Here is a 471,261-nt window from a genome sequence, read left to right as displayed (position 1 = left end):
TCTTTAGTGGACCTCAGCATCTTTTGTAAAGCTTGTTAAACATACAGATACCTAGGCCCCACCCCAGACTTCCTGAATCAGAATTTCCCGGGGTTCCCGGGTTTTCTGGACAGGTGTATATATAGATGACTCAGGTGCACAATTTTAGTTTAAATTAATTTGGAGGTGCAGATGTTGCAGTGTCTGCTTTCTGAAAGTACTTTTCTAAGATCATTCTGGTTTTTAAGTTCCCCAGGGAAAGAGCTTTTATAATGTATTTTTGCTACTATTATTTCTCTTACAAAGCAATTAAGATGAAAATTCCTTTTTGAGTAATCCTATAGTCTTTCCTCAGAATCATTGTGTACCTATTATAACCTAGATTTAATATATGACATTATCTCCATTTCATTTACCCAGCATTGAGCAGGAGACTCATTTAATATGGATGAATAAAGTTTATTAGAAAGAAAGAAGTAATTATTGGGCTGTAATTTTAAACATTATTATGAGAATTAAAAAAGAGCTTGGATTATTTTAAATTTAAGTTTCTTTGATTATCATTATGGTGCACAAAATGAATAAACATGCTTCTCATTACCTTGGATCATATACTTTGGAGTTGCCCGTATGGGAAGCAGCATGATCACAAAGAAATATCAATGCTTTAGATCATCTGCTCTTGGCAATGGCAATGGCAGAGGAGACACAGAAGATGCTTGAAAGTGAAGGATTAACTCAAGGAAATCCATGGTTTAATCCAAGAAAATCCATGGTTTCAGGCAGTAAATACTGATTCCACTTTGCCAGACTCCATTGAAATATGCTATTTTAGGTCAGATATTATTATTTTTTTTAATGACAGGATTTTGGATATTGTTTTGAAAATAAGGGTTTCAGTAGCTCTGGGGATTTAGTAGTTGAACCCAATCTGTGTTTCTTATTGGACAGTGTAGTACCTTTAGACTTGACAATAGGGAAATATTTCAGATTGTGAAGCAATACTAAAGTCCTTAGTTTAATTGATTTGGGATTAAGTTTGAAATTACTGTTTGTTTTTGTGGTTCATGGCACCTTAATCTGCATAACTTTCTCTCCCTATTTGCAGCCAAATATCCCTGGGCAGGACTTCAGTTTCAAGCAGTTGCTTAAGAGTTTGGACTGCCTCATGGTTGGCTCTCAAGGGATCCTCAGGTGTCACCTGTTAAGGAGGGGCCCTGCCCTTTTTTCTGAGTGGTCTCAGTTTGGGTATCTATCTCAGTGAAGAATTGGCTCCAAATGGTTTTTACATTAGATATCACTTTTTGTTTGTGTTTAGAAACAGCTCATCGCCCCCGTTTGTGCCCAAGCACTATTCCTTCCAGAATTATTTTTAAAGTTTCTCAATATTCTCTTTTGTAGGCCCTTGCAGATAGGGGAATAAGAATTGCTTATTTTCAGCATAGCAGTTTTTCTTGGGGCAATTTCTTATGTATCTAAAGAAAATTAAAAACACATAATTTGTGAAAACAGAGGAACATCGGAGGATCCATCTACCCAAAAGATTTCAGAAAAGTTTTCTGAATTCAGCTTGCAGAGAAATTTAAAAATAATATACTATTTTCTACCATGTTGCAAAGAAGAATAAGTAAATAAATGAGCCACTCGAGGGCCCCACAAAATGATATTCTTTCTTTCTTTTTTCCCTCACAAAATGATTTTTGTATAGACCAAATAAGATTATTTTTTTGTCAGATTATTCCAAATAGACACTCCAAATTTGGTGAAAATTATTTTCTATTTTCTTCACCCCCAACCACAACCAGGTTTCCAAGATCTCATTTCTGGATTGTCAAAATAGGCATCTTTTTTGTTTTGTTTTGTTTCTGCTTTTTATTATGAAAATATCCAAATACACACAAAAGTAGGGAAATACTGTATTTGAACCCCTCTGCACATATGATGAAGTTTTATCAGTTACAAACACTTGACCATGCTTGTTTCATCTGTTTCCCCATATTTTTTACTGGAATATATCAAAGCCACTCCAATCATCATAGATTGTTGGTAGGTATCTCTAACAGACAGTGTCCTCTATATCCTTCTAATTATTCTTCTCCAGTCCTTTCCTTTTCCTCACCAAACCCCAAATTCCCAACTATTTGGTATACTCTTTACAGAAACCTAAAACAGTTTTTCAAAGTCTTCACATTGCCCGTCCAACTTTCCCTTTGTTGCCCAACAGACTCTCAGGTGGGTCTCACTGTTTCAGCGGGTGCCTTGTTCATTCCCATCCGCAGTCACGCCCTTGCCTTCCCAAATCCTATGTCTCCTAGGAGGGCGTCTTGGGTACCACTTCCTCTCTGAGGCTTTTTCTAGTTCTCACTGACCTCTCCCTTTTCTGACAGGAAACCTGGTCTTTTCTGTGGTTTCCTGGTCTTACGTCTTACACTCTGGAAAGTAGGCTTTGAATAACTGGGTAGCAGAATTTTTTTCTTAAAGACAGCTTTACAAGGCCTGGGAGAATGGTATCTGGGAGGACACAAGGAAGGTCAGTGGTGTTGTAAGTATGGGTAGGCAGAATTCTTAAACAGTCTCCATGATTTCTGCCCCTGGTATTACTCCTGTGGTTGTTATGTTATATGGCAAAAGGGATTTTGTAGGTGTAATTAAGGTTACTAATAAATTGACTTTGAGATAGGGAGGTTATCCAAGTGAGCTGACCTAAGCACACGAACCCTTTGAAAGCAGACAGCTTTCTCTGGTCAATGGCAGAAGAGGAAGTCAGGGAGATTCTAAGGCTGAGAGGAATTTAACCTGTCATTGCTGGCTTTCAAAGATGGAGGAAGGGGGCGGGCCGCGGTGGCTCAGCGGGCAAAGTGCTTGCCTGCTATGCCGGAGGACCTCGGTTCGATTCCCGGCCCCAGCCCATGTAACAAAAACGGAGAAACAGAATACAATAAAACAAGAAAATGTTTAAAAATGTTTCCCTTTCTTCTATCCTTCCTTCCTTCTCTCTGTCTTTCCTTTAAAAAAAAAAAAAAAAGATGGAGGAAGGGAGCTTGAGCCAAGGAATACATGTGTTTCTAGAAGCAGAGAGTTGGCTGGCTGATAGCCTGAAAGGAAATGGGGACCTCAGTCTTCCAACCACAAATAACTGAATTCTGTCAGCATTCTGAATGAGCTTGGAAGTAGATCCTTTCCCAGAGCCTCCAGATAAGATCTCGGCCCTGCCGACATAATGAGTTTGGCCTGGTGATACCCTAAGCGGAGAATCCATCTAAGCCTCTCCAGACTTCTGATCACAGAATGGTGAGATAATAAGTGGGTGTTTCTTTAAACTGCTAAGTTGTGGTAACTTGTTATGTAGTAATAGAAAACAAATACAACATTTACCCAGGGATTGAGTTTATATGTGAAATTATGTCCATTTTGTTGTTATTATGAGAACTCCAAAGCAGCAAGGGAGATTTTCAAATTAATGGGGGCTCTTGTCTTATCATGCATGGACATTGCACAGGCTAACAGTGACTTTTGTTTATGATTCCTCACTCTTGTACATCAATTTCCCCATGCAGGTAGGAAAACTGCAAGAAGAGAAAAGTCTAGCTTCCCTATTGCCTGCATTTTCAAAAGAGTCTGTAAGAGGATTCTTGAGTAGGGGAGGCTATTCCGACAGCGTTATCTGATGTAGTAGTGCTTCACTCCTTAGACAGACTCTTACCTATTTACCTCTGCTCTGAGACTGGGGCAGATTTTATAGGGAATATACCCTTAAGCTCTGCAGCAGCCAACATTTTGAATAGTTTTAATTTGTTTATAAAATAAATACACATGCTTACTCTAGGATCTGGACAACAAATAGCTACTGAGGGTGCTTAGAATGTTAAGAACTGAAGTTACAGATTCTTCCATAGCCCAGAATCAGAGATGTTGGGCAGGGGCTTTATTAGTTTAAAAGTATTTATTTCTCCAGACACACACATATAACACAGATGAAATTTAGGCATATGCTGAGGTGCCTGTGTGTGACTCATAAAGAACTTAGTCCTTATAAAATTTCTTTCTGAATGACTCATTACAAGGTGATGATGAAGATAAGGCTCCTAATTTAAAGGGTTAGACAAGCATGCTTTTAAAAATCAACTTTATTGAAGTATAATTTACATGCAATAATGCATACATTTAAAGCTTACACTTCAATAAAAATATACACCCATGTAACCACCACTCTATTCAAGACATAGAACATTTTCATTACCCCAGAAAGTTCTCTCATGCCCCTTTTCAGTCAATCCCTCTACCATCCACTTCTCTAAGCAGCCATTGATCTGATCTATCACTGTAGATTAGTTTTGCTTGTTCTAGCACTTCATATATATGGAATCATACAGTAGGTATACTCTTTTGTGCCAGACTTCTTTCACTCAGCATGATGTTTCTGAGATTCTTCCACATTGTTGTGTTTATCAGTAGTTTATTCTTTTTATTGCTGACTTGTATCAATAAAATTTGTTGGCTGTTCACTGATTGGTGTACATTTGGTTCATTTCCAGATTTTGGTTATTATGACTAAAGTTGCTATAAATATTAACGCACAAGTTCTTGGGTTTTTTTTGGCATGGGCAGGCTCAATGCACAAGGTTTTTTTTTTTTTTTTCCTCATGGGCAGGCACCAAGAATTGAACCCAGGTCTCTGGCATGGCAGGCAAGAACTCTACCTACTGAGCCACTGTTGCACCACTCAATGCACAAGTTTTTATGTGTACATGTGTTTCATTTCATTTTGGTAAATACCTAGGAGCGGAATAGCTGGATCAGGTGATAAGTGTGTGTTTAATATTAAAAGGAACTGTCAAACTGTTTTCCCAAGTGTACCATTTTCAATCCCAACAGCAATGTATGAGAGAAATCAGTTGTTCCTCAACTTTACTAGTATTTTTCATTGCCAGTTTTAAAAAATATTTGCCTTTCAGTGAATGTGTAGTGGTATTTTATCCTAGTTTTGACTTGCATTTCCCTAATAAGTAATGATGTTGAGCCTCTCTTCTTATCCTTATTGGCATTCACATATCTTCTTGATAAAGTATCCGTTCAAGTCTTTTGACCATAAAAGAAATAGATTGTCCTCTTGTTTTGGAGTTGTAAGAGCTTGTGATATATTCTAGATATTAGTCCTTTGCCAGAGATATATATTGCAAAGATTTTCCTTCAGATTGTGGCTTGCTTTTTGTTTTTTTAAAGGTGTCTTTTAAAGAGTGTATTTTGAGTCCAATTTATCAATTTTTAATTTTATGGTTAGTGGTTTTCCCATCCTAAGAGTTTTTTTTTTTTTTTTGCCTATTCCTAGATCATGTAAATATTTTCCTTTAGACATTTTATGTCTTTAGGTTTAGTTTATCATCAATTTTGAATTCATTTTTGTTTATGCAGTGTTGTACATGTTGAAATTCATTTCTTTATCAGCCAGATTTCTACTAGACAGATATCCGATTGCTCTAGCACTATTTGTTGAAAAGACTATATTTTCCTCACTGAGTTATTCTGGTGTCACCACCAATTGCCCCCATAGGTGTGGTCTATTTCTGGACTCTCTATTTTGCTCTTTTGAGATATGTGGCTATCATTCCACTAATACCACTTTGTCTTGATTATTATAGCTTTGTTATAAGTTTTGAAATCAGGTTGTATAAGTTCTCTTACTTTGTTTTTTTATTTTAAAGATTGTTTTGGCTATTTTAGTTCCTTCACATTGCATAGAAATTTTAGACTCTGCTTGCAAATTTCTTACAAAGAATCTGTTGGAATTTTGATTGGGATTTTGTTAGTTCAGTAGATTAATTTGAGGAGAATGAATATCTTAACCAATACCAAGTCTGCCAATCCATGAGCATGGTATAACTCTCCATTTGTTTATATATTTCAAGATTTTTCTCAGCAGTGTTTCATAGTTTTCAGCATAGTAAATATTGTTAAATTTATTCCTAATTAGTTTATATATTTTGATCACAATTGATGCTATTGCAAATTGTATTTAAAAATCATTTTCCCAGGTTCGATTCCCAGTGCCTGCCCATACAAAAAAAAAAATAAAATAAAATTAAATCATTTTCCAAGTGTTTCTTGTTGGTATGTAGGAATAAAATTCATTTTAAAATCCTGTGACTTTCCTATTATTTTCTTATTAATCTTAGTAGTTATGCCAGTTTGAAAGTATTGTGTGCTCCAGAAAAGACATGTTTTAATCCTGATCCTATCTTGTGGGAGCAGCTGCTTCTTTTAATCCTGATTTAATACTGTAGGTTGGGAATTTTTGAATAGATTATCTCCATGGCGATGTGGCACACCCAATTGTGGGTGTGACCTTTTGAACAGATGGAGAGATGACTTCAACCACTCTAGCTGGGTCTTGATCAGTTTACTGGAATACTTTAAAAGAGGAAACATTTTGGAAATGACAGAAACCTCAGAGCTGACAGAGAGAGAACCTACAGAAATGACAGCGCCGACAGAGAGAGAGCTGACATAGATGCTTGGACCAGCAGACATCACCACGACATATTAAGTAAGCCAGAACCTGGAGAGAGCCAAGGGAAGCCAGTAGATGAAAGCCGACCCTGGAGAAGCAAAGTGAGGAGACCCCACAGAAACAAAGGCTGAAAACAACAGAGCCCAGGAGCATGGGAGCAGCAGATGGCAGCCATGTGACTACCCAGCTGACAGAGGTGTTCCTAACCGATCAATTTAAGGTACCTTTTCCTGGATGCCTTAGTTTGGACATTTTTATAGGCTTTGTAACTGTAAATTTGTAACTTATTAAATTCCCTCTTTAAAAATCTATTCCAGTTCAGGTATATCACATTCCAGGAGCTTGCAAACTAGAACAGTAGTTATTTTGGATTCCTTGGCATGCTTTATGCAGACAGTTTTGTCATCTGTGAATAAAGATAGTTTTATTTTTTCCTTTCCAATCTTTTTTTTTACCATTTCTTTCTTTTCTTTCCTCCCTCTCTCCCTTCCTTCCTCTTTCTCTCTTTTCTTTCTTTCCTCTTCCCCTTCCTTCCTTACTTCCTTTTCCCCTTTTTCACTCTTTCTCTTTCTTATTCTCCCCCCTTCTTGCTTCTTTCTCTCCCTTTCTTCCTCCTTCTTCTCTCTCCTTTTTCTCTCTTTTTTTTGTCTTATTGTACTTGCTATGTCCTCCAGTAGAACAGAAGTGGTGAGAATGGATATACATGTTTCACTGAAGACCTTCTTAGCTGTAGGTTTTCCATAGATACCCTTTATCCGATTGAGAAAATTTCTACTTCTAATTTTATAAGAGGCTTTTTTTCCCCTATGAATATTTGTTGAATTTTGTCAGATAGGGTGATATTATTTTTTTCTTTCTAATTGGTAATATGGTAAATTATATTGATTGATTATTGAATGTTGAACCAACCTTTTATTCCTAGCATAAAACCCACTTGCTCATGGTATATTTTAATTTTTATATATTTCTGGATTTTGTTCCAAATATTTTGTTGAGGATTTTTGCATCAATGTTAATGAGGGTTTTAGTCTCTAATGTCATTTCCTTATAATGTCTGTTTCAGGTTTTGGTATCAACATTATGTTGGCCTTATGAAATGAATTGGAAAGTGTTCTCTTCTCTATTTTGAGAAAAAGGTTGGGTAATATAAATTTGTAACTTATTAAATTCCTCAAAAGGAATTCACCAAGAAACCATTGCAGCTTCACATTTTCTTTTGGGAAGATTTTGATAATGAATTCAATTTACTTAATGGAAACAGGGTAATTTTGTTTATTACTTCTAGAGTCGATTTTGGTAAGTTGTGTTTTCCAATAAATTTTCCATTTCTTCTAAGTTGTTGAATTTATTGGTCAAAGTTTTCATACTACTCCCTTATTATCATTTTGATGTCTATAGAATATCTAGTGATATTCCTTCTGCTAATCCTGATGTTGGATTAATGTTCATTTTCTCGATTAGCCTTGCTAGGGATGTATCAGTTTTACTAATCTTCTTAAAGAGCCAACATTCAGTTTTGTTAATTTTATATTGTTTGTGTAACTTGTTTTTTTAATATCTGCCCATTATTTCTTTACTTCTAGCTAGCTTGTATATAATTTATTCTGCTTTTCCACCTTTTAAGGTAGAAACTTAAGAGTACTTATGTGGTGGTTTGAAGCAGTATGTACCCCAGAAAAACATGTTCTTACAATTGATCCATTCCTATGGGTGTGAACCCATTATAAGTAGGATCTTTTGATGGGGTTACTTCAGTTAAGGTGTGAGCCACCTCAATCAGGATGGGTCTTAATCTTATTACTGAAGTCCCCTATAAGAGAATGAAATTCAGAGAGAGAGAAAACCACATGAAGCAAGAAGCTGAAATGGAACCCAGAAGAGAAGGAAGAAATAAGGAGATGCCCCATATATCTTGGCCATGTGACAGAGGAACCAAGGATATATATTTCTGGATTTTATTCACCAGCAGCCAGCACTAGAACAGTACAGTCTTTGGGGAGAAAAATCACCTTGATGATGCCTTGATTTGGACATTTTCCCAGTCTCAAATTTGCAAGCAAATAAATCTCCATTGTTTAACCCTATCCATTTCATGGTATTTGCTTAAGCAGCCTAGGACATTAAAATAACTGATTATAAACCTTTCTTTATATTAAAAATATGGGCATTTAAAGCTATAAATTTCTATTAAAAATATGGGCATTTAAAGCTATATCTCTCATATTTTGATATGTTGTATTTTTATTAATATTCAGTTAAGACATTCAAATTTTTCTAAAATTTCTTCTTTGATCTATGGATTATTTAGAAATGTTATTTAATTTCCAAGTATTGGATGATTTTCTTTGTATTTATTGTCATTGATTCCTAATTTAATTCCCATGTCATCTGAGAATATATTTTGTAAGATTTTGTTTGTGTGTTTGTTTGTTTTTATTCTGTAAGATTTTGAGCTTTCAAATTTAATGAGACTTAAATAGCCTGTGGTCTATCTTGGTGAACAATCCCATTTGTGCTTGAAAACAATATATATTCTATAGTTTTTGGATACAGTATTTTAAAAATTTTAATTAGGTCAGCTTGTTTAATACTGTTCAAACCTTCTATATCCTTATTATCATTTTTTTTTGTTTACTTGTTCTACCAGTTACTGAGAGAGGGGAGAAAAATCTGTACATAATGTGAACTGTTTATTTCTCCCTTTAGTTGTGTTTGCTTTATGATTTTTGAAGCACTGTTATTGCTCATGTGTGTTTAAAATTGCTATGACTCCTGATGAATTGCCCCTTGTCATGAAATATCCCTCTATATCTCTTATAATACACTCTGTCTTGAAGTTTGGTTTGCCTGATACTAATTTAGCCACCACAGCTTTCTTATTTTTACCATTTGCATGATATATCTGTTTTGGCCTTTTTCTTTCATTTGTGCCTTTTATTTAAAATGCTTTTTCTTATAAATAGAATATAGTTAGATTTTGCTTTTTTTTTATCCATTATGTTTGTCTCTGTCTTTTAATTGGGATGTTTATTCCATTTTCACTTAATCTAATTATAGGTATGATTATATTCAAATCTACCATCTTGTTCCTTACTATTTGTCCCTTCTGTTTTCTTGTTCCTCTATTGCTTTTTTACTGCCATTTTTTTCATTAATAAATAATTTTTCATAGTGTATTTTATTTTTCTGTTAATTTTTAATTATGTCTACTATTATCTGCATAATTATTTTTAGTCTTTTCTCTAGGGATAACAATATACATCTTTCACTTATCAGAGTATATATTGTACCACTTGCCACTTTCCATTTGCAACTTTACAAACATAGTAACTTTTCAACCATATAATTCCATTCACTTGACTCCCCATCTTTTGTGCTATGTATACATTATAAACTTCTCTTTACACTGTGATTATTTTTGTTTTAAACTGTCAGTTGTCTTAAAACAAAATTATGAGAAGAAAAAAAATACATCTATTTTCCCCTAAACTTGAAAATCATCATTTAGTATTTCTTGTAGTGCATAATGCTGGAAATGAACTCTTTTGGACTTCATTTATCTTAAATACTTTAATTTAATTATTGTGCTTTTTATTTTAATTTTAATTTTTAGATAAAGGTTTTCTCTGAATATAGAACTCTGGGTTGACAAGTTTTTATTCCAGCATTTTAAATATGTGGTTCAAGTGACTTCTGGATTCCATTGTTTCTGATTGCAAGTCATGCTATTTTTATTATTCTTCCATTTATGAAATCCCCCCTGTTTTTGCTTTGCTAAACTGCTGGAATTCAATGTACCAGAAGTGGGTTGGCTTTTATAAAGCAGATTTATTAAGTTACAAGTTTACAGTTCTAAGGCCGTGAAAATTAAGCATCAAACGGATAATATCTGGACTCTGAAGAAATGCTGCCAGCATTTGGGACACCTTTGTCAGCTGGGACATGGCTGGTGTCTGCTGGTACTTACTCCCAAATCACCATTTCTTTCAGCTTCTAACTCCAGGGATTTTCTCTCTAAGCATCTGTGGGTCCTCACTTAGTATCTCTGGGGGCAAATTCTGGGTTTCATTTTTAAGCTTAGTATCTCCAGATATCTGTGTCTTGGTGTCATCTCTCTGGTCTCTCTTGGCTCTGAGCTCTCTCTATGTTTTCAGTCTTTTATTCTCCTCATAGAAGACTACAGCAAAAAAATTAAGACTCACCTTGAATTGGGGGTGTGTGCTAGTTCGAAGATCCCAGAAAAGCCATGTTCTTTTCTTAATCCAAACTTGTGGGGGTTATTGTTTTAAGGTGGAAATTTTTATTAAATTGCTTCTATGGAGAGGTGATGCACCCAATTGTGGGTGTGATATTTTGATTAGACGGAGATGTGAGCCCACCCATTCAAGGTTGGTCTTTTTTTTTACTTTTTCTCTTTTTTTTGCATGGGCAGGCACTGGGAATTGAACCTGGGTCTCTGGAATGGCAGGCGAGAACTCTGGCATTGAGCTACCGTGGCCTGCCCTCAAGATTGGTCTTGATTAGTTTACTGAAGTCTTTTTTTTTTTTAATTGAGAAAAATCTTCACACATGTATTTTCTATAAATGGGACACAATCAATGGCTCACAATATCATCATATAGTTGTGTGTTCATCACCAGGATCATTTTTTAGAACATTTGTGTCACTTCAGAAAAAGAAATAAAAAGAGAAAAGGAAAAATTCATACATACTATACAGCTTACCCTCTCTCTCATTGACCACTGGTATTTCCATCTACCCAATTTATTTTACCCTTCATCCCCCCTATTATTTATTAATTTTTTATCCATAAATTTTTACTGATTTGTCTGTACCCTGGATAAAAGAAGCATCAGACACAATGTTTTCACAATCTCACAGTCACATTTTAAACATTATATCTTTATACACTCATTTTTAAGAATCAAGACTACTGGAATATAGCTCAACAGTTTCAGGTACCTCCTTCCAGCTACTCCAATACACAATAAATTAAAAAAAGGGATATATAAAATGCATAAGAATAACCTCCAGGATAACTTCTTGACTTGTTTGAAATCTCTCAGCCACCGAAACTTTGTCTCATTTCTCTCTTCTCCCTTTCGGTCAAGAAGGCTTTCTTAGTCCCTGATGCCAGGTCACAGCTCATCCTGGGAGTTCTCTCCCACACTGAGATTTACACCCCTGTGAGTCACGTCCCACGTAGGAGGGAGGGCAGTGAGTTCACCTGCTGAGTTGGCTTAGAGAGAGAGGCCACGTCTGAGCAACAAAAGAGGTTGTCTGGCAGTGACTCTTAGGCCTAATTTTAAGTAGGCTTAGTCTATACTTTTCAGGAATAAGTTTCTTAGGGGCAAACCCCAAGATCGAGGACTTGGCCCATAGATTTGCTTGTAAGAATATCAGAAATTCTCCAAATGGGAAGTTGAATATTTCCTTCTTTTTCTCCATTCTCCCAAGGGGACTTTGCAAATACTTCTTTATTCACTATCTAAATTACTCTGGGATTTATCAGGGCATCACACTAACCTGTACATAGCATTTTACTTTTCTCTTGCAGCTTTTCAAACTCTCTCCTTGTCCTTGGCATTTGACAGTTTAAATACTATGTGTCTCAGCATGGTTCACTTTGAATCTTTGATTTCATCCTTTTTGAGATTCATTGGGGTTGCACGTGGACAACTATGTCTTTCATTACATTTGGGAAGTTTTCTGCCATTATTTCTTTGAATGTTCCTTGTGCCACTTCTCTCTTTCTTCTCCTTCTGGATTCCCATAATGTGCATTTTGCTATATTTATTGGTGTCTCACAGGTCTCTTAGTCTCTGTTCACTTTTTTTGATCTTTTTTCTTTTCAGTGTGAATCATTTCAATTGTCTTATCTTCAAGTTCACTGATTTTTTTTCTACTACCCACTCCAATAAGCTTCTGAAACCCTCTAGAGAATTTTTCATTTCAGTTATTGCTGTCTTCAACTCCACTATTTCTGTTTGGTTCCATTTTAAAATATCTGTCTCTTCACTGAGATTCTAATTTTGTTCATTCATTATTGTCCTAATATCTTTCAGTTCTTCGTCTGCATTTTCTTTTGGTTGGGTATTCTAAAGTCTAATCTTCATTGATGCGTTCTTTATTTTTCTCTTTTTCCTTGAATGGGCCATCATTTCCTGTCTCTTTATCTTGTAATACCTGCACACTGTACCATTTTAAACTGTTATCTGTGATATTTAGTCCCTGAGCTGTCTTATCTTGAGTTTTTGTCTACCTAATGATATGACAGAGATTTCCTTGAATCTAGTATCTAAGAAATACAAACAAACTAATGCAAAAATACCTTTCACAGTCTTTGTAAATTGGCTCTGCTTTGAGTTATGCTCACCTTCAAAGTGTAGCCCTCTTGTTAAGAAGATCACCCCGATGCAAATGTGAAGTTCAGAGTCCACTTTGCCTTTATGAACCTGTGTCTTGTCCAGGGTTTGTGCTTGCTCATAGCCATAGGATTTACATGCTTTCATAAAACATTATTCTTTAGTTTTTTTCTACACAATTGCAATTGAATTTGTAAGAGTATTTATTTAATGGCTGTCTTTCCACTAGGCTGAAGGCTCCAGGGGAAGCAAATATCTCACACCTAGGACAATTTTAGACACAAAGTATGTGCTCAATATGTACTTATTTTTTATTAAATATTTTTATTGAGAGATCTTTGACACATATACATTCCATACATGGTGTACAATCAATGACTCACAATATCATCACAGAGTTGTGTATTCATTTATACGTGCTTACTGAATAAATTATTGCCCAAGGGTAAGTAGGTTAAGATTCTCAAACTGCTATAAACTTGATTTATCATTTGAGGATTGCCTATTTTTTTTTTTTTTTTGCCATTCCCTCCTGCTTACTTACAGTGAAGTTCATTCTTTTTATAGTTATCCTACTGTACAGGAGAAGTCCTAATTTTTTATTGGAGAAGTGAAACTCAATGTAGACAATTATCTTACCCAGTTATGCCCCACATGGAATCATTTGTTCAAATAACTTGACTACCTGAAATTATAAGGATAGGAACAGTAAATCAGTTGGGTTTTTGTCAGTAGACTGTAATTTCTACTCACTTTCCAGCTCTTATATCTGTACACTCTCCATATCACTACCCCTGCCTTCAATTCAGGCTTCATGAGCTTGTTTTGATCATTGCAGTGACTTCTGCATACTGGTTTCCTTTCCTCTAATATCTATTTTTTAATATTAATTCTCTGCATTTCTCCCAAAGTGCACTTCCTAAGACACAAGTGGGATTGTGATGCTCCCTGTTTTGGTTTGCTAATGCTGCTGGAATGCAATATACCAGAAATGGTATGACTTTTATAAAGGGGATTTATTAAGTTACATGTTTATAGTTTTAAGGTCATAAAAATGTCCAAACTGAGGCATCGAGAAAAAGATACCTTGACTCTGAAGAAAGGTCAAATGGTGTCCAGGTTTCATCTGTCACATGGGAAGTCATGTGTCTGGTGTCTGATGGTCCTTTCTTAGCTTCTCTGGGGCAACTCTGAATTTCTTCTCTTAGTTTCCCTTGGCTTTTTCCAGGTTCTGGCTTGCTTAGCATCTCATGGAAAGACACGTGGTGATGTCTGCTGGGCTCTGGTTCCTGTCTAGCTTGTTGGCTTTTGCAGCTACTGGCATCGCCTGAGGCTTCTGCAATTCCAAACATCTGTGTCTCTGTTGCTTCTGAACTGTCTCTCTCTCCATGAGCTCTTTTAAGGACTCCAGTAAACTAATTAAGACCCACCTTGAATGGGCGGAGTCACATCTCCAGCTAATTAAAAGGTCACACCCATAATCGGGTGGGTCACATCTCCACGGAAGTAATCTAATCAAAAGGACACACCCACAGTGGGAGTGTCACATTTCCATGGAAACAACCTAACCAAAGTTACACCCTAAACAATAGGTCTGCACTACAAGACTGGATTAGAAAAAGACCATGGCTTTTCAGGTACATTACAGTTTCAACTATTGATTGGCACCCCATTCAGCCTCAGCACCTTAGTATATCATTCTGACTCTTCATGAAGCCCCTGCTTATCTCTTCAGAATCATTACTGAATCTTGTCCATTGCATTCTTTGATTTTTTAGCTTCCAAAATTAATTTACGTTCCCAAATGTGCCATTTGTTTGATCCCTGAATGTTTTTGTTCATGCTGTCCTAAAAACTGTTTCTTACTTTCTCTGCCCAGTGAGCACCTACTTGTTTTTGAAGACTCAGCACATACTATCTCTTTTTTTCTTTCTAAAGACAACTTAACTAATTCCTCTTTTGTCCCCATAGTTACTGATCCACCCACTTTTCATAACACCCATAATTCCTTATTGCATATCTATGGTCATGTGTCTGTTTCCCACTAACTAGAAACAAAACTCTTTAAGGACAAGTCTGTTTCTTATTCATCTTTGAGTCCTCAGTGCCTGACTTGTTGAGTAGGTGCTTAACAAGTGTTTGCTGAATGGATCAGTGAATAAGTTTTTATTATATTGTTAGTTCAACATTTTAATATAAATTTTCATATATCCATTTTAATTAGTTTATTTTTCATGTTTTAGATACTTTTTCATCAAGTATGATGAAGTGATGATACCACTTTGGGTGGCCACTTGAGTTTTCTCTATCTCTGTGAGTTAGTCAGTTGGTATTATTTCAACAGGGCTTACCCATGTCTGCTTGCATATAGAAACTCAATTTGCAACTGTGGAAGTAAAAAAGGGAAAAACAGGGGAAGTCGAAATTGAACATAAATTTCCCATTAGTGGCTAACTGGCATTGAACTTCCTCTCTATAGTGGCTCAGAGTAAAACCAAAGCTATCACTGTATGCTCAGACCTGGACTGGACATGGGTCACATGGTTATTCTGCTCTTTATCTGTTTTGCTTGGTATCACATTAGTTTTATGAACTTTCACCCCAGGATCTTAGTCCCAAGGTATTTTGGGTTCAATATGTTTGCTGTGGAAATGAGATTTAGTTCTTCCTTTTGACAGTGAAGAAATTAAATCCTCAAAAAACTATTTTCAGTAGAACTAATCATGTCATATCAGTGTAAAAAAACGTCAGAATATGTTTCTTATTAATAAAGCAACCAAATTTGTGGCCAGCCAGCTCTTGCCCAGGGGTGGGGGCAGGTGGAGAAGGGACAAAACACCTTTTTTTCTATTTTCATTTCATTATGGCCAGGTTAGAGTCTGAGTGGGAGGTTGCCTTCTCCTTATTGAGTGTAGAAACACTTCAGCATGTCTTAGTGACTTGAATGTTACATATAGCCATTTAATTTTTGTGTGGTTTACTTTTGAAGGGATTTCATGCAATAGCCAAGAACAATTTTCTATGAATTATATCCTCATTTCTGGGCCAGGGGAATTAGGAGACATTGTGTTAGTCCTAAAATAATGAGACATAATTATTTTTAGGTTTGGGAAACTAGAAAAGGATACCAAAAAATCAGGAGATTGTGGAATCTGAGAGAGATGGGACCTTAGAGGTATCTTGTTCAACTTCATAGAATCACCTTTGTCCCTTTCTTTCAAGTGGTTGTCTGGCTTCATATAGATAGAACAGTGTAAGCTCAAACTACTCTTCCTTAATAAGTCACTGAAATTCAAATGCAAAGGGGGGTGGCTTGTCCTTTGTCTCTCTGGAGTGTAGTACTACAACACCTGCTACCACTAAACTCAGAAAATTTTACTCATTTTTGGAGGGAATCACTTAAATGGAACATAATGTCCTGACACCGTCTCTCTTGCCTCCAGAATAGCATTGGTGTTGGAGCCAGACACAAGAGAGTGAGAATTTCCTGGTTGTTAAGTTTTAGGATATCATTCAATCTGTCAGAGACTTTGTGTGCTCCCCTGCAAAGTGTTATCACCTGTAAATTGTGTCCTTTAGACAAAACAGGATGGAAAAGGAAAGAGCCAAGGTAATGCAAAATAAGCAATCTTCAATGGTTGCTAGGATTAAAGGTTGGGGGAGAGACTGACTATACCCAATAGAGATAATAAATTATATACTTCTTTACTTGGACACATTAATATTTTTATGATGACATTAAAAATACTCTCCATTATTGATTGTACTCTTCCGAAGTAGGACAGACATGAATGTAGATTTTAAAGGGGACACTGAGAAAGAAAAACTGATTTAATTTGGAAGAGCAGGTACAGGTGAGCCTATTAAAAGCAAACAACATGGGCCATCTCTCTTTATAGACAGCATCCTGTCTGTGCTCTGGCAAAAATGTGTGGGCAAACAAATGTTTTATTCGATATTGTTCTAAAAAGTCCAAGCTCCATTGCCAATGTTCGTACCTCAGACAAACGCTGTCAAAAGGATACGTTTGTTTAAAGCAGACACAAATCTTGTGTTTTGTGCAAATTAATTTTTAGTGAATACATTTTACTTGTCTAGTCTCCTTTACATGAGTCTGTAGCTCAATTATTATCCCTCCAGCACTCTTTTCTGAAGCCTTACACTCTTCCCTTTATGCCCCTAACCCTTTCTACAAGGCTAGTGCTTTCTCCCTCTTCCTTTGCTTACTTTATTGGAAAAACATCCAGAGTTGGTAGCTTCTCACCACAGTAACAGTAACTTTTACATAAACCTCGTTACAAACTGATTGCACAGGCAAGCCTTGGCTTACTCCTTCTAATAATTCCATGTGGTAGATTTATTTTCTCACGTCTGAGAATGAAGAAATTGAGGTCAGGAGAGGTGGCAAAACAAGTCATATCAGATCTTGACATAGTTCATCTTATCCTTTGTTAATCCTCTGGTTTATATATTTTACAACAGTGTCTCTAATATTCTCCTACAAGTGAAAAATCTTTTTTGGACCAATGAGTCCTGTAATCTGCATTTTAAAAGTCTTAATTTCAATAATTGTTTTGATTAGTACAACACTTTATGGAGTCTCCTGAATGATATGGAGGTCATAAATATTTCTGTCAATCACATGTTAGGAAGATCAGAAAAAAGAAATTATCTTGGCATTTAAGAAACTGCTGAGTGTCAAAAAAAGGCAATATGTTATTTAATGCAAAAGAGAGAACATTTGAGTTACTAAAACAAAACATGATTTGAATAATTATGAGTCTACAATATAGTCTGAGGAACCAGATTCTAGAACCTTACTGAGCAACTAGTGGAAAAAATGATTGAAAAACAAAGACCATTCTGCCAGTTCCCTATTGTGGTTGTGAGACACATTTCATGCTATAAAGTGCTATTTTTGAGTATGAGCTGTAGTTTTATACAGCTGATTTGACTTAATTCTAAAGAAAGATCAGTTAACACTTTGGTTGAAACTTAAGGAGCTGTAAGTTTCACATAGCCACATAGATTATTTAACCCTAACAACATCCCTGAAAGATTAGTAAATATTTTTCTTTTTGTCACAGAAGCCCAGATATAAATAATAATAAGTACCGTACTTTATAAAATCTTTACTTCCCCCCATAGTGTTTTTTTTTCAATTGAAATTCATTCATTATACTAATAGAATTGAACTGGAGAGTCAAGAAGGGAAAAGAAAGTCTCTAAAGCGCTTCATGATTATTTTGAAAGTTCAATCATTACTCTGGCTTTGGTTGGTGACCTTTGGCAGACGCTCTTTTATCTGAAGCCTAAGAGGCTATGGTTGCCAATAGAAAGCTATGAAAACTCCAGTGTGAATACATTGTCCTTCTACTCTTTTATTCTCTTGTCTGTATCGGACCCATATATGCCTTTCTACTCGAATTCATGCACACCTTATATATACCCCTATCAACTTCAAAAATAATGTGACTTCTTGGCAAGCACATTTGAATTTATATCCAAATGCAGCCTATCCCCTTCAAAATGGAATTATATTTCTGTATTATTGACATTTCTACACTTTTGGAATTCTGCTTTTTGGGAAACTTTTGATTTTTAATACTTTCGTGGGTGCTAAGTCTTGCTCCTTAAGAGTGGACGTGATTTCTGTAATCAGCCAAAAGTCATCTGAAGCCAAGCGAGGCAGAAAACCAGGCTGCGTAACCGAAAGTTGTAAAACATGAGCCCAGAAAGTGAGCAGTTCTAGCTGAGAAGTTCCCATCTCTTGTTGCTCTAACTCTTATAAAGAGCTGCATGAATCAAGTCTTTAAAAATTGAGCTCTGGTCAAGCAATATTTTGATCCATTGCCTCCTCTTTGGGAGTCAAAATGTCAAGGTCCTCCCTGATTGAGCTTGACCTAACTTTTTAGACTTTCTTCCCATAATTCTACCATTGACTCTGGTTACTGCAAACTCTTAACTATCCCTCAATACTTTCCAACTCAGTGCCTTTGTCCTGTTTTTCCTTATGGAGTAGACTTTTTTCCCATATTCCCAATGATTTTTTTCCAGCTTTATAGAAACTCATTAAAAAAAAAATTTTGTTTATTGTGAATTAGAACATATATACAAAAAAGTAATAAATCTCCAAGTTCATTTTAACAAGTAGTTATAGTACAGATTTCAAAGTTTGGTGTGGGTTACAGTTCCATGATTTTTTCTTCTAGCTGCTCCAAGACACTGGAGACCAACAGAAATATCAATATTGTGATCAGCAGTTATACTCATTTGTTAAATTCTGTCTTCTCTGTTATGCTCCGCCTTCTCTTTTAAATAACATATATACATAAAAGCAATAAATTTCAAAGTACGTCGCAACAATCAGTTGTAGAACAGATTTCAGAGTTTGGTATGGGTTACAATTTCACAATTTTAGTTTTTTTTTTATTTCTAGTTGCTCTAAGTTACTGGAGACTGAGAGAAATATCAGTATAATAATTCAGCACTTATACATTTTCTGTATAACTCCATCATCAACTTTGAGCTTTCTCTCACTCTTTACGGGTATTTGGGCTATGCCCATTCTAAATTTTTCATGTTCGAAGGGGTTATTGATAACATGGGATAGGGGGATGGAACTAGTTGATGTTCTTGAAAGCCTGGCTCCTCTGCATTTCAGGAGTTATATGATCCAGGGACCCATCTGGAGGTTGTAGGTTTTAGAGAGTTATCCTAGTCCATGGAACCTTTGTAGAATGGAAACTCACTTTTCATTTGATTTGATTCACCTGTTTTTTTTTTACACTAGTGAAGTTGTAGGTTCACAGAAAAACTTATGTATAAAATAGAGTTCTCACATACTACACAATTATTAACATCGTGTACATTTGTTAAAATTCATGAAAGAACATTTTTATAATTGTCCTATTAACTATAGTCCATTGTTTACAGTAGGGTTCACTCTTCATGTTGTACAGTGCTATATAGTTCTTGTTTTTATTAAGTTTTATTCTAGTAACATACATACAACCTAAAATTTCTCATTTTAACCACCTTCACTTGTAATTTAGTTGTGTTTAATTACATTCACCAAGTGGTGCTACCTTCACCATCCATTACCAAAATTTTTCCTTCACCCCAAAAGAAACTCCATACAAATTAAACATTAACTCCCCATTCCCTGCCCCGTTCCAGCCCTGGTCACCTGTATCCTAGTTTCTAACCTTATGTATTCTAATGACTTCATGTCAGTGAGATCATACAATATTTGTCCTTCTGTGTCTGGTTTATCTCATTCAACATGATGTCTTTAAGGCTTATCTATGTTGTTACATGAATTGGAACTTAGTTCCTTCTTATGGTTGAATAATATCCTGTTGTGAATATATATATACACACACACTAGAGTTTATTCATTTGCCTGTTGATGAACACTTTGTTGGCTTCTATCTTTTGGCAATTGTGAATAATGCTGCTAAGAACATCAAAGTACAAATATCTTTTTGAGTCCCTGTTTTCAGTTCTTGGGTATGATCATAAAATTTTGATTTATAATTCTTATACATTATCTAATCCACCCCAATCCAGGTCAAATGATCTGGAAACTCTTAAGTTGGTGGAAATGGTGACTGTTATTTTATTTTCGAGTTGAGGACACAAGCCCCAAGAATTAAATAACCAGTCTAAGGTTCAGGGTAGAGTTTAGAGATTTATGTTATAATTTATATACTATTACTGGGTTCATCTGGGTGGAGAAGACGATTTGAAGGAAAGATGTCTGTATCTGAAATGAGAAGACATGAGCTTGAAGTCTCGTTCTATCACTACAGCTGGTCAAAATTGGGCACGAGACTTAATCTTCCTGAGCCCAGTTTCCCTGCTAAATGGAAAAATAACAGACTATATTCTCTCCCCAAATGTATTCAGTTATTTATTCACTTATTCAACAATTATATATATGTTAGTTACAATGTACCAAACACTGGGCAAGCAATGAGCATATAAATGTCAATATGATGAGTTCCTGTTCTCCTGGAGTTCATAGCTTCTTAGGGGATCCCAGTGATATAATGAAGTTACTGAAAAACAGTGTGATTAAGTGCTATTACAGATATAAGATATAAAGGTTAAGTTATGACCCAGAGGAGAGAATAATAATTTCTGCCTTTGAGTGCTGGAGAAAAGCTCCATAGAATAGGAGACACTAGATCTGTCTCTGAAAGAACGAATAGCTGTTCATCAAGTAGACAAAGATCAAAAGGGCATTCTTAGAAGAGGGAAAAATATGTAAAGGCATAAAGGTATAATAAGGAATTATGTCTTCAGTTCACTGCAAATCTTTGTGGTCTGAAGGGTAAGAAATGAGATTAGAGAGAGGCAAGGGCCAGATTTTGGAAAATGACTTGTATATTATGCCAATGATTTTGGACTTTGTACTGGTGAAAGGAAACTCCCAAAGTAATTAAGTCAAGGAAATAAAAGATCAGGTTGTAATTTAGAAAGATCCAGAGCAGTGTGGGGAATGGACTTTGGAGGGTGGTGGTGGAGAGCAAGGAAAAGCAAGATAGGATGAAGGCTCTTTGGGTGGGCTAATATAAAAGTCCAAGTGGAAATCGATGAGACCCTGAGTTAAGGTTAAGGCAAGTGGGAAAGGGGAGGATGGATCAGGTCTGAGAGATTTTTAGGAGACAGAATACTTGTGACTAGGTTTTTGGACTGTTGCAAGGGTAAAATTTAATATATTCTTAGGTATAAAATATGATGTACTCTACAAAGCTGAGAAATTATTAAATAATTAGTAAAGGAAGTTGAAATATGAAACACCTTACACATTATCCAAAAGAAAATATCTAAAATGTCTTCAGATAAAGGATATGTATTTTCTCTAATGTATTAAAAAACCGTATGTGACTCTTAATGGAAATATTTTAGGAAATGAAAATTCAAACGAATTTGATTATTTTGTACTAAATCTTCAATCCAGGTCGAGTGATCTGGAAACTCTTAAATTGGTGGAAATGGTGATGATAGGTTGAGAGAAGTAGAGAGACAGGTGGAGAGGAATGTAGGGGGGTGGGTAATATTAATGTAGGATTTTCACAAATCTATGTCATATGTCCCATAGGTGACGTCACTGTGATGTGGGCCTTTGTTACCTTGAACTTCCTAAGAAGGGATTAGCTTTTACTCCTTTACACAGGGGCATTGAGGAAAAGCATCACCTGAAGTCTTCCTCCATCACCTTCTCTCTAAGCAAAGAACAGTCAACCACAAAGACTTGTAAAAAGGCTTTGCTTTGCCCATTCCACACAAAAAGTGACATCTGTATACGCCTTCATCATGTGATTGTATATGGCGATATGAAAATGAACAAGAACGTGTCAGTTCTTCATGGCTTTGTGAATTGGCCCATCATTACTCTATTTCAGGGAACACTCAGGATTGACCATACCTTTAGATAGTGAGGGTTCCTTTAGTGATCAAACACTGGAAAAAGGGAAAGACACAGAGCTATAAAGCAGAGATTCGTGATTATTTACTTGGGAGAGTTTGAGATCTTGAATGGAAAGATAGGAGATTATCGAGACAAAGATTGGATCTTGAAGTGCCTTGTAAGCCGTTCAAAAGCATTCGGATGGAGAAGACAGCGCTACCCAGAAATAATGGATTCAAGGAAGAACCAGGTCCAGGTTATAATTTAGAAAGACCTGAAGGCTATGTGGAGGATGGGTTGTGGTTCACAGCATGCCTGGGGGTGCTAGATTTAAAATGTTTCCCCAGCAAGAACCACATGGAAAAATGATAAGGATGTTTGTATTATAACGTGCTCTCAGATTGGGGAGAACCTAACTCAGGAATTTCACTGTAAGATAGATATTAACTCTTAGAAACTAGAAAATAATGTGTTTCTTTTCTGTGTATGTTTAATACACATATGTATGTTTAATATGCATATGATGCTATATGTATCATTCTATAACTTGCAAAACACTCCCCCAAATCCTTGTGGAATGTTCTGTGTCAATACAAATAGTTCTGCCTTATTGTTTTTAATTACTGCAGACTGTTCCACACTACAGAAAAACCACAACTTATTTATGTATTCACCTGTTGGTGGACTAAATATTTAGACCACTTCTAATTTTTTCACTATTATTTGACAAATCATCTGGCAAAGAATCCTCTCATCCATACCGTGCTTTGCACCAGTGCATGTTTTCTCTAAGGTAGGCACTAAGAGTCAGCATTGCAGGGTCAGAGGATTTACCTTCACTAAAGCACACATTTATATCGTTTTTTCCTCTTTATTTCCACTATACTTATCTTTCCTTTCACCTCCCCTTGGCTTCTATTGCTATCATTCTTCCTATTATTAAAATACACACACACACATACACACACATATAATAGGTAATAAATCATCATTATCCTGTCATCTTTCATCACAGATAAGCCTTTTTCATATGGGTCTGTCAGCTCTAGCCTGAGAGTCATTGGTACTTGCCCAAGATGGGAGGAAGAGCAGAGAACAGGAGGTTTCTGTGGAGCTGCATTAATCATCAAGGAGAGGCAGCTGGCTATAAAACCCACACAGAGTGTATGCTAGCTAAGTTAAAAGTGTGGCTTAAACCCAACAAATACCTCACTCTAATTTTGTCCTCCCTACCCTTAGGGAAAATGAGTCAAGCAAGGCTGTACCCAGGCAGAATGTTGGGGCAGTCTGGTTCTTTGCAGAGAGGGAGGTTCCACGATCATTATTTGGAAGAAAAGAAGGTTTACAAGAGGTTCTGGAAATTTTCAGAATTATTTTTCCTATTTGGGATTGTCCTGTTCGGAGGAACCCATTCTTTTGCTTTCTCACTAATCCATTACATGACTGCAATAATTTTTCTCTATTCTTTAGTAAACCTGTCACTCTGATGAGTACTTAATAGATCCTTAAAATTTGTGAAGATTTAGAAGTAGTAGTTTTGTTGATCACTGAGGCCAGAAAGACAATTTCAATAATCTTGCTACGATAATACAACTGCAATCATTGCCTTTGCTCCAAAAGGCCTCTTAAAACTCCAGCACCTCTGAATTGATTGCCCTTTTCACTTAAAAATGGTGGTTGCCTTGTCTGTGAATACAGGAGCACGGGGATCTCACTAACTTATTGTGCAGCCCACCTCCGACAGAGCTGAAATCTACTTCCCATGATGGCCACCCAACACTCATAGTTCCACTTGCCTACACGGAACAACGTTTACACTTTTCTCATAATAGGATTAACAAGGAAGGCAAAATCATAAGGACAGCCCCAGTTTTTTTTCGGCAAAACACTAGGACCAGAGCCATGCATTTTACAATGACCACTCCCTGATTAATTGAATTTGTTGCCCTTTGCAAATGGTTGCTCTGTCCCCTATTTGCCCTTGCATTTCCTTCCCTTTAGCCCATGCTTCCAATATGTAAAATATGTAGAATCTGGTCTTTACCAACATAAAAAAAATGTTAAGCCATTTCCAATATGGAGCACTATATACTACCCTATTCTAACCTTCAGATTAAGCCTGATTATCTATGAATAGAACTTTGGAGGAATTTTTATTTTTCCTGGAAATTCTGCAGCTTTGCTGAGCAGAACTTGATGGAGTGGGAGTATGCAGACTTTCTGTCTCCTGGCAGCACAATGTTCCAAGGATTTTCCATTATCCCTGCTTGTACCTTTAGGACTCCTCCTGTTACTGAGGGGTCTTTTCAAATGATCTTAGTCCTAACTTATCTTAAAATAACAGATCGATCACAATTCAAGATGCAGTTTTGAATTATTGCCCTTTTTGACCTCTCTTTCTCCCTCGCTAGTATAAGTAGGTGGATGGTGGATGTTTGTAGTAAAATATGTGAGAAAAAGGCAAGCTGGGGTGGAATGAATTGTTTCTTAGTGCGGTTGGGTGTCACAGCTTTTTATAGCTATTTTGTTTCTGCTCTTCTAGCCCTCTTTTGACCAACTTCTGCTCACTTCTTCACCCTAAATCCCCCAAAACCACATCCACAGTCAAGTAATTAAACACACTAATACAACTATCGCAGTGTGAAGATACTTTTCTGGTCACGCCATGTCCGTGAGAGATGCTCCCTCATAAACAGTAACAGACAGAATTTCTCCAATGAGCCAGGCACACACCAGACTCTGCCCCCTCAAGGCAGGAGGGCGAGAGAATGCCAGAGCCTCTGGGAGGGTGTGTTGTTTCTTGGAAGCCAAGGGGAGGGTGGAGTAAAGGCACTCCCAAGAATACTAGCAGCCCCAGAAGGGAGAGGAAGAAAATTCTTCCACTTTGTAACCATCAGGGCTGTTTATTCATAAATAGATTTGTGACTCGGTTGGTCCCTTGGGCTCCTGGCTGAGGTAGGGTGGGAGAAATCTGAGAACATGGATCTGGCACGGCCGGAGAGGAGCCAATTTTAACCAACTTTTTTACTTAAATTTTTAAAGGGACCTTTAAAACTCACTCTACTCTCTCAGAATCATAAAGCTCCATCTAAAATCTAACTGAAGGGATAAGATATAAAATGACAGCTATGCATTTTGCAAATATAACTGGCATCTGCATGTGTCTTCATTTGTCATAGAATGGGGTGGCAAGATTTCTGGTGAGCACTTAGCCTGACTTGGGGACTCTTAGAAAACACTGTTGTCTGGGGCCCAACCAAGACCAACCAAATGAGATGTTCTACTGGATGTAAAAGTTCCCAATGAATTTAATGTGCGGCCAGGGTTGAGAACCACAGCACTAGATGAACCAACCAACCAACTAGTCCTAAATATTTCTAGAGATGTATTCAGTATTAACATTATGCTAGTCTGGGTGATGTGGATCCCCCAGTGAGATGAGGAAGGCATTGCAGTGAGTGTGGCCTGGTTAACAGGATCTGGAACTACAGAACAGTTCCATAATAAAATAATTTAAAATATCACTTAGGCTTGATGACAGGAGGTTTATTGCTGATCAAGGTAAGCCTGATCGCAGTGAGGTTTCAGTTGTGAGGAGATAAGGAAATGAAGACACATGTAGACTCCAATTAGGATTTCTGGCTGTGAAGTAAAAAAAGTCCTAAAAGGTGATATAGGGTCTAGGAGGATTTCTTTTTTTTTTTTTTTTTTTAATTTTAATTAAAGATCAGGTGAGATCTGAGTATAGGTATATGTAGTAGGGAAAGGAATGAATGAAGGTACGGCTGAAACTTGGTTCCTGAGAAGGCAGACAGGTGGGATCTAGAACAAAGTCCAAGGGATTAGTCTAGGACAGAACTAATTACAGCATTACAACAGAGAGAAGGGTATAATTGCTGTGTGGATGCAGACAACTGTCCAGGCATGGGCATGGGGTGAGAATGTGAGGAGGTGTTTTCCTAATGGTCTCTATGCACTGCCAAGTGGAGGGTGAGGTTGGTGGCAGTGCTTTTGGTGAGTCATTCCCCTCTTAGACCTTCTGGAACTATTGAGATGGAGTGACAGCAGGGTGGAGTACATCCTCATTCCTCCATTTTTTCCTTCCCTCCTGACACATGAAATGGGGGTGGGGAGCGTATGTCTGAAGGGGACTGAGTTGGGGGCAGTATGGAGAACTCTTCGTCTGTTCTTTGTGACTCTCGGTCTCTCATCTCCCTTTATCTCCACCCCTGACCTATTTCCTGCAGGACCATTCTGTCTTCTAAGTCTTCATTATTTCTTCTTTCCTTCCATTGTGGCAGAATACCAGCTTTCGATCAGCAATGACTGCTGTTTTCCTTTTTGTCCTTTTGTTATGAATGCTAAAAGACAGGTAGCTTATTAACATCATTCATTAATGGAGGGTTCCTTTCCATCCATGTGGCTGGCTGGTCAATACGGTGTGTTGGTGATCATAATGTACTACTGGAAGCATTTCTAATCTCAAAAACAGAGGCCCAGATTATAAAATGAGTAGAAACAAAGCCATTATGAGGAGTCACCTGTTCTTTCATTTTCAGCTTACTGTTTCTGTCTTCACTGCTCAAAACTCAGTCCTTGTAAGGATGTGCTGAAGACCCTCAAAGATGGGCTCAAACTATAGTATGCAACAGGTATCAAAGCGAGACTCAATACCAGCGTTTACTTTAATTAGACCTCAGGCCTCGCTCACTTGATTTAATATCCTGCTCAAATCAGGCAGATTTGGGCTCATTGTTTTGCAAGTGGCTGTTGGCATGATGAGTCACCTAATGGAAAAATTGGTTGAGAACATTTAAGATGTTGGCAGCATACATTTTGACCTACACTATAGGGCCCTATTAAGTCCAGGGCTTTTTTTGTTTTTCTCCAGCCACAGCATCCCAGACCTCCTGTGAAAGAGCAGGAGAAAGGGCTTTGAGGTAAAATTTCAGTATTAGGTAGCATTAAATATGGCTGTATTTGTTATTTCATTTTAACTTCGATAATTTGGCTTGACTGTTAGATAAACCAGAGCTATATGTTTTGATAGAAAACAAAAAAAAATCCACTATTTTCTGTGCTGATGACATGGGCCTACACTGAATGGTTGGTTTCTGTCAGTCAGAAGAGCTCAGTGTTGAGTGTGCCATTTTTGGAGGTGGTCATGTTTCAGGGGTTGTGGGGTGGCAGTGTGCATTTTGGAAACAAGTCTTCCCATTGGAGTTATAAGGACTCATTTCTGCACCAGATTAGAGGTTCCAGAGGAGCCACATTCAGAAGTTCATAAGTGATGGGCGCAGACGATTGTTTAGCTCCTGCCCTGCAAATCTTTCAGGCCAAGGATAATTCGTTAAGTGCTATGGGTATAAACATTTGGGGTTTTACTAATGAACTTTCATGAGGAAAAATTTTTTTAAGAGAAATGTCTTATAGTCCCATTAGTTTTTCTAGCCTGCTCTATGTTAAGGTTATGCCACCGGGCAAGAGCAAAAATCAAACTCATCAAGGTCCTTAACTGTCTACATGTCTGACATCTGTAGCACAAGAATCTCCTTTCAATCAGCCACAGGGAAAAGGAGAAACTCACATGTAAAGTCAATTTTGGATCCTCTTCAATAAAAACCTGGTTAAAATTCCAATGAGAAAAATGATGTATGAGAAGTACAACCAAAGAGAGCTACTAATCACTCTTTCCTGAGTTTTTCTGAGCTCTTGACTTGCATGGACTCAGAGTACTGGAGATCACTGCTCTGACTAGGCATTGAAAATGCTGAGTTCAAACTAAGCTATAACAACATTCCTTTGACTTTTATTGAGGTGTTCTATTAGAAATAGGAATATATGGAATTCCCTGGATTTTTTTCTTTGCTAGTGAAAGTGAAAATATACACTGTGCTGGTACTATGTTTATAAACTTATATATAGTAAATTATTTTCAGAAGTCAGATCTAGGAGAAACAAGTCTTTCCTGAAAGAAGTTTTGCTTCTTCTTCTTCTTTTTTTTTTTTAGCATAAGTAAAGTTATGTAACCCTACAAATTTCTCTGCTTTTGCCTTGACTGTCAGGAAGGTCAGTTTTTTTTTTTTTTTTAAACTCAGTCATTCTTTTTTTTTTACATACATGGGCAGACACCGGGAATCGAACCGGGGTCTTCTGGCATTCCAGGCAAGCATTCTTGCCTGCTGAGCCACTGTGGTCTGCCCTCAGTCATTCTTTTTAATCTGATATGTTTTGGATATCAATATTTGCTGATCCTGGTTTTTACTTGGCTCATGTATATTTTTTAACAGTTTACTTGATGTATAATTTTTATATATCATAAAATTCAGTCATTTTAGCTATATAACTCAGTGATTTTTTGGTAAGTTTACAGAGTTATGCAATCATCATTGCAATGAATTTTAGGATATTTTCATCACACTCAAAGGATCCCCTACCCCCAGCCCCAGGCAACCACAAAATTGTGGTTTCTGTCTCTATAGATTAGCCTATTCTGGATATTTAATATAAATTTAATCATATGATATGTGGTCCTTAGTGACAGGCTTCTTTCACTTAGCATAATATTTTAAAATTTACCCATGTTGAAGCATGTACCAGTATTTAATTCCTTTTTATTGCCAAATAATATTCCACTGTATGGATATGTCACATTTTGTTGATGGGAAATGAATTTTTCCAGGTATTGTCTATTATAAATAATGCTGCTAAAAACATTTGCTTACAAGTCTTTGTGTAAATATATGTTTTTTACTTATCATGGGCATATACATAGGAGAGAAATAGCTGGATCTTATTGTAAATTTATTTTGAACTTTAAAAAAAATTGCATAACTATTTTCCAAAGTAGCTGCCCCATTTTACATTTTCACCAGTAAAGTATATGGGTTCTGGTTTCTCCACATCTTTACCAGCACAAATTATTGTATGCCTTCTGGATTATAATCATTCTAATTGGTGTGAAGTGGAATCTTATTGTGATTTTAATTTGGATGTCCTTAACAACTAATTATATTGAGCATATTTTCATGTACTTATTGATGTTTATATATCTTCTTTAATAGAATATCTATTCAAATCTGTTGCCTATTTTTATATTGGGTTATTTGTCTTCTTCTTAATGAACTGCAAGAGTTCTTTATTTTCTGGACACAAGTCCTTTATCATATGTATGATTTGTAAATATTTTCTCCCAGCCTTTTAATTGTCTTAATGGTGTCTTTTGAAATGCAAAAAAATTTGACATCGATGAAGTCTGATTTATAAACTTTTTCTCTTTAGGATTGTGCTTTTGGTATCATACCTAAGAATTCTGTGCCTAACCCAAGGCGATAGCCTATGTTTCTTTCTAAAAGTTGTATAGTTTTAGCTCTGACATTTAGGTCTATGATTCATTTTGGGTTAATTTTTTGTGTATGGCATGAGATAAGGGTCTAAATTAATCTTTTTTGTTTGTAGATATCTAATTATCCCTAAACCATTTGTTGAAAAGATGGTCTGTGTATCGCTGACTTTGTGCCTTTGTAAAATGTGAGGTAGATTAGGCTATAAAGAGCTAATATTCGAAGATTAAGAAACCCTTCTGTGTTGAAATTTTAAAGATATTTCTCCTAAAAGAATGAGCATTTGGCAGATATTTTAAAGAAAAACTTGAGCTACAATTTTATTTTATTTCCCTTGTCTCCCCCATCCCCTCCCCAACCCTACCCTGAACATCTGCTTCTCTCCTGCCAGAGGAAGTGAAAGGTCTAGGTCAGGCATAAACACAAACTTTCTTTATTACACTGTTCCCTTTTACAAAAAACCAGAAAAACGAAAAAACAAAACTACCCCACTGGTCATCTTAGCACTGAATTAACCTATATCAATAGGTCTATTGTGACTTTTGGGTGTTGGTTTCCCCAGGAAGCAGAACTGCAGTGTCCAGATATTAGCAAATACATTTTTAGCTGGTCACTTCCTAAGATGCTAACAGCAGTCAAAAGATTCTATCCTCAATTCTCAGAGGACTTTCCTTTTTTATCTAATTCACTGATGACTTTCTCACAAGTAGTAGCGTATGAGAATGTATTATCATTAGAGGTGAGAACCCTCCACATTCAGATTCAACCTGAATCTAAAGGTCTAGAAAGAGGTAACCTCAAATAAGAAAAGGTTCCGTTGCCTTCTGGGATTAAATGATACAGGACATCATCACCAGCACCATTAGGGAAGTCAGTCTCTAGAAAAATACTGTCCATTCTTCCATCTTAAATCTTTATTAAAAAAAAACCAGGATATTTTCCTTTGTGGAAATTTACTGGGGTCCTGTGTTTTTGGTGTTGAACGGGCAGCTACAAGTTTTCTCCTTTGGCTTGTCAAACATCCCTCACATTCAGGGCTGTGGCACAATAACAATAAAGAGAACATAAATGAATCGCAATTACATGCATAACACTTACTCTACACCACACTTTTTTCCTGCTTTACATATATTAACTCATTTAACCCTGCCCTGGAGGTGTACATTAAAACTGATGCCGTTGGAGGAAATGTGGGTGTAGAAGCAGTTGAAGTGGTAATTGGAGTGGTAGACTCCCTCTCCTAAAATAGCTTTGAGGCTAGAAGACTTGAGATGATACTTGAAAGATAAATTGAGGAGTAGGGCTCTTTTCCCTCTTTCCACATTTTTTCAGCTCTAGGACTCATCTGAGGCAAATGTAAGAGGGTGGAAGCCTGGGTCTTCGTCACCCTGCCTTTAACAGATATATTCTTTTGATGCCCTCCTTCAATCCCCTTCAGAATTCCATCCTTCTCCAGTTCCAGAAACTCACTGAAGTGCTCGCTCTTTTTGGCATGCCACTGGGCCATTCCCTGGCTGCTCCAGACTTGTTGGGAAGCTGGGTCTCCTTAGATGCCCCCCTGCCCTGTGTTTCAAGGTGGTACCACTTTCTGCAGCAGTTTCAACATTAGAAAGAAGGCCTTTAGTATTGTAAGTCACTGCTGGTTGAACCAGAAATTCCAATAAGTTTAGAATATTCTGACACCCTCTAAGTTAGTGTTGATTTGAAGCTGTTATGTTCCCCAGAAAAGACTATGTTCTTTTAATGCAATCTTGTGGGGACAGACCTTGTGTGGGTGGGATGTTTTGGTAAGGCTATTTCAATTGAGATGTGACCTAGCACATTCAAGGTGGGTATTGATCCTTCACTTGAGTCCTTTGTGAAGAGGATAAGGACAGTAAAAGCCGAGATTGCTTAGAGAGAAATGCCCAGAGACATTTAGAGACAGCCATTGAAACCAGAACCAGGAGAGAAGAGCTAGTAGGCATAGCCATGTGTCTTCCCACGTGACAGAGGAACCCCAAATACCAGCAGCCTTTCCTTAGAGAAGATATATTCCTTTTGATGCCTTACTTTGGACATGTTCATGGGCTTAGAGCTATAAATTTGTAGCATAATAAAACCCCATTGAAAAACCAACCCATTTCTGGTATATTGCATTTTGGCAGCTTTAGCAAATGGAAACAAAGCTTTTAGCCAGTTTTTTTTTATATTTTACAGTAAGATTCCGGAGCGAGTTTTTTTTTTTTTTTTTTTTTTTTTTTCTTTTTTGAGAGGAAAGGAAAGCAGAGGAAGCAGACTGGGGATACCAGATGTTGGAAGCAGGGAGAGGGGCTGAGGAAGAAAGGAAGAGTTGGAGAGCCTTTGTTTACCTCAAAATTTTGCTGAGGATTTTGCGCTGACAGCAGGGCTAAGAGTGATGCAGCCAAGCCCTTCATCTCTGCCCCCAAATCACACCAGCATTTTATCAGTGGCCTTATACAAGCCAGGTACTCACCTTTGTTGACTAACACAGGGAAATGACTCAAACGGATAAGAAGACAGGTGTTTGCAGAGTGGGGAGGAGATAGTTTTGGAAAGGTGGTGCCTGGTGGAACCAGGGAAAATATGCCTTAAACAGCTACCTCCTTCACTGATGCTTAAAGACTGACCCTGTGAAGCTGTGCATAGAAACTGACACACTGTTTTACCTAAACTGATTCTCAGTGAGTTTGGAAAGCCATTAATCCAGAATACAGGACAACTTTATCATGGTACACTGTTATTTTCATTATTGGGTATCTAACACATGAAACATTTTGCATGCTCTCAATCAATTTAATAAGTCCAAAGCCATAATTAGAATGCTTTTCATCTTTCTTTGCTATGAAATACACAAAGCATCTCAATACTCTTTATATATACACATACATATAGGTACACACACATATAATCACACACACACACACACAAAATAATAACTCCCTCTTTTTTATAGACCTACTCTGTGCTAGACACGGTGTACTTAATATGCATAGTAATTTGTAAACCTTTCCTCATTTAATCTTATAACATTTTTTTTTTTTTTTTTTTTAAAGGAAAGACAGAGAGAAGGAAGGAAGGATAGAAGGAAGGAAGGAAGGAAGAAAGGGAAACATTTTTAAACATTTTCTTGTTTTATTGTATTCTGTTTCTCCGTTTTTGTTACATGGGCTGGGGCCGGGAATCGAACCGAGGTCCTCCGGCATAGCAGGCAAGCACTTTGCCCGCTGAGCCACCGCGGCCCGCCCAAATCTTATAACATTTTTATAAGTTAGGTTTCATTATCATCTTTATTTCATAGATGAAGAAGTTGAAGCTCAGAGAGGTTAAGTAACTTACCCTAAATGACACATCACACAACTGGTACTTGGTAGAAATGGGATTTGAACTCAGTCAACCTACAAAGCATGACACCAAGCTTTTAATGGTTGTCTTTTAAGGGTTCTATGAGCTATTTTATTAGGTTTCTGACCTGGTAGCTCAGTAGGAAACCTTCCTTTCTGGAAGGTATTGAGGAAGAGCTTCTGTCAAGTTTTAATGCCCTCTCACTTCTCAAAGGCTTTGTAGAAGATTTTACTATTCCTTGGAGAATTTTACCTCAAAGCAGACCCCAGAACTCCCATTTCCCCCATGTCTATCACCTGTAATTTCTGGTCTGTGGCCTGACCCAGTCTCTTGGAGCTTCCATTCTGATCTTGGTTTCAGGTTTGCTCTGACAAGGACAGCTGGAAATTTCCTTTTGTACTTTCAGCACACAGTATGTATAACAAATAGAGAAGATGGTAGTGATTTCCTCTCTGACTCATGCATAGGAGGAGATGCCAACATTTTCTCTGTTATTCTCTCAACCATCACCTCTCAGCAGCACTTGTCTGATGAGTACAACTCAAACAATGCACTGTGATGCCTCCAGTACAAAACAATGACATCACAGTTGTCATTGAAGAGCTTTAGGAGGAAGACAGAGCATTTATCAAAGTCCTGGCAATGCCAATAAAAGAAAACCCAAGTCTTTCTAGCTTCCTAGTTTTTGCCTGAGATAGAAAGAAAGAGACGTTTTCAGAATTAACTTCAGAATCTTTTCTATCAGAGATTCTGCTTAAAAGCACCATACGCAAAATTTCAGAAACATCACAGTGCCTAGAAAAAGTATCACCGGGACTGAATGGCTCTTTGCACTGAGGTAGGTGATAAGCCATGTTTATACCACAGAGCCATCTCCTCTCTTGGGGAATGGAACAGGGTTTTGTTCTGTGAACCCAAAGCTGTCTGTGTGTTTATAAACCTGGGCCTCTTGGATTCTGGGGAGCAAGGATGAGGTCGCTTAGAAATGTTTTGCTTCCAGCTCTTTTCCTTTCTTGCTGTTGGAGAAGTATCCTTCTTCCTGGGCCTCTAACACATGTAACTCAGCTTTGATTTAGTGTAAGAATTTTATTTCTATTTATTACTGGCATCATCTCTAGATTTTTTCAGTGTTATTCTGTAAAAATCAACTTGTCATGTAATACTGTCCTAGACATGGAAAATTGAAATACTTTAAAAATATTTTGCCCTAAGTATAAGCACTTTGTGAAAATTTTTAAAGTATAAGAAAGAAAAAAAAATTTTTCATAATCCCATCAGCCCAGAAACAACCATTGCTAATTTTTTTTTTCAGTCTTTGATTCTGAAGCTTTGTTATTTTTAGGTGAAAAGAAATGGTCTCTGCCTAAGAGGAACTTATAAGTTATAAGGGCAACAATAAATGATGAAAATTAAGCCAAACCAAGATTGAAAAAAACCAGATAAAGCATGGAATAGTGATATAATGAAAAGGAATAGCCACCCAAGATTTCTCTGAACATATCTTTAAACGGAGAAAATTACAAGAATCCACAAATAGAGTTAATTCAGGAAAACAAGCGAGTCTTTCTCTGAAGCCCCCAGCGAACAAACTGCTATTAATTAGTGGCGATAAAACAATAAGTAGATGAGTATAATGTAAGTATCTTGAATAAGCTGGGGGTTAATCATGAGCTAGAAAGTCAGAAAGCAATCTGAGATGATTTTGTAAATACTTGGTTTATGGAAAGCTTGCTGATTTCTATGGAGTACTCCAGAGACACATGCTCCCTGGAATCGGTCACATCCTGTCTTGCCTTGACACCATGTATGTGTAAGCAAGTTACTCAACCTCCCTAGAATTTCCTCAACTGTGAAATGGGGAAACTAGGTTGTTGTTTGCATTAAATGAGATAATCCATCTGAAGGTTTAACACAATCCCTGGACCCTTATAGGTGTTCAAGAAATGTCCAGTATTGTTAGAGATAATGAAAGAGCATTTAAGAGAAGAGTCTCTGATCAAACAGCCTGGTCCCTCTTGTGGCTCTTTTCTACTTGTTTGTAGGACAAAATCATCTGGAATTATCTCTACTAATCCACTCTTTTTTTAATCCCAAGAGAATAAGCCAGTTGTGTCTTTGAATTGCTTTAAGATAATCATAAATTTATTAATCAACATGGAAAAGTAGACATTTATGAAGTTCTTTTGGGAAGCCCAGAGTTTTCTAATGAAGTCTTTTTTTTTTTTGTCATAAAAGACTCTTAAGAGAATAGCAGTTATTTACTATCATTGACACTACATATATTTTCACCATTAAGATGGCAAAACCAAAAAACAATTCTTTCTCTTAGAAAAATGTGATGTTGACACATTTGGAACCGATTAGAACTTGGCCTCCTGCAGTTCACAGAGCTGCCCCTATGAGCTACTTATTGGTGGGAAGGTGGAGGAAAGAGGCAGTGTTTGAGTGTGTGTGTGTTATACTCTGTGATAATTTTGGAAAGAACAAGATCTTTTTACCCAGTATTCAGTATTCACTGCCCAGAGAATAGGGCAGTATATAATCAAATATATTTTAGTAATGAATATGTATTGTTTTCATATTATAAAATTAATCTATGTTTATTTTAGAAAATTTAGAAAGTAGAAATAAGAAAAAAGAAGGAATATAAAAACATTTTAATGCATTTCTAATTTTAAAAAGAATATATAAATATGTATGTATAGATTTCATATGGATCTTTGAATTTCTTAAATTCTTAATGTACAAGTAAGTTAATTTACTCTGGTTTGACTTTTTTTTATCAAAGGATCCTGTTGTGGATTTTGGGGGAATCTAGTGATGGGGGAACTAGCGGCATCAGCATCAGTGGGGGAATCAAAATCACTGGTTCCTCTTGAGTTCCAAGGTCCTTTCTACTCAAAGGGTGGTCTACCAGCCAGCAGCGTCAGCATCTCCTAGTCCCTTGATAGAAAAGAAGAATTTTGGGCCCCACTCGGCATAGTGAATCCAAAACTGCATAGAAATAAGATTCTTGAGTGATCTGTATGTTAACTTTTAGTAACACCACTGTAGGAAAAGTTTGACAAAGGATTTCCTTTTTCTCTCATAAGGCAGTTGTTGAAGGCCCAAATACCCCTTCTCCCAGTACAACCACCTTTCCTATCAAGCCTTGACTAAAGCACTTGTGGAGCAAGACTAATTAGGGATCTATGAACCCCTAGGAAGAGGTTGTCAGCTCTTCCAGCCAGGAGAACAAAGGCCCAAAATGAATCTGGGACATATCAACATGACAATAAGACTCTGTAAATCTGAAGCCTGTATTGTTCAAGATTTTCTTACTTTATCAAAGTAGTCTTCCTGGGACTTTTGAATTATCAGGAAATGGTGCTGAACCAGTTGAATAACCAAGCGTGAAGTTCACCAATAGAGTTTTGAAGCCGGGGTCTATCGACTTGGAGAGTTTAGACTGATTTAAAAAGCAAACAACAGAAAGAAAACACTCCAAACCAACATATCCTGGAAATAGCACAGCTTTTATAATGGGAGTAGATGTAGGCTTTCTTACCCTCATTCCCTTATTAGCTGGAGTAGGAATGTATCTGCCAGCCAGGGTTGTGGCAGTTTCCTGGTGAGCATGACTAATAGTAATCATAACCTGTATTTGACAGAATTTTATGATTCGCAAAGTACTATGGCAGTGCTTCTCAAACTTTGATGAACGTAGAAATTACCTGAGGATTCTATTAAAGTGAAGGCACTGATTCAGTAGTTCCAAGGCCTGAATTTGCCTTTTAAACAAGTTCCCAAGTGATGCCCATGCTATTGGTCTGCAGACCTTACTTTGAGAAGTAGGTGCTTACGTGATCTCACACGAGATCAATTCTGTGAGGCAGCTTGGGCATGTCTTTCTTTCCTTCCCCGTGAGACTACTGACTCTATGAGGGTTGGAAGTTGGGTGTGTTTTGTTCATTGCTATATTCCAAGTGCCTACAATAAGCAGGCCCTCAATACATGTTTTTTTTGAAGAATGAATGATTTTCTTCTGGATGTGATCCATTAAAATGAGGGAATGAGCCAAGAAAGAGAGATATAGGAAATAGGAAATAAGGCATTCAATATGAGAGAGCAGAGAGGGGTCTTTAGAATGAAGGTGAATGGAGATCCCAGGAAAATAGCTGAACATTAGGCATAGAGGGCAATGGCCAGAAGTGAGCAAATCAGGGGCTCCAGAAGAGAGTTTTCTCAAGAAGATGAAATGAATAGCTTCTCCAACATTGGGTTTTACAATATCTTGAGGGAGAATTAGACATTTGGCACAGATTGGGGTAAAACTATGAAGTAAAATTGTGATAAGTAAATAGAAGACCAAGCAAATGAGCAAATGAGAAAAAGAAATCAGGAGTTATTAACTACCCCCTACCCCTCCGCCCCCCCAAAAAAGCAGGAAAGGGAAAGTAATCAGAGCTGACTGCATCACTCAGCTGTGAATGGCATTTACATAGTCACAGTAATGTAAGCAATAAATGGTGATCTATTAAAAAGTTTAATAAGATACAAACGAGAGAATGGAGAAAATGGCAAATTATGGGAAAAGTGTATTTGTGTGGTGGGTGTAGAGGAGGAGGTTAAAGAGAGCTACACCCTTGCCATCCCTGGTGGAAAATCAATACATAGCCAATAGATAATTAAGAAATTTAATACATGCATGTTACTTAAAGAGAAAGTCATAAAGTCTAAAAGAATCCCTTGAGAGAGAGGAAAGATGATGTCTCTGGGAGGGGGTTGCTATTTTCTTATATCAGGCATTGCAAAACAACTATATGGCTCTTCAAATTATGTGAAATAATACATTTGATAAAAATAAAAAAGTATTTTTTTATTGATTCCACCACTGACAGCTAGCTTTCTTAAGGCTCATTTTACTCATCTATGCAGTGAGCGCTTTAATCAATAATTAAAAGGTGCTTTATTATGGGCAATCATCCTGGTCTCTGCTCCCACTGAGGCATTTGTAGGTAGCCTGAGGAATTCATCTGACAGTGACCTACTCTTGTTTCTCCTGTTTTTGCAAAGGTTCTGGGAAATAGTGAAAAAGATAAAAGAGAAGTGGCAAGAAGGTGGACAACTTTCGGATGATTAGTCTATGAATTAAGGAGAGTCTTGTCACTGGGTAATTCAGAATTAATATACTTCCCCTTCCCTCACAGCTGGAGCAGCAAGTTCACCCTCAGTGACTTACCGTGGACTAGTGTGGAGAAGGAAACTTGTAATAGAATTAAAGAGCCGTGGCCCTATAATTGACACAGATGTTCATGTGCGAGTCATTGTAAAATGATCATCATGATGCTTAATTTGAAATGAGGCAAGTTCAAGTGAGGCTGGCCCTCAAAGAAGGAAAATCCGACATGGTGAAACATGTGCTACAGGTAAGACAGTGGGCGTAATTTTGGACACGAACTTGCCTCTGGCTCAAGTTCCCTCGGACTCAAGTCCCAGCCTCTTGCCAGTAAGTTCTATGCTTGTCACTATTCCATAGAGCATTGCTTCTGAAACTTGAGTGAGACTCATTAACACGGAGGGCTTGTTAAAACACAGATTCCTGATCCCACCTTCAGAGATTCTGATTAGGGAGTCTATGATGGGGCTCAGAATTTTCATTTGTAACAAGTTCCCATGTGATGCTTCTGCTGTTGATTAGTGACTGGATCACTCTTTGCATAGCACCCAATGCAAGAATACATTGGGGAGGTTCAGATGAACAGCAGATGAGGTTAACGAAAAAAGTCATTGTGTCAGATGCACCTAAAGACTTGACATTTTTTTATATTGAAATGTATCCCATAAACAGAAGAGTATAAAAAATGTGTATTTGTTTATTTTAAAATACATGGTTTTAAAAAAGCAACAAGACTGTGCAAACACAGGCTTTACAATGATTATATATATACTTTATTTAAGTATGCCTATGGATAAGCTAACTAAGGGTATCCATTTTTGGTGGTTCTAAGTGTATTGCTTATTTTCTTAAATAAAAAATAAAAAAGCAATAAGAATGTATCCACCAGCCTGGTCAAAAGAAACATCCTAGTGCCTAGAATACCCATGGGGTGACTTGGTCCCCTAATATTTTGTTTCTATTTTAGCTATTTTTTTTGGGTGGAGTGCATGGTCTGCAAATCGAACCCAGGTCTCCCACAAGAAAGGCGAGTATTCTACCACTGAACCACCCATGCACGATTGTATTTTAGCTATTTTTTATTTATCTATTTTCGTGAGTAAGACTGACTTGTAATTTTCCTTTTTTATACTGCTTTTTGCCAATTAAAAAAATCAAGGTTAAAAGCTCATAAAGAGAGTTGAGGAGTGTTCCTTATCTTGTCTGTATTCTGGAATAATTTGTGTTATATCGAAATTTAAATTTTAAAATATTAAAAAATATCTTTGCATACATTCAAGAAACAAACACTCTAGCACCTAAAGAGGGGAAAAAAAACAAATTATAGAAGCCTACACAAGTGGCTAAAGTGCAGATTCAATATCTTTAATGGCTATAAAACTATGAAAGTCTTCTACTTCTGGAATCAGTTTCGTGATATTTTTCTAAAAATTTGTCTATTTCACTTAAGTTTTCAAATGTATTTTTTTCAGTCTTGATATTCTTTGTGCTTTTCTTTTATTTTCTTAATTCATCTTACCAGGTGTTGGTAAATTGTATGAGTCTTTTAAAGAAACAACTTTAGCCTTGCTAATTATTTCTCACATATTGAATAATTTGTCCACTTTAATCTTTCTTTTCTTCTATGTATATATTTTTGTTATTTAATTAACTTGTTCTTTTTTCCCTTTTATCCTTTTTTTTTAACTTAAGATTGCTGCGTAGCACTTTCATTTTGTCCTTTCTTCTGTTTTAAGTTAGGCTTTTAAGACTGCAAATTTCTGTTTTCGCTTTATCTCCCCAAGTTTTGTTTGCACTACTTTTATTATTGTTCACAAAATTTTGTTATTTTCCAATTTGATTTCTTCCTTTACCTAAGAGTTATTTAGAAGTTTATTAATTTTCAAACACACAGGATATTTCTAGTTGTCCTTTTATTATTGATATCAAGCATAACTTTATTGTGGTGTGGTTAAAAAATATGCTCTGAATGAAACCAATGCTTTGGAATTTTTTGACACTTGCCTTAAGATCTGTGTGTGGTTTAAGTCTTGTAAATGTTTCATGTGTGCTTGAAAAGAAAGTGAATTCTACAGTTGTGGGGTGCAGTGTTCTATTTATACATCCCTTAAATATTTTTTATGCAGGTTAATTATGTAATTATATAATCATATATTTTTTCTTGGTTATCAAATACAGAGAATTGTTGACATCATATTCTATGATATGGCCTTTGTCTATTCTTCTATTTTTGCCTTAAATATTTTGAGGATATATCAATAGAGGCATAAAAATTTTAAAATATTATTTTTTTCTTGTGAACTCTACCTTTTATCATTATGAAGCAACATTCTAGCATTGTCTAGAAGTTTACTTTCATTTGATATTAATATAGCTGTGCCAACTTTTAAAAAAATATTTTTCTGGCATGTTTTCCAACCTTCTTTTAATCCTTTTTCTTTATGTTTTAGAGACTCCTCTTGTAAATTATGTATAGCAGATTAAAAAAAATCCTATCCTACAATTGATTTCTGTCACCGAGAACATTTTCTCTCTCTCTATGTATGTATACATGTTTGTTTGGTTATTTGTCTTATTTTGTGCTTTGCATTTATCTTGCCTCTTCTGTTTCTTTTTATTTCCTGTCTTGCCTTTATCAGACTACATCTAATGAAGGGAGAGAAACCACACAGTAAGTTAACAGGAAAAATTTAATAATCTAAATTATTAGCTATAACAAGTGATTGAAGTAATGAAGAGATTGGCTAGAAAGAAATACAAAGAACTCTAAAGAATAAATAGCAGATATAAGGAGCAGTCACTAACTTTAGCCTAAGGAACAGACCTCCCTTCACTGTAGGACTGAGACCCATTCATTTATTTTTGTTTTATTATTTGTTTCAAATTAATTTTATTTACAAGCATTCCTTATACCAAACATATACCCTCTCCCCTTCCCTCTTCCTCATCTCCAGGTAACTCTAATCTAATTTCTGTCTCTGTGAATTTTCAATTTCCACACATCTCTCATAAGTGACAATACGTGATGTCTGTCCTTATGTGTCTTGCATATGTCACTGAGCATAATGTTTTCAAGTTTCTTCTATGTTGCTCTGTTGTGTTAAGGCTTTATTCTTTTTTATGACTGAATAAAATTCCATTGTGTGTATGAACACGTTTTGTTTATCCATTTATCATTTATCCATGATAAGCATTTGAGTTGTTTCCACCTTTTAGCTGTTGTTTACAATGCTACTATAAATACTGGTATAGTTATTTATTTGGGACCCTATTTTCACTTTCTCTGAGTATATACTTAGAAGTGGAATTGCTGGGTCATATGGCAATTCTATATTTAACTTCTGGGAACCACCCTATATATTCCATAGTGGGTACGCCATTTGCATTCCCTTCAACAATGTACTAGAGTTCCAGTTTCTCCATATCGTCTCCAACACTTGTTTTTTTCTTTCCTTCTTCTTCTTCTCCTTCTCCTTCTCCTTCTCCTCCTCCTCCTCCTTCTTCTTTAATAATAGTTATCCCTGTTCTGTTAAGTGGTCTTTAATTATGGTTTTGATTTGTATTTACCTAATGGCTGAGATCCAGACCTTTTGGACAGGAGTTATGGCTCACTAAATAGTAGAGAAGTCTCTAGTGCTAAGCTGGTTGGAACTTGCTGGAAATCTGCTCTCTGGAGCTTGATTTAGCCCTCTGCTACAAAACCTTCTGGGGGGTGCGTGGGCAAGGTAAGCTGTTGGCTACTTGGTGTTGCTTCACTCCCTGTGCTGCAGGAGCTGAGCACTGGGGAAGCTGCATGCTTCAGGAGTGAAACATGGGAGAAGCTCCAAGCTGAGTCAGAGGCACTCTGCTACAAAACCGTATGGGACAGGGTGTGGAGAGGTAGATATGCCAGGAGAAACTGCTGGTTGCTCAGTGCTACTATCTGCCATGTGCTGCAGGAGCTAGACCCTGGAGGAACTGTGAGGGCTGCAGGAACCTGGTGCTAGTGAAGCCTAACATGCTATAGGAGTCTGACAAGGGAACACCCCAGAACTAGGAAGTGAAAATTTTCCTCTTGGATGAGTCTCCACCACTCTTATTGACAAGTCTTTAGTACCAGCTAGTAAACGAAAAATATTTAAAGGGCCCAGATCCATTTTCACAGTGAGTACAAAAAGGGTGGATTTGGAGCTGAGAGGCCACGAATTGGTAACTCTTTATTACTCATTGTTCTAGTTTGCTAGCTGCCGGAATGCAACACACCAGAGATGGATTGGCTTTTAATAAAAGGGGATTTATTTTGTTGGTTCTTCAGCGGAAAGGCAGCTAACTTTCCACTGAGGCTCTTTTCTTACGTGGAAGGCACAGGATGGTCTCTGCTGGTCTTCTCTCCAGGCCCCTGGGTTCCAACAACTTTCCCCGGGGTGACTTCTCCAAAGGCCTGGGCTGAGCTGCAAGTGCTGAGATGAGGAATGCTGAGCTGCTAGGCTGTGCTACATTGCGTTCTCTCATTTAAGCACAAGCCAATTAAGTTAAACGTCACTCATTGCAGCAGACACGCCTCCTAGCCAACTGCAGATGTAATTAGCAACAGATGAGATTCACCTACCATTGGCTTATGTCCGCAGCAACAAGATTAGGTATGCTCACCTGGCCAAGTTGACAACTGAATCTAACTAACACACTCATTGAGGACTTTTTCCAGTTCTGCTATTCCTTACCATTACCATTACTAAGGATTGGTCATTATATACTTTATTTCTATTATTTTACTGGTTTCATGCTAGAAATCATAACACGTAGCAAGCAAGCTCCTGGCAGGAAAAGGCTACCAGCCATTCTGTCTATAAATATCTTGCATCAGAGGCTACTCGGCTGAGCCCTATGGCCATAAACTTCCTGAAACTTCGGAGCCTTGATCCCGATTCGTTCTGTTTCTGCGTAATGTTCCTGGAGGCTTGCAGCCTCGTTCCTGGTTATGCGCTCCAGTCCTGTTTCCGTGTAATGTTTCTGGAGGCTTTTGCAGAGCCTCAGTCCTAGTTTCACGCTATTTTCTGGGGGCTCGTCTGGGATCCAGAGGCTGGTGATATTCTCACCTCCCTCACCTGTGGAAGTGATGTCGCCTGGACCAGAGATCCGATGGAATCCAGTGCCAGCAAGGGGGCTTTTCCTGTCTTTTGGATTCCTGACCTCCCTAGCCAGGGCACTTTCACCGCCGGAGTGGCGACAGATCTGAGACAGTTGCTGGCACCAGGTACAGGGAGCACCGCCTATCTGACTGGTAAGCACCTGGGTGCATTAGGTATCAGCCCACTCATAAAAGGCTAGGGGAGCCTGAGTGGAAGGGGAGCCTGATCACCTTCTAAGACTATCCAAGTACCAGTCTCCATCCAGATGACCAGGGGAAATGGAAGTCTTCAGGTCTGGTTCTGGGAAGGGCGTGATGGGTTGAATGTGTGTGACTGTGTGAGTGAAAAGAAGTCCTGGGCTGAAGGAGCTGTGTACCAGGCCACGACTGAGTTTGGGACCTGCGATTCCTGCATCCCCATTGTGGGGCGGCCAGAACGAACGAAGCGACTGTTTGTCTGAAACCCTCTGTGGTATGATTCTTAACCCTTTCCCTATCAGTTGGTGCCGGTGATATTGGAGGGAAGGTCAGCAAGACACTGTTCTGGTGCATGATGTCCAACTCTTAGAAAGCTTTTTACTGATGACTGGGGAGTCAAGCTGAACCCTGGCTGACTTAGGAACTTGTGTGAATTAGAATGGACCACCTTTGGGGTGGATTGGCCATCCAAGGGAACTTTTGAGTTAGAAAAGGTGATGGCAGTTTATAGTGTAATGCTAGGGATGCCTGGACACCCAGATCAGTTTCCTTACTTCGCCACCTGGCTGGAGTCACAAAGAAGAAGCCAGGGTGGATAAAGATGTGCTCAGAGGCTTCTTGCCTACGTAGCGGACAAGTCCCACAAGAAACTGAAAGGCAAGCCCAAGGTATCGGTTCTACCCAGTACACCAGAAGAAGAAGACCCTCCGCCTTATTTTGTGTCCCACCAACACCTGTGGCCCTGCTGAGTTCTTCCATGGCGAGCCCAGACTGCCCCAGTAGTCCAGAAATGTCGCCTGAGGCCCCGTTGGTCTGGCCACTCCTGGACCCCCTGAGGGATGGCAGCTGTGGCCCCGACCGGGCATGACAAACGAGACAGAGAACCCTGGCCAGAAAAAGACCAGTGAGCTTGAGCGCCCTGGAACGGAAGCAGTGTGCCTACTGCAAGGGGGAAGGGCATTGGAAGAGGTGCCCCAACAAATTTGCCCTGCCCGCATCCAGGAGATGGCAGGACGCCAGCTCCAGGCCTCACCCTGACCCTGACGCCATTGCTCTGGACGATGACGAGCTTTCCTACTAGGCAGACTGGGTCCCATTTTTCTAGCCCCCAGGAACCCATGGTCGAGGTAAAGCTGGGGGCCTAGCACTGGATTTATGGTAGATACTGGTGCTGGATACGTGGTAGTAACCCAGGCCCTGGGGAGCTCAGCTGTTTTTAGGCTGAACGAGAGACATAGTGCTGCTGGTGTGCTATGAAGGAAAAAAAAAACGGTTCCTGAAGACCAGAGATGCAGTACTAGGGACCGCTCAGTGTCGCACCAGTTCTTGTGTATGCTGGAATGCCTGGTGCCACTCCTGGGGAGAGACCTTCTCAGGAAATTGCATGCCCAGACTACTTTTAGACCTGGAGGAAAAGCCTTCTTAGGGATTGATGGTCCCAGAAGATCTTACTTCTAACCGCACCGGTGGGCGAAGAATGGCAGCTGCGTGGGGAGCCCAAGGTGGGAGGGGTGGTCTTCCCTAGCCTGCCATTTCCGGACATTCCAAGCGTCTGGGCTGGACACAAGCCACCAGGCCTAGCCAGACACTGTCCTCCAGTGGTGATCGCCCTGAAACTGATGGCAAGGCCAGCAGCAATGCGGCAGTATCTGTTCCTGCCCAGAGGGCTCTCAAGGGAATCCAAGGCCACCTGTTGAGGCTAGGATGCTACCAGGTCATCCGGCCCTGCAACTCCCCGTGGAACACCCCACTACTACCTGTGAAGAAAGCCCAAACAAGAGAATTCTGCCCAGTCCAGGCGTTGTGAGCAGTGACTGCAGGTACAGAAACCATCCACCCAGTGGTCCCTAACTTGCACACTCCCCTTAGTCTGGTCCCGGGGAAGGCCGAGTGGTTCTCCTGCCTGGACTTGAAGGATGTCTTCTTCTGCATCTGGGTAGCCCCAGTCAGCCAGGAAATATTCGCCTTTCTATGGGAAGGGCCCTCTGTGGGAACCAAAAGACAGTATACCTGGACTTGGTTGCCTCAGGGGTTCAAAAACTCCCCCACTATTTTCGGGCAAGCATTAGGAAGGGACTTGCAATTATTCCCGGCCAAAGATTACAACTGCACTGTCCAACAGTATGTAGATGACCTCCTGCTTGCTGCCAAACCCCTCAGTGACTGCGAGTGAGGGACGGAGTGCCTTCTTCACCACCTGAACCAGTGAGGCTACCGTGTGTCCCAGTAAAAGGGCCCGAATCTGCCAGCAGCACGTCCAATCTCTGGGCCTCTACTGCAAGGGACCTGGAGCCTGGGACAGGAGTGCAAACGGGTAGCTTGTGCCATCCCCATACCAACTTCCAGAAAGCAAGTCAGGGAGTTTTTAGGGGCAGCCAGGTTCTGCAGAGTCTGGATCCCAAACTATGCACTTTTAGCAAGACCCCTCTACGAAGTCACAAAGGGGGCGACAGAGACCCGTTCCAGTGGGAAACTGAGCACGAGCATGCTTTCCAGGATCCAAAGACGGCTTTCATGCAGGCCCCGAGTGTAGGCTTCCTGGACTTGGAGAAACCCTTCACCCTGTCTGTCCATGAGTGGGAAGGGACAGCCATTGGGGTCTTAACCCAAACAACCTAGCGCCAGGATGGGAGGACTAAACAACCATTTAGCATGTCTAAGTCCATTTAAACACCTACAGGTCGACTTCACCGAACTGCCTCGGGTACAAGGGTATCGCTGCCTCTTGGTATTCGCCTGCAGTTTCTCAGAATGGGTGGAGGCGTACCCCATCCTCTCAGAAACGACTCAGGAAGTGGCGCGGGCCCTCCTATAGGACATCATTCCTCGGTATGGGATGCCACTCACCATCGGCTGAGACAATGCCCCTGCCTTTGGAGCTGAGGCCCTCCAAAAGCTGGCAAAGACCTTATAGATAACTTGGAAACTCCACCCTGCTTGCTGGCCACAAAGCAGTGGAAAGGTGGAACCAGTGAATCAGACTCTGAAGGGACAGTTGGAAAAAATATGCCAGGAAACAAAACTGATGTGGGTACAGGCACTCTGTGTAGCTCTTTTTAGAATTAGATCTGTCTTTACAAGGAAACAGGCTTCTCCCCTTTTGCACTAGTGTATGGGAGGCCACCACCCCTCACCAGAATCTTGCAAGGGAATCTCAGGGAAATTGGAAACTTAAGTTTAACCTAGCATTTGGTTCAGCTAGGAAAAGGTTAGCTTTAGGTGAGCTGAAAGGAAAAGCATTAGAAGGATGCTGGGCCTTTTAGTATCCACTCCCCCTCTATACATGAATTTGAGCCAGGGGACTTGGTATGGGTAAAACACTGATGAAAAGGCTTCCTCTGGCCTCAATACAGAGGTCCTTATCATGATGTTTTAGCTGCCCCAACGGCTGTCAAAGTCATGGAGATCAACTCTTGGGTCAAATGAGCCACCACAAATGACGCCTGGGAGTGCACCCCTGATTCTGAACACCCAAAGCACACCACCCTCCGGACACCAGTGCGCTTTTCTCCATTGCAGCCAAAGTCAACTGACCATCCTACAACTGAAGCTTGAGTGACCATCGTACCTGGCGTTAGCTCACCGGAAGCAGCAAGTCAATGCATGGTTGAAGGCTGAGGAGACCTTCAAGTCCTGACTCAGTCACTCCGCAAGCTGACTGATCTATGCATGGCTGAAGCTTGAGGAGCTGTGAACCAGCCTAAGTGTCCCCTTCCCCTTCCCTCTATGTGCTCCTGTGCTGTGGGTACTCCCTTTAGCCCCTTGTTCTTGCTAATCGGGTTCCTGATGCTCCTGGTTTACCTAGCTGCTGCCCAGACTGTGTCTCCATTCCTTCCCAGAGGCTAACTGTATGTTCATGTGGTGGCACTCCCCATAGCCGGGACCATGCGCCTCACTCTTCTGTTTCTGCTCTGCATGGTCATAAGCCCTTTCAAGGGGAATGACGCATGCCAGGCATGGCTCAAGACCATTGTGTTGGGAAAAAGGTGGAAACTGCCATAGTTTTCTATAACCAGTATTCATGCCAGGGCAGTTCTTAGATCTGCATTCATAATGGAACCCAATATTCTGTATACACCCTAAAGGAAGTTCCGCCCGTATGCTATAACCCTACCTCATCAGGTCAAGTAATGCTAAACTCAATGGTCTACCAAGGAAAAACTGTCACTACTGCCCCTGAAGGAAGCCCCACAGTCTGTCTAACCTTCAACACATGTATGATGCTGGGGCTTCACACACTTGATTGGAAGCTTGCAGGACCATGGTAGGGAGACTGACAGTCAGCTCCAGCCACCAGCACAGGTTGCAGGGACATTCAGAGCACTTCCCCCTTGCACCCAGACTCAGTACAATTTTAAATCGGCTGGCTTAAGGAGCTCACCACTCCCGTCCTCTTAGTAGACAAGGGTATACAGTCCTGGGAATTCCCTAACTGAGAGTTGAGGCCAACATGCCAATGAATGACACAGGGTCTCATCCTGCTACACTGTGACACATGGGCCTGCCAACCGGTTCTAAACAGGACCCCTTACTTCAGTTCCTTCACACAAGAGTCAGACCTGACCAGACCTACCCAGAACCTGTTTGTACAGCTGGATGAGCAGAGAGTTTTCTCTCTCAATATCACCTCACGTTATGTCTCTGGAGGAACAGGAATAGGAGATCAGTGGCCCTGGGAAGCCCAGTGTAGCAGGAATGGGGAGTGCCCACAAACCTAAGCATCACTCTCCTTGATTTTCCAGAGCCCCAGGGCAGCCAGTGGAGTCTAGCCACTGCCATGGTGGGGAAACATTGTGTGCTGCAATGGGGCTTGTCATTCACCATACCAGTGGGTGAGCTCCCATGTTGAGGACTGCAGGTATACAACACAAGCACCAGGAAAACTATCTGGAAAGGGAACGAACATGACAGCCAATCATCCCTTTGCCTGCACTAAATCTGACTAGATATTGACAGGATGTGAGCACCCAGCCCCCGGCCGGCCCCCGCAGGACCCTATTGGATATGTGCGTAGACAGCCTGTAGGTAGTCACCCGCCTGGTGGACTGGGTCATGTGCAATAGGAGCCATCAGACCAACCTTTTTTCCTAGCCCCTCTGGCGTGGAGAGGACAGCTGGGATACCCTGCATGAGTGAGCCCCAGACAGAAGAGAAGTGTAAGTGCAGGAATAACATTGAGAATTGGAAAGATCATGAGTGGCCCCCAGAATGAATAATCCAGTATTATAGACTTGCAACTGGGGGCAAAGACAGTTCCTGGGGCTATAGAACTCCCATTTACATGCTCAACCACACCATCCATCTTCAAGCCATGTTGGAGTTAATATCAACAGGACCGCAGTGGCCCTAAACTTCCTGGCTGATAATCAGGACAAAATTCGAGCCACAATCTACCAGAATAGGCTGGTTCTGGATTATCTCTTAGCAGGTGAAGAAAGGGTTTGTGGAAAATTTAATTGGACTGACTGTTGCCTCCAAATAGATGAACAAGGGAAAGTCATCAGGGAACAAACTGATCAGATGAGGAACTAGCCCATGTGCCTGTACTGACATGGAAGGTTGGGGCCCAGGTGACCTATTCAGAGGGTGGTTTTCTGCCTTTGGGGGATTCAAAACCTTGATCATCACTGTCCTAGGCCTGCTAGGCACATCCCTCCTTGTGCCATGCCTCTTACCGCTCCTGATAGGCCATCTGTGGTGCTCCATAGAGGCTCTGGTAGAAAAGAAAACAGTGGCTCAGGTCCTGGTGGTGTGGAAATGCCAGTACCTATCACAACAGGAAGATGAATTATAAGTGATGCAATTGCTCACTAGTGTGAGCAAGCATCAAAGGGGGGGAATGTAGCAAGCAAGCTCTTGGCAGCGAGCAGGCCCCTCCCCCCATAGCCGCTCATCTGCTCCTGTAAACTCAGCTTTCAGAACCCTTGCTGGTTCTGGCCACCAGTGAGCCGCCAATCACCTCTCCCGAGTGTAGCCAGTTACCATATTAGGAAAACGCTACCCACCATTCTGTCTATAAATATCTTCTATCAGCCCCTGATCGGGGCTCAGACTTTCAGAGGCTACTCACCTGAGCCCTATGGCCACAGACTAATAAAACCTACTTCCTGAAACTTCGGATTTCAATCCTGGTTCCTTCTGTTTCCACGAAATGTTCCTGGAGGCCCTTGCAGAGCCTTGTTCCTGGTATCATACTACAGCACTTTAACTCCATTTCCCTCCCTCCCGGCTTGTGTGTCACCATATAATTTCATGTATTATAATCATTCTTCTTAAAGCCCCATAAAGTATCATACTTTAAGATTATTCAGTTGTTTTAGATTTATATTTGCCTAGTAGTTATTCCTCTTCTTATTCTTTATACCTTTTTGTATTTCAGATCTTCCATTGGGATCACTTTACTGACCTTCAGGATGTCTGGAAGTATATCATTTAGAATTTTATTTTTTATTTTTAGCAAAGATCTGATGGTGACAAACCCTCTCAGTTTTGATCATCTGAAAATGTCTTAATTTCACCCTTGTTCTTGAAAGCTATTTTTTCTGGATATAGAATTCTAGGTAGGCAATTTCTTTCATTAACTTGAAGATATCAATTCACTGCTTTCTGGATTCCATTGTTGCCTTTAAGTAGTCTTAAGGAAGTATAATTGTCATTCCTTTAAAGACAATACATTTTTCTCTTTTGGCTACTTTTAAGATTCTTCTTTTCTTTGGTGTTCTTAAGTTTCTTTATGAATATCTAGTGATGGATTAAAAAAAAATTCTGAATGTGATTTTTAGGGCTTCCTGAATATCTGGATTGATGACTTTTATCATTTCTGGAAAAACCTCAACTGTTATTCTTCAAATATGGCTCCTGCCATGATTTCACTCTCCTCTCCCTCAAGAGTTCTAACAAATATGTGTTACACATTCTCACTCCATCCTCCATATTTCCTTATCTTCTCTTTTGTATTTTGCACCCTTTATTGTCTTGCTTCATGAGCACCTTGTCAGATCTATTTTCCAATTCTTATTTTCATTTCAGCTGCATCTAATTTGATGTTAAATCTACCTATTGTGATTTCATTTTAAATTACTTTATTTTTCATTTAGGTTGACTCTTTTTTTGGTTCTTTTAAAAATCTTGAAGTCATTCTTTATAGTTTCTTTTCATGCCATAATTTCAAGTGTGGTTTTCCTAAACAATATTAAACTTTGGTTTTCTTCTATGGATGATAATTCCAGGTTCTAACTCCTTGCAAGTTTGTTTACTCATGGCATTTTTAGCTTTTGTGCCTGTGAGCTGCTCATTTTCCTTGGAATTTTGTGGGAATTATTTTAGTCCTGATTTAAACATAGGTTTAAACAGGAGAGGTTTGCATCTTATTCTTCCAGGTGTTTAGAAGCCGTATAAGTTTGGGTCCACTTTAAACTAACTTCTCATCATGAGATTTTCAGATCAGTGAGGTAGCGTGAATTCAGGAGGCAAAGCTCTGTGAAAGTTAGTTTGTAGTTATGAAATTTCAGTGAACTTTTTTCTAACCTTGTTTAGTTAACTTTTAAGGTAGGGGCTTTCTCTTGCAGTCCCCTGAGGGAGGTTGTGTATTTAATTATCATTCGTCCTTAAACTGAGAGTATAACCTTCTTGTGATCTTGAGATTTATGGTGCAAGTGTTTCTATTTTTACTCTGGGTTTGGGTGGAAAAACAGAATCCACTCCAGGCATTTCAGGTAGGAAGGGGCTTAATATAGAAAATTGAAGCTTATTCAATCATTGGGTGATCTGGGGGAGTGAAGGCCAGAGGAGCCACTGCTAGAATTCACAAAATCTGGAAATGTAGCTTACAAAAAATCAACACTGATAATCTCAGCTGCTCATAACATCAAAGCAGGTGATTCTCAAGACCAGAAAACCATTTGTAAAATCTCATATCTGCAATCTTCCGACATTTCTGAACCTGCTCCCAGCTATCAGAGAATAACAGTTTCTCATTCTATTATGCCTTCCAAATTTCACACAAGTATTTCTCATTGGTATATTTTAATCCATACCCTATTTACTAGAGAGCTGGGAAATATAGTTTTCAGGCTTCTAGCCTTTGCCATATGAGGAAAGCCTAGGAGGGGAGGAGTCATGCTTGGTGTTAGCAGGCAAAATCCAGCACAGTCCACGCCTTTAGATACTGACCATTTGTATGTTCTTTCTACCCTTATTTTAATTTCCAAATATCAACACAAAAATGTTTTGTCTAAAATGTTGAAACTATTCCTTCTACAAACAAAAAAGTATTTGCCTTCTTTTCAAAAGAGGAAATAGGAAGTATAATCAGTCTCTGCATCCATTTTGGGCGATGTTCATTCTTTTTCTAGTACAATCACAATCTTCCTTTGATAAGCAGTAAATTTAAAGATGATTATAAGTTTAATCACCATAAATTGAACAACATACATAGATATTATGCCCAACAAAACAAAGAGAAGTATATCTAATTACAATAGTTCTTATTTCTACAATAGTTCATGAAACCTTATGTGACGGTTAACTTGGCTAGATGCCCAGTTGTTTGGTCAAGTAAGCACTGGCCTGATTGTTTCTGTGAGGGTATTTCAGGGCTTTAAATCATTAATCAGTCAATTGCATCTGTGGTTGATGACATCTACAATCAACAAAGGAAATTGCCTTTAGCAATGAGAGAAGTCAGTTGAAGCCTTAAAGGGAGAAATGATTTTAACAGTCAGAAAGAAGAATTTCTACCTCTATATCAGACAGCCAGCTAAGCCTTAAAGGGAGAAATGATTTTAACAGTCAGAAAGAAGAATTTCTACCTCTATATCAGACAGCCAACTTCTTCCAGGAAATTAATCAAAACCTTCACTGGAGTTCCCAACCTGTAGCCTGCCATATGGAATTTGGACTTGCCAATCCCCACGGTTGGGTGAACCAATTCCTATAATAAATCTCTCTCTCTAAATATATATCATATATAGTTATGATATATATATATGATTGATGCTATTAAAGGGGAAATACACTTGCTGCTACATAATAAGTACCAAGAAGACTCTGTCTTGAACCCAGGGAATTTTCAAGGACATGTCTTAATACTTACACTGGAAGAAATGGAAGATTATAGCTACCTAATGCAAGAATTGCCACTAATGGTTCAGACCCTTCAGGACGGTAGGTTGACTGTCCCACCTTCCCCTTCACTGATTCTTGAAGAATGCACAGGAAGAAATCTTTTTCCAAGTAAAAAAGCTAATGGAAATTAGATGTGCTCTAGTGAGACGGATACTCTTATAAGGACAGTGCTTTCATTTATTTCACTTCACGTGCACCTGAACATAATGAGACCTTCCCTATTCTGCATTTCCCTTTGTGCTCCTAAATATCAATATGGCTTTCCATTGATGGTGTCATCTGATATGGAAGGTTGCTGTGACAGTTTTAGAAACTTGCTATAGTTCTCCCATCAAGAGATAGTGTCTATGTCTCCTCCACTTGAATCTGAAAGGACTTGTGACTGCTTTGACTAACAGAATATAGTAAACATAACACAATGGGAACTTTGAGACTGGGTCATAAAAGGCTGTGTAGCCTCTTAATTGTTCACTGAAATATTTACCCTTGGAGCCCTGAGTCATGTAAGAAATCTGAGTAGCCTTAGAACACCATGTTGGAGAGGCCACATGTAGGCACTCTGCTTAACAGCCCTAGCTGAGCTTGTCTTTCACGCATGTGAGGCCAAGTGCCAGACCTGTGAGTAAAGAATCCATCACAGAAGGGGATTCTTCTGTCCTCACCATTAGCCTTTTGAACTACCTCTCAGTCTTTTGAGTCATCTTGGCAGAGGTCTCAGACATCAAGAAACAGAGGAAAGTGATCCTCTCTATGCTCTGAGCAACATAATAACATGTTTGTTGTTTTATGCCACAATATTTTGGGATAGTTTTTATGAAAATGGATAGTTGGAAATATAAGGCTTTCAAACAGACAGTTGAGAACTCACTTCTCTCAATCACTCCATTTACTCATAAACACTTATCTGCAAAGATCAGGAAATCAGGATTGCTTGGATATAGAAATGTTTACACAGTAACTATTGCCTTCATTTTAACTTGAACTTAGTTTAGGGCTCTTGTAAATTAGCCACCAGGCTAATAGGATGAACGATTTTTTTTTTTTTTTGGGCATGGGCAGGCACTGGGAATTGAACCCAGGTCTCCACCATGGCAGGCGAGAACTCTGCCTACTGAGCCACCGTGGTCCACCCTGGACTTGCAATTTTAAAGAGCAAAATGTCTAGGTTCTTCACTTGGAGACACATTTGGAAGAGGATTCTTGCCTTGCCACTAATAGGTTCATTTCTCATACACAGAGTTTTTCTTTCTGTGGATAAATGCATCAGGTGATAATCTGGGGAGACTTGGCATCTCTAGACTACTAAATCCATTTCTATTCATTTGCTTCTGCAAACCAAATAGCACTTCAAGATTTTTTTCCTTGGCATGGACTGTTTATTTTAAAATGTGGCTTTGAGACAGCCTGCATTTTCTTTTGAGGAGATCCTAGAAGAAAGGCAGTATAGACTGGCCAAATATCATCCCTGACAGATTTTAGATTGTGCCAGAACTTTAGCCTTTACTTTTTCCATTGAAGTACTATAAAGTATTGTAGTACTTTACTAAAAGTAATGAATGGTGTCTATTCAATGAGGACGTTAATATTTCTATTTTATCCTCATGGCCTTTTTTAACACAGAATTTTATTTTTCATACCCTTCCTGAAAGTAGTTCCTCTTTATTAATATGACACTTAAGTATCCAAATCCTTGGGTAAACTCATTGGCAATATTTATTCTAGTTATTTATAGGCAAATAAAGCAAGGTATTCTGGTTTAGCTCTCTCTGTACTTGGATCACTGATAAGGAAAATCCTGGTGGTAATTAACTGAGATTTGGTAAGGAAAGGAAACTTGACAGTAAAATGGGTGACAAAGTCCAGTTACTTATATCTCTGATGTGTCTCTTGGGTTTCTTTAGCTTCACCATCTTCCTCTTAAACTATTAAAAAGACTTCTACTGGCTTCTTGCCCCTAGACTCTGCTTCCTACCAGCTAATTTCCATGTGGCAATCACACTAGTCTCTTAAGGCACAGGCTGTGTCTCATTTGTGATTATCTCTGCATTGCCTAGTTCAGTGCCTGATGCATAGTTGGAGGACAACAAATGTTTGAATATAATAAATATTGAAAAATCATATTCTTCTTCTTCTTTGAAGTCTTCAGTGGATCTACTTTCTTTGGCATGACCCCAGTAGGCAACAGACACCCAAAAGCAACTGAGTAGTACTCTGATTAGGGCAGGGTGTGTGTAGTGGCATTGAGGGGGGGATATGTGATCATTAGGGTTGCCAGATGGCTTAAACAAAAATACTGCAGACATACATGATAAAAGTTTGTATAAATATATACAGGCATGCCTCAGAGATATTGTGGCTTCAGTTCCAGACCACTGTAATACAGTGAATAGCACAATAAAGCAAGTCACACAGATTTTATGCCGACCTTATGCCCAAAGCACAAGTAATGAAAGAAAAAAAATAGATAAATGGGATCTTCTCAAAATTGAAGAATCTGTGCTTCAAAGGACTTTGTGAAAAGGGTGAAGAGGCAACCGACGCAATGGGAGAAAGTATTTGTAAACCACATAAATATGATAAGTGTTTAATATCCAGAGTATATAAAGAAACTCTACAACTCAACAATAAAAAGACAGGTAAGCCAATATAAAAATGGGCAAAAGACACGAATAGACAGTTTTCCAAAGAGGAAATAAAAATGGACAAAAAGCACAAGAAAGGATGCTTGCATTCACTAGCTATTAGGGAAATACAAATCAAAACCACAACGAGGTATTTCACACCTTCTAGAATGGCTGCTATTAAACAAACAGGAAATTATAAGTGTTGGAAAGGATGTGGAAAAATAGGAACACTCATTCATGTTGATGGCTGTATAAAATATTGCAGACACTGTAAAAGACAATTTGGCGGTTCCTCAGAAAGGCAAGTATAGAATTACCGTATGACCTGTCAATCCCACTTCCAGTTACATACCCAAAAAATTTTAAAGCAGGGATGTGAACAAATACTTGCACACTGATGTCTGTAGGGGCATTATTCTCAATTGTCAAAAGATAGAAACAACCCAAGTGTCCATCAACTGATGAATGGCTAAACAAAATTGCGATAAACATAGGATGGAATATTATTCAGCTGTAATAACAAAATCCTGAAGCACACGACAACATGGATGAACCTTGAGAACGTTATATTGAGTGAAATAAGTTAGACATAAAAGGGTAAATGTATGATCTCGTTAATATGAACTAATTATAATATGAAAGCTCAAAGACATGAAATCTAGAATATAAGTTATCAGGAGATAGAATGAGGCTAAAGAATGGGGAGCAGTTCCTCAATATTGCAGGATTTTTGCCTAGGTTCAACTTAAATGCTTGGAAATGAATAGAGGTTTCAGTAGCATGTAATTGTGAGCAAAATTAATATGCTGAATTGTGTGTGAATGTGGTTGAAAGGGGAAGTTTAGAGTCATGTATGTAACCAGAAGGAAAGCTGGAGGTTAAAATATGGGAATGCATAAAACAGTGAATCTTGTGGTGGATGATGACGGTGGTTAACTGTACACATATAAAAAAGTTCTTTCATGGATTAGAACAAATGTATGACACAATTACAAGGAGTTAGTGGTAGAGTGGTATATGGGAAAAATGTACCTATTGCAAACTATGGACTATAGTTAACAGTAGTATCTTAATAGTTTTCATCAATAGTAACAAATGTATCACATCAATACTAGGAGTTGATAATAGTGGGGCATAAGGAGTGTGGGATGTTTTGGGTTTCCTTTTCCTTTTTTTTCTTGGAAGTAATGAAAGTTCTAAAACTGATTGTAGTGATGAATGCACTACTATGTGATGGTACTATGAGCCATTGATTGTATACTTTGGATGGGTTGTAAGGTACGTGAAGATATCTCAATAAAGTTGTATTAAAATGCATGTTTATACTATACTGCAGTCTATTAAATGTGCAATAGCATTATGTCTAAAAAACAATGTACCTACCTGAATTAAAAAGTGACACTGAGACATTAAGTGAGCACATGCTGTTGGAAAAATGGCACCCATAGACTTGCCCAATAGAGGGTTGTCACAAACCTTCAATTTGTAAAAAATGCAGTATTTGAGAAGTGCAATAAAGTGACGCATAGTGAACAAGGTATGGGGGGTGCATGGGTGGTCCAGTGGTAGAATGTTCACCTGCTAGGTAGGAGACCCGGGTTTGATTCCCAGACCATGCACCCCCCCCCCCCAGAAAAAACAAGGTATGGCTGTATTCACACACACACACACACACACACACACACACACACACACACATACACACATACAAAATATATATGAGAATGAGAAATTTATAATGCAAATTAATGATTATTTGCATTACATTTCATGTTTTGCATTAGATCAGGCACTCTTTTTCATTTTCTTAAAACTTAAAATGTCACCATTTGCTTCTAAAGAAGTCAATGGTAAAGTTAAGAAATTACTTCCTATGGATGCAAAGCTCAATCTGTTACCTTCATAGATTTCTAATGACACTAAAAAGTCTATCTAGACTGGAGTTTAGCATAGAAGTGAAAATATAATTTTGACCCTTTTTTTTTTTGACAAAACTGAAACAATGGACCCTTGTGAAAACATCCACTTACTAGGAGTCATTGTGGTTCTGGAGAAGGAGGCCTGCTCCCTCCTTTTCCTCATAATGAGACTATGGAGGGAAGATTTCTCTGTGTGTGGGTGGGTTTGTGTATGTGCACCATGGTGAAAGCATCCATGCTTTTAACAAGTAAGAGATTACTCACTTAATTTATCCCAAGTTACTAAATTTTTTTGATAAGGCTTCTGAAAGCACTGCTGCATAAAGGAAAGTTAAAAAGTGGAATCCTATATTTTTAGAGGTCAGCTTTCAGAATACCTGTGAATCCAAAGGACCCTGTGAGCTATGCCCCAGGGAGCCTTGTGCTCAGTGCCAGGATCAGAGCTGACCTAATGGTAAGGAGTGCAGACCTAGAGAGTTAAAGGGAATGATTCTGTGCAAGTTGTATATTTTGGTGATGAAACTGCTTAACTAGAAGTCTTTTCTCAATTGCTTTTCCTAACAGAAAAGTCAGGAACCCTGGCAATACTAGGGGGCCTAACTTTCTTCCAGTCTCAATCCACCGCCCCCACCCCACCCCCCACCCACTGTGTCTAATAGTCTATTAAATATATGTCTGTTTACTGTCTACCCCACTGGAAAATGAGCTCCTCATGGGCAGAGACTTTGCCTGTCATGAGCACTGATCTGTATGTATCCAGTGCCTAGAATGGAGTCTGGTATATAGCTGGCATTTACTGAATACTTGTGGATAGATGAACGAATGAATGAATGAATAAATAAGAGCAATAAAAAGCAATAGTTATTGTGAAAGAGCATCAGGCAAATGGGTTTATAGATGTTTCCTGAGAATATTCCCTCAGTGCAGAAGGTCTTCATCATAAGAACAACTGATTTAACTGAATTGAACTTTTCTCACTGAAGGGAGAAAAAAGGATATGAAGGAAGAAAGAGAAGGACAGAGAGGAGAAAGAAGCAGGGTCTGGGTCATAGAGACAGTGATAGAGGTGGGGAGACAGAGAGATGGGATAAGTTTGGGATAGGAAGTCAATGTCTGTGGTGGAAACTTACAGAAAGTTTGTGTGAATAAACTTTCATATAAAAAATACATGAAATAGATTTTCAAGGACTTGATGAATGGGTAGTAAAGTATTTCTTTTTAAAAAATATTTTTATTGACAAATCTTCACACACATATAGTCCATACATGGTGTACAATCAATGGCTTACAATATCATCACATAGTTGTGTATTTATCACCATGATCATTTTTAGAACATTTACATCACTCCAGAAAAAGAAATAAAAAGAAAAAATGAAAAACGCATACATCCCATATCCCTTACTCCTCCTTCTCATTGACTACTAGCATTTCAATCTACTCAAGGTAAAGGATTTCTTGACATGCTCAGTGTAGGAATTGAAAAATCAATTGAAAGACCTAGAAAAACATTAGAGGAACTAAGATCACCTACAGAAGAAATTTAACTTTGTGGGGGACTTCAGGGGTTTTTCAAGGGTAATTTGAAACACGAGGTCTTTTATTTTATGGACTGATCAATCTAATTCTTAAGTAAGATATGACTCCATTGTAAAGAGAGATGGGAAGACTGGATTTGAGCTGTGTGTATACTAAAACTGGCTGGGTTGATAGAGAAGGACGTGTTTCAGCGGAAGGGGCCTGTGTCTCACCTATCTTTCTAACTGATAAGAATTTAGGGAGCACATTGATTTTGACCAAAACAAAAATTAGGAGTTGTGAAATCTGAGCACCTGTATTTGGTTTATGGTCACTTCTACAGTACAGAGAATAAGGAGGTTGGGTATGGACTGTCAATTTCCTTGTTTGTCATATGGTTGGTGATTCATTAGGATTTTCCAATGAGTACTACTTTAATGTAACTTATCTTGATTCATGCCAACGCTACTGGAAGCTATCACATGTCTTGCCTATGATCTGCAGACTTAGGGCTGGCCCCTATGAAGTTGTTTAAATTTCCGACTCACCTTTCTATGACTTCTTCACATATCCTTAGTTAAGCACCTCTGAAGTTTGAATACATGTGAGGAGTAGAGATAATAGGGAGGAAAATGAAGTTTGAGTTGACACAAGATCACATAAAATTTGGTGTGCTCTAGGATACACAAGAAAGCTTTTAAAAAAATTAGCAAAAAGTAGAGGTAAGGATGATTTTGTTTTTGAATTAGTGAGACATACTTTCAGCCTCCTTCTCCTTTGTGCCATATGAATTTGTTTTGTTGTGTCAGCATGAGGCCCTTGAAATCTAAAGGACCTTGTTGGATGATTGGGTTACACTGACCTGTGTTCTAAACCTGAGGAATCACTGGGACTTTTTTTTCAAGAGGAGGGCAGGAAGCACACTCCTTCTTAAATATGACATCACTAATGGGGCAGGAAGTTACAGTCAGGATATCCTCACAAATTCTGAAATGTATTATTGCCGTGGGTACATGCTTGGTTGTAAAATTTCCTTGTTTTTCTATTGAGTGACCTCTCAAGTGAAAAGATAATCTTGTAAGTTTACAAAAATTCTATAGAACACACAACAAAGTAAAAGTAGTAATACAAATTTAGACTGTGAGGATAGTTACTGAGGAAGAATCACGTTCATATCTCTAATTTCTCCCATTGTCTTAGTCAGGAAGAACTATAGTTTCCCCACTTTCTTTCCCCTTTGTTCCAAACTCAGTTTTTTAGTGACTGTGAAGAGTTATAGGTTTTGTCAGTATAGCAAAAAGATTAGTCATTTTGACAATCATTGGTTTAATTAAAATGGATGAAAAAAATTTCAGCTCAAGAAATACACAATGTAAGTTAATGATGAAATAGACAGTCTTCATACCACTAGAATTGAAATTTCATGGCCTCTGTGGATGACTCACTACTTAGCTGTGTCATGAGTTTCATTTTGAAATGAAATACACTATGTGGTTTCATTTGAGGCTTTATGTTCATGCAAAAAGGAAATGAGACCATATTGGGAAGTTCAGGTTGAAATACATATATTAATGGTGAAAAAAGTGTCAAGCTGGCATGTGGCCTTCACTCTACTTCTGTTCTGGCAACACCAGGCTGTTCTATAATTTGTTCCTCCTACCTGTCTGGGAGTTCCTAGAGGATAGGACCTGGGCCAAGCACATGAGCAAGTGCTCAAAGAATGGCTGTTGAATAAATAAGTGAACATCAACTCAAAGGGGATGAAATCCTTGGCTCAAATTTTTCTTGGTAAATGCTGATGAGAAGAATATGTATTTGTATTCCCAGCATCCCCACATTTGACTTAAGCACAGTCTTGATTATAGTAGCTTCTGTACAGTGATATGTCACAATAATGTCATTCCCAAACTTGAATATTCTTTCGAAATCAGTGCAGGGGAGTTGAGTTTAGGAAGTGTTGTACATGGAGCAGATGTGATGAAACATGGAGTAAGATTAATCATTTTAGAGTTGATTTTACTATTATTTCAATTTAGTTCCATATTTTTTGAGGATGTCCGATGTCCTAGACTCTGATCCAAGGATATTGTACTTGAATTTGTATCTGATTTCAAGGCATTTTAATTCTTATGGTGAAGAACGGCACAGAAAGGAGAGTTCTTAAATAACTAAAGAAATTTGAGAACAAGAAAAAACTCTTATATAACAAAATAATCAACTGAATTGTGAGTGGTACAATTTAGTCTTTAGATGTGTAAACTTTTAAGCATGACTAGGACTGATGGCTGTTTCTACTATTACTAGCTCTGAGATCTTGGATAAGTTACTTGACCTTTAGTCCTTAGTAACATTTGCAAAATGGGAATGTCAATAATAATATCTATACTATAAAGTTATTATGAGGAGAAAATATTGTAATGCATGTACATTATGTACCCAACACAGGATATTAGATGCATGACTGTGAATTCTTACTAATTAAATGAGAGAATTTAAAGGGTTAGAAAAATAGCTTTAGTAACTAAATTTATTTAAAAATTTCTGCCACTAGTGCATATAAGTATGTTTTGCTGAGAGAGGCCATTTGTTACTTGTAGGCCAACAAAAATCACCATGTAATTGATAAATTTTGATAGTAAACCTTGAGATCAGTACTTGCTTTGGAAAACTTTACTGAAGTAAGCATCTTGAACCTTTTCCTCAAAAGAACACAGATGTGAGTATAGGGAGTTGCTTCATTTTTGACAATCAAATGGCTATATTCACTCCCCACTATGTGGAACATGACTCCTAGGGGTGTAAATCTCCCTGGCAATATGGGACCAGACTCCAGGGGATGAGCCTGGCCCTGGCACTGTGGAACTGAGAAAGCCTTCTTGGACAAAAGGAGGAAGAGAAATGAAACAAAATAAAGTTTCAGTGGCTGAGAGGTTTCCAGTAGAGTTGAGAGGTTATCCTGGAGGTTATTCTTATGTATTTTATAGATATTTCTTTTCTGTTTTTGGTATATTGGAGCTGGTAGTGCGAAATACCTGAAACTGCTTAACTGTAATTCAGTAGCCTTGATTCTTGAAGATGATTCAGTCACTATAGAGCTTTTACGATGTGACCATGTGATTGTGAAATCTTAACTCTCTATTCCATTGTATGGAAAGATGAATAAGAATAAAAAAGACAAATAAATAAATAAATAAATAAATAAATAAATAAATAAATAAATAAATGCTAGGGATGGGGAATGGGATGGTTTGGCTGTTCTTTTTTTACTTTTATTCTTTTTTTCTTTTTTTGGAGTAATGAAAATATTCCCAAATTGATTGTGATGACAAATGCCCGTCTATATGATGATACTGTGAACCACTGATTGTAAAAATTGGATGATTGTATGATACATGAATAAAATAAAAAAGGCTATATTCATTGTCCAAATTATAACCACAAGGGAGTTATGTGCCCTTTCAGAGGAAGAAAAGCATTTCTAGATTCTAGAGAAAAAATGAAATAAACAGGAAAGAGAGTAGCTGAAGAAATTGTTGAAACTTTTTAACTATCAAAACTGAATTTCTATTTTCTGACCTGTGTAAATATATTTCTTACTTTCAGAATGTGAACTACAACCATTTTTAAGGGGACTTTTTTTCCCCCTTTTGTCTGTAGCTATTTGTCACGTTTTATCGAGAGTGAGACTATTCTATGTGATTTCTCTCAATCCCTCCTGAAGGTTTACCCTTTTGCCCTTCTTTCTACATCAGAAGAGGATAAGCTGTTCCCTTTCTTGTCAGAGCTGCTATTGATTCCATTACTGCTTACTTCCTCTCAGTTTCGTTCTGTCATTTAGGCCCTATCTCTCTTCCATCTTCAATATCTTCTTCTCTGCCCACAAATATGGTCAGGACCCTTTCTAGCCTAAAATAACCCTCCTCTGACCCTGCTACTCTAGCAGGCTACTGCCTTATCTCTCTTCCATTCTTCTAAAAGACTACAAATTCTGCTTTCACTTCCTGCTGACACACTCACTTCTTAACCTCTTGTAATATGGTTTCCACTGAATTTCAGATCCAACAAATCTAACGGCCTTTTCTCAGTCTCATTCTCCTTTGTAGCAGTTTCACTTCTTGGAACTTTCTCCTATGGCTTCTGTGGTAATGTAAGCTCCTGATTATTTTATCTTTGATCTTTCTGAGTACTTCTTTCCACCTCGTTCATTCGTTGCTTGTTTGTCCTCCTTCTGCACCATAATGTGTCCTCTTCTTCACATCCTCTTCTGCTCATCCACTCACATTGATTTACACAGGTTCCTTCGATTTCTTATCTTTTCATCTCACAATCCCTCTCCTGATTATTCCCAAACCTAACAATTTCCAACTGCCATCAGGGCTGGTTTACTTAGATAAACAAGAGTTTACATTTTAAACTTAGCATATCCAAGACTAAACTCATTCATTTACATTTGAACGCCATCTGATTGCCTCTATTATGTTTTTATTAATGACCCTGCTATTAATGAGTCATCTCTCAAACCTCATGAGTAATTTTTTCTTTTTCCTCACATTTTATACTCCATGCTTAATAAATTATTGTGTAAGGAAGATTTTGTACTCTTTCTGGTCCACAAGGTGGGAAGAGTATCTCTTCTGGAGTAAAATAAATCAGACCATGGTTTTGCTACTTATAAACATTCTGGCCTTGAGCAAATTACTTAATCTTCTGGGGTCTTGGTATCCTCATCTAAACAATGGGGAAATTAACATCTGCTCCCTGGCCAGATGAGAGATTGCATGAGTTCTGGACACATTATACTCAGTTCTCAGTAAATCTTAGTTCCCTTCCTTTCCCTGACCCTGGTTATGTCTCTCATACCCACCTTTGTTTTCCATTTAAATGGAATAATACCTATTAAGGCACTTCATGTAGTTCCTGGCATGGAGATATTTATCACATGTGTTTCTTCCTTCCTTTGTTATGTTGTTGCCTCTTCAGCTTAGGCCTGGATTGCCTCTTGTCTGGACAATTGATGTGACTTCTACACAGCCTTGGCTTCTGCTCTGGGCACTCATGCTTAGCAGCACACTGCTGGCAGGGTCACCTTTCCCAGGCATGCTCTGACTTGGTCACTCCCCTGCTCAGAAACCGCTGCGTCATCATTTCCTAGAAAATTAAGAGAGAAAACAGACGGTCTTAATTAATTTTAGAGCTGTATCTGACACATTTCCCTGCATTTTGACCACGTGGGACCACTCCCTGTTCCTTCACATATCCTTTCTTTTCTGTTCTGTTTTCTTTCCTTCTGGGTCTGAGATGATAGCTGAATCAGTCTCCAGAGGCCAGGTCAATTTCGACAGTGATGCGTTCCCTGATTGCCCAAACACTTGGAACTTCTCTCTCCTTTGATCCTACATAGACTTTGCATCTTCATTCTCACTTTATTCCTCATTTTAGTGGTTATTTAGTACTTATTCCCCACCTCCATGAATCCATAAGCTTTCTGAGACTGGGTTTAATTCATATATGTTTTTTGAAGCAGCTAGTTTAGCAAGCTCTCAATACTTTTTGGCTCAACTAAATTAATAAACGTTTGATATACAGGCCCATCTTTGAATGTGAAAGTCTTATAGACAACAGAAACACTATCTTTTGAGAAGAAAAATAGTAATAATAATCTAAATAATATTGATAATATGGGAAAGAAAAAAGAAGAGTGGTTCATTTAGGGTATGAGGTAATTTTAAGGATTGGGCTGGAAAAGGAGGAAATGCAAAGAAGTATATGCCCCAAGTATAGTAGGAATAGCTGGATTATGCTGACGGAGTGAGGGGTTATTAAACGCAGTCTCCCTTTCTCATCCTATTCTAATTCTTGGTATAGAAGAGTGATTAATATCCCAAGACAGAAGACATACTGGCAAACTGCCCTGAATTTGAAAATGGAGGAAATGCCCCAGAAAGAATGAGGTGGTAATGAGAGGAAATGACAATGTGTTGAAAAGACTAGCTCTAAGTCATCACAGGAGCACCCCAAACCCCAGCATGTATTAAGCAGGCTGACAGGATCTTGGTAAGCCTGCTGTCATTGTGTGAGGTCAGACTCTGACACGATAAGAGAGAAAGCAGCCTAAGTACATGGAGGAGTTGAAGGTTCTGGGACTACTTTCTTAATGGTGCTCAATTAAGGTTAACTGAATGGTTACCAGTTTGTGACAGAACTTTTCAGTCAGATTATTCCAAGGTGTGATCCAAGGGCAAATAAGATAAGCACTTCAGAAAATGCCTAGGTTTCCCCGATCACTCAGTATTATCAGGACAAGTGGGCTTTGCTTGGCTAAAATACAGTAGGCACATCATACTCTTCTAGGAGCCCTTGATTTCACAAATTTAAATCATAAGTGAGAACTCTGAGCAGCCAAATTCAGTATGATTTAAAACAAATCTTTAAGCTAAATTGTAGCATTTAACCCTGACCAGCCAACCCTTTCTTTTGATTAAGCAAACATGCATCTATGTGGTTGGAAAAAGTTCCATTTCATCATGAATTTTCCATAAAAGAAGAGTATTTAAAACACATTTTAAAACATAAAGTAGAATGTTGACTGCTCCATTGAACACATTTGGAAAAATCAGGAGGCAATTTGAGATCACATGCTTTTGATGAATTTTGCAAAAGTTGTTTGGGCATTCAGGGTTTGTGATGGCTCAGCTAAGACTGCCACCTTTCCTTCAGTTTTGTGTCTTAGATCTGAACATATGCTAATAACTCTAGGAAAGTTTATTTACCCATTTTACCATTAAATGCACCATCATAAATATAGCAAGCAAGGACCAGGGAAATAACCAAATTATTAATATTGATGTCATTCAAATATCAGGTAAAAAATACCTGGTTAAATCCATTCTCCCAAACACTTGTTTATGCTTTTTGAGCCATAAAGATGAATTACATGAAATCATGCTTTTCTCAGCTCGCCTATCTCTGTTTTGCCTCAGAAAGTTTCTTCTAGTACATGCACTTCATTTTCTAAGGGGGTTCTGAAACTGCCTCTGAGGGAAACTTCAAACAATTTCTATTTAGCCTTTTTGACCATGCTTTTCATTGAATTTGGTGGCCTTTTAAATTTGCATGATTGCTTTTAAGATAATTTTGTCAACATTATGGTCCCAGACAATTATTGTTCTAGGATTTCCTGAAGAAGAGTCACAAAACTTCATTCAATCTCCAAAATACTAAGGAAAATATTTTAAATTAGCATGAAAGAACAGCTGATGATTGCCTTCTGTTGATTTACTGCTTCCTTGACAGGATATTGCAGTCATCCTTTCCACTACAAAGTTCATATGGGAAAACTTAGGAACCACTCCATAACTGTCACATCTGTGGACAATTTCAGGTTTTTCTGAATTTCCCTCATTATCTTCTGTATTTTCACTGGTTTCAAATTTACTCATCAAACTTCCTGTTTTTAACCACTGATCCTTGCTCCCAGTTGAAAATACAATTTGAAACCATTCACTTGAAACAGTCATATGTAGTCTAACTTTATAACACACAAAAAGCAGAATTTGGGGTTATTATGTGTCATGGGGGAACTCACTGTGTTTACCGAAAAAACTAAACATAGGTATGTATTTGTAAAAAAAAGGATCTTATAATTGAAATGGTAAGTCATCTGTGGAATAACTGTGTGTGTGTGTGTGTAAAAGTAAAAAAAAAAAAAAACCCACTGATTTTTAATGGGACAGACCCATTTTAAAAAAATATCAGCTGTAAAGTAACTAACTGTGGGCTTGTCTAGATATTACATAAGCTGCAGGATTAGCACCATTGTTCCCACTAGGTAATGACATTCTTATAATTTGCCCCCATTTTAAATGTTTTCAACTTTCCTTACTGTCAGAGCATGTGTATACTATATGATGCAGGCCATTTTTTTGTTTGTTTACTTTTTAATATTAGGACGTGTATAGGTTAATGGAAAAATCATGCAGAAAGTACAGAGATCTCATATTATCCCCTCTCACATCCACAGTTTCCCTATTATCAACATTTTGTGTTAGTAAGATGCATTTGGACAATTGATATTATTAACCATTATCCATAGTATACATGAGGGTACAGTGTTTGTTTTGTATAGTTCTAGGAGTTATAGAAAATCCTAGTAACATATGTACAACCTAAAATTTCCCATTTTAGACACTTCTGTGTATGCAATTGATTTTTGTAATACATTCACAATGTTATGCTACCATCATCACCATTTATTACCCACATTTTCCATCACCCCAAACAAAAACTACCAAATAAGCATTAACTCCTCCATTCCCTTCCTCCACCCTAACCCTGATAACCACTGTGTTCCTAACTCTATGAATTTTTTCTTATTCTAATCGTTTCATATCAGTGAGATCATACATTATTTGTCCTTTTATGCCTGCTTTACGTCACTCAACATGATGTCTTCAAGGTGCATCCATGTTGTTGCATGTATCAGGACTATTCTGATTATAATATTTCATTGTACGTACATTTTATTTATCCATTCATTAGTTGATGGATATTTGGGCTGCTTCCATCTTGTGGCAGTCGTGTATATTGCTGCTATAAACATTGGTGTGCAAATATCTGTTCAAGCCCCTGTTCTCAGTTCTTTGTCCCAGCAATCCCACCACTCAGTAGTGGGATTGCCAAGACATATGGTAGTTCTATACTTTACTTTCTGAGGAACTGCCAAACTGTCCTCCTCAGTGGTGCACTATTTTACATTGCCATCAGCAAGGAATGAGTGTTCCTATTTCTTTACATCCTCTCCAACACTTATTTTCTTTCTTTTATCCTTTTTTAATAGCAGCCATTCTAATAGGTGTGAATGTGGTTTTGATTTGCATTTCCTTGATGGCTAATGATGTTAAGCTCTTTTCACATTTTTTCTGGCCATTTGTATATCTTCTTAGGAGATATCTGTTCATTGAATTGTTTGTCTTTTTGTTGCTAAGTTGAAGGATTTCTTAATATATAGTGGATATTAATCCTTTATTGAATATGTGGTTTCCAAATATTTTCTCCTATTGCATAAGTAGTCTTTTTACTTTCATGATAAAGTCCTTTGAGAAACAAATTTTTTTTTATCTTGATTAGGTCTCAATTATTTATTTTTTCTTTTGTTTCTCGTGCTTTGGGTGTAAAGTCTAAGAAACCATTGCCTAACACAAAGTTCTGAAGATGCCTCCCTACACTTCTAGGAGTTTGATAGTTTTAGCTCTTATATTTAGGTCTTTGTTCCATTTTGAGTTGATTTTTTGTATATGGTGTGAGGCAGGGGGCCTCATTTTTTTTTTTTTTTGCAAATGAAGATCCAGTTTCCCAATACCACTAGTTGAAGAGACTTTTCTTTCCCAGTTGAGTTATCTTTGCACCCGATTGAGTTGTCTGTGCATCTTGTTGAAAATCAGTTGACCATACATGTGAAGGCTGACTTCTGAGCTCTCAATTCTATTTCATTGGTCTATATGTTTGTCCTTTTGCCAGTACCATGCTTTTTGTTTACTGTACTTTGTAATAAGTTTTAAGATTGGGAAGTGTGTATCCTCCAACTTCATTCTTATTTTTCAAGATGGCTTTAGCTATTTGACACACTTACCCTTCTATATTATTTAATGATTGGCTTTTCCATCCCTGTGAAAAGGTTGTTGGAATTTTGAATTGGGATTGCATTGAATCTGTAAATTGCTTTGGGTAGTAATGCTATCTTAGTGATATTTAGTCTTCTAATCCATGAATACAAAATATTCTTACATTTATTTAGGTTTTCTTTGGTTTTTTTAAAGCCATGTTTTGTAGTTTTCTGTGTTCGAATACTTTATATTCTTGGTTAGATTTATTCCTAGACATTTGATTCTTCAAATAGTGAATGAAAGTTTTTTTTTCTATTTTTGATTGTTCATTGCTTGTGTATAGAAACACTACTGATTTTTAGGTGTTGATCTTTGCTGAATTCATTTATCAGCTCTAGGAGCTGTGTTGTGGATTTTCCAGGATTTACTTAAATAAGCTCATATCTTCTGCAAATAGGGATCATATTGTCTTCCTTTCCAATTTGGATGCCTTTTATTTTTCTTTAACCTAGTTGCTCTGGCAAGAACTTCCGGTATAATGCTAATTGCAGTGGTGATGGTAAGCATCCTTGTCTTGCTCCTGATCTTAGCAGGTAAAGCTTTCAATCTTTCACCATTAAGTAGAATTGTTAGCTGTGGGCTTTTCATATATACCCTTTATCATGTTGAGGAATTTTCCTTCTATTCCTAGTGTTCTAAGTGTTTTTATCAAAACAGGGTGCTTTATTTTCTCAAATGACTTTTCTGTGTTGAGATGATCATATGTTTTTTTCCTTCATTCTGTTAATTAATTGATCTTCTAATGGTGGACCAACCTTGCACACCAGGGATAAATCATGGTATATAATTCTTTTAATATACTGTTAGACTCAGTTTGCCAGTATTTTGTTGAGGATATTTGCATCTATATTCGTAAGGGATATTGATCTATAGTTTTCTTTTCTTGTGATATCTTTATCTAGCTTTGGTATGAGAGTGATGTTTGCCTCATGGAATGAATTAAAGAATGGTCCCTCTTCAATTTTTGGAAGAGTTTGAGGAGAGGTGAAGTTAAGTTTCTTGGAATGTTTAGTAGAATTCCCCTGTAAAATCATCTGCTTCTGGGATTTTCTTTGTTGTGAGGTTTTTGATTACTGATTAATCTCATTTTTGGTCCATTTAGATCTTCTATTTCTCCTTGAGTTGGTATAGGTAATTTGCATGTTTTAGTAATTGGCCCTTTAGTCTAGGTTACCTAATTTATTGATATAAGTTGTTCATAGTATGCTCTTATAATCCTTTTATTTCTTGTGTTGGTAGTAATGTTCTCCTTCTACTTCTGATTTTAGTCATTTGCATCCTGTCTCCCTCTCTCTTTTTTTTCTTTGACAGTGTAGCTAATAATGTGTTGATTTTGTTGATCTTTTCAAAGAATCAAGTTTTGGTTTTGTTGTTTTTCTCTATTTTAAAAATTTTCTATATCATTTATATCTGCTCTGAACTTTATTTCCTTTGTTCTGCTTGTTTTGGGTATAGTTTGCTCTTCTTTATTGAAAACTTACAATTATGAATTTAAGTTTCTGATTTGAGATATTTTTTCCTTTTTGATGTAAGCATTTGATTTATAAAGTTCCAGATAAGCACTGCCCTTGTGCAATCCATACATTTTTTTAAACTTTTTTTTTATTGTATAGCATAACATATATACAAAGCAAAGAAATAAAAGAGCAATAGTTTTCCAAGCACTTTTCAACAAGTGGTTACAGGACAGATCCCAGAGTTTGTCATGGGCTACCATATGATCCTCTCATATTTTTCCTTCTAGTCGCTCCAGAATATAGGAGGCTAGAGGGCTTAAATACTTTTTTATCATCACAATTGACTTTTTTTCCCTTCTTTTTTTGTGAACAATAACATATACACAAAAGATATCAATTTAATGATTCAGCATTCATATTCATTTGTTAAATCCTATCTTCTATGTATAATTCCACCATCACCTTTGATCTTTCCATACCTCTCTTTAGAGTTGTTTGGGCTATGGCAATTCTAAATTTTTCATATTGGACGGGTATGTCACTAATATGGGATAGGGAGATGGAATTATCTGATGTTTGGGAGAGGCTGGATTAAGCTTCAGGACTTGTCTGGACCAGTGACCCATCTGGATGTTGTAGGTTTCTGGAAAGTTACTCTAGTGCATGGAACCTTTGTGGAATCTTATATATTGCCCTAGGTATTCTTTAGGATTGGCTGAAATGGTCCTGGTTGCATGTTGGCAGGTTATGATAGGTAGCAAGGTCTAAGTGAAGCTTGTGTAAGAGCAACCTCCAGAGTAGCCTCTCGACTTTATTGAACTCTCTCTGCCACTGATACTTTATTAATTACATTTCATTCCCCCCTTTTGGTAAGGATGGAATTGTTGATCCCATGGTACCAGGTCTGGATTCATCCCTAGGAGTCATCTCCTATGTTGCCAGGGAGACTTTCACCCCTAGATGTCATGTCCCATGTAGGGGGGACAGGCAATTATTTCACTTGGTCTTAGAGCGAATGAGGCCACATCTGAGCAAGAAAAGAGGTCCTCCAGAAGTAATTCTTAGGTAGATCTAACAGTAGTCTAAGTTTCTCCACTACCTACATAAGCTTCATAGGAGTAAACCTCAGGATCGAGGGCATGGTCTATTGATTTGGGTGTCCCTAAAGTTTGATACAGTATCAGGGGATTCCCTGATGGTAAGGTTTAATAGTTCCATATTCTTCCTCTCCTCCCTAGGGGGACTTTACCAATACTTTTAGATTATCTGCTTAATATACTCTAGGATGTTTCCAGGCATTAAAATAATCTGTACAGGATGAAAGGACCTCTTTCTTATTCTGGGCTCCCTGTGTTTCAACTGTTCAAATGAGCTATATCAACAATTAGGTTGAATTAGATCATGCACTACAGAAAATTTCAGTTCCAGATCAAATAAACCTTTCTTTCATTGATCCCAAAGAGTATGTATGGTTCTAAAATATAGACACTGTCATCCTAACCCCTATACTCTGAATTACTTTAACCTAACCTGTTCAGCTTAGTTCTTATCTCTAAGTATCAGGTTATATATATAAAACAGTGTCTCAAAATCCAGAAATATTAATCATCACCCTGAACTTAACGTGTCTGCTCTAAAAGCTTACAGTCTAGGCCCCTGTTTTCTTACAAGCATTTTCTAAAGGTCATACCATTCTTGTTCTTTTGTTTCTGCCTTATTTTGCCTCACCAAATGCCCATATGTTCATTCACATCGTTGCATGCCTCACAACTTTGTTCCTTTCTGTAGCAGGACAATCTTTGTTCATAAGTATACACCATCGCTTGCCAATCTAGTTCTCTATCACTGCATCCTTCAGCCACCTGCATTCATCGGGCATCATGCAGAAGGCCCAAAGTCCACAGTCCGTCAACATTCTCAATTTTAGATAATTTCATTGCTCCCAAGAGAAAGAAAACCAGTAAACACATTGTCACCAAATAGGAAATCTAAACCTCCTCTTAACTACTGTCCCTCACTCCATTATTTACCTCTGTTGTTGCTGTGGTAGTGCTGATGGTTTCCTTTTGAACATAACTCATAGCATGCAACAGCAGTTTCCCCCATACCCTGGTCTTAAACACTTTTTTTACAAGAATCATATCTTTGAGGTAATTCTTACAAGAACTAATTCATATTTCTAGTGTTAATCAGTGGGACACGTAGGTCTATACAACCCCTTTCACTCTTGTTCACCTTCAATATGGTAATATTACTTCTAGACCCACTAGGGAATCATCTTCACTCCTATCCATTCCCTTACATTGGAGTTCAATCTCATTAGCTAACAGTTCACCTGTCTCCAGTTTCTATGTATCTTTAAGTCCCCTATATTCTGTATTACAAGCCTCTGATTATACCTTTATTCTGTTAACAAAAGTGGAATCATACCTAATCTATCCTTTTGTGTCTGGCTAATTTCTCTCAGCATTATGACCTCAAGGCTCACTCATCTTGTCATGTGCTTCAGGACATCATTTTGTCTTACTGCTGCATAATATTCCATCATATATATAACACATTTTGTTGATCCACTCATCTGTTTATGGGTATTTGATTTGTTTCCATCTTTTGGCGATTGTGAATAATGCTGCTAAAATAAACATCAGTGTGCAAATGCCTATTTGTGTCGTTGCTTTCAGCTCTTCTGGGTATATATCAAGTAGTGCTATTGCTGAGTCATAGGGCAACTCGATATTTATTTTCCTAAGAGACCACAAGCAGTCTTCCATAGTGGCTGAATCATTATACATTCCTACCAGCAGTGCATAAGTGTCCCAGTTTCTCCACATCTTCTCCAACAATTATAGTTTCCTGTTTGTTTAATAGCAGCCATTCTTATAGGTGTCAAGTGGTATCTCATTGTAGTCTTGATCTGCATTTCCATTATAGCCAATGAAATTAAGCATCTCTTTATGTGCTTTTGAGCCATCTGTGTTTGCTCTTCAGAAAAATGCCTGTTCATGTCTTTAGCCTATTTTATAATTGGGTTGTTTGTTCTATTGTTGTTGAATTGTATGATTTCATTGTATATACAGGGAATCAAATCTTTGTCTGATGTGTGATTTCCAAATATTTTCTTCCATTGAGTTGGTTGCCTCTTCACCTTTTTTGACAAAGTCTTTTGAGGTGCAGTAGCATTTGATTTTGAGGAATTCCCATTCATCTATTTTTTCTTTTGTTGCTTGTGCTTTGGGTGTAATGTTTTGGAAACTACCTCATATTACTAGGTCTTGAAGAGGTTTCCCTTCATTTTATTCTAGAATCTTTATGTTGCTAGTTCTTATATTTAGGTGTTTGATCCACTTTGAGTTAATTTTTGTGTAGAATGTAAGATAGGGGTCCTCTTTCATTCTCTTGGCTATTGATATACAGTTCTTCCATGCCCAGTTATTGAAAAGACTATTGTGTCCCAGTTCAGAGGATTTGGGGTTCTTGTCAAAAATCAGTTGACCACAGATTTGGTGGTCTATTTCTGCACTTTCAATTCAACTCCATTGGTCAATTCTTCTGTCTTTGTACCAGTACCATGTTGTTTTGACCACTGTGGCTTTATAATAGGTTTTAAAATCAGGGAGTGCTAATCCTCTCACTTCATTGTTCTTTTTTAGGATGCTTTTAGCTATTTGGAGTCTCATTCCCTTCCACATGAATTTGGTAGTTAGCTTTTCCAAATCTTCAAAGTAGGTTATTGGAATTTTGATTGGTACTGTGTTGAATTTGTAGATCAATTTGGGGAGAATTGACATCTTAACTATATTTAGCCTTCCTTTCTGTGAGCAGGGAATATCTTTCCACCTATTTAGATCTCCTTTGATTTTTTTTTTAGCAAAGTTATGTAGTTTTATGTGTACAAGTCCTTTATGTCCCTAGTAAAGTTCATTCCTAAGTATTTGATTCTTTTAGTTGCTATTTTGAATGGTATTTTTTCCTTAACTGACTCTTCTGCTAGGTTGTTGCTTGTGTATAGACATGCTACTGATTTTTGCACGTTAATTTTATATCCCCCACATTGCTGAATTTGTTTATTAGCTCAGGTAACTTTGCCATAGATTTTTCAGGATCTTCCAAGTATAGTACCATATGATTTGTAGAAATTGAGAGTTTTACTTCTTCTTTTCCAATTTGGATGCTTTTTATTTCTTTGTCTTGCCCAATTGCTCTAGCTAGAACTTCTAGCACAATGTTGAATAATAGTGGTGACAGTGGGCATCCTTGTCTTGTACCTGATCTTAGTGGGGGAGCTTTCAGTCTCTCTCCATTGAGTACAATGCTGGCTATTGGTTTTTCATATATTCCCTTTCTCATATTGAGGTAGTTACCTTTGACTTCTATCTTTTGGAGTGTTTTTATCAGAAAAGGATGCTGAATTTTGTCAAATGCTTTTTCAGCACCAATTGAGATGACTATATGATTTTTTCCCTTTCAATTTGTAAATGTGCTGTATTACATTAGTTGATTTTCTTGCATTGAAACATCCTTGCATTCCTGGAATAAACTCCTTTTGGTCATGGTGTATAATTCTTTTAATGTATTGTTGGATTCGATTTGCTAATATGTTTTTGGAGAATTTTTGCATCTATGTTCATTAGGGAGATTGGCCTGTAGTTTTTCTTTCTTATAGCATCTTTATCTGATTTTGTTACTAAAATGATATTAGCTTCATAAAGGCTTTTTCCTCAATTTTTGAACAGTTAGTTCTTTATGGAATGTTTGATAAAATTCCCCTGTGAAGCTCTGTGGCCCTGGGCTTTTCTTTGTAGGAAGATTTTTGATGACTGATTGAATCTCTTTACTTGTGATTGGTTTGTTGAGATCTCCTATTTCTTCCTAAGTCAGGATAGCTTGTTTGTGTATCTCCAGGAATTTGTCCATTTCATCTAAGTTGTCTAGTTTGTTGGCAATAGTTGTTCATAGTATCCTCTTATGCTTTGTTTTATTTCTTCAGGGTCTGTGGTAATGCACCCCTTCTAATTTCAGATTTTTTTATTTGCGTGTTTATTTGGTCTGGAACTAAAATTTTCTGTAGTCCATAATCTAATTCGACCTATCTGTATAACTCATTTGAACAACTGAAACACAGGAAGCCCAGAATCCTGAATCATTAAATTGATATCTCTTTTAGTCTCCAGTATTTTAGAGCAGCTAGAAGTAAAAGCCTAAAATTGTGTAATTGTAACTCATGTCAAAGTCTGAAATATGTTTTACAACTAATTGTGGTGCTGTGCTTTGAAATTTATAGCTTTTTGTGTGTATATGTTATTGCTCACAAAAAAGAAGGTTTCAGGACTTGTCTGGACCAGGGACCCATCTGGACATTGTAGGTTTCTGGAAAGTTGCACTAGTGCGTGGAACTTGATATTAGTGTAGCTACCTCAACTCTCTTTTGGCTACTATTTGCAGGGTATATTTTCATCCATCCTTTCACTTTAAACCTATTTCGGTCTTTGAATTTAAGGATAGTCTTTTGTAAACAGCCTACCGTTGGGTCATGCTTTTTAAAAAAAGTCTTATCTGCCTGCTGCCTTTTGGCTCAAGAGTTTAATCCATTTACCTTTAAAGAACTACTGATAGTGCAAAATTTTTCCTGCAATTTTGTTACTTGATCCCCTGTATGATTTATCCCTTTTTTTGTGTCCCTCAATTCTTTCATTACTGCCTACTTTCATGTTTATTTTTTCTGTAGTGTAACATTTTGAGTCTCTTCTCATTTCTTTCATATATATGCATGTGTATATACTTTGTTGCATGTATATGTATATATTTTGTTGCACAATATATATATGTATGTATATATTTATCATAAATTTTCTTTGTGACTAACATGTGGCTTAAATTTAACATCCTAAATCTATAACAATCATGTTTGATTTACTAGCATCCTAATTTCAATAGCATACTTATACACTGTTCCTTCCCCCTGCCCTCTCACCTTTTTGTTGTTTCTTTATACATTGAATGTCTAAATCAATGGATTTATCATTACTTTTTATGTATTTGCATTTTAAAATATCTGTAAGAATTATATACCAAAAAATTACAATACAATAGTTCTAGCATTTGATTACTATGTGTCTAAGTGTGGTTCTCTTTGAATTTATCCTGTCAGGGTTTGTTGGGTTTCTTGAATGTGTGTATTCATATTTTTCATTCATTTTGGGAAGTTTTCTGCCATTACGTCTTTGAATATTCTTTCTGCTCCTTTCTCTCTTTCTTCCCCTTTAAGGACTTCCATTATGCATCTAGTCTATGCTTCTTGTTGTTCCACAGGTTTGGTAAGCTCTGATTATTTTTTTCCCATTTCATTTTTCTTCTCAGCATGAATCATTTCAATTTTCTTGTCTTCAAGTTCACTGATTGTTTTTTCTGCCATCTCTAACCCTGCTATTGAAACCCTCAGGGATTTTTTTCATTTCAATTATTACAATAATTGCAGTCTTCAACTGCAATATTTATGTTTGATTATTTTGAAAATTTCCATCTCTTTATGTTCTCATATCATTCATTCATCATTTTCCTGATATTCTTTAATTCTTTCTGCTTTCCTTTGTCTCCTTGAGTATATTGAGGATCATTTTTTAAAAAGCCATTGCTATGTCCAAGGTCTTGTCTTCATGGTGTTTTCTGAAGTTTTATTTTGTTCCTTTGGATGGTTCATCCTTTCCTTTTTCTTTGTTTTTTTTGTGTAGTCTTTTGTTGCACAATGTATATTTTAATACTTTAAAGTGTTAATTTTGAGACTTAGTCCCTGAGCACTCTGTTTCTTAAGTTTGTATCCAGATAGTGATATGATAGAAATTTCCTGTGTGCCAGGAGTTAACAAAAATGGACAAACCAATGCAAAACAAACAAACAAACAAAACACCCTTTACAGTCTTTGCAAATCTGCTCTGTGTTTGCTGGTGCTCTTCTTCCAAGTTTAGCCTCTCGAGAAGATCAGATTGAGGCTAATGTGACATGCAGCATTCCTTCTGTCTTTTCTGAGGCTGTGACTTTTTTGGGTTTTTCTTCCTTATAGCTTTAGGAATTCCTCTATTTATAGGAATTCAAATATCCCTTCTTTCCCCTATAAAATAGGCTTTCTAGGCAGGCCACGATGGCTCAGTGGCAGAGTTCTTGCCTGCCATGCCGGAGACCAGGGTCCAGTGCCTGCCCGTGTAAAACAAAAAAGAAGAAGAAAAAGGCTTTCTCCACCTCCCAAGTGCTCTATTGTATTTCTTAAAGAAGATAATCTTTTTTTCCCAGGCTGCTTTGACTTAATTGATTCTTACTTTGCTTTTGCTGTCTGTAAGCTCCTTCTGCTTGAACAGAAAGTTCGGGGAGGGTAAGCCAAAGAAAGGTTCCTGGTTTAGGCTTTCAGTTAGCTTGGCACTGACATTCAGCCACTGCAATATGTGCATAAGGGCTACTCTACAATGGGAGTGTCTACACTGCACCAGGGTGGGGTTGAGGAAGAGGCTATCAAAGGTGCCAGGGACTTTTCCTTCCATTTTTAAAAGCTAAAGTTTCTTGATTTGGCACTGACCCAGTTAATTCCTCCCTTTCACTTTCTGGAGTTTGAAGAAGAGGGTTCTGCTAGTTTTCCTAGTTGTTCAAAGATTCTGTGGTGGAACAGCCCCCTGCAGCATCCAATGCCAATATACTGGCCCTAACATACTATCAGCACAACCTTTGGGTTAATTGTAAGTGAGAAAACTGAGACTCAGAAAATTACTTTTTCCTTAGAGTACATAGAAAAAAAAATGGTAGTGTTAGGCTTTCCACCGCCCATAGAGAGCCTGACTATGTGCTTCCATTCTTAACCACTTTTCCATTACATCATTCCTGCCTGCCTTTCAATAGATTATTTTCCACTTGTATAGTATTCTTAGGAGTGTTGAATATTATTTTTAGAGTCTTTTTTGTTAGGCCAAGGGTTCTTATGTTCAGCCGCTCTGAACTCTTAGAATCATGGTTGTTGCATTAATTTTGAAATGTATTCAAACATACTTCACAGATTAGTCAGGGTTCTCTTGGAAACAACAACAGCAACAACAAAAAACAGAACCAACAGGAGATTCAGATAGATAGGTGTAAGTATTTAGACATTTATTTTAGAAATTGGCTCATGTTGCTGCAGAAATTGGCACATCCAGATTCTGCAGAGCAAATCACAAATTGGAAACTCTGAAGAAGTTGAGTTCAGTTCTCCAGGAGAAGCCACAAATTGGATACTCTGATGAAGGTGATGCTGAATTTCCGAGGAGAAGCTGACTGGCTGAAATAGAGATAGAATTCTTCTCTCTGACTGCTGAAATCCTTAGTTCTCTCTTTCAGGCCTCTGACTGATCAGATGTGGGTATTCCTCTCATTGCTGAAGGCAATCAGCTTTGTTGATTCTAGATGTAATCAGCCATAGATGTGTCCAATGATTTAAATTCATAAAATACCTTCACAGCAACAATCAGACCATGCTTCCCTGATCAAACACTGGACTCCCTAATCTAGCCAAATTGACAGCTGAAATTAACTATCACACTTGGGTACCTAATATTGGTGGTCCTGCTGATTTCTCATTAGTGAACTCAACCAAAATCATATTCATGTGGTAAAAAAGTAAACTTTTGTGAAGGTAGTAACCCCATATCAGACTGAGTGTAGTAGTTTTTTTGGGGTGGGGTGGGATAGGCATTTCTACTGACAAATGGTTATAAACCAATCACAATGTCGTGAGTCCTTTACAGTGATTTTAAAATTTCATACTCTCATTAAAGGGCATCTACTGTGTGACAGGAACAACTAGTATGTGTGTTCTTAGCCGTAATACTATTTTACCTCATTCCAGAATTAGCAATATGAGACTAAATAGAGTGAGAATGTGTTTCTATTATCCTCTTTGGGGAGAGCAATGAATCTTGGTGTTCTTTTCCTAATTTAAGTAGGCAGGAGTAATACATGGAAGTGCTATAGAAAAGTTGTTAAGAATGAGTGCCTTTAAGTTAGACTGTCTTGGAAAAAAACAGGTGGCATCTCCAATATAACTATGATAAATGATACTATATTTTTTATTAATAACCTCCCCCCAAATAATGATTTTAAAATATCATTGATTAGTGATTTGACTTACTTGGTTAAATAGCAATGCACATTTATTTATATATACCTTCACTTCATTGGCCATATATGTGGATTATTTGCTTTGTGAATTAGCTTTTGTAGTGGATACTGTGGTTGCCACCCATGTTGAACACTTCAAGACTGGGCATTCATTCCCCCAGTACCCTATAATATTCAATGCTGACAGCTTTCCCCTGAGTACCTCTCTGGGGGTTGCCCTCAGCCTTAGGGATCTTCTATGCCCAAGTCTACAGTCCCTGTTTGAAGCAGCTTGCATTCAATGAATGATACAGAAAATGTCTTGGGCTCCCTTGCTTCACTTTCAAGCAACTCTGAAGGGTCATTGCAGCTACTTCCCCTGTGCTGTGATTGAACCCTATTCCCTATTCCTCACAAAAGCCTGCTCAGGTTCCAACCTCTGGTCCTGTGAGTGTGAACTCATTTATAAATAGGTCTTTAGAAGATGTTGTTGGTTAAGGTACGCCCAAATCAAATGAAAGTGGATGTTCATCCAATATAGGTGAATTGCCTATAAGCAAAGGAAATTGGACATGAAAGGAGAAGCCATAAGGATGACCAGAAGCTGGAAGTCAATGGAACCTAGAAGAGAAGGGAAAAGAAGCTACCATGTGCATTGCCATGTGATGGAAAAGCCAGAGAACTGGAAAGTTTGCCAGCTAATAGAAGATACTGACCCTAGGAGGAAGCAGGTCTTCTAGCTTCCAAACCCATGGGCCAATAAGTCCCTGTTGTTAAGCCAACCCATTGTATGGTGTTTGTTTTTGCAGCTGGGAAACTAAGAAATCATGGTATAGGATGACACCTCTGTTGTTAGTACATCATAGGTCAATCTTTCCTTATTTCCAATTCTTCATCCATCACTCCCTTACAGAGTTCATTATACCACTTTCCAATAAATTCCTCATGAATATCTCTACTACAGAATCTCTTTCCTGGGGAACATGACCCAAGATAGTTAAGAAAGTGTTTTAACTCCAGAATGATTTCTTCTTATCACTCCTTCAGCAGTCTTCTAGTATATCTCTTTCTTTCTGAAAGTTGTATACTCTAGGAAGTCAAGCTTTGGATAGTTAACCTAATTATAATATAATTGGGAAGGTAAACACACTAAAAATAAAATTTAAGAGAAATTTGGATTCTTGCTAATTCTGACCCTACATTTAAATGGTGAGAAACCTTTCCACATAATTGTACATTATAGGAAAATTGAAGCCATTCATTCAATTAATATTTTGGATGGTTGCTATGCATAAGGTATGAAAGATTACGATTATGTTGAGGCAAGGCTTCTACTCTCAAGGAAAAGAAACCACTATATAAAAAATAGTGTAAGAAAAGGGTGATAATAATGGTCCTGATAAAATGTCATGAATTCTGATTAATAAACAATTAGTTTTAGCTGGGATAGTCAGAGCAGCTATCTGGAAAATGTGATATTAAGAGAGTATTGCAGATGGGCAACAGTGGCTCAGTGGCAGAATTCTTGCCTGCCATGCTGGAGCCTGCTCATGCAAAAAAAAAAAAAAAAAAAAAAGAGAGAGAGAGGGTATTGCAGGAGGTCTCAGTGTAACAGAGGACGTGATCTCAGCCAACTCAGTATTTTAAGACAGTTACATGACTGGATTTCTTTTTTCTTTTTTTTTTGCATTGGATTTCTTTTTTAACTACTAACTCTAAAATAATTATTAAGTCTTGGTGGCCCAGTCTGAGTCAGTTGGAGGTTATATGACTTTGCTAATAAATTGAAGTCAACTAACACTTGCATGATTCTATACTTACACTTTATTCCTTTCATAAACCACATGATAAAGTGACCTTTTCAGTAACTTAAATTTTCAAAGTGTGCCAAAAGTATTTTTGCTCCTTGTAACTTGTATGGGAGACATGGTGAGAAACTTAACAAGGACTTAATTGTGCCATTTATGCTGATGAATCATCCATTTCTATCCCTGGACTCCCCACATCTTCCTGCATGCTTGGCTCTAATTGCTTCTACTCAGTTGAAAAGTGGTCTTGCCTGAGTTGTGTCAGAACAAAAGATCTGGTGAGGGTGGAACAGGTCATGGGTAAATGGAAGTATCAATTGAAATGAGAGCCTACAGAGGTGAATACAGACAAATAACCTATGTTCTTTTAAATTTAGACTTTAATTTACTGATTCAAGGTAAGGATTCAATATTCTAAGTTGAAAACAATTTTGAGTTAATGCTGTATTGAGAAATGTTATCCTGTTCCTGAATAGAACAGGGAATGCAACAATAATCTGTCAATTAAAGTGTAATCTTTACCAAAGTGTCTCTGGACCACTTATACGTCTCAGGAATATGTATGTATGTATATATATATACACACACACATATCCAAGGCAACCTAACCAGCCTGACTGAAATTGGTGGATTTGCCACTTGTGTTGATTTGTTGCCACAATAGAAACCCCTGGCTCTATTCTGATGTCAACTGAAGGAATACATGAAGAATTAACAACTAAATTTATATAACTCACCTATTATTTTAGTTCCTTATTTCATTTCACCTGAGCTTTTATTGGGATTGTGTAGTTTGGGAAGCCATGGCAGAAGGAGGGACATGGGTAGGGGAGAAGAGCATAGAGAAGAAAAGAGAAGAAAGGCCTCTGGTTGAAGATAGAGCTTCCCTTCATTGCTCAATCTTTGGCATCCTCATGGTTCTCATGGTTTTGGCTCTCATCCTTTAACATTTTATTCCAGACAGTAGAACCAGTCAAGCCTGCAGTGCTTTATCTCAGACATCACATTCTACTTGGACAAACATGTCAACAGATAATAGCCTTTGCCTTCTCTATTCTTTCCTGAAGCAATATCTCTTTATTATTTAATCTAGAAATGAACTGAAAGGAACTTCTCTAAAGAATCAAGGTATTTAACCTTTGTGTTTTATAAGTTTATTTTTGGTTCTATTTGGGAGATGGAATGCTATAAGGATCCCTGGATAATCACCTCCAGGAAAAATCATTCCTCCTATAAATTACTATCAAAAGAATTTACATTAGATAGATCCAACTATCAATGGCAAAACTTTGTTGTTTTGTATGCCTTTTAAAGATGCAGCTCCCTGTTATAGATGGTTTTATGGAAGGTAGTATTTCTAAAAGATTCCTAAATCTCTGGAGCATTTTATAAAAGAGAAAGTCAAATACTTAGTTAATAATAGTAAAAGCTAATTTTTATTCAGCTCTTATTATGTACTAGATAGAGTTCTAAGTGCTTCAAAGCATTAACTCATTTAATCCTCATTAAACACATTAGTTAAATATTATTATCCCCATTTTATCATTTAGGAGACTAAGGCATTGAGAGAGTTAAGGAAGTCACCCATGGTCTCATAGCTAGGAGATGGAAGAACCAGTATTGGTGTCTAGGCAGGCTGCCTCTTGAACTGCATTACACCGCCTCTAGCAAGCTGTAATTTTTTTGGCATGGGCAGGCTCTAGGAATCAAACCTGGGTCTCTAGCATGGCAGGTAAGAATTCTGCCACTGAGCCACTGTTGTACTGCCTTTAGCAAGCTGTCATTTTATAGGTGGGGAAATTGAGATATAAAGAGATAAAATAGCTTTCCAAGATCATATGCCTTGTAGGTGGGGGAGTTGAGATTTGGCCTCAAGTCCTTTGGGCCCTTTTCCAATGCTTTTGTTTTAATTTCATCTTGGCCCTTAGGTAAAAAGTCAAAGAAACTGGGATAATTCAGTTTGAATAAGAGCTGAGAGCCATTTTGTGTGTGTGTGTTTTTTCCATTATGTTAGACATGGAGATTGTGCCTAGAAAATGAAAGCATTTACTTTCCCATTTCCAAATATAATACAAACACATGCTTATATTTTCCTGGCTGAACTTTTTGATTTGGGTCTCTGGTCCATCTACCTTTGTTAAGTCTTCATTACCTTCCTTACTCCACAGGACAAGACAGGGGCCAGGGCTGAGATCTTGACCACAAAAGTGAAAAATTAAACGTACTTGGGATTCCACTGATAAAAAGCTCCCCTAACTGCTTATGAGTCTAGTGCTGGTGGGGCAGCTCTGAAGGCAGTCTTGAGAAGTCCAGTGATGTAGAATTGTCTCCTATGGTCTCACGTTGAATCTTGCTGTTGTGGCTGCCAGTGGGATTAGACTTACACTACAGAAGCCATCTGGAGGGGAATTGACCCACATTATTCAAAATTACTTTAATTTGGATTTACATAGGACCTTCTATATTTATTTATTACATACAAACCAATTAAGTCTTCAAGGATAGGAGAAAGCAAGGAGATATAATTTTGGAATTTGGAGAGCCTTTCACTTTTCACTTACAACTGAAAATATCAGTTGTATTGTTTTGTTCCTTTGATGAAAAGAATATATTGTCTATGGCATCCAAGTGTCCTGAATTTTCCAAGTCACTTGCAACTTCAGATCATTCTGTACTGTTGTGAAACTAAAGATCTTGGGTTTTGGTTAATAAAGGAAGGATTTCCAATGTAATTAGAAAAATGTTCTGCTAATCTCCTTATCAATTGCTTTTCAAGTCAGAGTATGAATTTTTAATAAATGCTGGAGCAGTCCTTTGACTGCTTAGAGCCTATCAAGAACTCCAAACTGAATTTTTGTTGATCTAATATCTAAAGCCTAATTTCAAATTGATGTTTGTTATGAAATTCTTTGTTGGACTAGTATTCAAACTCCCATTCAAACACTCTATTCCTTGGTTGCTTAGTTTTCTTCTTCAAGTTACTTGCTCTTCAGTTTTGGGGAGAGGACAGATCATAAAATTCTTGTGGACTTTTATGAATTGTGGACTTTATCTAGCATAGATTGGGAAGCATTGAAGAAAAGACAAGATCAAATTAATGTGTTAGAATGCTCACCCTAGCTGAAGATGAAGATGGGATGGGGCCAATGGTTTTATTCTTCTCTCCCTCCCTCCATATTCCCATCTTACCAAAGAAGGGAGGCTTATATTGGGCATCATAATCCCATGAAGAAATGTGGAAAAAGGAGTTTGCAAAATAGAAATACAACCAACACCCAAGCACAGATGTGCCTACGGATTTCTGTTGTCAAAGCCTAACACTTATTTTGCAACGTTTACCAAGCAGCCAGCCCATCAAACACTAGACGTGCAGGCTTGTCATCATTGCTGCTTCACTCCTCTATTTCTGACAGATCAAACTTTCCCACTTCCAATTTGTTTACCCTTCCATAGGGTAAAAGGTCAATGCTGGTGATTGGGACAGGCAACTTATGTTAAAAAATGGAGATAAAATTTTCCTTGGAAAATTTGAAATATACACAATAATAGAGATAATGGTATTATGAACTCTCACATTCCAAGCACCCATGTTCAATAATTAGGAAGATTTTGCTATACTTGCTTCATCCCCAAACCCACCTTTTTGCTGAAATATCTTACAGCAAATTCTAGGCTTCCTATCATTTTACCACTATATACTTCATTATGCACCTTTTAAAAACAATGTGTTTATGTAACCACAATTCCATCATTATGTCTAACAATATTAGCAGAAATTCCTTGGTATCCTCTAATATCCTGTCTACATTCAAATGTCCCTGATGATTCAAAAAAGTCTTTTTATAACTGGTTTGTTTCAACTTGGATCCAAATAAAATCATAGATATTTTATAAACATTTCATTATACCCCAGAAATTAGGTTTTCTCTGTTAATTTTCTTAATCCTACCGTTTTAATTTACATTTGAGTGTTTTTACGTAGGCTGCAGTTTTGGAGCCATTTATATCCACTTCATTTAACAGTCACCATGTGTGACTTGGACCTGTGAATATTCCCTCATATGGCAAAAGAGACTTTGCAGATATGGTAAAGTTAAGGATCTTAAAGTGGGGAGAATATCCTGGATTATCTGGGTGGGCCCTAAAGGCAATCATAAGTGTCCTTATAAGAGGAAGGCAAAGGGATATTTGACACAGAGGGAAAGAAAGCCACATGACAGGAGTAGAGGAATGTGGAGTCAGAGAGACGATACTATAATTCTGCTTTGAAGATGGAAGAAGAGGTCATGGACCAAGAAATGCAGGCACTTACTACACGCTGGAAAAGGCAAGAAAACAGAGTCTTCTCTAGAGCCTTTGGGGCTTGAAGCCCCGTAACATCTTGATTTCAGCCCAGTGAAATCCATTTTGGACTTTTGGCCTCTAGAACTGTTAGAGAATAAATTTGTATTTGTTTTTGTTAACTTTTATTTTGAAATACCTTCAAACATACAGGACAGTTACAAATACAATATAACCCCCACACAGAAAACTCCAGTTACCCTTATAACCCCACTTAGATATACCAATTTTAACCATGCACATTTCCTAAGGACAAGGATTTTCACTTATGTAACCATCTTAACTGCAGTTATCAAGTTAAAAAAATTTAGCATTGATATAAGTTTACAGTTTATATTCCATTTTTTTCATATGCCCCAACAATGTCCTTTTGAGTCTTTTCTCTTCCCTTGCTAGATCCCATATAGGATCATGTATTACACTGTATCATCATTTGGTTGGGGTTTGGCAAGTTATGATAGGTAGCATTGTCTATCTGAAGCTTGTAAAAGAGTGACTTCCATAGTAGTCTCTCAACCCTATTTGAATTCTCTCAGCCACTGATACTTTATTAGCAACACTTTTTTTCCCTTTTTTGGTTAGGATGGGATTGTTGATCCCACAGTGCCAGGGCCAGACTCATCCCTGAGAGTCATCTCCTATGCTGCCAGGGAGACTTTCACCCTTGGATGTCGTGTCCCACATAGCGGGGAGGGCAATGATTTACTTGCAGAGTTGGGCTTAGAGAGACTGAGGCCACATCTGAGCAACAAAAGAGGTCCTCCAGAAGTAACTCTTAGGCATACCTATAGGTAGGCTAAGCTTCTCCACTACCTACATAAGCGTCACAAGAGTAAGCTGCAAGATCAAAGGCCTGGCCTATTGTTTTTGGTGTTCCTAAAGTTTGACACAGTTTACCCTGATGGTAAATTTTAATAGCTCAATATTTTTTTCTCCCGTCTCTTAAGGAACTTTGTCAATACTTTTCTTTTCTGCATGGGCAGGCACCGGGAATTGAACCCGGGTCTCCAGCATGGTAGGCAAGAACTCTTCCTGCTGAGCCACCATGGCCCACCTGCCAATACTTTTTGATTATCTGTTTAATATATTCCAGGATGTATCCAGGCATTACATTAAACTATACAGGATTAAAGGCCCTCATTCTTATATTGGGCTCCCTGTGTTTCAATTGTTCAAATAAGCTATCCAGACAGGTTGAGTTAGATTATGTGCTACAGAAAATTTAGGTTCTGGACAAAATAACCATTTATTTCTTTGGTCTCAAAGAGTAGGTGCAGTTCTAAAATATAGATGTCTTCCTTATCCCTGTGATCTGGATTAACTTAATCCTGACCTGATTGGCTTTGTTAATTTGTTTTTTTCTTATCTCTAAATAGCAGGTGATAGATAGATAAAACAGTCTCTCAAAATCCAGAAATAATAATTTATTATTATTTCTGCTATATGAGCTTACAATCTAGGCCCCTGTCTTCTTATAAGAATTTTCTAAAGGAAACCCTACAATAATTATTTTTCATTTCTGGCTTATTTTGTTTCACCAAATGTCTCATAGGTTCATTCACATCGTTGCATGCCTCACAATTTTGTTCCTTTTTGTAGTAGCACAGTATTTGATCATATGTATACATCATGGTTCACCAATTTACTTCTCAGTTAGTGCATCCTTCACCCACTGCATTCATTAGGTATCATGTATAATGCCCAAAGTCTACAGTTATCAAAACTCTCAGTTTTAGATAATTTTATTGTTCCCAAGAGAAAGATAACCAATAAACACAAGCCCCTTAACACTCGTCTCTCTCCCCCTTATTTACCCCTGGTGTTGCTATGGTACTGCTGATGTTTTCCTGTTAAACATACCCCAGAGCATACAATAGCAGTTTTCCCTCTTTACCCTGGATTTAAACCCTCTTTGTACATGAACCATTCCTTTAAAGTAGTTCTTGCAAGGACTTACTTATATTTCTAGTGTTAATCAGTGGTACGCATAGGTCTATGCAACCTCTTTCAATCACGTTCACTATCAATATGGTAATATTACTTATAGACCCACTGGAGAACCACCTTCACTTTTATCTATTCTGTTACATTTGAGTTCAACCTCATTAGCTATCCGTTCACCCATCTCTAGCTCCTATGCATTTATAAATCTTCTATATTCTGTATTATAAGCCTCTGATTTCCCCTTTACCATGGTCATAAAAGAGGAGCCATACAGTATCTTTCTTTTTGTGTCTGGCTTATGTTTCTCAGCATTATGACCTCAAGGTTCATTCATCTTGTCATGTGCTTTAAGATGTCATTTCGTCTTACTGCAGCATAATATTCCATCGTATGTATGTACCACATTTTGTTAATCTACTTGTCTGTTGATGGATATTTGGATTGTTTCCATTTTGGGTGACTGTGAATAATGCTGCCATGAACATTGGTGCACAAATGTCTGTTTGTGTCACTGCTTTCAGCTTTTCTGGGTATGTACTGTGTAGTGGCATTGCTGGGTCACAGGGCAACTCGATATTTATTTTCCTATGGAACTGCCAAACTGTCTTCCATAGTGGCTATACCATTGTATATTCCCACTAGTAGTACATAAATGTCCTAATTTCTCTACATCCTCTCCAACATTCGTATTTTCCTGTTTGTTTACTAGCAACCATTCTTATAGGTGTAAGGTGGCATTTCATTATAGTCTTGATCTGCATTTCCCTTATAGCTAATGAAAATGAGCGTTTTAGTTGTTCTTTTTAAAAAAAATTGTGGGAACATGCATAAAACATATACTTTCTCATCTCAACCACTCACAAGCTTACAATTCAATGGGATTCATCACATTCATAATACTGTTGTGGTCTCACCAAAATTCATTACAAAAAGTTATCCCTCTTCCCAAACAGAAATACTATACTCATCATGCCCCTCCCCCTGCCCATGGCAACCTATACTCTAATTTCTGTCTTTATGTGCTTGCATATTCTCTGATATTTTCTTTTTAGCTACCATGGGGTTTAAATTTAACATCTTAATCTATAACAATTTCATTTGTCTTGATACCAACTTAACTTCAATAGTATATACAAACTATGTTCTTTTATCCTTTCAATCCCTTATGCATCTTGTTATGAATTACATGTTTATACATTATGAGTCCAAATACATCAATTTATCCTTATATTTTATGCATTTGCCTTTTAGATCCTTTGGGAAGTAAAAAGTAAAGTGAAAAACCAAAAATGCAACAGTACTGGCATTTATATTTACCCATGTTGTTACCCTCTCTGGAAATCTTTGTTTCTTCCTGTGGCTTTGATCTACTGTCCTTTCCTTTCAACCTTCAAAACTCTCTTTAGCATCTCAAAAGGCCAGCCCAGTGATAACAACTCCTTTCCTTTTGTTTATCTGGGAATGTCCTAATCTCTTTTTCAATTTTGAAAGACAGTTTGTCAGAGATAGAATTCAAGTTCTTCAACTTTTTGCTTTCAGCACTTTAAATATTTCATCCCACTGCCTTTTTGCTTCCTTGGTTTTCAATGAGAAATTGGCATTTAATCTTATGGAGGATCCCTTGTATGTGACCTGTTGCTTCTTGTGGCTTTCAGAATTCTCTTTATCTTTGGCATTCAACAGTTTGATTATAATACGCTGTGGTGTGGATCTATTTGTGTTTATCCTGTTTGGGGTTTGTTGATCATCTTGGATGTCTATATTCATATCTTTTGTTAAATTTGGGAAGTTTTCAGCCACTGTATTTTTGAATATTCTTTCTGTACCTTTCATTTTTCTCCTTCTAGGATTTCCATAATGCTTATTTTGGTATGACTGATGGTGTTCACTTGTTTTCATTCTTTCTTCCTTCTGTTGGATGACTTCAATTGTCATGCCTTCAAGTTCTCTTACTCTTTCTTTGCCCACTCTAAACTGCTGTTGCACCCCTCAGGGAATTTAAAATTTCTGTTATTGTGGGCTTTGGCTCTTTTGTTCCTTTTCATAATATCCATCTCTCTATTGGTATTTTCTTTGTGTTCATCTATTATTTTCCCAATTTCCTTAAGTCCTTTGTAAATGTTTTCCTTTAGGTCTTCAAGTACATTTAGGACCATTTTAAAAAAAGTCTTCGTCTTGTGTCCTAGATCTGGTTCTCCTCATTGATGATTTCTAATGTTTTAATCTTCTTCTTTAGCTGGGCCATCACTTCTTGCTTCTTTGTATGTTTTGCAACCTTTTGTTGAAACCTGGACATTTTGATATTTTAATGTATTGCTGCTGGAACTTAGACTCTAAGGTATCAGTTCATTAAGCTGTGTCCAACTAGTGTTATAACAGAGCTTTCCTTGAATGCTAGGAACTAACAAAAACAAAAGAATAAGGAAGAAAAGAAAACACCTTTTCATGCCTTTCCCGGCCTTTGCAGACTTATCTGTGCTACTGCTCTCATTCAAGGTTTATCCATGCAATAAGTTTAGAGAGCAGCTCTAGACAAAGCAGATACTTCTGATTCTTTCTGCACCTGCATCTTTTCTTGGGCATACATGTGTGGCCCTAGAAATTACCCTATTTATACATATTCATTGGAAACAGTTTCTTCATGGTTCTGGGCAGTGCTATCTATATTCTGTGTCCTATTCCTTGCTTAGGGCAGCACAACTTGACTATTCTCCTGCAGTATTCTTTAGGAGAGCTCTGTGAGCTGTCTTCTACATGCAGGACAAATTCTGGGGTAGCAAGTTCCTCAGGCCATCATCAGACAGAATAGGACAGACATACAAACTCCTAGTATGTATATGAGGGTTACTCTGCTCCCTCTGGAACTACAATCCACACTGGGAATGCAGGTGGCCTCCATGCCACCTTTGAGGTGTGGGAGAGGGGCCAGCCAGAGTACCATGAAATCCTATCAATTTTAAGTTACCTTTCCCTTGATTTAGCTCTTGGTTTATCTTGGTGGGATAAATTATCTTGCTCTGTTACTAAAGTCCTTTAAAAGTTTTCTAGAGCTTTGAGAGAGATGTTTCTTCCAGTTTTTGCTTGTCGTTCAAAGTTTCTGTGAGGATACGGTGCCCTGAAGTGTTTTTCTGCACCATGTTCATTGGGGTGGGATTTTGTGTTACTTTAAGCCACCAAGTTTGTGTTAATTTTTTTTCAGCACCCATAGGGACCTAACACACTGTGGGTCAAAACTATTTATTAAACAGGACTCCCATTCTCTGTAGAAGATTAAATAATTCACAGAGACACGCTTCCACCTAATCCAGCTCAGCAACCACTCTTGATTAAATCACATCTCCAGGGAGATGATCTGATTACAGTATCAAACATACAATACTGAATATTGATTAGAAGAAATGGCTGCCTTTACAAAATGGGATTAGGATTAAAACATGGCTTTTCTAGGGTACACACATCACTTCAAACCAGCACAGAATACTTAGATTTTTTTGGTATGCTGTATGATGGGGGTCACATTTCATTCTTTTTCCATGTGACTATCCCATTATTGCAGCACCACTTGTTGAATTTTTTTTTTGGTGGGGGGAGGTGCACAGGCTGGGAATTGAACCTGGGTCTCCTGCATGGCAGGTAAGAATTCTACCACTGAACTACCCTTGCACTCCAACATTTAGGGTTTTTCTGGGAGTGGGCAATGGTCCTTCCTCCTGTTCCTCCCTTTCACTTCCTTGAGTCACCACATAGCCACAGCAACCTGAATTCCAAATCTGGAGTATAAAAGGGCTCCAAATCTACAGGCTTAAGACAATTGCTTTTGATTTTTCTCAGTCTAGCGATGCCTTTGAATGGAGAACTGGGAGGCTTTGGGCTTCTAAGTAACAGCTTTCTTAATGGATCCAGGGATGCTGCTGACTGGGAATAAAAATAATTTTTGAATATTTAATGGGCCCTCTACTGGGTTAAGAACTTTTTATATGTGAAATCATTTTTTCATCACAAAAATTTCTGTGAAGAATTAATCAGCATGGCTGTTGTGTTGGTGAAGAAACTGAGGCTTAGAGAGGACAGGAGTTTACCCAAGGTGATGTAGCTAAGTCCAACTTTGGACCTAGAGTCTGGCACCAAATGTCTTATATGTGAGATGCTCTACTCCTTGAAGAGTGAGAGATGCTCTACTCACTTTGTGGTGATGTGGATGGGCACCCAAGATTAAGCTGTGGCTTAAGCCTCTGAATATGTCTTTTCTCTAAATTGTCTCATTTAAATATTGCCTTTTTAGAGTAAAGAGCAGTTGGAAACCTATGTACCTGGACTTACAAAACTGCCATGAAATAGGCCCAACTACTTCTCATCTACCACCTGGAGTCACTTTATTAGTGCCTTAAAGTTTGGAAAAATCCAAACTCGTACTGCACTAGTTGGCTATAACATATACATTATGTTATATATGTTAGTATTAAATTCTACTAGGTACATATGGAGTGGAATTGGTGTATCATAAGAGATATGCATACGTCCTTTAGTAGATACTTATTGCTATGAGTTGAATTGTCTTCACCCCCAACCCCCAAGAAGATATATTCAAGTCCTAACCCCTGGTACCATGAATGTGATTGTATTTGGAAATTGAATCTTTCTTTTATCTTGTAGAAGAGTTCATATAATATTGTTATTCCTCTCTTGAATGTCTGGTAGAATTTACTATTGAAACAATGAGTTTTCTTTGTGAGTTTCACTTAAATAATAAATTTCTCTAGTAATTATAGGACTATTCAGATTTTTCTGTTTCTTCTTTCATCAGCATCAGTAAGTGTAACTTTCTAGGAATTTGCCCATTTCGTATAAAGTAAAAAATTATTGATAGGCAGTAGTTCATACTATTTGCCTAAGGGTTTCTTAGTGACTATATGGTTCATAATGATGCTTTTTCTTCCCTAATTTTGATTATGTCTTTTCTCTATATTTCTTGATCAGTCTTTCAGAGGTTTCTCAAGTTTATTAATCATTCCACAAAATCAATTTCTGTTTCTGTTGGTTCTTTCTCTTAAAGGTTTTGTTTTTTATTTTATTAATTTATGCTCTTATTCTCATTATTTCCTGACATTTACTTTTGTTGGCTTTAATTTGTTGGTTTTTTTATTTTTAAAGATGATTGCTGATTTTCACACTTTCATTTTTTTGTAAGTGCTTTTAAGTTTACAAAGTTCCCTTTAAGTACAGATTTAATTATAGCTTATACTTTTTAGTGTTTTATAATTTCATTATCATTAGTTCAAATTCTTTCTAATTTTCATTAGTGATTTTTTTCTTTGACTTGTAGGTTACGTAGAAATATATTTTAAATTTCTAAATATGTGGGGATTTACAGTTATCTTTTAGCTCTCTTAATCTGTGGCCAGATAACCTATTCTGTATTATTTCAAACTCTTAAAATGTATTAGGACTTGCTTATGGCTTTGTGTCAATTTTTATAAATGTTCAGTCTATACTTGAAAAGAATGGGAATTCTACAGTTATCAGGTATCCTATATGTGTCAATTAAACCAACTTAAAAATTTTTTTTATTGTATAGTAAAACGTATATACAAAGCAAAGAAATAAAAAAGCAATAGTTTCCAAAGCACTCTCAACCAGTAGTTACAGGACAGATCCCAGGGGTTGTTATGGGCTACCATATAATCCTCTCAGATTTTTCCTTCTAGCTGCTCCAGAATACAGGAGGCTAGAAGGCTTAAATATTTTTTTATCATCAGAAATGTGCTGGTTTGAATCTGTGGTGGGCCCCAGAAAAGCCATGTCCTTTAATCCTCATTCAATATTGCTGGGTGGGAGCATTTTGATTGTTCCCATGGAGATGTGACCCACCCAATTGTGGGTGGTAACTATTGATTAGATGATTTCTATGGAGGTGTGTCTCCACCCACTGAAGGTGGAGTTGCTTATTGGAATCCTTTAAAAGAGGAAATATTTTGAAGAAAGTCTCTTTTGTAGAGCCGTGAGAAAGCCAGCAGACACTGCCATATTCACTATGTGCCCTTCCAATTGAGAGAGAGACCCTGAACTTCATCAGCCTTCTTGAACCAAGGTATCTTTCTCTGGATGCCTTTGATTGAACATTTCTATAGACTTATTTTAATTGGGACATTTTCTCAGCCTTAGAACAGTAAACCTTAGCAACTTATTAAATTCCCCTTTTAGAAAGCCATTCCATTCCTGGTATATTGCATTCTGGCAGCTAGCAAACTAGAACAATAATCAACTTTTTTTCCTGAAAAATAATATATATGCAAAAAAGCAATAAATTTCAAAGCACAGCACCAGAATTAGTTGTAGAACATATTTCAGAGTTTGACATGGGTTACAATTTCACAATTATAGGTTTTTACTTCTAGCTGCTCCAAGATACTGGAGACTAAAGGAGATCTCAATTTAATGATTCAGCACCCATATTCATTTGCTAAATCCTATCTTGACTGTATAACTCTACCATCACCTTTGATCTTTTCATCCTTCTCCTTAGGAGTGTTTGGGCTATGGCAATTCTAAAGTTTTGATATTGGAAGGGTCTGTCACTAATATGGGGTAGGAAAATGGAACTGTCTGATGTCTGGGCCCTCTAGATTTCATGACTTATCTGGACCAGGGACACATCTGGGGTTGTAGGGAGTTGCCCCAATGCATAAAGCCCTTATGGAATCTTATATATTGCCCTAGGTGTTCTTTAGGATTGGCTAGACTGGTCCTGGTAGGGGTTTGACAGGTTATAATAGGTATCAAGGTCTACCTGAAGCTTGTGTAAGAGCAACCTCCAGAGTAGCCTCTTAATTCTATTTGAACTCTTTCTGCCACTCATACTTTATAAGTTATACTTCTTTTTCCCCCTTTTTATCAGGGTGGAATAAACCAGCTTTTTAGTTATCATTCAAATTTGAAAAACCTTTATTAATATTTCTTCTGTATCATTTTTCTATCTGTTAGTGAGAGAAGTATACCAAAATGTCCTGTTAAGTTTGTAGATTTGTCTAGTTTCCCTTTTAATTCTGTCAATTTTTGCTTTATATATTTTGATGCTTTGTTATTAGGGGCAAATGAATTCACCTCTGTTATGTATTCCCTGTGAACTGAAACTTCTAGCTTTGGAAAAGTTCCCACTTTACCTCTGGTAATGTTTTTTGGCTTAAAGTCTATTTTGAGTATTGTCTTAGTTTGTCTGACCTGTTATCACAAATGCCACAAGCTAGTTTTGGCTTACCAATAAGAATTTATTGTTTTACAGTTTCAAAGTTTAGAAATCATACTTCTTCCCAGGTCTGTAGTATCCTAGCATTGGCTTGCTGCAATGCTTAGTTTCCTTGTCTTGCCTCCCTGTCACATGGTAATGTCCTTTTCTTCCTCTTCTGGATTCCCATTGACTTCTAGCTTCTGGCTTCTTCCTGTGGCTCTCTCTTTATTAGATCTCCAGTAGTCTCATTTAAGACCCATCCTCATTATGTTGGCCCACAACTTAACTAAAAATCACATCTTCTAAAGGTCCTGTTTACAGTGGGTTTACACTCATAGGAATGCAGATTAAGATTAAGAACATACCTTTTTTTAGGTCTGGGGTACATAATCTACCACAACTATGGAGGAGATCAGTTTAGCATCTTGCTCATATCTCTTTGGTACTTGCCATTCCTGTGCAAGTGAGGGTTTCCTAGTTGCCCACTATGACACTCTATCTGAGGGCTTTCTCTAAACATGATTCATGTCCAGGGCAGGCAAGCCAAAAGTGCTCAGAGGTTGATGTTCAGTAGCAGCTCTCACCTCATGACAGATGAGAACTGGAGGATAAATAACTTGTGCTCATCACCCTTTGGGTGGGACAACCCTGAGGCATATTCTATATCATTTCTCAGGCCTCAGTGGTGTTGAGTTCCAGGTGCTCTCATTAATGCCTCCAGTATTGATTTCCTTCCTTTCCTTTTCTCATCTCCAATCCCTTGCCAGTTCTTTCACTGGAGCTCCTGGGATTACTTCCCAAATAAACTACGTGTTCTCAAATGTTTGTGTTAGGTCTGCTTTTGAGGAAATCCAACCAAAGATAGTTTTATATGTTTTAGTGTTTTCATGGTACATCTTCCTCCTTCTCTTTACTTCAATCTTTGTTATATCCTTTTATATCAGGCATGTCTCTAATAAGCAGTGTAAAGTGTTTTTCTTCCTATATTCAATATTACAATCCTTGGTCTTTTAATTGGACCATTTAGTTTATTTTCATTTAATGTACTTAATGATATATATGAGCTTAAGTCTTCATGTTTGTGCCCCCTATTTTTTTCTGTGCTTGGTTTCTCTTTTCTTTCTTAACTTTTTGTTTTAGATTGATTGGCTGTTCTTCATTCTTCTATATTCCCTCTATTAGTTTGATATTTGTACATTTTCTTACTCTTCTGGTGATTAGAAATTATCATAGTTATCTTATTAAAATTATTAAATCAGCTTTACTAGTTGAAGCTGTGGCTCATTGTTCATGTCTGACATTCACAGTGGTGTGGCTTTCATTCCTATCAGCATTATCAACTTTTCCTTAATTTTTATTACTCTTTCCTTTTACTTGGTCTTAGCAGTTTATCTCCTTAGTCTCTTTAAGAACTTGTCTTTATAGTTCCTGTTCTTCTTTTCTATCCTCTTCCTAACTTCTCTTTCCCACTTTTATTCCTTATTGCATGATGACTATCTCCCCTGATTTGCCTGGGAATTGTCCCAGTTTATGCTCATTGTCTCAATGTAATTACTGATAATGCCCCCTTACACTCTTAACATATTCTGGTTTGGACAATGAAGGATTATGTGGTCACCCCATTTAGCGTATTCTCATAGCACTTAGACCTGCCTCTATCATCACATGATCCACATGTATCATGCTGCATTTTAATCATTTTGTGGGTCTGTCTCCCTGAAAAGTTTGAGAATTTCTTTGTTTTCTCAAACTCTAGCATAGAACTGGCACATGGGATGAGCTCCTACATGTCCATTGAATATGTTAATGTTTTTGAAACCTTGCTTCTTTCATTCTGTGCATGGTAGGCATTCAATAAATAATTTGTAAATTGAAGTGGATTGCTACCCTAAATTAAAATGAAAAATGAACCCATAGAAAACTGCTCCTCTCTTTGCTGTCCTTTATTTGTGGTGACTAGCGCAGTGTTCTCAGTTTTTCTCCAGATTTGTGACTCATTTTTTCCTCTTGCCTCACCCCTGCCTATTACGATTCTTTGAAAACTGGAGGTATCCTTTTCAGGACTCCAGTGAGTGCCGTGGTGACCTGCTTTCCATTTGCTGAATGCTTGCTAGGGCAAGTGTGCCTCAATGATTAAAATCTGCTCCACTGCCCTCAGTTTCTGAGGTTTCCTCCACTCTATTGTCTTTTTCAGAAGGTTTTATCTTCCATCTTGTTTCTTCCTTTGAGGCCACACCCCCTGTCGATTGCTTCATCTATGGCTGTGTAATTCAGGCCTCAAAGCCACTTTTGGTTGACACATCTTCTAGCAGCTTTCAGCTAATTGCTCCAGCATCCCACTACACTATTGTTTACAAGTTGAGATCTGCTATGCCCCAGGAATATTTTCTGGGCCTTGTCATTTTGATCAAATACTGGAAAACTTTTCTCTTCTTCAGGAATTATAAAATCAAATTCTCCTGGATTGAATAAATGGGCCATTCTTCTGCTGATGGCTGAAAACCATTCTTTATTCAGCTTTTAACAAACAATTATTGAGAGCTCAGTATAAGGAAAGTTAAAATAATTAGTGTGTTTGGGAACTTCCATAGAGGCTGTGGAGGTGTGCTGCTCAAATGACTTTCATGAGAACCTGCTGGGAGGGTTGCAGTTAGCTGATAGCCTCCAGCTACAGTGCCTCTGGGTTTGCCCTGTGTTCACCCTGCCAAAGCCACATTCTTCACGGGCTTCTTCCAGCTAGTGCCTAAGTATGGTATGATTATTTAGAGCCAGGCCATTTCTGCTCAACTCCCCTAATGGGAAATCTTTGCTTGGGTGCACCCAGTGGCCTGAGTGAAACTTTCTCCAAGCTGTACTGTCGTCTGCTGTTCCCCCTACCCAATCTTCTTTCTTTCCTGTCCTTTTTTAGGTATCAAAATTGCATAATGATTTGAAGGCTTTCCCACCTGTATCTGCTTCCCTTAATTCTTCACAGGCATTTTCCCCAAGAAACCTCTTGTGTGACTAATTTCACCTTGGCATCTGCTACTTGGAGGAGTCAAGACAACACATGTTCCTAGTCCGGGAGTATAGATGAAACATGCACAAATAACACAGAATGCTTTTCATTCCATTTCATTCTAACACCAAATGATAGAATTAAAGTATAATAGGGACATGCAATCCTAGATTTGAAAAGAGAAGTATAGTTTATATTTCCTATAGAATGTCAGTTCCTCGAGGGCAAGAACAATGACAAATATAATTATTTGCTTATTTTATATAACATATCTCATGTGTGATAAATAAAAGCATTTAAGAGAAGAAAAATAATAATAGTAGAAGTAGTAGTAACACTACTAATTTATTGGGAGCCTTCTCTGTGCCAACCTTTTGGCTCTTTGTATATATATATTTTCCTAATATTTGTAACAAGATGAGGAAAGTGCAGAATGAGGTAGGTTAAATAAGTAACTTGAGATCACCCTGGAGCTCGTCAGCGGCTATGCCTGGGTTCAGATTCATGGACCTTTGTTGCTTTGAATTTCCCATGATAGTATGTTATGTCTTAAAATGATCTTTAAACATGGATTGGACCCTAATCTTTATGGGCAGTTTGAGGAGGACTCCTGCTTAATGGCTGGGAATAGGCTAGACTAGAATCTTGGCCCATCGTTCCTTCCATATTGCAAGCATTTCATGAAGTATTTCTAGGAATTTTTAAAAAAGAAAGGGTGATATTTCTTCTTTCCCATTAGATCTTGTGGTCTAGAGTAGTAGAGCCAAAAAGCAGCACAGAAATAGGCCAGGTATAAAAGACCACATATCTTGATTCCATTTATGTGAAATATTCAGAATAGGCAAATCCATAGAGACAGAAAGTAAATTAGTAGTTGCCAGAGGCTAGAGTCTTGGAAGTTGTTAGGTACAGAGTGTCTTTCCAGGGCAATAAAAATATTTTAAAATTATTGGTGATGGTTACACACCATTGGTGATGGGTACACTTTGAATACACTGAAACCTTTGATTGGTTCACTTTAAAAGGGCGAATTTAAAATTTTATATTACATGAATTATATCTCACTTAAAAAACATGTATAAATAAAAGAAAGTGAATTATCATTCATTTCTGTTTTTTTTTTACCTTGCCTTTTGAGAGCCTGAATGGCCTCTTAGTCTAAAATGTGTGCACACAAACCACTCTTTCAGACTACTCTTTTACAAGGTTTCAGAGTAAATTTGTTTGAGTATAGTGTTTGAACCAAGTACCAATCAAGTTCTCAGCTCTGGATTTGGATCTAGTTGTCAGGCTTAGGTGATGCCCCAATGACACAGCAAGCAGGATGGTTCCTATTTTCATAGGTAGAGCTCGAGCAATTTCTGTCCCTTGGTGCCTGATGGGGACATTGATTAGGGCATGGCTACACATCTATTTGGAACCCAGGAGGTTTGGTTGTGCTCTGTCAACAACACAACGCACTTAGTTGGTGCCCACAGGGTGTGGGAACTTTCTGTTCTTGGCAGAAGTCAGGGAAGCTTTGACTCTCCCTGTAATTCCCCTGTCCCATGAGGAACTGCAGGGCTGGGCTGTAGACAAGGAGTCTTTCCATCCAGTTCCACCTAATTATGGCAGCCAGATGCTGAAAGGTTCTGGATGAGTTGGTTGTTGTATTTGTGCTTCAAGTTTTCTAGTTGTAGAAAGAGGTTAATGATGGCAGATCCAGATATGGCTATGGGAATAGAGTCTGAAGGGATCTTATTATCATTGTGCCCAACACAGACCTAGAGACAAGAAGTGACATAGGCAGCTAATGGCAGAGCTGGGACAAAATCCAAGACTCTAAATTCCTAGTCTAGGAGTCTCTCTATTTCTGTTTGGTTTCTTATAAGAAGCTACATGATTAGAAAGTGGAAACCAAAATAAAGCAGTGGGCATTACTGTGATGGTTTTATGAACCCAGAACTTTCTGCTTTGCTATCTATAAAATAGATGCAGTAATTCCCCATTCTGGCTCTTATATTTTCTTTCTGTAGCTTTCTCTCTAAACTATTTTCTAGCAATCCTGGGCATAATTTTCCAAGTATTTCTGAAGTGGAACCTCAGAATTCAACTCACTTCATTTCTAGTCTATTCCACAAACACTTTTTGAGTATGCACCTGGTGTATGTTACAAGCATTATCTTAATTAATTATCACAATAACCATATAAAGTAGGTACCCGTTTTACATGTGAGGAAACAGGGGCTCAGAGAGGTTATGTAATAACTTTCCCAGCATCAGAGCTTGAAAAGTGGCAAGTCAGAATTTGAGCCCTAACCCCAGGGGCAGAACTCATCTTTACCCTGTGACACAGTCGGAGCAAAGTTGGAATGTAATGTAGGATTCTTCTGAATCTCTTAAGTCTCTCCAAAAAGACTTCTTCTTCTCTGGCCATGAGAACATGCTAGGTGCATGGGATTACACTGGTCATTGAATATTTACTGAGTCCCTACAAGGTACTCAACACCCTGCCCAGCCCTGTTAGGGGTGCAGAGACACAGGGTCTAAGTCCTGGAGGATGATATCCCTGTAATAGGATGGAGGTCGTGAGATAATAGGGCCCAGACCAAGGTCACAGGCTAGTTTGTGACCCAAAATTTGGACACAGGACTTTTGACTTTGGAACTTGTGCTCTTTCTTCTACAATCCTTTTAGACTGATTTTAGCTTTTATGCATAAGAGAATCAGATCTGATAGGACCAGAACCTAAACAAACATCTTACACAATTCTTAGGGCCAAGTTTTGCCATCTTCTTTCTGATTGGAGATATCCTTTTGCTAAAATCTACTGTTATGTTGGTGCCAGAAAAAAAAAATGTTTTGAGACTGTGATCCAGAAACATTTCTATGTCTTTCCTTGATCTTACGCCTTATCTTCTTTTCTACCATTGTTCAACTTTGACCTGTAAACTGCTTGATATTTAAAAAAAAATCCTGCTCAGCTTAATTTTCAAATCATGCTGGTCCATATTCTTTCCATATTTTAACAACAACACATGTACAGAATGAGCTAAACTAGTTTTCATACAGGACAGTTTAAAACCCTTGGTTGAAGAGCCTGAAATCATATGCATCTCCTGACTTCAAGGATAAAAGTTAATAACAGCTTTGACTGACATAAAAATAAAGCTAGAGGAGGAAGGTAAAAAATGAGGCAGTGCTGTATGATATTCTGAAGAGCTGGTAGGATCATTTGATTCACATATTCAAAGCTATGGAACTTTTATACTTCTTCATATGTGGTCACCATGATGTCCTGATTGGGGTGTAGACAAGACCATCTTTATGACTGGGTAGTTGTCACTAGAAGGACTTCAGAAAGGGTTTCTGAAGAAAATCTTTCTCTTCATCTGAAATTCTACCATTAGAGTTTCATTCTCCTGAATCTGAAAGTTTTACAGGAGTTTTCTTTTAAAACATAATTACCTTTTAAAACAATAACACTTCGTGTTCTTGCATAGTAGCTCAATGATTGGCTAACAATTTACTTATTATTTTATTGTGTTATTAATTAATAGATTAGCATATTGGACTATGCCATTGATGATATCGTTTTGTAGACAAGGGAACTGAGGCCCTGGAAGGTTTTGATTTGCTAAAAATCAATAGTAACAGAGCAAGAATGAGAACTCAGGTTTGCATTCTTATCTACTTTTTTGAAATTTTTTACTCATTGTGCAAAACTTCATGTGTATGTGTATATCATTTGTGTTTTCTTCCAAAATTTATGCAATATCAAACCTAAAGGGTAAAAAAATTAAAGTCTTCTTTTCTTCCTTTTCCATTTCCCTGTGGAAGTAGAAATGCTTTTGGTGAATAATTTTGGACTCCTTGGTATGCACATGTACTCATGGATGCATACATAATGAAATACAGTTTTGTTTTACATTAATGGAACACATATCATTTGCAGTATTCTGTAACTTGCTTTATTTTATTTTTAAAATTTGTGTTTTTTGATTGTTATACTAATAGGCATATATATGTGTATTTTTTTTTCCCTGCCAGTGTGAATGTATTCCTGCACTCCTCTCTCTTCTCACTTTTTCCCCTTTATTCCTCCTTCCCTCACTACTTCCTTTCTGCTTTTCTTGAATTCTTCAGAGGGAAGTGTTGGCAGAAGCTACTAATTTGTGACCCAAGACTTCCTACTACACAGCTTCTATGCTGCCTACTTTCCTCCACTCTTCAAAGGACCTTTCTCCTCAAAACCTTAGAGAAGATTCTTACAGCAATTTATGGCAACTTCAGATCCCAGAGCATTGTGATTGCTACATTCCCTTGGGGCAGTGGGTCTCAAATCTGACTCATCATCAGCATCACTTAAGAGAGATTATGATGATACAGATGCTTGAGTATCATCTTGGCCCTACTGAATCAGAATATATAACGATAGGACTTGGAAATTTTGCATTAAATTGTCTCAGATAGTTAAGATGTACATATAGACTGAGAACTATTATCTGTACATCTATTGGCTAAGCTTGCCATCTAACAAACATTTAAACATATACTTTATCTATATTTAATGTAGAATTAATCGGTACCTATAACCTCCTCTAGAAGAAGGCACACCATGAATTCTGTTCCTCTCCTCCTCATCACCTTACTATTTGTAATTATCTAAATTATTTCAAGTTAGATGACTGTCTTGGATTCATAGACAGGAGGTCACATATGTAAAAATGCAAAAGATTTTTCCATACTATGATCCTCATTATTCACAGGCTGAAAGGCATTAAATCTATTTTGAGGTGAACAGGGGTCAAGAAGAGACAGCCGAATACCTTAAACATAAGACCTTTGACTCTCATGGTTTGGCTTCACTTTGGCTTATGAGATGGATGGATATATTTGTTGACTTTTGAAAACCTACTTCCCATCAGCCTCACGGTATTTTTAGAGTTTTAAAGTTAGCAAACAGCACAAATAGCCTTATGAGGATGCTGTTATCTTGTAGAGTTGTGCTGTCTCACAAAAGCAAATATAGGGATTTCTTATACAGCACAGTTTAGAATTGCAGAGATTGTACAGCTCACCCTAAAGCTGTGTCTCTACTTTGCAAGTCTTTCTTGGGGCTCTGAGGACAAGCACATGCATTTCATGATGACCATGAGTATAATTCATTGGATCATGCTGATTGTGTATACCTATTTTCTTTTTAAGTCTTTAAAAGCAAAGTCTAAAAAAAGAAAATCTGTTCTTCAGATATATGTTATTGAGCTAACTACCAGTTGGGAGACCACTTTAAATCACCCATTTAGAGTTATGTGATTACCTACAGTTTTATAATTACCACAACAGATTTCACTGTGTTATACAGTCCTAGGTTTAACTTCTAACTTTTCTTCTAGTAACATATACTACCCAAAACTTTCCCTTTCAACCACAGTCGCAAATATAATTCAGTGCTGTTAATTACACTTACAATAATGTGCTACCATCACCACTATCCTTTCCAAATATTTACAATCAACCTAAATAGAAATTTGGTACAAATTGAGTATCACCCCCCACTGTCTACCCCATTTTATTCCCTGGTAGCCTATATTTTAGATTCTAATGTTATGAGTTTGCTTATTTAATTAGTTCCTGTCAGTGAGATCACATATTATTTGTCATTTTTTGTCCGGCTTATTTCCTCAGCCTAATGACCTCAAGGTTCATCTGTGTTGTCACATACATCAGGACTTCTTTTCTTTTTACAGCTGAATAACATTTTATCTACGTGTGTACCGTATTTTGTTTATTCATTCATCAGTTTATCTTGGGTTGCTTCTATCTTTTGGCGATTGTGAATAATGCTGCTATGAACATGAGTGTGCAAGTGTCTGTTTGAGTTCCTGCTTTCAATTCTTCTGGGTTTCAATTCTAGAACTGGGATTGCCGGGTCATATGGTAATTCTATATTTAGCTTTCTGAGGAACTCCCAAACTGTCTTCTGCAGCAGACACACCATTTTACATTGCCACCAGCAATGAATGAGTGTTCCTATTTCTCCACATCCTTCTCAACACTTGTAATTTTCTGTTTTTTAAATAGTAGTCATTGTAATAGGTGTGAAATGATATCTCTTTATAGTTTTGATTTGCATTTCCCTAATAGCTAATGCGATTGAACATCTTTCTATGTGCTTTTTAGTTATTTTTATACTCTCTTTGGAGAAATATCTAGTCAAATCTTTTGTCATTTTTAAATCGGGTTGTTTGCCTTTTTATTGTTGAGTTTAAGGATTTCTTTATATGTTCTAGATATAAACCCTTACCAAATATGTGGCTTCCAAATAGTTTCTCCTACTGAGTAGGTTGTTTTTTTACTGTCCTTTGATACACAAAATTTTTTAGTTTTGAGGATGTCCCATTTACCTATTTTTTCTTTTGTTGCTTGTGCTTCTGCTGTAAAGTCTAAGAAACCATTGTCTAACATAAGATTCTGAAAATGCTTCCCTACCTCTTCTCTAGGAGTTTAATAATCCAGGCTTTAATATTTAGGTCTTTGATTTATTTTGCATTAATTTTTGTATATGGTGTGTGTTCTAGTTTGTAAGCTGCTGGAATGCAATATACCAAAAAACGGAATGGCTTTTTAAAAGGGGAATTTATTAAGTTGCAAGTTTTCAGTTCTAAGGCTGTGAAAATGTCCAATCTAAAATATCCAAGGAAAGATATCTTGGTTCAAGAGGGCCAATGCTGTCTGGGGTTTCTTTCTCAACTGAAAAGGCACATGGTGAACATGGTGATGTCTGCTAGCTTTCTGTCCAGGCTTCTTGTTTCATGAAGTTCCCTGGGGGTGTTTTCTTTCTTCATCTCCAAAGGTCTCTGGCTGCATGGGCTCTGGAGGTTTTTCCAAAATGGTTCCTTCTTAAAAGGCTCCAGTAAGCAATGACACCATGAATGGATGGAGACACATCTCCATGGAAACCACCTAATCAAAAGTTACCACCCACAATTGGGTGGGTCACATCTCCATGGAAACAATAAAAAAGCTCCCACCCAGCAATATTGAATGAGGATTAAAGAACTTGGCTTTTCTGGGGTACAAAACGTATTCAAACTGACACAGTGTGAGATAGGGGTTTTCTTTCATTCTTTTGCATATGGATATCCAGTTCACCCAGTACTGCTTGCTGAAGAGACTATTCTTTACCTTCTGGATGGACTTGGAAGCCTTGTCAAAAATTATTTGGCTGTAGCTGTGAGGGTCAATTTCTGAGCTCTCATTTTTATGCCTTTGGTTGGTATGTTTATCTTTGTGTCAGTACTATGCTGTTCTGACCACTGTAGCTTTGTAATATGCTTTAAAATCAGGATGTGTGAGTCCTTTAACTTCTTTCTTCTTTTTCAAGATATTTTTGGATATTCAAGGCCACTTTCCCTTCCAAATAAAATTGATAATTGGCTTTCCTTTCTGCAAAGCAAGTTGTTAGAATTTTATTGGGGTTGCATTGAATCTGTAAATCATTTTGGGTAGAATTGACATCTTAATGATATTTAGTTTTCCAAGCCATGAATATGGAATGTCCTTTCATTTATTTAGCTCTTCTTTTATTTCTTTTAGCAATGTTTTATAGCTATTTTTGTGTGTACAAATCCTTTATAATCTTGGTTAAATTAATTCCTATATATTTGAGTCTTTATGTTGCTATTGTAAATGGGATTTTTTCTTGATTTACTCCTCAACTTGCTCACTCTTAGTGTACAGAAACATTACTGATATTTGCATGCTGATCTTGTGCCCCCTACTTTAAGTGTTTTTTATCACTAAAGGATGCTGTATTTTGTGAAATGTCATTTCTGCTTCAATTGAGATGATCATATGGTCTATTCCCTTTGTTTTGTTGATGTGGTGTGTTAAAGTAATTGATTTTTTTATGTTGAACCACCCTTTCATACTTGGGATAAAACCTTACTTGCTCACAGTGTAATTCTTTGATGTTGTATTGATTTGATTTGCAAGTATTTTGTTGAGGATTTTTGCATCTATACTCATAACAGAAATTTTTTTGTAATTTTATTTTATTGTAGTATCTTTATGAGTTGATGCTGGCTTCATTGAATGAGCTAGGTAGTGTTCCTTTCTCTTCTACTTTTTGGAAGAGTTTGGGCAATATTGGTATTAATTTTTCTTGGAATGATTAGACCTACTCTGAGACATATTAATCAGTATATCAAATGCCAAAGATAAAGAGAGAGTTCTGAAAGCAGCAAGAAAAAGTGATTCATTGCATACAAGGGATAAGACTAAGTTCTGATTTCTCATCGGAAACCATGGAAGGGAAAAGAAATGATACGGTATGTTGAATGCACTAAAAAAGAAAAACTTTTTCTTATGGTAGAATTCACTTGTGAAGCCACTTGGTTCTGGGTTTTTTGTTGTTGGTTCATTCTCTTTACTTATAATTGGTCTGTTGAGATCTTCTATTTCTTCTGGAGTCAGTGTGGGTGGTTTGTACGTTTCTAAGAAATTTCCAATTACATCTAGGCTGCCAAATTTGTTGACATACAGTTGTTCATATTATCCTTTTATGATCTTTTTTATTTCTGTGGGGACAGTAGAATATCTTCCCTCTCATTTCTGATTTTATTTGCATCTTCCCTCTTTTTTTTTCTGTATTGGTCTAGCTAAATGTTTATCAATCTTACTGATCTTTTCAAAGAAGCAAGTTTTGGTTTTGCTAATTCTTTCTATTTTTTATTCTCAATTTCATTTATTCTGCCTTAATCTTTGTTGTTTCTTTTCTTCTGCTTACTTTGGGATTAGTTTGTTTTTTTCTAGGACTTTTTCTAGTATCTTCATGTGTGAAGTTAGGTTTTGATTTTAACTCTTTCTTCCTTTTAAAATGTAGGGTTATAAATTTCCCTCTCAGCACTGCCTTCGCTGCATCCCATATGTTTTGACATGTTGTGTTCTTGTTTTCATTTGTCTCAAGACATTTACTGATTTCTCTCACAATTTCTTCTTTGACCCACTGATTGTTTAAGAGCATTCATACAAAAGACAAATTACTATTGGGATTTGCATTTACCCTTTTAATTAACTTTTACTATGATCTTCCTTTCCTCACACTACTTCAAGCCACTTTCTCCTGTCTTTTCCTTTTAATCTGCAGAACTCCCTTAGTAATTCTTGTCTGGCAGGTCTTTTATTGATGAGCTCTCTCAATTTCTTTTATCTGTGAATATTTTAAACATGTTTTGAAGGACAGTTTGTTGGATAAAGAATTTCAGCTGAAAGTTTTTCTTTTTTAGTGCATTCAACATAGCATATCGTTTTCTTTTCCCTTCCATGGTTTCTGATGAGAAATAAGAACTTAGTCTTATTGATCCCTTGTATGTAATGAATCACTTTTTCTTGCTGCTTTCAGAATTCTCTCTTTACCTTTGGCATTTGACATACTGATTAGTATGTCTCTGAGTAGGTCTATCAGAGTTTATTCTGTTGGGAGGTCATTGCACTTCTTGGACATGTATATTTATGTGTTTCATAAGAGTTGAGAAATTTTGGACAATTATTTCCTCAAATATTGTTTCTTCCCCCTTTCCCTTCTCTTCACCTTTTTGGTCACTCATGGTGCATATGTTTGTGTGCTTCATGCTGCCACTGAAATCCCTGAGATACTGCTCATTTTTTTCCATCTGTTCTTCTGACTGAATGATTTTGATTGTCTTGTTTTCTAGCTCACTGATTCTTTCTTCTGCCTATTCATATCTGCTGCTGTATGCCTCTAGTATATTTTAAATTTCTACTATTGTGTCTTTCATTTCCATAATTTTTGTTATACTTCTTTTTATACTTCTTTTAAAACTTCTTTTATGTCCATGCATTGTCTTAATATCCTTTATATATTTATGCATATTTTCCTTCATCTCCTTTAATTGATTTAGAGGTGTTTGAATATCTTTTACTATGTGTTCCAACTTCTGAGTCTTCTCTGAAATTTTAGTTTGTTCCCTTGATTGGGCCATATCTTCCTGATTCTTAGCATGGCTTGTAATTTTTTGCTGATATCTAGGTATATGATTATTTTGATGAATTAACACTAAAAGTCTGTTTCTCCCTCTTGTCTAGGATTTTAGTGTTGATAGTTAAGGTTCATTTTTGACACTTGATCCAACTTATTCTGGACCTTTAGAATAGCCCATATTTAGCTGTCCTTTTCTCAGCTCTTATTCATCTGGTTCTTGCCCTGGATATGCTGTACAATTTTTAAGATTGTACTTTTTGTGCAACTGTTTCACCTCCAGAAGAGAGCTTCCTTTCCCCTGTTCCTTCTCTAGGAATCTTAATCAGTTCTGTTTGTTGTTATGCAGACTTTTCTTCCCATCTCCTATGATTTGTTAAAATTTTCTCCCTCACTCAGTGCCCCATTTTTCTTACACTTTTCATTTCTGGGACCTGACTTATCTTACAGGTTCAATTTAAACACCCTTCCCCTCCCGTATTTTTTCCCTCTAAGGCTTTTCTTCTTTCTGTTTCTTCTCCTTTAGGATATCCTGCACAGGGTAGCCAGATAGTGTCAATCCAGAAAGGTGGGTCACTTCAGAAAAGTCTGTTTTGCCTTTAGGTGGGTTCAGCCAAGTGATATTGGATTGAATGAGAGCATAGCAGTTCTTGCCAGCATTTCTATGGTGATTTCTCTTCCATTTTACTTTTTCCCTGGGGACCTTTTTGTATGCAGCACTCTTCAGTGGCTTGTGTTCTTGGGTCTCTGTGGACTTTAGTCCCTGTGGCTGGATATCTGAGGAGTTTAATTCATTGTTGTGATTCACACTTCAGTCTCTGTCTATGATGGGACCCAGGCCATGTTGCCTCTGTGCAACATCCAAGCTATGTGGGAGGACCAGATGAGGGGGAGGGAAGTGGGAACAGTCCACTGCTTCCAGACAAAATTTTCCTACCTGATATTTTCCTGTTTCTTCAATTTAATACTTGTGCAGTTTTTCTCTGTTTCTACCATCCTCCAGAGTTCTAAGCAAGTGAAGTTGTCATTTTTTTCTCCTAAACCTCTGGGGAGGCTTTTTCAGGGGCTATCTTATGTCACCTTGTTGATGATTTTCCTCCTATGATTCTATTATTTTTTATATTCTTAATGGAGCTTTTGGTCAGAGGGCCTGACCAACGTCAAGTTATCATAAGTACTTTAACAGGAAATCTTCTTAATATAGGGTGCATAGTTCAAGAGACTAAGAATTTAGCTTGCCCCAGTGTCCCCAAATAAGAGTACTGTTTGTTGGGAAATTTATTTCTCAGTTTTCCTCACAAATTCATGTCCAGTGCATATATTCAAGACATAGATTAAAGCTAGAACCTGAGAGAGTTCAAGTCCCAGGAAAAATTGAAATAAAATATCTCTATGTGAAATTTTGATCCATCATTTCTTTCTGAGGCTGCTGTGGTTTGGAATAACAGTCATGACAAATACTAAGTAGACAGAAGCTGAATCTCTTTTTATAAAATTGGCACCCTTGACATTTCCTCTTATTGCATTTGCAATATTATGCTTGGATCTGTAAATGGTTAAAGTTATAAGCTGTGGTGAAGAAGCATAATGGAGGAGGAACTTCAGAGAGTAGTTGTGAATGAAAGAATATGACCCCAAGATATGTTTCCTTTTTTGGAAGTGAAACTCCTGGGTCTTTAGGTAGGCATAGCAAAAGATTAGTTGTTATGAAACTGGGGTGTTTGGCTTGGTGTTTACCCTGGGAAATTCTATTCTCCCTTTAAAGCAACCTTGAAATTAGGATGTAGAGCAGAGGGTAAGAGTCCAGTTAGGTGAGTTCTGAGGGATGAAGGGAGAAAGAAACATGAAAATAGGTAGCCAAGATGATTCCAGCAAGATAAGCCACACCTGCTGAGATACAGAAAAAATGGGGAAATATAAAACAGCATGTTGGGTTGGGACTCATACTTTTCAACCAACTATGTAAATGTTTTTCTTGGAGTGTAGACTAGATGTTATCTAATTAGTCCCTTGCCTTTTAACTCCAAGCTGAGTTTTCTCATCCTCCTCCTCATATCTTTTACCCTCACTTATTTATTCACTAAAATCTCCACATTTATACATCATCAGCACAGTACTTTACTATATACTGCTATAGTCTCTGATCTTATAGAGTTCACAATCACTTATTCAACCAACCAGAACAGAGGGATTTATGATATAAATTAAGAGCTCTGTTATTGCAAGGGAAGGAATTGGTAATAATGCTATGGGTAGAAATAGTAAGAAAGGTTTTGAAAAGAAGGTGGCATTAGAGAAAGAATAGCTGATCTCCACTATCACTTCTAACTTTTAAAAGTATGTAATTTTGCTTATTCCTGTCTTTCTAGTCTCCAGAAGTGTATTTACTTATTAACAAACACTTAATATAAGGCTTAGCATGTTTCAGCACTGTTCCAGGCATTACAAATGCATACTCATTTAGTCTTCAAAATAACCCGTAGGGGTATATGCTAATATAATCCTCATTTTATCTATGAGGAAATTGAGGCACAAAGAGGTTAAGTACTTTCCCAACTTTACATAGCTAGTAGTTGGGAAGCTGAGATTTGGACCGGGTTCTCTGGCTTCAGAGTCTGTGATCTTAACCATTATATTAGGTTGCATGGTTTTGAATTTGAGTTGGTGTTTTTCCACAGGGGAAAAAAATGGAATGATGGCCACAAGATCCAATTCTCATCAATTTCCTATTAGAAGGGATGAGTTCATTTTCTTTCTTTCTTTCTTTTTTTTTGTTTAAATAAGAGCCAATTGTTTCTAAGTGGTTTTTGAACTTTTATCATTCTAATTTTTCATTATGCGGGAAATGACTTGGAACACAGGGTGAAATGAGGGAATAATTTAGGGTTCCTTCTAAAACTGAGACTATTTCTATGAAGTCAAAGGAAGGAGGCTGTTTTTGTGTTCTCTTGGGCTAAAGAGTTGTTCTCTAGGGCTATTATACTCTTTTCCTCATTATACTCCCATTCATGCATCCATCCCAACATTGCTGGTTGAGATGAGGTTATATAGTAATGCAGTCTTGGTACCTGGCATTAATGAGCTTAGAATTAAATTGAGGAGACTAAAAACACACCCCCCCATGCACATACACACACATCTACACACAATGCCTTAACCTTCAAAACTTAACAGCATGTAAGTAAGCACCCAAAAGAAGAGTTCAGGGAACTGAGAGATCAGTGGGTATGTTTCATGGATGGACTGGGTTGGCTAGATGGGGAAAAGGCAAACTGGATATATCTTATGCACCTCTGCGGATTCTTAGAAGATTCTCTCATCCATTGGCTCTCTTTCAGCTGGTGCTACTGTATGTGAGAGTTCTTGGTCCATGAAGTTTTACTACCAGAGACTGATGAGCTACATGCATGAAATTTCTGGCTCCTCCTACCACTTCTAGACTTGTATGAAATATCACATAGCTAAGAGTGGGCTCTGGCTTCCTAAGTAACTCCCAAAGGGGCCAGAAGATACAGTCTAGTAGTGTGGAGGAATTTCTTAGGCTAAAGAAAGACAGAGGATGGAAAGAACTTTTGGAAATAAATATTTTTTCCTCTAATGGACTCATCTGGGATAGTTTCTCTGCTCTGCCTATCTGAAGACATCCTAGATAGGTGAGCAGGTGGACCTGCTAATGACTGGTGGAGTCTGAGTTTTGGTGTAAAGGCCGTCATTGTTATGCAACATAGCTTAGCATTCTTCCATATTTCATTTCCTTTTTTCTTCATTGTTGTATCCCTGGAGTTGTACATCTCCCATGTATTAGTTAAGGTTCTCTAGAGAAACCGAAGCAACAGGAAACACTCTCAAATATAAAATTTATAAAAGTGTCTCACATAACTATGGGAACACAGAGTCCAAAATCCACAGGGCAGGCTGTGAAGCTGACAATTCCGATGGAGGGTCTGGATGAACTCCACAGTAGAGGCTCATTGGCTGAAGCAGGAAGAGAGTCTGTTTCTTCTGAATCCTCCTTAAAACACTTCCAATGATTAGAGTAAGCATCATTCACTGCAGAAGACACTCCCCTTGGATGATTACAAATGGAATCAGCTGTAGATGCAGCTGATGATCATGATTTAATTCTATGAAATGTCCTCATCACAACAGACAGGACAGCACTTGCCCAACCACACAAATAGGTACCACAACTTGGCCAAGTTGACACATGAACCTGACCATGACACCTCAATAAAATAAAACTGTAATTTCTGCCTCAGGTTCTGTTTTCTAGAAATCCTGGAATAAGACAGATGAGTGGACCATCTTTGTAGAATATAGGATATACAAAGAAATAATCTGGATTGGGAATTTTTATGTTGAAATTAGTCTATATCAAGCTTTGGAGGGCTATGCTGATGGCCAAGTGGATTCTTTGAAAGGCATTTGAGCAGAGGAGTGACATGATAAAATAGGATTTAGGAAGGTAAATCAGGTAGAAAAAGAAAATTGTCATGGGGTCAGGTGGGCAGAACTGGGCAGGAAGAGTAGTTACAATTTCAATGTGAGGATGAGGATAGGACCACACTATAGGAATTTAAATGGTAGATGAAGAAGGTTAGGATGGCTTTGGCCATCTGAATAAAATGGGAAACAAAGCCACTCACTAGAAGTGAGTAAGAGGAAGGTAAAACTTGGGGAGGACAATGTCAGTGTACCTTCCTGAGATAGGAACTCCTGAAGATCCATGGTTCTTTTAATCCAATCTTGTGACTGCAAACTTATTATGGGGGGGGGTCTTTTAATTAGGTTGTTTCTATGGACATTTGACCTACCCAATTATGGTTGTGGCCTTTTGATTAGATGAGATGTGACCCCACCAATTCAAGGTGGGTCTTAATCCGCTTACTGGAGTCCTTTAAGAGGGAGATATTTTGGAGAAAGTTCAGATGCTCAGAGACACACAGAAGCTCATAGAGGAGGCCACTGGAACCAGGAGCTGGAATCAACAAAACCTGGGAGCAAAGGGCCAGTAGACATTGTCATGTGCCTTCCCATGTGACAGAGGAATCCTGGACATGATTGCTTTTCTTGAGTGAGGGAATCCTCTGTTGATACCCGAAATGGACATTTTCATGGCCTTAGAAAGGGGATTTACCTAAAAAATTCCCTTTGTAAAAGCCAATCCATTTCTGGTATATTGCATTCTCGCTGCATTAGCAAACCAAAACATTGGGTCTCATTGTTTCTTGATGGGCCTGGCTGTGTGGCTCTGGTTTTTCTACTCTCCATCATTATGCTCACAGGATTCCCACAGAATTTCTCACTTCATGACTAGTTTGTATACTACAAACAAATTGCCAAAAGATCAACCAGGAATTTGTAGGGTCAATTCAATCTTTTTTTGTTTGCTAATTAAAACTATATTATATAAACTGTTATTTACAGCACTTTTAAGGAACAAAACAGATGAACCCTGTGGTTATATAGCAATTGGTTTTTTTCTGGTTGTGAAGCCAGAGTAACCACAGGACAGTCATGTAGTCAGGCCTTTTGTCTAGATCTTACTGCTCATGAGAAGGTAGAAGATGGCTGAGATAACAACCTATGCTTTTTGGAATAGGAAAGATCAGGAATCAGAAATGAAAAAGGTGAAGCTTGTTTTTTTTTTTATCCTCAGCTACATTTCAAAATATTTTTGACTACTTTTTCAATATTTTATACATTGGCCAGTCACTGAAAACTTCGTCATGTAAAAGTTTCCTCTGTTCAAGATTGCTTACCTAGAAAGAAAATACCCTGCCTGAGCATATTTTATATGCTGAGCAGACAGGCAGAGATAAACATAAACCAGAGGAGAAAATGTGTCTACCTAGACTCTGAGTTGAGAACATTAAAGAATTCTTAACTTAAAAAAACAAAAATGTGGAAATGGATCTCATAAGGAAAAAAGGTGATTTGTTGTGTGAGGTTGTGGTTTCCAACGACTTAGAATGTTGTCTGACTAGTGACTCAGATAGGAGTCTGCTTTGACTCAGCTAGCTAGTCTTTCTGTGGTGACATCGTTTATAAGGTGGGTCTTTAGCCAAGGCGTAGTAGTCTAATAGTGGCATCCCATGTGTCTTTTGCTTTGAAGCGAGGATCCTGTTGCTTCTGAGGAGATACCACTTACCTTTGAGCTCCCACAACTGCTCTTGCGGAGATCCACTGTGACCCAGAGGTGCATTTCTCAGCAGCCTTTTGGCTGTGTGTATTGGTAAAGAGTCAGCTGTTTGTCATCAGTAACCAACTGGTTTCAGTTTCATCACCAGAAGATTTTAGTTCCCATGTGAGCTAGGAACAGCTTTTAGAAATTAACTGAAGACTTGTGGGAGCCTGGACAGTACAGTTAACACCACATTGTGTCATGGGTGGGAGGCTGAACAGCCTCGGTTGGGGAGTTTTGAAGTAGTGGTGTTGGGAGAGGGGGAAGCATCAAACTTTGAAGCAATGGAAGATGCATAAAATGCCACCTCAGCAAGGAACTGTGAAGAGAGAGGTACAAGGAACACAGGGAGGAAAATTAAACTAGAAACAGTGGTTTTTTAACATACTTCCGCACACAGGAGAAAGTGTGTGCTGTAAGTTGCCTCCTATAACCATACCAAACATGCCCATGCTAGGGGCTATGAAACTGCTCGAAATACTGCCACAAGGGCCACAGGGTCATGGACCCTCTCCAGGTTTAACTTCTTTTCTTCTACCCACTTCCATTTTTTTCACACAATGGCTTACCTCCATCTCTGAACTGTTTGGCTTTCTCATCTTGCCTAGGCCCATTGGCATTTGGCTTTGGTCTATTTCATTTGACCTGGCAATCTCATAAGATACTGCCCATTAGAATTTTCTCTTGGCATCATAAATCTCATTTGTGGGCTAGAGGTTTCCTGTATCTGTGTTGCCCATACCCTAGGACATAGATGTCCAGTGTTTACAATGGGCCCATTGAGAAAACTTTCCATGAAAAAGCAAAACCAAAATAAAACTCAACCAACCAACCAATCAACTTACCAAAATCCTCAAAGCATCTTTTCCTATGGAGAATGATTGCTGTGACTCCAAGCCAGGCTGCTTGGACTCCCAAGCCAATTAACCCCTAGAGGAATTTCCTAGGCTGTAGCCACTGCTTACTACTTCAGCTGCAGGTGAAAAAGTGCAACCGAGCCAGCAGGCTACCTTACAAATGCTCAGCTGACCCCTGAGCCTTGCTAGGGACAGCTCTGAACTAATTTTGTCTCCAAATTTATAGAACTGACATCTGCAAGATGCTTGTGAGTTGCTTACAAAGTACCGGTATTTGCTTTGGATTCAAGGATTTGCCAATCTGTGTCATTTCTTCAAAACTTCCCAACCGATGCCTTCTTGTTACATCCGGTGGTGTTTGTTTAATTCTCTTCTAAATACCATTCCATGGGAATCTGTGACATACTTTCTTTAAATTCTCCCCTCTCTTTCACCTCTTACCTAGTGGTATTTCCTAAAGCCTGGCCCTAGGTCTTCTGATAATCTCTTTTTATACTTTCTTCTCTAGAGGATAGGTTTACTTTATGATCCCAACTCTCACTTTGTGGATAACACTTGCTTCCATTTTTCCAGCCCCAGATTCTCACTTGAGCTCTAATACTGCATTTTTAGCTGCCTATTTAGGTGCTTTTATTTCTTCGGAAATCGTTATATACAAGCTTGAGCTTATTTCCTTTAAAAACTTCCCCAACTTCTTCCAGTCCTATATTTCTAGTCTTAGAATAGATATTTTTCCTTCTTTTTCAATTCCTGTATACACATTCATCATTTTGTCCTGTTGGATTTTCTTTTAAACTGTTTCCTTACTTTATGTTCCCTTCCTTTCCATTTTCATTGCCATCCTCAAAGCCTAATGTTCTCAAATAACCTCTTATCTTCCTGATGCTAAATTTATCTACTCCAAATATCACTTCTACTCTGAAACCATTTGTCACTCTCCTCTCCATAGCCTACAAGGCAAAAGAAAACCTCTTAGCCCAGTGTATCTAGTGCAACTCATGTATTTGATTTTATCTTTCTTAGCAGTAGTTGGGGAGATCGTGGACCCAGGGAGGCCCAAGAGAGGTAGGAATAATAAGGAGGATATGGCGCATGTTGTAAAGGCAGAAGTTACCTTAGTAGTGACAGGTTTTTCAAGTTTAATATTGAGCTGGGCCATTGCTCATCAAAGTTGGGTGCAGGGAGTGAATTCAGGCACCTGGGTTAAGAATTCCGGTGTAAGCTCCGGGATAAATACCTGATCCTTGTTGTGCTGATGCCAAATAAAATGGGAAGATGGAGAATAGAAATGAGATTATTCTGTAGCAGGCTGCATTTGCACCAGACAAAGAAGAAAGAGTTGAAGAGATGCAAGGTTATGTGACTAGGTAGAGGTTATTTTTCCCATTCCTTAAACCAGCAGTGAGGTCTTTCCTGACCAACCTTTCCTCCTCTCTGATTTTTCTACATAGCAGTTATTCACCTCTGACATATTCTATATTTTACTTGTTTATTATTCCACTGCCCTACCAGAATGTAAGGCTCACAAGGGAAGGAATTTTTGTCTGTTTTGTACGCTGACTGCAGTTTTCCCAGCTCTCAAAACCATAACTTGCATGAAGTAGATGCTCAGTAAATATTTGTTGAATGAGTGAATAGGTGGATTCCCTGGTATTAAACCTTATTTATTTACTCATTTATTCATTTATCAATTAGAATGATACCTTCTACCCCTCAAACATGTTAAATTTATTTCTCTTTTAAATAGTTATTTATGCAAGAAAGTCTGCTTTCTCTTTAACTATCCAGATTCCATCTCCATTTTCAGGTACTGGCCTTGTTGCATCACCATTGGGAAGCCTATTCCATTATCCCATCAGTTATCTCTCATTCTACCTGAAGTTCTTGCTCTTTGGATCTCTTGGGAGTTATCACAAACTGAGAGGTTGGCATGTATTTTTGCTCAATGCCTCTCTCTGACCCTTTCTGAACTTCATCTTCCTTTACTGTCAGTATCATATCCCTTAGCCTTTGATGGCATTTACTTCAGGTATATACATTTCACCCATTCATACATTAGTCTAGTACCCTGGGAAACATGTCTCTAATGCCATGGGTAATAGGGTGTTTTACCTGTTGAGTGTTAAACTATGGGAAACAGAAATAAATTTGGCCCACTATAAGACCTTAAGGAAACCATAGTCTAGTTAGATTGTAAAGTAATTAAAATTTAAACTCCTTAGAGGTAGAGACCTCTTTAAATAAATATATTTTGTGTGTTTTCACCTTACTTCAAATAATGCTAGGTACTCAGAGACCTCAATAAATTTGTTGAATTATGGAAGTGTAGAACTCTAGCATCAACAGGAATTTAGGGTTTCCTAATCTAATCACCTCATTTTATGGTTGACAGTACAAATCCAGAGAAGCTGAACAATTTGTCAAGAGTCACACAGCTAACTAGAGGAAGACGTGGGTTGAGAGAAACCAGGGTCCTTAACTCACATGTCAAACACTTTTTTCTGTCTCTTGGTATCATTGTTAGAAAAACAATGCAGAAAACCAGGATGACTTATGTAAAAATAACTTTAAGAATACTGATTGAAGTCCTGTAAGAGTAATATTCAGTAAAATGAAATATCCAATATGAAAGTGCTTAATATTCCTTGGGTGCTCTCAGTGTGTAGATTTAGAAGATATTAAAGAATCTCTGGGAATAATGCATCACACTTAGATGCTAAGTACTATTGTTCACCAGTGTGTGACCCTGCAGCTTAGATCAATCGTTCAGCAATACTCAAGATTGCTTGAGTACCCAGAAACTGGTGGTCCTTCCATAGCTATTTCTAGTTTTCTTATTTTCTAGCTCCTGCCTCTTGCCTAATCTTCTCTGCTTCTGTTTAATTAATAGACATCTCTGATAAGTGAGAAACTGAAATTTTAGTAGACACACTTCCCTGCTTTCTCTTGGGCCACATATAGATTATGTGGCAGCATACACAAGAATCTGATGATGATTTTGATTTGCATAATCTGTCTCCCTTCTGGATCTAAGAACTTCATTCTTAGCAGGGCTAAGTCTTCACTCACTCTTTCTTTCAAGTTCTGGAGCAATGGGCTAGTTGGTATTTGGAGAGGGGAAGGATTTGGTGACAGAGAAGTTTTCTTCCAAAGTAAAGTCTAAGAGAAGGTGTTCGAGGTAGATATAAACCATCACAGGTCTCTGACTCACTTTCAGCTCTAGGGAAATTTCAGCATCTCTTTGAAATTAATTTAATTCTAAAGAGTTTTTCTGATGGGAACATTGTGAGAAAACCAGTTGAAGACTCAATATATTTGAAAATAAAAATTCATATATAAGTATAGCTGGAAGCTATATGTTTTCCGATAATGAGTGAGATTAAAAAATAATGAACTGACCACAAAGATTTGAGAAAAGCATGTAAAAGAAAAATTGGGGTGAGCCTTTTGTGAACCAGATGATTGTGATATCATTTTACTCCTTTCCCATGGCCGTCACATGATGTGTGACAGGTAAGGATTTCTACTTAGAAATGGAGCATTTCTCAAAGCTCTTGGGGAAATTCCCCTCCCATTGATCTAGGGTAGGCCAGTCTTACTCCCTTTGTTCAGTTATTAGAAAATGCCCTATGATTTTTACCTCCAGAGATGTATAATTGCTTACCATGAACAATAACTCACTAGGCAGATTTGGTCTGATCTTCTGAGAGGTTCTAGCTGTGGGAGAGATGGAAAAATCTACCACCCAAAGGCACATGAGGCTGCATTAGATTTGAAGAATGGGGTCAGGAACAAAGGCATGTAGACACTGGGTTGAAAAGCTGGTTTGGAAGTGTGGTTTATGTGTGGTAGGCCTCGCTTGGTGCATGGATGGGCATCCTCAGACAAATTTCATCCTTTTACCTTTGAACTACATTATATGCCAGGCTCTATGGGTAACTTACTTTTCAGATGAAGAAAACTGGCAGAGCTTGGGTTGGTGGCTTGCTCATGATCAAAGAGGCAAAGCTGCCATCTTTGATACTTTAGTAATGGTGGTGAGATGAGAAGAGTGGTGATGCTTCATACATTGAGCATCTCACCTCCCAGCAGCGGGTTTTTACGTTGGTCCCCTTTCAAATCAAATGCTGACAATTTCATTTTAATCACAGGACCAATTACTTTTTACACATTCAAGCAGATTATGCAAAACTGCAACTAACAATATGTGAAATGTTTATCTGGGGGAGATTGGTCTTTGCTGGTATTCAAAGGCTGTAGAAATTTTCTGGTTTTAGTTCTTGAATGAGCTAGAATGATGGTCAGTCTATAGGTAAACTGAAACAAACTGCCTTCATCCTAGTGGGGCTTTTATAGAGGATGACTTTTATCATTCTCACATTATTAGAGTACATAACTGAGATGAAAGACAGCAGGAAATGTAGCAATGCATACTTACTGGTAGAAGAAGATGCAAGCAGGAGGCCTCCTGTCAGATCCTTATTTGTACAGTGAAGCAATAAATGCTGTGGAATCAGCATTATAAAAACCTTTTCCAAGTGTTTAATCTGGATCTGGGTCTAACCCAGGCACATTTTGATGCAAAGAGAGGAATCATCTAATGTGATATTTCCACTCACCCCTACCATTCCTTCTTACTGTCATGAACAAAGAAAGTTTTGAATTGAAGAGCAGGATTCACTAATTTGAACCTGGAATTCTGGGTCAAACTGTACCCTGACACATTTTCCATAGAGCAAGTTCAAATTCCTGAATGACTGGACCAAATTGTTCTCCTAAGAATGGGAGTGACTCAGCATTGACAAGCCTTCTGGAATTGCCTCTCTCTAGAGCAAGGCCAGCCTGTGAGTTGAGACATAGAATCTTGTCCATAATTCCAACTTTGGCTCTTTTGCTTCTTTAAGGTTGAGAGAATTCATGAAGGTGAAAAAGGGTCTACTTTACTCCAGAAAGAATTGAAGTTATATTGGTATTCCATTCACCTTGGGGATATATATTTCAGTAAGACAGGATGAGAAAAGCTTCCTGAAGGCAGGGGTGAGAGAGATGTTGGTCAGTCAAGAGTGTTCGTGAGCTTAAAGATGAGAGGAGGACTGACTTGTGAGCTCTCTTCCAGAGGAATGAATGCAAAGTGTTAACATTCCCTGCTATTTACATTTTTCATTGCAAATACCTTCACTGTGAAAAATAGTTTCAATAGGGAAGACAGAATGCGTTCAGACAAGAAGGTCAGGAGTTATGACAGGCAGAAGTAAAATGAAGACTAACATCAAGGAGGTGTATCATCACTATTGTGTTTTTACATTGATCTACATGTATCTACTTCTTTTCAAAATTCTGGGAAATCATCCAAGAAATAGCACACATATTCTGACTTTGAAGTAATGGATGGATTTTCATGACTACTATAAGGAAATAAGCTTTATAATTTCTTCTCACTGTACAAGGCACAGTAGTATGTACTGTAGGTTATCTAGTGTTTATTTCCTTGAAACTTCATAGTAGTGAACAATTTTCTTTTATTTAAAAATTTTTTGGATTTTATGAATCATGCTAAAGGCTTTAAATCAGAAATCCTTTGAATGACTGGGAAAAGTAGAAATATTTGTGATTAATTAACAACATTTACAGCTTTTTAGAACTGTATTTCAGTGGGCCTGTAAAGGCATTATCTTATTCACCATTCGAGGTATTGTCTTGTTATTGATATTGCAAGCCAGTTATCAGTAAGGTAGGACACTAGTTGACTCCTGAGATGCCCTAGTTGGTGCTCAGAAGTAAAGGTGATAATGTTTTGTGTGGTTACCTTTCTCTTGAACTAGCAACATCTACATCAATTGAACTCCTCCTTTTTCTTAATATAGATTTTGTGCCTACATTCATTTTAGTGCAAATGCTATGAAAAACCAGTATATGCTCATATTGTGGGAGATGTGATAGTAAAAAGGAGACTCTGGATCAATGAAAAAGCCTTGAGAAGACAGTGAAAGAAAGTCATTGACAAAAACATAGAAGTTCACATTGGGTGTGATGGTGGAGGAGGAGAAATAAAATTATGACCACCTGTGAAAGGTATTATGAACAAGTTGCCCTGCTGATGGTATTTTTTTTTATCCTGCTGATGGTTTTAATGAAAGGAATGTAGGTGATGGGGACATCCAATGGAGAGAAGCATGGCAGGCAAGAGTTATTAGATGGCCAATACCACTGTGGTATCTAGGAAGAGAAGATATCAAATCCTGATCCATCAAAGCCAAGGTCAGTGCTAATAGGAAGGAAAGATGGTGGTATAGATGTGGGGCTCAAGGAGAGTTTTCCTGGCTACCTCTAAGATTTACCGTATGATGTGTAAGAAGGTATTCTATGGAAACAGTAGGTCAACTACCCATTGAAGATGTGGCTAACACAAGTGTGGGAGAGGATTGAAGATAAAATTTGCAGTGATGATCCAGGAAAGTTAGGAGACTAAATCCAGGAGCCAGTGTACCCAGGCCCTTATGTGTTCTGTTGGGGAAAGGAGGGAGACATTGCTACTTTTAGCTAAGGAGAGTAGGTTTTACTTACTAAAGTTGTCCAGGAAACTTTGGCATGTACTTGCAGACTATCTTTTAATGTTTGATTATATGATAATTTTGTATTTTAATGAAACACTTTGATAAAACTTCCTGGTAAGGGAATTTGCCCCATATTACAAATGTTCCCCAGTGCTGGGAAAGGGAAATTTCCAACTGGCAGCATTCCATAATACTGATTACTTGGAAAAATTAATATAACAGATACAGTGATTTAGGTTTTGTTTTGAAATCAAACATCCCTCACCATGCCCCGCCCCCCCAGAAGAGTCAGTTCAATTGTTTATGGTCACTGAAAGATCAATTTCATAGAAGGTTGAACTGCAGCATAGCCTGTATATAATGTATTTTGGAGAAAGCTTGTGTGAGCTCTTTATTCCTCCTCTATTCAAACCTCAGAGAATCAGTAAAAAATCTTAGTTTGGAATAAACAGTAAAATCTCAAGTGAAGCATAGAGCCATTTGAAAAACACTCTGTTGGCCTTTCTTTAGGAGTGTGTGCTAATGAATGCCTTGGGCCCTTTCTCTACTGCTGGAATCATGGTATTGGATGAGCAATAACTCAGCCAGCCAGTGCTTTGCATACAATCCCACCAAAGCTAGCACTGTGGAAACACACAAGACCAGGTTGTGCGCAATGAATTCACACTCAGGAGTGTTTGGATTGGGAGACATACTATCTAATAACCATGGGAGACAGAAAAGAAAAGTCACTAATCCATTCTAAATGGTGGGAGAAGACAAAAACAAAGTGCAGAAAATTAGAAAAATAATTATCACCAAATTTAAATGAAAACCCTTATAACAAAAACTGGACAGATGAATCTGACCTTTAGCTGTGGAAAGATATCATTTTCATGAACTGAACTGAAAGGGCTAATTTACATTTTTTCTTTTTTTTCCAGTTTTCAATGACTTTAAGTAGATGTTTGGTTCTACATGGGTAGCTTCTTTGTCTCTCTGAAAAAGGAAAATGGTCAGCTTGACACACCTGGATGCAAGCAGCCAGTCAGGTGATCTTTGTGAGATGTATGACTAAAGTTCTCAGATCAAGTCTTGTTAGTAAAGGGGGCATTTGGGGGTTTGCCCTGAGAAACAATTTTATGATTTGTCTTGTGGAGGGATTTCCTTCCCAAGATGAGCGTGACTGACACTGAACTTGCTGTGGGACCCTTCTAAGAGGTGATGAGGACAATGTGCCTTGTAGGCAGTTAGTGGTTGGCAGAATAATGCCCCCACCCACAAAGATGTCCTCCTCATGCCTGGAATCCATGAATTTGTTAGTTTACATGGTGAAAGGGAGTTTGCAGATGTGGCTAAAACCTTAAGATGAGGGAAATTATCCTGGATTATTATACGGTCCAATCAATCATGAGTCCTTAAAAGCAGAGAATATTCCCTTGGCTGTGTTCAGAGAGACAGCGATGATGGAAGAAGGTTCAAATAGATGTGATGTGAGACGGACTCAACCCACCATTGCTGGCTTTGAAAATGTAGGAAAGGAGACACCAGCTAGGGAATGTGGGAAATCTTCAAAGGTGAGAAAAGGCAAAAGAGGTGATTCTTTCCTTGAGCTTCCAGAAATGAACTCAGCTCTCCTGACACCTTGATTATAGCCCCTTGAAGCCTATTTTGGACTTCTAATGTGCAAAACTGTAAGATAATAAATTTGTATTTTTTTAAGCCACAAAGTTTGTGGTAATTTGTAAAGCAGCAAAAGAAAACCGAAATAACATTGCAGTATGTCAACACCATCCCTTTGTTGTCTACTGCTGTTTTGTTTTATGAATTTTATCTAAAGAAAACTATAGGTTAAGCCAACTTTTTAAGGAAAATCTTGAGTATAGAATGAACATGATTTTAAAGGATGAAATAAGTAAGTAGACCTACCAAGTAAATTCATTAACAAATGAATTCATGTATTCACTCTGTTCATTCACAGTTCTCTTGGAACCCCTACTATCAGGCAAACATTGCATGAGGTTCTGAGATTAAAACCTGAATAAAGACCGATTTTATCATTCCCTCAAGTAGTTTTAAGTCTTTTTTGGGTGGGTGGGACACACTGACTATAAACAGGCAATTCCAATGCGTCATCACAATAGATATTTAGAGTTCATTTTTCTCTACCAACCTAAGTCAGTCACCACTCCTTCATCCAATTTCCAATTTCCATAAATTTGTCTAAATTGGATATCTGCTATTGTCCCTTCCATTGTTCTTTTTTTTTTTCATTTCTGAAGGATCGTATGGCTTATCTTCTGTGTATTATTATTTTATTTATTTATTTATTTAGTTTTTACATGGACAGGCAATGGGAATCGAACCTGGGTCTCTGGCATGGCAGGCAAGAGCTCTGCCACTGAGCCACTATTGCTCTCTTCTGTGCATTATTGATCTTTTTTTTTCTTTCTCTTAGGAACCTGTGAAGTATGACTGTGCATTCTTTCTCTGGAAAAATGAATCATAAAACAATCATTCCTGGTACTAAGTACTACAGTAGGAGGAGAAAGCTAGCTTTCTGAGCTTTCTTTAGTTCTAGAAGGTGAGATAGACGCATCCGAAACTTGCCTTTAATTTGGCATTTCTTTCTGCTGAGGTAGTTCAGAATAACTCGGAATCAATGAAGAACTGAAATGATGCAGTAAATAAAATAATAATCTGGGTCGTATTTTTTTATTGTCACCCATTATTTTCTAGAGATGTAAATCCTAAGGGTCTTGGTAGATTCTGTTGGTGAAGACAAATCTTTCCTCACCAGTGGTTGGCTTTCTAAATTATGAGGTATGTCTGCTCAGGAAAGAATCTAAATCAAGGATAACTAGATTAATTCTCTGAGACTCTTTTTTTCCCCTTCACTTGTTGACACTATTGATAAGGGGATGGTGGCAGGCAAAGAGAAAAATAAATCTAGTACCAAGCAAAAATATCTGGGAGACTTAAAACTGTAGAATTCTCTGCCTGTAAGTATCTAGTCAAATATTTTTGTCTGGAGGGATGGTCTTTAATCCCCTTCCTGTGTTTTAAGGTGTCCTTTTCAAACTGTGGCCTTGATTTTTACTGATTAAACTATGCTTCAATTGACCAGAAAGAAAAAATGAAAAATGGATACCCTATAATTTATTTGTCTTGTGTTGGTCCTCCCTTTTGATTTCTGTCATGGTATGTCTCTGTGAGTCTAGTACTTCTGGATAAACTCTTTAGGGAGGGTACAGTGGTTCCTGGATGGGAGCATACAGATGTGGCAGATGGATGACAGAGAAACTGTGTTGACATGAATCTATCAGGGAGATGATTTGTGGTCATGTGATGAAATGTACAGATGTTAATTGCTCTTTCTCTTCGCACGCATGATTGCCTTGCTGCCCTACCCCTTCTCTCACCCTCACCTTGTGTGTGCAGGCAGAGAACACATGACAGATGTTACAGATACGATGTATGGAGAGGGTGCAGTGTGAGAACAAAGGAGCTGGGAGTGGGTGCGTGACACATCAGAAGAAGAGTAAGTGGCAAGCCTGGGCAGAGGAAAGGAGTTCTTTTTAAGGCTACCAGGGCAGGCAACTTTATGAGACTGAGAGTATCGTAAAGCCCTGAAGGCAAGGGTATAAATTTGATGTGGGATTGTCTTGTCTTCTATCTTGCACATGAAGAAATAATTTTACCTATTCTGAAGTCTCAAGTGTCTGGTAAAGGAATTCCATTTGGGAAGAAAAAAGTCAGAACTTTTCCTCAACCCCTAAATAATTTGTTCATGGAAACTTCCATGCTGAGGCAACCTGTCAGGTTTAGAACAGTTTGATCATCTAGAAAGAGAGAAAAGATAGAGAAGCATGTCAGGACCCAGCCCTGGGACACTCAAAATTTAGACATCCAGAGAAGATGTGGGGTTTGCAAAGATTACATAAAAAGAGAAACCATAGGGGAATGGAGAAAAGGCAGGAAAGAGTGGATTCCACCAAAGCCAAAAGAAGAGAGTTTCAAGGAGAGAACTGTGGACAAATGGGGAAATAGAACAACGTGTGCAGAGAGTCATGTCTATTGGGTTTTGAAACGTGGATTAGTTTCATTGGCATGATGTGGAAGGAAGCCAGAATAGAATTACCTACATCAGTGGATAATTGATTTTTCATGTCTGCACATATTGTTTTGAGTGTGTACTAGACATTATTATAGATGTTGGGGAATCACTGGTGAATAAACAGACATAATCCCTATTTCCATCGTGGCTTATGGGAAGAGGCAGGTAAAAAAAATTAGAAGGTCACTTTATCTGGGGAATAGTGAGCAAAATGGAAGAGATTATTTAAGAGAAACCCACAAGAGGTAACTAGGGGCCAAATCACATAGGACTTCATAGATTATGGTAAGAGATTAAAATTCTATTCCACATGTGATGGGAAGAGATCAGAGAGGTTTTTGCATGGATGCAATGTTATTTGATTTTAGATTCGATTTGATTAGTTAGTATTATACCCACCACAAATATAATCAACTTCTTCAATATATGGTGGTGGGTATAGTAGTAACAAGTATGCATACAGTGCTTACCATAAGCCAGGCACTGTTTTGAGTATTCTTACACGTAACTCATTTACTACCTACAATAACCCAATGATTTAGAAGCTACTATTAGCCTTACTTTTCCTACAGATAAAAAAACTGAAACACAGAAAGGATCCAGTGTAAGAGTAGACTTTTTTGTTTGTTTTTACTTTTTTAAATCTATTAATAAAAAGAAATAAAAAGAAAGCAGAAAAAAATTCAATGTTTATCAGCTGAGGATAAAGGAACAAGGAGAGACAAGTGTGAAAAGTGGATAGATTGGACGTATGGGATAGCTGTTCCTGGTAAATGTTTAATGACTTGCTTTCCTCTAAAAGCTCATCTTTTACATTTAGATTTACAATCTGTATGATGTTCTGCATTTAGATTCATTTGATGACTGATTTCCATTTTGTGAAATGTATAGATCTTAAATGTACAGGTGAATGAAATTTGATAAATGCATTCACCTATTCAACCTACCAGCCTATCAAGATATAAAATGTTTTCATCATCCCAGAAAGATGTCTCAGCTCCCTTTCCAGTCATCTCCATCCTCAAAGCAATCACTTTTCTGGTTTCTATCATGATAGCTTAGTTTTACCTGTCCTATAACTTCTTAAAAATAGATAAATAAAGTATGTAGTTATTTGGTGTGTGTGTCTGCTTTCTTTTCACTTATTTTTAAGATTAATTCTTGCTGTTGTATGTATCAATAATTCCTTTTTGTTGCTGAGTAACATGCCACGATATGACTATATCACAGTTTACTATCTTCTTTCCTGAGCTGTTCCGGGCTTGGCTACTATTGATAAAACTAATGTGAACTATCTTGTACAAGTCTTTTTGTGAGCATGTTCTCATATCTTCTGGATAAATACCTAGGAATGGGATCGTTGAGTCATATTTAAGGAATTAACAATTTTTCATTTTATACTTCCACCTGTAATATATGGAGTTCGGTTGCTCTTTGCCCTTGCCAATATTTATTCTTTTTCACTTTATCCATTTTAATGGATATGTAGTGGCATTAATTGTGGTTTTAATTTGCATTTCTCAAAGACTAAAGAAGTTAAATACTTTCTCATATGCATAGAGGCCATTCATATGTCTTCTTTTGCTGTCTTTCAAAAGTATTTTTGTTCATTTTTATTGGATTTTTTGTCTACTCATCATTATATTCCTTAAATACTTTGCATACCAACCCTTTGTGGTATATATATGCTGCAAATATTTTCTCCTACTCCGTGGCTTGTTTTCCCATTTCTTAACAGTGTTTTTTGATGAATAGAAGTTTTAAATTTCGATTAAGTCCAATTTGTCATTGTTTTTCTGGTATGGGCCTATTCTGTTGTTCACTGTTTAAGAAATCTTTGCCAACCTTAGGATCACTATGTTCTCTTCCTATGACTTTTCTAGAAGTTTTAGTTTTAGTTTTTAGGCTAATGATCTATCTCAAATTCATGATTGTGTATGGCATGAGGTAAGGATTGATTTTTTAAAAAAACATGAATTTCCAGTTGTTCTGGAATCATTTGATTAAGAGAGTTTTCCCTATTGAATTGCATCTTAGTTTTCCAGTTGCTAAAACAAATACCATACAATGGGTTGGTTTAAACAATGAGAATTTTTTGGCTGATGGTTTTGAAGCTAGGGGAAGTCCAAAATCAAGGCATCAGGGAGCTAATGCCTTCTCCCCAAAATTCTGGGGTTGGCTGCCAGCAATCCTTGGGTACATGGCTTTTCTGACACATGGCAATGCATATAGCAAAGTTGTCTCCTTTCTCTTCCAAGTGCCATTGACTTCTAGTTTCTTGTTCCTTCTCATGGCTTTCTTTTCATAAAGCCTTTAGTAATAGGATTAAGGCCCTGGACAGCACTTTTACTAAAAATAACATCTTCAAAAGTTCCTGTTTACAATGGAGCTACACCCACAGGAATGGATTAATAATGTTTTTTTCTGGGGTATGTAACTCAACCTACCAAAAATTTTTTGGAATCCTTGTAAAAAATCATTTGTGTGGGTTTATATTGTTGCATTGATCTGTCAGTTTATATTCTGATACCACACTCTCTTGATTACTGTACTGATTACTTTAAGTAAATCTTGATGTCAGGTAGAGCAAGTCCTTCAATATTGACTTTTTAAAAAAAATATTGTTTTAGTTCTTCTAGATCCTTTGCATTTCCATATAAATTTTAGAATCAGCTTGTCAAAAATGCAGGCCAGAATTTTGATTGGAATTGTATTGACTCAATAGCTCAATCTGGGGATGTAAGAACATGGAGTCTTTCAATCTGTGAACATGGCATATTCTTCCATTTATTTGAACTAGATCTTCTTAAATTTGTCTTAGCAATATTTTTTAGTTTTTAGTGCATTTTCTTCCATTTATTTAGACTAGATTTTCTTAAATTTTTCTTAGCAATATTTTGTAGTTTTCAGTGCAGAGGTCTCACAAATCATTTGTTAAATATATGCCATTGTATTTCATGTTTTTGGATGCTATTGTAGATGGCATTAACATGTATGTTCATTGCTGGCATAGGGAAACCCATGAGAATAAACCAGAATCTGCTTCTGTCTTTTTTTTCACTCGTTTCTTTTCTTTTTAATTTTTTTCTTTTATTATTTGTTTTTCATTTGCATCTGTCTTTTACTTCCTCCAACCTTAACAAAATGAGTGACTGAGAGAAGGAATTGGTACCCCTCACCACAGCGTGTACATGTGAACAGAACTTGGAGAAGCTAAAAGAAGAGATCCACTGGGAGCTGAAGATACTGCATCTTTTGCAGTTCCTTGCACCCAAGATGAGCAAACAGGTGACGACGAGCTGCAATAACATTTGGTGCTCTACATCAGCTTTCATAGTGTAATGGCTGCTGCTTTAATTTGCTCTCTAAATCATGTTCAAATTTCTCTTGTGGCCAATACTGAGTTGGAACTGCACAGGAAAGTGAATTTTGGAAAACATAGGTCTAGTTTAGCTAAGTTGACACAATACAAATCACCTCAGGGATCTTAAAGTCTCTGATCTTGATTGCAGATGTGTCTATTTCTCCCTTTAGTTCTGTCAATTTTTGCTTCACATATTTGGCTACATTGTTTTTGGGTGCATTCATATTTAAAATCATTGTGTCTTCTTAATGAATTGACAATTTTATTTTTATGAAATAGTCCTTTTTATTTCTGGTAGTAATTTTTATTCTTATGTCTATTTTGGTCTGATATTAATATAGCCATATCAACTTTCTTAATTTTAATGTTTGAATGTGTAATTATTAACTTAATGTATCATCTTGGCTATGTTATGGTATCTGATTGTTTGGCCAAACAGGCACTGGCCTGATTGTTATTGTGAGTATATTCCATGGATTTAAATCAGTGGTCAGTTAATTGTATCTTTGGCTGATTGCATCTACAATTAACAAAGGAGATTTTCTTCAGCAATGAGAAAATTCTTCTCATCCAATCATCTGAAGGCCTTAAAGAGAGAATTGAGGATTGCAGAATTTCTATCTCTACTTCAGACAGCCAACTTCTCCTGGGAATTCAGCACCACCTTCCTCAGCATTCTTTTGGGGCAATTCAGAGTCACCGTTGAGTTCCCAACTTGCAGCCTGCCCTACAGAATTTGGACTTGCATAACTCCGTGTTGTGTGAACCAGCTCCTGTAACAAATCTCTTAACATTTACATTTCTATCTCCTGTTGGTTTTGCTTCTCTGGAGAATCCTGGCTTATAGAGTATGCTGTATCTTTTCCGTCCTTTAAGTTTCAACCTGTCTTTATATTTTTAATGCATGTTTTTTTTTTTTTTAACAGCATATGGTTCTCTCTTACATTTTTTGTCCATCCTGGCATCCTTGCTTTTTAATTAACGCTTTTAGTTTATTCAGTGTCAATGTAATTATTGCTATGTTGGATTTAAGTCTACTCTCTTGAAAATTGTTTTATAAATTTTTCTTTTATGCTTTTAGTTCTTCCTCCTATTCTGACACTTTTTCTAAATTGAATTGTTTTAGTATTCTATGTTATCCCTGCTATTGACTTTTTCTATGCTATTGTTTTGGTTCTTGACTGCTAAAACAAGTACCATACAATGAGTTGGCTTCAGAGGCTATAAGGAAGGCTTGCTTCCTCCTGGGGTTGGTATCTCTGGCAGGCCAGCAATCTTTGGGGTTCCATGGCTTTTCCATCACATGGCAAAGGACATGGTACATCTTCTTATTTCTCTTTGGGGTCTATTGACTTTCAGCTTCTGGCTGCTCCCTGTAGCTTCTCTTTCTCTGTCTGAATTTCATTCTGCTCATAAAGGGCTACAGTAATCTGGATTAAAACCCAACCTGATTTAGTTAGGTCACAATTTAACTGAAGGAACATCTTCAAGACATCCAGTTTACAATGGGTCCAAATCCACAGGATCAGGAGTTGGGACCCCAACAAGCCCTTTGAGGGGACATGATCCAATCCCCAACAATTGTGCTTCTTTATGTAATTTTTAGCCATTGTTCTAAAGATTACAATATGCATTTTTTATTTTTTATAGCCTCTCTTTAAAAAAATATTCTGGCTACTTCACAAACATGGTTCAAAACTCACAACAATTGCCATCATACTGACCTGTGTGCTTTTGTTGCTATATATTTTACTTCTATACAGGCGATAAGGTCTATATTACCCTGTTATTATTTTTATTTTAAACAATAGCATCTCAAATGAATTTAAAAACATGTGTATGAATAATTTTTTTAGGACGTCTTTTATTTTTTCTAACATATTTACCCTTTCTGATGTTTCTTATTTCTTCTTGTAGAATTGTATTTCTATCTGGTATCATTGCTCTTCAACCTAAGAAAGTTATCTTAACATTTTTTATAATCTAAGTCTGCTGCAGATTCTTTCTTTCAGTCTCTATTTTTCATTAAGTGACTTTATTTCTCCTTCATTTTTGATGGCTTGTTTTACTGGTAATAGAAAGCTACATTGATGATTATTTTCTTTCCAGTACTTAAGTTTTGTTCCATTTTTTCTGGTTTCCATTATTTCTGATGAGAGCCAGCCATAGTATTGTTCTCTTATATGTCTTTTTTCTCTTTTTGCTTTGATGATTTTGTGCTTATCTTTGTTTTTCAACAGCTTGACTATGTGTAACTAGACATAGTTTCATTTTATTGTTCACTGAGCTTCTTTGATATGAGCATTGATACATTTCAAAATTTTTGAAAAATCCCAATTATTTCAGTGTTGTATTATTTGATATTGTTCCAAAATTCTTGGATACTCTGTTCCATTTTTTCATCTTTTCTCTCTTTATGATTCAGTTTTGACAATTCCTTCGAGTTCAGTGATTTTTTTCCCCTTGGATATCAAATCTGCTGAGAAATCCAGAGAAAGATATCTTTATTTTTCTAATTTTATTTTTCATTTCTAACTTTTCCTTTTGTTTCTTTTAGATAATGTTCATCTTTCTTTTGAAATTCAACGTCTGTTCAAGAGTATTGTTAACCTTTTAAATTAGATTATTGAATATATTCATTATAGTTATTTAAAAATCCCTCATAACCCAAGCTATGGGATATCTCTAGGTCTAATTTTACTAAATGTTTCCTTTCCTTTGGATGGGTCATAAAACCTTGTGTCTTTGTGTGTATAATAATTTTTTATTGAATGTTGGGCATTGAGTAATTAAGAACAATAAATCTTGAAGTAAACAGTATTTTGCCACATTCCTTATTTCGTCAGGTCAATAAAGGGCTAAGTTAATCTAGTCTATAGTTAAGCTGGGCTTAGATATATCTGTTGCCTTAGTTAGACTCAGTTCACCATTGGCTTCAAAGTTTTGAAGGTGAGATTAGAATGCATCCTCTAGCAGGCTTCAGATCTGGGTTGCTCCTCATCCTTAACATTCAGCTGTCTCTAGATAGCAGTACTTCAGGGAGTCTCTTGCAGGTATTCTGCTTCTTTCAAATACAGGTGACTATTGTCTTGTACTCAGTATAAGGTCCGGAGTTCTCAGAGTGTTTCTACAAGTTCTCCAGTCTTGGCTTCAGACTCCATCAGACCCCTCACATCTGCACGTGGAGGAGGTCTCCTCAACTTTCCTACCCCTTCCTCAGCTGAAGACTGCTGCTGCCTTGTTTTCAGTGTAAGGTCTACAGGGTCTTGTGGGTTTCTTTCAGTTCTCCTGCTCTGTACTCAAACTTCAGCAGGTCCCACATCCTTGTACCTCATAGGGGTCTCTCTCAGCAATTTTGCTCCTATGCAGCTAGAGGTGGCTACTTCTTCATACTCAATGAGGGCCCAGAATTCCTGGAGGATGATTTTGTTATTCTGCTCTTCTCTTAAACATCACTGAGTCTTGTATGCATAGGTCTCTGGGGCTTCTCTCTCATCTCTCCTCCTCTTTCCCCAATCTTCCTTGTGAGCAAATGGTGAGGGCCTCTGAAAGAGTTGGCAGGTGGGCACAGACTCTCTTTGTGTCTGGGGATCCTAGGAATTCTTAAGCATCATGCCAACCCACACTTAGCTTTACAAGATTTCTAAAAGTTAAATGGCTTTCAGGCAGGAGACCTGGGTTTAATTCCCAGTCCATGCACTTCCCAAAAAACAAAGAAACAAACGAAACAAACAAACAATCAAACACAAGCAAAAAATTCAACAAACAATGCTGCAATAATGGTATTCTTACATGGAAAAATAATGAATTTTTTTTTATACACCATATAATGTATAAAAAAAAAGTTAGTGGCTTTTTTCTTATCCATGTCAATGGCAGCTTTCTCCTTCTCCCTCTGCTCTAAAAGTCATAGGACTCTTCCATCCTAGGAGTGTGAGCTATAATAAAGGATCAGATTGTCAAATCTGACTGACATAAATAATAGATATTGTCTAATATCAAGTTCTGCTAATTATTTTAAGGATACGGGACATCAAGAGTCTGAGACAAAGTGGCAAGGGATCTGAGATGCTAAGGGTGGTTCTCAGGTCCTTCCTTTCTACATCAGGCTCATACTCTCTGGTTCAGCGTAGGCATTACCTCACACAGTGGAAATTGCTTAATTTATGGAACATCTCCATTTTATGCCTGCTTTGTGTGACATTTTCCAGTGAGGCATGCCTCATACATCTATGCGTTCTGGATTTATTTGCTATATCACAAGCCCTTAACCAGGAATAATTTGTTAAGAATATTCTATAGATAAGGACTTTTCTCCTAGTAAATTTCATTAATCTAATTGCTTGGTGTTCCAGTTGTGTTGATGATAAGCAGGTTAGACTTGGTTACCTGCTGTCTTTATTTTTATTTTTTTTTCTGGCAGCATCCCTCTGGTAAAGGAAGTGAATGTGCCACATACATCAGCTGCTTTAACTCTTTCTTCTCCAGAGGAACTCATTATCTTCCGGATTTTTTTTTTTTTTTAGTTCTTTTCCTCCATCTTCAGCTATGTGTTGGGCTTAGAAGCCATCATTTGTAAGTTATCTAGCTTTTTTTTCGGTGTTAGGTGACATTCTTTTAGACTCGGCAGCCTAAGCTGAGGGTAGTCTTTGTTGGACCTTTTGATATGGAAATTAATATTGTTCAGTTTGGGGAAAGTTTCCTATATAATTTATTTCATAATGATCTGGTTTCTCTTTCTAGAGCTCTTCAAATATGTGGTCATTTTTTTTTTTTCCCATTCATATCTTAGAGTAACACTCTAAAAATCTGACTGGAAGTCTTTAATTTATAAGGGACTTTCCTCTGGTAGCCATCTCTGAAGGGTGATCAGACATGAACCAACTTTTCTGCTGGGAAGTTCCAAACTTTAGTATCTGTAGTCTCTCCCCTGCCCACCCAAGGTACTCAGCTTCTCGAGAGAGAAGTTTTCAGCTCTCTTGCCTGTGGGATATGATAAGCTGGAACCTGGGAGCCAAAGTTGGAGTGGAACAGGGTTTGGAGACTCTTATTGCTTACTACGCACATTTCCTGTGAACTAGCTCCTGATCTCCTTGCCCTCTGTGCCATAAGTCTAGACATTTCAGGTTAATTTCTCCAGCAAAAAGCCTCTTCCTGTACAGGCAGAAGGGATAATTATTTGGATTCTTTGATTTGAGAAGAGAATGTGGGATTTAAATCTATATACACATTTTAAACCAATCCCTTTGCTCAACCCAGAGTATGACATTTCCATTTTCTATACCTGCTTCCTCTGTGTCTAAGACTTTAAGATATTTTTAGGAGTGAATAGGCTTGCTTTTCTTTGCTTAACTCATTATAGGTATCTAGATTTCATCTTCTTGTGCCATCGTAAGTCAGTTATTACTTTTTCTCCAATTTCCATCTCCCACATTTCTGTTTATATCAGGTACCTGCTTCTCTTGTTCTTTTTTTGTCCTTGTGGAATTATAGGATTTACATAATACTGATCTTAGTTTTTCTTAGGAACTTGATATACTATGCTGCCACTTTCTTCTTCAGGATAAAATGAACACAAAGTAACCTTCCCAATGACCACCATGCAATTTTTAAGCTCTGGTGATGTGGGGTAACTTGGAGAAAATGTAATATATGCACTTGTAGGTTTCCTCCATGTCTCAATGGGCAGTCAGCTCATTATGGATGGCTAAACAATTATTGCTTGCAAATGGACAAAGTAACCATTAGTGTGGCATAGCCCAACCTAGGATTATACATTGTGATCTTCCCTAAATCTGGGCTCACTATGGAATCACATGGGGGATAGGTAAGATTTTCAGTTCTGTGTAGGACCATAGGGCTCTGGAAATACTGAGTATATGTCAGTGCCAGGGAACTGTCATCTTCATAATTCTATGCTTTATGCTGGCTCTGTCCCAAAGAATCACTCTTGTGCCATGTAAACAATCCCGTGGGATCTGGATAGGCATTCCCTGGTCCTCTGGCTATATAATATCCATATGAAATATCTCCCTCTCAACAGTCATTAGAACCAAGGAGATTGTTATTCAGAAAGGTTTCTTCATCTGCTCTTTTAGGGGGAAAGAACATATTCACTATGAAACTCGCCATTGTTACTTTGCTGCTCTGATTTTCCATTTGATAGGGTTGTCAGGTCTTCGGGCAAGTTCCTCTGCTGACTTTTAAAAATATAACTGTTACATGAAAGAAAGTATTTATACTAATAGGAAACAACTTCTAAAGAGGAAATGATGAAGGAGAGAGGAAGTTGATGGGTACCAAAAGAATGGTGTCAGCGGTTTCATGCGAGAGTAGTATATTCAGTGTCTTAAGCTTCTGAGGTCACAAAGAATCCAAGACAGAAAATCCCTTATCCATACTTCTTCCTTTTCCCTAGCAGGGCACAAAATAAACTTGGGAGCATTACTTCATAGTTTGTGGGTTAGGTTAGGGAGTATGTGGGGGAAACACAGTTACCATTTACTGTAACTGGTCAGAAAAAAATGTTAACCGGTGTTACTGCCTCTAAAATTGCTTAAATTTTTATATTAAACAGAGTCTGAATATTTCAGGACATTCTTCTAGCCACAAATTGAAGATGCACCTTAAAGGTAAAACAATTCTGTGTAGTTCCTCATGAAGAACGTGGCAGATAAATATCTGAATTACAAAAGTTCTATTACTCCATTTTAAGGAGAAAAATTTTGTTTGATGTACTTTTGTTAAAGTAAAAATAAAAATGACTGACCCCCTTCCTTTTAACTCAAAGCTGGCTTTTAGAAAATATGGAACTTGTGGGAGCAGAAGCATGGCTATTCATTTTGGAATCTTCAAGATCTTGCACAATGTTTGGAATGCAGTAGATGGTTAATGAATGTTTGAATAAAAAAATGGATGAATAATGGAGCCATTTTCTCTTTCTTTCCTTTCACTGGCTTTCTAGGTGGGAGCCATTGTCAGGCTCCCACCTGCTTTCTGCCTTTAGTTCTCTCCCCTCCTTTTCCCCTGCTTTATTCTCTCAATAAATTCATTGATCTTTGAAAAAAAAAGGATGAATACATTGGAAACAGAAAACCTGGCACTGACTACTATAAGAGAGGGTGCTCTCATTGGAACTGCAGAGAAGTAGGAAAACTCCTGTTACAGTCACCATGGTCAGGTGAGTGCCTGGTCATTCTGATGTTAGCCAAAAACAGGGTTCATTGCTTCCTGGTAGTTGTCACCAGCCCCACCCACCAATGGGACAATGGCCACACAATCTAATCCCAACTTGCCCTTCCAGGTTTATCTCTCAAAATCTGCCCCCTTCCCCACCATGAACGCTCTCCTCTAGTCAAACTTTTTCACTCTTTGTTCTCTGAACAGATCTTATACTCTCCTGCCTCTCTTACCTTTGTTTCCGTGGGTTTTGGAATGTATTCTGTTTCTTCTCTACTTACAAAAGCCTACCTATCCTTCAAGCTTACCTCAAATACCAAATACTTCAAGGCTTCCCAGTCATCACCACTCTAAGGCTGCCTTAGAACATTGATTAGCTCTTCTACAGATAGCATTGATTATATGCTCCCTTGCATTGTAGTTATTTTATATTTCTTTTATCTCCTCTATTAGAGTGTCAGCTTTTAGAGATCAGGAAACCTATTTTGCACATCAATTTTCTCTCTTTAGAAAACATTGAAGTTTGGTGCATTGACTGATTAGTTTAGTATCAAGTGCATATTGATTACTTTACCATGCACCATGAAAATGGAAAAGGTAATTTAAATACTAAGAATTGTATGTCTAGTAAGGCAGATAAGACCTATAAAAAGGCACCAATACAAAGTAAAATGTAAAAACAAAAAGAATGGTACAAATAAACAATTTTTAAATATAAGACCCCAGTTCTGATCAACTGAACTGCATGGTTGATTGTGAGGTGAAAAGAGTGATATCAGAGTCAAAGAGAACCAGTAGCTCTGAGCCTAAGTGACTGGAAGGATGAGAATGACATAAAATAAATTACAGAATACAGTAAGGAGTAAATTTGGAAAAAATATCTTAAATTCAGTCATTGACACAGTGTGTTTGAGGCACTATAAGGACACCTAAGTGGAGATGTCTCCTATAGCACTAAAAAATGTGGGACCTAAATTTAGCAGAGAGATTGGACTTGGGGAAAGAGATTTAGGAGCCGTATTTTTATACTTTTTTTTTGCATGGGCAGGCACTGGAAATCGAACTGGGTCTCCAGTATGGCAGGAGAGAACTTTGCTATTGAGCCACTGTCACATTGCTTTGGGAGCCATGTTTTTAGAAGTGATAGTTGAAACCATGATATTGGGTAAAAATGTCAAGGGAGAAAGTATAGGTAAGAACAGGGAAGAGCTCCAAAAGCTTATCCTAGAAAACCTACATTTAGGGGTCAGAGGTAGAAAGAGGAGTCTGATACGTAGGCAGAAAAGGCTGGTTTGTAGTTGTAGGAGGAACTTCAAAAGACAATTGTGTCATAAACATCAACAGAGGGAGAGACTTTGAAGAAAGGGTGATCTGTTTTGTCAAAAGCTGCAGAGTTGTTTTGCACTACACGATCAGATAATGTCCTCTGCTAGTCTAGTTTCAGTTCATTAGCAGAGGACAAAAACTAGATTACAAGGGAGTTAAGAGTGAGGGTTGAGGAAGTGGGGAGGGAAAGGAGAGACAAAGGGCATTTCAGGAAAGGGGAAAGAGTCCCCCCTCACTTTTTTTGTTGTTTTCTATTTGTTTTAAGAATGAAAAGACTGTTAGCAGCTTGAATGAAGTTGAAGATGCAAGAGAGAGGAGTCAGCTGATCAGTGAAGAACCTCAGTTCCTCAGGAGGTTCCCCTAGAGAGGAGGTTTCCATGGCTAACTTCCACCAAAACAAAACAGATAAACCACCACCACAGCAAAAATCTTTTAGTTAATAAACATAATACCTAACAGTATCTGAATATCTTATTTGTAAACAGATATATTAAAAAGTGAAATTACTCTCCTTATAAAGGGATTACAAAATGATTGTTAGGGTTTTAAAAGTACCAACTTCACAAGTGTTCCTTTTCAAATTATGAAATGGTCCACAATGGGAAAAAACTAAAAGTTGCAGTATTCCAAGTCAGTGCTGATTAAGTACCACCAGAAACCAAGATAGAACAAACTGAATTTATAATGCTAAAAAGCGACAACCACATTTCAGGCTTAATTTTTTTTTACTTTACTAGAAAGGTAGATAAATCATCCTTCTGTCTTATTAAATGTAAGACACCCTTGTCCTGGATGTGATCAGCTACTTATTTTATGCTTGGTGAGAAAACTTTGTTAGAAAAGTCATTTGAACTACCCAAGTGGGCTGGAGGGTGGTGAGAAGGTGGCTTGTCATCTAGAAAGTTTCTGAATGAACACCCACTTCAAGAAAATTAACTATGCTCTTATAGTCTATGTTTCTCTGTGAAAGGCGCAATTTGAAATAAAAAGAAAATTGTGTAGGTTCTATAACAGTTTATAGAACAGCAAAAGAAATACAACACCCACTCAGAAAGAACATGCTGTGATTTCAAGTACTGTGAACACTGCTGGAGGTGACTTCAGAAACTGTAACAATGCAGGGCTGAGATATTTGGTAGGGGCAAGAAAATCCTTGGGCCCCTTAAGAGTGAAGATAGGAGGTGTTTTCAGATACCTGAACTCTGAAGTGCTTCAGAGGGACCTGGTCAACAATTCTTCAGAGTTCTGACCAGCCCCTGTATTTGAGGAAACTGCCTAAGGTTGGAAAAAGGACCACTTGAAAGGATATAGATGGTACAATGCCCATCAGGGTCACACAGGGCCAGGAATAGTGCCTGTTCCCACTAGCCAGCCTAGAAAATGCCATAATTCACAGGGCACTCAGTAGACAACAAAAAGATTTTTTTTCTCTTTAGTGAGGGAGAATTAGTTCTAGAATAAACACAGCTCTGGTCCTGTTAACAAGTTTCGAAAGCAAGACCTGAAGGAATCAAACTTTTTCCAAGTAATTTAACTACAACTGAGAAGAAAGCTCAAGAATATTTTTGGGGGGCGGGCCACAGTGACTCAGCAGGCAAGAATGCTCGCCTGCCATGCCAGACCCGGGTTCAATTCCCGGTGCCTGCCCATGTTAAAAAAAAAAAAAGAAAAAAAAAAAAGAATATTTTTGGGAATACAAAAATGTCCAGCACTCAAAAAAGATGAAATTAGCAATGTCTGGCATTCCATCAAAAGTTTCCAGATATGCAAAGAAGTGGGAAATATGATCTATAATAAGGAGAAGTTCAATTAATCAAAATTAACCTAGAACTAGCATCCAGATGTTAAACATAGCAATTGAAATAGACTGGCAGTCAACAAAAAAACAGGGTCTTCAGTCATAAAACCGTAAGGAATGGAATTTTCCCTCTAACAGGAATGAGCTTAAAAGGCCCTGAGCTCCAGGAGAAGGCAGCTGACTGACACTTGATTTCAGTCTTAACAGACCCTGAGCAACCACTCCATCACAGACTTCTTACTTACTGAACTGTGAGATAATAAATGGGTGTTATTTTAAGCTGCTTAAGCAATATAAAAGGCATACACATATGTAGAAGTAAATTATATGACAAAATAAACAGAGGTTATAAGGTATACTGTTGAAACATTCTTATGCTATATGTGAGATGTTATAATGTCACTTGAAGATAGATTGCGATCTGTTAAAAATATGTACTATAAACCCTAAAGCAACCACTATAAAAGCAAGACAATTAATTACAGTTAATATGCCAAAAAAAGAGATAAAATGGAATCATATTAAATACTCAATTAATTCAAAATAAGGCAGAAAATAAAGAAGAAAAGAACAAAGATCATATGGGACAAATAGAAAACAAATAGCAAGATGATGAATTTGATTTTAATCATATTAATAGTTACTTAATTGTAAATGGACTAAACATCACAATTAAAAGGCAGAAATTGTCAGATTGGATAAAAAGCAACAATCAACTATATGCTGCACCAGAGAAATGCACTTTTTAAAGACAATAAGATTAAAATTGGAACGTTGAAAAAGTTGTATCATGCTAACACTAATCTAAAGAAAGCTTGATTGGCTATATAGCTATAAGGCAAAGTAGGTTTCAGAACAAGAATATTAGAGATAAAGAAGTCCATTTCATAATAAAGGGATCAATTTATCAGGAAGAAATACTATTCCTAAATATTCATTCCTCCAATAATAGAATTTCAAAATATATGAACCCCAAACTGATATAACTCCAAGAAGAAATAGACAAATACACAATTATGGTCAGATATTCTAGTATCACTTCTCAATAACGACAGAAAAAAAAAAGACAGAAAATCAGTGAAGATATGGAAGACTTGATCAAATCAATCAACTTTGTTGATATTTGTAGAACACTTCATCTAATAATAGAAGAATAGATACTTATTTTCAAGTGCACATAGAACATTTACAAAGATCATATTCTGGGCCATAAAATTAGTCTCTATAAATTTAAAAGGATTCAGGTCCTATAAAGTAGTCTCTGACCACAGTGGAATTAGATTAGAAATCACTCACAGAAGGATCTCTGGAAAATCCCCAAGTATTTGGAAACTAAATAATATACTTTTAAATAACCCATGGGTCAAAGAAGAAATCAAAAGGAATTTAGAAAAAATTTTGGAGTGAATGAAAATGAAAGCACAGCAAAGTGTAAAAAAGTGGTAGTTAGAAGGACATTTGTAGAATTAATTAAAGAAGTTAAGGGCATACAAATTGGAAAGGAAGAAATAAAACTGTCTTTATTCACAGACAATATGAACTCCCATGCAGATAATATAATGGAATCTACAAAAAAGCTAGTAAATTTATGTGAGTTTAGTAAGGATATAGGGTACAAGATCGATATACAAATGTCAATTATATTTTTATATACTAACAATGAACAATCAGAAATTGAAAAGATGCCATTTAAAATAGTATCAAAAATAAAAAGTTCTGACAAAACATGTGCAAAACCTGATACTGAAGTCTACAAAACATAACTGAATGAGATTAGAGAAGAACTAAATAATGAAGAAATATGCAATGCTCATAGACTGAAAAGTTAATATGCTAAGATGTCAGTTGTCCCTAAATTGACCTTTAAAGCTGTCCTAATAAATACCCCTATAGGCTTTTATGTATACATTTCAAAGCTGATTAGAAAAGTAATGTAGACATACAAAAGACAGAGAATAACCAAAATGACTTTAAAAAGAACAAAATTGGAGAATGAACATTATTTCATTGATTTATTAGAAGCTATAGTAATCAAGACAATGTGCTATTGGCATAAAAATGGAAAAATAAGAAAATGGAACCAACTAGAGAATCCAAAAACAGGTCCACATATGTATGGACAATTGATTTCAACAAAAATGCAAATGAATTTCAGCTGAGAAATGATGGGCTATCTGGAAAATGGTGCTTGATAAAACCCTTTGATTTATATCTTGCACCACATATAAAACAACTCAAAATGGATCATGGGACTAAATGTAAGAACTAAAACTATACGACCTCTAGAAGAAAACATGGAAGAGAATCTTTGTGACCTTGGGCTAGACAAAGATGTTTTTAGATACAATATCAAAAGTCAGATCCATGAGAGGAAAAGTTGATAAATTGAAATTTACAAAAATTGAAAGTGTCTGTTTTTTGAAAGACACTGTTAAAAGAACAATCAGACAAGCCATAGCCTGGCAGAAGACATTTGTAAATCAGATATGATAACATATTTGTATTTAGAATATATAAAGAACTCTCAAAATCCTACAATATAAAATCACAAAACCCAATAAAAAATGGGAAAATAATCTGAATAGATAACTCACCTAATAAAATACACGTATGGCAAATAAATATATGAATAAATAAATAAATATATGAAAAGATGTCAACGTCATTTATTACTTGGGAACTTCAAATTGAAATGCCATTGAAATTCCAATATAAATCTATTAGGATGGGTAACATTAAAATGCATGACCATAACAAATTTTAGCTAGGATATGGAGGAGATAGATGTCTCTTATATTGCTGATGGGAATGTAAAATGATACATTCTCTTTAGAAAATAGTTATGGAGGCTGAATAATTGCCCCCCAACTCCCAAAGATGACCATATCTTAATCATTAGAACCTGTGAATATGTTACCTTATGTGGTCAGATGGAATCTCCAGATATGATTAAGTGAAGGATTTTGAGATGGGAATATTATCCAAGATTATCTGAATGGGACCAATGTAATCACAAGAGTTTTTTTTTTTTCTTTTTTTGTATGCTGTATGCCAGGGTCATATTTCATTATTTTTCCATGTGAGCATCCTGTTATTGCACCATTTATTGAATTTTCTTTTTTTTTTTTTTTTTTTTTAATTTTTTTATTAACGGAAAGGAAAAAAAAAAAAGAAATTAACACAACATTTAGAAATCATACCGTTCTACATATGCACTCAGTAATTCTTAACATCATCACATAGATGCATGATCATTGTTTCTTAGTACATTTGCATCGGTTTAGAGGAACTAGCAACACAACAGAAAAAGATATAAAATGTTAATATAAAGAAAAGAAATAAAAGTAGTAATAATAGTAAAAAACAACAACAACAAACAAACCAACAAGCAAACAAAAACAAAAAAAACCCTATAGCTCAGATGCAGCTTCATTCAGTATTTTAACATGATTACTTTACAATTAGGTATTATTGTGCTGTCCATTTTTGAGTTTTTGTATCTAGTCCTGTTGCACAGTCTGTATCCCTTCAGCTTCAATTACCCATTGTCTTACCCTGTTTCTAACTCCTGCTGAACTCTGTTACCAATGACATATTTCAAGTTTATTCTCAAATGTCCGTTCACATCAGTGGGACCATACAGTATTTGTCCTTTAGTTTTTGGCTGGATTCACTCAGCATAATATTCTCTAGGTCCATCCATGTTATTACATGGTTCATAAGTTTATCTTGTCTTAAAGCTGCATAATATTCCGTCGTATGTATATACCACAGTTTGTTTAGCCACTCTTCTGTTGATGGAGATTTTGGCTGTTTCCATCTCTTTGCAATTGTAAATAACGCTGCTATAAACATTGGTATGCAAATGTCCGTTTGTGTCTTTGCCCTTAAGTCCTTTGAGTAGATACCTAGCAATGGTATTGCTGGGTCGTATGGCAATTCTATATTCAGCTTTTTGAGGAACCGCCAAACTGCCTTCCACAGTGGTTGCACCCTTTGACATTCCCACCAACAGTGGATAAGTGTGCCTCTTTCTCCGCATCCTCTCCAGCACTTGTCATTTTCTGTTTTGTTGATAATGGCCATTCTGGTGGGTGTGAGATGATATCTCATTGTGGTTTTGATTTGCATTTCTCTAATGGCCAGGGACATTGAGCATCTCTTCATGTGCCTCTTGGCCATCCGTATTTCCTCTTCTGAGAGGTGTCTGTTCAAGTCTTTTTCCCATTTTGTAATTGGGTTGGCTGTCTTTTTGTTGTTGAGTTGAACAATCTCTTTATAAATTCTGGATATTAGACCTTTATCTGATATGTCGTTTCCAAATATTGTCTCCCATTGTGTAGGCTGTCTTTCTACTTTCTTGATGAAGTTCTTTGATGCACAAAAGTGTTTAATTTTGAGGAGCTCCCATTTATTTATTTCCTTCTTCAGTGTTCTTGCTTTAGGTTTAAGGTCCATAAAACCGCCTCCAGTTGTAAGATCCATAAGATATCTCCCAACATTTTCCTCTGTTTTATGGTCTTGGACCTAATGTTTAGATCTTTGATCCATTTTGAGTTAACTTTTGTATAGGGTGTGAGAGATGGGTCTTCTTTCATTCTTTTGCATATGGATATCCAGTTCTCTAGGCACCATTTATTGAAGAGACTGTTCTGTCCCAGGTGAGTTGGCTTGACTGCCTTATCAAAGATCAAATGTCCATAGATGAGAGGGTCTATATCTGAGCACTCTATTCGATTCCATTGGTCGATATATCTATCTTTATGCCAATACCATGCTGTTTTGACCACTGTGGCTTCATAATATGCCTTAAAGTCAGGCAGCGCGAGACCTCCAGCTTCGTTTTTTTCCTCAAGATGTTTTTAGCAATTCGGGACACGCTGCCCTTCCAGATACATTTGCTTATTGGTTTTTCTATTTCTGAAAAATAAGTTGTTGGGATTTTGATTGGTATTGCATTGAATCTGTAAATCAATTTAGGTAGGATTGACATCTTAACTATATTTAGTCTTCCAATCCATGAACACGGTATGCCCTTCCATCTACTTAGGTCTTCTGTGATTTCTTTTAGCAGTTTTTTGTAGTTTTCTTTATATAGGTTTTTTGTCTCTTTAGTTAAATTTATTCCTAGGTATTTTATTCTTTTAGTTGCGATTGTAAATGGGATTCGTTTCTTGATTTCCGCCTCAGCTTGTTCATTACTAGTGTATAGAAAAGCTACAGATTTTTGAATGTTGATCTTGTAGCCTGCTACTTTGCTGTACTCATTTATTAGCTCTAGTAATTTTGTTGTGGATTTTTCTGGGTTTTCTACATATAGTATCATATCGTTTGCAAACAGTGCTAGTTTTACTACTTCCTTTCCAATTTTGATGCCTTGTATTTCTTTTTCTTGCCTAATTGCTCTGGCTAGAACTTCCAACACAATGTTGAATAATAGTGGTGATAGTGGACATCCTTGTCTTGTTCCTGATCTTAGGGGGAAAGTTTTCAATTTTTCCCCATTGAGGATGATATTAGCTGTGGGTTTTTCATATATTCCCTCTATCATTTTAAGGAAGTTCCCTTGTATTCCTATCTTTTGAAGTGTTTTCAGCAGGAAAGGATGTTGAATCTTGTCAAATGCCTTCTCTGCATCAATTGAGATGATCATGTGATTTTTCTGCTTTGATTTGTTGATATGGTGTATTACATTAATTGATTTTCTTATGTTGAACCATCCTTGCATACCTGGGATGAATCCTACTTGGTCATGATGTATAATTCTTTTAATGTGTTGTTGGATACGATTTGCTAGAATTTTATTGAGAATTTTTGCATCTGTATTCATTAGAGAGATTGGTCTGTAGTTTTCTTTTTTTGTAATATCTTTGCCTGGTTTTGGTATGAGGGTGATGTTGGTTTCATAGAATGAATTAGGTAGTTTTCCCTCCACTTCGATTATGTTGAACAGTTTGAGGAGAGTAGGTACTAATTCTTTCTGGAATGTTTGATAGAATTCACATGTGAAGCTGTCTGGTCCTGGACTTTTCTTTTTAGGGAGCTTTTGAATAACTAATTCAATCTCTTTACTTGTGATTGGTTTGTTGAGGTCGTCTATTTCTTCTTGAGTCAAAGTTGGTTGTTCATGTCTTTCCAGGAACCTGTCCATTTCTTCTAAATTGTTGTATTTATTAGCGTAAAGTTGTTCATAGTATCCTGTTATTACCTCCTTTATTTCTGTGAGGTCAGTAGTTATGTCTCCTCTTTCATTTCTAATCTTATTTATTTGCATCCTCTCTCTTCTTCTTTTTGTCAATCTTGCTAAGGGCCCATCAATCTTGTTGATTTTCTCATAGAACCAACTTCTGGTCTTATTGATTTTCTCTATTGTTTTCATGTTTTCAATTTCATTTATTTCTGCTCTAATCTTTGTTATTTCTTTCCTTTTGCTTGCTTTGGGATTAGTTTGCTGTTCTTTCTCCAGTTCTTCCAAGTGGACAGTTAATTCCTGCATTTTTGCCTTTTCTTCTTTTCTGATAAAGGCATTTAGGGCAATAAATTTCCCTCTTAGCACTGCCTTTGCTGCGTCCCATAAGTTTTGATATGTTGTGTTTTCATTTTCATTTGCCTCTAGGTATTTACTAATTTCTCTTGCAATTTCTTCTTTGACCCACTTGTTGTTTAAGAGTGTGTTGTTGAGCCTCCATGTATTTATGAATTTTCTGGCACTCCGCCTATTATTGATTTCCAACTTCATTCCTTTATGATCCGAGAAAGTGTTGTGTATGATTTCAATATTTTTAAATTTGTTAAGATTTGCTTTGTGACCCAGCATATGGTCTATCTTTGAGAATGATCCATGAGCACTTGAAAAAAAGGTGTATCCTGCTGTTGTGGGATGTAATGTCCTATAAATGTCTGTTAAGTCAAGCTCATTTATAGTAATATTCAGGTTCTCTATTTCTTTATTGATCCTCTGTGTAGATGTTCTGTCCATTGATGAGAGTGGTGAATTGAAGTCTCCAACTATTATGGTATATGTGTCTATTTCCCTTTTCAGTGTTTGCAGTGTATTCCTCACGTATTTTGGGGCATTCTGGTTCGGTGCGTAAATATTTATGATTGTTATGTCTTCTTGCTTAATTGTTCATTTTAATAGTATATAGTGTCCTTCTTTGTCTCTTTTAACTGTTTTACATTTGAAGTCTAACTTGTTGGATATTAGTATAGCCACTCCTGCTCTTTTCTGGTTGTTATTTGCATGAAACATCTTTTCCCAACCTTTCACTTTCAACCTATATTTATCTTTGGGTCTAAGATGTGTTTCCTGTAGACAGCATGTAGAAGGATCCTGTTTTTTAATCCATTCTGCCAGTCTATGTCTTTTAATTGGGGAATTCAGTCCATTGACATTTAGAGTTATTACTGTTTGGATAATATTTTCCTCTATCATTTTGCCTTTTGTATTATATATATCATATCTGACTTTCCTTCTTTCTACACTTTTCTCCATGTCTCTCTCTTCTGTCTTTTTGTATCTGACTCTAGTGCTTCCTTTAGTATTTCTTGCAGAGCTGGTCTCTTGGTCACAAATTCTCTTAGTGACTTTTTGTCTGAGAATGTTTAAATTTCTCCCTCATTTTTGAAGGACAGTTTTGCTGGATATAGGAGTCTTGGCTGGCAGTTTTTCTCTTTTAGTAACTTAAATATATCATCCCACTGTCTTCTAGCTTCCATGGTTTCTGCTGAGAAATCTACACATAGTCTTATTGGGTTTCCCTTGTATGTGACGGATTGTTTTTCTCTTGCTGCTTTCAAGATCCTCTCTTTCTCTTTGACCTCTGACATTCTAACTAGTAAGTGTCTTGGGGAACACCTATTTGTGTCTAATCTCTTTGGGGTGCGCTGCACTTCTTGGATCTGTAATTTTAGGTCTTTCATAAGAGTTGGGAAATTTTCAGTGATAATTTCTTCCATTAGTTTTTCTCCTCCTTTTCCCTTCTCTTCTCCTTCTGGGATACCCACTACACGTATATTTGTACGGTTCACATTGTCCTTGAGTTCCCTGATACCTTGTTCAAATTTTTCCATTCTTTTCTGGATAGTTTCTGTTTCTTTTTGGAATTCAGATGTTTCATCCTCCAAATCACTAATTCTATCTTCTGTTTCTTTAAATCTGTCGTTGTAGGTATCCATTGTTTTTTCCATCTTTTCTACTTTATCTTTCACTTCCATAAGTTCTGTGATTTGTTTTTTCAGTTTTTCTATTTCTTCTTTATGTTCAGCCCATGTCTTCTTCATGTCCTCCCTCAATTTATCGATTTCGTTTTTGAAGAGGTTTTCCATTTCTGTTCGTATATTCAGCATTAGTTGTTTCAGCTCCTGTATCTCATTTGAACTATTGGTTTCTTCGTTTGACTGGGCCATATGTTCAATTTTCTGAGCGTGATCCGTTATCTTCTGCTGGCGTCTGGGCATTTAGTCAGATTTCCCTGGGTGTTCGACCCCACAGGTTGAAAGATTTTTCTGTGCAATCTCTGGGTTCTGTTTTTCTTATCCTGCCCAGTAGGTGGGGCTCGTGGCACACGTCTCTCTACGGGTTCCACCAGTGAAAGTTGCTGTGGGTCCTTTAACTCTGGAAAATTCTCGCCGTAGGGGAGGTTCGGCAGCCGAAGCGTCTTGGAAGAATGCCAGCCGGCCTGGGGTTCCGAATGCGGGGAGGGTCGCCGGCCGCCGCAGCACGGGAGAGCGTCCGGCCGAATTAGCTAGTCGGCCCGGGGCACCAAGCGTGGCGGGAGGGCACCAGCTGTCGCAGCCCGGGAGAGTGCACTATTCCCAGCCGACGGGGGAGTCACGTGTTTGGAAGGGATCCCCTGGTCCCTGTTCTCCGCAGTCTGGGGATTTCCGACCCAACTATCTATGTTGTTCCGGGGGGCCTCGTGTGGTGGGGACACCAGCCACTGCGGCCTAAGGGAACCGCCTGTCCAATTCTACCAGCTGGCCTGGGAAGGTGGAAGGGAGGGACTCCGGTCGCTTGCCGTCCCACCCAGGAAAGCCCGTGCCTCTTGGTGGTCTCACCGGAGCTGGTTCTCCCAGATAGTCAGCCGTTCCAGGATGGGGTATGCCGTCCCTTTGATCTCCCTCGTGGCTCCGGGAGCTGCTCTGTATTATCTCCACTCCCCCAGTAGCTGTTCTGGAGGAGGAAAGGTGAGGGCGGCAAGGCTGTAGAGGCTGGTGGTGGAGGAGCCGGTGAAGGCGGGGGAAGAGGGCACCGTGGTGGTTGGAGAGCGGCCGGAGCAGGAGGGGGAGGAGGGGGGAGAAGGAGGGCGGGCGGGTCGGCTGCTGCGGGGCGTGGGCGCCGCGCGACGGGCCGGCGGAGAAAGAGAGGGGAGAAGGAGGGCGGGCGGGTCGGCTGCTGCGGGGCGTGGGCGCCGCGCGGTGGGCCGGCGGAGAAAGAGCTTGTTGAATTTTCATTTGTTTGTTTTGCTTGTTTGTTTTTTGGAAGGTGCATGGACCGGGAAACAAACCTGGATCTCTTGCATGGCAGGTGAAAATTCTACCACTGAAATACCCTTGCACCCCACAAGCGTTCTTATAAGAGGTAGGCAGGATGATCGGAGTTAGTAGTAGGAGATGTGATTACAGAAGCAAGAGATTGGAATGATATGAATAAAAGATCATGAGCCAAAGGATGCAGGCAGCCCCTAGAAGCTGAAAAAAGGCAAGGAAGTATCGGTTCTTCCTGGAAGCCTCAAGAAGAAACCAGCTCTGCTGACACCTTGATCTAGATTTCTGACTTCCAGACTGTTAGAGAATAAATTTGTGTCATTTTTAAGCTGCTCAATTTGTGGTAATGTGTTACCACAGCGCAGATAACTAATACAGTTTATCAGTCTTAAAATTTATCATGTGACTCAACCTTTCCACCCTTATTTGTTCAAGAGAAATGGAAACATTTGCTGATACAAAGGCTCACACATAAAAATGGGATAACTGCTTTATTTGTAATATCCAAACCCTGGAAATAAATCAAATGTCAAACAAATTGTGGTATAACTATATAATGGAGTACGACTAAGCAATGAAAAAGAACAAACTATTGATAAACACAGCATGGATGAATGTCAAAATAATTACACTGAGTGAAAGAAACCAGAAAGAAAGAATATGTAGTGTATGAGTCCATAGATAAAATAACAGAAACGAAAACTAATTTATAGGGCCAGATCAGTATTTGTTTGGGAATAGAGAGGAGGGAAAGAATAGGGAGGGGTGGGAAGAAACGATTACAAACAGCCATGAAGAAACTTTTTTTGGGTAATGGATATGTTCATTATCTTGAGTGGTGATAGTTTCATGGGAGATACATATATCAAAACTGATCAAATTATATATTTTAAATATGTGTACTTTAGTGTATGTGAATTATACCTCAAGCAGTAACAAAACAGAAAAACAGCATATATCTCAGAGGGTTGTTATGAAGTTTAAATGAGATGTTATTCATGTAACACTTACTATAATTCCTGGCATGTAGTAAATACTCAATAAATTCTAATTATTATTATTTTTTAAAAAATTTTTATTTCAGGGAAGAGAGTGATAAAGTAGTAATTGTGAATTACCAAGAGTCTTTTGAAAATGTCAAATTTAATTTTCTCACAGTAGATATAGAGGAATTAAATGAGGAACAGATATATTAAGTATAGCATGTTATTATATATGCTGCAGAAATGTATGATGCAATAAGGTACGGCTGGATATTGCTTTTGCAATTTTAATGTAAGAATAATGAGATTCTTTTTGTTCTCAATATATATAAGGCTTGCTTACTAAGTGGCAAGGCTTCTATCATATTCTTTTTGGGCACAATAGCTGATGAAAAAATATCTTTCAGCTTGAATTGAATCAATCATTTCCATTTCTTTAATCCGGGAACATGAAACTCGTGGCTATGTATACTTTGTAAGTTAATTAACCTCAACTCAATTTTGGAGATTCCCTGCCTCAAGACACTTACTCTTCCTTGATGTAAAGTATTTAGATAATGGTGGAGGACAGGGCTGGGGAACTCCAGAAAATGTAGGTGGAAGCGTCAAGGAGAGGTGAGGTTGGGTTGGGCTGGGGAGTCAGGGCACTCCCATTTCCCACGGGTTTCCACATGTCCCCTCTCTGAGATGGAGTAGACCTTTCATCAATATGTATTTTTATTTTCTTCTTCAGTTTTTGTTCTTGCTGGGGGTAGGAGTTAGGTACTGCTGTGAGTGGGATGAGAATTCTTTCTTCTACCCTGTGTCTACCCTGTTATTCTGCCTCTAAACATTTGGTAGCATTAAAGGCTATGGAAAGGTTTAACAGCCACATTTGGTCCCATGCAGGGCTAGTTTTACTGAACATCATCGCTTTGAGAGGAGATCACTTAATCAATCAAATCCCAAAGTATAATTGCTTGAAACTGGTCACATTTATCATCTTAAAGAGGATAGAACTGTCAAGTTTTAGTGTTCTTCAGGGTTGAATGAAAAACTTCCCTATACTGACATCACCTGGCTGTGATATAGATTTTAATTAAAAATATATATTTTTCTGATTATAAAGGCAATTACAAGAAAATTATACTTTTCATATTTAAACAACATATGAAACATGCCCATTCTCATTATCAATCAGAGCCTGCAAATCAAAATTATAATGAGATACCATGAGACTGATAAAAATTTCGATCTGACAATATCATGTGTGAGTACGGATATGGAACAACAAGAATTTTCACACATTTTGGGTAGGAGTGTAAACTGGTGCAACTGCTTTGCAAACAGTTTGGTATTTAGAAAAATTGAATTTGTGTGTACTGTATGATGCAGCAATTTCAGTCTTAGTTTCATACCCAGAGAAACTCTTGCATGGGTACACCAAAACATAATAAATACCAAAATTCTGGAAATAACACAATACCCATCTTGATTAAAATGTATAACTATTAAAGCATCTTTATATAATGGAATATTGGAGAATGGTGAAAATAAATGGACTATAACTACATGTATCAACATGAGTAAATATCCAAAACAAAATTTGAGGGACAGAAGAAGGTCATGGAAGAATGCATAAATAGAGGATGCTTTTGGACATGTGAAATGCTTATTGAACATCCCCGTGGACATCTCCTGATTACTGATGGAAACACAGATCTGAAGCTCAGAATTAAGGTCCCAGATTTTGGTGGCATTTAAGGGAGTGAAAGCTGAAGAGAGAATGACAAAGGTTAGAGAGGTAAGGTGGGCGATGGTAAAAGCTATAGTGAGCTTCTGAATTTAGTGAGCGGAATGGTGGAATAGAGGTAGGAAAAGAAAATGTAGCATCAGAACAGCTAAGGAAACAGTCATGTCAAGATAAATAATTTGTGCAACTCAGGGAAAAATAGAAATTAAGAATTTAAAAATGGAGACAGAAGAGTATTAAACTAAGTAGTGTCTTTCAAAGCATGGTGCCCTGTGTGACTACATAGGTTGCATATCTATGGATCAGGCTCTGGGAAGAGTTTTTAGGATGGATCAATATGGTCAAATATGAGAGAGGAGTTTGAGAAAGAGGAATAAGGTAAAATTCTTTATGTTATTTTTGGTGTAACCCTGGATTGTAAAGAAAATGCTTACTCATTAAAGAAAATTTGGAAAACAAAAACATGTATAAAAGCCAAATAACATCATCCATAACTTGATTCACTTCACATTTAACCCTTAATCTGATAACCCTTGACATTTTGGTAATTCCCACCCCACCCCCCACTCATTTTCTGAACTGGCACATACATTGACATGCATGATAACACTTTAAATAACATAGATTTGGAGCATAATTCATTTATAATTTTGTTATTTAAAAAAATTTAACAACATTTAATGCGGATTCTCCCATGTCCACAAATGTTCTTCAAGAAAATAATAATAAAATATGACTTGATGACTAGTTGTCATTAGTGATCTTGGAAAGGAAATGTGTTGGTTGGTTTCCCCTCCCCTCCCCCCTCCTCCCCTCACCCCTCTCCTTCCTTCCTTCTCTCCCCTCCCCTCCTCCTCTCCCTTTCCCTCCTTATTTTTTTTTGTATACTGTATGGTGGGGTCACATTTCATTATTTTTCCATGTGAGTATCCCTTTATTGCAGCACCATTGTTGAATTTGTTTTGCTTGTTTCTTTTGCTTGTTTGTTTTTTGGGATGTGCATGGACTGGAAATCGAACTCAGGTCTCCCACATGGCAGGTGAGAATTCTACCACTGAACTACCCTTGCACTCCTGCAAAGGTTATTTTTTAGTGAGATTAACTAAAAATATTACTAAGAGCCTATGAGACGACAGGCACTATTCTTTACTGCTAAAGATACAGCAGGAAACAAAACCCTTCCTTCATGGAACTTATATTGAAATGAGTTGACTAATTAATTTGCAGAGAAAAAATGCAATGTGGAGTGAGTTGCCAAGGAGAACAGCTGGTCAAAACAGCCTTAATATTATGGTCAGATAGAGGCAAATAGAGACGGAGTGTGGGAGCTAGGAGCTAGGGACTTGGGAAGTAGGAAATGCTGAGGGTGATGGGTGTTTCTCTTGGGGGAATTGAGTCAGGAGCTGGGCGCTGGACTTTCCAAGGCAGGGAAGTTGACATGGGAGTGGTATGGTTAGGTGAGGGTGCCAGATTCAGCAGCTCTGCCGGGTTCTGCCATATTCCAATGAGAAGGTTATCTTGACCTGAGCCAACATTGGGCAACTCTTTGTTTAGAGGACGTATTTGAACAAGCCTTACCCTAAACCTCAGCTGTGAGTATATACATAGCTCTTCCCTCTTCAGACATACCAAACTAAGTGTGCTTGTAAGCACTGAAGTTATGATGTTTCCAAAACTATGCTATAAAGAGAAGCACCATCTCACCAATTCTACAACGCAGAGAGCTATGTTATTTGCCCACTTAAAATGAGATCTTTGTTAAATTATAGGGTGTGGCATACATGATTCTAAGTAGCAATATATTATTTTAGACTAAAACAGAGTTTGAGATTGAACAATAGTGGCTGGGCAAGGGTGAATGTGAAGCCTTAAAATGGTGGACCTGGGCCCCAAGGTAGGAAGAGCTTGCTTCTCCAGATGTTTAAGGATAGAGAAGAGGGCACCCAGGCTCTGTCTTAGAGGAGGTAGGGAGAAAGATGATGTCACTAGGGAATGGGCCATCATGAAATTATCTGAGCAACTATAATATAGAATATAAGTGGCTATATCATTTACCTGTGTGGCAGCCCTATTCCTTTGCTACAGGACAGAGTACAGGTGGATTTTCTTTCTTGTTCAGTTGTCCATAATGAGGAACTAGTGATAGTGTCTCATGGTCATGGTGATGGAATTAATGTGGACAATGTGCTTTATTTCTTCTGGATCCAAAGGCTGTGCAACTCACCTTTCCTATATGAAACCTCACTGCAGTCCAGGGAAGACCCACACAATTTTTAACCAGAAGTTCAGGTAATTTCCTCAAAGTTATGCAAGTTTGCAGGTGGGAGTAGAAAGTGGACACTGTATCTGTGGTACAGCTCCATAGCTCCATTTCTCTTTTTCCAACAAAGCAAACAAATTAGTTTCTTAATTTGTCCTCATCTTGGAGAGTCTCCATTGTGCATTTAAAGGGATTATGTATGCCAGACTTCAAGAGAATGGATAGATGGAAAGGGGGATCAATGGAAAGATTTGGGTGGGAGTCATTCTCTTAAACCTGAGTAGTTTCCATATAGGTTAACTTTAGGCAAAGATCAGTGGGGAAGGTGACTGGGAAACCTGTGTGGCTATTGCCTCTAGTGATAATCCTGTTTTGGTCCAGTATCACATACCAAGACAATGAATGTGGCTGCTCTGCTCATATGCCATGCTATGTGGTTCTCTCTGGAAAGAGGCAGTTAGGAGAGGGGAAGGAATCCATCTTTTCCTGAATACCTACTATATGCTAAGCATTATCAAATCTAAGTTATTTCACTTAATTTCAGAAAAGTCCAGTGAGTTTGACTATCATATTACCCATTTTGAGGTGAGGAAATTGGTACTTAGAACCACAGCCAAGTCATGCAGCTAGGATGTAGCAGAACCAGGATTCAAGTCAGATATGAGAAACTCTGTTGACAATGATCCTGCCACTATATTACTCTGGATGTGTACTGAAGGTGGGACAACACCTGGACAGGGCTAGCAGTTCTGGATCCTATTCAACTGCCAGTCATAGGGTGATAGCTGCTACTGCAACAGTTTTCCAACTTGCATTGAAAGTAAAGAAAAGTAAAAAATATAATAGAATATAATAGAAAGTAAAGTTTTTAAACTTTATATTGTAAATATAAACTTTATATTGTAAATTTTATATTGTAAATTTCTATTATTCTTTCTCTTCTCCTCCCCACTTTGGGGAAGGCCTCTTGCTCTTATTTTGAACTTAAACCTTTAATGTACTTTTGGCAAGATGACTAATAGGCAGACCTAGGAGAAATAAGAAAAAAATGATGATAAAGGGAGCATAACAAATCAAAGGGAAGGGGATAGACTAGTCAATAAACGGTTGGTGGACTAAAAGAAAAATGAATTTGCAGCCTTACCTGGTACCACACACAAAGACAAATGCAAAGTGTCTTGAAAAGTTAAATGAAAAATGTTAAACCATTAAAAATCTGGTAAAAATCAATGATATACCTGCATTTTGGCAGAGAAAAGCATTCTAAATACAAAGAATTGAACTGAGAAAAGAAATGAAAGAATTGAAAAAATTGCAAGAGGAAAGTATTTAGATTTCACTTATATAACAGCTTAGGATACAAACAATCAGAAAGGTAATTAAAGAGTAAATGCATTGGGAAAATACGAACTACACCTATGACAGGTGTATGAAAGGAATACATTTATCTCTTAGGAAAGAAATAAAATAACTATGATGGGAGAGGACAGTTTGGACATTTAATTCACAGATGAGGAAATACAGATAAAAATTTTGGTATTTTAGCCTTCTTTATTCTCATGACTGCACCATGTTTGAGTAGGAGTGTTCTAAAATTATATGTTTAAATTAATTATTATATGGGTAACAAATTATAAGTTGAGTAAAAGAAAATTTCGTGGTGGATCATGCTAACTTCTAGTTGAAATTTCTGTCAGTGTTCATGTATAATTTCCTTTTTGAACTGGTACACCTGGGAAGGCTGTGTGCAAAATTTCATGGTATGTAATGAGTAAAGGAGGAAAGCCTGAGCATGCAGAAATAAAGGGAGCAAGGGATTAAGAGAATACAGTTGAACAACAATATAGCTTTCTACAACCAAGGCCCTGAGGCTCAGGCAGTACTAAGCCTGATGCTGTTGGTGTAGAACTCATGCAATGATTTCAGTGAGTGTTAGGATGTGCCAGCATTATTGAAGGGATAAGGTGACCAAAGCTGGGAAAGGTTTGGTGGGATAGAGGCCTCATCTTATCAAATGATACTTCCACCCAACCAACACATCCCAGGGCTTCTCATCCCCTAACTGATCAAGAGTCTCAAGTTTGAGAATGTTTTCCTGTCTCTGCTGGGAAATGTGGGTGAACACAGTGTTTGCCATCTTTCCTGCTCTTCTAGTGAGGGAGTGAAGGAACACATGTGAAAATGCTACTCTGAAAAGATTGTTGAATTGGGCACCAAAGAAAGTACTATACAAAATATTACTGGTACAAATAATTAAGGTAGGAAGAAAAATAATTATATTACTTTAACATCTTGAAAGGTCCTTGGGCACCTTCCAGTTGTATTGTCTTATTTTTTCAATAAGCAAATTGAAGCAAGTAGTTCTTGCCTGGGTCTTTAGCAAACTGGGGGAAGAACTCAGATTTCTGACTCTTGGTGCTCTGTTTCTTTCAGAGTCACAGAATTTTAGAGTTGGACGTCATCTTGAGGTCATCTATTCCAGCCTCCTTCCTGTTATTCGACTCCCTTTGTCAATATTTGTCAAGTAGCCTTTCTTGCCTTCTGTCAGGGAGAACCAACCACTTTCTTAGTCTGATGTTCTGTCTTTAGACAGCTTTGTTAGAAACTTCCTCCACAATATTGAGGTGAATAGTGACTCTTCTATTTCATTTTTTTGGTTCCAGTTTTGCTTTTATGTGCTTCACTGATTAGAGCCACTTGATACCCATTCAGATATTTGAAGATAATCCCCCCACCCACTCTGGCCTAGTAGTCCTAGTGGCCTTGGGTAATGCTCATGTAGCATGGTCTCAGCCACCACTGTATAACCCGAATGAACAATCTCACGATTTCTGTTATCCATTTCAAAGTGTGGTATTCACGTATGACTCTACCTTAAGTACTGAAATAGCCTTGACCTCTCTTTTTCACCAGGGCCAACATCTTACCTATGGATCCAAATGGCTTTTTAAAATCATCACATATAAGGCCATTTAATATTCAGTTTACAGTCAATTAAAACCCTTAACATCTTCTTGAGCTCCCATATCAACTGCTTTTTAAAATTTCACACATTTATTTATAGTTTATTGTCAATGCAAATCAATTCCATGAAATTAGAAGCTATGAGGAATTAAAGCATAGTTATATAAATTTGAAATGTATATTCAACACACAAAAAATGCAAGTATAACAGTGGGTTCATTCACCTACATAGCAGTGGGAGAGTCAGCAGACCTTGTTTTGAAGGATGGCAAACACATGCTTTTTATCTTGAGGACGGGCCAAATTGGTTACTAGTTTATCAGTGTGTGTTCATGTAAACCAAAATTTGTTCCTAAAAATATTTTTTTTCACACTGAAACTTTTAAAAGTTACGTTTTCCAGAATTAAATCTGCTCTTAGGCTTTATGCCAGTTTCTAACATCTAAAAACTGACTGACATAGAAAATGATCCAAATGTAGAAGTTCTGTTTCTTGAAGGTTAAAAAGCATTTTCAAAACAGTTTAAAGGGATTATTGCAAACTTATTGCTGGTGTGGTTTCAGTCTTAACATTCCAAATACTCGATCTTCCATTTTGGGGTTTATTATTGGTATTGGTTTGCCTCTTAGTTTCAAGATTTTAAAATATATCTCCCCAGTAGGTCATTTTTATATTTAAAAATTATTTAACATAAGCATAGACAGAGAGCAGTGTTGGGGCACTGTAAGGCTGTATTTATGTCCGCAATATGGAATTGGGTCTGAGAGTGGATTTGGTACCCTCTTGTTGGATAAGAATGCTATGTAATACCATGCAACCTTTTTACTTCACCATGTATGCATGGATTGGAGAAGATTCCAGTCTCATAGCTCTTGCACGTGTTGTCCGCAATAAGTGCAACACCAAATCTGAAGCCCCAGAGGAAAAGAGTTCAGTTCCCCAAAACATAGTGAAAGACTAGCAATACAAAAACTTCAGCTAGTGTCTATCAGGCAGAGGTGAGGACTGCCTCTCTTAACCTAGGGATGCAAAAGGGAGAGTGAGATGACCATGAGACCAGGGTACCTCCACTCTCTGGGTAGTAGCAATCAGTGAGTCGATTTTGGTTGCTGGTTGAGCAGTTGTCCTTGTAAAAGAATTACTGGGGGTGAGCAGTATGCCTGCCTGAGTAAGAAGGACAAGCTGCACCCACCCTGCCCCAGCCTGGCCACCATTGCTCTGGGCAGTCCGTACTTCTTTCAAGCCTTGAAGTCCTGGGACATGGTTAGGATAGCAAAGTCAATCGGGTGCCTCTTTTCAAACCTCAAGGAAGGTTTCTAGCCTCCAATGATGGCAATTCGGGCTATTCTGGGCCTCTTTGGCCCTTGTCACTGATTTTGGGACAACTAGAGAGTTCTACTCTACGTTCTGTTACCTTCACTCAAGAACAGTCATGTACATTGTAAGTATTTCTCTCATTTGTCACTATTAATTTAGTTTGGAATTTCTCCTTAGCTCAGAAGTTAAGTTTCGAAAGTGGACCATTTCTTCCCATCTGTGGTATCCTACATTGTTCTCTTGTTCAGGAAGCCTCCCCTATATCCACTTACAGAGATGTTCACCAGGTGGTTCTTGACACCTGGGCATTGGCTTCTGACCTCTGCATCCAGGGTGAGGATCTCTGATTCAGAACTGGCAGCCCTGGGCCAGGCTTTTGCCATCGCTTTGATTACTCTGCTCCATTCCTCTTTCTTCGGCAGCTTCACCATGGCTGTAGGTGGTGGTGTGTCTGGTGATGGTGCCTGCTTCCGAAGCCATGGCCCAGAACTCAGTTTATAATGGCCAGGGCTCAGGGAGCTCTCCACACTGATGTGATTTGCAGGGCTCCTCTTCTAGCCAATGGACTCTTGTGTACTGACTGCCACAGTGGCTATCAAGCTGAGGAACTCTGACCTCCTTCCTTTCTCCGTTCAACCTGCATACTTTCTTTGGAAATAATTTGCAGATTTTGTGGACCAAAGCCCCAAGCCGTGTCATTCTTGGGCTCCTTGGCTCTGCCCTAGCTTCTGGCTCCCTGGGGCATTCTCCAACCTTCACCTTGGGGGAGACTTGGTCAGAGAGGGACCATTCTTCCCATCACTTAAGACAAAGTTTTGGTGTCATACTTTACTCCTTTTTGTTCCATACTAACTGCTTTTAAAGTATATGTACATAGGCTGGTGCTAGAGCAGTTGAATGCTTTTGTAAATTATCACAGGCCTTTACTTCTGGCGTAAATGCATATTTAGATATGGTTCATTATTTAATCTTGCTGAGATCTTTTCTGGGGAAATTATTTTTGGTCACCCTCATACTTTCCTGTTGAGTAAATTTTATATCCATGAAGTATATGTCTCCAATGAAGTTCTTGATATATGTGTTAAATAGTTGTTCTAGTTTGCTAGCTGCCAAAATGCAATATACCAGAAATAGAATGACTTTTAGAAGAGGGAATTTATTAAGTTGCAAGTTTACAGTTTTAAGGCCATGAAAATGTCCCAATTAAAGTAAGTCTATAAAAATGTCCAAATTAAGGCACCAACAAGAGATTACCTTCACTCAAGAAAGGCTGATAAAGTTCAGGGTTTCTTTCTCAATTAGAAAGGCACATGGTGAACATGGTAACATCTGCTAGCTTACTCTCCAGACTTCTTGTTTCATGGGGCTACCCCAGGGCATTTTCCTTCCTCATCTCCAAAGATCTCTGGCTGCGTGGGCTCTTGTGGTTCTCATGGCTCTCTCCAAAATGTTTTCTCTTTTAAAGGATTCTTATTCCAGTACACTAATCAAGACCCAATCAAAAGTTAAGACCCACAATTGGGCGAGTCACATCCTTGTGGAGATAATAAAATCAGGCTTCAAATTACAGTGCTGGATAGGGATTAAAAGAAATGTTCCTTCCATAAGATTGGATCAGCATTAAAACATAGTTTTTCTAGAGCACATAATCCTTTCAGAGCAGCGCAGTCACATAGAACTGAGATCTAGTGATCTAATACAGGTCATGGGTGGCCTGAACTTGGGGGGGCTGGCCCTTCACATCTAAGTTAGGTCACCACAATGCACTAGCGTTCAGCCCACACTTCTTCATCTGTATTCATGAGATTATGAAAGACAATAGCCTTACAAATCCAGACATACAATAGTTTTGAAGTTCTGCTCTCAGTTTAATTCTCAAAAATGGAAATGAACACGGTCTTAGATGACTAGTTCTTAGTGCATGTGTGATGTCTTCTAGTGATCTGACATTTTGCTTTTCTAAGTGTTTCAAACCACTTGTTTATTAATATCTTAGATAATATTTTCATTATTCCTCTAGAATTTGTGGAAATTAACTTCATTTCAATTGATAAGTGCATGATTATTCACTTTTCTGCAGTTCTCTGTAACAGCTTCCCTTCACTGTATTTCCTTAAAGATTCTTGAGATTATTTTCCATTCTATTCTCTCAAAACAAAGAAAACAGGAATCGTAGATGAATTACCCAAAAGTCCAAGGAACATTTTATATAAATTCAGGTATTTTCAATGGGAATTACTACTTTTCAAGGATTTAGTGTATGAGGGTGTGTTTATGTATGCTAGGGAAGAGGTTGAGAGAAGAAAGTAAGAGCAAGGAAGAGGACCTGTGGCTTTGATTTGGGACTAGGAACGTGTTGAAGGAAAAAGCTTCTGTGAATGAAGCATATAGAGTTAGAATTTTGTTGAGCTTACTCTTCACTGTTTCCTACTTCTAATGATTATTGTGGGAGAGCATAAGCTTTTCATGGGGAAGACCTATAGAAGGGAAAAAAATCCAGGATCTGCGGCTTCCATACACCTCCTTTCTGCATTGCATATTCTTGAGCATGTTGACTTCAAGACCCAAATAAATAAAACCAAATGAAATTATACAAACAGACAAACAACAAAGCAAAGCGAAATGCCAATGGTTACTCCAGACCATAGAAGGATAAATAAATGCTTAAAACCTTTGTTTTTGACAATAAGCATTACACTTGAGGATGCCTCTTAAAAATTCAGAGTGCCATAAGACTGGATAACTAACAATATGACTTTTCCCTTAGTTAAAGGTCACATCTTTAAGTGATTTATGAATAGAAAAGACTACATAGTTTATACTTTTGAAAAATGCCACCACATTCTTTTTTTTTAATGGCAGCTAAGTGCTATTTCATAAACTTGACAGTGTAAGAGTTCTTCTAAATTAAGTTCTGGGGTTTGCTATTTCAGACTTCCTCTTCAGCAAGCCCCATGCCTTGTGACATTACTTCTGCTCTGTTTACCAATAGTGTGAGTCAGGGCTTGTGGTTGTGGCGAAGTCAGCCACATAGTAGCTGAGAATTTAATCTCTGACATAAGGAAAAGCATCAAGGGGGAACCTGGAATATCCAGTGGTCCTGAGACAGACCATTTCTGCATACTAACTTTTGTCCTAATAAAGTTTAGAAACTACAGGCTGGATTGTCCCTGGCTTCAGTCTGGAAGAAGATTCCTATTCATGCAGTATTCTGTGAAACACAAATCATTATTACTTCACAACTGAACTTTGGCATTTGTTACGTAACTGCTTTCTTGATAAACAGACTTCAACCTATTTGGCATATTGACATCAGGTCAATCTTTCTAAATCAAAGTTCTGATTGTTAGGATGATTACCTTGCCCAGGAATGAATTCACTTTCTCTTTGAAAAGGTGAAGAAAAAAAATCATACATCTGTTTTATAATCTTTGAACATTTTCTTGATTGAAAAATGTTTATATGTTTCTTGATAGATAAAGCAGTTTACTTTATAATAAGACTCAGAGTGAGGGATACCAGAACAATACACAATTCACAAGGCAATTTCAAAATTTTAAATTTATGTTGATATTTGTTGAAATTATTTCAGTATTCTACACTGATTTGTGAGTTGAATTTTGGCATAGAAAAAATCTTCAGTATAGTCCACGATGTATGGACTTGGAAAGAAAGCACGCACATATATACAATGCTAAGTAATCGTGCTTTCCGCACTGCTACCATCGCCACTATCCATTTTCAAATATTCGCAATCAACCTAAATAGAAATTCTGCATAAATTAAGCATAAGCTCCCACTGGCTTAAATATAACATCCTAAATCTATTAACAATATCATTTCCTTTCATAGCAACTTAACTTCAGTGGTCTACACAAACTATATTCCTATATGCCTTCCCCCCCTACCTTTATGTAGTTCTTATCACAAATTACATGTTTATACATTATGAATCAAATTATCAATTTATCATTACATTTTATGCATTTGCCTTTTAGATACTGTAGAAAGTAAAAAAAAAAAGTGAAGCTACAAATCCAAAATATAATAGTACTTAAGTTTATATTTATATTTATTCCGGTCATTACCCTCAATGGACAGCTGTATTTCTTCTTGTGAATTGATCTATTGTCTATTGTCCTTTTCTTTCAACTTCCACAACTTTCTTTAGCATCTCTTGTAGGGCTAGTCTAGTGGTGACAACTTTATCTTTGGTTTATCTGGGAGTGACTAAATCTCTCCCTCATTTTTGTAAGACAGTTTGCCAGAAATAGAGTTCTTGACTGGCAAATTTTTGCTTTCAGTACTTTAAATATTTCATCCTACTGCCTTTTGCCTCCATGGTTTCCAGTGAGAAACTGGCACTTAACCTGATTGAGAATCCCTTCGCTTTTGTGGCTTGGATCATTTCCATCTTTTGGCAATTGTGTGGAATGTTGCTATGAGCATTGGTGTGCAAATGTCTTTGTGTCACTACTTTCAGCTCTTCTGGGTATATATTGAGTAGTGGTATTGCTGGGTCATAGGGCAAGTCAAACTTTAGCTTTCTGAGTAACTGCCAAACTGTCTTCCGCAGTGGCTGTACCACTATATATTCCCACCAGCAGTGCATAACTGTTCCAATTTCTCCACATCCTCTCCAACATTTGTAGTTGCCTGTTTGTTTAATACCAGTCATTCTTACAGAGGTGAGATGATATCTCATTGTAGTTCTGATTTGCATTTCCCTTATAGCTAATGAAGATGAGCATCTCTTCATGTGTTTTTTAGCCATTTGTATTTGCTCTCAGGAAAATGTCTATTGATATATGTTTTCCATTTTATAATTGGGTTGTTTGTTTTTTTGTTGTTGAGTTGTGTGATTTCTTTATGTATACAGCATATCAAACCTGGATTCAATATGCAGTTTCCAAATATTTTCTCCCATTGAGTTGGCTACCTCTTTATCTTTTTGACAATGTCCTTTGAGGCACTGAAGCATTTGATTTTGATGAGTTCCCACTCATCTATTTTTTTCATTCATTGCTTCTGCTTTGGGTGTAAAGTTTAAGAAGCTACCTGCTATTACTAGGTCCTCTTGAAGATGTTTTCTTATATTTTCTCCAGGAGTTTTATGGTACTGGCTCTTACATTTAGGCCTTTGATCCACGTTGAGTTAATTTTTCTGCAGGGTATAAGTTAAGGGTCCTCTTTCATTATTTTGACCATTGATATCCAGTTCTCCCATATCCATTTATTGAAAAGACTATTCTTTCTGTGTTGCGGTTCAGTAGATTTGGAGGCCTTGTTGAAGATGAATTGGCCATAGATTTAGTGGTCTATTTCTGCACTCTTAATTTGATTCTGTTGGTCAATACTTCTATCTTTGTGCCAGTACTATGTTGCTTTGACTACTGTGGCTTTATAATAAGCTTTAAAGTCAGGAAGTGCTAGTCCTTCCACTTTTCTCTCCTGTTTTTAAGATATCTTTAGCTATTTGAGGTCCTTTCCCCTTACAAATAAATTTGATAACTAGCTTTCCAAGTCTTCAAAGTAGGTTGTTGGAATTTTGATGGGAATTATGTTGAATCTCTAGACTAATTTGGGTAGAAGTGACATCTTAACTACATTTAATCTTCCTATCCATGAGCATGGAATGCCGTTCTACCTTCTTTGATTTCTTTTAGCAATGTTATGTAGTTTTCTGTATGCAAGTTCTTTACATCTCTGGTTAAGTTTATTCCTAGATACTTGATTCTTTTAGTTGTTATTTGAATAGAATATTGTCCTTAATTGTCTCCCCAGTTAGGTCATTTGTTGTATACAGAAACATTACTGATTTTTGTATATTAATCTTGTATCCCGCCATTTTCTTGATTTTGTTTATTAGCTCAAGTGGCTTTGTTATAGATTTCTCAGGATTTTCTAAGTATAGGATCATGTCATCTGCAAATAATGAAAGTTTTACTTCTTCCTTTATTGTTTGGATTCCTTTTATTTCTTTTTCCTACCTGATTGTTCTAGCTGGAACTTCTGGTACAATGTTGAATAATAGGAGTGACAATGAATATCCTTGTCTCATTCCCGATCTTAGGGGGGATGCTTTCAATCTTTCACCATTAAGTATGATGTTGGTTATGGGTTTTTCATACACGTCCTTTATGATGTTGAGGAATTTTCCTTTGATTCCTACCTTTTAAAGTGTTTTTATCAGAATAAGATGTTGAATTTTGCCAGAGGTCCTATCAATTTTAAGTAGTTTTTTTCTTGATTCAGCTCTTGCCCTGTTACCGCGGTCCTTTAACTGTTTTCTTGAGCTTTGAGAGAGATGTTTCTGCCAGTTCTTGCTTGTTGTTCAAAGCTTCTGTAGCAGCACGGGGCCCTGAAGTTTCTCACTATGCCACGTTGATTGGGTTGGGAATTTGCATTGTTTTAAGCCACCAAGTTTGTGGTTATTTTTTTTATAGCAGCCATAGGAACCTACTAGTGATTGTTCAAACGTTTAGAGTTTTTTGACTCAGTCGATTCAGGAATAATATAAGACTGAAAATCCTGTCCTCTGGCTTTCATTCTGCCGCTTCCCATGCTCTCGTTGGAGACAAGAAACTTTGGAGGTTTTCTTGTGGTCCTTGGAGTAAAAGTCTTGCAGTCCGTTTCTGCCTACACTTTTTTTTTATTATGAAATTTTATATTACAGATATACACAAGATACAGATTATAGTAAATATCTATAATCTCATCACTCAGTTCTTTTAAATCATGACGTTTTTCCTGTATTTGCCTGCCTACACTGTTTTAACTCTACTGCTGCCACACCATGCCGATGGGTGGTTGGTGGAGTCAGCATATTGAATTCTGCACTAGGTTTGTCTTTTTCTTGAATCTGTGCTTTTGGAAGTGAGATCCAGCTTTCAGAATTCCCCAGACCTAATGAAACTTTTGTCATTCTTTCTTCTCCACCTCTAACAGGTCTGAATGGTATAAAGGGGTCAGAATGGCCATGTCTTCTCTGATTCTAGAGAGATTAGTTATGAATTAGCTTTTATTCTCTTCTCCAATTAACTAGATGTGAATTCTTCTAAACTTATTGCTTATGCTAGATAATTCAGCTTTTTATATTTAACAGCCACATCTCTGGAAGCTGTTGTATCTGACATGGATTTACAAACATCTACTTTGAGACTCAAAATTTAAATAACCCAAACATATATGACTAGAATTCTTTGTTCTCTGGCTGTGGTTGTTTTGTTCTTACCCTGAGGAATTAATGTTATCTCACTCAATGGGTAAAGGTTGGAAGACAGAGATAAAATGGAAAGTGGGCTTAAATGGGGAGTACCTAAGGAATACTTAGAAGTTCATTCTACTCTAATTGTGTACTCCCATTTGGCATTATTCAAAACCCAAAGTGGAAAAGCTGCCTCCTGTGTAGAGGTAGAAGTTTTATTTACTCTTACATAAGTGGTTTTTAAGCTGGATTCCAGAAGGAGCAGGGAGAGGCTGGTTGGTGGAATTTCTTTCCTTCTCACCCATCTCTTCATCCCAGCCTCAAACATGTCACATCTGTATTTAATCAAAACAGTTTAGGTATTTAATTTAGTTTAAATACAGATGCTGATAATAAATACTATTTTGAAAATCCATGTTGAGTCTAAATGGGATTATAAAAAAGAAATATTTTATAAAAATTTTTAAAACAGTCCATTTAGGAGTCTATTTTGGCTGTTATCAATCACTGCTTAGCCAACATCAGTTTGCTTTTAATTATGGGTGAACCATTCATCCAGAATCTTTTAACATAGTGGTGGAATCTCCAAAATATTCATTTATGGTGCCTGGATGTTTTGGGCTGTGGGAAGTTTAGTATCAAAAGGACTTGTAGACCACTTCTTTTTAGTCTTTGCTCTTCTCAAAGCATTATAAAATATGGGCTGCTTGTTTATAGAACCTAGGGTAGAAAAACTGTTCTATCATTTTCACTGTTATCTCTTTTCCTCTTGGGAGACACAGGAAGAATTTTTATTTTTTAAAAGCCTTTCCCATGCTTACTTGAACATTCCTATTCTTGCTGGTTCAAAATAAAAAGGCATAATTTGGATGTTTTGTTCAATTACAGGGTAACTTGGTTTGCGCACTCCTCATTTGTCACTTGGAATCTTGTACAACTCTTCTAATTGGTTTCCTTCCTTTATGGCCCCCTGAACTTGTCTTCTTTTCACATGTTACGTGAATGTTCTTTTTCTAAAGTGTTTATCTGTTTATGTCACTCTTAAAAAACTTTAAGACTTAAAAAAATCCTCTGCATTTTTTTTTTTTTTACAGGATATCATTCAAATGGTTTGCCTTGGATCAGAAGATCTATCATAATTTCCAGCATAATAAAACTGGTAATTCACATTTATTATATGTCTTCTTATGTGCTTGTCAATATGATAGGCCCTCTCAATTTACCTCATTTAGCCTTCTCAGCAACATTGTGGGGTTAGTAGTTTTGTCTTTATTATTTTTTTAATGAAAATACTGATCTTAGAGAGATTAAATTATTTTCCTGAAGATGAACAGCATATTCTCATCTACCACTGATCTTTTCTCTGTATGCTTATATCCCCAAACACTGAAGTCTCCATTGGTGCCAGAGCAGAAATATATGCTATGACTTTTCATGCCTTTCTAACTTTCCTCATGGGTCCTCTGCTTGGATAAGAAGAAACCTTATTCATGGTCAACCTCTAATTAAGCCTTAAGATCCAGATCATAGTTCTTTCCTCTGTTCATCCATTTGTCCCTTGGAGACTTGGTCAGATGCATTCTCCCTTGTGATTCAATAATCCTTTGTGGATCGGTCACATTACTAGATGCTGGATCCTAGATGTGAAAAAGTATCCTCCATACCTCACCCTTGCCCAGGGACTGTTGATTCCATTCAAAGGTCAACATTTTAGGAAACTGAGGAGGAGTAGAATATAGAGGATTCAAGTTACTGTGGTATAACCACTGTAGATGATAAAATAACTACGGATTTTCCCTTTTAAAAAATTCTTTTTGATGTATTGAGACTGATGTGCATTTTCATGAGAGGGAATTGGTGCCTGTGTATTCAAATGTCCAACAGAGAGATTCCTCTTATTTTCTAGACGTGGTTTGAATTAAGAGAAGAACTCCCTAAAAGATCATTTAGGGTCTTTGAGCTATAATACAAGCTTACCAGTTATGATTCTCTGTTATTTTAATGAAAACATTAATTTTTATAGCACAAGTACAATTGAGTAGAAAAATAAACTAAGCTCTTTGTCCATGCCAGTAATGCCTGTCTGAAACCAGGCAGTTCGGCCACAAAACCACAGCCTGTAAGCTACCGTCCTCATGCAGTCTCCTTCCCATGGGTGTCACAGTATCTAAGAGGAACTAAGCAGCTTCTAGAGCTTTATTGCTTTGTAAAGTAATAGTAACTGCAAACTCCCCAATTAAACTGAGAGTTTCTGGAAGAAATGTTTGTTATTTCCTATAAACATTTGTGTCCTCACTGTGTCTGCCACAGTGTGCAACCCATAGTATTGCAGTCAATAAACACGTGTTTGGTGCCTGCTGTGTGCTACTCCTTTACCCTAGGGGATGTTGTAGTGAACAAAACAGACAAAAATCTCTGTCCTCCTGGACCTAAGATTACAGTGGTGTAGACCTATTAAAAGTACATAAGTGGGTGATGAATGCTATGGAACAAAGAAAAACAAACCAGGAGGGAGAACACAAAGTGGGAGGAGAAGATTGTTGGAGTTTTAAACTGGGTTCAGGGAAGGTTCATTGAGATGTGGAGTTTGGCCAAAGTCCTAAAGAAAGCAAAACAGTGAGCTGTGCTGGTGGTTTTCTAAGGGAAGAGTATCCTTAGATAGAAAGCAAGTGCAAAAAGTCCGATGTAGAGTGTGCTTTTTTTTTTTTTTTTTGATGTGTTGGAAAACAGCAAGAAGGCCAATGTGTCTGGAGCAGACTGAGCTGGAGTTGCGAGAAGGGGTCAGAGACATAACAGGGAGTCAGATCGCACAGGACCTTGTAACCACTGCAAAACCTTTGGTTTGGGAAGCCTTTGTGCAATAAGGGGTGGGGGTGGGGGATGTGTTCTGAGCAGAAGAGAGAGTTGTGACCTACATTTTATAAGGATCACTCTGGCTAATGTGCTGGGAATAGGCTATAGGGCGCAAGGGAGAAAGTAAGGCCTCAAAAGATATTTATTGGTTAATGGTCACACATGTTACATGAAGGATGGGCAGGGTTGACAACATTCACAAAATGGGATACACAAATTCCAGAGATGCCAGGCTCCTGGGTAGGCTGCATTAGGATAACCCAGACAAGGAAGTCATGCTCCAGGGAGTGAAATATGATGTCAATTGGGTATGGGCTGTGCCTGCTGTCTGCATTAGGGGTAAACTAGTTGATTGGAGGCCCGGCAATTTGAGCATTGGGTTGAGGATAGCCAAAGGGACAGCTGCTCAGAGAGGAGCTTTTTCTGCCTGAGTGAATGGGTCAGACTTACCTTTGGGAAATTCTTGCAGGTCTTGGGTCTGAGGGAGTTTGTGCAAAATATTAGTCGGTTTTCAGGCTGTGGCCATGGGTGGTGGATCACAGCTGAGTGTTTCCCATCAGAAAATGTATTTGTTCATTAGAACTGATGAAACAGTATGGTAAAGGAAATCACATGATGAGACCACAGCTCTTTCACCGAAAGTGCTACTAACTTGAACTGCAAAGCTATTCATAAACTTTAACTTTGGGCCTGTGCCTCAAGGAAATAAACCCAAAGGAAGCAACTGAAAAAGTAATTTGTACAGACATGGCTTGAATTTAAAAGGGCCAGTTTCCTTTTAACCAGTCAAGCATTCAAGAAAGCAATAGCTAAACAAAACAAGCAAAAATCTATGAGAAAAACATGGAATGCAAACAAAGCCATTCAAAATAAAAGCTCTAAGAAAAGTTCACAATTGATTATTTAAGTGAATAATGCACAACCCAAAATGAAATGTTTGTACAATTGTACCTAAATCAAGTATATGCATTAGCACTGACAAATGGGTTTAGAAAGATGAAAATAGAGCTTTAGCTCACTGGGTTCTTTTATGTAAAGTGATAAAATTACAAACATGAATATGAAGAAGAAAGTCTCCAAAGGAGACAGGGGTAGGTGGGCATTGAAAATGTAGAATAAGGCTGCTGACGTTTGTCTTCACTTACTATCCAGATTTTTATTTATTTTTGTTTTGTTTTTTTCCTTTTCTTTTTTTTTTTTTTCCTTTTATACATGGACAGGCACGGGGAATCAAACCCGGGTCCTCTGGCATGGCAGGCAAGCGTTCTTGCCTGCTGAGCCACCGTGGCCCGCCCCAGATTTTTATTAACAGTCAATACCTGTGCCTCACCTTCCATCCTAATATGGCCTGTTTACCATGTGCTGAGAAGACAGACGAAGCAGTAGGTGAGGGGAGAGCCCTTGAGTGTTAGCCTTGCAAATGAGTGGGGAAATCCCCAGTTTCCTGGTCACGGATCTGTCACCTATGGCCCAAAGATCTTTTGGTGCAGCTTGGCTGGTTCTAACATACTGCCCTGCCACTTGATTTCAGGATGAAAGGTTAGACAGCCGCCTCTGGGTGGCGACTTGGTAAACAAGCCCAGAAATTTACATTGTGATGGTTAAAAGTAGTACCAAATTTTAGCAGTGAAATTCCTCTGTTTAATAAAGATAATGTGTTTTAGAAAAGTATGCCATTTTTTTTTTCCTTCAAGGGGTTCAATAAGCATGTAAAGTGATTTTTACAATGTTAACAATTAGGGCCATTATGGTTAGTAGGTTTTGTAGTTGATTTTACTTTCTTTCTTTAAATGTCTCTCTAGTGTTTGAATTTTTTAAAATATTGACTTCATAATTTTTCATAATAAAAAGTAAATTTATTCAACTTGACAGAAGAAAAACTTAGTGAATATTTTTATTTTTCCTTAATTGACCCTCTTAAAGTTCAAGAGGTCAGACTACATAAACACACACATACCTACATACTCCCCTCTATGTGACAATCCTCTCCAGCCCCTGATATAAACAATGTTTAGAGATATGTGAAAACTGTGGTAGATTGAGTTATTTGGATTGAGTACACCAGAAAACAAAATCTTCTTAATCTTAATTCTCATTGCTGTGGGTGTACATCCTTTGTAAATAGAACCACTTGGAGATGTTATTTTTAGTTAAGGCGTAATTGAACCCATCAGTGTGGGCCTTGATTTGGATTACTGGAGGCTTTGTAAAGAGGAAGCCACAGAGAGGAGTCAGAAGTTGGATGTCAAGAGAACCCAGAAGAGAAAGGAGAGGACACCTCATGTGATCTGAGGCAGGGACACAAGCCAAGGAAACCCAGGAATTGCCAATAGCCAACACCACAATATTACAGGCTTTTGGGAAGAACGTATTGCTCTTCTGACACTTCAAGTTGGGACGTCTCCTAGCCTCAAACCCATGAGCCAACTTATTTCCGTTGTTTAAGCCAACCCATTGTGTGGTATTTGTCAAAGCAGACTGGCAAACTAAGGGACTATCTGTTAATATCTCTAATACACAAAAGTATTTTATGAATCACTAAGAAAATGACAAAATGTTCAGAAATATAAATAAATACATTGCTCAGTTTTTATTGTTTTTGAACTTTGAAAAAGGAATCATACTGCAATGTGTTCTTTTGAGATTTACTTTTGGAGATTCATCCCTGTTTGAAAAATTCATTCAGGGTGATATCTCAGTTCATAATATTCCATTGTATGAACAAGCAATTTTATTTATTCACACAGAGATCTAAGTTTTCTGACATGAAAATATGATGTGAACAAGGCAGATATCAAAGCAATAGATGTAGAATCATATCATTTTGGTAAAAAAGTACGTGAGCATGCGTGCATACAAATTTTATGCACACACATACACATACTTGCTTTGAAAGGCTCTCCTACCCTTCTGTGATACGATTAAAAGTAACCTAAATCCAATTACTAGGCCATGAGAGAGTCAGCGCCTTTCTGACACTTCCTGCTTGTTCTTGCCTTGTGCTCTTCCTTGCCTGCACATTCCTACCCTTTGAAAATATTAGTTACCATCTATTTTCAACACCCTGCAGTACTGACATTCCTTTGTTCTTCCTCATGCAAAAACATTTTAAAATTTGTACATTTAGTCGCTGTTATTATACAATACCCTCTCAGTCTTTATCGTTTATCATTCCTTCTGATTTCATTTGTGCCCCCAGGGTTGTAATGGAACAATTTTTAAAAGTGCGCTTTTCATTTAGAATTTGAAAAAACAAATTTGCATAAAAATGTTATGAATGAAAAAAATGCTATGAATGGGGCTATAAAGCTAGGCATAGTGATTGATGGGAGTGACTTTCAAACTCTTTTGAACATCATTCAAAATAAGGAATTCATGTATACCTACTTAGTACAATTAGCTGAAACAAAAGTTTTGTGAAACCAGTACTCAACCTTGTTATGTGAGATCCTCTCACTGAATTGATTGCACAATGGTTCTTCACCTGCATTTTGAAACAAATCTACTGTTTTCTCCAAATACATTCATTTAATTTCAAAAATTAAAAATAAATTAATCTGATTATTTCTCATTATTCATATGATGAATTTGATTGAATATATTTGTTTTCTTTCTACTCATAATATTCTTATAGATATCCAATGTCAAGAAGAATTGAGGTCCCTATACGCCTCTTTATTCTCTCTTTGCTAACAAGAAATGTTTCAAAGAATGTCTATTTTGATTCAAAGTCATGATCATGTGTCACTTAAGTTTTTTTTTTTTTTTTTTTTTTAACATGGGCAGGCACCGGCAATTGAACCCGGGTCCTTGGGCATGGCAGGCAAGCACTCTTACCTGCTGAGCCACTGTGGCCCTCACTTAAGTTTTCTAATTTCTGAGAGAAGCTTTTGTGTTTGGCAAGAGCTATTTGTGGTTACTGTGGTCTTAAATTAGTATTCAATTTATTAAAGTTCTAAATAAGAAAAACAACTTTTTTTCTTAAGCTTTAAGTTTGACCTTCAAACAATAATTTTTCTATAAAAAGTACAATTATTTTCCCTTGTTCCTTAATTACAGATTAAAATCCTCAAACACTTCACTCCATTAAAAATTTAGTAAACTGAATTCCCTAAACATTTTTAAAACTGCATATGCAAAACTAGAGTATCCTGACTTTTTTCGAACACTTCAAATCTTTTTATGATTCCATTTTTTCTAAGCTGTAAATTACTCTGCTGGAACAACTTACAACTCTAGTAAATCAGGTTCTGAAATTACAAATGTCACTTACAAACAAATCAAAGGTGTAAAATTGTTTTGAATTCAAATCTCAAATTAAATATCAATCACACATTTAAAACTGAAGTCCTACCATTTAATGGTGGGCTAAGGTTACCGAGTTAAAAGTTTCAGGACTGCAATACAGATTCAAGACTGAGTTACAGTTGATTCTTCCCAAATCACGGGTGAATGACTGAATTGAGTCAGGTGTTCTCTACTATATCGGCCTTTCAGCTACGATTTGGTTTTGTAGCCCAGTGCATCATGTATGCTTCCATGCATTTGGGGATTTTTCTTCTTTTTCCCCTTCTAAAATTTCATTGTAAACTCTTTTAATGTTTTAACTTCATTTTGCTAGAAAATTTTAAGCACATGCAAAAGAAGTCAGAATAGCATTATATTCTGCTTTGCAGCCATCAAATAGATTTGACACTTATTAATTCATGATGAATCTTCTTTAGTCTAAACTCCCATCCATTCCCCTCCACCCTGCTTATTATTGAGAAGCAAATCCCAGACACATGCTGTCTTGCAACTTGCTTGAGCCACGACCTGCCTATATAAGTTTCTAGCAGATAAAGACTTAACGAAAATAAGTGCCACTCCATTATCTCAACTAAAAATTATTAATAATGTCTTGATATCAAATATTTAAAAGTGTTCAAATTTCTAATTGTTTTATAAATGTCTTTTTAAAAAGTTTGTCTGAATCTTTATCTAAATAAGGTTTCTGTGATATTTTGATATTTTTCTTAAATTTCTTTTCACCTATAACTTTTCTCCCCCTTTTCTTATTTTTTCCTTGACACTTATTTGTTGAAAAAACTGTGTTGTTTGTTGTGGAGAGATTTCCAGTGTGGATTCTGCTGAGTTCATCCCCATGGTGTCATTTAAGATCTTGCTCCAGCCTCTGTTTTTCCTATAAATCAGTTGTTTAATGCACAGGTAGATTCAAGGTGGTCTTATTTTGGAGGAGGAAAAGTGGGAGAAGGCAAGTCTATTTTATAGAGAGTGGAGTATCCCATTAGGAGACATATGATGCCTGTTCCTCTCTTCAACCTTTTAAAAACCACTTGACTTGAAAAATGAGTTGGCACCCCTGTACGGGTTGCTGCTAATTTCTTTGCTGGCTGATTACAGTTATTTGAATTCTGCTCTCCTCTTTCCAGTTTGTAATTCTCTCTCTCTTTTTTGTAGTAGTAGCAGCATTAATTGAATTATTCACCTTTTTCATATTTCACTTTATTATATGTCTCCTGGACCACAATTTTATAGTTTTTATATTAACAAAAAGCTACCAAGTAAGCTGAGCTTCATTCTCCGTCAGAAGAGATGAGCATGATGTCCTTTTCTTTGGAACCCAAGTAATCATGTGTACAGGTCATAGATGTGAAGCAGGTGGAGCAAATCCTTTCAAACACAGGTGAATTTTAAACTCACACGTAGGAAAAGTGGAAATCCATTTCCTTGTCCTTAAATTAACACTCATTATTAATAATTATAAATAAAATACAATCATTAATACTTATAAATTAATAATCATTTCTTTGTTCTAAGTTTGGGTCTCTTTTAAAATATACTAAGTTTATCAGTACTTTATTATATCTCAGTGTTAATCAATATTTTAAATTTTTGATGCTTTCCTGAGATTTTTGCAAAAGGAGGTTAAGGATCTTGCTGGGGCGGGGTCCTTCTGGTGGAAGCTTGAAATGCTCTGATATGGGCTTGTGTCAAATGCTCAGGAGACATATTGGGTACGTTGGTTAATGACAGAGCAATCCATTTGGGTCTTGATTTAACATTTTGGATTATCCTTGAACCCAATTTATCTCTCTGAGGTTTGTTACCTTTGAATTTTGAAGAGTATGTGTGTGTGTGTGTGTGTGTGGTGTGTAAGCTCTCAGCACAACTATTCTATTCCATCAGCTTTTATACAAAATTCAAAGGTAACAAACCTCAGAGAGATAAATTGGGTTCAAGGATAATCCAAAATGTTAAATCAAGACCCAGGTGGATTGCCCTGTCATTAACCAACGTACCCAATATGTCTCCTGAGCATTTGACACAAGCCCATATCAGAGCATTTCAAGCTTCCACCAGAAGGACCCCGCCCCAGCAAGATCCTTAACCTCCTTTTGCAAAAATCTCAGGAAAGCATCAAAAATTTAAAATATTGATTAACACTGAGATATAATAAAGTACTGATAAACTTAGTATATTTTAAAAGAGACCCAAACTTAGAACAAAGAAATGATTATTAATTTATAAGTATTAATGATTGTATTTTGCCTTTGGCAAATGTATATCTCTATTATTGCTGAAAATTGATGTTGGAATGTAATATTGAAAGTAATTTTTTTTCTGTTTATTTGACAAAATCTATCCTAGAGAACAAATAGCTACTGACAAAATATTTAAATGGCTCTTATTTGTGAGGAAGAATATGCTTAAAAGTAGTTCCTTCTTTAGCACCCAGATGAGTAAAACCCAGTTTATCAAAATTTCTGATGGGTTTTGTAATAAAATATTTTATAAATATATTAAAAATACCAAAGTCTTTGTGTGCCCATTATTATCTTTGTAGACTTTGGAGGAAGCAAGTATGTCAAAAAGATTCTTTGCAGTGACATCAAAATTATTTCTGTTGAGGGTGATTTCAATCGCAGAAAGATCTGAACTTTCCCTCGTTAGGCACCCTTTTAGCATGGGGTTTTAAAAAAACATTTGGTAGGGATTTGTTTCTTCCTGGTTTCCTTCTTCCCTCCTTCTTCCTGCCTCCCTTCCTTGGTGGTACACGAGCTGCATTAAATAAAATACACTGATTTCCCTACTGTGTGTAGGCACTGCGCTGGCCACGAGGAACGGAGCCAAAGTTCAGAGGTGGTAACAGTCATGCAAACCAGCTGTCAGTATGGTAAGTGCTATATGGAGTAAATTCAGGGAGCTGTGGCTGCTCTCAGGAGAGAAGTCTAATTTGAGTTTTGATTGTCATGGAGAGCATCCTAGAGGAATTGACTCCAAGGTCTGTGGAGACCTGAAGGATGAAGGCAAAAATGGGCAGGGAGAAGTGTTTCATGTCGAGGGAATAGCATGTACGGAAGTCTGGAGGCAAAGTTCTGTATGGCTGTGTTTTAGAGTGTAAGTTAAGAAATAGAGAGATGTGAGTCTGAAGAGTTTGGCAGAAGTCAAATCCCAAGTGTTTGAAGCATTATGGCTTATGAAGCATTTACAGCTTGAAGCTTTTCGGACTTATTAAAAAATGCATATGGTAACTGTGATGAGACTTATGCCAAAGAGGGCATAATCAGATTTGTACTTGGAGTAAGTGTTTATTCATCTATTTGAAGATGGAACATTGAACACAGCAGATTCCTTTCTCTTCCACTCTGAACATAGAACAATGATATCAGTATCAGTATACTAAAATTGAATTGTAAAGTGCATTTTCAAGCTTGAAAACAAGACAGATAGCAAGAAATAATGGCATGAAATTGTAAGCAAAGAATTGGCAAAGCACACTAGTAAATTAAAATATTTGTTAATATTAAAGACAATAATAGGTAAAAAAATTGGTTTAGTAACAAATTGGACTAAAATTCTACAAAGCTGTTACATGAATAATGTGGGGAGTATTGAGGGAATCAAAAGCGTGCTAAATTTCTTATCTTGTTCAGGAAGAAGACAGAAAGAGTGATTAAATTTTACTTTACTAGAAAAATATACTTAAACATATGTGGCAAAAATTTAAGGATAATTTTTTAAATCAAGGGAATAGAACACATAACTGTCCTTTTAAAGATATTTGAAGAAAAAAATGTAACAAAGTAAACCAGATTAATTTAGGAAAAAAGAAAGATTAGAAGCAAAGCAAGGAATAGTAAGGAGAAAACACAAAATAACTAGTTAGAACCAAGTGTGAGTATCACAGTGATCACAATAAATGTAGACAGATTAGCTGCCCCTGTGAGTGTAGAGACCTTAGCTTTCCTGTTTGTCCTTATATCCTTGCTGTTTGACCTTGCATGTAGCAGGTATTTGTTCTATGAATAAAAGACAGTCTTTCAGATTGGATTTTAAATATCCAGGGATCTGCTTTTTAAAAAATGACTCTCTTAAAAAAATCTCTGAGAAGTTAAAAATCCAAGGATAGAGAAAGAATATGCCAGGCAATTAGTAACAACAACAGCAAAAAAAATATCTGTCATAGCAATATTAGAATCGGAGATAATAAAATCTAAGAGAAAAACCTTTAAAAGGGACCAGCAGGCAGTTCATATTGATAAAAAGAAAAATCTGCTGAAATGACACAGTGGTCCTCAATTTTAAGCATCTTAAACACGGGCTTATATTAGAAAAAAATCAAAGCTGATAAATAGAGGGGAAAATTAACATCATAGTGGGAGACGAAAAGGAGACTAGCCTTGATGTCCTTTGGAGAATGTTTTACTGGGGCTGCATGCAGGACTGAGAGGAATTCAGTCGGAATTTTTTTCTGAAAATCCGGGAAGAAATAATGGAGACTTTAATTCAGGCAATAGAAGGGGGTTGAAGTGAATAAAAGGGAGAGATGGAGGAATAATTAGAAGGTAGAAACAAAAATGACTTAATGATGGGCTAGATGTAAGTGGAAAAGGAGAGAGGAACCGCTCTTGATGTTTGGTTTTGAGCTTAAACAAGTGGGTGGATATTGGAATTATTTACTGGGACAGGACAACCTGGAGAGGAGTCAGACTGGGGAGACAAGATGGTGAGATTCGCTTTGATTAAGATGATTTTAAGATGTCTGTGAGACAGCTAAAGGACCACAATCTGTTCCTTCGGCTACCTCCCCCTCACTTTAACTCTACCCCAAGCACACACACTTGGTTAACTTTCCATAAACACTTTATACAAAGAAACAAAGTTGCGGTCCCTTCAGGCGTGTTACTGCATCACCATAGCACAGAGCTGAGGGGTGGATCCTGGGATTACTCAATGACATGTTTGTCTCAAACAGGATTTATTTCCCTAAGGTCAAAGAATGCGACTGAACAGATTGTGTCTCCAATGGACACAGGAATCCCAGATGCGGAACTCTGAGAAGCTTGTTTAGGCACAAGGCCAAGTTCATTTCATTCTCATTCACTATAATGCATCCCTTCTAGAATTTCGCTGATGGTATAGATAAGAAGATTCACAGCTGTCACTGGGACCTGCCAACTGTTCTCTTCTGCTCTGTTTTCCTTCCTGCAGATAAAATGTTCTTGTAAAAATAACATAATGGGTCTCTAAATTTGGTGCGTTTATAGTTAGGGATGAGTTGTGACGTTAACAGAGCACATTTCGATAATACTAAATGTAGAAGGGTAGTGACTCAGCTATGCTTTGATGTTATCCATTTGGTAACAGTCATTGCGGGAGATGTTTTTCCTACTCAAGTGCAAGTGTAATGGCAAAAGTACCTGCCCCGAGTGCAGGTGAAATGAAGGCAATCCTCACCAGCTGTGAGACCCTGGGCAAGTTAGCTTAACCAAATCGAGTCTGTGTTTCTTCACCTTTAATTAAAAGGGGGGCATGAGCACCTAATTTGTGGAGTTGTGAAATATAAATAAGATAGATGTGGCATACTTACAACAATACCTAACATGTAATAGGTATTTAACAAATATTAATTTCTCTCCCCCTGGTGAAGTGTTATATGATTAAATACCACCTATCTCCAAGGCAAGTCTAGCCTGGAGGTAAAAAGAGGACTAGAGCAGCACATGAATGCCTCTACCATTTCATGTGTGTGGGGCCTTACAAATTCCCTTCAGAGGAAACCTCCCCAATTTGTCCCCAGGCCTGTCTCTCAAGTACTTGTGATCACAGTGTTAGCTCCCACAGGTTGTCATGTTCTCCGCTTTCTGTTGATCGCTGTGAACTGCTGCAAAGGTGTCAGGGACCTTCAGGGGACTTTGGTAAGATGTTGAGAAATCCCCTACCACTGACAGGGGATAGCTACCACTGCAAGCTATCATCTCCCATCACTGATGCTGTGGACACCAGCCGGCATCAATGCCATTCTCTGGGCAGAAGACATCAATATTGCTTCCGCAATGCAACAGAGGCCACTTCGTTTTCTTCCTTAATGTGGCAAGAATCTCTTTTCTGTCTTTGTATTAAGCTGACTTCTTTGTGTTTCCTTTTTCAGGTCCTTCCTTCTTGGCGACGCAATCATGAGTGCATGGGGCCTGAGCCAGAGGAAAATTTGACTAAGAAGCATCAAGCCGAAAACCTGCACTCCCTTCCAACACTGCAGTTGTGTCAGGCTAAGCTTTGAGGTGAGTGCCTCTCTTTTGTGAGAATGAATTATTTTCCAAGAATTATTTTCAATCTCAGGTGCAAGTCAACTTTCCTTCTCCCACAACCCTTAGGGCCTCCTCGACAGTCTTCCAGACACTCTAAGGCAAATACTTCTTTTGTTCTAGTTGAGAATCCTGCTATGTTTCACATGCAGTTTGGAGGACTTTTAGAAGCATTTCCCTCTAGAGAGGAGGGAGACAGGAAGGAAGAAGAAAGAACACTATGAAATGATTGTGTAAAGATCAGTGACAAGGGGGTGGGGGCCTAAATTTGGGTAGTGGTCATGGAAAGAAAGGGACAAATGCAAGAGCTTTGTTGAAAGAAGGATGGATAGATGCAATTACTGACTGGGGAGGAAAAAGAGACCCTGAGCGTGACACTGAGTTTTCTGGGAATTCAGGCTCCACACAGTGTAAATTGAAATTCCAGACCCTAAATGGAAGTTTTCATATTCCTATAACCCCAGCCCCTTACCCTGCCTTAAAACTATTCACTCTCTTAAGTTCCCCAGTTTTGACATTGGAGCCCCTTTCCCCCTCTCCACCTCCCCCCACCCCCCGGAACTTTCTTTGCTGTTCTAGAAGTACCAGGCTGGTGAGTGGTTAGATTTGCTGCAACCTGTCTGCTTTACTCCATGCAGTATGCTTCCATAGAAGGGCTAATCTTCTGGCTAATTGGGCTGCCTGGGAAACCTGTCGGTTATGACGGTATTTCCTCATCCCAGCAAGAGATGGCAGGAAGGACACTGGAACTGAAGTTGGACATTGTTCTCAGTGTTCAAGCTCATTCGGAAATTCTTCCCGTGTCCACGTTCATGGACTACACGGAGCATTAGGAACCAAAAGCTTGACTGGCGTTTTCCCATTCTCTTCAGAGTTTATATTTAGGCTCCAGCCTATTAAAACATTTTAAGGAGATTATTGAACCCATTTTGGAAGTATTTATCTGAACATTTAAGCGAATGACCAACAGCAGGAACAGCTTTGGGCAATGCTATAGAGGGTCTTTATCACCCCTTTTGCCCTTCACAGGCACCCTCCTACCAGCCACAGGCTGTTACCAGACGGGCCTGCAGAGTCCTTTTGGCAAGCTGTTCCTTTGCCAGATCCGGTATCAGATTACACCATGTTCCTAGAGGAATGAAGATAATGACTGGTCTAATAAATAATAATAATGATAATAATAATAATAATAATAACTGCAGTTTATTGAGTGCCTGAGATTTTGCTTTTCATACTTATTATTTAATCCTTACAACAATATAGAGGACAAATATTAGTCTCCGTTTACGAATGGGGTGACTGAAACCCAAGAGTACAAGTAAGTTGCTTAAAGGCCATGCAGCTTGTAGTGCCAGAAAGAGAATAGGACTGCAGGTCTCCCCCATAACATACATATACAGTAATAGCAATTTCAGTCTCTTAATTCCAAGGAATGATTTTGATGGGAACCAGATTTCAGACAAGCTCCCAGAGGGAGCTTATTCCAGTGGGACCTTCTTTTGGTAAACTTGCTTTTCAAGGAAGTGAGCTCTTTGCAAAACTTTCTTTAACAGAGAAAAACCACATGCCCCAGTTCAAAATGTTCTCTGAAATCTCATAATCTGTATTTTTTGAAAATATGTAGGCAGGTGAGCTGTTTATCATTAAAACACACATTTAAAATCTTTCAAAAAAATTTAACTCCTTACTGTCTCTCAATAAAAGTCTTTCAATCATGTTGTTTTAAAAAAAATAAAGCAGAAGTGTTGTCTGTAAAAATTTGCTTTCTTTGACTTTCTGTTTCCTGATTCTGAGAAAGTCTGAGTGGGTGATTGTTAAATTTTTCCTTACCTGCTCGAGTACAAATTCCCTCGTAATGGGCTGGGCCCCAAGCAAAATGAAGTGGTTGAAGTTTGATAAAACACAAATAAAACAAGTTTTCTCTTCCTTCCCAACCAGGAATGAATCTTCAGTCACATTTTTGTGCAATTTAAAGTAAATGTTACTTTTAAATTTAGGGTTATTGGCACTTTCAGCCAAATCCTAAATAATGGAACAAAAGATTTTTTTTGTTTGTTTTTGGTCAAAAGAATTTCAGGTTTAATTAAGAGCCTTAGGGTGAGGAATGGGGACCCTAGACGAAGGAATTTGGATAGGATGAGCTATCCTTTCTCTTTTCCCCATAGCAGGCAGACTTCATGAGAAAAGATTTGAAGATAGCCATGTATTCCCTTGGTGGATTTGGGCAGCTCTGCACTGTCAGATGATATTTATGGGCCAGTTTTCACTCTTTGTGACAGGATAAAAATGAGGGTGAAAGGAAATAGAGCTCTCTTCTATTTCAGGCTTTTTGATTTGGGCATAGTTCTACCACCTAATCCACCAGTGTAGCGTTTTTCCCATCTCTTTCTCTGACTCTAACCCTCCTGCCTTCCTCTTATAAGGACCCTTCTGGTTACACTGGGCCTATTCAGATAATCCAGGATAATCTCCCTATCTCAAAAGCCTTAATTTAATCGTATCTGCAAAATCTTCTTTTACATATAAGGTAAGAGAGTGACAGGTTTTGGGGATTCGGATGTGGAAATCTGAACTTTCTAATTGCATGGTAGCTTGGAGATGGAACGGGATGCCTTGGGAACCAGTGAGTTACCCATCAGTGGTAATGGCCAATCAGCAGGAATGCTGAGGGATATTTGTTGGGTAACTGTACTAGGTGAATCAAATTCTTAATAATTCTGATATTTTAAAAGTAGTTATTCTGGTTTCTCATGATGTAAGAAATTAGGTCTGAGAGTGCAAACAACTAGATGAAAAGCAAAAAAAACTTCAATTATGCAAGCCATACTGCAATGGCTTATGCTACTTGATAGGAATTTGAATTTTTCATTCATATTTTGGAATTATGTATGCACAACATAAAAGATGAATAAGAAAAAAATAATGTTCTATCTATATTGAACAAGTGGACTAGAATAATAGGATACAAGATAGTATATGCATTGGTCAGCTCTAGTAATCAGAAAGTTATTCTTTATCTGTCTCCTCATAACTTCAACTCATTAGTCGTATTCTACTTTCTAGAGTCATATAGATTAAATTTAGCCGCTTTTACCTAATACATCTTTAGATGCGTGAAGAGATCTGTCATGTCCTCCAAGTCTATCCTTTAGTCTAACCATCTTCTATTTCTTTGAGTAGAGAATAGTGCAGCTACATTTATTGCATCCTAAGTTCTGGATTTGTCTTTCTTTTCAATTTAATCTCATGGATCTTGGTCCACTGTTCTAGCTAACTAATATATTAAAAATCTACTCATTTGATAGATTGTTTTGAGATCCTATTATTTGGCAGGCATTTTGCTAGGTAGTGGAGGCAAAACATTATTTTCATAACATTTGTAGTCAAGTGGGGACCTCTTTTTGTTATAGCAGGAATGCGTTCCTGCATTGGTTGGAAAGTTTCACTAATAATGTTCGAGATAACCTGTTAAGTAAAGTACACTGAGCGTTGTTAGCCAAAACATTTTGATAGTCTGGGATTCTGGGGTGCTTTGCTTACTTGTCAGGTTGATATAGAAGCAAACTGAGGTCTGGCTAATGATAAACAGGAGACTGTTCTCCATTAATGAAACCAAAAGAGCCCAAAACTCTATTGGTTGATTTATTCCTCTATTACTCATAATAAGAGGGAAATGAGAAAGCATTTTTGTTATTCTAGAGAATTATGAATAACTGAATATTTTCTTCCCCATTATCTCTGAAAAATACACAAAGTATGCCCAAAGAACGGGGGTTAGACTAAGGCATAAGGAGAACTGGCAATCAACTGTGTCATGTTTATGAAAAATTTATTTTTGGTAAATATATTTTTATTTTATATCTAATAACAGGAGCATTGGCCTACTCCTGTTATTGGATATGCTACAATTTATGGTTCATTCCTTTACGCTCAGCATTGTTCACTCCAAATAATCTCCTTTAGGATTCAGTTTTTTCTAGCAAGAGTCTCTCAGTGTAAATTAGTTTAATAAGACAAATTTGTTCTCTAAGTTTTAGAATTAAGCTGTATCTGATCATTGGGGAAGGATCTGGATAGAAACCTTTAAAGGGGGAGCTGAAAAAAGATGAGCTGGAGATTTTGAACATTAACCTACTTTACAAGCTTACCATGTACTCTGCTTGGATGATTTGGATTTTCAACTTTCTGCCTCCGAAAGTATCTCAGGTTTGCAACTGAGATAGTTAAGTGGAGTTTGACAGAGCCAGAATAAAAAAATGAATTGGACATTTTGAATACAAACAACACTTAAAAAAAAAGTCTAAAATTTGGTACTTGGGTCAGTTTCAAAATATACATACACATAAAACCCTGAAGAAATGAGAACAGTGTACTGCATTTGGGCTAGTAGAAAAAAGTAGATAATTCAGGCACCAAATATTTACCTTTTTTCAATTCTAAGGATAATTTAGGTAAAATAAAAGCATGTCAGCAGACATTACACAAATAATCCTGTTTCCATTAACTTGGCTTTATATTTAGTAGCTAGGAATAAAATATCTGATTTATCTTAAAAGCAATCATTTTCTAAACCTTTGTTTTGAAATGCAGCCAGTTTGCCAGACTCCACAAAAAATGTATTGAACAAGTATTACATATATTTCTGTTGACTTTACTAAAGATTTCAAGGGTCATAGGGGCAGTCACATCACAGATGCTCTCCGATCATTTTGTTTGCTCTCTTTTCTGTCCTCGCTTTACTTTCTGCTCCTACTAATTGAATTTCCCCTGGAGCACTCCACTTTTTTCTATCAGTTATCCAGGACAACTTCTTTCTTTCTACAAAGTTTTGTTGCCATCCAATGACAAAGCCCGTGAAGCTTAGCGTATGTCCACATGGATTTATCAAAGCATTTTCCCAACAAAAGCAAGTCTTCTCATAAGAAGAGTTCTTATATAATGAAACTTTTGGCATCGGCAGGAAATACCAAATGACTTCACTTTTAATTCATGACCCTCTCTGCTCACTAAAATAAATTATTAAACTTTTAGATTTTAATTACCAATTAGTATGAGACATCATTTTATTGTATTCCTGAATCTTACCTTTTCCTTGATCTCTACCCATTCTTGACACCTGACCAACATGAATCAGGGTTGCCAATGTGCGTGGTTCCTCCTCTACACTGGGCAGTGTGTTACCTGCACTGTCATGCAAGGTGGTCTCAAGTAGAATTTGTATGAAATGATTTGGTATTTCAGCTATCTTATGTTGTTGATATCATTATGGCCATCGTTGGGTTAATTAAAAGGGGAAAAGGAGAGATGGGTTGTAATTATTGAATGAAACTTACAAATTGCACCTCTCTGCAAGAAAGTATACTTAAGTCTTTATTTCTATTAAACTTTTTTTTTCTGGACTCCCTTAACTATTATGCCTATATATACTTTCCCTGCCAACCAAGAAATGTTTGTTTATGGCCTCCATTAATCATCTACCACCTATTCACCTCTTAATCTTGCGCAGTCTCACTTCCAACCTATACATAGCGCAGAGCATGTTACTTTCACGAACACTAACGACCTCTTAATCCCAAACCCTTTCTACAGCATCTCCCTCCAATCACAACACCTCCTCCTGGCTTCCAAAGCACTATTCAACTCAACTGCAGCACATTTTTATTTAGTGCTTATTCTGTGTCAGGTATTTCCTGGGGTATAGAAACCGAGATAAAATGCAAAGATAGTTGGAGAAACTGCAGTGGTAATTCTGATAAGTAAAGATTAAATCAAGTGGTGATGGCTGTTTCAACTATCTGAAAAACTGACATGCAGAAAAATAATGTTCACCTAGAGAAGCACGGTCCAATGGAAATATAATGCAAGCCATGTATAACTTTAAGCTTTTTAGTAGCCACATTGAGAGAGGGAAAGGAAATGGGGGAAATTAATTTTAATATATTTAACTCAATACATCAAAGCATTATCATTTCAACGTGTATAATATAAAATTATTAATGAGATATTTACATTCCTTTTTTGTACAAGTCCTCAAAACCTGCTTTGCATTTTACACTAAAAACCCATTTCAATTTGGACTAGCCATGTATCAACTGCTTAATAGTACATATGTCCAGTGGCTACCTGTCTTAGTTTAGCAGGGCTGCTATGACAAATACCACATAACACCTTGGCCTAAACAACAAGAATTTATTGGCTCATGGCTTTAGAGGCCAGAAATCCCAAGTCAAAGTGTTGGCAAGGCCATACTTTCTCCCTGAAGTCTGTCGTGTTCTGGTTTTCCTCAATCTTTGGTGTCCCTTGGCTTATGTCTCTGCCTCCTATCATGTAGCAATCTCTCTCTTTGTTTCTGTTCTTTCGGTTTCCACTCACTTCTGGCTTCTTCTTGTGGCTTTTTCTGATTTTCAGGTTCTATGTCTTCTGGCTTCTCTGATTGATTATACCAAATTTCCTCACTCTATAAAATCTTCAGTGATAGGAATTAAGACTCACCCTAATTCAGTTTTGCCAGATTTAAATAGGATCTTAGAAGTTCCTAGTTACAAATGAGTCCACACCTTGATTGATAATACATTCTTTAAAGGCATTCACACTCACAGGAATACTGATTAAGATTCAGAACTTTTTTTGGGGGTATATCATTCAATCTATCATAACATAATAACAGTGCCATTCTAGAAGTAGAAACAGAATTAATGTTTTTAAAAAGGCATTTTTTTTTGGCTTACAAATTGGATGATTTTTACAAGCAATTGAGAATTGTTAGTCCACCAATGCAATGGACTTCCTTATAAGGAAGCTCCTAAGTGGGAATGAAACTCAAGCTAGAGGTGAATTAGTTATCTTTTGACACCCCCAATGAATGAACTTTTTATTTCACAAAAGTTATGCATTTGGGCCAATAAGTTAAAGCAGAATTGTATAAAAAGATGTTTACTGATTGTCTCTCCTCCATTTCCCACCATCTGAGTTAAAAAATGTTAACAGTTTGGTGTATATCCTTTTAGACCTTTCTCTATATACATATATATTATGTGGTGATATAAAATATCTATCTATCTATCTACCTAGTATTTGTAACTTATAAAAACTAGGTCATGAGCTATAAATTGTTTTATAATTTACTTTTCTTTCTTTACTAATATATTATTGACTTGTCTTTTTAGGTCAGTACATATATATTTCAGTCACTTTTAAATAGCTGTAACATTGTCCACAGAATTAGCATACCTTAATTTATTCAACCATTCATCCTTTGATGGACATTGTATCACACATCTCAAGACAAATCCCCTCCCCAGGCCCACCTCTAATTTGAGCCACACTTGTAATTGATACCGATCAAATGCAGTGGCTTCTCTGCCCTATGTGCTCAAAATACCAATTCCTGAGACAAAGGGGTTTCAAAGAGAGAAAGAGTTCATTGCTAAGTACGAAGCAGGAGATCAGATGGCCTATCAGCTTGAAAATCAGTCTCCCTGAACTGCAATAACTCTGATAGTTTCATAGTATCAAAAGATGGGCATGTTTTAGAATAGTTTAGGATAGTGACCATGATAGCTCGAGATGATGAGGTTAGAGATGATCTAATTATTGAGCACGTGTATACTGATTACATGCTTAGTCACAGAGCATATGTAAGAAAATGGCAGCCTTAATATGATGATGGGCATGATTTTTAGCATCATAATAAGGTATAGGGGACTTGTAGGTTAGAGTCTAAGCTACTGTGCATGTCAGGCCACCAATTTTGATTAGATCCAGTACTGTTTAACAAGATAGTTGTAGAATTACAAGTGGGTTAGATGAGGGTTGACTCAAGACCCTTCATTAATAAACATTAAGTGCTGTCTTTAGTGATCACAAGACTTTAAAGTTGAAAAACAGTGTAGGAGGATGCACATAGGGTCAGTCACATGGTTTTTACAATCATAAGATAAAGGTTATGCAATCATTATCGGAGATTAAGGCAGCTGGATTACAGTTCAAAAATTTCATATATTTTCCTCTGGCTATTCTAATATAGTAGAAAGTAAAAAGAAATATCTATATAATGATTCAGTAACCATAATCATTTGCTGTATCCTTACTTCTTGGTTACACAGTAGACAGTTCCAGGTGAGCTCAGTTTTGGTTGAGGAAATGATATAAACAAAGTAAGAAGACAATTGATAGACTGCAAAAATATGCGCAACACATACAACAAACTATGAATTGCCATGAGAAAATCAAACTACTTTATAGAAAAATAGATGAAGGATAAGAATAGAAGAGAAAAGGAATGTTGTTTCCCTGCTATTAGCAGTGTTATTCTCCATGTTATTTTCAAGTGTATGCGTAAACAAACTGAGGTCTGTGAGCACAGAATCAATCATTTTAAGAGAATTTATTCAGGCAGACCTTATTTTGGTTTGGAGAATACAGGTCAACTGGTCTGGAATTTGAAGGCCATGTCTATGCAATAACAATGAAGGTTAGAAGTGATCTAATAAATTTTATCTATCTAGATCTGAGAATAATTTCCTTGTATTATTTGGCCATTAATCTAGTCAAAATTCACTTGACTTGTATTAGTCAACTGATTGTTCCCAATATATTGGATTAGGCAATTTTAAACCTTATAAATCTACTTTTAACGTGTGTATATTTTTTCCTCCACACTACTAGTCATTAGGTAGAACTCCCAAGGTACCACCTGTCTGCACAATTTATTTTGATATCTTAAAAGCATTAAAAAAATCTCATTTTACACTGAACATAAACTAGATAAATCACAATAGTGATACCAAGTGGGATAATATTTCTATTTCTTCCCTACTCAATGTTCCCTGGTGAAATAATCTTTATCCTTATTTGTCGTGATTGAATATCATGAATTATGGCTCTGCTCCAAAGCTTATGAATTATAGAGCCATAACTCTGTTCATGTACAAATAAGTCTTTAGCTGTATCTAGCCTTTGGACATGACTTCAGGTGGGTAAGACCTCATGACATTTCTGATCCATTAGCTGCATCAGATGTGCTAGAGGTTATGTCAACATGATTTGCTAGATTTAATCTAGGTTTATGATTTTAACAGGCCAGTAAAGTACAAAAGGCTGGGCCTTGTTTTCCTTTATCGTTGAATTAATCATTTTTGCATATTTTTCCAATTACAGAAGAGAAAACATAGGTGAGTGCTCACTGAGGAATAAGGGGGAATCAATTCCTCCTATTGTGGTTGCTGTTGTTAAATCCCAGATGAAAATGTGGTTAATGACATTGAACTGTGAAAAGTGATTTCAGACTATGTTTTCAGAGTCCAAGACAAAGAGAAACTTAATACAACTAATGAGGTACTCAAACAATTGTATTGATTTCATTGAATTTTTGCTAAATGACATCAACTCTTAGTGAGGAAGATATTTTTCTATAGTTCAGGCTCAAATTTAAATTTCATAAAAACACTAACATGGATTTCAAAAGAGGAGGGAAGCTTCACTCTAGGTCTTTCTACATAACTTATTTTATGTTCTGATCATGAGATTTTATATATATATATAGTCCTTGGCTGGACTTATGACTCATAGTTTACAAGGATTAGGTGTATTCTGTAATTAGCAGAAGATTGGCTGTGAAGTCCAGAAAGGTACTTTTATGGTCCTGACGTACAAGACCACAGCACGGGTTTATCTGTGAAGCAGTTGTGGGAAGGTTATAAAATAATCTCAGCTCACTACTGCATCTTCCACTGACGTCAACAGCATTTCGTAATCTGGTATATTTCTAGATTCTAAAGACATAGCTGATGTATAAAGTAATGTTAATGTTGTCAAGGATTTGTTGTTAACCCTTATCTTTTTTTTTTTTTAAATAGAGAAGTAGCCATGGGGCTGCAAAACCCTCCCACTTTTCAAAGTAATCTTTCTACTCAGAAAAGAAGCCATTAAATATTTCATTTACATGCTATGAAATTAGGGGGATTTAGTGCTTAATTTGGAGAGGTTATGTGGTTAGAGACAAAAGCAGGGGACCTGAGTCACAGATCTGGCTTGAATCCTGCAAGTGCAACTTATTACAGTGTAATATTGATAAAGAGACTTAGGATCTCTGAGAATCACTTTCCTTTTCTGTAAATGGAGTTAGCATACTCATCTCCATCATTAAAAGTCCTTTATGTATTAAAAATCCAGCCTCAGAATTTCAGAATCAGAAAAGTCAGTCTCAAATGGGCTTGAGCAATAAGGAAATTTGTTATCTCATGCAATTAGTTGAAAGTCCAGAAGTAGAGTACAGTATAATCAATGGCTCAAAGACGTCCTTGACGATCCGAGATAGTTTCTCATCTCCTGTCAAGTGTAGATGTGTCCTCAACTATTTTCCTTTGTAAAACTTGCAACATGGTTGCCAATAGCAATAGGGGGTGGACATTCCCTTGTTCTTTCTAGCTGAAGACGGAAGGTTTAAGTCTTCTACTACGGAATTTAAGTCCTTTGCTTCATTGAATGGACCAACATAGGTCATGTGTGAACTCTCCAGCCATAACCAGGTGAATACATGGCTTTGTTTGACTCATCATCTATAAATGGAATGCGTATGGTGAAGTGAATCACAATATCTACCATAGTAGTTTGCAGGGTTGTTGTGGGGATTAATTCAGATGCACAACAACTGGCACAGACAGGGCATTCAGTTAATGGTAATTACTACTAAGTCTATTGTTATTATCCTTGAATAAGTGAATGTGGGCTCACTCATTGATGTCTGGGCTTAATATTTACCTTGTGTGCCAGTTTGGAACTGTTGTGTATCCCCAAAAAAGACATGTTCTTTAATTTTCATTCAATATTTCTGTGTGGGATCTTTATGATTAAGTTGTTTCCATGGAGATGCAACCCACCCAATTGTGGGTGAGACTTTTTGATTAGGTGGTTTCCATGGAGATATGTCTCCACCCATTCAAGGTGCAGTTGCTTACTGGAGTTCTCTAACAGGGAACCATTTTGGAAAAAGGTTCAGAGCCCATACCATTAGAGATACAGATGGAAAACACCTCTGGGAAATCTTTATGAAATGAGAAGCCAGGAGAGAAAGCTAGTAGACATCCCCACGTGCCTTTCCAGCTGACAGAGGTGTCTAGAAGCCAAAGGCCCCAGCAGATGCCATCTACATGGCTTCCCAGCTGACAAAATTGTTCCAGACAGCATCAGCCTTTCCTGAGTGAAGGTAAACCTCTTATTGGTGCCTTAATTTGGACATTTGCATGACCTTAGAACTGTGAACTTGTAGCTTAAGAAATGCCTCTTTTTAAAAGCTGCTTTGTTTCTGGTATATTGCATTCCAGCAGCTTTAACAAACCAAAACACCCTATTTGACCTGAACATGGTGCTAACAAAGCCAAGTTCCTAAATTTGACTCCTAGTTGAGTCACTGAATTTTGCACAAGAAAAACAGTCTTATAAAAAAAAAAATCTATGTCATAGCTACAGGGCTAACTCCCATAAAACATCTAACACATTTTGCCCCTACTCAGAAGTAAAACCAAGCTAGAAGATGTGACTGCATCAAGAAAACCCACTGTGGCAAAACTATACAGATGAACTACTTTTAAGAAAGTTTATAAGAAATTATGAAAATAGAATGGTTAATGAATACACTAACTATCTTGATTTTCTCAAGCTCCCACATTATCCAGGGAAGGACTGAGTCAACTGGGAATCTGATGAGGCAGCTCCAGCTTGGCATATCCATGATCCCTTACATGCCCAGGAAATTTTTGCAGTTACAGAATCCTCAAGACCAGAAGAAACCAGTTTAACAAGCCACAAAAAAGAGTCCACTAATGACCATCCTGCTTCTGTAGTATCTGAGCTGTCCTGGTCCAAGGACACTCTGTTCCACTGTGTATCTGAACAGCAGGATGTCCTGAATGTTCAAGAACGTTCTGCCTTGAGACTATCCCTGTTTAGTCAGGGTTCTCTAGAGAAAAAGAATCAACAGGAGAGATCTGTAAATATGAGAGTTATAAAAGTGTCTCATGCAACTTTGGGGATGCAAGAGTCCAAAATCTGTAGGGCAGGCCAAGAGGCTGGTAACTCTGATAAAGGTCCTTGACACACTCCACAGGAGAGGCTGGTTGGTTGAAAAAGAAATGAAAATTCTCTCTTATCCCTTAAAAGTCTTCAACTGATTGTATTAAATCAAACTGATTGGATTCTCTCATTGCGGAAGATATGCCCTTAGTTGATCAGCCACAGATGCAATCAACTAACTGTTGACTTAACAAACCAGATTTCTTTCTGGTTTGTTAAATAGCCCCTAAATATCCTTGCAGTAATGGTTAGGCCAAGCTTGCCTGACCAGACAACTGTGCACCATCACTTGGCCAAGTTGACACCTGAACATCACTATCACAACCTCTAATGATGCTCTATCTCCTCCCAACACAACCAAGTCCCACTTAGCCCATATAAGCCCCTCCCTAAACCCCAATCCTCGAGCAGGTGTTACTTTCTGGCTCTGCTCTACCTACATGCTTGCTTTTGCTCAATAGAACTTCATTCTTGCGTTTGCATCAAGTTATTTCTTTTGTGGACAAAGTCAAACAAGTACAGAACGCAACTTTTAAAGTGTGAATTCCTAACTGATATAGGTCATTAGTTATACCAGCTTTGCATCTTTTTTCAATTATGCAAAGTTTTATGTCTTAATACATTCCTTTATCAGAAACAATACAATATTCAATAATAACATTAGTAGAAAAAAGAAAAGAAATGTTTACAAAAAACGAATGTTCTAAATGGAAAACTTCAAGATTATTTTTAAAAAAATCATCAGTATTCTATTTTTTTTCCAGAGCAGATGCCTGGGCAATTATTCCTTTCTTCATACTGAGTAGACTATTATAAAATATACAACTATATTTCTTTTCATGATGCCTGAGTTGAAAAAAATCTCAAAAACATTATAGTTTATCTTCTTGTATAATGCACATATGAAAATTGACTTTGCAATTTTGTGAAATTAAAAAAAAATACACGTCACTACCATGGCACTAAAATCAGAGGCCAAATCTACCTAAATGCAATTCAACCAAAATTTTTGAAGCAATCAGCCTTTTAAGAGTCTGGATGTTATTAAGTAGGAAATGTGTCATTATTCTATTAATTCAGCTTTGCATCTTAAGGACGCATGGTTAGTAACCAATTAAGAATATTGCTTCCATCACACAGAAATACTACTGAACCATGTGCTTGGGTTATACTTAATGGTGAAAAGCTTTTCTTCCCAGTAACCAGACTCTGATGAGTCTTGTTAGATCAGGTCCCATAAGTTTGGACATGCAAATAATTCACATGAATCCATCCTTCTTCTGAAAGGAGTTTAAACAATGAAAAGGTCCATGTATCGAAATTATTCTAAAAAAAGTGCACCAACAGTAAGGGTCATAGAATAGATAATATTGTCCAACAAAATAATTTGAGGAGAATTTAATAAAGGAAGTATTTACAAAGATATAGGCAGGGAAGAGGAAAACCACAGGAGATTGTACAGAACTCTAGACTTGGTCTGAGGCAGACTCTACCCCCTAGGCCTTGAGGGTTAAGAGGAGGGACGAGTTGCCTGAAATTGAAGGGAAAGAGATGTTTGAAAAGGACCACCTGGCAGGTACCCAAACTTACTCACTTCCATCTCTTCTATCTCCTGTGGATGATCCTTGTTTGCTGAGCCCAACTAAAAGCCAAGGCCAGTGAACTTGTGGATGGAGCCTCAGAGCAGGGTGAAGGGTGGGCAATGGATTTGGAGAAGCTAATGGAGAGGTTCAGCATGGGGATGTTTTCAATAACAGGCCTATTTTGTTCACTTTGCCCAAGAAGATCTTGTCACCATTTAGGTTATTTGTGATTCAAACAAACTTAGAGAGTGTGGGGTCAGTTTTAGGGACCACTCAGGAAGCCTGCATTTGTTGTCTTTTCTATGCTTTCATATAGATCACATAGATCTGAAATTGGGCTCAAACTCTGTGAGATAGTATGACTATGAAGCTCTTAGGCCTGATTCTGAAAGTACTGCCCTGGAGACCTCCTGACCAAGGATGCCATGAATTCAGGTTAACTATCTTTGGGATTATGTTCAATCTTAAAAGTTTCAAGGTTCTGGATGAATGATTTCTCAAGACATCTCTGAGTGCCTAAGTGAATGCAAGAGCTGAAGTGGAGTATGACATTGACTGATGGACTAGCTTGTTTTTTTCATGGATTTAATTTTTGTTATAAGATAGGATTATTCTTGTTGGTTCTTTTTAGATATATGCCACACATTATGCTGTTTCATTCCAATTGACATGGCTTCCCACTTAAATTATTGTACCATTTCAGAAGGAAATTATCACTTTTCTAAGAGGATAATGGTAAAATCACTAAAAATGATAGATTTCAATAAGGCAGTTATAGCACTTTGTAAAATAAAGTGCTACTCAAGAATGCTATTATGTGCTTTGACAAACCACAGTCCAATGAATCAGCGATCTCAGGTTTGTTGATGGTTGATATCCTCTGTTTCTGTTCAGTGCAATGCGAACCACACCAACTCCATAAACGAAACTTTCATCTCCAAAATAAAGTTAATACTCTTCATCATCTACTTCTTAAAATTGGCCTCTGCAGCCATAATGTGGGGAGTGAGCTTGACAGTCACAGCTGATGTAGGTAATTTAGAAGATATCATTTGCTTTGAATTAGTTATCCAGACTGGCAATTCATTTTTCCCTATCTCCCTCCTTCCCTTTTCTTCTTTCTTTTTTCCCCTCAGTCTCTTTCAGTACATTAAACTGTTCTGATGTTATCTGTAATTCATGCTTCTAGTGCTAATGGCAGGGAGTGAGAGAAGGAACAAAAGAAAAAAAAAAGTTATGAACAAAAATCTCCCCCCAAAGCTTGATACATTTGCAAATTGTTGAATTGTCCCACTTTCTGAGTTATAAAGCAATTACAACGTGGTTCATTTATTGACTGTGTGAAGAGAGAATTCCAGAGCTCTTTATGCTGTAGGTAAGAACATCCTTCCCCTGGCATCCACACCACCATTTTCAGGAGTGGAGAGGGGATCCTAGATTGCTGAGTATTTCTGGCAAGACCCTCATCCCTCCTTTTCCCTTAACGTGCACAGCTTTAACATCACCTTTCATTTTGAGATCACTAGGTCAAATCTCATCACGTGTTTTGCCCCAGCTCCCTACATGAGCCCAAAGCCTCCCTTGTGCAAAGGAAGTCTGATTCCCACACAGCTGCATGACATTGGGTATCCCGCCCCACCCTCTGCTCTGCTTTTACTCATATTATATTATGAAGAAAACATTGTGTTTTTTTGCTTATTTATTTGCTTGCCTGTTTCCTTCCCTGGAATGTAAGCTACATAAAGGTTGGTACTTTTACTGCTTTATTCACTGGGATATCCCCACTGGGATAGAACAGAACCTGACACATGATAGAGCTCAAAATATTTCTGTTGAATGAATGAATATACCAGATTATTTATATATGCATACGCAGGAGGATTATCTTTCAAAATGGTCACCTGAGGAAGGCATATATTTACTCCAAATTAAGGTACCTTTGCTTACCAAATATTTAGATTAGAATTTTAAAGGTCACAATGTGGTTAATAATATTTGGTTTTATTTATTTAGTGTCTAAATAGAGTTAGGCAATAAAAAGGGTTTGGCATTATTCAAAGGAACGGACTGGGAAAGAACAGTTTATGCATCCGTATCTAATCCAAATCCCAACTGGGATTTGATGAGATTAAAGTCTGTCCAGTGACACTTCAGCATAATTCCGCTTCCACCCCATCTTACTCTTTAACGAACCAGCTAAGATGCTTCATCGGGAGAAACGTGGTGTTAAAATTAAAAGGGGTTTACTGTTTCTGGTCTTACAATTTGATTTTATGATCTTGAGTAAATCATTTAGCTGCTATGCTATATTTAAAGAAAGAAATATGTTTGCCCCTAGGAAATGCTATGATTTTTTTTGGTAGCCACAGAGGAAAGGTTCCAGGTAAATAGGTCACAGTCTTTGTCTTCTCAAGAATGTGATATGGTGAGTCGTCTGTGAAATAGGTGGGTACACAGTTATCAACTGAAAATAATCTCCCTGAAGTATTTTCACTTTGAAGTTTCATAGCCAATTCTAAGACACAGCTTATCAAGGTTTAATACTATTGCTGTTTAAAAAAAGTTATAGGCGTGGAGGCGGAAGAGATTCATAAAATGAGCTAAGCATCTTATTTTATAGGTTTAAGGACAATAAAAGTTACCTTATGGTTGTAATAGCTTTTTAATTTTCTTTAGAAGAGTCTAGACCTTAGAGTGTCATACCCAATTACTAATATATACAGGTTGATCCGGGGATGAATTCTGGAAACAAGTAATGCTGACAACAAAACATTCAATGCCTGATAATCAGACTTACACAAAAACCTTTTCATAGAGTCCAGCAAATTGTATATGGCTCAAAACTGGCTTAATTTTAGTAGGAGACTACTCCAATATATGTGATTAATTATTTAATTTCTCTCCACTTTACTCTTCCTATCAGAGAATGGTTTATAGTTATGTGTGGGTATATATATGTATATATAAACTATTTCTCATATATGTACATGTGTATATATATATGTGTGCATATATGAGTGTATATGTTTGTGTAACTACCCCCAATCCAATAACCTTTTAAGAAATAAATAATGGAAATGAGAAAGAAACACAAATACTATATGATAAAGATATGAATAGCTATTATTTATCAAAATGCTTACTGTGTGATAGAATCTGCTCTAATTATTTTACCTGCATTTTCTGATTAAACCCCTCAATAAATAAATGAAATATGTGCTATTATTTTCATCATAATTCGCAGGTGAAGAAATAGGTTTACAGAGATTAACTTAAGTCACATAGCTGGTGAGTGGCAGAAGAGGGTACGCATTCAGACAAAACAGGTAAAGGTCACTCCTTTAAGGAGTAAACAGATCTTTACTATACAAAGTAGTAGCTTATAAGCAGTGATGAAAGGACAAATGTATCATTTTCACCCATAGTATGCCAGATTGTCTCAGGACCTTGTTTCGCAGTTCTGGCTGGTAGTCAAGGTCAGTCTCGCCAAAGACTTAAGGACTTTTGAAAGGATGCAATAATAAATATGTCCCTTAGATGTGAGTTCGTCTTCCCCCTAATGGAATAATGAATCTGCCTCTACACCACACTAGTGACTAGCCAATGTCACTAGGGTAGGCCCAGGGTAGGCCGAGGAAGCCAAAGCATTAGATCATCCTCAGGCTCTAGCTGCCCCTTCTTAGTGGCCTGAGAAGTGCTGGAGTAGAGAGGCCTGTCCGGCCCTGGCTTGGAACCTTCAGAAGGTATGTAACTATGGGTATAGGAGATCTGTTGTCTGCTGAGTCTGACTGCTAATTCTCCCAGGGCTGTGCAGGCTGCTCTTTGCTTCTGGAATGACTTTCTGGAAAGGTCTTCTACCATTAGCTGGAGTGGCTACAGGCAGTTTAAAGGGCAAGTCACTTCTCTATAATCTTCGACCTGGATGTTGAGGATAACAGGGAACAGTGTGAGTGGTGTGGTATGAGCCATTCTAAGCTTCCAGCACTCCTCTGAGAAGCAAGTTCTTCCCTTTCCATTCTTGCCTCAATCCCTGCAACTACTCTTCCTTCTACCTAATACCTATTTTGGGACTCTATGTGAGATTTCATATGAATAGCATACACCCTGGTAAAAGGACACTGGCTAGTCACTAGTGTGGTTTAAAGGCAGATTCATTATTCCATTAGGGGGAAGATGAACTCAGATCTAAGGGACATATTTATTATTTCACCCTTTCAAAAGTCCTTAAATATTTCCATGAAGGCTGAAATTAATAAAATATTAAGAAACGGCACCTGACAACGGGTGGCTCTTCATTTTATGCCTTTTTCTTGTTAGGAGATTACGTTTAAAAAAGATTATTTGAAGGCAAGGCATTTCAATGAATTTTTTCACTCCTTTAAAGGATAAGAAACTCTTTCACAACCTGGTGTACATGGGAAAGCTTTGGCTCTTTTTCCGGACAGAGAATCATGCATGGAAAACCCCAGATTAAAAGAAACCGAAAGAATCCAAACAAATTCAGAGTATAAAGCCAGAGCAAGAGGAATAAACTAATATTCTTCAATTTTAAAGAAATATACTTTTAAAAATAGTTATCTTAGGGAAGTTATGAAGTTATTTATATTTTTTCTTGATATAAATTATTTGAACATCTGTATAGAAAACAAAACTGAGTATCACTTAAGAATTTGGGAAAGAATGAATTTGGCTTTGCAAGGAGGGAATCCTATTTTCTTTTTGATGTTCTCATAAGGGAAATTTTTATTGTTAGATGTAAATTTCCATTAACATTTTACATAAAGTTCCCTGCCTGGTAGATCTTAGTGGTGGGGGCTCTGTAACTTAAACTTTTGCTTCCACTATTTTCTGTGTAATTTGTCGGGAGGGATGACATCATCATCTGAGTCACAGAAGGCCTGGGGAGATGATTTGGGTGTGGTTGAAAGGCTGTTCATGGTCATGGTGGCGTGAGTGACAAAGGAGCCACTTTCCCGGGTACCCTTGTGATGAGGATGGGATTGGAAGGTCTCTAACCTGCTAGAGTAACTCTGGCATCAGAATTGACTGCTGGCTCTTACCCCCTTACCCCTTATAAACTCTGCCTACACTGCAGTAGCCAGAAGTCTTGGAAAGTATGTTCCTTGGACTTCCTTGCTAGCAAGGTTCCCAATTGGGGGGCCATGGAATCGTTTGACCATCGTGCTCAATTATCAGTTCCTCAGACATTGGGATTTCAAAGAGAGAAGGAGTTTATTACTAGAGCATAGCAGGAGAGCAGATGGCTTAGCGCCCCAAAATCTGTCTCCCTGAACTGTTGTAATTCTGATAGTTTTATTAGAGAAAAGATGGGCAGGATTTAGGATAATGAGCACAGTGGCCCCAGATGATGTAACTGGAGGTGATCTAATTATTGAACATGCACAGACTGATTACATGCTTAGTCACAGAACGTGTGTAAGAAAATGGCAAAATGAGGTATGGGTGACCTGTAGGTTAGAGTCTAAGATATTGCGCGTGTCAGGCGGGCCCACTTTGGTTAGATTTGGTCTCAGTCATCAAGATAACTTTGGACTTGGGCTGGGTTAGTTCTGGGTTGACCCGAGACCCTTCGTTAATAACATTAGAGGCTGTCTTTAGTGATTACAAAACTCTAAAGTTGAAAAGCTCTATAGCTGGATACAAGTGAAAGTTAGTCACAAGGTTTTTACAATTACAGGGGCAGAAGATAAGGGCTATACAATCATTATCAGAGATCAAGGCAGCTGGATTATAATTTAGAGATCTCAGGAATTTTCCTCAGCCTACTCCAAAATACCAGAAAGCAAAAGAAATCTATATAATGATTCAGTAATCAAAATCATCCCCGAAATCCTGATGTCTCCATTACAACGCCCTCACATGGGGTTGCAAAGGTGGACGAGGGGCAAACCAGGGCAAACCTCTTTTCTATTTCTGTCCTCAGCCAGCGATGGTGGTAGATGGGAGGCCTCCCAGATGTGCGCTTTTGTAATTGTGCCCATTTTGGAGCGATGAGTAGCTGAGAAGTTGGCAGCACTCCTTATGTTTTTCTAATGTGGGGTCAGCTTCCTTTTTTCTCTGTGGTGACAAACCTGAAACTTAGAGCAGTTGCTCCTAACTTTAGTTCCCCCAGTTTTTTCAACAGTTTGATATGCACTTATTTCTTTATATTGAATTCATTCCTTATTAAAATTCCTAGCACAATTTTTAATTTCCTGGTCAAATCTTGACTGACACACTTTTTTTCCCTCTATGTTTGTGCTTTTCTAGTGCAGAAAGCCTTCATTCCTGGTTGATAGAGCCTTACGTTAAGTAAAATGACTATTGGGTGTTGTGGGGGTGGGGCTGGGGACCCTTTTCTGAGAAAGGCTTTTCGAGAAAACAAAAACAATTGACCTGCAGGGGTTTCCCTAGAAAATGGAATGTACTCTACAGAGCTGCAGATCAGCAACATCTGCTGATAAATCAGTTTCGGTCCTGGTCCAGGAGAGACAACTTATCAGATTGGACAAGTATACCATGCTAATCAGTGTATATCTCTCCCCAATTCGTAGGACCCCCTATGTAAAATAGAAACAATGTCAGCCAATCAGAACACTGCCTTACTTGTTTCTGCATTTGACCTACATGAGCTTCCCCTTTCCACACCCTTGGTGAAGCACCCTTCTACATTCTAAATGGGATGCCCTGTGATTCATGAACCACTCAATAAACTGTGAGATCCTAAATTGCATGAAAAGTTTCCCATTCGATGATAGGGGAAAGAACTGAGCTGGTGTGATGAATTCTCTCCAGACATTATATATTTAAAGATGAGAGAATGGGTAAATATAAAAGAGTGTATTACTTTCCAAATATGGTAGTGAAAGGGAAGATTAGAAGAGGGTAAATGGAAATATAGGAAGTAATTAGAAACTCCTGAATTCCAGATGCAGGTTTTGGTAGGACACAGAGTTTTTGCTATTACATCAGGAGTGTTGCTAGGTATAGCAACTGAAATGGCAAGGTCATTTCCCATTAGTTGGACAGATCAGGTCAATTGGGTCAGAGAGACAACAAACATTTTTATACTGTGCACCGGTTGGTTTGTGAAGCCTGATGGTTTGACTGTCATTATGTGAGCCACTTGCTATAGGACTACTGCAGAACAAATGTGGAGGGGAAGGAGGAGGCAAGGAGAGAACATTTGTCCCAAGGGATTAGAATAGGCAGCCTGTGGAATAGCTGCACCATGGAATCTTTAGAGGTGTGATAAATGAGGTCTGCTGAGCTGAAAGAACAGTCATCCAGTAGAGTTACCTTATCCTGGTGTTGTATTAGCTCAAACCAAAATAGGAAAGAAAAAAATTAACTCAAACCATTTCCTTGTGTAGTTGGACTTCTCTGAGAATTTCTATCCAAATACCAAGCCATATTAACTAAAATAAGATTAAGTCAGCAAAATACACAGGACTTTGAGGCAAAAGAATGGTAAACTGCTTGATGGTATTTTATTTACTGGAATAGTCTAGTAAAAATCCTTTTCTGTAGGATTTTAGTTTTATTTTTAACAAAAAAAGAAGTATAAATATTTTTTCCTTTTGTACAGTATACTTAGCTCCATTTCATGTGAAATTCTCTTTTATCTGATGTTGTCTACTGAAATACTAGTGTTTTCTAGAACATATAAACTTTTGGGGTACTCTTTGGGACAGCAGGGCTTGTACTGCAATCTTTCACTTTCTGGAAGAGCAAATTTACATGGAAGGGCTGATGTCTCACTTGTGTGTAGCCATAATTTTGAGTGAGACATCCTCTACTTATTCAATAAATGTCTATTGTGCACTTATTATATACCACATATTGTGCCAAGCTTGGAGGATGCCAAAAGCACTGGATATGAAATCCTTTCTGAAGCTGTCAGATAATTTCCAGGCTTGAAGTTCAGCAGATATGAAGGGTCATGAGAGATTCAAATCCGGAAAGAGCTACGAAAGCAGGAGAGAAATGAAATTATTGAGTATACATGCTATTTTAGGCATTAAGCCCAGAGTTTTATATTTCATTTAATTTATATGTTCTATAATCATGGTGACATTTCAGATTAGAAACTTCTCATATATCAATTTTTCCAGGTGTGTATAGTAATATATATACTTATATAATATATGTATTTCTTTCATCCACTGATTTCTTTTCCACTGTCTCTCATTGACTTTTCCCTCTCTCCCTGTTTATCTACAACCATACCTTTCTGCTGATCTGGATTCTCTTTTCTTAGCACTGCAATGCGCTACTGATGACTACTGCTGGCAAAATCAATCTGGAGCCTGCTATCCAGGAGAAATATACTGTGAGTGACACACATCATTTAAAAATATTTAATAGGTACATCAAGAGAGTAAAAAGAAATAGGTGAAATTGGTTTATATAATACATTTTATTTAACCCACTATACCCAAAACACGTTTCAACATGTACTCAATAAAATATTTATTCCTGATATTCACATCCTTTTTTTTTTTTTCATACTAGGTCTTTGAAATCCTGTGTGTATTTTGCGCTTTCAGCAGATCTTAGTTTGGCCTAGACACATTTCAGGTGCTCGGTAGCCACGTGTGGCTAGTCGTTTCTGTATTGGACAGTGCAGAACGAGAGCAACCTTTCCACCTGTGCTGGTTTGAAATGTTATGTACCCCAGAAAAGCCATGCTCTTTTAATCCAATCTTGTGGGCACAGACTTATTGCGGGTGGGATCTTTTGTTAGGTAGTTCCCATGGAGATGTGACATGCCCAATTGTGGGTAGAATCTTTTGATGAGGTGGTTCCCATGGCGATGTGATGTGCCCATTCAAGGTACATCTCAATCTGCTTATCAGGGTCCTTTAAGAGAGGGATATTTTGAAGAGGACACAGATGTTTGGAGATGCAGAAAGAAAACACCCCAGACTCACAAGAGCTGAGAGAGTCATTCTAAACCAGGGAGAGAAGGACAGCAGACGTCACCATGTGCCTTCCCTTGTAACAGAGGAACCTGGAAGACAACTGCCTTTTCTCCAAGAAGGTGTCTTCTTGTTGGTGCCTTAATTTGGACATTTCATGACCTCAGAACTGCAAATTTAATCCCCTTTGTAAAAGCCAATCCATTTATAGTATATTACATTCCAACAGCTTTAACAAACTGAAACATCACTTTTCTATTTTCCTGATGAAGGATGGCAATAAAATCTCAAGCATTAAAATCCCCCTATCAACAATCTCTGGCAAACCAAGAGCCTTAATCTCTTCAGCTCTTGCTCATAGTAAAAAGAATCCTTTTGCTTTATATCACTAAAATGACTTTCTCTTTTCTGCTTTTACTCTTTATGGTAAATCCCTCACCTGCCAGCTCATCAACTTGACTGGATCAAGATCCCAGCCCCCTTTCTCCTTCAGGAAGCCTTTGCCAGGGGCCAAATCGTGTTCCATTTTCCTTTGTACTAAACTTGGTAGCTTTGTTATCAGTTCATACCCACATGGTAACTAGTTCATATCATCTCACGTGTGGACATTCATTTCCTCAACCAGAATCTTTTGATTCTTTCATGACCTTTTTTCAAAGAGGTCATAATGAGTGTTCATTGACCAAAATTTGGTTTGCTAAATTTATAGTAGTGTCAATAATTTGAATCACTCAATTAATTTTCTATTGATATTGCAACAAATTAGGACAAATTTAGTGGCTCAGAACAATACATTTTTTTAATATAATTTTTTTAATTAAAGAAGTTGTGGATTTATAGAAAAGTCATGCAGGTAATGCAGAGTTCCCATATATCCCCTCCCCCAATGATAACACCTAGCATTATTAGTGTGGCAACTTTGTTACAATTGTTGAAAAAAAAATTATTATAATTGTACGGTTAACCAGCATCTGTAGTTTATATTATGTATGATAATGTTTGTGTTGTACATCCTATATTTATTCTAGTAACATGTATACAAACATTTCCTTTTTTAACCACATTCAAATACATAATTCAGCAGTGTTAATTACATTTACAATGCTGTGCTATCATCGCCATTATCCATTACCCAAAATTTTCCTTTGTCCCAAATAGAAATTATGTACCAATTTGACATTCCTTATCCTCACCCCAGCCCTTGATAACCTGTATTCTATTTTCTGGCTCTGTGAATTTGTTCTAATTATTTCATATCAGTAATATTTGTCCTTCTGCGTCTGGCTTATTTCATTTGCTGTGATCTTCAGGCAAAAGTGTCTTCAAGGTTCATTCATATAAAACAACACAAATTTATTACCTTATAATCTGACGGTCAGAAGTCTGAAGTGCGTTTTATAGGGCTAAAAGTAAAGTGTCAGCAAGACTTCATTCTTTTCTAGAAGCTCTAGGGAAAAACCCATATCTTGCCTTTTCTAGCTTCTAGAGGCTGTGGGCATTTGTTGGCTTCTGGCCAATGATCTCTACTTCCATCCTCACATCTTCTCCCTCTGCTTCTCCTCCCTTCCTATTATAAAGACCCTTGCATTTATATTGGGTCCACCCAGGTAATTCCGGATAATTTCCCCAATCTCAAAATTCTTAACTTAATCACATGTGTAAAGTCCCTTTTGCCACGTAAGGTAACATATTCATAAGTTTCAGGGATCAGGATATAGACGTCATTGGGAGAGCATCATCCTGCCCACCACAGCCACTTAGTCGGGGTAATTTCACTGGTTCATTCATTTATATAGCAAATATTAATTGATCACTTAGTTGAACCCATATTAGACACTGTGCAAAGACATAGGAACACAGTATAGTATGCCCAATACACTGTAGATCTCTTTTCACTTAAGCACATAGTCTTCAGTGGGTTTATTTTAGTCCGTTATTGTCTCCGTTTTCCAATAAAAGTGGAAAGGACACTAGAGACCCCACATTTTACAAAGGTGGAATCTGACATTCAGAGAGGTTAAGTCATTTCTCTATGGTTGTAGAGCTTACCTGTGGGAACTTGGAATAGAAATGAGCTCATTTTCCTTTTTCTCCAGTACATTATGTCTTGTGATCACTGGAACAAGCATAAAGTCTATGAACCCTGTGTAACACACCTAGACTTTAGAGCAAACAACACAGCAAATACAGTTGCATACTGTGGCCAATTTCCTCTTGAAAATTTTTCTTTTGTCTTAAGCATTTTTTCTTGTCTTTACTGTGGCAGATTTTCAAAAGGGTCATAATTTTTATGTACCAATCTTAACTTGTGGATTAGAGGCTATTAGAAAGAAGACAACATGTTCTCATAAGTTAATTACAAATTTCATCTTTTCATAGCTTTCTGCTCCCAGGCTTCTGACTCATCAGTTGGTAAAATGGTAGGTGTGCCTTGCCATTGACGAACTTCTGCAGGAAATTTGATTCACGTTGCTTCCAAGATAAATTTCAGTTTAGCTTAGAGCTAGACTTCAGATGTTAAAAATCCTATTTCACAATATTGTCTTTCTTCTTACCAAGTGACAGAGTAATTGGAGTTTGCATTATTGACACATGTAAGTAGAACAGCAATATTCTTTAATTAATATCTGAGTCTATGCATATACAGAGATGGCAGTTCTTGTACAGAAAATAAGTTTAATTTTTTTCCTGTTTTTAGTATTTTATAATTTTTTTTCCTGAATTAGGGTACTATTTCTTAAAGCTTATTATTGTGATAGAATATTATATGCACAAAATGTGTATATTAAATTAAAGTTTCATTCATTAAGGTATAGTCTTTGTATTACTGCATCTGAATAAACTCAGGAGCTTATTACTAGGCTTCAGTTCAGACCTACTGGATCTACATTTTAACTATATCTTTCATATGATTTTTTTGTACATGAAATCTTGTGACCTCTGATTAAAGGGACAGTAGAGTTTAAATATAAAAATATTTCCATCACTTAAGATGCACTGACATTTTCCTTGACAGCTGTTTTTTTTCCATGTTATATTATAGAAGTAAAGTCAACTGCTCTCTATTAATTTGATTAAAATGATCACATATTTGAAGATTCTTACTGAATCACTTGCTCAATTAAATGGATGCATTTATTTAGCTGTCTGTATTTCAAGCAATTAAATATCAACAAATATTTTCTGAATAGCTACTCAAGCAAGGCTTTGCAGAGAATAACAAAATGTATGACAGACCTGAGCTTCTTAGCACTTTGTTACACCTTTATTATTCATTCACCACATTTTATTTGCCATGCCGTTCTGTTGCTGTGTCTGTTTTCCTACATGGATTATGAATTACATGATGCTTAGACACGAAATATTAATCATATTTGTGTCCCCAGCCCCAGGACCATGTTTAGCATGTAATAGTCACCTGACATATGTCTGTATTTGAATGGAGGAATGAACAGATGTGTTTCTGGGTTATGTTCCAGGAAATGGAATAGCGAGACTGAGTGGTTGAATCTGAAAGCCCAGGATGTATTCAGGGACAAATAACTCCAGGGAAATGTTCAAGAAAAGAAGTGTAGGTGGGTCTGAAGTTATGCTTATTTTTATTTATTTATTTATTTATTAAGTGCATGGTCTGGAAATTGAACCTGGGTCACCTGCATGGAAGGTGAGCATTCTACCACTGAACCACCCGTGCACTCTCAAGTTTTGCTTCTTTTAATTAAATATAGGTAAAATATATTCTGATAAATTTTATATGCTACCTTTCTATATATTATCATATAAGAATTTCCCAATGCATTAAAAAATTCTCTGAACAGCATTAATGGTTGTATACTATTTAAAGAATATACATATTTTTGTACCCTTTCCCTTAGGCTTTTCTCCCCCCCCCTTTTTTTTTCTCTTAGAAAGACTGTTTTATGGGTGATTCAGTGGTAGAATGCTCAACTGCCATGCAGGAGACCTGGATTTAATTCTCGGCTCATGCACACGCACACACATAAAAGAATGCTTCAGTTAACCTTATTTTACTAAAAATATTTTCTGTCTTTGAATGATATAAGGTCAAATCATACTCAAAATTTTAAATAATTTTTTTTTATTAGAGAAGTTGTGGGTTGACAGGATTATAGAGCTCCCACATATCACCTCTCCCCCTACCCTGCCCCTAACACACTTTTCTGAGCTTCCTGGGCTTGTGCTTAATTTTGGTCTTAGATATTCTTCTATTTATAGGAATTTGAATCGCTTCTTACTTCTTATGAAATACATGCCCTCATGCTCTATTGTGTTACCTAAAGCAGGTAATCCTTTGGCCCAGCCTGCCTTGACTTAATTGTTTTTTACTGGTTTAAATGTCCATAATCTGCATCTGACTGCGGGACAAGTTCTGGGAGGCTGAGATTGAGATGAGTTTTCCTAGTTCGGTCTTTTAGGCTGCCAGCCTACAGATTGACACCAACATACAGGCACCCCGGTATGGGCATAGGGGTTACTCTGCTCCCTCTGGAACAGGACTAGGGCCCCACAGTGGGAGCACTGCATGCCTCCACAGCATACTGGGGTGGGCGGGTGGAGGCGGGCAGTGTAAGGACACCAGAAGCTTCCTCTACTGTTTTTCTTTTTTTTTGTGGGGGGGGGGGGGGACCACATTTCATTCTTTTTCTGTGTGAGTATCCCATTATTGCAGCACCATTTGTTGAATTTCTGTTTGTTTGTGTTTCTTAGTGTTTGCTTTTTGGACAATGTATAAGCCAGGAATTGAACCCAGGTCTCCTGCATGACAGGTGAGAACTTTAGCATTGACCTATCCTTGCACCACTACCCCTTACTGTTTTGTTTTTTTTTTGAATTTTTTATTTTTTTGCATGGGCAGGCATGGGAAATTGAACCCTGGCCTCTGGCATGGCAGGCGAGAATTCTGCCTGCTGAGCCTCCGTCGCACTGCCCTCTACCACTACTGTTTTTCAAGTTGGGTTTTCTTGATTCAGCATTTGCCTCTTTACTGTGACCTTTTACTAGTTTCCATAATTTTAAAGAAGATGGTTCTGCCAGTTTTTGCCAGTTGATCAAAGATTCTTTGGGGGGAATGGCACCCTGGAGTTCTTACACTGCCATCTTGGTTGACTGTGAGCCCCTATTCAAATATTTTTGAAGCTATTAAAATATAAGGCCAGGGCGGGCCGCGGTGGCTCAGCGGGCAAAGTGCTTGCCTGCTATGCCGGAGGACCTCGGTTCGATTCCCGGCCCCAGCCCATGTAACAAAAACAAAAAAACAAAATACAATAAAACAAGAAAATGTTTAAAGATGTTTCCCTTTCTTCCTTCCTTCCTTCCTTCTATCCTTCCTTCCTTCTCTCTGTCTTTAAAAAAAAAAAAATATATAAGGCCAAACTGCTTTAAAAAATCATACCAGAAACGTGTTAGAATGAATGGGACGTTGCTTAAAGATAATTTGCAAATGAATTGCTTAGAATTTAGAGATTTTCCATAGAAAGTTCATTCTCAATTGCGGTTGGGTTGAAGGCTGCCTTCTGAAATTTATTTTATCCACAAACTGGCTGAAATAGATCTCAGAGCCCCAAGCCCTAATTTCCTCTAAGGCATTCAAATATTGAAATTTTTACCTGATGACAGAGTCAGAGGCCAGTCCACATGCCTTCAATTCACAGCCCTTTGGGATTTAAAGATCTGTGAATGTTTATTTCCTCTTAACACCAAACGAGAAAAGGGGGAGAGGTAGACAGAGACTCCAAAGGCTAGGTGGTTTCATGGTAGCTTTTAATGATGGGACTGGTAGTGGGGGGAGGAGGGGTATGGGTAAGGAGTTCTCCAGAGGCAAGAAGACTGACCAGATAGTAGAGTTTTAGCAAATGAATGTGGAAGTTGGAACTGGGTGTTTGAGGGGAGGATTAATAAATATGTACTGCATGCTACATACTCCACATTGCCTATGGAGTCTGGGCTTTACATGGGTTCTGTTTAGGAGACTATCGACATGACAAGGGTATAAACTAGGATGGTTGTAATAGGAGAAGGAAAAAGAGATAGTACTAAGAGAGGCTCAGATAACTTCTATGTCTTTCCTTTTCTCTTTATGTCACACTTTAAGTGTCTATCAAATGGGGAGTTTTGAAGATTTCCTTGTTATTTGGGATTTTGTAAAGAAAAACAGATATTAGGGGGTCAAAAACAGGTATATGAAAAAATTAAAAAAAATGTAAAACGGAGATATATGAGCAGTTCAGTTAAAAGAAGATTTATTGGGCGGACCTTGGCACAGTGGCAGAGTTCTCTCCTGCCGTGCCAGAAACCTGTGTTTGATTCCTGGTGCCTGCTCATGCAAAAGAAAAAAAAAAAAAAGAAGATTTATTTATTTTTTAAACTAAGTTGTGGGCCTTTAGAATTAATTTTGGTTGAACAAGCTACTTATCATGAGATTATTGTCTTCTGAACTGGAGGAGCTATTGGTATCTACCTACTGTGGTATCTATCTATTGTGAATTCTTAGGCATTCTTAAGAATTTTATACTATCGGGAAGAGATTGTTGGAAATTAATTATATGCTTCTCTCTTTAGCCTTCATCTATAGCTCTTTGTTCCTATTCTGGTTTGCATGACTTTTTCCAAAGGCACTCCTTTTGGTGTTGGAAATAGGAGATTAGGGTTAACGCCTTAATTGGACTCACTTCAAACAAGCCAAACTAGTCAACCCAGTTGTGTTTACAGTTTGAATGACAAAGTTTTATAATAGTTGAGGAGCATAAAGAAACTATAAAGGAACTGGCATTATATTAATGGCTAAAATTTAAATTGAATGTTATAGTTTATACATACTTTCACAATATATTATTTAATTTTCGTAATGGCGTAAGACTGAATTATCTCAAACCTTAAACCTGATGCCAGTTTCCATGGGTTATACAATGCTGGGATTAGTAGAAAATAAGCCTCAGTACTGTTCAATAATGAAAATCAAATAAAAATGGTTGCGGCACAAAAGAGATGACCCACTTAAGCTTAGAAGAGGAAGAGCCAAACAAGTGCACAAAGAAAGGAAAGGGGCAACTATTAAAAAACAAATTTGAGGAAGAAGTACCTCACTGTGAAACCTACAGTCTGAAGGAAGTTTCAGAGATTCTTCCCAAGTTTGAGTCTACTCTTTGGAATGGTTCTTGAATAAACAGAGACTGAATAATTGACATCCCCAAATCATGTGGAGAGATTTTTAAGTAGCGACTCTGTACTCCTAAAGGTTGTTGTCGATGATGATGATGAAAATGATGATGGCGAAAGCTAATGTTTATTGAAACTCACTGCGGATTGTGTACAATGCTGACAGATTTACATGAAATATGTAATAATAGCCCTATTATCCCCATTTTCACACAAGGGAAAATGAAGCACAGTTAGTTAAATAAAAGCTAATAAGTGATTGTGCTGTGATTGGGTATAAGATTACCTGACTGTGAAGTTTACATATTTAGTGATTATTCTGTACTGCAGGGCAGATATTAGGAACTACCCTAATAGAGTTGTCTGAACAAAAAGGATATCAATTACTTAGCATTATAGTCAAGTCAGCTGAGCTGGTTGTCAAATTTCCCACAATATTCACTGGTCATTCATGGCAGTGGCCTTCACGAAGCAGCCTGGGACACCTCCCATGATGAAAGCCCCTGGTAGAGTTCACTTCTCTATTGGAACCCTGGGAAAATGCATGAGTCAGCCAATATGGCTGGAAGTGGGGGGAGTGAGCTCATTCAGCGGCAGCTGCATCATGTCCATGGTTGGCTTCACTATTATTAATGATCATGCCTATTTTATAGATGAGAAACATGAGGCTCAGAGAGATTTGCTTGGTTTTAGTAAACATTTTTCACTGTTGGAGAGCAGGGAACAATGTTTTAGACATGAAGGGGTTTTGCTAATAGCTGGTGTGGAAGATAACGCTCTCAAGAACTCTTTTGGAAAGCTATTCTGGAAACTCAAAAGGATTCATTATCATCAAATCAATCTAGGGAATAAAATGTTTTCTATATTTGGTTCAGTTCTAAAAATACTGGGCTCTAACAGAGAGCAGATATTTCTCTGGTAGGAAAATAAAGTTTTTTTCTCACAATGGTAACTTCCTTGTTTCCTGCCTCTTCGGAGAATGTGTGTTATGTCAGCAGCTAAGAGCTCAGATCTGGGTGCTAACCAAGACTGCAGTGAGACCTGAGAAAACACAGAACTGAGGTAAAAAGTTCCAGGAAACTTTCTAAGGCTTGTCACTATGTTCTGGGGTATTTCAAGTGCTTAGAAAAAAGGTGAACTTGAGGTTAGTACGAAAAAGGTAAAGACTCAGTCTAGTCTTTGAAAAACAGAAAACTCTGAAAAGTTTTCTGTTTTTCAAAGACTTTTATTTTCAGTGTGCTGAAAAGATGAATTTTTGCTTTCATTAAAAAGAGGGGACATTTGTCAGTCAACTTGAGTTTGGGGTACACTTTGAATAAAGCCCAAATTCCTTGTCATGACCCTCAAATCTTTTCATCATTTGACTTCTCTGACCCCATTGCCTACCATTCTCCCCCTCACTCACTGCTCTTGCTGCACTAACCATCAATCACTTTCTTTTATACTTGCTCTGACCTGAAGACCTTTTGCATTTGCATTCTCCCTGCCTGAAAAGCCTTTCCCACTGCTTTTCACATGGAGGGTTCCCTCTCATCATTCAGCTCTCAGCTCAAATGTCATCTCCTTAGAGAACCTTTCTAGACCACTCGAATGGGTCTTGTGCCTCAATGCCTACCCACCTCCCTCGTCCCTCACTCTCCTTCTTGTGTCCCCATCCATGTATGCTTCTCTCCTTTGGAACACATAGGAAAGTTACGCTTTCCTGACACCTTGAAGTTGGAAGGATTCTGGGGTACTGTGTGGCCAACTGGACATAGACAAATGTGAGGAGATAGTGCATCTCTGCAGCTTTGGTGTTGTCCAGGTGTGAGAACCACAGGGAGCAGAGTCCCCACTGATATATACTGTATAGGAAACACTAGTAAGGAGAAAAAACATTTGTCTTCAGACACTGAGATTTTTAGAGTTGTTTGTTATTGCAGCTTAATTACCTCTATTCTGTCTAAAACACTAACCTCCTGTTTCATTTTCCTCATAGCGTATGTCTGTCTTTGAAATGATCTCATTTAATTATTAGCATCTGTTTCCCCTCTCAGACATTGCCAGGTGCATTAACAGGTACAAACTATACTAAAGGATTAACTTTTATGGGATCATTGGGTCCCCATCAATCTCCAGCAATCTTAAGCAAGCATTTCAGAACAGCCTTTGCTAATGAACTTGGCATTAATCTGGTAAATAAACAGATTCCATGAATGTCCCTTACTGAACTGGGTTGATACCCACTCCCTTAATGCTCTCCCTGCTCCATCCCCTTTTTCCTGGCAAAGGGAATCTGCCCAAGTCATTCTGTAAATGGTATAAACTAAACAGAATCAGGAGGCTGGTATGTTGTCTCCTGTTCTTAATGTACACTGGGAAAGAAGAGGCTGTGCATTTCCTGAGTCTACACAGGTTATATTCTTCTCCAGACATTTTTCCCCATACCTCAACTTACTCACCTAGGTGGAACTGACTCCACGAAATGATCTGTACAAATAAAGTTTGTACTTTTCTACTGTGCCAAGCAAGGACTGAACACACCAAAGCCTTTATGATTTCCCTGATTATTTGGAATCCTCAGAGGCTTTGTTCCACTGTGGCCTCTTCTGGCTGCTATGGCCATGATTATTTGACTTCATGGGTGGAGAATATGTGTGCTTTCTGGGCCCACTGGTTTCTTGCTCTGCTTTCCCGCTGTCACTCTCAGAATGCCCCATAACTACCTGTGTTTGGAGGTGAACTCGGAACAAACATAAATGATTGGCAATTTGGCCTCCAAAGACTAAAGAATCTCACATCTGTGCTACTCCATTCTATCCTCCTTGTACCCTACAATTACTCTTGCCTTCTACTAGGGGCTGGGAGAAATCATAGTCTCTCTCATTTCCAAGCTTTTCATTGCTTATGCTGTTCCTTTTGTTTGCAATGTCCTTCTGCCTTTTCATTGACTGGCTAACTCTCAGTTATCTTTTAAGAATTAGGTCAGGTATTGTAACCTAAAAAAGCCTTCTCTCTGAGGTAAGGGCCCCTTTTCTATGGCCCACACAACATCCCAGGAGATTTATTTAACTACCTGCTATACTGTATTGAAATGATCTGTTTACTCACCTCTCTTCTCTACTAGATTCTAAGTTATCCGAGGGCAAGGATTTCATCTTATTTATCTTTTTTATTTTCTGTACCTGACACATATAAGGAAGCCTGTAAAATGTTAGATGGAGTGACTTCTCTTCTGTTCAATTCAGTGTTTCAATTCATTGATTCATTAAACATTTACTCAGGGTCTGCTTTTTTTTTACCAGGCACAGTCCTAAATACTGACATTTATCAGGTGACTTCTTTGTGTCAGACATTGGGCCAGGTGTGAGGATCGAGAGATGAATTAGAATACAAGTTCAACACGGGAAAGGGTTTTATCTGTTTTGTTCACTTACGTATTTCAAGAATTTAGAATAATGCCTGGCATTTAGGAGACACTCAATAGATAATTGTTGAGGGTGAATGCGAACATAAATGAACAGACAAAATCTCTATCATCAGAAACTCATAGAATTATTTTTGTCCTGCTTTTAAAAGGGTTTTATTCTAAGTATTTCTCAGTTTTATCTTGATACATTATTCTCTTCTCCAACTTCTCCTTCCTTCTCCTTCACCATAGGACCCTGAAGCTTTGGAAGACTTAAGCTTTGTCCATGGAATTTACAGCCACGTATTTGGCAGATAGCCTAGTCTTATTGAAAGAAAGAGCTCAGTAATCTGCACTGGCAAATTCTGTATCCCCACTTCTTTATAGTCCTAAACCAGGTATCCTCTAAACTTCAGCATCTCTTCTATAAAAGGAGAATAATAAAATCTCCTTCATAGGGTGGTGAGAGGATTTAATGAGACTGCAAGTAAAGCATGATTGTGGATAGGAGATAATGAAAGCTGTGTAAGTTTTAGAAGCTATTGATTGCTATTATTACTAAATGACAGGTTTCTTGATCAGGAAGGAGGAGAAGGGACCAAAACTTGATTAAAGGAGCTTTATTGTGAGGCTATGTGCAAGCAGGTTGACGCTTCAGATGGCAACAGTCCTGAGAAGGGGAAGGTGTACAGCTTTTATAGGATGGTTGGCAGAGATAGGGAAAGGGAGGCAGTGGATTTTCATCCTTTAGCTCAGGAGTTAGAAATTGCAGTTATTGCAAGTTTGAAGCTGCTGGGGCTGTAACTGCCAAGGGTGGGGTGGGGTGGGGGTTGGATAAGGAGAGCTATTGCAAGATTATAGCTGCCCAGGCTGTGACTGCTCAAGGGCAGAGGTTGAGTCAGGGGAACTATCGCAGGAATGCAGCTGACAGAAGGTGGGTGCAAGGACAATCACAGGACTGCTGGAGCAGGGGTGCGGTTTTGGCTTTGGAAAGGGCCTTCTGGAAGTTATGGGTAGGGGACTTGGCCTAATACTAAATACTTTTATAGTCATTATTGACCACCCACTGTGTCAGTTAAATGTTTAATAGATTTTATGGATGGGCAGATATTTAGGAATGAACAACGAAGGAGGTAAGGTGATTGTAGGGTAATTCTCTTTCTAAGATTTTCTAAGGTGATTACAATTTCAAATATTTTGGTCATGTTTGTTGCTATAGTTGTCACTTTTTGTTGAGAAAAATTTGGTCACCATTAACATGTTTATTTTTGGTGAGGTAAATCAGTGAAATCCCTAGCCTTGAAACAACTGGATTCTTCAGGCACCTATAACCTCTCTGACCCAAGTATCCTTTTTTGTAATTATTATTACACAGTCTCTGCCTTTCTGAGTTTACTAGATTACAAATGTAGTAAGAGTAGGTACCTACTGTTTATTCTACATGGTGAATACCAGGTTTCCTTTTTGTGTTCTATGAATACCTCCTGGCTTAAAATAGAATTTATATACCTTCTTGAAAATGTTTCTGGTAGCATTAGTAACCACAAATCTAAATTCTAATGCTGCTGACAAAAGATAAATATGTTTTTTAATTCTAGAGCAAGTTTTGTCATGAGAAAGCAAATAAAATGCAGATCCTTCTGGAATATAAAAAATGCTTTAATGAATGGACACTTTGGTTTATTTAAAATTAAGTCTTGTTACATCTCTTAAACTTGAGCTCTACAATAGATATAATGGTACTTCTTCATGTAGCAAGTAGAAGCGAGGGGATACCAGAGAAAGCAGAAAGCAGCTTATTGACTGGAGCTAGAACAAGGACAAGGGGGAGTTTAAAGGATTTAAGCTGTCTTTTTCGTATAATATGAAAGCTGAGTTGCCTTATGCTGGGTTGTACTCCCTCTAGAACCTTTAGAGGACAAGCTGTTCCTTGCCTCTTCCAGTTTCTGGTGGCTTCCAGATTTAACATTCCAATCTCTGCCTCTGTGGGCATATTGCCTTCTTCTCTTCTGTCTGTGGTCAAATAAATACCTTTCTCTCCCACTTAAGAAGATACCTGTGATTGCCTTTAGGACTCACCAGATAATCCATAATCTTCCTATCTCAAGATTCTGAAATTAATCACATTGCAATGTCTTTTTCCATATAAGGTCACAGTTAGAGATTCCAGAAATTAAGAGCTGATATCTTTGAGGGCCATTATTCAGTCTATTACACCCTTTATGGTTATTCCCATTTAACATCAACCTGTAGACTTAGCATCTTGGGATTCTCAAGCTTTAGTGTGCATTAGAATGACCTGAAATTTTGCTTAAAAGGCAGATTCCTGGTTCTGTCTACCTTTCTAAATCTGAAGTTAGGCTCCTGAGTATGCTCCTGAGTATGCGTTTTTAAGAAGCACATCAGATGATAATCATTCTACCCCCAGGTAAAGGAAACTCCTATCTTAATCACTGCAGCTCATCAGTCCTGCCTTGTATATGTTCATTTAGTGGAAAATATCTTTAGGGACTATTTCTTAGAAAATGAAGGCATTGGACTACATCAATAGTAACAAACTGTGCTTCCTAGAGGTGCTTCAAGGGTTGATGAGAGGAAGAGAGATTACTGTAAGTCAAACTGTCTGTCCCCCTCTTCAAGCAGAGCATTTCCTCTTTTACTTGTTTTATATGTAGGGGGTTCCATGTAATATTCCATTTGAAAAGGACTTTGCTGATTTAAACAAGTTTCAAAAATTCAGAATAGGTGTTTTCTATAGCCCCTTTTGCTTCTAATAGTCTAGGGTCTGTTAGGTTCAAGATACTGTGCAGGGTACAGGGCAGAGCAAGACATTCAAGGTGAAGAAGACGTCATCCCTGACCCCCAGAAATGGACAATTTAGCAAAAGAAACAAAACTTTCGCTGAATGATACCAAGATATGAATAAAGGTGAAGAGAAAGAGGAGGGCAGCCTATGGAAATCACAACCCAAAGGGAGCCCTGCTGTGATGGCCACTTGCTAGCTCCATGCAACAGTCTGGTTGATGACAGGGAAATTTGTCCAGGTCCTGACAAAGGGATTTCACTGCTTCTAAATTGAGATTGGTATCTCAGGTCCTCAGTTCTTAGCTTCTTACTCTGCATTATTATTCCTGAGACTTTTTGTCTGGTCTATTCCATGTCCTTAGCAATTTAGTTCCTTATTAAAAATGTAAGTGTCACATGTCTTGGCAATTTCAATTAGAAGTGAAACACTATAAAGATAAATTTCAGTCCAATGTCAATAGATTTAGCAATGAGAAATAGTGACAGCTAAGGAATATCAGATTCATAGATTTCAGTGTCCTTGGCCACCTGCTGCCCTTGATGACTTGGTTACCAAAGTGCTATTGAGTCTCCTTCCCCCAGAGGCCTGGTTCTCCATGGTTCTAATGCAGGCTCTGCCGCAAACTGTCATTGGACTTTAGGTTGTCATTTCACTTCTCTTCTATGTACAGTGAGGTTAGAATTTAATGTTTTCTTATTCTTTCTTTCTTTTTTTTTTGACATTCATTTATTTAGCTAAATAACTAGTTTTTTTTAAGAGGCCTTAAAAAAACAAATGCTACAAGCAAGTGCATGGTAAAGATTCTCCCTCCCATCCGTATCCACCGTCTACTGTTTCCCACCTCCATCCTTCCCCATAGATAATTATTTTCATCAGTTTTTGTTAGTTTTCTGGGTCTCCCCATGTGACACAAATACAAATATCTTGTTTTCTTCTCCCTTCTTTTTATACAAAAGGAGCTTATTGTATATATTGTTCTATACCTAAAGCTATTTTTCTATGAAAGAATGTTTCACCTTTCCTTTTTATAGCTGCCTAGTATTCCATTTTATGAAATAGTTTATTTAAATGGTACCCTAATGATTGCTATATGGATTGTTTCTTACCTTTTACTATTATAACTATGTTGAAATGAATAACCTTGTACATATGTAATTTCTAACGTTTGCAAGTATAACTGAGAATAAATTCCTGGAAGTGTGATTACTAGGCCATTTGTGATTTTGATAGATAATGTCAAATTTCCCCTCCATAGGTACTGCACTAATTGACCCTCCCACCTGGAATGTATGAAGGTGCCTGCTTCCCCACGACCTCACCATCAGAATGTGCTATCAAACTTTTGGATTTATGCCAATCTCTGGTAGGTTAGAAATGGTAGCTCAGTTCCATTTAATTTTGCATTTCTCTTTTCATGTTTCAGGTTTATCATCTTGTAAGTGTTCAAGAGATATATCTATTTTAAAATTCTATTCTTGTTCCAGAGAGCTTTCATAGGATTATGGCAAAAATACTTCCTGACTTTATCCACAGCTTCATCAAGTTATGGCCCTAAATTGTGGCTACTTATAGTGTTCTCTCCAGGTTTCTCATTGATTTCACTCTTGGAAACACCTCTTATCCTGTCCTTCATCTTCCCTCTGTTTGTCTCTTTTTATTTTGACATTGTACATCTCTCTGGCTTTTATGTGGAATTGCTCCCTCATTGTAATTCTCCTAACCAAGGTGATTCATTAGTTCTTATTGCTACACAGGTGCCTCTATTTTAGTACAACTCCCTAGAATCCTATTAACCATAAAAAAACCAAAAACAATAAAATACTAACAACAAGACTCAGCTCTTTCCCTCTCTGTGCTCCACATGCAAGAAGGTTGGATATTCTTTCACTGGTGAGTGCATGATCAGTGTCATCAGTGTGTGGACTTCTTCCTGTGGTTTTTGGCCTGATAAGTCTATTTGCACCTAGATACTGTATAAAGATATATTTGCACTTAAATGAAAATTCTTGGTAGGGATGGAGAGGGATTTGGCCAAGAGGGCCAGAGCGTGAGAGCTGTTGGCAGGTGGAAATGCATGCAGAAAGGGAATGTGGAGCCGATGACATGCGACCTGTGCATCCTGATACAGATCCTTCCATCAACTTTGTTCAAAGTGCCTGGGTTATCTCATTCCCACATGTGCGTACTTACAGAAAAGACATCCCAAAAGACTTGAAGAGTCACGTTTGCCCCTTTGAACCCAGAGTTTTAATCTTCACCTGGGAAATGATTGAAAAACAATTCCATATTAACGCAACCTTCCAAAACAAGATATTCAAATATTTAACTCGAAGGTATTCTCAATGGTAAGTTCACTTCCCTTCTTTGTGTTCACAAATAGAGCAGAAAATGAGTGATCTGCATTCAGTGGATACAACTCAAGTCAAACATGCATTGTCCTGGGTTAGAATGAAAAACAAACACACCCTTTAGAAGCAAAAACAAAGTTAGACTGACTTCAATGTTAAGGGTGCTATTATGCAATCAGTTCACTGTATCATAATTGGAAGTGTGAGAACCTATTACATAAAAGGAACGCTTACCTCTCCTGGAGCTCTGGGGAAGGGAGGAGAAGGTGCAAAGTCATTTTTGTTTCCACCAACCAGGACCTCTGTGATATGACTGCAACCATTGTGCTTTTGCTTATTGCAGCCAGTGATTTATGATAGATTGTTTAATTCTATGAGTCATAGTTTAATTTCTAATCAGTACTTCTAGCTGAGATGTAAATAATGCTTTTGAAAACTCCTCAAGTAAACTTTGCTGGAGAGCCCAGAGAGTTGCCTTTAGGCCACTGAACTGACAACATAGGTCATTAGTCTTCATTTACGAAAGCATCATGGAAAATGATTGCGATAGTGTCTCTAGAAAATGATCCCTTTTATCCTTCTAAATTATTTCCAGTTTGATCCAGTTTTCAATTGGGATAATTCACTTTCTTAATTTTTGATATTTTTTCCAATGGGTAATTTTTTGGTTGGCTGGTTTTCATCTCAACAAGATGTATTGCTTTGTGATTTACTGTAATTTTTAGACACATCTAAACCAAGTGAATTTGTTCACTCCACCTGATTCTAGCATGCTCTGGATGTAACTCATGTGTTTATAATAATAATTATCTGTTACTTCAGTCCTTGGATCTTGATCAGCCTAAGAAGAGCAGTTGGTTTAATTTCAAAGGTCCTAGGCCTTTTGCTTTGGTTTATTTGCTATTGAGAAAACTGTCCTTGAACTAGATTACATTTGCAAGGTTATTTCAGTGAGGCTACTCCTTGGGAATTCAGTTAAAGGATCACTGGTTTTCACCAATCTGAGCTAATGTTGGAGTAGCAGGTAGGGTAATATGGAATGATGGGAAACTTTATACTGTTTTATGAATTCAATAAATTGTCCAAAATCTAATGCCATTTATTGGGTTTCTTGTGCACATTAAACCCTTTACATCATCGAATCCTCCCAATAACCTTTTTTTTAAGTTTTAAAATTTTATTTAAAAAAATACATACACGTTTACAATCTTTAAATTTTACATATTTGCATTTTTACATCATCTTAATTATTAGGGCAACAAAAAACAAGAAAGGATACTCTCTTAACCATTTAGACACAGAAAAAATCAATAGGGAGGCTGGTAGAATGCTGAAGTTGTAGCTAAAATATGAACGGAGTTGTAAAACAGACTTCACCACAACTGGAAGCTAAGAAACAAGCAGTTATCACTTCAGAGGTTTCAGTGCGTGGACCTTATCTGAAAAAAATTCTAAGGAACAATTATCTGAAGTGTTGTTAGGAGGATGAAATGAGATCATCTGTGTTTTTTTTTCCCAATTGACTTTTGTTCTTTCTTTTTTTAAAATTTTATTTATTTATTTTTTTGTTTTATTTATTTGTTTGTTTTCCATTTGGCTTTTATAGCTAAGAATTTGCCTGAGTTCTTAGAATGAAACCGTGTTGAAATTGAATTTGTAACTTATGTCTGACTTCAAAAATCCAGGCTTAAAACCACTGATTTTCACTTCAAGTTTCTAATAGGAAGTTAAATGATTTTCATTATTGAGTCTTATTAGGGTACAAATAACTTCGTGTATTCAAACTCTTTGGTAAATAAATGGTAACTCCTTCTCACAGACCACTTAGGTTCTATTTCGTGCCATCTACGACTTTTTACTACTTGGTTTGCCCTCACATTTTCTAAAAGATACTCTCTGTAAGTATATTCTTGCTTCTGAGAAGAGTGGCCAAATCCCTCTCCATCCCTACCAAGAATTTTCATTTAGGTGCAAATACATCTTTATACAGTATCTAGGTGCAAATAGACTTATCAGGCCAAAAACCACAGGAAGAAGTCCACACACTAATGACACTGATCATGCACTCACCAGTGAAGGAATATCCAACCTTCTTGCATGTGGAACACAGAGAGGGAAAGACCTGAGTCTTATTGTCAGTATTTTATTATTTTTGTTTTTTTTATGGTTAATAGGATTCTAGGGAGTTGTACTAAAAGGATACTTTATAAGAGGCACAAAACATGATCATCACTAACAATCTACCTGAGTATTATATCATCAGTAAATGTAGCAAGTTCCAAGATTTATAATTGCAGAATATTATATATAATATTAATAACATTAATGATAAAATATATGCATAATAATAATAGCAGCAGCAACAACAACAGTGTTTATTAAGCATTTATTCAATGCCAACCTGTAGTCTATATGACATATATATTTCATTTAATCTCTTATAATGGCTGTATGAAGCAGGTTGTACTCATATTCCTATTTCTTATTGGGGGAAGCTGAGGTTTAGAGATTAATTGTCCAAGATAATGGAAAGAACCCATGACTTAGAGTTGCACATCTTGTATTCATATCCCAGCCCTGTGTCTTGCTAGCTTAGTAGCTTTGGTGACGTTATTTAATGCTTCTAGGCCTATGTTTTTGCACTATGAAAGCAATAGATATTTGTGACAGATAATTTGGAAGGTCTATAAAAATATCAGGGAAAGGAAAACAATTGCTTAGGTTCTACCACCCAAGTACAGCCACTGTTATCATTTTGGAAGGCTTTTATTTATATATTTAATAATGAAGAATTGTTTTCCTTTAAAAATATAATTGTAATCCTACCCTATATAAGAATTTTTAAAAATTGACTATATTTTTTAGATCTATTTTAGATTTACAGAAAAATTGGAAAGGTAGTACAGAGAATTTCTGTATATCCCACACCCAGTTTCTCCTATTATTAACATCTCACATTAGTATGGTACTGTGTTGGTTTGAAGCTGTTATGTACCCCAGAAAAGGCCATGTTCTTTTAATCCATTTCTTTACAGACCTATTATAGGTGGGACCTTTTGATGAGATTATTTCAATTGGGATGCGGCCCATCGCATTCAAGGTGGGTCTTAATTCCCTTACAGGAGGCCTTTAAAGAGGATAAAGGACACAGAAAAATCCAAGAGATGAATTCAGAGCAGCTGAGAGACAGAGTAGCCATAGCTGAAAGCAACAAAACCCCAGAAAGACCAGCAGGTGCTGACCATGTACCTTCTCATATGACAGAGGTGTTCCCAATGCCAGTAGCCTGTCTCCAAAGTCCAGGTTTCATCCTGTTGATGCCTTGAGTTGGACATTTTCACAGCCTATCAACCATAAATTGTAAGCTAATGAATCCCAGTGTAAAATCTAACCGATTTCTATTATATTGCATTCTGGTAGCTTTAGCAAACCAAAATAGGTGCTTTTTTTTTCCAACAATGAATGAACCATGGTTTAAAAAGTCCATAATTTATTTATATTAATTTTTTTAACTTAATGTCCTTTTTCTGTTCCCATCCAGGATACCACGTTATAATTAGTGCTCAAATTTTCCTTTTTTTTTTTTTTAATTGAGAAGACTCTTCACACACATACTTTCTATACATGGTGTACAATCAGTGGCTCACAATATCATCACATAGTTGTGCATTCATCACCCTGATCATGTCTTTAGAACATTGGCATCACTACAGAAAAAAGGAATAAAAAGAATAAAGAATAAGCTCATACATACCACATACCTCACCCCTCCCTCTCATCGACCACCAGCGTTTCCATGCACCCAACTTATTTTATCTTTTCTCCACCCTACCATTTATTTATTTAATATTATCCCTATTTTTTACTTATCTATCCACACCCAAGATACAAGGAGCATCAGACGATGTTCTCACAATCACACAGTCACATTGTAAACATTATATCTTTATACAGTTGTCTTTAAGAATCAGTCTACTGGAAGCCACTCCAATACACTGCACACTAAAAAAGGAATATCTATATAGTGCATAAAAATAACCTCCAGGATAATCTCCCCACCCCGAAATCTCTCAGCCACCAAAACTCTATCCTTTCTCATTTCTCTCTTCCCCCTCCCGGCTAAGAAGGCTCTCTTAATCTCTTCATGCCAGGTCCTGGCTTATCCCAGGCTTTCTGTCCCATGTTGCTAGGGAGACCCACACCTCCAGGAGTCATGTCCCATGTAGGAGGGAAGGCAGTGAGTCAACATGTTGAATTGGCTTAGAGAGAAAGACTACATCTGAGCAACACAAGAGGTTCTCCGGGGGTGACTCCAGGCATAATTTCAAGTAGGCTTAGCCTACCCCTTATGGAAACAAGTCTCACAGATGTAAACCCCAAGATTGAGGGCTCAGCCCACTGATTTGGCTGTCACCACTGCTTGCAAGAACAACAGAAATTCTCCAAATGAGAAAATCGAACACCTCCCCCCTTCTCCCCATTCCCCCAAGGGGACCCTGCAAATACTTCTTACTTTCCTTGTTTTTGATGACCTTGACAAGTTTTGAGGAATAATGATTTTGCATTGTGTAGGATGCCTTTCACTGGAATTTTTCAGATGTCTTTCTCATAATTAGGCTAGGGTTAAGAGATTTTGAAGACAGACCACAGAGGTAAAGTACCATTTTTATCACATCATATCATGTTGGTATTGACCTTGAAACTGACTGAAATAGCACACGTTTTTCCACTGTAAAGTTACTATTCTCCCCTTTTTCATACTGCAATTTTTGGAAGGAAGTCACTAGGCAGAACTAAAACTTAAAGAGTGGGACGTATATAGAATTTTTTCAATTTGTAAGCATTATTGAACATTTTCCATGTTGTTATATATTTTGCAGAAACATCATTTTATTGGCTGTACACCATACACTGGTTTAATAAACCACATCTTTACAGCTAGACATTTGGGTTCTTCATTTTGTTTGTTTCTGGTTCTTTTAGGAAAGAGTCTAAGAAATGAGATTACCTATAAAGGTATGAACATATTGAGATTCATATCTCATAGTTTTATCAAAGAATTGTATTAGTTTATACTTCCATTAGCACTATATGAAAATGTTCAAACTAGAAGCTTAGGAAGTTCCTGCCCCAAAGGAATACTTAAATCATTCATCTCAAAAAGGAAAACTTATTTAAGGAGATCAGAGAAGAAAACCTACTTAAGGCACTAGAGGTTTTTTTTCTGAGAGGACAGACTCTACTTTAATTCATTTGTAACCTGGAGAGATTATTTGGTAGTTGGCAGATATATTGTTTCATGACTGTCTTTTGGCCCTCGTGGTGATTCCTGCTTCCGGTTTCCTGTGGTTGGCGCACACTCTATCACTGTTTTCTTTCACTCAGAGACATCTTGTTCTTGTCTGAGTCAATGCGCCTGTGACTCATCTTGAGTTGGCTCCTTGTTGGGGTTTCATAAGGTTATCCAAAGTGGTGTAGGGACATGAATCAAAACCCTGAACTATGGAAGACTGAGAATACGGTGTCAAGAGATGTGCACTACTTGTGGTTCTTTCAGCATCACACTAAGCAAGCCAAAGCTTTTGATTTGTGAATCAATGAATGTTCAGTCAGAGAGGAAATTCACCTGCTGTTTTAAAAATCTAAGCTTCTGAATCACCGTGGTTGCAGTGCAAAACAAGAGGTATATGGAGGATAGAGTAGAATCCAGGGACATTTATTCTACTTCCAGGGTATTATTGTAAGCCAGATGAAGGGTTGTAAGAGAAAATAGGTAATTCATACAAGAAATGGCACTAGGACAAAGGCACAGGATTTGATTATTGATTGTATAGGGGGGAAGTGTTTTGGACGCCATGTGAAAGATCTTTGGGTGATGAGGTGCAAACACAGATAGCTAGCCAGCCGAAAGTGCATGCAAGGACAGCTTTGTTGGATCAAAGGCCCAGAGGGGGCGAATAAGGGTGCTGGAGGTGCCTGCCTGACTTACCTAGCCTAGGCTTTTGTGAGGGTCCATTGAGGAGTAGAAGGAATGAGTACTTGTGGGTCCTGGGCTCTTGCTTTAATTGTGGCCCACAGGGTAGAGGGAGGGTTTCCTGTGGATACTGGGGACTAGAAATTTCAACCTATATGGCATGAAAATCAGAAATGCCAATGGCTATTTGGAGAAGCTGAGGACAGGTTTTTATTATCCAGCTTTATGGAGATACAGGCCTTGCTCATAAATTATGTAGCTTAAAAGGGCAAGGGCTGTTTGGAAAAAAAACATCAGGGGCCATTCAGAGAAGCTAAGAGTGGCTGTTATCACCCAAACCCTAAGGAGATATAGGTAGGCCCTGCTAGTTGTGGTTATGCCCAGGGCAGGGCTAACTAGGGTGGCTGTGCAAAGGGAAACTTACAACTAGGCCAGGCAGGATGATGAGATACCAAATATAATTTCTTTTATGCCACTGCAATCCACCTTCTTGTGCTTCAGCATCATTTTTAAAGATGCTTAGGGCCTGAATAGTTGAGATACTTAAGGACATATTTAAGCTGTACATTATGGTTCGAAAGGTCGACCTAAATAAGGGCACCATAATCATAATTAAAACTAATCCTATTACTAGTAGCTGGAAGGCCTGGCAGAGCCAGGCTCCCTAGGTAGTGGGACTTAGTCATAAGAAAAGGTCCCAGGCGGACTTGAAGATAGTGAGGATTTGAGAGGAATTATACATTTTAACAAAGGTGTTAGTAATATTAATAATGTGCATAGCTGTAGCATCTTTTGTAAATTATGTTGGACATTCCTTGAACTGTCTGTCAATGTATATGTGACAGGTCATAGCACAGATATCCACTTCCTTGACCAGCCGACAAATTCACAATTGTGGAGGAGGTGGCTTATGGTTTTGTAGGCTTTGAAGTGCTACATGGGTTCCCTGGGCAGGCAGTTGGCAATCTCTTGGTATATAATTCCAAGTATGAGTCCAGGGCTGAAAACAGCACTATAAGTCCTGTATAGTCCAAATCTCCTGTGGTAGATTTGACCAGAGGCAAAGTCTAGTGACAAACTCTTGAGATGAGGTAGAGTCATCTGAGGAGAAGAGGTGACCAACAGGGGCCAACCAGGGGTGGGTATCCCTCCCAAGTAGCAATTCATAAAGGATGGGGAATTTTGTCATAGGCTTTAATACTGTTGGGCAGCACTTGTCATGATATCTCTGTAGGTTTTTAAAAATGACTGTTGTCATAAGGCTCTATGACTTTTAGATGGTCATCTAGGATGCACCTAGCAAAGGCAGGATGCACTTAGCAAAGGCTTTGGCTTCATGTTCCCACACAACCTCCTGCACTTCCCTCCACAGGAAGAGTATGTTTTGTGCACACTTATCTGCCAATTGGGTGTTAAATTTTTTTTTGTAGGCCCCCTTTGTTATCTAAGATTCTGTCTTAAAATAATACGTTTGGTATGTAGATTTGATTTGTTTATGCACATGAAGCCATTAATTCTGTATGAGAATCTTATTTAGATTATTCCTGGGAAAAAAATCATTTATGCAGTGTTTGCCAGTGTACTCGTTCGATTTTTCTAGGTTAGATCACTTTGGGCCCTACGCCATGCTCAGAAGCATGATTGGACAGGTGATTGAGGAGCGACAGCTAGAAATCTCTGTCCCATCCCTGGGTACAATTTTATGGTTACATGAATATTGCTTGAGCATCCTTGGCTTGCATTGGGAGGTCCTGTGGGTAAGTAAGTAAAGCATAGGATTCCCTCCAGAAAAGTTACTAATACCCAGAGCCAGCGCGGACACTGACATTGTGCCAGTCATGAGAACAAGCTTCCAGGGCTGCTATTTGTATCATAACAGCCAGACCTGGTGGTATCTTCTCCTTGCTGGGGGATTGCATGGTGCTGTCTTTCAGGGCTTGTTCTGTGTCTGGGGTTTGCCAGCCTGGGGGTTTTGCCTTCCATGGGTGATGTGCACTCCTGGTAGTGCAAAAGGAGGTCGTTTTTAGATGTAGCTGTTCTCCACCTCTAGAGGTGACACAGACAGTTTCACTGCTTGGTTTGGTAGTGCTGATCTTCACTTGAAGTGGTCCCATGTAATTAATATGGCACCAAGAGAAGCGTATAACCCCAGCCTGTAGAACCAGACCCCATCTGTGTGATGCCAATGTTTGGTTTTGGACCAAGAGTCACAGCCTTTAGTAATTGTTTTGGGCAATGATGGGCCTAGAGGCAATTCCTTTTTATGTGTCCACTCCCCAGGGCAGGAAGCCCTGAGGCCTGAGGTGCTATGGGTCTAGACCACCAGCTGGTAGGGAAAGATTGGGTGGCCTGAGTGGGCAGTCTCTGAGCCTGGTGGATATGTTGTGTCATTTAGAATGAATTTTAGGTCGTTTATTGGCAGTGCCATTGAATAGTGACTCTGGTGTGGTGAGTTGAGCATGTGTGGAAATGGATGAGGTTATGATCTGTTTTCAAATGTAGAATTCCCCATAAGGGCCTTTCTTTATGAGAAAATTATTTTGTTTCCATTGGCCTGATCCCCTGCCAGCCCTTTGGCTGCTGCTCAAAAATCAATGAAGATTTGGAGATTAGGCACTGGCAGCCCAGAACTTCCTGGAGGACTAACTCGACTTCTTCCAGCTTTGCAAACTGTGCAGACAGTGAACAAACATTTTGGATAAGTGGGGTATTTGAGGTTAGGTGATATGCTATAGCTGTCCAGCAAACTGCGTTGCATACAACAATAGTGTTGCCATCAATGATATACATCCACTCCCTTTCCATGCCAGACAATTGGTCCCAATGAGTGCCCGACTTGGCTAAAGGAGGGGCAATGGGGCATCATCACAGCATCTCAAGATCTATGGACAAGGGGTTGAGCATGGGGTAAGCCACATCATACTGTAGTGAAAGGCCCTGTTGTCAGGTTTAGTCCTCTCCTGTTGGTACCATTTCTACCTTACCAGTGAGGCTTTGGTGGCCGTGCTGAGTTCCTGCTGGGAATCTTCTCTCACCCTTGGCATTGTAGGACACTGCATGTGCAGGCTGATCAGTTGTAGCCCTGTGAGCATCTCCATTTTTAAGAGCCCATTAAACAGCCAAAATTTGCCATACTGAGTCCAAGGATTCCAAGAGGCATATTGGGAGGTAGTCAAGGCCCCAAATTTAAAATTCATTCCCAGTGGGTCAAAGGCATTGCTTGGGAAATGGCCTATTGTTTCAATTGTTAGGCTCTTCGCAGTGATAAGAAGCAGATATACACATGATTTTGAGAAGAGCTCTGTGCTGGTATGAAACTGTTAGGAACCCCAGAAAAGCCATGCTCTTTTAATCCAGTCTTGCTGGGGCAGACCTATTGTGAGCAGTACCTTTGGATTAGGTTGTTTCTATGGAGATGTGACCCACCCAATTCAAGATGGGTCTTGAATTGCCTTTACTGGAGTCCTTTATGAGAGGATAAAAGGCAGAGACATTTTGGAAAGAGCTCAGAGACAGAAATGCCTGGGAGGAACAAGCAAGGACACACAGAAAGCCAGAGACATTTTGGAGATGCCCAGCAGACATCATCGTGTGCCTTTCCATGTGACAGAGGAGTCCTGAATGCCATTAGCCTTTCTTCTCAGTCAATGTATCTCTCTCTGGTTGCCTTAAATTGAACATTTTCATGGCCTTAAAACAATAAATTGGTAATCTTATAAATTCCCTTTGTAAAAGCCAATCCCTTTCTGGTATATTGCATTCAAGCAGCTTTAGCAAACTGATATAGGCTGTAATGACAGTGAGAGATATGGGATGTTCTACACCCGGAACATAAAAAGCCTTGTAAGTGTTGTGAAAGTCTTAGTGTTTAAGATGGGCTCATGTTTATGATGGTAGTGGGTATCTGGCTGCCTTTAGAGGATAGTCCCTGTGTTTGATGGAGTGCAATTGCTTAGCTTCATTTTTGTAAATGATGTGTGGGCATGGCTAAGTCCTCTCAGTGGCCTTCTTTTTAGTTGCACCTTAATCACATGTCAGTTATATGGTGCCAGTATTAAGAATTGTTTTTAAAAAAATACTATTCGTCAAGGTCCTAGCAGTAGTGGTTAGGAATTTTTCCCTGCCACCTGCCCCCCCCCCCCTTTTTTTTCCAAGGTGTTGACATTGAGTAAAACATCTTGGTCAAGACAATCACAGCAAAGCAATTGTCCATGCTCTTGTGTGCATTTTTCATTAGTTAAATGATGTTAGGATTGGGCTTTGATTGTTAAGACCTTTTTTTGTGCAATTTTATTTTTTTTAATTTATTTTATTTATGAAACATACTAACACAAAAACACAAACATTCCTACCATATGATTATTCCATTCTACATATATAATCAGTAATTCGATTGGCAAGACTTTTGCATTAATGCTGATGTAACTGATGTTAATTGTCCTTCACTGGTGCAGGCTTTAAGAACCTGCTGAATAGGGCTGTTGAATGAAGAGATGGTATACAATGATTTCCTCTTTTAGGAGATCTTAGACTATAGGCCAGAGCCCCACTGTACCTTGTTTGAGGCAATATTGTGGCATTTATCACCTTGATTGGCAGGGGCAGTTCATCGGTGGTCCCATTTGGCATTGGCTACCGTGCTGGTTTGAAATGATGTATGTACTCTAGAAAAGCCATGTTTTAATCCTAATCCCATTTTGTAAAGGCAGCTGTTTCTTCTAATTCCCATTAAGTACTGTATGCTTGAAACTGCAATTAGATCATCTCCCTGGAGATGTGACTCAATCAAGAGTGATTGCTAAGCTGGATTAGGTGATGACATGTCTCCACCCATTTGGGTGGGTCTTGATTGGTTTGCTGTAGTCCTAGAAAAGAGGAAATATTTTGGAGAATGGAAGAGATTCAGAGAGAGCAGAGCAGAATGACAGGGCCACGAGAAGCAGAGTCCACCAGCCAGCGACCTTTGGAGATGAAGAAGGAACATGTCTCCCAGGGAGCTTCATGAAAAAGGAAACCAGGAGAGGAAGCTAGCAGACAAAGCCGTGTTCGTTATGTGCTCTTCCAGATGAGAGAGGAACCCCGACTGCATTCACCATGTGCCTTTCCAGATAAGAGAGAAACTCTGACTGTGTTTGCCCAGTGCCCTTCCACTTAAGAGAGAAACCCTGAACTTCATAGGCCTTCTTGAACCAAGGTATCTTACCCTGGATGCCTTAGATTGGACATTTCTATAGACTTGTTTTAATTGAGACATTTTCTTGGCCTTAGAACTTTAAACTTGCAACTTATTAAATTCCCCTTTTTAAAAGCCATTCTGTTTCTGGTATATTGCATTCTGTGCAGCTAGCACAGAACAGCTAGAACAGCTACCAAGGGAGACATATATCTCACTGTAACCTTTCTTAAGTGCATTTTGGAACAGGAGGTACATATACAAACCCATCAATGAACCCCAAAAGAGGTCTCAGAAACACCTTCAAGTCTTATTATGGAAAGTGGGCTTGAAATTGGTGATAGAAAATCTTGAAAATTGTGTCTTCCACTTATTTTCTTAGACATCACCAGTCATTGATCCACATAACAGTGAAAAAAAAAAAACCCTAAATTTGTTGAGCAGTTGAGATGTGCCAGGAACTCTTTCAAGCTCTTTACTAATTTAATTCTCACAACTCTATGAGTATGTCCTGCTGCTATCCCTGCTTTCCAGATGTGGAAATTTGAACCCAGAGTTGTTAGTAAGCCATTTGCACAAGGTCACATAGCCAGTTAGTGCGAACTGGAATTTGAATCTAGGCCATGTGATTGCCAGGTCCACATGATATTGTCTTATTTTAGCAGGAATTACACTGGTGCTAGCCCTTCCTCTTCTCACATTCCTTACAAAGGGCTCCTGAATATTTTTGTTGTTGTTGATAGGGATTGTCTTTCCTGTGTCCCCAAGCCATGTAACTATTGTAGGTCCTCACTGCCAGGTCCTTCTATGTCCTCTAGGCACTGACCACCTCTGGAGCCCTTGAGAAGCCACTGCCATGGGGTGGCCTGTAGTAAATGAGAGAACTCCATTGCCCTTCTGGGTTGCACTCTGACAGTGAGGCCTCAAAGCTGTACTGCCAGTGCCCCAGGGTCTTACTGAGTTTTAAACCCCTCTATCAGATTTTCCCTTACAGTCTCCTTCTTTTCTGTAGGTCTAGAACATGAGTCTATCTGGAGATGAATCAGAGTCACAATCATTATTTTGGGTTCACTTTCATCATCTGTCCCTTCAGATAACTAAGTCTTCATTACTCATCGAGGTCACCAGGCATGGCTCCTTCTTTGACAGAGAGCTAGAGTCCTCTCTGGTACCCAAGAAATGGGCTTCTAGTCAACCTGCTCTTTCAGGTTCCTAAACTTAATCAGGCATGTCTGAATCCCACAGTATGCTGTCTGAGAACCCTAGCCACCATCTCATGAGTCATCATTAATTCCCACAATTCATAGCCTTCCTTCTACTTAGGCTTCCACAGCTGCTGGGGCTCCATCCAGCTCCAAAGAGAAAACAAGCCAGGCTGGGTCTTTGAATTCTTAGGGTCCCGGGAGCTTGCAGTCCAGCCACCATCATTTTTGGCTTTCCTTCAACAGGCTGCAAAGATCAGGCTGTTCTGCCCATATTCCCTAACCTGATAGTAAAATATTAAGTACTTGTGCCTCACTGAGCCTCAAGGTTTGGTCATTCTTTCATTCCTAAATCTTTCTCTATTGTGGAAAGGACTTTAGATTTCTGGGTTATGTTCTCATCTGTGCCTTCTATAAAAGTGTAAGTGGTAGTTTTGCTGCAGTTTACTCAATTTGTACCTTTTCTTACAAAATCTAAGGTGGCCTTTTTCTTTCTTTTTTCTTTGGGGTGAAAGGGTATATGGGCTGGGAATTGAACCTGGGTTTCCTGCATGGTGGGCAAGCATTCAACGCCTGAACCACCCATGCACCCACCCACTTTCTCTAGATCTCCCTTTCTCTGAGTAGCTTTGCCAGGGGTGAAAGTTGTTGATTCTTCCTTCCTCCCTGGCACTCTGAGCTTCCCCCATGGACATTCTCTGTTACCTTTTGATCTAAGTGGATCTCATCTACTTGTTTCTTTTTTATTCTCCTCCTTGCTTCTTTTCTCCTTCAACTATTTTTTCCTCAATAGATCTAAGGGCCTTTTTGTTCTGCCTTTTTAGGTGATGTATGTTTAGAAACCTAACTTGCTCTTCTCTATGTTCCCCAACAGCCAAGTAATTTTCCTTTGGTACTAGAAGGTAATGACGGAGGCATCTATGGAGGATTCTTAGAGCCTGGATGCCCGTAAGTCCCAGAGCCCAAGCACACTTCAGATCACCATCTTTCTGTTTTTGTTCACATGTTGCTCCTACATAGCTGATGTTTAAACCCCATCCACCCTAAAACAGATGCCCTGTGCCATGTGGACTGCTGCATCTGTCCATGACGTGCCCCTGCTTATTGTCCAATTACCAGGGATTATTTGGGGGCAGCTTGGGATGATTTGGGGCACATTTAGATTATAAACTCAGCCATACCTGTTGAGAATCTTGGGTATGCAGTACACTTACAAATTCAATATCCATAGAAGAAAGTTTGTAAATAAATTTCCAGGAATAATTTCCCAGACCCCTTGGAAAAGCATTTGTATACTTTGTAATCTTGGGCAAGCCACTAAAAACTCTATAGATCTTCTTGTGGGTGTATCTGGATAGACCCAGCTGTGTAGATTCCAGGATAACTCCCTCTCACTTTCTGGGGCTAGTACAACTCCAAATGCATATTGCCTTGGCTCAGGGAGTAAATTTGACTTGTTGAGAAGGAACTGAAGAACAACAACAACAACAATAATAATAACCAACAAAATGTGCATTTCAGAGGCAGCCACCATGTGCAAACACTTGTCTACAGATTTTCTATATTCATTTCATTTTATCTCTGCTTAATGAAGTAATCTTCATTATACAGAGATAAATGAATATTTATATATAAATAGTTTACATATGACTAACCTCAGGTTAAATAATCTGTTCAAAGTCAACCAATTTCTAAAGCCTCAGTAGTTATGGACCTAAAATTTATGGCAATTTCCACTATTTTTACTGTTATTTGCAGGAAACTGGGTAAGGGGAATGTGGAGACATACAACCCAGCAAGCTCAGAAATTAAGAACAGGATTCAAGAGAAGTGCCGCAAAATGGTAACCTGAATTTTGGGAAGTCACTAGGATATAGCCTTTAGTCTCAAAAACCCAGTTTCAGCCTTTCACAAATCAAAGGGGCTTTCTAAAAACTGGAAACTGGAGGATGGTAGGATGGAATCTGCTGGAATGGTGAGCACATTTGGGAGTTCTACCTTGAGAGCTACTTCTGGCAGCTGTTGGTTGTTCCTTCTTTCTCCTCTTCCCTCCTGATTTTTTCCCTAATTAGAATGTAAACTTGATGAAGAAAAAGGCCGTTGTTCACTATTGTATATATAGAGGGAGTAGTGTGCCGGGCACATAAAGTGTGCTATATAAATGTATATTGACTGAATAAAACATTGAATGAGAAATCTTTGCCAGCCCTGAGAGAACCAGCTTCCCCTGACACTTTTTGCCACGTTTCCAATGATCCTGATAATCTATTGCATATCTGCTATTTATTTATTGACTTGACCTTGCTATTGCTGTATAACAGGCAAATCTCATTTTTTTTAGGGCATTTTTGAGACTGCCAAATAGGCAAAGAGCCAAAGACTCCTGCAGGTCTTGGGCTTGAGGGCAAAGGACTCAGTCTCCTGTGCATGTCTCCCTCTCCAATACTAAAATTCTTCCTGATTCCTCCATGCAGGAGGGCTCACTCCTACCATATCTATTATGTCTTGCCCAGGAGACACTTTTTTTTTTATGAGAGGAGCATTATGTCCTTGTAACTAACCCCAAATTTCTTGGGGGTTGATTCTTTAAGTTTTCCAAGTCTGCCTGGTCTATCCTTATACGAACTAGACAAACATCACTTCTAAACTTATTTTTCTAATTGAAATTTAACCAAATAAAAACACAAAAACAAATGAACAAAAAGAAATCAAACCTATTAGCAATAAAATATTGATATAGTTCTATATCTGCATCATTGCTAGAAACAAAGGTCTTGTGGTAGAAGTTTCCTCATCCAGTGGCTCTATTCATTACTCAGGATTTCCTACTAATGAGCTGCTCCTATGGCATTAGGGAAAACAAGTGCATCTTCCCCAAAGCAACGAAATTAAAAAAGAAAAAAAAAAAAAAACTCCAAATAGTCACAAGAAGGAGATGACAAATATATTCTCTAGACTGTATATTTAGCTTTCTACAGAACCTTGAAAATGTGTAAAAATTGAGGCCAATTTTTGATGCACCATGTCCTCTTCCACTATTGAGTTGCTTTTAGGGGAGTTTTTGCAAATGGATATAAGCATTAGGTATATTTAAATTTGTTGGTGTGTATGAACAGAGCCATTTGGAAGGAGGGCTACTGACGAGTTAGTCCCTGAGCCTTGGGCTGGGATACCCTTTCGGTCCAAGCAAGCCTCCAAGCCCTGAGGTTGCAGAACAGGCTCAACATGCAGACTTGGAAATAGAATGGTCCATTTCCTTGGTTCCTCCACTAGTAAGGTGTGCTGTTGAAGACATCCATCCAAAGGGCAAAGTGAGAACCTGGTATTAGGGGGATTGAATGGATTATTATAATACGAACTAGGGAAGGTCCCAGACAGCACAGTATTTGGCACATCATGGAAACAATATTTTTGTTGAATGAATGAACATTCATTCATTGGCTGAGACTGATTGAGCCATTGGCAACCAAAAGTTCTGTATGGATGCTAGTTTGCTAGTCTTAATTTTGCTATCATTTGGAAAGTGCTTCTCAGAGTAAGTTGAAGCTTGGAGGAAAGAGCAATTACTTTGGTAAATGCATGAGGAAGCTTGTGGCAATATGTACCTCTAACGGGCAGTGTAACAACACTTTAGGGATGTAATTTTTCTAGCTTGTGAGTGAGTTTGTCTTCATGCTTGAATGAAGTAGACTAACATGCTATGCGTATAGCTACATCACTGGTTTCTGTTTATTGGTAATATGTTTGTAGCAATAGGAATATTTTAGTTTCTATGAAATTCCATGGCTTTCAAGATATATTCAATTGTTTTTACAAATCAACATTCTCTCTTTTATGTGTTTACTCCATTCCTGCCTCCCTCTTTCTTTCTTTGGTCTTGCTATCTATATCTGCACACAAAATAAGTCAACTTCCTCAACAATGGAAACAAATCACTCTTCTCTTTCTCTGACTTCACACACTGCATCACTATGAATACATGTCAAAAAGGGAAATATGAAAAGGAAATTAATGAGAACATCTTTTCATTTCCATACTTATATAGAATAGTTATTCGGTAGATAAAATAAGCTTTATCCTAAATCATACTTCCCAGAAAGTTATCAGTGAATATCAACTACGCAATTCCCTACTGAGCAGACCCAAGGGACTACCATCTATTTGGGACACTTATGAAATCATATTCTCAGGATTGGCATGTTACTGTTGGATGACAGATATTTCCGCAGTTTGGAAGGAAGCCCATGCTTGTCTTTGTGTAGAAAGTTAATTGTATTTAACCTTCAAAAGCAGATATGTATTTTTCAGTTAAGAGGGGGCTGTGCTTGTTTTCCCTCTAAACTGCTGGGTCTTTGAAGGTCCATCTGTACTCTATTCATCCATGTATGCTCCTCTACACATTTGTTCTCAGCACAAAGTGAGCTGGCATTTCCCTAACAGCTATGTGAATTTGTATTGCTTGTGCATCAGTCAGATCTTGAGGCATATTTGGACATACTTTATGGCACATATGACATTTCTTTACAGTTTTATATTTTAAATGCATTTGTATTTTGTATTATGGATCTCTTTGTTTTAATTTCTAAAATTCAAATAAAATCAGTGTTCTTGAAAGATACGCTGTGATTATGCTGTGGCTTTGGGCACCATCTGGTCCACAATCACACACCTCAGGTTTAAAACAACTGAAATAGGAGTGACGTTATCCCCGGGAAAGTCTCCTTTCAGAATCAACTAATAAAAGGACAAATCTCCCTTGGTTCAAACTCTGGAGGAAAATAGAGACTAGAAGAGGATTCCACAAATGCTGAATCAAAGATAAAAAAATAATCTTCAAAACCAGGAAGGAAATTTTCATCCCAGACCCTCCATTCCAGACCCCTCCCTCACATTCTTGGGGACAGCTTGGGATTTGCACAGAGGCAGCATGAGGGGCCCCAGGTCACTTCTGCCATAGAAGCAGACCATGGAGCCACTCTCATTAGTGAGTTAGCGGTTATATCTACCGAATAACTATTCTATGGCAGATCATATCCAGGCACAGAGATCTAAGTCTTCAGAAACCCAGGACAGAACACAAGCTGCTAAGTACTGCATACAAAAGGGCCTCCAGGAGAAAAAAAGAGAATCTGTGGCAGAACTGTTGGCAAGAAGTGTGCACACTCAATCCAAGCTATGCTAAGCCATGTAAATGCAGAACAGACATTTCTGGATTGACCCCATCAAGCTACTAAGGGCAGGAAGGAAATCAGAAAACAAAAAAATGGCAAAACTGAACTACTGTAAGACAGGATGAGTCCCAGAACTGAAAATTGTAAGGAAAAGGGGGCATTGAGTAAGGGAGAGAATTTAACAAATCCTAGGTGCTGGGGAGGAAATCCTGCACAAAAATGAACAGAACAGATGAAAATTCCCGAAGAAAGAACAGGAGAGAGAAAACTTTCTCCTGCAGGTGAAACAACTGCACAAAAATTTCAATCATAAAAATTGTACCACATATCCAGGGCAAGAATCAAATGAAGAAGAGCTGAGGAAATCTGAACAGTTAAACATTGCTTACATTGCAGAATAATTTGGACAAAGAATCCAAGAAGAGTCTTAATGCAAAGCCAATTAGCAATAAACCTTAGGGAAGAGGGAGAAACTGAACTTCAGAGTTAACTCATCAAAATAAACAGATGCTCAGTTATCTGCAAAAAATCCCAAGTCATATTAAGAAAGAGGAAGATATGTCTCAGCCGAAGAAACAAACAGAAACTTCAGAAGAGACTCAGAATTTGGAACAACTGATCAAAGAAGTTCAAACAAATCTCTTAAATCAATTCAAGGAGATAAAGTAAAATATTCATATAGACTAAAGGATATTAAGAGGACAATGTGTGAACATAAAGAGGAGTTTGAAAGTTTAAAAAGAAATGTAGCAGAAATTATGGGGATGAAAGACACAACAATGGGGGTTAAAAATACGCTAGAGGTGGGTGGGCCACAGTGGCTCAGCAGGCAGAGTTCTTGCCTACCATGCCTGGGACCTAGGTTCGATTCCTGGTGCCTGCCCATGCAGAAAAAAATATATACTAGAGGCATACAACAGCAGAATTGAACAGGCAGAAATAAAAACCAGTGTACATTCATGGGTGAAAGTGTCCCTAGCAGTGGGGGATATGACTTCCAGGGATGAGTCTGGCCCTGGTAATATGGGATCAACAATGCCATCCTGGCCAAAAGGGGGACAATTGAGTAACAAATAAGGTATCAGTGGCTGAGAGAGTTAAAATAGAGTTGAGAGGCTACTCTGGAGCTCACTCTTATGCAAGCTTCAGTTAGACATTGCTGCCTATCATAGCTTGCCAAACGCCAAACAAACCCACTCCTGCCAATCCTAAAGAACACCTAGGGCAATATATAAGATTCTACAAAGGTTCCATACACTAGGGTAACTTTCCAGAAACCTACAACCTCCAGATGGGTACATGGACCAGGTAAGTTCTGAAACCTAGAGAGGCCAGCCTTTCCAGAATATCAGTTAGTTCCATCTCATGACCCTTATTATTGACAGCCCTTCCAACATGAAAAAAGTAGACTGAGCATAACCTAAATACCCCTAAAGGGTTGGAGAAAGATCAAAGGTGATGTTGGAGTTAAACAGAGAAGGCCGGGTTTAATAAATGAGTATGATTGCTGAATCATTATATTGATATTTCTTTTAGTCTCCAGTACCTTAGAGCAGCTAGGAGTATATACCTAAAATTGTGGAATTGTAGCCCATACCAATCTCTGAAATCTGTTCTGCAACTAATTGTTGTGCTGTGCTTTGAAATTTATTGCTTTTTTTGTACATGGGTTATTTTTCACAAAAAAGAAAAAAGTTATGATAAAAAATATATATTCGTTCTAACCTCCAATGTTCTGGAGCAACTAGAAGGAAAAATCTGAGATTATGGTATGGCAGCCCATGACAAACTCCGGGTTCTGTCCTGTAACTACTTGTTGAAGGATGCTTTGAAAACCATTTTTTTCCTTTGCTTTGTATATATGTTATATTATACAATAAAAAAAGTAAAAAAAAAGTGAACATGTTAGAGAAGTGTCAGTTTAAAAGAAGATTGAATATCTATTTGAGATTTGACTGTTTTCTGTTTCTGCTATTCAACTCTAAGCTCTGTAAGTGCAGGAACCACGTCTCTTTTGTTTGTGCAACTGTGTATCTGCAGCACCCCACATGGTACTCACTGCCCAATAGATACTCAATAAATATTTATTCAATGGTTTAAAAAGAAACAGTGAATTAGAAGATAGGACAATGGAAATCATACAGTCAGAAGAACAGGTAGAGAAAGTAATAGAAAATTTGAGAAGTCCCAGGGATTTGAGTGATAGCTCGAAGCACACAAAGAATACATCAAGGCTGTCCCAGAAGGAGAAGAGAAGGGAAAAGGTAGAAATAATATCTGAATAAATTATGGCTTAAAATATCCATTTGGGTATATCCTAAATACCCCTAAAGAGTGGGAGAAAGATCGAAGTGATGGTATAAAATATCCATTTAGGTATATCATCTTATACAGGTCCAAGAAGTGTAGTGTATTCCAAACAGAATAAACTCTAATAAACCACTCCAAAAACATATAATCAGAATGCCAAATGCCAAAGGTAAAGAGAGAATTCTGAAAGTAGCAAGAGAAAAGCAATTTGTCACAAACAAGTGATGCTCCATAAGACTGAGAGCCGATTTCTCATCAGAACCATGGAGGTGAGAAGACAGTGGTTTGATATATTTAAGGTACTGAAAGAGAAAAACTGTCAGCCAAAAATTATTTATCTGGTAAAACCATCCTTCAAAACTGAGGGAGAGTTTAAAATATTCACAGATAAACAGAAACTGAGAGAGGATGTTAACAAAAGACCTGTCCTATAAGTAGTACTAAAGAAAGATCTGCAGGCTAAAAGAAAAAAGCATGAGAGAGTGGCTTGGAGTAGAGTGAAGAAATGAGCAGCCTTAGTAAAGGTAGTAAAGGGTAAGTGCAAAACCCAGTAGTACTGTATGCTCAATATTAAGCTCTATTCTTTAATTCCTATATGAGTCAGAATACCATTGAGCAAGAAAATGTGATATTTCCTATAATGGACGCACAAAGTATAAAGAGGAAAGGTGGGACAAAAACAACATAAAGAGGGGAAACAGAGGTATATGGGAGCAGAGAATGTGTGTGCTATTGAAGCTAAGTTGGTATCTCTTCAAATTGGTTGACTATAGACATAGGTTGTGTAATACAAACTCCAGGGTAACCCCAAAGAAAGTATTTCTTTTTTAAGAAACAGAAATGTGAAAGTGATCAGTTAGAAACATCACAAAAATTGACTATGCTGAAAAAGAGTTTGCCACAGAGGAAAGAAGATAGGACATATAAAAACCAAAGGATAGAATAGCTGAAGTGCTGTCCTTATAGTAATAACACTGAATGTTCATGGATTAACCCCCCCAATAAAAAGACAGAGATTGGAAGAATGGGTGAAAAAGCATGATCCAACCATATCTCGTTATAAAAGTCTCAATTTAGACCCCAAGACAGAAACAGCCTTAAAGTGAAAGGATGAGAAAAGATATCTTATTCAAGTATAACCAGAAAAAAAAGAGCTGGGGTAGCTATATTCATATCAGATAAAATAGACTTTAAGTCAAAAGCTGCTACAAGAGACAAAGAAACCTTATGTATCAAAAAAAAAGTGTCAATCCACCAAGAAGAAATAACAATCATAAATATATATGCACCTAACCACAGTGCCCTAAAATATATGACAAACACTGACAAAACGGAAGTGAGAAATGTATGTCTCTACAGTAACACTTGGAAGCTTCAATATACCATTCTTATCAATAGAAAATCTAGACAGACTATCAGTGAGGGAACTGATAACTTGAATAATATGATGAATGACCTAGATCTAACAGGTAAGTATTTTGGGCTTGATAACTAGTCCTGCTGCTGGAGTGTAGATTACGTCTTGGAGGAGTGAACAGAGATAAGGTTGAAGTTAAGGAGGGGTTAAGTGGTGAGAAACTGTTTGTTTATTCCAAATAGAATAAGCTTGAAAGTTCCTGAATGGTGGAGGGTTATGGTTAGAATTCTGTTTTAGAAAAATAACTCTGGTGACATCAATTGGGTAGGATGTGTTAGAACTTGAAAAACTTGTGGCAGAGTAATCTTAAGTAAAATGAAAGACCTAAGTCCAACCAGTACAGTTGTGGAGTAATAGAGAGGAATGTTTAGAATTGAGCAACCTTTAGGAAGTAGAATTGATAAGATTAGGTGACTGGTGGGTTATGGAGGAAAGAAAGAGGCAGGAAGATGATTCAAAAATTTCTCAGATGGTTTTGCTGTTTTTATTAAAGTTTACTTTTTCTCTTGAATCACTTTCCCTTTTGGATCCCTGGATGTGAGGTCATGTCTGCCTTTTCCTTGAACTTCTTGAAACTGTTTTCCTAGTGTGCTGATTTTATCCAGTGTTCCAAGCCTTGTAACTTAGAAATTCCAAGATGTGATCATCACATTTTTTTGAAAAACTTTTTTATTTTGAGATAATTTCAGACTTACAGTACAGTTGCAAAAACAGTCCAGTAAGTTCCCATATACACTTCCCTCAACTTTCCTCTCTGTTAACTATTTATATTACCATAGAACAATGATCAAAACTAAGAGTCTAACCCAGGAACAATATTATTAAATAAATTGCAGAATTTATTTGGATTCCAACAGTATTTCCACTAATGTCCTTTATTCTATTCTAGGATCTAAGCTGGGATCTCACATTGCATTTATTTGTTGTATCTCTTTATTTTCTCCAATCTCTGTGATAGTTCCACAATCTTTCCTTATCTTTCATGAATGACCTAGTTTGTTAGCTGCTGGAATGCAATATACCAGAAATGGAATGGCTTTTAAAAATGGAAATTTAATAAGTTGCTAGTTTACAATTCTAAGGCCAACAAAATGTCCCAATTAAAGCAGGTCTATAGAAATGTCCAATCTAAGGCATCCAGGGAAAGATACCTTGATTCAAGAAGGCCAGTGAAGTTCAGGGTTTCTCTCTCAAGTGGATATGCATATGGCAATCACGGTCAGGGTTTCTCTCTTGGCTGGAAGGGCACATGGTGAACACAGCGTCATCTGTTAGCTTTCTCTCCAACTCCCTGGGAGGCATTTCCTTCTTCGTCTTCAAAAACCATTGGCTGGTGGACTCCCTACTTCTTGGTTCTGTGGTGGTCTCTGTTGTGGTTTTTTTTCAACTCTGTTGTTCCTCTCTACTCTCTCCAAATCTCCTGCTTTCCCCAAAATGTTTCCTATTTATAGGATTCTGGTAAACTAATCATTGCCACCCAATCCAGTTTAACAACCAGGAAGATGATCTAATTAAAGTTTCAAACATACAGGACTGAATAGGTATTAGAAGAAGCGGCTGCCTTTACAAAATGGGATTAGGACTAAAACATGGCTTTTCTAGGGTGCATACATTCTTTCAAACCGGCAAAATGAACTTGACTCTTTTGAAGAGTATTGATTAGTCATTCATGTAGAATGACTCTCAATTTAGAATGTCTGTTTTTTCATGCTTAGATGGAGTTTATGCCTTAATGAAAACTTCTCAGTGCATCATATCAGGGAGTACATGATGATATTTCTTATAACTGGTGATGTTTATCCTAATTACTTGACTAAGATGATATCTGCCAGGATTCTCCACTACGAAGTGACTATTTCTCCTTTTTAAATTACTAAATATTTTGGTAGTGGTGGTGAGGTTCCTTGAGAATAGACAAATATTTTATTTCTGTTTAAATTTTAACCCACTAATTTTAGTATCCGTTGGTGTTTCTTGCCTGCGGCAGTTATTGCTGCGGTGCTCTTTGCTTCTTTTAAAAACTTTGCAGGGAAGAAGATTCAACACTGGAGGCATAAGTAGCTCACCAACTGATTTCCCAAACAGAATTTTTCTGTATTTCAGTTTCTTCTTTAATAAAATTGGAGTAAACATCCTGATTACAAAGCCTGATAGATGTCACAGAAAATGAAAAGACAAATTTCATGCATAAGTAAATGAAATAAAAATAAAACATGTATAAAAAGCCTAAATAAACATAAAATCAATTATGTATTGTAAGTATAATGCACAAGGACCATAACGATAGAGTTTAGGAATATAGCTCAATAGAAAGTAGTTTGTTAAAATGCTGAAATATTTATTTGAATGTGGCTAAAAGATGGAAATTTTAGGTTGTATATATGTTACTAGAATAAAAAGTAAAAAAGAAAAAAAAATCCATTAAACTGCCATTATGAACAGTGAACCTGAGTTAAACCATGGATTATAGGTAGTAGTACAATTATATAAATGTGCTTTCATTGTTTGTAACAAATATTCCACACCAATGTGAGGTGTTAATAATAGGGTGGTATATGGGAACTCTCTATTTTATGCATGATTGTTCTGTAAATCACAGCTTCTGTAATAAAATAAATAAATTAAAATATAAAAAAGTAATCTGTTAAGTGATAGAAAGAAAATCAAACTAATAAATGCATAAATGGGATTTGTTAAAGTTCAATATTTACTTAGATTCAGAACAGCCTTAACATAATAAACATATAAGAGGGCAGTTCATAAACCAATAATGAAGGGAGTGTATCATGAACATTAACTGTATAAAACTTAAAGATATTCTTACTAATGCCTGGAATAGGATGAAAAGATTCTAACTATCAACACAGTTCTGGAGGTTCTGGTCAATACAATAAGCACGAAATAAAACAAGAAATATAAATTTATATACAGAAAATTTAAGAAACTATGCATTAAAAATATGAGAGGTAAAAAGAAGCTCCATTGTCGGTATATTTCAAGATAAATATGGTCAAGTGAAAAAATTTCCCTTATGTTGGTTATAACAAATTATGACTATATTGGGAAAGTGTAGTATATTAAATATAACCACAAATTATTTCTGCTCCTCTTGTCATGCACTGGCATCTGTTTCCCCACTCCATGAATCTGTGCTGACTTTAGAATTGCTTTGAAGTAAGTAAAATATCCCATTTAATGTATATCATTAAAAGAAAAGTACTCTTTTGAAAATATATAATCCATTATCACACTCAAATTTAACAATAATTCCTAAATGTTATGTTTCCAGTTACTCTGGCTATTTTCAAAATTATCTCATAATTTTTTTTTTACAGTTTGCACAACTATGGTCAAAATAATTATTTTTAAGTCTCTTTTCATCTATTGCAGTGGTTCTCACCAGGCAGCAATTCACAATTTGTAGGGTATTACTGTATTTCCAGGCAATAGGTTGTTTACAAATTATAAATATTTCCAAGTAAATTTATGTCATAAAATATCTGTGTGGATTGAACAGATTTCCTTAGCAGCAGAATACCATTTTCCTTTTTTTTTTGAGTTCCTCCTAATTAATGAGGTGGTATCTGGCATGTCATTTCCATGTCAGAGGAATACCCTAGAGGTAGAATTTTCTCAATCACTATTTTATGTCACATGAACATCCAAAGTTCCTCTGTTCCAAGGTTCCTGCTTGTTTCAAGGGCTTTTACATTTTTGTAGTTGCCTATGGCACTAAAATACAGTTTCTCTGAATTAATTGGGTTGGATTATGAATCATCATGCCATCCCGTAGCTGGCGTTTCTGTTCAGTACTGTGACTACCAGAGGTAAAACTTACTCTATACTCATTTTCTACAGACTCCTACTATCACAGACAATGTGATTCAGGATTACAGATTTTATTTATATAAGTAAATATAGGTTGGCAGAGACAGAGGATTCTAGTGAAATTCAAATAAGGGAGACCAAAGAATGGGTGATAGCAGGGAAAAGCAGAGGGAAGTGGACCTGTCTGTGGCCATAAGCTAGAAAACTTCAAAATGGCTCTTTGAAAGGGCTAAATATAACATACATTTGAAAGGGATCATGGAATCTGAATAAAAAAACATTAATAATCTATCATTTGGTCAACATTTTCTTTCTCCCACTACCAACATGTAGTGCTGTCTTAATGTGGAGGAACAGATTTCCTTAGCAGCAGAATACCATTTTTCTTTCTTTTGCTAGGAATATGTTTATTCAGTTGTGACATACCATTGACATGGAAAAAAGAGCTGAAGATGAAGAGTTGTGGAAGAAGTAATAAAACTTAATTCTAATGGTCTGTATAAGGCTCTGTTCTACTGCTCTTATATCATCTCCACAGCATCATGAAAGAGGTCTTGCTGACCAAGACCTGGTATCATGAGCATGAGAAAGCCTTCTTGACCAAAAGGGGGGAAGAGAGAAATGAGACAAAATAGTTTCAGTGGCTGAGAGATTTCAAATAGAGTCGAGAGGTTATCCTGGAGGTTATTCTTGTGTGTTGTATAGATATCTCTTTTTAGTTTTTCTTTTTATTTCTTTTTCTGGAGTGATGCAAATAGCATGGTGGTGAATACACAACTATGTGATGATATTGTGAGTCACTGATTGTGCACCATGTGTAGAAAGTCTGGGTGTGACGATTTTTCTCAAAAAAAAAAAAAGATGTTACTGAGAGTTGTTAAGGAGCATTAGCCATTTTCAAGTGCTAAGTCAGAAGCTCATCGTCCAAATACTAGTTCCATGCAATACAGTATGATTCTTTAGCTGATTTCAAGAAATTTTATTTGTTTTTAGTCTTCAGAAGCTTCTTGATGATGTGTCTGGGCAAAAATTTTATTGAATATCAAGTTTGGCATTCACTGATTTTGCATCTATAAGTCCATGTCTTTTTCCAAATTCAGAAAGTGTTCAGCCATCATTTATGCAAATATTTTTCACTGTACTTCTTTCCTTCTCCTCTTATTCTGGGATTTCAATAACATGAATGTTACATTTCAATAACATGAATGTTATAGATCCTCGAGGCTCTCTTCATGTTTAAAAATATTTTTTCTCTTTTTTTGTGCGTCTAAGTTTTATTGATTTATTTTCAAGTTACCAAAATTTTCCTCTATCATCAGCATTTTTCAAAAAGCAGTTTTATTGGGATATTTATATACCATACAATCCATCCAAAGTGTACAATCAATGGCTTTTAGTATAATCACAGATTTGTGCATTCATCACAATTAGTTTTAGAATAGTTTCATTACACCTAAAAGAAAAGCCTTATACCCCTTACCAGTCATCTCGCAATTCCTCTATCCTTCCCCAGCCCTTTCTGTCTCTATGAATTTATTTATGTTTGCATTTTATATAAATGGAATCATACAATATGTAGTACTTTCTGTCCAGTTTCTTTCACTTAGCATAATTTCTCCAATTATTATTATTTTTAATGAGAGAGGATGTAGGTTTACAGAAAAGTCTTCTAAAAAATACCCCCCTATTATTGACACTTCAAATTAGTGTGGTGCCTTTGTTACAATTGATGGAAGAATATTAAAATATTACTGTTGACTTAGTCCATAGTATACATTAGATGTATTTTTCCCCAGATACCACCTGTGCTGGTTTGAAAGGATTTATATACCCTAGAAAAGCCATGTTTTAATCCTAATCAATCATGTGGAGGCAACCATTTCTCTTAATCCCTATTCAATGATGTAGGTTGGAAATTTGATTAGATTATCTCCATGGTGATGTGACTTTTGAATAGAGGGAGATGTGACTCCACCCATTCCAGATGGGTCTTAATTACTTTACTGGAATCCTTTAGAGAGGAAGCATTTTGGAAAAGGCTTGAGAATCTGAGAGAGCAGAGAATGAGAACAGGATGATGAGAGCAGCAGAGACATGAGAACTACAGAGTCCACCTGCCAGAGACCTTTGGAGATGAAGGAACATGCTCTTGGGGAAGCTTCATGAAGCAACAGGCCTGGAGAGGAAGCTAGAAGATGTCGCCATGTTCACTGTGTGCTTTTCCAGTTGTGAGAGAAACCTTGAACTTCATCGACCTTTCTTGAGTGAAGGTAACTTCTTGTTGGTGCCTTAATTTGGACATTTTAATAGACTTGCTTTAATTGGGACATTTTCTCAGCCTTAGAACTGTAAACTAGCAACTTATTAAATTCGTGTTTTTAAAAGACATTCTGTTTCTGGAATATTGCATTCCAGCAGCTCGCAAACTAGAACACCACCCTATTATTAACATTTTGTAATTGTGCATACAATTTTTATAATTCATGAAAGAACATTCTTATATTTGTACTATTAACCTCAGGCCATCATCCACAACAGGTTTCACTGTAATCTACAGTTCCATGTACTGTCATCTAACTTTACTTCTAGTCACATATGTGACCCAAAAGTTCCCCTTTTAACCACATTCACCAACATAATTCAGTGCTGTTAATTACACTCACAATAATGTTCTACTATTCATCACTATCCATTTCCAAACACTTACAATCAATGTAGAGAGAAATTCTGCACAAATTAAACATCAGCTCCTCATTCTCTATCCCTATTCTATTCTGTGTAACCTATATTCTAGATTATAATTCTATGAGTTTGCTTATTATTATTAGTTCATAGTGAGATCATACAATATTTGTCCCCTTGTGTCTGCCTCATTTCACTCAACATAATGTCCTCAAGTTTCATCTATCTTGTTGCATAGATCAGGACTTCATTCCTTTATACAGCTGAGGAATATTCCATTATGTGTATGTATCACCTTTTGTTTATTCATTCCTTGATTGATGGACACTTGGGTTGCTTCCATCTTTTGGCAGTTGTGACTAATGCTGCTATGAACATCAGTGTGCAAATTCCTGTTTGAGTTTCTGCTTTCAGTTCTTCTGGGTATATACTTAGTAGTGGGAATGCTGGATCATATGGCAATTCTATACTCAGCTTTCTGAGGAGCCAAATCATCTTCCACAGTGGGTGCACCATTTTACATTCCCACCAGCAGTGAATGAATGTTCCTATTTCTCCACACCCTCTCCAACACTTATAGTTTTCTGTTTTTTTTTAAATAGTCATTCTAATAGGTGTGAACTGATATATCATTGGGATATTGATTTGTATTTCCCTAATAACTAGTGATGATGAGCTTGTTTTCATGTGCTTTTTATCCACTTGTATATCTTCTTTGGAGAAATATCTACTCAAGTCTTTTGCCATTTTTAAATTGGATTGTCTTTTTATTGTTGAGTTGTAGGGTTTCTGTATATAGTCTGGATATTAAATCCTTATCATATATGTGGTTTCCAAATATGTTCTCCCATTGAATACGCTGTCTTTTTGTTGTCATGACAAAGTCTTTTGATGCACACTTTTAATTTTGAGGAGTCCCATTTAACTATTTTTTTCTTTTGTTGCTTGTGCTTTTGCTGTAAAGTCCAAGAAACTATTGCCTAACACAAGTTTCTGAAGATGCTTCCCTACATTTTGTTCTAGTAGTTTTATTGTCCTTTTTAAAAATTTACTTCTTTGATCCATTTTGAGATAATTTTTGTATAAGATGTAAGAGAGCGGTCCTCTTTCATTATTTTGCAAATGGTTATCCAATTACTGCAGCACCATTTGTTGAGGTGACTATTCTGTCCCAGTTGAAGGGACTTGGCAGCCTTGTTGAATATCAATTGTCCGTAGATGAGAGGGTCTCTTTCTGAACTCTCAGTTCAATTCCACTGGTTAATATATCCATCTTTATGCCAGTACCATGCTGTTTTGACCATGGTAGCTTTGTAATATGCTTTGAAGTCAGGAAGCGTGAGTCCTCCAACTTCATTCTCCTTTTTCAAGATGTTTTTGGCTATTCAAGGCCCCTTACATATCCACGTAAATTTGGTAATTGACTTTTCCATTTCTGCAAAGTAGGCTATTGGAATTTTGATTGGGATTGCATTGAATCTATAAATCATTTTGGGTAGAAGTAACATCTTAATGATATTTAGTTTTCCAATCCATGAATATGGAATGTCCACCCATTTATTTAGGTCTTCTTTGATTTCTTTTAGCAATGTTTGTAGTTTTCTAAGTCCTTTACATCCTTGGTTAAATTTAATTCTAGTTATTTGATTCTTTTAGTTGCTAGTGTAAATGGGAGCTTTTTCCTGATTTCTTCCTTAGATTGCTCATTACTAATATAGAAACACTATTATTATCATTATTTGAAACACTATTATTTTTTATGTTGATCTTGTTATTCCTCCACTTTGCTGAACTTGTTTATCAGCTCTAGTAGCTCTGCTGTAGAATTTTTGGGACTTTCTCTAAATAAGATCACATCATCTGTAAATAGTTAACATTTTACTTCTTCCTTTCCAAGTTGGATTCCTTTTATTTCTTTTTCTTGCCTAATTGCTCTAGCTAGATTTTCTAGCACAATTTTGAATAGCAGTGGTGACTGTGGGCATCCTTATCTTGTTCCAGATATTAGTGGGAAAGCTTTTAGTCTTTCGCCGTTGAGTACTGTGTTTTCTGTGGATTTTTCAAATATACCCTTTATCATGTTGAGGAAGTGTGCTGGTTTGAAGGGATGTATGTCCCCTTGAAAAGCCATGTTTTAATCTAAATCCCATTTTATAGAGGCAGAATAATCCTTATTCAATACTGTATGTTTGAAACTGTAATCAGATCATCTCCCTGGGGGTGTGATTGAATCAAGAGTGGTTGTTAAACTGGATTAGATGATGACATGTCTCCACCCATTTGGGTGGGTCTTGATAAGTTTCTGGAGTCCTACAAAGGAGGAAACATTTTGGAGAATAAAAGTGATTTGGAGAGAGCAGAGAATGCTGCAGCACCATGAAGCAGAGAGTCCACGAGCCAGTGACCTTTGGAAATGAAGAAGGAAGACGCCTCCTGGGGAGCTTCATGAAACCGGAAGCCAGGAGAGAAAGCTAACAGATGATGCCATGTTCACCATGTGCCCTTCCAGATGAGAGAGAAGCCCTGAATATATTAATCATGTGCCTTCTCACTTGAGAGAGAAACCCTGAACTTCATTGGCCTTCTTGAACCAAGGTATCATTCTCTGGACGAATACCTTTGATTGAACATTTTCATAGACATTTTTGCAGCCTTAGAACTGTAAACTAGCAACTTATTAAATTCCCATTTTTAAAAACCATTTTGTTTCTGGTATATTGCATTCTGGCAGCTAGAAAATGAGAACAGGATGTTTCCTTCTATTCTTGTCTTTCAAAGTGTTTTATGAAGAAAGAATGCTGGATTTTATCAAGTGCCTTTTCTGCATTAATTGAGATGATCATGCATTTTTTTCTCCTTTGATTTTTAAAAAAAATTTTTATTATATAATATAATGTATATACAAAGTAAAGAAAGAAAAAAAGCAGTAGTTTTCAAAGCACTTTTTACAAATAGTTACAGGGCAGAGATCCCAGAGTTTGTCATGGACTGCCATACCATCATCTCAGATTTTTCCTTCTAACTGCTCCAGAACGTTGGAAGCTAGAAGGAATCTATACATATTTCTTATCATCACAATTGACTTTTTTTGTGAAAAATAGCATATATCCAAAAAGCAATACATTTCAAAGCACCAATTAGTTGTAGAACAGATTTCAGAGTTTGGCATGGGTTACAATTCCACAATTTTAGGTTTTTATTTCTAGCTGTTCTAAGATACTGGAGACCAAAAGAGAGATCAATTTAATGATTCAGCAATCATACTCATTGATTAAATCCTATCTTCTCTGCATAACTTCACCATCACCTTTGATCTTTCTATCCCTCTCTTTAGAGGCATTGGGATATTCCCATTCTAACTTTTTCATGTTGGAATGGGCTGTCAATAATATGGGGTAGGGAGATGGGTCTAGGTGATGTTTTGGAGTGACTGGCTCCTCTAGGTTTCAGCACTTATCTTGTCCAAGGACCCCTCTGGAGTTTGTAGCTTTGTGGAAAGTTACCCTAGTGCATGAAACCTTTATCTTATATATTGCCCTAGGTGTTCTTTAGGATTGGCTGGAATGATTTTGGTTGGGTTTTGGCAAGCTATGATAGGTAGCAATGTCTAACTGAAGCTTGCATAAGAATGACCTCCAGAGTAGCCTCTCAACTCTATTTGAACTCTCTTAGCCACTGAAAACTTATTAGTTACACCTCTTTTCCCTCTTTTGGTCAGGATGGCATTGTTGATCCCATAGCACCAGGTCCAGACTCTTCCCTGGGAGTCATCTCCTATGCCACCATGGAGACTTTCACCACTGGGCATCATGTCCCATGTAGGGGAGAGGGCAGTGATTTCACTTGCAGAGTTGGGCTTAGAGAGATGAGGCCACATCTGAGCACCAAAAGAGTTCTTCCAGAAGTAACTCTCAGGCATACCTATAGGTAGGCTAAGCTTCTCCATTACATACAAAAGTCCTTTGATTTTCTAATATGACGTATTACAGTTTCAATTTCCTACAGTTGCCAGAATGCAATATAGCAGAAATGGATTACGATTTCAATGGGAATTTGTTGGTTTGAAAATTTATCTCATCTGTGGCCATGAGAATGTTCAAATTAAGGCATCAACAAAAGGATACCTTCTCTGAAAAAAGGACTCCAGCATCTGGGAAACCTGTCACATGGGAGGGCACATGGCTGGTGTCTGCTTATCCTTGTCAGGGCTTGCTTTCAGTTTCTGGCTTCAATGACTCTCTCTCAGCTCCTCTAGGGGCTTTTTCTGTAAGCTCTCTCCAAACTTCTCTGGGTGTTCCTCTCCTCTATCCTCTCATAAAGGACTCCAGTAAAGGATTAAGACCCGCCTTGAGTGGGGTGGGTCACATCTCAGCTAAAATAACCTAACCAAAAGGTCCCACCCACCCGTAATAGGCTTGCACTCACAGGAGTGGATTAAAAGAGCATGGCATTTTATGAGGTACATAACAGCTTCAAAGCAGCACAGTCCATCTTCTGTACCCCCAAAGGCATATTCTTTCCATATGCAAAACACATTAATTCCATTACAATATCACAAAAGCCTTAAATCATTTCAGTAACAATATTAATTACAAAATCTTACCAAAATCAGCTACAGCCATGGTCTATCCTAAGGCAAAATTCTCCTCTGGCTGTGGACCTGTATAACTCAGAACAAGCTATCTGCTTCCATTATACAAAGGAGGGACAGTGATAGGATGAATGTTCCCACTTCCATAGGGGGAGATTGAAAGGAAAACAGGGTCACTGAACCCAAAGAGTTGAAAAACCTGCAGGGCATACTTCAATAGATTTCCAGGTCTGAAAGTCATCTATAGAATGATCTATAGAATGAAGTCATTGGGGCTTGAGATAGCTGCAATCCCACCTTTTCCAAGTGCTTGCGCAGCAGCCCTGCTGTCTCTGAACGCTGAGGTGAGGGTTCCAACATCTCCAAACATTGGGGATACAGCCATACTCTCTGTCCCACCCTCTTCAAGCAATGAGGTGGCAGCTGGAGTCTCTGCCATCTCTGGGGCACAGGATCAATGTCTCAGAATAGCAGGTGGCCATCAGGCTCTGTCCAATCCACAGGCAATGTGCTCCACCCTCTCTGAAGGCTAGGGTAGCAGCACTCTTCCTGAGCAAAGGGGTAGCCAAGCTTGTCTCAGTTCCCCAGGCATCAGAAAGCCCTGAAGTAGTAACACGCTTCCTGAACAACAGGGTGGAAGGCTTGCCCTCTGCAAACTCTGGGGCAAACTCATCTTTCCACATGCATGGGTGGGGCCACAACTCCTGACTGGAGGTTTCTTTCATCCAGACCTCAGATTCCGTGGTTCTGCCTTTGAAGTAACTTTTCCTTCAATCTGTCCCTTTTAGTCTAGGCTGTCAGTGGTTCTGTTCATATGAATTTCTCAAAAAATTCATCAGTTTCATACACAGCACACAGAGGGCCCAACCATCAGGCAATAGGACTTTCCACACATAATTTCTGGATAGCTGCATTTTCAATCCTGATTTGGATGACTGGTTCCAGGCTTGGTTAAATCCTCACGTAGGACAGCATTCTCTGGGGACTTGTTTTCCAAAAGCTAAGAATTTTCCAAACTATTTATTTCTGATTTCTTTCTACTCAAGAGGTCAGTTCTCAGCTAATTCCTTTCCTGTAGCATTTTACTATAAGCTGCAAGGAGAAAACAGGCTTCATTTTCCATATTTAGTTTGGAAATTTCCTCAACTATATATCCAAGCTTGTCACTTTCAAATTCTACTTTCTGTCTGACACCTGGACTCAGTTTTACCAAATTCTCTGTCACTTTCAAATTCTGCTTTCTGTCTGGCACCTGGACTCAGTTTTACCAAATTCTCTGTCACTTTCAAATTCTGCTTTCTGTCTGACACCTGGACTCAGTTTTACCAAATTCTCTGTCACTTTCAAGCAAGGATTGCCTTTTTCCCAGTTTGTAATGACACAGTCATCATTTCTGACTATAGCTTCATCAGAGGTAGCTATAGTGTCCATATTTCTGCTTCAGAGCAATCTAGACCTTTCCTATCAAGTTCCTCACAATTGTTCTATACTCTTTCTCTTATCCATTTATATAGTCATTCCAGCATTTTTGGTGTTTGTATCTCAGTGGCACCCCCATTTCCTGATACCAAAATCTGTTTGTTTGCTAAAGCTGCTGGAATGATTTTCTTGTATCGAACCACCCTTGCATAACTGGGATAAAACCCACTTAATCACAGAGTATAATTCTTTTAATTTGGTGTTGGATTATATTGTCAAGTATTTCAATGAGAATTTTTGCATCAGTATGCATCAGAGAAATTGGCCTGTAATTTTACTTTCTCGTAGTATCTTTATCTGGGTTTGGTATTAGGGTGATGTTGGCTTCATAGAATGAATTGGGTAGCATTCACTCTAATTCAATTTTTTTTAGAAGAGTTTGAGCAGAATTGATATTAATTCTGGGAATGGTTGGTAGAATTCATCTGTAAACCATCTGGCCCTGGGCTTTTCTTTGTTGGGGGGAGTTTTTTTTTTCAAAGAGAGAATTTATTAATACGTACATAGTAGGCGAGCAGATCGCTTAATGGCCCCAAATCTGTGGTAATTTGGGTAGTTTTATTAGAGGAATGGTGGGCAGGGTTTAGGATAATGAACACAGTGGGCCCAGATGATGTAATTAGAGGTGTTCTGATTATTGAGCATATGCAGATTGATTACATGCTTAGTCACAGAACATATGAAAGAAATGGCAGAATGGGTTCTAGGTGACTTGTAGGTTAAAGTCTAAGCTACTTTGTGTGTCAGGTGGGCTCACTTTGGTTAGATACAGTCTCAGTCATCAAGATAACTTGGGACTTGTAGTGGGTTAGTTCCAGGTGGCCCCAAGACCCTTCATTAACAAACATTAGGGGCTGTCTTTAGTGATTTAAGACTCTAAAGTTGAAAAACTGGATAACTAGGTACAGATAAAGGTTAGTCACAAGGTTTCTGCAATCACAGCAGCAGAGGATAAGGGCTATACAATCATTATCAGACACCAAGGCAGCTGGATTACAATTCAGAGATTTCAGGTGTTTCCCTGTCTGCTCAGATATGCCAGAAAGCAAAAGGAATATTTATATAATGATTCAGTAATCAAAATCATCCCTGAAATCCCAATTTCTCTGTTACAATTCCTCCCTCTCATTTTATAATTACCTCTCAATCTTGAGGACTATCTGGGTGACGACTCTTCTAACTGCTTCAAGGCTCAAAAGGGGTGTTGTTATTAAGGGGCAAAGGGATAAACTGATGAAACCAGTTGTTATTCTTGGAGAGTCCATTATTTTTGGGTTTCAGAGCTTCTCTGGTATTGGAACAATCTGGAGGTTTCAAGTCTCTTAAAAAAAAAACCTAATATGCAAAATTTTATGGAGCATAGGATATCTTTCAGCGTTTCCAGGAACACTGTTGGATGGGGTTTGCTGTATTGTGGCAGTTTGCAATATCTGGCTGAAACTTGCATGATAACCTACAGAATGACCTCTCGACTCGATTTGAAATCTCTTAGCCATTGAAACTCTATTTCTTTAACCCATTTTGGTTAGTTCATCCATGATGTCAGGGCCAGGCTCATCCTTGGAACTTGTCTCAGAGTGCCAGGGCCAGTTATGTCTCGTGATGCCAGGGCCAAATAATGTTTCACACTGCCAGTGCCAGGCTTACACCCCTCGAAAGTATGTCCCATGTTGGGGGGGAGCTCAGAGTTTGGCTTAGAGAGAGACCACATTTGAGCAAGACCAGAGATTTTCTGGAGATCACTTTTAGGCACTAATCCTAAGTAGGTTCAGCTTACTATTACAGAGTTAAGTTTCATAAAGGCAAACCTCAAAATTGAAGCCTTGGTTTATAAAATTGGGAGTTCCATCTTGCTTAATAAAAGTGTCAGGAATTCCCCAGGTGGGGAAGCTTGAGGGACCTTTCCAAGTCCCTCAAGGGGCTTTGCAAATACTTTTTCAATTTCCACCCCAAATACTCTAAAACGTATCATTGCATAACACTAACTGTAACAGAACATTGAGATTTTGTTCCTTATTCCATATCAAATAAAGCTTAATTAGGTTGTTTGACTAGACAGATTAAATTAGATACTGCAAATTTTGGACAAAATAAACATTTTTCTTTTATCTCATAAAAGTTAAAGCTTTAAAACGCAGACAATATTATCCTTTACCTTGTATATTGATTTACCTTGGTTTTAACCAGATCAGTTTCAACACATCTTTAATTGGAGCTTGATCTCTTTCAGTTTTTTTTAACCATTGCTGTGTGGACCCATGTTAACTTTCAGAGCTGGAGAACCAAATCTGAGTTTCAGATGTCACACAGATGCTTCAAGTTCCAGGAACAACTGGGCTATACAAAGAGTAAAGCACCTCAGAATTTAATGATATCAGTTAACATTTATAATCTTAGCTTTAATTTTTATAAGCATTTTAAAATGAAGTTTCTTTCAGAAATAAAAACATCAGACAGTTGTTTCATATTAAGAAATCATAGTAGAGGTATTGCTTTGTTTCATTTTTACACATTTACCAGAGTTATGCTATTTAGCAGGTAAAATATAACATATATATTTGTCCTGCCTTTCCTTTAAAGTTTTTCCTTGTAACAGATGGAGCTCTGACTTAGGGCAGACCACATTTACTTTTAGAGAGGTATTAGAGTAAAGCAGTGCAACTGACAATTTGGCTGTGTCTATTATCTGAAACCTTTTAAGAATAATTAAAGCTGTGACTAATAACACCATACCATTGTTTAACATCGTACAGATTAGTATCAAGATATAAGATGGATAGTGACAGCATTGACAAATTTTTAGGAATTTATACAATCTCTAAATACATGAATAATATTTCACTTTTACAAATTCAACTAGTAACAGGATAGAAAATCCCTTTTAACCACTGTAATACTTCCCAAACACCTCCTACGAAATAGGTTAAACTATTTTAGCACCTTACTTACACAAGGTGAAAGAACAAATTATTTGTAACAGGTTTTCCCTTAACAATGAGAAGACTCGTGTTCTGAAATAAAGGATAATGCCAACATAAATATTAACAAGTATATTATTTTGAGGTCTATATTATTTTATCAGGGACAAAATGAAACTTTAGTTTTTTTTTTTTTACATGGGCAGGCACTGGGAATCGAACCCGGGTCCTCCGGCATGGCAGGCAAGCACTCTTACCACCGTGGCCCACCCAAAACTTTAGTTTTGCATGAATACTCAGCTTAATACAAAAGCTTTCTTCTTTTTTTTTTTTAAATGTATGATACACAAAGATTTTGAGCCTGCATGCTTCCTTCCAATATGGTATTCATGAAGGGGGAAAGGGACAGAGATGCTACAAAATAATGGAAGTAGGAAGAAATTTATACTTGGGTTTGAAACACAGCCAGGCATCTATATACTTTAAAATCAGAACACCCAAATGATTATAATACACCTAAAATCTCTCAGTCCAAGTCAGCACTGCCTTCAGAGGTCAGAAAAACCCCATTTGAAATATAATAAACTTTTTTATATTTAAGGGATTTGTATCCAGGAAAAAACTAAAAAATTTCTCAACATTATTTCCAACTTCTAAATAATGCCTGGAATGTGTTAGTTCATCAAATTGTTATGGTTTCTAAAAATTAGTTCAGAGTTTTATTTGTTTAAATTCCTCTTTCACATTTAAAGGTCTCACATGTGTCATCTCTTCTATGAGGGCTTCTTAGGTCATTCTTTATCTCTCTGCTTTTAAAATTCTTCCAACATTTTTATTTCTTTGTTACCACTGTCTTATACTATGCCTTAGTATACGTATATTTTAACTAGAATATAAACTCTTTGAAGCTAAGACTTATGTCTTTTTTATTCGTGACAGATTGACATAAACAAAGCCATTACAAATTCAAATTCTAACACATACTGAGGTAACAAATGGCCAAGTTACAAAAGCCAGATTTTTTGAAATTCAGATAATCAAGGTTATAAATAAAATGCATTTATATTTCTTACTAAACTTAACCAATTTCTTAAATAGGATATATTTGAAGCATCAGCATATTCTTGATTATACTCTATATAAGGATTATTATTATCATGTTGTTGCTCAGTTTACATAACTTAACCTATCTAATTAGGCTATTTTGAGAGGAATTTTGAGAATGTATTTATAATACTAGCTTATTTTTCATTAAATTATATAGATTTAGGGAGAACACACCCAAGCAGAATAAAATTGCATTTGTTCAATTCAGAATTTGTCATAAAATTCCTTTTATCTGAGGTTGAAAAATATTCCTTTGTTTTAATAATATCTTAAAATACAAACAGTTTTAAAAGTACATTGACTATCAAGTTCTGGAAAATAAACTGCAATTGTTTAATTTGTCCCAAGTCTAAATTCAGGAAAAACTTTTCTATGTCTCTCAAAGATCTTTCATTTTACTTCTTGAAATTTGGTAATTAGATTTTATTCAGTTGCTCCTATCCCAATGCTATTTATATTTTAATAATAATCTGATTACTACACTTACCATTGCAAAGGTACTATTGCAAAAAATAATATTAATAAACATAGACTATTCTGTAGCATTCTTTATGCTTAGCTTTCTAATCTCCAGGCACAGTTAAAAAAGAATTCTAGGCCACACCTTGCCACATCTTTCTGTGTCTAGCCCTCACCCACAACCACTTTCGGTGGTTGGGCCTTAGGGCAGGGATAGATTGCACAAACAGAAAGATATCAGGTTTGCTCGGTTTGAAAGTTTTAGGTGCAGGCCATGGAATTTTAAGAGTTCCTATGTTCTTCTTTTAAGTATTTCCAATTATTAGATTTATTTTACTAATAGTTGTGACCAGGACCATTGGAAAAGGTCTTTGCTTTTTCCAGAGGCAGCCTGTGCTGGTTTGAAATGATGTATATACCCTAGAAAAGCCATGTTTTAATCAAAATCCAATTTCATAAAGGTAGAATAATCCCTATTCAATACTGTATTTTTTAATTGTAATTAGATCATTTCCCTGGAGATGTGATTTAATCAAGAGTGGCTGTTAAACTGGATTAGGTGACGACATGTCTCCAGCCATTTGGGTGTGTCTTGATTAGTTTGTGGGAATCCTATAAAAGAGGAAACATTTTGGAGAATAAGCTAGAAATTTCTGAAAGAGCAGAGAACAACATAGCCACGAGAAGCAGAGAGTTTACCAGTCAGTGACCTTTGGAGATGAAATAGGAAAATGCCTCCCTGGGAGCTTCATGAGACAGGAAGCTGGGAGAAGAAGCTAGCAGATGATGCTGTGTTTGCCATGTGCCCTTCCAGATGAGAGAGGAACCCTGACCGTGTTCACTATGTGCCTTTCCAAGTGAGAAACTCTGACTGAGTTTGCCATGTGCCTTTCCACTTGAGAGAGAAACCCTGAACTTCATAGGCCTTCTTGAACCAAGGTATCTTTCCCTGGATGCCTTAGATTGGACATTTCTATAGACTTGTTTTAATTGGGACATTTTCTCAGCCTAAGAACTGTAAACTAGCAACTTATTAAATTCCCCATTTTAAAAGCCATTCTGTTTCTGGTATATTGTATTCAGGCAGCTAGCAAACTAGAATACAGCCCTTTGGCAATTTTTTGCTGCTTAAGGAAATTCCAGGGATGGTTTCTTTCTAATGTCCCAGTTTATTTACAGTAATTACAAAATTAACATTTTGAATCTTACCAGAGCTTTTTCCCCTTTTTACTCTTTTACTTCAGAAGTATTAATTTATATATTTATAACAAGCACCTAGTTATTTTGAACAGTTTAAATAAAGCTTTTTAAGAATTTTCTTATTAATTTGATATCATCCAGAGGTATGAGAATATACATTGGAAATGCAAACAGACACCAATAGAAAATTAGTTACTCAAAAAAAAAAAAACAGAAACACAGAAATACTTTTGAGAAGGACAAATAAAGTATTGAATATATTATCTCATCCCATTTCTGCCTTTTTGCAGAATAATTCTAACTGTAATATCTCTAACTATAATGATAGTATTTTCATTTAAAATCATATTTTAGACCAGATTATGTTATAGAAATAAACCTTTTTTATAGACTCATAACCAATTTTTTTTCAATTTTCAATACAGCCCAAAGATTCCCTTTTAAAAAGAATTCCTATAATCAGTAACCAGTGAGGAACAATTGACCAATACAAATCCAGGAACACAACAATTAGTAACTAGATTGAACACACCAGCTAACAAACAGGCATTAAATGCTTAACATGTTGATTAACAATTAAACATCAACTTTTACTATACCCAGGTAACACACTGGCTAGCAATTAAACAGGCTTACTTAACTTCATTAAATACTAATTAATTGTTGGATTACTTATTTTTTTAGGAGTATAGTCAACAGACAAATTTAGGTCAGGGCATCAAACCCGGTACAGAACACACACCGAATACATCAATTAACAATTAAACAGACATAAAACACTTATCACACCAATTTAATAATTAACCAATACCTAGGTAACACACCAGCTAACACTTAAACAGACCTACATAATTCCATTAAACATGAGTTAATTGTTGGATCAGGTCAGGTCTTCAAACCCTGTATAGTTGGTACCCAAAATCAGAAGGTGTAGAGGTCAGAGCAAAGGAGATCATTCTGGAAGCATGACTGTGGTAGTTAGATTCAGTTGTCAGCTTGGCCAGGTGAAGGCACCTAGTTTTGTTGCTGCAAACATGAGCCAATGGTACGTGAACCTCATCTGTTGCTAATTACATCTTCAGTCGGCTAGGAGGCGTGCCTGCTGCAATGGATGACTTTTGACTTAATTGGCTGGTGCTTAAATGGGAGAGCACAATGTAGCACAGCCCAAGCAGCCTAGCATGCCTCATCTCAGCACTTGCAGCTCAACCCAGGCCTTTGGAGATGCAGAAAGAAATCACCCCCCGGGAAAGTTGTGGAACCTAGAGGCCTGGAGAGAAGGCCAGCAGAGATTACCCTGACTCTTCCCATGTAAGAAAGAACCTCAGATGAAAGTTAGTTGCCTTTCCTCTGAAGAACTAACAAAATAAATCCCCTTTTATTAAAAACCAATCCATCTCTGGTGTGTTGCATTCTGGCAGCTAGCAAACTAGCACAATGACCCTGGCCTAGACAAGGGGACTCGGAACTGCTTATTTACTCCCTGATCCACTTTTACCCTGATGACCCATGCAACCCAGTCAGGTGTCCGGATATGGAACTGGAAATGGTTTCTCTCTTTGAAGCTTTCTTAAGGTGCCGAAAGTCTCTGGAGTGTTGGCAGAACAGAGAAACCCTGGTGGCTGAGCCTCTAGACTAAATTCAGTCCAGTGGCCACAAAAAGCTCAGTTAGCTGGCTTATCTGTTCTGCTGGGGCTCCAGACATTCGAGCATTTGTCCCATCTGGGTCACCAAGTTGTTACCAGACAAAAGCTGTGGATTCTTCTGCCCGATGTGCTCAATAGCCAATTCCCGAGACACCCGCGTTTCAAGAGACAACGAGTTTATTACCACATGCATAGTAGGAGAGCAGATGGCCTAATTGCTCCAAATCTCTTTGTTGGGAGGTTTTTGATGAGTGATTCAATGCTTTACTTATAATTGGTCTGTTGAGATCTTCTATTTCTTCTGAAGCCAGTGTAGGTTGTTTGTGCATTTCTGGGAATTTGTTCATTTAATCTATGTTGTCTAATCTGTTGTTACAGTTGTTCATAGTATCCTCCTGTGATCCTTTTTATTTTTTGTGGAGTCAGTAGTAATGTTCCCTTCCTCACTTATGATTATATTATTTGCATCTTCTCTCTTTTTAAAAAAAATATTTCAGACTAGCTAAGGATTTTGCCACTTTTAATATAGTAACATATTAGGATTTATTGATTTTCTTAAAGAACCATCTTCTGGTTCTGTTCGTCCTCTCTATTGTTTTTTAATACTCAACTTCATTTATTTCTACTCTATTATTTGTTATTTCCTTCTTTCTGCTTGCTTTGGGATTAGTTTGCTAGGTTTTTTTTTTTTCCTAGTTCCTCCAGGTGTGTAGTTAGGTCTTTGATTTTAGGTCTTTCTTCTTTTAAAATGTAGGTATTTATGACTATAAATTTCCCTCTCAGTACTGCCTTTGCTACATGCCATGAGTTTTGATGTGTTCTTGTTTTCTTTTGTCTTGAGATATTTACTGATTTATCTTGCAATTTCTTCTTTGATCCACTGATTGTTTAAGCATATGTTGTTTAACTTCCATGTATTTGTGAAATGTACAGTTCATTATGGTCAGAGAAAGTGCTCAGTATTATTTTAATCTTTTTAAATTTATTGAGACTTGTTTTGTGACCAAACATGTGTTCCATCCTGTAGAATGATCCAAAGCACTTGAGAAGAATGTTTATCATGCTGTTTTGGGGTGTAATTTTCTGTATATATCTCGTGGGTCTAGTTTATTTAAAATATTATTCAACTTCTCTGTTTCTTTATTGATCCTCTGTCAAGATGTTTTATCTTTTGATGAGAGGTGTGTGTTGAAGTCTCTAACTATTATTGTAGAGACATCTATTTTTCCCTTCAGTTATGCCAGTATTTGCCTGATGTGTTTTGGGACACCCTGGTTAGGTACATAAATATTTATGATTGTTATTTCTTCTTGGTGAATTGACTCTTCTAACAGTATATAGTATCTTTCTTTGTTTTCTATTACAGTTTTGCATTTAATGTCAATTTTGTCTTTTATTAGTATAGCTTATCTGCTCTTTTTTAGTTATTGTGTGCCTAGAATATCTTTCCTGATCTTTCATTTTCAACCTATTTGTGCCCTTGAATCTAAGGTGAATCTCTCAATAGACAGCACATAGATGGATCATATGTTTTTAACCATTCTGCTAATCTGTGTCTTTTGATTGGGGTGTTTAATTAATCAACATTCATTGTTATTCCTGTAATGACAGTACTTAGTGCAACCACTTTATCATCTCATTTTTATATGTCATATCTTATCTTTGTCTCTCTTTTTATCCTTTTAGTTATTCTTATTGATAATCTTCATTTCTATATTCTCCTCTAAGACTGTCTCTATTGTCTTTTCCTTTCAACCTCCAGAACTCCCTTTAGTTTTTCTTGTAGGGCAGGCCTTTTGTTCCTGAATTCTCTGTTTTTGTTTACCTGTGGATATCTTAAATTCTTCCTCATTTTAAAAAATATTTTTATTGAGAAATCTTCACACACATACAGTTCAATCATGGTAATCAATCAATGGCTCACAATATCATCACATTGTTGTGTATTCATCACCATGATTATTTTTAGAATATTTGCATCACTCCAGACAAAGAAATAAAAAAGAAAAAACTCATATATCCATACACTTAACTCTCCCTCTCATTGACCACTAGTATTTCAATCTACCTAATTTTTTACACTTTACCCCCCCATATTATTTATTTATTTTTTATCCTAATTTTTTTTACTCATCTGTCCAAACCCTGGATAAAACGAGCCTCAGGCACAAGGTTTTTACAATCACATAGTCACATTGTAACAGCGATATTGTTATACAATTGTTTTCAAGAATCAAGACTACTGGAACACAGCTAAACAGTTTCAGGTACTTCCCTCCAGCTGCTCCAATACACCATAAACTAAAAAGGTCTATCTATATACTGCATAAGAACAACTTCCAAGATAATCTCTCAACTCTGTTTGGAATCTCTCAGCCACTGAAACTTTATTTTGTCTCATTTCTCTTTCTCCCCACCCCCTTTTGATCAAAAAGCCCTCAATCCAATGATTTCAAGTTCTGTTTCAACCCAGGAGTTCTGTCCTATATTTCCAGGGAGATTCACACCCCTGAAAGTCATGTCCTACATAGGGGAGAGTGCAGTGCGTTTACCTACCAAGTTGACTTAGGAGAGAGTCCACATCTGAGCAACAAAAGAGGCTCTCTGGGGAAGACTCTAAGGCATAACTATAAGTAGGCTTAGCTTCTTGTTTGCAAGAATAAGTTCAATAGGGTTGAACCCCAAGATCGAGGGCTCAGCCTATTGAATTGGTTGTCTCCACGGCTTGTGAGAATATCAGGAATTCCACAAATGAGGAAGTTGAATATTTCCTCCTTCCCCCCCAGTACCCCAAGGGGACTTTGCAAATACTCTGTCCAAATTACTCTGAGATATATTGGGGGCATCACACTAACCTGTATAAACCGATAAGATCTCACACCTTATTTAAGATTCCATGTAATTATGGTGTTCAAATAAACTGATCATACAAGTTAAATTATATAATGCACTGCCAAAAATATAAATTTTGCACCAAATCAATGCCCCTTCCTTTGGTTTCACACAGAAGTTGAAATTTTAAAATATGGATGGTATCTTCCTTTATCCTGCATTCTGATTTTTTTTAACCTTAGTCCTATCCAAATCAGCTTCATTCAGATCTCTATTGAAGTCTGATCACTTTTTCAACTTTTCCTTTCTTTTGCAAAAAATCCATACCCCTCTCCCATAACCCCCACTTATTGATATTTAGTTTGGGGATAGTGCCTTTGTTACATTCAGTGAAAGCATTTTACAATGTTACTATTGACTATAGACCCTAGATTGCATTGATGGTATTTTTTCCCCTATAAACCATCCATTTTCAACACCTTGCAATGTTGACATTCATTTTTTCTCCCTCATGCAAAAACGTTTTTATATTTGAACATTTAATTACCATCACTGTCCACTCTAGCCATTCCTAAGTTATACTGTCTCAGTCTTTATCCTTTATCTTTCCTTCTGGTTTCACACGTGCCCCCAGCCCTTTTCCCTCTGTTATACTCACATTCAACTTTATTTCTCCCTCATTTTTTAAAGGATTGTTTGGCTGGATGAAGAATTATAGTGTGGCAGTTTTCTCTTTCAGTACCTTGAGTATATCATACTACTGGTTTCTTGCCTCCATGGCTTCAGATGATAAATCAACACTCAATCATATTGAAGTTCCCTTGTATATGATGGATTGCTCTTCTCTTGCTGGTTTCAGGATTCTTTCTTTATTGTTGGCATTTGACATTCTGACTAGTATGTGTCTCAGAGTAGGTCTATTAGGATTTATTCTGTTTGGAGTATGTTGTGTTTCTTTGACATGCATATTTATGTCTTTCATAAAAGTTGAGAACAGTTTGGCATTATTTCCTCAAAAATTTTTCTGCCCATTTCCCTTCTTTTCTCCTTCTGAGACATCCATGACATGTGTGCTTGTGCACCTTGTGCTGTCAGTCAGTTCTTTGAGGCCCTATTCAATATTTTTTCCCATTATTTTTGCTGTCTATTCTTCTGAATTGCATCCTAGATATTTTGAATAGTCTGTTATCTAATTCTAGGTCTGGTTAAATCAAGCAGAAATTATTTTCATTTTTAGCAGACCATCAGTCTGATGAGCTCCATCCTCTCTGTGATCTCACTGGTTGTCATGGTCAGGTTCATGTGTCAGCTTGGCTAAGTAGTGGTGCCTGGTTGTCTAGTGGAGCAAGTGCTGGCCTGTCTGTTCCTATGAGGACATTTCATGGACTTAAGTCATGACCATGTTGGCTGCATCCACAGCTGATATTAGCTAAAGGGAGTGTCTTCTGTAATGAGTGATGTTTAATCTAATCACTGGAAGGCTTTTAAGGAGGATTCAGAAGACACACGCTTCCTGCTTCAGTCGGCGAGCTTCTCCTGTGGAGTTTGTCCAGACCCTTCGTTGGAGTCGCTAGGTTCACAACCTGCCCTGTGGATTTTGGGCTCTTCCACTCCCATGGTTGTCCAGCCAGCCTCTCCTGAGAATTCATTTAGGACCTTCATAGGAATTATCAGTTTGTGGCCTGCCTTACAGACCTTGGACTCTACATTCCCATAGTAATGTGAGACACTTTTATAAATTTTATATCCACAGATATCACCTGCTGATTTGGTTTCTCTAGAGAACTCTGGTATTTTATGACTCCCAGCTTCCCCTACCACTATTCTTCTTAGGAATTTAGGGTTTCCTCTTCCCACTCTGTCACACGTGTCTCATGTTATCTTTGCCTTCTGGAACATGTGCTTGTAGGACAGAGAAAAAAGAAAATAAATGGGCAACTTCTCACATTCTTGGCATTACCAAGAATCAGATTATTTGGCCAGAGAGAAAAGTTCCCCTCCTTCTACCCAAATGCTGCTGCTATCACCACCACCATCACCACCACTACTGTGGGATTGCTTGGGAGCTGGGTTATTTTCATATTTAGTAATTTGTCTGATAGAAAAGCAAATCAACACACTTCAGAGGAAGATATTGTGAACTATACAATAAATTGGCAAACAATTAAATTACTGGATTATTACCTGGAATTTGGGTTTAGGTTTTGTTAGGTAGAAGATTGGTTTTAAGTCTTGTTAGGGTCTTCTAATTTCTACCTTTGTTTAAGTCATCGTAGAGTAACTTCAAATAGCTGTTTCTTGTACCTTGTGCAGAGTTTATGATTTTTAATTGTGGGTAGGTGTGTTAGTTTGAAGCTATGTACCCCAGAAAGGTCATGTTCTTTTAATCCATTCCTGTGGGTGCAGATCTATTGTAGGAGGGACCTTTTGATTAGGTTATTTCAATTGAGACATGACCTGCCTCTTTCAGGGTGGGTCTTAATTCCCTTACTGGAGTCCCCTTTATAAGAGATGAAATTAAGAGAAGCTCATGGAGAAGGGCCCTGAAAAGTGGATACGAGGGCCATAGAAGTTCAAAGAGGAAGCCACTGGAAACAGAAGTTGAAAGCAACAAAACCCAGGAGTGAAGGACCAGCAAATGCCAGCCATGTTCCTTCCCACATGACAGAGGTGTCCTGGATGCCATGGCCTGTCTTCAGTGTCTACATATCATCCCCTTGATGCCTTAATTGGGATATTTTCATGACTTTAGAAATGTAAATTGTAAATTTAATAAATCCCCATTGTAAAAGCCAATCAGTTTCTGGTATATTGCATTCTGGCAGCTTTAGCAAAATGAAACAAAGTTTCTCTGCTACAAAGTACTTTGCAATACCAGAACTAGCCCACTAAATAGACTTATTCATTCATTTATCTACTACATAGAATTATATTAGGTTAATATTTTGCCACATTTTTTCATTTTCTTTATAAAAATAAAATTCTGATAACATCAAAATCTTAGTTTCCTCTCTTTTTCCTCAGCGACAATCAGCATTTTTGTTGGTTTCTATGTACTAATTGCACATTTGTATCTTTATATATGATATATTTATATAAATTATTTCATGGTATATTATTCTTCAACATTCTTATATTTTCCAGATCTATCCATACTATAGATCTAATTCATTCATTCAAACTACCAGATTACTATTTTAAAGTGGCTAGTAGTTTTCTCTATTGTTTCTCTATTATCTTTGGGGAGAAGATTGGCCTTTTATTTTGGGCAAAACTCTAATGTTCTTTCAGGTAATCTATAAGTAAATTCAAAATACAATTCTCGATTGGAAAATTTAGCAACAAGGAGATGATCAGCAAGGAAATCTTGTTTTCACTGTGGGCAGAATGGAGTCTTTCCAAATTTTATGATCTCATGCCTATTAAGTAGGATAGAAATGAAAGCTGAGGGCTGTTGGGGGATGCTTCTGTCCATAGGACACTGAAAATGTCAGCAAAGTAGGATATATAGTAAGGAGCAAGAAGACCAGTTGACGCAATTGAAATGAAGAAGCATGACTGATTGTCTCAAGTAGTAGAAATAACTATTATCCAATTTTAATTTCATTTCTTTCTCTGCATTTCAATTTCCCTTTATGAAACCCAAGTGCTCAGTACAGTTTTTTTTTTAACACCATAGCCTGGACTTTGGAGAGGTGCAGCAACTGGAATCCCTGAAATAGCTGCCTAAATTGACAGTGGTTAGGCTGACATAACAATCTAAACAGATTTGTGGAAAGTATATATGCAATCATTAGGACCCTTACAGATACTTGAAGAGGGGGGTCTTCAACAAAGTTGGATATTATGGTGATCAAATGGAATGGGAGATTTTGATTATTGTTATTTGGGGAACAAGTGGAAGGGTGAACCATGAAGGCTGGAGTCCTTGTAATGTGCTCAATAAAAGGGACAGAAAAATTGATTCATCCCAGGAGTACAAAGCAACAATCTCAAAATTATTACTTTTAACATTAATTTCATTTGGTGACATCAGGAAGTTCAATGTGATACTTAAATTACAGCAGGCATTTCTACAAGTGAACTTTTTATAGAATCATGAAATCAACAATGCTTTACTTCCTTAATTGGTTCAAATTCTGGGTAGAGGTAACAAATCCATATTTAATAGATACCCAGGGCCAATTGCATATCAAAAATTGAAATGTTCAATTTTCAAATAGAAAAATACATTTTTCAGTTAAATGAACTGCAAGTATTTTGTGGTGAATCCTACAGCTATTTTTTCTGCTAATTATTTCTTATTGTAGACATCTTCAAACATCAATGCCTAATGTTCACATTTTCAGGCTTCACTAATGAATGCTTTTAGATGACAACGTTAGAGCCCTGCAGGTTTATGAATAAAAATAGCAAAAGCAATTCAAAACAGAGGCTTTTATTTTGATTTAAATCAAATAACTTCCTTTTTTTTTTGGCATGGGCAGGCTCTGGAAATCAAACCCAAAAATAACTTCCTTTTTATTAAGAGATTTTTAGAATCATTACTTTCATTTCCCCCTGTTTTCCAAGGTTTTCATATTAATTCAACCAGGACATTGTTTCCAAATGTTTCTAAAATTTATTTTTCCTCTTAAAGATGAGATGAATGTTTCAACTCAAGTAATAATATTATTTATATTTACAATTACTCATAGAAAATCTGGCTAAAGAGTCTATCACTGGATTGTTTATGATCAGTAGATTTTTGGGAAAAGGTATTTATAACTATTTATATATATTAGGGGCTTGATTGTTTAAGTTGAGTATCAAATCTTCCTTACAACATAAAGTTAATTAACTGACTGGGAGGTTGTGTTGTTCAAGATTTAGATTTTATCAACTTTCCACTCCCCTACAGTTTATAAATATTATAAGAAAGCTATGTCAGACTGGCTTAAATTCTTTAATTTATGAGCAACAACTGAAGATTCTTGACGTGCCATGCAGTAAAAAGCAACTGATTTTTTCTTTAAGAGCCATAAGCCATTGATAGTTAAGTTATTCTAAAGTCATTCCAATTGTTTTTAAAGTCTTAGGTTCTGAAAATTTTTTTATTTGATTGAAGTGTAGCAAGTTGATCAGTTTATTAATCTCCTTTGTTGTTATGCAAAGTATTCATTTAAAAAATGACTTGGTCATTTCACAAATTTAATGAGATAATTTCAGACAGAGAAAAAATTATGAAGAAAATTACTCAGGGCAGTGAGATTAGAATAACAGAGTGGCTCCTTCAGATAGAGTGAATGTGGAAAACCTCTGAAGAGGTGACTTGAATGACAAAATAAAGTTATCTGTCAAGCAAAGATCTGGTGGAAAAGCATTCCAAGAAGAAGGAAATAGAAAATGTAAAAGCCTTCAGGTAGGAAGAAGCTTTGTGTGTTTGGTGAATAACAAGGAGATCAGTGTAGGAGAAATGGAATGATAGGAGAGAAAAGTTGAGGATGAGATACGAGAATAGGCAGGACTAGATTACACTCAGCCTTGAAGGTTGTGTGGCGTTTCATATTTATGGATATGGAATTTTGACCCAGAGATAGTTGAGTTAAGTATGATGCTTCAAAACAGCCTGAATAGAAAGATCTCCTTCATATAAAATTGCATATCCATTTTCATATGTTTATAGACACAGAAATTCTTTAGAATTCATGCTAACATACACAAATGCTAACACTGTAAATCTCTAGGTGTAGTATTTCAGGTGATAATCATTTTCTTTTTTGTATTTTTCTGCATTATTTGAATTGTTTTCAAAAGTAACAAAGTCACTTAAAATACATACTTATGAAAAAAGATATTGTTGTGATCTCCAAAACTTAAGCAAGGTGAAGAAAAGAAAGATTTATGAAGAAGAGTTTATCTGTTTTCTTAACAGATAGAGAAATAAAATGACCTGTTTTGGGGGTTTATCATTGAATATAAAAATTATTTAAAAGTACAAAATACTAGGTTGTATAGAGCACAAACAAAAAAAGCTCTCTCATTCTGACAAACTAATGTGTGCCAAAATAGTTTTCCACATTGCAACCTGCATTTTGCTCAGTTTCTGAAAAGGGAAAACAAATGTTAGTAATAATAATAATAAAAAAGGAAAACAGAAGGAAGGGGGTGGAAAATTAAAAATGATAAATAGTACTTAAGCTGCATATTAGCTCAATTACTCCTACTTTCAACACAAACATAATAGCATAATCCATATTAAATGAATAAGAGCTGTGTTCTAGTTGTCTATTTGACTTAAATTCTCACGGGCATAAGAATGAAATAGAATCACAAATGAGACAAAGTAAAGACGAAGACAAGGCACAGAGGCTATTGGATTCATAACAGAATGCCAACCTCAATCAATGTTTCAATATTCTACCAAACAAAATTGAAAATGCCTTTTTTGTTTCTGCTTTCCCTAATCAAAATCTTTCCACTGTTTTCTTCTACAGCACTCCTTTTCACTGCTCCACATCAGTCTTTTGTTACCATTCTCATATTTCTGTGGTCTCCAAGGAGTTCTGGTACACAGGATTCACTTGAACCAGCCTTATATTTGACAGATTAATATGATAATTTCAGACCCATTGTAATAACTCAATGGAAAACCACTTAGGAGTGTTATTGTTCTAACTTGGACTACTTCCACAGATAATCTGAGAGAACATCATGTTTCCTGCCTATAAAAGTAGCTGGGGTTCCATTCCATATATGGAGAAAAGGTTTTTCTGCCCCTATTCAATTAAGCAAATGCTTGTCTTTTGGCAAAGAAAAAAGAAAAGAATTAATCATTTCCAGTTCATCCATATCAGGATGTTTGCTTCCAAAAGACAAAGATTTAATTCACTTCTTCTTTATTACAACCTCTAGGTATTTTCCTAAATGTGAATGATTTTAGAAAACTTCAGTAGGGGTTATTAGTGCGGATATCCTGCTTAGAAGAATAGCTTGGCAATGCTTGTAGATAACATGCTGTTTGCATTGTTATACCATGACTGGAGGTTTCCAATTGATAGATTGGTACTAACATACAGATACCATGGTAAGCACATATGGGCTCTCTGCTCCCTCAGGAATGGGCCAGGGACACACAATGGGTGCAGGCTGGCTCCAGACACAGGGTGGAGGTGGGGAAGGGGCCAGCAATGGCACTGTGATCCTTTCCTGCCATTTTTAAGGCTGTGTTTTCTTGATTGTGCACTCACTTAGTTACCATAACTCTTTAATTATTTCCTGGGTTTTATGGAAGACAGCTGTCAATTTTTGCTAATTATTAAAAGATTCTGTGGGGGAGTGGCATCCTGGAGCATGTTATGCCATCATCTTGGTTGTCTGGAAGCCTAATTAACTCATTTTTTACTTAAACTATTTGGGCTTTCATAGGATAGTCAGGGGGTATCTTGATTACATTCTACAACTAGGCATAATAATCAGTGAAATAAGATTTACATGTTTTCTTATCTTTAAATTTTTTAAAAAAATTTTTATTTAAAAAGAAAATGTTGAAAGTTTTTTTTGTTGTTGTTGGCAGGCTCTGGGAATTGAACCTGGGTCTCTTGTCATGGCAGGTAAGAATTCTGCCACTAAGCCACCATTGCACCACCCTGAAAGTAATATATATATTTAAGGATAAAACATGTTTCTTAGTTGCTAATTCTAAATGCTGAAACATAGCTTAATTGAAACATGGTTTTGTTCTTAGATTTTGATAAAATGTTTCCTTGTATTTCATCTCAAATCTTTTCATAAATTTATTACTTAGAAATCTGGGATCATACAGATTAATTTTGTATTAAAAGCCATTGAAACTAGAGCTAATAAATGAATACAGCAGAGTGGCAGGGTACAAGATCACCAAGCAAAAAAATCTACGTGTTTGTATATATCATTAATGAGCAGTCTGAGGAGGAAATCAAGAAAAAAATTCCATTTACAATAACTACTAAAAATATCAAATATTTAGGAATAAGTTTAATCAAGGACACAAAAGACTTATACACAGAAAATTACAATAAATTGCTAAAAGAAATAAAATAATACCTAAATAAATGGACGCATATACCATGTTCATGGATTGGGAAACTAAAAATAGTTAAGATGCCGATTCTACCCAAATTTACTCATAGATTCAATGCAATAACAATTCAAATCCTAAAAACTTACTTTGCAGAAATAGAAAAATCAATAACCATTTTTTTTAGAATGGCAGAATGCCCCAAATAGCTAAAAATATCTTGAGAAAGAGAAATGAAGTGGGAGGTCTCACATTACCTGATTTTAAAGCATATTACAAAGCTGCAGTGGTCAAAGAAGCATGATATTGGCATAAAGATGGATACTCTGACCAATGAAATCAATTTGAATATTCAGAAATAGACCCTCTCATCTATGAACAATTGGTCTTTGATAAGGCAGTCAAGCCAACTCAATTGGGACAGAGCTGCTGCTTCAGTAAATGGTGTTTGGATATGTATATCCATATCCAAAAGAATGAGGGAGGACCCCAAACTCACACTTTATGCAAAAATTAACTCAAAATGGATCAAAGACCTAAACATTAGAGCTAAGACCATAAAATGTTTAGAAGAAAATGTAGGGAAATATCATAAAGAATTTGTGATTTAGATCTTCCAGCCAAAGCATGAGCAATGAAAGAAGAAACTGATAAATGGGATCTCCTCAAAACTGAACACTTTTGTGATTCAAAGGACTTTTTCAGAAAAGTAAAAAGTCAGCCAATGCAATGGGAGACAATATTGGAAACCACATATCAGATAAGGGCTTAATATCCAGAATATATAAAAGGATCCTACAACTCAACAACAAACAGACATCTAACACAATTAACAATGGGCAAAAGACATGGATAGACACTTTTCTCTAGAGAAAATACAAATGGCTTAAAAACAGATGAAAAGATGCTCAAATTCCCTGGCTATTAGGGAAATGCAAATCAAAACCATGATGAGATATCATCTCACATCTTCTATAATGACCATTATAAAAAAAAACAGAAAATGACAAGTGCTGGAGAGGAGGTGGAGAAAGAGGCACACTTATTCATTGTTGGTGGAAATGGAGAATGGTGCAACCACTCTGGAAGGCAATTTCATGGTTCCTCAGGAAGCTATAGAATTGCCATATGATGCAGCCATCCCATTATGAGGTTTATATTCAGAGGAACTGAAGGCAGGGACACAATGGACATTTTCACACTGATGTTTATAGTGGCATTATTCACGATTGCCAAGAGATGGAAACAGTCCAAATGTCCATCAATGAATGAGTGGATAAACAAATTGTAGTATATACATATGATGGAATATTACACAGTAGTAAAACAGTGTAAAATCATGAAGCATGCAACAAAATTGATGAACCTTGAGGATATATGTTGAGTGAAATGAGCCAGCAACAAAAGGACAAATACTGTTTGGTCTCATTAACATTAATGAGCAAATTTTGAGAGTTAAAGTTGAGAACATATATTATCAGGAGATAGAAAGAGGGTAGAGATGGGGCATTTGATGCTGAAGGAGTTCAGAATGTTCAACAGGATTGATTGTATAGATCCAGAAATGGATAGCACAATACTACCTGATGGCAGCACAATATTGTAAGTACACTGAACAAAGATGAGTGTGAGTATAGTTGAAGGAGGAAGGCTAGGGACATGTAAGACACCAGAAGAAAAGATAGAAGATAAAACTGGGACTGTATAACTTAGCAAAATCTAGAGTGGTCAATGATGTTGATTAAATGTAAAAGTATAAGAATGCTTTTACATGAGAGAGAACAAATTAATGCCTACATTGCAAGGTGCTGAAAATTGATGGTGTATGGAAAAAAAATGCAATCAAGGCAAACTAGAGTCTATAGTTAACAGTAACATTGTAATATGCTTCCAGTAAATCTAACAAAGGCAATATATCAAAGATAAGTGGCAATATGAGGGAGATATAAGAGAGGGTTATGGGATTCTTGGTGTTGGGGTTGTTGTTTCTCCTTTTAAATTAAATTTTATTTATTACTATTATTATTTTAATTAAAATTTTTTCCCTCATTTTTTCCTCCTCTTCCTCTTTCTTTGTGGAGGAAATGGAAATGTCCTCATATAGATTGTGGTTGTGAAAGCATAACTGTGATTATACTGGGAACCATTGATTGTTTACTTAGGATGGGTAGTGTGGTGTGTGAATAAAACTGTTTAAAAATAAACAAAAAGATACATGTGCTAGAGAAAATGTGGAGAAAGGGATGTACTGTTCTCTATTCACTGTTGGTAGGGAAGTAGAATGGTACAGCCTGTCTGGAGAGCAGTGTGGTGGTTCCACAGGAGGCGAATGGATGAAGGTGGCCTAGGGTACATCTACTGATGAACAGAAGGGTGAGCTGTGGTGCATACATAGAATGGAATAATGAGTTGCTGCAAGAAGAAATGAAGTTGTGAGGCATGAAACTAGGCGAATGGACCTCGAGGGCAGTATGTTGAGTGAAATAAGCCAGAAATGAAAAGACAAACATCATAATGCCTCACTAATATGGACTAACAATAATGTGCAAACCCTGAGAATTGAATCTGAGAGCATAGGTTATCAGGAGGAAGGCTCATTGTAAAAGTTCCCAGATTGTAAGCTCTTATGGCAGGCACATCTATTCCTGAGTGGTAAAGGTTATTTCTAAATTCTAAGATGCTGAGCTCTGTGTGTATAACCTGGGCAGTCCCTGGAATTCTGGGTATTTGTAGGACAACTGAGACCCAGAGCTAGAGATCTGCAGCTATGAAAGTCAGGATTACTCCATACAGCAACTGGTAAAAAGGCTGAAAAGGAGATCAGATTTTAATTAGAGATATGAATGAAGCAGAACTGGTTAGGACTAAGGTAAATCCAGGCTAAAGGGTAAAAGATGATATTGACTGTTTTTTGTTGTTGTTGATGTAGAACACTTGTTAATTTTCCCACAAAACACTCAAAGTTTAAGTCTGGGAAATATTTTAATCAAAGAATTGTACATTTTCTTTCTACAAATCCTGCATTGTATTAGGAATTGACATTGTGATTCATTCCATTACAAGTAAAATATTACAAAGTATTTACAAGAAAATATTTAAAATAACTCAAACACAAAAACCAAGATGGGGTGAAATAAACCAGTTCCTCAGAAATCTCTACTCCAGTGCCAACAGCACACAGGAAAGTACAGTAGAAACAAATTAAGTAACTGAGATCCCCTTGATCACATTTCAGAAGAATTGGAGAAGGGAAAAGAAATGGGATGAAAATGGTGATATGAAAGGGAATAGATGTTAGCAGCACTGCTTCAAACAACCCGTTCTGAATGAAATATACCTTCTTATATGCAATATATTTTGACCGAGGCTAAACTTTAGGATATTATTCACCCTGAAATTAGAAAATACCCTGAAAGTGGAAGTAGCTCTTTCACCTAACCTTAAAAAGGGCCTCTTTCTCCATGAACCACTGATGTGGACAGAAACCTGTTATGGCGTAAAAAGCTGGCACAGTAGCATTTCCATCTCTTTCATGAAAGCTTCACATAGATCAAGCTTAGTTTATACTGAGACAGGAACAGAAGGACAAGATTTGGGGGCCGTTTTGGCAAGAGACACAGCAGAGTCATCCTCTGAGTTTCTTTGGGGAGCAACAATAGCCCGTCTATTCTCCCAATGTGCCCTCAGTGTAGTGGGCACAAATTGAATAATCTCTGCTTTGGGATTAGTGATCTGTGGCTTGGAACTAATGGTTGCTGTGGCTTTCTTTTCATTGGTGGCTGCTTTTGTATCATCTGCACTGAGTCGCAGAATCAAATTGGATGGGATACTTAAAACCCCTGGATTTGGCAAGGGAGCTAGTGGAAAAAGCCCAGTGGGGCAGGTTGAAGTTGAGGCACCAAAGGTGGGTACATCATGCCAGAATGAGGTGGAAGAGTATCTGGAGGTGTGGGGTGAGGTAGCCTTGGTGGAGGTCCCCAAGGAGGAGGGCCAGGGGGCAGAACTGATGGTGGACCTGGGGAGAGCCAGGGGGTTGGCCCGGTGGTGTTCCTGGAAGTAAAAATTGGTATAAAGACCCTCAGAATCCTGGTATTCCAGGTGGTCTCAGGAATGGAGGAGCCCCTGGAGGTGTCCCAGGAGGAAGGTCTGTAGGTGGTCCAGGTGGCTGTAAAGGTGGTGCAGGTGATGGCCCAAGAGGAGGTAGTCCTGGCACGGGAGGTCCTTGTAGCTGAGAAGGAACAGAATGTGCTGGAGGCTGCTGCTGTGAAGAAGCTGTAGATGTGCCATCAGAAAGAAATTCTTCTTTATGCTATTTTTGGGACTGCTTTTCTGTTTCAGAATCATCTTCATCATCATCTGAAAATTCCTCTTCTTCTCATCCCTCCTTTGGGATTTCCTGACTTGCCATTTGAAGTGTCATGGCTTGAAGAGGAGTCAGTTTCTTCATGTTCTTTTTTCCCTTGATTTTTCCAGGCATATCTGCAAATAGTACACTCATATCTGATTTCTTTTCTTCATTGTTGTCTCTCTCACTGTCATCGTGGTCCACAAATTCATCTCCCTCATTTTCTCCACCTGATCTGCCAGTGTCACTGTCATCAGTGCTGTCATCATGCTTATCCTAATCTATGTCTTGAGGATCGCCGTTATTCTCAGTGGTGCTGGGAACATCATCATCATGACCCTGCTGGGCATGTTCAGGATGTTATAACATATCTTCGTCTCACCTATGAGAATGAAGATCTAGGGCAAAGCTCACTTTATGGCCATACATCTCCAAGACTTGAGGAGGAGGTGGACCGGGAGAGAGAGGAGGTTTTCTGTCAGAGGACAAACATGCAACACTATGTCCAAGAAGAGGAAGTATAGATACTGCTCGAGTTGGAGAGCCATAGGCTGAAATCTTTTAAATGATGGAAAGAGGTTGGGTACCAGGAAGTGGAATGTCCTGGATCAAGATGTTGGAAGGAGCATGAGGCATATCTAGCAAAGGAATACTCAGAGTCCAAGTACTGACCATCTTGACAGCATCAGAATATTGACTCAGTTGAGCCTTCTTCTCTTATTCTACTTCTAACTTTTTCAGTTATTTGTAAATGTCTGGATTCTCTTTTTCGTAGGGTTGTAGATACATTGAAAGGTTTCACAGAGCTTTTAAGTTTGTCTTTCAGCACCTTCTCATTTAACTGAGGCTATTGCAGGGGGTTAAACTCCATTTCATATAATTTCTCCATGCCCTGGATAATCTGCTTAGAATCCTTTATCTTCAAAACTGCAGCTCATACCATCATACCATCATGCACTTTTTGCTCTTTAATTCTGTTTTCTGAGCTTCTTTTCAGGCCTGGTCTGTGGGGTTCATAAATTTTCCACTCTTGGTGGATGGTATAGATCTCCATGTTTAAAATCTGTATTGTTCACTTTTCATTGAAAAAGAATGGGGCAACACTTCTGCTGAGTTCCCAGGACTGCTAGAAGTGAGGTGTGGGCAATCCCTGGCCTCTTTCACTTTATAGAGGGCTTCACCTTGGTCCTCAGTCAGCCGCTCAGCCACCACCACCTTGAAAGCTCATGCTCCCCTGACCATGTTTAAAACTTCAACTTCTGTGTGAGATCAAAGGAAGAGATGTTTATTTGGTGCAAAATTTATATATTCTGTTGCACACTATCTAATTTATCTTGTATTGCCAGTTTATTAGAATACAATTATTACATGGAAACTTGAATAGGGAATGAAATCTTGTTGGTTTGTACAATTTAGTGTGATGCCCTGATAATACCAGAGTAATTTGAGGAGAGAATAAAAAAGCATTTGCAAAAGCCCCTTGAGGGATTGGGGAAAACTGTGGAAATATTAAACTTCCCCACCTGGGGAATTTCTGATATTCTCACAAGCACTGGGTACTACCAATTCAGTATGCCAAACCCTTGATCTTGGGGCTTGCCCTTATGAGATTTATTCCTGCAAAGGAGAAACTAAACCTACTTATAATGATGCCTAAGAGTCACCCCCAGAGAACCTCTTTTATTGCTCAGATATGGCCTCTCTCTCTAAGTTACCTTGGTAGGTAAACTCACTGCCCTCCCCCATATGGGACATGACTCCCAGGGATGTGAATCTTCTGAAAATGTGGAACATGATTCCCAGGAATGAGACTAGATCTGGCATCATGGGATTGAGAAAGACTTCTTGACCAAAAGGGAGAAGAGAAATGAAATAAAATAAAGTTTCAATGGCTAAGAGATTTCAAATAGAATTGATAGGTCATTCTGGAGGTTATTCTTATGCATTATTTAGACATCTCTTTTTAGTTTTTAGCAGATTCAAATAGCTAGAAGGAAATACCCAAAATAGTTGAACTGTACGCCAGTAGCTTTCATTTTGGAAGACAGTCGTTTAACTACATAGCTTTTAGGGCATGAGCATATGCTTGTGAAAACCTCGTGTTTGACATTTCCTTTATCCAGTGTAAGGACAGGTGAGTGAAGAAATAAGGACAAAAAAAATAATAGGGGGGTTAAGGAGTATAGAATGTTTTGGGTGTTCTTTTTCATTTTCATTTTTATTCTTATAGGTATTTTGTCAGGAGTAATGAAGATGTTCAAAATTTATTGTGTTGATGAATGCATAACTATATGATGCTACTGTGAACTACTGATTGTACACTATGAATGATTATATGGTATGTGCATATATTTCAATAAAATTGCATTGAAAAGAGCCATTATGGTTTCTCAAGACTGGCATTACACATAAACTTCCAAATAAGAGATTTTTCTGTCTTCCTTCAAAACTTTCTGCTGAAATGTTCCTTCTTCTGTGTAGTAGTAATAATAATAATAATAAGATGAAGAAGAAGAAGAAAAAGAAGGGAAAAAAGAAGAAGAGGAAGAAGAAGAAAGGGAAAAAGGAGGAGGAGAAGGGAGAAAATCATGAAGGGCATTCTATGCTGATAGCACAAAAGTTTGTTATTTTTTTATCTAACCAAATGGAAGTGAATTTTCTCTTTAGCCTTAAATAAAGGAGAAATATTTAATTCCCATTAATTTATTATTTAGAAGCAGGTGGCTATGTGCTATTCAACATGGAATCATACAAATCGTTCCTTTCTTTTTTGTCTTTTATCTTCCTGAACATGTTTTCAAAAGTTGACTGTGTGAAGGTGAATAGTACATATATAAGGGTCAGCTAGCTCTATGTCCAGAAACGCACAGGTGTGGTCATGCATGCACACACACATAATACACACACATACACTCTCGCTCTCTCTTTCTGCCCAAATTCCTGCCCTTTCAGGCTGCTCATTGGTGGTTGGGACCTATCCTTGACTTCTACCATGTTTGGATGTGGCTATCCACACACCCTTGGGCTATTTCAAAGAGTTTTCAGATTAGTTGGTGTTCTAGTTTGCTAGCTGCTGGAATGCAATATACCAGGATGGCTTTTTTTTTTGTTTGTTTTTTTGCATTTTAATTTTTTATTAATTAAAAAAAATTACAAGAAACAAACACTCCGAACACACACACTCAGCAATTCTCAATATCATCACATAGTTGCATATTCATCATCTTGATCATTTCCAAGAACATTAGCATCAATTCAGAAAAAGAAATAAAAAGACAACAGAAAAATATAACAAACAGAAAAAAAAATTTTTACAGGCCATACCCCTTACTGATCCCTTTCATTGATCACTAGCATTTCAAACTAAATCTGTTTTAACATTTGTTCCCCCTATTATTTATTTTTATTCCGTATGTTCCTCTCATCTGTTGACAAGGTAGATAAAAGGAGCATCAGACACAAGGTTTTCACAACCACACAGTCACACTGTGAAAGCTATATCATTATACAATCATCATCAAGAAACATGGCTACTGGAACACAGAATGGTTTTTAAAAATGAGAATTTACTAAGTTACAAGTTTATAGTTCTAAGGCCATAAAAAACTCCAAATTAGAGCAAATCTATAAAAATGTCCAAAACAAGTCACCATCAAGTGGTTACCTTCACTCAAGAAAGGCCTATGAGTTCAGTGTTTCTCTCTCAACTGGGAAGGTACATGGCAAACATGAAAACAGTCTATTAGCTTTCTCTCTTGGTTTCTTACTTCATGAAGCTCCCCAGGAGGCATTTTCCTTCCTCATCTCCAAAAGTTGCTGGCTGGTGGACTCTCTACTTCATGGTTCTGCAGCGTTTTCTGCTCTCTCAGAAACTCCTCATTCTCCCACTGTTCTCCTCTTTTATAAGACTCCAGTAAACTAATCAAGACCCATATAGAATGGGTGGAGACACATCTCCATCTAATCAAGTTTAATACCCACAACTGTTCGAGTCACATCTCCATGGAGATAATCTAATCAAGCTTCCAACCTATAGTGCTGAATGGGGATTAGAGAGTTCTGTTTTTCCTGAGTCTGATTAGGATTAAAACATGGCTTTTCTAGGGTACACAACTCCTTTCAAACCAGCACAAGTGGTAAGATTTGTTGCTGAATGCAATGGAGAGAGCTCCCATTTAAGTTTACAGTTGTTCCCTGTGGCAGATTGAATATGTAACCTGATTTAAACATGTTGTTGGTTTTCCTCTGCATTCCTGTGGTTGCAAATCCATCGTAAATGTCTTGAAAATGTTATTTTAGTTAAGGGATGGTCCAACTGAATGAGGTTGGGTCTTAATTCAGATTACTAGTGTGCTTTACAAGCAGAATAAGATTCAGACAGAGAGAGAGAAAGCCTCGGGAAGGAGTAGGGAGCCTAAAGTCAACTGAAACCACAAGGCAGGGCTAGAAGCCAAGGGACCCCAAGGATCACAGGCATCCAGCACCAGAATCTTATAGACCTTGGGGAGAAAGCATGTCTTCACTGACATCTCATTTCTGGACTTCCTCCCTCAACACGATGAGCCAATAAATTCCTGCTGTTTGTGCCAACCCATTGTGTGATATTTGTGATTGTTGCCTAATAACAGCAAAAATAATAAACAAAATATAATTTTTCCACAGGAGAACAAAATTCTCACAGAAGGATCTCAGGACCATGGAACTATAGTCCATAGAGTTGGATCAAGTTGTTTCTATTGCCCTTGTACATTGCATTGAATACCTGGGGTACTGTATCCCATTAACCAATTCTAATTTATATATAACCATAAAACTTGAAATGGTCAAAAATCAACATTGTAGATTTCCTTAAGGAGCCTTTTAAATTTCCTTTTGATCACACCTCTTAGCTAACCATCACCATTTTCTCTATTTTCTACTTCTTTCCTCCAGTCTGGGACCCCAGTTGAGAAGAAGTTTCTATTCCCCATAGAATCTAGCACTGACAGTTCTAGAATTCCACATAATGAAGTCCTTGAAAATATTTAGAGATAGAATCCTTGGCAGGAAGGCTTGGTATACTCAAAATAAATAGTTAGCAGTAAGTTAACTCCACTTGAATTAAAATAATATCTTATTTCTTTTTTAAAATCAATTTAAACCTCACTCAAAACCCTGAAAAGATCTCTTATATAGCATCTGTGAGTATATTGTTAGAAAATAAACAAATACAATTACTATGTAATATTCTATAACAAATATTTTAATGAAAAATATTTTTTCAAAAGCACTCCAAAACATTAAGGTATTCATAGATTTACATTATGTTTTTCTGTAATGATGTTCCTTTCTGTTCCTACTATGAACTATAAGAAGGTGTATTCTTAGCTTATAGGTTAAGGTATCTGCACTCTTTTGTATGGCAATTGGCATTTGCTTTTCCAGGCCTAGGGAGAGGAAACAAGTTTTTGGCGGAGTGTCACAAAGACTGAACAATTTAGGATAACATGCTTTAACTTTCCTCTTCCACAATTAATAAAGGACAAAAGAACTTGAATGTAACACCTGAGTGAGCCTATCTACAGTAACAATCATGCAGTTACACTAGTTATGTTGACAGTCACGATAGACAAAGTGTATTAGAATGGAAGACCATGCATTCAAGAATCAGCTGTAGTCATGGTCTGTTTATTATTAATTTTTGTATTTGTTGTTATCTACACTGAGTTGCAAGCATTGGAGTGGAACTTTTTTGCTTGGTATTAAGTCAAGGCAGTTAAAATGATCAAATTTACCCTATATGACAGCTATTTGGCAGTTATCATCATTATTATTTCCAGTATAAACTTCCTAAATCCTCCTAGAATAGATAGGTATGGGCTTTGAGATAGCAAAGGGAGACTCATTTTACTTTAATTGAATAAAGGAAACAAAAATAATTTGTCCATTGATTTCTTTCCAGATTTTACAGAAAGTCACTGCCAGGTCTTAGTAATACTGTTTCCTGGAACTTATAAAGAGCCTGCTGATTCCACTCCTCCCCAACCCCGCCCCAGCGTGCCACACAAATGAACATTCATTACCTAAAAGCACTTAGGAAGAGCATCTCCTTCCCTTATCAACTTTTTGGTTCTTGGATTTGCTCCTTTAGAGCAAAAAGTATCTAGGGGCTTAGAACCTACAGTCTGAAAGGCTGCTGGAAAAATAGTTCTCTCATGTTTCTTTGAAAGAAGGGGAGAAAAATTCCCTGACCTGCTGCTGCAGTTTTCATTGCCCTTAGACTTGTTCACAGCAATGAAAAAAGAAAAGAGAATGGTTTACTAATGTCTTCTTATGTGTGTGTATGTGTGTGTGTTTTCTTGGAATGTATTTTCAGATCACAGTCATCAATGTATTTCTGTAACACCAGTTCTGCAAGATGATTTGTGAACATTGCACTGCTCTTACAGCATTTACCATTTTGAAGATTCATAATACCTATTATCATATTAAATGCTCTAGAAGGCCCAAAAGTAAAGAATCACAGTAAATTTTATTTGACTCACAATTTCTCCAATTTCATTTGATGATGAAGCTCTTTTTTCTTTTTAAAGAAATGTTTAATATCTCAGTTCTGCAAATCGTATTTAGGAAACGTGAAACTAGATGACTTTTTTCTGAATGAATTTGGATGAATTCCACAGCTTAACATGCAGGGGAAACGTGAAGATATAGTAGGGTACCAGTTTCAAAGTTGCCTTTGGCTTTTAGTGTAGTAAATTCTACTTCTCAGGGCCTTGAACTGCTGAAGCACTAGTAGGTCAACAAGCCCTGAAAAATTCTTTCAATCACGTGTCAGCTGATAAAAGGGTTTACTAAGGTTTTTTGTTGTTGCTGTTTATCTGTTTTGTTTTGCTTTAATTTAACCAGAGTGTTCCTTTCCTTAAAATATGTTGCCAAGCCAGTACTATTAGGTGAGTCACTAAATTTATATCCTGTCTCTTCTATCATCTTCCACCACCTGATACTGAGTAAATTGGTACTAAAAACAGACAGTCTTTTCAGGAACCCCATCCCAGAAAAAAAAAAAAAAAATAGAAACGAAGAAAAATGTTCCTTAGGTATCTGAGAATTACAATCCTTGGTGGTTCTCACAAAACAGGCAACATTTGACAAGACATATCCCTTTGCTTTTAGATTATTCAGTGAATAGAAATTTGAGGCTATTTTGATTTAAGCTAAAGGGAAAAGTTCTGAATTTCTTTGATCTTTGCCTGAGGTTGAAAATGAAAGGGTAGTGGAAGAGTTATTAATTAACTTTTGTAAAAGATTCTTCATTTGATTAATGGCTCAGAGCTAAGTTTAAATTAGTGCAGATATGCTGAATAATGAAGTGCTTATCTAGATAGTCCCAGGATATCCTGCCAGGAATTTTATTAACATGCAGGCTACCTTTGATCTCCATTTCCCTCCACCCAGTCTATAAACAAACAAACAAACAACAAAGCACTGGCCTACTGAGATAAGGCTGAAACTTTGATTAAGAACATAACGAAAGTAACTTTCAGTGTGTTTGAAATTAAAACCATAGGCATCTTTTCCAGGTCATGCTGCACATGTATAGCTTTGTGATTTACTTAGCAGAGTACATAACAGAGCAGCAATTTTGAGTAGTCTGGATTAAATAAGGTAGCAGGTGATGTAGAAAATAAAGACACCTTTTTTTTCTTCTACTTATTTGTCATTTCAGACAAAAGTCTTGTTTGGAGATCAGATTTTTGAAGAAAACTATTGTCTTAAAAGACTATTTCCTTTTAAATATTTTTAATATAGAAATGTTTAAACACACAAAATAGAGATAACGGTATAGTGAACTTTTATGTATTTATCAGCCAATTCAACAATTATCAACATTTTGCCAGTTTTGCTATGTGTTTTCACATAATCTCTTGTTTTAAAGCAAATCAAGATATCACATCATTCCACAACATACCTCTCTAACTGACAAGGCTTTTCTGTTTTATAACCAGCATACCCTTACTAAATCAGATGAAATTGCAAAATAATTCCTTAATATTATCTAATATTGAGTCCCTATAAGCATCCTTTGTTTTCCCCCTAAGTTCCCAGCCCTTTGTCACCTCTAGCCCATCTAGATCTCTCATCTCTAGGAATGAGTAGATCATCAAAGGGGACAAGTAGAATGCACCTTTGCTCTTTCTTTAGTCTAGAGCATCAATTTAAATGCCATCATTTCCAAGTTTCCCAAATTTTGAATTCAACTGTCATTACTTTAGGGCAGTGTTTCAAGATCCAAGAAGTGAGAACAAGGATAAACTATTTGGGGAAAAAGCTAGAGAGGCAATTGTAGAACTCATTTTGCCTAAAGTTTGCTTCCCAAGACCTTCAGGAGTCACTCAAGCAGGGTGTATTCTTAGTTGTTGATGGCTACAAGGCAGGATTTCCTCACAGGGAGAATAAAGCACTTCCTTTGCATTTGACATGACGATGAAATGTCTACTTACATTTTCAAGTCGTTTGCAGTAGCCTTAGTTTTACTGGGTCATAATGCATGGCTTCAATAAACTCTTCTTTAGTACTGATACTGAACAAGGCATTGCATTATTAAGGTAAATCCAAGATACAAAGCAAAAAATGCGTTGAAAAATGAAATAAAATGCAGTGGAAATTCAGAAGCAAATTATTTTTTACTAGAGTTGATGAGGGTCAAAAGCGGCATTTAATTGAGGCTGGATAAAGGGGGTTACTAAGGTTTACTCTAGAACTGGACCAATTGAAGATGAAGAAAGGGCGGTTTGGGTGAGGAAAGAGCACAAGCAAGGGCATCAAGAGGGGAAAAGCAAAGCATGTTAAGTGAATGACAAGACCAGTCTGGAGAAGGCAAAACTCTCTTCAGGCCAAACATCATGAAATATTGTGACTAGCCTGCTGCTAGGTAGCTGTTACGTAATCACCCAGTAAGCAGAGATTCCAGTAACTGTTAGCAGCAACTATTGCCAGGAACTAGTAATCAGGCAGCATGTTTAGAATGTCAAGACTATGACCAAGAAAATTGATGCATGGTAGAGGCATCTAGTCCAATCTGATATAATAAGTAATCCAGCTGGGTAATATTTTACTTCCAAACTCAACCTAGTGGTTGGTTCAATAAGCAAACACTCTTTACTGTTTACAAGAAGAATAATTTCTCAGCAACCTCGGGAAGCTTGAGAAGTACAGACTCCATTAAGAGAGGCTTCTTTTGTTCTATGACTGGATCCTTCTTAAATCTTTCATCTGGCAACCTCATATGATTATTTACGTCCTTTCCAAGGGTCACAACAATAAAGCTATTTTATTATGCAGACCTATCAGAATCTTCTTGACACCAACCTGAAACTTATTGTTGCTGTCATCTTTCAGCTGAACAATGTGTTCAAAGAGATGTCAGCCTTGTTGATTTAGGCTTGCTCTGTTGCATCCTGCCTTGAGTTTAAATGTCCTGGGTCATAGTACAACTTCATATCAGACTAGTCCAATGTCTTAGTGCAGGCCATGTGCTTGATGGGGCCTGAGAAAAAACCTCTTCTCGCATTCCTTAACGTCAACCAGAAATGCATTTTCAGCTAACGTTTATCATGTGTTTACTTATATTAGGCACTGGATTAGGTGTATCATAAACATTATCTTATTTAGTCTTCATAACAACTCTGTGATGGAGGTAATATTATTATCACCATTTTAGAGATGAGGAAGCTGGGGTTTAGAGAAGATTAGTAATTTATACAAGGTGACACAGCTAGTAAGTGGTAGAGTTGGTTTTTGAGCCCTCCTGGACTTACTGATATTATGGAACACACACACCTGAGTAGGGGTGAGGCCTCTGTATCAGGATGGAAAATGAGTGTGAAGAGCCCATTGCTCCCCTCTGCCCCTTTGCCTCTTCCAATCCCTGCTCTGCTCTTCTTCCTGCTTCTCCATTTCTTATCTCAATGCCTCTATTTCCCTCCTTTTTCCACATAATTCTTCTCTTCATTTATATGTTCATTTCCTCTTTCACTCACTTATTTACCTCTAGGGTGCCAGGCCTTGCCCTTTAGGAAATTATGAGAAGAGCTAGCAAGTGAATGAATGAATACAAAAAAATATAATGAATATTGTATTAGGATTGCTCTGGAAGCACAAAGAAGGGGAAAAAATAACAATTAAGGGTCAAGGAGATAATATTTGACTTTTGTCTTGAAGGACTAGGAGATGGACAGGTGAAGAAAGAAGAAGGGCTTTCCAGTAATACATACGATCATTTGTATAGTCACAGAAGTGGGGCCACTATGCATGACATAGTGGGAGGCCTGCTGGCCATCGGAGTGAATGCACAATGCTTCCCTAGAGTGTGGGGAGATGAGGCCACAGAGAAAGCCAGGGGCCGGATCACGATGCACGTGTGTGATAAGTCAGAGTTTGAATGACAGCCTGAAAATTATAGGAAATCATCAAATGGTTTTCACTTACAGAAATACATAATTTTGTATTTGGCAATAGTGGTCATTTACATGGTGGATTTCTATACCCAGGAAAGGATGGCTTGTGTTTGCACCAAGATTGTATACTGAAACCTCAAAAGATTTCACATCTCTTCATTAAGCTGTGATCTTCCCTGACTAAAGAGCTGATTCTTCTATGCTACTCAGGATCTCAGAAGTCCTACTCAGCTTGAGGAAGGAATTTGCTGTCCTAACCTTCTTAGGGCTGCTTACTAGGTGCACGATGCTCAGGTTTCTCAAGGACGTGCAGATTCCTCTTCCCCTCAGAACTTCATTACCACATTCCCATGTCTTCCTGGGTTCTGGACTATTGAGCTGCCATAGTCGTATTTGTAGGATGTTTGGTTTTTTCTCTGTACAGTGTTTTCTGATATCTTAATCACAAGCCAGCCGCATGTCATTTTTGGTGCTTTAACACACCTTGTATGAAAGATTCTCTTATGGCCAACAACAACTTTCCAGTGGAGGAGGCTGTCAAATGTACAGTTGGCATCTGGCCCCCAGTATTTCTGTTAAACCAGTAGCTAGACTCAGGAGTCAAGGAATCAAGCCTTGGGTCTGTCCCTACGTGTACATCCCTAAGAGTGCAGGTCTTGCTGAATTCTTATACTTTGTTCATACGACTGTAGAAATGTTTCTAAAATATTTTTAGCCAAATTGCATATTTTTTTATTTACAGTGAAGGACCAATTTCCAACATCCATCGTGCTGATCAACAAACCAATATTCTCATCAATTAAAATCCACTTCTGACATTTACAATATTCATGAACAAAGTCACAGGTGTGTTGGAGATATTGATAATAGAAGAATTTTTATTGCAGCATATGGAATATGAACTTCCTTATTAAATCACCAGCTGGCCATCAGTGAACTATGTATTTTTGACTAGGGCAACTGACTTCATCTATAATTAACGCGCAAACTAACTGGAATGAATGAAACACATACTGGCTATGTTGACCTATTTTAAACCAAATTGCAGATATTGCAAAAAGTCCTTTAAAATACTCATGATCACACTCTTCAAACACACTCAGCCAGAAGTTTGACTTGTTTCTTTAGCTTCTTGAAATTATATTTATATTCTGCTTTCTATACATAATTTTATTTTAATGTATTATGTTTTATACTTGAAAGTCTTGTTTTAATTACCATAGAGCACTTTTCTGTAACAAAACTTAAATAATTTTTAGACTTCCTGTGACTATAAACTTTAAATGCAAAAAAATGCATAAATCATTAAAACGAAAAGTAACTTGATACATACCTGTTTAACATAAAAGTAAAATTTTGTTGGAAATGCAGCTCTCATAGAGCTGCTGACTGCTTTTCTCTTTCCCATTTAGTTCATGTATCCACAGATGACATGACATGATACTAGAATGAAATAGGGTGTTTTACTTGGCTGCTCAGCAAATATTATGCAATGGGCCAGCTTAGACAATGGGAATTTATTAGGTTTTGAGGCTGAGACCAGGAGACACCACCATGTGCCTTGCCATGTGAGAAACTAAGCACCAAGGATGGCTGGCAGCCAACCCTAGAATGCCACAGTCCTGGGGAATAAAAAAATAGTTTATTACTAGAGTCCTTTATAAGTAGAATGAAACAATCGGAATTTATTAGGTTTTGAGGCTGAGATAGAAGTCCAAATCAAGGCATCATTATGACAATATTTTCTCCCCAAGACTGCGGCATTCTAGGGTTGGCTGCCAGCCATCTTTGGTGCTTAGTTTCTCACATGTCAAGGCACATGGTGGTGTCTCCTGGTTTCCATTGATTCCATTGATGTTCAGCTTTTGGCTACTCCTTCAGTGGCTTTTTCTCTCTGAGTTTCATTCTACTTATAAAGGACTCTAGTAATAGGAGTAGACCCATCATGATTGTGGCAGGCACACCTTAACTGAAGCAACTTCATCAAAACGTCCTACTTACCATGGATTCACACCCACAGGAATGGATTATGTTTAAGAACTTGTTTTTCTGGGGTATCAACAGCTCCAAACTATCATGTAGGGTTCGGCATACATTTAATTTTTATTTTTCATTTTCATGCATGTCTGTTTATGTATAAAAAGCTTTGCTTCTGTAAAAATAAATGATGATGGAAGGAATTTCATTGCAGCTGGTGAGAACAGTGGGAAGCGTACAAGATTGGTAGTCATGGGACATACTCCTGTTTCTGATGTACATTGACAAGTCCTTGGGCAAATCAATCGATGGGTCTTAGTTTCCTTATCTAAAAATATTACAGTGGCCTAAATGAGTTTTAAGAATCCTTATAACTCTATCTTTCTATAATAATATGGAAAAGACAGATTAAGCCACTTAGGTTTTATTAGGTAGAAAGTACATGTATTAATAAGAATAAATAGATAGAATTAATATAAACATGATGTTTATACCAGTTTTCAAGGTGAGTATAGTCAAACTGGGTAGCAAAGAACATTAATTATCTAGGAATAAATCAAGATTGCATTGGTTAAATGTTATGTGCCATGATACAGTGAACATTACAGTTACATTAATAAGAGGGCAATTAATTGGGGCTGAACTTAGTCAGGGAAGGCTTCATGGAGAAGGTGACATCTGAGGAAGACCTTGATGTTCTATTGGTGGAACAACATGAAGGAAGGCACAGAAGAAGGCATAGACCACAAAAGCATGGTCTGGGGATGGGTGGGTGACTAGGGTAGATTCTGCTTGTTAATGGGTGGAGGGGCTGAGGTTACAGGCATAGTTCAGTCAGATTACTGAGGGCCCTGGGAAGCAATGAGAGACAATTTATTTTAATGACATAGACAGTAACAGCCGTTAATAAGTTCTGAGCAGAGGAATGATCCAAGTAATATTTTAGGAAGCTCTCTCAGGTATTCATTCACTCAGTCATCAAACACTTAAAGTTTTTAGTGTTTATCACTGTGTGTTAGATGTTGTACCAGGTACTTGCAATTCAAATTAAAAAATGATGCTTCTCCTTAAGGAACTTCCATTTAAACAGCGGTATCTTATGGGAGAAACCTCAGGGCAAAAATGAGACAACAATAAATCATGTTGTTGGAACCAATCTCAAGGTTTGTAAAGTAGCAATGGGAGTGGGGAAGAAGGGCAGATGTGAACTGAGAATGAATAGGTTTTCATCAGTACTTGAATATTAGAGTGAGGGATAGCTCTTATATATTGCAAATTTAAGGGAGAGGCATACATATGTGCCAGATATATGTGCTTGTGCACATAAGTACCTAAGTGACTTAATTTGCCTTTTCCATATATATGTGCTTGTGCTCCAGCAAAGAAAGATGTTTCTCTCAAGGTGGGGGGCATGTAGCAGGCAGTTGATTTCAGTATTTCCTCAGTTGTTGTTAGCTTCAGCTGCCATCAGCATTGTGCTCGGAATGATGAAAACTGCACTTTAAAAAATCAAGAGTGAAATAAAACACAACCCAAAGACTATTGTATTAGTTTGTTAAAGCTGTCAGAATGCAATATACCAGAAATGGAATGGCTTTTAAAAAGGAAATTTACTAAGTTGCAAGTTTACAGTCCTAAGGCCAATGTCCAAACTAAGGCATCCAGGGAAAGATACCTTGACTCAAGAAAAGGCTGATGACATTCAGGGTTTCTCTGTCAGCTGGGAGGACACATGGCAATGTCTGCTAGCTTTCTTTCCTGGCTTCTCATTTCAAACAGCTTCCCTAGGGATGTTTTCTTTCTGCATCTCCAAACTGTATCTCTCTATCTGCTCTGAAGCTTTTGCCAAAAGAACTCTTAAAGAACTCCAGTAACCAACCTTGCCTTGAATGGGTGGAGATGCATCTCCATGGAAAACATCTAATCAACACAACTGGGAGGGTCACATCTCCATGGAAACAACTCAGTCAGAAAGATCCTACCCAATAATTTGAATGAGGATTAAAGAACATGGCTTTTCTGGGGTACACAAGAGTTTCAAACTACTACAACTGTGTTTGTTCCTTTAGGTAGTACACGTAAGATTTACAAATTCCAAAGATTTCAGTTTGACCAGTTCTGAAAAATTTAGGAAAAAACTTTGACCTCATGTGTTCACATCACCCATTTACACAGCTCAGGTTCAGCAAAGTACTTAACTGTTAGCCTGCCTTGGTACAGGCATGGCTACTTCAATGATATGTTTTCTATCTTCTTGTGTGTTTAGAAAATAATTTTCCTTGTCTTTAGAACAAAAAGCATGTCGTGTCTCAATTTATTAAAAACATCAACCTAATGTTGTTTAGGAAGGACTTAATAGTTCTTCTAGGTCTCTTACAAGTTGTGCTAACTCCATATACCCCAAAGAGTTTCTCTCACTGAGTAGGGTTGCAGGCTGGATGGCTATTAATTTCAACTCAAGTAAATTCATCAATAATCTATTCCTGAGTGTTCATCACAATGCTAGGCTAAGAAAGATGGAGAATGTCTGTCTTTAAAGAGCTTGCAGTTGTCAGAGGCCAAGGGAATCTCCACATATTAAAAAACCCTTAACTCTTCACTCTGTAGACACTGTTGGCCAAGGAGCAAGGAGAGGCATCCTGCTAGGTCAAACCTCTAAAACTTCTCAAACTTACTATGTAAAAAAGTTTTCAAAGTTAAGCTTTTTACAAGGAGACAGAAGATGGGAAGCAAGTTCTGAAGGAAATGGGACACAAGCCAAATATGTTTCTGGAAAGGTTTTTCTATTTCTATTTTTGTTTGTTTGTTTACTTCCAAAATATCTAATACATGGAGACACTCTTTCATCCTATGCTTTATAACACAAGCCCTTTATAGTTAGGCAATAAACAGCAAACTCAAGCATTAACAGGGTATTTCTGGTGACACAAATTCATATGCAGAAGTATAAACAACAATAAAACAATTCAGGCTGGTTTCTCTTGAGAGTTGCTACCCAGGAAAGAGTTTGATTAGGGAGTGTTTCATGCAGCATTTCATATGTGGATGCACACTCAGAGTTATCCTGTCTGCTGATACCTGGAGATTAAATTCTCATATGGTGTCTTGGCTTTTATCACCAGACAACATGGCCTTTGTTTTACTACATTTCTGTACTTGTAAAAGATTATTCTACGGAGGCTCCAATGTGTTTGAGGCAGTCTCTCATAGACAAGCTTAACCAAAGGAATCTTGTTCAAGTGGAGAATTCTGTAAATGCAATATTGTTGGCGATGTGGAGAAATAAGAATAACAGGTTGTTTTAGTCATGTGCCTCTTCACGCAATTGCTGACAGGCAGATGAAATCATTCAGTCCCATCTGTGAAATGTGCTGGGACCTGTCTGCTGCAGAAAAGGGAAAACAGCTGCCTGTGGATGTGGTATATAGTGAGCAGTTCCTGAGTGTAGGCTACTTAAGAAAGGTCATTGTCTCTTGAAGACTTGTTAAAATAGAAAAGTATTCAGAGAGTGGTACCGCACTTCAAGTAATGGGGATAATAATAGCAATCTGTCTCTTATATGAGATAATTTCTGTAAAGTATAACATGTGTAATATATGTTAGTTGCTACTGTTAACATTATTAGTGTTAGTATTGGTATCATGATTATTATCATATGTACCAGAGGATTTGCACTTATGGCTTCCCATCAAGGTCTTGAAAATGTGTGGGTCAAACCTCAGCCCTTCTTAAGTGATGGCTTTTTGTTTTGACCAAGTGCGTCATATCGTTGGCACAGAGTCATTTGCTAAGCTAAGATGGAGGTGTAGCTGAGCTCAATTGAATCATGCTGGTGCCCTATATTTCTCACTCTTGCTGACTAGATGGGGAAAAATCGACATGCAGTAAGTTGAGGCCTTATAAATCCTATTCAATTTATGAAGGATATATTTTGGTAAACCAACTCTTTTTTCAGATATACAAAAAAGCTAGGTCTCATTTTTTCATCCAAAGTGTGATAGCCAATCTTAGCCAAAGCATGAGAACGTCTTGATGCCTGGAGTCAGCAAGAAGGGGAATCCTGGATTTGGGCTTGTTAGAAAAAGGCAGACTTTGTTGGGAGGAATGGTTTTGTAGGATGCCAGGCACTGGGCGCCTGCATGACCAGGCTGAGCAAGATGGAGGTAGGAGGGTGTGGGAGCGTACTTTGCCCAGGGCAGGTGAATGGTTGGTGTGTCACTGAAATTCCCCAGCAGGTTGCCCATAGCTCTCCAGTGGTGCGATAGGTTGCCAATGCCTGAGGGGAGATGTCAGGACTAGTTTGAAAGGTTGCAAGTTAAGAATGATTTGTGATTTGGGCCAGGTCAGTGTCTTCTAATTGAGTGTCTACAGTCTATTCCAGTTCAGCCCATATCTCTTTTTTTCAATCTTGGCCTCCCCTTTTGGGCATTGAATTTGGAAAAAGGGAGAGGGAGGACAAGGGAACAAGGGGAGAGAGAAGACCATTTTCCACCCTCCCTCTCCCCCACTTCTGGTGGAAAAGTAAATCAGACTTCTAGATCCCTTACCTATAGCTTTTTCTTCATCTTTACTATGTGCATAAGCCAGGGCTTTAAAACCTATCCCTAGGAAAGCTTAGGGCTTTCAAATTGGTCCTCTACAAAGAAATATCCCCTTTTCCTAATTGCTAATGGAAATAGTATACTCAAAAAATTAAACATCTAGCTTTTTCTAATTACAGAGGTGGAGATAACAACTTACCATTGGATCAAATTTTTAGATAGTTTTGCAACTATCTAGTTATGCAACCATAGGAATCTGATATTGGAAAGGGCCCCAAAGGCTCTTTGGGATGTAATAAAGACAATCTGTCTTGAAATTTCCTTAGTATGCAGTTTTCAATGGAAGACTGCTTGGGACTTGAGTGATTGATTAGAAAAATAAAATAGATGGGACTGTGTTTTAACCTTAGAGTATCAAGGTGGGTCAGACCAGTTATACTCCTACGGCAGTTATGAAAGTTCATCTTAGGGCACCTGAGGAACATGCAAGGAAATGTGACAGAAGGTCTGTGCCAAGTTCTCAGTAGCCGTGCCTGCTGACAGTAGAGAAATATAACTGGTGGAGAGAACATATCCAGTCAACTTGGAGAGAAGGATCACTTCAGCTGCCTATGATTTAAAAGTCATCTTCATTTCACTTTTGGAGGCTGCAAAGAGAAGTGTCCTCTGTCTCCTCTACCTACAATGCCTTCTCCTTCTACCCATCCCTTTACTACACTTGAATATGAAATCTGTAAGCACAGAGATTTTGTTGTTCTTGTTCACTGTTGAATCCCCTGTACTTAGAACCCTGCTTATTACCCAGGGAGTTCTCAACAAATTATACACTATAAATTAATAAATGGATAAATAAAAACTTGGGGGAATATTGACAGTATTGAGTGACAGAGTTAGGATTCAAAGAGACCTGTTGGAACTATAAGTGGAGTCTACAAGATGAAGTTTAATAAGGAAAAATAGAAAAAACTGCTATAGGGTCCAAAAAAATGATAAGTTCCCCAGATTGGAAGACAAAACTTGGGAATGTTTTATGAGAAAATTTTAGACGGTAGTAAATATGACAAAAATCACTACTGTGATGTGACTGGAATAAAAATGTAATGTCATCTTAGACCACATATCCAGAATAAAGGAGGTGATAGTACTTGTCTTCTTTATGCTGCTCAGGTGACACTTAGAGTATTGTGTTCTATTCTGGAAATGACACTAAAAAAAAAAAAGTGAGCAATTAAAAGTACGTTCAGGAAAGAATTTCCAGAGCAATGAGGGGATTTGGAATGTGAGGGATAATTGGTAACACTGAAGATATTTTTAGTTGGTTCGAGAAAAGTTCAGTGAACTTCAGGCCTCAAATATCTGAGACGCTCTTCTGTGGAAGAGGTAATAAATTAGTTATCTGTGGTATAATGGCTAAAACAAGGGAAAATGGGAGGCAGGTTTCAGGAAGACAGGTTCCATCTCAATGCAAAGGACTTCCAAATTTGTTTGAGCTACACAGAGCCTCATGGCTAATGGGTAATAAGCCCTCCATACTTTGAGGTATACAAACAGAGACTGCACACCGAATGCACGAAGGGTGGAGTGAGTGCCTTTTTGAACCTGAGAATCTGTAAGACAACTTCAGTAGAAATAAGCTGTGAGGGCAGGTGAGCTGCCAGGATGGGTGTGAAGATTCTCTGACTTCAAAGCCTAATGTTGGAATTCTTTCCCAGAGGCCGCTTTTCTGGGATACAATTTAAGAGTATCCTCCTTTCCTGGCTTGGCTTCGTGATACCTGAATAATAAAACTCATACCACTGGGAATTTGTGAGTCCAGTCATTCATTTAACAAATACTTATTGGGCATCAACTCTGTGCTAGGTATTTGTTAGGGTTTGAGATGGAGTCATGAATAAGAGTCAGACCCTGTCCTCAGGAACTTTATGGTATGGCACTCACAGTGCATACAGGACCGCAGCACTACAAATCCAATTCAGTTTGGAACCTCCTTAGACTTCTCTTAGCATGCGGTTCCTTGTATAATTTGTAATGCTTATTGTTTCTTCAAATGGACTGACATTGTTTTGGGGACAGGGATGGTTTCTTATTGTCCTTTGAACTTTATCATGAGTCAAAGCACAGTGGTTGTCATGGTAAGTATTCAATACATGATTCCATAAACAAAACAAAATACACACATCTTTGCCTTGCAGGTGAGTTGAGAACCAGAAAAAAATCCTAAGACAGTTCACTGGAGGGACAATGGCTGGAAAACTGGAGGAATCATTAAGAAGTCTCTGTCTAGTCCTTGGGGATGGTAGGGAGCTCTGGAGTGGGAAGTGGTGGCAACAGGAACTGTGACCAGACCATATTTGCCCCAAGGATGATATGGTCTAGGCCGCAAAGCCATGGAGGGGCCATGACAAAGAAGTTGTCTTTTCCAAGGAGTCTCATCAGCTTGAGGAAACACTTAGTCAAACATATCATTCAACACCAAATAGCTCACACAGAAGGATGGATTGTGGAAGGGTTAGAACTTGTTAGCAGATTACCACAAACTTGGTGGCTTAAAAAAAATCATATTTATTGTCTCACCATTCTGGAGGCTAGAAGTCTGAAACGAAGATGTCGGTAAGGTTGTACTCCCTCGAGAGGTTATAGGGGAGAATCCATTCCATTCCTCTTCTAGCTTCTGGTGTTTGTCAGCTGCCTTGGCTTGTAGCCACATTATTCCAATCTCTGCCTCCATCTTCACAGTGACATCTCCTCTCTGACTTTTCCTCTGTGTGTCTCTTTTAAGGGCCCATTGGTTTAGGGCCTATCCATATAATCTGGGATGATCCCCTTGTCTCAAGATCCTATCTTAATGACATCTTCAAAGACACTTTCTCCAAATAAGGTAACATTCACAGGCTCTGGAGATTAGAACATGGACATATGGTTGGTGTGGTGGGGGGAGGGTCTGTGTGTGTTACCATTTAATCCTCTAGAGAGATCCTAGGATTTGAATCTTAGGACCATTTAGTGAGAAAAGGAGGAAGTAGTTTCGGGGTTATATGAAACTCAATTTTATGGTAGGGAAGTGCTTTCTTTATTGCAGGGGATGGAGGGGAACAAGTCAGAACATAAGGGGGACCCCACCAGCTCACAGAGCTCAGGATAATTCTAACAAGCAGCTTTTGGAAGAAGTGGAGAATCCTACAGAATTTGGCAGCCAGGTCTCCCTTAGGCAAACAGTCTATTTAATTTGGTCTAGTATCCAAAAGAAACAGCATTGTGGTGAAAGAAGGAGCCACGGCTGGGTGTCCTCTAAACTGAGCTGGCCAAATTGATCCAGTTAGGCTTTGCTACATTTGAACAAATGATACATGCTTTGTATCTTGATCCATTTATACATTTTGGATTTTGTCTTCTTTTTCACATGGTTACTTGGTAAAAATTCCTTTTGAAAAATACCAGACTTATTGTGTCTTTTCCTAAGAAAAGATGTTGAGAGCATAGACTCTGGACCATGGAAACAAACTGCTTATTCTGCCATTTACTGACTGGGTGTCCTTGAACAAGCTTCTTTACTTTCCTAAGTTCAGTTTTCTTGTTGAAAAATGATGATAATAGGACTTACATAGATTTATTGTGAGAATTAAATGAGATAATATCTGTAAAGCTCTTACTACAGTGTTTGAGCTCAATAAAGCAGATTGTATGATTGCTGGTGTTAAAAAGCTGAAGAGGCAAGACAGCTACAATGGGAATTTCTGTCTTTAAGCTTAAAGGAAGAAATCTTCATATTGAAGAAGGAATAAGAGATAAGTCCTGCTTTGGGCATGCTGAGTTTAACGAGTCAGTGGGCATCTAGGTTGAATTATAACTAAGATTCTGGCATTCATGAGAGAGGAGAGGGCTGAAGATTTGAATTTGTGTGTCAGAATGCAGAGTTGGTGGGTACCTGAGAGTGTCCAAGTACAGTGTGTAAAATGAGAGAATACACAGTGTTTCTAGAGGGTTAGTCCTCCATATTCAAGGATTATCAGAAGAAGATGATTGTGAAGGGGATAAGAGGAAGAAGCCAGAGGTGGATGGAAAAACAGGACAGGGGAATGTTAAGGAAACCAAGAAAGGGATGTTCGATTTGAGGGAAGAGCCAAGGAGGATAACTCAAGTGAGTCAGGTCTGGATGTGGGCATTACAGCTAACAATTATTTTATCACTTGTTTCCTTTGTTGGCAAGGCAATGAAGCAGTTGTGGCAAAAGCCAAACTACTAAAGGTTGAGAAATAAAAGGACATCTTGGGGGTGCAAGGGTAGTGCAGGAGTAGAATTCTCGCTTACCATGTAGGAACCTGGGTTTGATTCCTGATCCATGCACTTCCAAACAAACAAGCAAACAGCAAACAAATAAATGAAAACCTAACAAACAAAAAATTCAACAAATGGTGCTGCAATAAGGGATAGTCACATGGAAAAATAATGAAATGTGACCTGTCATACAGCATAAAAACAAAAAGAAAAAAAAAGAAGGATATCCATGATATTTAATGGGAAAATCATATTACAAAACTGTATGCCTAGTATGGCACATTTTTATTTAAAAACATGAAAAGAAATAAAAACAAATAAATCTTTCCATTGGCGATGGCCTTAAAAATATAATAGTTTCTTTGAGAAATGACAATAGCTGACTGGTTGTAAAGAAGGAAGCCAGGCTTTCCCTGACTATTATTTTCAGTTATGTGCTACTAACTATAGCTGTTGACCTTCAGACCTTGTCTATGTTCTCAATCTGCTCTAAACTTGGTGACTGAATGCTGCTTCCTGCGTCTGATTTTCTCTGCTCTCTGAAGACTGAGCAATGATGTGACCCTGGCTCTCCTTACTTCTGACTGTTTTAGGAACATCTTCCACCCATCCCGTTTGGGCCCCTGAGACACAAATCCCTGCACAAGTTTGTGTCCATCCCTGTCCATTTGAGGGAGTTGTGGGTGAGGGAATTGCACTGGGAGTTCTATGACAAAGACATGAATATTTCTGCGGAAGCTTTGCTAAATAGCAAATCTAAGCCCTACCAAGGTTGGAGTCTCCTATGGTTACTGTAGAAAACATGTTCCCACAAAATTACTTCCCACTTTCCCATGCTGAGTCATGTCCTGGTTTCACTTTTGTAGCCCGAATAACGATAGTCAATGACACAAAAACCTGTTACTGATTAGAAAGTTTTACACAAAAACAAGTTATGCTTTTAGGTTTAGTCATGAGAGAAAAAAGTCATGAGTCTTTGGGAATAAATGTTTCCACTAACTTCAAGCCTTCACTGCATCCTTACTGATCTGTGGGACTTTGGACAAATTCTGAACCTTTCTTTGTCCTGGTTTCCTCATTTTTGAAAGGAAATTATAATGCCAAATTTACCCATGTGTTGTGAGAAACCGATGTGATAATGATGCAGAGTTGACTACCCTTTGTTAAGCCTTCTCTGACTCTATCTCACTTTACTCTGAGAAGGTATTGCATCTTTCACACAATTGAGAAGATCTTTCCTATAATAAAGGGAAGGATCTAAGAAAATTGAATCATTTAGTATGAATTCTTATGTCCATCTCAAAATGTTCTTTACTTGTAGCCTTTCTCCTCTTCTCTGTGATTCTGAGACCACAGAGTGGTCACCTTTCTTTCACCTTCTCTCACAATTTGATTCTGTGGGAGTATACTATTTTAAAAATATTAAACTGCGTTATTTTTTCCTCCAGGTTCTTTCATTCTCCTCTTTAACTCTTTCTTGCCCCCATAAAAGTCATTAGACCACATTCATTGTTTCAGAGAAGGGATTCTACCTTGGAAAAGGCTTCGATTTTTCTTTTCCTCTTAGGGAAGGTTGCAGGAAAGAAGAAGTCAGATTGTCCCACCTCCTCTTCTTCACTTCAGCTCTAGCAGTGGCTACTTCTCTTTGGTTCCAGCTCCTTCCAGAAACCTGCCTTCTGTTGCCCTTTTTCCACTTGGTTCCAGTTCCTCCTAGGCGGCCTTAGCTTCTAGGCTCTGGTGACATCACTTCGGCCTCCAGGCTCTGCAGTCCAAGAAGTAATATTGCCCTTCTGCACTTACTTATGTCTGGATTTCTTCACTGTACATTGTTGGGGCTTTTTAGCTCTTCTAATACTTTTGTAACTAGTTCCTTGAATAAATTGAGCTGCCTGATACAGATTCTCTTCTCTGAATTGGACTCAACAATACAATTCCATTCATTTTCCTGCTCTGACCAAAAACCAAGATCTTCTCTGAGGATCCTACAACCTTTATGGTCCTTTCAGTTAGTGACAGTCCCCCCCCCACCCCAAAGCTCTAGTACCAGGGGGTCTAGATGTGGGTTAGAAGTCCTCCTTATCTCTTATCAATTCTTTCACACTATTCTTCTTTCATTCTCTCTAAACTCCTCAAATTTCAAATATCATTTTATCAAAATGTATGGTCTACTCACTCTTGACTTCTGATCCTTGGGTCAGTAATTTCTGTGTAATTGGACCACAACCAAAATTGGCTCCACCACAGTCATTCGTTCACTTCTCAGTTAATGGTAATACCACTTTCCCAGCTGCTCAGTCAAGAAACATGGAGCTTTTCTAATCACTGCTCTTTCTCTCATACACAGTTTCTAGTCTATCAGGAAAATCTGGTGGCTCTATCTTTAAAATATATTTAGAACTCAACAAACGCCCACCAATTTCACCCCTAAACTACATACAGAGTCCAACAAATTTCTCCACCTTCATTGTCACCATCTATTTTAGTTTGCTAAAGCTGTAACAATGCAATATAGCAGAAATGGGTTAACTTTTAACATGGAGATTTATTAACTTACAATGTACAGTTCTTAGACCATGAAAATATGCAAATTATGGCTTTGACAGGATGATATCTGAACTCTGAAGAAAGGCTTCCAGTTTCTGGGACTCCTCTGTCAAATGGGAAGGCACATGGCTGGCATCTACTGGTCCTTTTCTCTTGGGTTTCATTGCTTTAGCTCTGGTTCCAGTGGCTTCCTCTGTGGGTCCTGGCTCCTTCAAGGCTTTCTTTCTCTAAGCTCTCCCAAGCTCCCTGAGTTTTCCTTTATTAGCTCTCTTGGCTCTTTCTGTCCCTTATCCTCTCATAAAGGACTCCTTTAAAGGATTAAGAACCACCTTGAATTGGGTGGGTCATATCTTCATGGAAATAGCCTAATCAAAAGGTCCCACCCACAAGAGGTCTACACTGATGGAAATGGATTAAAAGACTGTGGCCTTTTCTGGGGTGAATTATAACTTCACACCAGTACATCTACTCCATCTCTCACATTGCCTCAGATTACTTAGATTATTACAATATTCTCTATTTGATTTCCTTGCTTAACCTCTGGCTTGCTATAGACTTTTCCCAGGTCAGCAACCAAAGAGATTCTTTAGAAAAGCAAGTCAATTATGTCACTTGGCTCAAAACCCTCTACTAACTACTCACTTAGTTCAGAGTAAAAGCAGTCTTTGCAATGGCCTAAACAGCCTCCACAACCTTGACCTGCCTTGCCGCATCATGTCACTGACTTTGTTCTCTGCTCCAGCCATGTTGACCTCTTAGTGGATTCCTCAACAAACCAAGTAAATTTCTAGTCTAGAGCCTTTACAGTGGTTCTTCCCTTTGCCTGGAACTCATTTCCAGAAGAATCCCTTACCTTCTTCAAGTCATTGCTCAAATCTCATGTTTACAATGAGACCTATTCAGTCTACCTTATTTAATATTGCAATGCTCTCTGCATTCTGCTCACCCTCTTAGGCTGCCCCCCCTCTTTTCCCAATGAATTAATTACCTCTTAACATTCTTTATAACTTTTTAATTTATTGTATTTATTGTCTCTCTTCCTTCAAATAGTATATAAGTTCCACAAGGCTGGACTTTTGAGTTCCAAGTAAAAATAATAGTACCTGGAACATAGTAGGTACTCAATATTGAGCGACTATTGGTTACCTTGTGTAATTGGTTAATTTTAGAAACGAAAAATACAACCAAGTGTTGAGAGACAATATAGCATGGAGCACACTCATTCTAGAGCCAGACTTCCTGGGTTTTGTGAGTTCCTGAATAACTTATATGGCCTCTCTAGACCTTAGCTTTCTCATCCATAAAATGGAAACAATAATCATGCCTATGTCTTAGGTTCATCATAAGGACTAACTGAAACTATATAGTGTAAAGCAACTTAGCACAGTGCTGGGTACAAAATGGGTGATCAGTACTTACTAGTTATGATTAATAACAATTAATGTAAAATTAGAAAAAAATGTTGGGAGCCTGACCAAAGTTTTTTTTCCTTTTAGTTTCCAAGTTTGTTTCCTTTCTCTCAGGTCTACTGATGATGGAGGGGATATGAGTGTGATAAAGGAGTGAGATTAACTCTGTATGGGGCCTTCACAAGAAGTAGCGTATTTGCTTTCTGCTCCTATAAGGCAGTCTAATAACACTGTTCACTGGTCCTTATTGACTCCTTGTTTTAGAAGATGTAGAATTAAAAAAAAAAAAACAAAAACCAAAAAATGGTGCATTTCTTTAGCTGTCACAGTGTGCCAGCCATGCTGTGTATCACCTTACTTGTTTGGCTTCCTTTAATCCTCACAGTAATCCTAAAATGTGAGTACTACTGTCATCCCATTTTTCAGTTGAGGAAACTAAGTCACAGATAACATAAGCAACTTGCCCAAGGTGATATAATTTGTAAGCAGTGGAACAGGATTCAAAATCCAGTAGCTTCAATGGATCATCTCTTGTGACACCATTAATCTCCAAATTTAAAATCATCCACTGCGTTCCATCTTATGGCCCCTCAAAAGCTGATGAGGAGAAACAATAAGGTATAATATGGGCTGGTTTTTTTTTTTTTTTTTTTTTTTAATCTCTTGGCTTCTTCCTGTCTGCAGGTTGAGTGAGGAAGGAGAAGTGCAATGGTCAAGGGGTAGGTATCAAATCTTGGCATCAAAAGTCAAGATGGAAAAGCTCCTGGTGAAAAATGAGCCAAAACAACAGGTTCCAAGAACCAGCAAATGCTGATGTTAAAATACTTCCTCATCTTGGAAAAGGAGAGGAAGAACATACATATAATGAGTAAAAGGAAAATTACTGTTGGCACACAATATAGGAACAATGTCTGGTAACTCAGGGAAAAGGAAGGTCCTCAGACATCTTGGCTGCGAAAGAATGTCCCCCCAGGATGGGAAATTTTCAGTTTTCAAACACAGGCGGTTGTTCAGTGCTGTAAGTGGTGAAGCTGTAGAGGAGAGTATATCAGGTCTCTGGGCTTTTTTAGGTCTTGGAGCAATTCCATCTGCCTGCATGCCCGAGGTTAACCCCTCAGAACACAGTCTGGCAGAAGGCTTAATGAGAAATTCTGCCTTCTTTCTACGTGGGAGCTTGGTAAGAAAGCAGACTCCCAGCCCCTGAGGGTGAGCCCTATGAATCTGCATTTTAATTTAGCTCCCTGTGATTGCTCTAAACAAGAACAAGAATTACAGAAAAAGAAAACTGACCTACTATTTGCATAAATCAAGGACTTTTCACATGAAATTCTTGTCCTGCAAAGGTTCTGGAGTCTTTCAAACAGGTTTCTAGGTTGTTCCATTTTCAGATGAAGGCGGGATGTCCATGGCAATGGGGGACATCGGGAAAGCATCTGCTTGACTCCCAGTTTCCAGGCAACTCTCTTCAAAGCCTTTCCAGACCACTGGATTTCAAAAAGCAATTTTCAGGATGAATTCAGTTCTGGGCATTCTGTAGCTGATTTTAGTCCAAATTTCTGAGGCAAAACTGAGCAATTCAGAACTGATAGACCAGGGACAGCAGACAGTCTGGCCATGTGGAATATATTCGGATCCTGATTCTGAGCCAGAGGGACATACTTTTTTCTGAATATTATCCAGGATCTTTTTGTAGATTCTTCTTCTTTTCCCTGTAACTTCATCCCCAAGTTCCTACCCCTCTGCCAATTTCTTCAGTTAACTGGCAAAGGTTACATTTGATGCTTCCTGCCCCACCTTCATGCCATACCTTTGGGTGTCTTTGGCTTTGTTGGGTGTCCTTCCTCACCCTTATTTTAAGGTGAAAAATCTTTTAGAAATTCTTCAACTATAATCTTATTTGTGACATTTTACTTTTTTTTTTTTTTTACATGGGCAGGCACTGGGAATTGACCCTGGGTCTCATTCTGCCACTGAGCCACCATGGCTCACCCAACATTTGACTTTTGAAATAGGATCCTAGAAGAGCTCACTCATTCAATCTCATAACATATCATTAATAAATAAGAACTGTAATTCTATTACCTTCACACGTGTAGAATAGTGCTGTGGATAGGAGATGCAGGGCTATAGGTGATAGAGCAGTGTTTTTTTAATCTACAGGTGTGGACCTATTAATGGAAAGGGAAGTTGATTTAGTGGGTTGTGACCAAAATAAAAAAAAATGGAATAGAATAGAACAAAATATTTTCTGTCAGATTGCCTTCTGACAGTATTGTGAAAACTTTTTCAATTACATATTCATGTATGTATAGGGTTGGGGTGTAAAAATCACTTCTAATATGAGTCCTCATCCAAAAGTTAGAAGTCACTGTCCCAGAGTATCTTGTATTTTAATAATTAGGTAGGAAAAATTCTTAAAAGGTATATTCATTGGTTTAATGTGATACGACCTTTTGATAAAGATATTCTTTATATTATTTATTTGCTTAATAATCCACCCTGTCAAAGGTGTGGGGAAAATTCCATTAACAAGAGGATTGCATAAGAGAGTTGTTATCCAGCAGATTTGTTGAGTTGATCTAATCATGACACATTCTTAAAATAATAACAAACTTGCATAATAAATGCTTTTACTGGTTATTGTCCATGTACATACGGAACAGTCCAGGCCATGTAAGGTTTACATTGTTAGTAAGGCGTAGCGGATTTAGCTGTTAACAATTCTTTATTCTGCCACCTGCTGCAATTTCCTCCTCCTATCTCAGTCACCAAGGCTCAGCTTCTGGCTACCTGGCAACGAATACTGTAAACATACTCTACCTGTTGAACTTTCATGACATCCCTCATTCTTTCTTGTACCTCTAAGGCTGTCCTTTAAATTCATTGTATCCTGGTTTCACTTTCATAAACAGATGGAAAGAGGTCTTGAAGAACTGTTTAAGGTGGAACATGAGGTTGCTCTAACCTCTACCCTCCAACTTGAAAGCTGGCTGTATACCCCACCAGAGAAAGCAAACTAGCTGACCTTAAACTATTTTTTAGTATAAAAAAATGCATGCTTATTTTATATGTATGTGCCACAACATTCACTATAAAACACATGCTTACGTAGAAAAGAGGAAAGGATGAGATGAAATAAGTGATATTTAAAATCATCTTAAAAAGGGTAGAAAGCATTCTCATTTAACAATAGTAACATTTTGCTGTTTGAATATCTTTATTATTTTTGAAACAATGGGATATTGAGAATCAAAGTTGTAGTTCCAAGTATAATTCATTTCAATACTTGGTTTCAGTGACTACTAAAGGTGAAAAAGATATCTCATTGTTTTAAGTAACTCCTCCCTTCCTGACTTTTTAATAAGCTCGGCTTGTTGTGTCTTACATCATTATACTATTTCCACAGCATGTCTCATAAAGGCATGGATTAATTATGATTTGCGTGAGGAATCTAATAAAATTTCTAAAGATAATGCTGAATTTAAAATAGTAGACGCATTAAAATTCAGGTGTGTAAGAATTAATTAATACAGTCATCTTTAATTTACTCACAATGCATACTCACCGGGCACTTACTGCATGCAGGCTCTGTGAGGACACTGGGTGCACAGTGCGGAAAAACACAGACATGGGTTCTGATCCTGGAGGTTTGGAAGGAGAACTTGTGAGAAAGTATTCTGGAGGAATAGGACAGGGTGTCACGAAAGAAGTGGGGTGCTGGAGGGGTTGCAGGAAGAAATTTCTCATGACTTTCCACTTGAACAGATTATTGAAGGTTGAGTAAAGTTTAGCCAGGTAAAGCATGGGGGGAAAGAGCTGTCTCGGCCAGTGCAATACCATGTGAGTAGGTCCTGAAGAGCTTGGACTTTTAAATGAACTGAATAAAGTCCGGTGTGACTGGAATCTCAAGGGCAAGGTAGGGAGTGAAATGACATTAAATCTCAGGATAAAGAGCTTGATAACAGTTTGAAATTTATTATAAGCACAATGAGAGATGATTGAAGGGTTTAAACACATACGACCTAATTTATACTTCAAAAGATCACTCTGGATTGGGGATGTCAAGAATAGATAGAGGAAATCCATTAGGAGGATATATATATGTGTGTGTGTGTGTGTGTGTGTGTATGTGTGTGTGTATGTATAAGGGAGAGTGGTTGGTGATTTGAGCTATGATGGAGGCAGTGGAGATGAAATAGAAGTGGATGGGTTCAGGAAACATTTTGGGGGTAGACGCTACAGCACTTTCTGTTTGATGAGTTGCATGAGGGAGAAAAGAAAGAGAAAGAGATTGAAGATGAAATCCATTTTTCTGGGTGAGTGTGTTTTATATATTGAAATGAGTAAGAGTGTAGAGACAGCTTTGGGTGAGAAAATAAAGAGCTCAGTTTAAGATATTGCAACAATGGGGCAGAAATGACAAGTTGACATCTGGATGAATAAGCCTGGAACTCAGAAGAGGGTGTGGTTTAGAGACAAATTTGGGAGTAGACATAGCAAAGGTAATATCTAAAACTATGAAAATAAAAGAGACAAAGAGACAATAGAGTAAGAAAAGATGATGGTTCAGGAGTAAGCTTGGCAAATCTAAAATCCTCAGGGAGAATGAGGAGAAGGAATCAGAGCTAGTAGGGAAATTAGGAGAGTGCAGTGTGAAGGAAGGCCACAGCGAAGTCAAGAAAGCAGAAATAGCCAATGGTGCAGAATGCCACAGGGAGGTTGAATACCACGAGAATCAGAAAGATACTGGAGTAGTTTGAGATGCTGCTTCCCCTGTGGCATACTTTCTGCTTTTGAGAGAGCCACCAAATGTAGTTGAGTCTCAGTCACATCATCTGTTAATGGTGATGCTTATGAAAGGAGGGGTTGGGTGGTGGAGAAGGAAAGGGTGTGGGTTGGAAGCACCAGGCGTTGTATCAGCACTGTAAACTGGTTAAATGTGAAGGTGAGGATGAAGTAAATAATCTCCTACCACCTCCTACCAAGTTGAAAAAAATCTGTGAGGTTGTCAGAATATCTACTAATATTTAACCTCAGAGGACCAATGAAGGGCTGTTCTGAATCACTCTGTAAACTACCGAGTACTAGTTAAATGGAAAGTCTTATTTCTGATTATACTGAAAGTGTAATGAAAGATAATTGGTTACTTGTGGCAGATATGTTTTAAGCCAAACAAAACTATGACTGGGATCCCATATAGAAGAAGCTGGAGGAAGAGGATTGACTGTCAGTGCTGTGATCCCAATTGTTAGTATGTCAGCACCTCGCGAATTTAGAGGTCTCTGAGTCTTTGAGATTTGCTTGCCCTTGGTGTTATGAAGGGCACTGGGACATTTTGCCTTGTTCTCATACCACAGAACTATCTGTAGATTATGGATGATCTGAGACCACCTGTTGGGTGGTCAGATGAGCACATCATCTTAGTACCATGCTCAGATCGACGCCCACCCCAACACATTTAATGTAATAGAGGAAAGGGGAGGAGGAGGACCCCATACCCCAGCTCCTTGCTGGCTGCCTCTTTGTGTGTAGTAGGAATCCGTGGGTCCTCACACAATAATCCCATGCACTAAGGAAGCAAATTCGGAAGACTCTGGGGCATGTAACTCAGTTGAGTGGGTCCTGACTTACGGTCCTCACACTGAACTTTACATACAGTAAATGTTCAATAACTATTTCTTAAAAGCAAAAGAAGGCAAATGATTTAAGCCACGTATGCTGTGTGCAAAGGTGGTAAGGCCAGCCTTTGTCATTGGCTGTGGTGTTGGCTCCATAGGATGATTTTGAGGATGCTGCCAATTATCCTGTCTCACAACTTACTATCCATTTTGATGACTGCAATTCTACTTCTGGAATTCTACTCTTTAATAGGCCTTGAGTTAAAAAAAAAAATGCAAGTATGCCTATAGGAGAGAACAAATTTGTCATCAGTTTCTCATATCTTATTGCATTTGGGTTGTTATTATCTTTCTGGAGAACAGAATTTGTCTAGGCATGTTGAGAAGAGAGAGAATGGGGGCTCCAAAAAAAAAAAAAAAATCAAATTTTACAGACTTTACAGTTTTGCCGAGGGCAGGTCCTAATAGCTTGATAAGTTTGTTACCGTAGGATGCCATGCATTTCTTCCCATTTAAAAAATTTTCATTCATGTCATTATGTTTCACTCTGAATATGCATTACGAGCCAAATGCTGCATATATAGAGATGTTCTTAGCACAGTTATACCTCAATGCATAAAGAGCATGTAGGTAACATTTTTTAGTCTTGCGCAGCTCCCAATTCCATGCAATGGTTGGATTAACACAGTAACATGAACAAACACAAAACACCCGAGCTTCAGATGACACATTTAATTAACAACATTCAGGCATGCAAAGAAAGATAAGCATTCTGGTACCATACAATTACAAATTAACGAATGTAATTTCTTGTTGCAGAGATTTTCCTCTTTTATTTTATAACAATAGGATCAACTTTTACTGAATGCAAAGTTCAGAGTCTAGGTGCAGGCCTGCTCGGCAGGGCATCAATCTGGAACAAAATTCTGCATTTGCTCACTATGCATTCCAGATTAGGTAGAATTACCAGGCTCAATCTGACATCTAGTGGCACCTTGCATCAATGATCACACTTGAAATGCACTTAAAAATTTTGCTCTGAGAATCCTATCATCATTTTATTTTAAAACTGGATGAAACCTCAGAGATGTCAAATTATCTACCTCTGACACATTTTACAGGTGAGGAGACTGAGGAATGGAGATGTTGGGTGCCTTTATCAAGGTTGAAGAACTAGTTGATGGAAAAGTTATTAACAACAGAATCCAGGTTTTCAGATTTCTAAACTGTATGACAGTGCCATCGAGAAAAATCAAGATCTAAGTATGTACAAATGTTGATGCAGACAAGCTTAGATATGTAAAATTAATGGCTTTCTGAACAAAATTAGTCAAAAATATCAAAACATTTTTGGCTCAATATTTGAATTTTTAGCTCAAAAATATGTTTTTGGAGTTATCTGAGTCAAACTTACTGACTTTGGTCAAGTCACATTTAAAAGGTAAGTTTCTCTGAGCTTTTTCTCTTGAATCAGTTTTTTTATGACCATCATAGCAAAGAATAGGATGATTCTAATGACTTAATCAGACCAATTCAGTCATGCAATTCCGTATTCAGTTCCAGGTCTTGGAGATGTTCTAACTGGGACAAGCTATGTGTCTTTGTGTATTCAATCCCAGGGTCTTTAAAAAAAATTGCAGGCAGTATAAACTATGACAAGAACAGGCTTTAGATTTGAGCAGACCTAGGTTGGAATTGGCTTCATTTCTTACCAGTCCTTTGATCTTGGTCCACCTTTCTTAACATCTATCATGGAATTGGTTTTGAGGATTATAATAGAGGATAGATAAAATAAGTTTAGAAAGCTGCCTGGAACATATCAGAGACTCAGCAATAATTCTTTCTTTTCCCCTTAATCAGTACATGAAATCTCTAACAGGATATTATGACCATAGAAGAAATTTCCATTCAGTTTGGTTCAAGATCTGGTTTCTGGAAGCAGATTACCATTTGGTGGTTGAGATGGAAACCAAAAATCCATGAAATGCAGTGTTTCTCCGCCCAGTGTTTCTCAAGAAATGGATTCTCACTCCAGCCCCTGAAGGGTGTGTCTTGCATTCTGATTTTGGAATCTTGATTACCTTCATCATCAGATTGTCCTTCTCTTAGTTTGCACAGATAAAACTTCATTGCTGGTAATAAAATCAATTGTCTTTTAAAATAATTACGTCCTGTGGCAATCAATTACACAATTCTACCAGATGGCACATAAAGTGTGCTGAATGGAATCATCACTATATTGAAGTTTACCTGGTTTTATGATTTCTCCTCTGCCATGGGCTTGGTGTACCTGAAAGACACTTAAAATATATACTATTATATTTGGCACTATATGTTTTCTTTCTTCCTCTTTTTATCATTCTTCTTCAATACAGACTTGGAGACCCAGTTTTCTTGTATAAGTGGTTAAGGCATCCAAAAATTTGATGGCAAATGATTCTTTGATAATTATCTTGGAAGCCTTCTCCTGGAAATCTTCCTTGTAGACACCACGGACTGGAGGCTGTAACCTGGCTGTCTGTGAGCCAGAGGTGGACTTTGGAAGTAGTCTGTTGGCCAGCATACGGCTCAAAAGTTTTGCTTTAAATGTCATCAGATGGAAAACACTCCGTAGTTTTTCCCTATAGTAAAACCTTCCATACTGTGGGCTAAGGCCTGTATGGCTGCAGACATATCTGTCACTTGCCAGCTTCCTGAAGGCATTTCTACATGGCAGAAACCAACATCTGGAGAAAGAAAGGTTGGTATCTCTTGTTCCTTAAAATGATTTCCCCCCTGAATCAAAACTTCTATTTCTTATCTTAATTTTATATTTGCTACACATGTGCATTTCTACATAGGACCCCCCTTTATCCTGTGATGGCTCCTGTGTTAGGGTTCTCTGAGAACAACAGGAGAGATCTGCCAATATGAGATTCATAAAGGTGTCTCACGCAACACCTTTGAGAACAGAAGAGTCCAAAATCCACAGGCAGACTGTGAAGCTAGCAGCTCTGATGAAGGTTCTAGATGAAATCCACAGGAGAGGCTTGCTGGCTGAAGCAGGGAAAGAGTCTCTCTTCTTCCTTAAACACCATCAACTGATTGTATTATCTCTTTGTGGGCGACATACCTTAGCTGATCACAGATATAATCAACCATAGATGCAATCAACTGATTGGCGATTTAATACACCAGAACTAAATATCCTCACAGCAGTGGTCAGGCCAGTGCTTGCCTGACCAGACAAATGGCCATAATCATTTGCCCAAGGTGACACCAGAACCTAACCATCACAGCTCCCTTTTCAGACTGTTGCAAGTTGGCATCAGAACTGTTTTCCAATGACTCTGTAACTAATGGGCTTGGTGACTGTTGGTAAGTTATTGAAAACAGTGAGATCTTGGTCTCCCTATTCGTATAACGAAAGACGTTGAACTAGATGGTTTGCAGGAATTTATATATGTATAGTTTTTTACATGGTCCGGCACCGGAAATCAAATCTGGGTCTCTGGCATGCAGATAAGAATTCTGCCACTGAGCCACCGTCGCACCACCCCTGCAGGAATATTTTTATGCTAACATTCTGTGACTTATGTTTTAATAATATTTATTTATTTATTACTTAAGAATATTAACCATGAAAAATACCATAATCAATTTGGGGAGAGAGAAAGGGCATACTTAGGCGGGTGGAATGACCTCGAGAGGAAAGGGGAGAAAGAGCCAGAACAACAAGGCTCAGCACAGATGAGTCTGATCCCAGAAATCAGTTATTTGGGCAATATCTTCCATCCTTCTTCTATTCAGCTTTACTGTCATCTTTATCAGATGGTGTTCTAGTTTGCTAACTGCCAGAATGCAACACACCAGAGATGGACTGGCTTTTAATAAAAGGGGATTTATTTCATTAGTTCTTCAGAGGAAAGGCAGCTAACTTTCAACTGAGGTTCTTTCTTATGTGGAAGGCACAGGGCAATCTCTGCTGGTCTTCTCTCCAGGCCTCTGGGTTCCAACAACTTTCCCCAGGGTGATTCCTTTCTGTATCTCCAAAGGCCTGGGCTGAGCTGCGAGTGCTGAGATGAGGTATGCTGAGCTGCTTGGGTTTTGCTATGTTGCGCTCTCTCATTTGAGCACCAGCCAATTAAATCAAACATCATTCATCACAGCGGGCACACTTCTTAGTCAACTGTAGATGTAATCAGCAACAGATGAGGTTCACGTACCATTGGCTCATGTCCACAGCAACAGAACTAGGCACCTTTACCTGGCCAAGTTGACACCTGAACCTAACTACCACAGATGGTCAATAAGATTTCCTTGGCTTAAAAGTTCTTTGATATTGCATTAGCACATCTCTAACGTGGGTGCAAGTTGGATCCAAGAAAGCAGGCGGAGCTACACATAATTGCTGACAGCTTCTATTTATCCCAACTGGTGTCAATTCTTTGTGCTTTTCTGTATGCGTGTGCATTGCTACACAGCAGCAAAAAGTCCCAGAAAGATAAAAATACTTTAAAGGTGGAGTTTTCAAATAGGGTCTCACCATAAATTTAAACCCAATTTTCAAGTCATCACTAGATCAATCTGTTCAAAATGTGCAGTTCTGGCCCTGGGCACAACGGATACCTCAAGGTATTGGCATTTCATAGCTAAATGGATGCTCGTTCCATGAATGGAAGGAGTGCTTACCTGTCACAAAAACCAGAATAGAATGCAAGTTACAGATCCAGGGTTGTCAATTCCAGGGAAGACAGGGTTGCATTTGATTCTCCATCCACTAGATGGAGATAGAGGAACACAGATAAAAATTTTCTTGAGCTGTTAAGTTAATCATGCAGACTTCATAGAAGTGAAGTGGGAAGCTGATCTGTCATTAGGTTAAATCCACAAGTAAAATTTATGGATTTCATACTTTTGCACGGTAGTGGAAAACATAGGCTTGAGGCATAAGGCTATTTCTAAGACCTTTTGATTTTATGCAAAATTTTATTCCTTCACCACCATCAAATAGCAATCCCAAATTTTGCCCGACTCTGGCCTCTTTCAGCTTTTACAGCTGGATCTACTGACGGGCTTCACTTCTAGCTGTGTCAGCCCCTAGGCTTTAGGCAGCCCTGACAGGAGCAGGAAGGATAGCAATTGCCTTTGTGCAGGTGCATTTGATCAGCAGAGTTGAAGTCAGATATTCAAGGGTCTGGCATTTCCAGCTTCTAAGGTGGGATTCATTTCTGACTCTAAGCAAGATTCATATGGTGAGGAACTCATGAAACAGGAAAAGGATTTAGATGCTGTTTCAGGCAACTCGTGAAGATACCCAACACAGGACTGGAATATCAACCAAGGCTAAGTTCAAGTGGTCACCAATAATTGATAAGACACTTAAACACTATGTGTCCCAACTTCCTTCATTTCAATCCTCTCTCTCTCTCTCACTCTTTCTCATCCGCTTCTCTTCCCCTTTCTGTTCTTTACTAGCAGATCCTGAATTGAGAATTTGAAGGAACCTTTGCAGCTTTGGATTCCCTAACTCTATTTTTGTTCCAGTTTTACCTTGCCTAGGATTTCTACCCAGTCTTTGTCTCGAACTTCACCTGGAGGTGGGAGCTTTGGGATCCAACCCTTTGAGGTATGGTTCCATGAACATGAGCAGTTTACCTAAGTTAAACTTACCGTTGCTGTGTGTTGCTCTCATGCTTTTTGCCTCTAGAATGTATCTCTCACTGTTGTCAATTGCTGGGTCACATTTAAGCCAATTAAATTAAGTATAGTGCCAAATAAATACCCCCGGGAGAAGTGCGGGGAGGAAAGGAAGCGGGTAGAATCTGCTGAGTCTGGGAACAGCTTGAATCAGTTTGATCTCAAAAAGTCAGTGTTTTTGATACCTTCTATTTTCTTTGTAAAGTGTGTGTGAAGTTTGCATTCTACTAATATAAAATATCCATGTTTGTTTTAAAAAATATGCTTCATCACTTCTCCATTGAGAAGACTGTTCCAGGAAGATGCACCATGGTTATTTTGTGACTTTGCATCCTTCTGGCCACAGCACCAATTCCCCTCACATTTGAGTTTTCCAGTGACACATAAGCCAGACTCGAGGTGGGATGATAGGTTCTGGAGTCAAACTTGTTTTCTACTAGTTCATCCAGTTTATAGGTTGTGTAGATATGGACATGATATGCATCCCTCAGCTTCAGTTTTTTCTTATCCATTAAGTAGGAATAATTGTGCCCATAGAGGATTGTTGTGAGGGTTAAAGAATAGAAGTATATAGATCACTTATCACAGAACCTGATTTAGAGAAAACATCCTCAGTAAACATTCTGTTATTGTTATTAACATGCTCTTTGGGGACTAGTTTGGACCAACTATTTGCCCTCATTGGCTGCATGTGAACTTAGTGTGGTATTTTAATTAGTTCTGAGTGACAATGTGGTTTCTTATAATGCAAATGCACCCTGTAAAATATTAGCATGGCGTTAATACTGTTCCTTATGATTTGTGCTTTTTTCAGCAGAAAAAACCTACATAAAGAAAACATTTTCAGTTTAGAGAAGAGGAGTGGAAGTGGGGTGAGGATGGGGCTTATGCATTACTCCCAGAGCTTAACTATTTGGCTCTGAAATGATTGGGTGACTTGGCATTTGACAGCTAGTTGATGCCATAAGCTTCTTAGGAGCCTGGACAGGACAGTGTTTTGAAACAAACAGAAGAGAAGCACTTGGCTCTGATAATATAACTCAGTTTTTAGATTTTGGTTTCTGATCTCCTGCAATGACTACATTCCCCTTAGGGCTTTTATTCCCAAACAAAGCAGGGAGGCCCTATAGGATTCAGGGACTAGTAAGTCTTCCTGTTGGCTCTATAGATTTTGGAAGAAGATCTGAGAAATAGTTGTCTGAAATGATCTCTTGAATGGAACTTATTAAGATAGGAAAAATATGGGGATATGCTTTTCGGCTGCTACCTGATACCAGTTTGTGTGGCAAGTAGAGAGATACTGCCTAAATCAAATACTAGGGCCTCCTAGGTACCTAGTAAGTTTAAGGTATTGCCTCAGATTTTCTGGGATTTAAAGAAATTTAATCCCCTAAACCAGGGGCTCAGCATGCAAACACTTTATATGAGTGGGAGAAACAGATCATATACTGACATACTACTATATTTAATACAATTACTAATGTAAAATCACTGAGCTCAAGGGCCACCTTAATCCATCAATTAATTAATTTGACAAACAAAGTGCACACGAGTCTGAAGCAGTTTAGTGTGGATTTGATTGAACAAGATACAGCTTTTGCACTCAAAGATCTCACAATCCAGTTGGAGGGAGACAGATATAAATAGATGATTATGATGTAACCTATAAGAAAAGGAACTGATTCTGCCTACAAGAGTCAGGGAAGGCTTCATATCTAAGTGTCCTGACTGAACCATTCATGTCTTTGAAAGGTCCACGTGGCTGTTGCATTCAGAATGGATCCAAAGAATTCTGGTGGCATTGAGGATTGGGGCTGGAGATAGAAGGGAAGAGATACATACTAAAGATATTTGAATTTCAGAACCTAAAGGAAGCTTGGAAGTCTCTGTGACTTACTGGGTACAGAATCAAGGGAGAGAGAGGATTCCATGATCATTCCAATGCACAGAAGTGGATACCCAGTAGAATGGTGGATTCACGGAGCAGTTTTTGGCTTTGTAAGATAAATTTAGGCTTCACAGGTTATGTTTGAGGTATAAGTATATGCTAAGGAATATATTAGTAGCTAAGGCTGTTGGGGATTTATTAACAGGTTTTTATTCTAGTATCCATTGACATTGTCCACAAGTCTGAATTTGTGAAATTTAAGTTAATTTTTAAATAAACTTGCAAAGGGTGAAAGTAATATGTCATAAAGCAGTTTAGATTGATTTGAAAATATTTTGCTACCTATACTAACAGAAATATAAAGTTTAAAAGGTGTGGAAATGCTAATTGAATAAATGGAGTGAGAAAGGTTAAAAAAAATTAAAGCAATGCTCCTCTAGCAGTTCTTTGTGATGGAAATAGTTAATTTTCCAAAATTCTCTTGACTTTATTTCTTGAAACTCTCTCAGATCTGTCTCCTTGTCTTCGATCCTATTTCTATGGTTTTAGTACAAGAGTTCCTTTTCATATTCTGTGTTATTAGTAGTCTGCTGGAAAAAAGAGTCTACTAACTTTCCACTTTTCAGTCTTATTATATTAATCGGCTTTCCACACTATTACTGGAGTGACCATTGTAAAGGACACATTACCATATCACACCCTTTGTTGAAATTCATCCACTGGCTCTCTCTGTTCTACAGCATCTTATCGCTCTCTTAAAGTCTAATATTCATGCTTTTCATAGCTGACATCTACCCTAGCTAATTGTACACATGTTGATCCCCTCGTATTACAGTGTGTACTTTTTTGAGGCTAGGGAAATGCCTTACTCATTTACATATTCTTCAGCTCTAGCTCTGTATCTTTCACATATTAGGTTTTCAGTAAGTATGAGCTAAATTAAGCACACAGTGTGGATTTTCTCCACTAACCATTTGCCATAAAAAGTCAATATCATTCAATCTGGAGTGCCTGGTGTAGGAGATTATCTTGAAACTAGTGTGACAAAAATAAAGTCAAGAGAGTGAGTCCTTGGCTGGGAACTGGAGGCTGATCGTAGAGGTTTATCCCTCAATAGGAATTCACGAGAACATTCAGGTGTTTCAAAGAAATATACTTTAAGAGGGGCATTTTGTAAATTCTCCTGCAATCCTGCTTTTCCTACATGAGTTGCTGGGATGTGATGATGACCCAAGGGAAGTTGATGCGGTTAGAGGAAAGGGCAAAAGAAGAATTGCTGGGAATCTGAGAATGTGTCCATATGTGTCAGGATTCATAGGGTTTTATAGGCTCATGAATCAGGCCTGTGGCATCCAGATTTTGATTTAAGAATATCCACTGGGAAGCAAATTTGGTTTGAACTTTACTTAAACCTTCCTGAGCAGAGAGATCCTTCAGACACGCACCATGAACCTCTGTGTATGATAACATGGGACATTTGGGGGATGGATGCTTCACATAATTTACTGCATGCATCAACTGGAGACACATCACTGCTCACTGTATACCAAAATAGTATTTAGAGAGGTGCTGCTGACAATCTGGCCTTCTGTTTTCAGCTCGCTTGCTGCTCCATAGTTATCCTGGGAATTAAGATAGAAAAAAATCAGAGAGTTATGATGAAAACACAAAGATAAGGGATTTCATTAGGCTGCCTCATGAACATTGAATCCCCAAACTGAAAATTAGTAGGAGCATCAAGTGAAGTCTAACCTTCACAGCTGCCATACTTTTGAACTTCTGCTATATGTTTCCTCATCTTATTTATTTCACTAACTTGGTCAGATTGTGTATGTGAGTGTATGTGTTTGCGAGGTAGCTGTTCTTCACAATGATGTTTATGATGTAACTTTATATGACAACAATACTTTAGATTTGAATGATTTATAATTTTCAGGGTGTTTTCATATTTTCTATCTTAGTTGATTTACACATTGTCTGCATCAGGGTCTTAGGTTTCAAGTTACTGCAAGGACAGTAAATATTTCATTTAACTCACCTCCTAATACTACATAGCCCAGCGTTCTTTACATTTATTCACCATTCAGTGTTTATTGATGATTATGGTACATTTCAGAGAAATAAAAATTCTGGACATCTTTCAGATAAACGACTGAATGTATTCCATAGAGATGTTTTTATAAACATCTGAATGGCAGAAAACTCAGAGATTTAAAATGGTACATGATTTTACAGTGGTATTTTTATTTTGTTTCATGGTTTTGTCATTTGTGGAATTTTGCTTTGATTGAATTTTGTTTCCTAAAACAACTGAAAGTTACATGTAAGACTCAGGTGACACAAGGGTGGTTGGTCACTTTAGTTAATTAGAAATCTCAGGAAAATAAAATCTTTATAATTATTCTGTGCAACACTGAACTGGAAAGTTTGAGCAAAATTAAGAATGAGTTTTAGAGCCTTTTAATGGTGCCCTAAATTACAATAAATAGTGGTGATGTTATTAGTTTCTTTATTAGTTTACTGCTTTGGTTGAAATTTATCTTAAATTGAAACCTGTTGCATTAGAAAGGGCTGTAGATCATAATACAACGCACAGAGGGCCCCAATGTCATGAATGAGCTCTGAAAGTACAGAATAATTGATTTGTTTCTATAAATTTACCTATCTGAAAATATGTGTTAGCTTAATATTGTTTTTTAAAAACAGAACCATATTTCAAAGCTTGTTACTGACACTGAAACCATGAAATAAAACAACCATTTTGGTTTATTTTCTCAGCCATTAAATATATTTTATTACCCGGAGTTTGGCTTAATGCTAGAAAAAAGCACAAACAACTTCGGCTTAATTGAATTCCATAAATCAGTTAAAAATGTGATTAATATCATTAGTAGAAACATGTCTATGGTGTTATAGCAATTTATGAGCACTTCTGCAATCCATATTCCCTGTCTCCATTAAGAATATTCTTACGGCCACATAAAACAATATTTAAAGGCAGGAAGAAAAAAGAAAGTGGGTCATTGTTTTTATAACCACTTGATCTTCCTGCTCAATTACACTTCAGGTTCAAAGATACTGTTGAAAGAAGGTAAAAATAACTTAGTTTGGGTAAGAGGCAACCCAATGGATTGTAAATCTGAAACCAACATACAGGAAGAGTAAGTTAAGGGGTGTTCTGCAGGGAGATGACCACCAGATGGCAGTGCATCTCAAGGGATGGGGGAGCAAACTGGCTCTCCTGAACCAGACCTGCCAGATCTAGGAAATCAGGAAACACTAGTTAACTCTGTTCTAAACCAGAGAGACGGGGATGAAAAGATCTGAATGTGTCCAGGTATTTCAAATGCTGCATAAGGCCTTGGGATAAGTAACCTCCTGCCAGCTCCAAATCCTTGTTTGCTAAGCCTGAATTTGGGTGATTCTGTGGCTTTAGAAATCAACTGGAACATTGCATTTATTTATGACTACAGGTCTCTTGAAGGCAGGGCTGCCCTTCTCAGAATGCACATTGTGACTCCATCTGGGGCTGGATGCGACTCCATCTGGGGCTCTCTTTTCTTCTTAATCTGTATTTCTTCCCTGAGGCGTTATCATTGTCTCCTGGAGTTTAAATCTCAACTGCCCTGATGATAACCCCAGATCTCTCTGCTGTCCATTCAATACTTCCATTCTGGAATGTTTTACAGAAATTTTTAACTCAACTATCCCCACTATTAACTTTAATACCCGGTTCCCTGCAACCCACAGCTGTTTTACAGTGTTAGTCAGTTTAACTAATCAACCAATCCCTATAGCTAGAAATCTGGGAGTCGTGTTTTTACTCTTCTTTCTTTCTCACTCTTGATATCTGCTTGCTTCCAGAGTCTGCTGATTTGCAGCTTTCAAGTATTTTACCACTATGGTCATTTTTCCCAGCCCATGACCCCATACAGAACATCTGAAATAATCCCTCTGAAGTCATTTTTACTCCCTTCCTATCTAGTTTCTGCTTGGGGTGACCTTTTAAAATGCAGATCAGATGCTGATAACTTCTGGCTTTACCTTGATCTCTCTTAATATCTTTGAGCCAGTTACTTCTGCCTTCTTTCAATTCTGCCTTGTTTTTTCCCCAACCTCAAAACCTTGGTCTGTGGTGTTCCAGCTGTTTGGAATGCTATCTCCCTCCCCTTTTGTTGTGATATCTTTCAAACCTCACCTTAAATGTCACTTGCTCAGGAAGCCCTTTCTAACTCATAAAACTAGGCTAGGTCTTCCTGTTGTATTATCTGTTACTTCTCCTGTGTTGCACTTATCAGACTTGTTCATTGTGTCTTTCTTGCTAGAATGTAAGAGCCATGAGAAAAGCAGCTAGGGTGGATTTGTCCATCGCCCTATCTTCTGTGCCTAGTGTAGTGCCTGGAATATTGTTGCCATTCAATACATATTTGTGGCTTGGATGACCTCATGAGTGGGCGTATTCTTGAGACTGAATGAATGAATTAACAGACACATTTTATTATTTGTTAACGATGGTCATTTTGGTATGGAATTTGGGTGGAGTAGGGATAGATTGGGCATGCTTGAAAACTCTACTATGGAGGGGGGATGTGAGGCATCTTTAGAAAAATTCTGACGACAGTTCTGAAGTGCACCCTAGCTCCATGATCTTCCTTCATGGTGGGCAAAGTATCACCAGTTTCTAATCCTGGGGGTGGAGGAGCAGCTCTTGGGCGTGAATGTGTGGTTGGCTTATTATATAACCTTACTGGATTTAAGTCATGTATTAAAGAACAATAACATGGCAAAGAAAGGCCCTTCACTTCTTCTCCTGCAGGAATTTAGAAGAGGAACCGCAGTATATTTGGAAAGCCTAGAGTAGCACCTTCCAATGGAAGTTCCTGTGATACTGGAATTATTCCTTGTCTACCACCAATGTGGTAGCTGCCAGCCACATGTGGCTTTTGAGCGCTTGAAATGTAGCTGGTGCAACTTGGCAACTGAATTTTAAATTTTGTTTAATTTCAGTTTATATTTAAATCTCAGTAGCCACATATGACTAGTCACCCGTTTATTAATTCAGGTTTAGAGGATATGGGTTTTGCTGAGATGAATATGGCTAAATGTATTTGAATGTTTTGTTCTGGAGTGTCTGGCATTACAAAGAATCTGAGTTATGTATTTGACATGCTTTTATTTATGTAAATACCCTCTTTCAAACAAATATGTAAAATAGAATCTTCCTGGAGGAGAAGTAAGATGTGGATGATTTTACAATAGGAAATGTAAGGGGCTCTTTTATAAGCCTGGCTTCTTCTCATGCTTGGAGTGTACGAATTCAGTGTGGTGACTCATTTCCAATCAGATAAAAAGAGCTGTCTCAAACCTATTACAAAAGTCACTTTCACAAAACAATTGGTTGAGATATCATCCTGCTTCTTGGGATGCCAAACAGGAAGTTTTCAAAACATAACAGCAGCTATGCTGCTTCTTGGATTCTGGTGTGTCTTGTAACTGTTGATAGTAAACCACTTGATGCTTTTATGGAATATTTCATGATATTAAAGCATTTTACAAAATTGAATTCATACTTATAACACTTGTTCAGGTTCTCTCAGTTGATTAGAACAGTTCTTGCTACCTAACCTTTTTCATATACATAGTACGTGGAACTTATATAAACCCTATATTAGGAAGGCACCCTAGGGTAAATGGACAAGGCAGCCCATAGCTGGAGGACACAAGTGTGGTAGCCTTGAAGGATTTGGGTCCTGCTCAGCATTACTGAGGGGGTGAGGGAATTATTAACTCAGCAACGTAATTTAGTTGCTATACTCTAGTTGGGGAGCTCGGTTGACTTAGTGCTCATGAAATCTAGGACGATACTTCCTAAAATTTAATGTGCAATATGAGGCACCAGGGTACCTTGCCAAACTTCAGATTCTGCTTCAGAAGGTCTGTGACTGAGCCTGAGATTCTGCATTTCTAACATGTTCCCAAATGATGCCAATATTCCTGGTCCACGGACCTCACTTAGAGTAGCAAGTTGCTAGGACATATATTTGACTTACATTTTGGTTGGTTTTTCATAGAAATATCTTTCTTCACCACTACAAAGTATATTGTTAATTCTTGCCAACCGTTGATGTTGTGCTGTCAGTCCAGGTAAGACTGGAAGCAAATGCAAACATTGTTTCAATTTTCTTTACTGGGACTGGGAAAACAGGTCAATACACACTGAAGGGAAGTCAGCAGCCACATGTTTACAGCATCAGTGAAAAATGGCACGCAGGTAAGAGTAAAATACTCAAAAGCAGGCAAACACGGGTTCAGAGCTCAGTATAACTATTAGGTCGGATGAACTGTAAGTATAATTCCGGTTCAGAAATTAGCAGATTTGTCTTCTGTATCAAACTCTGTTGTGACTGGTTAATTTATTGTAGGGAAGGCATTTAAACTCTTTGAATTCAAATGTTCTTTCACACAAATGCAAATATGTGAGCCATGCTTGTTATGAATGGGTAAACTCTTATTTTTCTTCTTAACACAGATACTTGTGGTGTAATGGATGTATGTGAGGGGTTGCTAGGCACTTAATAACCCCCAGCGAGATGAGTTGGGCTATCAGAGAAGTGAATACTGAGTGGAAAAAAGAACCAATTGAAAAATAATAGTAATAAAAGGTTTGTGCTTCAGGGTTTTATAGCGCTACTAACAAATTCCAATTTGTTAATTCCTTGAGTGTAAAGATACTGCCAAATACAGGGTGGGTACTTGACAAATTCCTGATAATGTGATACAGTGGAAGGGCCAGGTGAAAATATTCTGTGATTTGGCATAGAGCCAGGCACATAGTAGTTGCACAGTAAACAGTAGATGAAAGAATGAATGAATTGATGCATAGATGCTGGCTATTGAGCCACCACAGATTGCTTTTCTCTTTCTGAGGTGAGCTCTATAAGTCAGATAAGTTTCACTCCTTTTGTGATCTCGCAAATATTTCTATAGCAACATGCCCCTCTTCTGGGCCCTCCTTTCTTCCTCTCTACTTCCCAATACTTGTTAATTTTCTAAAATGCTCGTTTGAGTTTGATGCACTGGTGAAAAAGGTCTAAGTGCTTATAACCACACTCAAGCAGTAAGTGAGCTTCTGTTGTTCTGGTTTGCCAAACTTTTCTTCAGCTCCCAGGAGGATCTTGTAAAGATATGACCACAGGCTGTAACTTTCCAGTTAATAATCTCATTGTTATTTATACATAAAAATACAAAACCAAATTAAATTGCACAGGCAAATTAAATATGAACATTTGAGTCAGCACAAACTTGTGGACATTTATAAAAATAACTAATGGGAAAAAAGATGATCTATACGGCACAAGTGTGAGCTATCTAGAATCTCCTTAATCTCTGACTTCAAAATGAATTTTGAATGACACTATGGCCTTTTATTTCCCTAGCATTTACTCTCTTCCCATCTCCTTCTTCAATGAAAGAAGATGGTTATTTTGGTAATCAATATATAATTAATTAAAGCTTTGTTTCAGTAACAAAAATAATGTTACATCTCTTCTCTCATGTTTGTTTCTACCTGGTAAAGCCTTCTTACCATTGATATTAGGATGCTCTAGGTTTGACATTGCCACTAGGTTCCAGTCCATAATTTATGCTTTGACAAATTTCTCAAATAAACCATTAAATCCAAGGCTGATTAGTATTTGAAAAAGGTTTTATTTTAAAGATAACGCTGAGCTTAAATTCGCATAGCTCCTTACCTTAAGAAATCCAGACTGCTAATTCTTTTCTTACATAATTTAATTGCATTGTCATTTCTTAAAACCTTTTCTTTCACCTGCCTCCCCCAGCTCAGCTATAGCTTCCTATCCAGGTCTAGTGCATGGGAGACCCTGGGGGCGGGCCCAGCAGGCTGTGTTTTAACAGGTTCTCCAGGTGATTCTGATGCTTGAGAAGCACTGGTTTGCCCTTCACTACCCACTGCGTTGCCTGAGGAGAAGCCTAGGAAAGTAATTCTTTCTTTCACCTTTTGCGTTAAATTCAGTTTTGCAAGCCTTAAACATCACTCTCAGATATCCTTTTTCCTTCTCCATCTTCACATCCACTGTCTAAATCAAGTCCTCATACTTTTTCTCCTGGTCCATGGCAGTGGCCTCCACCCACGTATCTCTGCTCTCTTTCCCACCCGTCCAGTTCATTCTCTGTACTGTGACCAGAGAAACCCTTTCTAAAGCAGAGGTGTGGTTAAGTCTTCCATTGCCGAAGGAAGACCCTTAAGTGTCTCCAAGGACTGCATAGAGTTCCTTTCAATTCTGATCTCTTCATACCTCACCAGTCTCAGCTCATTCCTTCCTTTCTCTTATATCCCAGACTCTAATCACTCTGGGCCACTTCAGGTTTCTCAAATACATCTTTTACTTCATCATACACTTGCCATGCTGTTTACTTGGCTTGATTTTCTTTTCTACTTGGTATATTCTTATTGACTCTGTAAGATCCATTTCACAGGTCACCTTTCTATAACTGAATATCACTCACACTTAATTACTTGCAATCTGTCTTCCAAAATATGGTCTACTTGGTTCTATAATAGCACTCATCCTTGAGTAAAACTCGTAAGTGTATTTGTGTTTGCTTTCTTCAGTGGTTTAAAGTTTCGCAGGGCAATTGTCATGGTTAGGGACAGGTGTCAACTTGGCCAAGTTGTGGTACCTGTTCATCTGATTGGGCAAGCGCTGGCCTGTCTGTTGCAATGAGGACATTTCATAGGATTAGGTCATGATCACGTCAGCTACATCCACAGCTGATTCCATTTGTAATCAGCCAAAGGGGAGTGTCTTCTGCAATTAGTGATGCTAAATCCAATCATGGGAAGCCTTTTAAGGAGGACTCAGAGGAGACAGGTTGCATTCCTGCTTTGGCTGGTGAGCCTCTCCTGTGGGGTTCATCCAGGCCATCCATTGGAGTCATCGGCTTCGCAGCCTGCCCTGTGGATTTTGGACTCTGCGTTCCTATGGTCACGTGAGACACTTTCATAAATTTTATATTTGCAAGTGTTCCCTGTTGGTTCTGTTTCTCTAGAGAACCCTAACTAATGCAGCAATCATCAGCTTTATTCATCTTTGTATCATCTGTTCTTGGCATTTAGTAAGATTCTCATAGTAAAATATCACTGTGTGTTGACCAGATGTATCAAACCTTGTTATTGTTTCCTTTAATATTTAAGGCAGAAAATGTCACCTCTGTATTATAGAAGATGTAAAAGTTCTTACCCCAGAGCCACAAGCAGGCCAGTTAATGGCTTCAGGGGTAGTACTGGTGAAAGACTGGTCTTGGTGCTAAGGCAAAGAGCAGTCTTACCCTCTCCCCTGAGGTTATCTTTGTGCGTCCCTCTCCATTTGTCTGTTAGCTTCTTGAGGATAAAGACCATATCTTTCAAATTTGTATCTCCAGATCCCAGTTCTTGTAGTTTTCTATGGCTGTTGTAACAAATTACCACAAACTCAGTGGCTTAAAACAACACAAACATTATTTTACAGGTCTGGAGGTCAGATGCCTGAAATGGTCTCAGTGGAAAAAAAAGTAAAGCTGTTAGCAGGGTTGATTTCCCTTCTGTAAGCTTTAGGGAAGAATCCAGGTTCTTGACTTTTCAGCTTCTAGGGGCTGTTTGCATTCTTTGGCTCATGGCCTCCTTACATCTTCAAAGGCAGCGAAAGGCCAGTAGGGTTTCCTCACATCATGTCGTTCTGACACATTCTCTTCTGCCACCTTTTTCTGCTTACAAGGAGCCTTGTGATTACACTGGATTCACCTGGATAGTCCAGGCTACTATCCCTATTTAAAGTTAGCTGATTAACAACCTTTATTCTATCTGCAACCTTAATTTCCCTTTGCCATTCAACCTAACCTATTCCCAGGGTCTGGGAATTAGGACCTGGACTTGTTTTGGGGTGGGCGTTATTCTGCCTGCCATTCTAGGTAGATCTGCCTCATATTAGGAGATCAATAAGTTATTCAGAATGAATGGACAGGTGCTGTGAGTGTGGTCTGGCTCCAGGCCCCAGGGCAGTCAGGACAACAGTGAGAGTGGAGGGGTGGGGGGTTGGGGGATGGGTGCGGAGGGTAGGGAGAAATGTCCTGGTAAGAGAGGAGGGCATGAGGGTTGACTTCCTTGTCTGGGAACAGTGTGGCAAATGGACCCTGAGGTGACCCCCAAAGGTTCCTGCCTCCTGGTGTTCACCCCTTTGTGCAATCCTTTCTCTTTGAGTATGGGCAGGACATGTGATTTACTTTTAAACAACAGAATACAGCAAAGTGAAAGATGTGACTCTTATACGATATAATACACCAGTCTTAGTGGACTGGAGCTGGAGTCTCTCCTTGCAGTCTTGTAGTTAGTAGCCATGTTGGAGAAGCTCATATGACAGGGAACTGTGGGGAGGTTTTAGGAACTGCAGGCCGCTCTAGGAGCGGAGAGCGACTTGCAGACAACAGCTGGCAATAAGGCAAGGCCCACAGTCACATGCTATGAGGAAATGAATTCTGCCAGCAACTTGCATGAATCCTCCAGATGAGAATGCAGCCCACCTGACCCCGGGATGGCAGCTCGTGAGACTCTTGAGTGGAGGACCCAGTTAAGCTGTGTGGGGATTCCTGTCTTAAAGATACTGTGAGATAATGAATGTGTGATGTTTTAAGCTGCTAAATTTGTGGGAATTTGTACAAAGCAATGGAAAACTAATACGGGAAAGTTTGGGAGCATGGAAAAGATGGAGATGGGAGTTGCTCTGCCTATGCTTGTTGGGAAGAGTTTCTGTCTGCGAGTTCACCTCCAATTTATGGGGAGTGGGGGAATGAGAAAGAACACGTTGAAACTCTTTTACTCTTTATCTAATGGTCAGTGAGAAAGACAGGAAGAGAATGTACTGTTCTGGCTTCGCTGGGCTGTTTCCCACACCCTCCTTCCTGAATGCATCACGTCCTCATCACTGTGAAGAAAGCTCACATCAGGGCACTTAGCTTTATTAATCTGCACAGCAGAACTCTGAAAGAAGACTTCTTGGGATTCTGTTTTCTTTTAGACAGAAACACGTAGTGGTCCTGCTTGTATAATAGCACATTAAAGATTTAGGTTAATAGTTGGGCATGCAGTGAAGGTCTCCTAATTTATTCAGTCATTATGCGTCACATTTAAGTTATTAAGAATTTTGCTGGGCTTACTAAATATGCTGTTCAACACCTCTCCTTTCATTTTTTTAAAAAAATTCTTATCTGTAAAGATTAGTTACCACTCTACTTGTATATATTTTTCCTTTTATTTGAAGGGGCGATTTTTAATTCATCAGTGATATTTAGATGACCAATTTTTACACATGTAAATGACTAAAAAATCCTCTTCTGCTGCCCTATTTCAAAGATGATCCAGATCACGGAGTCTGAAAAGAGTAAGCTAGTTCTTACTAAACCCAGTTTCCAAGCTCAGTGTTTCATGGTGTTTTCACATATGAACTCCAGAATCAGAATTTATGGAAAATATTAACAGCCTACTAAGTCCATACTCCTGGTTTTAACAGAACCAAATATGTCAGAAACATCCCAAACACATAATTCTCTATTTTTACAAATAATCCCAAAGAAGGTGACATGGTTCTTTGGTGCCTAAACTTCAATTTCAAAGGATGTTTTCTGGAATTTTGCATAATAATCATCCTTTCTTCCCTGGTAAGGTGTCAATTATAGTCAGAAGTGTGGTGCCGTTTTCCACAGTCCTGAAGAGTCTTTCATTTTGGACAGAGAGAACGAGGACAGGGACTTAGGGCCATACCTCCCTTGTCCACCAGGCAGGTATTGAATGCAGAGAAAGGAGGCACTTGTGTGTGGATCCAGCATCCAGATGCACTTGGACCTGAATTTTCTGTATGTCAGCAGAAAGAAGATGAGTGTGGTACATAGATTAAGAGCTCCAAGAAAGGGAAGAAAGGGGCAGGGGTGAGGTTCTGGCATAACCTCTTTCCAGGGCTAAACGAGGAATCACAGAATATTAGAGCTGGAAGATAACGTTGGAATTTATCTTGTTCAACCACACATTTTATAGAAAAAGGGTCTGAGTCTTAGAAAGATGACTTGCCCATAAAAGTATAGCTAGTCAGTGACAAGCTTAAATCTTGGAAGTTCTTAAGTGTCACAACTATTGCTGTTTTTGTTGTTGTTGCTTTTAAATCTTTGCTACAGCTGAACTTTTTCTCCACCCCATCGGTTATTGACACGGTGTACAGACACACACCTTTGTTCCTCTACTAATTCTCTAGGGTTGGAGATGGTACTGATAGTCATAGTTCAGATCCACAGAAATGTTTGAATGCTTATTATGGAGGCAGTATGGCAAAGTATAAGGATCTTGGATTTGGAGTTAGAAGGCCAGGGCTTGCTTTCCTTTTTTGGACTATCTTATAAGGGAATCAACTTTTCTGAGGCTGTATCTTCAACTACAAAATGAAGACAGAGGAATAACATGAGACAGACGAGCCTGGGAACAAGGCTGAGACAGAGGGTTGTTCCCACTTACTGGGCCATATGGTGAATGCAAGAGAAATATTGTCCAAGATAATGTCCTTGCCTTTGATTAAGTTATACTAAAGTTATGACCTCAGGGTGCAACAGGGCAGGATATGCCAAGTGGCCATTGAATGGAAAGGACAAATACTTACATAGAAGTGAGATGACAGTGAAATGGGCATTGGGGAGGACTCTGTGGAGGGGTTATATCTTGAGCTGGGACATGAAGGAAAGGTAGTAGCCAGGAGGGGACCATTTTAGACAGACTGAACACATTGAACAAAGGCATGGAGAAGCTCAAGAAGTTGTTAATACAAAAAAAAGAAACACATGAGAAAAATATTTCTTAGAGTAGGATTAAGTCATGGTGGATATTTATATCCAAGTTTAGTATTTTACTATGGCTACATAGGGACCCACAGATGACTTTTGAGCAGGGTAACCTGTCCAAGGCAGTAATGTAGGAAGCTTCTGTTGCAGAAGAAAGGATGATTGGTTGTAGAGATAAAGAGGCAGAGAGAGCTTCTTGTTCTTCTCTCTGTCTCTGCACTTTAAGGGCAGTTCTCCTTCTGTAAGGACACCTATAGAAGGGCTGAGATTATACCAGGTTCTATTTGTAAATGGTTTCTGGAGCTCCCACATCTGCACAGGCCTGTAAGTTCTTACTGAGCTGCTCAAAACCACAAAGATGATTGCCCTGTTTTAGCTTTGAGCCAAATGAGTTTAATGACTAGCAATTATATTATAAAACAACTGACAACAAAAAGGCCATTTTTTTTTTCAAGGTTCATGGAAAGGAGACAAAATCTTGAAATCTCATAAGAGAAAAGGAAAAGTGTCCGATTATGGTCATGTATCCATGCCTGACAGATAGGAATTTTGTTTCTGCTCTGCATGCTTACTGTGTTTTATACACTCTCATTTAACTGTCTCGGCAATAGCTATTTTACCATTTCCTGTGGAAGATTATGTAATAGGTTAATTGTTTCATTTAGCAACATTGATATTTTTCTACCCTAACACCAGAAAAATCACATAATACAGAAATTGGTAATATTCTTGGTGCCCATTATGTAAAAAGGGTTATTGAGTGAATATAAAAGGGTTATTTGAACATCCATATTTGATGCTGCCATCTTAAAATCTATATCCAACAAGAAAACATCATTTGTATTTTTAACTTTCTTCTTTCAAAAGCATAGTAGTCACCAGTCTAGGATCAAATTGGGAGAAAAAGAATTAATGTGCTCCTAGTCATTGAAGGGACAAATGAATATAAACATAACTGGGAAAGAGTAGAATAAGGTGGAATTTTAATTTTACTCAAATGAGAAACATTGAGAAAGAGTGTTTTACTTTCTGTAAAATTAAAGAGGGTTTTGAATCAGAGAACACTCCTGTATGATTCATATAATATTCTCCCACGTCCCTAGAACCTTCGGCTTGGGTTTAAGTAATAACAACTTCACAGAGACATGGGGAACTTTTAAAATCAGAAAAATTCTTGAAGTTCGTTCAAATTCATATAGATTTCTCTTTATTCTATACTACTTTATTATTCTTTTTATTTCTATCAAAGTGATCATTCTCTCTAGTCCTGGCTTAGTCATCAATTTATAAGCCTAAATGTCTTAGTTGCCTCATTTGAGTAAAAAGGTTACTTCTGCTTCATTATGAATTTAATATATAAAAAGTAAAAAAAAAGGATAACAGCAGATTGCCATTGAAATGAGACCCTAAATCCATGTTACCTCCCCTCCCCACAACACTTAACAGTTTAAAAGCACTTTGACCTACGGCTGGGTACTCTTTAGCTCCTCATGACTTTGTAATAAGCATGAGGATGAGAGGGCTGCTGTTAGAAAGCTCCCTTAGGCTGTGCACTTGACTTTCAGCAGATCTGCAGTGCTCAGGATCTTCACTTCGCTGGTGCCACCACCATACCCTGCTGCCTGGTCCCAGAACCAGGGTCACAGACAGCCAGAGAAGAGTCAGCAGAGGAGCACGAAATGTGGAGCTTTGGATGCTTTGTCACAGTGGACAGCTACTGGTGCCACTGCAGGCCACTGGGCTCAGAGCCCCAGGCTCTGTGCCAGATTAAGCAATGCTGCCTAAGTGTGTGGTTTATCCTCTCTCCAGGCCTGAGATGGGTGTGGGCGAGTGGGTGTCCGTCGGAGATGTCAAATGGCTTCTTAGAAAGGAAAAGAGCAATCAATATGCCATAAGCAGTTGCTGAGGATGAAAGGAAATAATGAATATAATTCTAAAGATGGTTTTCATGGGAACTTTTTATAGTCATTCTGAGAGAATAAAGCAGTCTGAAAAGAACTGATTATTCCAAGGTTACAGTTTGTGGAGCAGGGATAGACGCTGATGAGGGAAAACCCATAATGTAAAAGCTGGAGACCAAATGAATTGAGAATAAATCAGAAGGACTGCCATTTTCCCCATGCTGGAAATGAATTTATTTTCATGTGAAGTGTTGGACCAAGTCAGAGGTGCAAAGAACATTAAGTACAAAGAGATTTTCAGCTTCAAAATGAAGTTAAAACCAAAACATACACGAAGAAACCATTTTGTAATGGTACAAGATGATGTTTATTAAAAAATGTTTAATTTAGTTAAATTTAGTTTAGATTTTTCAGCTGTTTTGCAACCTCTGGCTATGAAAACCTATTGAAAAATTTTCTTTGTAACCCATACTAGTAAATCCCTGCAAGCTCTCTTTACACTGTATCTTATATAAATGAGGCAGTACAGATGCCTGCCATGTTATAGCTGGCTGTTGCTTGCCTTAAGAATGGCATGGGGTAGCAGGGAATTTAGATTTACAAAGCTGTTCATAAGGACTTAATATTAACAAGAAAGATAGGGCACTTGTCCCCATCAACTGGTCACAGACATTCTTCTCTAGAATCTCCCTTGACCTGACTGCCATATACCAAAACTTTATTTTCCTGAACGAAGCCAATTCTTCAAATTGTTCATCATGCAAGAACAGGCACGTAGGTGAACTATGAGTTTTCTGTAAGGTTTTCTCTAGAAATCGATTTCCTTATGAAGGTCTCCTTTATCAAAAAATTTAAAGACATTCACAAAACCAGAAGATAAACCCAGTCGAAAACGAGGTAGTAATGGGTCATGCAAGAGATTAGCATGCACCCTCCTTCCCAATCATTCAAACCCTACATGTATGTCCTCCAAAGATACCCTATTCAACATTTTCCAGGCAGCCTTTGTGATAGTTCAAGAACCTCATGGGTTTTTCCTTCCCTGAATTCTTATCACATTAATAATGTACTGACACTACTATGACAAATTTGAATTGTGTTCTTCCTGATCCTCTAGTTGGTTTGTATTATATTTACCTAGTATTGATATTGCTGGGTCATAGGGCAACTCAATATTTAGCTTTCTGAGGAATCACCAAACTGTTCTCCACAGCAGCTATACCATTATACCTTCTCACCAACAGTGGTGTGTCTCGACTTGAAATTGTAAGCATTGTGAGGTCAAGGACATTTTGTACCTCTCTTATGTACCTGTGCATTGTAGGCATGTAATAAATGCACTTGGATGCTGGCAAGTTTTGTAGGAATAGAGAAAGTTCTCAAAGATAAAGATTTATATATTCTGAATTTATTTTGTAAGTACTTGGGCATTTAAATATTAAATGGTATAGAACATGAAGTACTTCTTAGATTCTAACAGAACCTCGGCCTTTTCAGTCTTATTCCTGATGGCTTCTTTGTGCTTTAAGTAGCAAGCATATTGTTGGGCTAGATGTAATTCCTCCAGTTAGAGGCAACTGATCTGGATAAGGAAAATAAAATAAACTCTGAGAAGAGAATAAGCAATAGTAACAGGCTCAACACCCCTTTGTTAGAGGATTAAAACATTAATCATGCTGTTATCTGCTATGCTGAGCTTTGCTAAAGTTGCTGGAGGTCGATAAGAATTAGTTCCAATCAAGGAACTTTAGAACTTTTCCTCTTATATCACCCACTGTTTTGGATTGAAAGCAGATGGATGATGATAACATGGTCCCCTATACTCTAATTGCAGTTTCTTCCCATTTTAGCTAAGAAATTCTAGAAAAGGTCAATCCAGATGAAAAAGAAAATGGAGAGCTTCATTGTCAAAGTGTCACTAATACATATAATTATTATTTTAGATTACCAAGAAGTTCTAAAGACAGATATTTTATTTTAATACTTGCTATTCAATTTCAATTGCGTTAGTGACATTTGATAATAACCTAAGGAAGTTACCTACTGTGATGGTAAGTTTTGAGTTGTAAAGTTGAGTGTTTTGACGTGAATGGTATCACTGTATAATGATAGAGAGAACCAGTAAACATGCCAATTGAAAAATGTTAAAAACTTGAATATTCCCCAATAACACCATAAAGAAAGACAAAGTATAAGGGGCGGTAGTGATAATTTCTTGACAGACTTCACAATTGACTGGCCTGCAGAATTGCTATAGTTCACACTTAAAAAGTTAGGTGAGTCCTCCAGATTGAGGTTAGCAGGTCAACTAATACTGCAAAGTGGTAAACATGGGTTGGTTAATTACTGCAACTTCAATATCCTTTAGAACTATGCCTCCTTACCTGGTACATTGATTGAAAAATAAAAATCTCAATGTTATTCCAACCTTAAGAAAACTAACTTGTATGATTAAGAAAATGTTGGATAGTTAATTATTCAGCTTTTGATATTTTAAAATTATTCCTCAAAGATCCTTCTTGGATAATAAGATGATAGCTCAGTGCCTTGATACCAGTTGCTAGGTTTCTTTAGGCCTACTAATGAAACACTTAGTAGCCAGTTTATTTTATTGTTCTGAGAAAGAAAAAGGATGATTCAATTTATAAATTTCCATCTACTCTAGAATGGGGCTTTGGCTAAATGACAGTGGTATCAAGACTACCATCTCTAAGATGAATCTATTTTATTATGTAGAGTGGAGCTCCAAGAATGTATGTTAAAAAAGTTTTTCTTTTTCTGATTATGAAAGTAACAAATGCTGATGTGATGGTTAATCTCATGTGTCAACTTGACTATGTTATTGTGTTCAGTTGCTTGGTCAAGCAAGCACTGGCCTGATTGTGGCTGTGAGTATATTTCGTAGATGGATTTAAATCATAAGTCACTTGATTGCATCTACAACTAATTACATCTACTGTCAACATTGCCTTCAGCTATAAGACGAATCTCTTCGTCCCATCAACTGGAGGCCTTAAGGAGAGAACTGAGGATTTCAGCAGTCCGAAAGAAATATTTCTATCTCTCCTTCAGCCAGCTGGCTTCACCTAGGAAATTGAATGTAATTGTCACTGAAATTTCTAACTTGTGTCTTCTCCTAGGAAATTCAGCTTACCTTCTTCAGAATTTTCAATTTGTGATCTGCCCATGGAAGGTGAACTTGCCAACTTCCACAGCCACATTAGCCAATTCCTATAATAAATCACTTAGTATTTACATTTGTCTATCTATCTATCATCCATTTTCATCCATCTCCTGTCAATTCTATTTCTCTGGAGAACTCTGACTAATACAGCTTACCTTGGAAATTTTGAACTAGAAAGAAAAAAATACATTACTGATCACCTCATCATATAAGGAAAACTATTCATATTTTTATTTTTAAAAACTTTTTTTATGCCGGACTTTTTTTTTCTTCACAGTTGTCCTTTGTATGTTCAGCTTTGAACACTTAAACTGAAAATTTTAACCTAAAAATATCCTATGTCAACTTGAAGATATATGGATTCTACTGGGTAGAAGTTACATAGTTTTCCTTAACCATTCTCAGATTTTGAATATTTGAATTGTTTCTGTTTTTTTGTTAATTTAATAGAGCTGTGATGGAAATCTTTGCAAACAAAGCTTTTAAAATATATTTTAGATATTTTTCTCAGTTTGATACCCTGGAGTAGAATTTTTAGTCTAAGAGGTAAGTTAAAGTAGGAAAACGTTCTTTACAGGATATAACAGGACAATAAAATGTAATTTTTGCCTGAGGTAACCAGATACAAGGGACAACATATTGCTTGGTGAGCTATCAGACCAAAATGCAAATTTTAAGGTGATTATTAAAAGCCAGTTACACTAATCATAATCCTCTTATAACATCAAGAGTATAAAAGGGTCATAATTTGAAGGTTAGAAGGAATTTTTAGAGAAAGCTCTTAGTCTGCTTTGAGTCTCCCTTCCCCTTCTTCCAATGAAATGAGTGGGGTGTGTTGGCCACTCAAGCCCAGGGACATTTGGATGATCTAACATGTCTCTTTTGGTTTGAGTGAGTCACCAGTTTCTGACCCATCCCCAAAAGAACTTAAAGATGAATGACTAACTGGCCAGAAGCAGTGACGAGGACACAAAGGAGAGATTGTCAACTGGGGACAAACTGTACTCCTAGAGTTTGTCCAGGCAAGAATGTGTGAGAGTTTCTCATGGACCACGTTAGCTGTTATATTAGAGTGAGCCAGCATGTCTTCACTTTAGACCTTGTCCAACAAGGCTATTTGACATGGCGGCAGACTACTGGGGATGGAAAAAGTAAGTGACAAGACATAAAAAAGAAGCATTTGCTGTTAAGGATAACACAGGTCTCTGAAAACCTGTAAAAGAGAAAGGAGAATGGGAGAGCAGATAGAGGGCTGTAAGAAGAAAATTTAAATTTAAATGTCAAACATATTGACTTTAGGATACCTGTGAGACATACAGATGGACATGCCTTTAGAATCTTTTGGATTTTGAACCACTTGAATGTTCTTACCAAAATAAACAAGGAAATAAATACATCAGAAAAGTATTTGGGAGAACATGAGACAGGATGTGACATTTTTTGGAGTTCATTTTTGGTCCATGCATGGACTATCTCGTTTTATTTGATAATGTATTAAACTCCTTTGAATCATTATCTAAAACAAAATGTAGGTCTATGTCCTATCACCCTGCTTTCCCCACCTAAGGTAATCATTATCATAAATACCTTGTTTGCATCTTGCTTTCTTTTGTGTATTGTTTTATTGCAGGTATATGTATTACTAAAGAGTAAAATTTTAGTTGTTTTTAAATTTAGAAAAAAATTTATTTTGCATGTTATTTTGGGGATGGGCCCTCCTTTTTTGTCTAATATTATATTGCTAAACTTAATCCATCTTGCTAAATATCATTTTAGCTATTTGCTTGGACCATTGAATAATTATAATCTTTTACATGATGATATCACAGTTTATTCATCCTCTCTCTTTTTTTGTGGCATTTGGATTGTTTCAATGTTTGTACTACTGTGAACAGGGCAGTTATGGATATTTTTACACATGTAAGTTCCCCTTAACAGTACACCTTAAGAATATACCTTGCAGTCATACTGCTACATCATAAGGACTATGAATGTTCAATGTAAGAAAATAAAGAAAACTATTTTCTGAAGCACATACATGTATATAAAAACTACTTTTTGTACAAAGGATCCTTGGATCTACCTTTGCTTCAAAACTTGGTTCTGCCCCACTTTTTCATTTTTGCCAGTCAAATAGATATAAAATGATATCTCACAATGGTTTTGGTTTTTACTTTCCTCACTATTGATTGTGAGGAAAGTAAATGTGTCAAGTTAAGTTCATGTGTCAGCTTTACCAGGTTGTGGTGTCCGTTTTGAGACTTGACTGAAACTGTCAAGATGGTGTACTCCCTTACTCAGCAAGTTCATTAAGCTCAGCTTTGAAGGATCAGCAGATTTTCCTGTTTATATATTTTTTGTTAATGGGGGCCTCCACAATGTCTTTTGCTCATTTTAAAATGTGGCTGTTTGTGCTTTCTTTTTTTTTTTTTTTATGATTTGTAGGAGACCTCTATATATTCTTGAAGCTAATCATTGTCAGTTGTGTGTATTAAAAGCGTTTTTTCCCTATTCTGTACCTTGTTTCTGACTGGATGCCTCACCTTCTGAGATTGGAGAGTAGAGATTGGTGGAAGGTATGGATTTTAATAGTTCTGTAAAATGCAGGTAGGATGTAGAATTCATACCTGTGTTGTTGCTAGAGTGTGCAGGTTTGGTGCCTGAATTATTCACAACTAGATGTTCAGTGTCAAGCAGGGTGCCTGGTGCATAAGATTTACTTGATCTGTATTTGCTTATTAAATTAATGAGTAAATAGAAACAATTATGAGAAGTAAAGTTACTTCCTGAGAATTAATTAGCAAATGTTAAATGCAATGAATTTGATGGTTTGAGTTAGAAAGTCAGTCAATACGTGGCTCGAGTGTTTGAGGATAGCCATTTCTCAAGGTGCTCTTGGGAATCTCAGGGAATTAGGGCTGGAATGTAGGGTGGTTTAGAAAATAGAAATATGTCAGTTAGCAAAAGCCTGTGACAAAATGACTCAGAAGAGGTACAAGCAAAATGCCAGACATTGTCAATGTTGTTATATAATGTCCATAGACATGGACTCTTGGCTATGATCACATATGGACACTATTTTCCATGGAAAGGTCAGGTCTCTTATTTGAGATAGCACCTCATGCTACCTTTGCTCGATGATACTTTTCAAGATTTTCTGTATTCCTTTGTTCTGTTCGCTATTCACAAAAGCAAATTTCTTATTGTTTTAGTTTGCAAAAGCTCCCAGCATGCAATATACCAGAAATGGAATGGCTTTCAAAAAGGAAATTTATTAAGTTGCAAGTTTACAGTTCTGTGGCTGAGAAATGTCCAAATTAAAGCATCCAGACAAAGATACCTTAACTCCAAAGAAAGGGCTGATGAAGTTTGGGGTTTCTCTCTCCGCTGGGAGAGCACACGATGACTTTTGCTAGCTTTCTCTTCTCATTTCATAAGGCTTCCCAGTGGTGTTCTCCTGCATGTCCAAAGGTCTCTGGCTGGGAGGGCTCTGTTGGCCCAGACCTTTTACCAAAATGGTTCCCTCTTATAGGGCTCCAGTAAGCAACCCATCTTAAATGGGTACAGACACACATCCATGGAAACCATCTCATCAAGAATTACCACCCACAATTGAGTGGATCACATCTCCATGGAAACAATCAGAATTCCATCGAAACCCGGCAATATTGAATGAGGATTAAAGAATTTGACTTTTCTGGGGTATACAACAGATCCAAACTGGCACACTGGTCATTTAAGTTCCCACTCATATATTTATTCAATCATACTATACTGATCAATCTATTGGATCAGGTCCTCTGCTCTGCTTGATTGCTATGTTTTTAACAGAGCGGCCTTCTAATGATTATGTGGTTGTTCATATCATTTATTCACAGGAAGAGAATGCATTGGCATGTTGACATGAGTGTTTCTGCCTGATGGTTGGGCCTCCCATAAATGAATAAAGTACCATTCTGGTATATAAATATATCAGTCTTTGAAAACTTGATTAATAAGAACTCACCTCTCAGAGTCATACTTATTTCAATGTGTCAATCCAACCATATTTTTAAGCATGTCCCTGCAAGCTTATGGCCAAATTCTACACTGGTAAATTTACATTAAGCCAAATTTTACTTTGTACAGGCTCATTGGGGCTGTCATCTGAGCTTTTCCTGTTGATGATCCTTTGAATTGTTGTGTGTGATATGGGCCATTTTCTATTCAAATGCTGTAGCATGATGGTCTCCATCTTTGTAAAGAAAGAAGAAAAGTCATGGTGTGAAAGATTATGGGACATTGGTAGAATGTGAATATGTAAAATGGGAGTGAGAATTGGGGCATGAAAAGGATTGTTGAGCCTTGTCAAACATGCAACTAGGGTGACAAAATGGCTGCCCTTGGTTCAGGACTGTCTTTGTTTTAAAACATCCAAGGAACCCTCTCAATTCCAGACAAAGCAGGTAGTTGGTCACCTTATGTGCAGCTGACACTGGTGGAAAAGTGAATCTGTAGGGTCCCATGATTTCTTCTGGAGGGGTATGAGTCAGGTGGAAGCAAAAAAGATGGGTGTTTGGATTGATTTCAGATCACAGGATATTGCTGAAAAACAAGTGGTGGGTTAGGAATGTTGAGAGACTTGAAATGATCTAGGTAGGGCAAGCCAGGAGGTAAATTTGGGTCTGCCATTTGTCAGGGTGTTGCCTGGGATCTATGTCTCCTGTGCTGCAAAAGAAGGCAATACTGAGAGCTGCAGATGGTCCTTACCAGGTAATCTTGTTTCTAAACAAAGAATGGAATAGTGCTCTGGTAGGGAAAATAAGACAGGCAAGAGCAAGAGACCCCATAAGAAGCAGATAATCAAATAGGAGATCTCTTTACATCATTCTTGAAAGTTTTAGAATCATAGAATGTTGAGACTTGAAGGAATCTCAGAATTCTTTTATTCTAATTATTTCCTTGGGCACAGGGAAAGTTAAAGTAGTTTTTCCCTAATAAGTGAGTACGTAAAAATTTGTTGACGTTTTCTCGGTAGTTGTGAGAGTGATTGAAGCAATCACTGAAAGAACAGTTCTTTTTGGTTAAGCAGGGAACAGAAGTAACCACAACATAAACTGTTAGCCATGCTATTTCAGTTTAATTATATTGCTTTACTGTAATATTGCATTACTGTATAACATTCTGAATCATTGCTAAAATACTATCAGATTGGGGAAGATTTAGATTGATTCCACATATGAAGATTCAAACCAATCATAGCTACTGATAAATGTGTTATCAGTAATTTAGAGAACAAACTCATTGCTCAATATGGAATTATCTTGTGATTAGTGTGGCTAAAATAGTAATCTGAATTGCTATTAAATTAAATTCAGAGGTAATCACTAGGTTTCTATGACTGGGGGCCAAGGCTTAGATAATGCAGGACCAAGATCAACAATTCATTCGACTGTTTGGGTTGTACAAGTGTGATAAGTAGAATAATGGCCCTCCAAAGATGTCCATGCCCTAATCCCTAGAATTTGTGAATATTATACTTTTCATGGCAAAGGGAGATTAAGGTAGCAGATGGATTTGAGGTTGTTAATCAGCAGAACTTAAAATAGGGAGATTATCCTGGATTTTTCAGTGGGTCCAATGTGATCACAAGGATCCCTAAAAGATGGAAGAGGAAGGCAAAAGAGTCAGGGTCAGAGTGATGTGCTATGAGAAAGCCATCGCTAGATTTGAACATGGCAGGGAACCAGGAGCCATGGAATGTGAAAAACTTCTAGAAGCTTGGAAGATGTAAAGGAAGATTCTCTCTTAGAGCCTCCTGAAAGGAACACAACTATTCCAATATCTTGAATTTAGCTCAGTGACACCCACTTAGTCTAGTGAGCTCATTGAGAACTGCAAAATAACAAATTTGCATTGTTTTATGCCACTAAATTTGTGGTAATTAATTAGAGCAGTAATAGGAAACTAATAGAGCAAAATAACATGAATGAGTGAAGGGAACTTATGGAGACGTTATGAAGTGCTCCATTCTGTGGCAAATCTGGGTACTGTTTGCCCAACATACAGCTCCTAGTTAGCTCCAGCCAACATTTCTCTGAGGGAATAAGGGCTAAGAGTTGCCACATTTTTCCATTTCGCAGAATAAGCTGAAAATTCAGATTTCTATGTGGAAGTAGCTGTTTTTATTTAATTATTTGTATTAATTGAAATAATAAAAACAACTCTTGCATGTATGCACAGACAGGTATAAAGATGCTTATCACAGTGTTGTTTATAGTAGTAAAGAGTTGGAAACAAAATAAATGTCTATCAACTAGAGATAAAGGTAAATAAAATGTGGTAAACTTATATGATGGAAAAAAATGTATCCTGCAGTTAAAAAGAATGAGCTATATATTCTTAACCTGTTAAGTAAACATGTAAAACAGAATGATATAAGCAGCACAACATCATTTATTAATATAAAATACATCCACAGAAATAACATTATATATAGTTTGGGGTGCTTATACACATATATATAAAGTTAGGAGGGTAAGTTTTCAAAATTCACACTAATTATATTAAACTGGGTATGATGGGAAATTAAAGAAGGAGGCTATTTGAAGCGGAACAAAAGGCCAGGATGAAAGAGGTGGAAATAGAAAGGGGGATGTGCATGGCCCGAAGGTCATGAGCTGTGAACTGAGGTGCCCCACCCTGTTTTGATTGATCGCTGTTCAGGACAGAACAGAGAAAGGTGTGGGTCAGGTTTGATCTTTGGGTTTCTAGTAGGGATACAAAGTTAACTAAGATGTAGACCCTCCTTTCAAAAGTTTTACAAAGAATTGGGAAAGACAAATATAAATGAGGCAGAATGAAAAGAAATGTGCAGTTCAAAAGCTATGAATGAAATTTGGCCTTTCATTCATTTACTTATTTTACATTCAATTAAATATTTATTGATCACCTGCTATGGTCCCAGCAGTTTGTTTAATCAAAGTGTATCTGTGTAGCATACGATATGATTGTAAGAGGAGTAAGAGATGTGCCTAAATTTGATTTTGAATTTCACCTGGCCCCATCTGAAGAGTAGGCCCAATAACAGTGGCACATCCATTAGACTTTATGAGCCTTGGATTCCTTGTTGTGATAAAGGACATTATTCCTGTTTTAACTTCTTGTAGGATTGTTGTGAGACAATAATCGGGAATGCTGTTGTGAGGTGTGAAGTGTTCTGTAGAGGGAAGACTTTTACTGGGCTTCATTTCCCCTTTTGGCATGATTCCCTCCCCCCCACTCCCCACCCTCCACGCCCCACCCTTTCATCCACTTTTCATCTAACTTGCAGCTGCCACTATCTGGCCCAGGCTTTCATTGCTGCATACTGAGGTTATTGCAATGGATAGTCAGACTGCCTGCCACCCTCCTTTTCAGTCTGGTTTGTGATTTAAGCAAGACGAGTATTCCTAAAACACTGCCTTTATCAGTAAATGATAACCTTCTAATCTGTTAGAGTTTCAAGGGATTTAGAAATCTTTCTCAATCGTGTGCTCATTGCAGGAGTCTCAGGAGACTCACCTTGGAATTTTCCTCTTTATATTTGTTTCCATTCTTTCCATTACATTTTTCTAAATTACCTACTGTGATGACAATCTGGTCATAGTTTCCCTTCATTTGAGACAATTTCTTTATCCATGTTTCACCAATTGATAGCGATCTTCTCCCCTTATAGGCAGTTTTCAAAGATACAATTGTGGAAAAAACTTTCCTGCAATAGATTTATTCATTTTGTAATGCTTCCTAGAAAAAAAATTGCTCCTGATAATAGGCTTCAGATCGTCTGCCTAATTCCCACCGGCTCACATCTGTTCCATAAAGAGACTTCTCTTTGGAATCAGTGGGATTTTAGAACAACTTTTCGAAGGAAGTATGAAAATCAGGTTGAGGCCAAATTCTCACTTTGAAGCAAATACCTCTATCAGAGTAATAAAACAATCCCATATTGGGATTTATTAGCTCTTGTTGATAATTTAAAAAATAAGCTTTTGATGAAATTAAACATCTTTTCATAACCTAAAAGTTATGAAAAGTTGGCTCTGTTTCATAGTTGGAGCTCTTGAGTATTTTTGGTGATTAAAGCAGTGCATGATTTTGGGAGGATGCTAGCTATAAACTGAAGCTGTTTCCTGGGGGAAATACATTTTGCAATAACTTCCACTCAACCAACGTTTCTCTGCAAACCAAGAAATAGTTGAATTCCTCGTATTTACTTTTTATTGTTTGAAAATTGCTATTGCATTGCAAGTGTTATAGATGTTTGGGAAAGAAGAATGGGACATTATTAGCAACATATCCCTCGGGTATAACTTAGCATTACTAGTAGGAGATGGAAGAAATGGCTTCTATTGAAAAAGCAATGTCTGAGAAATATTATCAATAGTGTGCTAGTAAAACTAAAGACTGGGCTGATGAGAGTCAGTTGGAGTTTGAGTATATAAAAACGGCATTATTAGAACTTGGGAAAGAGGAAAACAGGAAGTAGCTATACTTGTAAAACAGGCTGTACTGTCTAGAAAGGAACACATTCCAAGGAATCCATTAAAGGGGAAATAGAGCATTAATAAGCCCCTTGAAGAGTTGGTACACATCAATTTATTTTTTCTAAGGCACTGGATGTGCTTTACAAATTAAAAATATGACTCACAGACCTCTGGGTAATTCGGTAGGTGGTGAATATTATAAAGAGACGTAAAATCACTTAAATGCTTAGACTCACCTAAGGAAGTGGAAATTTGAAAGTAAAGTTTAAGACCTTAATTCAGGTGTTTTTTTTTTTTTTTTGCTAAATGTGATCTTTGAAATACTTTTTTTGTACAAACAGCATTTATTTCACAAAACATTTTAATGATACTTCCTTTGGACTTTCTGTGTTATTTTGACAAGAGGAATTTTTTTTTTAAATCTCAAAATGCTTGGAAGAAAAACTAAATCAACCTAAGTGATAAGGGCAATAAAACATTAATTTTTGAGGGCATACCTTTTAGAATCTGGGTTAATTACAAATGTTTCTTATTTAAATTAGTGCTTTCTTGAAAATATAAAAAAAAGTTAAACAGGCACATAATGAAAAAGTCCAAACAGCATATAATTGGTATAAAATTGAATATGAAAGAATATCTTTCCCTGACTCCTATTTCCACACTTCAGGGATCAACTATTAACTTTCATTTATTCTATATGTATATATCCCAGTATGTATTTGTATATGTGTAAGCTTGTGTGTTTGTGTGTGTGTATGTATATATGTGTGTATATATAGTTATATACTGTGTGTATGCAAGCATTATTTAATAAATATCCCAAATCCCTTTGGTTACACAAATTGAATGGTTACATGTACATGTATACTGTTTTGTGCCTTGTCTTTTTCACATACCAGAATGTGCTGGTTTGAAGCTATTATGTACCCAGAAAAGCCATGTCCTTTAAGCCTTATTCAGTATTGTTGGGTGGGAGGTTTTCATTGTTTCCATGGAGATGTGGCCTGTCCAGTTGTGGGTGGTAACTTTTTTTTTTTGGCAATGGCAGACTCCGGGAATCAAACCCAGGTCTCCAGCTCAGCAGGTGAGAATTCTTGCCACTGAACCACTGTTGCATTGCCTGGTAACTTTTGATTATATGATATCCATGAAGATGTGTCTCCACCCGTTCAAGGTGAGGTTGCTTACTGGAGACCTTTAAGAGAGAACCATTTTGGAAAAAGCTTTAGAGCCATAAGAGTCATGAGAGCCACCAAAACTAACAGAGCCCATGCAGCCAGACACCTTTGGAGATGAAGAAGGAAAACGCCCCTGGGGTAGCTTCATGAAACAAGAAGCTGGGAGAGAAAGCTAGTAAGACATCACCATATGCCCTCCTAGCCGAGAGAGAAACCCTGAACTTCATTGGCCTTTTTGAGTAAAGGTAATCTCTTGTTGGTGCCTTAATTTGGACATTTTCACAGCCTTAAAACTGTAAACTTGCAACTTAATAAATTTCCCTTTTCAAGAGCCATTTCATTTCAGGTATATTGCATTCCAGCAGCTTGCAAACTAGAACACAGAATATCCTGGTCATCTTATCTACCCAAGTTAGTGTACTTAGATCTATCTCTTTTGAAATGGTGGCACATTATCCTATCTTGTGTTTTCACCACCATTGTTTCACCACTTCTCTAGTGATAAACATCTAGGTAGTTCCTCTAGCCCTGTGCTTGTGCATGTGTGTGTGTGTGTATGTTTGTGGTATAACAGTGCTATGGCTGATCTCCTTGTATATGTCTTTGCAAATTTGTGTAAATATAACTGGAGGGGAAAGTCCTTACATGTGGATTGCTTGGCCAAATGGAATATGTGCATGTAACATTTTACCAGATAGTTCCAAATTTTCTTCTATGGAGGTGATAATAGCATATACTCCCTAGCAAAAGTGCAGGAGACTAGCTGCTTCCAAAAACTTTCAATGGAATTGTGCACTATCACACTATCTGATGGTGAACCATGGTACCTTCTTGCCATATATTTTGTATCTTGAACAAAGAGTAATGTTGGGGATCTTTTCCTATGTTAGTTTTCCATTTAATTTCTTCTCCTCTGAAATGCTAGTTCATGACCTTGAACTAATTTTCTAATAGTTTGATTAAATATTTCTTATTGATTTGTCAGACTTTTTCACATAGTATGGAAATTATTCATTATCCTCTCACATGCTTTTAAAGTACTTTTCCTAGTTTGTTCTCTGCATTTTGACTTTATAGTGATTGTTTTTGTGCATTGAATTTAAAATTTTTATAACAAAATTGGTCAAACTCTTCTTTTAAGGGCCTTTGTGCTTCTGTAATGTTTAGGAAGGTTTACTTCACTATATATTTATATCATGTATAATATTCACCCATATCTTACTCTAGTTCTTTTACATCTTAATTAATTTTACATTTAAATCTTTTATCCCTCTAGAATATATTTAGAGTAAGGAATGAAGTAGGAAATGATTTTAATTCTTTTTCCCAAATGGCTAGTTAGTTGTTTTAGCTTATTTATTAATTTATCTTCTTCTTAATGAAGTAGAATTCTGTATTTATTAAAAAGGAAGTTCCAATGTATATTGTGCTTTAATTTCAGACTTTTTATTCTATCCCTTTTATTTTTCTGTGCTAGAACCAAATAACCTCAAGGACATTGGTTTTTAAGCATTTTAGCAATATCGTAGGGTTAATGCCTCTTTATTACTTTTCTTTCATGGAATTTTCCTAGCTAAAGAAGTGTGTTCAGATTTCTAGATTACCTTGTGTATTAGTTAGGGTTCTCTAGAGAAACAGAATCAACAGGGAACACTTGCAAATATAAAATTTATGAAAGTGTCTCATGTGACCGTAGGAACGCAGAGTCCAAAATCCACAGGGCAGGCTGCGAAGCCGATGACTCCAATGGACGGCCTGGATGAACTCCACAGGAGAGGCTCACTAGCCAAAGCAGGAATGGAACCTGTCTCCTCTGAGTCCTCCTTAAAAGGCTTCCCATGATTGCATTTAGCATCACTAACTGCAGAAGACACTCCCCTTTGGCTGATTACAAATGGAATCAGCTGTGGATGTAGCTGACGTGATCATGACCTAATCCTATGAAATGTCCTCATTGCAACAGACAGGCCAGCGCTTGCACAATCAGATGAACAGGTACCACAACTTGGCCAAGTTGACACCTGTCCCTAACCATGACAGTCCATCCCTTGTCAACTTGGCACCTATATATATATATATATCACCTTAGACCATACTTAATTTCCAAATGAAAACAAATAAGCACACATTTTTTTTCTTTTACCTGACAATACTCAACTGTCCTGCATATAACTGGAAACACATCAAATCTCTCCAGAATAGGGTGCAAATCCTTGGGCAACATTCATTCTTAAACTTGATATCTTACAACTTAAATAGTATAACACGAACAAAACAGCATTACAGTCCTCGTTTCTGTAACTGATCACGTGGTCGAAGTTCATATTTATCACTACCTTCTTCCACTACCCATTCCATGTTCCCTTTCCCCTCAGCAAGCACTTCAGCTGGCCGTGGTTCTTTGCCTGGTGGGGTGACCCAAACCTTCATTCCTGAAGTCTCAGAGCCATTAGTGGTCCTGCCTGGATTGTGTTGTTGCAGTTTTCCATTGATTTTAATCACAGGGCATGGTAGTACTAATAGACGCCCCAGGGGATCTCCTATATTCCAAGAAAACTCTTCTTTCCCTCCATTATGTAGTTGCAGTCCTACTTCCTTCTGATAGTCAGGGTCAATTACCCCAGACAATAATGTAATCCCGTTTTTGGTGTGTTGATCCAGAGGCATAAGTAGCCCAAAGTGGCCAGGTGGCAATCTTAACTTCCAGTTCAGTGGTATCACTGTTGTTTCTCCTGGAGAAAGCACACCCCATTTTGGAACTAAAACCTGTAGACCAGCAGAACTCAGGGTAGCAGGGACAGGAAGCAAAAATTTTCCTAGTGGATCACTAGGAGTAATAGTGAGTGGCACCACACCCATTTCCACCCCTTGGTTCCTGGACCCATGGATCCTGGCTATGGGAGAAACAGCACCATACAGTGGACGCTGATTCAGAGCATACACAGCTTCCTGGAGAACATTACCCCAGCCTTTCAAGTTTTTGCCACCTAGTTGGCACCGTAATTGAGTTTTCAAAAGGCCATTCCACCGTTCTATCAATCCAGCTGCTTCTGGATGATGGGGAACATGGTAAGACAAGAGAATTCCATGAGCATGCGCCCATTCCCGCACTTCATTTGCTGTGAGGTGTGTTCCTTGATCCGAAGCAATACTATGTGGAATACCATGATGATGGATAAGGCATTCTGTAAGCCCATGGATAGTAGTTTTGGCACAAGCATTGCGTGCAGGGAAAGCAAACCCATATCCAGAGTATGTGTCTATTCCAGTTAGAACAAATCACTACCCCTTCCATGAAGGGAGTGGTCCAATGTAATCAACCTGCCACCATGTAGCTGGCTGGTCACCTCGGGGAATGGTGCCATATCGGGGGCTGAGTGTGGGTCTCTGCTGCTGGCAGATTGGGCACTCAGCAGTGGCTGTAGCCAGGTCAGCCTTGGTGAGTGGAAGTCCATGTTGCTGAGCCCAGGCATAACATCCATCCCTACCACCATGACCACTTTGTTCATGAGCCCATTGGGCAATAACAGGAGTTGCTGGGGAAAGAGGCTGACTGGTATCCACAGAACGGGTCATCTTATCCACTTGATTATTAAAATCTTCCTCTGCTGAAGTCACCCTCTGGTGTGCATTCACATGGGACACAAATATCTTCATGTTTTTAGCCCACTCAGAAAGGTCTATCCACATACTTCTTCCCCAGACCTCTTTGTCACCAATTTTCCAATTATGGTCTTTCCAAGTCCCTGACCATCCAGCCAAACCATTAGCAACAGCCCATGAGTCAGTATACAAACGCACCTCTGGCCAGTTTTCCTTCCAAGCAAAATGAACAACCAGGTGCACTGCTCAAAGTTCTGACCACTGGGAGGATTTCCCCTCACCACTGTCCTTCAAGGACATCCCAGAAAGGGGTTGTAATGCTGCATCTGTCCACTTTCGGGTGGTACCTGCATATCGTGCTGAACCATCTGTAAACCAGGCCCGAGTTTTCTCTTCCTCAGTCAATTCACTGTAAGGAACTCCCCAAGAGGCCATAGCTCTGGTCTGGGAAAGAGAAGGTAATGTGGCAGCAGGAGTGGAAACCATGGGCGTTTGTGCCACTTCTTCATGTAACTTACTTGTGCCTTCAGGACCTGCTCTGGCTCTATCTCGTATATACCATTTCCACTTTACAATAGAGTACTGCTGTGCACGCCCAACTTTATGGCTTGGTGGGTCAGACAACACCCAACTCATGATAGGCAACTCAGGTCTCATGGTAACTTGGTGGCCCATGGTTAAGCATTCAGTCTCTACTAAGGCCCAGTAGCAGGCCAAAAGCTGTTTCTCAAAAGGAGAGTAGTTATCTGCAGCAGATGGTAAGGCTTTGCTCCAAAATCCTAAGGGTCTGCATTGTGATTCTCCTATAGGGGCCTGCCAAAGGCTCCAGACAGCATCTCTATTTGCCACTGACACTTCCAGCACCATTGGATCTGCTGGATCATATGGCCTAAGTGGCAGAGCAGCTTGCACAGCAGCCTGGACCTGTCGCAGAGCCTCCTCTTGTTCAGGTCCCCACTCAAAAATTAGCAGCTTTTCTGGTCACTTGATAAATGGGCCGGAGTAGCACACCCAAATGAGGAATATGTTGTCGCCAAAATCCAAAAAGACCAACTAGGCATTGTGCCTCTTTTTTGGTTGTGGGAGGGGCCAGATGCAGCAATTTATCCTTCACCTTAGAAGGGATATCTCGACATGCCCCATACCACTGGACACCTAGAAATTTTACTGAGGTGGAAGGCCCCTGTATTTTTGTTGGATTTATCTCCCATCCTCTGACACGCAAATGCCTTACCAGTAAATCTAGAGTAGTTGCTACTTCTTGCTCACTAGGTCCAATCAACATGATATCATCAATATAATGGACCAGTGTGATGTCTTGTGGGAGGGAGAAACGATCAAGGTCTCTGCGAACAAGATTATGACATAGGGCTGGAGAGTTGATATACCCCTGAGGTAGGACAGTGAAAGTATATTGCTGACCTTGCCAGCTGAAAGCAAACTGTTTCTCGTGGTCCTTACTAATAGCTATTGAGAAAAAAGCATTTGCCAGATCAATAGCTGCATACCAGGTACCAGGGGATGTATTGATTTGCTCAAGCAATGATACTACATCTGGAACAGCAGCTGCAATTGGAGTTACCACCTGGTTGAGTTTACGATAATCCACTGTCGTTCTCCAAGACCCATCTGTTTTCTGCACAGGCCAAATAGGAGAGTTGAACGGGGATGTGGTGGGAATCACCACCCCTGCATCTTTCAAGTCCTTAAGAGTGGCAGTAATCTCTGCAATTCCTCCAGGAATACGGTATTGCTTTTGATTTACTATTTTGCTTGGTAGGGGCAGTTCTAGTGGCTTCCACTTGGCCTTTCCCACCATAATAGCCCTCACTGCATGAGTTAGAGAACCAACGTGGGGATTCTGCCAGTTGCTCAGTATGTCTATGCCAATTATACATTCCGGAACTGGGGAAATAACTACAGGATGGGTCCGGGGGCCCACTGGACCCACTGTGAGACGGACCTGAGCTAAAACTCCATTGATCACCTGGCCTCCATAAGCCCCCACTCTGACTGGTGGTCCAGAGTGACGTTTTGGGTCCCCTGGAATTATGTCACTTCTGAACCAGTGTCTAATAATCCCCAAAATATCTGATCATTTCCTTTTCCCCAATGCACAGTTACCCTGGTAAGAGGCCGTCGGTCTCCTTGGGGAAGACTTAGAGGAAGGTTAACAGTATAAATTTGTGGCAGTGTAACAGGTTTCTCCCCCATAGGGACCTGGCCTCCCCTTCATTCAAGGGGCTCAGGGTCTGTAAACTGTTTCAAGTCTGGAAATTGATTAAGGGGCCGTGACTCTGTGTTTTTGTAATTCAGGTTAGACTTCTGTTCCCTTGACCTAGAACTCTTTTGTTTATACAGCTCCAACAAGAATTTAGTAGACTGCCCTTCTATTGTATTTCTAGGCATCCCATGATTTACTAGCCAATGCCACAAATCTCTGCATTTCATATAATTTTGATGCCTCCTTTGAGTTTGTTGTCTATTATAATAGCCACATCTACCCTGTCTTTGGTGATTAAGTGCTGCCACCTGGCTTCTGCCAACTCGGGATCCTGTCATCCCCATTGTGTTTAAGGATTCCAGCTCAGTGACAGCAGTTCCTACAGTAATATCTGACCTACAGAGAAGTGCAACCACAGAGCTCTTGAGGGATGATGGTGCTAGTCTCACAAACTTATTTCTCACTGTTCTGGTAAAAGGTGCATCCTCTGGACATTCTTGGGGTGTAAGAGCAGGCTTTGCATGATAAATCTGCTCTAACATCCCAATCTCTCTAAGCCTCTGGATCCCCTCATCTACATTATACCAGGGCAGTTCTGGCATTTCAACCTCAGGTAATGTTGGCCACCTTTTCATCCATGTTTCAACCAACCACCCAAACAAGCTGTTAACACCTTTTCTAACTGCTCGAGCTATAACATTGAATGCAGAATCTCTGCTTAGTGGGCCCATATCAATAAATTCAGCCTGATCCAACCTTATATTCCTCCCACCATTATCCCACACTCTTAAAATCCATTGCCACACATATTTCCCTGATTTCTGTCTATATAAATTGGAAAACTCACACAGTTCTTTTGGAGTATAACGTACCTCCTCATGTGTGATACTTTGTACCTCACCTTTAGGGGCCTGTTGGGACTTTAGTCTAGTTATAGGTCTAGAAGAAATGAGGGGTTGTGGGGGTGGGTCATGAAAAGAATTAGAAATATCTTTCAAGCCATTTGCTTCAGGGCTTTCATTTGCAGTTTCATCTGGTGAAACAGGATTAATAACTCTAGGGCTAATCCCTTCAGGAGGAGGTTGGGTGGCCAATTCCTCAAGGCAGGCTGGAGGTGGGGCGGCTATGTCCCCAGGGCAGACTATTACAGGGTTATCTAAAGGAGGCTCAGCATGATCTATGGTTTCAACTTCATCCCCAACATCATTATCAATCCACATGTCACCATCCCATTTTTCAGGGTCCCACTCCTTTCCAATCAATGCCCTCACTTTAATGGCAGACACCATGTAAGACTGAGATTTCAGTTTACGTTGTAAAGTTGCTACTCTAACAATAAGATTCTGAGTCTGATTTTCAGAGATCTCAAGTCTACGGCTACAGGAAATAAAATTTTCCTTCAGGATACTCATAGAAACCTCTACATCTTTCAGATGGCACTTAAGCTTCTTGTTTGAAGCCTTAAGCCCATCCCTTTCACCCTTTAATGTAGACAGTGTATCTAACAACAACCAACCAACATCTCTATAACTCTTATTTCTACAAAACTCTGTAAAGGTGTCAAAAACATTATCCCCCAGAGTCTGGCTTCGTACAAGCGAAGCATTAGGAGAATCGAATGATGATATTTTGACTATCTCCTTTGCCAACTCAGTCCATGGATTGGGAGTGTCATTCTGATTACGGGAAGCAGAGTCCTTAGTGTTTCTGAGTCCAGTCAGAGTAGAAAACCATTCATAAAAACCCATTTTTAAGATTCTGTTCCTTAAGAACCACTCCTGGTACCAAGATGTATTAGTTAGGGTTCTCTAGAGAAACAGAATCAACAGGGAACACTTGCAAATATAAAATTTATGAAAGTGTCTCACGTGACCATAGGAATGCAGAGTTCAAAATCCACAGGGCAGGCTGCGAAGCCGATGACTCCAATGGATGGCCTGGATGAACTCCACAGGAGAGGCTCACCAGCCAAAGCAGGAATGCAATCTGTCTCCTCTGAATCCTCCTTAAAAGGCTTCCCATGATTGCATTTAGCATCACTAATTGCAGAAGACACTCCCCTTTGGCTGATTACAAATGGAATCAGCTGTGGATGTAGCTGACGTGATCATGGCCTAATCCTATGAAATGTCCTCATTGCAACAGACAGGCCAGCACTTGCCCAATCAGATGAACAGGTACCACAACTTGGCCAAGTTGACACCTGCCCCTAACCATGACACCTTGATTATCAAGACACATTGCAAAAATTCCATAGGATTACATTGATTTCATAAATTAATTGGGGGACAACCGATATCTTTACAATAGTGAATTTCCTTCATATTACTTTTGTAGGTGTATTTGTTTACTAGCAGCCAGAATGCAATATACTAGAACTGGAATGGTTTTTATAAAGGAGAATTTAATAAGTTATAAGTTTACAGTTCTAAGGAAGTCGAAGTATCCAAATTAAGGCACCAGCAAGAGGTTACCTTCCACTCAAGAAAAGCCTACTGGTCTAGAACATCTGTTATCTGGGAAGTCACGTGGCTGGCATCCGCTGGTTTCTTGCTCCTGGGCTCTGTTGCTTTCAGTCTCTGTTGCTTTCAGTCTGTCCTTGTGGAGATTCTTCACTTTGCTTCTCTGGGGCTGGCTTTCATCTCTTGGCTTTGCTTGGCTCTCTCCAGGTTCTGGCTTGCTTACCATCTCATGATGACATCTGCTGGGCTCCAAGAATCTAGACATCCCTGTCTCTGTTCTTTAAGAGTTGGCATCTGTGTCAGCTCTGCTCTGGAGTTTCTGTCGGTTTGCACTCTCTATAGGCTCTATTCCTTCTGTCGTTCTATCTGCTCTCAGCTCTCTTCAAAATGTTTCTTCTTTTTAAGGACTTCAGTAAATTAATCAAGACCCATCTGGAATTGGTGGAGCCACATCTCCTTCTAATCATAGGTCATACCTACAACTGGGCGCATCACATCTCCATGGAGATAATCTAATCAAATATTCCAACCTGCATTATTGAATCAGAAAGATGTGGCTGCCTCCATAAGATGGAATCAGGATTAAAACATGACTTTTCTGGGGTGCAAAATACTTAATTTTTGTTAAGTTTATTTTGGTTCTTTTATTCCCTTTTGTTATCATGTGTGACGTCTTTATCCCACTGCATTTTGAATTGTTTTTGTATTTACAAATTAGCTTGCCCTGCAGCATTGTATATATGTGTACACAGTATTATTTATTTTAGTGGCTGGGTTATTTTCTTTGTAAAACACATTTGAAACTGGTCTTTGATTCCATGCTCTGGAAAATCTTTAGCCTTAGAATTAAGTTTCTAGGAGATTTGATACAATTCACCCTATCTGGGAAATAATTTGATACACATTTTCAAATTCATTTGCACAGTATAAAAACAGTATGTTCTCTTGTAATTTAATTTGTTTTCCTTTTTTCTTGTATTTTTTCCCCTTTTTAAAACTTTGATTTACTGAATTTTTGAAGGAATAAGCTTTTGTTTCTATTTCCTTGCCTAATTTATTCATTTCCTATTTAATGTTTATTATTTCCTTCCTTTAATTTTTCTAAATATTTTTCTTGTTTTTTTCCTAACTTTTTGGTTGACTCAATAATTTATATTTCTTTTTTTCTGCTTGTAACATAGTTTGGACTATGATTGTTCTACTAGGACATTGCTGTTTCATAACTGCTATTTGCCCAATATATGACAATTCAAAATTTTGATTTATTAAATATTTTCAAGTGGTTGGAATTTTCTTTTTGTTTCATTTTTGTTTTTGTTACATATTTGGTTATTTTTATTTTACTATGGCCAAAGAACACTTTCTGTACTATTTGCAAGTTGTGTAAGTTATTGTGGTTTTCTTTATGGCTCAGTTTTTTTGCAAATGTTCCATGGATTCCAGAAAAAAAGATGCATTCTGCTTTTAGGAGAAATAGAGTGCACAGGAATCATTAATTAATTCATTCAATAAGCTATTTATAAATGCATATTTATTCATTTTATATATAAGCATTCAAAGGTTCCAGGTTCCATTCCAGGCCCTAAGGGTGGAGGAGTGAAATAGACATAAATTTCTGCCTTTTTGGAGCTTTCATTCTAGTAAAGGGCACAGAAAATAATAAAGTAAGATTGTCAGCACCAACAGATGCTTTGAGGAAAAATAAGGCAGGTAAGGAGACAGGGAATGTTTGGGCTGGGGAGATGAGTGAAGGCTGTGTTAGAGGGGTGCTTAGCAAAGACCTCTCTGGGCAGTGATATTCCAGAAAGGAAGAAATTGAAATGAGGAATGGAGCATTAAGTCATGAGAAGACAGGCTGCCTGGCAGAAGGAGTAGTGTTGCAAAGGCACTGATATGGTGATAAAATCAGGATATTTGAGGAGAACATTTTTGTTGACCGAAAAATAACATGCGGACCTGTAGAGCCGCTAAAGCATTTATCTGGGGTCTTAGAATTGCAATTCCGGGAGCACAGATTCAGGTAGCAATCCAAACTGCATCCAGTCTTGGGACTTCCAAACAAAGGTTTTTAAAGAAAAATAAAATGGTTACATATGTTGTTTATAAAGTATTATGATTGGTAGATATTTGGGGCTTTTAAAATATCCTTCATGTTAGACTGTTGACTAATTTCTTTATCTTGTAGTTGGTTCGTGGAATCTAGATGTCCTCAGACACATTGTTTTGCAAACCTTGGTAGTTTGTGATGCCTGGCTGGGTCCTCCATCAGAGTATCTTCCTGAGTGCCTTCTTAATTCCAGTTTAAATCTCTTTGCCATAGTAACTCCCTTTTGTTATATCTCTTTTCTGGGCAGCAAGATGGTCAGTGTGACCAGAGTAGAGTGAGTGACAAGGAACATGGCAGGAACTAAGGTCAGAGTGGTAGGTGGGAGACACAGGGATGCATTTGGGAAGCCATCAGATATATATGAATGAGAGGGTGACACAATTTTACTTATTTTTTATAAAAGTCACTCTGGCTGTTACCTATTAGGTCTGCTTTGTTATGATATTTAAATATTCTTAAATCTTTACTTATGTTTTTGTCTTTTTGATTTCTCAAAAGTCCAGAGCATTGAATTAAAGACTCCAACTGTTGTGCTTGTTTCTATTTATTTTCCCTTTTATTTCATGCCATGTTTTCTTTATGAACTTTGATGCTAAGTTAGGGATAAAAGTTTAAAGTAGCTTAGGTCTTCATTGTGGATTATATTTATTTTTATTATTATATGGTTCTCTTCTTTTTCCCCTTTAATGATTTTTCATTGAATTCACCTATTATGTTATAACACTAAATGCTTCCTTTATTTTTGTTTGCATTTGCTTAGTAAGCCTTTGCTTATCTATTTTTTAAAAAACATTGAGTCATGTATATATTAGATTTTGAATATTTTTATAGTACAGTATCTAAATAGATATGTCTCTTGTGTGTATGTGTGTGTTGTACTCAAAGACTTTTTTTTTGCATGGGGGGCAGGCACCAGGAAGCGAGCCTGGGTTTCCAGCATGGCAGGCGAGAACTCTGCCTGCTGAGCCATGTAGCCCGCCCTGTACTCAAAGACTTTTAAATAAATAAATTTCTTATTTAGGGATCCATCCTATATTTAGGATAGCTTTTTAAATACTGCTACATTTTTAAAATGCAATTTTAGTGAGATATATTCACATACCATAGGTGCCAGTTTGAATCTGTTGTATACCCCAGAAGAGTCATGTCCTTTAATCCTCATTCAGTATTGCTGGGTGGGATCTTTTTGATTGTTTCCATGGAAATGTGACCTACCCAATTGTAGGTGATAACTTTTGATTAGATGGTTTCCATGGAGATGTGTCTCCATCCATTCATGGTGGGGTTGCTTACAGGAGCCCTTTAAGAGAGAACCATTTTGGAGAAAGCTTTTGAACCAATAGAGCACACACAGTCAGAGATCTTTGGAGATAAAGAAGGAAAACATCCCGGGGGATGCTTCATGAAATAAGAAGCCAGGAGAGAACGCTAGCAGATGTTCCCATGTACTTTCCCAGCTGAGAGAGAGACCCCGAACTTCATTGGTCTTTTCCTTGGAGTTAAGGTATCTTCCTCTGGATGCCTTAGTTTGGACATTTTCACAATTTAGGATTGTAAACTTGGAACCTAATAAATTTCCCTTTTTAAAGACATCCTGTTTCTGGTGTGTTGCATCCCAGCAGCTTTAGGAAACTAAAACATCATATAATCATCCAAAATATACAATCAATGGTTTATAGTATCATCATATAGTTGCACATTTATTGCCACAAACAATTTTAGAATATTTTCATTATGCCAAAAAATAAAAATAAAGTAAAAGTAAAAGAGAACACTCAAAACATCCCATAGATCTTATTTATTTATTTTTGTCTTTATTTTCTTACTCATCTGCCAATATACTGAATAATGGGAATGTCAGTTAGAGGGTTTCCACAATCACAGAGTCACTAGTCATACATTAATCTTCAAGGATATTAGATATTGGTTCAGCATTTTCAGGTGTTTTCTTCCAACTATTATAATACACTAGAGTCGAAAAAAGAAATATCTATATAATGCATAAAAACAATCTCCAGAGTGACCCCTTGACTCTATTTGAAATCTCTTAGCCATTGAAAGTTTATTTTAACTCATTTCTTTTCCCCCTTTCGGTCAAGAAGGTTTTTTCAATCACGTGATGTCAGGGCCAGACTCATTCTTGGAAGTCATGTCTCATGTACAAGTGATTTAAGCCACTGGGTGTCATGTCCCATGTAGGGGTTAGGGCAGTGAGTTTACTTGCAGAGTTAGCTTAGAGAGAGAGGCCACATCTAAGCAACAGGTTCCCTGGAGTGGCTCTTAGACATAATTATAAGTAGGCTTAGCTTCTCCTTTACAGAGATAACTTTCATAAGGGTGAGTCCCAAGATTGATGGCTTGGCTTATTACATTAGTGATGCCTAATGTGAGAATGTCAGAAATTCCCAAGGTGGGGAAGTTTAATATTTCTACATTTTACCCCACTCACTCAAGGGAACTTTGCAAGTACTTTTTAATTTTCTGCCCAAATTACTCTGTGATGCATTGGGGTATTACATTAACTTGTACGAAATAACAAGATCTCACTCCCTGTTCTAGTTTGCTAGTTGCCAGGTTGCAATATACCAGAAGCAGAATGCCTTTTAAAAATGGGAATTTAATAAATTGCCAGTTTACAGTTCTAAGGCTGAGAAAATGCCCCAATTAAAACAAGTCTATAGAAATGTCCAATCTAAGGCATCCAGAGAAAGATATCTTTGGTTCAAGAAGACCAATGAGTCAGCATTTCTCTTTCAGCTGGAAGGGCACATGACAAACATGGAAGCATCTGTTGGCTTTCTCTCCAGGCTTCTTGTTTCATGAAGCTCCCTGGGGGGCATTTTCCTTCTTCATCTCCAAAAGTTGCTGGCTGGTAGACTCTCTGCTTCGTGGTTCTGTGGCATTCTCAAGCTTTCTCAAAAGCACTTCTTTTACAGGATTCCAGTAAACTAATCAAGACCTATGTAGAATAGGTGGAGATATGCCTCCTTTTAATCAAGTTTAATACCCACAATTGATTGAGTCACATCTCCATGGAGATAACCTAATCAAGTTTCCTGCTTATAGTACTGAATAGGGATTTGAAGAAACTGTTGCTCCCACAAGATTGATTAGGATTAAAACATGGCTTTTCTAGGGAACATAAATCCTTTCAAACCAGCACACTCCCTATTCAAGTTTTCATGTAATTATGTTGTTTGAATAAACTGACTATACAGATTAAATTAGATTATGTGTTTTAGTTTGCTAAGGCTTCCAGGATACTATACACTTGAGATGGATTGGCTTTTATAAAAGGGATTTATTAGTCACATATTTACTAATTTGGGAAGGCACATGGCAGCATATGCTGGGCTTCTCTCCTGGCCTCTTGGTACAAACAGCTTTTCTCAGGGTGGTTCCTTTCTGCATCTCCAAACATCAGGTTCTGAGCTGGCTCTGCATTCTGAGCTAGGCTATGCTGAGCTCCCTTCTGATCTCTCTCTTTTATACCCTCAGCTAATTAAATTAAACATAACTCATTGTGGAAGGTACTCCCCTTAGCCAATTGTAGATAAAATCAGCAATAGATGAATTTCACATGCTTTGGCCTCAAATAGAAGGTGAAGTTTTAAAATTCAGATAATATCCTTTACACTATATAGTGATCTACCTTAGTCCTAACCGGATCGGCTTCCTTCATATCTCTAATTGAAATCTGATCTTTTTTTTCAGCATCTTTAACTGTTGCCATATGGGGTAATGCTGACTTTCAGAGCTTCAGAACTCTAACTCTGAGTCTCAGGTGTCACACAGATACCCAGAGTTCCAGGAAATGGCCAGGTTATATACAAAAATCTCACCAGCTCAGAATTTAGAAATAACAGTTAAAACTCAGGAATAGATGTGACTTCTGTAAGAATTTATAATCTAGGAACTTTTACAATAAGACTTCCCTGAGAGCCTATGCCCTTGAATTCAATATCCAAAGTTTGCAAATTATAGTTAGTTCACATTAATGAGGTCTTACAATATTTGTCTTTTCTTTTCTGGCTTATTTCATGCAATGTTCTCCAAGTCCATTTACCTAGTTGCATGCCTCTTAGTCTCATTCCTTCTTGCAGCTACTCAATATTCCATTGTATGTATACAATACTGTTGACCCTTCCTTTCAACAGTTGATGTACCATTAGGCCACCTCCATCCATTGCAAATTGTGAATACTGCCACTATAAACACCAGTGTGCAAATATCCACTCATGTCTCTGCTTTCAGTTCTTCCAAGTATATATCCTATAATGTGGTTGCAGAATCTTATGACAACTCTATACTTAGCCTCCTGTGGAACCACCACAGTGCTTTCCAGAAAGGCTACATCATTCTACTTCCCTACCAACATGAATGGGTACATCTCTCTTGCCACATTTTTGTCAGCCCTTGTATCTTTCTGTTTATTTTTAAGCAGCTTTATTCACATGATACAATACATCCTAAGTAAACAATCAATGGCTCTCAATATAATCACATATTTCAATTTCTTCTGCAAAGAAAGAAGAAGAGAAAAAAAAGAAGAATAAAAAAGTTGAAAAGGAGAATGATCCATGAGCACATGAAATGTATTATGGGCTATAATGTTCTGTAAATGTCTAGTTCATTTATTGTACTATTCAAAATCTGTTTCCTTACCGATCCTCTGTCTAGATGTTCCATCCATTGATGAGAGCAGTGTATTGAAAATGCCAATTATTATTGTAGATGTGTTTACTTCTCCCTTCCTTGCTGTCAGTGTGTACCTTATGTATTTTGGGGCACTCTGGCTTAGTGCATAAATATTTAAGATTGTTATATCTTCCTGATGAATTGTCCCTGTTATTAATACATAGTGTTTTTCTTTGTCCTTTTAAATTGTTTTACATTTTAAGTCTAATTTGTCTGATATAAGTATAGCTACCTCTGCTTTTTTCTGGTTGTTGTTTGCATAAAATATCTTTTTCCAACCTTTCACTTTCAACCTATTTTGTCCTTGGGTCTAAAGTAAGTCTCTTGTAGACAGCAGATGGGTCCTGTTTTTAAATCCATTCTGCCAGTGTATGTCTTTTGATTGGAAAATTTAACCCTTTAACATTTAATATTATTACTAAAAAGGCAGTATTTTCTTCTACCATTTTGTTTTTTGGATTTTACATGTCGTATCTTTTTTTTTCTCTCTTTTTGCCTTTACTGATAGTCTTACATTTTTCTCCAAGCCTATGACTCCTGTCTTTTCCTAACTGCCTGTAGTGTTTCTTGTAGAGCAAAGATCTACAAGAAACTCAGTGTTTCTTTGTCAGAAAATATTTTAAACTCCACCTCATTTTTGAAAGACTGTTTTGTCTGATATAGAATTGCTTGTTAGCAGTTTTTCTCTTTTAATATCTTAAATATATCATCCCACTGCTGTCTCACTGCCATGGTTTCTGCTGAGAAATCCACACATAATCTTATTGAATTTCCCTTGTATATGATGGATCATTTTTCTCCTGCTGTTTTCAGAATTCTTTTTGTCTTTGGCATTTGACAGTCTGATTAGTAAGAGTCTTGGAATAAGTCTATTCAGATCTATTCTGTTTTGAGTATCCTACACTTCTTAGATCTGTAACTTTACATCTTTCACTAGAGTTGGGAAATTTTCAGTGATTATTTCCTCCATCATACATTCTGCCCCCTTTCTCTTCTCTTTTCCTTCTGGGACACCCAAACATGTATATTTATGCACTTTCTGTTGTCATACAATTCCCTGAGACCTTGCTGACATTTTCTATTCTTTTCCCTATCTGTTCTTTCATGTGTAGGATTTCAGATGTCCTATCCTCTAGTTCACTAATTTTTTCTTCTGCCTCTTCAATTCTGCTGATGTATGCCTTCATTGTGTGTTTTCATCTCTTCTATTGTGGCTTTCATTCCCATAAGTTCTCCCACTTGTTTTTTTCAAGCTTTTTATTTCTTCTTTATGCATTCTTTATATCCTTTATCTCTTTTGCCATATTTTCTCTCAATTCACTGATCTAAATGTAGAAGATTTGTTTGGACATCTTTAATTAGTTGTTTGAACTCTGGTATCTCATTTGAAGTGTTAGTTTGTTCCTTTGACTGGGCCATATCTTCATTTTTCCTAGTATAACTTGCAATTTTTTCTGGTGTGTAGGCATCTGATTTCCTTCATTTAGTTTGTTCTGGAAGTTTTCTCTCTTTTACCTAGGGATTTCTTGTTGGTTTGGTTTGTTCTTTATCTCTTTTTTTTTTTTTGATATTCAGTTTAACTTATTCTAGACCTCTAGTATAGCTTCTGTTTAATTGATTAGCATTCTTCAGCTCTTGTTTTTCTGGTTCTTTCACTGCTTAAATGGCACCTCATTTGGGGGGAGGAGCTCCCCAGTTATGATCGACCCCAATCAAACTTTCCTAGAGAAGACAGGCCCAGATCTTAAGAGGAGGGTACAATCGGTATCTAGTTTCCCTGAAGATGAGACTCAGAAAGTTGCCAGTCTTTCCTGTGAAGCTTCTTGGGTCTGTGCTTTTCCTATCCTGCCCAACAGGTGGTCCTTTTCAGTCCACAGCTACCCACTGACATAAAGTGCCTTTAATTCTCAGCAGACCTTGTTACTGACAGGAATGTGGGTTAAACAGAAGCTGAAGTAGAAGGTGGGCTTAAGATGTTTGTGTTTTCCATCCCCTGGGGTGTGAATTTTGTGAATGAAAGCCACCACTTGTGCTAGGCCCTGCCCCACTTCAGCCTGACCAGTTACTTTACCTCTCAGATATACCTTAACCCCACCCTTACTTGGGTCAGTGCTGACAATTGAAAATGCCTAAAGCTTTCTTTAATGGGCTTCTAAGAATAGTTAAAAGAAAAAATAACCTTTTCAGGGTTGGTCCTAGGCATCCATGTTTGCCAATCAAGAGTGGAGTTGGTACCCAGCTCTATGTGCCCCTTTTCTTGGGGCACAGCACTTTTCCAATATTCTGAACTCAGCCATCTCCAAAAGACTTTGTTTTTTCTTGTTTTGTTTTCATTAGACCTACCTCCTCTCTTCTGGGAGAGACTTCAGGGTTCCTTTTATGCTTGCTCTGGGTTTATCTATGCTCAGAGCTTGTATTCAGCAGTCCAAATTTGTTAATTAAAACTTCAATTGGAGCTCCATTGAGCTACCTTCCCTTGCTACTAGTAGAGACTGCTGCTTTTTCCCATGGGGAAGTGTCTTCAAAACAACCTGTCATGCCAGTTGGGGAGGAGCACCAACCTCCACAGTTTGGGAGACTTTACTTACTGTTCTGCACTGTGACCTCAGCCCTTCCTCCTATTTTAGACTGGTGTACAATGTGTGTCTAGACATGGATGTCCTCCAAATTGTTGTTCCAGATAGTTTCTGGATATTTACTAGTTGCCCTAGAGGACTAATTAAATTCCACCTCTCCCTATGCTGCCATCTTGCTCTAATTGAGTCATATATTTTAAAAATTAGTCTCTGTTTCACAGTCATATAGTTGGGTTCTAAAATCCAAATATATATATATATATTGCTAAATGATTTGTTTTTGGTTTACATACATCTTTTCTTTTATAACCTGGAAGATTTATAATCTGTTTTAAAGATCTTGTTAGGTATTTTTATAAATTTGCATGAGTACTTAAGTCAGTAGTTTGAATTGTACTCTCACATTGAAAGTTTTGGATATTGACACACTTATGCTTCTCTACCACTTCTATTGTCAATAATTGACCTCATTTAAAAATATTTACATTTGGTTGTACAATTCTAATTCTTTCAGTAATTCATACATTTCCATTTCTTCACTCTACAACTTCTCTATTTATGGGCTTCCTATTTTGTGTTCATTTTTTGGAAAAAACTTTCAAGAAAGGCTCAGAAGTTTTGTTATATATATTGTATTTTTGCATGTCTGATAAGGTCTTTCTGTTGCTTTCTGCGTACCTAAACTTTGGATACCTATACAATTTTGGGGACCAATTCATTTCTCATAACAATTTATATACATTGTTCCACAGGATTAGTCTATTTTTATTTGAAAATATTTTCCTCTATTACATCTTCTTTAGCAATATTAATATCATATATATATGTATATATATATATACATATATATATATGTATATATATATACACATATATATGTCCTTTGGTGGTTTCTTTGTTCTTTGAGCTCTCCCCCCTGCCCCATCCCACCCAAATCAAAGTTATCTTTATTTGGAATTTACTTTCTCTAGATTTTTCTTCTGTAGGTTTCTTTGTAATGCCTCTTCTAATGTTTAGTCTTCAACTAATTTTTGCTTCTTATATTCCTTTCTTCTTGATATAAGCCTTGTGCTAATTCCCTTCTGACTATTTCTTTTTGAAAGCGGCTCCTTGGGCCAGGGGTGCCTGTTAGCAGTGTGAGGAGGTATGGGAGGAAAGGCCTGCCTGAGCAAGCTGTTTCATTTGGGTAGTCACATTCTCACCCAAGCTGTCATCTTCCCTCTGAGGCATGTCTCCCCTTAGTTTGTGTGCCCCTCCTTTTGAGGGTGAGCAGGAGTTATTGTGGATTGCATGGAAAACTGGACTGCCCTAGGTCCTCCATATGCTATTCCAGCACTTATATACCCTCACACCACAATCTAGCACTTATAAAGCCAAACAATTGTCATGTATACTCTTCTCCTTTTTTCCCACTCCTCTGGTCTGCTTCCCCATTTATGGGCCTTTATCACTGTGCTTGGCAAATATTCTTCTTAGTTGAGGTTTGTATTTGTGGTGCTTTTCCAGTTTCATTAAGGATGGTGTTTTCTTCTCATTTGTTGCTTTCAGCATGTTCAGGGAGGATTGGTAAACAAAAATCCATTTACTCATTTACCTTTAATTGGAAATCCCAACACCAATGGTTCATTGTTTCTGCAGTCCAAAGAAATCTCATTAGTAGTTATTTTAGAGCATGTACAGCATATTAGTTAGGGTTCTCTAGAGAAACGGAATCAACAGGGAACACTTGCAAATATAAAATATATAAAAGTGTCTCACGTGACCGCAGGAATGCAGAGTCCAAAATCCACAGGGCAGGCTGTGAAGCCGATGACTCCGATGGATGGTCTGGATGAACTCCACAGGAGAGGCTCACCAGCTGAAGCAGGAATGGGACCTGTCTCCTCTGAATCCTCCTTAAAAGGCTTCCCATGATTAGATTTAGCATCACTAATTGTAGAAGACACTCCCCTTTGACTGATTACAAATGGAATCAGCTGTGGATGCAGCTGATGTGATCATGACCTAATCCTATGAAATGTCCTCATTGCAACAGACAGGCCAGCACTTGCCCAATCAGATAAACAGGTACCACAACTTGGCCAAGTTGACACATGTCCCTAACCATGACACACAGAAACTCAAGTATGGAATACTTTATCAAAATACAAAACCCACTAGGGCATCACCAAAATCATTGAGAAGACTGGGGTTTCTGGCTAGCAATAGTGTCTATTCAAGATCACATTCCCTAAATATTTTATTTTTGAATCATAAACTCAAATAATTGGTTAGGATATGTAAAAGCAAAGTTTGGAGTCAGACTGCCAAATTACAATTTCAACCTAATTGGTTTCAACATTATTTAGTAAGGAAAGAAGGAGTCACTGAAGTCTTTACCAAGGATGTGATTTGATTAGACTTCTATTTAAAAAAGGTAGATTGGAGAAGGAAGTGAAGAAGATTAACAGAAAGGAGAGGTTTAAGGGCCTACTATAGTCATTTGATTGAGAAGTTCTAACTTTGAAATTTGTTTCATGATTCTCTTTCACTACTTGAGATTCACTAATCTGAAATTTAAAAAAGAACAAGAGTAAATATAACTTATGATTTGGAAAAGTCTTTAGTATAAACAACATCTTAGAAGGCCCACTTCCCTGTGCATTACTGAAATACTATAAATTAGTTTTGATCAGATGCAATTGATCACTACCTGAAATATACATAGTGATACATTTATTAATGATGGGTACCTACTTTGCAGAAGGCACCCGCTAGATTCTGTAAAGAGGAAAAGGAGAGTAAAACATTTGGTTGACCTACTTGAGACACTCTAAGCAAGTAAGAAATGTCTCTGGCAACAAAATAATACATGATTGGGTGAAGCAAAGGTCACTGAAGTGGAGAGAAAGGGTATTTGGGACCTCAGGCACAAGCATGCAATGTTTGTTTTCCACAGTTGCTACTCTGCCTCTAGAATTCGAAATTCCAAGCCTGAATTGCCTAACCCAATTGCACAGGCTGCATTCACATCATAGCAAAGTTTTTTCAAAGCTAAGATAGAATAGAGAGCTCCTTTTCCTTCTGAGTCTATGGCAATGAGCAGTAATGAAAGTGCAGTCTTTGTGATGGAAAAAAATATTATCTTCACCCATGTTTTTATGCCCTGGGAAAATTACAGTGCTTTCCTAAAAGGTTTTGCTGTGATGTATTTGTTCATAGTAATGGCTAGTTCAGCTGTACCCATGTGAAAATCTTTTAATTTCATTAAATTTATGGCCAGAGCTTTTGGAAACTGGAGATTTGTAGGGGTTTCTCCTGTCTCCTCTTCGTAATTCTCACGTGAATTTCTCCCCTGCAAGGTTATGTGGTTCTCCATCTGGATATGTTCATAAGCCTTCTAGTTCTCATAGAACTTTGACAAAATGCATCAGCTTCCTTGGAACTGGATTTGTACCTCTATGTGAGAGTTCTCCTGCTGACAGGAGATGAAAGCCTCATAAATAAAAAAGCTGCTTTCTTTGCCTCTGACTTGTGATGTACCCCGTGGAAGAGGAAGATAATTGCATCTAACCATCTCTTCATTTTAAGTTATACATATTCTCTTCTTTCAAGGTATTATGTGAGCCCTCTTCTTCCAGTGCTGTCTATTGTACAGGTTCTATACTATCTCTGGGAAATTAAATAACGCCATTCAAACCAGGATTTTCTTCCTCTTGCTACTTCAGAAATACTCTCAGCAGGGACGGAGTATTTTGTGTGCTTCATTATTAATTACCATCATTCTAAACAAGGTAATAATGAATTTTTTTCTCTTCAGAATTTCATGTTAAAAGAGAGTCAATAATATTTGACAGTCTATGTATACAGTATGAATAAAGTACCATACTAAACTCTGCATATGCTAGACTGGGAGTGGATATTTAAATCTATATTTTCATTTAGCATGGGTTAGTAATTTGTAGATTAAATTTAAGCCTCTAAGAAAATTCTGGGACACAAGGTTCAGATTTAGGATCTAAATGATTTGAGGTATAACTGAATAAGGTTATGTGATAGAACTTTACTTGATCAATATGATGTTAAGATTGTCCTACTTTTGTATTGAAAGGAATTTGAGGTGGGCAAGCTTATTAATGTAATGTAAGTATATATGTATATGTGTGTGTAATATAATGTATATAACAATATATTATTAGTAATATAATTATGGTAATATTATTGGTCATAGTAGTTTATATTTAAGAATAAGGTAGTTCGAATCTAGGAGATGATTTTAGCTATAAGACTTTAAGAGATATCAGAGTTTGGTATCTCTGAGGCCAAAGTTTAAGAGTTATATAAATAGAAAGATAGAGATATATGGTAACAAAAACACAAGTTTGAAGGACATCATCAAAGCAAGAAAGGTTTTGGCTAAGGCATAGTACCCAGGTACATTGTAAAAAATAGCTATGATTGGGGGATGAGGATGAAAATAGCCTAGTGATAGATGATTCAAAGAAAGATTAATGGAGCATGTGTGGGAATGGCATCAGAAATAATTTTTTTTTTTTGTCATTGAAGCACATCAAGTTTCTCAACTTGGAATAATATGGAGTTTCTAGAAAAGAGAATTTTAAATGTGATATTTGTCTCATTAACATTGTCAAGACCGACGTTGTCTCTTCCAAGCTACTCTATTTTTTTAAACTCCCATTTGTTTCATGCCCTTGGAAAATAATTTGCAAAAAAAATTTTAGCAAGATAGATTATTTTATTCTTTAAAGTATGGAGAAACTTAAAATGAGTTGTCATGTAATATAAGGTTTTCCTAAGGTCTAACTCCTCCTTAAGAAGTCTAACTCAAGGAAAAACAATTCCCAGAGAAGGTAATTAAAATTTCAGGCCATCTTTGATGAACAATTTATGCCTCACTTATGCTGCCTTGTGATAGAAACCCAAGTGTAAGTTTCTTAAAGTATGAGGTACAGTTTTAGAAAACTGTCATACTCATCATGTTTTTATTATGGGAAGGAAAACTAATTACAAGAGAAATAAAAAAACAGACAGGAGTCATATGGAACTTTATTCGTTTGCTGCCAAGGAATTGTCCTCCATTTAAAAAGTCAAAGATATTCAAGATGTATAGAAGAATTTCATTCTTTATATAAAATGATGCATTTGATTGGATGACATTTATTGGAAAGATAGAGAAAGATTTTTGTCTTTAAGAAATCATTTATATGTACTGATTATGAACTGAATGATCCCAAATGGCTTTTCTGATCATAGGGAATTTTTATTTACTTTTAGCTTTGGATTTTTATTCCTAAGTGTACTTTATGTTGGTCCTTCAATTGTCAACTGTGATGATTAGGTTCTGGCGTCAGCTTGCCCAGATGATGATGTACAGCTGTCTGGTCTAGCAGCCTAATTATTGCTATAAGGATATTTTGTGGCTGATTGAACAGCTGGAAGGCTAGTATATTAGATCACCAGTCAGATGATTGCAGCTGTGGCCGATTACATCTATGATCAACTAAGGGAGTGTCTCCCACAAGTGAGATAATCCAATCATTTGAAGGTGTTTAAGGGAGAAAAGAGACTTTTCACTGCTTCTTCAGCCTGAGAGCCTTTCCTGTGGAGTTCGTCCAGACCCTTCATTGGAGTTTCCTGCTTCACAGCCTGCTCTACGGATTTTGAACACTTCCATTCCCACAGTTGTGTGAGATATCTTTATAAATCTCATGTTTACAGATTTCTTCTGTTGGGTCTGTTTCTCTAGAGAATCCTGACTAATACAGTTTGGTACTGAGAGTGGGGTGGACTTCAAGCCTTCCAAACTATGAACCAATAAATTCCTATTGTTAAGCCCAAACTAACTTGTGGTATCTGTGATAGCAGCTCTGGCAAACTGAGACAGAACTTATCACTATTTTGATGGTATTTCTTTTCCCTAGTGGTCTTTTCCACATTATCATCAAACGTATTAAGAATAGGCATTCTTCCCGTCTATTTCCCAATTCTTTTCTGGATTCCCATAAAGGGGCCTCATTCTTCATTCCTTATAAAGTCCTTTGTGTTAAAAGTCTTATTTAATTCACTCTTTCTCTTTCTCATAATCTCTCAGTGTGTGCAATTTGTAACTTGAGCAATACTGTTCAGGAACCCAAATCATCTCTTGCAGGGTGCAATTGCAAATGTCCCCAAATGGTATGGAATTCTTTGAGGTTCCCTTGTGTTAGGAAGAGTTCCTTGCTCACTAGATTAGAACTTCTGGGAATGATTGGGGCATAGATTGACTCTCCCTGTTGCCCTAGGACAAACCTTCTAGTACAGTAATGTAAAAGTAAAATGTTAGAAATGGTTAATCGTAGGTTTGCTGTGCTGATTTTTTTCCATGTCAAATTCCCCTTTCTTCTCTCTTTCCCAGTTACTGGCTATATGAATGAATGTGTATGTATGCATGTGTTAATCACACATTGTGATGTAGAGTTTCATAGAAATGAATTTCAATGAGATTTTTTCCCATACATAAGACCACATCAGAGAAAGAGGAACACTTTGTAGCTGGTGACTAGCTTTCACCACTTATTATGTGAGAAAAGCAATGTAAGTAACTTTAAAGAAATTCTAAGATCAATGTGTTTGGGCTTTTTTGATTATAAAATTCTTTACAAAACTTGTCAAAACAAGATTATGCAGTGAGAACAAAGAGGCCGGAACTCCTCAGGACACTGGAGAAATATCTTGGTTTTACTTGAGTGCAAAAGATAAAGAAGTGGAGTCTTGTTCTGGGGAGAAACCCTGGCTGGTAGTTGGTGTACACGCTAGTTGTGTACAGATATTATTTTTTAGAAATGACTCCTTTGACTGACATAGGTATAAAGACTGGACTATAACCCTATATTCACAAGAGCTATGGCCAAATAATTGGTGAGGCAAAGGTAGTAAATGAAGTAGTTGTTCTAGTTTGCTAGCTGCTGGAATGCAATATACCAGAAACAGAATGGCTTTTAAAAAGAGCAATTTAATAAGTTGCTAGTTTACAGTTCTAAGGCCGAGAAAATGTCCATAAGTGTCTATAGAAATGTCCGATCAAAGGCATCCATGGAAAGATACCTTGGTTCCAGAAGGCCAATGAAGTTCAGGGTTTCTCTCTCAAGTGGAAGGGTACATGGCGAACACAGTTAGAGTTCCTTTCTCATTTAGAAGGGCACATGGTGAACACGGCATCATCTGCTAGCTTCTTCTCCTGGCTTCCTGCTTCATGAAGCTCCCCGGGATGTGTTTTCCTTCTTCATCTCCAAAGCACTAGCTAGTTTGACTCTCTGCTTTGTGATGCTGCAGCATTCTCTGCTCTCTCCAAATCTCCTATTCTCCAAAATGTTTCCTCTTTTATAGGACTCCAGAAACTTATCAAGACCCACCCAAATGGGTGGAGACATGTCATCACTTAATCCAGTTTAACAACCACTCTTGATTAAATCACACCTCCAGGGAGACGATCTGATTACAGTTTCAAACATACAATATTGAATAGGAATTATTCTGCCTTTACAAAACAGGATTTAGATTAAAACATGGCTTTTCTAGGGGACATAAATCCTTTCAAACCAGCACAGTAGTTGTTGGGGTAGTTCAGGCCTAAATAGACTTTCTGCTGAGGTGACCTGATGCCCTATTTCTTCCTTTGTTCTAGTTGTAGAGATCTCATTTTAGAGACATGGCAGAAGGTTAACATGTCAGACTGTGACATGTTTAGTGTGTCCTTGGAGTAACCGAAGGTGTTTTAGAAAATCAATTTGCTCTCTCCAGGAGGATTCTACTTAAGGATAGGAACACTGTCTATTGGGGAAACTTTCCTCTGAAGATAGAAATGGTTTCATTAGCTCTTGCTGCAGAGAAGAGGGTGGATGAACTTAGATATTTTTTGCTTCTTATTGAGAGCTGTATCTAGTTCTTTTCAGTGTAGAAGAATATGGGAGTCTGAGTGTGGCTGCTGAGATTTGTCATTTTCAGTAGCTCAGGGATCTCCCTGAAATAAACTAAAGGCATTTACTTTCAACACTCATGCTCATTAAACCACAACGGAGGAACATATGTGAACCTTCAAACCCAGACACTGTCATATTTAAAGAGAATTGTTGGTATAAATCCTGAAATATTTTTTTCTTGAACACTGTTTACATTTTTTTAAAAAGTGTGCTCAGAAGTGTTTCATCTATTCAAGAATTCTGAATTCAAGGATTTTTGCAGCAGAACTTTTGTCACCTTGATTGGAGTAGTATAAGGAAGTAATTATGTTGGTTGTTTTCAAAAAAGCTGCAAGTTATGTCTACATGGTCAGTGTGAAATGAAGAATTTAGCCAAATATGCCATTAACACAAATACCTGCTTCCAATTTTCTGAAATGATGTTTTTACCTTAAAGCAATTATAAGAACAATTCATCTTTTTCTCTTCTTTGCCACTTAAATATGGATTTTTAGATGTGACACCCTTGTTCAAAAGGAAAATAAATGAATGAAGTACAATAAAATCAAAACCAACCCACCCACCCCACCTTAAAAAAAATAGCATTTTCAGTGTAAATTGCTCTGGAATGAAACATAGAGGACCAGTTGTATGGGATGAGGGTGATGCCTTTGTTTCCTGACAAACTAGGGCAAAGAAGAATAATTTCCATGGTTTTCTCCTCCCCAAACTTCAGGTCTAAATATTTTGCTTTTTTCTGCTATGCATACACCATTCCCGTGGGAATATTTGCAGTGCACAGTTCCCTTTTCATGTCAGTATTCATGTCAGACAAAACTCCATGGCAGCATACCAAGTATTTTCAAATTTTAATGCTCAACTGAGAAGAAAAGAGATCATCCAGACAAGGGTGCACATTTCATTTGACTAAATCTTAGCACTTTCCACACACCTCCATTCGGGAAGGAGTTGACATTTAAAATTTTCCCCACATTTAGTGACTGTGGTTTGGAGTCTTAATTGTACAATATTTTGACTTGCACTACAAAGTCCCCTCAATGTCTCCGTCTATGTCCATGGGCAGCTCTCTAAATACAGCAGCTGTGCCATCTGTTTCAAATATTATTTCAGCCCTTGCTGTTTTGGGATAAATTTCATAAAGTGTATTGCATGCACACACATTTAATTGAACAAATGAGAAGCCTTTCCAGTTTAAAAAAGCTTCCTAAATGACAAGAAATGTCCAATTTCCATTCAAATGGTTACTCCGGGGCTTTATAATGTGTGAATTCATCTAACAGAGGCTGGTGGTGTATATTGAGGCAGATGGCTTGATTCTGTGAAGAAAAAAAATTAAGTGGATTTTACTATCAATCTTATTTTTTTTTTTGGCAAAAGACTGACATAATAAAGATGTGTGTATTACTGAGAATGCTTTTTAATAATGATTCTACCTTATGTTTTCCCCCAAGAATATGGTTAACTGACTAGGAAAATCTATTTAGAGATTTTATGTTTATCTATAATGATCAGCTTAGGGGGGGAAAGAAAAGACGCCCACTAACAGAACTGCTGAAATTCAAAAGGAAGATAATGCTCTGAAACTTTCTAAAGATGTCCAAGAAGAAAAAAATGCTGAAGTTTATCTGATATTTCTCTTGCTAAATAGTTGTGAAGTCAATATTGAAGAGGTTGAGGGAAGGGGTTTCATGTGTTCTGTCAAAGGAAGTTTCATATTTAAGACAAGCAGTTTTAGAGGTGAGTCATTAGATTGTTCTGTCACTGTATCTGTGTACTCTTTAATTTAGACTCATATTAACACCTATCAAAATTATGTCAGAGTTCTGTGCTTTAATAATCCTTTCATCTTGCCTGATGTATGCAACAATATGGTTGACCTCCAAAATCCATTCTATCTCCCATTTGTAGTTTCAGAATTGGCTGAGCTCATTATTAGTTCCAGATTAGTTAAAATCAAACATAGTCTCATCCCTCTTATAAATGAGTTCAGGAATCTAGACCAGAGGCAATTAGCCTGTCACCTCTTTTAGCACCAATTCCTGGTTCTAAACATGTGACCTAAGTTGAACTAAGAGTTTGAAAGAGAGAGGGTTGAAGGCCAGGAATGATATATGGGATTTTAATATTTATTATTATATTATTTATATTATTATATTATATTATATTATTATTTTTATTTTTCATATAAGAAGAGCAATGAAATTAGGACATTCCAAGCACCTGGAGAAAAGCATTCAATCACATTATTTAACTGTTTTTATTATCCTGCTTTTAAAAAGATATTTGAATAAAAACAAAGTAAAAGGTACTAAATCTAAAACAGCAATAAAATAAAAATACATAAAGAAAGAAAAATGGAATAGAAGGAAAAATAAAACAGAAAAAATAATTTAGGAGCAAAATGCCTTCTGGGTGACAAAGCACACAATTTATGTCCCCAAGATTCCACTGGAATGAGTGAAAACAATACAAAAATAAGGAAAAAATAATAATAGCATTAGGAAATATGAAGGGTGATGCCAACAGAAGCAACTGATTTTGGAAGATATTAAGCAGATGGAATTTGATGGATGGAGGGACCAAATAGAACAATAGAACTGATAAACATAGTTAATACAAATGAAAGACAGGAATGATGGAAGAAGAGAAGTTTTTTTTTGTTTTTTTGTATTTGTTTTATTTTAAATAGAACTTTGGGAAAACTCTAATGTCTTAGTTTGCCAGGGCTACTGTAACAAAGTACCACAGACTGGTTGGCTTGAACAAAAGGAATTTATTGTCCCACAGATTTGAAGGCTAGAAACCCCAAATCAAAAGCATCAGAAGAATCATGCATTCTCTGAAGTCTGTAGTGTTCTGGTGGGGGCTTGCAGCAACCCATAACTCAGTCTCTACCTCTATCATATGGCCATGTGTGTTAGTTTGCAAGCTGCTGGAATGTGATATACCAGAACTGGAATGACTTTTAAAAAGGAAATTTAATAAGTTATGAGTTTACAGTTCTAAGGAAGTAAAAGTGTCCAAATTAAAGCACCAACAAGAGGTCACCCTCACTCAAGAAAAGCCGATGGGTCAGGAACACCTGTCAGTGGGGTAGTCAGGTGGCTGACATCTGCTGGTCCCTTGTTTCTGGGCTCTGTTGCTTTCAGCCTCTGTTCCTGTGGGGGTTACTCACTTTGCTTCTCTGAGGCAGGCTTTCATCTTTTGGCTTCCCTTGGGTTTCTCCAGGTTCTGGCTTGCTTAACATCTCATATTGACATTTGTGGGCTCCAAGCATCTCCAAACATGTGTGTCTTGTTCTCCATGTGTCAGCATCTGTGTCAGCTCTGCTCTGAAGTGTCTGTTGGCTCTGAGGCGTCTGTCATTTCTGTCAGCTCTGTCATTTCTGACTCTCTCCAAAATGTTTTTTCTTTTAAAGAATGACAGTAAACTCATCAAGACCCACATAATTATACCCACAACTGGGCTTGTCACATCTCCATAGAAATAACCTAATCAAAAGATTCCAACCTACAGGATAGAAACAGGATTAAAAGAAAGACTGCTCCCACAAGATTTGATCAGAATTAAAACATGGCTTTTCTGGGGTCCATAATATTTTCAGACCAGCACACCATGTGTCTCCTTCTGCCTCCTACTGCCACTGTGGCCAAATTTCCTTGGCTTATAAAGTCTCTAGTCATATTGGCTCAAGGCCCACCATGATTCAGTTTGTCTTCATCTTAATAGCATCTTCAAAGATCCTATTTACAAATGAGTGCATGTCAACAGGTCCAGGTGTCTTTGGGGAGAACATGATTTGATCTATAACACCCAAGATCATAATTATCAGGGTTGAAGGCCAGGAATGATATATTGGATTTTAATATTTATTATTATATTATTTATATTATTATATTATATTATTATTTTTATTTTTCATATAAGAAGAGCAATGAAATTAGGACATTCCAAGCACCTGGAGAAAAGCATTCTGGTACAGCTCCAGCTGAGCAGACACAGTTTGAAAGCAAATAAAGGGTTGGGGGTTCTGCTAGTAAAGATGAAGAAGGGACATTTAGAGTGAGTACTGGAGCTAGAAAGAGAAGCTGGGTAATGCTCCCATGTAGTATTCATTGCCAATAGGTTATTTCAGCTTTCATATCCTTGGGCATGCTCCCACACAGCCTTGCAGGAAAGCATATCTGGTGACAGATCCCATCTCACTCATCATAGCCAAAGATTCTGTCATTCAAAAATCAAATCCACTACAAGTAAATGGTGATTCACATTAGCCACCTGTATTGATCATCTTAAACCTTCATTTATAAATATGAAGGAACTAAGTTTTATCAGATATTTGAGTAAAAATAAAAACATAAAAATGAGACATAAAACCAGAAAAATAGGAGAACTAATTACTGGAGAATTGTAGAAAAGATTATTAGAACAATCTGATTAGCGTCTTCAGAGAGATTTGAGGTACATTGCATCCACATAGCTAGGAGAGATTGCCAAGAAAAAGTAAAGAATAAGAGAGTTTGTAGAAATTAAAAAAAAACCAACTCATGGCTGTTAGAATAAATGTAACAGGGTGTGCTGGTTTGAAAGGATGTATGTCCCCTATAGAAGCCATGTTTTAATCTAAATCCCATTTCATAAAGGCAGAATAATCACTATTTAATACTGTATGTTTTAAACAGTAATTAGATCATCTTCCTGGAGATGTGATTTAATCAAGAGTGGTTAACCAGTTAAACTGAATTAGGTGATGACATGTCTCCACCCATTTGGGTGGGTCTTGATAAGTTTCTGGAGTCCTATAAAAGAGGAAACATTTTGGAGAATAAGAAATTCAGAGAGAGCAGAACAGAATGACAAAGCCACGCAAAGCAGAGTCCACCAGCCAGTGTTCTTTGGAGATGAAAAAGGAAAATGCCTCCTGGGGAGCTTCATGAAACAGGCAGCCAGAAGAAGAAGCTAGCAGATGACACTGTGTTCACCATGTGCCCTTCCAGATGAGAGAGGAGCCCTGAACTTCATTGGCCTTCTTGAACCAAGGTATCTTTCCCTAGATGCCTTTGATTGGACATTTCTATAGACTTGTTTTAAATGGGACATTTTCTCGGCCTTAGAACTGTAAACTAGCAGCTTATTAAATTCCCCTTTTTAAAAGCCATTCGATTCTGGTATATTGTATTCCAGCAGCTAGCAAACTAGAACACAGGGCATGTAGTGTGTAGAATGTAAAGTTCTTAATATCCAATTCTTAAATTCTATCTTCTTCATCTAGATGGACAATTTCAGTTACCCTAGAGCTACTCTTCGTTCATTTGAATGAATGTAATTAAGCCATTGTCCAGAAGGTGAACTTCTTTGTCTGACAAAAGTTGCCTTCAGTCTGACTTGAAATGATGAGTTTTGTTACTGGAGAGGAAATGGGAATATTTGCATAGGGAAGAAAGGATGAGAGAAACAGCCAGTCTTTCTCCTTTCGAGGTTCAATGTCTTTAGCACCTCTCTAACTGATCTGGTCTGTGAAAATGTCAGTGAAAGTCTTACAGAAAAGGGCAAGGCCCAATAGAATGGCTGTAAAATGCTATGCACTTAATAAATGTTGGTTGAAATAAATTATTGCTCATTCATTCAAAGGGAACTTTCATTAATTGAAATGATCCTTTAAGGGTGGGGAACCGAATTTAGGCTCCTCCCTCCATCCCTGTATTGAGACCACAGTCTGTAAAGCAACTGAGGGAGGAGGGCAAGATAAAAGGTGTAGGGAAAATTCATATCTATATGTCTACATGTACATCTACATCTCTCTTTCTCTTCAATCAAGTAAAGAGCAAAACTGTGAATGTACAAATATAAGTGGGACATAGATTTTCTGGTTCTAGGTAAGGATTTGGGAAGTGGTTTCATAAGTACTGGGAAGAGCACTTGATGAAATAGTCTGGAAATTGGCTTTTTGCCCTAGGTCTGCTGTTAATAAAAGGAGAAACTTTGAAAAAGTTCCTTGACTGTTCTGAGTGACAATTTTTTTATTATTGAAATTGGGCTGGAGGATCTCTAAGGTTCTTTTCATTCCTGAGGACTTAAGAAGGAAATTTAAAAATGGAAATATGATAACAGTAAGGATGGGAATTCATTGAAATACATTTTGTAAAATTAGGAGCAGCAGCTGATTTATAAGAAGCAATAACATGTTCTCTAAAATGATTAATTATAATTGAGCAGTTACTATTGATATAAGTATGGATGGATCTCATGAATAAAATTGTAAAGTTAATTTCAAATTGGTGTTCTCTTTTGAACAAAAAGGAACAGCAAGGTATTTTAATTTTTTTTTGTTAATACTGTCAGTTAAATGCATTAAAGATAAAAAGCCTACCCTAAGTCACTGACTACTCTGATTCAAAGTGATATACCAAAGTAAAAAAACGAAAACTATTCCAGACCTAAGCACTGTCTTTTTGTGCTGGTTTGAAAGGATGTATGTCCCCTTGAAAAGCCATGTTTTAATCAAAATCTCATTTCATAAAGGCAGAATAATCCCTATTCAATACTGTATGTAATTAGATCATCTCCATGGAGATGTAACCCAAGCAAGAGTGGTTGTTAAACTGGACTAGGGGAGCTGTGTCTCCACCCATTTGGGTGGGTCCTGATTAGTTTACTGGAATCCTATAAAAGAGGAAACATTTTGGAGAATGAGAGAGATTCTGAGAGAGCAGAACAACACAGCCACGAGAAACAGAGTCCACCAGCCAGTGACCTTTGGAGATGAAGAAGGAAAATACCTCCAGGGGAGCTTCATGAAAACAGGAAGCCAGGAGAGGAAGCTAGCAGATGACGCTGTGTTCACTGTGTGTCTTTCCAGATGAAAGAGAAACCCTCACCACATTCACAATGTGCCCTTGCATTTGAGGGAGATACCTGAACTTCACTGGCCTTCTTGAACCAAGGTATCTTTCCCTGGATGCCTTAGATTGGACATTTCTATAGACTTGTTTTAATTGGAACATTTTCTCAGCTTTAGAACTGATAATTAACAACTCATTTAATTCCCCCTTTTAAAAGCCATTCTGTTTCTGGTATATTGTATTCCGGCAGCTAGCAAACTAGAACACTTTTCTACGTGCCAATGTATCCCATATTTTTTCTGTATTATATTATGGCAGAGCATAGTTACTATTTGTTCCATCAACTCAAAATGCTGTGACCATGTTCCAAACTTTTCTGTCTTCCTCTAAGAAGCAGTAATAAATCCACAATCCACTAATGTATATAAGTATACGTTGTAGCTTTGTTTTATATATACAATATGGCTCACTGCATGAACTAGGGGTAGCAATAGATCATCTTTTTATTTTGCAAATTAATCATTCAAGTAACAATGTTTTCTTGTCAGCAGGAAGTCCAGCCACTCCCATTTGAAAGTTTCTTTCTTACCTTCCCTAGTTGTTCAAGGGGCTTTCTCAGGCCAAAGGCTGTTCATCATATTTACAGAACAATTTTCACTGCCCCCTATGTATGGTTTCTCATTACCATATTGTATCACTGTTGAAGATTGATCTTGCTCAGCACAATATATATAGTGATGCCTTTTGTTTAAGTGTCCACTTTGGCTACAGTGGCATCACTTGTCCGGGCAAGATTCTGGATTTTGGAGTCATGTGAGCTAGATTTAAATTATTTTGCCTTTGATCCTTTTTAGCTGTGTGACCTAAGCCAAGCTATCTAACTCTCTGAGTCTTAGTTTCCTCATATATAAAATGAGAATAATAATAGAGTTTCTTGCCCAACAGGATTGTTGTAAAAATTAAATGAGAAAACACACCAAATGAGTAACAAAATACTAGTAACTTCAAGAATCATTAAAAAATGTAACTCCAGCTATTTCTACAACTGCTGCTACTATTGATATATAGTAATCATTTCCAAAAGTATGACAACATTCCAAGGTTGCTAGTGTAGAACTTAGTGTTTCTGTTATTTCCCTCTCACTAGGAACCTGGCTGCCTCTGCAAATTAATGTCCCTTCATCCCACAGCTCTGCATACCAAAGCAGCTGACCTTCTGGTTGAACATTTCTCTAAAGAAAATAGGCAAAACTTAAGAATAGGCAATTTATTGAAATGTAAATTTGCATGGCCAATAAATATAACCTCACTAATACACAGGAAAATGCAATTAAGATAACATTTTATACTCATCAGATCTGTTATTGGACAAAGGCAGTGGATTCTTTTGCTTACGTGCTCAATGACCAATTCCTGAGACACCTGGGTTTCAAAGAAAGAAAAGTTTATTGCTAGATGCGTAACAGGAGAATAGATGGACTGTTGGCCCAAAATCTGTCTCCCAAAGTTTAGGGGTTTCAAGGTTTTTATGAATTTTAGCAAGGGGAGATGAGGTTATTACAATTTCAAATAGCAAGGTCTTGGCAGAAAAGGAAACAGAGTTATCATCATCAGTTCAATAAGAGAAAATAATCGGTAAGGACGGGAGGCACAGTTATCATTTCAGTTTTAAATGTGTAAGCCCAAAGGAGGGAGACCGTTATTTTTTCAATAGCAGAGTCTAGCTGATACAATTTTCAAATGTAAGAAGCTGAAAGTAGCTAATGGCTGACTTCAAATTCTTCATTAGCATTAGGGTCTTTGCCCTACAAGTTACCTTAAGAAAATTACTGGATAAAGGAGTAATAGTTCTTACAGCCACAAAGGCACAAGATAGGGGTTTTTACAATCATTTCCGATATCAGGGTGGCTGAATTATAGTTTAGGGATTTCAGGTATTCTGCTCTGTCTACTTCAATATGCCAGAAAGCAAAAAGGAATGTTTATATAGTGATTCAGTAATCAAAATCATCCTTTAAGTCCTGATTTCTTGGTTACAGATCTGCATAATAAATCTCTGATAATATCAACCATCTGTGGGATTGTGGTGCAAAAGCTGCCTACATGTGTTGCCAGTGAGGGTGAATCATTACAGCTTTTTAGCTCACAGTAGGAAATGGACAAATCAACTGTGATTTATTTATAAAATAGAAACTAATACAATATTAAAATAAATGAAGAGTGTGAGAGTGTGCGTAGACACACACACACACACACACACACACACATATATATCTTTTTTTTTTATTTTTTATTTTTTTTTTTTTAAAGAGAGAGGGAGGAAAGGAAGGAAAGACAGAGAAGGAAGGAAGGATGGAAGAAAGGGAAACATTTTCAAACATTTTCTTGTTTTATTATATTTTGTTTGTTTGTTTGTTTTTTACATGGGCTGGGGCCGGGAATCGAACCGGGGTCCTCCGGCACGGCAGGCAAGCACTCTTGCCCGCTGAGCCACCGCGGCCCGCCCCACATATATATCTTAACATGGATACATCTCCAAAGTAAAATGTTGCTAAACAGCCAAGTTGCTAAAGAATATACAGTGCATACCATTTATGCACATTTTAAAAACACACAAATACAATGTTTTTTATGTATTTTAAATATATACTTACATATGTAATAAAATATTTAAGATATGCAGACTACTTTTTTGCTTCCTAGGCTGCTCAAAGCAAATACCATGAAACAGATTCGCTTAAACAATGGAAATTTATTCATTCACGGTTTTGAGGCCAGAAAAATGTCCAGATCAAAGCATCATTGATATGATGGTTCTTCCTTAAGACCAGCTGCCAGCAATCCTTGGATCCTCTGCCACATGGCAAAGCTTCTGTTGGTCTTTCCCTCCTCTTCTGGGTTTTATTAATTTCAGCTTCTTGTTTGTGTAGTGCGTGCTCTCTCTCTATATATTTTCATTTCATTTATTAAGGACTCCAGTAGTAAGATTAAAACTCATAGTGTATGAGGTGGGTCACAGTTTAACTGAGGTAGCCTCATCAAAAGGTCCTACATGCAGTGGGCTTTACACCCAGAGGAATGGATTCAATTTAAGAACATGTTTTTCTGGGGTACATACAGCTTCAAACCACCACACACACTAAAGATACAAACCACCTTTAGGACCTTAGATACTTACTGGGAAGGAGAGTGGTGGGCACGATGGTCAGAGGGTGTTAGTTCTACACGTAAACTTTTGCTTTCTTTTAATAATGCCAGGACAACATGGTAGCACATTAACATCTGTCATACATATGATGCAGTCCTAAGTATCTGTGAAATAATTTCTGTTTCCATTTGTAGACATGAAATATTTAATAAGACATAACATGAAGAAAATCAGAGGGAAGAGAAACATTTGGAGAAGAATATGACCAGATCTTTACCTCATATCAGATATCAAAGAAAATTCCCTATGAATTAAAATTTAAATGAGAAGAAAATTTATTAGAAGATTTTGTAGGTGATTATGTTTCTGATCTTAGGTTGGGAAGATTATCTCTAAGCATTTAGATAAAAGAAACTGCACAGGAAAAGATTAATAGATTTTTCTACGTAAATTTAAAGCTTTTTATGTCTAAATACCATAAACAAGTTATAAATTAAAAACTATTTAAATCATGTAAAGAATTTTTAGAAACAAGGGAAATTTAATTATCTCGGGTGAGAAAAATGAAAATGACATGGGTAGGCAATTTGCAAAAGAAGTGTTGATGACCAATATAAAAAAATGTTCAACAAGAGTTTTGTGTCAGTTATCAATTTATTGCTGTTCTAGTTTGGTAGCTGCAATATACCAGAAACGGAATGGCATTTAAAAAAGGGAATTTAATAAGTTACAAGTTTACAGTCCTAAGGCTGAGAAGATGTCCCAATTAAAACAAGTCTATAGAAATGTCCAATCAAAGGCATCCAAGGAAAGACACCTTGGTTCAAGAAGGCCGATGAAGTTCAGGGTTTCTCTCTCAGGTGAGACAGTACATGGAGAACACAGTCATGGTTTCTCGCTTGGCTGGAAGGGCACATGGCGAGCACAGCGTCATCTGCTATCTTTTTCTCCTGGCTTCCTGTTTGATGAAGCTCTCCGGGAGGCGTTTTCCTTCATCTCCAAAGCGCTGGCTGATGACTCTCTGCTTTGTGGTGCTGCAGCATTCTCTGCTCTCTCTGAATCTCCCATTCTCCAAAATGTTTCCTCTTTTATAGGACTCCAGTAAAACAATCAAGACCCACCTGAATGGGTGGAGCCATGTCATCACCTAATCCAGTTTAACAGCCACTCTTGATTAAATCACATCTCCAGGAAGACGATCTAATTACAGTTTTGAACATACAATACTGAATAGGGATTAGAAAAAACAGCTGCCTTTACAAAAGGGATTAAGATTAAAACATGGCTTTTCTAGGGTATACACATTATTTCAAACCAGCACAATTGCCTTTCAACTCCAAATCACCCTTCAGTATCTATTCTGTAATAATGGGCTGGATTCTTTGTACATTTCTTTTTTACAATGAGCATGTTAAGCTGTCAGTAAGCACACTGGAGGGACATTATTGGAGTAAGGGACCTTCTCTTTCTGGGTATGGTGGGCTATGCTTTGTTTTTTCCTTGCTGATGCTGCATGTTGGGTCAGTTGTGTAGAGATGCAGGGACATCCGGTGGGACTGTGCACCAGCTGTATGCCCAGTGTTGTCAATCCCTCTGCCATCCCTATCCCAGCCCAGTCTTGGTGACCATCTTCCTGTGGCCCTATGAATGCTGACACTGACAAGTCAGGATTTGAGCTTACAGTGGCCCCTCATTCCCTCTGCATATCCACTGACCAGCCATAGCTCACCTGCATGCCACAGAATGTTTTTGGCTGGTACTTGACTATGAAACAGCTCTGAACTTCTCTGTAGATTTTTAATGGACCTCCAAATCCTCATATTTCATAGCAAAGAATTTAATATGGATATATTTCAATTTCTTTGACTTTCTTAATCTTTACCAGATAGTATGTTCCATACCTGTCATACAACAAAAAGATGGTTTGGAGTTTACAAATCTTTAGTAGTCTTAGGAAATTTTTGGAATCAAGATTTAAGATTTTATAATGAGAAAACATGCTTCAGGTGATCTCTGCTTAAATTCATGCTTACTTATTTATATTCTAAGTGTAATAAGCAGATATTGACTGCAGTTTATATCAACAATCAAGATTTATTGATCTGAGCTAAATATCATCTAAAATAATGGCAAGTCAATAGATACTTGAGCGTCCATTGATCTTGTATGAATGCTAAAAGGTAGTCAATATTTCCATTATTACACCCAATTTATTATAAAACTTTCTTTTATAAAAATAGTTTTCAAGAAGTATTTAGTTTATTCGAAAGTCATGAAACTTGTAACAACATGAGTCGACCTTGAGGACATTATGCTGAGTGAGATTAGCCAGAAACAAAAGGACAAATACTATATGGTCTCACTGATGTGAACTAACATTCAGTGAATGAACATTAATGAATGAACTTGGAGAATTTCAGTTAAGATCAAAAGCTATCAAGACATAGAAATGGGGTAGATTTTGGGTAATTGGAGCTGAAAGGCTACAGATTGTGCAACAGGACTGATTATAAAAATTCAGAAATGGATAGCACAAAACTACGTAATTGTAGTACAATAATGTTAGTACACTGAATGAAGCTGAATGTGAAAATGATAGAGGGAGGAGGGCTGGGGGCACAAATGAAACCAGAAGGAAAGTTAGACGATAAAGACTGAGATGGTATAATCTAGGAATGCCTAGAGTGTACAATGATAGTGACTAAATTTACAAATTAAAAAATGTTTTTGCATGAGGAAGAACAAAGAAATGTCAGTATTGCAGGGTGTTGAAAATAGATGGTCATTCATATTTTAAAACTTTAAGTTATGTGTGAGACTAACACAAAAAATGTTTACTTGGTACAAAATTATATTTTGAATAGTGCATTTCCTGATAAAACTTATATGGACAGTTTAATGGAACACCATAAGTACATAGAACCCTGAATAGGGCATGAGATTTTGTAGGTTTGTCTAGAGTGATGCCCCAATAAACTGAGAGTGATTTGAACAGTGAATAAAAAAGTATTTGCAAAGTCCTCTTGGGGGAATGGTGAGAAAAGAGGAAAATTCAACTTCCTGATTTGGAGAATTCCAGATATTCTCACAAGCAGTGGGGACAATGAAATCAATAGGCCAAGCCCTCAATCTTGGGGTATATTCCCATGAAGTTTATACCTGCAAAGGCTAGGCTAAGCCTGCTTAAAATTAGGCTAAGAGTCACCTCCAGAGAACCTCTTTGGTTGCTCAGATATGGCCCATCTCTCTCTCAGTCAACACAGCAAGCAGACTCACTGCCGTCCCCCTCTATATGTTGGACATGACTCCCAGGGGTGTAAACCTCCCTGGCAACATGGGACAGAAATCCTAGAATGAACTGGGACTCAGCATCAAGGGATTGAGAAAACCTTCTCGATTGAAAGGGGTATGAGAGAAATGAGACAAAATAAAGTGTCAGTGGATCAAAGATTTCAAACAGAGTTGAGAGGTTATCCTGGAGGTTATTCTTATGCATTTTATAGATATCTCCTTTTTAGTTTAAGGTGTATTAGAGAGGCTAGAGGGAAGTGCCTGAAACTGTAGAACTGTGTTCCAGTAGCCATGTTTCTTGAAGATGAATGTATAATGATATAGCTTTTGCAATGTGACTATGTGATTGTGAAATCCTTGTGTCTGATGTTCCTTTTATCTACCATATTGACAGATGAGTAAAAAACACATAGATTAAAAATAAAGAAATAATGGGGGAACAAATATTAAATTGAGTAGATTGAAATGCTACTGAACAATGAAGGGGAGTGGTAAGGTATATAGAAAAAAATAGGGGAAACAAAGGTTAAAATGTATTGCATAGATGGAAATACTAATGGTCAATGAGAGGGAGGGATAAGGGGTATGGTATGTACGAGCTTTTTCTTTTTTCTTTTTATTTCTTTTTCTGGAGTGATGCAAATGCTCTAAAAAATGATCATGGTGATGAAAATACTACTATGTGATGATATCGTGAACCATTGATTTTATACCTTGTATGGAATGTTTGTATGTTAAGAATGTTCATGTTTGTTTGTTGTTTTAGTTTGATAATACAAAATAAATTAAAGAAAATCTCAATAAAAAGAAGTATATGGTTTATTTTGAAAGAGAATGAGAAGACTATTTGGAACCTGTTAGAATTATGGATATGGAGACTAAACAATGGTAAAAAACTTCTCCAATTATTTCCCAAAACCTCTTCTTCTCCAGTTTAATTTATATTTTGATGACTGGATTTTTAAGTGGAATGTGGCTGGAGCTAGGCTGGTGCTGTTGGCAGTCATAAAAAGGCGGAGGGAAGAATTGGAGAGGGGATAGACAGGTTCAAAAACACAAGTAACAGTGTAGAACTGGGAAGAAAAGCAGAGTTGAGAGTAGTCATTTAGACATGTGATAACACATTCCTATTCTTTCACAACCCTGCTATATAAGGTTCCTCTGTGGTTAGCAAGATAATCTCACAAAGTGGAACAGGGCAGAATTAAGAGAAAATGTTAACAAAAGAACAAAATATCCTGAAGAAAAATATTCCTTTCTTTTTTTTTTTTTTTGCAGTAGAGATGAAACAGATACATGTGAACTAAAGTATGATTTTGGTAAGCCAGAACAAATTCTTTTTTTGCAATTAAGAGCTTTAATTAAAACAGGACTGTCTGCTGGTTAGAGATGAGGAAGAACCCTCAGCACCAAATCATTAGCAAAGGACAGATGAAATTAGATATAGGTTCATTGGAATTTTCCTTCAGTCCTACTGGTCTCAGAATGCCCAATCCTAAACTATATTGGAAAGTCTGCTTTATTTGATCATCAGGACAATCTTTGCAGTGGATGATTTTAATTGCATGTTCCTTAAAGAGATGCTAACAAGACACTTTACAGCGCCCTGGTTTGTTTGGCAGTCATTAGACAGTCATTAATTCTTTCAACAATAGATTAACATTACAATAATTGTGGACAGAAATAGGCAGTTTATCTATAGTGTTATAGCTGAATAAGATACAAGTTCATATGGATTACTAGGAATATGTCAATAACTCTTATAATTTAATATGAAAATATATAAAATTCCAAGAGAAATAGAAGACAAATACTATTACAGCAATTCATAAAGAAATACAAATTCCAATACATATGTAAAAACATTCACTTCAGCAATAAAGAATGCTAGTTATAATTGGATTAATAATATAGGGTTTTTTTTTAGGGGCTTTCTGAATTTTAAGAATAAAAAAAAATCTAGTGTTGGTAAGAATTGGTAGGGAATGGCCTTTTCATACAATTTCTTAAGTGAAATATTTATCAAAAGCCTAAAATAAAAATTTGACCAGGCACTTCTATTTCCAGGAATTTATCCTAGGTAAATAATGAGAGATTTAGAGTTTTAAGTTCAAGACCATTTACTAGGATATTATTTAAAATAATAAAAGATTAAAATGGTCTAAATGTCCAGCAATTGTTGGGAGAGGCATTTCATCATGGACCCTGAACAGCCCTGCACTTTCTGATACTTACCAGGTTTTATAGCTAGTCATATAGGCAACTAAATAGGTCAAGGTGGGATAGCCTAACTTCTATATAACTGTTTGCTCCTTGAGGGGAAGGGGACTGGCTTATGTGTTTCGGCTATAATGATTACTGTCTGTCAACAAATGATTGACCTGTGGTTCTGGGTTCCTCTCTTGTAATTCAACCTCTTGTGGGTGCAGGTGTTATCTGGACCAGTTTGTGAGTCTCTGTGGGACTTGGTGGCAAGAGAAACCAATGCAAATATGGTTATGCTTATGTTGCCTGCTGGCCTGTGAGTGATCAAGTCCTTTTTATCTGACCCAACAGTCTTGTGTTTTCTGCCAGCATCCTCAAAACAAGCTAACTTAGCTTGCAATCCTGAAGGACTTCCTTTAATATTTTAGGAGTACAAGTCTACTAATGATGTTGCATTATCTTTCAGTACTAATGATGTTGCATTATCTTTCAGTAATTTAAAGCTATTGCTCCACTTTCTTCTGGCTTGAATTAGTTCCTAGAAGCTGCTGTAATTCTAATCTTTGTTTCTCTGTATATAATGTGTCAATTTGACTATGATGTGCCTTGATATAGTTTTGTCCTTTCTCTTCCTTCTTCTTCCTCTCCTTCCGAATTCTCCTCATCTGTGTGTGTATGTGTGTGAGTTTCATTGAGCTTCTTGGATCTGTGATTTTATAAATCTTATCACATTTGGAGAATTTTCAGCTGTCATATCTTCAAATGTCGTTGTCTGTTTCTTTCACGTCTTCTTTGGAGACTCAAATTATATGTATATTAGGCTACCTGAAGATGTCTTGTAGTTCAGTTTTGCTGATCCATTTTGTCCCAGTAATTTTTCTGTTTTTCACATTGGATTGTTTCTATTGCTATGTACTCAAGTATGGTATTCTCTACTCATTTCTTCTGCTGTTTCCACTCTGTCACTAATTCGTTTCATGTGTTTTTCATCTCAGACATTAAAATGCTCATCTATAGAAATACAATTAATTTTTTCTTTTTTTTTGGCCTAAGCAGGCTCTGGGAATCAAACCTGGGTCTCGGGCATGACACGTGAGAATTCTTTCACTGAGCCACCGTTGCCCATCCTCAATTAAGTTTTTAAAAAATATTTTACATATCTTTTCCTGACATAGTCCATTTTTCCTCTAAGTTTTGAACATATAGAATGTAGCTATATTGACTTGTTTCAATGTTATTTTGTACTAATTTTATTATCTGTATCATTTTTATGTCTGTTTCTAATGATGGGTTTTCCTCCTCATTAAGAGTTGTATTTTCTGGCCTCTTTGCCTACATGGTAATTTTTTATTCAAATCTAAGAACTGAGAATTTTAACTTATTTGATGCTGGATATCTTCGTACATCATAAATATTTTCAAGCATCTTTCTGGGCTGCTTTTATTTTTCATTTTAATGTTTTTTTATTGTGAAATATAGCGTATATACAAAAAAGGTAAAAAATAATAAAAAAGCAATAACTAATTTTCAGAGTAATATATATATATACACACACACATATACATTTATATATATATATTTTTGCGTGGGCAGGCACTGGAAATCAAACCCGGGTCTCTGGCATGGCAGGCGAGAACTCTGCCTACTGAGCCACCATGGCCTGCACTCAGTATATTTTAACAATTAGTTACAGAACAGATTTCAGAATTTGGAGGGATTCCCATTCCACAACTTCAGATTTTACCTTCTAGCTGTTCCGAAACACTGGAGGCCAAAAGAAACATCAGTATAGTGATTAAGCAGTCATACTCGTCTGTTAAATCCTATCTTCTCTGTTACAACACCTCCTTCTCCTTTGATCCTACTCCCAGTCTATAGGGGTCTTTGGGTTATGGCCATTCTAACTTTTTTCATGCTGAAAAGGGGTATTGACAGTATAGGATGGGGGATGGAATTAGTTGTTACGCTTGGAGAGGCTGGCCCCTCTGGGTTTCAGGGCTTCTTATAGGTTCAGGGAAATAAATGTAGTGCATGAAACTTTTGTAGTCTCAGTTAGACTCCTAGGTATTCTTTAGGGCTAGCAGGAACTGTGTTGGTTGTGGGATGCTTTTAAGTTACTTGGAAGCAGTTGATCTTAATTTTAAGGCTTACTTTTAAACCTCGGTGGGCAGGACCAGAGCAATTTTGAGGCTATGAGTTATTTTTCCTCACCTCTGAGACAATACTCGTATGAGTTTTCTACCTGGTGTTTTCTAATCTGGGTGGTAAGCACATTAACTGTTCCCAGCCCTGTGTGATCTCTGGAGATTGTTCCCTCTGGATCTTTTGGATGGTGTCCTTTCTGACATCGGGTGGTCCCCTCACATACACGTGCTAATCCGAAATCAGCTGAAGACTTTCTACATGTCTCTTGACTCCTCTTTTTGTGTAGTTCTCTTCTCTCTAGTAGTCTGTGTTGTGAACTTGAGCCATCTTTGTCCCACAGATTTCCAGCTCTATTTCTTCAAGTTGAGGAGACTACTGTGCTCTGCCTCCATTACCCGTCTCTGTGTTGTGGACTGGAAGCTTTCTCTAGGCAGAAAGGTGAGACAATCGCTAGGGCTCACTTTATTTGTTTCCTCTCTCTCAGGTATAATGGTCCTACATTGCCCAGTGTCCATTGCCTAAAAACTGTTGTTTCATATATTTTGTTCAGCTTTTCAGTTGTTTCAAATGGGAAGGTATACTTTTTCCTTCTCACTCTATCTTCATTCAGAGAAGAAGTCTGTGTGCTTTTAAAATTTTGTATGTCTCCATAGTGTAATTAAAAAAATAATATAGATTTCATGTAAATATGAGTAAACAAATTCCTGAGATGATTCAAAGGTAACAGAAAAATCTGTGATGAATTTGCACTGTTATTAGTGTCTAAATACTGCCTTACTGTTTTAGTTCCCTGGGCTGCTCAAACAAATACCACGGAATGGATTGGGCTAAGCAAGGGGAATTTATTTGCTCATGATTTTGAGGTTAAAAGAAAGTCCAAATCAAAGCTTCATCAAGGTGAAGCTTTCTTCCCGATGCCTAACGTTCTGGGGTTGGCTGCCTTGGGTGATCCTTGCTCCTTAGCTTGTCACATGCCAGGCACATGGCAGCATCTCCTGGTCTCTCCCTCTTCTTCTGGGTTCCTTTGATGTTCAGCTTGTGGTTGTCCTTTCCATGGCTTTCTCTCTCTCTTGTCTGAACTTCATTCCACTTATAAAGGACTATGGTATTAGGCTAAAGACCCATCCTGACTGAGGAGGGTCACCTTAACTAACCTCATGGAAAGGTCCCACTTACAATGGATTCATACTTACAGGAATGGATTAGGTTTAAGAACATGTTTCTCTGGGGTATGTACAGCTTTAAGTCACCACACTTATTGAAACACAAAAGCAAAATGAAACAAAACCAGAACAGAATGGATGAAGTATCCTGCTTCTCTTTCCTGGGTGTCTAGTCGGCAAAGGAGAAGGGATAGAAAAATGAGTTGTCTTTTAAACTCAGAGGTAGATGACATACATTACGGGAGACATTTTAGGATATTTTAAGATAATTTATTAAGCCATTAAGTCAAATTTTCCCCTTCATTTGCTGTTAGCTAAATGTTCTATGATTTATTTTTGAAGAATATAAATTTGCATGTCTTTATTTATACTATTTCTTAGTTAAGGGTAAACAAATATTGTACTCTGGCAGTGGGAATCGCATCTGGGGATTATCTTTCTAATGAGCTTTAAATTAAGTAAATTTTACTTTTTTGGTTGGTGTTTTTTTTTGTTTCTTCCTATTTTGCCACTAATTTTTTGGGTAATCTTGGATAAATTTCTTAATTTTCTTAATCCTCAGTTTCTTCAGTTGTTAATGGTTAGACTAGCACTTTCATGGCATAGAAAATCAATGCTTAATATTTTGCTTCAGCAAAAGAGATTTCTAATTTAGCTCTGATTCTAATTTACTTATAATTATTCACTCACTTATATGTAAAACAAAAAATTTAAACATTAATAATAGTCTTTGGAGAATTTACTAATTGGCATATTCTTGCAAACACTTCACAATCATTGACTGTTAACTTTCACAACAAGCCTATTGGGTAGGTGCTGAATTGTTTTCCTTTTACAGGGAAATACTGAGAAACAAAGAGATTTAACTTGCCTAAGGTTGCTGATGCATGTGGAATTTGTATTCAAATGTAGCAGTTGGCTCTGAAGCCTCCACTCTTATCCACTGTGCTCTACTGATATATGACTTTTTATGGTATTCTTCATTAAGCAATCTATAATTCCATGATTTAATTATATCTTATACTTGAAATGTAAGAAGGTCTGTGTTAAACATTTTGTTAGTTCAGTAACTTGATATGTTTTACAAACTGGAAACTGTCAAAGAATTTTATAAAGTCTTTTAAAAACTTGATATGATATATTTGAGCTCCAAAAATTGTGCCAACCTTAAAAGATTAATTGAAATAGTTACTATTAGTCTTTTCAACTACTTGATAATCAAAAATTCCTTTAAAAATTTTCAGAATTTTCCCAAATATTATTCTTTTAAAAGAGATCAATTTAATACTGGACAATTCTCTTATACATTTCAATGAATAATGCAAACAGATGAGAGTACTTTCTTAGCCTGATCATCTAGCTACAGTTACTAATTGTTCAAAAGGTAGAGAACAGATGAAAAGAAAAATAACCATCTATTATACATAGACTCTGTTTTATTTATCATGCCTGTAATAATCCTGTAATTCATAACAGCTTCTAAATTTATAACCCCCTATTTAATAGAAGAGAAGATTGCCCAATCTCATCTATAGGAAGCAGATGAGAAGGGATTTTTACGTTGTCTGATGCCACATCCCCTGTTTTTAGCACAAAAAGGAACGTGCTTCCTTATAAAGGGGAAAGAGTGACATTTGCTGGCTGGTGGGCCTGTTTTTGCAGAGCTAAGGGTGGTAAGTTAGTGACAGTCTAGGTGTCTCGAAAACCCATATAACACAACACAAAAATAAAGCCAGTCTTAGAACTCTAACATGCCCAGAGTCTGTTAAATAAGAACTTTCTGATCTTTGTGTCTCCTGTATTCCCTTACTCCAGCTTTGCAGGGGCCAGACTCAGGCTAGTGAAGAGGAGGGAGGAATTAGAAGAGCAAAGTGGGAAATACTGATCGTCCCAACCCAGTTTTGCCACCAAAGTGGCCCTTGGTTGGAAGAGGGAAGTAGTTTGAATTAGAGGAGAGGCTGAAGGACGTGTTATTATCTTGGGCAGGACATTCTGCTGCCTAAAAGTTACTAAAAAAGTTGTAAGTTTTATCTAAGTTATTATGTAGGAGTGTGGAAAATCAAATTGAGGGTTAATGTTGGGAAAAAAATTAAATTTGCTTCCTGTTATTCTCTGGGTTGAGCTCATTCGATACATTGCTACAGTCATAACATTATTTTCTTTTACAGAAACATGAAAAATGAGAATATGCCTTCAAGAGATTCACAAATTTGCTATAGCTTATATGAGCACACAAATTATTTCAGAATCAAGGAGGAATTATCTCCAGCCCCTTGAGGTTCTAGAAGTCCCTATTTCCTATCCCATACTCTCATTTGTGTAACTGTAGCTACTTAGAATGCTTAACTTTTTTTGGTCGTAGCTGCTTTGGTGCATTCAATCTGTGCAATCCCTTTCATTTTGTGTTCCCTATTGTCTATTGTTTCATCATTTTATAAAGGATCAAATGAACTGAGTAAATATTGAGCAAATTTAGAGAGTTGAATTGAACTCTTTCTCCTTTCCTTAAATAGCCGTGCTTTCTAAATATGTCATTGTTAGTGTTCTCAACTTTTTTGCTTGCATTGTATTCACAGCTAAGGTCTGGATAAAACATTGATTGCTTTTCTCTGGAGAGTTCTGTCCAACATTTTCTGCGGTTATGAAAATGTTCTATACCTGCACTGTCTGATAGAGTAGCCACTCGCCGTATATGGTGCGGAGCACTGGAATATGGCTTGTGTGATTGAGGAGTGTTTAGTTTTACTTTAAATTAAATTAAATTAAAATTTAAATAGCCACATGGGGCTAGCGACTACCATGTTGTATAGTATTGTTCCAGAAAATACATCTTTAAAATTAAATGAACCTCTGGACCCCACTAATCCCCTCAGGTACTTTTCATTTTGTTTCATGTCTTCATTTCACTTTAAACATACTATAGAGAGTAAACGTCTTTCTTTTTTCTTGAGGTAGACAGAGAAACAGGCCTCAGATTAGGGAAGAAATGCTTTTGTAAAAGCTCAATATTTCAGACCAAAGTGTCCATTTAACTTCAGGAATCTGTGGCTTTGAAATTTTGTTGCTGTTAGCACTAAATGAAACCTCAATTTCCATGCTTCAGATATGGTATTGATGAAAATTAGCCGTGTGTGAGCCATACGCAACATCAAGCTAACTGCCACTCGCGTTGAGGTCTGTTTTTAATGGTCCTGCCTCAGGAGCCCTGCAGAGTCCTCGAATATCCTTTTAAAGACTCTTCTATCCATTCTATGAGAGGAACAGATGCATTTTTCCATATAGTGTAATCAGCAAAGTTCATGAGATGTTAGACCAGACTATATTCATATTTCTTTCACGGTGTGAAGTATATTGGTGGTACTTAAACCAGTCTTCTTAGCAATTAGCAACTCTTTAAAAAACTGTTTCTGTTTTGTCTGTCTGAGACCAGGAAGGATTGAGCATTCATTTGAGTGAATTTCTTTCATTGTATATAATCCCCTTTTATGCAATGCTTTAAGGTACAGTGGTATTTCTATTTTAAAACCCTGTTTTCAGAAATTTCTGTCTTTATGAAGAGTACAGTTGTTTTCTTTTAACTCTCTTGAAAACAAGATGTTTTTAAATTAAAATAAATTCTTTGGTTCACAGTACAACTTCATTTGGAAGTTGTAAGCATCTTGTATCATGGGTAGGTATATGAGGAAATATTCCTGTATATACATGTAACATATTGTATATTGCACACAAAACACACATAAATCAATTCTACTCAGTAGGTAGAAGTGATAATCCTCTTAGAATGTACTTGTGTATTTATATGCATGTATAAATATATAATATGGACTTACAGTTTTATTTCATAGATGCCATAAAATGTGGCAAAACACTTGAGATGACAGAGAATTGATGTTCTAGTTTGCTAGCTGCCAGAATGCAACACACCAGAGATGGATAGGCTTTTAATAAAAGGGGATTTATTTCATTAGTTCTTCAGAGGAAAGGCAGCTAACTTTCAACTGAGGCTCTTTCTTACGTGGGAAGGCACAGGGTGATCTCTGCTGGCCTTCTCTCCAGCCTCTGGGTTCCAACAACTTTCCCTGGGGCGATTTCTTTCTGCATCTCCAAAGGCCTGGGCTGAGCTGTGAGTGCTGAGATGAGGTATGCTGAGCTGCTTGGGCTGTGCTACGTTGAGCTCTCTCATTTAAGCACCAGCCTATTAAATCAAACATCATTCATTACAGCAAGCACGCCTCTTAGCTGACTGCAGATGTAATGAGCAACAGATGGGGTTCATGTACCATTGGCTCATGTCCACAGCAACAGAACTAGGTACCTTCACCTGGCTAAGTTGACAACTGACTCTAACTGCCACAACTGAATATCATTAAAATTTGTTGATTTGTTTCCCGGTGCCTCCGACGTTAAAAAAAATATTACGTCTTAGTGTATGACATTTTCTTAGTGGCCATCTATTCAAATTCTCCATATAATGCCAGAATCTCTTCAACAGGAGGTGTAATTGGGTGATAGGAACCTCTCTACTCCAACAAGTAGCCCATACTCTGTCCACTAGCCATTGCTTTTTATAAAATGTCGATATAAGAGTTGAATCTCCCTTCCTATATAGTGTCTATTCATTCCTTCCATTACTGATCACTTTGATAAATGTTGTTTTCTTTAAAAGATCAACATCTGAAAGATAAAAAAATCTATGTGTAAGTGGAAGGCCAAACATATTGCAAAGGGTGATACAAATATTCTATTTTCTTAATTCATATAAAGTTCTATAATTCTTTTTTTCTTTATTGGAGAAGTGGGTTTCATAATAATCATGCATAAAATAAAAGATTCCCACACATTACCCCACTAACAACAACTTGCATTGGTGTGGGCCATTACAATTGATATTAGCATATTTTTATTATTGTGCTATTAATTGAAGTCTCTGGTTTAACTTAGAGTTCACTGTTTATGTAGTGTAGTTTCATGGGTTTTATTGTAAATTTTTATTCTGTTACCATATATACAAACTAATATTTCCTTTTAATTATATTCAGATATATATTTCAAAGCTTTTAATTGCATTTACAATGTTGTGCTACCATCACTACCATCCATTACAAAACATTTTTATCATTCCAAATAGGAACCCTGTATATTTTAAACCTTTGCTTCCCATTCTTTATGCCCACTACATCCTCTTTTAACCAGTATTCTAGATTCTGACTCTCAGTTTACTTCCTGTAATTGTTTCAAATCAGTGAGATAATTCAATATCTATCATTTTGTGCCAGGCTTATTTCACTCAACATAATGTCTGCAACATTCATCCATGTTGTGGCATATATCAGGACTTCATTCCTTTTACAGCTGAATAATATTCCATTGCGAGTATATACTTTATTTCATCAGTTCATAAGTTGATGGACACAGGTTATTTCCATCTTTTGTCAGTTGTGAATAATGCTGCTATGAAGTTCTATAATTTGTAATGTCTAAAATGGCAATGGGAAATTTAAAAAAAAAAACAAAATGTCAATGGAAAACACAAGTTATACATCTCATTAAGTAAAACTCCATTTATAAAAACCTTAATTTGCAACCTGGATTAAATGAAGGGAGATTATTAGTTTTCATAGTATATATGAATTAAGTACATAGGATTTTTCTACATAATGAGTTGTTTTAGTGTATTGGAATGAAATTGATTTAAAAATTTCAATTCACAATCAATCTTTTAGGACTACAATTTTACAAATCGAGGTGTTTGGAAATAGCTGCTGCTGGAGAGATACATATGAAAAACTTTCTCTATTGAGTGATTACTTTGTATCAAAAGCAGCCTCCTGATCTCTATGAGGCACAATTAAGTGTTCTGTAATGGATGCTAAGGAGAAAAAAATGACTTCTTATTATGTGTTGTAATGTGATGCAAAGGGAGTTTTTCTGAAAGACACCCTTAAATAAAGGTATACATTGACATCTGACATTGATTTTTTTTAGGTGACATTGATTTTTTATTTGTTTTTATTGAATAGTATAACATATATACAAAGCAAAAAAAATAAAAAAGGAATAGCTTTCAAAGCGCTCTTCAACAAGTAGGTACAGGACAGATCATAGTTTGTCATGGGCTAACATACGATCCTCTCATACTTTTCCTCTAGCTGCTACAGAATATAGAAGGCTAGAGGGCTTAAATATTTTTTTATCATCACAATTGACTTTTTTTCCTTCTTTTTTTGTGGACATTGATTTTTAAAACTACACTAAGATCATTTATATGCAATGGTTTGATTTTTGTGGAGAATTATTTCACAGAAGTAATAGTTCATAGAATACAACTTATCTTAAAGATCTAGAAGTTATCTAAATGAAGAGATATATACTAGGCTATCAACTGAAAATATATATGCATTTATTTTTAATACTACTTCCTCTTAGGAGAAAATTACTGCATAACTTTGTTTAAAAACCACATTGCATACTAATAAAAAATTAGAATTAATAAACAAGTTTACCAAGGTTGCAGGATATAGTATCACTATACAAAATTCAATTGTATTTCTATAGAGTGACAATGAGCAAACTGAAGATGAAATTAAGAAAAAGTTCCATTTGTAATAGCATCAGAAAGAATAAAACCTTAGGAATTAATTTAATAAAAAAGTGCAAAACCTATACTTTGAAAACTATGAAATTTTGTTGAAAGAAATTAAAGATAGCTAAGTAAATGGAAAAACATGCCATGTTCATGGATCAAAAGACTTACTATTTTAGAATGGCAGTACTCCCCAAAGCAAAAACATATCTCTCGTGGTTTGAAGTTGTATGTGCCCCAGAAAACAGTTTTCTTAAGTTTAATCCATTCCTGTGGGTGTGAACCCAAAGAGGCTACTTCAGTTAAGGTGTGACCCACCTCAATCAGATTGGATATTAATCCTATTATTGGAGTCCTTTATAAGACAACAAAAATCACATAAAGATGGAGAAAGTTGTGGAAGCAAGAAGCTGAAGTTAATGAAATCTATAAGAGAAGGGAGAGATCAGCAGACTCCACCATGTGCCTTGCCATGTGACAGAGGAGTCAAAGATTGCTGGCTGTCAGTCTTCAGGAAGAAAGCATTGCCTTGATGGTGGTTGATTTGGGTGTTTTTCCTGTCTCAAAACAATGAATGAATAAATTCCCATTCTTTAAACTGACCCCTTTCATGGTGTTTACTTTGAGTATCAACCAGTCAGAAATACTGGAATTGGGGATCCTAATAACTAACATAAAAAATTCCGTAGAGAATTTCAATAGCAAATTAGAGCTGGCAGAAGAAAGAATGAGTGAACTCAGAGACAAGACAATTGAAATGATTCAGGCTGAGGAGCAGAAAGAAAAGAGAATGAAAAAAGAGTGAACAGAGCATAAGAGACATGTGGGTCACCATCAAGAGAAGCAATATATGCATTATAGGAGTCCCAGAGAGAGAGAGAGAGAGAGAAGAAAGAGAGAAAGGGACAAAAGGAATACTTAAAGAAGTAATAGCAGCAAACTTCCCAAATTTAATGAAAGACAGGAATATACACATTCAAGGAGCCCAGCAAAAACCCAAACAGGGTAAACTCAAAGAGAACCACATACAGACACAGAGTCAGGCTTTCAAATGCCAAGGACAAAGAGAGTTTTGAAAGCTGTAATAGAAAAATGCTATGTTATTTACAAAGGAGTTCGAATAATATTGTGCCAATTTCTCATCAGAAACTATGGAGGCAAGATGGCAATTGGAAAATAATTGCCAATTAAGAATTTTATACATTATAAGAGTTTCTTCCCAAAAGAAGACAGCTTGAAGGAAAAAAAAAATGAGGGAGAGATAAGCAAAAGCTGAGGGAGTTTGTCATGATTAGGCCTGCCCTAAAAGCAATACTAAAGGGAGTTCTTCACATTGAAAGGAGAGGATGTTACGGAATCAAGGGGCATAAAGAAAGAAAAATCTCCAGTAAAGGTTACCATATGGGTACTTACAAGTGACAGTATATTGTATTGTATATTTGGAACATAATTTAACTTTTTTACTTACAGGTTCTAAAATGTAAATACATAAAAAGCCTTGATAAATCTATGGTTTTGGCCGTTTGGTTCCATCCCCAATTTTCTGTTTTATAATTGAGCTGCTCATCTGTTTAATTCATCATTTTTTTTTATTCTTTAGTTTTTTTCCTGTTTTCCTTATCTCCTTGAGCACATTGAGGATCATTATTAAAAGGTCTTTGTCCTGTATGTCCAAGGTCTGTTCTTATTCTCTGATGGTTTCTGGATTTTTATCGTTTAATCTTGATCCTTTGGCTGGACCATCATTTCTTCATTTCTCTTATAATCTTTGTTGAACACTGTACATTTTAATATTTTAGTGTTTTAACTCTAGGATTTAGTTCCTGAGCTGTCTGTTTCTTACATTTGTATCTAGTTAGTGATATGACAGAGATTTCCTTGAATGTGAAAAGTTAACAAAACCTAGCAAGCAGATATAAAACACACCATTCACGATCTTTGAAAATTGACTCTGCATTGGCTGATGCTGTCCTTCAGAGTTTAGCTATCCTATCAAAAAGATTAGCCCAAGGCATATGTAATGTGTAAGATTCTCTCCCTCTTTGCTGAGCCTTTTTCAGGTCCAGCGTTAGCACTCACTCACTTACTCATGGATTTAGCAATTCCCCTGTGTACAGGCATTACCAGCTACTCCCTATGAAAGAGACTCTCCTTCCTTCTATGAGCTTTACTGTATGTCTCAAAGCTGGTAATCCTTTGTCCCAGGCCACATATTGTTTCTTACACTGCTTCATTACCCCCAAGCTGCTTTTGCCTGCAGGGGAAGTTTTGGGAAAAGTACCCAGAGAGGAATTTCTTGGCTCATTCTTTCATGTTGCCATTTGATAGATTGGCACTGACATAAAGGCAACCTACGTAGGGAAGAGGTAGAGCAAGGTCAACTTCAGAAGTTGGTGTTGGTTCCCCATGGCCAGTGACTCAGATTGGGCAAGTCCAGGGTGGGGTGCCAGGTCATACTTTGGCTGCTTTCCCAACACTATAATTTTCCAGATTTCCCACAGAACTCCCTACATAGTGTTGTGGCATCTTCTTGCATTTCTTAAGGTAATATCCGGGGTTGACTTCATGGGTGTGCGACACTGTACTTGGTTTTCAGAGGGGTCCCATACTTGGTTAACAAACTCTGCAGTCACCATTCTTGAAATGATTTTATCTTTAAACTTGTGTTTTGTAAGTGAAGTCCAATAGGGTAGAGGAACATGTGCATGAACACAGGAGTAAGAACTAAATAACAAACCAAAATTAAAGCAACACATTTTAAAAACATGGCTGAAAATTATGAGGTAGTTTTCTTCCTAAACATGCTCTCTAGATGCTTTTATTTCCATAGACTGAGGCATAGTTTAAAGAGTGTATTTTAATTATAGTGCTTGGTTTTCCAAGATTTTTTAATGCCTTCATTGTTTTGGGGTGTAGCTTTTCTACAATTTGTACATAAATATTTCATATTTCATATGCCACCTGCCAATAACTCTATGGAGGGATCACAATGTTGAAACCAAACTGGCCATTTTTTCAGAGATGAACATTTGTTAATAGACATTCATTTCATTTTTTAAATCAAAATTGATGGTTTTAAATTATAAAAGCAGCACACATTTTTTGTATAAAAGGAATATAGACATATATACGATACAAAAATTGAAAAGTCTATATCCCATAATTTTACTTCATAGAGGAAGCCACAGTTAATGGTTCAGTATCTAACTTTTTGGAATGCATTTGTGTGTGTGTGTATCTATGTATGTACGAGTGTGTGTTTCATCTTGTCCTGTAGCTTTTATTTTACTTTTGACAACTTATTACAAGGAACCTTCCATATCAAAACAGACATATCTGCTGTATTTTATGAATATACTGCATATTTCTTAACCAATCCCAAATTAGTTGTATCTAAATTTTCAAAATTTAAATAATCCACACTGAACAGATGTTTATTTTTTTATATTTGTCATTTATAATACACTTTAAGAACATAAAATGACATAAAGCATGTAAGGACATAAAATAGATACATTTTGTTGTGAATTATTAGCCATTTTATGAACATTATCTACCCCACTTCTGCATCCCATTAAGAATAGCATCCCTCTCTACCTACTAATTAAGAATTATTGCTTTTGGCTAACTCACCAGATCTGAAAGCAAAGGTTTCACTGCAATGTAATTGACACTAAGGGTAATGGTGTTAATGCTAATGATGAGTTTACTTTGATTGTTGACTAGATGTTTGAGCAAACACATGTCATTTAAAATCTGGGCTCCTGCTTCTCTCTTTCTTGAATTACTGCCTCAGGGCAATGGATCGGAAACTCCCCAATAGGGTTGACCTAGCAACGTTCAAGGAGCAGTAGGAAAAGCTTATTTTCTGTACCTAAGAGTTCACTACTTTAGCTGAGAAGTAAAATCATAAGGATTGCACCCTAAAAGGTGTTCTTCCATCTTACTCCCACACAGCTTCAGATTCCACACACATTGGCGCTCTCATTAAGTTTGGTGTTGTGATGCATGCCTGAAAGGAGAGGATTGACAGTCATTTTGATCAACAAGAGTTGACAGCGTGGATTTTGTTTTTTGCGATGGCATCCCTTTAATTTTAAGCCTAATGCCCTGCAGATGCTACCTGTCATCACTGATTTGTATCTGTAAGCTTCGGCCTTTGCTCTTCCTTTGACCACTGCCCTCCACTTTCCCTCTCTCATCCTGGGTTGAGCCATTATCTTCAGCTCTACTTTGTATCAAGAGGACCAAAAGTGTTCTGTTTGGTCGCTGGATGGGTTTTTTCTGCCATTTGTTTGAAATCTCAATGACATTGCAAACTTGCCTGCCCTCCCCTTACCCCCCACTTCCCATTAATTGGGGTGCTCAATCCAATTCCTCTGAGGAATTCTGTCTTCTGTCACTTCTCTCTGACTTATTTTTACTTATGATCTACCTAGAGTCTATCCTCATTCTTTGAACTTTTAAGCAATTGTCCTCTTTTCTTTGTCCTTATTCTAAGTTTTCTTGTCAGATTAGTGGTTTCTGACACCCTCTTGTCTGTACTTTTGGTTCAGTTCACAAGGTTTATCTTTATTTCTCTCAGCTCTTATTTTGTATAAATTTTTTTCTTTAAAATTTTCATTGCAATTACTTTAAAAAATATTTTTAACTCACCAAACTAATGAAAACTATTAAACAATACAGAAATCTATAGTAAAAATGCCACTTTACCTTATAGCTGTAAACCTGTTTCCTTTTCCAAACCAAATCCCACTTACATAAGAATTAGGAAACATGTAAACTAAACTGTGAAAAATTATTCTCTCATATTGTACTATTGCTCTGTTATATAAATATTTTCATTAAGCAAAATATGTATTTGTGCTGGTTTGAAAGGATTTCTTCTAATCCCTATTCAGTACTGTAGGTTGGAAACTTAATTAGGTTATCTCCATGGAGATGTGACTCAATCAATTGTGGGTATTAAACTTAATTAGATGGAGACATGTCTCCACCCATGCTACGATGGGTCTTGATTAGTTTATTGGAATCCTGTAAAAGAGGAGGCATTTTGGAGAGAGTTTGCTCTTGAGAATGAGGAGAAAGCCTCAGAACCACGACAGAAGGACGAGAGAACCACAGAGTCCACCAGCCAGTGACCTTTGGAGATGAAGAAAGAGAAAGTTCCTGGGGAGCTTCATGAACCAAGAGGCCTGGAGAGGAAACTCGATGACGTTGTCATGTCTGTCATATGCTCTTTCAGCTGAGAGAGAAATCCTCAGCCTTCTTAATCCAAGGTACCTTTCCCTGGATGCCTCAGATCGGACATTTCTATAGACTTACCTTAATGGGGACATTTTCCTGGCCTAAAAACTGCAAACTTGCAACTTATTAAATTCCCCTTTTTAAAAAAGCATTCCGTTTCTGGTATATTGCATTCTGGCAGCTAGCAAACTAGAACAGTATTTAATTGATTTTCTCAACTCTAGGGGAAACTCTAAATAAAGGCACATCTGTACTCAGGGCACATAGGAAATCACCAGGACTTTGCCTTACTCCATAATTAGGGGCTGTTTTCCTTTGGGTTGACTTCATTTTACCAGATGATGAAACAGATTGCTCCTGGCAGTCCAAACTGTATTCTATATGGTTAAAAACTGCAGATATGTTTTTTCCAGCAAAATCTTGAGCTTTGCTCTCATTGTTCCTAACTGGATCATGTTTTGATCCTTAAACCAGAATCTGACTGTCCAAGCCTACATCTAGTGTTTGTCTGTGGAACTGGGAAACAGCATTGGCTCTTCTGGACCCAATCACCTGACAGTTTGGTAAGTGGCTTTACTAGTGAAAATTGAGAGCAAACTGATAAAGAGTATAAATATATTGATATTTAAATTGAAAAATCATAGTTATAGCATTTCTTTTCCCATATGGTTTTAATTTTTTCCCTGGAATTCATAATTACCTTCCCCCCTCCTTATATTCTTTGTGTTTCTTCATATTCTCAATGTTTTTTGACGCTTCATTTTTCCATGATCCTTGAGCTTTCTCATGTCCTTTTTCCATCTTTTAGCACAATTGAACTCTATACTTGCTGCATAACTTGCATAGAGTTTCTATTCATTTCTCTGGATTAGAGTAATTATTTATTTGGCTCCTTGTTTTCCTCTTTTTGGTTTACTTTCTCCTCTGGCAGAAGGTGAAATTTTAAATAACTTCCTAAGAAAGGGTACGTGGGAGGTACATTAAAAAAAATAATCTATAGTTTGGATAGGTGTAAAGGCAAGTCATTTTACCTTGTGACTTTGAAGACATTGCTTCAAAGCAGTGACTTTCTAGCATTTCAGTGTTGCTGTTGAATGTTCTACTGCCCTTTTCTTGCTGATCCTGTGTTTTTAAAAAAATTACATATATTCCATTTCTATCTGTTCCTTAAAGTAGCTCTGTTTCTGTTTCTTTTTGGAGTCATCTTTTCCCTGTTTATTTCGGTCTCTTTCTTTTATATTTCAGGTTTCCTCAAAAGTTTCATGACCTTTGATTATCTGTTCATATTAAAAAATGAAACAATGAAAATTTTATGCTAGTAGCTGGTAAGTGCATTAGATCTTCCATTGGTGATGTCACTTCAGAGGATTGAGTGGGGATCTGGCTGTGAGACTCAGCAAGGGCCAGAACTTCAGGTTTGTTTTTGTTTTTTTGAGGCAGCTTTTGATTCATTGCCTAGTAGAAGAGGATTAGTTAGTGGGTTTTGACCTTTAGGTGTCTTATCTCAACTCTTTAGTATATAAGCTTTCAATTTATCTCAGTTTTCAGCCTCATTTCTTACCCCTGCCTCCCTAGTCCTTGACTTTTCTGAGTGTTGAGCTTCTTGGGATTCTGCAGGAAAAGTGGTTTTCCCTCATGTGTGTACCCTTCCGTGTTTGCTCCAGGCTAGGCTCCCTCTGTCTGCTTCCACAGTTATAAACCTTCATCCACTACTCATTTTCTAAATATTTCTGGGAATCTATTCTTCATTGATACCCCACCCCCAACCCCTCCAATTCCATTTTCTTGATGCGTATACGTTTTTGCTACTCTTATACTTTCATTTATTAAAGTCTAGGGAGGGGAAGGAGATAGTGGTGGTTAATCTCAAATCAGATATCCCTATTGCCCTTCTAAACATTAAATTTTTGGTTTTCAAAGCTTTGTCCTTTAGCGTTACCAATCTATTTGACAAGTTGAAAACCTGATCATTCCAACAATCTTTAAATATATCCATTCATGATATCAAGACGCCATTCAATAGTCAAGTGGAATTATCAAGTACACAATTGCAAATATACATGGTACTCAGCTGAGAGATCCTTGGGAGATATAAATTTGCCAGTCAGCATAAAGAGGGGTTATAAAGCTATTGACACTGATGAGCTTAACTAGAATAAAAATATAGACAGTAAAAGTAATGGGCTCAGGACAAAGAAAAGTGCCATTCTAACAGTTAGTGGAGAGGCCGGCCATTAAAGAAGATGGAGAGGGTTGTAGTGAGCTTGGAAAGAATGTGTCATGGAAGGGGAGTAAGGAAAGTGAGTTAAGAAAGACGTGAGCAGCCCTGTTGGATGCAGCTGAGAGGCAATGAGATGAGGACATAAATGTGTTCATTGGTTCTTTCTTTAAAAAATATTTTTACTGAGAAATCTTCTAAGGTATACAGTCCATCTGTAGTGTACAATCAGTGCCTCACAATATCATCACATAGTTGTGTTTTCATCACTATGTTCATTTTTAGGACATTGACATCACTCCAGAAAAAGAAATAAAAAGAAAACAAAAAGTCTCATACATCCCATACTTTTTACCCCTCCCTCTCACTGGCCACTGGTATTTCAATATATTCAATTTTTTTTAATCCCTTGCTCCTACTATTATTTGTTTATCCCCCCTTTTTTAGACTCATCTGGCCATACCTTGGATAAAAGGAGCATTAGAAACAAAGTTTTCACATCAGATGGTCACACTGTAAAAGTATATAGCTATATAATTGTCTTCAAGATTTGAAGCTACTGGAGCACAATTCAACAGTTTCAGGAACTTCTCTTTAGCCACTCTAATATATCATGACGTAAAAAGGGGTATCTATCTAATGCATAAGAATAACCTTCAGGATAACCTCTCAGATCTGTTTGAAATCTCTCAGTCACTGAAACTTTATTTTCCTCATTTCTCTCTTTCCCGTTTTGGTCAAGAAGGTTTTCCCAAACCCATGATGCTGGGTCCTGGCTTATCCTGGGAGTCCTTTCCCATCGTGCCAGGAAGATGCACCCTGAGAGTCACTAAGTGGGGGAGGGCAGTGAGTTCACCTGCAGAGCTGGCTTAGAGAGAGAGGCTACATCTGAGCAGCAAAAGAAATTCTCTGGGGGTGACTCTTAGGCATAATTATAAGTAAGCTTAGTTTCTCCTTTGTAGGAATAAGTTTCATAGGATCATATTTCAAGATCAAGGGCTCAGCTTATTGAATTGGTTGTCCCCACTGCTTCACGAATACAGGAATTCCCCAGATGGGAAAGTCCCCAAGGGGACTTTGCAAATACATTTTTATTCTCTGCCCAAATTACTCTGGCATATATTGGGGCATCACACTAACATGGACAAATCCACAAGATCTCAGGCCCTATTCAAGATTTCATGTACTTATGTTGTTCAAATAAACTGACCATACAAGTTAAATTAGATAATGCACTACCCAAAATATAAATTTTGCACCAAATAAGCATTTCTCCCTTTGGTCTCACACAGAACTTGAAGTTTTAAAATATGGACCATATCATCCTTTACACTGTAGTCTGATTTACCTTAGTCCTATTCAGATCGGCTTCATTTATATCTCTAGTAAAAGTCTGATCACTTTTTCAACATTTGCTGTATGGGGTAATGCTGTCTTTATAGCTTCAGAGCTCTAACTCTTAGTCTCAGGTGTCACACAAATACCCAGAGTTTCTGGGAACAACCAGGTTATAAACATGTTCATTGTCTCTTGACAAAAGCAGATGAATTAGAGTGCTTGGAATGTGAGATAGATTGGAGATGATTGGAAAGTGAATCAGAAGTAAGGAATGGAAGGGAAGAACATATGCTACTCCTTTAAGAAAATTTCATTGTTAATAGTAGCAGTTAATGTGGAAAAAGCTAAAGGGGGATGAATTGATACAGGAGGGAGGGAAAAAAAATTTCAGCCAACTCTTCAACTGATAATAGATGATGGGGAGGTGCTATGTTGGCATGAAATATTTGTCTTGAAGAGATGGTGTTTTCATGTTTCTTAGTTATCAAGACTATTTATTTACATTATTCTCAAGTTATCTTCAACTTTCATGGTTCCAGTGTCAGGAGGCTGGATTGTCTCCCCTTGCAAAATGAACTGTGGCAATTAACTGAAATTCAGGCATTGTGGTTTACTGTCACAGTGGACTTTGCCTTGAATCTTGGCTGTTCTCAATAACGCGCTGCACGTCTCTGATCCTGTGTTTGTTTGTTAAATTCAGAATAATGCTTCACGCCACGCAGGGATTTTGTAATCATTAAGTGGAATAATGTCTGTATGGTTTAACTTGGATTATATGCATCATTTAAAAAAAAAGAAGTAAAATGAGCCTTTTCTGAAATACATATGACAATACCCAGTTGTTCACAGTGCAGCTTTTGTAAAGCAGTGCTAGATAACAAATAGCTCAAAGAAAGAATTTGCCTTCCACTCATATTCGTATCCTCAGTACTTAGCACTGTACTTAACTCAGAGGTGATATTCAGTATGAATTAAATGAGAAAATGAATTAAATAAGAAAACAAAATGTACAGCAACTTCCTGCAAATTGTGGAACAAGACAGAATTAGTTATGAATACATTCATTCTGACTTTGCATCTATTTTCTTGATATGCTGGGTGGGGAATGACTTCCTGAGAGAGGATCTGTTTGACACTGGAATGGAAAGAGCTACTCAGCAACACACATGTGTAACTGTCTTTCCTATTTGCCTGAAGTCACACAATGGGGCTTTAGCAATTTCTGTAACTGTTTCATTATAATTCATACAGGCCCAGACACAATTTGTTGTGATTTTCCTTTTAGTCATATTTTGATATCAGCATTTAAAATCAGTCCTGAAAGTCCATTAATATGGGCTTTTGGAGTGGATTCATACAAGTTTTAGTCCTTGATCACATGTTCTAAATGAGTCCAATGTAGTTCATAAGAATTTCTTAAAGACTAGGCATTAAAAGTATCATGAAGCCCTTGGAAACATAGCCAACAAAAGTACTTCCCATTGCCTTAAACTGTTGGGGGTCAGATCTCAAAAAGTCATGATTTCCATCTGGTGTATATGTCTCTCTGGGGGCTCAGCAGTCTTTATTTTGTCATTAACTATCCTTCCCTGTGACTGTGCTCTCCTTATCTGCTCTTTTGTTTAGTCCTGTAGTTTCAGAATGAAACAGGGAAGGTTTGGCACAGATGCTTTCCTCAGTTTGTAGGGACAGGTTTGTAGTTTTATTGTGTCCTGCCTGGGGAGAAACATCAACCTTTACTAATAAATTCAATTTAGATTTAAGAGAAAGAATCTTTTCACTGGAGTGGAAACAGTTGAAATTAATGAGATGAAATATTTAAGTTCAGCATTTATCTTTTGCCCATCGAAAAGTTTCTGCATCTAATAAAATCAGGTTAAAAAAGCAAAATGTCCTCTATGAAGCAGAAAAAGGACACTCACTGTCTTTTACAGAATATTGACATATCTATAAAAATTATTACGGAATTTAATAGGGTCAAATTATGTTTTAAAAGATGAAAATATAAATCCTGGATATCGATCAAATCTTGCCATCAGATTCCTGTGTTCATTAGCTGGAATTAGGTTTCAGAGAATATTATATAAATGACATAGGGAATGGGCTATCTCTTTATATCTCTTTATGTTTCAGATTTATGAGGCTGTACAGTATTTGGCAATATCAACATATCAAGATATTTATACCATTTAACTTAGGAATTTCAATCCTGAGGATAAATTCTAAGTAAAAATCTGAACTGTGGGCCATGCTTCTCAAACCAACCTAACCAACTGACCCCTCAATTCCAGAAACATCTAATATAGCATTAATTTAAAATGATGAAAATATGAAACCTCAAGAGGCAAAATAGGGGAAAAGTTTAGTGAAATATGTAGCCACTAAGAGAAGACATAGTAAAGTATTTGTAGTAAACCAGGGGAAAAGCTTATGTTACAGTATTAACTATGAAAGGCAGAGCACAATTTTTATATACGGAGGAACCAATTGAGACATTTTCAGGGAAAATAGATTAGAAGAATATTCACCAACATTAATCAGTGATTATTTCTGGTGATTTTATTTGTTTCCTTTATAGCCTTATATGCTTAGACTTTCTACAATAGACAAATATGAGTTTTATAAAGTTGTGTATAAAATACCCCAGTTTAGCTGTGATGATTTTTCCTCTAATAGTGGTCATCTATGACAGCTTCTTGATGTAGTATCTTCCTGTCTGAAAATATTTCTTGTGTTCTTTAAACCTTTCGGTTCCATTCACTTTGAAAACGGTATCATCTTGCAAGTACTGGGATTTCAGCTTTCTTATAATTTCTTATAATTTTCAGACAAGTTTTTTGAATAGGTGCATTTTGCTAAATGTTATTTTCTCATTATATCTAGAAGTATATTTGTGCTATGGGTTTAACTACCAGTCAAATATGAAGTAATTTGGTTTGGTGGTTTCTAAGCTATTGATAAATGTCTGACATTAAGTTACTTTCTTTTTTAACTTGCATTCTGAAAATGGCCTAACTGATTTTATTTTGAAAAGTGAACTTCATCTTTAACTGGAATTGAGACTGTGTGCTATGTGTCAAAATAATAGTCTAGTCCACTTATTTCCAAAAAGATTGGCACAGAATTAATGACTATATTTAAGATGCCTCCTGGAAAGCCCTCAATTAGAGAGTCACCTAATGGCTCTTTATTACATGTAATAATTATTTCATTTTTCAAATTTCTAGACTTATATTTATTCATTCATGCTTTCAACAGACATGTTATAAGCGCCTATTATAAAAAAGATGCTATGGCAAGCACCAGAGGCGATATTTCTGTGCACTTAAGGCATATTGAGATTCTAATCCATTAAGTGAAAAAATAGGATACCCATGAAATGCATATATGCATTTATATTTTGCTGCAGAGAGTTTTGTCTGCTTTGTTTTCCTAGTACTTGGGACAGTCCCGTGAAAATAGTAAATGCTCAATTAATATTTTTTAAATGGATGAATAAGAGAAGTAGACAGATTCTGGAGTTCTAAGAGGCATATGGATGACCAAAAGAACTTTTGTCAAAAGGCCAAGAAATGGGAGATAGGCGAGATGAATTTGGAGGGCAAGCACCAGTGACTTCTGTTTAATTCCCAAGGAGAACGGAAAGCAAGTCCACCACTACTTCTGCTGTTGGCATTGGTTCTTTCACTACACTTGCTTGCTCCTCTGCATCTCCCAGACAATCCATGTTCCAGAGATGCCTCAGTGTTAGACTGTGAAGTATTCATTCCACAAACTTACATGGATGCTGCCTGTATTCCCAGTCCCTCAAGAGATACAGTGTGACAGAAAAATACTTTGAGGGTTAAAATATGGGATAATTAAGTTCAAGTAATAAATATTTACCAAATGCCCATATCTCATCTACTGTGTAAGGGACTAGAAATATGAGTACAAATAAGAAATAATACATCCTCTGATGAATTCACAGTCAGGAAAAGAGAATAGATGTAGATAAATAGAAACGAACACTTTATTTACACAAAACTTCTCAGAAGTATAATATAATATGTTTCTGGGCATATACAGTATTATATTTTAGAATTATATAGTAGAGTAATAAGGTAAGGAATTTTAATTACCAAAGAATATTCATTCTTCCAAATCCATGCTGTGGTGGATGGACCCCCATATCGTCATTTCTTGGTATCACACTTGTGAAGAAGCCCCTCCCAAAATGAACTGGGTTTGGTCTGTGTGCTCAATGACATATGGCAAAGGTGAGGGCAAGTCATTTGGAAGTCTGGCTTATAAAAGACTGGCTTCTGTTTAGGTGCTGTCTTGCTATCTTCTCATATTACTTGTCTGAGGGAAAGTAGCTGAGGTGAGATACTCAGGCAGCTATAGAAAGGTTCACGTGGAAAGGAATGGCAGCCTCTGGCCAACAGTTGGGAAGTGAGGCTCGCCTGCAACCACATGGCTCATCTTGGAAGCAGATCCTCTCTTAATCAAACCTTCACATGAAACTGCCATGCTGCCTGACATCTTGACTACACTCTCCTGTAAGTCTGACCACCAGCTAGCCACTCCTGAATTCCTAACCTACAGCAACTATGAAATAATAAAAGTCTGTTGTTTTAAGATGCTAAGTTTTGGAGTGATTTGCTACAGAGCAATAAATAACCAATACATGTGCCCTTCCTAAAGTGTAGACAGCCTAGGTTCATCAGTTTGCAAATCACTACTGATTGTAAATTGGGCTTCTCATTTTTTCCGTGTCACTGAAATACTAATTAGTCCATGACTGAGAGTCAAAAGATATCCAAAATCTTCTCCCAATTTATATCCAGAGGATAGTTTACTTATGGTATATATCATTCTAGCTACAAAACCAAAACAGACAAAGCCATAATTAAATAGAACTTAATTGCCTCTCAAGTATGAAAGGTCAATTTTATATTATTGAATTTATTAATGGAAAAGCAAATGAAAGTTAGAACAAATTCAAATTAACATTCATAAATAATCTTCACTTTGAACCTTAAAATATATAATTCCAATTCATTGCTGCTTAGAGACCACAGCTTAAATTTTTAAAAATGTGCATAGGTGATTTAAGCTGATTTTTAAATTAAGGCCAAAGAATGTCAAATTTTAGGTAATTAGGATTATTGCTTTGTTACTTTGGGGTGACCAGCTTTTAATTCTGCTTGAATCTTTAGATTTTAAAATTATACCAGTTACTGTTAGCAGTCTAAACTCATTTTGCATTGAGAAAATAGATCTTGGTGATTGTCTGATGGAAAGACAGTGGAGTTATTTTTAATTTCTGGGAGGCTGTAGGAGGTTAGGGAAAACCCATAACATACTGTGAAGTTCTGGTGCTGCTCTTCTTCCAGACCAGAAGTTCTGAAACCCTGGTGTGCATCAGAGTCACCGGAAGGGCTTAGGGCTTGATACAACATGGATTGCTGGGCCCTACCTCTCGAGATTTGTAATCGGTAGTATGGCATGGGAACTTGCATTTCTAACAGGTTCCCTGATGCTGCTACTGCTGGTGATCCAAGGATGATTACCACGTTGAGAACCACTGGTGCAGATTGTATTATTTCTGTCTGTCCTTGGGAGAGTCTCAGACACTCTGGTGTTAGGGAAGGCCTTGAAAGTGCATTCTAGCCAATAGAATATAGGTATAGTTTTAAATATTACCCCTAAAGTTTCCATGGAAAATCTGAACAGCTGAACAGAAATTTTTTCCAGCTGAACAGAAAAGAATAGACTCAGAAATCCTTTCACACTCTTCCTCTGCTAATTGTTCTCCTTTTAAGAAGATTGTGGGACCTGGGCTGTCCACAGTGAACCGTGTATTGTGTGACTACCAAGTCATGAATTTGGCTTGGGCAAGAGCAGAGTACCTTGTCATTTAGCTCTGGGCTATGAGATCAGGCTCAAGAATGTCCAGAAAGCATACGTAAGTGGAATAAGCAGGTGGGTCAGATTTCCAAGTTGTTGCAACATTGCTGCCTAAACCTCAATCACACCTATGGCCTCACTGGGTATTCCCTATGACTAGTTTGAGAGAGGAAAAAAAATATTTACCTTTGTTTATGGATATGTCTGCATGATATGCTGACACAACCAAAGAGTGAACTTCTCCAGGAACCTTCACAGGTTCTCTGAGACCTGTGGCTTTTGCTCACTTTTCTTGAGAAGGTAGATTGCCAAAGCTGTGTATATTAGTCAGGGTTCTCCAGAGAAACAGAAAACAAGAGATTAGTAGATGGATATATAGAGAGATTTGTTATAGGAATTGGCTCATGTGTCCATGAGGATTGGATTGGCAAGACTGAATTTTGTAGGGGAGGCCACATGCTGGGAATTCTGATGGTTTCAATGAATTGCCCAAGAGAGGCTGGCTGGTTAGAGCAGAGGCAGAAAATCTTTCTGACTACTGAAATGATTAATTCTTCCTTTAAGGCATTCAACTGATTGGGTGAGATTTAACTTCATTTAGGAGTTAATACACACTGAAGGCATAAGCAACATGGAATGAGTAGTGGAAGAAGAAAATGGCCAGTTACAGAAATGAAATGGTCTCATCTATGCATATCTCCTTCTTTGTTTCATCATGAGCTAAACAACATACTGACCATTTTTTTCCATTCCTGTCCCTGCTAATTTGTGTGAGTTGTGTGAATGTTGGTTAACCTTATTGTTCAGTATTTAAGTTATTAAATAACAAAGGGAAATTTCTATTCAACTAGAATAGAAATGAATATTGACAGAGTTGGATATGGAGAATTATGGGATTTCAGAGACAGTTCTTTTTTTTAGGGAAAGGGTGAATGTGTCTTTAATTGAATGAAGGATGAATGTTTCAAGTTAGGTGGAAGCATGCTGTTTTTATTTTTGTTGTTTGGAAATGTAAATATTAGTAAACATGTATGTGTGCAAGGATATTATCATATGATACTCAGACTCTTCCCAAACTTTCTACTTTCCTAGACTCCCTTGTCAGCAGGCTTCTGACTAGATTCTGTTAATAAGGAACCTTTGTGTAATATTTGGAAAGTGGATGAGAATGAGAACTTGGTATTCTTTAGTGGTAGAAATGGATAGGTGTGTGGGTGTCAGCAGGGGGTAGATTTGGGTTTTGCCATCTGTGCTGGTTTGAAAGGATGTGTGTACCCTAGAAAAGACATGTTTTAATTCTAATCCTATTTTGTAAAGGCAGCTGTGCTGGTTTGAAAGGAAGTGTACCCCCTAAGAAAAGCCAAGTTTTAATATAAATCCTATTTCATAAAGGTAGAATAATCTCTATTCAATACTGTATGTTTGAAACTATGATTGGATCATCTCCCTGGTTGATGTGATTTAGTCAAGAATGGTTGTCAAACTGGATTAAGACCCGACATGTCTCCACCCATTTGAGTGGGTCTTGATTAGTTTCTGAAGTCCTATAAAAGAGGAAATATTTTGGAGAATGAGAGATTCAGAGAGAGCAACACTATGAAGCAGAGAGTCCACCAGCCAGTGACCTTTGGAGATGAAGAGGGAAGATACCTCCCGGGGAGCTTCATGAAACCGGAAGCCAGGAGAGAAAGCTTGCAGACGACGCCGTATTCGCCATGTGCCCTTCCAACTGAGAGAGAAGCCCTGACTGTGTTCACCATGTGCCTTCTCACCTGAGAGAGAGACCCTGAACTTCATCGGCCTTCTTAAACCAAGGTATCTTTCCCTGGATGCCTTTGATTGGATATTTCTATAGACTTGTTGTAATTGGGACATTTTTCGGCTGTAGAACTATAAACTAGTAACTCATTAAATTCTCCTTTTTAAAAGCCATTCCGTTTCTGGTATATTGCATTCCGGCAGCTAGCAAACTAGAACAGCAGCTGTTTCTTCTAATCCCTATTCAGTATTGTATGTTTGAAACTGTAATGAGATCATCTCCCTGGAGATGTGGTTTAATCAAAAGTGGTTGTTAAACTGGATTAGGCAGAGGCTTGTCTCCACCCATTTGGGTGGGCTTTGATTAGTTTCTGAAGTCCTACAAAAGAGGAAACAATTTGGAGAATGAGAGATTCAGAGAGAGCAGAGCAGGATGACATAGCCACAAGAAGCAGAGTCCACCAGCCAGCGACCTTTGGAGATGAAGAAGGAAAAATGCCTCCCAGGGAGCTTCATGAAACAGGATGCCAGGAGAAGAAGCTAGCAGATGATGCCGTGTTCGCCATGTGCTCTTCCAGATGAGAGATGAACCCTGAGCATGTTCACCTGTGCCTTTCCAGATGAGAGAGAAACTGTGACTGTGTTCGCCACATACCTTCTCACTAAAGAGAAACCCTGAACGTAATCAGCCTTTTTGAACCAAGGTATCTTTCCCTGGATGTCTTTGATTGGATATTTCTATAGACTTGTAATTGGGACATTTTCTTGGCCTTAGAACTGTAAACTAGCAACTTATTAAATTACCCCTTTTTGAAAATCATTCTGTTTCTGGTATATTGCATTCCAGCAGCTAGCAAACTAGAACACCATCATTTGTGGGATACTGTGTGCGAGTTAATGCTATTGGCAGCTGAGATTGTTCATGGAGACCTTCATTTATCCCTGCATTCTGGCTTCTGAAAGACAGCAGCAGGTTTTCTGGCCTTTACTCCTCTAGTCCTTGCAGTGGGAATATAGACCTTTAATTCTATGAATTAAATCTTTTCCTACCCATCTTGACTGTTTTCCATTTTCCTGATCAACCTGAGTGATATAATTAGGAGCATAAATATTTGTGTATCCAGCTCTCACTGTTGGGCATATTTTAATGGAGAGCTGTCCATATGGGACCTGACTCACACTGATATTCTATAAAATTTGAATGGCATGAGCTGTTATTGTTTGATCTGCTGAAGGCCCTCAGGCATCATTCTAGACTTAAAGGCTCTAAAGAGAAAGATTCTCTTGCTAGGGGCATATAGATGAATCATATTGAGAAAAATCCCTGGGATGGTAGTTATATTTCCACAGACATAGAAGTTAAAATAAGGAAAACATTTTGAAAGTGGAGAGACTTGAGAACTGGGAAGTGAACAGATTCTGTTAAATCAAACATGATATGTACTTCTTTCTCGCCAGTGTATCTAAACAGAATTTAACTTTTTCCTTCTTACAAGGTATTTTCTTTGGAGTATCCAAACTTTATAATGATTGATGGTGTTGCGAAGAATTAAGGACAGGGCAAGAAAGTGAAGTGTGGAATTCTCTACATCAACCCTTGCTATCATCATGTCCTCTCTAAGGGGACTGTGCATAGGGTTTCAGGTGGGATAGATGAAGAGAGCAATGACCCAGGGAGGAGTGAGGAAGATCGGGGAGAACAACATGGAAGTTGATGAGCTACTTTCTTAAAGACCACTCAAGAGAAGATAGACCCCGTTTTCCCAAAAGGTGCAAGAGGAAGCTGATCTTTGAAAGCATGGGATTGGATACTTGAGTATTCATGTAAGGTAAAACAGATGGATGAGATGTCCTCCAAACTCACTTTCTTCTTTTAGACTCTATAACTCTATAACTCTCAAGCAGAAAGCTCCTTTAGGCTTCTGATCCCATTTCATCGTCACTTGTCAAGGGTGTTAGGGTAACTGATGTATTTCTCATCTTGAAATGCTGTTCTTAGACACCTTGTCTTATTTCTTTTACTTCTTTTGAAGCTAATAATCATCAGCTAGTTCAAATGGGGATCTCGGGGGATCTTGGGTATAAAAATATAAGGTATGTTACATGGGAAATGTATTACAGTGAATGAAGCACTTGAGTGTAAAAATACATATATGGAAAATTACATGGTGTGTTAGTTTGCAAGCTGACGGAATGTGATGTATCAGAAACGGAATGGCTTTTAAACTGGGAAGTTTATTAAGTTGCAAGTTTACAGTTCTAAGACTGTAAGTGTCCAAATTAAGGCATCAAAGGAAAGATACCTTAAATCCAAAAAAAGCACCATTGAAGTTCAAGATTTCTCTCTCAGCTAGGAGGGCACATGACTATGTCTGCTAGCTTTCTCTCCTCATTTCAGAAGCCTTCTTCAACAGCTTGCCACAGGCTCTGCCCGTTCTGTTGGCTCTGTGGATTCTGGTGGCTCTAAAGCTTTTTCCAATATGGATCCCTCTTAAAGGGCTCCAGTAAGCAACCCCACCTTGAATGGGTGGAGGCATATCTCCATGGAAACCATCTAATCAAAATTTATCACCCACAATTGGGGAGGGGGCACTTCTCCTTGGAAACATTAAAAAAGATCCTACCCAGCAATACTGAATGAGGATTAAAGGACGTGGCTTTTCTGGGATACATAATAGCTTCAAACCAGCACACATGGTAATAATTGTTGCTCTAACCTCTAATTTTATTAACTTGAATGGGCTTTGTTTAGTCACTAGTCTTTCAGTAGGGTACAACTCTAATAGGTCCTTACCAAGTTAATTAGATCATTCATTTAGCAGTCATGTTTGGGCTATTCAGTCTTTGCTTATTGGTTCTTAGATTCATCCAATGGTTCAAAGTCAAATCTGCTCTCTCGTTACCTTAATCTTGATTTAGTGGCTTCTATACTTTCATAGTTTCCTTAATACGTGCTTACTAAATAAAATCCCTTTCCAAGACTATTCTGATCTATCAGAACACAACAGAAAAATGATTCACTTCCCTCTTACCTGTCTTTTGCAGCTGATTTGCCTCTGGACATATCTGTACTCTTCTGGTGGTCCCTGTGTGAACTGCGTTAAATATACCACTCTTTTCTATTGAGCTCCTTTTTTCTCCCAGAGAGTTCTTATTTCACTTCATTCTTTTTTTTTAAACTTTTTTTTATTGTTAATATAATATATATACATATATACAAAGAAAAGAAAGAAAAAGCAATGATTTTCAAAGTACACTTCAACAAGTATAAACAGAACAGATTTCAGGGTTTGTTGTGGATTACCATTCCACTATTTCATATTTTTCCATCTAGCAGCTCCAAAACACTGGAGGCTTGAAGAAATATAGTTTTTCTTTTGTGAAAAATAACATATATACAAAAAAAGCAATAAATTTCAAAGGACATTGCAATAATTAGCTGTAGAACAGATTTCAGAATTAGGTATGGGTTACACTCCCACAACTTTAGATTTTTACTTCTAGCTGCTTGAAGATACTGGAGACTGAAAGAAATATCAATATAATGATTCAGCAAACATACTCATTTGTTAAACCCTACCTTCTCTGTATAATAACCTCGCCATCACCTTTGATTTTTCTCCCATTCTTTATGGTTATTTATATACCTATAAATATCCATTCTAACTTTTTCATGTTGGAAGGGGATGTTCATAATATGGAATAGGGGATGGAACTAGTTAATGTTCTGGAGAGGCTGGCCTCTGCATTTTAGGCTTATCTGGTTCAGGGACCCATCTGGAGGTTACTGGTTTTCTGTAAAGTTACCCTAGTGAATAGAATCTTTGTAGAATCTTGTAATACATCCTAGGTGATCTTTAGGATTGACAAGAATGGTTTTGGATGGGGTTTGGATAAGCTATAGTAGGTAGCAATGTCTAACTGAAGCTTATGTAAGAGTGACTTCCAAAGTAACCTCTCAACTCTGTTTGAACTCTCAGCTGCTGATATCTTATTTGTTATACTTCTTTTCCCTGTTTTGATCAGGGTGGCATTGTTTATCCCACAGTGCCAGGGCAAGGCTCATCCCTGGGAGTCATCTTTCATGCCACCAGAGAGACTTTCACCCCTGAATGACATGTCCCACAAAGAAGGGAGGGCAATATTTCACTTGCAGAGTTGGGCTTAGAGAGAGAGAGGCCACATCTGAGCAACAAAAGAGGTCCTCCAAAAGTAACTTTTAGGCATACCTGTAGATGGGCATACCTATAGATGAGTTTCTCCACTACATGCGAAAGCTTCAGAAAAGCAAGCCTCAATATCAAGGGCTCGGCCTATTGATTTGGGTGTCCTTAATGTTTGACATAGTATCGGAAGTTTCCCTGGTGGTAAAGTTTAATAATTCCATATATTTTTTTTTTTTTTCATATTTTTTTTTTTTTTAGAGAGAGGGAGGAAGGGAAGGAAAGACAGAGAGAAGGAAGGAAGGATGGAAGGAAGGAAGGGAGGAAGAAAGGGAAACATCTTTAAACATTTTCTTGTTTTATTGTATTTTGTTTGTTTGTTTGTTTTTTACATGGGCTGGGGCCGGGAATCGAACCGAGGTCCTCCGGCATGGCAGGCAAGCACTTTGCCCGCTGAGCCACCGCGGCCCGCCCCATAATTCCATATTTTTTCTCCCATCCCTCAAGGGACTTCACCAATACTTTTTGATTATCTTCTTAATATAGTCTGGGATGTATCTAGGCAATACATTAAGCTATATGGGATTAAAGGCCCTCATTTTTTTTCTGGGCTCCTGATGTTTGGATTGTTTGAATGATCTATCCAGACAGGTTGAGTTAGATTATGTACTACAGAAAATTTAGGTTCTGAACAAAATAAAACTTTCTTCCTTTGGTCTCAAACAGTAGATGAAGTTCTAAAATATAGACAATGTCTTTCTTATCCCTGTATTCTGAATTACCTTAAACCTGACTTGATTGTCTTCCTTCTTATCTCTGAATACCAGGTTATGCATATATAAAACAGCCTCTCAAAATCCAGAAATAGCAATTACCACTCTGGATTAAATGTGACTGCTATAAGAGTTTACAATCTAGGTCCCTGCTTTCCTGTAAGTATTTTTTAAATGAGACCATACAATAATAGCTCTTTTGTTTGTGGTTTATTTTGCCTTATGAAATGTCCCACAGGTTCATTCACAATGTTGCATGCTAATGCCTCACAACTTCATTCCTTTGCGTAGTAGCACAATATTCAGTCATATGTATATGCCAACATTCACCAATCTACTTCTCAGTCAGTGCCTCCTTCAGCCACCTGCAATCATTGGGCATCCTGGATAATGTCCAAAGTCAACAGTTTATCAACACTCTCAATTTCAGATAATTTCATTGTTCCCAAGAGAAAGAAAACCAATAAATATACCCTCGCCAAATAGAAAATCTAAATGTCCCCTTAACTCTTTTCTCTTCTCCCATTATTTACTTGTAGTACTGTTAATGTTTTCCTGTTAAACATAGCCCACAGCATGCAGTAGCAGTTTCCCCCCTATAGTCAGAACTTACACACTCTGTACAAGATTCATACCTTTGAAGTAGTTCATGTAGGAATTTATATTTTCAGTGTTATTTGGTGAGACTCATGGGTCTATACAGCCCCTTTCAATCATGTTCATCTTCAATATGGTAATACTACTTATAAACCCACTAATGAACTGCCTTCACTTCTATCTATTCCTTTAATTTAACTTCAACCTCATTAGCTAACCGTTTACCCATCTCTAGCTTCCATGTATTTTTAGATCCCCTATATTCTTTATTATAAGCCTCTGATTTTACCTTTACCATGGTCATAAAAGTGGAATTATACAGTATTTATCCTTTTGTGTCTGGCTTATTTCACTTAGATTATGTCCTCAAGTCTTATCCACCTTGTCATGTGCTTCAGGATATTTGTTCTTATTACTGCATAATATTCCATCAATGTAAATACCACATTTTTCTTTTTTTCATGGACAGGCACCACAGGCACAGCAGGCGAGAATTCTGTCACTGAGCCACCGTTGCACTGCCCTATATGGCATTTTTTAATCCACTCATCTGTTGTTGGGCATTTGGATTGTTCCCATCCTTTCAGTGAATGTGACTAATGCTGCTATGATGTTGGGTTGGTGGGTGTGCAGGTGTGGGAGGGGGTCTGGGGAGTGGTGCACATGTGTGCATGGTGGAGGCTGTGTAGTACAGATGCGCACATGAACACCCCCCAGGTATGGGAGCAGGGCATTTATGCTAGGGTGTGGGGCAAGGGTGTGTATGTGTGCAGGGCAGGGGGTTAGGGTGCAGGGGTTGAGAAGTTGTTGCATGGATGTGTGGGCACCCAGCAGGTAGGATGTGGCTATGTGGGTGTGCTGGTCTGGGAAGCAGGGCCCTGGTTTGCGCGGGTCTGTGGGTTTGGGGCCCCACGTGGGCTGGGGGTGGGTGTGGCCTGGATGCACAAGTCAGAGCTTGCCCAGAGCTGGGGTGCATGGCAGGGGCATGTGTGTGCATGTTCACATATCTGGGAGGGCCGTATGCCCTACATGTGCGCAGAGCTCAGGGGTGGGCAGGACAGGGTTGTGGGACTGTATGGGCTGGGGCCAGGTGTAGTCCGGGTATTAAGGTGAGCACCTGCAGCGGGGATGCGCAGGCAACTGCCTGCAGGGGGAAAGGAGGTGGGGGGGGGGGTCTCGGGAGGGACAGGGTGAGACTGTGCACTTGAGTGGGAGATGTGTGTTGGGCCTGGACAGGCATGCAGGTGAGTGGGACAGGGGTGTGGGGCGGGGACCTGTAGGCAGGCGGGGTGGTGGATTGGGTTAGCATGTTTGGAGTGTAGTAGGGGGTGGATATTTGTTCAGGTGATGGGGTTCAGGTGTGCGGGGTGGGGGGTGGGGGCGGCGTACATGAAGGTAGTGTGTTCAAGGAACATGGCTTGACTTACTTCTTTGTCCCAGTCTCCCTGTCTATATGCTCCTGTTGTCTGGGCCTCTATTTGGGAAAGGGCGCATTAGGCTGTTTGCAGTAGTTGGATGGTCTCTGGTTTGCTGCATCTCAATTCCTCAGCTTTTGCAACCAGGGCTTCCCTGTGTGTTGTAGAATACCCTCCCAGGTCACTTATGCCTGGAATCCCCATCCCCATGAAAGTAATTGTTTTTCTAAAAGTATTCATTGTGATTGTTTGTCATGGACCAAAGGTAAATTACTTGGTGAAGGTATGATAATAGAATCGTAGAATGCTACAGCTGGAAGGGATAAGGAGAGTTCAATTTAGATTAATCCTTTAATTTTACAGATAAGAATAATGAGACTTTAGAATTACTTAGTGCCTTATAGGAACTGATGTTTAAATGTTCTGATTTTTGTTTAGGGCAAACTCTCCAAAATCATGCTACTTTTCTGTAATTTTTGGTTGTAGACATAAAGTTGGTATTGATAATTTTCAAACCTCAAAATGTATTTAATAAAATATTTTATAGTAGTATTTTACTAGTTTTTAAACAATCTAACTTGACAAGGAACACCTGAATTTAAAAGGGAATTATAAATTCTTTTCAGAATACTTTTAAATTTTTGTTTAAAGAGAAGCTTTCACCATATTTTTACTTTTTCCTGAGCAACTGTTAAGATTATTCTATGAGACTAAATCTGAGGATTTTTTCTCTCTCCATATTAGGCAGATAAAACTGTTTTTCCTTTTACTTTCTTATAGATTTTATTTTCCTCCCTGCAAATTTTCTTAGGACACACTAGAATGTTATATTATAGACTTAAATGTATGCTGTTTTCTGAAAATGGCCCATTGTTCTGTTATTCCTTATTCATGCATATTTATAATTTACTGATTTTAATTACATGAGAGATTGTTATTGGAACTATATACCAAATTAGCTTTCTTGGTTTTTGATATTTGAAGTGGCAACATAACTAATGAATGGTGCTTGTCATGCAATATATTGGCAACTATATATCAAGGTTGGTTGAAGAGGCTGAGGGCTCTTAGTAATAACGAAGCTTTGAAAGTCTCTGGATTATTCATGGGCTCTGCACAAAATCATCTCTGGACATGTAAAAGGAAAATTGAAGCAATTTATGTATTTTGATAATTCCAATAAATGCTCAAACATTTACCCCAATTACCCTGAATCTGCAAGAAAATATGTTCTTACGTTTGAATTAGTCTGAAAATTGCCTCAGTGTTTTATTCCAATTTACATGTCCAGGTATAGTTTTTGGAAAATAATAATAGTGATTGCTTCCATTATGCTCCAGACACCGTTAGGTGATTTTCATCTATTGTTTCTAATCCTCATACCGACTCCAAAAGCTAGGCATTATTACTCCCATTTTACCCATCAGAAAGCTAAGTGGCCAGAGGTTATGAAATTTATGAAGAGCCTGAAATAATAATTTTCTTTGAAGAAAACTAGCCAAGTGATGAAAGAAAGCAATACATGTTACTAAGGCTCTGGAAATGAATAAATGCTAGCAGCGTTATTTATCAGTTAGAAATGCCAAGAAATAAATCTTTTGCACCTTGACCAAAGTCTTTGCTCCTCTCGTGTGGCGCACGGTATGGGCTCTCTCTGTTCCCTTTCTATGTGACTTTAGATCATAACCTCCATGCCGTTTTTATTTTTTAAAATTTAAATTTCATTTTCCAAATTTTTGACTAAGTTGAAACCACCATGCTTTTTTAAAAAAAAAGATATTGTACTCCACATAAAATGGCATACGTCAAAACACCCAATCACATGCTTCTTCTAAGGCAATCAATTGCACAACCAAGCTCTATTTGAATGCGTTAACAGTCTACAATTTTGACAGAGGCAGTCTGTGAGCACAAATCCCTCGAATACTGATGGGACTGTGATTATACCGTGAAAAAACAGAAGAGTCTGAATACAAATTTTAGAGGGCCAGAAAGTGTTTAATGTCTCATTGTTTGCATCCAGACTCGAAATCAGATTCAAGTCCATGACTCAGATCTTCATATCAATGCACAAATGAACAAAGGAGAAAAGCCAGGAAAGCTGTTTTCTGAGTGAAACACTGATTTTGTTCTCACGTTACCAGCAAGAGACCATTTGGGATATTTAAGCCTGAGGATGAGTGCTTCGCATTTGTTATAACTCCTCAGTGTTTGAAATGGGTTTTCCCTTTAGGGAGCCCATCCATTTGGACAAGTGCTACATCAGATCAAAAGACATGGGAAGAAGCATTTTGTGCGCAGATTGAATTTTTTTCTGGCAAAATAACATAGCCTTTTAGCACAACATTGTCTATTCTCTATTGTCCTTTATTTATTTATTTATTTATAATAATTGGAGTCTGTTTTTCAATAAGTGTCAGACTTTTTTCATGTGGCAAATTGGCTAACAGCCACCTGGAGATCATCTGGAATGAAACCTGGTGTGATGAGATTTGGTTTCTCAGTTGGTATTGTTTTCCAGTTTACTAAACGTTGATGAAATTGCTCATTGTATTGAAATTATTATTCATCTAATTTTGGTGCTATTTACTGTTTCAGAAACACAAATATTAATATAAATCGTCACCTTTTTTTTTGCTTTCTGTTATGTTATTCTGTTAAAAATGTCTTGGAACTAGTAAAAAAAATTCTTGTCTGTAGTTTTTATCTCCTTCATTTGTAAGAAAGGCAGCATCATCAGCATATTGAATTTATCATCATTGTAAAATGATTTGAAAAGTGTTATATTGTGAACCCAAATTGCTATTTTAACAATAAAGAAATGGCCAATTTTATTTTTGACTGCTGATCCGTTTTATGCACACTGGCCCCGCTTGATGGTAGAGACCAATACTAGTAGTTGGGGACGGCACCAGGAAGAGTGCCACTGTGAGAGAAGATAAGAAAATGGGGAAAGGGAAGGAGAATTGTTTCATTCGCTTTCCTTCACCATGCATTTAGGGGAATTCCTGGCATGAATGATTCAGATTGCTTCTGTTGTCATTAGCGATCATTGTCAACATGGCTAATCTACCTTCAAAATGAAAAGAGAGTTGGCTAAGATGCCGCTGTAACTACCGCTGCTGAATCCCTTAGGAGCTTACTGGAAACTTTGCAACATCCTGTTTCCAAACAACCATCCTCTGACACAAACATAATGGAAAATTGGAGAAATTATTCAGATAAAATGTGCAAACAGTAGAGAGTTACTTTCAGCTCATTGAAAAACAAATTGTAAGTTTTTCTTGACTTCTAGCACTTCTTGATAGAAGAACCATTATCTCCTTGAAATTTTATTGAATTTATGTTTGTAAACTTCTACATCGTGACTTCCACAATGCCTGATACACATTAATTGTTTGATAACCATCACTGTTATCAAAGTTAATTGTTTTCTTTGTAAATATGAGGCAGTATAACATAGCAGTTAGGAGCACTGGATCTGGAGTCTCCTCCATTTAATGGCTCATGTGCATTGGACAAGTCAGTTAACTCTCTGGTACTTCTTTGCCTAATCTGAAATGGGGTTAATTATATCATCAACCTCCAAGGGTGATATTCAGCTGATATATACCATTGAATAATTTGTTAAAACAATGCTTCCATAAGGATTGGTAAATGGTTATAGCTGGAAACCATCGAAGACTTACTCTTCTCCCCACTTCCTCAGTATACACTGGTTCCCAGAGATCTGGTAAGGGAAGGTTGGCTTAGTAGAGGGCCTCCAGGATTCTGCCCCAGTGCTATGTCCAGCATCTGCCCTCACTGGTCAAGGCTATGATGTACTTGTTAATAAGTATTTTTTAAATATCACTCTCTTTATAGAGTTATTGTGAGGATTTTAAATGAGCTGAACAAAACAGATGAAAATCCCTGCCACATGGAGCTTACATTTTAGTTGGAGGAAACCAAAATAATTAAACATAAAAAATGAGTAGTTTAGGGCGGGCCATGGTGGCTCAGCAGGCAAGAATGCTTGCCTGCCATGCCAGAGGACCCGGGTTTGATTCCCGGTGCCTGCCCATGTAAAAAAAAAAAGTAAAAAAAAAATGAGTAGTTTATATACTATATCATAAAGTGATAAATATGTTGACTTTTGACTCTCTGAAAGACCACCAGAAAGCCTGTTGGTCAAGCAAGGTTAGATGCACTGCAGTAAGGGGGTACAGCACCTTGACAGAGTCTTAGTGGTATCTCAGAGGAGATCTGTGAAGGGTACTTATAAGGTTTTGGGGTCTGTAATCAAGCGGCTGAAGATGTGCCTTTTAATGTCAGGAACTGAGTGACATTAGACAGCATCTGTGGCATAAATAGTTTAGAATTGGTGCGCTGTCAAAACTTTTTTTTTTTTGATAAGGATGAGCAATCCTTGGAAAGCTAATTGCCCAAATGAGTAGATCCTCTGGATCAATTAGTTTGCTTTTTCTGAAACAGAAAGTAAAGTTGTTTATTGGATTACATTTTACTTCTTGGGCAAAAATTTCCTGTGTTGTGTTGATATGGGGATCTCAGTCCCTTTCTTGTCAGGTAAGCTATATGGATGCAAGTGTTCTCAGTTCACAAACACCATGGAAGAAAGAAAAAGGAGAACAGCAGGATAAGGGAAATGAGATGCCAAAGAGGGGTCAGGTTATGGTATTAAACTGGGTCGTTGCTACTGGGCTCTTAGTGAAAGTGAGATTTGATTAAAAACTTGTCAAAGGTGAGAATTTAGTCAAGCAGATCTCTGTCTACTTTGTTTCTCTAGTATTAGTTTGGATCCAAGTTTAATTTAAGCTGAATACAGTTTAGAGTGGTCAAAAATCCTACTTTTTGAAAGTAGGGTTTTGAAAACTAAATCCTTCATTTTTTCCCCAAATATTTCTAGTGAAAGATGTTTTGGGTTTGAATTATCTGACAGTCGCCTCAATCTGGTGTTTTACTCTAATTGGTGAAATCTGTTTTAAATATTGGTAAATAAGTAGCTCAAAAAAGGAGAGGTGATAAGTTTAAGCATTTGTAGTGGGGCCACTTTTCAAATTCTTTCCCCCTACCTGTTAGGTAGGTGACAGGTGCTTTAAATCTGCAAAGGAGATATTTTCTCCTCTTATAAACTGCCTTCAATTCTCTCCCTAATCTATATTAGACTGAAAATATCCATTCACCAGCCAGGTGAAAGTATATATATATATATATATATAAATTTTTTTTTCACAAAACATCATATTCTACAACTTTGCTTCTTCAGAATACTCTTAGAAGTTACTTTTGAGTCTTGCATTTTAAGAGCCATTATATCATACTGTGGGTGCTTTTAGTCTATTTTAAAAACTTGGTGATCACTTATCAGGAAGATTTACATTATTCCTAAGTGGTATCCTGGGAAAAGCTACTGTGAAATGGATCTGCTTGATTTTGTCAATAGCTAATGTAAGTCAAGTGAGTTTCTTTGGTTCTTTTAATAAGCCACAACATTCAAAAGGTAAATATTTGGAAATGAAGTATTCTCATTTATAATTCATCAAGAATTTTTTTTTTTGAGTTTTTCTTTCCTGTTTATGGTGAAAAGCAATTGTCATAGCAAAGCTATGCAGTCCAACATTAGATTTATGTTTGAGTCATATATAGGCTTTTCTTTATTGATTAGATCGCTACATGTGGGTGCTTTTATTACGCCAAGCTTTTGGTTATTAAAGCACAATGTGTAACACTGGGATTCCAAATGAAGGAACAACATATGCCAAATCACATCAGGTATGGGTTGAAAAATACAGACTTCTGGTTTCATTCTTATTGCACATGTAACTGTATAAATTCATACAGAGCCAAACAAAAATAATCTTTTTTGCCTCACAGTAGAGCATGAGTTAAAAGTAGGACAGATACTATTCTAATTTGTATAGCTGAGCACACAGAAAGTATTCATTAAATGTTTTTATGAATGTTTGATCAACTGGAATCTGTTCTTGCAGTTGGGAAAAGAGATGAGTGATAATTCATCTGGAATTTTGTTCTTGGCTCTGCCAGGTAAGTTTATGCCACTTATTTTTCATCTATCCTTAGCCTTTACCTTAATGTATATTTCTTAGTTTGAACTAAAAATCAGAAATGGAGAAAATTTAACTGTAACTTTGGAAACTGCATTTGTTGACTTTTCCAATTCTCCTTAACCTCAGTTCTCTATTTTACTAATATTACTAATTCTTTAGATTCATACTTCTTATTGGCTAATGTTTTTGTTTCCTGGCTGCCAAAGCAAATACCATGCAATGGGTTGGCTTAAATAATGGGAATGTATTGGCTCACAGTTTTGAGGCCAAGAGAAATCCCCAAAGAAGGTGTTATCAGAAGACTGGCATTCAGGGCTGGAGCCAATCTCCTTAGTCCTTGGCTTTTGTGTTACTTGGTGTCTCTCCTGGCTTTTCTTCTAAGTGCTATTGACTCCTAGTTTCTGGCTGCTCCATGTGACTTCTCTCGTATTTGAATTTCATTCTGCTGATAAAAGGACTCTAGTAATAGGATTAAGTCCCATCTTGATTGACTCAGGTCACACCTTAACTGACATTATTGGCAATGAGGGTCCAGCAATTTGGAAGACATTTTCCCTTTGTGCTACTTTAATGAGAAGCTGCAAATAAGATAAGCACTCCAGTGAAGTACAATGATACTGTCTTCCTTCCAAAGTGCTTCCATGGTGCCCACCTGGTTTCATTGCACTCTCTCAGTCTCTATCCTGAAGCATGGCTTTGTTGCCCTGATCATTAACATTGATGTATAAACATCAATACATAGATGGGCTTCTAGAAATAGGATTAATGTATTGTCACAAATTATGGAAGATAAAATGTTGTATGTGAGGGCAGCCTTTAGTTCACCCAGCCTTTTCCTCCTCGTCTCTCCAGCTTTATACATGCACACACCCACAAACATACACACGCAGACAAACACATATACTGTCACACCAAAGGAACTGGGAGAATGTGGTAAATTCCCACATTCCCTATAAAATGGGAAAGTGCTAGCCCTAGTGGACCCAGAAGCAAGGTTTGGGAGGTTCATAAATGATACTGGAGGCTGAGGAACATTACCTGCTATGTCACAACTCTGAACTTCTGAGAATGTGTGCATGCATTTATCAGAGCTTATTCTTTGAAGCTCCATTTCTCTTTCGGAATATCAGCTTCCTTCAGGTTTTCTTCCCTCAACTTATTCCAAAACTCTGTTATATCTACTATTCACAGTTGATATAACATATTCCTCACTTATCTGCAGTTTGGCTTTGATGTCTCTCTGTAGTTGAGTTAGTCTTATCAAGCCATCGCATTGGTTTGACTCACATTTCACGCCCCCTGCCTCTGCTTGCTCCAGCCTCCCCACAAATGAATTCACCATTCTCACTTATGATAGAATCCTGAAATTCCAGATCTATTGTTTACCCTAATTGTATCCCAGATTGCTCAATCCCTAGACACCATACCTGCCTTCCCATATAGGCTATATCTTCCTTCTGGATAAACCGAGGTTGTAACAGGAAAGAATTTAAGGAGCTCCAATCTATCTATTCCAGTTTGGCTGGATAGTAGCAGTGGGTCACTGCCTGCTGTTTAAACTGAGGATACAAATGCTGAGATACTGTAGCTGTAAAAAGGTAATCTGGAACATACTGTCCTTTCTCTAGTCATTGGGATTCCCATGTTGCTTTAACATCACAGTCCCTCTAGTAGAGATTAAGTCGGTTGCATCTGTTTTCCTGGGTCCAGCGTCACACTCTGTGCCTCACTTAAGGATATTGAGCTTCTGCACTGATGATGATTGCATGTTCTGTACTAAAATCTTACATTTTTTCCCCAGATACCCTTTAAAGTCTGGAAGATCTGCTTCCTTACTAAGCATGAAGTTCAGCTCTTGATGTTCAGCAGACCTACCTGGTGATTCTTGCCAGTCTGTGTGTTAGAGTCTCGCTAATCGCCGGATTCTCTCATAGCTGTAGTCCACCCCCTGCTGGCACATCGTGTTCCTTATTGGAAACTCATTGCTTATTATTCACCCTAATTGTGCTCAAAATAGTGATTCCTTGATCACCATGCTTTTTCTTCCCAGGCTCTGTTGCCCCTCAGGCTTGCTCCCATGCCTGCCCAACAATGTGAGTTTTGTCAGACGCCATTTCTCACTTGAATGTTTTACTGGGAGTGGACAATGATACCATGACAATTAAGTCCTAGATTTGCACACACATCTCTTGGCTCATGTTCTGAAACACTGATCGCATTTTACAGCCGTTCAAATACATTGCTGAGGTAGACACGAATGTCTTTTTATGAAACCCACCAAAGCATAGAAAAAAATGGCTCTTTCTGTTACTTTTGTTTCACTCTCATCTTCTAAATCATGTAAGTGTGTTTTTCCAGCTCTGATAACACCTAAAGTCTGAGTGTCAGTGTCTAATGTTCTCTATGGAGGCCAAATATGCACAATTGCTGGGTGGACAAGGCCTTGTGATCTTCATGGAATGAAATTTGATGCAGACAGATAAAGTCATTTGACATAAAGAACTGTCAGTCTTCCCGAGCACTGTCCCTGGTTGTCTTGCTCCTAAGCTGTCAATCTTCAAATTCAAGATCACAGTCTTATCATTCTCAGCTGCCTCAGTTGCTGTGTAGATTGTAGGAAAGATATCCCAGGGAGCGAATCCTTTTCCAGAGGGAAACAGCAGCCTCTTGTTCAGGAAGACCTGAGAATATGCAGGCAGAAGGAATTGGAATATCACTCTACTAACCACCTCATTCTTTTGTACAAGGAAAAGGAAATTACTTCTCATAATTGTGAAAAATACAGTCATAAAAATTACCTAGGGTGCATTTATTAGATTGACGAAGTGTGGGATAGATTCTGCTTAGTCCAATTTATTATTATTACTATATATTGATTTTATTTACCATATTATTTATTTACAATAGTTATCTTTAAATTTCAGCATTAGAGAAAGATTAAAATGAGGACAAAAACCTGTAAAATCTAATATCCTTGAAATATGATACCTGGATATATGAGTATGCATTACAATGAAACAAAAGCAAACTCATCTTCTGAAATTAGAAACCTGATTCTTCAGTTGCAATGGCTAGGTGAGTGTTGCCGCTATAATGGTTTCTAAGCCATGGCTGGTTTTATAAAACCTATCATTCGTGGAAACATACGCTTATAAAACAGCACCTTACCCAAACAGATCTGTGAATTACTTCCTATTCTGTTACTTCTATTTTCTGCTACATTGTACCTGTTACCAGCAATCTTCTAAAATCATATTCACGAAGATGCAATCTTATTTACATTTCATCTGGGCTAGGTGACTGTTGAGGAAACATGCAATGAATGCCATTCTTTAATTATAGAATTTACCAGTTTATCAAGATATTCATAGTTGTAAAAGGCCATTCTTTTTTTTTTTTTTTTAACATGGGCAGGCACCGGGAATTGAACCCGGGTCCTCTGGCATGGCAGGCGAGCATTCTTGCCTGCTGAGCCACCGTGGCCTGCCCAAAGGCCATTTTTTTAATGATAAGAATTTACCAATTTATCAAGATATTCATAGTTATAAAATTGTATAGAATTTAAAAATTTATCTGTATGTCAGTAATTGTAAAATTAAAAATATTTAATCATAGCGAGATTTTATTAAATGTTTACTGCGTTTTAGGGGCTTTAAGTTTATTAACTATTCCATTTCCACAACCAGGCAAAAAATTATTTTGCAGAGAAGAAGCTGAGATTTAGAGAGATTAAATGTCTTCATCCGGATCACTCAGATAGTAGGGAGAGGAACTAGGACTTTGTCTGGTTTCACTTTTTTTAAACATTACCTGGACCTCAAACACTCCAAGTATAGAATCAAGGAGTAAGGTTCAGCAACATTTCGGACATCTGCACACCACTATTTCATGTTAGAAATATGCAAACAGGACCCACACCTGGGTAAGCATTCAATAATAGTGATTTATGTCTCAGAACACCAGTACCAAGTAAGCAAAATGACAGGGTAAGAAGCTTCATAAAGGAGTGAGGCCGAATAGCCAGTGACACTCTACACTTGATCCCATAAAAGTTCCAGACCAGATCAGAGCATTAGCAGATGACTGACACATTGCACATGGGTCTGCGCTGGTAAGAGCAGCAGAGGCTCCTTTTGTGGCAGGCAGTGGCATAGAATAGAGAGGGGAGACAAGGAATGGATCTGTTTGTCAGACCACCCCTCACCCTGCCCTAGGGGAGACTAAATTAAAGACTACTAAATGGAGAAAATATAATAACATCTAATGTCTTCACCATTATCAAGGCTATTAAAGAGATGTAAAAAGCCCAGCAATTAACCACATTCATAAATAGTAAACTAGCCTTCGAGAAGGCCATAAGAACTCAGTCTCGTAAGTAACTAGATGTATGTTAATTTAATTTTATTGAAAGGAGAAGTAGAGAAATATAAAACATTAATCACCATCTTGGGAATGATTTATTTGGTATATATGCCTGCAGAGTGAAGGAAAGCTGTTTACTTTTGGTAGTCTTCCAACTCCTGCTTCCTTCTTGATTGTCAGGGGCTACATTCATACATTTTCCACATATCGATAGCAGATGGGTCCTGATGTGGCCATCTTCTGCTTTTGTTTGTGCAGCCGGAATCCACTGACATTTGTGGGCAAATGGCGGTGAGTCTGGGGTTTGTAAGAAAGCTATTATCCCTCATATCTATGGGTCAAAGGGTCTGCTCTAAGGACCATACCAGAAGCCCAAGGTATAATTTCCCCCCCACCATGCATGGATGGGCCCTTTTTTTTAAGGAAACATACCTTTCATTGGAAATATGGCATTCTGAACTTCTCGATTGATGCAGGTTATTACATATGTGTCCCGGTTGAACGAATTAATGAAAAAACGAATCACTTTTTCATTAATAATGATTGAGAAGTTGATCTAAAACACTAAAGAAAATGTAACTTCCAGAGCCAGCTTGAATTTAAGCCTACCTGGGTATATTTGTGTTGGGATTTCTGGAAATAAATAAAGCTTTCAAACTTAAACTGAAGTTACCTAGGACTTGAAATATACCCATATGTAGCCCAGCATGTACGGAGAACCCGCTAGTAAAACCTGACATACCTTAGGTAGACAAGAGCTGTGGAGAGAAGGACAGAACTAGTCGAATGCCACTGGTTTTGACTTTCTTTTCAGAAAATACTCAGTCACAAAACTTAATCACAGAAGATTTTACAAAGGGTTAGTACAAGGTAATTACCTATTTTTAGACTTTTTAAATTATAATTATCAAATGAACAGCTTCAAAATAGAACTTTTTCTGTCTTGCTGAAGTTTATATTTTCTATGGAAATATACAGATTATGTGTATTCTGTAATGCACATTTTAAAGTTTATATAAATGAGAGAGTCTTACTTCTTAAAATTTATCAGGAGATTATGAACATATATTAACTCTCCCACTGTCACACAAAACATTATTGTAACTCTCTTTAGGCATGTCCTTCAGGTAATCTCGTCCTAAAAAACTTCAGTTAAATTATTTTTGCTTAGATAAATTACATGCTTCTGGAGAGGCCAGAGAGATTTTAAACCAAATCTGATAGTTCAGTTGGGAACCAGGCTTGATTTTATTGCATAATTTTTACTGAATGGTTGGTGCTTTGTGTAGTTTGTAATATAACTCTGGAAACAATTTCCAAAATGAAATCCTAACCTTGGTTAAGTTATGCAACAAACGTCGTTGGAATAAGTAGTTAGTTTTTAAATATATGAATGTTTTCATATATTCATATTGAGAACTATGTTTCAGCATGTTTGTTAAAAATTCACTTACTTAAAAATCATTCAGTTTAGCAGGAGAGTAGAAGCTAGGAACTGAGTTTAGAGTGTCTGATTTGAACTTTTACGCTTCCCCTAGTCTAAAAGTATGATCTCTTACTCATGGATGAAATCTGTCTCCTGGATTAATTTATATTACCCTGGAGACAAGTATTAGAAAGCAATATCTTTTGTGCTTGTAGTTACTAAACCACATCCCAAATTAAAAGAAGGATTAGAATGCTAAAAATGATACAGGTTGGGGAATTGCTGCATGACAGTAAACCTTATCTTCTATAAAAATGACACTAAGCACTTTTTTACTTCCCAAGAAAGGAAGTAAGGTTTGTTCCTGATTGAAAATAATTGAGAAAAATATTGCTGCTTCCAAACTATAGGTAGGAACTGAAACACTTTAATAATACATTTTACAATGTTTATCCATTAAAAAAATTCTAAAGTGCTTTTTAAAGAGTAGTAGAAGTAGAATATCCTAAATCACACAAATTGAGTGGTAAAACAGCATTGCAATAACAGACACAAAAAGTATTTCTCTGGATAAGTGAAAGCCTGTCTTTCAGAGTCTGGAAACCCTAAGATTCATCACCAAAATGTTTTGGTTCTCCTGCTTCCAACTCCTAAAGGAGATGCTTCATTGACCTCTAGGAACGAATCTTCTTGACCACACTGTGGTTTCTGCTGTTGGTGTCCTGCCCAACTCCTTCTTGTGGAGAAGCTTCTGTGGGTAATAATGCCAAAGGCAGCAGCTGGACCAGTGGCATCTGCTGAGGGTCCATCTACTCTCCACAGTGCCTGATCATGTCCTTGAGAGATTTATTGATACCTTGAACTTTGATGGTGATCTAATTGCAGGGATGAAAATTTGCATCTAGTGTGACTCATCCTAGGACTGGAGCAAGAGTTCATGGGGTCTAGGCCAAAGAGCAATTTAATGACAGATATTTGCAGTGCTTAGCATCACTCAGCCATCCTCACTGTGGCCCAGTAACCGTCTATCAAATTTGTAGGCCCAGTCCGCTCTTCTAATGATGACTTTTCTCCCCTTGAAAGTAATTCTCAGTCTTCTGGGCAAAAACTCTTTGTTCTAGGTCAAAGAGTTGTTTGGCCAGAAAAGACCTGCGCAGTTCTAGGGTGGATAAACTTACCTTGTGTGTGCTAGGATCTGTGTTATAGTAGTTTTCGTTAATGAGCTAGCTCTTTACTTACCAGAAGTTGGAGGCATTGAGGTTGTCACTTTCTTGTGATTTTTGCTTTAACTGCTTAGGAATACAAGTCAGAGGAATTACAATAAAAATAACTATTATAATGACAAGCTGCTAACATTTACTAACTCCATAGTACAAGCTGCACTTGTTCTATGTGCTTTACATTGATTAACTCATTTAATCTTCACCATAACCATCTGAAGTAGATACCATTATTTCCTCCATCTTACTCATGAGGAAACTGGGCACACAGAGGTTAAATAACTTTGCCCAATGTCACACGACTGGATCAGAGCCTCAGCATCTAACCTAAGGCAAAAAAAGGGAAGGAAAAAGAGTGAAATTTTCGTTATAGTTTTGTTCTCTATTCTTAATTTCAAAAGCATATCAATGGAATTAATGAATATTTCTTTTTTATTCAAATGTTAAACCTCCTCAGAGCCATGCTTTTCTCTTGTCCATGGTATCTCTGGCACCTATTCTATGCCTAGTGTGAAACAGGCATTCAATAAATATTCGTGGGATAAAGAAATGAATGATCTAAAAACACTTTCAGTTGCTTTTTCTTATATGACCTTCATTTTTTCTCTGCTTTTCAAATTTGTGTGCTTTTTCTTAACCTGCACAGAAGCATTATTGAATGCATCTGGATTAGAAGTGGTTTAATACTCCTTGTCAATAATTTATACAGCTTTCTGTTGCCTATAATTATCAACAGAAGAATTGGAGCTGATATATGCAATGAATCATCCAAGAGGGTGTATTCCTCATGGGATTTCATTGATAAGACTTCTCTGTGATGTGTTACAAAGGACATTCTGAAATTCAAAGTCCATATAAAGATGTGTAAGCCACAACTTATACTGCTTCTGGAATGCCCTTTATTAATTTTTATTAATAATTACTGACAACAACTAGAATAATTTCAAAAAGTAATCTCTTGTCAGTATACTGCCAAAGCTGACAACAGTGAATGAGCCATGTAAGTTATATGTACCATGGTCAATAAAATGACTTACAAAATTATTTAATAAATAATATTTAAGAAGTATATGTCTCCTGAACTGAACCACGGCTATACAGTGGGGCCTGTATTTTAATTCTGTTCTTTTTGAAGTTGATAAAAGTTGATTCGACTATTCATCCTATATTCCTCACATTATATATCTTTTGGCCATCTTCAGCTTCCTGGTTCTGAGACATCATGCTGGATCATCTCTATTGAAGGATTAATGAAATAGCTTCATTTCACATAGTGCTTTCTTTATACCCTAGAATTTAAAAACATCCTCATCATAAATGGTTCTTATGATTTGACCTTGATCAATTCACTTAAACTTGGTGTGCTCTCTTCTTCATTTGCAAATGAAGGGATAGTCTTGCCCCACTTTGCAGGAGAGCCAATAAAAATGATTAATGGAGACTTGCAAAGTACTTTGAAAATACATAATTGCTTTGGATATAGGAAAAAAACATCACAAATTTAAAAAATATGTTTAAATATAGCTAGATGGAAAACCCAGGAAACAAACACGGACTTGCTAATGCTGAACAAGGCAGAAGAACATATTTTTTTTTTGCCAGTCAGTTTTACTAGTTTAAGTAAAGCCCATTTCATTATAAAAAATCTGTTTAATCAGTGATGGAGTCATTTCATTTTAGTGAGTGTCTAATTGTAGAGGTTCTGCAGCACAAAAATGACCTCTTTCTGTTTCGCTCAGCTCATGACCACCTTCAATGAAATGTAACAAAGAAGGAGGTCCTTTGATTAAAGCACTTTAGTAAATAAGTACCTAGATGAACTTACCAGCTAGGGGGGAAAACGATCAAATGGAGCTGTAAATCCTACAAGAATAGTTTTATTGTTTTTAAAGACTTCTATGGATTATTTAAATTGCACTTCTCTAATTACAATAGCTTATACCATTTCATTTTGTCTAATAGCATTTGCTTTGATTGTATCATTATCATAGTTAGCAAGTTGCTCAACAATCTACCTTACAGTATCTTTCCAATAATGTGAAGGACAATTGGAGCTATGTGAATGTGCTCTCTTTTTGCTGTCCTTAGAAAGCAACCATCATAGAAATCTGGAGAAGTTTCATTTGTAGAAAATTCATATCTCAGTAAGTACCTTATCCCACTTGCAACGTTTCAGAATTATTTATCATTCATCCAACTAATTTCCACCTCAAAATTTTTAATAATCTCATTTAGCTTTGGCAATATGGCAGCAGAGAGATAAATTTTCCAATTTTTGCTCTTTTTGGGTAGATCCAGAGCATTAAACAGTTAAATTTTAAAAATTCAATCTTTCCATATTCCAGAAATTTGGGAAAAATGCTGAGCTCTCTGCACCCCAGTCCTCCAGCTGTGATTTCAGAGAGCATAAAAGGGGAGGACTCATACCTCTCTTTGCTTTGGGTAGTCCATGAGAGCCAGTTTCTCTTTATGCAGCTTTCCTAGGTTGATTTGAGAAGGAATAAAATTGGCATAGTAGAAGGGACTCTGAACCTATTTGTGTGGATGTTTTGCTTTTCCAGTACCTTTATCTTTGTTCATGTACCCTGTGGAGGCTAGATGTGTGTGTGTTATATACTCATATTAATATTACCATAATCACAACCAAGTAAAACATCCTTCATCAACTTTTGACAGCAACTTCTGTTCATATGGAAAGGAAAATTTGTGGTATAGTTGTGGTACAGTAGGAAGATTGGAGGCTCTGTTGTGAATATCTGGGTTTAAATTCCAGCTCTGGATTCACAGATAATTAACAGTGTGCTTTTCAAATTCATTAAACCCATCTGAATCTGTTTTCTTATCTGTAAAATGGGAATAATGATGTTAGCTATGTAGGGTTATTGTGAGTATTAAATAAAGAATATGTTATATGGAATATTATGTGCTTTCAATATATGTGTGTTCTCTTCCACTTTCTGAGGTGGCTTACTATAAAGCAGAAATATAATGCAGAAATATCAAAATATAACACAGAAGTATCAAAATAATAATATAAAGGAGGGAAAAGAGGCTAATAAAATACTTAATATTGTTCACTGTGACTTATTGTGGCACTTAGCTCTCAGATTCATGAGGGATAACGTGATAAGAGAAACAGAACAGGTAATAAAATTGTCAATATTTGAGAAAAGAAATTGATTCATTAAATTATCTGTACTAACATTTTAAAAATTAAATATCAAATACATTTACTTTTGTTCTGTGTTTCAGATTTCTTTAAATTTTTAATTAGAAATTTATTACATAGTCAACAGAGAAAGGGAGCATCGTCAAAGAATGGATGAATTTTTCTCTGATAGAGCTATGGTCATCTCTTAAGAACAATGCTCTCTGAATAAACAAAGGAAATCTTTATTGAATATTCTTCTGGTTAGAACCGGAGGTTACATTATTATAGAAATGATGGGAAACGATAATGGTTAAATGAAGGACTAGTGATACATAACTGATTCTTCCTCTTTCTTTTCCCTTTCTTTCTTTCTTTCTTTCTCTCTCTCTCTCTCTCTCTCTCTCTCTCTCTCTCTCTCTCTCTCTTTCTTTCTTTCTTTCTTTCTTCTCTCTTCCTTCCTTCCTTCCTTCCTTCCTTCCTTCCTTCCTTCCTTCCTTCCTTCCCTTCCCTCCCCTCCCTCCGTCCCTCCCTCCCTCCTTCCTTCCTTCCTTCCTTCCTTCCTTCCTTCCTTCCTTCCTTCCTTCCTTCCTTCCTTCCTTCCTTCCCTTCCCTCCCCTCCCTCCGTCCCTCCCTCCCTCCTTCCTTCCTTCCTGCCTTCCTTCCTTCCTTCTTTCCTTCCTTCCTTTCTTCCCTTTGAATTCAAGAGTATTTCCTTGCCTCAGTTTCTTCAACAGTGATACAAGCATGTAGACTTCTCCCTAAATAGTGCCCACAGACATCCAGGTGTCTCCTCGTGGTCTGGTGCCAATGTGCTCTATCAATATTACCCTGCACATGGAATAACTCACCTCTTCCAAAGCCCATTGTCCTCATCCATCAAGAAGTCTTCACCATTTGAAAGAAGTGAAATGTGAAGACTTCAAACAGAAAAAAACATTTATCCATAATTGGCAGAATAACTTTTGATTTAAAGGAAAGATATAAAGTTTCCAAATTCATGACTTATTAATATTTGGTATTTGGGGGCAAGAATTTGGAATTCTGATAATTCCCAAGAATTCTCCAAATCATAAGTTATCCTTAAAATATTTCCAGTATTCCTCATAGTCTTTATGGATATCTAAAATTATTAAATAAAAATGGCATGTTAAAGTTAATATTATTTATAAAGAAATATAACTCAGAATACATATTCAAACACTGGTGAACACCAATGAATAATTCTGGGTAATATTCGGTTGATGTCATATTCTGAACTAGCAAAGTTAGCAGACTCGTGTGCTGAAATTGCCAGTATTGAGACTCTATTTTGCTTTCTACACTTGCTGTTTCTTAGAGCATCATTCATAAGATTCGTGTGTATCCTATGCATACCTGTTTCTTAATATTTATTTTACTTACAGCTAATAGCTCACTGTGAATAGCAGACAGGGCTAGGAACACACACTAAGTAAAATGGCAACAGCTACAGAGCAATACTGCTTGATTAGATCATGAAGTTTCTCTCCTCCCAGCATCTGTCCCGGTTCCCAGAATTGACCACCCCAACCACTGATTCTGGTGTTACCACTTCCTGCTCCTGTTTTTGACCTGGAAAGAGTGGATTCTTTTAAAGTTAACTGTTGAGTGTTAACTCTTCTAAGAGAATTATCATACTTTTTTGGCATCTTCTCCATTTCTCTATCGATTTTTCTTTTCAGGATTAAAAAAGATAATAATAAACAAATTAACTGAGAAATGCTGGGAAGGAATTCCTCATGGAAAAACTAGAAAATTCAGGACAGTCGTTCCCAACCTCCAAAGCACCATATAAAATTACCCAAATGCTGTTTTTAAAGTACTCTGCCCAGGCTGTGCTTCCAGAAAGTCTGATTTAATGGGTATTTTTTTTTTCAAATGCAGGTGGTTTTGTTGTGCAGCCAGGTTTGAGAACTCCTACTCCAAGAATTTCCCAATATGTTTTCTCCCATTACATAATTATAAATTTCTATGATTACACTCAAAAGTGTTTTTTATTCTTTCACTTTATTTTTATATTCTTTGAAATATCTTGCAGGAATCTTAAGGGGAGATAAATTTAAACCTGGAAGTTTGTTTTTGGATTAGCTATTTTGGAACGTACATGGAAGCTTGTGTCTTCCCAGATATTTTATTTAAAACTGGGGTAAAAATGATATCATCTAAGAAATTGAGTCTGAGTCTCGTAGTCCCAAAACTAGGCTTCAGAAGTAAATGTAGGTATACAAGGGTCAAACCGAAATTACAGTATTCAGATGTGAATATATGAAATGTTTAGTACTATTATTATATCTTGACAGTTATGAGTTTATTAATCTTATATTTTTTAATTGCCAAAGAAATATATACACCTCTTTTGAAAATTTGTTAATGCAGAATTATTTATAATGAAAACAAGACTCACTTTCCCCAGTGTTCCCCTCCAGAAATGTCTATTTTTTAACTCTTTCAGCTTTTCTCCCCCCAGCTGTTACTTAACATCTATAAATTTTATGATTATGCTGTTATTTCTTGATGGATTATTTTTCAACATCATCTGTTGTTTATTTTTCCTGCCTTGATTGCAAATATGTAGCCATCACTTCTCCCATGTTTCCATGAAAATTACGTTGCTATTTTTAAATCTTCTACTGGTACTTTTCTGGTATAAATTTATAAATTTACATTATTCTCTCTTGATACATACCTGTGAGCTTTGTCTCCTGACTCTTCACTTTATAAATAAGGACATTAGCACTCGTGCCCTCCTCTTCCATTCTCCTAATTTTCCCAACTTCTGTCAGTTTTACTTCTGTATCACAATGATTGATGAAAACACATTCCATTTTATAACTATATTATGTTTTCTGAATTTTGCCTGTAAATTAGTTTTAAAACTTTCTAACTAATCTGTATTTTCAAGTTATTCTGATTATATAAGAATTGTGAATCGAAAAGCCAGTTGTCCACATTGACATGCACTGCTCCCATTTTTGGCACTACTTTCTTTTATAACCCATCATTTATTTAAAAAAATTAGTTTACTTTTGACATTCTTTCCTGCTCCTTTTTTAAAAAAAAGGTTTTTAATTGTTAAATATAATACACATACAAAGAAAAGAAAGAAAAAGCAATGATTTTCAAAGTACACTTCAACAAATAGATACAGAACAGATTTCAGAATTTGTTATGGGTTACCATTCCACTATTTCAGATTTTTCCTTCTAGCTGCTCCAAAATACTAAAGGCTAGAAGAAATTTATATATATATTTGTGAAAAATAACACATAAATACAAAACAATAAATTTCAAAGCACATTGCAATTAATAGTTGTAGAACAGATTTCATAGTTTGGTATGGGTTACAATTCCACAATTTTAGGTTTTTACTTCTAGCTACTCTAAGCCATTGGAGACTAAAATAAATATCAATATAATGATTCAGCAATCATACTCATTTGTTAAACACTACCTTCTCTGTATAACTACAGCATCACCTTTGATCTTTCACTCTTTAGAAGTATTTGGGCTATGCCCAAATTCTGACTTTTTCATGTTGATAATATTAGCTAGAGGGAAGGAACTAGTTGATGTTCTGGAGAGGCTGACCCCTCTCCCTTTCAGGCTTATCTCATCCAGGGACCCATTTGGAGGGTGTAGATTTCTGGAAAGTTATCCTAGCACATGGAACCTTTGTGGAATCTTATATAATGCTTTAGGTGTTCTTTAAGGTTTTGGTTGGGGTTTGGCAATTTATGATAGCTAGCAATGTCTAACTGAAGCTTTCATAACACTGACCTCCAGAGTAGCCTCTCAACTCTATTTGAACTCTCTCTTAGCCACTGATACCTTATAAGTTACATTTCTTTTCCCCCTTTTGGCCAGGATGGAATTGCTTGTCCCATAGTGCCAGGGCTGGGCTCATCCCTGGGAGTCATCTTCCGTGCCACCAGGGAGACTTTCACCCCTGGTAGTCATGTCCCACATAGATGGGAGGGTAATGATTTCACTTGCAGAGTTAGACTTAGACAGATGCCACATCTGAACAAGAAAAGAGGTTCTCTGGAGGTGACTCTTAGGCATATCTATAGATAGGCTACGCTTTTCCACTACATACCAAGCTTCAAAAGAGCAAGCCTCAATATCAAGGGTATGGCCTATTGATTTGGGTGTTCCTAATGTTTGACATAACCTGCTCCTCTTTTTTAGAGACCACTACCTTCAATCACTAGCTGGTTCTAGACAGGTTCTTATATGAAAGTTGTAATCCTGGAATGTTCCTCTACACTGTTTCTGTGTTGGCTCTGAATTGCCCTCGATTCTTTGTTTCTCCTTATTTTGCTAATGCACACCCTGAAGTAATTTCAAAAGGCTCTCTGGAGCTACATTATTTTATTTCTTACATCTGTGAAAGTATCTCTTTGCTACCTTGATAACAATATGACAGTTTGGCTGAATTTAGGCTTCGAGATTAAGAATCATTTTCTCTCATATTTTGAAGGTTTTACTATATTATTTTCTAGCATCCAGTGTTGATGACATCTGGCATCATTCTTTCATTTGTAGGTTAACTTTATTTTTCATTTTCCCTCCCAGATGCTTTTGTTTTGTATGCTGTATGGCAGGGTCACATTTCACTATTTTTCCATGTGAGTATCCTGTTATCGCAGCAACATTTTGCTGAGTGTTTGTTTATTTGCTTTTGTTTTGCTTGTTTGTTTTTTGGGAAGTGCATGGACTGGGAATCGAACCTGGGTCTCCTGCATGAAGGCAAAAACTCTATCACTGAACTACCCTTGCACCACCCCCTCCTTAGAAGCTTTTAGAATCTTCTCTTTAACTTTGTTTTCATAGTAAAGTGTCTAGTGGTGCACATTTCCCATTCAATATGCCAAGCATTTCATCTTGATTTCAGGTCTGAGAGTCATGCCCTGAGTCTCAGAGTTATGAGAAATTTTTTTCACACTTTTCCTTTGATAATTTTCTTACCTCTGTATACTCTACTATTACTCTAGTCTGATCATTTGAACTTTAATTGGTTAGGTGTTAGATCTCTTGATCGGTACACTTATACACTCTCTATCTTTTGTATTTTCTCTCATATTTCTTATTCTTTTTTCCTTTTTTGGTAATTAAAAATATTTTTATCTTTCAGTGATTTTATTAAGTTTTTATTTTAGCTATCTCTTTAAAAAATTTCTAATAGCTTATATTGGACTCCTCTTAAGAATATTTATCTATCTGTCCATTCATCTATCCATCATCTATCTATTTATGTATCTATCTATCTATTTTTCTTCTATATCTTCTCCATATTAGAAACAATATTAATTTCTTTCTAAGGATGTTTGTGTTAGTTTCCTAGGCTGCTCAAAGCAAATGCCATGAAATGGGTTGACTGAAACAATAGGAATTTATTTGCTCATGGTTTTGATAGAAGTGTCCAAATCAAGGCATCATGAAGGTGATGCTTTCTTTCCATCAAGGTGATGCTTTCTTTCCAAAGACTGGCTGTGATGATCCTTGGCTCCTCTATGAGTTGGCAAGGTATATGGTGACATTTGCAGATCTATCCCTTCTCTTCTGGGTTTCCTTGATCTCAGCTTCTTAGTTCTTGGCTTTCTTTCTGTATTTATCCATCCTGAATGAGGTGGGTCACAGTTTTACTGAAATAGCCTCATCAAAAGTTTCCACTTGCAATGGTTTATACCCACAGGAATTGATTAGATTTAAGAACATGCTTTTCTATGCTACGTACAGCTTCAAATCACCACATTGTTAATTCAATCTTTAAAATGTTTTCTTCTCCTAAATTATGTTCATTTCCTGTGTAATATCATTTTTTTCTCTTTAACATTCGTTTCTGTATTTCGTATTGCAGGTTGCCTCAAAACCTCTTATGCTTTGCTGCCTATTCACATTTTAAAACAAAGCAGTATAAAGCACACTGGGCATTCTGTGCACACATGGGACTTAAAAAATTTTTAGAGCAGTTGTAATTTTTAGAGCAGTTGTAGATTTACAGAGAAATGATAGAGAAGGTTCAGAGTTGTCATAAACCACCTACCCTTATTCACAATGTTTTCCCTATATGAACAATTGATGAATTATAATATTATTATAATTATAGTATTAACTGCAATTCTTAGTTTATATGAGAGCTCACTCATCGTGTTATACTCCCCAGCCCCTATCCCCCTGATTTACCATTTTTCTTGCTCATTTCAGTGGCCAAAAGTCACACTCTCTCAAATGCTCATATGACCCAGACATTAAACAATGAAGATAGCTGGTCCTTAAGAAAATTGAGTCTGACATACCCTGGTGTTTGAGAAACTGCTATTACTCAGGTTTAGCTACAACATTTTATTCCTTTACAATTATTTTAGTGAAGTTTAGCAAAGTATGCAGAAGTAAAAATAATAAGCATATTTGACTGGCTATTATCATGAGTTAGAGGTCCTTCTTGGTTCTAAATTCTAAAATAAATTTATTATTTCATGCGGAGGGGCTTTAGGTTCTATTACTTTCTATCAGACTCCTCCAAGCTATCTTAAATGGCCATAGATTTTAGGTTAAACCAAGTCCTTGCCACAGCAACCTAAAGCACAAAAGCAGCTACAGGCAAACTAAATAGGAAACAATGTGTTTCCTGTTTAAAATCCTTCAGTATAGGAGGCTGTGAATAATCTAAAAGGCAGTAATTCTATCTTGATTTTATAGTACAATGGCAGCTTGCTTCATGTTTCTTTCTCATTTGTACCCTAGATATGAATTTAGGGTTGGATGTGGAGACATAACTCAGAAAAAGTGCTTCTGCATGGGTCTAAGTTAATGTGGTTCATTTATATAGCTTTCTGGTTCTATAACTTGATCCAAAGATAGAACTGAGTTATAATATATAACTCAAGGTTTGGATGAATGGCATATAGCTTAGCTGGTCACTTTTAATATCATTTCTCTTGCCAGAGCTTTGGATAATGTAACAGAGAGTTAATGATTATACTCTTGGATGAGATCCTGAGTGTCATGGTTTTCTGGTGGTGATTGAAGGAAGAATTATTTGCTTTGGATATATGATGATGGTCGGGCTGAAATGATATTAGATATTGAAAAATGTAAATACATTTTGTACTCAAGGAAGGGCTCAGAGGGATGCCTGCAAACAGGTCAAAACAGATATTTAATTTGTCACACCTTCCTGCTGTCATAAGTGATTTTGGCAAATTTACCAGTTTTCAAGCATGGTTTGATATAGGGGAGGGAGCAGTTATGTCCTGATAGTTCCTTTGAGACTCCCCAAATCCCAAATAACCTACAGTCTATGTTAAAACCATGCACTTTTCCTATAGAGATAATTTTAAGCCCAGTTTGTAAGCATACAATATAAGAACCATGTGCTTTCTATTCTACGTAGCTTCAAAGCAGACTCCCGACTTCTCCCATAACCTGATTGCTATCCTTACATCCCTCCTATTTAGAAAATTTGTTAGTTGTCTCATATTACCAGTGGGAATATTAAAGCAGTGTGAAACCACAATTTATCCTCATATCTGTACTCACAACCTATTCAGTCAAGTCTGGCTTGTTTGGATATTTAGAGCAAAGAACAGGTTTTTAAGTTTTTTTTTCATTTCCTTAAGAATTCAGCATGATGCAGAAGTTTCCATTAAGGCTTTCAGCTCCTCCCTTGAGCAGGAGAAAATCAGATCAAAGCTTGACAAACATGATGCAAGTGGCTCACTGCTGTGGGTCTTTGTGAAGGCTTTAGATCTCTAAACAAATGATAAAGTCGGAATCTAAACTGATTGTTGAGATCGGCAGTAGTACGCACCACAGACTGTCTTTTCCCTGCCACACATTGCTTAACTGGCTACTCACAGTCCTGTGTCTAGATCAATATCTCAACATGTAAGATTAATTAGAAGGTTGTATACTGAAGCAATTTAAAGACAAGTTTGAGCTGTGGAAATTGAGAAACACCCTCAAGTACTAAACATGCAAGCCCAGTGATTTTTTAAACTCCAAAGAAAAGAGTCAGAAAGGGACTCTAATTTTTTTTCAAGTTATAGACTAAATAGATATTTATTCTCCTTAGGAAACATTATCCAGAAGGGGAAAAGATCCATCTAACACACACTTTTTTTGGTATGCTGTTGTATGTTGACTTGCTTAACTCATTTTTACACAAGCCAAAAAGGAGACCATTTGCAAGTTTTTGGTGGAAGAAGATTATTTCATCTACTTAACTAACTTAAGTCCTATAACTAAAATTCGCAGAAAGTTATGAAATAATTTAGAGGTGTATTTAATTTGCTTAACTCTGTCCAGACCTGCCCTACATTAAAAGCAGGGAGAAGAAATAATTTGTGGGTAACAATTTGAGGGTTTTATTATTTTTTTAATTTTGCTGGGGTACTATGGAAGGTCCTGCATTCCAAAATGGCTACAATAGGCATGTTGGTGTCCATGTTCCTTCTTCTTGAATGTGGGTGGATTTGTACAAATGATGTGATGTGACTTTTTAAAGCTAATTTATAAAAGGTGAAACAACTTCTGCTTGGTGGTCTTGGGACACTCATTCTTAGAACACAATCATGATGCTCTGAGGAAATATGTTACCTCATGGAGAAGTCCACTGCAAAGAAACCAATAACCTGTACCTTTTCAGCAGCCTGTGAGCTATCATTCTTGGAAGTTGATCCTCAAACCCCATTTTTGAGTAAGCCCACATGAATTCTCTATTGCATGGAGTAGCAATGAGCTATCACTATAGAGCCCTGACCAAATGACAGACTGGTGAGCAAAATAAATGATTGCTATTGTAGTTTTGTGTTTTGGAGTGCTTTCTTAGGCAGTAAAGGGTAACTGGGGTGGAGAATAAATTATTGTGAGGGCTTAAATTTGATAGTATTTTCCATTCCTCTACAATAGAGGTTGGCACATATGGTCTTTGGGTTAAATCAACCCATAACCTATTTTTTTTGGGGCCCATAAGTTAAGAATGGGTTTTACATTTTTGAAGGGTTATTTAAAAAGCAACATCTTACCCCAAACAAACAGCTAAAAAAAATAAAATAAAATAAAAATAAAGAATAAGCAATAGAGACCATATATGGACTGCAAAGCCCCAAATATTTTCTATTTGGTCCTTCATAGGGAAAAGTTTGCAAATCCCTGCTCTATAATAATGCTGCACCACAAATCTATCTTAAATTTTCTCAGGCACTTAGTATGATTAAGTGAAACTGGTTTTGTGCCGAAGAAAAACTTGGCAACAATAGGAACTTTCAGGAATCTTTCTCCAAGGGCTCAATCCAAACAAACTATCTTCCTATAAGCAACCTGAACTTCAAAAATGGTTGCACATTGTATTAAGTACCCTCATGCAAACAATGTCAATTTCCCTATTAAACATAATAGAACATAGTATAAGAAAATATATTTTGGATGTTCTACACTTCAGAATCATTCATTCAGTTGTAGGAATTTTTTTGAAAACATTTTCTTGAAGTCCAGATACATGCACATTATTTTCTGTCTCCTCTCTCCAAACACATACATCTGGAACATTTATAATTTCTTATCTTTGGTAGAAATAGCATGGATTTAAGGAGAAAAAAATTATATATTACACGATAGGTTATGTTCATTTGCCTTGTATGTTATATTGGCTCTAAATGTTTTTATATTGAAATTGAACTAGAGAATGTGACCACACGACGCCACAAATTTTAGCATATTATTTTTTGAATCACTGAATTGATTAAAGTTAAGACACCATGTCAAATTCAAATGAGAGCTCAAACTAAGCAACTGTGCTGTTCCATGGGCTCAGTGTGCCAATAAAATCACAGGATCTTGCCCCAAACTCACTTTCTTATACCTGCTCTTACATTAGATATTTTCATCAAATATCTTCTTTCAGATTCAACAATTTCAGATATGTAAACTTTTATAAGTGCAATATGAGGAATAAGAGTATTTTAGTATAGTAGTGTTTGGATTTAAATAGCAAAAATGTAGGAATTTGGAAGTGGGTATTTTAATGTATCCTACTTTTTGCTCTCCATTGATTTGGGGGATGTTTGAGGACCTGAAATTAGATGTGACAAAAATCTCCCTTACTTGATGTGTGAGGAGACTTATTCATACTGGCATGTCATTCTGTTCTGTGGAAATATTTTTTTTAAATTTTACTTTTGATAAAACTACTTGATGTTTGAAAGCTATAGTTTTGAGTTGGTAAAAATTTTAATTAGAAATACCTCTGGCATTTAAACTACTTATGATTTATTGGTCTTTTAAGCTAAGATGGTTGGTATCCTACAAAAATTGAATGGTATTGCTTTGCTATTTACCAATGAAATATGGCAATGAAAAATCATGAATACTAAAAAATGAATTTTACAATTAGCATACCTTTAACTACTGACATTCTCTATCTGTTACATAGGTTCTTGGCTGTTTTAAGAGAAAACAACATAATGCAGAGTTTATAAGGCTACATTTATGACATATTGGAAATTGCTATGGAGCTTTAATTTTTGAATTATGCTTTCAGCGCAAGGTAAACCTGATGCAATGACATAAAGAAGCAAAATGAGTAACAACCTTTCAAAGAGAATCAAAGTAATTGTTACCGAGTGAAAAACCTTTTAAAACCCCCATATTTTTCAGCAAGAATTGTGTTGTTTTCCATTACGATTTTTATAGAGCTTTTGTAATATTGGTTCATAAAATGTGTGTCTGCAGAAATTATCTACGGAAGTTAGAGGTAGAAAAGACCTACCAGGGCATCTATTTCATTTACAAGCCATCAATAACTAATGTAAGACAAAACAATAATGCAACATTAGGGTTACACATTTAAACACAGAAGTCAGGAAATGCAAAAATCAAGGATCTCATAATAACACCAAACACCCACAGTGCACAGATAAAATATTTTTGATTGCTAATTATACTGTTAAATGTTATACCTTAAAATGAGCACATGAAATATGAACAAGCTAATGTTCCCTAGAGATACTTAACTTGCATTTCCTGCCTTTTATGTTTAAACAGGTGACTTTAAAATTTCATTGACATAGATTTTCATTCTTCATTTCCTTCCTTTTATTTTTGAAGAAAATGAAAAAAAAAGTGTTGTCCATTGATCACTGGTGTTGGAAACAGTATCAACGGTTACCCTCCAATCCCATAAAGCTTTCTGAAGGACTTACTTTAAAATTGGATAAAATTAACCAGAACCATGGCTTATGGCCCTTAGAATGTGGTCATCTATGTCTTTGAGCATGGGCCAGCTGTTTTGGTTTGACTCTTTCATTTAAGCAAGGTACTGCCTTCCTTAATCATTTTGACCCTGTGCCACTTTTATAAATTTTTTAATTTTACAAAGCACAATTTGAAAGAAATTAAGATATGGTGATATGCCCACATCTGATAGATATTGATTTGAGGACTGTCTTTAGTGGTCAGAGCCTCTGTTGAAAAAAATTAGTAAGGACAGTTAAAAGAAAGGGAAGACAATGCCTGTTCTAACTTTTTCATGTTGAGAAGGATAGGGGGATGTAATTAGATGATAACCTTGGATAGGCTTGTCCCTCTGGGTTTCAGGATTTATCTGGCCTAGATATTGCCTATAGATCCCTATAGATTGAAAGAAGGATCAAAGGAGAAGGGGGAGTTATAACACAGAAGATAGGATTTAACAAATGAGTATGACTGCTGAATCACTATATTGATATTTCTTCTAGCCTCCAGTGTTTTGATTCAGCTAGAATGAAATATCTGAAATAGTGGAATGGTAACCCATAAAAAAAACTACTTGTTGAAGTGTACTTTAAAAATTATTGCTTTTTCTTTGTATATATATGTTATATTTTACAGTAAAAAACATTAAAAAAAAAAGGAAAGGGGACTGCACAGCAACAAAAATAAAATACCTGTGTTGTGAGATTAGAAATGTAATATGAATTTAATTCAGAGGATTGAAGATGCCAAGGGCACCAATGGCGTAGATGAAGGAGGGACTTCAGGAAGTAGATGAAAACTGTTATTGATGCTCTACTGCTTATAGTCTAAAGGTTGAACACCTGAGAAGTAAACACGGTCTTCTCTGGTTTGGCCCCAGTTTACTTCTCGTGTTGAAATCTGTGCCTATGATAATTTACATGGCAAAGGGGGTTGTGTAGCTATGATTGGGCAAGGACATTGAAATGCGGTTAGTCTGAGTTATCTGGGTAGGTCCAGTGAAATCACACGTGTCCTTATAAGAAGAAGAAGGAGCCCGGAGGGACAATCAGAGAAAGGGCTCTCTCAGAGGTCAGATTAATGCAGTTGCTGGCTTTCAAGATAAAAGGCAGCACGAGCTAAGGAAGGCAGGCAGCCTCTACCAGCAAGAAAAAGCAAGGAACAGATTCTCCCTTAGAACTTCTAAAAGGAACACAGCCCTGTAAGACCCATTTTGGATGTCTGACTAGAAGACAATAGTTTAGTGTCATTTTAAGCCACTAAATTTGTGGTAATTTGTTACAGCAATGATAGGAAACGAACACGCCTATAATATTTATAACAAATTTATAATGAGAACATATTACTGTGTCTCACAGATGCCAACTATTATAAGATGTTACACAAACTCCAGAAGACACTTTCACAGGGGTTACAAAGTACAAATATTTATTTTATGAGCTAATAAAAGCTTATATTAATCCATGTAATTACATATTATTATCTTTTTAAAATCTTTTCAAACTTGGAACCCATGTTTTTCTCACGGTCAGAGTTCAAGGATGCTTCTGATTTTCTTTAGGCCATTGGAAATTGGGAGGTTTCATCTTCAAATGCTGCTTTTCATAAGTCATGCTCATACCTCCTTTAGAGGTAGATATTGCCATTTCAAGATGTTTTATTTGCATTTCCTACTTGTTAATACATACTTTAATTTTTTTTTTTCTTGAATTGAATTACATGTTGCTGGAAGTTTAATAGCTTGTCTTGAAAACCTAGTAGAAGCATTTGTCAGGCCGATGTTGGTGCTGAGTGATGATCCTTCATGATGCAACAATCAACCATGCTATGCTTTAATACCTTTAAGAGTATTATGATTTATTCCAAAACATCAACAATGTCTTCTACCTTTAATTGCATTACTTGGGTGTAACAGGCAATCTTCTGCATATGCAAGCTACCTCATAAGCCTCGTAGTGTAATCTTTTTTGAAGACATTTAAGTGACAATTAGAGACCCACATTTCAGTGAAAATTAAATTGCATGTGATGTTAACAAAGCAAAGAACTCAAATGGTTTGATGAACAAATACCTTCTACACAGACTAGTTTTCATTACTCAGGAAAAAAGCAATAGGTTTGCATCTTACTCCACTCTTAGCTGAAAAGTTCATTTGATAATGATTATATGACATGCTTTGATATTTAGAGGCATTAAAATGTAGAAAACTTGCCCCTTAGGATCAAGGAAATGCAATAATAATATGAATACTGGCTATACAGGTGCCAGACTAAAATTACATTTGATCTACGTAGCAGCCTGGGAAACTGAGACTCAGAGAAGAGAACTAAGTTTCCCAGGATGACAAAGTTAACAAGTAACAGAAGGAGTATTCATATAGAGTGGGCTAGCTGTTTCCCTAAAGCCTGGACTTAAAAAAAAAATTTTATTGAGAAAAATCTTCACACCCATGCTTTCTATATATGGTGCATAATCAATGGCTCAAATCATCACATAGTTGTGTATTCATCACCATGATCAGTTTTTAGAACATTTGCATCACTCCAGAAAAAGAAATAAAAATAAAAAAGAAAAAGCCCATACATACCATACACTTTACCCCTCCCTCTCATTGACCACTAGTGTTTCCATCTACCTAATTTATTTTACTCCTTTTCTCCCTATTATTTATTTATTTATTTTTATCCATGTTTTTCACTCATCTGTCCATACCCTGGTTATAAGGAGCATCAGACACAAAGTTCTCACAAGCACACAGTCACGTTGTAAACATCATATCTTTATACAATCATCTTCAAGAATCTAGGCTACTGGAACACACACACCTTAACAGTTTCAGGTAGTTCCATCTAGACATTCCAATACACCATAAACTAAAAAGGACATTTCTCTAATTCATAAGAATAACTTCCAGGTTAAACTCTTGACTCTGTTTGAAATCTCTCAGCCACTGAAACTTTATTTTTTTCTCATTTCTTTCTTCCCCCTTTTAGTCAAGAAGGCTTTCTCAATCTCTTGATGCCAGGTCCTGGCTTATCCCAGGTGTTATATCCCACATTACCAGGGGGATTTACACCCCTGGGAGTTATGTGCCATGTAAGAGGAAAGGTAGTGAGTTCACATGCTGAGTTGACTGAGAGAGAGAGAGAACATCTGAGCAGCAAAACAGGTTCTGCAGAGGTGACTTTTAGACATGATTTTAAGTAAGCTTAGCCTATTCTTTGCAGGGATAAGTTTCATAGGAGTTTACCCCAAGATTGCAGGCTCAGCCTAATGATTTGGTTGTCCCCACTGCATGTGAAAGTATTAGGAATTCTCCAAATGGGGAAGTTGAACACCTCCCCCCTCTTCCTCATATCCCCAAGGGGACCCTGCAAATACTTCTTTATTCATGGCCCAAATCACTCTGAGATTTATTGGGGCATCACACTAACCTGAATAAACCAACATAACCTCACTCCCTATTCAAGATTCTGTGTATTTATGGCGTTCAACTAAATGAGCATAAATTAGGAAATAAAGAATTAAATTAAGAACTATACCCCCAAAATATAAATTTTGAACCAGATAAACATCTCAACCTTTAGTCTCACCCAGAAGTTGAGGTTTTAAAACATGAATGATATCATCCTTTACCCAGTCTTCTAGTATATCTTAGTGCTATCCATATCAGCTTCATTCATATCTCTAATTGAAGTCTGGTCACTTTTTCAACTTTTTAAAGAGTTCCTGTATGGGGTACTCACTTTCATAACTTTAGAGTTCTAACTCTGAGTCTCTGGTGTCACATAAGTATCCAAAGTTTCTGGGAAAGACCATGTTATATACAAAGAGCTTAGTATCTCAGAATTTAGGATTAACAGTTACACCTCGTGAATATATGTGACTTCTGTAAGAGCTTACAAGCTAGGACCCTTTATAATAAGCCCCAACCTGATAACCCATGCTCTTGACTTTAGTTTACCAAATTTTTATATCATAGTTAGTCCATATGAGTGAGGTGTCTTAACATTTGTCTTTTTTTCCTGACATTTCATGCAACATACAGCTCTTAAGTTTCATTCACCTATATGCATGCCTCACAACTTCATTCCTTCTTGTGGCCACTCAGTAGTCCATTGTATGAATATACCATAGTTCCCCTTTCCATTCCTCATTTGTTGTACCCTTTGGCCATCTCCATTCATTGTGGATCAGGAATATTGCTTTTATAAACACCAGTGTGCAAATGTCCATTTGTGTCTCCACACTCGGTTCCTTCAGGTATATACTGAGTAACAGGGTTTCAGAATCATGTGGCATGGCAGACTCACCCCTAGCTTCTTTTGTGGCACCACCACCCTGTCCTCCAAGGAAAGCCTGGATTTTTACCCATGGTACCCCTTCTCCTATGCGCACAACCTATACTGAAATTCTTAGCAGTCTATGAATGTGCTGCTCCTTCCACCCTCTTTGTGGGTGAGTACATGGTCTCCAGCTCTCCACAAGAGAATGTCTGGAGAATATTCTCTAGAGAGCCCTGGCCCCATCACGTACATGCCATCATTTCTATAATGCAGATTACTGAGTTCCCGTCTCATAGAATTGCAGTGAGGACTAAGTAAATCATACTAGTAAAGTGGTTAGCAACAATGACAGACATTTATGGATTATAGTTAATGAGAAGAGGAAGATAATGAGAACGGATGCATGTAATTTTCTTGGTGAAATTTTCACAACTCCTCACTATGTATTTTTCATACACTGCAATTCAATTACAGTCAGCAAACATTTTCTTGCGCACTTACTTTGTACAGGTGCTAGCTTCACTATCATTAAGGGAATTAATGGTGTATGAGAAATATAAGGATTCTGTGTAATGGGAAGAACTTCCAGATGGGAATCAATGGTGTATTAGTTTGTTAGCTTCTGGAATGTAATATACCAGAAATGGAACAGCTTTTAAAAGGGAATTTAATAAGTTACAAGTTCACAGCTCTAAACACATAAAAGTATCCAAACTAAGGGATGCAGGAAAAGATACCTTAATTCAGGGAAGGCTGATGGGTCTGGAGCACCTCTGTCACCTGGGTAGTCAGTTGGCTGGTATCTGCTGGTCCTTTGCTCCTGGGCTCTATTGCTTTCAGTCTCCATTCCTGTGAGGGTTCCTCATTTTACTTCTCTGGATCTGGTTTTCATCTCTTGACTTTTTGGGCTCTCTCCAGTTTCTGACTTGCTTAACATCTCATGATGACATCTGCAGGGCTCCAAGCATCTTCCAGCATCTGTGTCTCTGTTCTCCAAGTGTCAGCATCTGCATTAGCACTGCTCTCTCTAACATATTTTCTCTTTGAAAGGACTTCAGCAAACAAATCAAGACCTACCTGGGTGGTTCAGTGGTAGAATGTTTGCCTTCCATGCAGGAGACCTGGGTTCCATTCCTGGACCCCATGTACTGCCCTTCCAACCCCCCAAAAGAATGAGGCAGTAATACTTACCTGGAATGGATGGAGTCACATTTCCATCTAATCAAAAGGTCACACTCACAGTTGGGCATACCACATTGCAGTGGAGATAATCTAATCAAATATTTCTGCTACCTATAATATTGAATTAGGATTAAAAGAAATAACTGCCCCCATAAATTTGAGTCAGGATTAAAACATGGCTTTTCTGGGGTACACAATACTTCTAAACTGACACAAATGGCAAACTGCGAGGAAATATTATTTTTCCCTCTTTCCTCTTTCTACATCAGTTATTGCAATATTTTGTGTGTACCTTAATTGGCTATACTTATGTAAGGCTCCTTCTTTATAAGTGAATGTTGTTTGAGAAAGAGGGTTGATAGGAGACACTCTAATCAGTATACCAATCAGTCTTACCTTGATGTTCAAATCTAAGTATCTTTCTCATTTATAAATTGGAAGTGAGTGAGAGAACACTGATGAATTATTTTAAGTCTAAGATCTCAAGTTTTCCAAAGCAGGCATGTTTGGTCTTTGTTGTGTAGGTTCCTTTCTATTCTGTCCTAAAAGACACATCTCTAGCTCTGGGGTATATAAATACAAGAGATTATATTTGTAACCAATCTTTACCACTGGGTGAATCTAAAGAATGAATTTATTTATTACCTATTCTGGATACTATCTCTCTCAAACTTCCCTGATTGGAACATATGCTGAATCTCAATGAAATCATAACAGATTTTTTGCTGAGGGATCTTAAATGACTTTTTGATATCAGAGGATAGGCTGCTCCCTTTACAAATTATTGGGGCTTCTAAATTCTCACATTTCCTGATTATAATACTTCCTCCTAAGAAGTATTTTTGAAAACCTTTACTTTTCCTGTAGATGTGATAAATCAAGTGATAATTTTTTCTTAGAAGCAAAGCAGTTTTGCACAATTAAGGCAGATGCATCACGTTTACATTTGAGATAAATACGCGTGTGAATGCATGCACACATATTAAAACACACATATATACATACATATTCAGCAGGAACAAAGATGAATAGTTTCATGCCATTTAAATAAAGGCTTTGATTTTAGAAAAAAAATGGAGATTAGTAGACAACTATTAAAAAGGGCAAAAACTTTGTAACTTGGGAGAAACCACTACTTTTTCTGGTCTCTGACCTTTGGTGTATTACTTATCTAGTGGGTTGCAGTGAGTCTTAATATTTGAAAAAGGTCAGATGAATAGCCAGATTCACATACTATATTTGAATAATGTAAGTAGCAGGGGTCTAGAGAATTAGCATCCTTAGACTAGGAAGTATGATTTTTTCACTCAGTCTCATTTCTGCCCCTGATTTGTTGTTTGACCCGAGGTGAGTCCTTTTTTCCTTTGTCTGTCAATGGTGATAATGAGATCTCTTCCTTCCCTTTCTAATACAGACATTGTGAAGAATGTAATAATCTCATAACTGCCCTTTTCCCCTTTATGTCTTACCTCTAGATACATCTTCTAATACACTGCTTTGAACTTTAGCACCATTAAAAAAATCCCTAACTCCTTCCCATCGTGTGACATCCAAGGTCCTCCAAATTTTAATCCTAAGAAATTGTTGACCCTCTTCAATGTGTTAGATACTGTGCTGTTTATTTTTATTTTTTATTTTTTTGGGTGCATAGTCCGGGAATTGAACCCAGATCTCCCGCATGGAAGGCGGGCATTCTAACCACTAAACTACCTGTGCACCCTGTGCTGTTTAATTTTAATGTCAACTCTTAATCTTCATACCACCATGAGGATAGGTACAAATGACAATACACTTTTAAATATAAAGAAAATAAAATCTTTAAAAGCACAGATCTGACGGCAGGTCTGTTAGATTCTTAGCTCTCACTCTTCCCACATGCTTATTCATACTGTTGCTACTTATCTTGTGTCTTTAACCACACACACACACACATGACACACACACATTTCATTTAGAACTTTAGAACTTTATATTTAAGCCCCACTTACTTGAAGAAAGGATAGTAGGTGAGGTAATAAAATTAAAGTGCACAAAAACCACTATAATATTAGAAATGAAGAAAAGCAAAGACAATAAAAAGGAAAAGAATGCAACTATTTTATCTCCAGAATTTCTCCAAATCATTCACTTCACCATATTTGCACTGACACCATTACCTCCCACATGGACTAAGTAGTGCCCACCTACCTTATACCTCCAATTCCACTATTACCTCTACCCAATTCATTTTCCATTTAGAGGGCACAGTGGCTCTTTTTTTTTTTTTTTTTTTTTTTTTTTGCCTGGGTAGGCATCGGAAATTGAACCTGGGTCTCCGGCATGGCAGGCAAGAACTCTGCCTGCTGAGACACCTCGGCCTGCCCCACAGTGGCCATTTTAAAATGTAAATCATGCCATCTGCTTAAGATACTCCACTGGTCCCCGTTATATTTTGAATACAATCTCACTCTACCATGACCTTCCTGGTTAAATCTGATCTTTTCTTTCTCTTCATCTCCTTCCTCTACTCATCCACCTCACTTCACCTGTTGGTGGCCTGGCCTCCATTTTGTTCCTTCAGTATGTTCAATATAGGGTGTTTATTTTTGTTGTTACCCAAATCTGGCACTTCTAAACCAGGATCCTCACGTGAAAGACTCCTTCACATCATTGTTACCAGCTTCTAGTTTGCTAGTTGCACTTGAATATATGTGTACATTCATAATCCTTATTTTCAGTGGTGCATTGTATTTATCTATGAATATACTTAACTCAGTTACTCTTTCTTCTACTAGTAGATATATAGGTTCTCTCCAGCTCTCCAGTTTTTTGCAAAGGCACATTTAAAAAAAAACCGCAGTATGAATTCTCACAGTTACATACCGGTAAACTCAAGGGAGACTATGTATAGTATAAATTAATTGAATTGGAATTACTGAATTAAAGACTATGGGCATTATTATCTTTGCAGAGTTTGTCAAGTCAGAAAGTTTAAATTCAAAGCTTAATTCAGGGAAGGAAATTTTTAGAGGTTAAGCTACAATAGTCATATTATGTAACTTTGTGATTCTCCAACTTGATCCAAGTATAGAGCTCAGAAAACCTTGAGAGTAGATGTTTTATATGATTTTCCTCAACACTCAGTTTTCTCATCAGAGTTTAAGAGAAGAAATTTTATTCTTAACACGTCCTCCTGCATTCCCTTTTGCTAACTAAGCATTGAGCTATAGCCTTAATGTGCCAGAATATGAAACAGGAGGTAGCCTCCTGCTATGCCGGGAAGTCTGAGCTGTGTTTTTGCCTGGATGGAGGTTCACCATGTTTCTCTGTGAGTATGAGCCAGGGGACTCCTTTTGCTCATTACCCAGCCTCCACCTTCTCCATGCTTAGAAGGGCTCGGTCCCAAGGTCACCTCCTCCAAAAGTTTCTCGACTACACCAAAAAAAAAAAAAAAAAAAAAGAAAAAATGCCATCTTTCTCTTTTCTTTATCCTCATACTTACTGATTGCAATATTTATTTGGTTCTTAAAATATGCTATAATTTATCTTTTATTATTTATCTTTTTAATTTAAGTCTTGATTTCCTCACTTGGGTTGCATGGTGCTGGAGGGGCAGAGGTGTCCCAACCTTCTTTATTTCTTAACCTAATGCTTTAGTTTCCTATGCTGATCAAGCAAATACCATGAAATGGGTTGGGTTAAACAATGGGAATTTATTTGCCCATGGTTCTGAGGCTAAGAGAAAGCCCAAATCAAGGCATAAACAAGGCATTGCTTTCTTCCTGAGGACTAGCATTCTGGAGCTGGATGTCCCAAATTCTTGGTCCTTAGCTTATCACATGGCAAGGCATTTGCTGGCATCTCCTAGTCTCTCCTTTCTCTTCTGGGTTCCACTGATTTCAGCTTCTAGCTGCTCAGTCTATAACTTTCTTTCCCTCTGTCTGAGTTTCATTTCCCTTACAAAGGATGCCAGTAATAGGATTAAAACCCATGCTGATGGAGGTTCACACCTTAACTGAAATAACCTCATTGAAAGGTCCTACTTAAAATGAGTTCACATCGGCAGGAATGGATTAGACATAAGAACATATTTTTTACTGGGGTACATACAGCTCCAAACTACCACACCTAATACAGAGACTCACATATACTAGATATTGACCAACCCTTGTGCTTATTGAATCTGGACCTCTTACCACTCTTCAAGTCAGTCTCCTTTGGTCTATGATATTCTAGCCTGAGCTGATGTAAGTTGTGGGATATTTTCATTTCATATGAATTTCCTTCTAATATGGATGGGCCTGACCTTGGCTTCCTTAGCTGTTTTCTAACCAACTGAACTAAGGACTAGACACTTTTAAGGCAAAATTTCCATTAAAACTCACTGTTAAACTGATTTTAAAAAAACCAAATGACAGCCTTGAAGTCAAAAAAGCATCAAAAAAGTTGCCAGTGAGAAAAAATTAGGTTATAGTGTCAGTTTGTATGCTATGTCAACGACAGTGTGCTTCTACCTTAACGAGCTCTGCAGTAATCCACATATATGTGTGTATATATATATATATATACATACACACACACACATATATATAAATCCATACATTTATATATGTAAATATATATATTTAACAAAAAGCTGCAGAAATCAAAATTTCTATATGGGCTCATTATCAATGTTTTCATGTCCTGGTATAGTAATATTTGACAGGTCTGCACAATTCTATGCTTTTGCTATCACAAAGCTAACTGGCTGAACAACTGGGTATGGGAAGTGCTTACAATGGGAGGAAGATTTTGTATGTGTGTTTGCATATAATTGGTACTCAGTCCATTTGATTGACAGGTTGTTCTTATAAGAAACCTTGAAGGTCAGGCTATGGTTTTTTTTTTTTTTTTGGTCTATTCTTAAGAAGAGAGCATTGATAGACTACTGCTCTTTGAAATGAAGGTTTGTGCAAACTTAGATACCATGAGTTATGACAGGAGCAAAACCAGTGATTTTGTCTAAATTTGATTTGATTTGATTTCATCTTTGATGCTGATGATTACTGAGTCGCTAGTCTTTCTTATGGAACCATTGGGTAGAATGATTAGTGCAGATTTGGCATAACCTCCTTGTTGATGAGTAATTGGATTATTTACATTCAGAATCTGTTGTTACTCAGTATTTGAAACACAAGCTCTAGTGAAGTTGCCATAAAAAGTGAGGGGGTGATAAAAAATAATTATTCAGGTAATTGAGGCCCCAAAAGCCTTTTTGCCTCATTTTAGGTTTTGAAGGTTACATCTTTTGAAACTGATTTTCACCAATGTTAAGCTTAACAAAACAAAGTTATGCCCAAAATAAGTGTGTTTAGGCAAAAAGACATTTTTTTCCCCATAGAGAAGTCTTCTTCTCCCAGTAGCTCTTAAACCAACAATTCTTTTTATATGTAAAAAAAAAAACTGTAATTTTTTTATAGCCTCAATATATTGTTGCACTTCTTGTACTATAATAACTCCATAGATGCTTTCTAGTTACCCTAATCATAAAATCTTTAAAATTTGCCTTCTTGCTTAATTATTTTACTTGCTTTCCCTTACTACTATTTTTGAAGTCCATTAGAAACTTCTAATCATCTAAATATCGCTCTTCTACCATTCATTCATTCATTCAATAAACATTTATTGAGCACTAGCTTTCTCATGCAGTATGAAAATATGCCTGCTTCTAAAGCAGTCTCACTTTACTTGTGGATAGTATTGATGCTTGAACATGAAGTAAACTTTTTAGAAAGACTTTAGTATCAATAGATCTATACTTTAAAGGGGATGCTGTGCAGTAGTACATAAACAAATATTCATAATCTGGGAATGTTGGAAATAGCAGAATAAATAAAGGCTAAGTTTGTGGTGAGGCGGCATTGATAAATCCAGGTGGGCTCATCCTATTTAAGGTGGAGTGAAGAAATAGATCCAAAATCTCAGTTTAAAAAGAACAAAAACTGTAAGTGTGCAGAGTTATTCATTTGATACCCCTGATTTTATGAGACAATAGAATAATATGTGAGGAATAATATATGAGCAAGCTTTTTTAATGCCCCATCTTTATTCACGTAAAGACCTAGAGGTTAAAAAATGTCAAACTCTTTTTTTCAGGTAGAGTTTTTTGAAGAGGATGTCATCAGCCTACATCATTAAATGTCAAACATATGAGTGGATTTTAATCATGATCCTCATATTAATAAAACTTGTGACTTGGTTTAATGATAAAACTGAAGCCATTCGCATTATTTTTTACTCTTTATTATGGGAAATTTCAAATATATACAAAGTAAATAAAATAGTGTAATGAATCCACATGAATCTATCACCCAATTTACAACATTATTAAGATTTAACTGTTCTTGTTTTATCTTTGCTTTCATCTGTTTCCCACCCAACTCAATTATTTTTATTAATATTCATAGTTCTTTTTTTGTGACATTTAACTTACAGGCATTGAAATGCACAAATCTTAGCTGTACAATTTGCAAATAGGTGCACTGTTTAACCATGATCATAATTGGGCATTTATGTTTATTATTGAGGATGCTATAAATCCTGTCAGTATTCATATGGAAAAAGAGGAAAATTATTCCTCCATCTACCCCCTGCTGTTCAGGCATGAAAATTGAGTCTTATACATGGGCACAAAGGACATTAGATTAAAGAGCTTTTGTTTCCAAGCAAAAATATAAGGAAGAGGAGACAGCTATCAGGCATTGGGAGGAGGAGAAACAGAGGAAGAATCTCTGACCCATGTTACTCAGTGAGATTTTTCCAACATTAGAAAAATGATTGGAATTAAAATCAAATAACCCATCTCAGGCTTTTACCTAAGAGGGAAAATAATTTTTGTTTCTTTGACTTCTAATGCTTTTTTATTTTAGCTATTAACCTAGTAGCTTAATTGCTATATCATTAGATTCCTATAGTATCTTGATGGATTAGGAAATCGATAAAATTCTAGTTTATCTTGGTAAGTCTCAGCTGTGATTGTTAAAGTTGCATCAGTGTGTTGAGGTGGAGAGTGGGACATAGCAGAATTCTAGGGAGTATTGGAAGATGGAGTATGGGCAACAGGCACTGTAGCTTTAAAAGGTTCTACTCTATTGGCATTTCCTCCTCTTGAGTTTGTTCAGCCTAACCAGTTTATAATACAGATCACTATGAAAAAGCCCTTAATTCCACCTATCAGAAATCTTTGCAAAATTTCTTTCCTCTCTTGTCATTTGAAATTACAAACCAATGCATAGATATTTAAAAAAAATTTTTAATTAATTTTTAAAAAAATATAACAGAGATTCTTAACATATGATCATTCTGTTCTAAATATATAATCAGTAATTCACAATATCATCACATAGTCAATGCACAGATATTTTAAAAATGAAGTCAGAATTCTTTGCTTGTTGCAAGATGTTGCTATTTATTCACAGTGAGTGATAATTTGCAAGGCTGCTCTTTATAATTCTGCAGAAAACTGCCTGCATTCCTGTGTCGCTCTTGAATAATCAAGCTCCAGAGCTTCAATAAGGGTGCTCCTCATTTATAAGGTTGATTCCTCCAATAACAATGTCTACGCCCTCATACGCATTTCAGACCTGAGAATTTATTGCACAGAGCACAAACTCATTGGCTATGCAGTGTGAAAACCTTATTAAGAATGTAGTGAGAAGATATACTTTATTGTTCTGTTGGGTCAGAAGGGTAAATACAGCAAGAAAATGAGGCATTTACTACTAAGTAGTCCAACTGATTTATTTTACTGTGCCTTTTTCCTCTTGAGCCATTTAAAACTTAGGCTATTTGGGTACCCTGCCCTTTGCCTATGCATTCTGTTAGAAATTTCAAATTCTAGAAGGTGTGGGAACTGTCCTAGAGGACAGTGTCAGTGACTGTGTTAACCTCAGTTAGAATTGAGATGCGTGTTTCAGGTAAGGGTGAGTTGACATTAAATCTGCTTTTGCTTTTGTGCTTCAGGTGTTTCAGTTAGGATTCAGTATAACAAATGGTGCAGAATTTCTCCCTAACAGGATAAACAAAACTCATCTCATCAATAGTTTAGGAGGGGTATAGCTCCAAGAGCTCCAAGAGCCAAGTTGGAGCAGGATGCACTAGCTCTTCAGGTGTTTCCTATATATGGCCTGTATTTGTGGTTCAACGCTAAGTGCTTTGATAGAAGAGAGTTGCTTCCTACTTCCATTTTGCCTAGCACAGCACCAAGTATTATTATGCTCATGTGCACATGGGAAAACTTCATCAGCTAAGAGCTCTTGAGATACTAGGTTACATTTTACAAAACAGAAAAAGCCATATCAAATCCATAATGTCTTCTGGGTCCTTCCCCAAGGTCCCTTAGGCTAATTATGTATACTTTTCTTGGTTCTGTAAACAACAAAATATTTTTAGGCCTATTTAGGAACGTGTAAGTATCTTTCAAGCTATTAACAGCTGCTCTGATATTTCTCTACCTGACTACAATAATGATTATAGATGATTATTTGCTGCATTACAAATGTTAGAAACTGGAGTGAACACATTTGGTTTTTGATGATCCCAGAAGAAGAATGACATAGAAAGCTTATTATAATCAGTACATTTATCCAAATAAATAGCTTATTGATGTTTGTTCATTTGGCTCACGTTCTGGTTTGTAGGGAGAGGATAAAATATCTCCTTTTCCTTTATCCACTTTACTGCAATTATTTTTTGCCTTACCTTACCTTACCGATTTACAGTTACTTAAAGGGAAAGATGATTTATCAATTTTCAGTGTCCCAAATCTTTGTCTCATGTAAGCAGAATGTTTGTTTCAGTTAGTTAAAGGTATGAATTAACTAAGAGAGCCATGTGACCATCAGTTGTGGAAAGAAAAGAAAGATTACTAAAAGAAGACTTGGAATCATGAGATAGAATGAACATAGATCTAAAAATTAGGAGGATCTGATTCACATCTTCTAGTGGTTTGTGGATTCAAATCCATAAAGATAAAATGAACTAAATGAAATCTAAAGCAATATTCATCAGTGTCAACTCCTTACTTAATGGAGACTGTAGTAAATTGAATTACGTATTCCAATTTAGACATACCTTAGTCCACATTCCCAAAGGTAGAAACCCATTGGAAATAGGATATCTTAAAGATATTATTATAAATTAAGCTATGGCTCAATCACATGAGGTTGGGTCTTACTCTGGACTACTGGAGGCCTCATAAAGAGAAAGAAATTGGAAGCTAGTGTCAGAGAAAGCCAACGGGAGGATCTGGAAGCTGGAAGTCAATAGAAGTTGGAGAAGACATCACGATGTGATACGATGCTGGGATACAAGTCAATGCACCCCAAAGATCGCCAGCATTCAGCACAGAATTTATTCAATGCAAAGAGAAAGTATTGCATTGCTGACATGTCAATTTTGATTTTCTAGCCTAAAAATCATAAGCCAATAAATTCCTGTTGTTTAAGCCAATCCATTGTCTGGTGTTTTATCATAGCACCCAGGCAAACCAAAACATAGGTCAGTAGTACTGACCCGTCTCATATGGCTTTAGGAATGCTGAATTCTGTTCTAAAAATTTACTAGTTTGCTCTATCAGTGCCAGACAACCAGACATGCCTGTTGTTTCTCATTTGGAATATATTAAAAAAATTTCAACTGTTTGTAAAATAAAATTTCTCTATCTTTGTCTGTTGAACTCCTTTAAAAGAGGCTGGGTTGGGAGTGAGATGGTGTTGGCTCCATTCCCTGTGCTAACACTGTCTAGTTGGCGGTGATGTTAGGCACATGGCTTCTTTGGGCCTTGGCTCTCTGTTTGTCAAATAAAGGTTTGGGGCTACATAATTTTTAAGATTTCCTCCATCTCTAAAATTCTCTACTCCACATCTTTAAAAAAAAATCAATCCACAATAATTATGTAATATTCGTTAATGATGATCCACTATCTCCTCATTTTGAAAATAATGGAACTGAGTCCTAGAAAAATGTCTGCAATGGAATCTGACAAAATGGCTGTTTTTCTAAGACCACTATGTTGCTTTTCTATTTAATATGATCAGGTGTTGAAGTCACGGAGATGTACACCTCAGATCGCCCTTCAAGAAAGAATTTACCATTTAGCTGTAGAGAGTGCAGTTAGATGCATGCCTCCAGCTGAAGCACCTACAGGAACCACTTCAGTGTTTCACCACAAGCCACACTTCTCCCAGGCAATCCCCAGTCAAAAAGCGTATCCCAGACTGAGTGAAGTAAGCCAGACACAAAAAAGGCAAACATTGTGTGAGCTCACTGTTTTTAAATAATTAGAGTAAGCAAACTCATAGAGTCAGAATCTAGAATATAGGTTATCAGGGGCTGGGGTGGGGAGGAATGGAAAGTTAAGGCTGGAAATGTACCATGTTCCGATTTGGAATGATGACCATGTTTTGGTAATGGATGGCGGTGATGATAGCATAACATTGTGAACATAATCAGCAGCACTGAAATATATATCTGAATATGATTAAAAGGGAGGAATGTTAGATTACATATATCGTAACAGAATAAAAATGAAAAATAAATCCATGGACTTATATCACCCAAACAGTGAACCCTAAGTTAAACCATAGGCTTTAACTAGTAGCACAATTATAAAAATGTGTACTCATTAATTGGAACAAATGTTCCACACCAATGCAAGTTGTTGGTGTTGAGGGGTATATGGAAATCCTACAATTTCTTTAATAAAGGAAAAACTTTATATCTTATTAAAGTTATTGATAGAGTAAGTTGATTAAAGAAAAGATGCCTCTGTTCATTTTTTTTGTAAAGTGGCTATTGAAGATACTGTTCATACATTAGTCAATACTCCTTTATAGACTCTTGTACTAAATACCTCTTTCACTGTCTGACCCTTGTCCTTTAACTTCTTTTTTTATGAGACTTTTATTATATTTATTCCTCTTACTTATAAAATCCCTTAGATAATTTGGAAGTAGATAGAAAAAAAGAAGACATTCCTGAAAAAATAAACAAATGTAATAAAATAGTGAGCTTGAGGAAAAATGTATTTGGAACTTAAAGAATTTTCTGAACAAAATACCTGTTATAATGGAACTTGGGGATCCTCATAAAGTCTATTGAAAAAAAAACAGACCTGCACATATCTTTGGCCAAAATATTTCCATGGTAATGTAGGAATTATACAAAATAAAGTTGTGTTAAACATGCTAAACTATCAATGATATTTCATTTATCCCTTAATTTCAGCATTAGAAAGATAATTTGTTACCTGACCCTTCTTGAGACTTCCTAGTTTGCATTTCTTAAAGCTGAAAGAAGGGACACCTCCTATGAAAAGATGCACAATCACTTAAGAAGAATACCAATAAGTGACCCTTGTCTATGGAAATTCCATTTTTGCTGAAGTAGTTTGTTCCAGCAATTCTCCATCTTGACTTCAGTGAGAGTCCAATTATTGTTCCAGTTAAATAGATCTTCACAAATATTATTGCATGGTCATGAGGATATTCATGCCTCAGATAGCATAAGGGATGCTGGACAATGCTTAGGAAAATGCTTGTGGCCCCTAGGCATGGTGTACACAGGATTTACACAGTTGATGAGGCTTTGCACAAACTATTTTTGGGGCCCATTATATCTGCTCAAAACTCATTTCCAGGCTATTGATTATAGTCATAAAAGCAACAGTTTAAATGTTTTCTCTTCTATTTTAGTTTCATGTTTAATAATTTGGAGTGTCCCCACTCAGTATGATTTAAGTTTTCTTTTCCATCTTGATTATATATTGATTTGATTGAATATGAGTATGTGGAGCTATTGCCACAATCTGGCTTTTGGCATTTATACATTGGGTATTTATACTTCCACCCATGAGAATATTTTACTTCTTTTTTAAAATCTTTTTATTTTATTTATTTATTATTAATAATATTTTTATTATAAACAATGAACATACATACAAACATTCTTGACATACAAATTTTTTTTTTTTTTTGGCATGGGCAGGCACTGGAAATTGAACCCGAGTCTCTGGCATGGCAGGTGAGAATACAAACATTCTTGACATGGTTACAATAAATGGCTCACAATATCATTGCATAGTTGTGTATTCATCACCACGATCATTTTTTTGAACATTTGCATCTCTCCAGCAAAAGAAAGAAAAGAGAAAAAAACTCATACACGCCATACCCCTTACTATTCCCTTTCATTGACCACTAGTATTTCAATCTACTCAATTTATTTTAACCTTTGTTCCCCCTATTATTTGTTTTTTTATCCATATGTTTTACTCACCTGTCCATACCATAGATAAAAGGAGCATCAGACAAGGTTTTCACAATCACACAGTCGCATGTGAAAGCTATATCATTATACAATCATTTTCAAGAAACATTGCTACTGGAACACAGCTCTACAGTTTCAGACACTTCCCTCTAGCCACTCTAAAACACTATAAACTAAAAAGGGAATATCTATATAGTGTGTAAGAATTACTTCCAGGATAACCTCTTGGCTCTGTTTGAAATCTCTCAGCCACTGACACTTTATTTTGTCTCATTTTTCTCTTCTCCCTTTTGGTCAAGAAGGTTTCCTTGACCCCTTTATGTTGAGTCCCAGCTCATTCCAGGATTTTTGTTCCACGTTGCCAGGGAAGTTTACATCCTGGGAGTCATGTCCCACGTAGAGAGGGGGAGGACAGTGAATTCATTTGCCATGTTGGCTGAGAGAGAGAGAGAGAGAGAGAGAGAGAGAGAGAGAGAGAGAGAGAGAGAGAGAGAGAGAGAGAGAGAGAGAGAGAGAGAGAGGGAGGCCACATTTGAGTAACAAAAGAGGTTCTCTGGGGGTGACTCTTAGGCCTAATTTTAAGTAGTCTTGGCCTATCCTTTGTGGGGATAAGTTTCATAGGAGCAAACTCCAAGTTTGAGGGCTCAGCCTATTGATTTGGTTGTCTCCACTGCTTGCGAGAATATCAGGAATTCTCCAAATGGGGAAGATGAATTTTCCCCCTATCTCCCCATTCCCCCAAGTGGACTTTGCAAATACTTTTTTATTTACTGTTCAAATCACTCTGGGATTTTTCAGGGCATCACACTAAACTGGACAAACCTACAAAATTTCATGTCCTCATCAAGGTTCCATGTACTTATGGTGTTCAATTAAACCACCCATATAAGTTAAATTAGGAAATGCGCTAGTCAAAATATACATTTTGTACCAAATAAACATTTCTTGCCTTAGTCTCACACAGAAGTTGAAATTTCAAAATATGAATGACCATCTATTTTCAATACCCTGCAACACTGACATTCCTTTGTTCTTCCTCATGCAAAAATATTTTCTAATTTTTACATTTAGTCATCATCATTGTACACTCGAGGCATTCCTAGATTATACCCTTTCAGTCTTTATTGTCTAGCTTTCCTTCTGCATTTTACTTCTTATAGTCGGAAAATAAGTAAATATCTGCCTAGGGTGGAATTGAGACTCATTATTGGGCAGTACTTTACTTTTGTCATTCTATCACCATACAGATATTTTTAAAAATTGCTATAATTTTCATCTCACATTTTTCATTAAACCTAAAATTTAAAGCACCACAGAAAACCTGTCTCCAAAAATGAGGACATGCTCAAAAATGTGTGTGTGCCTTTAAAACAACAGATTACTAGCTACTCCAACATTTCATAAAAAACTGATTACATCACTAGCTCAGTTTCAAAAGCCTGTTAGGCTCCTAATGGCAAAAATGAAGTGATCTTTCAGCAACCTAACACTGAACTTCAGAAATGGTGAAATGAGGAAGCCACTTAGAGTTTAATCCCTTCTCTATTAAGGACCCTTTTGGAGAAACACAAGAGTTACTGTTGGACACACACAAGTGTATAGGAAACCTGCTGAGTGGAAATTGGCTCTGGTATCTAAGTACTGAATGGATTCCTTGTCCATGAAAGCTTGCTACACATGCCTGTGTTCAGAAAGAAGGTAGCCGGGATGAGAAGGATGGTCAGTTAAGAACAGCAATAGATTTCTGCTACAGTGGGAAGAAATATGTTGGGTTTCATATAATACCAAATGGTTGCAAAAGTTTGTTTTACATATATATAGTTTTTAACTGCAGACTGAAAAGATGGAAGCGGGAGGCAAATTAGATTATTTTTCTCCAAAGTTGAGAGTATGTAAAAGTATGCCTTTGTCCAACACAACAGTATTTGCAGATGATCTAACTTCCTTTGGGGTACATTATCTCAACTGAATGTTGATTTGAGATTATTAATGTAAAGGATTTGACCTTTTCTGAGAATTTAATAAGCTGGGTAAGGATAAACTATTTTATTTACAGTGAGTGTTATAATTTGTCTATTATGATTCAGAACAATTGTTAAGGTAGCTTACCACACTTAGGAAACAAATAACACCACTCACATTGGCTAAGGCTGGCATGGACCCATTTTTTTAGAAAGCCAACTAATCCTTACATTTATCTGACTTCAAAAGCTGGACTTGATGAAGCAGGTGTGATTTTATCTTCTATATTTGAGACAGTGAGTTCATGGGAAACCAGAATCAGGGGCCCCCAAATAATCCTTCAGCCAAGAATGAGTTGATGCTAATAAAATGAAGTTTATTGTGAGTGAATAAGATTTCCTTCATTTTTGGGTGCAAGTAAATTAAAACTAAAAGAAAAAAAAACTCTGCAGACATGGAAAAGACTCTAGTAAATTAGCTGTAGGATATCTAGAAGTTATCATGATATCGAGGAAGAGTTAAACCATCTCACAAGAAGAGTAGTTAAAGGAACTAAGGTTGCTTTGTCTGAAAAACTGAAAATTGCAGAAGATACAACCACTGCAAGAAATATATGGTGTTCTCATACATAATTTGTATTGTCGCAAGGAGGAAGGACAAGTGCCTATAAAAGAATGAAAATTTACTTAATATAATAATGGATTTTCTAATAGTCATCGTTGTTCCAAAGATAAAATGGACTGCTCCATCCACCAGCAAGCAGGTGGTGAGTTTTCTATTGTAGGGACTTTACAGGAATGGTTGTTTACCATTTGATAGGGATGTTGTATGTGTGTGTATGTTTATTTGCATGTGTGAAAAGAAACCAGTTGAGAGCATGGATAGTTAGAAGAGATTCAAACATCACATGGGTGAATGGATTAATGTGATGACCTCTAATATTCCAATGATTTTTCAAACAATTCTATTGTTGTGTGTTTTATTTGGCAGTTGAGGATTATAAAGGCTATAAATAGGTTTTGCGTATCTAACTATATCCAGAGCTCAAAATAAGAAACATGTTTGATTCCTGCTAAACTATACTCAAGCCATCTCTCCTTTGGTGCTCAGTATATTTAATTTTTATCAAGAATAAATAAATACTATTAATGAATAAGATTAGATATCCTTATTCTAAAATCTCACATTGTTAAAAAACTGGAAAAATAGTTATGTATCTATTTTTTTCTTTTTAGCAGTAACCGTTCCAAGGCTTTGTGTTTGCTCTAGGCATAGGTGATGTCTGAAGTTCAGGCAAAGATTATACAATGTTCAAAAACTCTTGTTCTGAAGGAAGCGTGACTTGAAAAGTTACTTATTTGTTACTATGAGTCTTACTTTTATTCATTTGATAGCTTCATTGTCATTTATTAGTAGTTTAATGACTCATTTTATATTGATAAATGGTTTGTTTTCTTCCTTATGAAAAAGATAGGTTCTTTTTCACAAAACTTCTTTATGACAATGGTTTCTACCAAATCTGGTAAACAAATGATCTGAAAAAAAAGATGTGGCAAATATATTTTTCTTTCTCTCTATGAATATGCACTTTGCTCATATTATCATATTTAATGTTGCCTATTTGAAGAGGGGCTAAGTGATAGAAAAATGCAAAAAATGATGGAGACAAATTGTATATTGTTCTATTATGAAGAAAAGTTGAGAGTCAATACTTTTTCAGACAATGAATTATCGTCCATCACCTATGCCTTTCTATGTTTTAAAGGTTTGTATTTAAAAAACTAGATGTTATGATCAATTAATTTTGAAAAGGTTATTAAAAAACAAATATAGAGATGGTATATACCACATAAAACTTACCATTTTCCTCTTCAAAATGTGGTGTCTTTTTATGTATTAAAAATATATACATGCTGTTAGTTATGTCCATAATGTTGTGCTTGTGCGATCATCACCACCACTCACCAGACATGTCCCTTGTTCCAAATAGGAACCCTCACATTTTAAGCCTTAACTACCTATTTCCCTCCCTGCGCACCACTCCTTCCATTCCCTGGTAAGCTAGAGTCTTGATTTTGTCTCTATGAGTTTGCTCCTTCTAATTCTGAATGTGGTTAAAAGGGGGAAATGTTAGGTTATATATATGGTAACCATAAAAATTTTAAAAAAATCCATGGAACTCCACAAACAGTGAACCCTAAGTTAAATCATGGCCTTTAATTAATTGTACAATTATAAAAATGTGCTATCATCAATTGTAACGAATGTTCCACACCAATGCAGACTGTTAATAATAGGGTGATATTTGAGAATCCTGTCTATTAGCATGGTTGTTCTGTAAACTCACAACTTTCTCTCTTTCTCTTTCCATGTATGTATGTATGTATGTAATGTTGGGCCTCATGGATGTTCAGTAAAATGAATGTATAAATAGGGATAGGAGACATACTCTGTAACATAAGAAAATGTTAATACTGGTTAATACTGGCTAATTGGGCAACCTTCTCCAAAAAAAAAGCCTGTAGTAGGAAAATGTTCCATTTATCTGAAGAGAAAAAAGCCATTGATTTGTTGGCCTTCTAGACAAGGTGGCAAATGAGTAGCCCACATGTTTGATCCAATCCAAATAGGTGCAGATAATTTAAGAATAAGACAGTGTATAAAATTTAGGAGTTTTCAAATAAAAATATGTTTCTATTTTCTTGAAAAATTGGAGTTTCTGGCAGTGTTGGGTAAGGTATTCCAGCATGGCAGCAATCTCGTGGAAGAGAGCACAGACGTCTCCAATTGCAGGGGGTTCTCTAACTCCTCACCTGAGGGGGTGCCCAGATAACCCGTCACCAGGTGGCTCACATCACTCATTTGCATTACCTGCCAGTTCCTGTAAAGTCTTGGAGTTTGAGTCTCCTTTTCTAGAGAAGAGATGATACTAAATTTAACTAAGGTGCTCATGACAACCTCTTGTCATTCCTGAATGTGTGTATTGAAAGTATTTTGGCTTTGAAATTGCTTAGAAACATTGGTTTTAAAGAGGAATGGTGCTGACTTATTAGAACAGTAGAGATATGATTAGAACAATTTTTCCTACATTATCCAGTTTGTGGCTTTTAACAAAGATTTTCTGGAAATACAAACCACCATTTTAGTGCTTTTATTGGCAAATAGGACTGTATTGGTGAGCTGATACTGTAATTGCACTTTAATAGCCATCAGCACTCTAGTTTACAATTATTTTAAATGTAATGCTTTTGATTAGGCATTTCCAGAAATAGGTGTGCTTAAGTAATCCAAGAAACAAGGAAATGCCTTACAAATCTAGGGATGATTTAAAAGCATTCTTAAAGTTATTCAATATCAGATACCTAGCAAAGCTAGTTCCTGGAATTGATCATCTGTAAATAAATAACTGCCAAGAAAATAGTACTACGAATACTGTAATCATCATGAATTCTTCATTGAAAGCCTCTAGAATATATCATTACATCTAAAACAGTGGTTTAAATATCATGTGATAAGTAAGTAACGAAATATCAGTATTTCCAATGATGGTCTTAAAGTAATAAGTTCGACAATCTTTTTTTTCCAATTTTGCTTACAATGATCTCTACAATTCAATTAAACTTTAGTTTAGCTGCTTTCCAATTTACCAACTAACAATGTATGCTGATAAAAAAATAAGGCTAATTTATTCGGGTTTTAGACTCTTGAGATTAGAAATATTTGGTTAAATTACTTGTTGAGCTGGGAAATCGATTGCACTCATGTCAAAAGCTTGCTTGAGCTGCCTTTCAAGTGTGGCTGAATTTGTTTTTATAATTTGTCCACAGTGCTGCATGCTCTGAAATTCCATTAGCACATAGAGCCAATTTATTTGTGTATAACCGTACATGGGTTACAACTGATTTTGTAAGTACCTGATAAAACTATAACTCTTACAATCTAGCTCTGCAATGAGAAAGAAAGTCATTAGGCTGTATTTATGAATTATCCATATACTAGATGAAAATGAAGAAGTAAAGTAAGTTCAGAGAATCTATGATGTCACAAAGCTATTTTCTGACTGCTGGGCTAACTGATTATTTCAATCAAAATTAAAAAATCAATGTATATATAAATATTTCATGAACCACCATTTATCTTTGAGTCCAAGCCCACTTTAAACCAAGAAAGGAACTCTAAAAATGTGAGGCTGAACTTCTGGATGGCTTAAAACTTCATCAAGCATAGAGGTTTAAAGAGACGAAGATTTTATATTTGTTTTTTAATATGATTTTTCAGTGTGCATCTAAAACTCTAATGAAAAATTTTGCTAAAACTAGTCTTACCTACCCGTTATTCTAACTTTGAGAGCAAGCTATTTTTCCTTAAACTCAATGTAACAAAGGCTATGTACATCTTTTGTAATCTCTTGAAGGCTTCATTCATTCACTTATTCAGTAAATATTATTGCGTTCATCTTTATGCCAGGTATTCTTCTGGGGACTAGGATGTCTTCGTAAAATAGGTAACCCATTTACCCTTGCATTCAGGTGTGTGTTTGGGGGCTGAGAGCTATAAATAAGTGACTACACAATATGTTAGAAAATGATAAATGCTGTAAAACTGGATGAGATGGAATCACTCAGAAATGAGTAGTGTACATAGCAAGGCAAAGAAGACAAGGATTGACCCCTGGGGTATTCCATCATTGAGAGACAACTTTGTGGGATCATAGTGGAAATCCCATGTGGGATCATGGTGGAATCAACCTTCAGTTCTACCCCCGCACACACAGCTGGTGAATGTCAAGATCATCACTCTGGGTTTGACTCTAGGGCTAATAAGAGAAAGACAAGGTCCAATGATTTCTCACATAAAAAAGTGCTTATATATAATGATACAAAGGATATTTTCTGAAAGAAGGACCCTTAAGTGCTGGCTTATTAACTACACTTTTTTATAATTCTGTGTGACAAGAAAGAATTTTTTAACTTTCATTTTCTAGATGGAGTAATTCAGTCATTGATGGTTCAGGAGTACGACTTTTCTAAGGGATGCTGGGAATGAGCCATCCATGTTGAGGTAAATGCTACTAGTCAGATTGCCTTCCTAGTCTAAATTCAACCTTTCATAGGAGCTAAAGGACACTGGCCACCTGTCTTCTGATTATGAAACATTCAGTAAGTCCTTGTCAGGACAGCGTAACTGCTTGGATTCCCACTTCTGGTGCAATCATATACTGCTGAATATTTTATATGGTTAAAATTGTCCCCTCATACAAGCGTATGCTGCATGTACAACAGATCAAATATTCAGTGAAGTCACACAGCCTGTAAGACAAGAAATCCCCTAAAGCGCTCAGAGTTTTCACATAATTGGTAAAGTTTTCTCTTGGTATATTGTTGTTCACCATATTTTAAAAGTAAGAAAGTGACAAATGATATCAGCTACTTTATCTCAACTATTTTATCTTTTCCTACTGAAAGCCTCTAATGGAATTATTGTCTTTTTAGTTAACCGACTTGCAGAGTATGTGGGCAAGTAATATTCAATATTTATGAAATGCTTGTTCTCTTATAGGATGGAAACTGCTGATTTTTTAATTCTAAAAATGGCAGAGTTTATTAATTGTCACTTGAACTTGCTGCATTTTTTATTTAAGTTATAAAATGAGAGAGAACATAGCTAGTATGCATTCAAAGTAAAACCTGAAACATTTCTTGGAAACATCTAGCTTGAAAGCGTCATTATAGAGTAAAAACAGACATGTGCCTCTAATGAATGAAGACAAGTTTAATCTCTATCAACATAATTAAGAACAACTGAAAAAAGATTTCCTAGGATGGTTTTTATGTTTTTAACAAAAGTTCATAGATAATGAAAAAATCAAGATGTTTACATTAATGTTATTTGAAAAGCCAGTAAGTTCATATTTACACATGGATAGAATAGTGTTTCAATATGTTTTTTTTATGGAGCTGACACTTCCTCCAAAAAACACAAACCTGGATTTTTTTTTTTGGGCACAGAAAGTACCAAACTCTCTCTCAACAATAATAAGAGACAGAAGGCAATGTGAAGAGCTCCTTTCTCTTGATTTTTAATAGTTACATTAGTTTCAAAATCACTTAGCATTTAGTGAAAGAGTTATGGTTCAGGGGATTGACTAGAGATCTTGAGAAGCTGAAGAGATGGATTTTAATCTCAGTTCACTTTAGCTATAGACAACTTGCTTCTATCACAGTGCCAATTGAGAAGGTAAATGTTGTTCAAGTATCGTGAACCAACTGAATAAAATTGCATCTTACAGAGGTATATGCTGGTGATATTACTGATAGAGCAATTTTGAAGATACTTGTCTAATTATTATTAGACAAAAGATGGAGTGATATAAATCTACACAATGGGCTTCAATTTTCATCACAGTTAACCCAAGTACAATAGTGGACAAAGTAGAGTTTTACTCTCGCCAAAGCATCTGAAAAAGCATTCCCAAATCCCAGCTTACCGCTTTAATTCTCAATGAGAAATCAGAATAGCTATCAGGGTGGAAGGTTTAGATGACATCCAAGCTGGATCCAAGGCTCGAAAGGCTGGGAGAGGAATGGGGGGGGGGTAGTTGTTTGGAGGCCCCTAAACAAAAGCAGATATTATGAAGCAGATTCAGTGTCTAGCTCAGTCTTCACAATTTGGTCCTGTTGGACTTGTTTGCATTGATGGCCTCAGTAATTATTATCCCAATCAAACCAGGTTTCATGATGATATTCCATATCCCATTTTCATCGCTACCTGAAATGTAGTATTGAAAGAGCCAGGCATCTTTCACGAAGTACAACAGAACATTGATAACTGTGCAGATTAGCTCTTGATCTAATCTCAGAATTTGTTTCTTACTTTACAATTTTTTCTAGTCAAGCAGACTGTCCTTCATTAGATGATAGCTCTCTTCACACATACCACTCAAGACATCTGTATGCTATAAAATGGAAGATCAAAAGCAGGTAGGAAAATAGGAGTAAGGGAATGAAATGAAAATTGAAAGAAACGTAGCTGGAAGGAAACAAAGGTTTATAAAAGAAGAGCTCAGGTTTCATGCTGGTGATGATTAGCCTTGCAATACCTTCTGAAACCTGTGGAAGCATCTGCTTGACTAAAATCCAGTTTTCTCTTTCTCATTTTTTAAAAGACCTCGCATAATGAACAACTCTTCTCTCATTTGAAGGTTTGAGTGTTTTCCTGAAAAAAGTTCAGTAAGCTCAGGCATTTGAACACTCAATCACATGCAGCAGAACCAGGCACATGGAGGACAGCTGACTCCTCAGATCCAGGAATTTGGGTAAGTGCCCAGCATGGAAGCCACCTAAAGTGACTGCAAATGCTGCCTTTTGGGTAAGCATGGAAGATTCATTTTAATTAAATAATGTTTTCAGTATACAGGGTGACCTCCAGCAAAACTCTTCTAGTGGATATGGTTCCCAGTGATGGGTAAGGTTTGGGTGGGGAAGTATCTTCAAAATAGCAAAAAAGAAGTGAAAAGCATATTCCCATATTTGGGCACAGAAAGGTAGAAAAACAGGATTTTAGTTTGTGAACTGTGCTCCCATCGCACACATTTTGATTAGATGTGAGGAAAGGACTGACCCTTTTGGCAGCTTCTTCAAATTTGAGGTTAGAGGTCTAAAGTTGTGCAGAATTTGCTCCAACTACATTATATTTCAGACACGAGTCCCATCTGCTGCCCATGGCTGGGCTGCTGCAGGTCAAGGATGTTCCATCACTGGAAGCAAACAGACAAATTATGTTTGGAGTTTCTTATCAGGGTTCCATTGTACCAGAAAAACTGGCCGAAATGTGGGTGGCATCATCTCTAATTACAAAGATGATATGATGATTGAAAATAATTATGGTCTGATCTTTTAAATGAAAGTTACTTTCATGATTAGCCTAGTATTGCTAGAGTTGGGCTGGAATTTCATATAACCCAGGAGAGTCATCTGTGCTTATAGGAGACATTACGATCTCCATTTCTTGGGTGATGTTTGTTTGGGCTAGATGACCATTCTAAATTTGCCTTCGGTAAAGCCAGTGTTAAAACAGAAAACAAAAAAACAGTGTTATTGGTGTTAAGGAAGTTATTTTAGTTAATATGCTCATGTATTAGCTAATTATAATCCATGGTTCATAGCAGTATAATATTTTCTGTTCTGCTCCCCTGAATTGCCTTCCTATAAACCATTTTAAAGGTCAAAGTAAAATATTCCAAAGCTGTCTGTTCAAATAAACTTAGTAGTAACAACAAAGGGGTTAAATTTAACATTTAGGACTTCTTTTACTACATAATTGAAAACGTCTCTTTTTATTATTTTACTTTTCAGTCAGTAGCCTTATCTCATGTAGCACATATCTAAACTTTTGTTTGATCATGTAGCACATATCTAAACTTTCATTTGAATCCATGATTCATAGTTAGACTTTTTTTTTAAATGTTCCTAAGGAAATTTTGATTTCTCTTGATTGAGCAATATATTACTTAACTAAATATAAATTTCTAGAAATATACTGTGTGTATACTTTAATTTTAGTGATTTTCCAGAAATTTCCTTAAAACAGCATTTATTTATCTTATTGTTAATGGCTGCATGGTTTAGTAGCAAGATCATGGAAGGTATTGCAGCAATATTTTACAGTCTTTTCAAGACATTTAGTGTATTTTTTATCTTCCTTTAATGAAGGCCTACTTTAACACAGAGATGAACAATTACGCTTTTTCTTCTAGGAAACCTTACTTTAAAGGAAGCTTTCAAGCCATAAGCATATGCTCAGAATATAATTTATTTTGGTGTGGCATCAAGTAGACAATTATTGAAGATTTACATTTTTGTAGCCTTTTCAATAGCTTAAATAACATTATGTTGTATTAGTGGAAAATGATAATCTTTGTACAATTTAAGCACCTGTTAATAAAATTTACTTGTATGCAATTTAATTTTTTGACTAATTTACCAAATACTTGCTTTTTTTTCTGAATTTAAGCAGGAATGTAAACTTGGTCAAGACTATAAATTAAGCTTCAACCTGGTTTGTTATCTTTGTCTTCAATACAAAATGGTGTACCCGAAGCCAGAACAAATGGCTTTACCAAAACGTAATAAAGTAAAGCAGTTAGGCTGAAATTTATAGATTCAGAACCATTGTTAATTATTATTAGATGTTCAAGTAGATTTCAAATGGGAAACTATAGGAATCCCAAATTCTCAAGAATTCAATGATTAGTAAAGACAGGTTCTCATTACAAAAGTGACCTATGAATTCTACAAGTTCAGCAGTACTTTTCCAAATATGGGTTGATCATCATAGTCCTTTATTGCTAATGATGAATGGGCTTTATTAAGACTTAGTAAAATATATGCTGAGTTAATCAAATGAAAATGATGACTTTTCTAAAAGAAATTTGCTAAAAGAAAGTATATTATGTACTCATATATGCATGTCGCATGCGTGTACAGTCTTATACTAATTGTTTATACAAGTTTGGCAAACTTTTCTGTAAAAGGCCAGATAGTAAATCCTATGCAAGTCTGTCCAGTGACTACTTAAATCTGTTGTAGCATGAAATTTACCATAGAAAATATATAACTGAATGAGTGTCGCTGTGTTCCAATAAAACTTCACTTATAGGTGCTGCAATTTGGATTTCATTTAATTTTCATGTGTCAAAAGCTGCAATTTTTCTTTTGATATTTTCCCACCATTTAAAAATGTAGAATCCATTCTTAGCTTAAGGGCTACATGAAAATAGGTGGTGGGCCGGATTCAACTTGCAGATTATAGTTTGATGATCCCTGTTTAAAAGTACTAATTTTCTATGACAAACAATAATATGTTATCACATTAAGGAATATTCTTTTTGGGATTTCTTTTAAATAAGTAATTAACTTTTTTTTTTTTTACAGAATTATAGATGCAAGGCTAGAAAAACAAAAACTTTCTCATAAAAAAACTTTCTTAATAATAGAAAGTTATTATTAAGCCATAAGAACAGCAAAGTTAACGCTAGACTAATTTGACATTTTTGTGAGTTCTATTGCAGAAGGACATTAAATAGAAAAGATATTTTTAGTTTGAGCAAAAGGTAATAGAAAAAAAGATAATAGAGGCCAAATGAAAATGTCAGTGGCTTAATTCGTTTATAAATTTAAGATCCTCTATAAAATGAGGATAACTTGAACATTTTACTAACATTGTTGTCATTTAATACAAAAGTATATCATTTGTAAGAGCAAATATGAAGACCATCTATTATTATATATTAGATGTTAAAGATTAAAGTTTGATATTTGCTCAAATCTGTTTACCAATCAAATAGCCATTGTTCATATTGTCACATGACCTCTCAGTTAAACACACCATCATTACACCATAGAATATAAATTTTCTGTATGTTGCATGAATCATAAACCATTTTTCTTTCGATGAGAAATATGATGAATTGTAAAAAATGCATGGCAAACTTTTTCTTTCTATTTCAATGTAATTTAAATAATTTTGATAAAAAGAAGTTTTAATGATTGCATAATTTGTAAAAATTAATAATCTTTTAAAGAATTGAATTCATTATCTGTAGAATATAGACATTTTTAAAATTTAAGAACATTCATATGACTAGCACTTAAATCTCAAAAGTAAAGCAGTTCGAATGTATTTGAATTCTATCACAGCACTTTTAATTCGAAATTTATTTGAATAAATATTTAAAATTTAAGGTACTGTATTTCTGATTTCTTAAATTCCTTGCCTTATTAGCTCTTTCTGAGAAATTCGGTCCATCATTGTTAATGGAATGAATCTGAAAGTTAGCAAGGAATTGATGATATCATCACTTGATAGGTTTGAAGCTTCTCTGTAGAAGTTAAAGGTATTTATGGTCATAAATTGTTTTTTAAAAAGTGAACTCATTAACTGAAATTATCTACAGGGCATAAAAAGTACTACCTGAAATCTCTTTTAAGTGAACTGAGTAATTGAGTCAGTTCAAACAATTTTTCATCTAAGAGTTTTATGTATATAGGTATAATTTCAAATCAAGGTCTAGACTTCAAACCCCACTT

General features: G+C 37.4%; 2 long non-coding RNA genes and 1 pseudogene across 7 annotated transcripts; 2 read left to right on the top strand and 1 right to left on the bottom strand.

The window, feature by feature from the left end:
- Positions 1 to 120,323: 120,323 nt before the first annotated feature.
- On the top strand, positions 120,324 to 123,357 carry LOC143647889 (uncharacterized). The gene is made up of 3 exons (XR_013158255.1): positions 120,324 to 120,438; positions 121,658 to 121,765; positions 123,172 to 123,357. It is a non-coding gene; the product is annotated as an uncharacterized LOC143647889 (long non-coding RNA).
- Positions 123,358 to 200,335: 76,978 nt separating this feature from the next.
- On the top strand, positions 200,336 to 452,091 carry LOC143647888 (uncharacterized). Of its 6 annotated transcripts, none has more exons than XR_013158250.1 (6): positions 200,336 to 200,381; positions 203,947 to 204,042; positions 215,093 to 215,200; positions 267,730 to 267,766; positions 395,297 to 395,385; positions 452,042 to 452,091. It is a non-coding gene; the product is annotated as an uncharacterized LOC143647888 (long non-coding RNA). The 6 variants fall into 6 exon arrangements; XR_013158251.1 differs by lacking the exon at positions 200,336 to 200,381 and adding an exon at positions 200,510 to 200,589; XR_013158249.1 differs by lacking the exon at positions 200,336 to 200,381 and adding an exon at positions 202,845 to 202,887.
- LOC143648843 (WW domain-binding protein 11 pseudogene) lies at positions 271,702 to 301,372 on the bottom strand (annotated as a pseudogene).
- Positions 452,092 to 471,261: the final 19,170 nt, after the last annotated feature.

Source organism: Tamandua tetradactyla, chromosome 10, assembly GCF_023851605.1.
Source record: "Tamandua tetradactyla isolate mTamTet1 chromosome 10, mTamTet1.pri, whole genome shotgun sequence".
Taxonomy (NCBI): domain Eukaryota; kingdom Metazoa; phylum Chordata; class Mammalia; order Pilosa; family Myrmecophagidae; genus Tamandua; species Tamandua tetradactyla.
Note: the sequence above shows the minus strand (reverse complement) of the source record. Positions and strands in the feature narration are given on the sequence as shown.